We start from the raw sequence: 576,716 nt of genomic DNA, 5'->3' as shown, positions 1-576,716 counted from the left end.
TCTCTTCCCCAGGAGTTTCATCAGCCAGGTAACATGGACTCTTATCATAGGAGAGGATGTTAGAAGTCAACATCACACCCTGATATATTTGTTATACTATCTCTTTTAAGGATTCATTCAATTTTTCTAAAAACAATTTACTCTCCATTAAGAGGCCTAATCCTCCTTCCCTTACCTCCCTTATGACCATATATAAACTCTTCAAATCTCACTGCTATTTGGGATACTCAGTTTTTTCCCCCTCTGATGTCTTCATGCTGATACTGATTTCAGACATGTGCAACAGTAAATGGTAGCAAGGAGTAAGGTCTTAGTTTTCCGGACCAGGAGTCCTAAGCACTGGAGCACAGGGGCCAGCAGTTAGGGCTAGAGTCCCTAGTCCTTGCCTGTCTAGTCCAGAACAAATTTAGGTGAGGTGGCAGAAGGTAAAATAAGAAGTTTACTGAAAAGTACATGTGGAAAGGCAAAAGGGCAAACTCGGAAAGAATCACCCCTTTGGGAAGTTTAAATTCTTTATAAGGGGGGCAACCCACTAGCTCAAATCCTCTCCCTAACGCAACACTGCTGGATGACCATTTGTCCCTGACTTCAGGAGAAACTCCAGAGTCTCTAGAGAGGGTAAAGAGAAAAGTCTCTGGACAGGGAACAGCAGGCAGTCTGCCAACACAAGTTCATGTGCTTGATGCACAGTGAGGCCAAACAAACTGAAGTGGTGGCCAGAGTTTGAGCAGAGATAAGTCTACTACAGAGCTTAGCAACATAAAAGCCCCAAACTTCCTGAAGGAGTTTCACAAAGCACTTTTAAAAGCCAGGTGAGGGAGGAGGGTCTCAGTGTTTGTGATTAGCTCGTGCACGGTTCTCTGATTGGCTGATGGTGAGGTAGCACAGTGCGGTCAAGGGGATTAGCATTATGAGTCCTTAGGCTCCAGGAGGCCTGGGGCTAGGGCCTCACGGTCATCAAGTAGTTAACCTCTTCCATTTGTTGAAAAGGAGGAGGTTTTTAACATCTGCAAAACAATTCAGGTATTGTGCATCAGTTCAGTTCAGTCGGTCAGTCGTGTCCAACTCTTTGGGACCCCATGAATCGCAGCACGCCAGGCCTCCCTGTCCATCACCAACTCCCGGAGTTCACTCAGACTCACGTCCATCGAGTCAGTGATGCCATTCAGCCATCTCATCCTCTGTCGTCCCCTTCTCCTCCTGCCCCCATTCCCTCCAGCATCAGAGTCTTTTCCAATGAGTCAACACTTTGCATGAGGTGCCCAAAGTACTGGAGTTTCAGCTTCAGCATCATTCCTTCCAAAGAAATCCCAGGGCTGATCTCCTTCAGAATGGGCTGGTTGGATTTCCTTGCAGTCCAAGGGACTCTCAAGAGTCTTCTCCAACACCACAGTTCAAAAGCATCAATTCTTCGGTGCTCAGCCTTCTTCACAGTCCAACTCTCACATCCATACATGACTACTGGAAAAACCATAGCCTTGACTAGACGGACCTTAGTCAGCAATGTCTCTGCTTTTGAATATGCTGTCTAGGTTGGTCATAACTTTTCTTCCAAGGAGTAAGCGTCTTTTAATGTCATGGCTGCAGTCACCATCTGCACTGATTTTGGAGCCCAAAAAATAAAGTCTGACACTGTTTCCACTGTTTCCCCATCTATTTGTCATGAGGTGATGGGACCAGATGCCATGATCTTCGTTTTCTGAATGTTGAGCTTTAAGCCAACTTTTTCACTCTCCTCTTTCACTTTCATCAAGAGGCTTTAGAGTTCCTCTTCACTTTCTGCCATAAGGGTGGTGTCATTTGCATATCTGATGTTATTGATATTTCTCCCGGCAATCTTGATTCCAGCTTGTGTTTCTTCCAGTCCAGCATTTCTCATGATGTACTCTGCATTTAAGTTAAATAAGCAGGATGACAATATACAGCCTTGATGTACTCCTTTGCCTATTTGGAACCAGTCTGTTGTTCCATGTCCAGTTCTAACTGTTGCTTCCTGACCTGTGTACAGATTTCTCAAGAGGCAGGTCAGGTGGTCTGGTATTCCCATCTCTTTCAGAATTTTCCACAGTTTATTGTGATCCACACAGTCCAAGGCTTTGGCATAGTCAATAAAGCAGAAATAGATGTTTTTCTGGAACTCTCTTGCTTTTTCCATGATCCAGCGGATGTTGGCACTTTGATCTCTGGTTCCTCTGCCTTTTCTAAAACCAGCTTGAACATCAGGAAGTTCACGGTTCACGTACTGCTTATCTAGGTACTTCAGAGAGGAACTAAGGCAGAGGATATGGGGGAAAGCCTATCATCCTCTCTCACTCCCCGCAAGGCCCCATGGGGTCTTATTCTGTTACAAGTTAAGGGTATTGACACCATGAGAAAGTGAAGGTTTACATAATCACATGTATCCTGGTTGCTAAGGCTCCATCTCCTGCTCCATAGCACTCAACTATAACATCATGATATCTGGTCCCATCACTCCATGGGAAATAGATGGGGAAACAGTGGAAACAGGGTCAGACTTCATTATTTTGGGCTCCAAAATCACTGCAGATGGTGACTGTAGCCATGAAATTAAAAGACTCTTACTCCTTGGAAGAAAAGTTATGACCAACCTAGATAGCATATTCAAAAGCAGAGACATTACTTTGCCAACAAAGATCCATCTAGTCAAGGCTATGGTTTTTCCAGTGGTCACGTATGGATGTGAGAGTTGGACTGTGAAGAAAGCTGAGTGCCGAAGAATTGATGCTTTTGAAGTGTGGTGTTGGAAAAGACTCTTGAGAGACACTTGGACTGCAAGGAGATCCAACCAGTCCATCCTAAAGGAGATCAGTCCTGGTGTTCATTGGAAGAACTGATGCTAAAGCTGAAATTCCAGTACTTCGGCCACCTCATGCAAAGAGTTGACTCATTGGAAAAGACTCTGATGCTGGGAGGGATCGGGGGCAGGAGGAGAAGGGGACGACAGAGGATGAGATGGCTGGATGGCATCACTGACTCGATCAACACAAGTTTGAGTGAACTCTGGGAGTTGGTGATGGACAGGGAGGCCTGGGGTGCTGTGACTCATGGGGTCGCAAAGAGTCGGACACGACTGAGCGACTGAATTGAACTGACTGATTCTGTCCCCATACCAAGGCAGTCAGATGTTTACCCTTTAGGCCCAAGATTGGCACCCTTCCTTAGGGAAATGTGGGCAGCCCAAAACAGACTAAGTAGAAAAACTAACATTTAGGATTATCCAAATGTGTGCACACTCAGTCGCTTAGTAGTATTTGACTCTTTGAGACACCATAGACTGTAGCCCAACAAGCTCCTCTATCTATGGAATTTTTCAGACAAAAATACTAGAGTGGGTTGCCATTTCCTTCTTGAGGGGATCTTCCCAACCCAGGGATCGAACCCATGTCTCTTGAGTCTCCTATATTGGCAGGTCAGTTCTTTACTACTAGTGCCACCTGGGAAGCCCAACAAATAAATGGCCCTATGGTAAATTTAAGAAATAAGTTCTTAAGCAAGTTCTCTTTGTATTCAGAATTTCCAGTCATCTCTTTAGTCCATCTCTCTCAGTCATCAGCATAAACACAAGATTACCATAACTCTAGAGAAAGTCTCTTACTATGCAAGATGAAGCCTGAAGGAGCAGAAACACTCCTTGAAGGAAGCAGACTGTGTAGATGAAAGAAAACTTTACAATATTTGTGTTCATTCAAAGCTTTCCAGAAGAAAAGCATAAAAGTGAAAGTCGCTCAGCTGTGTCCGACTCTGTGACTTCATGGACCATAGAGTCCATGGAATTCTCCAGGCCAGAATACTGGAGTGGGTAGCCTTTCCCTTCTCCAGGGGATCTTCCCAACCCAGGGATCAAACCAGTGTCTCCTGCATTGCAGGCAGATTCTTATCAGGGAAGCCCAAAGAGACCAAAAGAAATTAGTTTAGTTCAGTTCAGTTGCTCAGTTGTGTCTGACTCTTTGTGACCCCATGGACTGCAGCACGCCAGGTTTCCCTGTCCTTCACCAACTGCTGAAGCTTGCTCAAACTCGTCCACCAAGTCAGCAATGCCATCCAACCATCTCATCCTCTGTCGTCCCCTTCTCCTCCTGCCTTCAATCTTTCCCAGCATCAGGGTCTTTTCCAGTAAGTCAGTTCTTCACATCAGGTAGCCAAAGTATTGGAGTTTCAGCTTCAGCATCAGTCCTTCCAAAGAATATTCATGACTAATTTCCTTTAGGATTGACTGGTTTGATCTCCTTGCTGTCCAAGGGACTCTCAAGAGTCTTCTCCAACACCACAGTTCAAAAGCATCAATTCTTCAGTGTTCAACTTTCTTTATAGTCCAACTCTCACATCCATACATGACTACTGGAAAAACAATAGCTTTGACTATCCAGACCTTTGTTGGCAAAGTAATGTCTCTGCTTTTTAATATGCTGCCTAAGTTGATTATAGCTTTTCTTCCAAGGGGCAAGCGTCTTTTCATTTCATGGCCGAAGTCACCATCTGTAGTGATTTTGGAGCCCAAAAAAATAAAGTCTCTCACTGTTTCCATCGTTTCCCTATCTATTTGCCATGAAGTGATGGGACCAGATGCCATGATCTTAATTTGCTGAATGTTGAGTTTTAAGCCAGCTTTTTCACTCTCCTCTTTCACTTTCATCAAGAGGCTCTTTAGTTCTTCACCTTCTGCCATAAGGGTGATGTCATCTGCATATCTGAGGTTATTGATATTTCTCCCGGCAATCTTGATTCCAGCTTGTGCTTCATCCAGCCCAGCATTTTGCATAAATACTCTGCATATAAGTTAAATAAGCAGGGTGACAATATACAGCCTTGATGTATTCCTTTCCCAATTTGAAACCAGTCCATTATTCCATGTCCAGTTCTAACTGTTGCTTCTTGACTTGCATACAGATTTCTCAGAAGGCAGGTAAAGTGGTCTGGTATTCCCATCTCTTGAAGAATGTTCCACAGTTTGTTGTGATCCACACAGTCAAAGGCTTTGGCATCGTCAGTAAAGCAGAAGTAGATGTTTTTCTGGATCTCTCTTGCTTTTTTGATGATCCAACAGATGTTGGCAATTTGATCTCTGATTCCTCTGCCTTTTCTAAATCCAGCTTGAACATCTGGAAGTTGTTGGTTCACATACTATTGTACAATAAACACCAAGCTTGGTTTGTTAGAAACGCGCCAGGCAAGGGAGACATTGAACAAATGAAACCAGTCAAATAAACTCTCTCTGAGAACTTTATGTAGTTTTGTTCGGGAGGAGTTAATCAAAGGATGGAAGTCAGCAAGGGTGAGGGAGGGGCAGGAAGGAAGTTTAGGCTAAGACAGGAAAGAAGTAGTCAGATTGCAAGTGAGTTGAGTCTCTGACTGCTTTGATAGGCTAGACAAAGCTGTTTGTGAACAAGCCTGTGGCTTTATCTTTCCTGAACACATGTTTTAAGCTGAGCTCTTGCTGAAACAATTTGTTTTGCAAGTTGTGGAACTAAGACCTCACAAGCTGCAAGGCACAGACAAAAAAAAAAAAAAAGAAAGAAAGAAAAAATTTGAAGAAAATTCCCAGAACTGAAGAATCCAAATTTTCAGAGATTAAAATTGCTCTACACCAAACATATGATTGTAAAATTTAAAACATTTACAACAAAAGAAGAGATTATCTAGCTTCCAGAAAAGTAGATGAAAGTGGACAAGAAACAAAAAAAGAGAAAAAGAAATTAGACTAGCTTTGGACTTCTCAACAACAAAGTGGTAAGAAAAGCAACACGTTTCTCATGACCCTCTAAACATCCCTGACTGGGTCTGAAAATTGAACTGACAAAGACAGATTTACAGGAGAAAAACATACAAATTTTGTAGGGATTTTACATGTCCATGGGAGCCTTCACAGGAGAATAAAGAACTGAAGAAGTGATTGGAGCTGAAGGCTTTTATACTTTTTAGACAAAGAAACAATACCTCTTGAAGAATTGACAAGACGGGTTTTGGACTATGGGTGGTAAAAAGCGAAGACGTAACAAGGTTTGTTTATACAGACCTCCAGGCCCTGGACACCTGTCTCTGCTAATAAGTCTTTCTCCTGATACAGGGAGGGTACCTAGAAGATTTATCTCCTGCTTTTGGGGAAATGTATGCCAAGGTGCCATATTTTGGGGGTAGCACATCCTGGTATACTGCAATGCTTTAAAAATCCTGAAGAACAATTTATTCCAGCAGACAACTCTATTCAACCAAATTATCAAATAAGTGCTGGTTTATACAAAACTTGCAAAGAGTAAAAAGAATACTTTCATATGCCCTTCTTAATGAAAATGCTAAAGGAAATGTGCTACAAAAAATGATAAAACAGAGAAAAGAAGGTATGAAATATAAGAAACGAGAAAGAGGCAAAGGGATGCCTGAGATGATGGTGACAGAAAATCACAGGATGAAAACTGATCTTGGGTGGCCTTGATGTGCAATGGCTTAGGACAGGACTTAGGTTCCCAGCTGGAAACTGGGCTGTGTCACAACAATGAAAGCACCAGATTCTAGCCACTAGAACAGTGGTCAGTGACAAGGGCCCTGGCTCTTCGGCTTTGCAGAAAAGAATTTCCACAAAGACGGAAAGTAGTGAAGCAAGTAAAGCGTTTATTAAGGGGGAAATAGTACAGTACAAGGCATACTCAGAGAGAGAGTCAGAGTTGCACCCTCATGGCAGTTTGAATTACTTTTATGGGGTACTTATTCCAGGTTTCCTTTGGCCAATCATTTTGATTTACTTGGCTCACAGTCTGTATTTGGTATATCTCTGGATCCTCCCATGTGTGCGCACGTATCTCTCAGCCAAGGTGGATTTCACTGAAAAGGGGTCTGGATAGAGTATCCCTTGACATAACTACCCCTTTGACCCTCAAGGAGCCTTTTCTGAGGGAGGTCTCCTGACTTTGGGAACGAGAACTATGTGGTCTGAACAGGGCCCACCCTCCCCCTTTAACTGCCCTGCTATTCTTGTCTTCGAGTTTCAGTCCACAGGGAATGGATCTCCAATCACTTTATGCTGGGGGTCCATATACTTCCTGCCTCAAAAACTAGGTACCGAGTGTAGAAGGCAACTGACCCAGACGGGGAGCAATGTAGCTCAGGAGACAGACACATTGAGAATCATCCCTATGATGCTTACTGCCCTATTTGACCTGAGCTCAGAATCTTGTCTCACTTGGCTTGATTGTATTGCTTGTGCTTCTCCCTCACTGCCTGATCATACGAGAATCATTTTATCCCATAGAAGTGTTCTGATTTGATCTATTTCTGAGATCTAGATGTAGGCCACAGTTAGCTAGAAATAGAAAATACAGAGCATTGCACACTCCCTTACCATATTCCTGCTGGATGTCCATTCCTGAGCCTACACCACACCCTTGCATTTTTCAGGATTCATGACCCTGCCCTCATATTGCCCCAGATGGGGTTCTTACAAACTCTCAGAAGACATTCAGCTCTGCCTGAGAATTTTTCACTAAACAGTGGCAATGCTGTATTTTCTTATCCAGTTAATTTTGTTCTTGCTATGCAGTGTTTCACAACCAAAAGTACAGCAAATTATTTCTTAATGGATGATGGATGGTCACCCAAAATTGAATTGCAGAATGTTTAGGGTCATTTCAGCATAATGAAGTGATCAGGTGCATCTGCACAATTAGCTTGCTGAGAATTCCAAGGAACAGAGAATTTTCTTACTTCCTAAAAGACCACCAAAAAGATCCAATGATCAAACAAAGCTAAGTTTATTGGGCTTACTGCTATAAGAAAAGACACCACTTTGACCCAGTCTCAGTAGTATCTCAAAAGGACAAAGTCTCTAAACAATATTTTTAGGCTTTTAGGGCCAGTGCAGGGGTTTTATAATGGGTCTCACAAAGCAGAGAGTTTAATGGGATTAGACAAAGGTACTCTATAATGGTTTTGAATTGTGTAGGAGGGCCAGATGAATGCCTTGATGTAAGTACTGACTAGCAAGCTTGATGAATAAACAATTTTATTTGGTTCCTAGTTTCATTTCCTACTAGGAAGTATTTCTATGAAAGGATAACTAGGTTATTTTTGTTTATCCTAGCATTGTTTAGCACAAAGGCAGGAAATAATCCTTCATCTCAGAGTTACTTAACACAAAGACAGGGAAATATGTTGATTTTCCTACTGAATTCCAGTTCATGTGCCTGACACAGTGAGGTCAAACAAACCGAACCATGGAAGTTTGGAGCAGAGAAAGATTTATTGCAGGGCCAAGCAAGGGGAACAGGTGGCTCCTGCTCAAAAGCCCTGAACTCCCTAATGGTTTTCAGGGAGAAGTTTTTACAGGTAAAAATTGGGGTGAGAATGAAGCCAAATCCAACCTTTATACCCCAATATTGCAATTAAATAACAGAGTTTTCAGTGAACTAGAAAAGAATAGCTTTTAACAAGGTCTTACTATATGCCACAGGGAATTATAATCAATATCCTGTGATACTTATATGCAGAGTACATCATGAGAAATGCTGGACTGAAAGAAACACAAGCTGGAATCAAGATTGCCGGGAGAAATATCAATCACCTCAGATATACAGATGACACCACCCTTATGGCAGAAAATGAAGAGGAACTAAAAGGCCTCTTGATGAAAGTGAAAGAGGAGAGTGAAAAAGTTGGCTTAAAGCTCAACATTCAGAAAACGAAGATCATGGCATCCAGTCTCATCACTTCATGGGAAATAGATGGGTAAACAGTGGAAACAGTGTCAGACTTTATTTTGGGGGGCTCCAAAATCAGTGCAGATGATGACTGCAGCCATGAAATCAAAAGACGCTTACTCCTTGGAAGAAAAGTTATGACCAACCTAGATAGCATATTCAAAAGCAGACACATTACTTTGCCAACTAAGGTCTGTCTAGTCAAGGCTATGGTTTTTCCTGTGGTCATGTATGGATGTGAGAGTTGGACTGTGAAGAAAGCTGAGCACCGAAGAATTGATGCTTTTGAAGTGTGGTGTTGGAGAAGACTCTTGAGAGTCCCTTGGACTGGAAAGAGATCCAACCAGTCCATTTTGAAGGAGATCCGCTCTGGGATGTCTTTGGAAGGACTGATGCTAAAGCTGAAACTCCAGTACTTTGGCCACCTCATGCGAAGTGTTGACTCATTGGAAAAGACTCTGCTGCTGGGAGTGATTGGGGGCAGGAGGAGAAGGGGACGAAGAAAGGCAGAGAAACCAGAGATCAAATTGCCAACATCCGCTGGATCATGGAAAAAGCAAGAGAGTTCCAGAAAAACATCTATTTCTGCCTTATTGACTATGCCAAAGCCTTTGACTGTGTGGATCACAATAAATTGTGGAAAATTCTGAAAGAGATGGGAATACCAGACCACCTGATCTGCCTCTTGAGAAATCTGTATACAGGTCAGGAAGCACAGTTTGAACTGGACATGGAACAACAGACTGGTTCCAAATAGGGAAAGGAGTACATCAAGGTTGTATATTGTCACCCTGTTTATTTAACTTATATGCAGAGTGCATCATGAGAAACGCTGGGCTGGAAGAAGCACAAGCTGGAATCAAGATTGCCGGGAGAAATATCAATAACCTCAGATATGCAGATGACACCACCCTTATTGCAGAAAGTGAAGAGGAAATAAAAAGCCTCTTGATGAAAGTGAAAGAGGAGAGTGAAAAAGTTGGCTTAAAGCTCAACATTCAGAAAACAAAGATCATGGCATCTGGTCCCATCATTTCACAGGAAATAGATGGGCAAATAGTGGAAAGAGTGTCAGATTTTATTTTGGGGGGCTCCAAAATTACTGCAGATGATGACTGCAGCCATGAAATTAAAAGACGCTTACTCCTTGGAAGGAAAGTTATGACCAACCTAGATAGGATATTGAAAAGCACAGACATTACTTCACCAGTATAGGTCCGTCTAGTCAAGGCTATGGTTTTTCCTGTGGTCATGTATGGATGTGAGAGTTGCACTGTGAAGAGAGATGAGCGCTAAGAATTGATGCTTTTGAACTGTGCTGTTGGAGAAGACTCCTTAGAGTCCCTTGGACTTCAAGGAGATCCAACCAGTCCATTCTAAAGGAGATCAGCCCTGGGTGTTCTTTGGAAGGAATGATGCTAAAGCTGAAAGTCCAGTACTTTGGCTACCTCATGCGAAGAGTTGACTCATTGGAAAAGACTCTGCTGCTGGGAGGGATTGGTGGCAGGAGGAAAAGGGGACGGAGGATGAGATGGCTGGATGGCATCACCGACTCAATGGACTCAATGAATGTGAGTTTGAATGAACTCCCGGTGTTGGTGATGGACAGGGAGGCCTGGCGTGCTGCGATTCATTTGGTCGCAAAAAGTTGACACGACTGAGTGACTGAACTGAACTGAACTGAAGGCATCAAGTCCTCACCACTGGACCACCAGGGAATTTGCTCTTCTATTTTCAAATCATCAAACCTCAACTGTGTTTAAGAGTGGAACCCATTTGGGAAGGACTTCATGAAGGAATAAGAAAGGCAAAATCTACGTGGGACATTATCATCTTGGATATTATCTTCAATCAAGGAGCAAGATGAGAAAATCATAATTTGCTCATATTTGCCATTCAAGTATCTTTCATATATGTTTCCTCAAGTAAATTTGCATCTCAAGAAAATGTTGCAGGAAGGGGGACCCCTTCAAGGGCCCAAGAGTGAACTCTTGTCTAATGCTCAGAAATGAATTGTCTGCAGAGACACATGTGCTGACAAAGCAAGAGATTTTATTGGGAAGGGGCACCCAGGTGGAGAGCAGTAGGGTAAGGAAACCCAGGAGAACTCTGCCTTGTGGCTCGCAGTTTCACGTTTTATGGTAGTGGGATTAGTTTCTGGCTTGTCTTTGGCCAATCATTCTGACTCAGAGTCCTTCCTGGTGCACATGCATTGCTCAGCCAAGATGGATGCCAGTGAGAAGGATTCTGGGAGATGGTAGGACATGTGGCATCTGCTTTTGACCTTTCTCAAACTCTTTTGGGTGGTGGTAGCATATTAGTGCCATGTTCCTTACTAGAACCTCCTGTCATAAAATAATTCACACAAATGTTTACTATGGTGCCTGGCCAGGAAGGGTGGTTTCAGTCAGTGTCTTCCTCTAACAAAAAGAGCTTTGTGTGCTGTTTTCAAGGACTGAGGTAGTAGGTGCAGAATAAGTCTTCAAAGTCTAACTTGAGACAGAAAAAAAATGAGTGGTAGGTATTTGGGTGACTTTCCTTCCAATATTATTTGAAATATTTCCTTCAAATGTTATTTGAATTGTTTGGCATTATTTCACAATGTTATTGAACATGGCTTCTGAAGTTAGAAAGCCTTTGGTTTAATTCTGGTTTTGCCATTTAGTTGCTGCCTGGTGTTGGCACAGTTACTTATTCATTCTGAGCCTTAGCTCTTGCATCTGATAAATGGGGATAAATAATAATATCTATGCACTGTATCACTGAGAACATTAAATGACATAAAGAATGTCAAACACTTAGTATCATGCTCAATAAATATTAGTGGAGGTTTTAATAACTTCCCAGTACTGTCCTAAAAATCTTAAAGATAAAACTCAAGATGGAATTTCTTTTTTTTTAATTCTTTTTTTTTTTAAAGTTTAGAATATTGTATTGGTTTTGCCACACATCAACATGAATCCTCCACAGGTGTACACATGTTCCCAATCCCAAACCCCACTCCCACCTCCCCCCCCCCCACACCATCCCTTCGGGTCATCCCAGTGCAACAGCCCCAAGCATCCTGCACCCTGCATCGAACCTAGACTGGCGATTCATTTCTTATATGATATTATACTTGTTTCAATGCCATTCTCCCAAATCATCCCACCCTCACCCTCTCCCGCAAAGTCCAAAAGACTATTCTATACATCTGTGTCTCTTTTGCTGTCTCGCAAACAGGGTTATAAGTACCATCTTTCTAAATTCCATATATATGCGTTAGTATACTGTATTGGTGTTTTTCTTTCTGGCTTACTTCACTCTGTATAATTGGCTCCAGTTTCATTCACCTCATTAGAACTGATTCAAATGTATTCTTTTTAATGGCTGAGTAATACTCCATTGTGTATATGTACCACAGCTTTCTTATCCATTCATCTGCTGATGGACATCTGGGTTGTTTCCATGTCCTGGCTACTATAAACAGTGCTGCGATGAACATTGGGGTACACGTGTCTCTTTCAATTCAGGTTTCCTCAGTGTGTATGCCCAGCAGTGGGATTGCTGGGTCATCCTTGGGTCGGGAAGATCCCCTGGAGAAGGAAAATGGCAACCCACTCCAGTACTCTTGCCTGGAGAATCCCATGGAGGGAGGAGCCTGGTAGGCTACAGTCCATGGGGCCGCAGAGTCGGACACGACTGAGCAACTTTAAGTAAGTAAGTAAGTAAGGCAGTTCTATTTGCAGTTTTTTAAGGAACCTCCACACTCTTCTCCATAGTGGCTGTACTAGTTTGCATTCCCACCAACAGTGTAAGAGGGTTCCCTTTTCTCCACACCCTCTCCAGCATCTATTGCTTGTAGACTTTTGGATCGCAGCCATTCTGACTGGCATGAAATGATACCTCACTGTGGTTCTGAGTTGCATTTCTCTGATAATGAGTGATGCTGAGCACCTTTTCATGTGTTTGTTAGCCATCTGTATGTCTTCTTTGGAGAAATGTCTATTTAGTTCTTTGGCCCCCCTTTTTTTTTATTGGGTTGTTTATTTTTCTGAAATTGAGCTGCAGGAGTTGCTTGTATATTTTTGAGATTAGTTGTTTGTCAGTTGCTTCATTTGCTATTATTTTCTCCCATTCCGAAGGCTGTCTTTTCACCTTGCTTATAGTTTCCTTTGTCGTGCAGAAGCTTTTAACTTTAATTATGTCCCATTTGTTTATTTTTGCTTTTATTTCCAGTATTCTGGGAGAAGATGGCATTTCTTAAAAAGACTTTCCTAGTCTGGCTCATGCCAATCTCTCCAGCTTCGCCAAATTGCAGATAGTTTCCTCTACAAACTACAGAGTTCCTTGAGTCCCAGCCTTTTTCATGCCTTCACATCCTCTACTCCCAGAAGTATCCTTCTCTTCTTAATTCATTATCCTCACCTTAAGCCTTGGCATTACTTCCTCTCTGAAGTCTCCATTGACTGGATTAAGGTACTTGTTTTTTTCGTACTTATCATAACTCCTGTTCATACATTTCTATAGCTTTGTACTGATGACTTGGTTAGTTTAAATGTTGTGAGCTCCTTGGAAGTACAGATTATGTCTAATTCATATTTTGAACTCCAGACACTGATGCAGTGATTTGTAAATGGTAGACATTCAAAGAGCCCTAGATAATTAAATAACAAATGAATAAACTAATTACCTCCAAGTTCTAATCTGTTGTTTTGCAGGTCCTGGACCTCATTTGCTTGAACATTCAGGAACACACAAGCTTAAGGGAACTGCATCATTGTAGTGTGTAAAACAGAATGCAGCTTATTGAAAAATAACTCCTGTCAGTGTGATGGAAGAAACATTCCCCTATTGAGTTTTGAGGAAGCTATTCTGGCTTATACATGAACTTGACCTCTACCAGAACAGCCTATATTATAACCTGTCAAACATGCATTGTACTTCTACTTTAACCATTAAAAAAAAAGATTATCCAGAGGTTAATAGTGTCCGTTTTGAAGAGAGGAATAAATGTCCCTTCCTCTCTGTGATACCAATGCTAGTACTCCTTCAAAGATAAGACTCCCTTTTCAGACACCAAGGTCATACTGACTCACTGTGTATGCTAATCTGTCTTTCTTTTTTTTCCCCAAAGTACAGCATGTGGGATGCTGTGAAAGTGCTGCACTCAATATGCCAGCAAATTTGGAAAACTCACCAGTGGCCCCAGGACTGGAAAAGGTCAGTTTTCATTCTAATGCCTAAGAAAGGTAATGCCAAAGAATGCTGATATTACTGCACAGTTGCACTCATCTCACATGCTAGTAAAGTAATGCTTAAAATTCTCCAAGCCAGGCTTCAGCAATATGTGAACTGTGAGCTTCCAGATGTTCAAGCTGGTTTTAGAAAAGGCAGAGGAACCAGAGATCAAATTGCCAACATCCGCTGGATCATTGAAAAGCAAGAGAGTTCCAGAAAAAAAACATCTATTTCAGCTTTATTGACTATGTCAAAGCCTTTGACTGTAAGGATCACAGTAAACTGTGGAAAATTCTGAAAGAGATGGGAATGCCAGGCCACCTGACTTGCCTCTTGAGAAATCTGTATGCAGGTCAGGAAGCAACAGTTAGAACTGGACATGAAACAATAGACTGGTTCCACATAGGAAAAGAAGTACGTTAAGGCTGTATACTGTCACCCTGCTTATTTACCTTATATTCAGAGTACATCGTGAGAAATGCTGGGCTGGAAGAAGCATAAGCAGGAATCAAGATTGCCAGGAGAAATATCAATCACCTCAGATATGTAGATAACACCACCCTTATGGCAGAAAGTGAAGAACTAAAGAGCTTCTTGATGAAAGTGAAAGAGGAGAGTGAAAAAGTTGACTTACAACTCAACATTTAGAAAACGAAGATCATGGCATCTGGTCCCATCACTTCATGGCAAATAGATGGGGCAACAGTGGAAATAGTGGCTGACTTTATTTTTGGGGGCTCCAAAATCACTGATGATGGTGACTGTAGCCATGAAATTAAAAGGCACATACTCCTAGGAAGGAAGGTTATGACCAACCTAGACAGCATATTGAAAAGCTGAGATATTACTTAGCCAACAAAGGTCCATCTAGTCAAGGCTGTCGTTTTTCAAGTAGTCATATATGGATGTGAGAGTTGGATTATATAGAAAGCTGAGCGCCGAAGAATTGATGCTTTTGAACTGTGGTGTTGGAGAAGACTCTTGAGAGTCCCTTGACTGCAAGGAGATCCAACCAGTCCATCCTAAAGGAGATCAGTTATGAGTGTCATTGGAAGGACTGATGTTGAAGCTGAAACTCCAATACTTTGGCCACCTCATGCGAAGAGCTGACTCATCTGAAAAGACCCTGATGCTGGCAAAGATTGAAGGCGAGAGAATAAGGGGATGACAGAGGATGAGATGGTTGGATGGCATTACCGACCCAATGGACATGAGTTTGAGTAAACTCCAGGAGTTGGTGATGGACAGGAAGGCCTGGCATGCTGCAGCCCATGGAGTTGCAAAGAGTTGGACACGACTGAGTGACTGAACTGAACTGAACCAACAGCATGTGGCAGCTTCCCAGGTGGTACTAGTTGTAAAGAATCCACCTGCCAATGCAGGAGATGCAGGTTTGATCCCTAGGTTAAGAAGATCCCCTGGAAAAGGAAGTGGCAACTCACTTCAATTTTCTTGCCTGGGACATCCCACAGACAGAGGAAACTGGTGGGATACAGTACATAGAGTAACAAAGAGTTGGACACAACTGAAGTGACTTAACACATATGTATAGTGTGTAGATTTATTTAAGCTTCCTTCAAGTTACATTTGTTACATCTGTGATGCAGGCAATGAGAAGAGAGATACAGGATGCTATCGAGAGCAGACATGCAGGTGGTGGAGAGCACAGTGCCTGGACCTCCTCCACACTCACTCAGCTTGACTAAGGGCTCCTGCCTCTCAGCCCAGGACACAGACACCCAAAATTGTTAACGGATATAGGAACAGTTGACAAGGACCCTCCCTTGGGGACCTTGGCTCTTCATAAGAACACAAAGAAGAATCTGAGGTCTTACCTGTGACAAAAACAAGTTTATTAAGGAAAGAACAGAAAGAACACCTCAAGGGAGAGGCAGGCCACGCCAAGAGAGGCAGTACAGGGGTTTTCAAGACAGGGCTTTTATATAATCATTTAGGTGGGTGTGGACTGACAATTTTGATTGACAATTACAAGTTACAAAGTAAAAGGCTGTCATGTGCATGTCTTTCCCATAATTCAGCTTGTTATAATCAGATGTGTGTATGTATAGAATATTTATGAACCCTTAACAGGCTCTTGGAGAAGGCAATGGCACCTCACTCCAGTACTCTTGCCTAGAAAATCCCATAGATGGAGGAGCCTGGTAGGCTGAAGTCCATGGGGTCGCTAAGAGCTGGACATGACTGAGTGACTTCACTTTCACTTTTCACTTTCATGCATTGGAGAAGGAAATGGCAGCCCACTCCAGTGTTCTTGCCTGGAGAATCCCAGGGACAAGGGGAGCCTGGTGGGCTGCTGTCTATGGGGTCGCACCCACAGAGTTGGGCACGACTGAAGTGACTTAGCAGCAACAGCAACAGACTCTCAGATGCCTAAGGTCATTTGAGGACACAGCTGTGCACCAAGCAGACATGCCCTAGAACTGGAGAACTCCCTGTGGTTAGTTTGTATCCACTGTACCGCTAGGGCACAGGAGCTTGAGTTGGAAAAGTGGTCACCTTTGTAGCATATCTGTGAGCTCTCCTGGACTGCAATGGGGTGTGTCTGGAGGTGGAGTTTAAAGATCAGTTTGAATCTTTTTCAGTTAGGTCACCCCTTGTTCCTCCTGCTAAAGTTTCTACCAAACAAAACAATGGCATGGCTCAGGGTCACAACCACTTCCTGGTGATGTTGAGTGGGGAGTTGGTCCTCCAGCCACTGGTGTGGGGGGAACTTAGCCACCTTCCATGCCTTGAGGGCCTCGATGGCAGCCACCCTTGTGGCCGCCTCATGGCTATGCAGCTGCTGGGCTGTGACAAAGGGCGGTTCCAGCCAGCAGTGATTCTCCACCTGAATCTCCAGGCGGTAGACGTACACGGGCCTCAGCCTGGGTGCTTTCTGATGCACTGGCAGCCTGGATGCAGCATGGCACAGGAGCATGGTAGGAACACGGTGCCAGTCACACCTCAGATCTGCCCTCCAAAGCAATCTGTGTCTTTTGAAACTTTCAAGGAATGTTTCCCCATTACGTTTGATGTTTGTTCTTTGTTCCAACAAGATATAAAAATGTGCTGAAACCATACTTCTCCAGAGCACTTTCTTCCTTGGTGGAGACCACACTTTTGGGCAATAATCCTCAGTTTCACCCAGATAAAACTCTTTCTGATTCTTATTATAGATTGTGTGTTGAGTATTTGCATCAAAAATGCATTCTCTCCCAGAGGAAAATGTTTAGTGATAATCAATGTAATTTATTAGGAGCCTGATGTGTTCTGGGCACTGCCCTGTACTCACCAAAAGTAAGTCCATCCTCTTATTATATAGCACAGGAAATTCTGCTCAGTGTTATGCAGCAGCCTACATGGGTGGGGGGCTTGGGGGAGAATCAGGCAGTTCAGTTTAGTTGCTCAGTCGTGTCCAATTCTTTGCAACCCCAAGGGGGAAAATCAGTTCAGTTTAGTTCAGTCACTCAGTCGTGTCTGACTCTTTGTGACCCCATGAACTGCAGCACGCCAAGCCTCCCTGTCCACCAAAACTCCCGGAGTCCACCCAAACCCATGTCCATCAAATCGGTGATGCCATCCAACCATCTCATCCTCTGTTGTCCCCTTCTCCTCCTGCCCTCAATCTTTCCCAGCATCAAGGTCTTTTAAAATGAGTCAGCTCTTCGCATCAGGTGGCCAAAGTATTGGACTTTGAGCTTCAACATCAGTCCTTCCAAAGAACACCCAGGGCTGATCTCCCTTAGGATGGACTGGTTGGATCTCCTTGCAGTCCAAAGGACTCTCAAGAGTCTTCTCCAGCACCACAGTTCAAAAGCATCAATTCTTCGGTGCTCAGCTTTCTTTATAGTCCAACTCTGACATCCATAAATGACCACTGGTAAAACCATAGCCTTGACTAGATGAACTTTTGTTGGCAAAATAATGTCTCTGCTTTTTAATATGCTGTCTAGGTTGGTTATAACTTTCCTTCCAAGGAGTATGTGTCTTTTAATTTCATGGCTGCAATCACCATCTGCAGTGATTTTGGAGCCCCCAAAAATAAAGTCTGACACTGTTTCCACTGTTTCCCTATCTATTTGCCACAAAATGATGGGACCAGATGCCATGATCTTAGTTTTCTGAATGTTGAGCTTTAAGCCTACTTTTTCACTCTCCTCTTTCACTTTCCTCAAGGGGCTCTTTAGTTCCTCTTTACTTTCTGCCATAGAGGTGGTGTCATCTGCATATCTGAGATTATTGATATTTCTCCCAGCAATCTTGATTCCAGCTTGTGCTTCCTCCAGCCCAGTGTTTCTCACGATGTACTCTGAATATAAGTTAAATAAGCAGGGTGACAATATACAGCCTTGACGTACTCCTTTCCCTATTTGGAAACAGTCAGTTCTTCCATGTCCACTTCTAACTGTTGCTTCCTGACCTGTGTACAAGTTTCTCAAGAGGCAGGTCAGGTGGTCTGGTATTCCCATCTCTTTCAGAATTTTCCACAGTTTATTGTGATCCACACAATCAAAGGCTTTGGCATAGTATTAGAAATAGATGTGTTTCTGGAACTCTCTTGCTTCTTCAGTGATCCAGCGGATGTTGGCAATTTGATCTCTGGTTCCTCTGCCTTTTCTAAAACCAGCTTGAACATCAGGAAGTTCACGGTTCACATACTGCTGAAGCCTGGCTTGGAGAATTTTGAGCATTACTTTACTAGCATGTGAGATGAGTGCAATTGTGTGGTAGTTTGAGCAATCTTTGGCATCGCCTTTCTTAGGCATTGGAATGAAAACTGACATTTTCCAGTCCTGTGGCCACTGCTGAGTTTTCCAAATTAGCTGGGATATTGAGTGCAGCACTTTGACAGCATCATCTTTCAAGATTTGAAATAACTCAACTGGAATTCCATCACCTCCACTAGCTTTGTTCGTAGTGATGCTTTCTAAGGCCCACTTGACTTCACATTCCAAGTTGCCTGGCTCTAGGTGAGTGGATACATGTATATGTATGGCTGAGTCCCTTTGCTGTCCAGCTAAAATTATCATGGCATTGTTAATCGGTTATACTCCAGTACAAATTAAATGGTTTCTTTTTGTTCGTTTGTTTGCTTTTTTTAAAAAGCAAGTCCATCTCTTGATAATGGACCAATGTTAGGTAGGCTGCTGAAATTGCTTTACAGATCTGTTATGTCATTGTGAAACCTTTTACTTCAGATTGGGACTTGAACCCATGTTCTGGGATTTGAACCCAGCCAAAACGTTGCTTGTGATTCAAACTGACGAGGCTGGGACTCGAACCCAGCCAAAACCCTGCTTGGGACATGAACCCAGCCAAAACCTAGTTTTAGGACTCAAATCCTTGTGGCTGGAACTCAAACCCAGCCGAAACCATAAGACCTGGTTTCAGGACCTAATGGAGCTCAGGTTCTTGATGTCACATCACAGAAAGAATTCAGTGAGAGATAAAGTGATAGGTAAGAAGTGAATTTATTCAGATTCAGAGAGAAGCACACTCCACAGAAAAGGGTGGGACATCACAGAGGTTGAGTGCAGCCTGAAATTTGGCATGGTTAGTTTTCATAGGCTGGGTAACTTCATATGCTAAAGAGTGGGAGGATTATTACAAGTATTTTTGGGAAGGGCAGAGATTTTCAGGATTTGGTCCCCTGCCCACTCCTTGGTCTTTTAACAGTGTCTTGGAACTGTCATGGCACCTCTGGGTATGTCATTTCACTTGATGATTGAGGAACAAGGTCTAGTCTTGTCTGCCAACTTGGTCCCATTTGATTCTAATCGATTTATGTTGTGTCCTTGGGCTATGTCATTCTTTCAAAAAATTGTGACATGCACCTTTCATTCCCATTACAAATGTATCAATTTACAATTTCATTGAGCTCAGAATGTTCATTTCCATATGAGGATCATATTCTCACCCAGCACTCAAGCACTCAAGCACTCAAGCTTCAACAGGAAGCTGTAACAGAAGGGAAAAATCCTCCCAGTCATTAGCATATGACTTTACCCAGCATATAAAAACTGACTACCCTGCATTTCTTAGCCAAATTCACCCCCTGCAATGGTCCATATTCTGCCTGTGAAGTGTGAGCCTCTCTGAATCTGAATAAATCCACTTCTTACCAGTCACTTTGTACCTCGCTGAATTCTTTCTGCAATCAGACATCAAGAACCTGAATTTCATTAGGTCTTGAAACCAAGTATCATGGGTTTTGGCTGGATCTGAGTCCCAGCCAAGCAGTTTGAGTCCAAGTAGGATTTTGACTAGGTTCAATTCTTGGTCATGTGGATTTGAGTCCCAGTCTGAGGTAAACAGTTTCAAAGCCAATGACAGTCATTAAATCACAAGATAAAATCATTAAATCACAATGTAAAATCACTAAGACAAGAAAGAAAAATACCAGTTACTGATAGTTCACTGTTGCCAATAAATCCAAGAGATGAGTGTGGGGGCAAAGGATATTTTGCCTTTATTCAGGAAGCTGGCAGACCAATAAAATGGCAGACTAATGTTTCGAAATGCCAGCTCTTTTTATACAGCAGAGATAGGGGAACATGAAGAAATAAAGTAAAAAAGACAGAATAGTTAAGGAAAGGCAGTGAGAAAGTAAAGTAAAAAGGGGCATCCGTTCAGTTCAGTTCAAGTTCAGTTGCTCAGTCATGTCCGACTCTTTGTGACCCCATGAATCGCAGCACACCAGGCATCACTGACCATCACCAACTCCTGGAGTTCACTCAGACTCATGTCCATCGAGTCATTGATGCCATCCAGCCATCTCATCCTGGGTCGTCCCCTTCTCCTCCTGCCCCCAATCCCTCCCAGCATCAGAGTCTTTTCCAATGAGTCAACTCTTCTCATGAGGTGGCCAAAGTACTGGAATTTCAGCTTTAGCATCATTCCTTCCAAAGAAATCCCAGGGCTGATCTCCTTCAGAATGGACTGGTTGGATCTCCTTGCAGTCCAAGGGACTCTCAAGAGTCTTCTCCAACACCACAGTTTAAAAGCATCAGTTCTTCGGTGCTCAGCCTTCTTCACAGTCCAACTCTCACATCCATACATGACCACAGGAAAAACCATAGCCTTGACTAGACGGACCTTAGTCAGCAAAGTAATGTCTCTGCTTTTGAATATGCTATCTAGGTTGGTCATAACTTTTCTTCCAAGGAGTAAGCGTCTTTTAATTTCATGGCTGCAGTCACCATCTGCACTGATTTTGGAGCCCCAAAAATAAAGTCTGACACTGTTTCTACTGTTTCCCCATCTATTTCCTATGAAATGATGGGACCGGATACCATGATCTTCGTTTTCTGAATGTTGAGCTTTAAGCCAACTTTTTCATTCTCCTCTTTCACTTTCATCAAAAGGCTTTTTAGTTCCTCTTCACTTTCTGCCAGAAGCGTGGTGTCATCTGCATATCTGAGGTTATTGATATTTCTCCCGGCAATCTTGATTCCAGCTTGTGCTTCTTCCAGTCCAGCATTTCTCATGATGTACTCTGCATAGAAGTTAAATAAGCAGGATGACAATATACAGCCTTGACGTAGTCCTTTCCCTATTTGGAACCACTCTGTTGTTCCATGTCCAGTTCTAACTGTTGCTTCCTGACCTGCATACAGATTTCTCAAGGGGCAGGTCAGGTGGTCTAGTATTCCCATCTCTCTCAGAATCTTCTACAGTTTATTGTGATCCACACAGTCAAAGGCTTTGACATAGTCAATAAAGCAGAAATAGATGTTTTTCTGGAACTCTCTTCCTTTTTCCATGATCCAGCGGATGTTGGCACTTTGATCTCTGGTTCCTCTACCTTTTCTAAAATCAGCTTGAACATCGGGAAGTTCATGGTTCACGTATTGCTGAAGCCTGGCTTGGAGAATTTTGAGCATTACTTTACTAGCATGTGAGATGAGTGCAACTGTGCATTAGTTTGAGCATTCTTTGGTATTGCCTTTCTTAGGGATTGGAATGAAAACTGACATTTTCCAGTCCTGTGGCCACTGCTGAGTTCCAAACTTGCTGGCGTATTGAGTGCAGTACTTTCACAGCATCATCTTTCATGATTTGAAATAGCTCAACTGGAATTCCATCACCTCCACTAGTTTTGTTCATAGTGATGCTTTCTAAGGCCCACTTGACTTCACATTCCAGGATGTTGGCTCTAGATGATTGATCACACCATTGTGATTATCCGGGTCATGAAGATCTTTTTTGTACAGTTCTTCTGTGTATTCTTGCCACCTCTTCTAATATCTTCTGCTTCTGTTAGGTCCAGACCATTTCTGTCCTTTATTGAGCCCATCTTTGCATGAAATGTTCCCTTGGTATCTCTAATTTTCTTGAAGAGATCTCTAGTCTTTCCCATTCTGGTGTTTTCCTCTATTTCTTTGCATTGATCACTGAAGAAGGCTTTCTTATTTCTTTTTGGTATTCTTTGGAACTCTGCATTCAGATGCTTATATCTTTCCTTTTCTCCTTTGCTTTTCACCTCTCTTCTTTTCACAGCTATTTGTAAGGCCAACTCAGACAGCCATTTTGCATTTTTGCATTTCTTTTCCATGGGGATGGTCAAAAAGGGCCATCAGAATTACAAAATATCTCTGGGAAGGGCCAGCCTGTGGAAGGGATTAAACTCTTCTTTCCTGTAGTCATTCACAAGTGGGCAGGGTCAGATTATCTCCCTGTGAGCTGAACAAATGCACTTTAGTTTAACAGTCAAGCAGAGGAGCAGGGTTTTCTGAGGTAGGCTCTTATGTATGATTATAATAACAAAAGCAACAAAAAGCCAGTCAAATAAACAGTCCCAACATGAAGTCAGAATAAACTCTTTCCTGCAACATATTCAGCGACTTGATGATGAGGACATTGTCTCTACAGAACTACCTACAAAGCCAAGTCAAAATTAGAATGAAAGAACCTAAATGATCCCATCATTTCATGGCATACAGAAGGGGGAAAAGTGGAAACACTGACAGATTTTATTTTCTTGGGCTCCAAAATTATTCGCAGAATCTTGGCTCTCTGCACCCAATGCCAAACAGAAATACGGAGACAGAGTTATGAAGGAGAAATGAAGACTGGCTTTATTACTTTGCCAGACAAAGGAGGAGCACAGTAGACTGGTGCCTCAAGAACTGTGCCCCCATCCCTGGTGAGTAGGAAAGGGTTATATAGTCAGGCAGGAGTATGTGATAAGGATCAAGGCAGTAGCAGTCTTGTGAATGAGTGAGTGAAGTCGCACGGTCATATCTGACTGTGCAGCCGCACGGACTATATCCTGCCAGGCTCCTCCATCCATGGGATTCTCAGGCAAGAATACTGGAGTGGGTTGCCATTTCTTTCTCCAGGGAATCTTCCCCACCCAGGGATCGAACCTGGGTCTCTCACATTGCAGGCAGACTTCCTACTGTCTAAGCCACCAGGGAAGAACTGTCTTGTGATAGTGTCAGTCACTCAGTCATGTCCGAATCTTTGTGACCTCATGGACTGACCTGTAGCCCGCCAGGCCTCAAACAGTCTTCTGTAAAGTTTCAAATGGTGAAACTGCAGACGGTGACTGCAGCCATGAAATTAAAAGACGCTTACTCCTTGGAAGAAAAGTTATGAGCAACCTAGATAGCATATTGAAAAGCAAAGACATTACTTTGCCAACCAAGGTCTGTCTAATCAAGGCCAACCAAGGTCTGTCTAATCAAGGTTGTCACAGTGTGCCAGGCTGGGCTCCCTGTGTTATATAGCAGCTTCACACTAGCCATCTATCTTACACATGGTAGTGCCTATATATCAGTGCTACTTTCTCAATTAGTCCCACTCTCTCCAGCCCTTGCTGTGTCCACAAGTCTCTTCTCTATGTCTGTGTCTCCATTCCTTCCCTGCAAATACATTTATCAGTACCATTTTTCTAGATTCCATATATATATGTGTTAATATACTATATTGGGTTTTCTCTTTCTGACTTACTTTATTCTGTATAGCAAGCTCTAAGTTCATCCACCTAACTACAACTGACTCAAATTCATTCTTTTTTATGGCTGAATAATATTCCATTTTATATATGTGCCACAACTTTTTAAATCCGTTCATCTGTTGATGGATATCTAGGTTACTTCCATGTCTTGGCTATTGTAAATAGTGCTGCAATGAACACTGGGGTACATGTGTCTTTTAGAATTGTGGTTTTTCCAGTGGTCATGTGTGGATGTGAGAGTTGGACTGTGAAGAAAGCTGAGTGCCAAAGAATTGATGCTTTTGAACTGTGGTGTTGGAGAAGACTCTTGAGAGTCCCTTGGACTGCAAGGAAATCCAACCAGTCCATTCTAAAGGAGATCAGCCCTGGGTGTTCTTTGGAAGGACTGATGCTGAAGCTGAAAGTCCAGTACTTTGGCTACCTCATGCGAAGAGTTGACTCATTGGAAAAGATTCTGCTGCTGGGAGGGATTGGGGGCAGGAGGAGAAGGGGACGACAGAGGATGACATGGTTGGATGGCATCACCAACTCGATGGACATGAGTTTGAGTGAACTCTGGGAGCTGGTGATGGACAGGGAGGCCTGGCATGCTGCGATTCATGGGGTCGCAAAGAGTCGAACATGACTGAGCGACTGAACTGAACTGAACTGAAAGTTTCAAAAGGGTGGGGTTGCTGACTGGTTAAGGTGTGTGCTGGGTCCTAGGTGGTCTATCTCCTCATTTTGATGAGCCTCTCTGGTCCTTTAATCTTGCCTCAGGTGGTTTTGTTGCTGTTCTTCCCTTGATTAGCAACTGTTCTGCCATTTGGAATTGAGATAAGGTCATGGAGGCTAGAGTCTTGCCTATAAGAAATGGGGGACAAAAAGGTCTCCATGCCTGGGAGTCCCATAGGGCCGTGCTAGGCATCAAAATCACTGCAGACACTGACTGCAGCCATGAAATTAAAAGACACTTGCTCCTTAGAATGAAAGCTATGATAAATCTTGAGAGTCCCTTGGACTACAAAAAGGTCAAATCAGTCAATCCAAAAGGAAATCAACCCTTAATATTCACTGGAAGGACTGATGCTGAAGCTGAAGCTCCAATACTTTGGTCAACAGATGTGAAGCGCCAACTCATTGGAAGAGACGCTGATGCTGGGGGGAGATTGAAGTGAAGTCACTCAGTCACTCTTTGCAACCCTGTAGACTGTAGCCTACCAGGCTCCTCCATCCATGGGATTCTCCAGGCAAGAATACTGGAGTGGGTTGCCATTTCCTTCTCCAGGGGATCTTCTCAACCCAGGGATCGAACCCGGGTCTCCCACATTGGAGGCAGACGCTTTAACCTCTTAGCCACCAGGGAAGCAGGGGAGATTGAGGGCAGGAGGAAAAGGGGACAGGCAGAAGAGGATGAGATGGTTATGTCGGGAAAGTACATAATTTCCTCGGTTTAGTCTCACCACAACAAAGATTTGAAATGACAGGCCAGTGTTACAACTCTGTTACAGTTCAGAATTTTATTTGGTAAACAGAAACACCACCAACTTGTGAGGGCGGCCCGACCCCGAAGGAAAGGCCTCAATCCATCTTGACTCACTCTTTGTATACTTTTTGTCCTCTCCCTCTCCCCCTGCAACCCCTAGCCTGTCCTATGCAAATTAGGCCTAGCACCCATCATTGATCAGGAAGGGGGTGCATTTTTTCCACGTGAGGTTTTCACTCCGGTTCTTGGATTTTTCCTTTGTTCCCCTCTCGTGGGCTTTTCCCCTTTCTTTGTCTGTCTTTTAGCTGCCATGATTTTGGATTCCTTTTTCTATTCTAACTACCTAACAGTTAGATAGCATCACCGACTCAATGGACATGAATCTGAGCAGACTCTGGAAGATAGTGAAGGACAGAGCAGCCTCATGTGCTATGGTCCATGGGCTTGCAAAGAGTCAGACAAGACTTAGCAACTGAACAGAGAATATCAGGCTAAAATAGAGAGGATTTGTTAAAGGGAACTGGATACTTAAAGTTTGTGGTTTAAAGCCTCTTCCCTACTGCTAAACCACCAAAGAAAACTTGTGAACTATATCTTTTATAACATTTACTTCGCTGACCTATCATCTTCACACTAAACCACTCTGGGTGGGTTAATCTAGTAGGCAAACTTTTTCTTGAAGGTGCATGCATGCTTAGTCATGTCTGACTCTTTGCTACCCTGTGGACTACAACCTTCCAGGGTCCTCTGTCCATTGGATTTCCCAGGTATGAACACTAGAGTGGATTGCCATTTCTTCCTCTAGAGGGTCTTCCTACCCAGGGAGAGAACCTGCGTCTCCCTCATCTCTTGCATTGGCAGGCAGATTCTTTACCACTGAGCCACCTGGGTAGCCCCTTTCTTAAAGGACCAAGTAATAAATAATTTCAGTTCTGTGGGCCATGTGGTATCTGTTACAAGTATTCAACTGTGCCATCTTAGCTCAAAACCAATTACATGTACTACTTAAGTAAGGAAATTCTCTGGCAGTCTAGTGGTTGAGATTGCACCTTCACTCCAAGGATGCAGGTTTAACACTGGTCAGAGAACTGAGATACTACCATCCTCAAAGTGCACACACACACCAAAAAATAAAAAGCAAAAACCTAAAACAAAACAACAAAAAGCTCAAAACTAACAACAACAACTTAAGTGAATGAGCTCGGCTATATTCAAATAAAATCATTTATGGGATGTCCCTGGTGGTCCAGTGGCTAAGATGCCACACCCTCAATGCAAAGGGCCTGGGTTTGATCCCTGGCTAGGAAACTAGAATCCCATATGCTGCAACTGTTTGCACGCCACAACTAATACTTGGCAAAGCCAAATAAATAAGTATATTAAAAACAATTTTTTGGACATTGAAATTTGAACTTCCATTTAAAAATAAATCTTTCCTTTTCTATAGCTCTTTGGAATTCCTTCCTATTTGCTAGGTGAGATGCAGCCCAATTCATAAATTGTTGAATAAAAGCAATTCAATTTTCAATTGATACAGTTGAATTTTGTTTTTTAATAAATATTCTAAATATTTATTAAAATAATCTAAATATTCAGAGCATGCCAGTACCTCGGATTCTTCACTGAATGGTTCTGATGTGGGTTTTCCACATGTTGACCTGAAATAGTCTACCAGATATTTCTCCAGCAGAGGTGGGTTCATTTGGGATCAGTAGAGAATTGCAATTTGTGGTCTGCCACTATGGGGAGCCATGTGCGGGTCTCCACACACAAAGGAAAGGACAACACTTTAATGAAAAGGAAAGGGAGTTGGGAGAACAACTCCCTTTAGTGAAAAAAAAAAGCCCATGGCTCTTCCTTGGCTGAATCACTGCCAGGAAAGAAGAGGGGTTTTTGCTCTTCCTCTTGGGCTCTGCTATCATCGCAGGATAGGAGAGTTTCTCCTTCTTGTCTCTCAACTCTTTTTAACTGAGGTTTCCGGGTATTAATTTTTTATATTTTACCTTTAAAAAACAAAATAACTTTTTACTTTGTATTGGAGTATAACCAATTAACTACACTGTGATAGTTTCAGGTGAATGGTGAAGGGACTCATAACCATTCTATCCCAAACTTCCCTCCCATTCAGGCTGCCCCATAACATTGAGCAGAGTTCCATGTGCTATACAGTAGGCCCTTATTGGTTATCCATTTTAAATATAGTGCTGTGTACTTGTCCACCCAAAATTCCCTAACAGTCCTTTCCCTCCATGCTCCTCCCTTCCCCTGCTCTGTTGACCATAAGTTCATTCTCTAAGTCTATGAGTCTCTTAATATTTTACCTTATTGATCAAGGTCTTCCTCTGAAGGCATCCCAGATCAAGAGTCAGGTTTTCTAGTTTTAGCAGCTTTTTGTATCTGTCTACAGGAAAGACCTTTCTTGGGTATAGTGTTTCACATCAGAGGGAAAGTACACAGATCGGAAACCTACTGAGGTCACATTCAAGTAACAAGAGTAAAAGAGGAGGCAAGATGGACGTGGCCAAAGTACCGGAGTTTCAGCTTTAGCATCATTCCTTCCAAAGAAATCCCAGGGCTGATCTCCTTCAGAACGGAATAGAAGCAATTAGGCCTTTGCAAAATTGGAGCATCTCTCCATTTATCAATTGTGAGTCAAAAGAAGCAGGAGCCAAGTGGATTGAATGTCCTGTGGCCATCTCAAAGAGTGAGAGTATTGAAAGGTTGTTGTTGAATCATGACGCCGGGATTCTTGGCCCCGAAGGAAAAGAATTCAATCCTGGGCAAGAGTCGAGGCTTGATCGCTCAGAGCTTTTCTGTAATAAACTTTTATTAAAGTGTAAAAGAGATAGAGAAAGCTTCTGACATAGGCATCAGAAGGGGGCAGAAAGAGTACCCCCCTGCTAGTCTTCAGCTGGATGTTATATAGTCACTAGCTATCTGTTAATGAAAGAAAGGAATGTCTTAAAACTCAGAATGGAACCAAGCCCTTCTCCCATAAGATGCATTTTGAGATAATCTTGGCACCAAATGGTTCATCCTGGGCCATAAAATGATTAACTTGAATCTTGAAGAAGGGCAGATCACCATGCAAATTGTTTCATTTACATAGATTGGAGGAACAATATCTGAGTATAACATACTGGTTTGTCAGGTAGGTTCTGAGCCAAAAGGTGGAACTGATTTGAAGACAGAGTTTGGGGTAAATGCGTAGTACATTAGCATAGCTTAAGATAAACATTGGGAAAACAGTGGAAACAGTGTCAGACTTTATTTTTGGGGGCTCCAAAATCACTGCAGATGGTGACTGCAGCCATGAAATTAAAAGACGCTTACTCCTTGGAAGAAAAGTTAGGACCAACCTAGATAGTATAATCAAAAGCAGAGACATTACTTTGCCGACTAAGGTCCGTCTAGTCAAGGCTATGGTTTTTCCAGTAGTCATGTATGGATGTGAGAGATGGACTGTGAAGAAGGCTGAGCGCCGAAGAATTGATGCTTTTGAAGTCTGGTGTTGAAGACTCTTGAGGGTCCCTTGGACTGCAAGGAGATCCAACCAGTCCATTCTGAAGGAGATCAGCCCTGGGATTTCTTTGGAAGGAATGATGCTGAAGCTGAAACTCCAATACTGTGGCCACCTCATGAGAAGAGTTGACTCATTGGAAAAGACTCTGATGCTGGGAGGGATTGGGGGCAGGAGGAGAAGGGAACGACTGAGGATGAGATGGCTGGATGGCATCACTGACTCGATGGACATGAGTCTGAGTGAACTCCGGGAGTTGGTGATGGACAGGGAGGCCTGGTGTGGTGTGCTGCGATTCATGGGGTCGCAAAGAGTCAGACACGACTGAGCTACTGAACTGAACTGAGTGTGTTTAACTAAACCAGAAGATGGAGGATGGTAAACGAGGAAACTTTGTTCTTCCTGCTGACCTCTGCTATCATCCAAGGGCATGAGAGCTCCTCCTTCTGGTCTCCCAATTCTGTTTACTTGAGGTTTCTATTCATTAATTTTTTTATCCATGGTCTCAGCAATTCTGTGACACCAGCTGGGTGTCCTACAACATAATTCTGACAGTATCTACCTGGAGATAGCATTAGAACCTTTAAGAGCTTAGTCTCACAAGACTCTTCCCTCAACTCCATTTCAGACTCCAACTGCTAGTCCAGGTGGTCACCTGTGTTTCTGACAAACCAGCTGTAAATTAGAGTTTCTCATCACTTCCTCCTTGGGTTTGATTAATTTGCTAGAGCAGCTCATAGAACTCAGTTTACCAGTTTATTAAAGGATATGGGTAAACAGTTAGATGAACAGATACACAGGGCAAGGTTGGGGAGAAAGGTGGGAAAGTGTGTAGAGTTTCTATGCACTCTTAGGTGTGCCAGTCAGTCAGCATTTCCATACATCCAACCTGGAAGCTCTCCGAACCCTGTAGTTCATGGTTCATTACTTTGACATGACTGGTTAAATCACTGGTCACTGATGACTGATTCAACATGCAGTCCCTCTTCCCTCCCCAGAGATGGGTGGTGGGGTGAGACTGAAAGATCCAACAGTGTAAATCACCAGCTAGTTTCCCTGGCCACCAGCTCCACTTTAGGAGTTTACCAAAAGTTGTCTCATTAACCTAAACTCCTGCTTGATTGAGAGAGGATTGTAATATGAATAACAAAAGACACCCATTTTACCTTAATTCCTCTAGAGTTATTTCAGGACCTGGGAACATAACTAAATGTTAAAACAACAACTGGAAATCTTATATTGGAAATTACAAGGGTTTTGCCAGGAACAATGCACCAAGACTGAAAACTAAAGGAAACCTCAAATAAAGTTAGAGTTGGGGAGCCCTGTAAAGAGGGCTCTCACACGCTACCACTCATCCTCAGTGACATGACAGATGTGAAGGAGAGAGGCCTAGAGCCTGGGCTTCCATTCTGAATGCTTAAATTGTGTTTTTCTTAATTTTCTAACACATAGAGGAGATTTTCTAGTTATCATTTTATTTTTTTTTAATTTGTGGCACAGCAGGTGGGATCTTAGTTCCCCAATCGGAAATCAAACCTATGCCCCTGCAGTGGAAGCTCAGAGTCTTAACAACTGAACCACCAGGAAAGTCCCTAGTTATCATGTTGTTATCTTATGTATATGATTTTAATCTTGTGAGTTTTGTTAAGATTTGTATTATGGCCAAATGAATGGTATTATTTGTGCTTAAGGAGATATTTATTTATTTATTTGCAGTGCAATACAGTGTTCTATGTTTCTATTACATCTAATTTTGTAGATCATAGAAATCAAATTATCTATGTTCTTTTTTTGATAATATGAATATTTTATTGATTCACTGATTGATTAACTGAAGTATTATTGATCAACAACATCAGTTTCTGGGACTTCCCTGGTGACCCAGTAGTTAAGAATTCAGGCTTCCCATGCAGACGGTGTAGGTTCAATCCTTGGTGTGTGAATCCTACATGCCACACTGTGTAGCAAAAAAAAAAAAAGATTATACTTCATTTAAAAATGGCTATATTTCCCAGTGCTGTACAAAAATCTTCTGTGTTCTTGCTAAACATTTTTTGTCAATCCTAAACTCTTCCATGGTGATTATAGACTTGTTTCTTCTGGTAATTATGTCAGTCTTTCTTATATATATACTTGTGTGTGTGTGTATGTGTGTGTATTTTAAGGCTATGGTTTTATTTTCTTGGGTTCCAAAATCACTGTGGACCATGACTACAGCCGTAAAATTAAAAGCCATGTGCTTCTTGGAAGAAAAAAATATGACAAACCTAGACAGTGTGTTAAAAAACAGACAGTCACTTGGCTGACAAAGGTCTGTATAGCCAAAATCATGGATTTTCCAGTAGTCATGTACAGATGTAAGAGTTGGACCATAAAGAAGGCTGAGCGCCAAAGAACTGATGCTTTTGAATTGTAGTGCCAAAGAATGAGGGTCCATGGAATTGCAAGGAGATCGAACCAGTCAATCCTCAAGGAAATCAACACTGAATATTCAATGAAAGGGCTGATGCTGAAGTTCCAAAACTTTGGTCACCTGATTCTAAGAGCCAACTCATTAGTAAAGACCCTGATGTAGGGAAAGATTGAGGGAAAGAGAAGGGAATGACAGAGGATGAGATGGTTGGATGGCATCACCACTCAATAGACATGAGTCTGAAACTCTGGGAGATAGTAAAGGTAAAGAATATATATCAACATTGGATAAATCTAAACAAATGTCAACTACATAATAATAATATACTAGTAATTAAATTTAAAAGAAAAAATCCAAAATAGAATTAAAATATACACTAGGTTCATCTTTTGGAAGATGATTGATTAACTCTAGACATTATAATTTAAGTAATCATATTGCGATGTATAGAATAAATACCATCAGAGAACAAAAACCATATTCTAAATACAAATATGATGTAAAACTTTCAAGTAATAGGAAAATAATAAAATTCTGCTTAAAGAAGGTAAAAGAGAATAAGAATTAAAAGAGCATAAACTAGGATAGGAGATTTTTAGGTGACTAATTTCCTAAAAGATGAATGAGCTTGATTCTTTAATAGTTAAAAATCAGTTCAGTTCAGTTTAGTTCAGTTCAGTTGCTCTCATGTCCAACTCTTTGCAACCCCATGGACCACAGCACAGAGGCTTCCCTGTCCATCACCAACTCCCAAGTCTTACTCAAAGTCCTGTCCATCGAGTCAGTGATGCTATCCAAACATGTCATCCTCTGTCAACCCCTTGACCTCCTGCCTTCAATCTTTTCCAGCACCAGGGCCTTTTCCAATGAGTCAGTTCTTCACATCAGGTGGCCAAAGTATTGGAGTTTCAGCCTCAGCATCAGTCCTTCCAATGAATATTCAGGACTGATTTCCTTTAGGAGTGACTGGTTGGATCTCCTTGCAGTCAAAGAGACTCTCAAGAGTCTTCTCCAACACCACAGTTCAAAAGCATCAATTCTTCAGCACTCAGCTTTCTTTATAGTCCAACTCTCACATCCATACATGACTACTGGAAAAATCATAGCCTTGACTAGACAGAACTTTGTTAGCAAAATAATGTCTCTACTTTTTCATATGCTGTCCAGGTTGGTCATAGCTTTTCTTCCAAGTAGCAAGCGTCTTAATGTCATGGCTGCAGTCACCATCTTCAATGATTCTGGAGCCCCCAAAATAAAGTCAGGACTAGAAAAGGTCAGTTTTCATTCCAATCCCAAAGACAGGCAATGCCAAAGAATGTTCAAACTAACACGACTGTACTCATCTCAGACATTAGCGAAGTAATAATGCTCAAAATTCTCCAAGCCAGGCTTCAGCAGTACATGAACCATGAACTTCCAGATGTTCAAGCTGGATCTAGAAAAGGCAGAGGAGTCAGAGATCAAATTGCCAACATCCATTAGATCAGCAAAAAAGCAAGAGAGATCCAGAAAAACATCTACTTCTGCTTTACGGACTATGCCAAAGCCTTTGACTGTGTGGATCACAACAAATGGTCGAAAATTCTTCAAGAGATGGGAATACCAGACCACCTGACCTGCCTCCTGAGAAATCTGTATGCAGGTCAAGAAGCAACAGTTACAACCAAACATGTAACAACAGACTGATTCTAAATCGGGAAAGGAGTACGTCAAGGCTGTATATTGTCACCCTGCTTATTTAGCTTATATGCAGAGTACATCACAAGAAACGCTGGGCTGGATGAAGCACAAGCTGGAATCAAGATTACCAGGAGAAATATCAATAACCTTAGACATGCAGATGATACCACCCTTATGGCAGAAAGCAAAGAAGAACTAAAAATCCTCTTGATGAAAGTGAAAGAAGAGAGTGAAAAATCTGGCTTAAAAGTCAACATTCAGAAAACTAAGATCATGGCATCTAGTCCCATCACTTCATGGCAAATAGATGGGGAAACAGTGGAAACAGAGTCAGACTTTATTTTTTTGGGCTCCAAAATCACTACAGATGGTGACTGCAGCCATGAAATAAAAAGACTCTTGCCCCTTGGAAGAAAAGTTATGACCAACCTAGGCAGCACATTAGAAAGCAGAGACATTACTTTGCTAACAAAAGTCCATCTAGTCAAGCTATGATTTTTCCAGTAGTTACGTATGGATGAGAGATTTGGACTATAAAGAAAGCTGATCACCGAAGAATTGATGCTTTTGAACTGTGGTGTTGAAGACTCTTGAGAGTGCCTTGGACTGCAAGGAGAGCCAACCAGTCACTCCTAAAGGAAATCAGTTATGACTATTCACTGGAAGGACTGATGCTGAAGCTGAAACTCCAGTACTTTGGCCACCTGATGTGAAAACTGATTCACTGGAAAAAACCCTGATGCTGGAAAATATTGAAGGCAGGAGGAGAAGGAGACGACAGAGGATGAGATGGTTGGATGGCATCACCGACTCGATGGACATGAGTTTGAGTAAGCTCTCAGAGTTGGTGATGTACAGGAAAACCTGGCATGCTGCCAGTCCATGGGGTCACAAAGAGTCGGGCATGACTAAATAAAGTTTCTCATTATTTCCATTGTTTCCACATCTATTTGCCATGAAGTGATGGGACTGATTGCCATAATCTTGGTTTTTTGAATGTTGAGTTTTAAGCCAGCTTTTTCACTCTCCTCTTTCACTTTCATCAAGAGGCTTTTTAGCTCTTCTTCACTTTCTGCCATAAGGGTGGTGTCACCTGCATATCTGAGGTTATTGGCATATCTCCCGGCAATCTTGATTCCAGCTTGTGCTTCAACCAGCCAGGCATTTTGCAAGATGTACTCTGCATATAAGTTAAGTAAGCAGGATGACAATATACAGCCTTGACGTACTCCTTTCGCAGTTTGTAACCACTCAGTTGTTCCATGTCCAGTTGTAAGTGCTGCTTATTGACCTGCATACAGATTTCTGAAGAAGCAAGTAAGGTGATCTTGTATTTCCATCTCTTTCAGAATTTTACACAGTTTGTTGTGATCTTCACAGTCAAAGGCTTTGTTGTAAATAGAGCAGAAGCAGATGTTTTCCTGGTATTCTGTTGCTTTTTTGAGGATCCAATGCATGATGGCAATTTGATATCTGGTTCATCTGCCTTTTCTAAATCCAGCTTGATCAATCATCTGGAAGTTCACAGTTCACATACTGTTGAACCCTGGTTTGGAGAATTTTGAGCATTATTTTGCTAATGTATGAGATGAGTGCAATTTTGCTGGGTTTGAAAATCCATTCTAGAGTCTGCCTGCATAACTTTAGAAATGTTGAAAGAAAATAGTAAATAGGAAAGAATAGAATAGAAATAAATAGATGGAAAACTTTTACCAGGCAAAATAAAGCCAGTATATACACATTAAAATGAGAAAACAATACAGTTCAATACAAGTAGAATTATTAGAAACAAACAGGTGCTAACACTGACTGAGATAAAAGCATAAGGACTTCCCAGTGGTCCAGTGGTTAAGAATCTGCCTGCCAATCCAGGGGACACTGGTTTGAACCTTGGTCCTGGAGGACCTCACATGCCTTGGGGCAACTAAGCCCATGTGTCACAACTATTGGTCTGAGCTCCTAGAGTCTGTGCTCTGCAACATGAGAAGCCACCACAATGAGAAGCCTGAATACCGCAACTAGAGAGTTAACTCCCACCTACTGCCATTAGAGAAAGCCACTGCACAGCAATTAAGATTCAGTACAGCCAAAAATAAATAAATATATTTTTTAAAAAGATAAAAACATAAAATTGTTATTGGCTCACTAATTCTTGTCATTTCATAATTTGATCCAACATGGTGGTATGTCATACTCCCCATTATCAAAACAAAGATTTGTTCATAAAACTTTGTCTTTCTTCTTCAAATTTCTTATTCTCCCTCTCCCCCTCTTCCTTTTCTTCTTCATCCTCCATCCATCCTCCTTCTTTTTTATTTCGATAAACCACCAATATTAATCTTACAGGGAAAAAAGCATTTCAACATTTTACTTTGAATTTCTACTATTACTTGTAAGGTTGAAAAAAGTGACTGGGCCATTTTTTCTTTTTCTTTTTTAATATTTATTTTTATTTATTTGGCTTCTCTGGTTTTCCCTCAGGATCCTAGATACTCACTGCAGTGTGTGAATGCCCAGCAGTGGTGTGTGGGATCCAACTCCCTGACTAGGGATCAAATCCATGCCCTCTGCATTGCAAACAGGGTGCCCCTGGCCACTGGACCACCTGGGAAGTCCTGAACATATTATCTTTTTTTGGCATTTGGATTTCCTCCTTTCTGTATTATTGTCTCACAGACTTTACATATGTATCTAATGGCATAATTACACATTTATATGTAAATTATTCAAAAGGGGAGACTACCACTCTGTACCTGTAACTAAACAGATGAATTTATGACTTAAGAAAGACAGAACTGTTAAGAAACCACTGACCTAAACAGTTCGCTTTGGCCAGGCAGGATGACAACTACCTGTCTGAGTTGTCTCACATTAAGAGGTTCTGATAAAGAAGGTGCAGCTGCTTCTGAAAACCAACCTGGAGAATTCAGGAGGGACCAAAAGGAGGAAGGAGGCACCAGCCTATTGTATGTCTTATAAAACTAACCTGAAAATTTGGGAGGGGCCAAAAGGTAGAGGGAGGAGACAATATGTCCTGCCAACTTTTCAGAAGCCATGGAACTGGAATCCATCTTGATTGAGAGAGGGAAGGACCCTGAGTCAGATCAAGTACCGGTACAAGAAACATGATTGGCCAGAGGCAATCTGGAAACTAACCCCACTGTCATAAAAACTGAGACTGAGAGTCACATGACAGAGTAGTTCTCCTGGGTTCTGTTACACTGAGGCTGTCTTCCTGAGTGCCCCCTTCCCAATAAAATCATTGGCCTTGTCAGTACATTTGTCTTTTCAGACAATTTATTTCAGAGTGTTAGACAAGGGTTAGAAAAAGGAATGCAAAAAGGCAAAATGGTTGTCTGGGGAAGCCTTACAAAGAGCTGAGAAAAGAAGTGAAAGGCAAAAGAGAAAAGGAAAGATATACTCATTTGAATGCAGAGGTCCAAAGAATAGCAAGGAAAAAAAAGAAAGCCTCCCTAAGTGAACAATGCAAAGAAATAGAGGAAAACAATAGAATGGGAAAGACTAGAGATCTCTTCAAGAAAATTAAAGATACCAAAGGAACATTTCATGTAAAGATGGGCACAGTAAAGGACAGAAATGGTATGGACCTAACATAAGCAGAAGATATTAAGAAGAGGTATCAAGAATACATGAAAGAACTATACAAAAAATATCTTAATGACCCAGATAACCATGATGGGGTGGTCACTCACCTAGAGCCATACATCCTGAAGCTAGTGGAAGTAATGGAATTGCAGCTGAGCTATTTCAAATCCTAAAAGATGATGCTGTCAAAATGCTGCACTCAATATGCCAGCAAGTTTGGAAAACTCAGCAGTGACCACAGGACTGGAAAATGTCAGTTTTCATTCCAATCCCACAGAAAGGCAATGCCAAAGAATATTCAAACTACCTCACAATTGGACTCATTTCACATGCTAGCAAGGTAATGCTCAAAATCCTCCAAGCAAGGCTTCAACAGTAGTGAACCAAGAATTCCAGATGTACAAGCTGGATTTCAGAAAGGCAAAAGAACCAGAAATCAAATTGCCAACATATGTTGGATCATAGAAAAAGCAACAGAAATCCATAAAAGCATCTATTTCTTCTTCATTGACTACACTAAAGCCTTTGACTATATGGATCACAACAAACTGTGGAAAATTCTTCAGTTCAGTCGCCCAGTCGTGTCCGACTCTTTGTGACCCCGTGAATCTCAGCACACCAGGGCTCCCTGTCCATCACTAACTCCCGGAGTTTACTCAGACTCACGTCCATCGAGTCAGTGATGCTATCCAGCCACCTCATCCTCTGTTGTCCCCTTCTCCTCCTGCCCCCACTCCCTCCCAGCATCAGAGTCTGGAAGGAGATCCAACCAGTCATTCTGAAGGAGATCAGCCCTGGGATTTCTTTGGAAGGAATGATGCTAAAGCTGAAACTCCAGTACTTTGGCCACCTTATGCGAAGAGTTGACTCATTGGAAAAGACTCTGATGCTGGGAGGGATTGGGGGCATAATAAGAAATTTGAAGAAGAAAGACAAAGTTTTATGAACAAATCTTTGTTTTGATAATGGGGAGTATGACATACCACCATGTTGGATCAAATTACCCTGCTTATTTAACTTCTTTGCAGAGTACATCATATGAAATGCAGGCTGGATGAAGCTCAAGCTTCAGTCAAGATTGCCCAGAGAAATATTAGTAACCTCAGATACGCAGATGACACCACCCTTGTGGCAGAAAGAGAAGAGGAGCTAACAAGCCTCTGATGAAGGTGAAAGAGGAGACTGAAAAAGCTGGACTAAACTCAACATTCTAAAACAAAGACCATTCAATCTGGTCCCATCACTTCATGGCAAATAGATGGAGGAACACTGCAAACAGCGACAGGCTATTTTCTTGGGCTCCAAGATCACTGCAGTCGGTGACTGCATCCGAGGGAAAGACACTTGTTGCTTGGAAGCTATGACAGACCTAGACAGGGTATTGAAAAGCAGGGACATTACTTTGCCAAATAATGTCTGGATAGTCAAAGCTATGGTTTTTCCAGTAGTCATGTATGGACGTGAGAGTTGGAGCATAAAGAAGACTGAATATTGAAGAACTGATGCTTTGAGCTGTGGTGTTGGAGAAGACTCTTGAGAGTCCCTTAGACCGTGAGGAGATCAAACCAGTCAATCTTAAAGGAAATCAACACTGCGTATTCATTGGAAAGACTGATACTGAAGCTGAAGCTCCAATACTTTGGCCACCTGATGCAAAGAGCCCTCTCATTGGAAAAGACCCTGATGCTGGGAAAGACTGAAGGCAGGAGGAGAAGGGGATGCCAGAGGACGAGATGGTTGGATGGTATCACTGACTCAATGGACATGAGTTTTAGCAAGCTCTGGGAGATGGTGAAGGACAGGGAAGCCTGGCATGCTGCAGTGCATGGAGTCGCAAAGAGTCAGACCAGACTGAGCAACTGAACAACAGATAAGGGCTCACTCTTGGGCCCTGGAAGAAGTGCCCTTTCCTGCAACAAAACTATGCTATTTGAGCACAATATCCTTGAGACAAGCTAACTTCCTGTCTTAGGAGGGTTTTGGGAAGCAGAGTTCTAGTAGTTTTATTGACTATAGAGGTAAAAGTGGGTTTACACTAGTTGTAGAAATGTGACTTGTGCTAGTTCCTGAGATGAGAGTCGGTCATTCTGGCAAGACTTGTTGAATAGCTGATTTCAGGAAAACTAGGCTGTCTCTGATTGGTCAGCTTTCAAAGGCATTTCCAGGAAAGCAAATTGATTTAACAGGGTTACTTTATATCATAGCTATGAAACTATTAGTCTATACTAGGAGCATAAGGACTTTATAATATTCAGCTTGCCATATTAAAGATATTAAGCTTTTGTCATGTTGTATAAATTCTTGTTTTCACTTTTTCTTTTAATTTAGAGACTCTTCAAATGTAAAAATCTATAGTTTGTCAAATATTCTTTTCTTCACTTTTGGCCAAGACCTACCTGCACCTTTCAGGATCTTAGTTTCTGACCAGGGATTGAACCCATGCCCCCTGCTGTGGAAGACTGGAGTCCCAACTACTAGACTGCCAGGGAAGTCCCTCCTTATCTTTGTTATGCTTCCTATCTTTTTAGTTTAAAATCCTTCACTACTAATGGCATGAGATGTGGAATTTTCGACTTTAAATAATTAATTCATTTTCAAAGCAACTCTTTATATTGATTTATAATAGCTTCATGTCTCCATATCTTCCTTCCTCTAAAGTTCCAGGCTCCATGAGATCAGGGTTTCTATTATATTTTTCCTCCCATAGCACATATTATGTGTATGTGAGATATATGAGACTGCACTATGAAGCCTGGGATGATACAGAGTACGTAATTAAAATGAAATGTTTTCTGCTCTATACTCTACCAGTAAACAAGCCTTTTCCAAATGCAAATTTCTGAGCCCAGGTGAAATAAAGCCAGCTATTTAAGCCATTAGCCACTTCCTCCTCAGTAAACACTGAAGTTTGGGGGAGGAGGCCATCCCCATGTTCACCATCTTTTACAGTAAACAGGGAATTAGTATGTGAACAATAAACAAAGCAGGACTGGCCCCTTTCTAGAGGCATATGAATGAAATGATTTTGGCACACCTGAACACTTGCTTCTTCCCATACATAGAAGATAGCTAAATCTCTTCATGTGAGAGATTTAGTTTTCTCTTCATTAACAGTAACCTTTTAATATTCAGATTATCTGCCCCTTGCTGCAAACTTGCATATAGCCTGGCTCCTCCCTAGTCTCCTTGGAGTCAGCTCTCTCCAGATCACCTGAGATACTGTCTCCCAGGCTCAAGTGTTAAAATTCCCACTAAATAAAACCTAACTCCCAACATGTGGCATGTATTTTTTAGTTGATATAAACTTGAGAGATAATAGACTATCAAGTGGGATAAGAGTTAGTAAGGACTGATGTAAAACAAGGGTAAGTTGTGTTGCAGGAAGGGGGATCCCTTCCAGGGCCCGAAAGTGGGCTCTTGTCTAACACTCAGAAATGAATCGTCTGAGGAGACAGATGTGCTGACAAAGCAAGAGATTTTCTTGGGAGGGAGTGCCCAGGTGGAGAGCAGTAGGGTAAGGGAACCCAGGAGAACGGCCCTGCCTTGTGGCTTGGGTTTTATGGTGATGGGATTAGTTTCTGGGTTGTCTTTGGCCAATCATTCTGACTCAGAGAACTTCCTGGTGTGCACACATTGCTCTGCCAAGATGGATACCAGCAAGGATTCTAGGAGGTGGTTGGATACATGGTGTCCCTTTTGACCTTTCCTGAACTCTTCTGGCTGGAGGTGGTTTATTAGTTCTGTGTTCCTTACCAGGACCTCTTGTCTTAAAGTAACTCGCACAAATGGTTACTAAGGTGCCTGGCCAGGGTGGGCGATTTCAGTCAGTGTGCGTCCCCTAACAGCTGGATGTGGGAAAAGATTCTGGAAGGGATAACTGAGGATTCAAACTTGATACAACTCAACTGGTCAACAAAACTTGTTCTTTTGGGCAACACAAATTTCAATCATATTTTTTTTTAAAAAATTCTGCCCTTTATTTGGCATTAGTTCAGTAGATTGCAAATAGTGGAGTCTTCCTGTGGGATTTTAGTAAGGGAAGATGATTAAGCATAAAGACTGGTCTTGCAAAAAGAGCCCCTAAAATCTGAACTTAATAAATCCTCAGGGAGGATTAGGAGACTGAGGACTCAGGTGGCAGCTTTATTTAAATGGCTATTCTAAACCTAGCCTACAAAAGTAATCATGATTAGTGTGCTTACCCTGCGGTGGTTCCCAAAGATGTATAAATCCCTAAGTCACAACTAGGACATCCCTACAGATAAGTAAAATGAAAAGTTGCTTTCCATTCCTAAAAAAATTTGTGAATATTGTATTATGTTAAAAGGCAGAAAGGCCTACATCTAGACCTCACATTACATAAGATAAAAAATTTCCACATGGTGATGAAAGAAAGGGGAAGGGGGGGAGGGAAGGGAGGGAGGGAGGGAAAAAGAGAAGAGAAAGGGAAAGAGCAAAGAAGGGAGAGAAAGGGGAAGGAAAGAAAGAGAAGCAAAAGGAAAAGCAAGCAGCTTAGAAATGAAAACTCACATTCAATTAATTGGTGGATGTGAAGGAGAGAGGCCGAGAATCTGGGTTTCCTTAAGAAAAGTGCTCTACCTATTATAGGCTAATTATACTGCTGTTTTTTTGACAGGCAAAGATATCTAGAAGCAACCTAGTTCAACCTAGTTGAATTTTTTAAAGAAAAAAAATCAAATGCTCAAAGGTTAAATTACTTATGAAAGTTTAGTACCAGAGTTGGAGCTTTAATTGAGATCTTCTGATTTATAAACTAATAGCAGGTACTTTACAGTATGCTTTATTGCACTCCTCAACCTCAACAGCTAATGAGTAAGAGAGGAAAAACTCAGCTAAACAAAGATGTTCAGCTATATCTTAAAGATTCTGCATAAGATTATCCCTTTGGATGAATTCCCAAGAATGTAAATTAATATTTCCCAGGAGTACTAAAGTCAAATTTTTAATTTCTTATGCACCTCATATGATAAAATTTTGCTAGGCCCTAGAAATATCAATAACCTCAGATATGCAGATGACACCACCCTTATGGCAGAAAGTGAAGAGGAACTAAAAAGCCTCTTGATGAAAGTGAAAAAGGAGAGTGAAAAAGTTGGCTTAAAGCTCAACATTCAGAAAACGAAGATCATGGCATCCGGTCCCATCACTTCATGGGGAATAGATGGGGAAAAGTGGAAACAGTGTCAGACTTTACTTTGGGGGGCTCCAAAATCACTGCACATGGTGACTGCAGCCATGAAATTAAAAGACACTTACTCCTTGGAAGAAAAGTTATGACCAACCTAGATAGCATATTCAAAAGCAGAGACATTACTTTGCTGACTAAGGTCCGTCTAGTCAAGGCTATGGTTTTTCCAGTAGTCATGTATGGATGTGAGAGTTGGACTGTGAAGAAAGCTGAGGGCTGAAGAATTGATGCATTTGAACTGTGGTGTTGGAGAAGACTCCTGTGAGTCCCTTGGACTGCAAGGAGATCCAACCAGTCCATTCTGAAGGAGATCAGCCCTGGGAGTTCTTTGGAAGGAATGATGCTAAAGCTGAAACTCCAGTACTTTGGCCACCTCATGTGAAGAGTTGACTCATTGGAAAAGACTCTGCTGCTGGGAGGGATTGGGGGCAGGAGGAGAAGGGGACGACAGAGGATGAGATGGCTGGATGGCATTACTGACTTGATGGACGTGAGTCTGAGTGAACTCCGGGAGTTGGTGGTGGACAGGGAGGCCTGGCGTGCTGCGATTCATGGGGTCACAAAGAGTCGGACATGGCAAATGAACCGAACCGACTGAGGAAGAAGATAAATCACTTATGATGACTCTAACAAATGTAGCCTTTCTTCCTATAACTTTCAAAATAATGAATTCAGTTCAGTTCAGTCGCTCAGTCGTGTCCGACTCTTTGCGACCCCATGAGCCATAGCACCCCAGGCCTCCCTGTCCATCACCAATTCCCAGAGTTAACCCAAACCCATGTCCACTGAGTTGGTGATGCCACCCAACCATCTCATCCTCTGTCATCCTTGAGAACCCCATGAACAGTATGAAAAGGCAAAATAATGAATAGGTATAGCATATAACAATCCAAGAGATGACTCAACAGATGGACGTCACCAAATGGTCAATATAGAAATCAGATTGATTATGTTCTTTGCAGCCAAAGATGGAGAAGCTCTATATAGTCAGCAAAAATAAGACCTGGACCTGATTGTGGCTCAGATTATGAGCTCCTTATTGCAAAATTTAGGTTTAAATTGAAGAAAGTAGGGAAAACCACTAGGCCATTCAGGTATGACCTAAATAAAATCCCTTATGATTATACAGTTGAAATGACAAATAGATTCAAGGGATTAGATCTGATAGACATAGTACCTGAAGAACTATGGATGGAGCTTCATAACATCATACAGGAGGCAATGACCAAAACCTTCTCCAAGGAAAATAAATGCAAGAAGGCAAAGTGGTTGTCTGAGGAGGCATTACAGACAGCTGAGGAAAGAAGAGAAGCAAAAGGCAAAGAGGAAAGGGGAAAGATATACCCAACTGAATGCAGAGTTCCAGAGCATAGCAAGAAGAGAATAAAAGGCCTTCTAAAATGAACAATGCAAAGAAATAGAAGAAAATAATAGAATGGGAAGGACTAGAGCTCTTTTCAAGAAAATTAGAGATATCAAGAGAATATTTCATGCAAGGATTGACATGATAAAGGACAGAAACAATAAGGATTTCACAGAAACAAAAGAGATTAGAATAGATGACAAGAATACACAGAACAACTATACAAAAATGTTCTTTATGGTTAGATCTCTGGCCACCTCATGCGAAGAGTTGACTCATTAGAAAAGACCTTGATGCTGGGAGGGATTGGAGGCAAGAGGAGAAGGGATGACAGAGGATGAGATGGCTGGATGGCATCACTGACTCAATGCACACGAGTTTGGGTAAACTCCAAGAGTTGGTGATGGACAGGGAGGCCTGGCGTGCTGCGATTCATGGGGTCACAAAGAGTCAGACATGACTGAGAAACTTAACTGAACTGAACCATGATGGTGTGGTTGTTCACCTAGATCTGGACATTCTGGAGTGTGAAGTCAAGTGGGCTTTAGGAAGCATTACTATGAAGAAAGCTAGTGAAAGTGATGGAATTCCAGCAAACTATTTCAAATGCTAAAATCTGATGCTGTGAAAATGCTGCACTCAATATGTCAGCAAATTTGGAAAACTCAGCAGTGGCCATAATACTGGTAAATGTCCCTTTTGACTCAAACTCCAAAGAAGGGCAATGTGAAAGAATCTTCCAACTGCCGTAGAGTTGCATTCATTTCCCATGCTAGCAAGGTAATGCTCAAAATCCTTCAAGTTAGGCTTTAGCAGTACTTGAACCAAGAAATTCCAGATGAACAGTCTGGATTTAGGAAAGGCAGAGGAACCAGAGATCAAATTGCCAACATTCATTGGATCATGGAGAAAGCAAGGGAGTTCCAAAAAAACATCTACTTCTGTTTCATTGACTATGCTCAAGCCTTTGACTGTGCAGATCATAACCAAATGTGGAAATTCTTGAAGAGATGAGAGTATCAGAACATCTTACCTGTCTCCTAAGAAACTTATATGCAGGTCAAGAAGTAACAAAATCAGACATGGAACAATTGACTGGTTCAAAATTGGGAAGGAAGTATAATAAGGTTGTATATTGTCACTCTATTTATTTAATTTATATTACTTCATGGAAAATGCTGGGGTGGATGAATCACAAGCTGGAAACAAGATTGCAGGGAGAAATATCAACAACTTAAGATATGCAGATGATACTACCCTAATGGCAGAAAGTGAAGAAGAATTAAAAGCCTCCTGATGAAAGTGAAAGAAGAGAGTGAAATATCTGGCTTAAAGCTCAATATTCAAAAAACTAAGATCATAGCATTCAGTCTCATCATGGCACCCCACTCCAGTACTCTTGCCTGGAAAATCCCATGGACGGAGGAGCCTGGTAGGCTGCAGTCCATGGGGTCACTAGAGTCGGACATCACTGAGTGATTTCCCTTTCACTTTTCACTTTCATACATTGGAGAAGGAAATGGCAACCCACTCCAGTGTTCTTGCCTGGAGAATCCCAGGGACGGGGAAGCCTGGTGGGCTGCCGTCTATGGGGTTGCACAGAGTCGGACACTACTGAAGCGACTTAGCAGCAGCAGAAGGGGAAAGGTGGAAGCAGTGACAGATTTTATGTTGTTAGGCTCCAAAATCTCTGAGGACAGTGACTGCAGCCATGAAATTAAAAGATGCTTGCTCCTTGGAAGAAAAGATATGACAAACCTAAATAGCATACTAAAAAGCAGAGACATCACTTTGCTGACAAAGGTGGTCAACAAGAGAAGAGTGGCATAACAATGAAGACTCAGCACTGCCAAAAATTAATAAATAACTTAAGAATAAGAAACAGACAGGAAAGGAGATAGATTTTATTCAGATCGGAGTATCTCAGCAAGGTGGTCTTGCCTTAGACTTTTATAGGTAGGGATAAGTAAGTATTGTTGGGGGTGATTTACAGTTGACCTTGTTTTGTAATCAAGGTAAGTCTTAGTCAATTACAGGAACAAATATTTTTCTCTCTAGTTAGCTAGTTTCAGGGAGACAAATAATTCTAATCTTAGCTGAAAATCCCTAGTAGTTAGAAGATTCACCCACTCCAGGACTCTTGGTTGGAGAATCCCATGGAGGGAGGAGCGTGGTAGGCTACAGTCCATGGGGTCGCAAAGAGCTGGACACAACTGAGCAACTTCACTTTCACTTTGCATTGCCCTTCTTTGGGATTTGAGTCAAAAGGGACATTTACCAGCTGAGAAGGCAAAGAATGAGAAGTTGGTTGGATACAAAGCAGGTTCAGGCAAATGAGAAGAGACTGTGTCTGCCCTTGTTGCAGCCTTTTCCCAATCAACAATTATTGAATCACTGATTATTTTCTTCATTAAACTAGATTCCTCAAGTAATCAAATCCTTCATTGCTTTAAGTTTGATGGAAAGCTCTCAGTTAAAAAATTAATTTATGAAAAATAGAACAGTTTGCTGTGAATGCTTTTAAGTTTTTAGTTATCAATGTTTTTGCAAATTGAAATTGTCTAAAAAGAGCTCTCAGAGTAGATAGGCTTCAGTAATGTATGCAGGAATTACATAAATACAACATAGAAAAAAAAATCAGGTCCTCCCTGGTAACTCAGTGGTAAAGAATCTGTGGGTCGATGCAGGAGACACTGGTTCTATCCCTGATCCAGGAAGATCCCATATGCTGCAGTGCAACTAAGCCTGTGTGCCACAACTACCGAGCCCTTGCTCTACAGCCCATGCTCTGAAACAAGTGAAGCCACCACAGTGAAAAGCCACTGAGCTCAAACTAGAAAGTTGCCCCTGCTTGCCACAACTACTGGAAAGCCCATGAAGCAATAAAGACATTGCACAGCCAAAAATAAATTTATAAATTTATTTTTTTAAAAAGGAAAAATCAGAGGATAGTATGGTGGTGATAGTTGTACATTGTGAATGTACTTAATGATGTTAAGTTATACATTTTAAATGGTATATTTTTGTCACAAGTATTTTACCACAATTCTGTTGTGTATAGAAAAAAGACGAAATCAGAAAACATAATTGGAAAAATCTTTATAACAGCAAGAGAAATTAGACTATCTGAGAAGAAAATTATAATTGTATAAAAAGGCATAAAAGAACACAAAGATAAAAAGAAAAGAAAAAATAAAGAATAAAAACAAAAAAGAGAGAGAGAAAAAAAAGAATAACAGAACATGAAGACAGATGGAGAGATTTACTATGATCCTGGATTAGAGGACTCCATGTAAAAAAAAAAAAGGAAAACCTAGTCTAGTGGTTAAGTCTTCAGGCTTCTACTAGACAGGGAAGTTCCACGTGCTATGCTCCTACTGCTGCTAAGTCACTTCAGTCGTGTCCAAATCTGTGCGACCCATAGACGGCAGCCCATCAGGCTCCTCCGTCCCTGGGATTCTCCAGGCAGGAACACTGGAGTGGGTTACCATTTCCTTCTCCAATGCATGAAAGTGAAAATGAAAGTGAAGTCACTCAATCATGTCTGACTCTTCGCGACCCCATGGACTGCAGCCTACCAGGCTCCTCCATCCATGGGATTTTCCAGGCAAGAGTACTAGAGTGGGGTGCCATTGCCTTCTCTGCCACATGCTATGATGTATGGCTAAAAATTAAAACAAATGAACAAGCAAGGAAGTTCTCCAATTTACCTATGCACTTTATGTAATGTAAGAGGAGCCACCCAGTGTCCAAGGTCAGGGTGGCAGTCAGGAGGAGCTACCCCGCATCTGAGATCAGGGGCGGCCAGGAGAAGCCACCTCGCACCTGAGGCCAGGGGCGGTGACCTTGATGAGCCACCCACGCCCAAGGCTAGGGCCAGCGACCGGGAGGAGCAACCCGAGGAGTGGTGGCTGCGCAGGCACAGCAGGGCCTAGAGGAGCTATCCCACGTTGAAGGTCAGGACCTGAGGCGATAAGGAGATACCCCTCGTCCAAGGTAAGGAACAGCGGCTGTGCTTTGCTGGAGCAGCCGTGAAGAGATACCCCACGCCAAGGTAAGAGAAACCCAAGTAAGATGGTAAGTGTTGCAAGAGGGCATCAGAGGGCAGACACACTGAAACCATACTCACAGAAAACTAGTTAATATAATCACACTAGGACCACAGCCTTGTCTAACTCAATGAAACCAAGCCATGCCTGCGGAGGAACCCAAGACGGGCGGGTCATGGTGGAGAGGCCTGACAGAATGTGGTCCACTGGAGAAGGGAATGGCAAGCGACTTCAGTATTCTTGCCTTGAGAACCCCATGAACAGTGGAAAAAGGCAAAATGATAGGATACCAAAAGAGGAACTCTCCAGGTCATTCAGTTCACTTCAGTTCAGTCGCTCAGTCGTGTCCGACTCTTTGCGACCCCATGAATCGCAGCACACCAGGCCTCCATTTGCATCACCATCTCCCGGAGTTCCTCAGACTCACGTCCATTGAGTGCGTGATGCCATCCAGCCATCTCATCCTCGGTCGTCCCCTTCTCCTCCTGCCCCAAATCTCTCCCAGCATCAGAGTCTTTTCCAATGAGTCAACTATTCGCATGAGGTGTCCAAAGTACTGGAGCTTCAGCTTTAGCATCACTCCTTCCAAAGAAAACCCAGGGTTGATCTCCTTCAAAATGGATTGGTTGGATCTCCTTGCAGTCCAAGGGACTCTCAAGAGTCTTCTCCAACACCACAGTTCAAACGCATCAATACTTCAGCGCTCAGTCTACTTCACAGTCAAACTCTCACATCCATACATGACCACAGGAAAAACCATAGCCTTGACTAGATGGGACCTTAGTCAGCAAAGTAATGTCTCTGCTTTTGAATATGCTATCTAGGTTGGTCATAACTATTCTTCCAAGGAATAAGTGTCTTTTAATTTCATGGTTGCAGTCACCATCTGCAGTGATTTCGGAGCCCAAAAAAATAAAGTCTGACACTGTTTCTACTGTTTCCCCATCTATTTCCCATGAAGTGATGGGACCAGATGCCATGATCTTCATTTTCTGAATGTTGAGCCTTAAGCCAACTTTTTAACTCTCCTCTTTCACTTTCATCAAGAGGCTTTTTAGTTCCTCTTCACTTTCTCCCATAAAGGTGGTGTCATCTGCATATCTGAGGTTATTGATATTTCTCCCGGCAATCTTGATTCCAGCTTGTGTTTCTTCCAGCCCAGCGTCTCTCATGATGTACTCTGCATACAAGTTAAATAAGCAGGGTGACAATATACAGCCTTGACGTACTCCTTTTCCTATTTGGAACCAGTCTGTTGTTCCATGTCCAGTTCAAACTGTTGCTTCCTGACCTGCATACAGATTTCTCAAGAGGCAGGTCAGGTGTTCTGGTATTCCCATCTCTTTCACAATATTCCACAGCCCAATATGATAATGGAGATAAGTGGAGAAATAACTCCAGAAAGAATGAAGGGATGGAGCCAAGGCAAAAACAATACCCAGCTGTGGATGTGACTGGTGATAAAAGCAAGATCCGATGCTGTAAGAGCAATATTGCATAGGAACCTGGAATGTCAGGTCCATGAATCAAGGCAAATTGGAAGTGGTCAAACAAGAGATGGCAAGGGTGAACGCTGACATTCTAGGAATCAGCAAAGTAAAATGGACTGGAATGGGTGGATTTAACTCAGATGACCATTACATCTACTACTGCGGGCAGCAATCCCTCAGAAGAAATGGAGTAGCTATCATGGTCAACAAAAGAGTCCAAAATGCAGTACTTGGATGCAATCTCAAAAACGACAGAATGATCTCTGTTCGTCTCCAAGGCAAACCATTCAATATCATAGTTATCCAAATCTATGCCCCAACCAGTAACGCTGAAGAAAGTGAAGTTGAACGGTTTTATGAAGACCTACAAGACCTTTTAGACCTAACAGCCCAAAAAGATATCCTTTTCATTATACGGGACTGGAATGCAAAAGTAGGAAGTCAAGAAACACCTGGAGTAACAGGCAAATTTGGCCTTGGAATGCGGAATGAAGCAGAGCAAAGGCTAATAGAGTTTTGCCAAGAAAATGCACTGGTCATAGCAAACACCCTCTTCCAACAACACAAGAGAAGACTCTACACATGGACATCACCAGATGGTCAACTCCGAAATCAGATTGATTATATTCTTTGCAGCCAAAGATGGAGAAGCTCTATACAGTCAACCAAAACAAGACCGGGAGCTGACTGTGGCTCAGATCATGAACTCCTTATTACCAAATTCAGACTTAAATTGAAGAAAGTAGGGAATATCACTAGACCATTCAGGTATGATCTAAATCAAATCCCTTATGATTATACAGTGAAAGTGAGAAATAGATTTAAGGGACTAGATCTGATAGATAGAGTGCCTGATGAACTATGGACAGAGATTCGTGACATTGTACAGGAGACAGGGATGAATATCATCCCCATGGAAAAGAAATGCAAAAAAGCAAAATGGCTGTCTGGGGAGGGCTTACAAATAGCTGTGAAAAGAAGAGAGGAGAAAAGCAAAGGAGAAAAGGAAAGATATAAGCATCTGAATGCAGAGTTCCAAAGAATAGCAAGAAAAGATAAGAAAGCCTTCTTCAGTGATCAGTGCAAAGAAGTAGAGGAAAACAACAGAATGGGAAAGACTAGAGATCTCTTCAAGAAAATTAGAGATACCAAGGGAACATTTTATGCAAAGATGGGCTCGATAAAGGACAGAAATGGTCTGGACCTAACAGAAGCAGAAGATATTAAGAAGAGGTGGCAAGAATACACAGAAGAACTGCACAAAAAAATCTTCACGACCCAGATAATCATGATGATTATCACAGATCACTAATCTAGAGCCAGACATCTTGGAATGTGAAGTCAAGTGGGCCTTAGAAAGCATCACTACGAACAAAGCTAGTGGAGGTGATGGAATTCCAGTTGAGCTGTTTCAAATCCTGAAAGATGATGCTGTAAAAGTGCTGCACTCAATATGCCAGCAAGTTTGGAAAACTCAGCAGTGGCCACAGGACTGGAAGAGGTCAGTTTTCATTCCAGTTCCAAAGAAAGGCAATGCCAAAGAATGTTCAAACTACCACACAATTGCACTCATCTCACATGCTAGTAAAGTAACGCTCAAAATTCTCCAAGCCAGACTTCAGCAATACATGAACCATGAACTTCCTGATGTTCAAGCTGGTTTAGAAAAGGCAGAGGAACCAGAGATCAAATTGCCAACATCCACTGGATCATGGAAAAAGCAAGAGAGTTCCAGAAAAACATCAATTTTTGCTTTATTGACTATGCCAAAGCCTTTGACTGTGTGGATCACAATAAACTGTGGAAAACTCTGAAAGAGATGGGAATACCAGACCACCTGACCTGCCTCTTGAGAAATCTGTATGCAGGTCAGGAAGCAACAGTTTGAACTGGACATGGAACAACAGACTGGTTCCAAATAGGAAAAGGAGTACGTCAAGGCTGTATATTGTCACCCTGCTTATTTAACTTGTATGCAGAGTACATCATGAGAGACGCTGGGCTGGAAGAAACACAAGCTGGAATCAAGATTGCCGGGAGAAATATCAATAACCTCAGATATGCAGATGACACCACCCTTATGGGAGAAAGTGAAGAGGAACTAAAAAGCCTCTTGATGAAAGTGAAAGAGGAGAGTTAAAAAGTTGGCTTAAGGCTCAACATTCAGAAAATGAAGATCATGGCATCTGGTCCCATCACTTCATGGGAAATAGATGGGGAAACAGTAGAAACAGTGTCAGACTTTATTTTTTTGGGCTCCGAAATCACTGCAGATGGTGACTGCAGCCATGAAATTAAAAGACGCTTACTCCTTGGAAGAAAAGTTATGACCAACCTAGGTAGTATATTCAAAAGCAGAGACATTACTTTGCTGACTAAGGTCCGCCTAGTCAAGGCTATGGTTTTTCCTGTGGTCATGTATGGATGTGAGAGTTGGACTGTGAAGAAGGTTGAGCGCTGAAGAATTGATGCGTTTGAACTGTGGTGTTGGAGAAGACTCTTGAGGGTCCCTTGGATTGCATGGTGATCCAACCAGTCCATTCTGATGGAGATCAGCCCTGGGATTTCTTTGGAAGAAATGTTGCTAAAGCTGAAGCTCCAGTACTTTGGACACCTCATGCGAATAGTTGACTCATTGGAAAAGACTTTGATGCTGGGAGAGATTGGGGGCAGGAGGAGAAGGGGACGACTGAGGATGAGATGGCTGGATGGCATCACGGACTCGATGGACTTGAGTCTGAGTGAACTCCGGGAGATGGTGATGGACAGGGAGGCCTGGTGTGCTGCGATTCATGGGGTTGCAAAGAGTTGGACATGACTGAGCGACTGAACTGAACTGAACTGAACTGAAAGGAAGTCTTAATAGAATTTATATACACCCATTCCCACCACAGATGCTCAGAGGGCTCAAACAAACCTTGTGCACGCCAGGACCCAGGGACCCCACAGAGACTGAGACAGAACTGTGAGGTACGGGTCAGCAGTGGTCTGCCACAGGGACTGGGACTCTGGGTGTGGGTATGGCATAAGTCCTCTTGGAGGAGGTCTACTTTAACCCCACCAGAGAGCTGCCAGAACTTACCCAGGACTGAGAATAGACTCTCGGAGGGCACAAGAGAACCTTATGCACAAGGACCCAGAAGAAAGGAACAGTGATCTCACAGGAGATTGTCCCTGACTTGCCTGTGGGTGTCTAGGAGTCTCGGGCAAAGGCGTGTGTCAGTGATGGCCTGCTGCAGGGTTGGGGGCACAGACTGTAGCAATACATTCATGGGGATATTTTGAGGGAAGTCACCATTAGCTTCATTACCTCCACCATACTTTGGCCCCAGGAAGATAGCAGGGAGGGAACACAGCTCCACCCATCAACAGAAAATTGGATTAAAGATTTACTGAGCATGGCCCTGCCCATCAGAACAAGACCCAGTATCCCCTTCAGTTAGTCTATCCCATCAGGAGGCTTTCATAAGCTTCTTGTCCTTCTCTGAGCCACCAGGGAAGCCCCCATCAGAGGGCAGAAAGACTTAAAACCACAGTCACAGAAAACTAATCAATCTGATCACATGGACTACAACCTTGTCTAACTCAGTGAAACTATGATCCATGCCATGTAGGGCCACCTAAGACAGATGGGTCATGGTGGAGAGTTCTAACAAAATATGGTCCACTGGAGAAGGGAATGGCAAAGAACTTCAGTATTCTTGCCTTGAGGACTCCATGGAGAGTACAAAATGGCAAAAAGATAGGACACTGAAAGATGAACTCCCCAGGTCAGTAGGTGCCCAATATACTACTAGAGGTCAGTGGAGAAATAACTCCAGCAAGAATGAAGAGACAGAGCTAAAGCAAAAACAACACCCAGTTGTGGATGTGAATGGTGATGGAAGCAAAGTCCGATGCTACAAAGAGCAATAATTCTTAGGAACATGGAATGTTAGGTTCATGAAACAAGGCAAATTGGAAGTGAACAAAAGGAGACGGCAAGAGTGAACATCAACATTTTAGGAATCAGTGAACTAAAATGGACTGGGATGTGTGAATTCAACTCAGATGACCATTATATCTACTACAGCAGGCAAGAATCCCTTAGAAGAAATGGAATAGCCATCATAGTCAACAAAAGAGTCTGAAATGCAGTACTTGGATACAGTCTCAAAAATGACAGAATGATCTCTGTTCGTTTCCAAGGCAAACCATTCAATATCACAGTAATCCAAGTCTATGCCCAGACCAGTAATACTGAAGAAGCTGAAGTTGAACCGTTCTGTGAAGACCTACAAGACCTTTGAGAACTAACACCCCCAAAAGATGTCCTTTTCATTATAGGGGACTGGAATGCAAAAGTAGGAAGTCAAGAAACATCTGGAGTAACAGGCAAATTTGGCCTTGGAATACAGAATGAAGCAGGGTGAAGGCTGATAGAATTTTGCTAAGAAAATGCACTGGTCATAGCAAACACCCTCTTCCAACAACACAAGAGAAGACTCTACACATGGACATCACCAAATGGTCAACATGAAGTCAGATTGATTCTATTCTTTGCAGCCAAAGATGGAGAAGCTCTATACAGTCAGCAAAAACAAGACTGAGAGCTGACTGTGACTCAGATCATGAACTCCTTATTGCCAAATTCAGACTTAAATTGAAGACAGCAGGGAAACCCACTAGACCATTTAGGTGTGACCTAAATCAAATCCCTTACGATTATACAGTGAAAGTGAGAAATAGATTTAAGGGACTAGATCTGATAGACAGAGTGCCTGATGAACTATGGTCAGAGATTCGTGACACTGTATAGGAGACAGGGAGCAAGACCATCCTCAAGAAAAAGAAATGCAAAAAAGCAAAATGGCTGTCTGAGGAGGGCTTACAAATAGCTGTGAAAGAAGAGAAGGGAAAAGCAAAGGGAAAAAGGAAAGATATACTCATTTGAATGTAGAATTCCAAAGAATAGCAAGGAGAGATAAGAAAGCCTTCCTCAGTGATCAGTGCAAAGAAATAGAGGAAAACAAGAGAATGGGAAAGACTAGGTCTCTTCAAGAAAATTAGAGATACCAAGGGACCATTTCATGCAAAGATAGGCTCAATAAAGGACAGAAATGGTATGGACCTAACAGAAGCAGAAGAGAATAGGAAGAGGTGGCAAGAATACACAGAAGAACTGTACAAAAAAGATCTTCATGACCCAAATAATCACGATGGTGTCATCACTCACCTAGAGCCAGACAACTGGAATGTGAAGTCAAGTGGGCCTTAGGAAGGATCACTACTAACAAAGCTAGTGGAGGTGATGGAATTCCAGTTGAGCTATTTCAAATCCTGAAAGATGATGCTGTGAAAGTACTGCACTCAATATGCCAGCAAATTTGGAAAATTCAGGAGTGGCCACAGGACTGGGAAAGGTCAGTTTTCATTCCAGCCCCTAAAAAAGGCAATGGCAAAGAATGTTCAAACTACCACACAACTGCACTCATCTCACATGCTAGTAAAGTGTTGCTCAAAATTCTACAAGCCAGTCTTCAACAGTACGTAAACCATGAACTTCCAGATGTTCAAGCTGGTTTTAGAGAAGGCAGAGGAACCAGAGGTAAAACTGCCAACATCCACTGGATCATTGAAAAATCAAGAGAGTTCCAGCAAAAAATTTGTTTCTGCTTTATTGACTATGCCAAAGCCTTTGACTGTGTGGATCACAATAAACTGTGGAAAATTCTGAAAGAGATGGGAATACCAGATCACCTGACCTGCCTCTCGAGAAACCTATATGCAGGTCAAGAAGCAACAGTTAGAACTGGACATGGAACAACAGACTGGTTCAAAATAGGAAAAGGAGTACATCAAGGCTGTATATTGTCACCCTGCTTATTTAACTTTTATGCAGAATACGTCATCAGAAATGCTGGGCTGGATGAAGCACAAGCTGGAATCAAGATTACCAGGAGAATTAAAAATAATCTCAGATATGCAGATGATGGAGAAGGCAATGGTACCCCACTCCAGTACTCTGGCCTGGAAAATCCCATGGATGGAGGAGCCTGATAGGCTGCAGTCCATGGGGTCTCTAAGGATCAGACACGACTGAGCGACTTCACTTTCACTTTTCAGTTTCATGCATTGGAGAAGGAAATGGCAACCCACTCCAATGTTCTTGCCTGGAGAATCCCAGGGACGGGGGAGCCTGGTGGGCTGCCGTCTATGGGGTCGCACAGAGTCGGACAAGACTGAAGCGACTTAGCAGCAGCATGCAGATGACTCCACTCTTACGGCAGAAAGTGAAGAAAAACTAAAGAGCTTGATGAAAGTGAAAGAGGAGAGTGAAAAAGTTGGCTTAAAGCTCAACATTCTGAAAACTAAGATCATGGCATCCAGCCCCATCACTTAATGGCAAACAGATCTAGAAACAGTGGAAACAGTGGCGGACTTTATTTTCTTGGGCTCCAAAATCACTGCAGATGGTGACTTTAGCTATGAAATAAAAAGATGCTTACTCGTTGGAAGAAAAGTTATGACCAACTTAGACAGCATATTAAAAAGCAGAGACATTAGTTTGCCAATAAAGTTCCATCTAGTCAAGGCTATAGTTTTTCCAGTGGTCATGTGTGGATGTGAGAGTTATGCTATAAAGAAAGGTGAGTGCAGAAGAATTGAAGCTTTTGAACTGTGGTGTTGGAAAAGACTCTTGAGAGTCCCTTGGACTGCAAAGATATCAAACCAGTCAATCCTAAAGAAAATCAGTCCTTAATGTTCATTGGAAGGACTGGTGTTGAAGCTGAAACTCCAATATTTTGGCCACCTGATGCGAAGAGCTGACTCATTGGAAAAGACCCTGATGCTGGGAAAGATTGAGGGCAGGAGGAGAAGGGGACGACAGAGGATGAGATGGTTGGATGGCATCACCGACTCAATTAACATGAGTTTGGATGTACTCCGGGAGTTGATGATGGACAGGGAAGCCTGACGTGCTGCAGTCCATGGGGTTGCAAAGAGTTAGACATGACTGAGCGACTGAAATGATTGACTAGCTGACACTATTGATAGATAAGCATACATAAACATGTACAAGTATTGATTCTATATTATCAATTATTGGGAATGAATTATTCAATAAATAGTATTATGAAGAGTGACTAACTGGAAAGCGATCATTGAACTCCTACAACTGAAACCGTGTAACTCACACTAGGACTTGAACCCACTTGGCCGGGACTCAAACCTGGCCATACCCATGATCTTCCAACTGAGATCACACATCTAGATTTAACACTTAATGAAGCTCATGTTATTGATGTCTCATCACAGAAATAATTCAATAAGAGACAAAATGATAGGTAAGTGGATTTATTGAGAGAGAAATACACTCCACAGACAGAATGTGCACCATTGCAAAGGGCTAGGGCAGCGTTGATATTGGGTGTGGTTAATTTTATCTGCTGGGTAATTTCATAGGCTAGTGAGTGGGAGGATTACTCCAACTATTTGGGGGAAAGGGTGGAGATTTCCATGAATTGTGTCACCACCCGCTTTGTGGTCTGTGATGGTTGCCCATGGAAGTGTCATGGTGCCTGTGGGTGTGTCACTTAGCTTGTTGATATATTACAATGAGCTTGTATACTGAAGCTCAAGTCTAGTGGAAGTCTGCCATCTTGGACCCATTTAGTTCTAATCAGCTTATGCTGTGTCTTTGGTCTATGCTTTATTTTAAAGTTTGTGCCCTGCCCTCTTCTGTCCTGCTTCACAACTTACCTTACACAAAAATCAATTCCAGGATGATCAATAAAAACAAAGAAAATCTAGATATTTTTTTCTCCAAATGTACTAAAAGCTTAAACAGGCATCACATTGATAGTGAAATTTGGCCTCTGTACACTAGTGGGTGCTCAGTCGCATCCGACTCTCTGCAACCCCGTGGACTTGTAACCTGCCAGGCTCCTCTGCCCATGGGAATATCCCAGCAAGAGTTGCCACTTCCTACTGCAAAGGATCTTCCTGACCCAGGGATCAAACCCAAGTCTCCTGTGTCTCCTGCATTGGCAGGCAGATTCTTTACCATTGCACCACCTGGGATTGAATCTCAGATACAAAGTATTGGGTGAATTAGAAAAGAACAGCTTTATTGCTTTGCAGGCAAAGGGAGCCCTGGTGTCCCAGTTCAGGTTGCGGGGAGGGATGAGATGTGAGGAGTTTTATGGTCAAGGGGTGGAGTTGTTGATAAGGATCAAGGTGTGTCCAGGGCCTGCATTCCTTCTTCCTTCTGAAGATTTTCTGGAATCGGGTGGTCTCCTGATCTGTTGTTCCTGAGGTTACTGAACTGTGACCTTCTCTTGAATATCTTCCATTTGGTGGAGGTTTTAGTTTTTAGCTGTAGAAAAGCTCAAAGATACTGTTATGTATATTCCCTGAGGAGAAACCAAGGACCTGCCCCAAGGCTGCCCTATTGTTTCTCCTCCCTGTCTCTGTATCCCCTCCCTTCCCTGATTAGCAACTTCTTGAACCTGCTCTTTGGAACTCAGGGAAGGGGACACTGAAGGCTTTTTGTGCCCAGGAGCCCCAAAGGGTCCTGCCCAGTTTCAACATCAAATAGAAATTCCTTGAGGAGGAATGGAGTGGAAGGTTGCCTTAGCATATGTAAACTTTTACATATAGAATGAATAAACAAGGCCCAACTATGTAGCATGTATGCTTGCTCAGTCATTAAGTCAAGTCTGACTCTTTGGGGCACATGGCCTGTAGCCCACCATGCTCCTCTATCCATGGGATTTTCCTAGCAAGAATACTGGAGTGGGTTGCCATTTCCTCCTCCAGGCCTATTGTATAGCACAGAGAACTATATTCAATATCTTATGATAAATTATAATGGAAAGAATATAGAAAAAATGTATAAATATGTATTACTGAATCACTTTGCTCTATAGCAGTAATTAATATAACATTGTACACTAGCTATACTTAAAAAATAAATAAAAATAAACAGAAATTCCAAACAGCAAAAAGGTTAAGGTGCTAATCAATTCCCATAATAATCAGTAAAATCACAAGAAGTTATGTCTATATATGCACCAGAATGACTGATTTTTAAAAGGCTGATAAAAAACCCACATACTGGTTAAAAAAAAAAAAATGGCAATAGGAAACTTTATGCTCTGCTGTTGGGAGTGTAAACTGATACACCTTTGAAAAACAGTTTGAAATTGAACATACACAATAACTCTAAAATTCTTCTTCTATCACTTCAAAAGAATATGATTTGTTAATTAAAAAAAAAAAAAATCAGGAAGAGTAAATTCACATAAAGGGAGACATACCAGGATTCTGCCCCGAAAAACTATGTGTCCCCATCACAGAGGATTTGATGAAGAGTTTTATAACAGTAGTTCAAAGTAGGGTCTTTGACAAGATTAGGGTGTGAGTGGGACTTGTAACCCCTTATTCTCTAGTGATTGGTCTCCTAATCTTGATGAACTTCTCTGGTCCCTTTAATCTTGCCTCAGGTGGTTTCTTGGCTACTCTTCCCTAGATTAGCAACTGTTGGAATCCATCTTTGGATCTAAAGAAAGATCAAGGATGCTGGAGTTTTGCCTATAAGAAATGGAGGACAGAAAAGGGTCTTCATGCCTGGAAGCCCCACAGGGCCTCATTTGGTTTCATTTCCCCAACCAGGGATTGAACATGTACCCCGTGCATTGTAAGTGTGTAGTCTTAACTACTGGCTCACCAGGGAAGTCCCTGAACTGTTTTCTTAAGGAAACAGCACTGGAGACTTCCCTGGTGATTCAGTGGCTAAGACTTCGTGCTCCCCATGCAGAGGGCCTGGTTTGATCCTTGGCCAGAGAACTGGATTCCACACGCCGTAACTAAGAGCTTACATGCAACAACTAAAGATCCTGCATGCTACAACCAAGATCAAAGATTCGTCATGCTGCAACTAAGACCCATAGCAGCTAAATACATAAATACATTTTGCAAATAAATAAAAATAAAACTATGCACAATAAAGAAAACATGAGAGAAAAAACATCACAACAAAGAAAAATGAATGAATAGTTGATTTATGGGAGAAATAGAGAATTTTATTCAAGTCAACTTGAGGATTGTAACCCAGGTGACAGTCTTTTAGGAAACTCTGAAGACTGTTCCACTTGTTAGAAGTCAAAGATACAGTTTTATACAGTTTGGACACAAAAGATGTCCACTGTCATTTTACATGAAGTTCACCAAAGATACTTAGTCTCGACCTACAGGTACCAAGAGTGTAGTAGGTCACCATGATTACTTAGAGCATTAAGAAAAGAATGTTATCTTCTAAATGTTGTGGAATGCGGGGTCACAAAACACACCTCGGAGGACACTCAAGACAGTGGAGTATAGTTTATTACACCAGCGGGTCCAAGGGGAATCAGTTCCCTATAAGGACCCTGATATTTCTGAGAGGCCCAGTTTTATACCCCCCACTACATGACTGGTTACATGTTAACAACCTCTTTGTTGTATATGATTGAGTTTTACAACAAGTAGGTGCTAGCAGAACAAACAATTAAGGTTAAAGGCGGGTAACAATGAGTATACATCAAGGGGGGATGTCTCCATGGTTAATCTAACCGGTGCAGCCTGACCTCAACTACAATCTCCGTTTGTCATCTGTAGGGAGGGAAGTCTTCAGGAGACACGGTTTTCACTAGCAATGGTTTCCTCACTCTGGGCAGGGTTCAGGCCCAGTTCACATCCTGTCTTTAAGGTGGATGACAGGCTTCAAGATGGAGTCTCTCCTGCTGTCTTCACACTGGCCCCAACATAAGGAGTTATGTTTCTAGAGTCAGAAGAAGGGGAAAAAATTGATTTTTATGGCTGAGCAGACATTCCCACCTTTAAGGATGTCTGGTTAATGTATAATGCCGATGCACACTGCACATTTAGGGAAGACCCAATACAAACAGCTAATACGTGCTGCTTAATTTTCTTAACTTGGCTTAAAACATGAATTTTACTTCATCAATCAGTATATTAATGTATATCTTTGAGAAATAGATTATTAATAACATTTTATTTAAAAAATTTTTCTCATCGTCTAATGAGCATTTATTATTTTTTAAATAATTTATTTTTGGCTGTGCTGGGTTTTCATTGCTGTGCACAGGCTTTCTCCAGTTGTGGTAAGTGGGGGCATCTCTCTAGTTTTAGTTCATGGGCTCCTCATTGTGATGGCTTCCATTGTTTTGAAGCATAGGCACATAGGCTTCAGCAGTTGTGGCTCACTGGCTTAGCTGCCCCACTGCATGTGGAATCTTTCCGCACCAAGGATCAGACACAGAAAGTCCTATTATTTTTACAAGAAGGAAAATGGTGGTACAAACAAAACACAGCATGTTTCAGCGTGCCCTGACTCTTCTTTTAAGATGGGTGATGCAATAAGCTGGTCTCTTGTGGCGTTTACAAAAACATGCAGTTTGTGTTCTTCCCCATACCTGAGAATTTTACCTCATATAACGAGCATGTGATAGTTAGGTCTGTGAAACAGGGCAAGTTAATGCTTTAAACTGTGATTGAATTACACAGACAGCAGGTCTTTTCCAAGTTTTGACTAGGAAGACATTTCTGTACTGTGTTGTTAATCAAAGCAACTTCTTTGGATGATTTACTTGGAAAACAGTTAGTTTTAACTTAAGGCAGTGAGAGGAAAAACCCTATTTGAAAAGGTTTATTGCCTGGAAGTATGCTAATTAAACTAAAAAAGACAGATTAACAGGAGAAAAGTTTTTTTTTTTAATGTGAGTAGGAGTTCACAGAAAAGAAGTGAAACTCAAAGAAGCAGAGTTTCATCAAAAGAAAAGGGGTTTGAGGAACTTCCCTGGTTGTCCAGTGGTTAAGATCCTGCACTTCCAGTGGGCATGGGTTCAATCCCTGGTCAGGGATTTAAGATTCCACATGGCACTAGAGTAGCCAAACAAACAAACAAAGTGGAGCCTGGGAGGGATTGAACTTCAAGGGACAAAAACTCCTAGGGAAATGAAACTAGTGGAAGATAAAGGCTCTTTTAGAAAGAATTTGTTTATGCAAATTGACACTCTTCTCTCCCTGGTGGGGATAGGGGGTGGGAGTGTTTCTTAATGCCTTCAGTTCAAAATAGTCTTTATATCAACGTGGCATATTTAGAGGTGTCATATTCTGATCTCTTTCAAACCTTTATCCTACAAAATAAAACAACCAGTTATTTGACCAGTATAATGGGTTTATTCAGGAATAGGAGAGGAATTGCAATTAGAGACAAGAAATTTATAGCAAAAACCATAGGCAAGCCCAATCAGCAAAGGAGAGGAACTTTTATTTTATAGAGAATGACGAGGAAGTTGGGAGGTGTAGTTTTGAACAAAAGTCCATCGGAAAAAAGTGAGAATCAGGGTGGCCAAGCTTTTCCCAACTGCCAGACTTATTGCTGGGCTGCAGGGGACTGCCCGTGAAGGGTTAAGTCTTGGGAGCTGCTCGGCAGGTATGCAGAGCCTTAGGCACGTTCCTAAGCTCCCTGTCCCGCCACCCTCAAGAATTTTTATAGCCCTTAAGGCCCCAAGATGTCTTGTTTCTGCAACATGTAAGATAGATAATCTTATAGTGCTCTGTACACAATGGTAAGGGTCTGGTGATTGTATCCTGAGGTTAAAAAATAATCCTGTGCATGTCTGAAGTCACGTATTTTAGCCTATAAATATTGTAGCCTAATAAAGAAAGGCATCAGCCATTTGTGGTCTGATCCTCTCAACCCCATCTTTTGTCTCTATCTCTTATTTTTCTTAGCGGGGACACTCCGTTCTCTCCCTATGCAGGTGCAACTCTTGCTTGTGCTGGCCACGGCAGGTGGCGCCCAACGTGGGGCAGCTCGACAGTTTTCCTTGCCACTACTCTTATTAAGCTGAAAAGAGTGAGTATATAAGTATACAAGTGATTTAAATTAAGGAGGAGTAGTGAGGTATATAGTTGAGAGTATAAATATGGGACAGACGCATAGTCGTCAATTGTTTGCACATATGTTATCTGTGATGTTAAAACACCGGGGAATTACTATTTCCAAACCTAAATTAATCAATTTTCTTTCATTTATTGAAGAAGTTTGCCCTTGGTTCCCCAGAGAAGGCACAGTAAGTTTAGAGACGTGGAAGAAGGTAGGGGAACAAATTCGGACTCATTATACTTTACATGGCCCTGAAAAGGTTCCTGTAGAAACTTTATCTTTTTGGACACTAATTCATGATTGCCTGGACTTTGATAATGATGAATTAAAACGTTTAGGAAATTTTTTAAAACAGGCAGAAAATCCTCTTCATGTTCCTGATTCGGAGCCCAAGTATGCTGTTCCCGAGGGAATTGAAGGTGACCCTCCATTTTGTAACTTATTGCATCCTTCGGATAATGATGATTCACTTTCCTCCACAGATGAGGCGGAATTAGATGAAGGGGCTGCTAAATACCATCAAGAAGACTGGGGCTTTTTGGCACAAGAAAAAGGGGGGTTAACATCTAAAGATAAATTGGTTGAATGTTTAAAAAATCTCACTGTTGCTTTACAGAACTCAGGAATTAAGTTTCCTAATAACAATTTAAAATCCCCTTCTGCTCCGCCTCTTCCCCCTGCCTATGCTCCTTCTGTTGTTGCGGGTCTTGATCCCCCTCCGGGGCCTCCTCCTCCTCCGCCATCTGAAATTGTGTCTCCGCTACAAAAGGCATTAAGACAAGCACAACGACTTGGTGAGGTTGTCTCCGATTCTGGGCAAGAAGAACTCTTCCTGTTTAAATTTGTAATTGATGGTTCCTGTTGGGATTTGTAATTGACAACAAGTGGTAGTGCAGGAGGGCTCCCCATTCTGGCCCCTTAACTCCATTTAAAATGAGGTTTCTTTTATTCTGTTTCAAAAAACAAAAATGAATGAAGTCAAAATACCCATGAAGTAAAAAAAGAAATTACCATTCTGTGCCCAGAAATCACTGCCGTGCAGGGTTTATGCCCCTTGGGGAAGCAGAATGACACAGTAGTTTTGAGTAGAAGCTCTCAATTGCCCAGCTTTTGATATTCTAGCAGTGTGTTCTTGGGCAAATTTATTAATCTCTTTGAGCTCAATTTCCTTGCCTGGAAAATAGTGTTGTAGTAGAGATCAAAACAGATAAGGCACACTTAGTAAAACGTCTAGTGCATAGCACTCAATGAATGTACCAAATGCAATTTTATGTTCCTTCTTTGTTGTTGTTCAGTTGCTCAGTCATGTCCGACTCTTTGTGACCCCATGGACAGCACACCAGACTTCCCTGTCCATGGCCCAGAGCTTGCTCAAACTCATGTGCATTGAGTCGGTGATGCCATCCAACTATCGAGTCCTCTGTCATCCCCTTCTCCTCCTGCCTTCAATCTTTCCCAGCATCAGGGTCTTTTCCAATGAGTCAGCTCTTCACATCAGGTGGCCAAAGTATTGGAGCTTCAGCTTTGGCATCAATCCTTCCAGTGAATATTCAGACCTGATTTCCTTTAGGATTGACTGATTTGATCTCCTTGCAGCCCAAGGGACTCTCAAGAGTTTTCTCCAACACCACAGCTCAAAAGCATCAATTCTTTGGCACTCAGCCTTCTTTATGGTCCAACTCTCACATCCATACAAGACTATTGGAAAAACCATAGCTTTGATTATCTGGACCTCTATTGGCAAGATAATGTCTTTGCTTTTTAATATACTGTCTAGGTTTGCCTGGAATGCTGCAGTCCATGGGGTCTCAAAGAGTTGGACACGACTGAGTGACTGAACTGAACTGAACTGAACTGAGGTTTGTCATAGCTTTTCTTTCAAGGAGCAAGAATCTTTTAAGATGCTTTTTGCATATGTATACTGACTTCTTGTATCAGGCAGAGTTTGAAGACAGAAGCAGAAACACCATGGATAATTCAATAAGAAATTTATTATAGGCCTTAGACCTTAGACAATTATGGTAGCTGATTAAAAAGTCTGTGCAAGGCTGTTGGCTCTGTATTGTGTAGGACCTGAAGTCATTCAGGCTAGTAACCAAGGGAGCTGGATATTAAAGTAGGGATGAGCAAGAACTAGAATCTATAAGGATAAACTAGAAACCACAAGGATAAATCATGATGTTGAGTGAACTGCAGGAGAAGCTGGTGCCCTTCACCATGAAACTACCTATGCATTTGACCCAGGACTAGGAAAAGTTGAATGAGGACATATGGGTTTGCTTGAGGAACTATGCATTGGGTACCACTGTAACCCTCACAATGTGCATTAGCAGATCAGTGACAACATGTGCTCACTATGACGATGCCTGACACAGTATACTGATTTTCAGTGTGAAAAAACATGACAGTTAATTCACTCAGGCCTTCCAAAAAATGCTCATGCTTCTCCTGTGGCCAACTGTAACTCAGAATCATGCAGGGAAAGAAATTTTGGGAAAGTTAGTTTGAACTTAGCTAAGTTGACATACTACAAAGACATCATACTACTTGTATTGTTTATGATCCTGTCTACTTTGGTCTGGAACTGAAAACTTGAAGGAAAAAACACACCATAGCATTTAGCATTCTTTTATTTTGAAATTTGGGGCCTTAAAATAGCAAAAACCATTACCTTCTTTGTTCTATTTAATGAATTTTTAGTTAAGAAAACAAATATTTCTTCAAAAGATACAATTTTTGTTTTTTGGGGTCATGCCACATGATTTGTGGGATCAGGAACACCTTGCTCAGGGTGTTGGGCTGCTGGCCCCAATAGTGAAAGCCCTGAGTCCTAACTACTGAGCCTCCAGGGTACTTCAAAGATGTAATTTTTATCATATCACATAATTTGTTTCAGAAAAGACTGTCAAACTCTTGTGCAGATTTGGCCTCTGGTAGAGGGTTTGAGTGCATGCTGAGTCACTTAAGACTTAAGTGTTCAACTCTCTGCAACCCTATGGACTGTAGCCCACCAGGCTCTTCTGTCCATGGGATTCTGCAGGCAAGAAGACTAGAGTGGGCTGCCATGCCCTCCTCCAGGGGATCTTCCTGACCCAAAGGTCAAACCCATGGCTCCTGCAGCTCCTGCATTGCAGGCAGATTCTTTACCACTGAGCCACTGGGAAAGCAAGGCTGAGTGCGTTGTGCCAGCATGTCTAGCTTGACTGCATCATTGTTTGGTACTCAACTAGTGCCCATCCACACAGATGTGGACATTTAAACGAGTTTCAAAGAAGTCAGAATGAGGCAGGTAAATTCCCAAATAAGCACATGACAGTTGTGACGTCTGCCTTCCACTGAGTGAGACAGAACAGCAGTGGGGCCTAGCGTATTTTTGCAACAGATGACATATGTACAGGAGGAGAGGATATGGCTTTTTAGGAAGGCAATCTAGAGGCAGAAAAATGAAAGGTATTTTTGTCAAAAATAGAATCTGGGGATTTCCCTGATGGTCCAGGGGTCCAGTAAGAATCTACCTTGCAATGCAGGGGTTGCAAGTTCAATCACTAAGATCCCACATGTGTCAGGGCGGCTAAGCTGGTGCTGGAACTATTGCTTTCACACACTCCAGAACCCATGGGCCAAAACTAGAGAGTCTGTGCACCTCAATGAAAGATCCTGCATGATGCAAAAAAGATCCCTTATCCCATAATTAACTAATTAATTAAAAAACAAGGTCTAAACAAAACAAAAGAAACAAACAAACAAAAAAACATAATAAGGTCTGAACTTCATCAGGGACCATGAAGTTAAATATAAATAGTAAAGTTTAGCTCCAGCTGCTGCCGTTGCACCCAAAGTTGTTGGATGGGCTTTTGCTAGGGGGTGAAAATAGGGGGATATAATCAACTGGTCTCTGATTCCATTGTGCTATTGTTAAGAGCCCTAGAATTTGTCCTGATATTTTATATACAAATAGAAATAAAGGCTTATGATAATTAGGGAGTCTAAGAGTGGTGAATCTATTCATGGCAAGGATTCAGATCCGTCTACTAGTTAAGATCTTACAAAGAGGCAGCCAGTAGAGAAAGTTAGGAATCCATGTCTACCATGCCCCATGAATTAAGAACTCTTCCAAATTATGCTTTGATAATTAGCCAAATAAAGTTATGAAGAGTATCCATTCTCTGAAGCAAAAAATACTTTCCATTTTATATGGTGATATCATGACTAACACAAAGAACTTTGACTTGAAGATTGTAGTTTATCCATTGAAAACTTGCATCTCTCATTTGATAATACTATGAGCGAGTGGACAGAATCAATTCTTCAAGAACTTTCTATCTGGAGAGCATAATAGAATACCTACACCTTATATTAGAGTTTCCCCATCTCTGGGTCTCATAAATAGATGCTAATTGGTGGAGTTTAGAGATTCCATAGAGGGCTTCCCTGGTGACTCAGTGAATTCGTTCGCCAGTGCCAATGCGGTTCCATCCCTGGGTCGGAAAGATCCCCTAGAGAAGGAAATGGCAACCCACTCCAGTATTCTTGCCTGGGAAATCCCATGGACAGAGGAGCCTGGCCAGCTACAGTCTTAAAGAGTCGGACTCAACGTAGCCACTAAATAGCAACAAGATAAATTTCTCTCTTTCCTTAGGAGGATTTAGACAGTTCTTTTTTTTTTTTTCTCTCTCTCAAACACTTACCATTTTATTGTTTTAATAGCAAATATATATATACAATATTCATTTATATATTTAAAATAACCCCCATATGGTCCTACAGAAGGTACTGCAGGGTTTGTGGGGACTCAGCCCTTTGCTTAGCCATACTCCTGACAGGGCTCCTACTCTCTCTGCAGGACCACCTCCCCAGCTTCCTAGTGTGCTCACGGACCCGGTGTTTTTGTCATTGTTTAGTTTCAGTGACAGACGATAAAAAAGCCAACTCTGTTCTGGGGAAAATGGTGTTTAATGATGCTGCCCTGTTAGCCTTAAAAATAGCCTTGGTGCATTCATTCTTAGAAAACCTTTCCCCTCCGTTACTTGGGCAGGTTGGTCCTGAAGCTGCCGGGGGCAGCACTCACGGAAGTGGGCGCTAGGGAAGCAGTCATAGGGGCAGAAGGAAGGCGGACGTGTGGCTCCATTTGCTCGTCTGAAATGTGAGTGAGAACTGCTTCCTGTCTCCTGGTCTGGCGGCTCCAAGGAGTTGAACACACCACCCCTCCATTTCTGGGTACGTTCCAACAGACACAGGTGAATTTCAGGGGAAAAAAAGGCAGATCATTCCTCAGGATGGTGGCTGAGCCAGCGTAGGGCCCCGGAGGGCCCCGGAGGGCACACAGCCTCTTCCGGGCTTGCTCACCGTGCACGGCAGGAACACAGAGGCGCCTTCCTGAGCAGCTCGCCCAGCAAAGAGCACTGTCCATCCGCGGAGTGATAAGAGAGTATCAATTCTTAAAGGGGATGGGGATGGGGATGGGGGGACAAAAGTGTGTCCGCTGCCTCAAGGAGTAGCCACTCTGGTCCAGCCCTTGGAGCAGCTGTCCTGGGCAGGATTTCCACTGCCCCACCTCTCTGTATAACTGAACTGGGCTGGGTGGGGACGGCGCTGAGGTGCTTCTGTGTCCTAGAGATCATGCTCATCGCAAGCGCAGTGAAGCTCAATAATCCCTCCTCACTCATCTGTCAGGCCCTCACTGAGATCCTCCAGCACCGGAAGCGTGCGCGACGCCCCTTGAGTGCTGCTGCGCCTAGTAAGGGGCTCGGAGCCCTCGCGGAGGCTGCTGCAATGCACAAGAGCAGGGCGAGGCTGGGGACATCCCGCAGCACCAGGGACAGGTGAGCAAATGGAAGGGACCTTGTCCCCAGACATCCGAGGGTCAAGCCACGGACTTGGTCTGAGCAGTGGGCACAGCGTACAGTGTCACATCCGTAGCTCGCCATCCTCGCCCAGAACCTGGGGTGAGGGCAGCCAAGGGGGGACCTGGCGCAAGGCCTGACCACAGCCACTTCCAGCCACGTGGCGTTCCGCAGGTGACCTTGGCTCTTTGAGCCTCAACTTCCTCCAGTGGAAAGAGATAAAACTTTACCTTTTCAAGGTTATCTTGAGGGTTAGAGAAAAAGTGAGTAGCTGGTACACAGTAGAGTCCCAGTGGGCAAGAACTGGTATTATCAGAGGACACTGGCCTCTCTTTACACTCAGTTGGAAGAATCCAAGCCTGACCCTGCCCTGGGCAGAGAACACAGCCAGAGCCTGCATACCATCGTCTACAGAACTGAAAGATTGTAAACCAAGCCAGGGAACAGTGACATGAAACTTGTTCCACCTTTCCATCTTGATAACTTGGAAGGCAGTTTTAATTAATTTAGAATTCTTAGCTTTCTTGGATTTCTGCCAGAAAGATGAGCCCCATTGGGGCCCTGTCTGGTACAGGGGGACGGCTGGCACTGCATCCGTTGTTGTTTAGTTTCTCAGTCATGTCTGGCTCTTTGAGACCCTATGGACTGTAGCCTATCAGGCTCCTCCATCCATGGGATTTCCCAGGCAAGGATCCTGGAATGGTTGCCGTTTGCTTCTCCATCAGTTCAGTTCGGTTCAGTTGTTCAGTCGTGTCCGACTCTTTGCGACCCCATGAATCCTGTAGATAGGTGTTAATGACATTATGCAAACCTGACCTTGACCAAGCTTAAAGCTATGAGGTCAGCACACTTGGTCATCATCTTTACCTCTGATATAAGACATTATGAAGGGACATCGTTTAGTGAAAGGGGTATGTTTAAAAAGGAGCAATGGAGAGAAGGGAAGAGAATCTAGGGAAGGCACAGGAAAAAGAGGATGAGCAGAATGAGAGGTAGGAGGAAGAGGAGGTACAGGGGTCAAGGAGGAAAATCAATTTAGATTTGGATCAGAAGAAAGAGAAGAGATTTTAAGGTTGGATTTTAGATCTTCCACATGTTTATTAGCCTTTCCTGAGGCATCATTAACAGCAGGAATTTTCGAATTTTCTTTTAGAGGGTTCTTCATGCTGTTGCCAGACTCAATGAGTCTGTGCCAACAAATGCGCTAAGTTCAGTTCAGTTCAGTTCAGTTGCTCAGCCATCTGACTCTTTGCAACCCCATGAATCACAGCATGCCAGGCCTCCCTGTCCATCACCAACTCCCAGAGTTCACTCAAACTCATGTCCATCAAGTTGGTGATGCCATCCAGCCATCTCATCCTCTGTTGTCCCTTCTCCTCCTGCCCCCAATCCCTCCCAGCATCAGAGTCTTTTCCAATGAGTTAACTCTTCGCATGAGGTGGCCAAAGTATTGGAGTTTCAGCCTCAGCATTAGTCCTTCCAATGAACACTCAGGACTGATCTCCTTTAGGATGGGCTGGTTGGATCTCCTTGCAGTCCAAGGGACTCTCAAGAGTCTTCTCCAACACCATAGTTCAAAAGCATCAATTCTTCAGTGCTCAGCTTTCTTCACAGTCCAACTCTCACATCCATACATGACTACTGGAAAAACCATAGCCTTGACTAGACGGACCTTTGTTGGCAAAGTAATATCTCTGCTTTTCAATATACTATCTAGGTTGCTCATAACTTTCCTTCCAAGGAATAAACGTCTTTTAATTTCATGGCTGCAATCACCATCTGCAGTGATTTTGGAACCCCCCCAAAATAAAGTCTGACACTGTTTCCACTGTTTCCCCATCTATTTCCCATGAAGTGATGGGACCGGATGCCATGATCTTCGTTTTCTGAATGTTGAGCTTTAAGCCAACTTTTTCACTCTCCACTTTCACTTTCATCAAGAGGCTTTTCAGTTCCTCTTCACTTTCTGCCATAAGGGTGGTGTCATCTGCATATCTGAGGTTATTGATATTTCTCCTGGCAATCTTGATTCCAGCTTGTGTTTCTTCCAGTCCAGCGTTTCTCATGATGTACTCTGCATAGAAGTTAAATAAGCAGGGTGACAATATACAGCCTTGACGTACTCCTTTTCCTATTTGGAACCAGTTTGTTGTTCCATGTCCAGTACTTTCTGTCAAAGCAGAAGTATTTATTACTTGTGACAAGTAGAGAGGTGCGAAAATAGCGCTCTCAAAGCACTGTCTCTCCAAACAGCAGGATCGGGGGAGTTCTAAGCTAAGGGCATCTGCATATTCAAGAATGGATGAGTGTGATCTTCCACTAGAGGTGGAGTTCTAGAGGTGATTGTGCAGTGTGACAACTGGCTCAGTCAGACAGATGTTGCTGTTTAAAGCACAGCAGCTATCCCCGCCCTTGGGGCAGAGATTTTAACTTTAAAATGAGGCAAAGGTTACTCTAGGTTGACAAAATCCAGGCATCTAATTGAAAGAAGTCAAGAGGGTCAGCGAAGGTCAGCATCATCAATCCTTAGGCTCCACTTAGTCTGGTGGTTGAGTGCCCTGGGGGGTTTGGATCTTGCAAAACAGCTCATGAATGTGGTTCAAACTGATCTTTACCTTTGAAACAGAACTAAAAGTCTTTATGACTGATTTATTATCTTTGCTTTGGCTACTTCTCCTTCCTGCTAATAGTCATTTGCTCCTGCATTCTTTGTTCCTTTTAAAATCATTAATTGCTGAGATCTATTCTTTGTTTCCACAGGAACACCAAGGAAACCATAGTTTATCTTTCCCCCAATCATCAGCAAAGAGAACACAGAGGGGTTCTGAAATAAGCTTGTCCAGTGTATGCTACTATAGTATTTCTCTTTTACCTGTTATTCTACTTCTGCAAGATATGATACAATCTGGTTCAATCCCATCCCTTCCTTACTAACAATGCTCATTTGAAAATGCAAATGGTTAAATTGTTAGAATCTTTCAACCACTGTTTCTAAGGTAGTAAGCAAATAAATTGTCTTATTCATATCCCAAGTTCCCCAGAATAATCACTGAAGTTCTGAAGTGTCTTTTGTGAAGGACTTCCCTGGTTGTCCAGTGGTTAAAACTCCCCATTTATAGTGCAGAGGCATGAGTTCGATCTCTGATTAGGAAACTGAGATCCCATATGCATGTGGTACAACCGAAAAGAAAGAAAGTGTCCTTGGTAATATCCTGCCAGAGCTTCCAATATTGAATACTTGTTGCCCCCCAAATTTTGATGCCATTTTCAAATGACAAGAGCAAACAAGAATAAGTGGGCCAGGAAGGTGTCTTGGAGCTATGAGCCCAGTTCATCTGTGAGAACCTGAAATAGTGAAAACAAATCAGGAGGCTTGCACCACAGATAATGAAAAGAATAAAGTTTTAGGTGATGCTTCGATACAGACAGCAAGATCAGGAGCAGGGCTCCTTGCAACATGAGGGGACGTGAAAAGGGGTCTCAGGCATGTTCTTGTCTCCTTGTTGTGCCCGGGGTCTGAGTAGCAAGGGGTCCAGTCCTCACTGGAACTGAAGTGCCACAATATTAGAAAATGGGCCGGAACACTGTTTCCATAAACCTTTATTGAAGAATGCTGGGTATGAGCAAGGATGGCATTTTAGCGAGAGGGGCCCATTGAAATTTAGCCAATTTGAGAAACAGATGGCCAAAGATGGGTCCTTGAGAAAGAGAAATGATTCTTAACTACTGGTAGCCACTGTTTGGTCAAGAGGAATTGAGGGGTGGTGATAGGTAAGGGTTATGGTCATGTGCAAGTAGGGGTAAGGAGGAACCACTGTAGGGACAAGGACATGAGAAGGTCACTTATGTCTTTCAATCTCTCACAACCTTCAGTATCACCTTGGATATCACCACTGAGAAGGAACAGATCTGACAGAACGGGATTAAAGTAAGGTCTTTAAAAACAAGTTGAATTTATCCTCCTTAGTCATGAATCTTGAAAGAATAGTAGCTTCAACAAAGAGTGAATTGATTAGCAGCATCAGTCTCCAAGATTCAAAGCTTTTAGCACCTGAATTGCTGGGCTATTTTCTTCTTTGATTGCTGAATCCTGTGGCTACCTTCTCACTTTTTGTTCTTTGTTTTCCAAATTAACCTTGAATTTTGTTTTCCAGTTGGTATTTCAAATCACCAGATCTTTTTGACTATTCAAATACACACAACAATGAGATCACTTTACCTAGACTGAGATGTTAACACCCATTGTCAATCATAGCAAAAGAATAACTTTCTTGGCACTACTGAAAACTGTTCTAGCCTTTAAAGGAAGTAATCTGGCAATATCTGTTATGTTGAAATTACAGTTCATCCTAGCAATTCTCTTCCTGGGAATTCTTGGAATACTTGTGGATTGTTCACAAGTGGCAAAAGTTGGAAACAAAGCAAGTTTCATTATAATAATAATGAATTTTAGGTAATTATTAAAAATGGCTTAGAGCTATTACTATAACCTGGAGGGATTGCTATGGCTTATTGCAGAAAGTAAGAATCAGAAAAGAGTGAACCATATTCTATTTAATAAAATGGTGAGTAATATCTCTGTATATGTATATTAATATATGGTTAAATGAGCATGGATAAAAGTACTGATGTACACATGGATTAGGGGGAATTAGTGGTTTGTATTAGTGGTTTATACTTACACCAATACCACACTTCTGGGTTATCATATAGCATGTCTTTAAATCAGGTTGTGAAAGTCCTTTTAAACAGTTCTTCAGGACTGTTTTCATTGTTCTTGGTCCTTTGCATTTCCAGGCTCAGGTCTCCAATTATTCCCCTTCTTGTCAAATCCAAAGAATATTTTCCAGTTTATTCTTACTTGATCTTTCAGAGGACTGAAAGGTTTTTTTTTTGTTTGTTTGTTTTTCTTTTTTGCTTACATGAACTGCTCTCTTTCTCTGCCTCTCGGAGTATTCTTCTAGTTTTCCTTCTGTTTTTCTGGCTATCCCCATTTCCCTTCAGGGTGTATCTTCCTCCCTTTCTATTAAACACTAGAATTTTTCAAGACTTGGTCTGGACACTTTCCTCATTACACACTTTACATAAATTAATACTGTTTCATAACCAGAACTTTATCGACTTATAAGTGAGAGAAATTTATTTTTTTCTCTGTAATAGTCCTTTCTTGGTGGCTGGCTTAGTGATAAAGAATCCACCTGCCAATGCAGGAGATGCCAGTTCGTCCCTGGAAATGGAAATGGCAACCCATTCCAGTATTCTTGCTTGGAAAATCCCATGGACAGAGGAGCCTGGTGGGTTACAGTCCATGGAGCCGCAAAGGAGTTGGATACAACTGAGCAACTAAACAATATTAATAGTGTAGCTGGTCCCCCAGCTGGTGGAAAGCTCTTCTTTACAGGACTTTCAGTACCTAGTTTACTTCTATTTTGTTCCTTAAACATTCCCTTGGGCAGAGGTTATAACATTGAGTCCATTATATTGACTTTTCTGTTGCTGACACAACAAATCACCACAAACTGAGCTGCTTGACTAACACCTACTTATTACCTCACAGTTTCATTTCCAAGCTTATTCAGGTTGTTGGCATAATTTATTTCCTTCTCATGCTTTGCACATGGCCCCTCCAATTCTAGGCCAGCAACAGTTGAGCCCTCCTCATGCTTTCATTCTCACATACTCCCTGTGATGGAGAAGGAAATGGCAACCCACTCCAGCATTCTTGCCTGGAAAACCCCATGGACAGAGGAGCCTGGAAGACTACAGTCCATGGCGTCACAAGAGTTGGACATGACTTAGCGACTAAACCACCCACCACCACAACCTGTGCCACCTCTCTCTGGCTTCCTCTCTTATCCTCATTGTTTGGGTTTTAAGGTTCAAATGATTATGCTGGCTGCTTCACCTAGATCCAGATAACTCAAGCTAATCTGCCTATTTGAAGGTCAGCTCATTAGTAATTTTAGTTATATCTGCAAAGTCCTTTTTCTTTGTAAGCAATAATAACCAGTCAGACTTAAATTGAAGCAAGTAGGGAAAACCAGTAGATCATTCAGTTCAGTTCAGTTCAGTCTCTCAGTTGTGTCCAACTCTTTGCGAACCCATGAACCACAGCACGCCAGGCCTCCCTGTCCATCACCAACTCCCAGAGTACACCCAAACTCATGTTAATTGAGTCAGTGATACCATCCAACCATCTCATCCTCAGTCATCCCCTTCTCCTCCTGCCCTCAATCTTTCCCAGCATCAGGGTCTTTTCCAATGAGTCAGCTCTTCGCATCAGGTGGCCAAAGTATCAGAGTTTCAGCTTCAACAACAGTCCTTCCAATGACCACCCAGGACTGATCTCCCTAAGGATGGACTGGTTAGATGTCCTTGCAGTCTAAGGGATTCTCAAGAGTCTTTTCCAACACCACAGTTCAAAAGCATCAATTTCTGCACTCAGCTTTCTTTATAGTCCAACTCTCACATCCATAAATGTCTACTGGAAAAGCCACCACCTTGACTAGACAGACCTTTGTAAACGAAGTAAAGTCTCTGCTTTTTAATATGCTGTCTAGGTTGGTCATACTTTCCTTCGAAGGAGTAAGCATCTTTTAATTTCATGGCTGCAATCACTATTTGCAGTGATTTTGGAGACCCCAAAATAAAGTCAGCCACTGTTTCCCCATCTATTTGCCATAAAGTGATGGGGCCAGACTCCATGATCTTAGTTTTCTAATGTTGAGCTTTAAGCCTACTTTTTCACTCTCCTTTCACTTTTATCAAGAGGCTCTTTAGTTCTTCATCACTTTCTGCCATAAGGGTGGTATCATCTGCATATCTGAGGTTATTGATATTTCTCCCAGCAATCTTGATTCTAGCTTGTACTTCATCCAGCCCAGCATTTCTCATGATGTACTCTGCATATTATTTAAATAAGCAGGGTGACAATATACAGCCTTGACGTATTCTTTCTCCTATTTGGAACCAGTCTGTTGTTCCATGTCCAGTTATAACTGTTGCTTCCTGACCTGCATACAGATTGCTCAAGAGGCAGGTCAGGTGGTCTGGTATTCCCATCTCTTTCAAAATTTTCCACAGTTTATTGTGATCCACAGTCAATGGCTTTGGCATAGTCAATAAAGCAGAAATAGATGTTTTTCTGCAATTCTCTTGCTTTCTTGATGATCCAGCGGATATTGGCAATTTGATCTCTGGTTCCTCTGCCTTTTCTAAAACCAGCTTGAACATCTGGAAGTTCACGGTTCACATATTACTGAAGCCTGGCTTGGAGAATTTTGAGCAACATTTTACTAGAGTGTGAGATGAGTACAATTGTGCGGTAATTTGAGCATTCTTTGACATTGCCTTTCTTTGGGATTGAAATGAAAACTGACCTTTTCCAGTCCTGTGGTCACTCCTGAGTTTTCCAAACTTGCTGACATATTGAGTGCAGCACTTTCACAGCATCATCTTTTAGGATTTGAAATAGCTCGACTGGAATTCTATCACCTCCACTAGCTTTGTTCGTAGTGATGCTTCCTAAGGCCCACTTCACTTCACATTCCAGGTTGTCTGGCTCTAGGTGAGTGATCAGACCATCGTGATTATCTCACTCATGAAGATCTTTTTTGTACAGTTTTTCTGTGTATTCTTGCCACCTCTTCTTAATATCTTCTGCTTCTGTTACGTCAGTATGATTTCTGTGCTTTACTGTCCATCTTTATATGAAATGTTCCCTTGGTATCTCTAATTTTCTTGAAGAGATCTCTAGTCTTTCCCATTCTATTGTTTTCCTCTATTTCTTTACACTGATCGCTGAGGAAGGCTTTCTTATCTCTCCTTGCTATTCTTTGGAACTCGGCATTCAAATGGGTATATCATTCCTTTTCTCCTTTGCTTTTCACTTCCCTTCTTTTCACAGCTATTTGTAAGGCCTCCCCAGACAGCCATTTTGCTTTTTTGCATTTCTTTTTCTTGAGGATGGTCTAGATCCCTGTCTCCTGTACAATGTCACAAACCTCCGTCCACAGTTCATCAGGCACTCTGTCTATCAGATCTAGTCCCTTAAATCTATTTCTCACTTCCACTGTATAATCATCAGGCATTTGATTTAGGTCATACCTGAATGGTCTAATGGTTTTCCCCACTTTCTTTAATTTAAGTCTGAATTGGAAATAAGGTGTTCATGATCTGAGCCACAGTCAGCTCCCAGTCTTGTTTTTGCTGACTGTATAGAGTTTCTCCACCTTTGGCTGCAAAGAATATAATCAATCTAATTGTAGTGTTGACCGTCTGGTGATGTCCATGTGTAGAGTCTTCTCTTGTGTTGTTGGAAGAGGGTGTTTGCAATGACTAGTGCATTCTCTTGGCAAAACTATCAGCCTTTGCCCTGCTTCATTCTGTATTCCAAGGCCAAATTTGCCTGTTACTCCAGGTGTTTCTTGACTTCCTACTTTTGCATTCCAATCCTGTATAATGAAGGGACATCTTTTTTGGGTGATAGTTCTAAAAGGTCTTGTAGGTCTTCATAGAACCGTTCAACATCAGTTTCTTCAGCGTTACTGGTTGGGGCATAGACTTAGGTTACTGTGATATTGAATGGTTTGCCTTGGAAACAAACAGAGTTCATTCTCTCATTTTTGAGATTGCATCCAAGTACTGCATTTCAGACTCTTTTGTTGACTATGATGGCTACTCCATTTCTTCTAAGGGATTCTTGCCCACAGTAGTATATGTAATGGACATCTGAGTTAAATTCCCCTTTCCAGTCCATCTTAGTTAGCTGATTCCTAGAATGTCGATGTTCACTCTTGCCATCTCCTGTTTGACCTCTTCCAATTTGCCTTGATTCATGGAACTGACATTCCAGGTTCCTATGCAATATTGCTCTTTATAGCATTGGACCTTGCTTCTATCACCAGTCACATCACAACTGAGTGTTGTTTTGCTTTGACTCCATCCCTTCATTCTTTCTGCAGTTATTTCTCCATTGATCTCCAATACCATATTGGGCACTTACAGACCTGGCTGCATGGTGCAGGAGCAGTGGCTGTGAGGTGCAGGAGTCAACGAGAGGAGATATCCCACATCCAATGTGAGGAGCAGTGTCTGTGAGGAGCTATCCCACGTCCAAGGTAAGGAGCAGTGGCTGTACTTTGCTGGAGCAGCCATGAAGATATACCCCACGTCCAACGTAAGAGAAACCCAAGTAAGAAGATAGGTGCTGAGAGAGGTCATCAGAGTGCAGACAGACTGAAACCACAATCACAGACAACTAGCCAATCTGATCACATGGACCACAGCCTTGTCTAACTCAGTGAAACTAAGCCAGGCCATGTGGCGCCACCCAAGACTGACGGACGGGTCATGGTGGAGAGGTCTGACAGAATGTGGTCCACTGGAAAAGGGAATGGCAAACCACTTTAGTATTTTTGCCTTGAGAACCCCATGAACAGTATGAAAAGACCATTCAGGTATAACCTAAATCAAATCCCTTTGATTATACAGTAGAAGTGACATAGATTTAAGGGATTAGATCTCTTAGATAGAGTGCCTGAAGAACTATTGAAGGAGGTTCATGACATTGTACAAGAGGCAGGGATCAAGACCAGCCCCAAGGAAAAGAAATGCAGAAAGGCAAAATGGTTGTCGGAGGAGACCTTACAAATAGCTGTGAATAGAAGAGAAGCAAAAGGCAAAAGATAAAAGGAAAGACATACCCATTTTAATGCAGAGTTCCAAAGAATAGCAAGGAGAGATAAGAAAGCCTTCCTCAGTGATCAATGCAAAAAAATAGAGGAAAAAAACACAATGGGAAAGACTAGAGATATTGTCAAGAAAATTAGAGGTACCAAAGGAACATTTCATGCAAAAATGGGCACAATAAGGAACAAAAATGGTATGGACCTAACAGAAGCAGAAGAGATTAAGCAGAGGTGGCAAGAATACACAGAAGAACTGTACAAAAAAGATCATCATGATCCAGATAATCACAATGGTGTGATCAATCATCTAGAGCCAGACATCTTGGAATGCGAAGTCAAGTGGGCCTTAGGAAGTATCACTATGAACAAAGCAAGTGAAGGTGATGGAATTCCAGTTGAGCTATTTCAAATTCTAAAAGATGATGCTGTGAAAGTGCTACACTCAATATGCCAGCCAACTTGGAAAACTCAGGGATGGCCACAGGACTGGAAAAGGTCAGTTTTCATTCCAATCCCAAAGAAACACAATGCCAACGAATGCTCAAATTACCTCACAATCGCAGTTATCTCACATGCTAGTAAAGTAATGCTCAAAATTCTCCAAGCCAGGCTTCAAGAATACATGAACCGTGAACTTCCAAATGTTCAAGCTGGTTTTAGAAAAGGCAGAAGAACCAGAGATCAAATTGCAACATCCGTTGGGGAATTGAAAAAGCAAGAGAGTTCCAGAAAAACATCTATTTCTGCTTATTGTCTATGCCAATCCTTGGACTGTATGGACCACAACAAACTCTGGAAAATTCTTAAAAATATAGGAATTCCTGACCACCTGACCTGCCTCCTGAGAAACCTGTATGCAGGTCAGGAAGCAATAGTTAGAACTGGACATGGAACAACAGATTGGTTCCAAATTGGGAAAGGAGTACATCAAGGCTGTATATTGTCATCCTGCTTATTTAACTTATATGCAGAGTACATCATGAGAAATGCTGGACTGAAAGAAACACAAGCTGGAATCAAGATTGCTGGGAGAAATATCAATAACCTCAGATATGCAGATGACACCACCCTTATGGCAGAAAGTGAAGAAGAACTAAAGAGCCTCTTGATGAAAGTGAAAGAGGAGAGTGAAAAAGTTGGCTTAAAAGTCAACATTCAGAAAACAAAGATCATGGCATATGGTCCCATCACTTCATGGGAAATAGATGGGGAAATAGTAGAAACAGTGACATACTTTATTATTTGGGGCTTCAAAATCACTGCAGATGGTGACTGCAGCCACGAAATTAAAAGATGCTTGCTCCTTTGAGGAAAAGTTATGACCAACCTAGATAGCATGTTAAAAAGCAGAGACATTACTTTGCCAACAAAGGTCCATCTAGTCAAAGCTATGGTTTTTCCAGTAGTCATGTATGGATTTGAGAGTTGGAGTATAAAGAAAGCTGAGTGCCAAAGAATTGATGCTTTTGAACTGTGGTATTGAAGACTCTTGAAAGTTCCTTGGACTGCAAGGAGATTCAACCAGTCCATCCCAAAGGAAATCAGGCCTGAACATTCATTGGAAGGACTGATCCTGAAGTTCCAATACTTTGGCCACCTGATGTGAAGCACTGTCTCATTGGAAAAGACCCTGATGCTGGCAAAGATTGAAGGCAGGAGGAGAAGGGGACAACAGAGGATGAGGTTGTTGGATGGCATCACTGACTCAATGGACATGAATCTGAGTAAACTCCGGGAGTTGGCGATGGATAGGGAGGTCTGGCGTGCTGCAGTCTATGGGGTTGCAAAGAGTCAGACACAACTGAGCGACTGAACTGAACTAAATAATAACCATGTAGTAACACCAGGAGGTGAAAGTCACATGGGGCAAACTTATGCCTACCACATCCATGTATAGAATTTAGGAATACCATGAATTTGGATGGCAAACAATTAACTTTATTTTCACTAAACATTTTATTGAAAGATACCATTTCCTTCAAATGTAAATGTTGGCAACAAAGCCACAGAAATATAGTACTATTAATGTTTTTTCACCATAAAAAAATCACAGGTATTCTTATGTTATTAGAGTTAATGCAGATAATCTTGAAATGGCATTTTATGTCCATCACTTTCAAAATCACAGTTGTTATTAGATCTGCTACTAGATCTTACTTGTTTTGTTAATACAGAAACATTATCATATCACACATTTGTTTTTTAAAATATTTTGTTAAGTTTTTATACTCAATTAATTTCTTTTGTAATCATATATATTTTATTTTAAGCATTCCAAAACATTATTCTATGAAGGGGTCTATAGGCTCCACCAAACTGCCAGAAAAATTCATGGCACAAGAAAGGAAAAGAATTTTTGCCTTCAGGAACAGTTTTCCTTTCTGAGGTTGAAATTAGGTTACTGCCATTTCTACATTCCAGGATAGACAAATCAGAGAGAGGAATTTCAGGGTTAAGACATTCCTTCACACAGAAGTTGCATACAACATTTTTTGCTCATTTGTCATTGTGAGATCTGAAATGTGGCAATATTTAGCTGCAAGGGAGGCTTGGGGGATGTATTCTCCAGGAAAGTGACCTTATACCTAAATACTACTAACAAGGAGAAACAGAATATTGGAGACAACCAGGGCTTCCCTGGTGGGAGTAAAGAATCTGCCTGTAATGCAGGAGATCTGGGTTTGATCCCTGGGTGGGAAGATCCCTTGGAGGAGGGCATGGCAACCCACTTCAGTATTCTTGCCTGGAGAATCCCCATGGACAGAGAAGCCTGGTGGGCTACAGTCTGTTTGGTCGCAAAGAGTCAGACAAAACTCAGCGACTAAGCACAAGAAAAGAAAATCAATGACCTCATTTATCTCTTAAATGAATAATTGGCATCTTTATTTATTTTTTACAAATTTCTTACTTTGGACTTGCTAATGATGTCATGCACTTTTCCAAAACATGTTTTTTAAGTTAAGGCATTAACAAGCCTTGAGTCTAAGTATTATGCTCTTGAAAGACTGAGATAACATCTATAGCCAGAGTAATTTGACTTGAGAGACTTTCTTTTGAATATTGTAAAACACAGGGAGAGCATCTGTAATTTATGACAGGGGACACAGCACAGAACAATCTGATCTTTTGAGGGCTCTTTCCCCAGCCTGACCAGTCAGATAACAAAGTTACTCATTTGGCATACTGAGTTATAAATGTCTTAAAGAGAAGGCAACTTATAGTCCAGCCCCTGATTAAACAACTTTCAGGTCCTGGAGATTGTGTCCTCCCCGTGCAAGTCTCCTTGCTGGTGACCCTTCAGGGCTGTTGTATTGACAAACGTCAGTTGTACTTTAGAAGTGGTAGAAAGACTACACTTCGGAAAATCAGACAGGCTTTCATTGTCTAAAGGAGACAGGAGAAAGTCAGCACAAACACAGGCAAGGATACACAGCACGGAGATCAGCAACTCCATCTCAAATAGAGTTGTAGCTTCCGGGGCACTACATCTTGCTGGACTAATATCTTCCTTAGGCTTCCTTCCTTAGGCACTATAGGGGGCTTCCCTTGCAGCTCAGTTGGTAGAGAATCTCCCTGCAATGCAGGAGACGTGGGTTCAATTCCTGGTCAGGAAGATCCCCTGGAGAAGAAAATGGCAACCCACTCCACTTTTCTTTCTTGGAGAATCCCATGGACAGAGGAGGCTGGCAGGCTACAGTCTATGGGGTTGCAAGAGTTGGACACAACTCAGCGATAACAGAGAGACAGACTATAGGAGTGGGATCTGTGTCAGACTTTCCTGCAACAAAACACCTTGTTTCTTGGGTTCATTTATGTTTGCTGACTTGTGTGGCTTAGGTTCTAGAAAACCCCTTATGTGACCCAAGTGTACCACCCCGTATTCCAAGAACTGCTTTTAGCCATGTATTAGTTGATGTAAGTATCCCAACGATCCTGAGGTAAATATTAATGTTATTCTCAATTTACAGATGAGAAATCTGAGCAGAGACAGGTTAAGTAATTTCCCCAAAGCTGTATGTCTAGTGAGTGGCAGGGTCATGAGGGCAAAGGAATACCCTTTCCTGTATATTGCAAGAACTAAGCACCTCTGCCCTTTCTCATTCTTATTCACTCAGATTGGATTACTTGTTTACTTTGTTGACTTTAAAAATGAAAGTTATTTTCCCAGCTAAAAATGGGTTTATTCTAGAATAGCAGGGGACTTGTAACACAAAGAACAAACCTGACACCGTATTGGATCTGTTCCTTTAGCTCTAACCTTTTGCTGGTGCTCAGTCATGCTGGTTCTGCAGCTTTGTCCAAAAGAATGTTGCCTGTAGCCTGAAATGTACATGATAGTCTTGTTCTCAAGGCTCTGCCTCCCAGGCTTGACCTTTAAATATGTGACAGTTTTCGTTTGCTGTTTGGTTACTGTTACCCTTTTATGAACCCATAGACCATAGCCCACCAGGCTCTCTGTCCATGGGATTTACCAGGCAAAAAATATTGGAGTGGGTTACCATTTCCTTCTCCAGTGGATCTTCCTGACCCAGGGATCAAATCTGGTTCTTCTGCATTGGCAGGCAGAGTCTTTACCACTAAGCCACCAGGGAAGCCCAATTTTCTTTTATGCAGAGATAAAAAATTGCAGAACAGAGAATAACAATTGTCTTGTTTTATGTTTACAGGCCCATCATAATCAGACCTATGTGGATAGCTGCAGGAGCAGAGGGTTATCACATCACCTTGGGGGTATGACCTGCACCAAGAAGGTCACACCTTCATACCTGCAACAGCCAACCACACTCCCTCCCCCTTTAGTATAAAAGAAGCCTGAATTCTAATTCAGGTTTAAGATGTTTCTTCGGGACACTGGTCTGCCATCTTTTCTGTCTGCTGGTTTTCTGAATAAAGTCACTATTCTTTGTTCCAACAACTGGCCCCTCGATTTATTGGCAAGTCATGCAGCAGGCAGTGTCAGTTTGCATTTGGTAACTAACTGCAATTTGGGTCAAGCAAACTATAGCAAAAGCCAGAGTCCAACAAACAAAGCAAAGTTACTTTATGGAGAAAATTGAGTTTGGGAGCAGTTCTTTTAAAGGAAATATCTTTGGGGAAAAGTGAGGGTGACAGTTTCTCATTGGCTGAGTTGTGGGGTAGTCTATTTCTTTTAGGAGCCGCAATGTATGGGTTGGTCAAAAAGTTTGTTGGACAGCTTACATCTTTTCCTGTTGGGCCCTGTAATTGACAATTCTTTCTGTAATTTACTGAGAGTGGTACCGAACTGTATGACAGCTCCCCCTTCTGGCCTCTCAACTCTATTTTGGTGAGGTTTCCCTTTACTGTGTTAATTTTCACAACTTTGATCTATAGAAACCTTCAGGCAAAAAGAGTCTATTTCCTTTCAGAAAGTTTCTCTGTGTTAAAGGATGTTCCCCTTTGTTAGAAATATACATTTTCAGCCCGGAGTTAGACTTACTGAATGGGTAATTTTGTAGGTGGTGCTTTTCAGTCCCTTTTTAACAACCTTCAAAAGATTCTGATGCAAGTTAAAGACAGCCACTGTTGGAGAAGTTTTCTTCTTCAGATACATGAGCTGGCTGTGCAAGCTTGGGAGATAACTGGAGGGCTAGGCTCCCCGGACTCTACTTCATCCGAGCGGCACTAGGACCCCGGTACCGGATACCGGGTCTCGCTACTGCCGTTGCGCCCGGGCGGGGTTGGCTTTCCGGGAGTGGGCCTCCCCCTCGACCCGCCCCTGGAGGCGGACCCGAGTTGACTTAAACTCCGGGGCCGAGAGGCGCTGCGTTTTCCCGGCTCGCCCAGGTTGGGTTCAGCTCCGGTAGGTAAGCAGGGACCTCTGGTTCCCGCCGGCACTCGCACGTTTCCTCGGGTTCTCGGCGCGGCGGGGTGGGGCACCGGCAGCCCAAGTGCCCACAGGCGAGGGCTGGGTGTGCGGCGGCGAGTGCTTTTGTTCTGTGGTGGGGACTCAGCGGCGGCTCCGGGGGCTCGGGGCTCGGGCCAGCGGTGAGGGCTGGCCCGTCGGGCTCGGCTTGGTGCCCGCCCACCGCGCGGGGAGGGCCGGGAACCGGGGCGGATGTCGACCCCTAATCGGAGGGCGGCGCCTCGCCGGGTGTTCTCTGTAGAACGCCTTTCCTCACCGTAGAGGTCGCGGGTGGCGACTGCGAGGACGCATTTTGTTAAGCTGCAAGGCGATTGGTTAGACTGATGGATGTGAGAGTGGCTTATGTTTTTAATGATTTCCTGTCGCTGGCTTGAAAAAAAAAAAATCTTTGTTTTGAATTATTTTTCCAGTGTTCCCTTCCTCCCCACCCCCATTAGGCCGAACCTCCCAAAACAAAATTGCACAGCTTGCGTCTCCAAGTGGCCCGCAAACACGTTTGTGCTGGAGTCGCTTTCCGTTCCTCAGCAGTAGTTAGTCCCTCGAGGCATTTTTAAATGCACAAATGCGTACCGATTTTAGATGTTCTCGAGGGATACGAATTTCCTAAGCAGATGTCCTTTGGGAACAGCAAGTTTTCAGAGAATGGTTTCAGTGAAAACAATTTATTTGTAATATTTTAACGCCTGCCTTCAAAATAAAAAGAAGAGTAGGTGAAGGGGATGAGCTGGGGTGCATTTAAATAGACGGGTCGCAGAGCTTGTTCGGGGATTTTTCTGATTGATGAGTTAACTCTAAATCAAATGAGTTCTAATCGGTGTTAACGTGAAAGAGTTACCGTTTTGTTTTTTCCTGTGCAGTTGGATTCTCATTTACTAATTCAATAAAGAATTGTTAAGTTGAAAGTGTTCAGAGTGATAGGAGTGGATCAGGAGGCGTGCACTTGAATTATCACTTAAAAAGTAAATGGTAATTTACAGCAGACCCAGTTCTATTTGTTACTTTGCCTTCTTAAGAATTCAGTAAGCTTAGTTTGCTTTTGATCCAGCCTTAACACAGTTTGAGCGGCAATGTCATATCAAATGAGCAAATTAGTATGTATCTTTACTATAAGTTTAATGTGAATTTTATATAAATAAAAATACAATTACAAATTTTATATTGAATTTATTGTCAATTATAAAATGTTTACTGCTGTCCCTAGGACCAAAGAAGTAAACACTGTGTGGAGTGGTACTGACAAGTTTGGAGGGAAATGGTAACATACAGTAATAAAGGAGTAATATATTTAAAGGTAAGTGAGTCAGCTTTAAGTAGTCTACTCTAATTTATCTGTTGTGGAACAGAATGATTAAGCTGAACCAGTATTGGTTCAGTATTAAACTACAATGGCTCAGACAGTAAAGAATCTACTTGCAATGCAGGAGACCTGGGTTCGATCCCTGGCTTGGAAAGATCCTCTGGAGAAGGGAATGGCTACCCACTCCAGTATTCTTGCCTGGAGAATTCTGTGGACAGAAGAGCCTGGCAGGCTACAGTACCTGGGGTCACAAGTAGTTGGACAGCACTGAGCGGCTAACACCACCACCAGCTTACAAAGGATTTGATGACAAAGTTTGAGGAGAAATAATACAGTTGACATAGCAAGGAATTCATTTATTCATCTTTACTAGAAAAGGAATAGATGATGGTCTAAATTACTGAGGAAGAGGTCTACTTAACATTATTCTCTACATGGTCTGTTTCTTATTTTATTATTCAAATTCATTACTTGTGGTACATGGGATAAGGCAGCACAGAGCAGAATTCTGAGAGAACCGATCCCTAAAATAGGGACCTGTACAGCCAAAGTGGTCATTTCTGGGGTGTCCATTCTGTAAACTCCCAAGTAGTATTAAGAAACTTTCTGTAATGATTTGAGACCATGGTCCCTGCAGTCACACTGCTGAGCATCAGATCTTGGCTCTTCCACTTACCGTCTATGCAGCCTTGGGAGAATTATTAAACTTCTCCGTATCAGTTTCCTCATCGTTTGTAAAATAGAGATAACAATAGTATCAACCTCATGGGATTGTTATGATAAGTTAATGAGTTTTGTAGATATAACACACTTGGAAGAGCTCCTGGTAAATGGTAAGTACTTAATAAATTTTAGCTGTTGTCATGTTAGAGGAAATATATTTTATGGCCTGTCTTATAGGAGATGGTTCACTCATTTAAACTCTAAATCAGTTATCAGCTTTGTGTTGATTAAACCCTTCCCTGTAGATCCTGTAAGTTCTATTTTTGTAAGGAACTATCAGACACAACTCTAGTTTTTACCTGCAGGCATGTTTGAAGTCAGTAATGCTTCTACAAAATTTTCCAGCCAGGGCAGATTTGTCCAAAAGCATTATGTTCCCTGTTCTGGATATACAGGACCTTTCTTCCCTGATAGCTCAGTTGGTAAAGAATCTGCTTGCAATGCAGGAGATCCTGGTTCAATTCCTTGGTCGGGAAGATCCACTGGAGAAGGGATAGGCTACCCAGTCCAGTATTCTTGGGCTTCCCTTGTGGCTCAGCTGGTTAAGAATCCGCCTGCAATGTGGGAGACCTGGGTTTGATCCCTGGGTTGAGAAGATCCTCTGGAGAAGGGAAAGGCTACCCACTCCAGTACTCTGGCCTGGAGAATTCATTCCATGGACTGTATAGTCCATGGGGTCGCAAAGAGTTGGACAGGACTGAGTGACTTTCGCTTTCATTTTTGGAGAAGGAAATGGCAACCCACTCTAGTATTCTTGCCTGGAGAATTCCACGGTCAGAGGAGCCCAGCAGGCTACAGTCCATGGACTTGAAAGAATCGGACACTACTTGGCGACCAAACCACCACCACTTCCCATTTAGATTAGCAATGTTTTAGATGTGATAAAGTGCAAATGTTCAGTGCAAGTGATCCTACCTAATGTTTAAAAAGGATTTAGAAAGGTGAATTTCAGGAATTGCTTTTCATTTTAAATTAGTCATCTCTGCACCACCACCCTTAGCCCCACAAAGGCATATTCTGTGTGAAACAGGCTCAGAAAACATTCAATTTGAGACTTTTATTTAGTTCCTCCATTGTGTATGACTCTGTGACCCATGCTCTGCAGCATGCCAAGCTTCCTTTTCATTCACTATCTCCTGGAGTTTGCTCAAATTCATGTCCACTGAGTCCAGTGATGCCATCCCAACTATCTCATCCTTTCGTGCCCCCTTAACCAGTTTACCAACCCAATCTACTGAAATGCAAATTAAAACGTACTTTGTAATAAACCTTGTAAAGAAGTATCTTATGGACCTTTGAAGAATTCTAAGTGCTTTGTTGTTGAGAGACAGCTCTGTGGTATGTCCATCCTTGATATAAGAGTGCTTATAAACTGAAGGGCGATGTTAGAGGCTAGCCTGTTGTAAATGTCTCAAGTGAAACATACATGTAATGATCGCAGAGATACTGTGACAATCACCAAGATTCTCTTGAGGTCTATTAAATTGCAGGGCTTCACTTGTAAATGAAAACTGTGTCCAGTACTTTGTCCACCTGATGTGAAGAACTGACTCATTGGAAAAGATGCTGATGCTGGGAAAATTGAAGGCAGGAGATGGTTGGATGGCATCACCAACTCGATGGACATGAGTTTGAGCAAGCTCTGGGAGTTGGTGATGGACAGGGAAGCCTGATGTGCTGCATTCCATGGGGTCTCCCAGAGTCAGACACAACTGAGCAACTGAACTGAAATCACTTGTAAATAAAATCTTGTGGTTAAAATCTCAGAGTATTATAAGAAATTATTACATTGTCCAGTTAGGTTTTAAAAAACAAACAGTCATAAGCAAGTTTTTAGTTTTTAAGCTCCCAAAGAAAATTTATTGGGTCATATAACTTAGAGTTACATGTGGCTTGACTTTCAGGTTTGACTGGATCCAACATTTGAATCTGAAAGTTTTAAAGACTTGAAACACTGTCTTTGAGATCTGCTCTCTGCTTTGGCATTGACTTCATTCTCAGGCACACATCCCTTCATTGGATAGCCCTAACATCTCCATGTATATGATCAGTCAGCTTCAACTTGCACAGAACATGCCTTTGGTCTGTGTGCTCTGCCAAAAGCCTGTACTTCATTGTGTCATGTGCCCATGTCTGTGCTAATAACTGGGAAAAAAATTTTTTAAGCTACAGTTTAGAGATATAATTCATATGTCATTCATGCAATTCATTTCATATGTCATTCATGCAATTCAGTTTATCCATTTACCATGTACAGTGGTTTTGCATATACTCAGTACTATGTAACTAATACCATAGTCACTTTTGGAACATTTTCTTGACCCCAGAAAGAATCTCTGTACTCATTAACGGACACTCTCCATTCTACCCATCTGCAGGCAACCATTTAATTAATCTAGTTTGTCTCTAGATTAGTGTATTCTGAACATTTCTTATAGATGAAGTCATAATATGTGGTCTCTTATGACCCTGAACACCTTGCAATGAGGTTTTCAAGATGCGTTCATATTGAAGCATATGTCTTTCACTCCTTTCTATTGCAAAGTAGTAATTCCATTGTATGAATATACCTCATTTTGTTTTCCTTTCATCAGTTCACACACATTTGGATTGTTTATGCTTTTTGGATGATGTTGCTGTGAGCATTCATGTACAAGTGTTTGTATGGACATACATTTTCAGTTCTCTTAGGTATATACCTGGGAGTGGAACTGATCTGTCTTATCATTTGGTAACTCTATTTGGCCTTTTGAGAAATTGCCAGATTTTTTTTGGCCATACCTTGTGGTATGCAGGATCAGGGATCAAACCTGTGCCCCCTGCAGTAGAAACACAAAGTCTTAATCACTGGACTACCAGGAAAGTCCCTGCCAGACTATTTTTTGATGAACCATGTATACTCTCAATAGCAACATATAGGAATTTTAGTTTGTCCACATGCTTACCACACTTGTCTTTTTGGTTACAACTATTATAGTGAGTATTAAGTGGTATCCTGTGATTCTATTGCTTTCCCATGGTAGTTGACAACCCACTCCAGTATTCTTCCCTGGAGAGTCCTGTGGACGGAGGAGCCTGGTGGGCTGCTGTCCATTGGGTCACACAGAGTCGGACACAGCTGAAGTGATTTTGCATGCATTGGAGAAGGAAATGGCAACCCACTCCAGTATTCTTGCCTGGGAGTTCCATGGACAGAGGAGCTACAATCCATAGACTACAGTCCATGAGGGTTGCAAAGAGTTGGACATAACTGAGCGACTAACACTTTCACCATTTCTTGGTATATTCTGGATTCTAGTTTCTTGCTAGTGATCATGTAGGTGAGGATTTGTTCTTGGTTTCTGTTCCATTGATTAGTATCTATCCTAATTCAGTCCCACATGGCTTTTTTTACTGTAGTTTTGTAGTTTAAAAATTGGGAGGTGTGAGTCCTTCAATATATTACACTCTTTTTCAAAATGAATTTTAGGATCGGGTTCTCAATTTCTGCAAAGAAGTTGTCTGGAACTTCGGTAAGGGTTGTCCTGAATCAGTAGATCAATTTGAGAAGCATTGCCTGCCACCTTGAGAGTGTCTGAATGTGGCATACTTTTCCACTTATTCATTTAGGTCTTTAGTTTCCTTTGAAGTTATATAATTTATGTATAATAATTTCTGTAAATTTTCCACATTTGTTCAATTTATTCCAAAGTGTTTCGTTCTTTTGCTGTTAACTGTAAATGCATTTGATTTTTGTATATTGAGCTTGTACTAGGCAACCTAGTCAAAGTAGTTCTGTTAGTTTTTTTAGTGGATTCCTTATAATTTTCGATATACAAGATGATGCCATATGCAAGTAAAGGTAGTTTACTAGGTAGAGGGAAAACATTCAGGCCTTAAAGCTGTGGCTTTTTTTTTAGATGTCTTATTAAATTGATGAAGTTCCCCTTTGTTCTAGTTGTAGTGTTTTTATGTGAAAGGATGTTGGATTTTAGGATGCATTTAATGTCAGTCATGTTAGATGCTTTTTATACCTCCATTTCAGATGGTCATGTGGTTTGTGTCCTTTATTGTATTGATGTGTTACAGGATATTGGCTCTACATTAAAAAAAAGAAAAGTCAGTCTTGTATTTCTGGGAAAAGTCCCATTTCATTATGGCATATCATCATTTTTATATGCTGTTATCTTTGTTTTGCTAGCATTTTGTTGAAGATTTTTCCATCTATAGTCATAATAAATTGGTCTGTAGTTTTACTGTTTTTTTCCCCCTTTTCTGCTTTTGGTATCCTTAGTTTTCTTTTACATTAGGTTGCCATCCCTTGACCTTTTCTCATGACCCCCCACCATTTTACAGTGGACCAGATGTAGGGCTAAAGTTTAATGATCACCAGTTGTTTTTCTCTCAGGCATATGGAACAGAAGTTAATTACTACCCTTTCCTGGATCTAAGAGCTGATAATTTATCAGATCAAGGACACATTCCTCTGAGAGCCAGGAATTTGAGACAAAGGATATAGTTTTAGGTTAATGGAGTGGGATGATTGTTGAAACAGGCTGAGGTCTCAGAGTTCCTATACTAACTCCCTAATGATTTCTACCTCAGTATTTTATAGGATGATGGAAATCTCCAGTGGGTCACTGCTTCATTAGGTCCCTAAAGAGTCACTGCCACAAATTCTATCAGGTTTTACTGTTTCCTTCTATACAATCATGTTATTTGACAAAGTGCTGTGGCTCAGGTACATGGGATTGTTCACTTTATATCACATCCTTTCTCATGCAGCAGAATTTGAATGGCTCCCCCATGCTTGCTGGAGAAGGAAGACAGTACTGATCAGGGGATTGGGGGTGCATAGAAGTCATTGATTTACCCTAGACTGTTACCACTATCTTCAACATAGCTGCAGGCCAAATGAAAATCTTAATTATAAGGACACTTGGAAACTCAGCAGCTGCTGATTCGGGGAGTGGATGTCCTTGGAGCTGTGTCCTTGGGCAAAGGCCTGAAAACCTCATCCTATTAGTCATGATTTCTCATGGTTTTCTGATTAAGGGGAAGCAGAACTCTCTTGTATACATTTTCTAGAATGTAGTTTTGGCTCTGAATTTAACTGTTTGCTGGATCTGTCATCCTTTACTTGACCCTGCTGATGATAAGGTAGATTATGTCCTGTATGTCTCTTCTGGTACTTGGGGGTCTCTTTGCATCATTAATGTCAACCTCTGGTTTTATAAAATCTGGATCTTAACCCCATGACAACAAAATGCCTCCATTGCAGTTCTTAGAATCCTGTCAACAACCTGGGACTACCAAAGCAATCACTATAATGTGCCTGTAATGGCAGGAATAACTAACAGTAAAAGATTATATCAGTTGTCCCTTTAGAGGCATTTCATCATAACTTTATGGGAGCTGAATGGTGAACCTTAGTGGCCTCTGGGACATATTGGGAGCCTGGTTATGGCCTGATCATCATCTTGCTGGGACTTACTGTCTAGTCACCCTTACTCAGTGTTAACTAAGTGGAAATATACTTAAATAAGAGGTTGAGTGCCAGAGAATTTGCTTTTGAACTGTGGTGTTGGCGAATATTCTTGAGAGTCCGTTGGACTGTAAGATCAAACCTAAAGAACTCCTAAAGGAAATAACCCTGAATATTCATTGGAAGGACTGATACCAAAGCTGAAGCTCCAATACTTTGGCCAACTGATGCGAAGAGCTGACTCATTAGAAGAGACCCTGATGTTGCGAAAGATTGAAAGCAGAGAGGACAAGAAGACAACAGAGGATGAGATGGTTGGAGGGTATCACCGACTCAGTGGACATGAGTTTGAGCAAACTCTAGGAGATGGTGAAGGACAGGGAAGCCTGGCGTGCTGCAGTCCTTGGGGTCGCAGAGTCAGACACCACTGAGTGACTGAAGAGGGCATCTGATTGAGTTGACCTGTGCTTCTGAATCCCGTTTGGAACTGGATACCTGAAAGACTGGAGAGCAGGGATGGACGTGAGCAGCTTCACCTTGGTGCTCTGGTGACCTTTCTTTTGTAGGGCCTCACAGGAAAGCTTTGTTTAATCTCAGGCCACTGATACTTTGACAGGACACCCCACAGGTCCTCCTGGTACAAACATTGATAAGCAGCTTCCTGAAAAATGGTACAAGGTGATTCTCTCTGCCTCCCTCGATTCAGTTGCACCAAAGACTTGACAGCCTCCTTCCCTTTGGGGTATAGCTGCAGGCTATGAAATGACTGTAGTTTAGAATTCTCAGCAGTCTGTTTTCTCATCCACCTCTGTATTGCCTTATGGGCCTAAGGACACTGATGTTGGTTTTGCTATTTGCATTAGAAAAAACACTTCATAAGAATCCATTCAGTCTTAATCTGCTTTCTTTCTGCAGCAGTGTAGAAAGCCAGCCTAAAAGCCAGGACAGTGGGACTTCCAGCCCTGCCAGCCCTGGCCCTTCTGCTTAGGACTTCATGCATTTGTTGTAACCATTAAATGTGACAGTGCACTCAAAGCATTCAGTACAGTTGACATAAATTTCAAAGGTTAGCTCTTACTAATTATAGAGTTGTATTATAAAACGTAAAATTTAGGATATAGTCTATTCTTGAAAGCCTAATTCAAGGACAGGGACACAAAAAGCCAGACCTGAAATAGCTTGAGTAAATCTTGATGCTTTAGAATTCCTCAGAAGTGGGTTTTATATTTGCTGGTATCTGTGGTTTCGTTGAGTTTTTTTAAAGTATCTATACCTTTTTCCATTGCAGATCAGTGTTTAAATGAAAAATACTAGTTTTCCTCAATTTAACCACATCAGGGGACTCTCCAAAGAAACAGAAGCAGAATGAAAGCCATAAGGAAAAGGTCCAATTTAAAATACCAGAACAGATACAAGTGTTTTTGAGGTATGAGAAGAGTATCATATTTTTTTAAGAAATCCTATATTTTTGAGGTACTGGAATGCTGACAGATGAAATCATGCAATGTTTATGGTTGACACAGATTTGAAGGTAGGGGTGGAGACTTTCCCATCTATAATTTTAAATAGGGACTTCTCTAACTTGGTCTTCAGCAGTTATTATTTATTCATTTGACAAACATTTATCAAAGCTTGCTATACAACTACTATAGATATGTATCCTTTTAAAAATATTTCTTGGCCACACAGCACTGCATGTGGGATCCTAGTTCCCTGACCAAAGATCCAACCTGTGACCTCTGCCATGGAATCATGGAGTCTTAACAAGTAAAGCCCGGGGAAGCCCTTATATATGCATCTTTTAGGTTACCCTGAAACAGCCTTTTCAAAAACCCATCTCTCTTGATTTTAATGGCTTTATCTTTCACTATGATAATGTTCCAGTTTCTTTGATAAATTTACCCTTGCATATAAAATGATTATTCATGTGGTCTAATTTGTCCTCTCATGTTCTGTTTCTACTATTTCGTATAACCTAAAGTAGGCCTAGCCATGGGAAACCATAAGAGGTCCATTTCAGTAGAGCTCTTTCTGTTGGTGGTTGTATGTGCTTGTGCGTAAGATAGGTGTTAATATGATTATTCTTTAAAGGTATGATTTTTAGGTTATTTTTTGGTTTGTAGTTTTCTGTGATAAGGCTGATTTTAAAATGAGGCTTTCCAGTTAAACCATGTTCTTTGCTTTGTATGGATATAGAATATTTTTAAAATATTTACAAGTCTTAATGTTAGTTAGGTCTTCATGAAAATTTTATGTGGAAATGCACAGGCATTGTTACATTTAGTCTACTGCAGCCATTGACTTCTCTTCTTTTTCCTGCTTCACAAATTGATCTTAATTTTGCAGTTTACAGCTTGCTGTTCATTACTTACTCGGCCATGGATTTTAGTGACTTGCTTTCCTCCCACTTTTTCTCAGACCAAGTAATACTAATAATATGTAAGATTTAAATGTAGGGATCGTCAAAGCTAAATTTTTGTCTGTTTTCAGGATAAAAGTTTTTTTTTTAATTAAGAAATTTGAAAGATTTTTTTTTTTGTGATGACACACAGAACATTTCCATGGATTCTCTTTGAAATAGGAGTATATGAATTACGACTGTGAACCACCCCCCGCCAGTGTAGACCCTAGCACTTTATCTATATCAACACACCCGGACTGCTTGCCTCCCGTCCTGGTGAGGGCCACCTCACCTTATCAGCATCAACAGATTAATATTGCTTGTTCTCCAAACTGTAAAACCGACATTCAGATGGGTGGGTTAGTAGAGCCAAACTTTGTGCCAGCTATATCAAGGATCATTATTTAGGGCTTGCTAATTTAGCTATAGCTATTCATAGCTAGGAGCATTCCCTACAGCAGAGTATAAACATGTAGAGCTAGGTGGCTTGCTGGCATGTGCACCCATCACTAGACTGCTTGCTGACCCTTTTACCACTTGACAAAAGTACCTGAACTGTTGAATCCAATCTATCGTAACTGCCAGAGAGCAGACAACCTTAAAACTACAAAGCATCCAATGGACAGCTGTGTACTACAACCTAAGGTACTATAGTTTTTTAATTTTTTAAAAATCTCCACTATAAACTAGAAAGGTGGGTGTATATAGTATGTTCAAAACTCCTATTTCCTTGTGTGTGTTTTTTTTTCCCTGCCAATTCTGTTCATTATCAAAAGTGGGGAATTGAAGTCTTTAACTTTGGTGAATTGCCTGTTTTTGACTTGTCTATGTTTTACTTACGTTTTAATGCTCTCTGAAGTGCATATACATAGTTGTTACATATTGGTGGATTGACCCTTTTATGGTTATAAAATGTCCCTCTTTATGTAGAGAAAATTTTTTTGTTTTAGTCTTACTTTTTTCTGATAATGTATATAGTTATTCTGCCTTTCTTGTGGTCATTTTTATCTTTGAATCAAAGGTATACCTATTGAAATATATAGTTGGCTAGCCCTTTTAAAATAATCTGACATTCTGTCATTTGAATTGTTTAATCCACTCACTTTTAATGCAATTGTTAATATAGTGGGATTTATATCTGCTGTTTATACTTTTTATTTTCTGTCTCATGTGTTTTTGTTTCTCACTATTTTCTTTTGTATTAAGTGAATATTTTCTAATGTATCATTTTAGCTGCTTTAATAATTTTTTCAATGTATATTTTAAAAGTTATTTTATAAAAGCACAGATTACTTTTGAAAGTCATTTTTGGGGGCTTCCCTGGTGACTCAGTGTTAAAGAATCCAATGCAGGAGATGTGGACTCAGTCCCTGGTCTGGGAAGAACCCACATGCTACAGAGTAACACGTGAGAGAGTTTCCATACAGGCCATGGAAAACATCTTTCACAAATTCTAGAAGCCCTATGACTAGCCTATGTGCATCCAGCTTTTGAGCCTGTGCTCTGAAGCCCAGGAGCAGCAACTGCCTAGCCCATGCGCTGTAGCTACTGAAGCTTGCGTGCCCTGGAGCCCATGCTGCACAAGAGAAGCCACCACAATGAGAAACCCAAGCACTGCAACTAGACAGTAGCCCTCTCACCACAAATAGAGAAGAGCCCTTGCAGCAACAAAGACGTACCATAGCCAAAAACAATAAAGAAAATTATCTTTAAAAATCATTTTTGTTTCTATCTTTAAGGGTGTTAAGTAAGCATCCTAAACTCTGATTTGTTGTATTTGTGATTTTATATTATTTTAATGCCATAGCTCAAGGAAGCCATGTGGGATCTTAGTTCCCTGACCAGGTATCAAACCCAGGCCCCAGACAGTGAAAGTGCTGTCCTAACATCTGGACCACAGGGAATTCCCAGAGGTAGGATTTTAAATACAGAGATTTGATACTGTAAATACAGATTACATTTACAAGGCTGTGATATTATAGATTTGGTGATAGTATGGTGGCAGATAGTGCTATTTTTTTTTTTTTCCCTCTGAAATATAAGCCCCTGAGTAGGGGGAGCAGGTTTATGGGTTGGTGTCTCTGGGGAGCAGGGAGGAGAGAATAGTGGGAAAAATAAAACTACTTTAAAGTTTCAGCAAAATAAAATAGAATTGTTGTTCACCTGTTGATGTTTGTATAAACTCAATCCGTTGGCTTGTGTGATTTCCCCCCCCTCCCAGATAACTTTGGCTACTCCTGTGCAGAGAGGTTCTCAAAGTTCAGCCTTCGTTGGAATTTGTTAGGTAAGTGCCATGGCTGTCACAAGTTGGGGGTGATCAGAGGGTATGGAGATTTGGGGCAAAAGTTTTTTCCAAGAAAAAGTTTAATGATACACCATTGAAATCCTGACTCTGGTAATTGCCATTAAAATATATTTTGAAATATCTAAGAATGTATTATATCCAGAAGTAGAAACTGTAGTCAGGAAAAAGATCAGAAAACTTTGAACTCCTTCCTTTTTGTGGGGGGTGGGTGGCACACCAAGCAGCATGTAGGATCTTGGTTCCCAGACGAGGGATGGAGCTTGCACCCCTACAGTGGAAGTGCAGAGTCTTCACCTTTGGACTCCCAGGAAATTCCCGTAACTCCTTCTAATTTAATTAGTTCAGTGTTGAGTTTTTCTGTGCCACCACGAGAGGTGGAGTGGGGGAGAAAATCCGACAACCCCAAATTACTCGTAAAGAGCATTTTTCTTCCTACCCATAGGCTCTTTTGGAGAAAGGATTGGCAGTCTGCTCCAGAATTCTTGCCTGGAGAATCCCATGGACAGAGGAGCCTAGTGAGTCACAGTCTGTGGGGTTGCAAAGAGTCGGACACGACAGAGTGACTAATGGTACAGTACTATAGGCTCTTATTAGTCTGCCAGGACTGCTCTGACAAAATGACCAAAGTTTCGTCATTTTTTTTCACCAGCTGAGCTTGAACAATAAATTTCTTACAGTTCTAGAGTCTGGAAGTCTAAGATAAAAGTTTCTGGTTTCTTCTGAGGTCTCTCTTCTTGGCTTGCAGACAGCTATCTGTTTATGTCTCCTTACATGGTCTTTTTCCTGTGTGTGCATGTTCAGTTCGGTTCAGTCGCTCAGTTGTGTCTGACTCTTTGTGACTCCATGAATCGCAGCACGTCAGGCCTCCCTGTCCATCCCCAACTCCTGGAGTTCACTCAGATTCACGTCCATCGAGTCAGTGATGCCATCCAGCCATCTCATCCTCTGCCGTCCCCTTCTCCTGCCCCCAATCCCTCCCAACATCAAAGTCTTTTCCAGTGAGTCAACTCTTCGCATGAGGTGGCCAAAGTACTGGAGTTTCAGCTTTAGCATCATTCCTTCCAAAGAACACCCAGGGCTGATCTCGTTTAGGATGGACTGGTTGGATGTCCTTGCAGTCCAAGGGACTCTCAAGAGTCTTCTCCAACACCACAGTTCAGAAGCATCAATTCTTTGGTGCTCAGCCTTCTTCACAGTCCAACTCTCACATCCATACATGACTACTGGAAAAACCATAGCCTTGACTAGATGGACCTGTGTTGGCAAACTAACGTCTCTGCTTTTGAATATGCTATCTAGGTTGGTCACATCTTTCCTTCCAAGGAGTAAGCGTCTTAATTTCATGGCTGCAGTCACCATCTGCAGTGATTTTGGAGCCCAAGAAAATAAAGTCTGACACTGTTTCCACTGTTTCCCCATCTATTTCCCATGAAGTGATGGGACCGGATGCCATGATCTTTGTTTTCTGAATGTTGAGCTTTAAGCCAACGTTTTCACTCTCTCACTTTCATCAAGAGGCTTTTTAGTTCCTCTTCACTTTGTGCCATAAGGGTGGTGTCATCTGCATATCTGAGGTTATTGATATTTCTCCCGGCAATCTTGATTCCAGCTTGTGTTTCTTCCAGTCCAGCATTTCTCATGATGTACTCTGCATAGAAGTTAAATAAACAGGGTGACAATATACAGCCTTGACGTACTCCTTTTCATATCTGGAACCAGTCTGTTGTTCCCTGTCCAGTTCTGTTGCTTCCTGACCTGCATACAGATTTCTCAAGAGGCAGGTTAGGTGGTCTGGTATTCCCATCTCTCTCACAATTTTCCACAGTTTATTGTGATCCACACAGTCAAAGGCTTTAGCATAGTCAATAAAGCAGAAATAGATGTTTTTCTGGAACTCTCTTGCTTTTTGCATGATCCAGCAGATGTTGGCAATTTGATCTCTGGTTCCTCTGCCTTTTCTAAAACCAGCTTGAACATCAGGAAGGTCACGGTTCACGTATTGCTGAAGCCTGGCTTGGAGAATTTTGAGCATTACTTTACTAGCATGTGAGATAAGTGCAATTGTGCAGTCGTTTGAGCATTCTTTGGCATTGCCTTTCTTTGGGATTGGAATGAAAACTGACCTTTTCCAGTCCTGTGGCCACTGCTGAGTTTTCCAAATGTGCTGGCATAGTGAGTGCAGCACTTTCACAGCATCATCTTTCAGGATTTGAAATAGCTCAACTGGAATGCCATCGCCTCCACTAGCTTTGTTCGTAGTGATGCTTTCTAAGGCCCACTTGACTTCACATTCCAAGATGTCTGGCTCTAGATGAGTGATCACACCATCGTGATTATCTGGGTCGTGAAGATCTTTTTTGTACAGTTCTTCTGGGTATTCTTGCCACCTCTTCTTAATATCTTCTGCTTCTGTTAGGTCCGGACCATTTCTGTCCTTTATCGAGCCCATCTTTGCATGAAATGTTCCCTTGGTATCTCTAATTTTCTTGAAGAGATCTCTAGTCTTTCCCATTGTGTGCATGTACCTGGTGCCTTTCTTGTAAGGTCACTAATCCTGTTGGATTAAGGTCCTAACCCTTTTGACCTCATTTAACCTTAATTGTCTTCTTGAGAGCCGTATCTCCAAATACAATCACTGGAGGATACGACTTCAATATATGAATTTAGAGGGGACAGAATTCAGCCTGTAACAGTGTCCTACCCCCCCAAGCTCACATAAGAAATAGGGAATTATTGGGAATTCACCATCAATATTTTCAGTACTGCTGTTTGTTTATGGCTGCACTGGGTCTTCTGGCTGTGAATGGGATTTCTCTAGTTGTAGTGTGCGGCCTTCTCATCATGGTGGATTCTCTTATTGCAGACCATGGACTCTGGGTATGCACGGGCTCAGAAGTTGCAGTGCATGGGCTTCGTTCCCCTGTGGCATGTGGAATTTTCCTACACCAGGGATCAAACTCCTTTCCCTGCATTGGCAAGTGGATTTTTAACCACTGGACCACTAGGGAAGTCTTAAAGCTTTTTAGTTTGTATTATACTTCTCCCTGGTCACTTGTCTTATTCAAGGAGCTTTGCTGGGAGAAGGCCTGTGAGGAAAAGATAGCTCTTTCTTCTTAGCACCTGTTTTTAAACCAAAATACATGCTGTCTTGATGGATACGGATGATCTGGTTCCCTGACAAATTAAAATCTCTAAGAGAGGAGGTTTCTTTAGTACCTTGATCAAATGACAGGTCAGGACACACAGATTTCACAAGGCCTTGAAAGGCTCCCTCCTATTACATTGTGTGTGTGAGTGAGTCAGTCATGTCTGACTCTTCATGATCCCATGAACTGCAGCCCACCAGTCTCCTCTGTCCATGAAGTTCTCTAGGGCAAGAATACTGGAATGGGTTGCTATTCCCTTCTCCAGGGATCTTCCCAACCCAGGGATTGAACCTGGGTCTCTTGCATTTCATGCAGATTCTTTACCCTCTGAACCATCAGGAAAGACTATTTAGTTATGAGCAAATACAAAAGTAAACATATATATTCCCAAGAATAATACACATAAAACCAAAACTTGTTCCTTCTTCAATCTAGTTTGAGTGCACTATGATCCATAATGTAATAGATCTAAAAGATCTACAGATTGTTTTGGACATGCTACATAACTGATATAAATCATTTGTTGTATATTTTCCTTCTCAATTCTTAACACTTTTTATGATCTTCAGTGCAACAATGAACAGAAGTGGGTGATAGTGGCACCTTTATTTAAATTGTTTTATTACTAATAACATTACTGTTTGCTAGTCTAAATTTTTTAAAAGTTACCATTTATCAAAATTAAGGAAACTTCTGTTTTTTGTTTCATACAATTGTCCTTTTAATGAATTTTATCAACTGTTCTTAGTCCGTTCAGTTGCCCAGTTGTTTCTGTTTGAGACCCCATGGACCGCTGCACGCCAGGCTTCCCTGTCCATCACCAACTTCCAAAGCTTGCTCAAACTCATGTCCGTCAAGTTGGTGATACCATCCAGCCATCTCATCCTCTGTCGCCCCCTTCTCCTTCTGCCTTCAATCTTTCCCAGCGTGAGGGTCTTTTCCAATGAGTCAGTTCTTTGTATCAGGTGTCTTGGTTGGTCATAGGTTTTTTTCCAAGGAATAAGTGTCTTTTAGTTTCGTGGCTGCAGTCACCATCTGCAGTGATTTCGGAGCCCAAGAAAATACAGTCTGTCACTGTGTCCTAAGCTCACATTTTGCTTAGGATTGTTGTGTTTGTTTCTGAGAGATTGACATCTTAATTGTCTTTCTTTTCAGCTTTGGTATCAGAGACTCAGTAAATAAGTTATGAAGTGTCCCCTCTTTTAAAGAGATAGTATTTTTATTATGTCAACTCTGGTTAAGGTATGTTTTTTTCAAGGAATTTCTCTATTCCACATAAATTTTAAATGTTTTAAAATTAGTTAATAAATACACTATCATTTTAATGTCTATAGGGTCTAGTGATACTCTCATTTCCCAATACAGGGTTTTTTTTAATGACCAGTGTTGACAGAGGCTTATTAGTTTTTATTCTTCACCAACTTGTGACTTGTTTATCTCTGTTTTCATTATTTATTTCACTCTGTCTTTTCCTTGGATTAATTTGTCATTCTTAAATTTATATGATTATCTCCCAGTCTTTTTTTTAAAACATACATCAACTCATTTTATTTCTCCTTTATTGACTTCTCTCTCTGTTTCACATGTCCAGCAAATTCTGTGATTTCCTCCTTCACAACATACACAGATTCTAATCATTCCTCACCACCTCCTCCACAGTCTCCCAGTCTTCTATTAAATAAATCAAGTCTTATGTTAATATAAGGATGGGACCTGTTATGGACTGAACTGTGTTTCCTGTCCTCTATTCCTACCTTCCCACCAAATGTATATATTGAAGCTCTAACCTCAGTGAGACTTTTAGAGATGGGGCCTTTAAGGGAGATAATTAAGGTTTAATGAGGTCATAAAGTGTTGTGGCCTTTTACAGACCAGGACCTGGGGACTGGAGTAAACGAAAAGAAAGAGAAGGAGCATTATCCCTCGGGTTACGTGGAAAACCAGTAAAGCCCATACATAGGACTTATACCACTCACGGAGGCCCACAGTGTCCTTTCAAGGAGGTCTTGAAAGCCCGGTTGGGCGAGAAAGTGAGATCGGTAGGCTTCCACGCTCTGAAGAACTATCCAGAGACAGAAAGAAGGACGTGGGGGACCCAAGTCTCTAGTGAAAAAAGGGTATTTTATTAGCAGAAATGCATGCTTATATATCTTCAGTAAAATGATTACTCTTATATATCTTCAGTAAAATGATTACTCAGCCGTTAAAAAGAATGAAATTCCACCAGTTGCAACAAAATGGATAGTCTATTAAGTACAAGGTTGCTGAAGGGAGTCACTGAAGGGAATTGAAGCAGGTGCTCTTTCTGGTGATCTCAGTCATGAGAACTGTGTGCAGCTCTACTCATTCCTGTATTCCAGGAACTGATAAGGAACAGAGAGTCCTTGAGAAATGGCACACAAAGAAAGGAAATGCAATATACTGGATCCCTTAAGTTAAACGTCCCTGACAACAAGGGTGGAATCTTCTTCAGGAGGACTGATATCCTATTGGATATTTAGAGGAAGAGACACCAGAGCCCACTGCATTGTTTATTTCTGAATTACTGGCAATTTCCTAGTTCCTTCTACAATTTCTAGACTAATTCCACTGTGAATTAATCTGAAATATCCTTCAAAAATGAGATCTGTTTATGTCCTAGCAATATGGTCAATATTGGTAAAAATTCCCTGTGCTCTTGGAAAGAATGTGTATTCTGCAGTTGTTTGACATACTGTTAATATGTTTGAGTCAAATTTGTTTACCCTGTCATTTAATGCAGTTGTGTGTGTGTACACACATGCACACACACACTCATTCATGTCTGACTTTGTGACCTCATGGACTGTAGCTCACCAGGCACCTCTGTCGATGGAATTTTCCAAGCAAGAACACTGCAGTAGGTTGCCATTTCCTTCTTCAGGGGATCTTCCTGACCTAAGGATTGAATTCATGTCTCTTGCATCTACTATATTGCCAGGCGGGTGTTTTTTTAACCAGCTGAGCCATCAGGGAATCCCATTATGGTTACAGATTTGTCCATTTTTTAGATATGTCCATGTAAGTGTTCTGGAGAAGGAAATGGCAACACCACTCCAGTATTCTTGCCTGGAAAATCCCATGGATCCTGGTGGGCTATAGTCCCAGGAGGTCACAAAGAGTCGGACACGACTGAGTGACTTCACTTCACTTCATGTAAGTGTTGGTGAGAGTATAATTTATTTCAGTCTGTTTGAAAGGCAGTTTGTCACTGATTATGAAAACAATTCTAATGTCTTTTGAATTTCACTTCTGGAAATTTCGAGGAACATTTAGCACAAATATAAAAGCATAAATACATGCTTTAGTGTAGGATAGTTTATAAGTAAAAACACCTAAGAAAACCAAATATTCATCAGTAGAGAAATGGTTGAATATTGATCCACTCAAAAGGGGAATGTTTACGCAGACAGTGAATAGGTATATGTGTAGTGGAATGATAAGATGTCCTAGTTATAGGGATGAAAATCAGGCAAACTGTAAGCAGCATGTTTGGTAGGATTCTGTTTTAAAAGAATGAGATTTTATGCTTTGGTGATTTTTCTGTATAGAAATTTTCTGAAAGAAGAGTTAACAGTAGTAGATAGCCATAGGGAGTTAGACATTGGAGATGAACAGTAGTAGTAAAGACTTTATAGTATATGCTTGATTATGTTTTTAATTTTTTTACAGTGATTATGGGTATCTTAGAATAAAGAGCCGGTTAAAATAAATAAATACAGAAAGTAATTGTCTCTTAAGTGTAGCAAAAAAATTGCTAATAATATTGAGTAGAATGAGTTTCTGTTCAGTTCAGTTCAGTCGCTTAGTCGTGTCTAACTCTTTGCAAGCCCATGAATCGCAGCACGCCAGGCCTCCCTGTCCATCACCGACTCCCGGAATTCATTCAGACTCACATCCATCGAGTCAGTGATGCCATCCAGCCATCTCATCCTCTGCCGTCCCCTTCTTCTCCTGCCCCCAGTCAACTCTTTGCATGAGGTGGCCAAAGTACTGGATTTTCCGTTTTAGTATCATTCCTTCCAAAGAAATCCCAGGGCTGATATCCTTCAGAATGCACTGGTTGGATCTCCTTGCAGTCCAAGGAACTCTCAAGAGTCTTCTCCAACACCACAGTTCAAAAGCATCAATTCTTCAGCGCTCACTTCACAGTCCGACTCTCACATCCATACATGACCACTGGAAAAACCATAGCCTTGACTAGACGGACCTTAGTCGGCAAAGTAATATCTCTGCTTTTGAATATGCTATCTAGGTTGGTCATAAATTTTCTTCCAAGGAGTAAGCGTATTTAATTGCATGGCTGCAGACACCATCTGCAGTGATTTTAGAGCCCCAAAAAATAAAGTCTGACACTGTTTCCCATCTATTTCCCATGAAGTGATGGGACCGGGTGCCATTCACTCTCCACTTTCACTTTCATCAAGAGGCTTTTTAGTTCCTCTTCACTTTGTGCCATAAGGGTGGTGTCATCTGCATATCTGAGGTTATTGATATTTCTCCCGGCAATCTTGATTCCAGCTTGTGTTTCTTCCAGTCCAGCATTTCTCATGATGTACTCTGCATAGAAGTTAAATAAGCAGGGTGACAATATACAGCCTTGACGTACTCCTTTTCATATCTGGAACCAGTCTGTTGTTCCCTGTCCAGTTCTGTTGCTTCCTGACCTGCATACAGATTTCTCAAGAGGCAGGTTAGGTGGTCTGGTATTCCCATCTCTCTCACAATTTTCCACAGTTTATTGTGATCCACACAGTCAAAGGCTTTAGCATAGTCAATAAAGCAGAAATAGATGTTTTTCTGGAACTCTCTTGCTTTTTGCATGATCCAGCAGATGTTGGCAATTTGATCTCTGGTTCCTCTGCCTTTTCTAAAACCAGCTTGAACATCAGGAAGTTCATGGTTCATGTATTGCTGAAGCCTGGCTTGGAGAATTTTGAGCATTACTTTACTAGTGTGTGAGATGAGTGCAATTGTGCAGTAGTTCCTTTCTTTGGGATTGGAATGAAAACTGACCTTTTCCAGTCCTGTGGCCACTGCTGAGTTTTCCAAATGTGCTGGCATAGTGAGTGCAGCACTTTCACAGCATCATCTTTCAGGATTTGAAATAGCTCAACTGGAATGCCATCGCCTCCACTAGCTTTGTTCGTAGTGATGCTTTCTAAGGCCCACTTGACTTCACATTCTAGGATGTCTGGCTCTAGATGAGTGATCACACCATCGTGATTATCTGGGTCGTGAAGATCTTTTTTGTACAGTTCTTCTGGGTATTCTTGCTACCTCTTCTTAATATCTTCTGCTTCTGTTAGGTCCAGACCATTTCTGTCCTTTATCAAGCCCATCTTTGCATGAAATGTTCCCTTGGTATCTCTAATTTTCTTGAAGAAATCTCTAGTCTTTCCCATTCTGCTCTTTTTCTCTATTTCTTTGCATTGATCACTGAAGAAGGATTTCTTGTCTCTTCTTGCTGTTCTTTGGAACTCTGCATTCAGATGCTTATATCTTTCCTTTTCTCCTGTGCTTTTCGCCTCTCTTCTTTTCGCAGCTCTTTGTAAGGCTTCCCCAGACAGCCATTTTGTTTTTGCATTTCTTTTCCATGGGGATGGTCTTGATCCCTGTCTCCTGTACAATGTCACGAACCTCATTCCATAGTTCATCAGGCATTTTATCAGGTCTAGGCCCTTAAATATATTTCTCACTTCCACTGTATAATCATAAGGGATTTGATTTAGCTCATACCTAAATGGTCTAGCGGTTTTCCCCACTTTCTTCAATTTAAGTCTGAACTTGGTAATAAGGAGTTCATGATCTGAGCCACAGTCAGCTCCCGGTCTTGTTTTTGTTGACTGTATAGAGCTTCTCCATCTTTAGCTGCAAAGAATATAATCAATCTGATTTCGGTGTTGACCATCTGGTGATGTCCATGTGTAGAGTCTTCTCTTGTGTTGTTGGAAGAGGGTGTTTGCTATGACCAGTGCATTTTCTTGACAAAACTCTATTAGTCTTTGCCCTGCTTCATTCCGCATTCCAAGACCAAATTTGCCTGTTACTCCAGGTGTTTCTTGACTTCCTACTTTTGCATTCCAGTCCCCTATAATGAAAAGGACATCTTTTTGGGGTGTTAGTTGTAAAAGGTCTTCTAGGTCTTCATAGAACCGTTCAACTCCACCTTCTTCAGTGTTACCACCTTCTTCAGTGTTACTGGTTTGGGCATAGACTTGGATAACTGTGATATTGAATGGTTTGCCTTGGAAACGAACAGAGATCATTCTGTCGTTTTTGAGATTACATCCAAGTACTGCATTTCGGACTCTTGTTGACCATGATGGCTACTCCATTTCTTCTGAGGGATTCCTCCCCGCAGTAGTAGATATAATGGTCATCTGAGTTAAATTCACCCTTTCCAGTCGATTGTAGTTCGCTGATTCCTAGAATGTTGTCGTTCACTCTTGCCGTCTCTTGTTTGACCACTTCCAGTTTGCCTTGATTCATGGACCTGACATTCTAGGTCCCTATGCAACACCACCAAAATTTTTATTGAGATTTTCCATATATTGTTACATCTTCCTTTGGTCTTTATCTTACGTGAATTGAAGATGAAGCTTTGTCTAGTGTGAGGTAAGGAATTTTGTTTGACATGGTCAGCATTAGTAATAAAGGTAAGCTGAGAAAATTATCTTAAAAATTCAGCTTTTTAATAAAAGATGTTTATTTCCTACAGATTCCTGGCATTCAAAACAGTTGGCTTTTAACACACTGATACTGCATCAACGTGACAATGAATTGGAATGCAAAACCAGAGAGTCTGTCCTTCCCACCCCAGTATCCTAAAAAACAAGCATCTTTTTTGGAGCAAGGACTTAGCACAACATGTCAAAGTTCATTCCATACTGGAAGTAACCAAGAACCATGCCTATTTCTCAGTAATTCACATCCAGTTTCACAGCCACTGCTCAACATCAGGAATCAGAAGACTCCTCCACAAATCCCTGTTTCTGATTTGCATAGTGGAACCATTGTGACTTCACAGACTTCAGTAGAAAGAATAACATATGCAAATGTTAAAGGACCCAGACAACTAAGTCATGATTTGCAGATTTCTTCAGGAGTTACACAAGATGTATGGTTGAACTCGCCAATGGGGAGTTCTGCGCTTTCTCATACAGGGGCAACTGTATCTCATCAAACTGGTTTTGGAACGAATATACCCAATGTGCATGCACTACAGAATCAGTTTCTAACATCAGATACTTATTCTATGCAAGTACATGTGATCCCTTCTAATTCTGGAAGAGTTCCTATAAGTTACCAAGGAAACCCAAGACGAAACCTACCTTTGTCAGAGCAACAGGTTGATTGGGCACCTCAGCAAGCATCCAGTGGACTGACTTACCAGGATTACGGACCACTTCCAAAGCAATACAGTTATTCATCACGAAGCTTTTCGCAGGAGCCTACTCTTCAGAAACAAAACCCTATGTCATCTGTATCATTCCAAGTTAAAAATAGTCAATCTCCAAATCCTGCACTGACATTTAAGTCAAAGCAGATTGTAGCTGTACCATCATATCAATATACAGTTACTCAAACTGACAAAAGACCTCCTCCTCCTTATGACTGTAGATATGCAAGCCAGTCTTTGCAGAGTACTCCACGTGTTGTTAAACAATCCTCTATGGAAGTTCCTCAGAGTCAAGAAATGCACTTACCTGAAATGAGGAAAGACTTTTGTAGAGACTTTCAACAGCAGTGGCAAAACCCAAATGAAAATTTCAGTATGATGGGAAGTTCCTGTAACTTGAAAGTAAATACCAGTGTCAGTCATTCTTTTAATGAACCTGTTAGATCATCTGTGACTGGTGCTCAGGCTCTTGCTCAAAATAATCAGGAGAGAAGAGTGGATTCTCAAAATCTAACTTCAAATCAAGTACTGGACACAAGTGTCACAAAAGAGAAGTTAGTGAGGGATATTAAAACATTAGTAGAAATAAAAAAGAAGTTTTCAGATCTTGCAAGGAAAATTAAAATTAATAAAAATCTCTTGATGGCAGCAGGTTGTATTAAAACACCTAATACCTCTTACAATGAATCAGCTCAAAATTCTGGATTGTCTTTGAAACAAACTGCCAAAATCCAGTCTGGACCACAACTAACCCTAGTCACTCCAGAGACTGGGGAGGATAAACCACCAACAGTAATGGAATCTGCAGAAGAAACTAATAGACCACATAGTGTGTTGAGTTCCAACCTTCAGAACAGAAATTTTAACCAAGTCAGTTCTGTTTTACTAAATTCTTCCTGTTCAGAAAAGTTGCCAATACCAGAACAAGTCCATGATTCTGAAGCTGTGAATCCTTTAAAGACATCAACTGCTGAGGTAACTCAGGTACCATTAAATAACACCCAACTTTCATCAGGAAATTTTGTCAGCATTGCACAAAATGTGTCAACAAATTCTGAAATAACTTTTCTTCCTCATTCTACATCATCTGAGGAATATATTTCAAAATATCCAAATAAAAATAGGCTAATTCTCAGTTTACTTACTTCTGGAGGTAAAACTCAGAAGAAATTATTAAAAGATAGTAGTGAATGTATTCAAGATTCTAAACTGCATAATTTTGAAATGAATCCAAATACTGAAAACACTGGTAACCAACTGAAAACCATGGAAAATGTAAATCCTCCAAGGACTTGTAATATAAATGCCAAAATTGCAGACACTTCTTGCTTTGAGTATAAATCGTTTAATGGGGTGTCTTCTAACAGTGGCTCTCCCTTTTCCATGGAATTGCTAGCAACATGTCTGTCTTTGTGGAAAAAGCAACCTTCAGAACCTACCAAAGAAAAACAGGATAATGAGTCAAAAACAAACACAACAGCCATTGCAGTTTCAAAGCCTGCGCCCATCTGTGAGAGTAGTCCATTTTCACCTGTGGGAAATTCTCAGAATAAGATAGTAAACACTTCACAAGAAACTCTATCATCAGTTGTAGCACAAAATTATGAGTCTTCAGGAACAACTACTACAAAAGGGATTGCTGTAGTATCACCCTTAATTCTTTCAGATGTCAATACATTGTCTGTGAAAGATACATCTGAAGCTTTACCTGAAACAGCATATCCAGTTATTAAAGAAGGCAGTGTTTGTAGCTTACAAAATAAATTGACAGAAAATACTGCTGCTTTGAAGATTGTTAATGAACCAGTAACAAGTACTACAGGCATCACGATTTTCCCACTAATTGAGGACAAGCAAAGTCAGTCAACTAATACTAATTCAGAAGGCATACCTGATACCAATCAAGGAAAGCACAATGAATCAGAACCAGATATCCAGTGTCCTGTGAGTGATCAGCAAGCCTCATATATTTCAGAGAACAGTAGTAATGTGGGCAGTGATGTATTACAGATTGGCAGTATTTGTTCTCTTGTTGAAGGTGATACCTCTTATGATTCCCAAATAGCAGAGATATTCAGCTTGCTCCCTTTGCAAAAAGCTGAGTCACAGAAACCTCTACCCAATCACCAAATAATGAATAGTAGACAACAGAATGAACATTTCACTGAAAATAAAGACTTTGTCTTTAAAGAAGATGAATTTGTGCAGTGCACAGATGTTTCAAATAAAATAACAGATCAGTCAGAATCACTGCAACCTCCAGCACTGTCACCTTTGAAATGTGTTGAAGCAAAGAGTGGAATTCTAGAGGAAAGCAGTTTGGAGCATATCACTGAAAATGAAAACATGGCAAATGATACATGTTCATCAGCTGCTATTCAGCAGGATAGTTACCCTCAGGAAGCTGATTTGTCCTGCAGTTACACTGAACAGGATCCTACAACAGATGAAAGTCTCCATGATAAGACATCTATCTTATACCTACATGATCAGCTGTCAGAACTTTTAAAAGAGTTTCCCTATGGTATTGAACCTGTGAACATGCATGAAAGTTCTGTGGTACAGCAGATGGCAGACCAAATCTCAGAAGCTCAAACTTGTGGTAAAACTGATTGTGACTCCAAAGGTTCAACAGACCAGATACAAATTACAATATTAAACACAGATCAGATGAAAGAATTGTTTCCTGAACAGGACGATCAACCCAATGAGGTTGACAAATTGACAGAACCTCAGAAAGAAAAGCCTGTAACAAAGGAAGAGAACCAGTGTGACCCACAGGCACGCAGAGTTGAAGAACATTGTGCTTCTGTACCATTGGATTCAGAAAAAGATGATATCCGTTGCTGTGCTTTGGGGTGGCTCTCTATGGTTTATGAAGGAGTACCTCAATGCCAGTGTAATTCCATTAAGAAGTCAACTTCAGAAGAAAAAAAACAGACAAATCCATGTTCTCCTTCAGAGGCCAAGAGTTATAAACAAGGAGAGAGAACCTCTGACAGAGATGTTCCTGTTGCATTTAACAGTGCTCCAAATAATCCTCCAAAGATTCCTCTTACTTGTCCAGTTGAGAAAAAACATTTTCCTGAAACAAAGCAAAGCAGCAATATAAAAGACAAATCCAAAACAGAAAGTAACAGTTCACTAATGACAGAGCAAGAATTATCCAGTCAACTTTCATCTAAAGGTGATAAAAAACTGGATTCTTGGCAGAGTCACAAAAGAAAACAAAATCTGCAATTTCACGAGGAAACTTTTCATTCTGCTAATAAAATTATAAAATTTTCTCAGGAGAGCCTGCAGAGGAAGTTCATGGCACAAAACTTAGGGCCACTAAAACCAAAGATGAGTTTTTTGACAAGCAAAACTAAAGATTTGAATATGAAGAATGGTTCTTTGGTACAGTCAGTATCACCAGAAAAGAGAAAATTGAAATCAGGAGGCTCTAAACAATCTATGGAAGAAAGGAAATTAGATGAAGGGATCATACTTGATTCAGAGATAAAGAGGAAGAAACATGATAAACAAGAGCAGAATAAAAATGTAGGAGGTGGTGCATTTAAATTCTGTAATTTTTCAACCCCAAATGAAAGAACTTGGATTAAAGAAAAGACAGTATCAAATGTTAAATCCTCGGGCTCTAAGGATAGCTCATCTAAAATGAATAGAGTTCTGTCACCAAAGGAGTATTTATCAAGGCAGAAGCATAAGGAAGCATTGAAGAAAAACTATCTGAAAAATAGTGATTCGCAGCATATGAGGCCCAGTAAACTTTCTGTGCAAGTGGAAAGTTCTGGGAAATCAAATGAGAGACCCAATGGCAGTGTACAGACCTGCAAGGAATCATTAAGTATTGGTACAGGCCATGGTAAAAGCATCAAAACCCATCATTCCAAAGAGTCTAAAACATATATTTCAAGGAATATTAAAGCAACAGTTGGTGGAAAGCAGTCTGATAAAATGTGGATTGATAGAACCAAGCTAGACAAAAATTTAAATAATATAAATAATGAAGGTGAATTAAGCCGAATGTCTTCCCAAACAAAGGATCAAAGGAAGCTGTATCTGAACAGAGTTGCATTTAAATGCACTGAACGTGAGCGCATTTGTCTCACAAAATTAGACAATTCACCCAGGAAGCTTAAAGAAAAGAGACCAGAAAGTAAATCTAAGAACCTATTACCTGTGAAAGACACCACAGAAAAACTAAGCATGCTGGAGTTTAAATTATGTCCAGATGGAGTGTTTAAAAATACAAACACTGTTGAAGACCAGAAGGATCTGCAGCACACAACTAGGAAGGAGCAAGCCCCTGTGCAAGGTCCAGTATGACTTTTTTTTGCTGGTGTCTGCAAAAGTGTCATGCATTGTAGGTCAGCAAGTGGCAGAGCACCTCTCGACGTCTGGGTAGCTAGGAAACACTTAAAATTATTTTGCATTTACTGAGGTTTTCTCAGTATGTTGATAGTTCATTGGTCAATATTTGTTTTAAATGTTTTGCCCCACTTGTTGTAAATTATATTACATGCACATTAATGACAAGGTTTATAAAATTTGCAAGGTTTTCCAAATACAAAAGATCTCCCTTTTCACTAAGGAGTGAAGAGCATGCTTTGAGCAGTTATAAAAGTATCAAGTATACATTATTTTAAGTCTTGGTTTTTGTTCAGTTCTTTGGGCTTACAATTTCAGACCCCCAGTGATTTTGAAGTTTTGGTCTAAATATTAATAGCTGTAATTGTTAATGAAGTCTTTTTGTATATACAGAAGTAGTTCGACTTCTTGCCATCTTTGAGTCAGTTGGTGACTTATATCACTAAGGTTAAAGTGGTACCTTCTCATATACCCCAGAATGGCAATCATATCTGTTCATTAGCTGAAGGATAGAATTCTCAACATAGTGCAAGATGGAAGGAGAAAATAGGGGACTCAATAAGGAAATATTTAAGGGTGGTGGTTAGTATATGCAAAACATTGTGTTGAGAAAACCCAGATTGGAAAACTAAAGGATTTGAATGGAAATCTTAGTTTCTCTTGCACTGTTCAGACAGTGTTGGTGTGTATAACGTTACAATGAATAAGTTACTTTTTCTTAGAAGGTGTATGGATATGTGAGTATATAGAGTATAAATTTGTATTGATTACACTTGGTTCTTGAAACTAGATTATTAAAATCTGAGAACCTGATTGTAACAGAAATGTTGGGTGTAGCTACAGCAGTGTGAGATATGTTCTGTGTCATGCCTTTAAGTACATTGACATGTGTTGGTGTTCAGTCCAGGTGAGAGAAACATAATTACATTATTTTTAATTGTGAGATTCAGTCACCTCATACGGAGAAAGCATTTTTCCAGGCCCTTTTTAGAGTTAATGTGTAAGTATACCTAATGCCTTCTAGAATCTGTTTTAGGCATACGTGGTTTTCCTTCATTATAGTACTAGAAGAGATGAGTAGCAAAGTCTAGAGATCTGAAAATGAATATTTAAATAGTTTCAGGAATAAAAAGTACAAAAGAAGACTGGTTAAAATGTGTGACTGAGGAGAAAAGGATGCCGGAAGCCAACCAAGAAATAGGTAAAACTATCTATTTGAAGTTTTTATTTTACTTACCTGACACTCATATCTAAACTGGATTATAGTTCTGAAACTGTCGTGAAGCTTGGTTTTTATCCATATTTCTTTTAAAAAATGATTCAGTGTTTGAGTAGTGGGAAGACATTCTCCTATGTTTTCTGTCATGCTTTGGACAGAAAAGTAGTGATTTGTTTCCTTTTAAGAAGAAAATTCTCCCCTTGACTTAGGCAAGGGGTTGGCATACTTTTCCTATGTAAACCATGCCCAATAAATATTAGGTTTTGCAAATCATGTTTCCTAAATACTAGACTCTAATGTTATGATAACATGAAAAAATGGCTGTAAAATAACAAATGAATATGGGCTATGTTCCAATTAAAGTTTACTAAAACTTGTAGAGGCTGGGCTTGGCCCACACGCCTATTAGCCTACCCTCAGTTAGATTTATTTGCAAATTAATTTAATTTTCAAAACCAAGTAGACAAAGATTCATATTTATCAGTGAGAGGTTAGATCATTTGATTAAAGTTACATAGCAGCAATAAAGAGAAGCAAGAGAGGAAGTGTGACAAAGGTTTATTATTGTTTAGTTGCTAAGGTGTGTCCAACTCTTCTGCAACCTCATGGATGATAGCCTACTAGGCTCCTCTGTCCATGGAATTTCCCAGGCAGGGATACTGGAGTGGGTTATCATTTTCTTCTCCAGGGGATCTTCCAGACCCAGGGATCAAACTCATGTCTCCTGCATTGGCGGGTGGATTCTTTACTGCCGAGCCATCAGGGAAGCCCACAGAAGAGTTAAAAAACAAATATATATAAACAGGCATGTATAATTTGAGTCTTCTACATTGAAGATGTGTACAGGACAAAAATTCAGCTGAATCGAATTGAAAGAAAAAGGAATGAAGTCTTAATTAGAATAGGAAGACAATGGAAAGTGCAAAAAATGAATTAGTGAGGAAGTAGAAAACACACTCCCAAAGTTGGAACACAGACATGAGAAAGATGTAATGGGTGTGGCAGCTGGGGTGAGAAAGGTCTTTGGAAGTGAGAGGGGACACAACTTGCCTGATTGCCTCAGAGATGAGAGGCATAACTGGAACCTGAGTCCGAAAATACTCAGAAGACAGACACATTCGCAGAGTGACCAGAGAGGCTCAGGAAACGTCATGAGCTAAACAACACACAAGATAACTGCAGACAGGATGAGCAATAAACAGTGAAGGTGGGACATCAGTGCTCAGGTTCATGATGAAAAAGACACAGACCAGGGCCCAGAGAAGAGCTGCATGCAGCAGGGTGAGAGGAAAGCTAAGAAACAAGTTTGGAGCTCTGTCAAAAGTCTAATGAGACTTAAGAAAATCATGAAAAAGCATACCAAGATGAAGAGGCTAGAGAACTAGAACAAGCTTAAAGCAAAGGTTTTCAGTTCTTAAAGATGGCTATAAAAAATACATTTTAGATAAGTGACAGTAAATTTGGTGGCAAAGGTTGGCATGTAAATGGAGCAAGAGGTGAAATTGTCAGGCTGAGGTAGAGGAGGAGATGACAGAATCCAGTGGAAAACCACTTAGAGCCCACCTTAAGGATCAGCATTCAGGACAGAAAACTAATGTGGTCAGAGAAGAACTTCAAACATTAAGAATTTAACAGTGACCATACTCTGTTACCAAAAAATGAAGAATAATAATTAAGAGGACAGAGTACTTGACCCATCCAGGCTGAAAGAAGTAAAATAGGACTTTTAATCCAGAAAGGAATGGCTAGAGCAGGAAGGCAAAGTATAGGAACTCAGAAATGGAATAGCTTCTCAGATAAAGAGGTACATTTTAAAATGCACAGAAAGGGGAATAGCTGGCTGGGCCCATCACAAAAAGGATAGTAAGACTAATCATAGCACTATGGTTGAAAGAAATACAGATATTTCTTAGAATACCTGATACATAGTAAGGCCAGAATATGCAAACTGTACTTATATGCGCTCTTTGGAACTGGCTTACCTTGGTTCGTTTTATATTGCTAGTTTAGATGGCTGTTAGGAAAGTCACATTCTTAATAGTATGCAAATGACAAAGAGATTTTACTGGGTAGGGGTATAGGTAAAGGAGAATAGCCCTGGTCAGTGAAGATGGGGATGGGGTAGTAAATGGCCCCTAAAGGAGAGGCAAGATGTCCTGTTCATATACTTTATAATTCTATAGGTAAAGAGCCATTGTTTGTTACACTTTACTCTATTGCAGATAAGAATGCATGTTTTCCCTCTCAATTTATATTGATTGTACTGTTCACTAACATTAAGAGTAACAAAGTAAAATTTTTGTTTCCTTAGATGATAATGTTTTGGCTAATTCAAGGCTCTCCAAGAGAAACTGCAGTGCAGATGGATTTGAGATACTACAAAACCCAGTAAAAGATTCAAAAGCAATGTTTGAAACCTACAAAAAGCTGTATATGGAGAAGAGAAGCAGAAGTCTTGGTAGCAGTCCTTTAGAATAATTTTGAGACTTTAATTCTTCTGGTGGTTCTGTAATTACCACCAGAAAAATTCTATTAAATATTTTTCTGGAAATACTCAAGATTGCCATGATAAAATTTCTGAGTCTGGTTACCCCTTAGGTTATACATATCATTGAAATTAATTAAATTGGCTTGAGAACCTTATTTTGTGGGTAGCAGACATAAGAAATAGGTGGTATTTGTCAAGGAAACCATAAGCTATTGAATTCTGACATTATTGAACCAAGTGTACCATTATTTTATACAAATCTTGTTTTGAAATGCTAACTATCCATCCTAAGGGAGATTTGTTCCTTATTTAAGGACTAGTTTATTTCCTCTGGGACTGTATTTTTGTTTTTAAAACTTTCTAGCAAAACTTATTTTTTCAGAAATGCTCACTGTGAATGTCGAAGTATATTCTTTAGTATTTTATACTGAATTGTTAACTTTTTGTCGGAAGTCTTGTTTTATACTTGTTAAACTGAATACAGTTTTTGGAATAATGTTTAAACATTACTTTTCATACTTGAAATAAACATTTATTTTTTAAAAACTAGGTTGGAAATGGTTTGATTTTAATTTTGTTGCCTATCCTCACAGCAGCACATTTTAGAAAGGTGTTTTTAAAAGAAATGTTAAATGTTTTCAGGTTTATTCAGAAGAGGAGCAAAAATTTTTCTAGGTTTAGGAAATTTCAAGGAAGGCAAAATAAAATTCTTCAAATGTTACTGGGCTTTACTCTATATGACAATTAGAAGTACAAATTTGTTTTCATAAAACCTTAATGTTACAAGATTTTTAAAATACATTTTAAAATTTTTTCTGGGAGTAGGGAGAAATGGAATATTCATTGGAAGTACTGATGCTGAAGCTGAAGCTCTAATACTTTGGCCACCTGATGCCAAGACCTGACTCATTAGCAAAGACCCTCATGCTGGGAAAGATTGAAGACAGGAGGGAAAGGGGATGACAGAGAACCAGATGGTTTGATGTTATCATCACTGATTCAGTAGACATGAGTTTGAACAAGTTCCAGGAGATGGTGAAGGACAGGGAAGCCTGGTGTGCTGCAGTCCATGGGGCTGCAGAGTCAGAAATGACAGACCAACTGAAAAACAAGGGAGAAATGGGGAGTTACTTAATTGATGTATAGTTTCAGTTTTGCTAGTGTCAATATTCTTAGCACTGCAGAAATACGCAGTTTAATAAACATCTGTGAGGTGGTAACTCATTTTTCACAAGTTTTAAAAATACTTTCTGAAGAGTTCAGAAGATGGGGCTTATCAAAATATTAAGCAGCATGCTTCCATAGGAAAAGTCACTGTGCTCATCATGAGTTTAAATGTCAATAGAAGTTTCCGTTAGAAAAGCAAAGTTGTAAAATGGCATCAGTTGAGGCAATGCAATAGTTCTAGACTAATAGTGGTCCTCATGTTGGTCGTTGTCTTCTTTACAGCTGGGATCTCTCCAAAAAAAGTCTCCCTTAAGAATGTCTTTGATAAAGTAGTGCAAGTTGTTAAGTCTCAACCCCTGAATATACATCTTTTAAATGTCCCAGGAAATAGCAAGCACATGTGAACTATATACATTCCAGAATGATGTAAAGCAAGAGAGAGATAAAAGCAATGGTGATGTTATGGTCATTGAGAAGTAGTCCCATGGAACATCATTTTTACTTGAAGTCATCTGACATGTTTGTCTCAAACTACATCATCCTGATAATTCAAGGTGAATAAAAGTATTCGTTGTCAGTGATAAAATTTAAGCTTTCAAAGAAAAATTGGGATTTGGGGAATTTTTTAATCTAAGACCATGCATTTGATAGCATCCCACTACCTGGACCCATATTCAACTCAATGAGAATATTAATGAACATAAGTATTTTTGATACTATACACCAAAGTGCCAGTATTTGGAACATCTATATAGCTTAGTGGACCAATATTTCTGATGACCAATGCAAACAGAGAAAGAGATCCACTCAAAATGCCAGGTAGACCAGTGGATTTTAATAAAACTGAAAATTTCTTTATGGTATCAGCTTCTTACCAGCTGAGAAGTAAAGCTAAATTCATTGCCACTAAGGGCTTCCCTGGTGGCTCAGAGGTTAAAGCGTCTGCCTGCAATGCGGGAGACCCGGGTTCTATCCCTGGGTCAGGAAGATCCCCTGGAGAAGGAAATGGCAATCCACTCCAGTATTCTTGCCTGGAGAATCCCATGGACGGAGAAGCTTAGTAGGTTACAGTCCACGGGGTCACAAAGAGTCAGGCACGACTGAGCGACTTCACCATCACCACCAAGTCTTTATGAAACAGTTGCTTGTCAACTTTTGATACAGTATCAAGAATGATGCGTGATTATCTGAAAAGGCTATGAACACACTATATAAAATCTATATTTGAGATTGGATTTTGTTGATGTCAAGACAATATATCTGAGCAACAGAAGGCACAAGTAAATTAGACAATTCAGTTGTATGCTATAAAGTTAGATTTGCAAAAATGTAAAACAATGCTTTTCTCAAATTTGTTTAGGTAATTATTTTTCGTAACTTTTTTCTTTTGGCTGTACCACTCAGCATGCAGATCTTAGTTCCCCAACTGAGGGAGCAGAGAGTCCTAATCTCTGTACTTCAAGAGAAGTTCCAAAATGTTATTTATTTAATCATGTAATGGAGTTACTTTTAAATGAAAAATGCTTTTAAAAATGTGTTTCAATTTGTCATAGATTAAATTTTGAAAAATATTGAGTTTCCTCAGTTTTTAAGATTGTAAAAAAAAATAGTGGTTAAAGTGATTCTGGAACAAGCACAATTAGATGGATAAATTTGGTCTCACCTCTATCAAATAACTTGCAAATATTTTTCTCAAATCAGGTAAGATATTTAGAGTTGCACATGTGTACTTTGTACAGTGTTGAGGGACTTCCCTGGTGGTTAAGTGGCTAAGGTTCCTGCTCCCAAAATAGGGGTTCTGGGTTCAATCTCTGATTGGGAACTAGATCTCACACACTGCAACTAAGTTCACATGCCTCAGCTAAAAATCCTGCATGCCACAACTAAGGCCCTGGCATAACCAAACAAGTAAAGAAATATATATATTTTTTAATGTTCAATTGACTGCTGTCACTATTTTTTGTTTAGAATTGACTGGCTTGATCTTGTTATCCAAGGGACTCTCAGGAGTTTTCTCCAGTACCACACTTACAAGTACCAATGAATAATTAATGACATTGAATTTCAGCAGAGAATGAAGGAAGACTGCACTGACTTAGTAAAAAGAAATTCAATCTTTTCAGTGTTATGAGGTTCAGGGCAATTGTGTGTAGAATATTACTTTATGCATAATACAAAGAAAAAACCCCAGGGAAAGAAAGGATGAAGAGGTCCTTCAGGAAGAAGGGAATTAAAAAAATAGAAAGTAGGATGCAAGAGTGAAAGATAAATCAATAAATACCTACCTAAGGAATGATGCTAAAGCTGAAACTCTAGTATTTGGGCCACCTCATGCCCCTCTTCCAACAACAAAAGACTCTACACATGGACATCACCAGATGGTCAACACCAAAATCAGATTGATTATATTCTTTGCAGCCAAAGATGGAGAAGCTCTATACAGTCAACAAAAACAAGACCGGGAGCTGACTGTGGCTCAGATCATGAACTTATTGCCAAATTCAGACTAAAATTGAAGAAAGTAGGGAAAACCACTAGACCATTCAGGTATGACCTAAATCAAATCCCTTATGATTATACAGTGGAAGTGAGAAATAGATTTAAGGGTCTAGATCTGATAGAGTGCCTGATGAACTATGGAATGAGGTTCGTGACATTGTACAGGAGACAGGGATCAAGACCATCCCCATGGAAAAGAAATGCAAAAAAGCAAAATGGCTGTCTGGGGAGGCCTTACAAATAGCTGTGAAAAGAAGAGAGGCGAAAAGCACAGGAGAAAAGGAAAGATATAAGCATCTGAATGCAGAGTTCCAAAGAATAGCAAGAAGAGATAAGAAAGCCTTCTTCAGTGATCAATGCAAAGAAATAGAGGAAAACAACAGAATGGGAAAGACTAGAGATCTCTTCAAGAAAATTAGAGATACCAAGGGAATATTTCATGCAAAGATGGGCTCGATAAAGGACACAAATGGTATGGACCTAACAGAAGCAGCAGATATTAAGAAGAGGTGGCAAGAATACACGGAAGAACTGTACAAAAAAAGATCTTCACGACCCAGATAATCATGATGATCTGATAACTCATCTAGAGCCAGCATCTTGGAATGTGAAGTCAAGTGGGCCTTAGAAAGCATCACTACGAACAAAGCTAGTGCAGGTGATGGAATTCCAGTTGAGCTGTTTCAAATCCTGAAAGATGATGCTGTGAAAGTGCTGCACTCAATATGCCAGCCAACTTGGAAAACTCAGCAGTGGCCACAGGACTGGAAAAGGTCAGTTTTCATTCCAATCCCAAAGAAAGGCAATGCCAAAGAATGCTGAAACTACCACACAATTGCACTCATCTCACATGCCAGTAAAGTGTTGCTCAAAATTCTCCAAGCCAGGCTTCAGCAATACGTGAACCATGAACTCCCTGATGTTCAAGCTGGTTTTAGAAAAGGAAGAGGAACCAGAGATCAAATTGCCAACATCCGCTGGATCATGGAAAAAGCAAGAGAATTCCAGAAAAACATCTATTTCTGCTTTATTGACTATGCTAAAGCCTTTGACTGTGTGGATCACAATAAACTGTGGAAAATTCTGAAAGAGATGGGAATACGAGACCACCTGACCTGCCTCTTGAGAAATCTGTATGCAGGTCAGGAAGCAACAGTTAGAACTGGACATGGAACAACAGGCTGGTTCCAAATAGGAAAAGGAGGAAGTCAAGGCTGTATATTGTCACCCTGTTTATTTAACTTCTATGCAGAGTACATCATGAGAAATGCTGGACTGGAAGAAACACAAGCTAGAATCAAGATTGCCGGGAGAAATATCAATAACCTCAGATATGCAGATGACATCACCCTAATGGCAGAAAGTGAAGAGGAGCTAAAAAGCCTCTTGATGAAACTGAAAGAGGAGAGTGAAAAGGTTGCCTTAATGCTCAACATTCAGAAAACAAAGATCATGGCATATGGTCCCATCACTTCATGGGATATAGATGGGGAAACGGTAGAAACAGTGTCAGACTTAATTTTTTTGGGCTCCAAAATCACTGCAGATGGTGACTGCAGCCATGAAATTAAAAGACGCTTGCTTCTTGGAAGAAAAGTTATGACCAACCTAGATAGCACATTCAAAAGCAGAAACATTACTTCGCCGACTAAGGTCCGTCTAGTCAAGGCTATAGTTTTTCCAGTAGTCATGTATGGATATGAGAGTTGGACTGTGAAGAAGGCTGAGTGCTGAAGAATTGATGCTTTTGAACTGTGGTGTTGGAGAAGACTGTTCAGAGTCCCTTGGACTGCAAGGAGATCCAGCCAGTCCATTCTGAAGGAGATCAACCCTGGGATTTCTTTGGAAGGAATGATGCTAAAGTTGAAGCTCCAGTACTTTGGACACCTCATGCAAAGAGTTGACTCATTGGAAAAGATTTTGATGCTGGGAGGGATTGGGGGCAGGAGGAGAAGGGGACGACCCAGGATGAGATGGCTGGATGGCATCATGGACTCTATGAACGTGAGTTTGAGTGAACTCTGGGCGTTAGTGATGGGCAGGGAGGCTTGGTGTGCTGTGATTCATGGGGTCACAAAGAGTTGGACATGACTGAGTGACTGAACTGAACTGAAAGAACTGACTGCAGAAAGTAAACTGTAATTAATGAAGACTAATTTTAGAGGAGAAATATAGAGTAAAAATATCCATCTGAATGGTGACGTTTTGGAGTGAGACCCAATAGGACTTAATAGTAGGTAGACAGGGTAAGGGTAAAAAGAGGAATCTTGTTTCTGGATTGTGCCAAAGAGTGGGTGCCACTGAGTGGGTGGAGAGGTCTGCCTTTCCTGTGTAGGACCAGATATCTTGGGACTGGGGATTGATTTTCTTCAGCCAGTGGCCAGCTTTAATGGAGGTATTGCAGTGACCAACTCCTTTTCCTGAAGGACAGGCTGTAAGGCCACAGTCTTAAACAAGTTAACCCACACTTGGTGGCTGAGTCAGGGATTAATTGTCTTAAGTAAGTGGCCAGCTTTAATGGCGCTTTTGCAGTTGAGCTATTTTGCTGTGAAAGTGCTGCACTTGATATGCCAGCAAATTTGGAAAACTCAGTAGTGGCTACAGGCCTGGAAAAGATCAGTTTTCATTCCAATCCCAAAGAAAAGCAATGCCAAAGAATGCTCAAACTACTGCACAATTGGACTCATCTCACATGCTAGTAAAGTAATGCTCAAAATTCTCCAAGCCAAGCTTCAACAGAACGTGAACCATAAACTTCTGGATGTTCAGGATGGATTTAGAAAAGGCAGAGGAACCAAAGATCAAATTGCCAACATCTGTTAGATCATCGAAAAAGCAAGAGAGTGCCAGAAAAACATCTGCTTTATTGACTATGCCAAAATCTTTGTGTGGATTACAACAAAATGAAAACTTCTTAAACAGGTTGAAATACCAGACCACCCTACCTGCCTCTTGAGAAATCTATGCAGGTCAGGAAACAATTGTTAGAACTAGACATGGAACAACAAACTGGTTCCAAATCTGGAAAGGAGTACACCAAGGCTGTATATTGTCACCCTGCTTATTTAACTTATATGCAGGATACATCATGAGAAACTCTGGGCTGGAGGAAGCACAAGCTGGAATCAAGATTGCCAGGAAAAATATCAATAACCTCAGATATGCAGATGACACCACCCTTATGGCAGAAAGTGAAGAACTAAAGAGCCTCTTGATGAAAGAGAATGAGGAGAGTTAAAAAGTTCGCCTTAAAACTCAACATTCAGAAAACTAAGATCATGGCATCTTGTCCTGTCACTTCATGACAAATAGATGGGGAAACAGTGGAAAGAATGACAAACTTTATTATTTTGCGCTCCAAAATCACTGCAGATGGTGATTGCAGCCATGAAATTAAAAGACGCTTACTCCTTGGAAAGAAAGTTATGACCAACCTACATAGCATGTTAAAAAGTGGAGACATTACTTTGTCAACAAAGGTCCGTCTAGTCAAAGCTATGGTTTTTCCAGTACTCGTGCATGGATATGAGACTTGGACTATAAAGAAGGCTGAGTGCCAAAGAATTGATCCTTTTGAACTGTAGTGTTAGAGAAGACTCTTTAGAGTCCCTTGCACTGGGAGAAGATCAAACCAGTCCATCCTAAAGGAAACCAGACCTGAATATTCATTGGAAGGACTGATGCTGAAGCTGAAACTCGAATACTTTGGCAACCTTATGCAAAGAACTGACTCATTTGAAAAGACCCTGATGCTGGGAAAGATTGAAGGCCAGTGGAGAAGGGGATGACAGAGGATGATATGGTTGGATCGCATCACTGACACAATGGACATGAGTTTGAGAGCTCAAGGAGTTAGTGATGGACCTGGAGGCCTGGCGTGCTACATTCCATGGGGTCGCAAAGAGCTGGACACAACTGAGCGACTGAACTGAACTTGCAGTGGCCAACTCCTTTTCCTGGAGGACAGGCTGTAAGGCAACAGTCTTAAACAAGTTAACCCACACTTCTTAGTGTTGAGTCAACCCAGTATAGATTTTAGAGAGGAATGGAGCTATGAACTTGGACCAGGGCACCATCTTCACAGATAACATTATTTTCTTGGATGGTATTTTAGGAAAAATTTTAATAGAATGTCTGAGGTTTAAAAGGGACCCTTATAATTTATCCTACCATTTGCTTTGTCTAATTAGGATAGATTGATCTATGAGATAAACAGATTTTTTTTTTTTAAGATACCCAAAAACCTACACTCTTAACCTGAATTGAAAGAGAAGGGCAGGAAAGAAAATTTAGCCTTTTCTGTTTTAAGTCCTTTAGTTGCTTCCTTCCTGTCTTTTATTCTCTTCTCTCTCTGTAACTCCAAGTTGGTGATTTGCTTGAGATTCCAGGCAATTGTGGAGATCCAGTGATCAGGGAACTGCTGTATTTTAGGTATGTTACATTCCATTGGTCAATGGTATGGCATGCTCTGATTGCTATGATTATACAGTGGAAGTGAGAAATAGATTTAAGGGACTAGATCTGATAGAGTGCCTGATGAACCATGGACGGAGGTTTGTGACATTGTACAGAAGACAGGGATCAAGACCATCCCCAAGAAAAAGAAATGCAAAAAAGCAAAATGGTTATCTTAGGAGGCCTTACAAATAGCTGTGAAAAGAGAAAAGAAAAACAAAGGAGAAAAGGAATAATATACCCATTTGAATGCAGAGTTCCAAAGAATAGCAAGGAGAGATAAGAAAGCCTTCCTCTGTGATCAATGCAAAGAAATAGAGGAAAACAACAGAATGAGAAAGACTAGAGATCTCTTCAAAAAAATTAGAGATACCAAGGGAATATTTCATGCAGATGGGCTAAATAAAGGACAAAATGGTATGGACCTAACAGAAGCAGAAGATATTAGGAAGAGGTGGCAAGAATACACAGAAAAACAGTACAAAAAAGATCTTCATGACCCAGATAATCACGATCGTGTGATCACTCACCTAGAGCCAGACATCCTGGAATGTGAAGTCAAGTGGGCCTTAGGAAGGATCACTACAAACAAAGCTAGTGGAGGTGGTGGAATTCCAGTTGAAATATTTCAAATCCTAAAAGATGATGCTGTGAAAGTGCTGCACTCAATATGTCAGCAAGTTTGGAAAACTCAGCAGTGGCCACAGGTCTCCGAAAGGTCAGTGTTCATTCCAATCCCAAAGAAAGGCAATGCCAAAGAATGCTCAAACTACTGCACAATGGCACTCATCTCACACACTAGTAAATTAATGCTCAAAATTCTCCAAGCCAGGCTTCAACAGTACAGGAACCTTGAACTTCTGTATGTTCAAGCTGGTTCTAGAAAAGGCAGAGGAACCAGAGATCAAGTTGCCAACATCGGCTGGATCATCAAAAAAGCCAGAGAGTTCCAGAAAAACATCTGCTTTATTGACTATGCCAAAGCCTTTGACTGTGTGGATCACAATAAACTGTGGAAAATTCTAAAAGAAATGGGAATACCAGACCACCTGACCTGCCTCTTGAGAAACCTGTATGCAGGTCAGGAAGCAACAGTTAGAACTGGACATGGAACAACAGGCTGGTTCCAAATTGGGAAAGGAGTATGTTCAAGGCTGTATATTGTCACCCTGCTTATTTAACTTCTATGCAGAGTACATCATGAGAAACTCTGGGCTGGAGGAAACACAAGCTGGAATCAAAGATTGCCGGGAATAATGTCAATAACCTCAGATACGCAGATGACACCACCCTTATGGCAGAAAGTGAAGAACTAAAGAGCCTCTTGATGAAAGTGAATGAGGAGAGTGGAAAAGTTGGCTTAAAGCTCAACATTCAGAAAACTAAGATCATGGCATCCGGTCCCGTCACTTCATGGCAAATAGATGGGGAAACAGTGGAAATAGTGTCAGACTTTATTTGGGGGAGCTCCAAAATCACTGCAGATGGTGACTGCAGCCATGAAATTAAAAGACCCTTACTCTGGAAGGAAAGTTATGACCAACCTAGACAACATATTAAAAAGCAGAGACATTACTTTGTCAACGAAGGTCCATCTAGTCAAGGCTATGGTTTTTCCAGTAGTCATGTATGGATGTGAGAGTTGGACCATGAAGAAAGCTGAGCACTGAAGAACTGTGGAGCACTTTTGAACTGTGGAGTTGGAGAAGACTCTTTAGAGTCCCTTGGACTGCGAGGAGATCAAACCAGTCAATCGTAAAGAAAATCAGGCCTGAATATTCATTGGAAAGACTGATGTTGAAGCTGAAACTCCAATGCTTTGGCCACCTGATGCGAAGAGCTGACTCACTGGAAAAGACCCTGATGTTCGGAAACGTTGAGAGCAGGGGGAGAAGGGGACGACAGAGGATGAGATGGTTGGATGGCATCACTGACTCAATGGACAGGAGTTTCGGTAGACTTCCGGAGTTCATGATCGACAGGGAGGCCTGGCGTTCTGTAGTTCATGTAGTTGCAAAGAGTCGTTCACAACTGAGTGACTGAACTGAACATATCCAAAATGTGGCTCCTACCTTGGGATACTGTTGGATTAGTGAAAACATAATTCCAGTTTTGGACCGTAAATTTTAAATAATTATAGCTAGGCTCAAGCTCTTCTTTATTAATCAAAATAGAAACTATTCTTTACATTCAACGCATTTTTGGCAATGAGAATTAACTTTATTTATTCCTGTAGTGTAAAAATCTGTGCTTGGGATTCAACAAACTCTTAGAAAGCATCCTGCTGGTGGTGTAAGTGTTTTCCCTGCAAAAAGTTGTCAAGATACTTGAAGAAGTGGTAGTTTTGAGAGGTCAGGTGAATATGGCAGATGAAGCAAAACTTTGTAGCCCAATTCATTCAACTTTTGAAGTGTTGGTTGTGTGACATGTGGTTGGGCTTTGTCATGTATAAGAACTGGGCCCTTTCTGTTGACCAAAGCTGGCTGCAAGCACTGCAGTTTCCAGTGCTTCTCATCAATTTTCTGGGCATAATTCTCAAATGTAATGGTTTCACTGGGATTCAGAAAGCTGTCATGGATCAGATGGGCAGCAGACCACCAAAAAGTGACCATTGTCTTTTTTTAGTATAAATTTGACTTTGCAAGTGCTTTGGAGCTGCTTCTCTGTCCAATCATCGAGCTGGTCATCACTGGTTCATACATAAAGTCCACTTGTCATCACACATCACAATCTGAAATCATTTGTTGTTGCAGAGAATAAGAAAAGATGATACTTCAGAACAACAATATTTTGGGTTTGTGGTCAACTTATAAGGCACCAAACGTATCGAGCTTTTTCACCTGTCCAATTTACTTCAAATTGTTGACCGTAGACGAGTCAACATTCAGTTCTTAGGCAACTTCTCATGTAGTTGTAAGAGAATCAGCTTTGATAATTGTTCTCAGTTGGTTGTTGTCAACTTCTGATGGCCGACCACTACCCTGCCCATCCTCAAGGCCCTCGTCTCCTTTGCAAAACTTCTAGAACCACCACTGGACTGTACGTTCGTTAGCAGTTTCTGGGCCAGTTGTGTTGATGTTACAAGTTGTCTCTGATGCTTTACAATCCATTTTGAACTCGAATAAAAAAAAAATTGCTCAAATTTGCTTTTTGTTGAACATCACCTCCATAGTGTAAAATAAATATAAAATAAGCGACAAGTAATAAGTCATTAAAAACTGTAAAGCAGGAAATGCATATTAAAGTGATATACAACATAACCACATTATTTAAGAGTGTATTCCAAAATCAAATGGCAAATTTTAACAATTCAAAACCACAGTTACCGTACCAACCTAATATACTTTCCAAACTCTATTTTTAAGATATCAAATTATCAAGTATAAATCATTTATTTACTCATGACTATATAGCCTGAGTAAAATATCAAGTTGTTTGGTTTGGGGAAAATTACCTCAACTCAGTTCTTTTTATTTTTTGTTTTTTAAAATTGATCTATAAATTCAAAGTGCTCCCAATCATAATCAAAACAAGTTATTTGTGAATATCAACAAACTAATTCTAAAAAATTTATGGACAGGCAAAAGACCCAGAATTCTCAATGAAATACTGAAGGAGAATAGAGTTGAAAGACTGACATTCCCTGCCTTGAAGACTTACTATAAAGTCACAATAATCAAAATAGTGTGATATCAAAGAAAAAATAGTAGATTAGTGAAGCAGAGTAGAGAGACCAGAAGTTGTTGCTCAGTCGCTCAGTCATGTCCAAATCTTCACGACCCCATGGACTGAAATACCAGGCTTCCCTGTCCTACACTGTCTCCCAGAGTTTGCACAAACTCAAGTCCATTGAGTTATGCCATTCAGTGAGTTCATACTCCTCCTGCCCTCAATCTTTCCCAGCATCAAGGTCTTTCCCAATGAGTCAGCTCTTCACATGAGGAGGCCAGAGTATTGGAGCTTCAGCTTCAGCATCAGTCCTTCCAACGAATATTCAGTGTTGATTTCCTTTAAGATTGATTGGTTTGATCTCCTTGCAGTCCAAGGGACTCTCAAGAGTCTTCTCCAACACCACAGTTCAAAAACATCAATTCTTCAGCGTCAGCATTCTTTATAGTCCATCTTTCACATCCATGCATGACTACTGGCAAAACCATAGGTTTGATTATATGGGCCTTTGTTGGCAAAGTGATGTCTCTGCTTTTTAATATGCTGTCTAGATTTGTCATAGCTTTCCTTCTAAGGAGCAACCGTCTTTTAATATGGCTGTAGTCATCATCAACAGTGATTTTGGAGCTCAAGAAAATAAAATCTGTCAACTGACAGAGGATGAGATGGTTGGATGGCATCACCGATTCAATGGACATGAGTGAGCAAACTCCGGGAGATAATGAAGGACAAGGAAGCCTGGAATGCTGCTGTCCATGGGGGTCACGAGAGTCTGACATGACAGAGCAACTGAACAATGGCAATACATCTATTAAAGGGGACAAAATTCAACATACAAAACCAAATGCTAGAGAGCCTTTGGAGCAACAGGAAGTCTCATATATTGCTGGTCAGAATGCAATGCATTTCACCCACTTTGGAAGAGAGTTTGTGGTTTCTTACAGAAATAAACTCTTTTACCATATAAGCCAGCAATCATGTTCCTTGGTATTTAGCCAAAGGAGTTGAAAACTTGCACACAGATGTCTATAACAGACTCTTTGCAACCCCATGGATTGTACCCCGCCAGGATCCTCTGTCCATGGAATTTTCCAGGCAAGAATACTGGTGTGGGTTGCCATTCCCTTTTCCAGGGGATCTTCCCGACCCAGGTATTGAACCTGGGTCTCCCACATTGTAGGCAGATTCTTTACCATCTGAGCCACAGGGAAGCCTTATAACAGCTTTATTCATGTGAAAACTTACAAGCAAAAACATTGCCTTAAGTAGGTGAATAGATAAATAATAGTACATCTAGACAACAGGATATTATTCAATGCAAAACAAAACAAAACAAAACAAACAAAACCAAGCTACCAAGCCATGAAAAGACATGAGCGAATCTTAAAAGCACATTACTTAGTGAATAAGAAGCCAACCGAAAAAACCTACCTCGATACTACACAATTCCAATTCAGATATTCTGGAAAAGGCAAATGAAAATTCTATATATGATACTATAATAATAGGTACATGTCATTATCTGTCCAAATCCATAGAATATACAACACTAAGAGTGAACTCCAAGGTAAAATGTGGATTTTGGATCACTACAGATTCATCAGTTGTAACAAATGTACCACTCTGGTGGGGATATCAGTAATGGGAGAACCTATGCAGGGGGTACTTGGGGTTCCTTCCTCAATTTTGTTGTGATCTTAAATCTACTAAAAAATAAAGTCTGGGAGTGACATCAGCACTATAGTGGCATGATACCCTCCTTTTGTCTCTCCCCTTCAATTTACAATCAGTAAAACATCCATAACTAAACCAAGATCCCTCTGACCAACATACCAAGACACCAGAGTTCTACACATCAGTACCTCAAAAAGGTGTGCACTGGAATACACAGTGGAGGCAGAACTAGGGGAAAAGTGGAGGCCGTGCTTGCAATCCTAGCCACCAACCACCTGAAAGCAAAAGTATACAAAACTTTGAATAAGGTGATAAATATAATTTCTGAATCAGAAAATTACAACTCTATATCAGTATAGGTTGTTCAACAATTATAAGGTTAAAGTGGGGGGAAACAGTAAAAATAACTATTTTGCTGTTGTTTGGTCACTAAGTCACATCTGACTCTTTTCCGACCCCGTGGACGGTAGCCCAACCTGCTCCTCTGTCCATGGAATTCTCCAGGTAAGAATACTGGAGTGGGTAGCCATTTCCTTCTTCAGAGGATCTTCCTGACCCAGGACTATAGGTACTTCAATTTGGTAACAAACTTACAACATAAAATGAGACAATTTGCGACAACAAAACCATAAAAAGGTAAGAGGAACAGGACAGAACTCACATAGGCAAGTGAAGAGAACATGTCATTGACAGAAAAAGGACTATTTGAGACATTGAAACTGAGTAGAACAGGAGTTGCAACAGTGGCTCAAGCTGCCCAGGCGGTGAGTCTATGACCCTGAGTGTAGACAGTGGTAAGGTACCCTTGTTTTTCTGATGAGAAATGACCATGTTAGAATGAAAAGAAGCTATCTGCGCAGACCACTGTCTGTGGAGTCTTTGAAGATGATAAAATAGTGTTGGATTCTGCAGTGAGAGCCTCTGGATCAGCTATGTGGTAAGATGTTTCAGAAAGACAAGAAGCAATATAATAGTAGCAATTCCCAGAGCAGAGAAATCAGTACTAAGGGCAAGTCTATAGATTCCAGCCTTGGGGGGCTTTCACCGTCCAGCAAGGTGGCAAAACTTGACACCAATTCCACCAAGACCTCAGGACAAAGCAACAATAATTCAGATACCTGTGCAGGATTTATTTTTTTAAAAAAGGAAAATACATTGATGCAACTGAGAAACTGAAACTCTCTGAAGGGTATAGTCTTGAGGGGGCACTAGAACTGATAAATTATATAGCTGTCACTCAGAAAGATAAAAAATTGCCTTTCATCCCTTTGGAGGAAGAATTTACCAAGTTTGGTATAGAAGTATCCACATCAGATCAGTATGATGTTTTACATGGGTATGCTCTGTATTTAATCACCTGAATGGTATGTTATGATGATGATCTGGGTGCAGGAAAAAGCTTATTGGCTTTGAAGACTACAGATGCGAACAATGAAGAATACAGCCTGTGGGTTTACTAGTGCAATAGCCTGGGAAAAACACAAGCAATCTGTAAAGTTTTATCCACTGCTTTCAACACTGTATTGACATCTGAGAAACCTTGAATTTTGCAGTCAAGGGGAAGTTGACTTCAAGTGCAAATTCAGCTGTTTTCTCTCTAGTTCTGTTTTCAATCTGTGGTGTTGAACTATCATGGAAATATAAACGATCCTTTGCTCTAAAGAAAATGCAATGTACAAAATATCAGCCATTTGTTTTTCTATTGTGTCTTATTTAACAGTGAAAAAGAAGAGGAAACTGAGAAAAAGAAAATAGAAAGCCCTGAAACTAAAATGGCAGACAGAAATACAAACAAAAAAAGAAACAATGGAGATATAGAGCAACTAGAAAATAAGAGATAAAACGGCAGTACTAAGTTCTGTTATCAAAAATCATCCTGGAAACTGAATCCATGAATTAAAAGACAGAGAGTAGCTGATGAGTTTGAAAACAAGACCCAACCAAATGCAGACTCCAGAACACTTAGTTCTAAAGACAAATGTAAGCCCAAAAGTGAAGGGATGAAAGATGATACTCCAAGTAAATGAGAGCCCAATAAAGCAAATGTAGCCATACTTATATCCAACAAAAATAAACTTCAAGCCAAAAAACATAATAAGAGACAAAGATGGACATTATATAATGATAAAGGGGACAACTCATCAAGAAGACATAATGATTATTCATATATATGCATCTAACATAGGACCACCAAAATATATAAGCTAATTATTAACAGATTTAAAGGGAGAAAACAACAGCAACACAATATAGTAGAGTATTTTAATACCATACTTATATCAATGGATAGATCATTCAGGCAGAAAGTCAACAAGGAAACAGTGGCTTTAAAATAAAAATTTATATCAGATGGGCTTAATAGAATCACAGAGAACATTCCAACCAAATGCAGCAGATTACACATTCTTCTCAAGTGCATATGGAAAATTCTCCAGGATAAATCATAATTTGGAAAACAAAACTAGTCTCAATACATTTAAGAAAATCAAAACCATATCAGGCTTTTTTTTTTTTTTTTTTTTTTCCACAATGATTATAATCTAGAAGAAAGCTGGAAAAATGACAAATATGTGGAAACTAAACAGCATGTTATTTAACAGTTATTGAATTTAACATAGAACTTAAAAGAGAAATAAAAACATATCTGAAGACAAACTAAAATGAAAACATGATATATCAAAATCTAAGGAATGCAGCAAAAGTGGTACTAAAAGGGGAGTTTATAGCAATGCAGGCCTATCTCAAGAAACAAGTAATAATTCAAATAAGCACTCTACCCTTACACCTACTGGAACTAGATAATGAAGAGCAAACAAGGCCCAAAGTCAATAGAGAGAAGGAAATAATGAAGATATGAACAGAAGTAAATAAAATAGAGAGTAAAAAAACAACAAAAAAGATCAATGAAACTAAGAGCTGGTTCTCTGAAAAGAGAAATAAAATGAACAAAGTTTTAGCTAGACTCACTAAGAAATGAAAGAATAAAGTCAGGAAAAAAGCGGGGAAATTACAATTGATACCACAGAAAGAAAAATGGACAAATTCTTAGAAGCACACAATCTTCCAAGTCTGAATCATGAAGAAATAGAAAATCTGAACAAGCCAATCACTAGCAAAGAGATTGAAACAGTAATCAAAAACTTCCCAAAAATCAAAGTCCAGGACCAGACAGCTTCACTGGTGAGTTATCTCCCCAATTCAGAAAAGATATAAGACCTGTATTCTTCTCAAACTTCTCCAAAACTTGAAGAGGAGGAAACAATTCCAAAATTTTACAAGACCAATATTACCAAAAGTTAAGTGAGGACAATAAGAAAAGAAATTAACAGGCCAATATCCCTGATGTACATAGATGCAAAAATCCTGAACAAATTATTAGAAAACTGAGTATTAAAAATACATCAGAAGGATTATATACTATGATTAAGTGGTATTTATTCCAGTGGTGCAAGAACTGGTTCAATATTCAAAAATCAATCAACGTAATACACCACATTAACAAACTGAAGTATAAAAATTATGTTATTATATCAATAGATGCAAAAAAGGCATTTGACAAATTAAACCTGTTTTTCAAAGATTTCAATCTCATTCATGCACTATAAAGCTACTAGCCCTCGCAATGGCCTGTGCACCCAACTTCAGCAGGAGCTAAAGTATCTAGGGTTTAGAGTCAGAGAGTAGTGATTTCATCCTGACTTTCCAATGAGCTGATAGTTAGGCTGTGACTGCTAAGCACCGAGATACAGAATTCAAATATGTAGTGTTTGCCTTTGTTCCTGGCAGAACAAGAATTTAATGTTTTTGCCTCATTGTGAAAGAATTCAGAGATGAAGCAGGGAGGTTAAAAAGTAAAGTGAATTTATTTAAGCAAGAATACTCAGAGGGAGAGCAGGTAGACAGGTGAGGAGCTGCTGTCCTGTTTCTCTTTGGCCAGCTGGTTATGAGGGCCATGCAAATGAAGGGGCAAAACATTCACTGGGGAAGGAGGAGTTTGGGGGTCATATTCCTGATTTTCATCCCCACTCTATCTTCCTGAGGGCAGGAGGGATTTTTTTTCTTACTTAGCTTAGATCGTGTCACAGCATAGGTGCATGATGGGTACTGCTTATCTGCAAGGCTAGTTTTATTGCAATGAGAACATATTTAACAACAAGTTACATTCACATGCAGGAGATTCCTGCCTTCATCTTTCTTTATCTGCTTCCAGGACATTTATTGCCCAAAAGGTGTGGTTTCCTTTCAGTCTGCCTGTTCCTGATTTCCTCTGTCTGCCCATGAACCCCCGCTGTTTACAAGATGCATGATTTCCTGCCACCTGGCCCCTGCCCCCATTTCTCTGCTCTTATCTAACTACCTGCCTGCTGTAATACCTTAAAATTAAACACTAGCTGGCAACCCGGGCAAAGAAAGATTACAGAAAAACACTTTTTATCTCACTAGCATTCACTGAGCACCTACCGTGCGCCAGACACTATTCTTCATAGCATGGAATCATGGTCAAAAGTACAGACTCTGGAATCAGCCTCCCGGAGTTCAAATCCTAGCTCTGTCATTTACTAGTTGTGCTACCTTGGACAATGTATTCAATACTTTACCTCTCTCTGCTTTACTTTCCTCATCTATAAAAGGGCACTAATAGGAATTCCCTGTCAGTCCAGTGGTGAGGACTCTGTGCTTTCACTGTCAAGGGCAGAGGTTCCATCCCTGGGTCAGGGAACTAAGATCCTTCAAGCTGGGTGGAGAATTTATTTGAAAAATTAAATAAAGGGGCAAATAATAACAATACATACCTCAGAACATTATAATAAAATGAGTTCCTAACTATAAAGGACTTAAAGACAAGGCCTGAGCTTCCCTGGTGGCTCAGATGGTAAAGAATCTGCCTGCAATGCAAGAGACCTGGGTTTGATACCTGTATTGGGAAGATCCCCTGGAGAAGGGAATAGCTACCCACTCCAGTATTCTGGGCTGGAGTATTCCATGGACAGTATGGTCCATGGGGTTGCAAAGAGTCAGACATGACTGTGACTTTCACTTTCACTAAGACAATGCCTAGCACATCGGAAATTATATATAAGGTTTTGTTAAAAATTAATCTTAAAATCTGTCTATCAGGACCTTGGTGTCATGGTCTAGGAGTGGGTTGGAAAAGAATTTCCGGATATAAGACAGAATGAGAGGTAAATAAAGTTTATTAAGGTGGGAGATGCTGTTAGAACAGTGGGCCAGCTCAAGGGAGAGCCGACTTTGAACAGGGGTCCTTAGTCCACTTTTATACCCAGAGTACAAGGAGTGGGATACGGGTCTTGCGGGTCATTTGCTGATTGAATGAGGCACACGTACTGGGTGGGGGAAATACCCTTTCCCTCTGTGGGGTAGGAAGGGAGACAGGTTATACTGCTCAGGAAGACCTGAAATCCACTAATAGTTAACAGCATGGGGGAAGGAAGGACAATAAGGGTCTGATTTTTCTGTCCTGAATTCCAAGACCCTCCTTCATTTTATCTGCTCTTTAGCCTTTGGGTCACACTTGGCGTGGAAAAGGAACAATTTATTTTATTTAACACACTTTTCCTATTTTGAGAGGAAGATTATGAAATAAAGCACTAATTTAAATGTCAGTTTTAGAAATTCTTTCATCTGCTCCACAAATATCTATAGAGTCCTCCTCCGAGACAGTCATTGTCCTGTCCAGTAAACAAAGTGTCAAAGAATTTAGAGCCCAGTGGGAAAGACAGCATGGAATAAGCATGCAAATAACCATAAACTTAACAATTGAGGTTTGTGCCAGGAGGGAGAAGGCAGAGTGCAAAGAAAACCATAGAAGGAAGACAATCTAAACTGGGAAGCCTGGGGAAAAGTCCTAGGAAATTATATTTAAGGTGAAATCTAAAGGATAAGGCTTAGAGGAGCAAAAAGGAATGTAGAAGGGAAGTGGGGAAACATTCCAGGAAAGGGCACTGCAAATGTGAAGGCCTTGAATGTCAGAGGAATTTGGGGGTGCTTGAAGAAATGCCACAGGAATTTGGGGCATTGGGAAACAGTGAGAGAAGAGCAAACTGAGACATGAAAACTGACACTTAGGCAGGAGTCACAGAATGCAGTGCCTTTTATACTGCATCATACTAAGGATGATGACAAATTACTTTTGGAGCAATAGAAAGGCATTAGAAACCATGCACAAAAGTGCTGAAAAGATCATATTTGTACTCTAAAACATCCCTCTGAATAAATGAAGAATCAAAGTGTAGCAGACCTACCATATTCTATTTTCTATAAATTCTCACATTAAGTTAAAGTAACTAGGGATATTTTAGATGTAAAACAGGTAAAATTAATTGTTCAGCTTCTCCCTTCAAAGATGCAGGTCCTAATCTTGACCAAATATGTTTACTTATTATATTGAGAAAGTGAAAGCGAAAGTCGCCCAGTTGTGTCTGACTCTTTGCGACCCCATGGACAGTCCATGGAATTCTCTAGGCCAGACTACTGGAGTGGGTAGCCTTTCCCTTCTCCAGGGGATCTTCCCAACCCAGGGATCAAACCCAGGTCTCCAAAATTGCAGATGAATTCTTTACTAGCTGAGAGCATACTAGTAATTATATGGCAAAAACAAAACAAAAACCTGACCTTGAGAATGTTAACAAATTTGTACTATTTGGCCTCAAAAGGCCAAGTGCTATCATTTTATTTATCTTTGAAATTTTTTTCTGGCTGAACCACTTGCGGAATCTTAGTTCCCCAACCAAGGAATGAACCCTGAACCTTAGCAGTGAAAATGTGGAATTCTAACTGCTGGACCACCAGGGAATTACCAAAGTATTGTTATTTTAATTTGATTTTGATAAGTGATAGGAAAAAATGAGAGTAGGATATAAAAGAATAGATTATACAAAACTACAACAAGGTATCATTTTATACTGGTCAGAATGGCCATCATCAAAAAGTCCACAACCAATAAATGCTGGAGAGGGTGTGGAAAAAAGGGAACCCTTCAATACTGTTGGGGGGAATGTAAATTGATACAGCCACTATTATGCAAGTTCCTTATAAAGAAATACTGTATGACTGAGCAATTCCACTCCTGGGCATATACTTACAGAAAAGCATAATTCAAAAAGATACATGCACCCCAATGTTCACTGCAGCCCTGTTTACAATATCCAGAACACGGAAGCAACCTAAATGTCTATCAGTGGAGGAATGGAAGAAGATGTGGTACATGTATACAGTGGAATACTACCCAGCCATAAAAAAGAACAAAACAATGCCGTTTGCAGCAACATGGATGGACTGAAAGACTGTCATATCAAGTGAAGTACGTCAGACACAGAATGACAAATATCATATGATATCACTTATATGTGGAGTCTTAGAGAAAGGGTGCAAATGAACTCATTCACAAAACAGAAGTAGAGTCACAGATAGAGGGGAAATAACATGGTTACCAGGGGATAAGAGGGAGGAGGGATAAATAGGGAGATTGGGATTGGCATACCCACACTATAATAAGAACCTGCTGTATAGCACAGAAAACATGACTCAGTATTCTTTAATGGCCTATATGGAAAAGGAATTTTAAAAAATGGGTGATTCTGTATATGTATAACTGATTCACTTTGCTGTACACCTGAAACTAACTTAATATTGTAAATCATGTACTCCAATAAAATTTTTGAAAAAAACAATTATATTATTATATTATTATTAATTATTCTCTATTTGACAGAATTTTATTTATCTAAAAATTGTGAAAAAAAAAATATCCATTTTATTGTCAAAATTTTCTCAGCTTCCCATAAGACCACCAAAGAAATCTACTCAATCAAGCTGAGTTCACTGATGTTCCTGCAGCACAGAAGAGACCCCCTGTATTCAACTGTGACCCAGGAGCGAGGCTGCTGATTAGGATACGACTGAAGATTAAGAGTTTGAAGGCCTAGACTTGTGGTTTAAAGATGGTCCTTCAAGGTAGGGACTTGTTTGGAGCTAGGCAAAGTTTATGACGGCAAAGTGAAGATTTTAAAATAATTTTTGATAAGCAAACTGGTGTCAGAGAAGCAAGCTCTTTGTCCAGGTTACCAAGCTGTTATTTTAATAGGAAAGCTATTCCTATGGATGATCTGCCCAGACACACTGCTTGGCAGACATATCCTGAGGTAAGCAGTGAAGTTATTCATTCCTCTTAGTCCTATCTCCCTGGGTAAAAATTTCCTAGAATAAGAATTAAGGCATGTAGTCTCTATTTTCACTTTCCCTTCAAAAATTCTCCTTTCAAAATCCACTAATAAGGACTTCCCTGGCAATCCAGTGTTAAGACGCCATGCTTCCAATGCACGGGGGCACAGGTTTGATCACTGGTAGGGGAACTAAGATCCCACATGCTATGTGGTATGGCCAAAAATTAAATAAATAAAATCCACTGATACAAGAAATTGATGAGATGTAGTTCAGGAAAGTAGTTGGACTACAAGTACAGTAAAGGATTAATATCTTAATGTATAAAATGATATTAATATTATATATATATGCTGCTATATATTATTCATCTAATCTTTAAATATGAAGACTCAAATAGGTTAAAATTAAAAGCATGTTAAAAGTTACACCATGCAAACTCTAGTCTTAAGAAAACTGGAGTGGCTGTGTGTGTCAGACAGGTGGACTTCAGGACAAGGAATGTTAGCAGAGATAGAAATATATTTCATGATCATAAAAGGATCAATCATCAAGACAACATAACAATGCAAACTATGCAAAATATATATGCACTTAATAACAGAGTTTCAAAGCAGACTGTTATGTAGGAATGAAAGTGACAAAACTGAGAATTTGACTTTCTCAGATATTATTAGAAATGGTTTTCAGTTATTTTTTCACCCCTCTCCTAATAACTAATAGAAAAATAGAAAGCAAAAAAAAAAAAAAACAGAAAAAGATAAAGAAAACTTAAAGAAAGAATGACAAAGTCAAGAGTCCTTCCTTGTCCTCAATCTGTGTGCCTCATCAGTCACAAAGTTTTGGAAATATAGTTTCCTCTACATTTCTTAAATCTGTTCTGTCATCCCCATTTCCATGAATTGCAGACATGAACTGATATCCTTCCCTCATTAGCTAGCAGCAATCTGACTTTCCCTTGGTAATCAGGATCAAAAGCAGAGACATTATTTTGCCAACAAAGGTACAGATAGTCAAACCTGTGGTTTTTCCAGTAATCCTGTATGGATGTGAGAGTTGGACCATAAAGAAGGCTGAGCACTGAAGAACTGATGCTATTGTACTGTGGTGTTAGAGAAGACTCTTGAGAGTCCCTTGGACTACAAGGAGATCAAACCAGTTAATTCTAAAGGAAATCAGTCCTGAATATTCATTGGAGAGACTGATGCTGAAGCTGAAGCTCCAATACTTTGGCCACCTGATGCGAAGAACTGACTCATTGGAAAAGACCCTGATGCTGAGAAAGACTGAAGGCAGGAGGAGAAGGGGATGTCAGAGGATGAGATAGTTGGATGGCATCACCAGATGGCATCATGGCTCAAGTTCTGGGAGTTAGTGATGGACAGGGAAGCCTGGTGTGCTGCAGTCCATGGGGTCACAAAGAGTTGGAAATAACTGAGCAACTGAACTGAAATGAAAGGAACCAGATGCAAAAGGCCACCTATTACATGATTTCATTCATATGAAATATCCATAATAGGCAACTAAATCCACAGGGAGTAGATTAGTGGTTACCTAGGACTGGGGGAGGAGGAATGGAGGTGACTGCTGATGGTACAGGATTTATTTTGGAGATGATGACAGTATTCTGGAATTAGATAGTGGTTATGGTCACAAACTTAATGAAAATACTGAATCACTGAATTGTACACTTTATATGTATTGTGTATTATGTCTCAATTTTTAAAAAACAGAGGAAAAATCACTTCATGGCAAATAGATGGGGAACAGTGGAAACAGTGTCAGACTTTATTTTTCGGGGCTCCAAAATCACTGCAGATGGTGATTGCAGCCATGAAATTAAAAGACGATTACTCCTTGGAAGGAAAGTTATGACCAACCTAGACAGCATATTAAAAAGCAGAGACATTACTTTCTCAGCAAATGTCCATCTAGTCAAGGCTATGGTTTTTCCAGTAGTCATGTGTGGAATGTGAGAGTTGGACTGTAAAGAAAGCTGAGCACCGAAGAATTGATGCTTTTGAACTGTGGTGTTGGAAAAGACTCTTGAGAGTCCCTTGGACTGCAAGGAGATCCAACCAGTCCATCCTAAAGGAGATCAGTCCTGGGTGTTCATTGGAAAGACTGATGTTGAAGCTGAAACTCCAATACTTTGGCCACCTGATGCGAAGAGGTAACTCATTTGGAAAGACCCTGATGCTGGGAAAGATTGAGGGCAGGAGAAGAAGGGGACGATAGAGGATGAGTTGGTTGGATGGCATCACTGACTCAATAGACATGGGTTTGGGTGAACTCCAGCAATTGGTGATGGACAGGGACACCTGGTGTGCTGTGGTTCATGGGGTCGCAAAGATTCAGACACAACTGAGCAACTGAACTGATCTGAAGGGGAAAAATGAATAGAACCTTTGTGAACCTCCATTCCTTAGCTCCTCGGCTCATGTATTTAGCTATGAGGGAGAGGTTGCGATGCATTTCCACTGGTTTAAGTCACACATTCATCTTGTATAACAATCCTGTGAGGTAATTTTCTTTTAGCTGATGTGGTCACTGAGCCATTCTACCACGTTGTCAAGCCAGATGCTTCTGGGTTGCTGGGGCTTGTGATAATGCTAATGAATTCTGTAAGTATAATTTCAATCTATTATGTCCTTCTCTGCAAACAGATTCCTTGGTCTGAGGTAGTTTGAATGGAATATGAATAGCAATGAATGAGGCCTTCTGTTTAGTGCCAGTAGAAGCATTTTACACAGGAAAGGCAAATTCGTATCTGGAAAATGTTTCTATTCCCAAGAGGACAATATCTGCTCCTTGTATGATGGAAAGTGTCCAATGCATCAGTTTGCCTCCAAGCGGCTCACTGGTTCCTGGGAGAATGGTGGGTTCAATCAGGGGCTCAGCATGGCCTTAGCTTTTATCACATGGGAACTCAGAATAGGCAGAAGCCAGATCAACCTCAGTGAAGAAAAGCTCATACACAGCCTCCTTTCCTGTTGTCATATCACTTCATAAATGGGCCTGTTAAGTAAGTACTAGGTAGCTGCAGAAAGAGGTTGATTGACATCCATACGACAGAATGTACTGTCTATATGATTATTGAGAGCTTTTCTGCCATAGATGTCCTCTGATGAGCATTGATATGGGTCATGGATTTGTCATACATGCCCATTCTGAGAAGTCCTCCACATAACTTTTCCCCTAGACTTCACCAGTCTTGCAATTTTGTTCTTCCTAAGGTTTCACCAGTAGGTCAACCCATTAGTCACTGTCCATGAATTAACATTTTCAAAATAGGATACATAGCCATCTATTTCCAAAGTTAATAACCAAATACACTGGCTCTTCAGGCACTCTGGTACTTGTTTAATAGGTTTATCAAACCATATACTCTGGCATTTTGTACAGATTTCTGGTAGTTATTGTTAGTTTTGACCTGTCTGGACTAGTCTGTAGATGCTACCCAGGTAAATGAAGCAGTACTTTCTGTTTTTGCTCCACATTTAATCCCAACCAAGAATTTGCTCTTGTAGAGGCTGTGGGATATTGGAGTATAAGTAACTAGAAATGATTTAGAGTATTGATTCTTCTCTGTTCTTGGTGGCAGGCTATAATGACTTTGGTTTCACTACTGTCTTTTCGTATCATCTCTGAGATAAGCTATAAAATACTTTTCTTGAAGTCAGCATACTGTACAAACCATATATGGGTGTACCCAAATACTGTAGGGTACACCAGGATCCTAATTTCTTTCCTCACTCCTCATAAGGCCGTACATGTTGTCTGAGGGAAAGTTAGTACAGAAAGAGCGGTTGTGACAGAATGCTGGGCTTCATGTTTATGCTTTAATTATGCCTTCAAGACCTGTATGAGCTGGTAATGTACATACTATTTCCACTTAACAGTGAAATGCTGCTCAGTTCAGTTCAGTTCAGTCGCTCAGTTGTGTCCGACTCTTTGCGACCCCGTGAATCGCAGCACACCAGGCCTCCCTGTCCTTCACCAACTCCCGGAGTTTACTCAGACTCATGTCCATCGAGTCGGTGATGCCATCCAGCCATCTCATCCTCTGTCGTCCCTTTCTCCTCCTGCCCTCAATCCCTCCCAGCATCAGAGTCTTTCCCAATGAGTCAACTCTTCGCATGAGGTGGCCAAAGTACTGGAGTTTCAGCTTTAGCATCATTCCTTCCAAAGAACACCCAGGACTGATCGCCTTTAGAATGGACTGGTTGGATCTCCTTGCAGTCCAAGGGACTCTCAAGAGTCTTTTCCAACACCACAGTTCAAAAGCATCAGTTCTTCGGCGCTCAGCTTTTGCTGCGGCACTGGTTCAATTACAGAGCTTTGCGAATCAGATAACACTGCATTCCTGGGCAGTTGAGTCTGCATAGTCAATTTGTGTCCTAAGAACAGGGCACAAAAAAAAAAAAAAAAAGAACAGGGCACAGTAGCAACCTAGGAGCTTCTTCTCAAATGGTGAAAATGTGTTAACAAAAGAGGACCTAGTGCTAAGGAATTTGCTAGGATTCTCCTAAAAGATGCTTGTGGGAGGTTTCAGACAGCACTGAAACTCCTTGTACCAATGGGCTTGTGGGGCCATTAGACTGAGGAGCAGGGCAGGTTGCACCACCCCCTGGGCCTGCTGGGGAACTTTCTCTTATCTGAGGCTCTGCAGAGATCTGGAGTCCTATGAGTTACTTGATAAATTGCTTAGGGCAACACATCCAGAGGCCCATCAAATACCATGCCTCTTTGTGGTAGTGTTACTGAGTCCAAGCTCAAATTGAGAGACAAGGTATTGGGGCAAGGAATAGCAATGGCGAAGATAGCAGGCTAGTATCCCTACCATCTTACATGAGTTAGAATTCAGGCTTCTTTTATATTAATAAAGGAGGTTAGTTGTTGCAGACTTCTTGGTGTAGGTTATACCCCAGAGAAGATGTGATAATCTTTTATTCTTGCAGCTATCCACATAGTGTTGTATAATGTTCTTGTAAGCCTCCAACAAGACAACTGTTATTCTGTTCTGCAACACTTTATCTCTATTTGAATGGAAAATGTTATACCTTTAAAGGTCAAGCCTGGGAGGCAGAGTCTTGAGAATGGGCTATCATGCACGTTTCACGCTGTAGGCAACATTCTTTTAGACCAAGGTGCAGAGCCAGCGTGACTAAGCAGCAGCAACAGAACACAAAGGTTACAGCTAAAGGAACAGATCCAATATGGAGTCAGCTTTGTTTTTCTCTGGAAGTGGTACATTTGCACCAGACTACTTCTAGACACCCAAAACATAATTAATGTACCCAGCCCTTGAATTTTTAACAAGGTTTATTTCATATCCTCTGGCATACGTGTGCTTTATTAAGTCTTTGGAGTGGGTAGCCATTCCCTTCAGTGGATCTTCCCAACCCAGAGGCTGAAACTGGGTCTCCTGCCTTGCAGGCAGATTCTTTACCATCTGAGCTACCAGAGAAATCCTTAATAGGTCTTACAGAATGGTCATTAGTTTCTGCTTGTCAGGTCCAGTTAGCATATCATCTAAGAAATGGACTAATGTTCTATAGGATGTCAATATGACAAATTTCACTCTATAACAGAAAGCAAAGTGCTTGAAGGCAGATGTGTAAGTTACAACCAGGTACATGTGCTGTTATGGGCCCACATCCTGGTGCTGCTGAAGTCGGTCCGTTGAGAAACCAAGTACTGCTCTCAGAAAGTTGGAGAACTCAGGTTTATTACGCCAGCAAGCCCTGAGGAGCTAACACTTCCAGCTCTGTGCCCTGAACAAAGGCATTACAGAGTTTTTATAGACAGTGCATAACACCAGACTTAAGTGGGCAGTGCTGAATGTTAATAGACCAGTTCAAACTAGGAGTTCCACTCAGGAGGGAACAGCAGTTAGGACACACCAGAGGGGATGCCTGACCTTTACAGAAACAAACATGGCTAAGCAGGATTACAGGGGCTGGGTAATTGACAAGGGTGAGTGAGGTAAATTTCTGTTCCTAGCATTGTTGCAAGTTTCTGTCTTCCCAAAACTATGTAACCTACATGACTTTGCAAAGAGCTAAGGCAATGGCACCCCATTCCAGTACTCTTGCCTGGAAAATCCCATGGACGGAGGAGCCTGGAAGGCTGCAGTCCATGGGGTCGCTGAGAGTCGGACACGACTGAGCGACTTCACTTTCACTTTCCACTTTCATGCACTGGAGAAGGAAATGGAAACCCACGGCAGTGTTCTTGCCTGGAGAATCCCAGGGACGGGGGAGCCTGGTGGGCTGCCGTCTATGGGGTCACACAGAGTCGGACACAACTGAAGTGACTTAGCGGCAGCAGCTGAGATGCAAAAGCAGAATATGAGATTATTTCTAGCTGGATGGAAGTTTTAAAATTTTCCTCTTCAATCTCCCCTCTTGATGCCCCTTAAAGCTTATAAGGCATCAACCTCTTGATCTTCTTGGCTCAAGGGCTGATAACTTTTCAGTGCTAGGAAGAGTGTGGTGGCCCTCCTGTTTGCAACAGCCTCAGCTAGGCTGGAAATTGTCCTCACAAATAATGGCAAGAGACAAGGAAAGAGGAGGAGGTTTGTTTTGAATCTTGGAGTTTTGAATCCTGGAGTTTTGAATCCTCCTAGATAAGAAAACCATCTCCCAGATAACTCTCCAGGATTCCATCCCTTCCAGTCTGGACTGGAGCATGAGCTATGTTAGTCATCTTTCTGGTTATTTCTTCTATAACCTTGCCCTTATCATCTATCTGTAGGCAACAGTGAACTTTCCACACATGCCCCCTTCTGCAGTCAATAAGTAATCTAGGGCCAGGCAATTTTGATAAATAGCATCCTGGTTTGTTGCCACATCCTGGTTTGTTGTTCTGCCAGTAAATTAAGACCCTTGGCCACTTTATTAGTAATAATTTCAATCACCTCCTGGAGCCAGATAATTCTGTTAAGCATGTAAATTGGGGTTTGGTAGTCCCAGAATCCATCTTCTGCCCATGTGGCTGGCCTGTAGTACTTACTGGATTATGCATTCAGAAAGCCATTTGTCATCTTTCCAGTCTCCAATCTGTAGAGACCTGTGCTTTTTGGTGGGGCCTCTCTCTTTATAAACTGGGACTCCCAGTGATTCATCTTGGGCTAGGAGGAATAGGAAAAAGGAGAGATGGATAGTCCCCAGTACACATGCCCCTGACCAGTTGGCTAGCAAAACTGAATATGTGTTTGTTCCACAAATCCAATATAATCTTTCTGGAGCAGGCCAATGTCCTTCAGTGGATAAGTCATCCCATCGGGTCTTTAAATTGGGGAAGCTTGCTAGAGGTTGAGGATTAGGCTCTGTATAGTGTGGGCTTCCCCACCAACTAGAAGTATGAGTAATTGTATTTGGCCAAGACAAGTGAGTTTTCCTACCAGATCATTGACATGGGCCCCACCGTGTCAGGCAGTTGTTTTTGTTTTTGTTTTTGTTTTTTTGCCAATTATGGAAGTCTTTAAATGCCAAATTCTGACCCTGGTCTTCTTGAATTTTTCGGAATTGTTGAAGGGTCTTTGTGGATCTAATTCTTTAGTTCCCAGGGCCATTGGTCTCCCATATTAGTTTCTCCACACATAACAAGAAGTAACCATCAAAGTCTGGGCTATGGTCTCTGCTACGGCTAGAAACAGATTTTTAGTCTTGGCTGAAATAGAGGGAGGGCCACTTTCCATCTCTTCATAAAAGGAATGGAAGAGCCTGTGTGTGGAAATCCAGAGTGGAACAGAAACGCTCTCAATATCAATACAATTCTTGGGTCACTACCTTTCCCATTAATACAGATGTTGATTTGATGACCCTTTTTCCATTTTAGGTCTCTGGGGTTGAAAATAGTGAAACTGACTGGGTTACATGTCCCCAGCTTACATTTGGGATCAACATTTCTCTTTTGGAGGAGTGCTACTTTGTCCTTATTCTCCCAAGTTCAGTTCAGTTCAATTCAGTTCAGTTCAGTTCAGTTGCTCAGTTGTGTCCGACTCTTTGCAACCCCATGAATTGCAGCACGCCAGGCTTCCCTGTCTATCACCATCTCCCGGAGTTCACTCAGACTCATGTCCATCGAGTCAGTGATGCCATCCAGCCATCTCATCCTCGGTTGTCCCCTTCTCTTCCTGCCCCCAATCCCTCCCAGCATCAGAGTCTTTTCCAATGAGTCAACTCTTTGCATGAGGTGGCCAAAGTATTGGAGTTTCAGCTTTAGCATCAGTCCTTCCAAAGAAATCCCAGCGCTGATCTCCTTCAGAATGGACTGGCTGGATCTCCTTGCAGTCCAAGGGACTCTCAAGAGTCTTCTCCAACATCACAGTTCAAAAGCATCAATTCTTCGGCGCTCAGCCTTCTTCACAGTCCAACTCTCACATCCATACATGCTTCTATATTTTCCAAGTTTTCGCAACTGACACAGGCCCAGGTCCAGCAGCAATACCACATATCTTCACAACACCTGGTGTTATGGCATGCCAGGTTACACATATATTTGTCACTGAATGCATATTCTTGTTTCCATGATAAGCCCTTGCAATTTAGAATTTGGGTTTTTGTCAGCAGCAGTGCATACATCAAAGTACACCAACACCAGGTGTTCTAAATTAGTAATTTGTGTTCAGTTAATCAGGAGCCTTCCTTCTAGGTGGCAAACTTCTAATGAATTTTCATTGAGGAGGAAACCAGGGGTCAAAACAAATATATTCATCTTCTTGTTGACAAACAGAACAGGTTTTTGTTATGTACATAAGTTTCCTTTACCTCTCCTTGGCAAGAGAAGTGAGTATGGTAAAGCAAGGTCCAAGTGACCCCCTGACCTGATCTAGTCATGTGAATGCATGAAATACATGTGGGGTCTGTTTTACTCTCTAATACACTGCTGCTGCTGCTGCTAAGTTGCTTCAGTCATGTCCGACTCTGTGCGACCCCATGGATGGCAGCCCACCAGGCTCCTCCGTCCATGGATTTTCCAGGCAAAAGTACTGGAGTGGGGTGCCATTGCCTTCTCCGCTCTAATACACTACAGCTAAGCTAATACACTTAGCAGGATATGGGCTTCCCTAGTGACTCAGACTGGAGAAGGCAATGGCACCCCACTCCAGTACTTTTGCCTGGAAAATCCATGGATGGAGGAGTCTGGTGGGCTGCAGTCCATGGGGTCGCTAAGAGTCGGACACAACTGAGCGACTTCACTTTCACTTTTTACTTTCATGCATTGGAGAAGGAAATGGAAACCCACTCGTGTTCTTGCCTGGAGAATCCCAGGGACAGGGGAGCCTGATGGGCTGCCGTCTATGGGGTCGCACAGAGTCGGACACCACTGAAGCGACTTAGCAGCAGCAGCAGCAGCAGTGACTCAGATGGTAAAGAGTCTGCCTGCAGTGTGGGAGACCTGGGTTCAATCCCTGGGTTGGGAAGATCCCCTGGAGAAGGAAATGGCAACCCACTCCAGTATCCTTGCCTGGAAAATCCCCTGGACAAAGGAGCCTGGCAGGCTACAGTCCATGGGGTCGCAAAGAATCGGACATGACTGAGCAACTTCACTTTCACTTTCAGCAGGATATAAACTGCTATTATACAAAACATTTGATTCCACTTAACAATCCCACTGCCTTTAGGTAGACTGTAGTCAAGGCAACCTTTGTGTATCTGACTCACAGAAAGCATCAAAGACAGTGGAATAACCAGCCCCATTCAGCAGAGTGTCATCATAACCCTGACTCTCTGATGTCCCTAGTCAAAGAAGGGAAGGCAGGGGGGTGGCATTGGGGGGCGGGATATCTGACCAGGGAGTGATTACAACAGGCCCCTAATAGGGATGATACTCCCCATTATGATGAGATAGCAGACAGCTAATAGCAGCTTCTGACCCAAATTCCAGTCCTGGGGTGTGGCTGAAACTAGTTCTATAGCAAAGAGCACAGCAGTAATGCCGATCAGGGAAGGGGCCAGGGTGACAATGGAAGCCCATTCATATCCTGATAATTGGATCCTCAAGCTTCCTCTGTACATTGACCAGCCAGTTCACAGGATGTGGCTGGAGCAGGGCTGAAGAATCCTCAAGCTTCTGCCATGTGTTGACTGGTCAGCTCCCGGAGTGACTAGAGCAGGGCTGTTGATTTTGGATTCAGACCTTGAGTGGGTTCTTGGAGTCTCAAACTGCTTTCCAGATGTCCTTATTGTGGGGAGCTGCTGCTGTCTTGACTCTGGTGTGGTGGATCCAAGGGGTGACACCTGTAACTTTAACAGCAGTAGGGGGGCCTGTCCAAACTGGTTGAAGTGCTTCCTTTTTCCAGTCTTTAACCCATACCTCATCTCCTGGCTGATAGGGATGAACCCAATTACAAAAAGGAATGGGAGTCCTTTCTAAGGTTTCCCAGGTGATATGGCATAAGACTTCTCCCAGGGCCAGGAGGTGTTGGGACATCTCCAGGTCATCTAGTTGCTGGGGGTCTCTCTTGAGCTTTCCTATCACTAGGGGGTGGTCTCCCATATAAGATCTCAAAGGGAGAACCTGAGGCCTGAGGATCTCGGGGTACATCAGGCTCAGAGTAAGGCCAGGGGTGGCATGTTGACCCAAGGTAACTGGATCTCCTGACAGAGCTTAGCTAACGTAGTCTTGAGTGTCCGATTTATGTGCTCAACTTGCCCAAAGCTTTGTGGCTTTTAAGCAGTGTGGAGCTTCCATATGACTCCTAGTATCTTGGACAAGGTCTGGATTATCTCAGACACAAAGGCTGGCCCATTGTCAGACCCTATGAAGAAAGGTAGCCCTTATCTCTGGATTATGTCTCTTAGTAGGGCCTTGGCCACCTGTCATGCCCATTCAGTGCACATGGGGTAGGCCTCACCCCATCCCAAATAGGTGCAGACTACCACAAGTAAATACTTATAGCCCCTGTAGGGCTTAATTTCAATAAAGTCCACTTCTAAATCTTTAAAGGGCAGTGTCCCAACTATCTGCACCCCTGGGCTGGGTCTTGGTCTTTGACTGGCATTGTTTTGCGCACAAGTCACATGTCTAGCACTGATCTGGGCGCACAGGGTTGGGAACTTAGGAATGAAATAGTAATAACTCAGTAAACTTTCCAGGCAGTTTTCCCTAAGTGAGTTGTCTCATGGTGCTGTTTCACCAGCTGGACTGTATATTGCTGGGGACAGGTCTGGAAGCTTCTACCAGCCTTCTTTTCCTTTTGTTCCTCTCTCATCTAAAGCCCTTTGATCTTCTTCCTTGGTGTATCTCAGGGACAGAGACAATTCTGGTGCCAAGAGGACCTTAGAGATTGGTTTAGGGCCCACTGTGGGACTCCGTTGTGTTGCCACCTCCTTGGCTGCCTGGTCAGCCAACTGATTCCCTTTGCTGACTAGATTGGTTCCTCTTTGATGGCTTTTGCAATGGATGACTGCCCCTTGGGAAGGCTTCCAGACTGCCCCTAACAGCTGAAGGATTTCTTCTTCGTTTTTGATCTCCTTTCCCCTGCTGTTAATAGTCCCCTTTCTTCATAAATGGCTCCATGAACATGTAACGCAGCGAAGGTGTACCTTGAGACAGTGTAGATGTTAACTTGCTTTCCTTCAGTGTGCCTTAGCGCCTGGTTGAGTGCCCACAGCTCAGCCCCCTATGCCAATCATCCTTGTGGCAAAGCCTCAGCCTTTGCTATCTCATCTGTTGTCATGGTTGCATAGCCATCCTGGACGAAACTGCTTCCGTCAGTAAATAGTTCCAGTACCGGGTTCTAGAGGGGAGTGTCCAGCAGGCCCTCCTCATAGTTATGATTGAGGTTCCCACCTCTGTAGGGAAGTAGGTGGTGGCATTCAGCATCTGCACAGTCTCGAGTTGGACCTGTGGGTTTTCACAAAGCAGTCCCTGACAGTGAGTCATCCTGGTGTTGGTTAGTTACTTGTGCCCTTGGCTGTTCATCAGCACAGTAACAGCATGGGGAACTTTTACATTTATATTTTGTCCCAGGATAAGATTATCTGCTACTCTGACCAGGACCACAGTGGCAGCCAATGCCCAGAGACATGGCAGCCATCCCGTGGCCACACAGTCCAGTTGTTTGGACAGGCACATGACCAGGAGCTGCCATGGTCCAACTGTTTGCATGAGGACCCCTGGTGCAATGTAATTTTTCTCATGCACAAAAAGGTTAAAGTCCCATGTCACATCAGTTCAGTTCAGTTCAGTTCAGTTCAGTTGCTCAGTCGTGTCCGACTCTTTGTGACCCCATGAATTGCAGCATGCCAGGCCTCCTTGTCCATCACCAGCTCCCGAAGATCACTCAAACTCATGTCCATCGAGTTGGTGATGCCATCCAGCTATCTCATCCTCTGTTGTCCCCTTCTCCTCCTGCCCTCAATCCCTCTCAGCATCACAGTCTTTTCCAATGAGTCAACTCTTCGCATGAGGTAGCCAAAGTACCAAAGTTTCAGCTTTAGCATCATTCCTTCCAAAGAACACCCAGGGCTGATCTCCTTCAGAATGGACTGGCTGGATCTCCTTGCAGTCCAAGGGACTCTCAAGAGTCTTCTCCAACACCACAGTTCAAAAGCATCAATTCTTCGGCACTCAGCCTTCTTCACAGTCCAACTCTCAATCCATACATGACTACTGGAAAAACCATAGCCTTGACTAGCCGGACCTTAGTCACATCTGGCAGCCCTAATGCTGGAGCGCTGGTCAAGGGTCTGTTTATCTCCCTGAAGGCTTTTTCTTGTTCAGGCTCCCACTCTAGGGGGTCCTTACCAGATCCTGCTATGGCTCGTACAATGGTTAAGCAATTTCAGGAAAGGCTGGTATCTGATCCGGCAGAATCCAGCAGCCCTGAGTAACTCACAGACTTCTTTCTTGGTACTTGGCCTGGGTATTGAACAGATGGTTTCCTTCCTCTCATGTCCCAGCACCCGATGCCCTTTCTCAATGACAAATCCAAGGTACTTGACCTCCTGTTTGCAGATCTGGGCCTTTTGCCATAACACCTTGTAACCCATGGTGGAGAGTAGAGCCAATAGGGCATACAATCTAAAACCACTGGCTTAGAGGAACTTGCCCCCCATCCCCATCATGTTGACAAATATAATCTACCTTTCTGACCAGGAAGGAGAGGGGTGTGCATGGGAAGGGCCTTGTCTTAGTGCCTTATATCCTAGGTAGCACTGATGTCACCACTCCTGGAAGGCCAAGTATTCCCAGACAGCAACATTACGTGCCTCCTTGAAGATAGCCTTGATTGCTAAATGCCTCAGGGGGTCGGAACTGAAAGGAGGTGATCCCTTGTAATGGGATTCATGGAGGAATAACTTCAGGCGGGGCTCCAGAGAGGGTCTGGGATGATTGACCATCTCAAGGGCACTGAGCAGGTGGAGAGAGCAGTATATGTACTCCTTGCTTAGGTGAAGGGCCTGAAATCCTTGGGGAATCAGGGGATTATGAAGGAAAAGGTGACAAAGGAAGGTAGCTTCGTAGTGAGAATTCAAAAGTGTGCAGGAGCACGTCAGAATGTGCCACTCCACACAGGCTGGCTCAGGGAATCAAGAGAGAGGGATACAAATCAGTCTGGCAAAAGGGGCAAGTTTTTCAAGGGAAACCTAATTTTTCAACACATTAGCTCAAAGAGTCATGTGACAGGAGGTGAGAGTGAGGCTTAAAATTTTAGGAAAATAATTTTGATGGAGGGCCCTAGGGCAAAGGGCTGTTTGGACATAATACAATTTTAAATAAAATCAGTAACCAATTGCTCCCCCTCCTCGTGTATCCTGCCGTGTCAGTGGAGTGAAGGCAAACAAGGGTGGATGCCTCCTCAAAAGAAGAGATCATTCAGGTGCCCACCTGGCCACATCCTCGTGGGGAATTTAGGGGTCTTTTAGCTTCGATGGGGATCCATCCCCATGGAAAAAAAATGCAAAAAAGCAAAATGGCTGTCTGGGGAGGCCTTACAAAGAGCTGTGAAAAGAAGAGAGGCGAAAACCAAAGGAGAAAAGGAAAGATATAAGCATCTGAATGCAGAGTTCCAAAGAATAGCAAGAAGACATAAGAAAGCCTTCTTCAGCCATCAATGCAAAGAAATAGAGGAAATCAACAGAATGGGAAAGACTAGAGATCTCTTTAAGAAAATTAGAGATACCAAGGGAACATTTCATGCAAAGATGGGCTCGAGAAAGGACAGAAATGGTATGGACCTAACAGAAGCAGAAGATATTAAGAAGAAGTGGCAAGATTACACTGAAGAACCGTACAAAAAAGATCTTCATGACCCAGATAATCATGATGATGTGATCACTAATCTAGAGCCAGACATCCTAGAATGTGAAGTCAAGTGGGCCTTAGAAAGCATCACTACGAACAAAGCTAGTGGAGTGGATGGAATTCCAGTAGAGCTGTTTCAAATCCTGAAAGATGATGCTGTGAAAGTGATGCACTCTATATGCCAACAAATTTGAAAAACTCAGCAGTGGCCACAGGACTGGAAAAGGCCAGTTTTCATTCCAATCCGAAAGAAAGGCAATGCCAAAGAATGTTCAAACTACCGCATAATTGCACTCATCTCACATGCTAGTAAAGTAATGCTCCAAATTCTCCAAGACAGGCTTCAGCAATACGTGAACCGTGAACTCCCTGATGTTCAAGCTGGTTTTAGAAAAGGCAGAGGAATCAGAGATCAAATTGCCAACATGCGCTGGATCACGGATAAAGCAAGAGAGTTCCAGAAAAACATCTATTTCTGCTTTATTGACTATGCCAAAGCCTTTGACTGTGTGGATCACAAGAAACTGTGGAAAATTCTGAAAGAGCTGGGAATACCAGACCACCTGACCTGCCTCTTGAGAAATCTGTATGCAGGTCAGGAAGCAACAGTTAGAACTGGACATGGAACAACAGACTGGTTCCAAATAGGAAAAAGAGTACATCAAAGCTGTATATTGTCACTCTGCTTATTTAACTTCTATGCAGAGTACATCATGAGAAATGCTGGACTGAAAGAAACACAAGCTGGAATCAAGATTGCTGGGAGAAATATCAACAGCCTCAGATATGCAGATGACACCACCCTTATGGCAGAAAGTGAAGAGGAGCTAAAAAGCCTCTTGATGAAAGTGAAAGAGGAGAGTGAAAAAGTTGGCTTAAAGCTCAACATTCAGAAAACGAAGATCATGGCATCTGGTCCCATCACTTCGTGGGAAATAGATGGGGAAACAGTGGAAACAGTGTCAGACTTTATTTTTTTGGGCTCCAAAATCACTGCAGATGGTGACTGCAGCCATGAAATTAAAAGACGCTTACTCCTTGGAAGAAAAGTTATGACCAACCTAGATAGTATATTCAAAAGCAGAGACATTACTTTGCCGACTAAGGTCCGTCTAGTCAAGGCTATGGTTTTTCCTGTGGTCATGTATGGATGTGAGAGTTGGACTGTGAAGAAGGCTGAGTGCTGAAGAATTGATGCTTTTGAACTATGGTGTTGGAGAAGACTCTTGAGAGTCCCTTGGACTGCAAGGAGATCCAACCAGTGCATTCTGAAGGAGATCAGCCCTGGGATTTCTTTGGAAGGAATGATGCTGAAGCTGAAACTCCAGTACTTTGGCCACCTCATGTGAAGAGTTGACTCATTGGAAAAGACTGTGATGCTGGGAGAGATTGAGGGCAGGAGAAGGGGACGACAGAGGATGAGATGGCTGGATGGCATCACGGACTCGATGGACGTGAGTCTGAGTGAACTCCGGGAGTTGGTGATGGACAGGGAGGCCTGGCATGCTGAGATTCATGGGGTCGCAAAGAGTCGGACACGACTGAGTGACTGAACTGAACTGAACTAGCTTCGACAGGTCAGTATAAACCCCTGACCCAGATTTGACTCACAGGGAGGGACTGGGTTCCCCAGAGACAGACACCATGTTGAGCCATATGAGGTCACCATGAAACCACAGGTTAGGGCCCACTTGGACTCCGTAGCCACAAAGGCTGTGAAGCCACACTGGAACAAGACGATCCAGGGCACTCACTCACACACACATTCAGGCCAGAGCTTATCAGTGTACCTCCCCTCCCTGGGAAGGTCCCTATCTGGTGGTCTTCTTACTGAAGACCATAGGAGGTGATCAAGCTCCTCTACCATCCAGAGATGGGACCTGACTGGGTTCTGTGCCCCGGGGTCTTACCTTATTATGTAGCTGTGTTCCTAGTGAGTTGGTCCATCCCTCCAGTAAGTCCAATTGGGCCTCGGCCATCTGGAGTCTTGGAATCCTGGTCAGAAAGAGAACCCGGAAAATCGTCAGGTGGTGCGCCTCCTTATTTGTCTTGGAGTTCCTCCGCTCTGGCCTGGTCAAGCCACTGGTCGGGCAGCTCAAGGGGCCAGCATGGTTGGAATCTTGCTGGTACCTCCAGAGATGTTGCAGAAGTCGGTCTGTGGAGAAACCAGGCATCTCACTCAGAGAATTGGAGAACTCAGGTTTATTATGCCAGCAAGCCCAGAGGAGTTAACACTTCTAGCTCTGAGCCCCAGATAAAGAAGTTACAGAGTTTTTATAGACACTTCATAACACCAGACTTTAGTGGGCAGTGCTGACTGTTGATAGGTCAGTTCAAACTAGGGGTTCTGCTCACTCCAGAACAAGGGTTAGAACAGCAGTGGGGCGGGATGCCTGACCTATATACAAACATGGTTAAACAGGATTACAGGGGCTGAGTAATTAACAAGGGTGAGTGAGGTAAATTTCAGCTCCTAGCATTGTTGCAAGCTTCTGTCTTCCCAAAACTATGTAACCTACATGACTTTGAAAGGAGCTAGCTAAGTTGCAGAAGCAGAATGAGCATGAGGTTATTTCTAGCTGGGTGCAAGTTTTCAAATTTTCCTCTTCACTAGAAGTTGAAAAAATTAAAATCAGGAGGCAGGAGGGCTGCCAGGTCCTAGATAGGACCCACAAGGGACCTGGGACCCACAAGGAACCTAGATATGGCCTCTGATGGGGTTTGTCAGGTCTTAATCCTATCTGGCAAAAATCTATGGGAATCCTAGTGACTGAGAGATCCACTTGTGGGAATTTCCCACCCATTTTATTAACTCTATACCACCTAGTATGAAACATATAGCCAAATAGCCACATGAAGTATTTAGGTTTAAATTAATTAAAATTAAACACGGTTAAAAATTCAATTCTTCAATAGACCCATGTGCCTAAAAGCTACACTGTTAGCCAGATATAGATCTACTGGATGGTGCTACTATGAAGTCACAGTGGAAGTAGCCAATGATATCCCCCTACATAACCAACAAACAAGATTCCCAAAGGCCTATCAAACCAACCCACACACTTATGGTCAATCAATCTATGACAAAGGAGGCAAGAATATACAATAGAAAAAAGACAATCTCTTCAGTAAGTGGTGCTGGGAAAACAGGGCAGCTGCTTGTAAAGGAATGAAATTATAATATCCTCTAGCATCATACACAAAAGTAAACTCAAAATGAATCAGAGACTTAAATATAAGGCAAGAGACTATAAAACTCTTAGAGGAAAACAGGCAGAAAACTCTTTGACATAAATCTCAGCATTGTCCTTTTTGATCTGCTTCTTGGAGTAATGAAAATAAAAACAAAAATAAACAAATGAGACCTAATTAAACTTAAAAGCTTCTGCACAGTAAAGGAAGCCATAAACAAAATGAAAAGACAGCCTACAGAATGGGAGAAAATATTTGCAAATGAAGTGACCAACAGGGCTTAACCTCCAAAATATACAAACAGCTCATGCAGCTCTTTGTCCAAACAAACAAACAAACAAACAAACAAACAAAAACCCAAAGCAAAAGAACAACTCAATCAAAAAATGGGCAGAAGATCTAAACAGATACTTCTCCAAAGAAGACATAAAGGCAGCCAAAAACACATGAAAAGATGCTCAATATCACTGATTATCAGAGAAATGCAAATTATAGCTAAAATGAGCTAAATCACCTCACACTGGTCAGAAGGGCCCTCATCAAAAAGTCTATAAACAATAAATGCGAGTGACAGTGTGGAGAAAAGGGAACCCCCTTACACTACTGGTGGGAATGTAGACTGGTATAGTCACTATGGAGAACAGATTGTAGGGTCCTTGAAAAACTAAAAAGAGAATTACCATATGATCTTGCAATTCCACTCCTGGGAATATACCTGAAGAAAATTCAAAAAGATACATGCATCCCAATGTTCATTGCAGCACTATTTACAATAGACAAGACATGGAAGCAACCTAAATGTCCATTGACAAAGTAACAGATAAAGATGTGGTACCTATGTAAATGGACTATTACTCAGCTATAAAAGAACAAAATAATGGCATTTGCAGCAACATAGATGGACCTAGAGATTTTCATACTGAATGAAGTAAGTCAGACAGAGAGAGACAAATATCATATGATATCACTCATACGTGGAATCTAATTTTAAAAAGCAGTAAAAATTTATCTACAAAACAGAAACAGACTCAAAAGACTTTGAAAACAAACTAATGACTACCTAAGGGGAAACTTGGTGGGGAGGGATAAATTAGGAACTTGGACCTAACATACACATGCTCCTATACATAAAGTAAATAACCAACAAGGACTACTGGGTAGCACAGAAAACTCTACTCAGTATTCTCTAATAACTTGTATGGGAAGGGTCTGAAAAAGAATGGAGATATGGCTACATATAACTGCATCACTTTGTACATCTGAAACTAATGCAACATTATAAATCAACTATACACTGATAAAATTATTTTTTTCTAAATGTTGAAAAGGCAGACATCCCTGGTGGTCCAGTGGTTAAGAATCCACCTGCCAATGCAGGGGACATGGGTTCGATCCCTGGTCTGGGAACTAGGATCCCTCATGCTGGGAAACTAAACCTGTGCAACACAACTACTGAGCCCACACATGCTAGAGCCAGTTCCTCACAAGAAGAGAAGCCACCACACAACTAGAGAGTAGACTTCCCTCACTGCAACTAGAAAAAAGCCCACGTGCAGCAACAAGGAGCCAGTGCATGGCAAGGAAGACCCAACACAGCTTTGTTGTTGTTCAACCTCTGGACATGAAACAACAGACTGGTTCCAAATAGGAAAAGGAGTACGTCAAGACTGTATATTGTCACCCTGCTTATTTAACTTATATGCAGAGTACATCATGAGAAATGCTGGACTGGAAGAAATACAAGCTGGAATCAAGATTGCCGGGAGAATATCAATAAGCTCAGATATGCAGATGACACCACCCTTATGGCAGAAAGTGAAGAGGAACTAAAAAGCCTCTTGATGAAAGGGAAAGTGGAGAGTGAAAAATTGGCTTAAAGCTCAACATTCAAACAACGAAGATCATGGCATCTGGTCCCATCACTTCATGGGAAATAGATGAGGAAACAGTGTCAGACTTTATTTTTGGGGACTCCAAAATCACTGCAGATGGTGACTGCAGCCATGAAATTAAAAGACGCTTACTCCTTGGAAGAAAAGTTATGACCAACCTAGATAGCATATTCAAAAGCATAGACATTACTTTGCCAACACAGGTCCATCTAGTCAAGGCTATGGTTTTCCCAGTAGTCAAGTATGGATGTGAGAGTTGGACTGTGAAGAAGGCTGAGCGCCGAAGAATTGATGCTTTTGAACTGTGATGTTGGAGAAGACTCTTGAGAGTCCCTTGGACTGCAAGGAGATCCAACCAGTGCATTCTGAAGGAGATCAGCCCTGGGATTTCTTTGGAAGGAATGATGCTAAAGCTGAAACTCCAGTACCTTGGCCACCTCATGCGAAGAGCTGACTCATTGGAAAAGACTCTGATGCTGGGAGAGATTGGGGGCAGGAGGAGAAGGGGACAACCAAGGATGAGATGGCTGGATGGCATCACAGACTCGATGGACATGAGTCTGAGTGAACTCCGGGAGTTGGTGATGGACAGGGAGGCCTGGCGTGCTGCGATTCATGGGGTTGCAAAGAGTCAGACACGACTGAGCAACTGAAGTGAACTGAGCTTCTAAGTCATGTCCGACTTTCTGCAACCTCATGGACTCTAGCATGCCAGGCTTCTCTGTCCTCCGCTATCTCCCAGAACTTGCTCAAATTCACGTCCATTGAATCAGTGATGCTATCTAGTCATCTCATCTTCTGCCACCCCATTTTCCTTTTGCCTTTCATCTTTCCCAGCATCAAGAACTTTTCCAATGAGTTGGTTCTTTGCATCAGGTATTGGAATTTCAGCTTCAGTATCAGTCCTTCCAATGACTATTCAGGGTTGATTTCCTTTAGGATTGACTGATTTGATCTCCTTGCTATCCAAGGGACTCTCAAGAGTCTTCTCAAGCACCAAAATTTGAAAGCATCCATTCTTCAGTGCTTAACCTTCTTCATGGTCCAACTTTTACATGACTACTGGAAAAACCATAGCTTTGATGATAGGGACCTTTGTCAGCAAAATGATGTCTCTGCTTTTTCATATGCTGTCTAGGTTTGTCATAGCTTTCCTTCCAAGGAGTAACTGTCTTTCCATTTCATGGTTGCAGTCACTGTCCACAGTGATTTTGGAGAACAATAAAAGAAAATCTCTCACTGCTTCTACTTTTTCCACTTCTATACGCCATGAAATGATGGGACTGTATGCCATGATCTTAGTTTTTTGAGTGTTGAGGTTCAAGTCAGCTTTTTCTCTCTTCTTTTACCCTCATCAGGAAGAATCTTGGGAATAAACATCAGGACTAAACAGAGTAACAATATACAGTCTTGATGTACTCCTTTCCCAATTTTGAATCAGTCTGTTGTTCCATGTCCAGTTCTAACTGTTGCTTCTTGACCTACCTACAGGTTTCTCAGGAGACAGATAAGGTGGTTTGGTATTCCCATCCCTTCAAGAGTTTTCCACAATTTGTTGTGATCCACATAGTCCAGAGCTTTTGTGTAGTCAATGAAGCATATGTAGATGTTTTTCTAGAACTCCTTTGCTTTCTCCATGACCTAATGAATGTTGGCAGTTTGGTCTCTGATTCCTCTGCCTCTTTGAAAGCCAACTTGTGCATCTGAAAATTCTCAGTTCATGTGCTCCTGAAGCCTGGTTTGAAGGATTTTGAGCACAACCTTGTCGGCATGTGAAATGAGCACAATTGTATGGTAGTTTGAACATTCTTTGACTTGCCCTTCTTTGGGGTTGTAATGAAAACTGACTTTTCCAGTTCTGTGGCCACTGCTAAGTTTTCCAAATTTGCTGACATGTCGAGTGTAGCACTTTTACAGCATCATCTTTTAGGAGTTGAAATAGCTCAGTTGGAATTACATCACCTCCATTAGCTTTGTCCATAGTAATGCGTCCTAAGGCCCATTTGACTTCACACTCCAGGATGTCTGGCTCTAGATGAATGACCACACCATCATAGTTACCCAGGTCATGAAGACCTTTTTTGTACAGTACTTCTCTGTATTCTTGCCACTACTTAATCTCTTCTGCTTCCGTTAGGTCCTTACCATTTCTCTTTTATCGTGCCCATCCTTGCATGAAATGTTCCCTTGATATCTTCAACTTTCTCAAAGAGATCTCTAGTCTTTCCCATTCTATTGTTCTCCTTGATTTCTTTGCACTGTTCACTTAAGGAGGACTTATTATCTCTCCTTGCTATTCACTGGAACTCTGCATTCAGTTGGGTTTATCTTCCCCTTCTCTCTTGCCTTTCACTTTTCTTCTTTCCTCAGCTATTTGAAAGCCTCCTCTGACAATCACTTTGCCTTCTTTGCATTTCTTTTTCTTTTGGTCACTGCCTCCTGTACAATGTTACAGTTGGACCTGATCCCTTGAATCTGCTTGTTACCTCTACTATATAATCATAAGGGATTTGATTCAGGTCATACATGAATGGCCTAGTGGTTTTCCCTACTTTCTTCAATGTAGGACTGAATTTTGCAAGAAGGTCATGATCTGAGCCATGCTGAGCTCCAGATTTTGTTTTTACTGCTGTATAGGGCTTCTCCATCTTTGGCTGCAAAGAATATAAATGATCTGATTTCAATATTGACCATCTGGTGATGTCCATGTGTAGAGTCATCTCTTGTGTTATTGCAAAAGGGTGCTTGTTATGATCAGCATGTTCTCTTGGCAAAAGTCTGTTAGCCTTTGCTCTGCTTCATTTTGTACCCCAAGGCCAAACTTGCCTGTTACTCCAGGTATCTCTTGACTTCCTACTTTTGCATTCCAATGTCATATGAGGAAAAGGACATCTTTTTTGTGTGTTAGTTCTAGAAGGTCTTGTAAAATCTGTCAACTTCAGCTTCTTCAGCAACTGCTCCTCCCACCCCACCCCCCCAAAAAAAAAATTTTAAGTAAAAGTCTGTCAAACCGCATAGGAAATCTTTATACAGATTCTGCTGATCACTTAGTCTTGGTTTTTGCTGTCAAGATCATGCCTACTTGTAGTTGCTACACAGGTAAATGAACCAGTCCTCTGTCTGCTTCAGATTTAATTACATCCAAGAATTTATTTTGCTCATTAAAAGGCTGTGGGATATTGCACTCTAGAAACTCCAGGGCTGTTTAAAAGAGTTATTTTCTTTCTAGTGATAGATATAATGATGTTGGTTGCAATTAGGATTCACTTTTTATTAGTCACATGACACCACATCATGATATGTGTCTTAATATTTATTTTGTAATAATCCTACTTAAAAAAATTTTCGGATCCACTAGTGCTTCACATAAGTGATACATGATGGATTCTTATATTTCTGGTTAGATTTCATGTTCTTATCAATGTGATGGTTATTAATTAACATATCAGTTCTTTCATCTATCTATAGAGGAGGCATCAAGAAGAGTGAGGTGCTCTGAAGGCAAGTCAGAGAGCTGGCTTTGAAACTTGGCCTCTATTACTCGCTTAACACAAGTTATCTAACCTTTTAAGCCCAAATATTCACTCTTTAATAGTCATTCACTTATTCATAAAATAAATAGTTTTTAAAAAATAAACTAGGAATTGGGTAAATAATGGCGAGGAAAACAAGTGCTTTTTCTGTTTGACACTGGGGATAAAGATCCCTGCATCTCAAGGTGGTGTGTGTATTAAATGAGATAATATATGTGAAGTGTTGAATAATAAATTGGTATAGCACTTGACAAATCCTAAAAAAATGAGGACATTTCATGTACTTACAGATACTTGAGCACCTTTTATGTGCTAGCCTGTGCTGTCCAATTCAGTGGCCACATGTCACATATGGCTTTTAAGAATTTGAAATTCATACAACTTAGGATGAGCTGTACATGGAAGATATATACACCAGAATTTAAAAGAAAAGAAAAATATATAAAATATCTCATAATAATTTTTATATTAATTACATATTGATAATACACTTAAAATATATTGAGTTAGATGAAATATATTGTTAATTTCACCAGTTTCTTTTTACTTTTTTTTTTAACACAACGACTAGAAAACTTAACATTGTATATGTAGTGCACATTTCATTTCTACTGGACAGCACTGTGCTAGACAATAGGCACTGTGAATACAAATATAACTAACTCAGGGTTCCTGTATTCAAGGAGCAGGTAGAAACTGAGAGTAATTGTAATATAATGCAATAAGTACTCCTACAGCAGTAGAAAACTCAGAAGGGTAATGCACAAAGAGAGAAACAGTAAGAGATAATGTCATAAAGAGCAGTGCAGAAAGAAGTCGAAGAGAAAAATTGATTCTAGGGAAAGGCATTTGATGAGTTTCTTTGCCGATGATCTGACTGATGCTAATGGAGTTTCCAAAGCCCCTTGAATACCAGTGGAATTTAGACATAGTGGCGATATCTCAAGTGCACACAGTGCGGTGACAGTTCTGCCCAACTGAAGCAATTCTATGGGACTGGATCATTGAAAGAGTTCCTGTGACTTTGCAGGATACACTTGGGTAATTTTTAAAAAGAAGTGTGTAGTACAGCAGAGGTACAAAGTGCAGGCAGCCAGAGAAAGCTGGGTCTTCTGGGCACAGCTCCCAGGGCCCTTTCTTAGTCTGTGGACTGACTATGAACCACCAAGACAGGAGTGAGATGCAGCAATCTCAGGGATGCTGAGGAACAGGTCTATCCAGGGGTCTTTTATCCTCTGCACTAGATAACTCAAACCAGTCTATGCAGCTGGTTAACCAGGTGTATCACTGTCTGTCCTTATCTTGGCCCAGGAGCCAGACTTCCAGGCTTCTCTGGAATAAGCATAGAGTTACTCAAATTACACAGAAAGTTCATGTGTCCATTTAGCCTTCCATCCCCAGAGAATAAACAATGTAGGATTTCATTTAGGAAAAAACTCTTAGGTAGCCTCTAAGATGGTCCATAGTGATTGCTTCACCTTCTTTTTTTTAAAAAAATATGTATTTATTTGCCTGTATCGGGTCTTAGTTGTGGCACGGGGGATCTTTCATTGAAGTGCAGACTCTCCAGTTGTTGCACACAGACTCTTTATACATTAATATTTGAGGTGTTGCAGGAAGGTGGACCCTTTCAGGGCCCAAATAGGGCTCTCGTCTAACACTCAGAAATGAATTGTCCGAGGAGACATATATGCTGACAAAGCAAGAGATTTTATTAGGGAGGGGTGCTCAGGTGGAGAGCAGTAGGGTAAGGGAACCCAGGGAACTGCTCTGCCATGTGGCTCACAGTCTCAGGTTTTATGGTGATAGGATTAGCTTCCGGGTTGTCTTTGGCCAGTCCTTCTGACTCAGAGTCCTTCCTGGTGGTGCACGCAGTCCTCAGCCAAGATGGATGCCAGTGAGAAGGATTCTGGGAGGTGGTTGGACAGGTGTCTCCTTTTGACCTTTCCCGAACTCTTCTGGTTGGTGGTGGTTTACTAGGTCCAAGTCCTTATGAGGACCTCCTGTCATAAAGTAACTCATGCAAGTGGTTACTATGGCGCCTGGCCAGGGTGGGCAGTTTCAGTCAGTGTGCTTTCTCTAACAGTGGCACCTGGCATACAGGATCTTAGTTCCCTAACCAGGGATCAAACCTGTATCCCTTGCATTGCAAAGGCAGATTCTTAACCATTGGGCTTCCAGGGAAGTCTCCCTTATTTATACCCTTGGATAACCCCTTCACCTTGAGTGCACCTTGAACCTTGGCGATCTACTCCTAACAAATAAAACAGCAAAAATTATAGGATGTCACTTCTGAGAATAAGTTACAAAAAGATTGCGACTTTGATCCTGCCTGCTCTTTCTCACATCTATGTTCTATTGTTTTGACAGAAGTTAGCTGCCATTTTGTGTTGCAGGGAAGAGCCAGTTCTGAATCCATGTTGGAACTGTTTCTTTGACTTGCTTTACATTGCTTGTGTTATTATAATCATGCATAATGGCCTGCCACAGAGGACCCTGCCCCAAGAATAGATGGCAAGAATACACAGAAGAACTACACAAAAAAGATCTTAATGACACAAATAATCACGATGATGTGCTTACTCATCTAGAGCCAGCCATCCTGGAGTTCAAAGTCAAGTGGGCCTTATGAATCATCCCTAAAAACAAAGCTAATGGAGGTGATGGAATTCCAGCTGAGCTATTTCAAATCCTAAAAGATGATGCTGTGAAAGTGCTTCACTCAACATGCCAGCAAATTTGGAAAACTCAACAGTGGCCACAGGACTGGAAAAGGTCAGTTTTCATTCCAATCCCAAGGTCAGTTTTCATTCCAGTTTCATTCCAAGAAAGGCAATGCCAAAGAATGTTCAAACTACTGAACAATTGCACTCATTTCACATACTAGCAAAGTAATGCTCAAAATTCTCCAAGCAAGGCTTCAATATTACATGAACTGAGAATTCCAGCTGTTCAAGCTGAATTTAGAAAAGGCAGAGGAACCAGAGATCAAATTGCCAACATCCATTAGATCATAGAAAAAGCAAGAGAGTTCCAGAAAAACATCTACTTCTGCTTCATTGACTGTGCTAAAGCCTTTGACTGTGTGGATTACAGTAAACTGTAGAAAATTCTGAAAGAGATGGAAATACCAGACCACCTTACCTGTCTCCTGAGAAATCTGTGTGCAGGTCAAGAAGCAACAGTTAGAACTGGACATGGCACAATAGAGTGGTTCCAAACTGGGAAAGCAGTAGGTCAAGGCTGTATATTGTCACCCTGTTTATTTAACTTCTATGCAGAGTACATCATGAGAAACGCTGGGCTGGAGGAAGCACAAGCTGGGTTCAAGATTGCCGGGAGAAATATCAATAACCTCAGATATGCAGATGACATCACCCTAATGTCAGAAAGCGAAGAGGAACTAAAGAGCCTCCTAATGAAAGTGAAGGAGGAGAGTGAATAAGCTGGCTTCAAACTCAGTATTCAAAAAGCAAAGATCATGGCTTCTGGTTCCATTACTTCATGGCAAATAGATGGGGAAAAAAATGGAAACAGTGAGAGACTTTATTTTGGGGGGCTCCAAAATCACTGCAGATGGTGCCTATAGCCATGAAATTAAAAGACACTTACTCCTTGGAAGAAAAGCTATGACAAACCTAGACAGCATATTCAAAAGCAGAGACATTTACTTTGCCAACAAAAGTTTATTTAGTCAGTGCTATGGTTTTTCCAGTAGTCATGTATGGACATGAGAGTTGGACCATAACATAAGCTGAACACTGAAGAATTGATGCTTTTGAGCTGTGGTATTGGAGAAGACTCTTGAGAGTCCCTTCGACTGTAAGGAGATCAAACCAGTCAATCTGAAAGGAAATTAACCCTGAATATTCCTTAGAAGAACTGATGCTGAAGTTCCAATACTTTGGCCACCTGATGTGAAGAGATAGCTCATTGTAAAAAACCATGATGCTGGGAAAGATTGAAGGCAAAGAAGAGGGCAGCAGAGGATGAGATGGTTAGATAGCATCACTGACTCAACAGACATGAATCTGAGCAAACTCTGGGAGATAGTGAAGGACAGGGAAGTCTGGCATGCTTCAGTCCATGGGGTTGCAAAGAGTTGAACACGGCTGAGACACACAAACATCAGTGCCTCACTGTTAAATAAAAGTGACTTTGTTCAGCTCATAGAGAGATAATCTAAGCCTGCCCACCTGTTGAATGGCTGTAAAAAAGAAAAGATGAAAACATCCCTTCTAGAAGCTGGCCATTCCCAGAGATGTTTTCCAGGACTGATGGCCCTTTTCACTTTACTTCCTCATTGTCTCTCTCTCTCTCTATTCTGCCTTCGACTTTAGCTCTTCACCACTTCTTTCTATGGTTCTATAAAGAACCTGGCATCCAGGCTCTGATAAGATAGTTGTTTGGTGGCTCAGCTGGTAAAGAATCCACCTGCAATTCAGGAGACCTGGGTTCGATCCCTGGGTTGGAAATATCCCCTGGAGAAGGGAAAGGCTACCCACTCCAGTATTCTGGCCTGGAAAATTCCATGGAGTTAATAGTTATAGTCCATGGGGTTGCAAAGAGTTGGATATGACTGAGTGAATTTCACTTTCACTTTGAGACATTAGTCTGCCATCTCCTTGGCTTTCTGAATAAAGTCGTATTCCTTGCCTCAACAGCTCATCCCTTGGAATTATTGTCCTGTCATGTGGCAAGCAAAGTGAGCTTGGACTTGCTAACTGTGGTAGAGAATGAAGAGACCTGCATGGCAAAGCATTGAAAGAGGTTCCAGGCCAATGCCTACAAGGAACTGAGGCTCTCAGTCAATCTAACAGCTTGAGAAGCCTGAATCCTGCCAAAAATCACATGAGTGAACTTAGAAGTTGATCCTTTCAGTCAAGCCTTAAGGTGAGACCACAAGCCCAGCCAACACTGATGGCAGCCTTATGACAGACCTTGAGGAGCACACAGTTAAGCCACTTTCAGACTTCTGACCCACAGAACTGCGGCATAGTAAATGCTTATTGTTTTGATCCCTGCACGATGACAATAATGTATGTAAGGATCTAACAATGAGCTGATAGTACATTCCAAATAAACAAAGTTGGTAGGTTGTACTGAGTCGTAAATGAAGAAAGAGAGGCAGTAAGCAAAGTTAAGGTCACACTGACACAGGAAAAAGGTAAGGCAGAAAAGCACAAGGCCACTAGAAATTTTTAGTGCAAAGCCAAATACAGGTGGAAGCTGAAGGACAGTCTGAGTACTATGCTGGGATTATTTAGAAGGCATATTCTGGCCAATTAGTCCATACTTATATTCATGGAGAAATGGCAAGTGTTGATAACATTCACCATGGAACAGAAATGCTTCTTGGTAACTGTACCCTATTGTTGATTTGAGTATTTGGGGTCAAATTAGAAGATTTTTGATGATTATATTCTTAGGTGCTATTTTATTAGCATAAAAGCTGTTTAATCTTAAATTAATTTTCTATAGTTCAGTTTTCTCATATGTATAAACAAGGACAATGTAACTTCCTGGTTTACTGTGAATATTAACTTTTCATTAATGAGAGACAATGAGTATGGGTTAATTAATAAACAGTGTACTTGAATCTGACCAGAAAAATTAACTATTCATACATTTTGTTTTCTCCAAGATTCTCTGAAACATCTAAAAAGAACTGAGATTTCCTTGATGGTTCAGTGATTAAGACTCCACTCTCTCAATGGAGGGGGCACAGGTCAATCCCTGGATGGGGAAATAAAATCCTCTTTTCCAATGAGTCAACTCTTTGCATGAGGTGGCCAAAGTACTGGAGTTTCAGCTTTAGCATCACTCCTTCCAAAGAACACTCAGGACCAATCTCCTTCAGAATGGACTGGTTGGATCTCCTTGCAGTCCAAGGGACTCTTGAAAGGTTGTTGTTGAATTACTACGCCGGGATTCTTGGCCCCCGGAGGAGAAGAATTCAATCCGGGGCCAGAGACGAGGCTTGATCGCTCAGAGCTTTTGTGTAACAAAGTTTTATTAAAGTATAACGGAGATAGAGAAAGCTTCTGACATAGGCATCAGAAGGGGGCAGAGAGAGTACCCCTCTGCTAGTCTTCAGCTGGATGCTTATAGTCATCAGCAGTCAGTTAATGAAAGAAAGGAATGTCTCAAAACTTAGAATGGCACCAGGCCCCTCACCCATAAGATGTATTTTGGGATAATCTTGGCTCCAAATGGTTTATCTTGGGCCATAAAAGGATTAACTTGAATCTTGAAGAAGGGCAGAGCACCATACAAATAGTTTCATTTACATAGATTAGAGGAACAATATCGGAGTATAACAGACTGGTTTATCAAGTAGGTTCTGAGCCCAAAAGGCGGAACCGACTTGAAGACAGAGTTTGGGGTAAATGCATAGTACATTAGCATAGCTTAAGATAAACATTTCCATAAGAAAAAGGCATTGGTTAACTTCAGGTGAAACCAGGTGTCATGGCAACACAGAATTTTAAGAGAAACCTTCTTTTAAATTTGTATAGAGAAGGAAAAAAATATCGCTAGTTTGTTTCCTCCTGCCGCTTAAGGCAGATAAAAATGCCTGACACTTGCAGGCTATTTCCTCCATTTGGAGACCCCTGGCCTTCCTGCCTGTTACCCTCTCACTCTGAAGAGTCTTCCCCAACACTACAGTTCAAAAGCATCAATTCTTCGGTGCTCAGCTTTCTTCACAGTCCAACTCTCACATCCATACATGACTACTGGAAAAACCATAGTCTTGACTAGATGGACCTTTGTTGGCAAAGTAATGTCTCTGCTTTTGAATATGCTATCTAGGTTGGTCATAATAATTATTTTATAAATAAATCCTAATTCATTGAAAAACGTAAATGCATATTATTTCCATACTTCTTTTCTTTGACCCAGATCAAAGTTTTTCTAAATTTCTCTTTACAGTTAATGTCTGTGTAGCATGACTGGATGAGGACCAGATTCCAATTCTTATGGCTGGTCTAATATAAAGTTTTCAGGCAGCCCGTGTCAAAATCCATACTGTTGAAAATAAAACCAAATCAATAAAGTTGTATGCAGTAAGAGTTTATTGTGCATAGAAGAATAGTTTTAAAACTGGGGGTTTTCAAGTGAACAGTGGCGTTAAGCACAGAGACATGTTACAGGATGGCTTATATATTGAAAACACAAAAACTATTTAATCTTTATAATCATTGGTTATAGCAGTGGGGTTTTTCCAAATGACAAGGGATTGGTTAAAAGTGGTCTTCATATGCCATTTTAGGCAACCTAAAACAGTTTAGGTCAATTTAGGTTTCAGTTCAGTTCAGTCGCTCAGTCGTGTCCGACTCTTTGCGACCCCATGAATCGCAGCACGCCAGGCCTCCCTGTCCATCACCAACTCCCGGAGTTCACTCAGACTCATGTCCATCGAGTCTGTGATACCATCCAGGCATCTCATCCTCGGTTGTCCCCTTCTCCTCCTGCCCCCAATCCCTCCCAGCATCAGAGTCTTTTCCAATGAGTCAACTCTTCGCATGAGGTGGCCAAAGTAGGTTTAGTTTATGATTTTCAGGGGCATTTACAATCCAAGTTAAGTTTCGTTTACTCTGCAGAATAAGCTATACTAGATGTTGCTTATGAGGCTTAACTGGTTCTGTCTGCTCAGGAAATTTTCAAGTGTGATCTCAATTTTGTATTTTAACATCTTTATTCTTGTTCACTCGAGAAATTAACTTAAATGCTTTCCCTTACACAATGATCAATTAAGGAAGGATATAACACGCCTGCCCACCAAAAGCATAAGCACACAAGTGTAAAATTAAAAGTTAAATTTGAACCATGTGACACTGAAGCAAAATCATCTCATCCAACCTTCATTTAAGGATGAAACTTTTAGTTAATGAAAGAGCCTGAATGAGAACTCAAGTTGCCTCATTATACTCATTGGTCATTGAATTACCACATATTTATTAAGCACAACATTGTAAGACACTAGTAAGTGCTCATTAGACAAAAAGAACAAGATAGATAAGGTTTCAGCCCTTGCCAAGCTTACAGTCCAGTGGGGAACAGACTACATAAATTGAATAAGGAAACTGTATCATAATAAATAGCATTAAATGCTATAAAGATAAAAGTAAGAGTGCTTTATAAAAGAAAAAAGGAGGGGAAATAGCTAAAACAGATCAGATGGCTAAGTTTCTATTAAAAGGGATAACATTTAAGTAGAAAACTAAAATATGCTAGAGAGACTACTATGGTTGCTTCAGGGAAAAGCTTCAGGAAGAGGGAAGACCATGTGAAAGCCTGGGATAGGAAAGAACCTGTGTATTCCAGGACTAGAGAAAAAGCCTGGATACTAGGAGCTCAGTGAGTAAAGGGTGCAGCTTGTTTTGTCTTTAGCATCCTTTAAAAAAAAAAAAAAATTATGCTGCAACCCAGTAAATAAAATACCTGAGAATACCCTTTTCTCTGGGGCTTCCCTCATGGCTCAGCGGTAAAAAAAATCTGCCTGCCAATGCAGGAGATGTGGGTTTGATCCCTGGGTCAGGAAGATCCCCTGGAGAAAGAAATGGCAACCCATTCCAATATTTTTGCCTGGGAAATCCCATGGACAGAGAGCCTGGTGGGCTAGATTCAATAGTGTCACAAAGAGTCAAATGCGACTAAACAACAGCTTCTATGATGGAAAAGCTGGATGGAATATGACCTAAATGAATGCATTAGCACATGATGGGACCAGAACTATGCCTGGCTCATAAATAGGTACTCAACAAATGCTGGCTTCAAAAAAGACAAGAATAAGAAGCCTTATTCTTCCTCTCTCAGCTTTCCAGGTGTCCCCTCAGGAGACTCAGAGAAATACTTCAGCTTCCAAAGAACAGAGCTTGGTAACCACTGCACTGTTGCTGCTGCTTCACAGAGGAGTATGAATTTCTGAAACTATTGTTCATAAAATCAACTTAATACAAGGAGTGTGAAGGAACCTGATTAGTGAGGAATTCTGATTAAAAGTTGCCTATGGGTCTTGATTTATGGAGAATCTTGAACAACACATAATGGTCAGAGAGTAGTAGCAATGTGAAGAATCTCAAATAAGGCCCAACTGGGGCAGTAAATGAAGTAAAAATGAAAGCAACCAAGAAAAGATAGCTAGATGGCAAAATGCAATCCGGTCCAGGGCTTCTCAAACATTCAGGCATAAGGAGCACCTGAAAAAGTAAAAACAACTCCAGAGCTTCTGATTTAGCAGATCCGAGTTGGGTCTTGAGAATTCGCACTTCTAACAAGTTCCTAGATGATGCTGGTACTGCTAGCCTGGGGACCGCACTTTGAGAACCACTGGTCTAGATCCTAGAAACCTGAAAAAATTAAAAAGAAGCAAGTGGAGGGACAGGGCATACTCAACTATGAGGTCCTTTTAACTGAGTCTCAAATAGTTAGAGGTGGGCGAGGGTCAGCCACTCACGGGCACTCTCCTTACCAAGTTACAGTGAAAGTGTGTCTGTGAGGCCCTGCTCTATAAGTTCAATCCGCTGTCACTTTAGAGGCCCAGAGCACACCTAGCCAGCAAGTTCTTTCAGTTATTCAGGATAAGAGTCAGGCTCACAGACCCCAAATCCTCTGAGCTGATGGCTGGATACAGGTTGTTTGGGGATCAAGATTTGGATATTGTCCTTTAGGTCTACAGGCTTCCAGAGCTCTGTTCACGAAAGCATGGGAACATTCCCAAAATATTTCAGCCAATCCACTTTTCTTGAATATCACTAATTACACTAATAAAAATCCATTTTTAAAACTCACTGTGATAATTTGTAAAGATGCTGAGCTTTTAAAAGCAGAGAACTCAAGTCTGTAGTGCTATCTTCTAGATTATAGCCTTCCTAGTAAAATGCTAGATAACCCCCATGCTGCGCTACCCGATAGGACACCTACTCTGCTTATCCTAATGTGTTTGATGACAATTACTTTGTAAGGGTCACAAGACACTGTAAGGTGAGCACGAGAAAAAGAGAGTGAGCCGGGCAGTCAGGCAGAGAAAGATTTATTATAGGAAGAAAAAAAGTGACTGGCTTTAGAGAGAAATCAGTGCTCCCCCTTTTACAGCCCATCTTTCTTGTACGCTATTGATGGGAAATTGTGCCCTGAAGGAAGGTGTCCTTAGCTTATCTTTAGCTCGCAGCTGGGGTCTTGTGATCACATAGTTGGAAGGGTCTCATGGTCAGGTGGTCTTGTAGTCTTGAGAAACTGGCACCAGCAGGGAAAAACAGGCTGTCTCCTTAAGGAAAAAAGAGGATGCCACCAGGGCAATGTGGCCACTGTGACTTCATCCCTTGTTTGTCAGGTCACCACAATGGGCCATTTTTTTTTTAACAATTCACTATGAGCCCCTTGTGGATCCTAATAGATACAGTAAAATTTCAAAAGTGAAAAATGATTTTTAATAAAGTTGAGGAAAGATAATATTCACAGATATAATGGAAAGTGGGGTATACTCTCTTTTCTTTTTTTTTTGGCCATGTGGCTCATGGAATTCTAGTTCTCTGACCAGAGATCGAACCTCCGAAGTGAAAGCACATAGTCCTAACCACTGGGCCACCAGGGAAATCCCAGGGTATATTCCGATTTGGCTTAGCACGTTGTTGGTGGACTAAGAATGATACGCAGGGGAGGAGATCTTAGAATTCTATAAGTCCTGATTGCAATAGTGTCTGCTCCTGCTCTCCCTTCTTCCTGTCTCACCCTCCCAGCTCCTTCATGAGACACCTTCTTTAAAGAACTTGTGCTGCAATGCGTCCGTGCGCTATTTATGGTGCTTTATCTTGAGTCAGATAGAGTGGGCGACCAGTTAGACAGTGCCACAGAGCACGAATCTATGAGTAGGGAGGTTCACCAAGTGTATTATCTTCCAAACAGTACCATTTTGAGATTAAAAGGAGGTGGGAAAAATAATTGATGGTTACTTCCAAGATTTTTGAAATATATGCGTATTGATCAACAAATTAGTTATATTACTTTGGTGGCTCTATGAAAAAAAAATTAATTCCAAACTAAGAACTAAAGAGCCTCTTGATGAAAGTGAAAGAGGAGAGTGAAAAAGCTGGCTTAAAGCTCAGCATTCAGAAAACTATGATCATGGCATCTAGTCCCATCACTTCATGGCAAATAGATGGGGAAACAGTGGAAACAATGGCTGACTTTATTTTTCTGGGCTCCAAAATACTGCAGATGGTGATTGCAGCCATGAAATTAAAAGACGCTTACTCCTTGGAAGGAAAGTTATGACCAACCTAGACAGCATATTAAAAAGCAGACTTTACTTTGCCAACACAGGTCCATCTAGTCAAGGCTATGGTTTTTCCAGTGGTCATGTATGGATGTGAGAGTTGGACTATAAAGAAAGCTGAGCACCAAAGAAGTGAAGCTTTTGAACTGTGGTGTTGGAGAAGACTCTTGAGAGTCCCTTGGACTGCAAGGAGATCCAACCAGTCCATCCTAAAGGAGATCAGTCCTGGGTGTTCATTGGAAGGACTGATGTTGAAGCTGAAACTCCAATACTTTGGCCACCTGATGTGAAGAGCTGACTCATTTGAAAAGACTCTGATGCTGGGAAAGATTGAAGGCAGGAGGAGAAGGGGACGACAGAGGATGAAATGGTTGGATGGCATCACTGACTCGATGGACATGGGTTTGCATAGACTCTGGTAGTTGGTGATGGACAGGGAGGCCTGGTGTGCTGCAATTCATGGGGTCACAAAGAGTCAGACATGACTGAGCAACTGAACTGAACTGATTTTCAAAATAGTATTCTAAGAAATGAAAAATAAAATCTATCTGTATATGTTAGACCAAAAATTAAAAATTTTATCTTGATTATACAAATATTAAAAATACATGAGCAAAATAATTATCTTATGTACATATTCACATATCTTAATCAAGTTTTCTTCTATTTTTCAACTTTACTGAGGAATAATATGTAGATAAAATTGTTCATATTTAAAGTACAACATGATGATTTGACATACATATATACTTTGTGAAATGACCACCACAGTCAGTTTAACTAATACATCCATCTACTCATATAGCTATCTCTGTGTGTGTGTGTGTGTGTGTGTGTGTGTGTGTGTGTGTGTGTGTGGTAAAAATGCTTAAGGTCTACTCATGGCAAATTTCAAGCACACAACAAAGTAATATTTACTAGAGTTACCATGTGGTACATTAGCTCCCCAGAACTTATGCTTCTGAAAAATGAATCCTTTGACTAGCATTTCTCATCTTCCCTACATCCACATTTCCCCTCAACTCTCTGGCCCTGGTAAACATCATTCTGTTCTATTTCTATGAATCAACTTAAAAAAAGAAAAAAGATTCCACAAATGTGTGGGATCATGCACTTTTGTCTTTCTTTGGCTAATTCTACTTACCATTATGTCCTCTGGATTCATTTCTATTTTTGCAAATAGCAGACTTTCCTTTCTTCTTCATTGTATGTGTGTGTGTGTGTGTGTGTGTGTGTGTGTGTGTGTGTGTGTGAGAGAGAGAGAGAGAGAGAGAGAGAGATCCATTTATCCATTTACCCACTCATCTGTTGACAGACACATAGTTTGTTTCCATATCTTGGCTACTGTGAGCAATGCTGCAATGAACATGGGAATGTAGCCACCTCTTTCAGATAATGAAGGTTTCTTTCAGATACAAGCATACCTCAAAGATATTGTGACTGCAGTTGCAGACCACTGAACTAAAAAGTTGCAATAAAGCGAATCCACGGTTTTTTCCCCCTTGGTTTCCCAGTGTATATAAAAATTATCTTTGCACTATATTGTATACTCTTAAGTGTGCATGTCTTTAAAAACAATGGACATACCTTAATTTAAAAATACTTTATTGCTAAAAAATGCCAACCATCATCTGAGCCTTCAGCAAGTCATAGTCACATTTGGACAAGTGGAGAGGCTTGCCCAAATGTGATGATGGTTGCTGACTGATCATGGTAGCGGCTGTGATAATTTCTTAAAATAAGACAACAGTGAAGTTTGCCACACTGATTGACTCTTCCTTTTACAAATGATTTCTCTATAGCATACAATGCTGTTAGATGACATTTTACTCACAGCAGAAATGCTTTCAAAATTGAAGTCCATTCTCTCAAACCCTGCCACTGCTTTATCAATGAAATGTATGTACTGTTCTAAATTCTTTGTTGTCATTTCAATGGTCTTCACAGCATCTTCACCAGGAGAGATTCTATCTCAAGAAACCACTTTCTTCATTCATAAGAAGCAACTCCTCGTTCACTGGAGTTTTATCACGAGTTGTAGCATTCAGCCACATCTTTAGGCTCCACTTCTAATTCTAGAATCTAGGATGGTGAATATTTTCCAGAAGGTTTTCAATTTACTTTGCCCAGATTCCATCAGAGGAATCAGCATCTACAGTAAGTTATAGCCTCACAAAATGTGCTTCTTAAATAATAAATTGGGAAAATTGAAATTACTCCTTGATCCATGGATTGTAGAATGGATGTTATGTTAGCAGACATGAAAACATTTATCTGTCTGTACATTTCCATCAGAGCTTTTGGATAATGAGTGCCATTCTATATGCCAGGAAGAATATTTGTGATTCATGCTGCTGCTGCTGCTAAGTTGCTTCAGTCATGTCTGACTCTGTGCGACTCCATAGATGGCAGCCCACCAGGCTCCCCCATCCCTGGGATTCTCCAGGCAAGAACACTGGAGTGGGTTTGTGATTCATGTAAAGAGGGCAAAATATCAACATTGATAGGAGTTTGGAGGCAAGTAATTCCAGTCTTCATGGATGACTTTCAAAGGTTTAAAACTTCAGTGGAGGAGGTAACTGTAGATGCAATGCAAATAGCAAAGGAATTAAAATTAGAGGTATTTTTAAACAGAGGTATGTATATTTTTTTAGACATAATATGGTTGTACACTTAATAGACTACAAATATCAGTTCAGTTTAATTCAGTCTCTCAGTTGTGTCCACCTCTGTGACCCTGTAGACACCAGCATGCCAGGACTCCCTGTCCATCACCAATTCCTGGAGCTGGCTCAAACTCATGTCCATCGAGTCTGTGATGCCATCCAATCATCTCATCCTCTGTCATCCCCATCTCTTCCTGCTTTCAATCTTTCCCAGCATCAGGGTCTTTTCCAATGAGTCAGTTCTTCACATCAGGTGGTGAAAGTATCGGAGTTTCAGCCTCAGCATCAGTCCTTCCAATGAATATTCAGGACTGATTTCCTTTAAGATTGACTGGTTTGATCTCCTCACTGTCCAAGGCTCTCAAAAGTCTTCTCCAGCACCACAGTTCAAAAGCATTAATTCTTCACTGCTCAGCTTTCTTCATGGTCCAACTCTCACATCCATACATGACTACCAGAAAAACCGTAGCTTGACTAGACAGACCTTTGTTGGCAAAGTAATGTCTCTGCTTTTTAATATGCTGTCTAGGTTCAGTTCAGTTCAGTTCAGTCACTCAGTCATGTCCAACTCTTTGCGACCCCATGAATCGCAGCACACCAGGCCTCCCTGTCTATCACCAACTCCAGGAGTTCACTCAGACTCACATCCGTTGAGGCAGTGATGCCATCCAGCCATCTCATCCTCTGTTGTCCCCTTCTCCTCCTGCCCCCAATCCCTCCCAGCATCAGAGTCTTTTCCAATGAGTCATCTCTTCACATGAGGTAGCCAAAATACTGGAATTTCAGCTTTAGCATCATTCCTTCCAAAGAAATCCCAGGGCTGATCTCCTTCAGAATGGACTGATTGGATCTCCTTGCAGTCCAAGGGATTCTCAAGAGTCTTCTCCAACACCACACTTCAAAATCATCAATTCTTCAGCGCTCATCTTTCTTCACAGTCCAACTGTCACATCCATACATGATCACAGGAAAAACCCTAGCCTTGACTAGACGAACCTTTGTTGGCAAAGTAATGCCTCTGCTTTTGAATATACTATCTAGGTTGGTCATAACTTTTCTTCCAAGGAGTAAGCGTCTTTTAATTTCATGGCTGCAGTCACCATCTGCAGTGATTTTAGAGCCCCCCCAAATAAAATCTGACCCTGTTTCCACTGTTTCCCCATCTATTTGCCATGAAGTGATGGGACCAGATGCCATGATCTTCGTTTTCTGAATGTTGAGCTTTAAGCCAACTTTTTCATTCTCCTCTTTCACTTTCATCAAGAGGCTTTTTAGTTCCTCTTCACTTTCTGCCATAAGGGTGGTGTCATCTGCATATCTGAAGTTATTGATATTTCTCCTGGCAATCTTGATTCCAGCTTGTGTTTCTTCCAGTCCAGCGTTTCTCATTATGTACTCTGCATACAAGTTAAATAAGCAGGGTAACAATATACAGCCTTGACGTACTCCTTTTCCTATTTGGAACCAGTCTGTTGTTCCATGTCCAGTTCTAACTGTTGCTTCCTGATCTGCATATAGGTTTCTCAAGAGGCAGGTCAGGTGGTCTGGTATTCCCATCTCTCTCAGAATTTTCCACAGTTTATTGTGATCCACACAGTCAGAGGCTTTGGTGTAGTCAATAAAGCAGAAATAGATGTTTTTCTGGAACTCTTTTGCTTTTTCCATGATCCAGCGGATGTTGGCAATTTGATCTCTGGTTCCTCTGCCTTTTCTAAAACCAGCTTGAACATCTGGAAGGAAGTTCATGGTTCACGTATTGCTAAAGCCTGGCTTGGAGAATTTTGAGCATTACTTTACTAGCATGTGAGATGAGTCCAATTGTGCAGTAGTTTGAGCATTCTTTGGCATTGCCTTTCTTTGGGATTGGAATGAAACTGACCTTTTCCAGTCCTATAACCACTGCTGAGTTTTCCAAATTTGCTGGCATATTGAGTGCAGCATCATGGATTTTTTTCCAAGGAGCAAGTATCTTTTAAATACATGGCTGCAGTCACCATCTGCAGTGATTTTGGAGCCCAGGAAAATACAGACTGTCACTGTTTCCACCGTTTCCCCATCTTTTTGCCATGAAGTGATGAGACTGGAAGCCATGATCTTAGTGTTTTGAATGCTGAGTTTTAAGCCAGCTTTTTCACTCTCCTCTTTCACTTTCATCAAGAGGCTCTTCAGTTCCTCTTCACTTTCTGTCATAAGGGTGGTATCATCTGCATATCTGAGGTCATTGATATTTCTCCTGGCAATCTTGATTCCAGCTTGTGCTTTATCCCGCCTGGCATTTTGCATGATGTATTCTGCATATAAGTTAAATAAGCAGGGTGACAATATACAGTCCTGGCATATTCCTTTTCACTTTCACGTTATCAGCTGAAGAAGCAGTAAAATAATTTTATAGATAGGGGAGACATACAACATGAGCAAAGATGTTCCTACATACCAGAGATTTATATGTTTATTTGGAGAAAGTGAGAAGTTTAATATGGCTGGCACACACACACAAAAGCCATGATGTTGGAGCATGGGGTGAAAGTAAAAATTGTTTTTGAAAATAAAGACCAACTGAATAAGAACAAGCAAAAGTTATTCAGAGCTTGCTATAGCAAGGGAATCAGTCCTCATTGCTTGTGTTTGGCAGAGACTCAAAGGCACACAGATGAGTGGGAAAATTTTATAGTGGATAAAAGAGAAGACTTTGGTCAGTAACTGCCAGATTCCCTAAATTTCGCCATGGATTCCAGCTAGGAACCAACCAGAGAAAGCCAATTATGCTCTTCTAACCAATCACATAGGATGTTTCATTTCTAGTTAGCTGGTCACCAGCTTCTCCATGCCTACAACCTCTGATTATAACATACCTGGAGGCTTCCCTTTTTCCACTATAAATATTTCCCTCTCCTCAGCCTGCCTTGTCTTTATTAAATTGCAAGTAGTGTGGCTGACTCCACAATAGCAAGCTCTGCATAAAGAGCCTTTTCTTTTGCTCATATGGGTGGTCTTTGTTTATTTCCACACAATCAAGTTTAAGCTACTATCTGGACCTCCTCAAATTTCCTCTTCAACTCTTGCCTCCTCCAATAATATAAATTGATACCAATTACCTGGTGCTAGTGGTAAAGAACCCATCTGCCAATACAGGAGACGTAAGAGATGCGGTTCAATCTCTAGACCCCCTGGAGGAGGGCATGGCAACCCACTGCAGCATTCTTCCTTGCAGAATCCCATGGGCAGAGGAGCCTGGTGGCCTACAGTCCATGTGGTCACAAAAAGTTGGACATGGCTGAAGCAACTTAGCATGCACTCATGCACATGTCTAAATCTTCTAAAGCATACAAAATAATACAGTGTTGCTTTACTTGTAGCTGCCACTGTTCCTGCCCCTATCCATGTTCCTGACACTATAGTGTATCCTTAGCTGATTTCCAATGCTCTGAGGGTTTTCTCTGATGGCCTACGTTTGAACATCTGCCCAGGAGTCCGTGACCACTTACTGAAGGCAATTGGTGTATAAATACCTCAGCTCTCTCACCCCTCTCGTGGGATGAATGAGAGGCCTGCTTTCTACACAAATTCCCAGAGTTTCCCAGCAGGATTAAACTGCAGTTGCTCACAATGGCAGCTAACTTGATAACTCATCCTTCCTTTAATTGCCTTCCTTTTCATCTTTGTCTCAGTTCTTTATTTCTCTAACCTAAGATCACATCCCAAATAAATTACTTGCTTTCAAATCCTTTCTTTAGCATCTGCTTCAGTGGAAACCCAAGCGAATATAGCGTTTGAACTAATAATAACCCAAATTACTTTTATTCTAATAACTAACAACTGGAGAAAGAAGAGGAGGCCAGCCCCCAATAAGTTTTCACTGCAATATATGTCATGAAAAATTAAAGAAAGGAAAAAGAAGGGAATTGTTAATGCCATAATAATTTAAAGTATAACATGTATCTTATTCATTAAATAATTTTCCAATGAGAATAAGTTATATTTCTCTATGCAATTATTAAAGACTTTCAAATTAACACAAAATTAAATGTAGAAGATTTCAATGCAAATGGTTAAAGACAGAATCAATAGCAAAAACAATGTTTTGGAAGAGTTAATTTCTTCATGGAATGGAAGAAAACTCGACCAGAAATCTATCATTTATGGTAAATGGGGAGTTTCACCAATAGTTAAATAAAGAGGCCAATGTTTTAGCAGTGGTTCTCAAATGTTTTTGACTCAGAACATATTAATACTCTTAAAAATTACTGAGAACTTTAACAAAATTTTATTTACATAGTTTTCATTTATCAATATCTATTGTATTACAAATTAAACTAAGAACATAAAAGGCTTATTAATAATCCATCTTAAATTGCAATAAATAATTGTGAAATCACAATTTATTATTGAAAAATAATAAACCTCCCAAAACAATTTTCTCTGAGAATGGAGGCATTGTTTTACATTTTTACAAATCTCTTTAATGTTTAGCTGTTGAGGTCCTTTAATAGACTGGAACCTGGTGGTCCGGGGTCGATGATAAGAAAGTAAAGGAGAGAGAAAGAGGCTGATAGTCCTTGGTTTAAGCAGAAAGACAATAAAGCCCCTGCATGGGGCTTGCTCTGTTCACAAAGGCCTCAGGTGCCCTCTCGATGGAGTGAAGGTGCAGAGCACCTTCTTGAGAGGGTCTTAGAAGCCCAGGTAGGAAAGTGAACACAAAGGACCTCTGTGCTCCAAAGAAATAGCTGGGGAGAGAGAAAGAGAGAGAGAGAAAGCAAGACACGGGGACCAAAACTCTGATGGAACAAAGGTGTTTTAATCAACATGGTGTGGGCATATATACTGTCTTCAGTTCAGTCAGTCAGTTCAGTCACTCAGTCGTGTGCAACTATTTGTGACCCCATAAATCACAGCACGCCAGGCCTCTCTGTCCATCACCATCTCCCGGAGTTCACTCAGACTCACACCCATCGAGTCAGTGATGCCATCCAGCCATCTCATTCTTGGTTGTCCCCTTCTCCTCCTGCCCCCAATCCCTCCCAGCATCAGAGTCTTTTCCAATGAGTCAACTCTTCGCATGAGGTGGCCAAACTACTGGAGTTTCAGCTTTAGCATCACTCCTTCCAAAGAAATCCCAGGGCTGATCTCCTTCAGAATGGACTGGTTGGATTTCTTTGCAGTCCAAGGGACTCTCAAGAGTCTTCTTCAACACCACAGTTCAAAAGCATCAATTCTTTGGCACTCAGCCTTCTTCACAGTCCAACTCTCACACCCATACATGACCACAGGAAAAACCATAGCCTTGACTAGATGGACCTTAGTCGGCAAAGTAACATCTCTGCTTTTGAATATACTATCTAGGTTGGTCATAACTTTCCTTCCAAGGAGTCAGCATCTTTTAATTTCATGGCTGCAGTCACCATCTGCAGTGATTTTGGAGCCCAAGAAAATAAAGTCTGACACTGTTTCCACTGTTTCCCCATCTATTTCCCATGAAGTGATGGGACCAGATGCCATATACTGTCTTACAAGGTAGTTATTCTCAGCAAAGATAAAGATTAAAAGTCCAGACTTACAAAACATAGGTGATCCATATTAAAGAGAGAGTTGTAAATAATCACTTTTACCATATGGTTTGTAAAAAGGAAGAGGATACTTATCACCGTATAGAAAATCTAACAAAGGAAATGCCTGGATTCCTCAGCCCCCTGGGAGAGGCTTGTCTCTCCTCTTAATTCCTGAATATTCAGGAATTAATAAGGAACAGAGAATTCCTGACAGATCCAGAACAGCACACAGGAAGCCTCCTGTTAAATGCTTCCTGACATTTAGCCAACCAAAAGACAGCTTGATTTTCATATCTGCTATAGATTCATTCTGTTAATGACACCAATGTCATGCAGCCTCTGGAACACTTCATTCTACATTCATAAGAGAAAGAAAGTGAAAAAACAAATAATGGCATAGCATTATTTTGAAAATAGTTTTGACCTTATGGAACCCCTGTAAAGATTTGAGAGTTCCCCAGGGTCTCTGAACTACATTGGAAGAACTGTTGCATTAAAGGATACACAAATCAGGGCGCACACATTCCAGTGAATATTGTTACACCATAGGAGGTAGATGTTGAGATACCCAGTCTTTCTTATCTTGGCCTTTGGTACCTTTCTAACCTCAGGAGCCATGTCATTATCTCCTTATAAGGAAGTAACACCCTCTTGCTAATTGACAAATCTCCAACATCTGTTGCTCATATTCTTCCTATTGCTATTTATTGCTGTTGCACATGCACCCTGTGCATAAGGATGAAAACTTTCCAGCTTCTGAAGCACAGAGGCTTGGAGGAATGGAGCAGGGGAAATATGCCAGCGGCTGGTAGGAATCTGACAGGCCTAGCTTTTGAAGCATGACTATTCTTCACATGACTTGACCACATTTCTTTGGTTGGATCATGGAGGGAGAGTCAAGCTTCTTTCTCTTATAGCAAAGTGATTCATTTATACGTGTGTGTGTGTATTATTTTTGAATATTCTTTTCCATTATGGTTTATCTCAGGATATTGTATATAGTTCCCTGTGTTATGCAGTAGAACCTTGTTGCTTATCCATATTTTTCCCTTCTTAATACAGGCTAGGCAGCAGGGAAGTTATCTCATCTATATTCCATATTTTTCATTACAAAAGAGAAACATTATCTTTCTTTTATTTTTATATTTCAATTGATATGATATACATATATGTAGCAAAAATATTCCTGCATGCTAAAGTCACTTCAGTCATGTCAGACTCTTTGTGACCCTATGGAGTGTAGCTCCTCTCTCCATGGGATTCTCCAGGCAAGAGTACTGAAGTGGGTTGCCATGCCCTCCTCCAGGGGACCTTCCCAACCTAGGGATTGAACCTGCATCTCTTACCTCTTCTGCATTGTCAGGTGGATTCTTTACCACTAACACCACCTGGGAAGCTCAATGTATCTTTCCAACAAGCTAATTCATCCTACCGACTGCAACTTTGTATCCTTTAATCAACATCTCTCCATTTCCCTCACCTCTCTCTCCCTCCAAAAACTAAAAATCGAAAAACTAAAATTATGCTCCAACAATGTATCACTGTATATATATTCAAAAGAAATAAAATCAGTACCTCAAAGAGACATCTGCACACCCAGGTACATTGCAATATTATTCACAATAGTCAAGAAATGGAAAAAGAAAAAAATACCCAAGTATTTGTTGAGAGATGAATGGATAAAGAAAAATGCACTGTGATATACACAGGCACACACATGCACATGGAGAATGGAATGTTATTCAGCTTTGAAAATGAAGGAAATCTTGCCATTTGCCACAACCTGGAAGAAACCAGTGAAAGAAACCAGACACAGAAAGAAAAAAACTGTAATCTCATGAGCATGTGAAATCTAAAAATGTCAAACAGAAGTGGAGAGTAGAAGAAAGACATTCGGTAACTCCAAAATTGTATGTTTATACAAATGCAATTGGAACTGCTGACTTAAAAAAATGCACAACTTGAGAGTTAAGTTTTACTGGGGGCCAAATGAGGACTGCAGTCCAGGAGACAGCACCTCAGAGAGCTCTGAGAAACTGTTCCAAAGAGCTAAGGGGGAAAGGTTGGTATAAATGTGATTTTGGTGAAGGTAGAATAGATGCAATTAAGTAATGATTTCCCCAAAAGTTTTCTGCTGGTCTTGTGAAGCTTTGCTGGTCATGAGAAACAGTAGTCACCTTGAAGGATTTTAGTGCTTTTCTAGATATGAAGGATAACAAGAATTGGGCTCATAAAATCGGCTCCTAAAAATATCTAACTATCTGAAGACCTGCTCTGCTAGTTTTTGTCTGAGCAGAGTGCCTCATTTCTGCTTTGCACCCTGAGCTGCTTTCAGGGGTTGTTGAAGGTCAGCAGCTGCAGCAAGCAGCAGACAATTTAATCCTCATAGAGGTACCTATGAGGTACCTACCTCATAGAGGTAGATAGGTGATGCCACGGTAAGTGCCAATTTGTAGTTGACAGAACAAAGCACACCAAATACAAAATAGTGGTGGTTTGAGACTGAGGGTGGAAAGTATTCCAGAGGGACTTTAACATCAGTATATTTTTCTTTTATTAAAAAAATTCAAAGCAAACATCACTAACTTAATACTTGCTAATTGTGGGAGGTAGGTATTTTGGTGTTTAAGGGCAAATATAAATAGTAAGAGACCTAATTCTCCCTCTTAAAAATGAGGAAAGAGGGACTTTTCTGGTTGCCTAGTGGTTAGGATCTGGGCTTTTACCACCATGGCCTGAGTTCAACACCTGGACTGGGAACTGAGATCCCACAGGGCAAGACCAAAAAAAAAAAAAAAAAAAAGTGAGGGAAGAAACTCCTCTCTTTTCTTAGAGCATTTTCTTTAGAAAACTTGTAAGTGTAAATTCCTTCTCTGCCTCTTTGAGATGTATGTAAATCTTTTAAAAAGACTTTTTACCAATTTTGTAACCCAGGGACACTTTCTCAAGGAGCTGGGGAGCCATCTCTTTGAAGTGTAAATATCAAGGGAGAGAGTGCCTTTGTCTAGCAGTTGAGATTCTAGGAGCCTACCTTTGGTGGGTGCTTAGCTCCAAATTGCAAAACTAGATCCTCTCAGAAAGATATGGTAAGTCCATTTTTCTTCATATAAAGTCAGTTAACGCAGATGGCTACTGCAATTTCCAGGTGAACTTCAAATGTGTGCCAAATTGTGTTTTCTTACTTGAGGGCTAGTTATCTTCAGAACATGTGTTTGATGGGTTGTATCTGTCTGGCTATATAAAAGGGTGAGTTTTTTTTCTCTCTTTGCAATCTCTTAAGACACCAACCTGGGCTTCCCAGGTGGTGCTAGTGGCAAAGAACCTGAGTGCAATGCAGGAGACATAATAGGCATGGGTTTGATCCCTGGGTAGGGAAGATCCCCTGGAGGAGGACATGGCAACCCACTCCAGTATTCTTGCCTGGAGAATCCCATGGACAGAGGAGCCTGGCGGGCTACAGTCTATAAGGATCACAAAGAGTCGGACTGAAGCAGCAGCAGCAGCAACAGGACACTGCCTGTGATACACATTACATTCTAGTTTAATACTTATTCAATTTTAAAAAACTGGTTTCTTTTTCTACTACCTTCATGGAGAGGTTTGAGAACTAGAATATTTCTTGCCATATAAGTAAACAAGGATGTCACAGTCATCAGTGATTGCAGCCTTCCAATGTGAGCCAGTGAGCCCTGAGGGAACTCAAGAAGGAGAATACCTGCCATCTAGCAGCCTTCAGACTACAGCCAATCCCTATGGTGAGCCCTGAGGAAAGGAGGCTCAGGATGTGAAAAACACAGGAAACTGACCCCAGATAGTTGAGGTGCATATCAAAGGAATGATTTCAGTGAGCCCAGACTCTTGCATCTTCCCATACAAAGAAAAGAGCTGAATTCCTTAATTTGAGACATCTGATTTTCTTTAATTAACAATAATCTTTTGATGTTCAGACTATCTGCTTTTTGTTGTGAAACTTCTGTATTACCTGGTTCCTTCCTTTGCCTCCTCAGAGCATGTGTTCTCAGGGTTATTCAAAATAGTGTCTTCTGGGCTTGAAGTCTTAAAAATTCCCACCAAACGAAACATAATTGTCAACTTTGGGGCTGGAGATTTTAAGTCAATAGATTTCTTGGGTTGGAGAAAGATTTTGTTTCTAATACTTCCCCTGCACACCCCAATAAGGAAGAAAAAAAGATATATTCATGAATGACTACTAAAAAAAGTTGTCTACTTTCCTATATTCCTCTTTCCTAAAGCAAAATTTATTTTATTTAGTAACTAAGCTACTTTTCCTCATGCAGTTAATTTATGAAAGGAGTATTTACCTTTAAAAGTCTAAAAAACTGCATTAAGTCCTTAGTATTAAATACATTTTCAAGATTAAGAGGCTTTAGAGAAAGAGTTTTTTTCTCTCTTAAAAATGTTTTCTAGTATCTGTCAACTAAAAAAAAAAAAGCACAATGTAAATGTTGAGAATTATGTTTTATGTGGGGAATTACCGAAGAGTTAAGCCTTAGGTAGCTCTGAGAGACTGTTTTAGAGAGGCAAGAGAGGAACAAGGATACATAGACATTTTTGGAAAAAAAAAAAAATGTAAGTAGTTGACCATTAAAAGATAACTGCCACTTAAAGACAAGGTCTTCCCAGGTGACACAGTGGTGAAAAATCTGCCTGGCAGTGCAGGAGATGCAAGAGACATGAGTTCAATCCCTGGGTCAGGAAGATCCCCTAGAGTGGGAAATGACAACCTGCTTCAGTATTCTTGCCTGGAAAATTCCATGGACAGAGGAACCTGGCAGGCTACAGCAAAAAGTCAAATATGACCGAGCATACATCCACACAATTAAAACAAAAAAAAAACAACCTCGATATCTCAAGTTAATTTAACAGTTTTCTATGTATGAGAAGATGAAGGAGTCAGGCCTTAATGAAATTATTCCTTTGATATGCACCTTATCTAGGGCCAGTATCCTGTTTTTCTCAGTCCTGAATTCCTCAGCAAGCACCACCAGGAGGTGGATGGCTGCAGGGGCTGATGGCTTGATGATTACAATGTCCTTTGTTTACAGATAAGGTAGATAACATTCTTTGTCCACAAATCCACTGCAATTTCTTCTTTGATTCAAGATTTATTTATTTGCTTAATTTTTTATTGAAGTTTATAGTTGACTTACAACACTATGTTAGTTTCAGGTATATAACAAAGTAATTCAATGTTTGTATAGATTACAATCCATACAAAGTTTTATAAAATATTGTAAAATATGTCTTCTGTGCTGTACATTATATCCTTGTAACTTATGTATTTCACAACTAGTACTTTCTAGCTTTTGACCCACTTCACCTATTTTGTCCCTCCTCTCACCCTCCCCCCTCTGATAAACACTAGTTTGTTGTCTGTACTTATGAGCCTGTATTTGTTTCTAGAAGAGTTTTAAATCTAAAACAGTACAGTGAAATTCATAGAGGATTTCTTATTTTAATATAGTATATGCTTTAAAAATATAGCATAATTTTTCCTAGCTTTACTGAGAAATCCTCATCCATCAGAGGGCAGACAGAAAGAAAACCTCAGTCAGAGAAAACTAACCAAAATAATCACATGGATCACAGCCTTCTCTAATTCAAGGAAACTATGAGCCATGGCATGTAGGGCCACTCAAGACTGACAGGTCTTGGTGGAGAGTTCTGATAAAACTCCAGTGGTCCACGGAGAAGGGAATAGCAAACCACTTCAGCATTCTTGCCTTGAGAACCTCATGAACAGTATGAAAAGAAAAAGAGATATGAGACTGAAAGATGGACTCCCAAGGTTGGTAGATGACCAATATGGTACTGGAGAAGAGCGGAGAAACAGCTCCAGAAGGAATGAAGAGGCTGAGCCAAAACAGAAACAACACCCAGTGGTGGATGTGTCTGGTGGTGAAAGTAAAGTCTGATGCTGTGAAGAACAATATTGCGTAGGAACCTGGAATGTTAGGTCCATAAATCAAGATAAAATCGGAAGTGGACAAACAGGAGATAGCAAGAGTGAACATCGACATGTGAGGAATCAGTGAACTAAAATGGACTGGAATGAACGAATTTAATTCAGATGACCATTTATCTACTACTGCGGGCAGTAGTAGATAAATATCTACTTCTAAGAATTCCTTAGAAGAAATGGAGTAGCCCTCATAGTCAAAAAAGAGTCTGAAATGCAGTACTTGGGAGCAATCTCAAAAACAAGAGAATGATCTCTATTCATTTCCAAGGAAAACCATACAATATTACAGTAATCCAAGTCTATGCCCCAACCATTAATGCCAAAGAAGCTGAAGGTGAAGACATACAAGACTTTCTAGAACAAACCAAAAAAGATGTTCTTTTCATCAGAGGAGACTGGAATACAAAAGTAGCAAGTCAAGAGATACCTGGAATAATAGGCAAGTTTGGCCTTGGAGTACAAAATGAAGCAGGGCAAAGGCTAACAGAGTTTTGCCAAGAGAATGCACTGATCATAGCAAACACCCTCTCACAACAAGACAAGAGACAACTCTAGGACGGTCCTAAGACAGTGCAGGAATAGGACGGGGAGACCACTTTCTCCCCTACAAATTTATCAAAAGATCATTTAAATGCTGAGCAACTTCCACAAAACAACTTCTGAACACTGGTGGAGGACACCAGGCACCCAGAAAGTCAGCCCATTTTCTTCAAAATGAGGTAGGACAAAATATAAAAGACAAAAAAGAGAGACAAAAGAGTTAGGGACGGAGACCCATCCTGGGGAGGGAGTTGTAGTTTCCAAACACCAGGAAACTCTCTCACCTGCAGGTCTGTGGGGAATTTTGGAATCTCAGAGGGCAACATAACTGGGAGGAAAACACACACACACACACAGAATACACTCCTAACTGCAACTCCCAGTGGAAAAGTAGCCCAGATGCTCACGTCCACCTCCAGCGAGTGGGGGCTGAACAGGGAGGCGTGGGTTGCATGCTTAGGGTAAAGACCGGGCCTGAATGCCTTGAGGACAATCTGAGGGAGCTAACATGAGATAGAAACCCAAACTGAGGGATAGCCAGAGAGAGAAAAAAGACAGAGAGAACTTTCCCGTGAAAAACTCTAACCTAAGGCACAGCCTGACCTGCTCACAGAGAAAAGGACTGAGCGATTACCAAAGGAGAGCTAGCTGGCTGTGGACTGGCTCATCCCTTTGCTGGAGGCAGAGAGGCAGTGGGTGACAGCCAGAGCCAGAAGGCAAGGGGCAATCTTGGACTCAGAGACAGCATCCTCCACCACACTGTGAGCAGGCTTCCAGTGGCTAACCAAGTCTTCATGGGATCCTGGATGGTTGGCATCTACCAGGAAAGTTGCAGCCAGAGATCAGCTCCCCAGAGGAGACACACAGCACACCTGAGATGGCACTCTCGCAGCACACCCAGGAAACCAAGCAGCCGGGACTGGGAAGGTGATTAAGTCACACAGAACACCTGGGACAGTGCACTCGCCAAGCACCTGGTTGCCTGAGCTGCTTGGACCTGGGAAGGGCAGAAAATCCAGGGTCTGCCTTAGACAGTTCCCCTGCAGAGCAACCTGGAGCCTGGGCAGTGTAGTCTGGGACAGCACATGCACCAAAGGTGGAGAAAAACTCAATGTGGTCTATACACTGCGAGCACTCCCGACCCACACCAGCGATATTTGTTTGCAGTCTTTCTTTCTACCCAAAGCACAGCTGAACAAGTGAGCCTAAATAAGTGACCACCTTCGCCCCCTTGTGTCTGGGTGGAAATTAGACACTGAAGAGACTTGCAAACAGAGGAAGCAAAGTAAACAATAAACAAAGACGAGGGAACTGTTCTGGAAGTGACAGGTGCAACAGATTAAAACCCTGTAGTTAACACTGACTAAGCATTGAAAGGGGCCTATATACCTTAAGAAGAAGTATAAGCTGGAACAAGGAACTATCTGAAACTGAACTGACCCCACACTGTCCTCAACAGCTCCAGAAAAATTCCTAGCTATATTTTACTATTATCATTTTTTAATTTTTAATTTTTTAAATTTTAAGTTCTTTATTACTCCTTTAATTTTCATTTTTATAACCTACTATTACCTTGCAAAAAAAAGACCCTATTTTTAAGGCAAATTTCATATATATATATATTATAATTTTTGTGATTGATTCTGTTTTGTATTTTTAATATTGTAATTTTGAGAGTCTAACCTCTAGATTTTTAATCTTTACTTTTTGGTATTTTTAAAATCAATTTTGTACCTTTAAGAATCTAATCTTCAGTACTCATTTTCACTTAGGGGTATGATTACTGCAGATGGTGACTGCAGCCATGAAATTAAAAGACGCTTACTCCTTGGAAGGAAAGTTATGACCAACCTAGAGAGCATATTCAAAAGCAGAGACATTACTTTGTCGACTAAGGTCCGTCTAGTCAAGGCTATGGTTTTTCCAGTAGTCATGTATGGATGTGAGAGTTGGACTGTGAAGAAAGCTGAACACCAAAGAATTGATGCTTTTGAACTGTGGTGTTGGAGAAGACTCTTGAGAGTCCCTTGGACTGCAAGGAGATCCAACCAGTCCATTCTGAAGGAGATCAGCGCTGGGGTTTCTTTGGAAGGAATGATGCTAAAGCTGAAACTCCAGTACTTTGGCCACCTCATGCGAGGAGTTGACTCATTGGAAAAGACTCTGATGCTGGGAGGGATTGGGGGCAGGAGGAGAAGGGGACGACAGAGGATGAGATGGCTGGATGGCATCACTGACTCGATGGGTGTGAGTTTGAGTGAACTCCGGGAGTTGGTGATGGACAGGGAGGCCTGGCGTGCTGTGATTCATGGGGTCACAAAAAGTCAGACACCACTGAGCGACTGAACTGAACTGATGATTACCAAGCCAGTGCTTGATTGCTCTCTTCCCTTTTGACTCTCCTTTATCTCCCCCAGGTCACCTCTATCTCCTCCCTCCTCCTTCTCTTCTCTGCTTAACTCTGTGAATTTCTCTGGGTGTTCCGGGCTATGGAGAACACTTAGGGAACTGATTACTGGCTAGATTGGTCTCCCCTCTTTTGACTCCCCTCTTCTCCTGGTCACCTCTATCTCCCACCTCCCTCTTCTCTTCTCCATGTAACTCTGTGAACTTCTCTGGGTGTCCCTCACTGTGGAGAATCTTTTCACCATTAGCCTAGATGTTTTATCATCTGTGCTGTATGGATGAAGATGTCTTAAGGCTACTGTGAGAATAAGACTGAAAGCCAGAGGCAAGGGGCTTAAATCCAAAACTTGAGAACACCAGAAAACTCCTGACTTCAGGGAACATTAATTGACAAGAGCTCATCCAAAAGCCTCCATACCTACACTGAAACCAAGCTCCACCCAAGAGTCAATAAGTTCCAGAGCAAGACATGCCATGCTAATTCTCCAACAACACAGGAACATATCCTGAGCATTAAAATACAGGCTACCAAAAGTCACATCAAACCCATAGACACCTCAAAACTCACTACTGGATACTTCATTGCACTCCAGAGAGAAGAGATCCAGCTCCACCCACCAGAACACCAATGCAAGCTTCCTTAACCAGGAAAACTTGACAAGCCACTAGTCCAACCCCACCCATAGGGAGCAACCTCCACAGTAAAGAGGAACCACAAACTTCTAGCATACAGAAAGGCCACCCCAAACACAGCAATCTAAAAAAATGAAAAGGCAGAGAAATATTCAGCAGGTAAAGGAACATGATAAATGCCCACCCAACCAAACAAAAGAGGAGGAGATAGGGAGTCTACCTGAAAAACAATTCAGAATAATGATAGTAAAGATGATCCAAAATCTTGAAAACAAAATGGTGTTACAGATAAATAGACTGGAGACAAGGATTGAGAAGATGCAAGAAATGTTTAACAAGGACCTAGAAGAAATAAAAAAGAGTTAATCAATAATAAATAACGCAATAACTGAGATCAAAAGCACCCTGGAAGGAACCAACAGTAGAATAACTGAGGCAAAAGATAGGATAAGTGAAGTGGAAGATAGAATGGTGGAAATAAATGAAGCAGAGAGGAAAAAAGAAAGAAGAATTAAAAGAAACGAGGAAAACCTCAGAGACCTCTGGGACAATGTTAAACATCCCAACATTCGAATCATAGGAGTCTCAGAAGAAGAAGACAAAAAGAAAGGCCATGAGAAAATACTTGAGGAGATAATAGTTGAAAACTTCCCTAAAATGGGGACGGAAATAGCCACCCAACTCCAAGAAACCCAGAGTCCCAAACAGGGTAAACCCAAGGTGAAACACCCCAAGACACGTATTAATCAAACTAACAAAGATCAAACACAAAGAACAAATATTAAAAGTAGCAAGGGAAAAGCAACAAATATCACACAAGGGAATTCCCATAAAGATAACAGCTGATATTTAAATAGAAACTCTTCAGGCCAGAAGGGAATGGACATACTTAAAGTGATGAAAAAGAGAAATCTACAACCCACGTTACTATACCCAGCAAGGATCTCATTCAAATATGAAGGAGAAATCAAAAGCTTTCCAGACAAGCAAAAGCTGAGAGAATTCAGCACCACCAAACCAGCTCTTCAACAAATGCTAAAGGATCTTCTCTAGACAGGAAACACAGAAAAGGTTTATAAACTCGAACCCAAAACAATAAAGTAAATGGCAACGGGATCATACATATCAATAATTACCTTAAAAGTAAATGGGTTGAATGCCCCAACCAAAAGACAAAGACTGGCTGAATGGATACAAAAACAAGACCCCATATATGCTGTCTAGAAGAGATTCACCTCAAAACAAGGGACACATACAGACTGAAAGTGAAGGGCTGGAAAAAGATATTTCACTCAAATGGAGACCAAAAAAAGCAGGAGTAGCAATATTGATATCAGATAAAATAGACTTTGAAATAAAGGCCATGAAAAGAGACAAAGAAGGACACTACATAATGATAAAAGGATCAGCTCAAGAATAAGATGTAACAATTATAAATATATATGCACCCAACATAGGAGCACTGCAATATGTAAGGCAAATGCTAACAAGTATGAAAGGGGAAATTAAGAGTAACACAATAATAGTGGGATACTTTAATACCCCACTCACACCTATGGATAGATCAACTAAACAGAAAATTAGCAAGAAAACACAAATTTTAAATGATGCAATGAACCAATTAGACCTAGTTGATATCTATAGGACATTTCACCTCAAAACAATGAATTTCACCTTTTTCTCAAGTGCACACAGAACATTTCCCAGGATAGACCACATCCTAGGCCATAAATCTTGCCTTGGTAAATTAAAAAAAATTGAAATCATTTCAAGCATCTTTTCTGATCACAATGTGGTAAGATTAGATGTTAACTATGGGGAAAATATTAAAAATACAAACATATGGAGGCTAAACAACAACACGCTTCTGAATAACCAACAAATCACAGAAGAAATTAAAAAAATAAATCAAAATATGCATAAAAACAAATGAAAATGAAAACACAACAACCTAAAACCTATGGGATTCAGTAAAAACAGTGCTAAGGAGAAGGTTCATAGCAATACAAGCTTACCTCAAGAAACAAGAGAAAAATCAAATAAATAACCCAACTTTACCCTTAAAGCAACTAGAAAAAGAAGAAATAAAGAAACCCAGGGTTAGTAGAAGGAAAGAAATCATAAAAACTAGGGCAGAAATAAATGAAAAAGAAACGAAGGAGACTATAGCAAAAATCAACAAACCATTAGCCAGACTCATCAAGGAAAAAAGGGAGACAAATCAAATCAACAAAATTAGAAATGAAAATTGAGAAATCACAACAGACATCACAGAAATACAGTGGATCATAAGAAACTACTATCAGCAACTATATGCCAATAAAATGGACAACTTGGAAGAAATGGACAAATTCTTAGAAAAGTATAACCTTCCAAAACTGAACCAGGAAGAAATAGACAATTTTAACAGACTCATCACAAGCATGGAAAATGAAACTGTAATAAAAAAAAATCTTCCAACAAACAAAAGCCCAGGACCAGATGGCTTCACAGGTGAATTCTACTAAAAATTTAGAGAAGACATAACACCTACCCTACTCAAACTCTTCTAGAAAATTGCAGAGGAAGGTAAATTGCCAAACTACTTCTATGAGGTCACCATCACCCTAATACCAAAACCAGACAAAGATGCCACACACCAAAAAAAAAAAGAAAGAAAGAAAAGAAAACTACAGGCCAATATCACTGATGAACATAGATGCAAAAGTCCTTAGCAAAATTCTAGCAAGCAGAATCCAACAACATATTAAAAAGATCATACATCATGACCAAGTGGGCTTTATCCCAGGGATGCAAGGATTCTTCAATATTTGCAAATCAATCAATGTGATATACCACATTAACAAATTGAAAGATTAAAACCCATATCATTATCTCAATAGATGTAGAGAAAGCCTTTGACAAAATTCAATATCCATTTATGATAAAAACCCTCCAGAAAGAAGGCATAGAAGGAACATACCTCAACATAATAAAAGCCATATATGATAAACCCACAGCAAACATTATTCTCAATGGTGAAAAATTGCCCCTAAAGTCAGGAACAAGACAAGGGTGCCCACTCTCACCACTACCATTCAATATAGCTTTGGAAGTTTTAGCCACAGCAATCAGAGAAGAAAAAGAAATAAAGGGAATCCAGACTGGAAAAGAAGAAGTAAAACTCTCACTGTTTGCAGATGACATGATCCTCCACATAGAAAACCCTAAAGACACCACCAGAAAATTACTATAGCTAATCAATGAATATAGTAAATTTTCAGGATATAAAATCAACACACAGAAATCCCTTGCATTCCTATACACTAACAATGAGAAAACAGAAAGAGAAATTAAGGAAACAATTTCATTCACCATTGCAATGAAAAAAATAAAATACTTGGAAATAAATCTACCTTTATTGTGCCCGTCTTTGCATGAAAGTTTCCCTTGCTTGGTATCTCTGATTTTGTTGAAGAGATCTCTAGACTTTCCCATTCTATTGTTTTCCTCTATTTCTTTGCATTGTTCATTTAGAAAGGCTTTTTTTTCCCCAGTCTCCCCTTGCTGTTGTTTGGAACTCTGAATTCAGATGGGTATATCTTTCCTTTTCTCCTTTTCCTTTCATTCTCTTCTTTTTTCAGCTCTTTGTATAGCCTCCTCAGACAGCCATTTTGCTTTTTTCCATTTCTTTTTCTTGGGGATGATTTTGACCACCACCTCCTGTACAATGTTATAAACCCCTGTCCATAGCTCTTCAGGCACTCTATCAGATCTAATCCCTTGAATCTATTTGTCACTTCCACTGTATAATTGTAAGGAATTTGATTTAGGTCCTATCTAAATAGCCTAGTGATTTTCCCTACATTCTTCAATTTAAGTCTGAGTTTTGCAATAAGTCACTTCAGTCGTGTCCAACTCTGTGACCCCATTGACAGCAGCCCACCAGGCTCCTCTGTCCATGGGATTTTCCAGGCAAAAGTATTGGAGTGGGGTGCCATTGCCTTCTCTGCCACTCTGTTGTAACAACAATTAAAATGCTAAACAGACAGAAAAATCAACTCTTCTTAGATCTGTAAGAGGAGAGGGCAGAGGGCAAACTCTTCCCCCAAGACTATAGAGATAGACTGACAAATACATGGAATCCAGGCCTTGCAGAGAAGAGACTAAAAAGTGAAAGCATCATGGGAAACGATGATGTTTCCCATGACATTAGGGAAACCCAGACAGGAAACCTGAATTGTAATTGACAAATTGTTGGGGAGGTTCAGTATGAACAAGTATGTAAGTTAGAAACTCTAGGGGGACTCAGTCATAGAGGGGACACTACATTTTTGTGAGTTGTACCTCCAGGAGCTCAAACAGCTTCTCACAGTAAATATCAGAGAAAATATCAGTGCTTCTGGCCAGGGGATGGGACAGGAACTATCTTGAAATATACCAGAGCACTCTGTTCTAACAAGGCCTGCCCTCAGGGGAAACTAGTTACCAGATCTTAATGAGCTGGGATGTTATTAATATCAGAGACTAACTGAACTGTGAGAAGGAAAATAACCAACTCCCACACACTCTAGTCATGCTGTCCCACCTAAGCAGGCAGAAAAGGCTGAGAAACACTTGTGAAGTTCATAGTTCAGAGGCAGAGGCTCACTAAGATTGAGACCTACCCATAGTACTATGGAATGCTTCTTATCCCTGTCACACTTCACCACATTACTAAACTCCCATTCATAGTAGTTTTTACCTTGTATATACTGTTTGGCTACCAACAAAAAAAAATTTCAGGGCACTCTAAAAGGCAAAAAACACAATTTGAAGAGGTAGAGCAAACATCAGAACCAAATATGTCAAGGATGTTAAATTGATTAGACTGGGAACTTAAAATATCTATAATATGCTAAGAATTACATCGGACTTCTCAGAAAACACACAAGCGAGAGTGGCATGAAATACTTAAAGTATTGAGAGGAAAAAAACACCAGTCTAGAATTCTGTACTCTGTGAAATTATCCTTCAAAGGTGAAAAAGAAATAAAAGACTTACTTAAACAAATAAAAACTGAGGGAACCTGATGCCAGTAGACCTGCCATGCAAAATACTAAAAGACGTTCTTCAGAAACAAGGAAAATTGTTTGGGTTGGAAATTCAGAGGTACATTAGGAAAGGAATAGCACTGAAGAAAGAACAAATGAAAGTAAAACAATAATTTTTATTTTTCATATTCTTAATTGATCTAACAGATAACAGCTGCTCAAAATAATAGCAGCAATGTACTTGATTACATATGTTTATGTATATGTCTTATATATGTATATACATGCTTATATTGTTGTTGTGCTCAGTCATGTCTAACTGTTTGCAACCCCATGGATTGTATAGCCCACCAGGTTCCCCTGTCCATGGAGTTTTCTAGGCAAACATACTGGAGTGGATTGCCATTTCACAGTCCAGGAAATCTTCCCAGTCTAGGAGTCAAACCAACATCTCTTGCATCTCCTGCATTGGCAGACAGAATACTTTTACCACTGTGCCATCTGGAAAGCCCTATACATATGCTATATATATTTTTAATAAGTGAAATGAATGACAGCAATGATACAAGGGATAGGAGAAAGGAGTTAAGATTATTTTATTATACTAGGTACTCATACTACCTCAGAAAAGGTATACTACTGTTATTTGAACATGGACTTGGATTAATTATAAACGTATATTGCTAACTCTAGGGAAACCACTAAAAATGGTAAACAAACAAAAAAAAGATAACATAAGTGTGTGAGTATTTACATATATCTGTGCAGGAGAAAGGAGAGAAAATGGAATCATAATAATCTCAATTAAAATGACAAAAAGCAAAGAGTGAAAAACAAACAAACAAACAAAAAGGAACAAAGAACAGGGGCAAAATATATAGAAAACAGTAATAAATAGGATAGGTATTAATCTACTATATCAATAATCACTTTGAGCATCTTCCCTGGTCAGGGACCTAAGATCCCGCATGCTGCACAGAGCACCTAAAATTTTTTTAAAAATTACTTTGAATGCCAATAGTATAAATGTACCAGTTAAAAGACAGATTGTCAGAATGAATCAAAACACACAAAAAATTTTGCCTTCTACAAGAAATTCGCTTTAAATATATTCATTAAAAACACATATAGATTAAAAGTAAAGAAAATATGCCATAAAAACGCTAATCAAAAGAGAGCAGGAGGACCTAGCTAAATTAATTTCACACAGAGCAGACTTCAAAGCAAGGAAGGGTATCAGGGTTAAAGAAAGGCATTCAGTTGAGTTCAGTCATGTCTGACTCTTTGTGACCTGATGAATTGCAGCACGCAGGCCTCCCTGACCATCACCAACACCCGGAGTTCACTCAAACTCACGTCCATCAAGTCAGTGATGCCATCCAGCCATCTCATCCTCTGTCGTCCCCTTCTCCTCCTGCCCCCAATCCCTCCCAGCAGCAGAGTCTTTTCCAATGAGTCAACTCTTCGCATGAGGTGGCCAAAGTACTAGAGTTTCAGCTTTAGCATCAGTCCTTCCAAAGAACACCCAGGACTGATCTCCTCTAGAATGGACTGGTTGGATCTCCTTGCAGTCCATGCGACTCTCAGAGTCTTTTCCAATACCACACTTCAAAAGCATCAATTCTTCAGCACTCAGCATTCTTCACAGTCCAACTCTCAAATCCATACATGACCACTGGAAAAACCATAGCCTTGACTAGACGGACTTTGTTGGCAAAGTAACGTCTCTGCTTTTGAATATGCTATCTAGGTTGGTCATAACTTTCCTTCCAAGGAGTAAGCATCTTTTAATTTCATGGCTGCAATCACCATCTGCACTGATTTTGGAGCCCCCCCAAAACAAAGTTTAACACTGTTTCCACTGTTTCCCCATCTATTTCCCATGAAGTGATGGGATGAGATGCCGTGATCTTCGTTTTCTGAATGTTGAGCTTTAAGTCAACTTTTTCATTCTCCTTTTTCACTTTCATCAAGAGACTCTCTAGTTCTTCTTCACTTTCTGCCATAGGGGTAGTGTCGTCTGCATGTCTGAGGTTATTGATATTTTTCCTGGCAATCTTGTTTCCAACTTGTGCTTCTTCCAGCCCAGCGTTTCTCATGATGTACTCTGCATATAAGTTAAATAAGCAGGGTGACAATATACAGCCTTGATGTACTCCTTTTCCTATTTGGAACCAGTCTGTTGTTCCATGTCCAGTTCTAACTGTTGCCTCCTGACCTGCATATAGGTTTCTCAAGAGGCAGGTCAGGTGGTCTGGTATTCCCATCTCTCTCATAGAAGATAGAAGCAAGGTCCGATGCTGTAAAGGGCAATATTGCATAGGAACCTGGAATGTTAGGTCCATGAATCAGGGCAAATTGGAAGTGGTCAAATAGGAGATGGCAAGAGTGAACATCAACATTCTAAGAATCAGGGAACTAAAATGGACTGGAATGGTTGAATTTAACTCAGATGACCATTATATCTACTACTGCAGGCAGGAATCCCTTAGAAGAAATAGAGTAGCCATCATGGTCAACAAAAGAGTCCGAAATGCAGTACTTGGATGCAATCTCAAAAACTACAGAATGATCTCTGTTTGTTTCCAAGTCAAACCATTCAATATCACAGTAATCCAAGTATATGCCCCAACAAGTAACGCTGAAGAAGATGAAGTTGAATGGTTCTATGAAGACCTACAAGATCTTTTAGAACTAACACCCAAAACAGATGTCCTTTTCATCATAGGGATGATGGAATGCAAAAGTAGGAAGTCAAGAAACACCTGGAGTAACAGGCAAATTTGGAATACGGAATGAAGTAGGGCAAAGGCTAACAGAGTTTCGCCAAGAGAATGCACTGGTCATAGCAAACACCCTCCTCCAACAACACAAGAGAAGACTCTACACATGGACATCACCAGATGGTCAACACCAAAATCAGATTGATTATATTCTTTGCAGCCAAAGATGGAGAAGCTCTATACAGTCAACAAAAATAAGACTGGGAGCTGACTGTGGCTCAGATCATGAACTCTTTATTGACAAATTCAGACTGAAATTGAAGAAAGTATGGAAAACCACTAGACCATTCAGGTATGATCTAAATCAAATCCCTTATGATTATACAGTGGAAGTGAGAAATAGATTTAAGGGACTAGATCTGATAAACAGAATACCTGATTGACTATGGACGGAGGTTCGTGACATTGTACAGGAGACAGGGATCAAGACCATCCCCATGGAAAAGAAAGGCATTACATAGTGATAAAGGGATGAGTTCTTCAAGAATACATAGTAATATTAAATGTGTGTAAATTTAACAACAGGCAAAAAATGTAAGACAAAAACTGTTAAAACTGCAAAGAGAAATAGATGAATCCACTATCATGGTAGGAGACTTCAACAGTCTTCTGTCAGAAGAGGACAGATCCAGCATGCAGAAAATCAGTAAGAACACAGTTGAACTCAATAGCACCATTAATCAACTAGATGTAGTTTCCATGTAGGGATTACTTAACCCAGCAGCAGCAGAATATGCATTGTTTTTAAGCTTATATGGAACATTCACCAGAATAGACCACATTCTGGGCCATAAGACACACCTTAACAAATTTAAATAAGTAGAAATCATACAATCTCCTCTCTAAACACAATAAAATTAAACTAGAAATCAATACTAGAAATACAACTATAAATACTAAAATATGTGGAGATTAAACATCACACTTCTAAATAACATACAGTTTATGTATGTTATTCTTGGGCTTCAAAATCACTGCAGATGGTGACAGCAGCCATGAAATCAAAAGATGCTTGTTTCTTGGCAGGAAAGTGATGACAAACCTAGACAGTGTGTTGAAAAGCAGAGACATTACTTTGCCAACAAATGTCCATATAGTCAAGGCTATGGTCTTCCCAGCGGTCATTTACGGCTGTGAGAGCTGGACTGTAAAGAAGGGAGAACACCAAAGAATTACTGCCTTTGACCTGTGGTGCTAGAGAAGACACCTGAAAGTCCCTTGGACAGCAAGATCAAATCAGTCAATCTTAAGGGAGATCAACACTGAATCTTCACGAGAAGGACGGATGCTGAAGCTGAGGCTCCAGTGTTTTGGTCATCTGATGGAAACAGACAACTCATTGGAAAAATCCCAGATGCTGAGAAAGATTGAGGACAGAATGAGAAGAGGGCATCAGAGGATGAGACGGCTGGATGGCATCACTGATGCAATGAACATAAACTTGGGCAAACTCTGGGAGATGGTGAAGGACAGGGAGGCCTGGTGTGTGGCAGTCCATGGGGTTGCAAAGAGTCAGACATGACTGGGTGACTGAACAACAATAAGGAAAAAAATCTCAAGAGAAATTTTAAAATATTTTGAATGAATGAAAACTTATAAAGATATGTGGGATGTAATGAAAGCAAAGCTCAGAGGGAAATTTATAGTACTGAATGTATATAAGAGAAAAAAAGAAAGATCTAAAACCAAGGATCTTTTCGTACCTTAGGAAACTAGAGCAAAAATAGCAAATTAAAAGTAAAGAAAGAAAAAAAATTGGAGCAGAAATCAATAAAATTGAAAACAGGAGATGAGTAGAGGAAATCAATGAAACTAAAAGCAGTTTCTTTGAAAAGATCAAAAAAATCAATATGGCTCTAAACAAGCTAACTAAGGAAAAAAGAGAGTGGACACAAATTACTAATGTCAGAAACGAAAGAGAGAACATCACTAGGACATTAAAAGGATACTAAAGGAATATTAAGAACAACTCTTGCCCACAATTTTGCTAAACTAGATGGAATGGACCAATTCCATGAAAGACACAATCTGGCAAAACTCAAGCAAGAATAAACAGGCACTCTGAATAGACCCATATCTATTAAATAAATTGCATCAGTACCTAATAATATTAACAGAAAGCACCAAGTACCTAATAATATTAACAGAAAGCACCAAGCCCGTGCGGTTCATTGATGAATCCTACCCGACATTCAAGGATGAAATTATACGGATTCTTTACAGTCTCTTCAGAGCAGAGAAGCAGAGTGACCGCTTCTTCAGTGAGGTTCATGTTGCCCCAATGACAAAACTAGACGAAGACAATAGTGGGGGGGAAACTGCAGACCACTAACTCTCATGAACATAGGTGCAGAAGACCTCAACAAAACATTAGCAAATCGAATTCATTAATGAATGAAAAGAATTACGTACCATGATGAAGTGGGATTTATCCCAGGTGTGCAAGACAGGTTCAACACTCAAAAATCAATTAACGTAATTCATCAAATAGAGAGGCTAAAGAAGAAAAGTCAGATAATTGTGTCGATGGATGCAGAAAACACATCTGACAAAATCCAACGCCCACTCATGATTAAAACTGTCAATAAACTATGAACAGAGGGTAATTTCCTTAACTTGATAAAAAATATCTACAAATTCCTACAGCTAACATCATGCTTCTTGTGAAAAACTAGAAGCTTGCCCACCAAGATCACAAACAAGGCAAAGTCTTCACTCACCACTCCGTGTCGACTTTGTACTGGAAGTCCTTGCTAATGCATCTTAAGACAAGTAATGAAATAAAAGGTATAGTTTAGGAAAGAAGAAATAAAGTCTCTGTACATGATATTTATATAGAAAATGTGAAAATATCAACCAAAAATCTCTTGGAACTAATAAGTGCTTATAGCAAGTTTGCAGAATGCAGGAATTCAATTTAATTGCACTGTGTTTCATTGTGTTTTGCTGACGTTGTTTTGTTTTTTCCTTTGAAAATTGAAGATTTTTGGCAACCCTGTGTTGAGCAAAATCTACTGATAACATTTTTCCAACAGTATTTGCTTACTTTATGTATATGTGTCACATTGTGGTAATCCTCACAACATTTCAAACCCCACTACCAGCAAAATGTGAACAAGGCAAAGAAATGGAGGAAAACAATGGAATGGGAAAGACTAGAGACTTCTTCAACAAAATCTGAGATACCAAAGGAACATTTCATGCAAAGATGAGCACAATAAAGGACTTAAATAGTATGGACCTAACAGAAGCAGAATATATTAAGAAGAGGTGGCAAAAATATACAGAAGGACTGTACAAAAAAGGTCTTCATGACCCGGAAAACCATGATGATGTGATCACTCACCTAGAGCCTTACGAAGATCACTAAGAACAAAGCTAGTGGAGGTGATAGAATTCCAGCTGAGCTATTTCAGATCCTAAAAGATAATGCTTTTAAAGCACTATACTCAACATGCCAGCTAATTTGGGAAACTCAGAAGTGGCCACAGCACTGGAAAAGTTCAGTTTCATTCCAATCCCAAAGAAGAGCAATGCCAAAGAATATTCAAACTATTGCACAATTTTGCTCATTTCACATGCTAGCAATGTAATGCTCAAAATCCATCAAACTAGGCTTCAACAGTACAAGGACTAAGAACTTCCAGATGTACAAACTGGATTTAGAAATGGCAGAGGAACTGGAGATCAAATTGCCAACATCCATTGGATCACAGAAAATGCAAGGGAATTCCAGAAAAGCATCTACTGTTTCACTGACTACCCTAAAGCCTTTGACTGCTGGACCACAACAAACTGTGGAAAATTCTTAAAAGATGGGAATACCAGACCACCTTTACCTTCCTCCTGAGAAACCTGTATGTAGGTCAAGAAGCAACAGTTAGAACTGGACATGAACATGTTTGGGAACGCATGTACACCTGTGGTGGATTCATGTCAATGTATGGCAAAATCAATACAGTATTGTAAAGTAAAATAAAGTAAAAATAAAAATTAAAAAAAAAAAAAAAAAGAACTGGACATGGAACAACAGACTGATTCAAAATTGGGAAAGGAGTATGTCAAGGTTGTATATTGTCACCTTGCTTATTTAGCTTATATATAGATTACATCATGCGAAATGTTGGGCTGCATGAAGCACAAGCAGGAATCAAGATTGCCAGAAGAAATGTCAATAACCTTGGATATGCAGATGATGCCACCCTAATGGCAGAAAATGAAGAGGAACTGAAGAGCCTCTTGATGAAGGTGAAAGAGGAGAGTGAAAAAGTTGGCTTCAAACACAACATTCAAAAAACAAAAGATCATGGCATCTGGTCCCAACACTTAATGGCAAATAGATGCAGAAACAATGGAAACAGTGACAGATTTTATATTGTTGGGTTCCAAAATCTCTGCAGACAGTGACTTCAGCTATGAAATTAAAAGACTTTCTCCTTGGAAGAAAAGCAATGACCAGCCTGAGTGAGTGAGTGAGTGAAGTCGCTCAGTCGTGTCCGACTCTTTGCGACCCCATGGACTGTAGCCTACCAGGCTCCTCTGTCCATGGGGTTTTCCAAGCAATAGTACTGGAGTGGATTGCCATTTCCTTCTCCAGGGGATCTTCACCAGCCTAGACAGTATTAAAAAGGAGAGATATCAGTTTGCCAATAAAGGTCTGTATAGTCAAAGCTACGGTTTTTCCAGTAGTCATGTATGGATGTGAGAGTTGGACCATAAAGAAGGTTAAGCACCAAAGAACTGATGTTTTCAAACTGTGATGCTGGAAAAGACTCCTGAGAGCCCCTTGGACAGCAAGATTAAACCAGTCAATCCTAAAGAAAATCAACTCTGAATATTCATTGAAAGTTCTGATGCTGAAGCTGAGACTCCAATACTCTGACTATCTGATGTGAAGAGCTGACTCATTAGAATAGACCCTGATGCTGGGAAAGATTGAAGGCAGGAGGAGAAGGGGATGATAGAGGATGAGATGTTTGGATGGTCTCACTGTCTCAGTGAACATGAGTTTGAGTAAACTCTGGGAGATAGTGAAGGACAGGGAAGCCTGGCATGCTGCAGTCTGTGGGGTTGCAAAGAGTTGGACATGACTGAGGAACTGAATGACAACAACCAGCAAAAATGATTATGACTTGCTGAAGGCTCAGATAATGCTTCACATCTTTTTAGCAATAAAGTATTTTTAAACTGTTATGTACATATTTTAAGCATAATAGAAAGTGAAAGTGAAGTCTCTCAGTCCTGTCCAACTCTTAGCCACCCCATGGACTGTAACCTACCAGGCTCCTCTGTCCATGGGATTTTCCAGGCAAGAATACTGGAGTGGGTTGCCATTTCCTTCTCCAGGGGATCTTCCCAACCCAGGGGTCGGACCCAGGTCTCCCACATTGTAGGCAGAGGCTTTACCGTCTGAGCCACCCAGACATGAGTGAGCAACTTCCTATATACAAGAAATAAACAATGGAATTTGAAATTAAAACACAATACCATTAACTTTAGCACCCCTCAAATAAAATAATTAGATATAAATTAATAAAATATGTACAAGATTTATGTGAGGCAACTACAAAACTCTGACAACAAAATTAAAGATCAATTCCACATTGTAGAATTTTGCTGTGGAATTTAGGTGAAGAAAATTCTCTTCTTTTCCTCCTCTTTCTCTTTCTCCTTCCTTCTTCTTGTCTTCCTCTTTTTCTTCTTCCCCTTTCCCTTCTTCTTTCTGTCTTATTGAGGTAAAAATGATGGAAAATTTTAAGTTTCATACTACTTGAACTTCGGGTGTGGGTTTTTTTTTTTTTTGGTTTTGTTATGTCTTTGTGTGTTTTAATAAACTGTGGATAAACTTTCCATCAGTTGTCAGTAAGTTGCAGATATGGAAACACAATCTTCAGAACACCCTTGGGAGTCACCTTCCTCAGCCTTAGTAAGACAACTGCTGTGTGATTAGTGATGCCAAAGTGGACTCAGAGTCTAATCTCCAGATGCTTTGACTTCAGGTAAATTGAGGAATAATGGAGAGGAACACCAGCTACACTTACCACTATCTAATGTCTTCTAGACTGTCCAGAGGGCAAACTCGAGTAAAATTCAATAAAAACATATTCACATCTATGTGCTATTCACACACCTCTCAATCAGTGGGCATGATGCTAGCAGGAAGAACTCTGGTGGCAAAATATGAAGACAAAGTTTCTCATTCTGAATTGGCCACTGTTTCTATTAATATATGACCTTGAGTAAATAACTTCATGTCAATGGCATTAACTTTCTCTCATTTGTAAAAGTAATGGAGCTTGATTTAAGATATTCTTTACAGTCCTTCAGGATTATTTTTGTCTATATCTCAGGTGAGGGAGGGGGGAATCACAGGGTATGTGATAATCTCTTGCACAGTTCTCTGATTGGTTGATGATGTGGTATCAATCCTTAGACACAGTAGTTCTGAGTGTTCAGCATCATCCAGTAGTTAATTTCTCCCATTTGGTGGTGGTTTTAGCATCTATAAAATAACTTGGGAAGTGTGTATCAGATACTATTATCTAGGTACCTTGATGAGTAGTTAACAGCAGAGGATAATGGGCAGAGGTCTGTTCCTGTAAACTCTATAGGGTCCTGCTCAGTTACAAAACAAGAATTGATATGATTTTTCTTCATTCATATCTGTCCACTTTATTCCCTCCTGTCTACCAGAAGCAAGTGAAAAAGGCTGCTTGCCACAAGGTGAGAGAAACAAGAGGAGAGTGGTAATCAAATGAGTACTGAGTTTCATATGCAAAACTTGGGACAGCCAAAATTTCCCCAAATGATTACCAGTAATATTGATTGGTAGATGAATTGAAGGGAATAGGACTAGATCTCAAGTCCTGGCCTTTAGATCTCTATGACACCTAGTATTACCTTGTTTATTTTCTCTTCAAGTAATGACTGGGCATTTCCTACAATAGTTTTCAAAGGAATATGCCTTATATTATGTTCTAGGGCAAATACATACACATGTGATTGATTTAACACTTAGCCCTGACATCATACAATGCATTCTGTTCTGTTCTAGTCTGTTTGTTTGTTTCTGTTTTTTAATTTTTGGTATCCAATAGCAATTTAAAAGCATTGTCTTGGGGTAGAGGGAATATGGCTAGCAGCTGTCTCCTTGTTGGACCTGGGCTGTGGATTTTAGAACAGATGTTCGTTATTCACTTCCAAGCTTCCTACGCTATTTGCCAGTGTGGTTGTCCTGCTATTGGTCTTTGAGTATTGATGGCTCATCTGTCCTGGCTCTTGATGAGAGTGGGATTAGAAGCGGGGTACTCACAGAGAAAGCTCATTAGATGTGGCCTTGTTCCAGGATTCAGAATGTGATGAGTGTGCTCTAAATCACCCTATCAAATAGGTAGTTCCTTAAAGGAAATTTGGGGATATTCCCTGGCTGACCAGTGGTTAGGACTCCATGTTCTTGCTGCTGAGGGGCTGGGTTTAGTCCCTGGTCAGGGAACTAAGATCCCATAAGATGTGGCAGGACCAAAAAAAAAAAATTGGATCTATGGTTTTTAAAATTCTTTATAAAAATTAACCAATTTAGAAATGTAGTCACCTTCTGCTGCATATCAGTAATCTGTTACTAAAAATTTAGTTCTGCATGAAAATGCTTATCTAGAGCCTTTTTACATTTATTCAAGTAGGAAAAAAATTTAGCACGTCAACTCCAATTCCTCAAGCAATTTCTTAAACAGTTAGCTAAAGTGTCCTAATATACCTAAATATAACTTAAAAATTCAAACCATCTTGTTAAGTGTCAAGTGCTTAAAACCTTGTTTCTTAATCACCAAATTATTAATATGGTTGATAACAAGCAGCAGCCTTTGTGCAGGAGAAGGTCACTACCAAAATGGCTTTAATGTTCCCCTTGGGCTTCCCTGGTGGCTCAGATGGTAACAAATCTACCTGCATGCAGGAGACCCAGGTTTGATCCCTGGGTCAGGAAGATCCCTGGAGAAGGGGATGGAAACCCACTCCAGTATTCTTGTCTGGAGAATTCCATGGACAGAGGAGCCTGGAAAGCTACAGTCCATGGGGCTGCAAAGAGTCAGACTGAGCCACTAACACTTTTACTTTCAGCCTAACTAAACTTAAACAGGCTTTTTTTTTTTTTTTTAATTGAGGCCCTTGGGCTCCTTTTACTTTGGAAGACTTGTAAATTTTTTTTTCTCTGCCCTTTTGATATGTAAATCTTTTTAATAGCCTCTTAGTTTTACAACCCAGGAAAGTCTTTCTCAAGAACCTGGGAACCCTCCTTTTGAAATGTAATCAGCAAAGGAGATTGCCTTGCCCCTATTTTCCAGCTACTGAAGGAGGGTAGGCACCAACTCCACATATCCTTGCTCCAGGTTCCACAGCCATCTCTTGCCATAAATATGAAAATTTTATTTTTCCTTTGGATGAAGCCTATTAGCAAACACAGATGGCTTGTGACTTCCCCATAATGTCCTCTAGCATTTTTCTACTAGCTCACCCCAGCCCTTAAAAAGCCCTACCTCACTGTTGCCATGGAGTTGAGTTCCGACTTAGTTTTGGCCTCTCCCTCCAGCTACAGTTAGCATTGAGTAAAGTCTTCACCTGTTTAACTTTTTGTTGTTGTTCTTTTTTCCCTCCTTAAAGAGATACATATTTTATTGAAGTATAGTTGACTTACAATGTTTCAGGTGCACAGAAAGGTGATTCAGTTTTACATATACACATATAATTTTCTGAATTATTTTCCATTGCAAAATATTGACTATAGTTCCCTGTGCTATACAATAAAATGTGTTCCTCATTGCATATCTTTTTTTTTTAACTAGAAATTTAGCATTCACACTAAGTCAAACAATTGGAATCAAAATGTCAAAATTTCTTAAGCAAAAATTCATAAACTTTCTAAAATATATATATTATACATATTATATATATACAAAAGCCTTTCTACCACATCTGATAAAGGCCTGAGAAAGAACAGCATTAAAAAAAATTATGAAATAGAAAAACTGAAACAAACTAGATAAAAGTAAAAGATCATCATATCATCCAGTTGTTTTTAAACATGGCTGCTCATTAGGAACACATCTGGAGCTCTAGAGAAAAAAATGCAATACCTGGGCATTTTTATCTTTCAAAAAATTCCAAGATAATTCTGATATGCATCTGGATTTTAAAAAGTGATTACAGGTTTTTCTATTAATTATAGTTTTGGTGATATACAGTTCTATTATTTTTCCATTGAGCAATCATGATACAATGGTATTAAGTGAGTAAAAGATGTTTATCAGTTTTCCCAATCAATATATTGCCAGATGAAAAATAAGATAATTACAATTGCAAGCCACAATGGGAACATAATTAACTTAAAAATAAAAAATAATTACACACAATTGGGGGCAGGGGGAATCAAACAGAGTGATGTGGTAAATGAGAGTGCATACGTGCACATGTTTTCATCTACTCAGCCAGTCTATGTCTTTTGCTTGGTGCATTTAATCTATTTAGATTTAAAGTAACTATCAATATGTATGATCCTGTTGCCAATTTGGGGGGTTTATTTTCTTTAGATCTTTCCCTTCTCTTGTGTTTCCTAAATTTCCTTTAGCATTTGTTGTAAAGCTGGCTTGGTTGTGTTGAATTCTCTTAACTTTTGCTTGTCTGTAAAGCTTTTGATTTCTCCATCACATCTGAAGACGAGTCTTGCTGGGTAGAGTATTCTTGGTTATAGGTTCTTCCTTTTCATCACTTTAAATATATCATGCCATTCCTCTCTGGCTTGTAGAGTTACTGTTGAGAAATCAGTTGATAACCTGTGTTATTTGTTGTTTCCCCCTTGTCACTTTTAATATTCTATCTGTGTCTTTAATCTTTAATTTTTGTCTATTTGATTGCTATGTGTCTTAGTGTGTTCCTCCTTGTGTTTATCCTGCTTGGGATTCTCTGTGCTTCCTGAATTTGGTTGACTATTTCCTTTCCCATGTTAGGGAAGTTTTTAGCTATTATCTCTTCAAATACTTTTTCATGTCTTTTCTCTCTTTCTTCTCCTTCTGAGACCCGTATAATGTGGATGTTGTGTTTAATGTTGTCCCAGAGGACTCTTAAGACTATCTTCATTTCTTTTCATTCTTTCTTCTATATTCTGTTCTGCAGCAGTGACTTCCTCCAGTCTGTCCTCCTGTTATTCTGCTATTGATTCTTTCCAGTGTATTATTCATCTCTGTTTGTTCTTTAGTTTTTCTAAGTCTTTGGTAAACAATTCTTTCAACTTCTTTATTGTTTTCCTGAGATCCTGAATCATCTTCACTGTCATTATTCTGAATTCTTTTTCTGGAAGGTTACCTATCTCCAAAAAAAACCTACTGGTTTTTCCAGTAGTCTTATATGGATGTGAGAGTTGGACTATAAAGAAAGCTGAGCACTGAAGAATTGATGCTTTTGAACTGTGGTGTTGGAGAAGACTCTTGAGAGTTCCTTGGACTGCTAGGATCCAACCAGTCCATCCTAAAGGAAATCAGGCCTGAATATTCATTGGAAGGACTGATGCTGAAGCGCCAATATTTTGGCCACCTGATGCAAAGAACTGACTCATTGGAAAAGACCCTGATGCTGGGAAAGACTGAAGGCAGAAAGAGAAGGGGATGATAGAGGATGAGATGGTTGGATTGCATCACTGGCTGGATAGACATGAGTTTGAGCAAGCTCTTGGAGTTGGTGGACAGGGAAGCCTGGCGTGCTGCAGTCCATGGGATCACAGAGAGTCAGACACAACTGAGTGACTGAACTAACTGAACTGACTGACTTATCTACAGTTCATTCAGTTGTTTTTCTGGGGTTTTATCTTCATCTGTGATATAACTTTCTGCTTTTTCATCCTGATTAACTTTCTGTAATGTGTGTGTGTGTGTGTGTGTATGTGTTTTTTGTTTTTTTTTTTAGCTTCTGTGGGACTGTGGTTCTTCTTGCTTTTTCTGTCCACCCTCTGACACAGGAGGCTAAGAGGCTTGTGTAAGCTTCCTGTTGGGAGGGACTGGCAGTGAGAAAAACTGGGTCTTGCTCTGGTGGGCAAAGCTTCATTCAGTAAAGCTTTAATCCAATTATCTGCTGATGGATGGGATTGCACTCCCTCCCTGGTAGTTGTCTGGCCTGACGTGACCAAGCCCTGGAGTCTATGATCTCTATAGTAGGGTTAATGGCAACCTCCAAGAGGGGTCATGCTAAGACAGACCTTCCCGGGTTGCTGCTGCCAGTGCCCCATCCCTGTGATGAGACCCTGCTGATCCCTCCAACACTAGCAGGTAGTTTTGGTTCCGTCTCCTGTGGGGTCTCTGCTCTTTTCTTCTGGGTCTTGATGCACACAAGATTTTGATTGTGCCCTCCAAGACTGGAGTCTCTGTTTTCCCCAGTCCTGTGGAAGTCTTGTAATCAAATCCCAGTGGCTTTCAAGGTCAGATTTCCAAGGATTCCCAGTTCCTTTGTCAGATCCACAGGTGGGAAGCCTGACATGGGGTTTAGAACCCTTACAACAGTGGGCTAATTTCTTTGGTATTATTGTTCTCCAGTCTGTGGTCACCCACCAACGGGTATGAGACTTGATTTTATCATGATTATGCCCCTCCTACCATCTCACTGTGGCTTCTTCTTTGTCTTTGGATGTGGGGTATCTTTTTTTGGTGGGTTCCAGAATCTTCCTATTGATGGTTATTCAACAGCTAGTTGCAATTTTGGTGCTCTTGCAGGAGGAGATGAGCACTCTTCCTTCTATCTGCCATCACCTGTTTAACTTTGTCCAGTGTAATTAAAAAAAAAAAAAAAAACACTCTATCAATTGTCCTGTATATCATCCTTTTTCTGAACACTCAATTTCTCAATTTTCAAAAATTTTTTATGGAGGCTCTGCATTAGTTTCTCAAGAGGCAGTTCAGGTGGTCTGGTATTCCCATCTCTTTCAGAATTTTCCACAGTTTATGGTGATCCACACAGTCAAAGGCTTTGGCATAGTCAATAAAGCAGAAATAGATGTTTTTCCAAAACTCTCTTGCTTTTTCCATGATCTAGCAGATGTTGGCAATTTGATCTCTGGTTCCTTTGCCTTTTCTAAAACCAGCTTGAACATCTGGACATTCATGGTTCACGTATTGCTGAAGCCTGTCTTGAAGAATTTTGAGCATTACTTACTAGCGTGTGAGATGAGTGCAATTGTGTGATAGTTTGAGCATTCTTTGGCATTGCCTTTCTTTGGAACTGGAATGAAAACTGACCTTTTCCAGTCCTGTGGCCACCGTGGAGTTTTCCAAATTTGCTGGTATAGTATATTGAGTGCAGCACTTTCACAGCATCATCTTTCAGGATTTGAAATAGCTCAGCTGGAATTCCATCACCTCCACTAGCTTTGTTCATAGTGATGCTTTCTAAGGCCCACTTGACTTCACATTCCAAGATGTCTGGCTCTAGGTGAGTGATCAGACCATCATGATTATCTTGGTCATGAAGATCTTTTTTGTACAGTTCTTCTGGGTATTCTTGCCACCTCTCCTGAATATCTTCTGCTTCTGTTAGGTCCAGACCATTTCTGTCCTTTATCGAGCCCATCTTTGCATGAAATGTTCCCTTGGTATCTCTCATTTTCTTGAAGAGATCTCTAGTCTTTCCCATTCTGTTCTTTTCCTCTATTTCTTTGCATTGATCATTGAGGAAGGCTTTCTTTTCTCTTTTTGCTATTCTTTGGAACTCTGCATTCAGATGCTTATATTTTTCCTTTTCTCCTTTGCTTTTCACTTCTCTTCTTTTCATAGCTATTTGTAAGGCCTCCTCAGACAGCCATTTTGCTTTTTTGCATTTCTTTTCCATGAGGATGGTCTTGATCCCTGTCTCCCGTACAATGTCACGAACCTCATTCGATAGTTCATCAGGAACTCTATCTGTCAGATCTAGACCCTTAAATCTATTTCTCACTTCCACTGTATAATCATAAGGGATTGATTAAATCTATTTCTCACTTCCACTGTATAATCATAAGGGATTTGATTTAGGTCATACCTGAATGGTTTTCCCTACTTTCTTCAATTTCAGTCTGAATTTGGCAATAAGGAGTTCATGATCTGAGCTGAGCCACAGTCAGCTCCTGGTCTTGTTTTTGTTGACTGTATAGAGCTTCTCCATCTTTGGCTGCAGAGTATATAATCAATCTGATTTCGGTGTTGAGCATCTGGTGATGTCCATGTGTAGAGTCTTCTCTTGTGTTTGCTATGACCAGTGCATTTTCTTGGCAAAAGTCTATTAGCCTTTGCCCTGCTTCATTCCATATTCCAAGGCCAAATTTGCCTGTTGCTCCAGGTGTTTCTTGACTTCTACTTTTACTTTTGCATTCCAGTCCCCTATAATGAAAAGGACATCTTTTTTGGGTGTTAGTTCTACAAGGTCTTGTAGGTCTTCATAGAATCGTTCAACTCCAGCTTCTTCAGCACTACTGGTTGGGGCATAGACTCGGATTACTGTGATATTGAATCGTTTGACTTGGAAACGAACAGAGATCATTCTGTTGTTTTTGAGATTGCATCCAAATACTGTATTTCAGACTCTTGTTGACCATGATGGCTACTTCATTTCTTCTAAGGGATTCCTGCCCACAGTAGTAGATATAATGGTCATCTGAGTTAAATTCACCCATATGCAGGTCAGGAAGCAACAGTTAGAACTGGACATGGAACAACAGACTGGTTCCAAATAGGAAAAGGAGTACATCAAGGCTGTATATTGTCACCCTGCTTATTTAACTTCTATGCAGAGTACATCATGAGAAACGCTGGACTGGAGGAAGCACAAGCTGGAATCAAGATTGCCGGGAGAAATGTCAATAACCTCAGATATGCAGATAACACCACCCTTATGGCAGAAAGTGAAGAGGAACTAAAAAGCCTCTTGATGAAAGTGAAAGAGGAGAAGTGAAAAAGTTGGCTTAAAGCTCAACATTCAGAAAACGAAGATCATGGCACCTGGTCCCATCACTTCATGGCAAATAGATGGGGAAACAGTGGAAACAGTGTCAGAGTTTATTTTGGGGAGCTCCAAAATCACTGCAGATGGTGATTGCAGCCATTAAATTAAAAGACACTTACTCCTTGGAAGAAAAGTTATGACCAACCTCGATAGCATATTCAAAAGCAGAGACATTACTCTGCCAATGAAGGTCCATCTAGTCAAGGCTGTTTTTTCCAGTGGTCATGTATGGATGTGAGAGTTGGACTATGAAGAAAGCTGAGCACTGAAGAATTGATGCTTTTGAACTGTGGTGTCGGAGAAAACTCTTGAGAATCCCTTGGACTGCAAGGAGATCCAATCAGTCCATTCTGAAGGAGATCAGCCCCGGGATTTCTTTGGAGGGAATGATGCTAAAGCTGAAGCTCCAGTACTTTGGCCATCTCTTGTGAAGAGCTGACTCCTTGGAAAAGACTCTGATGCTGGGAGGGATTGGGGACAGGAGGAGAAGGGGACGACAGACGATGAGGCGGTTGGATGGCATCACTGACTCGATGGACGCGAGTCTGAGTGAACTCCGGGAGATGGTGCTGGACAGGGAGGCCCGGCATGCTGCGATTCATGGGATCGCATAGAGTCGGACACAATTGAGCGACTGAACTGATTGAAGTGACTGCGTTAGTTTGCTGGGGCTATCATAAGAAAGCACAATAAACTGGATGGCTTAAAAACAAACAAACAAATTTATTTTCTTAAAAATTTGGAGGCCTGAGCCCAAAAGCAAAGGAGTTGACAGGACCATTCCCTTTCCGGAGGCTCCTGGAAATTCTGTTTCATGCCTCTCTCTTAGCTTCTAATGTTGTCAGTAACTGTTGGTGCTCCTTAACTAAGTTGCATCATTCCAGTCACTGTCTTCATGGTCCTGTGGCGTTCTCCCAATGCATTTCTCTCTTTGTCTTTTCTCTTTTTATAAGAACACTAGTTATACTGGATCAAGGGCCCACACTACTTTCCTATAACCTCGTCTTAACTTACATCTTAATTATATCTGCAGTCACATTCACAAGTACCAAGGATTAGACTTCAACACATTTTTTTCAGGGGGCACAAGGCAACCCAAAACTCACACTGAAGAAACATCAAAAGTATTTAGAATAAAAGGCTTCCCCTGCATTTAATATTTTGTTAAAATATTGTATTATGTTTGTACAGGGGAGAGTCTATTTTGCCTGCATGTTAGATCTGTTTCTTTTGACTTCAACCCTTGTTTTTTGTTGCTTTTGTTATTACAATCATACATAATGGTCTGCCTCAAGGGACGTTGCCCTTCTGCCTGTTATACCTGTCCGACTATTATACCTGCTATAACTGCCTGACTGTTATACCAGAGTGCCTTTGTTTAGCTCACAGGGAGATAATCTGACCCTGCATACTTGTGAATGACTGTAAGAAAGAAGAGACTAACACACCCCTTCCAAAGGCTGGCCCTTTTCAGAGATGTTTTGAAAGACTGAGTTCCTTTTCATTTAACTTCCCCACTGCCTCTCTCTCCCTTTCACTTTACTTCCCCAGTGCCTCTCCCTCTTTATACTGCCTTTTGACTTTAGTTTCCTATTGCCTCTCTCTCTGGCTCTACAAAAGAACCCAGCTTCCAGACCCCGACAAGATAGTTACTTTGAGACATTACTGTGCCATCTTCTCAGTCAGTTGGATTTATGAATACAGTCACTTTCCTTAACTCAACACCTTGTCTCTAAGATTCATTGACCTGTCTTGCAGCGAGCAGAGCAAGTTTGGGCTTGGTAACATGCTTAAGATGCAAACAGATTTGTCTGTTGGCTGGAATGCTATATTGAGAAATACATATGTCTACAAAGTTTGCATATTAAAAATGGAGAGGCGTCTGTCTCTCTGGGGAGGAGGTTTACCTGGAAGATACTGTGCAGGGTAGGTAGTACTCTGCCTGGACAACGGGTTAGGTCTGGTGAAGGTGACGCTTCTTTAAGGAGGAATAAAGGAATAAATATGTCAAAGACAAAACCAAGCAAGTAAGGAGGTTGAATTTATTCACACTGTTGTGGTAAGGAGAACACCCAGATCCAACATCAAAGTGCCTCTATGGGATGGTTTCGCCTTAGACTTTGTCAATTTAAAAAAGATGCACAACATGAGAGTTGAAAGTTAAATTTTATTTGGAGCAAAATGAGGACTGCAGCCCAGGAGGCCGCACCTCAGTTAGTTCTGAGAAACTGCTCCAAAGAGGCAGTGAGGAAAGTTCAGTATATATGTGATTCTCATGAAGGGGGAATTCATACAGTTATGCATATATTTTTCCAGAAAGTTTCTGCTAGTCTTATGAAGATTTTGCTACTTATGAAAAACAGTAGTCAACATGAAGGATTTTAGTACTTTTTGAGAATATGAGGAAATACAAGAATTGGGCTCATAAAAATTAGCTCCTGAAAATATCTATTTGAAAACCTGTCCTGCCAGTTTTTCCCTGAGCACAGAGTGCCTCATTTATGTTCTCCACACTGAACTCCTTTCAGGAGATGTTGAAGGTCAGCAGCTGCAAGCAGCACATGATTTAATCCTGTAGAGGTAGATGGCAAGTGCCCATGGCAAGTGCCAATTTGTAGTTGACAACTTACATAGGGAGAGGACATAAAGAGGTCATAGTGGCAGGTGTTACAGTTGAAGTTGCTTTGTAAGCAGGAGAAATCTCAGTCAGAGCCAACTGAGGTTAGGTAGTTTCAGGGGAACAAATAAATAGCTAATCAATTATAACAAAGAATGGGAAATTGGAGGATCTCTGCCTGGTCTTGTTGGCAAGTTCAGACAAAAGGAGAAAGAAATATCAGTGTTTGGCCTCATCACAGGTACACAGAGGATTTTGAGACAATTATGGGAGTCATGAGACAGAGCGCATAGTGGACTTTTATGAGTCAAAGGGGGAAGAGTGATTCTTTGAGTAAGCCCTTTCCTAGAACACAAAAGAATGTGGGGGCTGGGAATGGGGATGGATTTTGGAAAACAGAATATTGCAGGCGGTGTTCTTTACCATTGCTGCTTTCCAGAAGCACAGGATAAAATTCAACAGTGTTAATTGTCAGAAGGAAGGACCCATGTATGGCTGACTGCATCTTGTCATTGCCTGCCTTTAACTATTCACAGTTCTCTTTTAAGAAGAGGCGTATTTATCCTTGCAAAAAAGAATTCCACAGTTCCAGGATGCCACTGCCACCAAGTGGTGATTTCCACTTAGTGACTGCCAAACCTCAGGTTGTGTCTACCCCAGGAGCATGCAAGAAAAACCACTGGGATGCAGTAAGAAAATACCAGTTTCTACATTACTTGTACCAAAAAAGCAAGAAGAATTTAAAATTGAGTACCAATATTTAACATACCATTCATGCTGGGTTCCTCTGAATCTGTGAAGGTGTCACAAGTCACATTCTCAGGGAGGAGATGAAGCTTCACATTGTGGTAGCTTTCCTTTCTGAACTCCTTCTAAGTGTAGTAACATTGCAGACTGTAAGTGCCTGATTAAGGGCAGACGATATTACCTTGTTGTTGTTGTTCAGTTGCCCAGTCATGTCCAACTCTTTGCAACTACATGGACTGCTGCACACCAGGCCTCTCCGTCCCTCATCATCTCCCAGAGTTTGCCCAAGTTCATGTTCATTGCACTGGTGATGCTGTCCAACCATCTCATACTCTGATATCCTCTTTTCCTTTTGCCCTTGATCTTTCCCAGCACCAGGGACTTTTCCAATAAGTCATCTGTTTGCATCAAATGACCAAAATATTGGAGCTTCAGCTTCGACATCAGTCCTTCCATTAGACTATTCAGGGTCGATCTCCCTTAAGATTAACTGGTTTGATCTCCTTGTAGTCCAAGGGACTTTCAGGGGTCTTCTCCAGCTCTACAGTTTGAAGGCATCGATTCTTTGGCTTTCTACCTTCTTTATGGTCCAGCTCTCACAACCCTACGTGACCACTGGGAAGACCATAGCCTTGACTATAGGGACCTTTGTCAGATGAGTAACATCTCTGCTTTTCAACACACTGTCTAGGTTTGACATTGCTTTCCTGCCAAGAAGCAGTTGTCTTCTGATTTCATAGCTGCAGTCACTGTCTGCAGTGATTTTGAGCCCAAGAAGGGGAAATCTGTCACTACTTCCACCTTTTCCCCTTCTATTTGCCATGCAGTAATGGGGCCAGATGCCATGATCTTAGTTTTTTTAATATTTAGTCTTCAGTCAGTTGAGTTGCTCAGTTGTGTCTGACTCTTCATCCGAATAGTTAGTCTCAAGCTAGCTCTTTCATGCTCCTTCTTTACCCTCATCTAGAGGCTCTTTAGTTCCTCTTCACTTCCTGCCATTAGAGTGGTATCATCCACTCTGAGGTTATTAATGTTTCTCCCACCTATCTTAATTCCACCTTGTAACTTATCCAGTCTGGCATATCTCATGATGTGCTCAGCGTATAGATTAAATAAACATGGTGACAACAGACAGCCATCATTCTCCTTTCTCTATTTTGAATCAATGATTTGTTCTATACAGGGTTCTACTGTTGCTTCTTGACCCACCTACAGGTTTCTCAGGAGACAAGTAAGATGATCAGGTATTCCCATCTCTCTAAGAGCTTTCCACAGTTTGTGATGATCTACACAAAGGTTTTAGCATAGTTGATGAAACAGAGATAGATGTTCTGAAATTCCCTTGCTTTTCCTATAATCCAGTGAATGTTGTTAATGTGATCTGTTGTTCCTCTTCCTTGTCTAAACCCAGCTTGGACATCTGGAAGTTCTTGGTTCACATAATGCTGAAGCCTAGCATGCAAGATTTTAAGTACGACCTTACTAACATGGGAGATGAGTGCAATTGTCCGATGGTTAGTACATTCTTTGGTACTACCCTTCTTGGGAATTGGGATGAGGATCGAACTTTTCCAGGCCTATGGCCACTGCTGAGTCTTCCAGATTAGCTGACATAATGAATGCAAAACCTTGATGTCATCTTCCTTTAGGGATTTGAATAGTTCTGCTGGAATTTCATCTCATCCACTAGCTTTATTAACAGCAGTGCTTCTTAAGGCCCATTTGACTTTGCACTCCAGAATGTCTGGCTCTGGGTAACTAACCACACCTTCATAGTAATCTGGTTTATTAAGATCTTTTTTATGCAGTTCTTCTGTGTATTCTTTCCATCTCTTTTTTTCTTGATCTCTTCAGCATCTACTAGGTCTCTATCATTTTTATCCTTTATTGTGCCTATTTTGGGGCAGAATGTTCCCTTGATGTTTTCAAATTTCCTGAAGTGATCCCTAGTCTTTCCCCTTTTGTTGTTTCCTTCTACTATTAAACACTATTCATTGAAAAAGGCCTTCTTGTCTCTTCTAGCTATTCTTTGGAACTCTGAGCTTAATTGGATGTACCTTTTCCTTTCTCCCTTGTTTTTGTTTCTCTTCTTTCTTTAATTATCTGTAAAGCGTCCTCAGATAACCACTTTGCCTTCCTGCATTTCTTTTTCTTTGGGATTGTTTTGTTCACTGTCTCTTGTACAATATTACGGACCTCTGTCCATGGTTTTTCAGGTACACTGTTATCAGATCTAGTCCCTTGAATCTGTTCATTACCTCTACTGTGAATTCATATGTGATTTTATTTAAGTCATACCTGGCTGGCCTAGTGTTTTCCCCAGTTTCCATTAGCTTAAGCCTGAATTTTGTTATAAGGAACTGATGATCTGAGCCACAGTCATCTCCCAGGGAAGCCCCTAACATTACCTTCAGTTCAGTTCAGTTGCTTAGTTGTGTCCGACTCTTTGAGACCTCATGAACTGCAGCACGCCAGGCCTCGCTGTCCATCACCACCCCCAGAGTTCACTCAAACTTACGTCCATCGAGTCGGTGATGCCATCCAGCCATCTCATCCTCTGTCGTCCCCTTCTCCTCCTGCCCCCAATCCCTCCCAGCATCAGTCTTTTCCAAGGAGTCAACTCTTTGCTTGAGGTGGCCAAAGTACTGGAGCTTCAGACTTAGCATCATTCCTTCCAAAGAAATCCCAGGGCTGATCTCCTTCAGAATGGACTGGTTGGATCTCCTTGTAGTCCAAGGGACTCTCAAGAGTCTTCTCCAACACCACAGTTCAAAAGCATCAATTCTTTGGTGCTCAGCTTTCTTTATAGTCCAACTCTCACATCTATTCATGACCACTGGAAAAACCATAGCCTTGACTAAACGGACCTTAGTCGGCAAAGTAATGTCTCTGCTTTTGAATATGCTGTCTAGGTTGGTCATAACTTTTCTTCCAAGAAGCAAGCATCTTTTAATTTCATGGCTGCAATTACCATCTGCAGTGATTTGGAGCCCCCAAAAATAAAGTCTGACGCTGTTTCCACTGTTTCCCTATCTATTTCCCATGAAGTGATGGGACCAGATGCCATGATCTTCGTTTTCTGAATGTTGAGTTTTAAGCCAACTTTTTCACTCTCCTCTTTCACTTTCATCAAGAGGCTTTTTTAGTTCCTCTTCACTTTCTGTCATAAGGGTGGTGTCATCTGCACACCTAAGGTTATTGATATTTCTCCTGGAAATCTTGATTCCAGCTTGTGCTTCTTGCAGCCCAGCGTTTCTCATGATGTACTCTGCATATAAGTTAAATAAGCAGGGTGACAACATGCAGCCTTGACGTACTCCTTTTCCTATTTGGAACCAGTCTGTTGTTCCATGTCCAGTTCTAACTGTTGCCTCCTGACCTGCATATAGGTTTCTCAAGAGGCAGGTCAGGTGGTCTGGTATTCCCATCTCGTTTAGAATTTTCCACAGTTTATTGTGATCCACACAGTCAAAGGCTTTGGCATAGTCAATAAAGCAGAAATAGATGTTTTTCTGGAACTCTCTTGCTTTTTCCATGATCCTAATATTGTTAGTTTCAACTAAATCTAGTCTTACACAATGGACAAGTAGCTTTAAGAAACACTTGCAGAGAATCCACTGGTTTATAAAAACAACTTGAATAATGCATGTACCAATAAACAGGAATCTGTGACATCACTGACAAATATTCCTACAATAGTAGAAGCTCTTAGACAGCTGCTTGACCAAAAAAAACTAGCATATTTTACAAGAAGCTGATCAAAACATTCAAAATTGTCAATACTGTTTGAAATATGGACTTACTTTAACATTGTTGAAAAATGGAATATTCCCAGTCATATCAGTAAACAAGGATGTCATAATAATCAGCAATTGCAGCTACCATGGCTGGTGAGCTGGTAAGCCTCGAGGGAACGCAGGAAGGAAAATATTCCTGCCATCTAGCAGCCATCAGACTGCAGCCACTCCCTAAGGTGAGCCCTGAGGAAGTTCAGAATGTGAAAACACAGGATACTGGCCCCAGATAGCTGAGGTGCATATGAAAGGAATGATTTCAGTGAACTCAGACTCTTGTATCTTCCCTTGCACAGAAAAGTGCTAAATTCCTTAACTTGATTCATCTGGTTTTCTTCAGTTAACAATATCTTTTGATATTAAGACTACTTGCCTTTTGTTGCAAAACTTCTATATAACCTGGCTCCTCCCCTCACCTCCTTGGAGCACTTTCTCAGGGCTACCTGAAATGCTATCTCCCAGGCTGCAGTTCTCATTTTGGCCCAAATAAAACTTAACTCACAACTCTCATGTTATGAACTTTTTTTTTTTTCCAGTATTGTTAATCTGAGCCTCACCCTAATTGTTATAGTGTAACCTAGTTGAAGAGGTTTCATGAGATACATGTTTTGGTTATTACAGCCACTTGCCCACCAAGATTTGAAATAAGCTGAATTTATGTCTATATTTCATAGTGTTAACACAGCCTTTTCAAAATTTGTGAAATGCAACATATTCCATCACTGGTCCTGTCCCCGTTATAGTGGAGAAGACCGGTAACTAGAGTCTATGCACACTTAGGAGATATAAGTATAAACTATAGGTTAAGCATAATTTTTGAAAAGGTAAAATCATGACACTCTGGCAAATATAAAATGAACTCATGTCAAAGATTTAATTAACTCATTAATTAATATAGGGACCAATAAAAATGCTATGATCAATTCAAAGACCATCTTAGAAGCAAGGGAATTTATATGATAAGATTTTTGGAGTACAAAACTGATTAATGTTTAACTGGCCACAAATCTTTGAGTTATCTATTCTACCAACAGAGTTACTTTCAGCTCTACCAGACAAAAATCTCCAAGCTAACAAATAACTTCTGGAGAAGGCAATGTCACCCCACTCCAGTACTCTTGCCTGGAAAACCCATGGACAGAGGAGCCTGATAGGCTGCAGTCCATGGGATCGCTAAGAGTCTAACACGACTGAGTGACTTCACTTTCACTTTTCACTTTCATGCATTGGAGAAGGAAATGGCAACCCACTCCAGTGTTTTGCCTGGAGAATCCCAGGGACAAGGGAGCCTGGTGGGCTGCCATCTATGGGGTCACACAGAGTTGGACATGACTGAAGTTACTTAGCAGCAGCAACAAGTAACTTCACTAATTCTAGGACCTTTAATCAATAGTAAAGAATGGGATAAATTTATGTTACCATAAACTTCTGGCCAAATTCAGGCCATGTATTTTGTAAATAAATTTTTATTGTATCTCAGTCATTTCTTAACTTATTATCTATGACTGCTTTTGTGCTATATTGGAAGCACTGAGTACACAGGGTCCTAAAGCAACCAAATCCTTAATATTTATTATCTGGACCTTTACAGATAAAGTATGTTAGCCCTTGGCCTGGACAATCCTTGGGCAGGTTTTGCCTCCATATGATACTGAAAGGGTTTCTACTCATCATTTTTGCCTTATTTCCAAGTTTTGGGTGATTTTCTTGACAGCTGCTTGAGAATTCTTAATAGTTAACTTATCCGTTTCCATTATCTTCAGACAGGTCTTTTGGTTCAAATTCCCCATGTTTTATATTTTTTAGTATTTCTTCCCTCAAAGTGCTTTAGATATGAGTTTTCTCTATATTGTTTTATTAAGTATAAGTAATTCAAAGGGCATTTACTTTCATCCTTTTAAACGAACTGCAACATTTCTCAAAGTATAAAATTTTGCATTTTTTACTTTGACGTTTAATTGATCACACCATGATATATATTGTATTATTTCATTTTCATGGGGTACAATGAGACTTCCATCTATACATCTAATTCAATAATATTTCCTTTGGTATGTTTTCTTGAATTTATACACCCATCATTGTTCTGTATTATGTTGTCTATTTTTCATTTCTCTCATTTTCCTGTAAGTCACGTGAATTACCTTGTACATTTTCTTTATAATTGATGTCATTTCCACAAAGCTCTCTTCCAGGTTATTGCTTTACATTTGTTACAATGTCACTTTTCTTTGTATAATCAAAGTAATTTCAGCAATAGCATTAACTTTATCTTAATTTATGTACTTAGTTCCCCCAGCTCCTTTTCCCCCCTGATCTTATGTAGCTTTCTTCAGTCAGTCTTAATCAAACATTTAATTGTGCCCATGTATTCTTTCCAAATAGGAAAAGGAGTACGTCAAGGCTGCATAGTGTCACTCTGCTTATTTAACTTATATGCAGAGTACATCATGAGAAACCCTGGACTGGAAGAAGCACAGGCTGGAATCAAGATTGCCAGGAGAAATATCAATAACCTCAGATATGCAGATGACACCACCCTTATGGCAGAAAGTGAAGAGGAACTAAGCCTCTTGATGAAAGTGAAAGAGGAGAGTGAAAAAGTTGGCTTAAAGCTCAACATTCAGAAAACGAAGATCATGGCATCTGGTCCCATCACTTCATGGGAAATAGATGGGGAAATGGTGGAAACAGTGTCAGACTTTATTTTTTGGGGCTCCAAAATCACTGCAGATGGTGATTGCAGCCATGAAATTAAAAGATGCTTGCTTCTTGGAAGAAAAGTTATGACCAACCTAGATAGCATATTCAAAAGCAGAGACATTACTTTGCCAACAAAGTTCCATCTAGTCAAGGCTATGGTATTTCTACTAGTCACGTATGGATGTGAGAGTTGGACTGTGAAGAAAACTGAGCACCAAAGAATTGATGCTTTTGAACTGTGGTGTTGGAGAAGACTCTTGAGAGTCCCTTGGACTGCAAGGAGATCCAACCAGTCCATTCTGAAGGAGATCAGCCCTGGGATTTCTTTGGAAGGAATGATGCTAAGTCTGAAGCTCCAGTACTTTGGCCACCTCAAGCAAAGAGTTGACTCATTGGAAAAGACTCTGATGCTGGGAGGGATTGAGGGCAGGAGGAGAAGGGGATGACAGAGGATGAGATGGCTGGATGGCATCACTGACTCGATGGACGTGAGTTTGAGTATACTCCGGGAGATGGTGATGGACAGGGAGGCCTGGCGTGCTGCAGTTCATGAGGTCTCAAAGAGTCGGACACGACTGAGCAACTGAACTGAACTGATGTATTCTTTAGTTTTCCAGATCACCAGTTCATTGTAAGAGGATATACTTCAGCACCAGAGAGATGGAAGAAATGCATAAAAGCAAGGTATGTGAGAAGGGGTGCAGAGCCTCCACATTCTCTGAGTGCACTTCTCTCACCCGATCTCCATGTTTGCCAATATGGAAACTCCCAGTTCCCTAAGTTTTTGTTCAGCAAATGAATGTTTATGGAACACATACTATGAGCCAGATAAATACTGCAACAAATAGACCTCTCTCTGTTACTTACACAGTATAGTAAGGAAGTCATATGTGTTATGGTAAAAAGGTTTTCTCTAGGGGCAGATCTGAGTCAGTCTGAGAAAGACACCTTAAATGTGTGAAGACTGGAGACAGGGGGAAAAAAGAAAATGAGACACAGTCAATAAGATGCTAGAGGAGAAATTTGAATTGCTATTGGGATCCCTTTGGTTTTGAAAAAAAAAAAAAACACATCAATATGCCTTTTGATTGTGGTTGTTCAATCACCCACTCACATCCAGCTCTGTGACCCCATGGGCTGCAGCATGCCAGGCTCCCTGTCCTTCACTATCTCCCAGAGTTTGCTCAAACTCACATCCATTGAATCAATGATACCACCCAACCATCTCATGCTCTGTCATCTCCTTCTCCTCTTGCCTTCAATCTTTCCCAGCATCAAGGTCTTTTCCAGTGAGTCTGCTCTTCACATAGGTGGCCGAATTATTGGAGTTTCAGCTTTAGCATCAGTTCTTCCAATGAATATTCAGGACTGATTTCCATTAGGATTGACTGGTTGGATCTCCTTGCAGTCCAAGGGAATCTCAAGAGTCTTCTCTAGCACCACAGTTTGAAAGCATCAATTCTTCAGTGCTCAGCCTTCTTTATGGTCTGACTCTCACATCCGTACATGACTACTGGAAAAATCATAGTTTTGACTATATGGAACTTTGTTGGCAAAGTGATGTCTCTGCTTTTTAGTACACTGTCCAGGTTTATCATAGCTTTTCTTCCAAGGAGGAAGTGTCTTTTAATTTCATGGCTATAGTCACCATCTGCAGTGATTTTGGAGCCCAAGCAAATAAAGTCTGTCACTGTTTCCATTGCTTCCCCATCTTTTTGCCATGAAGTGACGGTACTGGATGCCATGAAGTGATGGGACTGGATGCCATGATCTTCGCTTTTTGAATGTTGAGTTTGAAACCAGCTTTTTCACCTTCATCAAGAGGCTCTTTAGTTCTTCTTCATTTTCTGCCATTAGGGTGGTGTTACCTGCATATTTGAGGTTACTGGTATTTCTTCTGGCAATCTTGATTTCCACTTGTACTTCATGTAGTCCAGGATTTCACATGATGTACTCTGCATATAAGTTAAATAAGCAGGGTGATGATATATAGCCTTGACATACTCCTTTCCCAATTTTGAACCAGTACATTGGTCCATGTCCAGTTCTAACTGCTACTTCTTGACCTGTATACGGTTTCTGAGGAGGCAAGTAAGGTGGTCTGATATTTCCATCTCTTTAAGAATTGTCTGGTTTGTTGTGATCCAGACAGTCAATGGATTTAGTCTGGTCAATGAAGCAGAAGTAGATGTTTTTCTCAAATTCCCTTGCTCTTTCTGTGATCCAACAGGATGTTGGCAATTTGGTTTTTTTTCCTCTACCTTTTCTAAATCCAGCTTGTACATCTGGAAGTCCTCAGTTCACATGCTGTTGAAGCCTAGCTTGATGGATTTTGAGTATTACCTTGTTAGATGTGAAATGAGTGCAGTTTTGTGGTAGTTGGAAGATTATTTGGCATTGCCCTTCTTAGGGATTGGAATGAAAAACAACTTTTCCAGTCCTGTGGCCACTGCTGAGTTTGCTGGAATACTGAATATAGCACTTTAACAGCATCATCTGCTAAGATTTTAAATAGCTTTTCAGGAATTCCATCACCTACACTAGCTTTGTTCATAGTAATGCTTTCTAAGGCCCACTTGACTTCGCACTCCAGGATGGCTAGCTCTAGGTGAGTGATCACATCATCATGGTTATCTGGGTCATTAAGACCAAAAGTAAAATCAAAGTAGTATTTTGGAATGGAGATGTATCAGGCAATGCAAATCTAAGCTGTTTTTCTCAGGACTGTAAAATGTCTTCCCATGTGTCTCCTTTCAGTAATAAATATATTGGAACATCCACTTTACTACATACCTACTCATACTGACTTTATTTTGGGAGGCTCCAAGATCACTGCAGATGGAAATTAAAAGACATGACATTAAAAGACAGCCATGTAATTAAAAGACACTTACCCCTTGAAAGGAAAGTTATGACCAACCTAGACAGGATATTAAAAAGCAGAGACATTACTTTGCCAACAAAGGTCTGTCTAGTCAAGGTTATGGTTTTTCTAGTAGTTATGTGTGGATGTGAGTGAGTGAGTGAGTGAAGTTGCTCAGTCATGTCCGATTCTTTGCGACCCCATGGACTGTAGCCTACCAGGCTCCTCTGTCCATGGGATTTTCCAGGCAATAGTACTGGATTGGATTGCCATTTTCTTCTCCAGGGGATCTTCCCGACCCAGGGATCAAACCCGGGTCTCCCACATTGTAGACAGATGCTTTACCGTCTGAGCCAGTTGGACTATAAAGAAACCTGAGTGCTGAAGAATTGATGCTTTCAAACTGTGGTGTCGGAGAAGATTCTTGAGAGTCCCTTGGACTGCAAGGAGATCCAACCAGTCCATCCTAAAGGAAATCAGGCCTGAATATTCTTTGGAAGGACTGGTGTTGAAGCTGAAACTCCAATATTTTGGCCACCTGATGCAAAGAGCTGACTTATTTGAAAAGACCCTAATGCTGGGAAAGATTGAAGGCGGGCAGAGAAGGGGACAACAGAGGATGATAAAGTTGGATGGCATCAGCAACTCAACAAACATGAGTTTGAGTAAATTCTGGGAGTTGGTGATGGACAGGGAGGCCTGGTGTGCTGCAGTCCATGGGGTTACAAAGAGTTGGACATGACTGAGTGACTGAACTGAACTGAAGGTAATAAAGTGAAAGTCACTCAGTCGTTTCCAACTCTTTGTGACCCCATGGATTACACAGTCCATGGAATTCTCCAGGCCAGAATACTGGAGTGGGTAGCCTTTCCCTTCTCCAGGTGATCTTCCCACCCAGGGACTGAATCCAGGTCTCCCACACTGCAGTCGGATTCTTTACCAGCTGAGCCACAAGGGAAGCCCAAGAATACTGGAGTGGGTAGTCTATCCCTTCTCCAGCGGATCCTCCTGACCCAGGGATCAAATCCGGGTCTTCTGCATTGCAGGATTCTTTACCAACTGAGCCCTCAGGGATTGGGACAATCCAAAAGACTTCCTAAATTTTCCACATTGCCCTCTAGAGGGCAGTACAGTTCCTGTGGAATATCACCGTAATCAAAAAGATCTACTACAGGCTAAACCGCCCTGGGTTGCCATTCCCTTCTCCAGGGGATCTTGCCGACCCAGGGATCAAAACGAGGTCTCCTGCATTGCAGCCAGATTCTTTACCATCTGAACCGCCAGGGAAGTCCTTCGGGGTTTAGGTAGGGAGCATTATTCTCCTGCCTGGAAGGCTGACTTAGGGTGAAGGTGAGTGGTCGGATCAAAAGTATATTTTTTTTCTTTGCCTAGCCCCCCGGGAAGTTCCTCTGGAGAGGGGACTGGCAATCCACTCCAGTATTTTTGCCTGGAGAATTCCATGGACAGAGAAGCCTGGCGGGCTACAGTCCTTGGGGTCACAAAGAGTTGAACATGACAGGATGACTAACACGTATAACACACACACAGTCCCCAGGGAAGGCTGGAGTTTTGGTGCTTCCACAGAAATGAAAGCCAAAGGTAACATTTGATACCTTTCTCCTGCATTTTAAGTTTTCTTTGATCAGTTTGCCTGGCATAGAAATCTAGAGTCTAAAACATTTCCCTACAAAAAATGATGGAATAAATGCAGAGATTTCCATCTGTATCTATATGTCGGGATACACATATATGCATATTGTATCCATACACTCATACATGTTGGCTGTGTCATTGTATTGTAGAAAAAGTGAAGGCAATCTAAATGTCTGTGTACAGGAGAGTTGATTTTAAAAATAAAAAACAAACCTATGACACATCAATAAAATGAAATTCAGGAATGCCTTGGAGATATTTCAAGTATAGTAACCAAAAGTGAGGGTTCAGCTGCTTGCTGCTGAGAAGTCACTAAAGAAACAAGGCTGGTGGAAAGGAAATGCTTTATTTTGGAGGAGGGCAACCTGGGGTTGGAGGAGGGCAAATCAAAGGCTGACCCCCTCCCACCTCTCACCCCCACCAACAACCAATGGGCAAGAGCTTTCATAGATGGAGGGATGGGGCTACATGCAGAAACAGCAGTCAGCTCTGACAGTCGTGTAGTGGTCTGATCAGTGTCATCTTGATTGGGTTAAGTACAATTAATTTTGATTTCAGGATCGGTTTGTTCTTATTTCTTTGAGGCCAGTTCTTGGAATTGTCATGGCTATGGTCTGATTATCAGTTAATTTCTTCCACCTGATGACGGTTTCCATATTTATAAGACAGTTCACAGGATATAGCTCAGAATATTTTCTATAGCCCTTGAGAAGAACTAAAGTCCTGGACTTTGCTTAATAACTATACTATTATTGTTTCATTTCCTTTGACTGTTTTCCTTTCTTTTCTTTTCTGCATTTTCTCACTTCTCTGATTAAACTTATTCTTTAGCTAAAATTTTTCTGCAGACTAAAGGCAGGCTGAGGACATGGGGGGCAAGGACCATATGCTCTGTTTCAGTGTTGTTCCAGACCACTGTAATAAAGCAAATAATGCAATAAAGCAAGTCACAAGAATTTTTTGGTTTCTCAGTGTGTATAAAAATAATGTTTACACTGTAATATTAAGTGCACAATAGCACTACATCTTAAAAACCAATGTACATACCTTAATTTAAAAATACTTCATTGCTGGGAGTTCTCTGGTAGTCTAGTGGTTAGGATTGAGTGCTTTAAACTATTATGGCCTGGGTTTACTCCTTGGTCAGGGAATTGAGATGTGGTGTGCCTCTTCTCCAGAAAAAAGAATTAAATGTTCATTGGCTACATTAAAAAAAAAAAACCTTTATTTGCTAAGAAATGCTACCCGTCACCTGCGCTTTCAGTGAGTTATAATCTTTTAGTTTGTGGAGAGTCTTGCTTGTAATTTATGGCTGCTGACTGATCAGGGTGGTGGATGATGAACATTGGGGTGGGCTGTGGCAATTTTTTAAAGATAAGACAATGAAGTTTGCCATATCAATTGACTCTTCCTTTCATGAACAATTTCTCTGCAGCATTCAATGCTGTTGTCAATAGATAGCATTTTACTCATGGGAGAGTTTCTTTCAAAATTTGAATCAATCCTCTCAAATCTTGCCACTGCTTTATCAACTCAGTTTGTATAATTTTCTAAATCCCTTGCTGTCATTTCAACAGTCTTCACCAGGAGAGATTCAGTCTCAAAAAACCACTTTTTTTTTGCTCATTCATAAGAAATAACTCCTCATCCATTTGAGTTTTATCATGAGATTGTAGCAATTCATCTATATCTTGAGGTTCCACTTTTAATTCCAGTTCTCTTGCTATTTTCACCACATTTGCAGTGACTTCCTCCACTAAAGTCATGAACTCTTCAAAGTCATCCATGAAGGTTTGAATAAACTTCTTCCAAACTCCTGTTAATGCTATTTTGATCTCTTCCCATGAATCACAAATGTTTTATCTATGTATATATATAATTTTATTTATTTCTGTAGACTGTGCTGGGTCTTCTACGCAGGCTTTTCTCTCCTTTGGAGAACAGGGGCTACTCTCTAGTTGTGGTGCACAGGCTTCTCATTGAGGTGGTTTCTTTTGCTGCAGAGCATGGGCTCTAGGAGGTGTGGGCTTCACTTGTTGTGACTCTTGGGCTCTAGATCACAGGCTCACTAGTTGTGGCGAATGGGCTTAGTTGCTTTGTGACATGTGGGATCTTCTGGGATCAGGGTCAAACCTCTCCTTCATCGGCAGTCAGGTTGTTTACCAGTTAGCCACCAGGGAAGCCCTCACAAAGGTTCTTAATGACATCTAGAATGGTGAATTCTTTCCAAGTTTTTCATTTATTTTGCTCAAATCTATTAGAGGAATCACTAATTAAGTCAGCTACAGTCTTGGAAAGTGTATTTCTTAAATACTAAGACTTGAAATTTGAAATTACTTCTTGATCCATGGGTTGCATAATTGATGCTTACTCCTTAGAAGAAAAGTTATGACCAACCTAGATAGCATATTCAAAAGCAGAGACATTACTTTGCCAACAAAGGTCCATCTAGTCAAGGCTATGGTTTTTCCAGTAGTCATGTATGGATGTGAGAGTGGGACTGTGAAGAAAGCTGAGCACCGAAGAATTGATGCTTTTGAACTGTGGTATTGGAGAAGACTCTTGAGAGTCCCTTGGACTGCAAGGAGATCCAACCAGTCCACTCTGAAGGAGATCAGCCCTGGGTGTTCTTTGGAAGGACTGATGCTAAAGCTGAAATGCCAGTACTTTGGCCACCTCATGCGAAGAGTTGACTCACTGGAAAAGACTCTGATGCTGGGAGGGATTGGGGGCAGGAAGAAAAGGGGACGACAGGATGAGATGGATGGATAGCATCACCGACTCAATGGACGTGAGTTTGAGTGAACTCCGGGAGATGGTGATGGACAGGGAGGCCTGGCGTGCTGCGATTCATGGGGTCGCAAAGAGTCGGACGCGACCAAGCAACTGAACTGAACTGAAACAGATAAGAAAACTACATTAATCTGGTTGTACATCTCCCTCAGAGCTTTTGTGTGGCCAGGTGCATGTCAATGAGCAGTTATATATGTTTAAAAAATTTTTTTAATGTGGACCATTTTCAAAGTCTTTGTTGAATTTGTTACAATATTGCTTCTGTTTTATGTTTCTGTTTTGGCTGCAAGGTATATGGGATCTTAACTGCCTGACCTGGGATCAAACCTGAATCCCCTACATTGGAAGGCAAATTCTTAACCACTGGATCACCAGGGAAGTCCTTAAGCAGTTATATTTTGAAAGGAGTCTTTTTTTTTTTTTTTCTGAGCAGTAGCTTTCACCAGTGGGCTGGAAATATTTAGTAAACCATGTTGTAAACAGACGTGCTGTCATTCAGGCTTTGTTGTTCCCTTTATAGAGGACATATGGACTAGATTTAGCATAATTCTGAAGGCCATAGGATTTTTGGAATGGTAAGTGAGCATTGGCTTCAACTTAAAATCACTGGCTGCATTAGCCTCTAACAAGACAGTCAGTCTGTCTTTTGTAGCTTGAAGCCAGACATTGACTTCTCTCTAGTCATGACAGTCTTAGATGGCATCTTCTCCCAATAGAAGGCTGTTTCATCTACAATGAAAACCTGTTGTGTAGTGTAGCCATTTTCGCTAATGATGTTAGCTATGTCATCTGGATAACTTGCTGCAGCTGCCCCATCTGCACTTGCTGCTTCACCTTGGACTTTTATGTTTAGAAATGGCTTCTCTCCCTAAGCTTCATGAACCAGCCTCTGTTAGCTTCAAATGTTTCATCTGTAGCTCCCTCACCTCTCTTAGCCTTTGCAGAATTGAAGATAGTTAGGGCCTTGTTCTAACTCAGTCTTTGGCTTAAGGGAATGTTGTGGCTGATTTAATCTTCCATCTAGACCATTAACAACTTTCTCCATATCAGCAAGAAGGTTGTTTTGCTTTCTTATCATTGGTGTGTTTACTGAAGAAGCACTTTTAATTTCTTTCAAGAACCTTCGCTTTGCATTCATAACTTGGCTAATTGTTTGGCAAAGAGCCCTGGCTTTCAGCCTATCTCAGTTTTTGAGATGCCTTCCTCACTGAGCTTAATCATTCCTTTTACTTGAACACTTAAGGGGTCATTGCAGGGTTATTAATTGATCTAATATCTATATTGCTGTGGTTCAAGGAATCAGGAGGCCTGAGAAGGCAGAGAGAGATGGGAATGGCTGGTCCATGGAGCAGTCAGAATATACATATTTATCAATTAAATTGATCATCTTACATGGATGAAGTTCATAGTCCTCCAACATAATCACAATAGTAACATTAAAGATCACTGATCACAGATCACCATAATAAAATAATAATGATAAATTTGAAATATCATGAGACTTACCAAAATGTGACACAGAGACACAAAGCAAGCAAATGCTATTGGAAAAATGGCACCAACAAATTTGCTGGTTGCTGGGTTGCCGCAAACCTTCAATTTCAACAAAATGTAATATCTGTAAAATGCAATAAAATAAACACAATAAAATGAGGTATGACTGTGTCACAGTAGCCATTAAAAAGGGATGTATATCAATTCACTGACTTTGAAGAATTTTCTCAGTAGCAACAACACTATAAATTTGAAACAATACAAACTAACATATTGGTGGTTAACATATTAGTAGTAACATATTATGGTTTGTTATTATATAATCTGAAAATTACAGGAAATGTTAGGAGGTTTACAGTAGAATGACCCTGTAAGTCATGACTATAAGCCACAGAAAGCCATGTGTGATATCTCAATTTTAATCTGATCTCTCTCATTTTTTTTCTTTTTCCAATATTGCTCAAATTTATGTGACTATGAAACTCTATTTTCATGTGAAATTCTTTGAGAACTATTTTGCTACACCTTTCAGAGAAAGCAGAATTTGAAGAAATCGGTAGATAGTGAGATATATACAAATGCATGAGTTTTCTTGTGAAATAATACTGTAAACATACAGAGCTCTAATTATGTTCTAGGTATTGTTTTAGTGCTTTACAAGTATTCACTCATTTAATATTCATGACAAGCCTATGAGATGAGTTACACTTATGGTCTTAGATCCAATTTCATAAAATTATTAAGTGGTAGAGCTGAGAGTTGAATCTGAATAACTTGGCTCCAGAATTTATCCTATCTGATGATTTTCCATTTATGTTGTTGCAAATGGCAAGATCTCATCTCTTCACTGGCTGAGTAGTATTCCATTATATATGTGTGTGTATATATGTATACATATATCTCAGAGTCTTTATTCATTCACTCATCAATGGACACTTAGGTTCCAAGGCTTAGCCATTGTAAATAATGCTGTAATAAACACAGATGTGCAGATATCTTTTCCAGATAGTGATTTCATTTCTATCAGATAAATACTGTGAAGTAAAATTGCCAGAGTATATGGTAGCTCTACTTTTAATTTCTCGAGCAATCTACATACTGTTTTCTATAGAGGCTGCACCAATTTACATTTACAAGGTTCCCTTTGCTCCTCATCCTTGCAAAGGTCATTTTCTATTGTCTTTTCGATAAAAGCCATCTTAACAGGTATGAGGTGATAGCTCATTATGGTTTTAATTTGCATTTCCCTGAAGATTAGTGATGTTGAGCACTTCTTCATGTAATCTTTGGCCATTTGTATGTCTTGTCTAGTGAAATGTCTAGTCAGATTCTCTGCCCACTTAAAAAAAATTTTTTATTGGAGTATAGTTGTTTTACAATGTTGTGTTAGTTTTGCTGTACAACAAAGTGAATCAGCCATAAATATACATGTATCCCTTCTTTTTGGATTTTTTCCCATTTAGGTTACCACAGAGCATTGAGTAGATTTCCCTGTTCTATACAGTAGGTTCTCATTAGTTATCTATTTTATACATAGCAGTGTATATATGCGGAGAAGGCAATGGCACCCCACTCCAGTACTCTTGCCTGGAAAATCCCATGGACAGAGGAGTCGCTAAGAGTTGGAAACGACTGAGCGACTTCACTTTCACTTTTCACTTTCATGCATTGGAGAAGGAAATGGCAACCCACTCCAGTGTTCTTGCCTGGAGAATCCCAGGGACGGCGGAGCCTGGTAGGCTGCCATCTATGGGGTCGCACAGAGTCGGACACGACTGAAGCGACTTAGCAGCAGCAGCAGCAGCAGCAGTGTATATATGTCAATCCCAAATCCCAGTTCATCCCACCTCCCCTCCCCACCACTTTGGTATCCACGCGTTTGTTCTCTATATCTATGTCTCTATTTTGCTTGGCAAATATGGTCATCTCTACCATTTTTTCCATATTCCACATATATGTGTTAATATACAATATTTGTTTTTCTCTTTCTGACTTACTTCACTCTTTATGACAGTCTCTAGGTCCATCCACATCTCTGCAAATGGCATCATTTCATTCCTTTTTGTTGTTGCATAATATTCCACTGCATATTTGCGCCATATCTTCTTTATCCATTCCTCTGTTGATGGACATTTAGGTTGCTTCCATATCCTGTTTATTGTAAATAGTGCTGCAATGACCATCGGGGTACATGCATCTTTTGGAATTTCATTTTTTTTCAGGTAAATGCCCAGGGTAGGGATTGCTGGGTCGTATGGTAATTCTATTTTTAGTTTTTTAAGAAATCTGCACACATTTCTCCAGTCTCTGCTCATTTTTTAGTCAGATGTTTTTCCTATTAAGTTGTATGAGTTCTTTTTGCATTTTAGACATTAGCCCCTTATCAGATAGATGATTTACAAATATTTTCTTCCATTCAGTAGCTTTTCATTTCCTTTACTATACAGAAGGTTTTAAGTTTGGTGTAACCCATTTGTTTATTTTTACTTTTTCTGTCAAATCAAAAAAAAAAAAAAAAAAACAACACAAAAAAAACCATTACCAAGATGTCAAAGACCTTATCCTGTATGTTTTCTTCTAGGAGTTTTTATGGTTTCTAGGAGTTTTTCAGTTTTTATGGTTCTTCATTCAAGTCTTTAATCCATTTTGAGTTGATTTTTATGTATAGTGTAAGTTAGTGGTCCAGTTTTCTTTGTAAGTGGCTGCAAAGTGGCTGTCGACTTTTCCCCAACACAACTTACCGAAGAAACTGTGGTTTCTCTGTTGTGTATTCTTGGCTCTGTTCTCATAAATTAGGGGACCATATATATGTGAGTTTGTTTCTGGGCTCTCTATTCTGTTCTACTGATCTAGGTATGTATTTTTATTCCAACACCTCTTAATTACTAAAGCTTTGTAATACAGTTTGAAATCAAGAAACGTGATTCCTCTAGCTTTGGTTTTCTTTCTCAAGATTTTAAGGGTTGCACAGTTGGTAAAGAATCTGCCTTCCAATGTAGGAGATGTAGGAGATGTGGGTTTGATCCTTGGGTTGGGGAGATTCCCTGGAGTAGGAAATGGCAACCCACTCCGGTATTCTTGCTTGGAAAATTCCATGGACAGAGAAACCTGGTGGGCTACAAGCCATGGGGTCACAAAGAGTTGGGCATGAGTGAGTGACTGAACATGCATGCATACATGTCCAGATATCATTTTTTATTTTTTAAAGTAGAAATAAATTCAACTTTTTCTTTTATCAACTTTTTTCTAAGAAAACTTATCTACAACTTGTACTTTCAAAGTTATACAAAAATAAGTTCTGCCAAATATTGCCTTATTTTCTGGGACAATGGTTTTCAAATGTGTTGGCCTTATACTTCCCATAAATTCTAAAAATTATTGAGAATCTCAAAAACTTTTGTTTAGATGGGCTATGTCAATCAATATTTAACATATTATTTAAACACAATAATAACAAATGCATTCCAGATCAGCAAAAATAACATATTGTTTAAAGATAACTTATATTTCCCCAAAATAAAATAATTACTGAGTAGAATGGCACCATTTTACATGTTTTCAAATCTCATTAATATCTGCTTTAATAGGAAGGCAGGTGGGTTTTCACATCTGCTTCTATATACAATCTGCAGCAATATCGCATGTAAACTCCATAGACTCAGGAAAGAGAGAGAAAAAGGCAAATAATGTCTTAGTATTATTACAAAAACAGTTTGACTCCACAGACCTCTTTAAAGGATTTTGTGGCCCCTACTATCACGGGGTCTCAAAGACCACACTTGGAGCTCCTGCTGTAGGGGAACACAAAGTTAGGATTCAGACCCTGTGAAGTTAAATGTTAAGTGGATGGAAAATTTCCAAATGATATCTTCTTTTTCCTCACTGGGCCTCCTTGTGGCCCCCAGTATATTGTCTTTACCAACTGAGCTATCACGGAAGCTCAGTTGGTAAAGAAACAAAAGAAAAGTTTTTGGATTTTTTACCAACTGAGCTATTCTGTACCAACTGAGCTATCAGGGAAGCCCCAATGTATTTTCTAGTACAGATTTAAATGATTTCTGTCTGGGAGAAAAGATAACTCAAAAGGTTACGATTTTCATTTTAATTAAACAGTTTTCTATTTAATTTAGGAATCATATGTTCACATTTCCTCCCCTTAGTGGTTGTGTGTGTGTTTGTGTATACATATATACACACAGTTCCTCAAATTCTCCTTTGAATCAGTTTTTCCATCCAGTTGGTCCCCTTCATTAATTAGTTAAATGAACTTTTAACCTAGATTCACCTTTGGTAGTTTCTCACCATATATTTCTTTAATTCATGTTTGTAAGTATTTGAAAGTTATACTTTGATGTTTCTCAATATTTTATCTTGAGAAATTCCAAAATTTTAGAAAAGTTGCAAGAATACTGCAGTGAGCACTCTTATACCACTTACTTAGATTCAATCATTAAATTTTTACCACATTTGCTCTAACCAATTCTCTCTCTCTTTCCATTCACCTGTTAGTCTATAGGAAAGATAATTAGTCTATTAGTAAAGATAATTTAAAAGATAAATTTTCCCAGTGGCCAGGAAAGGAAGGAAAGAATTTTCCCCTATTTCCCTTCTTTTTTTAAAAAATTAATTTATTTTTTAATTGAAGAATCATTGCTTTACAGAATTTTGTTGTTTTCTATCAAACCTCAACATGAATCAGCTATGGGTATACATATATCCCCTCCCTTTTGAACTTCCCTCCCTTTTCCTTCCCCATTCCACCCCTCTAGGATGATACAGAGCCCCTGTTTGAGTTTCCTGAGCCATGAAGCAGATTCCTGTTGCCTATCTATTTTACATATGTTAATGTAAGTTTCCATATTACTCTTTCCATACATCTCACCCCCACCTCCCCTCTCCCCATGTCCACAAGTCTATTCTCTGTGTCTGTTTCTCCATTGCTGCCCTGAAAATAAATTCTTCAGTACCATTTTTCTAGATTCCATATATATATACATTAGAATATGACATTTATCTTCCTCTTTCTGACTTATTTCACTCCGTATAATAGGTTCTAGGTTCATCCAACTCATTAGAACCAACTCAAAGACATTCCTTTTTATGAGTGAGTGATATTTCATTGTGTATATGTACCACAACTCCTTTATCCATTCATCTGTTGATGGATATCTAGGTTGCTTCCATGTTCTAGCTATTGTAAATAATGCTGCAATGAACAATGGGATACATGTGTCTTTTTCAATTTTGGTTTCCTCAGGGTATATGCCTAGGAGTGGGATTGATGGGTCATATGGTGGTTTTATCCCTAGTTCATTAAGGAACTTCCATGCAGTCTTCCATAGTGGCTGTGTCAATTTACATTCCCATCAACAGTGCAAGAGTGTTCCCTTTTCTCCACACCCTCTTCAGCACTTACTGTTTGTAGACTTCTTGATGAGGGCCATTCTGACCGGTGTGAGGTGATATCTCATTGTAGTTTTGATTTGCATTTCTCTAATAATGACTGATGTTGAACATCTTTTCATGTGTTTGTTAGCCATCTGTATTTCTTCTTTGGAGAAATATCTGTTTGGGTCTTTTTCCCACTTTTTGATTGGGTTGTTTGTTTTCCTATTCCCCTTCTTTAGAGCATTTCTGTGAGAAAGGCTGTGAATCCTTTCTCTATTTTTTCTTAAATAAATATTTTACTTTAGATGCTAAATGTAAGGGCACTCTGCTACACATCCAAACACGGTGATCTCACTCAGAAAGTTTAGAATTTATATAGTAAGCCTGCCTATTATCTAACATACATATTCATAATTTCCCCAATAGTTTTAATAATCTTCTTTATAGCTTTTCTTTTGTTTCTTTTTGCTTCAGGATCCAACCAGCATTATACACTTCTTCTTTAGGAATTTAAACCCTCTATTGGCTTGGTAAGAGCTTACAACTTTAACCTTTCCTCAGTCAGAGTTTCTGCTTTATATAGAAAAGTATAGAGAAAGAAACAGGTAGATCATAGCTTAATGTACTAAATTCAAATCTTTATATTTGCAAATTAATTTCACTAAGCCTCAGTAAATCTGTTAAGATGCTTTTGGTTGCAAGTAACAGAAAATGCAAAATAAAAATGACTTAGTTACAGTTAATATCTCATATTTTAAAAATTCTAGAATTAGAGCAGCTACTCAGTAATGCTATCAAGAAACCAGGTTTCATCCATCTTTCCACTGTGCCATTTTCAGCGTATTGGTTTGTTTCCTTAGACTGCTCCCCTCATGGTTCCAAGACGGCTGCCACAATTTCATGGTCACATAAGAATAATAATGTTCATAGGCAGAAAAAATCATTTACCTCTACTTGACTCTCCTTTTTAAGAGCTCAGAAAAAACTTTTCTAAATGTTCCCTCTCACACCTGTTCTCTCCACCCTCCCAGTGGTGGATTACACTGGCTAGAATTTCATTCCGTACCCTTGTTCACACAAGCCTTTTGTCAAGCTCCATGAATGGTCAGGCCAATTAAGATTTCTCTCCTATCTGACAAGGGGCTCAGATTTTCATGAAGGATTTGTCTACATGATAAACAAAATCAGGCTTAGGAAAGATTATAACAATGTCTGCTATCCTTGGTTTTCTCCCTTATCAAAAGGAGGATGGTAATACCTACAGAAAGTTGCTATGATTATAAAATGAAATATGTGAAATTCCCTAAGCTAGTGACTGGCATAATATATGTGTTGATTAAAATTAAATTTCTTTCCTTAATTTCTGCTTAATATTCTCTACTGTGTTCGGCCAAAAGATGGCAGCAGAGGGGAAAATCTTTAATTGAATAGGCTCTGCTAGCAGTTACCCAGAAGAGAATATTAGTTTGCTTAGTTCATTATGGTATCCATTTTAGATTTTATCTGAATCTTTAGGCACTCTTAATTTTAATATTGCTAGCAGAACAATCCTTAACAGGTCATGACTTGCATTTAAAAATTTTTTAATTAATTTATTTTTGGCTTCACTGGGTCTTCATTGCTGCATGCCAACTTTAGTTGCGACGAGCAGGGGATACTCTCTGGTGCAGTGTCCTGGCTTTTCATTTTGGTGGTTTCTCTTATTGCAGAGCAGGGGTTCTAGGGTGTGCCAGCTTCTGTAGTTGCAACATGTGGGCTCAGTAATTGTGGCCCACAGGCTCTGTTGTTCTGCAGTAGACGGGATCTTCCCAGACCAGAAATTGAACCTGTGTCCCCTACATTGGCAGCCAGATTCTTAACACTGGACCACCAGGGAAGTCCCCATGATTTTTATTTTTAATGTTATAATAACTGTTCTTGAAATCATATAAGATTTCCACATATATCAATCATTTCAGAAGAAAAAATACTGTAATTACAATTCTTAGCTAAGTGAAAAGTTAAATTGACTAGAAAACATGCTACCAAAAACCACCCTATTTCTCCAATTACTTATATTTGAGGGGCAAATCACTTAATAATTTCACAATGCCTCTATCAATATATATTAATCAGCCACCAACTGATTAATACTTATATCTTCCAATGGAATTTGCTATAATAACTTCAGTTCAGAAAACATTGCCTTGGAAGAGTGTACTAGTTTGGGCAACGACATGAATAGAAATTTCAACAAGTAAGGTAAGTGCTAAGGTAAATGTGTGTACACATACATTAATAGCATTGTGAAGGGAAATAAATCCAGTCTTGGAAATTAGGGAAGTTTTTCTAGGGTAGATGAGGCCTGAGCTGCTGTTCAGTGAATGAGATGGGTTTAGAAGAGCAAAAGTTGGCTAGCAAATAAAGTTGGGAAGACATTGTAAGATGAGAACAATCACAAGCCATACCATAAATCTCAAGATGTTGGACGAGAGGAAGCTCTGAGTAGGTAGAAATATTATTGAGACTAAAGTTTATCGTAGGAAGAAGAAGGAGATGAAACTGGGGACCTAGGGGGCACAGTTCACTGAAGCCTTTGCAGACTTACTGAAGAGGATGATTTTAAATTAATAAAAAAATTTATTAAAAATAAATAAAAAGTTTATTAAGTTAATAAACTCTGAAGAGTTTTAGGCAAAGAAGTAATACAGTGAAAATTTCCACTTTGGGTAGTTCAGTCTGACAGATGTGGCAGATGGGTTTAGGGAAGACAAGAGAAGCATCAGTCATCAGACTATGGGTATTTTCTAGGTGAGAGGTTACATGGACTTGAACTTGGATAGGAATGTTAGGTGGAAAGGAGTGTTTTGATGATTGGAGAGAGTAGAAAACTTTTAATTTTAACAAAGGATGAACCAACAGATAGAAGTTAAGGATATAAATGAATGGGGAACAATTAATGCATAAAGGTCCTGAAGAAGATGATTCATGCAGTCAGGTTCCTATTCATAGCTATCCATAGCTATGACCACTCGTTCAATTATTCTTGTGAATGTTTGCAAGGAGGCTCTGGATGGTGGGTTTGTCCATTTTTTGAATCTACCCAGCAATGGAACTCCTTGATACGACTGGGAGAAATTCTCCAATGACTTTTACTTGGAGCCAGAGATTACCTTCGACAACAACAGGCTAGATACTAGTATTTTCTCAGTCCATGTTAACTCAAGTGCACAGACATGTCACGGGAATGTCTGGCAATGTTCCTGTTTGACTTTTAATTTTAGACTGAGTGGTAGAAGAAACAGATATGATGAAATTTCTCTGCAGCATCTGCTGGCTGCTCAGATTTAAACATGGTCCTCTAGCCCTCCAGATAATTATCTGAGAAAAGTGATATCTGTTGAGTAAACTTTCTATCTGCTTAAATCAGCCAGAATTGACTGCTGTGGCTCACAAATGGAATGTCAGATAGGCAGAAACTCACTGCAATGTCCTTTGGAACCATCACTAGTCACTTGCTGAGAAAATCACTCTTTCCCACTTTGTTCAGCCAGAGGTGCATCTGCTTATCCTATCTCCTGTGTGCTGTGTCTCCTGTCACCTCCAAAATGGAGATGGTTCTCCCACGGAAAAGTCTCAGTGAACAAAGTCAACACTAGAGGGCAGGAAAGAGTGAGTGGAGATGCCTGGGCCACAGTATCAAAAGAACATATTTGTAAGCATTTATGGTGCTCTGAGGAGAAGGCAATGGCAACCCACTCCAGTACTCTCACCTGGAAAACCCCATAGACAGAGGAGCCTGGTAGGCTGCAGTCCATGGGGTCTCTAGGAGTCTAACACAACTGAGCGACTTCACTTTCACTTTTCCTGACTTCACTTTCACTTTTCCTTTCATGCATTGGAGAAGGAAATGGCAATCCATTCCCGTGTTCTTGCCTGGAGAATCCCAGGGATGGGGAAGCCTGGTGGGCTGCCGTCTATGGGGTGGCACAGAGTCGGACACGACTGAAGCGACTTAGCAGCAGCAGCATGGTGCTCTGAGCACAAGCCAATCACTATCAAACATTCCCTTATTTAATTTTCACAACATTATGAGGCAGGAACCTAATTTACAGATGTAAATCTAGTGACCAGGAAAGTAAGGTTTATAAAGTGTGAAGAAGCGGGACTAGGATTTCAATCCAGATTATGTTTCTGAAAACTGACCATAGCTTCAAGCCCTACAGCCTCCGAAAAGAGTATGACAGAACAGTGTTGGTTTTTTTTTTTACCAGGTTGGTATGGGGAAAGAAATGGTATGTGAAAGATAGGCTGTGCTGAGGTGACTGCCGTGTAGTGAGAGGAGCCAGAAGCACAGGGACAGAAAGAATATCTATGCTTGCATTTTGTTGTGCTTCAGAGAAAATCTTCTTGTACTTGTTATATACTCTGTGGTGTTTAAAAGTTGTGTGATCAGCGTGGGAAAAGAATAGCATGGGCTTAAATGCCTGCCTATGCTAGAGGGGCTGTTTGAATGCAAATTAAGTGGATTATTTGAATATGAAGATCTAGGGCTCAAGTTGGATGAAGCTCTTGGCTGCCTGACACTTGACTGTTACAGACACAGCAGGCATAAGGTTTTGTCATATGCAAAGTCCTTGAATAAACCGATTTCCATGGCTTAAATTTGTTCTAACCCAAATCTATTCTGTTTATAATCAAAGAACCAAGGTGATGGATGCTGGGGATTCTCATGTATACATCAGTTGGAAGAGAGATGCCTGCACATTTACTTCCTGTTTTATATCTTAAATCCCCTTAAATTCAACCTTCCCCAGCAGGAGTTAGGGGATGTTACAAAGACACAAGTGGAAAGAAATGTGGAAGTGGTAAAAGCATCTCAAACAAAAGTGAGCATATAGTATTGCCTGTGAGTCTGGCTCCTCTTAGATGCAAACGTCAAGATGAGTTTAAACAAGAAGTATTTTATTAGAGAAGATGCTAGTGTGAAAGGAAATAGGGAGGGAGTTGAGGAAGACAGAGAGTGATCAGAAACATCAGACTGATGTAAAACTGACCCAGGAAGCACCTTACACAGTCTGCAGCGTAAATATGATTCAGCTAAGCCTTTGAGGAACCCATCACTTCATGGGAAATAGATGGGGAAACAGTGTCAGACTTTTCTGGGGGGCTCCAAAATCACTGCAGGTGGTGACTGCAGCCATGAAATTAAAAGACGCTTACTCCTTGGAAGAAAAGTTATGGCCAATTTAGATAGCATATTCAAAAGCAGAGACATTACTTTGCCAACAAAGGTCTATCTAGTCAAGACTATGGTTTTTCCAGTAGTCATGTATGGATGTGACAGTTGGACTGTGAAGAAAGCTGAGAACCGAAGAATTGATGCTTTTGAACTGTGGTGTTGGAGAAGACTCTTGAGAGTCCCTTGGACTGCAAGGAGATCCAACCTGTCCACTCTAAAGGAGATCAGTCCTGGGTGTTCATTGGAAGGATTGATGCTAAAGCTGAAACTCCAGTACTTTGGCCACCTCATGCGAAGAAGTGACTCATTGGAAAAGACTCTGACACTGGGAGGGATTGGGGGCAGGAGGAAAAGGGGACACTGAGGATGAGATGGCTGGATGGCATCACTGACTCGATGGAGGTGAGTTTGAGTGAACTCTGGGAGTTGGTGATGGACAGGGAGGCCTGGCGTGCTGCAGTTCATGGGGTCGCAGAGTCGGGCACGACTGAGCGACTGAACTGCTGCTGCTGCTGCTGCTGCTGCTGCTACTGCTGCTAAGTTGCTTCAGTCATGTCCAACTCTGTGCGACCTCAGAGACAGCAGCCCACCAGGCTCCCCCGTCCCTGGGATTCTCCAGGCAAGAACATTGGAGTGGGTTGCCATTTCTTTCTCCAGTGCATGAAAGTGAAAAGTGAAAGTGAAGTTGCTCAGTCGTGTCCGATTCTTCGTGATCCCATGGACTGCAGCCTGTCAGGTTCCTCCGTCCATGGGATTTTGCAGGCAAGAGTACTGGAGTGGGGTGCCATTGCCTTCTCCGGGCCACTGAACTGAACTGAGCTAAAAGTAACAATAATCTTTCAATATCACCCAATACCCATATTCAAATTTCTACTAGTTAATCTTGATTCAAGTTTTTTCAAGGGTCTAAAAAATCTATATTATTGGTTTTCTTGAATCAGGGTACAAAAAATTCTGCTGCTGTTGCTGCTAAGTCTCTTCGGTCACGTCCGACTCTGTGAGACCCCATAGACGGCAGCCCACTAGGCCCCTCCGTCCATGGGATTTTCCAGGCAAGAGTACTGGAGTGGGTTGCCATGTCCTTCTCCAACAAAAAAGTTTACTTATCACATTTGTTGTCTCTTAAAAGTGTTTTTAAACTTTCTTGGAGAAACAAGAAATTTAGACCCAAAGGAAGACTCAAATTCATAAACATAGAATTAGCTAAGTTTATTATTTTTAAAAATTTTAGCTATTTTTAAAAATTAAAGTAAAATGTTAAAAACTGGAAAAAAAATTAAAAGATTTAAATTTTTTAGCTTTACTGAGGTGTAATTGACAAAGTTGTAAGATATTTAAAATGTACAGTGTGATACTTTGATGCAAGGAGATCCAACCAGTCCATTCTAAAGGAGATCAGCCCTGGGTGTTCTTTGGAAGGAATGATGCTAAAGCTGAAACTCCAGTACTGTGGCCACCTCATGCGAAGAGCTGACTCATTGGAAAAGACTCTGACACTGGGAGGGATTGAGGGCAGGAGGAGAAGGGGACGACAGAAGATGAGATGGCTGGATGGCATCACCAACTCGATGGATGTGAGTCTGAGTGAACTCCGGGAGTTGGTGATGGACAGGGAGGCCTGGCGTGCTGCGACTCATGGGGTCACAAAGAGTTGGACATGACTGTGCGACTGAACTGAACTGAACATTGTAAAAGAATTTTCCCCATCAAATTAATCAGCATATCTGTCACCTCCCTTTTTTGTGTATGAGAATTCTTACTTTTAAAAATTATAGTTGATTTATAATATTGTGTTAGTTTTGGATGTACAGCAAAGTGATTTAGTTACACGTATTATATATTTTTCAGACTATTTTCCCTTATAGGTTATTAGAAGATAGTGAATGTAGTCCCTGTGTTATACATTAAATCCTTGTTGTTTATCTATTTTATGTATGGTGGTTTGTATCTATTAGTCCCATGCTTTTTGTTGTTGTTGTTTAGTTTTTCAGTGCTGAAGTTTGTAACCATTTATCACATTAAAAATAAAGACTTATTTATCTATTTGATTTTGGCTGTGCTGGGTCTCTTTTTGCTGTGCTGTCTGGTTACAATGAGCAGGGGCTGCTCCCTAGTTGTGGTTCTTGGACTTTTCCTTGCTGTAGCTCCTCTTGTTGCAGAGCACAGACATGAGTGCCTCAGTAGTTGTGCGCAGGCTTAGTTGCCCCATTGCATGTGGAATCTTCCCAGACCAGGGATCCAACCCATGACCTCTGCATTGGCAGGCAGATTCTTAACCAGTGGACCACCAGGGAAGTCCAATCCCATACTTCTAGTTTATCCACCACACCCCCCCCCCCGCCCCCGCCCCGGCCCCCGCCACTGCACTAAGGAAAAAAAAAAAAGGTCATGCACTCAGGTAGTTCATGCGTGATTACAAACCTTGGTGGAGGATTTTTAGCTCTGTTTACCTAGAATTAAAGCTACGGTTGTTATACACCATCCTACTGTTGGTGAACTCAGTAGTTTGCATGTTGCATTAACACTGTAACACTGGACATTGTTTTGATGTCCTATTTTCATAATTCTTTATCAATGCTCCCTACAGTTGCCCCTGAAAGTGCATTTGCTTGACAGTATATATGGCCAGTCCCATTATTCCACATTTTTCAGTAAAATTAGGTTGCATTCAGTTTCTCACAGCCTCTTTTGACCTATTATAGCCCACCACTTCTTTGTTTGCTTGTTTGTTTTTGGCTGTGCTGGGTCTTTGTTGCTGCGCTTGGGCTTTCTCCAATTGCTAGGGGGTGGGGTGGGAGCAAGGTTATTGTCTGTTGCTGCTGCTGCTAAGTCACTTCAGTCACGTCTGACTCTGTGCGACCCCATAGACAGCAGGCAACCAGGCTTCCCTGTCCCTGGGATTCTCCAGGCAAGAACACTGGAGTGGGTTTCTATTTCCTTCTCCAATGCATGAAAGTGAAAAGTGAAAATGAAGTCACTCAGTTGTGTCCGACTCCTAGAGACCCCATGGACTGCAGCCTACCAGGCTCCTCCATCCATGGGATTTGCCAGGCAAGAGTACTGGAGTGGGGTGCCATTGCCTTCTCCAGGTTACTCTCTAGCATGTGGAACCTCCCCAGACCAGGGATCAGTTCTATGTTCCCTACATTGGCAAGTGGATTTTTAACCATTGAACCACCAGGGATTTCCGATAGCCCACCACTCTTAAAAAAGAATACTATTGGCTTGATTACAAAGCCAGGTCAGTTGCTCTGCATAACATTCTAATTTCTGGTTTTAACCCAAGATTCATCCTTAACTTTTTCCTCTGTTCGCCATGTTTCCTATAGACATTAGGATTGATTGGATTCAGGCTCAAGGGTTTAACTTTGTTTTGCTAAGACTATTTCATGGGTGATGCTGTATACTTCATATTGCATTGTATTTGAAAGCATGTTATATCTGGTTGTTTCACTTCTAGTGGATGCTAAGACTGATCAACGAGTTCAAGTGTTGGCAACTTGATTTCTTTATTGTAGTTTTCCATTTATCTTTTACTTAATGATTTGATCATCTATTGATAACCATAGTTTGAGTCATTTCATTAGGAGTTGCAAAATGTTGACTTTCTAATTCTAGTATGACTCTTACCCAATAAAACTATTAGATTTCCAGGAAGTACTATTCATACTGCAAAAACAATATAAAATCTCAATTCTTTCGCTTTAGTTAGCTGTTTTAAAAATAATGAGTTGGTGCCCAACAACCTTTAATTAGGGCCATGAAGGCTTATTTTTTTCCTTTCCCTTTTTATATTTTTCATTCATTTTAATCACTTGGAATAATAGTGTTTTTGAATCATCAAATCATCTCACCTTTGACCAATGGGAGCCTCTCAATCTGACTCGTGAGTTTTTTGTTTTTGTTTTTGGATGTGGACCCATTATTAGCCTTTGATAGCTTCTTTGCCTTCTGGTACAACAATCTGTTCCAAGCTCATCTTGTATATTTTCTGCCCCAGAAATGGATTAAGCTTGGTGCCTTTTAGTGAAAATCATATTTAATTGTAGCTATTCTAATTGAGGGGTATAGTGGTATTTCATTTTGGATTTTAATTTGCGTTTCACTGAAAGCTAATGATTTTGAACCTCTTTTTGTGTGCTAATTGACCATTCATACATCTTCTTTGGTGAAAGTGTTCAAATCATTCACCTATTTTAAAAACTGGGTTGCATTTTTATTATTAAGTTGTAAGCATTTCTTTTTTAAAAAAAATGTATGTTCTGAATACAAGTCCTTTGACAAAATGTGTATTATGAGTATTTCTCCCAGTCTGTGGCTTGCCATTTAATTTCCTTAATTGTATCTTTCAAAGAGTAGATGTTTTAATTGATGAAGTCCCACTTGTTAATTATTTCTATTATGGTTTCTGCTTTTTTATGTTCTAAGATATCTTTCCCTACTATAAGATTATAAACATTTTTCTCCCTATGTGTTTTAGAAATATTATGAGTTTAGCTATTATCTTAGTTCTATGACCCATTTTGAGTTAATTTTTGTGTATGGTATGAGGGTAAAGATTGATGTTTATTTTTTACTGTATGGATATGCTGCTTTCCACTCATTTGTTGAAAAGACTTTTCTTCCCATCATTTTTGAAAAACAGTTCACCACATGTGTATGGGTCTTTGGACTCTCTATTCTGTCCTGTTGCCCTATATATCTACCCTTATGCTAATATAAAATTGTTTTGATTGCTCTTGCTTTATGGTAAGTCTTGAAATCAAGTAGCATAAGTCTTAGAACTTTTTCTTTTTCAAAATTGTTAGGTTCTTTGAATTTTTATATTAATTGTAGTTTGTCAATATCTCCAAAAGAGACTCTCAGAATTTTGAATGGAATTGCACTGAGGCTATTGATCAAATTGTGGAGTACGGGCATTTTAATAATATTGGTTGTTCCCATCTATGAACATACACTATGTTCTATTTATTTAGATCTTCTTTAATTTCTCTCAGAAATGTTTTATAGTTTTAGTGTACAGGTCTCATAAGTATTTTATTAACTTTTTTTAAATTGGCCACACCCCATGTAGCATGTAGGGTCTTCCCATACCAGGGATTGAACCTGAGTACCCTGTGTAGGGAGCATAGAGTCTTAACCACTGGACCACCAGGCAAGTCCCTAAATTTTTTTCTAAATAGTTTATGTTTCGGATGTTGCTATAAATGGTATTTTAAATTTCAGTTTCCAGTTGTTCATTGCTAATATATAAAAGCTTGTATCCTGTAACTTTGCCAAATTCACTTATTAGCTTTAGTTACTTTTTGCAGATGCAGAATGATATTTGAAGACTGCAGTCTAGATTTTGGGAATATTCATTGCTATTAATACTTGGCTGTCCTTGTTTCTAGGCCTTGTTGGATGGCAACAGGAAGAAATTGCAAGTATACATTGATATTTCCAACTCAGATCTCAGATTACTAGGTTTTTACTTCAAACCTTTGATTGAAATGAGTTGTATCTCAAGTTGAAAACTCTGTTTCCAAATAATATTAGCATAATTACTTATTTTAGCTAGCAATATGAATATATTTGTACCAATGTATCAATATTAATGTCATTACTAACAATAACAGTGTTGAATGAAGTTTAAGATTTTTTTACAGTTCTTTTATCTTTAGAATATGTCTCATTGAGAATGTTCAGATATACTGTGCATATAGTGAATATAGTTAAATCATTTGTTTTGATTTATTTTCAATTTCTGTACCTTGATTTTTCATTTAATTTATTATTATGTGAACATTTTTATTATTACAAAGTTAAAACTAAATAAACACATTCAGATAAGTCTCATTTCCATAACTTCTCCTTCTATCCTATTCTTCATGGGCAACTATTTTCTTCAGCATTTCATTAACTTTTAATTGATGGATTCTGCAAATATAAGCAAATATTTTTTATTTATGCTTACATCTTTCTGATAGACTACTAAAAATGGGAATGTTGGACCAAAATATAAATACATTGTAATTTTGTTAGATATTGACAAATTCTGCTTTATAAAGCCTAAACTAGTTTTCATTTCCATCAGAAGTGTATGACAGAGCCTAGTTTTCCCACAACCTTGCTAGCAGTATAATGCCAAATTCAGGGGTTTTGCCAAAAGTTGAGAAATGGTATTTCAATATGATTTAATTTATATTTTATACCATATTTCAAAGATATTTTAAAAATATTGCTGATGCTACAAAATTTGCCTTTTAACAGGTACTGCTGATCCTTGGAAAGGGAAATGGATTTTATTACATGGATTTGACATTAATTACCTTCTGTGTTGAATTCTTGATCAACAATCAATTATATGCTAACTACATATTGATTGATGTAAATTCAGAGACTGGCTATCTACACCACGGATTAGCTAAATCCATATTTCCTTTCTTCCTTCTTCTGTCATATTATCTATAATTATTTTACCAATAATTAATGCTTTTCTCATTAGCTGACTAGCAGTCAGTAAAGAAAATAATGGAAACTTAACTAATCAATTTCACTGTGTACTGATTATTCAACATTACAGTTAGTTAAACTGTAAACTTCCCCCTCCATTTTTCATTTTAATTGTGCATGTTAACTCTACCACCTTGGAAAGCTGAGTGTTGTCTGAAAGATACATGTGCCCTGATAACATGTGCTTTAACAGACTCTCTGGAGAATGGAATAAGAAAGTGGTGGTTTGCATGAGTGAGTTTACATTTCTGAACTGTTTTTCAGCTCTATTCATAACTGTGATTTAGGTTATCTTGTTAGTAAAGTGAACCATCACTGACAGAGTTTTCAGGCCATGTCAGGTAACATGGAGGAAAAATGAAGACCCAGTCACAACTCTTAGAAGTATAGACACCTGCACTGACAGTTTATTATTAATGACATATGTCGCCGACTCTCCTGTTCTCAATGTATCCTGATTATCAGTTAAACTGGTAATGCCCACGTTTACCAGGGGAATATTGGACTCTGAAAACCAAACTGGTAAGATGCAGAGGTTGGGGACAGGTGACCAGTGTAGGGTGCTCCAGCTGACTCTCCTTGTACTAGAGTAAGAGTAGCTCTAGTTGTGACCCTTGCCCTTTGTGAAAGGGTGGGAACACTTTCTGAGAAGCAGGGATACTAGTTTCCTGAAGCTGTCATGGTCTTAGTGTGAGTGGTCTGTCCCTTTGGAAATCTGAAATAGTCTCCTAACTGAAACTTTCCCTTTAGACTGTCAGGTCCTTGAAGACAGGACTCCTGTCCTGTACACTTTTGATTCCTACATGCAACTCATTCCTTCCATATTAGAGGGTGCTGAAGCCTTGGTAAGTTGTGGCCTTGGCCAGTAGTTACTGCTCAGGGGAAGCTGGTGAACTTCACAAGGGTAGGGATTACATGCTTTGCCTTCTATTGTATGTCCAACACTCGGTGCTCACTGGGTGATCAATTTGCTAAAGGAATAAATTTCCCTCTTTCAACAGCTGAGTGTCACAGCCTTGCTTTACACCTGCACAGTCTTCAAGTCAATGAAAAAAAATTCTGACTGGATTAGGGCCTCCAGCATCTCACATGGGTAGGATCTGGAGTTGATTTGCTTACCTGGAGCCCAGGGCAAATTTCAGATGTACAGCGCTTTTCCCTTCCTCACTTCATATTTTGTGTGTCTAATTTGATTGAATGGGAGGCTGTGCTTATCAGGATTTGAGTCCTACCATTAACCAGTCCATCTGGTGATGGACCAAATCCCCTGCATAGCTCTAGTTAACCTTCTTTTTCCTTCCTAGTAGAATTGGTCTCAGCTCCCAAACACTCCAGCTTTGTCCTGTCTCTTGACTATCTCTGAGTCCACAATGGTGCTATAATTTTGACATCAAGTTTTGCCAATATGCATTGACTCTTACACCAAAGTCCCTGTCTATCAGAAGGGATTCCTTAGCTACTGACTTGACCTGAATCAGACATGAATCAACCCCTACCCCCACAACACACACACACACACACACACACACAGACAACTTCGGACTTCCTAAGTTTAAGGAGCTGTCAATAGTTTGGGGTGTGGTTCTATTATCAGTATGCTTCCTAGTCACATTCATTAATTTCTTGGGCATATCTCCATCTCTCTGCCAGTTCATGTTGGATTCCCAGCAGATCTCAAGACAGGGCTATATATGGTTATAAAAATCATTTCTCTTCTTGGCACTGCACAAGAACTTTCAGGGATAAATAGAAAAGAAAAAAAAAAAAAAGGTTGCCTTTATTGTTTCAATTCACCCTTATTTGTCCACTTCTTCAAAACAGGAGCGTTTTGCTTTCCCTTTATAAACCAAACAGCTAACATGATATTTTTTAAAATTAAAGAGTCCCTTATGATTTTGTTTCCTTAGCTAATAATTTATTTAAAGTGAATACATAAGCCAATTCCAGCAAATGAGATGGAAGTAGAGCTGACCTAGGAGGGATACCTTTCCTGAAAAATAAAACAAGCATACCAAAGGAAAATGCTCTTGCCCCCTCCCTCTTTTATTAGCTTGAATTGGGGGACTGCCTGGAGCAGTATCCCTCCTGCTACATGTAGAGGACAAAAGCCAATGATAAGCACAGCAGAGCCAGAGGAGAGCTGAATCCCTCATGGCATCATTTTGCAGTTGAACTGATGCAGCAACAATCTACCTCTGGCCATGTTTTATGAGAAAATTTATCTGTTACTTGTTTAAAAGTGAAATTAAATTTTCTTTTACTTGTTAAACCATGAATTCCTAACCTGTAGTTAACGTTCTCTTTTTAGCACATCAGTCTGGTCTTATTTCTAAGCATTATCTCATCTGACACTGTGACCTCACATTCACATTTTCCTGGCCCAATCCTCTCCTGAAATTTTATTTTTTGTTTTGTCCTAGTGTGAACTGAATACTTTTCCTTGCCCACCACTGGATGTCTTTAAATAGTTTTGTAGTCTACTCCAATATAAACATTATGTTTTTAATATGTAGGACACAATGATGTAGGAAGAACCTATTATTAATGAGTTATCCTCCCCCTACCCCAATCCCTACACCAGTTATGTTATAGACATCACCTCACTGTCTCTTCATAGCATCCCCATGTGGTAGATATTAGCCTCCCCCAAACCTCCTTTTGTAACAGTGGAACTTAAGCACAGAGAGTTTGGGGAACTTACCCAAGACATCTCAGCTGACAATTATAGAGCCAGTTTTCACATTCAGGTATACTGGATCCTCAAAATGCCCTTGCATCTAGGGACCAAGCTTGTATTTGTCAAGATTTTAATTGAAACAAAGTAATGTGCTCTACCTCTTTATTTTAGAATATAGGGTGGCTTATAGAATTTCCAAGAGCTTGAATGATGCACAGCTCAAAGAAATACCCTACAACACCATGGGCTGCCAACACAGAAACCCCACTGCTACTCATGCACGTAGGCACTGGGGGCCCATTATACTAGAGTGGCTTGGTCAGTAGAACCTCTGTCTAGAAGAATCAAATGCCTCCACAACAACTATACAGCCTTTTCATCAGACCTTTGTCAACTTTCCAAGTCTCCCAGGCTTGCTTGGCAAAACCTGGGTCATATATGTAGCTGTGGCCACAGGGAGTCTAGAAAATGGAGTTTTAAGTTTTCCAGCATACACAGTGCAGGATGAAAGCTAGAAGGGGTTGGAAATAGCACTAAATGAGCCAATAGGAAGCTCTTCCACAAGATTTCCTAAGAAAAGATTATTCTTTACAGGAGGTACTTTGTAAACTTAGTGACTGCCACAAGACAGAGAAAGCAAATGGATTGCAATTCAGCAGTATCTCTGAAAAAGCAGCTGTGTTAGAGTGATTGAGATGGAATTTCATGATGTTGGCCATGACGAATGGATGATACCTCCCATGGCCTGAGGAGGAGGTAATGTGGATTCTTGCTATAGGCTAGGAGTTATTCCCGAGAAATTTCCTTTAGGTAGCTCAGCATATAAATTAATTAAAATGTTTATAAATGTTTAAATAATTGTAATATAATCATATAAATATAAAATAGATATAATTTATATGGTACTTTTGAAAAGATGATCTGTTTCAAATTAATTAAAAGCTTACAAATTTTGTTTTAACTTGTTTTAAATTGATTTCTGAAGGAATATGGCCAAATAAAGTCTGCTCCTACCTTGTGTGTATGAAAAATCCAACCTGTGGACATACCTTTTGTGTTGCTGTGATCTTGGGATGTAATCCTGAGATCTTCCTTTCTTACAAAGGAAGAATTTTGTGTTGCTATGATTAAAGTGAAAGGGAAGTCGCTCAGTCGTGCCCGACTCCCAGCGACCCCATGGACTGCAGCCTACCAGGCTCCTCCATCCATGGGATTTTCCAGGCAAGAGTACCGGAGTCAGGTGCGATTGCCTTCTCCAGTTGCTATGATTAAGACATGCTAAATAAAAGGTCTTGTAGAACTGAAATGTAGAAGAATGCTTGCTAACTGCTCCCACACTCAACACTTCAGTAATGGAGACATTTTAACATCTTAAAAAAGAAACTGGAAGTTTTTTCGTTGGTTATTCTATGCTAAATTGTTAGTTTTGCATTTTTTTTTTTTCTTTCAAGGTCGTTATTCATTAATTTAGTACCACCAGCTAGCTGACAGGTTGTCCTATAGCCTGCCAAGGGCATTGACAATCGACAAGGATATTGCTTTTCCTGAAGGATTCTTGGGGGCTCTTCATCCCCCAAGAACAGGGTACTGACAGTAGAGAATGTCAGTCCACTGATGAGGAGTTCCCAAATGGCAGATTGAACATTTCCTGCTGCTGCCAGAAAGCAGATACCACAGAGTGAAGCTCTTATTTGCATTCAGTACCACCCCTGTTCATTCATTTTCAGAGCCTGTTTTTCCTTTGACAGTATTTCTCAGAAAGAACTATGACAAGAGTACAAATGAACTGTCTATTTTCTACTTTGAAGTACAGCAATATGTCTACTGTCTTAAATCCTCAAACTTAGCAGCTTCTAGTTCATTTTCTTGATGTATCCATTATGGTAGCTCTACCAGGGTTCTCTAATCAAATTTTCTTTAGTGAATATCTCAGAAGATACAATGTGTCTCTATGGGATTGCATAGCTTTCACAGAATTTACTTAGAAGTTAGTTGAAACTGAATCATGCTTTTCTTATTAACATCATCTTATGAAGGAAGAATTTCATGTGTAAAAAAGACTAGTCTGAACATAGAAATACTCAACAGAACATGGCAAATTAAGATATAGATTTTTAAAGGAAAAAAGTGAAAGTGTTAATTGTTCAATCATGTCTGACTTTTTGCAACCCGTGGACTGTAGCCCACTAGGCTCCTCTGTTCATGGAATTCTCCAAGCAAGAATACTGGAATGGGTTGCCATTCCCTTCTCCAGGGGATCTTCCCAACCCACGGACTGAACCTGAGTCTCCTGAGTTACAGGCAGATTCGTTAACACCTGGGCCAACAGGGAAGCCCTTAAAAGAAAAAAGAACACAAATTATAACATTTATTTATGTTAATAACGTATATTTGTTATGGCATAAATATAAGATTCAACGTTTGTTGAAAACAAATCATGCTGTATGAAGGTTAATCTCCCTTGGTTATTAGGCCTAGTTAATAATGCCATCCCAAAAAGGCAATACCAAAGAATGCTCAAACTACCACAAAATTGCATTCATCTCACACGCTAGTAAAGTAATGCTCAAAATTCTCCAAGCCAGGCTTCAACAAGATGTGAACTGTGAAATTCCAGGTGTTCAAGCTGGTTTTAGAAAAGGCAGAGGAACCAGAGATCAAATTGCCAACATCTGCTGGATCATGGAAAAAACAAGAGAGTTCCAGAAAAACATCTATTTCTGCTTTATTGACTATGCCAAAGCCTTTGACTATGTGGATCACAATAAACTGTGGAAAATTCTGAGGGAGATGGCAATACCAGACCACCTGACCTGCCTCTTGAGAATCCTGTATGCAGGTCAGGAATCAACAGTTAGAACTGGACATGGAACAACAGACTGGTTCCAAATAGGAAAAGGAGTATGTCAAGGCTGTATATTGTCACCCTGCTTATTTAACTTCTATGTGGAGTACATCATGAGAAACGCTGGGCTGGAGGAAGCACACGCTAGAATCAAGATTTCCAGGAGATATATCAATAACCTCAGATATGCAGATGACACCACCCTTATGGCAGAAAGTGAAGAGGAACTAAAGAGCCTCTTGATGAAAGTAAAAGAGGAGAGTGAAAAAGTTGGCTTAGAGCTCAACATTCAGAAAACTAAGATCATGGCATCCGGCCCCATCATTTCATGGCAAATAGAAGGAGAAACAGTGGAAACAGTGTCAGACTTTATTTTTTGGGGCTTCAAAGTCACTGCAGATGGTGACTGCAGCCATTAAATTAAAAGATGCTTACTCCTTGGAAAGAAAGTTATGACCAACCTAAACAGCATATTAAAAAGCAGAGACTATTTTGCCAACAAAGGTCCATCTAGTCAAGGCTATGGCTTTTCCAGTAGTCATGTATGGATGTGAAAGTTGGACGATAAAGAAGGCTGAGCGCCGAAGAATTGGTGCTTTTGAACTGTGGTGTTGGAGAAGACTCTTGAGAGTCCCTTGGACTGCAAGGAGATCCAACCAGTCCATACTAAAGGAAATCAGTCTTGAATATTCATTGCAAGGACTGATGTTGAAGCTGTAACTCCAATACTCTGGCCACCTGAAGCAAAGAACTGACTCATTTGAAAAGACCCTGATGCTGGAAAAGATTGAAGACAGGAGGAAAAGGGGATGACAGAGGACAAGATGGTTGGGTGACATCACCGACTCAGTGGACATGAGGTTGAGCAAGCTCTGGGAGATGGTAAAGGACAGGGAAGCCTGACGTGCTGCAGTCCATGGGGTCGCAGAGTCAGATACGACTGAGCAACTGAACAACAGTAATGCCAACTGTATCCTTTTCATCATGGGGAGAGTAATAAAAAATTAGGAAGTCAAGAGATACCTGGAATAACAGGCAAGTTTGGCCTCGGAGTACAAAATGAAGGAGGGCAAAGACTAACAAAGTTTTGCCAAGAGAAACCACTGGTCATAGCAAATGCCTTCTTCCAGAAATACAAGAGATGACTCTACACATGGACATCACCAGATGGTCGATATGAAATCAGACTGATTTTAGTCTTTGCAGCCGAAGATGGAGAAGCTCTATACAGTCTGCAAAAACAAGACTGGGAGCTAACTGTGTCTCAGACCATGAACTCCTTATTGCAAAATTCAGGCTTAAATTGAAGAAAGTAGGGAAAACCACTAGACCATTCTGGTATGACCTAAATCAAATCCCTTACAATTATACAGTGGAAGTGACAAATAGATTCAAAGGATTAGATCTGATTGAGTTCTTAAAGAACTATGGGCAGAGGTTGGTAACATTGTACAGGAGGTGATGATCAAAACCATCCCCAAGAAGAAGAAATGCAAAAAGACAAAATGGTTGTCTGAGGAGGACTTACAAATAGCTGAGAAAAGATGAGAAGCAAAAGGCAAAGGAAAAATGGAAAGATATTCCATCTGAATGCAGAGTTCCAAAGCGTAGCAAGGAGAGATAAGAAAGCCTTCCTAAGTTGTCAATGCAAAGAAATAGAGGAAAACAATAGAATGAGAAATAGAGATCTCTTCAAGAAAATTAGAAATAACAAAGGAGTATTTCATACAAAGATGGGCACAATCAACAACAGAAATGATATGGACCAAACAGAAGCAGAAGATATTAAGAAAAGGTGGCGAGAATACACAGATGAAATATACAAAAAAGATCATCATGACCCAGATAACCACGATGGTGTGATCACTCACCTAGAGCCAGACATCCTGGAGTGCAAAGTCAAGTGGACCTTAGGAAGATTCACTACGAACAAAGCTAGCGGAGGTGATGGAATTCCAGTCGATCTATTTCAAATCCTAAAAGATGATGCTGTGAAAGTGCTGTATTTAACATGCCAGCAAATCTGGAAAACTCAGCAGTGGCCACAGGACTGGAAAAGGTCAATTTTCATTCCAACCCAAAGAAAGGCAATGCCAAAGAATGTTTAAACTACCACATAATTGCACTCATCTTACATGCTGGCCAAGTAATGCTCAAAATTCTCCAATCAGGCTTCAACAGTATGTGAACTGAGAACTTCCATATGTTCAAGCTGGATTTAGAAAAAGCAGAGGAACCAATATAAAATTGCCAACATCTACTGGATCATAGGAAAAACAAGAGAATTCCAGAAGAACATCTTCTGCTTTATTGAGTATGCTAAAGCCTTTGACTGTGTGGATCACAACAAACTGGAAAATTCTTCAAGAGATGGGAACACCAGACTACCTGATCTGCCTCCCAGGAACCTGCATGCAAGCCAAGAAGCAACAGTTAGAATTGGGCATTAGAACAGTTTGAACCGGTAACAATGGACTGGTTGAAAATTGGGAAAGGATTACATCAATGCTGCATATTGCCACCTTGCTTATTTAATTTATATGCAGAGTACATCATGTGAAATGCCTGGCTAGTGAAGCCCAAGCTGGAATCAAGATTGCTTGGAGAAATATCGATAACCTCAGATACACAGATGACACCACCCTTATGGCAGAAAGTGAAGAGGAACTAAAGAGCCTCTTAATGAAAGTGAAAGAGGAGAGTAAAAGAGCCGGCTTCAAACTCAACATTCAAAAAACTAATATCATGGCATCTGGTCCTATCACTTCATGGAAAATATGAGGAAACAATGCAAACAGTGACAGACTATTTTCTTAGGCTCTAAAATCACTGCAGATGGTGATTGCAGTCATGAAATTAAAAGAAGCTTGCTCCTTGAAAGAAAAGCTATGATCAACCTAGACAGCATATTAAAAAGCAGGGACATTACTTTGTCAACAAAGTTCCATATAGTGAAAGCTATGGTTTTTCCAGTAGTCATGTATGGATGTGAGAGTTGGACCATGAAGAAAACTGAGCACCAAAGAACTGATGCTTTTGAACTGTGGTGTTGGAGAAGACTCTTGAGAGTCCCTTGGACTGCAAGGAGATCAATTCCATGAATCCTAAAGGATATTAGTCCTGAATATTCATTGGAAGGACTGATGCTGAAGCTCCAATACTTTGGCCACTTGATGCAAAGAGCTGACTCATTGGAAAAGACCCTGCTGCTGGGAAAGATTGAAGGCAGGAGGAGAAGGGGACGACAGAGGATGAGATGGTTGGATGGTATTACCGAATAGAGGGACTTGAGTTTGAGTAAGTTCCAGAAGTTAGTGATGGACAGGGAAGCCTGGCATGCTGCAGTCCATAGGGTCACAAATAGTTGGACATGACTGAGTGACTGAACTGAACTGAATAACGTCAACAAAAATTTAATCAATAGCCTGAGAAGAAATGGAATTTTTTATTTCAGCCAAACCGAGGATTATGAGAGACAGTTTCTCAGAAAGTTCAGAGAGGAAAGTGAGGAGGTCAGTATACATGTGATTTTGGTGAAGGGGTACATACAACCAAGCTGACTTCTCAGTGGAAGGTTGCTGCTAGCCGTGAGGAACAGATATCTTAGCTAATGGTTTTAGCACTGTTCAAAGTATGGGAAGATGCAAGAGTCCAAGTTTACAAAAAATTTCTCCTGAAATGTTTCTAACTACCAAGAGCTTGTTTTTTCCTGTTTTCCCAGAGCCAAAAGTGCCTCATCCTCATCTTTGCCCTGAGTTTCTTTCAGGGTATATTTTTGTTGTTCAATGGTTGCAGTAGCTAATGACTTGATTCTTGTAGAACTGGATGGTGGGCAACATGCTTTTTCTTTCCCCAATATTCTTTATTTTACAGTTCTCCTTCATTCTTAATTTTGACCAAAATTCAGGAAGCGTCTTATGACCCATTTGGCCCATGATGCTAGCAATGCTCATTCCCACGTCAGGGAAGATTTTGTTGATAGGCCACTCAATGTGTTATTGCTGGACTGTGTGCATGCATGCTCAGTCATGGTCAGCTCTTTGCAACCCCATGGACTGGAGCCAGCTAAGCTCCTCTGTCCGTGGGATTATCCAGGCAAGTCTACTAGAGTGGGTTGCCATTTTCTTCTCCAGAGCATCTTCTTTACCCAGGGATTGAACCCATGTCTCCTGTGTCTCCTGTATTGGCAGGTAGATTCTTTACCACTGAGCTACCTGGGAAGCTCCTCATTGCTGGACTAGGCCTTGTTAAAAGTAACCAAAAGTCTCTGGACCACCTGCTTTACTAGGCTGTTATGATCCTGGGAATGGTTCCCTTTCATTGCTTCCCCCTATATCTAGAATTGCAGTATTACAATCATTGATCTCAGTCCATCCTAAAGGAGATCAGTCCTGGTATTCATTAGAAGGACTGATGTTGAAGCTGAAACTCCAATATGTTGGCCACCTGATGCGAAGAGCTGACTCATTGGAAAAGACCCTGATGCTGGGAAAGACTGAGGGCAGGAGCTGACTGATGACAGAGGATGAGATGGTTGGATGGCATCACCAACTCAATGGACATGGGTTTGAGTGGACTCTGGGAGTTGGGTGGACTCAATGGACATGGGTTTGTGTGGACTCCAGGAGGCCTGGCGTGCTGCAGTTCATGGGGTTGCAAATAGTCGGACACGACTGAGCGACTGAGCAAATGAACTGAACTGAATCATTGATCTTATTGAACTATATATTTGATCCATCATTTTGAGGCTCAGTCACCCATTTGGCAAAGCAAGAAATAATAATCTTGTAAAAGTAGGAATATAAGTAATATAGCTAGTAACATTTATATGGTCACAATTAAGTATTTAAGCTAAGAACTTCCATTAGGTATGGCCCAGTATCTCCCCAGGCCATAATATCTCCCCAGGCCTGACCAGTCTGTTCTGCACCAACCACTATCTTTAAGGGAAATGATATATTGGCATTCTTCATGACGTTCACCAAAGATGTCTACACATACAAGGCAAGTGGTGAGTCACTGTGATCCCTTAAAGAATTGAGAAAGGAATGTTATTGTCTATGGTTGGTGCCAGAAAAAAAAAAATTGACCTTTATGTTTGAGTGGGTATTTCTGCCTTTGGGAAGGTCTTGTTAACACATTATGCAGATGCACAATTCACACTAGAGGGGAGGGAGGAGGCTGAAATAGACAGAGAAAAAAATTATGTTTAAATTTTTCCTGTCTGACCTTAAAATATGAATTTTTATTTCATCAATAAGTAACCCTTTTAAAATCTCAGATCTATTGTTTTTAGCCATTTGTTTCAAAGGAGTCTGTGTTTTACTGTCTGCTCATCAATTTGATTTATTTCGTTAAAGGTTTCTGTTTGTACAACAGGTCTCACTATATCAGATAGATAAAATGCTGTATTGTCTTTTGTTAAGAGTTTCATGCTATTTTTATTAAGCCTGAATGTTTGATTGAACACTTGTTACTAATTGAGGGCTGGTTTAACCCAGGGCAGGAGTTGGCAAGCTGGGGGTTTTTGGCCAAATTTGGCCCAATGCCTGTTTTTGTTTAGCCCATGAATCAAGAATGGTTTTTATATTTTTAAATGATTGGGGGAAACAGGTCTATTTTGTAGCTTGTGAAAATTATAAAAAATTCAAATTCCAAGGTCCATAAATAAACTTTTATTGGAACATAGCTGCTGTGTTTGTGTGAACATGGTCTATGGCTGTTTTCATACTGTAATAGTTGGCTTGAGGTGTAGTGACAGAGATCATGTAACCTGAAAAACCTAAACTATTCACTATAATTGGCCTATTATGGCAAAAGGTTGTTGACCTGGACTAGATTTCTGAATTTAAATGTTGCTACCTCTCTCTCTTTGCTTCTCCTTCCCTATGTTCCTCCTTGCTAAGTACTTCTCAGGAGGTCTCAATCTGATCAGAGGTGGCAGTCTGGTTAAAGTGAGGGTCTTGGTTTATACCTAAGTCTGAAGTGGGTGAGATTCAGAAAGAGCAGAGGAGAACTTTTTAAAAAAACTTTTTATTCTATATTATAGTTGATTAACAATGTTGTGATAGTTTCAGGTGAACAGCAAAGGGACTCAGTCATACATATACATGTATCCATTCTCCCCAACTCCTTTTCCATCTTGGCTGCCACATAACATTGAGGAGAATTCCCTAAGAGCAGAGAATTCGGTAGAAGACAAACCTGGGTTTGGATTCTGGCTGAGCTGGATAAATATCTGTACTTAATGAACATCAGTTTTTTCATCCATAAAGCAGTAAAATACTTCATAGATGTGTACTGTGGAGTCAAAAAAACTGACTGTACAGCCTGATATGTACTATCTTTGCAAAAAATACAAATTTCCTTTCCGTTTCCCTGTGTTCCATGCTTGTGGTTGTTGGCCTAAATTTATAGAGACGGTATGGAGACAAAGAACTCCATGGAGTAGGTTTTTCCTTTGGCTCCTCTCTCAGTGGGTTGATTAAAACAGCATTTCTGGCTTAAGTGAAATTTCTCTCAGTACTGCACTAAGGCAATTTCAGCATAGGTCTGAGAAAGTCTACCTGCAAAGTAATATTGTGGCTGATGTGTGGAATTTGTGCCTTTAATGACTTTTCACTCTTTTGCTGAAGTTCATCAACTTTGTTTTCATGTCCATTAGCTCTTTTTAAAAAGTAAACAATGTATGTCTAAGTTTACATTTATAATGAATCTCACTATCCTATATCTTCTTTTTGGTGGATATCCCTAAAACAAGATCCTGGTCACTCTTAACACATTTTTTTTGACCAAAATGCCCCGAAATTTTTTGACCATATGCTCGTCTTTTAAAAAATTAATTTTTATTGGAGTATAGTTGTGACCATATGCTCTTAAAGATATACTGTAAACGTTAAGCAATTTGCTGTGTTTTTTAAGTGCTACTCTTTTTTGCTATGCCAAAAAGTATTTAACAAAGTTCTTGCTGTTAAAAATGCTTCCATGATTATTGTTATATCTCAGCTTTGTTTTTGTTCTGGATCGAAGCCACAGTGATAACTTAGCTCATTCCATGAATTCTGAGTCTATTTTGCTAAAATAGACAACAGCTGAACCATACTTACATCATAATCTAATGACCTAACAGTGTATAAAATAACATTATAAGCCTGGTTCCTTTTTTTGAGAAGGAAATTTACTTAAAATACAATTTTCTTTTATACTAACAAAAGTTTTCACCATGATTTCTATATATATGTATGTATATAGATGAGATGGCTGGATGGCATCACCAATGCAATGAACATGAGCTTGAGCAAACTTCAGGAGATGATGAGGAACAGGGAGGCCTGGCGTGCTACAGTCTATGAGGTCACAAAGAGTAGGACACGACTGGGTGACTGAACAACAGCAACATATATATGTATATATATTTTTTAATTTTATTTTTTATTTATTTTTATTTTTTTGTCTTTTATTTTTACTTTACTTTACTTTACAATACTGTATGGTTTTGCCATACATTGACATGAATCCCCATGGGTGTACATGCGTTCCCAAACATGAACCCCCCTCCCACCTCCCTCCCCATAACATCTCTCTGGGTCATCACCGTGCACCAGCCCCAAGCATGCTGTATCCTGCGTCGGACATAGACTGGCGATTCATTTCTTACATGATAGTATACATGTTACAATTCCATTCTCCCAAATCATCCCACCCTCTCCCTCTCCCTCTGAGTCCAAAAGTCCGTTATACACATCTGTGTCTTTTTTGCTGTTTTGCATACAGGGTCGTCATTGCCATCTTTCTAAATTCCATATATATGTGTTAGTATACTATATTGGTGTTTTTCTTTCTGGCTTACTTCACTCTGTATAATCAGCTCCAGTTTCATCCATCTCATCAGAACTGATTCAAATGTATTCTTCTTAACAGCTGAGTAATACTCCATTGTGTATATGTACCACAGCTTTCTTATCCATTCATCTGCTGATGGACATCTAGGTTGTTTCCATGTCCTGGCTATTATAAACAGTGCTGCAATGAACATTGGGGTACACGTGTCTCTTTCAATTCTGGTTTGCTCGGTGTGTATGCCCAGCAGTGGGATTGCTGGGTCATAAGGTAGTTCTATTTGCAATTTTTTAAGGAATCTCCACACTGTTCTCCATAGTGGCTGTACTAGTTTGCATTCCCACCAACAGTGTAGGAGGGTTCCCTTTTCTCCACACCCTCTCCAGCATTTATTGCTTGCAGATTTTTGGATCGCAGACATTCTGACTGGTGTGAAGTGGTACCTCATTGTGGTTTTGATTTGCATTTCTCTAATAATGATGTTGAGCATCTTCTCATGTGTTTGTTAGCCATCCATATGTCTTCTTTGGAGAAATGTCTATTTAGTTATTTGGCCCATTTTTTGATTGGGTCGTTTACTTTTCTGGAATTGAGCTGCATAAGTTGCTTGTATATTTTTGAGATTAGTTGTTTGTCAGTTGCTTCATTTGCTATTATTTTCTCCCATTCAGAAGGCTGTCTTTTCACCTTGCTTATATTTTCCTTTGTTGTGCAGAAGCTTTTAATTTTAATTAGATCCCATTTGTTTATTTTTGCTTTTATTTCCAGAATTCTGGGAGGTGGATCATAGAGGGTCCTGCTGTGATTTATGTCTGAGAGTGTTTTGCCTATGTTCTCCTCTAGGAGTTTTATAGTTTCTGGTCTTACGTTTAGATCTTTAATCCATTTTGAGTTTATTTTTGTGTGCGGTGTTAAAAAGTGATCTTGTTTCATTCTTTTACAAGTGGTTGACCAGTTTTCCCAGCACCACTTGTTAAAGAGATTGTCTTTACTCCATTGTATATTCTTGCCTCCTTTGTCAAAGATAAGGTGTCCATATGTGTGTGGATTTATCTCTGGGCTTTTTATTTTGTTCCATTGATCTATATTTCTGTCTTTGTGCCAGTACCATACTGTTTTGATGACTGTGGCTTTGTAGTAGAGCCTGAAGTCAGGCAAGTTGATTCCTCCAGTTCCATTCTTCTTTCTCAAGATTGCTTTGGCTATTCGAGGTTTTTTGTATTTCCATACAAATCTGAAAGTTATTTGTTCTAGTTCTGTGAAAAATATGGCTGGTAGCTTGATAGGGATTGCACTGAATCTGTAGATTGCTTTGGGTAGTATACTCATTTTCACTATATTGATTCTTCCAATCCATGAACATGGTATATTTCTCCATCTATTAGTGTCCTCTTTGATTTCTTTCATCAGTGTTTTATAGTTTTCTATATATAGGTCTTTAGTTTCTTTAGGTAGATATATTCCTAAGTATTTTATTCTTTTCATTGTAATGGTGAATGGAATTGTTTCCTTAATTTCTTTTTCTACTTTCTCATTATTAGTGTATAGGAATGCAAGGGATTTTTGTGTGTTGATTTTATATCCTGCAACTTTACTATATTCATTGATTAGCTCTAGTAATTTTCTGGTGGAGTCTTTAGTGTTTTCTATGTAGAGGACCATGTCATCTGCAAACACTGAAAGTTTTACTTCTTCTTTTCCAATTTGGATTCCTTTTATTTCTTTTTCTGCTCTGATTGCTGTGGCCAAAACTTCCAGAACTATGTTGAATAGTAGCGGTGAAAGTGGGCACCCTTCTCTTGTTCCTGACTTTAGGGGAAATGCTTTCAATTTTTCACCACTGAGGATAATGTTTGCTGTGGGCTTGTCATATATAGCTTTTATTATGTTGAGGTATGTTCCTTCTATTCCTGCTTTCTGGAGAGTTTTTATCATAAATGGATGTTGAATTTTGTCAAAGGCCTTCTCTGCATCTATTGAGATAATCATATGGCTTTTATTTTTCAATTTGTTAATGTGGTGTATTACATTGATTGATTTGCGGATATTGAAGAATCCTTGCATCCCTGGGATAAAGCCCACTTGGTCATGGTGTATGATCTTTTTAATGTGTTGTTGGATTCTGATTGCTAGAATTTTGTTGAGGATTTTTGCATCTATGTTCATCAGTGATGTTGGCCTGTAGTTTTATTTTTTTGTGTCATCTTTGTCAGGTTTTGGTATTAGGGTGATGGTGGCCTCATAGAATGAGTTTGGATGTTTACCTTCCTCTGCAATTTTCTGGAAGAGTTTGAGTAGGATAGGTGTTAGCTCTTCTCGAAATTTTTGGTAGAATTCAGCTGTGAAGCCGTCTGGACCTGGGCTTTTGTTTGCTGGAAGATTTCTGATTATAGTTTCAATTTCCATGCTTGTGATGGGTCTGTTAAGATTTTCTATTTCTTCCTGGCTCAGTTTTGGAAAATTGTACTTTTCTAAGAATTTGTCCATTTCTTCCACGTTGTCCATTTTATTGGCATATAACTGCTGATAGTAGTCTCTTATGATCCTTTGTATTTCTGTGTTGTCTGTTGTGATCTCTCCGTTTTCATTTCTAATTTTATTGATTTGATTTTTCTCTCTTTGCTTCTTGATGAGTCTGGCTAGTGGTTTGTCAATTTTATTTATCCTTTCAAAGAACCAGCTTTTGGCTTTGTTGATTTTTGCTATGGTCTCTTTTGTTTCTTTTGCATTTATTTCTGCCCTAATTTTTAAGATTTCTTTCCTTCTACTACTCTGGGATTCTCCAATTCTTCCTTTTCTAGTTGTTTTAGGTGTAGAGTTAGGTTATTTATTTGACTTTTTTCTTGTTTCTTGAGGTATGCCTGTATTGCTATGAACTTTCCTCTTAGCACTGCTTTTATAGTGTCCCACAGGTTTTGGATTGTTGTGTTTTCATTTTCATTAGTTTCTATGCATATTTTGATTTCTTTTTTGATTTCTTCTGTGATTTGTTGGTTATTCAGAAGTGTGTTGTTCAACCTCCATATGTTGGAATTTTTAATAGTTTTTCTCCTGTAATTGAGATCTAATCTTAATGCATTATGGTCAGAAAAGATGCTTGGAATGATTTCGATTTTTTTGAATTTATCAAGTTTAGATTTATGGCCCAGGATGTGATCTATCCTGGAGAATGTTCCATGAGCACTTGAGAAAAAGGTGAAATTCATTGTTTTGGGGTGAAATGTCCTATAGATATCAATTAGGTCTAACTGGTCTAATGTATCATTTAAAGTTTGCGTTTCTTTATTGATTTTCTGTTTAGTTGATCTGTCCATAGGTGTGAGTGTGGTATTAAAGTCTCCCACTATTATTGTGTTACTGTTAATTTCCCCTTTCATACTTGTTAGCATTTGTCTTACATATTGCGGTGCTCCTATGTTGGGTGCATATATATTTATAATTGTTATATCTTCTTCTTGGATTGATCCTTTGATCATTATGTAGTGGCCTTCTTTGTCTCTTTTCACAGCCTTTGTTTTAAAGTCTATTTTATCGGATATGAGTATTGCCACTCCTGCTTTCTTTTGGTCTCTATTTGCATGGTATATCTTTTTCCAGCCCTTCACTTTCAGTCTGTATGTGTCCCTTGTTTTGAGGTGGGTGTCTTGTAAGCAGCATATAGAGGGGTCTTGTTTTTGTATCCATTCGGCCAGTCTTTGCCTTTTGGTTGGGGCGTTCAACCCATTTACATTTAAGGTAATTATTGATAAGTATGATCCTGTTACCATTTACTTTATTGTTTTGGGTTCGGGTTTATACACCCTTTTCGTGTTTCCTGTCTAGAGAATATCCTTTAGAATTTGTTGGAGAGCTGGTTTGGTGGTGCTGAATTCTCTCAGCTTTTGCTTGTCTGTAAAGCTTTTGATTTCTCCTTCGTATTTGAATGAGATCCTTGCTGGGTACAGTAATCTGGGCTGTAGGTTGTTTTCTTTCATCACTTTAAGTATGTCTTGCCATTCCCTCCTGGCCTGAAGAGTTTCTATTGAAAGATCAGCTGTTATCCTTATGGGAATCCCCTTGTGTGTTATTTGTTGTTTTTCCCTTGCTGCTTTTAATATTTGTTCTTTGTGTTTGATCTTTGTTAGATTGATTAATATGTGTCTTGGGGTGTTTCACCTTGGGTTTATCCTATTTGGAACTCTCTGTGTTTCTTGGACTTGGGTGATTATTTCCTTCCCCATTTTAGGGAAGTTTTCAACTATTATCTCCTCAAGGATTTTCTCATGGTCTTTCTTTTTGTCTTCTTCTTCTGGGATTCCTATAATTCGAATGTTGGAGCGTTTCATATCGTCCTGGAGGTCTCTGAGATTGTCCTCATTTCTTTTAATTCGTTTTTCTTGTTTCCTCTCTGATTCATTTATTTCTACCATTCTATCTTCTATTTCACTAATCCTATCTTCTGCCTCCGTTATTCTGCTATTTGTTGCCTCCAGAGTGTTTCTGATTTCATTTATTGCGTTATTCATTATATATTGACTCTTTTTTATTTCTTCTAGGTCCTTGTTAAACCTTTCTTGCATCTTCTCAATCCTTGTCTCTAGGCTATTTATCTGTGATTCCATTTTGTTTTCAAGATTTTGGATCATTTTCACTATCAATATTCGGAATTCTTTCTCAGGTAGATTCCCTACCTCTTCCTCTTTTGTTTGGTTTGGTGGGCAACTCTCCTGTTCCTTTACCTGCTGAGTATTCCTCTGTCTCTTCATCTTGATTATATTGCTGCGTTTGGGGTGGCCTTTTTATATTCTGGTAATTTGTGGAATTCTCTTTATTATGGAGTTTCCTCACTGTGGGTGGGGTTGTATCAGTGGCTTGTCTAGGTTGCCTGGTTAGGGAGGCTTGTGTTGGAGTTCTGGTGGGTGGAGCTGGGTTTCTTCTCTCTGGAGTGCAGTGGAGTGACCAGTAATGGGTTATGAGACGTCAAAGGTTTTGGAGTAACTTTGAGCTGCCTGTATATTGAAGCTCAGGGGTGTGTTCCTGTGTTGCTGGAGAATTTGCGTGGTATGTCTTGTTCTGGAACTTGTTGGTCCTTGGGTGGAGCTTGGTTTCAGTGTAGGTATGGAGGCATTTGATGAGCTCCTATTGCTTAATGTTCCCTGAATTCAGGAGTTCTCTGATGTTTTCAGGCTTTGGACTTAAGCCTTCTGCTTCTGGTTTTCAGTTTTATTTTTACAGTAGCCTCTAGACTTCTCCATCTATACAGCACCGATGATAAAACATCTAGGTTAAAGATGAAAAGTTTCTCCACATTGAGGGACACTCAGAGAGGTTCACTGAGTTACAAGGAGAAGAGAAGAGGGAGGGGGTAGTTAGAGGTGACTGGAATGAGATGTGGTGAGATCAAAAGAGGAGAGAGCAAGCTAGCCAGTAGTCACTTCCTTATGTGCGTTCCATAGTCTGGACCGCTCAGAGGTATTTACGGAGTTATACAAGGGAAGAGGGGAGGGAGGAAGTAGACAGAGGTGGCCAGGAGGATAAGAGAGAGGAATGAGAAGGAGAGAGACAAATCCTGCCAGTAACCAGTTCCTTCAGTGTTCTCCACCGTCTGGAACACAGAGATTCACAGAGTTGGATAGAGAAGAGATGGGTGAGAAAAGAGACAGAGGCCACCTGGTGGAGAGAAAGGAGAGTCCAAAGGAGGAGAGAGTGGTCAAGCCAGTAATCTCACTCTCAGGTAAAATTGGGTAGTGAAGTTTGGGTTTTTAAATGTACAAAATTGACAACAAAAACCAAAGAGCAAAGATTAAAAATCTAGAATAGAGGTTGGATTTTCAAAAATACAATATTAAAAAAAAGCAGAAGGAAAAAGGAAAAAAGAAAAAAAAAAGCCACAAGAATTATTAAAAAAAAAAGAAAGAAAAAAGAAAAAAACACCAATAACCACCCAAAGACTATATATGGTGTTTGCCTTAAAAAAAAAAAAAAAGTCTTTTTTTTTTTTGAATAGTAATAATAGGTTATAGAAATAAAAATTAGAGGAGAAATAGAAGACTTAACTATTTAAAAAAAGTTAGAAAAAAAAAGAAAAAAGAAAAAAAAAAGGAATGATTTTGAAAATAGTAAAAATATATCTGGCCCTTCTCTGATGTTGTGGGCAGTGTGGGGTCACTTCCAAGGCAGTTCCCTCTGTTTAACTTCTTCAGTATCCTGGTTTTTTAGGCTCACTAGTTCAGTCGCGCTGTGGGGAGGGGGGATGCTGCAAACAAATAGCACTGTCGTGTGCACACAGTGTCTCAGCCCCACTGGACCTGTCCCTTCTCGCGGCGTAGAAACCGCTCCGGCTCTACGATGCTCAGCCGGGAACTGTCTGGGGCTGGCACTTCCCCGGTCTAAGCCGCTCAGGTTCAGCGCTCAGGCAGCCCTCAGAGGCACAGATTCGGTTGGGACTGTGTTTTGTGCCCTTCCCAGGTCCGAGTAGCTCAGGAGTTTGGCGAGCGCGATCGCTGCGACTTGTTGCCTTTTCTGCCTCTGCTGCTCAGCTTTCTGGGTGGACCGCTGGCGCCCCTTGTGAGGCAGATGGTGACTGTCCAGCACCCCCAGAAGTCTTAGCAAAGAAGCCTGTTTGCAGTTTGGTAAGTAAAGTCTCTCCGGGTCTGCAATTGCCCCTTTCCAGTCCTTATGGCTCTGGCTGCCTGTCCCTGGCGGGGGATGGTCTGCAGCTGGCTTTTTCCGTTCCGTCCTTTGTTCTGTGCTCGGTCCTGGCAGTGTCTTATGTTCGAGCTTTTTGCGTGGTAGCTATCCCACAGTCTGGTTTGCTGGCCCAAGTTAGATCGTTCTGGTTGCGCGTGGGGTGTTCCTGCCCGATTCTTAGAAAGCACTGCAGCCCACGCCTCCCGCGCTTCCCTGCCCTGCCCCCACTTCCTAGTGGCGGATGCAGGCGTCTGTGCTGCTTTTCCGCTGGGGGAGTTACTGTTGGGCTTGTAATCTCTTGGTTTTAATTATTTATTTATTTTTCCCTTCCTGTTATGTTGCCCTCTGTATTTCCAAGGCTCGCCACAGACTCGGCAGGGAGTGTTTCCTGGTGTTTGGAAACCTCTCTTCTTTAAATTCCCTTCCTGGGACAGGCTTCCCTTCCTGGGAAGGAGCTCCCTCCCCACCTCCTTTGTCTCCTTTTTCGTCTTTTATATTTTTTCCTACCTGTTTTTGAAGACAATGGTCTGCTTTTCTGGTTGCCTGATGTCCTCTGCCAGCCTACAGAAGTTGTTTTGTGGAGTTTGCTCAGCGTTGAAATGTTCTTTTGAGGAATTTGTGAGGGAGAAGGTGGTCTTCCCGTCCTATTCCTCCGCCATCTTAGGACCGCCCCCTCTATATGTATATTTTTATATTTGATCTCTAGAGATAATATTAAATATTAAGTTTTGGATAATGTTTAGAGTTTTTGCTAAATAGACTCAGTCCTAGTGTCAAAACTAGGCTTTGACAGTTAGAACGAGCTTTGCTTTTTCATCTTTATGAAGTGAGAATGAATTTAATTTCACAATCTTAATCCCAGGTTCATGATTGCATAAAGGGAGCATCAAGAGCAGAAGGAGGGAGCCCTTTAAGTCTGGAAGGAGCAGAGAGTGAGAGTTTCTTCATAGCTGGCACAGAACATAGATCTCCTCCCTGCAGTACCTTGGAGGTGGAAGGGCTACTGATGGGGCTGGTCGTGGGTAACTGGGTACTGTTCCTTGAGAGCCATGGTATGGGACTATGGGGGAGTCCTTTCATATAAATCACATGATATGTGCAGTTCTTTGTGACTGGCTTCCTTCACACAGCACATTTTCAAGATTCACCCTTGTGTAGCATGTATCAGTACACATTTCCTTTTATTGCTGAATAATAGTCCACTGTATGGACATACCACATTTTATTTATCCAATTATCAGTTGATGGACATTTGGGCTGTTCCCACTTTGGGGAAAATAATATAAGGTCCCATGCATGGCAATTTTGATTTAATTCTCTCTCCCTCTTTTTCCAGGTCAATGAAGGGAGCCACTAGGTATATGTATCTGCTCTACTGTGCCAAACTTGTCCTCAGGGGAGCTATTCTAAGGTCTAGACTGGAGGATGAAGAGTTAATAAATCATTTTGTCCTCTGCACAAAGCTTCATCTTCCAAATTAAACTTGATCAGCACTAAAAGTATATTTGGGTTTCCTATTCCTTTGTAATATTTCTCAGTTAGTCCAGAACCCAGGTGGGAAGAGAAAAACTGTTACCAAAAGGAGTGTGGGGTCTCATTGCTTGGCCCTCAAAAGCCAACAAACAAGCAGGTTGGTGGAAAGGAAAGCTGGCTTTATTTCAGATGTCTGCAACCTTGGTGGAGGAGGGTGGCGGACATCTGTCCAAAAGCTAACTACCCCACACTGGCAAATAGTGGGGCAAGAGCTTTTATAGACAAAAGGAGGGGGCTACATGCAGAAACAGCATAGTCAGCTCTGATCTTCAAACTGGTCATCGTGGTCTGACCAGCAGCATCTTAATTGTTTTAGGTACAGTTAATCTGCAGTTCCAGGGTCCATTTGTTCCCATTTCTTTAAGGCCAGTTCTCGGAACTGTGGCAGCTTATGTTGTGGGAACAGTCTGGTCATCATGCAGTTAATTTCTCTCACCTGGGGTTTCTGTATGTATAAGACAACTCACAGGACATGGCTCAGAATATTACCTATCGTCTTTAAGAAAGAACTAAGATTCCTTGACTATGCTTAATGATTATATTATTATTATTTGGTTTCCTTTTATTGTTTTCCTTTGTTTTTATATGTTCTCATTTCTATGATTAAACTTATTCTTTGACTAAAGCTTCCCACAGATAAAAGGCAGGGAAAAGGACATAGGGTAGGGAAAAGGACCATAGGGTCCTGCTCCATTTAGGCCTATTTGTGAGTTCCCTTCAAAGATTTGATCAATAGCAACCCCCTAGAATAATCAATCTCCTCAAAATGTCATGACTTTCACACAAATGAAGAGGAATAAAATGAATATTGGATATGGTTGTTAACTGGTATACAACAAGTTATTTCTTGATAAATAACTGGTTCACTGCCCTTAGTTAGAAATAGGTCAGGGTTAAGTACTCCCCATCCCTCACTACCAGGTTATAATGAAAGAAAGTTTCAGACAAAATTAGACTACCCATACAGATGTCATGGAGCATGAACTTATTAGCAAGCGGGCACACAAAATTCATACAGTCTGTCCTATTTGGTTAGATGGAGGCCCAGTCTGTCTCCTTAGGTTCTGAAGCATCTCTCACATAAAAGGTTCATTCTGAGGCATGGGTGTCAGTATTTTGGAGTCAGGATGTGGGTAACTTCGTCACTGTTCCTCAGGCAGCTGAATCCTCTGAATCAATGGCTGAAAATAGGAGGCTGAGGGTCAAAACTGGGCACCATCCCTTAGGCACAGGCACTAAAATTCCTAGATTCTTTTTCCATTTTTAAGATTATTTTACTATTAAAATTTTAAAGTTTTTTTTATTGAAATATAGTTGATTTACAATATTTTGTTAGTTTCAGGTATACAGCAAAGTGATTCAGTTATACATACATATTTTTTTCAGATTACTTTCCATTACAGATTAATATAAGATATTGAATATTGTTCTCTGTGTTATACAATAAATCTTGTGGCTTATCTAGTTTTTGTATAGTAGTTTGTATTTGTATCCCTGGTGACTCGGATGGTAAAGTGTCTGCCTGCAATATGGGAGACCTGGGTTCGATCCCTGGGTTGGGAAGATCCTCTGGAGAAGGAAATGGCAACCCACTCCACTACCCTTGCCTGGAAAACCCCATGGATGGAGTAGCCTGGTATGCTACAGTCCATGGGGTTGCAAAGAGGTGGACATGACTGAGTGACTTCACTTTCCTTTCTTTCCTTTCCTTCTGTATCTGTTAGTCCTATATTCTTAACTTACCCCTTCCCTCCCCTACTTTCCCCTTTTTAACTATAAGTTTGTTTACTATGTCTGTGAGTCAGTTTCTGTTTCATTAATAGATTCATTTTTATTATTATTTTTTAAATTCTACATATAAGTGATATCATATAATGTTTGTCTGACTTACTTCTGATTTTCTCTAGGTCCATCCATATTGCTGCAAACAGCAATATTTTGTTCCCTATTATGGTGGAGTAATATTTCATTTAGATGATCCAACGGATGTTGGTAATTTGATCTCTGGGTCCTCTGCCTTTTCTAAATCTAGCTTGAACATATGGAAGTTTATAGTTCATGTACTGTTGAGGCCTGGCTTGAAGAATTTTGAGGATTACTTTCCTAGCATGTGAGATGAGTGCAATTGTGCAGTAGTTTGAACATTCTTTGGCATTGCCCTTCTTTGAGATTGGAATGAAAACTGACCTTTTTGAGTCCTGTGGCCACAGCTGAGTTTTCCAATTTGTTGGCATATTGAGTGCAACACTTTCATAGCATCATCTTTTAGGACTTGAAATAGCTCAACTGGAATTCCATCACCTCCACTAGCTTTGTTCATAGGGATGCTTCCTAAGGCCCACTTGACTTTGCATTCCAGGATGTCTGGCTCTAGGTGAGTGATCACACCATGATGGTTATCTGGGTCATGAAGATCTTTTTTGTATGGTTCTTCTGTATATTGTTTCACTTCTTCTAAAATCTTCTGCTTCTGTTTGGTCCATATCATTTCTGTTGTTGATTGTGCCCATCTTTGCATGAAATGTTCCCTTGTTATCTCTAATTTTCTTGAAGAGATCTCTAGTCTTTCCCATTCTATTGTTTTCCTCTATGTCTTTGCATTGATCACGGAGGAAGGCTTTTTTCTGTCTCCCTGCTATTCTTTGGAACTCTGCATTCAAATGGGTATATCTATGTGGATCACAACAAACTGGAAAATTCTTCAAGAGATGGGAATACCAGACCACCTTATCTGTCTCCTGAGAAATCTGTATGCAGGTCAAGAAGCAAAAGTTAGAATGGGACATGGCATAACAGACTGGTTCCAAATTGGGACAGGAGTACATGAAGGCTGTATATTGTCACTCCGCTTATTTAACTTATATGGAGACTATATCATGAGAAATGCTGGGTGGGTGAAGCACAAGCTGGAATCAAGATTGACAGGAGAAATGCCTGTCAGATATGTAGATGACACCAGCCTTATGGCCAAAAGCGAAGAGGAACTAATGAGCCTCCTGATGAAAGTAAAAGAGGAGAGTGAAAAAGCTGGCTTAAAACTCAACATTCAGAAAACTAAGATCATGGCATACAGTCACATCACTTCATGGCAAATAGATGGGGAAATAGTGAGAGACTTTAGTTTTTTGGGCTCCAAAATCACTGCAGATGGTGACTGCAGCCATGAAATTAAAAGATGCTTGCTCCTTGAAAGAAAAGCTATGAACAACTTAGCATATTAAAAAGCAGAGACATTACTTGGCCAACAAAGGTCCATCTAGTCAAAGCTATGGTTTTTCCAATAGTCATGTGAGGATGTGAGAGTTGGACCAAAAGAAAGTTGAACACAGAAGAATTGATGTTTTTGAACTGTGGTGTTGGAGAAGACTCTTGAGTCCCTTGGACTGCAAGGAGATCAAACCAGTCCATCCTAAAGGAGATCAGTCCTGACTATTCATTGGAAGGACTGATGCTGAAGCTGAAACTCCAATATTTGGCCACCTGATGTGAAGAACTGACTCATCTGAAAAGACCCTGATGCTGGGAAAGATTGAAGGCAGGAGGAGAAGGGGACAACAGAAGATGAGATGGTTGGATGGCATCACCGCCTTGATGGACAGGAGTTTGAGCAAGCTCTGGGAGTTGGTGATGGACAGAGAAGCCTGGCATACTGCAGTCCATGGGGTCACAAAGAGTCAGACACGACTGAGTGACTGAACTATTTCATGGGTATTTAGGTTGTTTTCATGTCTTGGCTATTATAAATAGTACTGCTATGAACGCTGAGGTTCATGTGTCTTTTTGAATTAGAATTTCTGTCTTTTCCACATATATGCCGAGGAGTAGGAAGGACTGCTGAATCATATGGTAATTCTAGTTTTAGTTTTTAAGGAACTTCCATACTATTTTGCATACTGGCTGCACCAATTTACGTTCCCACCAGCAGGGTTCCCTTTTCTCCACACCCTCTCCAGTATTATTCATTTGTAGACTTCTCGATGATGGCCATTCTCACTGTTGTGAGGTGATCATTGTGGTTTTGATTTGCATTTCTCTATTAGCAAGAAAATCTCTGTTCCAGCAAAGAGTGAATAAAACTCTTTAGTCTCTCCACATAGCCTGTTGTTTCTATTGTTCCGTTGCTCAGTCATGTCTGACTCTTTGAAACCTCAGGGACTGAAGTATGCCAGGCTTCTCTGTCCTTCACCATCTCCTGGAGTTTGCTCAAACTCATATCCATTGAATCAGTATGCCACTCACCATCTCAACCTCTGCTGCCCCTTTCTCCTTTTACCTTTAATCTTTCCTAGCATCAGGATCTTTTCCAATGAATCGACTCTTCACAAAAGGTGGCCAGCTTCAGCTTCAGCATCCTTTCTTCCAATGAATATTCAGGGTTGATTTCCTTTAGGATTGACTGGTTTGATCTCCTTGCTGTGCAAGGGAGTCTCAAGAATCTTCTCCAGCACCACAAATTGAAAGCATCAATTCTTTGGCGCCCTCCTTCATTATGGTCCAACTCTCATATTTGTACATGACTACTGGAAAAACAATAGCTTCGATCCATCTCAGTTCAGTTCAGTTCAGTTCAGTCGCTCAGTCATGTCCGACTCTTTGCGACCCCATGAACAGCAGCACACCAGGCCTCCCTGTCTAGCACCAACTCCCGGAGTTCACTCAGACTCGCATCCATCGAGTCAGTGATGCCATCCAGCCATCTCATCTTCTGTCGTCCCCTTCTTTTCCTGCCCCCAACCCCTCCCAGCATCAGAGTCTTTTCCAATGAGTCAACTCTTTGCATGAGGGGGCCAAAGTACTGGAGTTTCAGCTTTAGCATCATTCCTTCCAAAGAAATCCCAGGGCTGATCTCCTTCAGAATGGACTGGTTGGATCTCCTTGGAGTCTTCTCCAACATCACAGTTCAAAAGCATCAATTCTTCAGTGCTCAGCCTTCTTCACAGTCCAACTCTCACATCCATACATGACCACAGGAAAAACCATAGCCTTGACTAGACGGACCTTTGTTGGCAAAGTAATGTCTCTGCTTTTGAATATGCTATCTAGGTTGGTCATAACTTTCCTTCCGAGGAGTAAGCGTCTTTTAATTTTATGGCTGCAGTCACCATCTGCAGTGATTTTGGAGCCCCCAAAAATAAAATCTGACACTGTTTCCACTGTTTGTCCATCTATTTCCCATGGAGTGATGGGACCGGATGCCATGATCTTCGTTTTCTGAATGTTGAGCTTTAAGCCAACATTTTCACTCTCCTCTTTTACTTTCATCAAGAGGCTTTTTAGTTCCTCTTCACTTTCTGCCATAAGGGTGGTGTCATCTGCGTATCTGAGGTTATTGATATTTCTCCTGACAATCTTGATTCCAGATTGTGTTTCTTCCAGTCCAGCATTTCTCATGATGTACTCTGCATAGAAGTTAAATAAGCAGGGTGACAATATACAGCCTTGACGTACTCCTTTTCCTATTTGGAACCAGTCTGTTGGTCCATGTCCAGTTCTAACTGTTGCTTCCTGACCTGCATACAGATTTCTCAAGAGGCAGGTTAGGTGGTTTGGTATTCCCGTCTCTCTCAGAATCTTCCACAGTTTATTGTGATCCACACAGTCAAGGCTTTGGCATAGTCAATAAAGCAGAAATAGATGTTTTTCTGGAACTCTCTTGCTTTTTCCATGATCCAGCGGATGTTGGCAATTTGATCTCTGGTTCCTCTGTCTTTTCTAAAACCAGCTTGGACATCAGGAAGTTCACGGTTCACGTATTGCTGAAGCCTTGCTTGGAGAATTTTGAGCATTACTTTACTACCGTGTGAGATGAGTGCAATTGTGCGGTAGTCTGAGCATTCTTCGGCATTGCCTTTCTTTGGGATTGGAATGAAACTGACCTTTTCCAGTGCTGTGGCCACTGCTGAGTTTTCCAAATTTGTTGGCATATTGAGTGCAGCACTTTCACAGCATCATCTTGCAGGATTTGAACTAGCTCAACTGGAATTCCATCACCTCCACTAGCTTTGTTCGTAGTAATGCTTTATAAGGCCCACTTGACTTCACATTCCAGGATGTCTGGCTCTAGATGGGTGATCACACCATCGTGATTATCCAGGTCGTGAAGATCTTTTTTGTACAGTTCTTCTGTGTATTCTTGCCACCTCTTCTTAATATCTTCTGCTTCTGTTAGGTCCAGACCATTTCTGTCCTTTATAGAGCCCATCTTTGCATGAAATGTTCCCTTGGTATCTCTAATTTTCTTGAAGAGATCTCTAGTCTTTCCCATTCTGTTCTTTTCCTCTATTTCTTTGCATTGATTGCTGTAAAAGGCTTTCTTATTTCTTCTTGCTATTCTTTGGAACTCTGCATTCAGATGCTTATATCTTTCCTTTTCTCCTTTGCTTTTCGCCTCTCTTCTTTTCACAGCTATTTGTAAGGCCTCCTCAGACAGCCATTTTGCTTTTTTGCATTTCTTTTCCATGGGGATGGTCTTGATCCCTGTCTCCTGTACAATGTCACGAACCTCATTCCATAGTTCATCAGGCATTCTATCTATCAGATCTAGGCCCTTAAATCTATTTCTCACTTCCACTGTATAATCATAAGGGATTTGATTTAGGTCATACCTAAATGGTCTAGTAGTTTTCCCCACTTTCTTCAATTTCAGTCTGAATTTGGTAATAAGGAGTTCATGATCGGAGCCACAGTCAGCTCCTGGTCTTGTTTTTGTTGACTGTATAGAGCTTCTCCATCTTTGGCTGCAGAGTATATAATCAATCTGATTTCGGTGTTGACCATCTGGTGATGTCCATGTGTAGAGTCTTGTCTTGTGTTGTTGGAAGAGGGTGTTTGCTATGACCAGTGCATTTTCTTGGCAAAACTCTATTAGTCTTTGCCCTGCTTCATTCCGCATTCCAAGGCCAAATTTGCCTTTACTCCAGGGGTTTTTTGACTTCTTACTTTTGCATTCCAGTCCCCTATAATGAAAAGGACATCTTTTTTAGGTGTTAGTTCTAAAATGTCTGGTAGGTCTTCACAGAACCGTTCAACTTCAGCCTCTTCAGCGTTACTGGTTGGGGCATAGACTTGGATTACTGTGATATTGAATGGTTTGACTTGGAAACGAACAGAGATCATTCTGTCATTTTTGAGATTGCATCCAAGTACTGCATTTTGGACTCTTTTGTTGACCATGATGGATATTCCATTTCTTCTGAGGGATTCCTGCCTGCAGTAGTAGATATAATGGTCATCTGAATTAAATGCACCCATTCCAGTCCATTTTAGTTCGCTGATTCCTAGAATGTCCATATTCACGCTTGCCATCTCCTGTTTGACCACTTCCAATTTGCCTTGATTCATGGACCTGACTTTCCAGGTTCCTATGCAATATTGCTCTTTACAGCATCAGACCTTGCTTCTATCACCAGTCACATCCACAGCTGGGTATTGTTTTTGCTTTGGCTTCATCCCTTCATTCTTTCTGGAGTTATTTCTCCACTGACCTCTGGTAGCATATTGGGCACCTACTGACCTGGGGACTACCTCTTTCAGTATCCTATCATTTTGCCTTTTCATACCATTCATGGGGTTCTCAAGGCAAGAATACTGAAGTGGCTTGCCATTCCCTTCTCCAGTGGACCACATCCTGTCAGACCTCTCCACCATGACCCACCCGTCTTGGGTTGCCCTGCAGGCATGGCTTAGTTTCATTGAATTAGATAAGGCTGTGGTCCTAGTTTGATTAGATTGACTAGTTTTCTGTGAGTATGGTTTCACTGTGTCTGCCCTCTGATGCCCTCTTGCAACATCTACCATCTTACTTGGGTTTCTCTTACCTTGGGCATGTGGTATCTCTTCACGGCTGCTCCAGCAAAGCACAGCCGCTGCTCCTTACCTTGGATGAGGGGTATCTCCTCCCGCCACCCTTCCTGACCTTTCATGTGGGATGGCTTCTCTAGGCCCTCCTGTGCCCACACAGCCACCACTCCTTGGACGTGAGGTTGCTCCTCCCGGTCTCTGCCCTGGCCTTGGACGCAGGGTGGCTCCTCTCGGTCGTCGCCCTTGACCTCGGATGTGGGGTAGCTCCTCCTGGCTGTCGTCCCTGGCCTCAGATGCGGGGTAGCTCCTCTCGGCCGCTGCCCTTGACCTTGGACGCGGGGTAGCTTCTCTCGGCCCTTCCTGCGCCATCACAGCCTGGCGCTCTAGGCCGTTGTCCCTGACCTCAGACACGGGGTAGCTCTCGGCCACGCTTAGTAAGTCGGTTGCCACCGCCGCCTGTGCTTAATTGAATGATTTAGGATTTCTTAGTTCCTGCTGCCTGCCCCTAACATTTTTAATTTTTCCTCAGGCAAATTAGTGGCCATAGTTCAGTTTTCACTGGAGGCTTGGTTGAATACCATTATTATCATAACTACCATTTCATTGGTTTCTCTAACTCAAATTATTCTGTCTCTTTTTTTTTTTTTTTTTCAAAAATTATAGCATTTTGCACAGGGTTTTTTTTTTCCTAGCTCCTAGTTCACAAGTTTATTATGAAAAACACTGCAGTGCCCTTGTGCAGTAACATCATCTTGCACAGGTTTTAAAGATGGCAAATTGTGTCCCCCAAAATGAATGATTTATAGGAGCCCAAGTTGTGAACTGGTGAGCTCAATGAAGACATAATTAAAATAATTCCCTTTGTTGTCCGTCATGTCCAACTCTTCGCGTCCCCATGGACTGTAGCCCCCCAGCCTCCTCTGTCCTTGGAGTTTTCTGGGCAAGAATACCAGAGCGAATTGCCATTTCCTACTCCAGGGGATCTTCCCAGCCCAGATATCCAACTGCATCTCCTGCATTGGCAGGCAGATTCTTTACTACTAGCACCACGATAGGGATTGGTTGTATCTACAAGATCTCCCTGGGTAAGAGAATTCTTTTTAGGACAAAGTTAGCTTGGGCTTCCCTTGTGGTTCAGCTGGGAAAGAATCCACCTGCAATGCAGGAGACCTGGGCTAGATCCCTGGGTTGGGAAGATCCCCTGGAGAAGGGAAAGGTTACTCGCTCCAATATTCTGGTCTGGAGGATTCCTGTATAGTCCATGGGATCACAAAGAGTCGGACACGACTGAGCGCCTTTCACTTTCAGTGTGGCCTGGTACAGGGACTCTCCTGATGATTAAAATTTCTTCTACTCACCTCCCATGTTCTCCACTAGGAGTCCTTCTTAGCCCACACCCTCACTCTGATAGAAGAACAAGTTTTGCCTGCTGCTCTGCTTCTGTCTATTCCCAGCCACTTTTGAAAGGTATAATAAGTATTTATGGAGAATGCTTTCCATAGGGTAAGATGGGTCGTGAAAGCATCAATCTTGCCTGAGCCACATTTGAGACAGAGCCAACCTTACTCACTCATCTCAAGAGAATTCTACTTGTCACATTCAGGTAAACAAAAATCAAAAGAGTTTGAGATTTCTTTACCTTTGTCTTGGGGCTAAGTGACACAATTTCTGGTATTGAAGTGAAAAAAATGATTTTTAAAAATTAATTTGATGTGTTGTGATATGACTCACATACTTCATCTAGTTGTCCTTTCTTGGGACATGTTCAGCTTCATTATATGTTTCCATAGTCTGGAAAACCTGCCCCTCATGTTCTTACTGACTCCTATTTTGTGCAGCAATTGCTTCAATGGTCCATTTCAATTTTTAGTCATATTAACTGCTTCAGGAGTGTTGTTTGGAAACATGAACAAAAATCATCAATGGCTTTTCACTTGATTCATTCCACATTGCTTAAAATACATCCCCAAATTTGTGGTTATGTCAGTTAGGAGTGTGTTCTCTGGACAACTCGGTTTCTAGACTTCACTGGGGTCTCTTGTTGTGCCCTTGGTCTGACTGAGCAGGCAAAGCTTAAGCCAGAATGACTGTCAAAACTAGTAAAGAAAAGCCTCTTAAGTCTCCCAATGCCAGTATGTCTCAGGATGTGTCTGCTAATCAAAGTGAATTGTTCCCATCATGTCTTTATTCAGCTCATCAGACCATGGTTGGGACAAGAATCACCACCTTCAAGCCTTGTGCAGTTTGTGGTTTCAGCCACCAGCACTTCTCTCTTTGGGCTGTGACTGGTGGATGGCATGGCAGATCCATTCTTGAATCATGCCAACAGTATTTACATGAGTAAGGTAGGTAGGAACTAACTGAATGACCTCATAGAGTTGCTGTAAGAGTTAACTGAGATAATGCATGTAAAATCCTTTGCACAGAGCCTAGAACTTAGTAATTGCTCAGTAAATGTTATCATGTAAAATCCTTTGCACAGAGCCTAGAACTTAGTAATTGCTCAGTAAATGTTATCAGTGATCATATCAGGACACACATACATCTTTCAAAACTTAGCTCCAATATTGCCTCTTCTGTGAAGCCTCCTTGACAAATTCCCAAGAGCATGGATATAAAAAGTCACTGGGTTGCTCAAGCTTTTTCACCTTAACAAAGACCTTTCCTCTCTATCATCTCATTTGACTCCTATGACTGCCATGGGAGGTTATTATTATTATTCCCATCTGACAGATGGTAAGACCAAAGCCCAGCAGGATTAAATGACTTTACTGAAGCCACAAAGGACATGAATCCAAGTCCTATGACTACTAGTCTATTGTATTGTACACTACAATATTGTGGTAGCAAACATAGTTATTCATTGGTGATAGAGGAGAAAGGGGTAGAAAATTCAGTAGGCAAGGAGTACATGGCCTAGGAGAGAAGTTTGTATTAACAGCCGGTAAACATCATTTGCCAGCTGCGAGATCTTTGGCAAGATACCTAATCTCTCTGTGCCTTCATTTCCTCTGTCAAATTGGAATATTACCCTATCATTATAATAACCTTCAATCTCCTTAGTTAATATATTTTAAAACGCTTAGAACATGGCTTGGCATAGAGTGGTATTCAAGAGAAATTATCTTTTAAAAAAAAAAAGTTGAAGAAAATACCATGAGTTAGGAAGGAATTAACCTTTATATCTGTTTTCCAAATTGGATTTCAAAAGCTTGTAACTGGGTTTTCCTTAAGTACCCAAAGACTGTATTTATACATGAAATAAACTGCCAGTGGTTTGTCAAGTTTGGCTATGGGCTGGGCACATCTTTTTCTCAAAGTAGCCTCATGAAAATAGGCTGCTGCTATACACAGGGACCTTATTAGGAGAAATCAGAAAACAGATGAGAGAGCTATTATAGCATGTGCTTTGTACTTATTAAGAATCTTTAGAAAGAAGACAAAAAGCTAAAATGTCACAGAAGAGAAACTAAGAAGTTGAGTTAGGTGTGCAACACAATGCCAAACCATTTAACTTCCCTCCACTGGCAATGAGAGAAAGCTTATCTAAAATGAAATTATTTTAGAGGAATTCCCTGGTGGTCCAGTGCTTATGACTCTGTGCTTTCACTGTTCTGGTTGAGAAAGAAAGATCATGCAAGTTGTAAGGCCAAAAACAAAAAAGTAAAGTGAAATGATTTTTAGTAGGTATAGTGATTTGTTTGACTTTGTTACTAAAAATTGTCTGTGCAAGCTGGTTGTGTAGCCATGGCATCAGTTGGGTTTCCATGGTTATGAAAAATAATTACTCTCCTACAATCTTTGCAACAGAGAAGTCTTTGATTATGATTTTACAGTTGTATTGTAATTCAAACAATGTTATTTCTTTGAAATAACAAAGAATGTAAAAACTTAATGTTTAACTTTTTTTTTTTTCTGGAATTGGTCGTATTTTAAAGTATAGAGTTTAGGTCGCTCAGACAATAAAGAATTTGTCTGCAATGCAGGAAACCATAGTTCAATCCCTGGGTCAAGAAGATCCTCTGGAGAAGGAAATGGCTACCCACTCCAGTATTCTTGCCTGGAGAATCCCATGGACAGAGGAGCCCGCTGGGCTACAGTCCATGGGGTCATGAACAGTTGGACATGCCTGAAGCAACTGAACAACAACAATCTATTTAAATAGATAAAAGGACAAATAAAAAGACCTCAATAAGAAAATTGTGAATGATGGTAAGAGAGAGAAGAAATATAAATGATAAATAAACAAACATAGCAGTTTTGGTCAAAAGGCTCATTCTCATTCAGTTCAGTTGAGTTCAGTCACTCAGTCATGTCCAACTCTTTGCGACCCCATGAATCACAGCACGTCAGGCCTCCCTGTCCATCACTAACTCCCGGAGTTCACTCAAACTCACGTCCATCGAGTTGGTGATAACATCCAGCCATCTCATCTTCTGTTGTCCCCTTCTCCTCCTGCCCTCAATCCCTCCCAGCATCAGGGTCTTTTCCAACGAGTCAACTCTTCACATGAGGTGGCCAAAGTATTGGAGTTTCAGCTTCAGCATCAGTCCTTCTCATTAGTTATCAACAAAATGTGGTGCAGTGGTAAAGAATCTGCTTGCCAATGTAGGAGTTGCAGGTTCTATCCCTGGATCAGGACGATCCCCTGGAGAAGGGACTGGCTACCCACTCCAGTATTCTTGTCTGGAAAATCCCATGGACAGATGAGCCTGGTAGGCTATAGTCCATGGAGTCCCAAAAAGTCAAACATGACTTAGTGACTGCAGATGCATGCATGCACAGATAAAAGTAAGATAAAACTAAAACTTCTTCAAATGAGTATACTATCCAAAGCAATCCACAGATTCAATGCAATCCCTATCAAGGTACCAATGGTATTTTACACAGAATACAATTTGTTCTAGCTAATAACGTCACAGTTTGTATGGAAATACAAAAATCCTCAAATAGCCAAAGCAATCTTGAGAAAGAAGAATGGAACTAGAGGAATCAACCTGCCTGACTTCAGACTACACTACAAAGCTACAGTCATCAAGACAGTTTGGTACTGGCACAAAGACAGAAATATAGATCAATGAAACAAAATAGAAAGCCCAGAGATAAATCCACATACCTATGGACACCTTGTCTTTGACAAAGGAGGCAAAAATATACAATGGAGAAAAGACAATCTCTTTAACAAGTGGTGCTGGGAAAACTTGTCAACCACCTGTAAAAGAATAAAACTAGAACACTTTCTGACACCATATGCAAAAATGAACTCAAAATGGATTAAAGATCTAAATGTAAAACCAGAAACTATAAAACTCCTAGATGAAAACATAGGCAAAACACTCTCTGACATAAACCACAGAAAGATCTTCTATTACCCACCTCCCAGAGTAATGGAAATAAAAGCAAAAATGAACAAATAAGACCTAATTAAACTTAAAAGATTTTGCACAATGAAGGAAACTATAAGCAAGGTGAAAAGACAACCTTCAGAATGGGAGAAAATAATAGCAAATGGAGCAACTGACAAAGAATTAATCTCAAAAATATACAAGCAGCTCATGCATTTCAACACCAGAAAAATAAATGACCCAATCAAAAAATGGGCCAAAGAACTAAACAGACATTTCTCCAAAGACATACAGATGGCTAACAAACACATGAAACATCATGTGCTCAATGATGTGCTCAACATCACTCATTATCAGAGAAATGCAAATTAAAACCACAATGAGGTACCATCTCACGCCAGTCAGAATGGCTGCTATCAAAAAGTCTATAAACAATAAATGCTGGAGAGGGTGTGGAGAAAAGGGAACCCTCTTACACTGTTGGTGGGAACGCAAGCTACTGCAGCCACTATGGAAAACAGTGTGGAGATTCCTGAAAAAATGGCAAATAGAACTTCCATACAACCCAGCAATCCCACTGCTGGGCATACACACCAAGGAAACCAGAATTGAAAGAGACACGAGTACCCCAATGTTCATCACATGACTCTTTACAATATTTAGGACATGGAAGCAACCTAGATGTCCATCGGCAGATGAATGGATAAGAAAGTTGTGGTACATACACACAATGGAATATTACCCAGCTATTAAAAAGAATGTATTTGAATCAGTTCTAATGAGGTGGATGAAACTGGAGCCTATTAAACAGAGTAAAGTAAGTCAGAAAGAAAAACACCAATACAGTACATTAACACACATATATGGAATTTAGAAAGATGGTAACAATGACCCTATACATGAGACAGCAAAAGAGACACATGTATAAAGAACAGACTTTTGGACTCTGTGGGAGAAGGTGAGGGTGGGATGATTTGAATAGCATTGAAAAGTGTATATTACCACATGTGATATAGATGACCAGTCCAAGTTCAGTGCATGAAACAGGGCACTCGAGGCTGGTGCACTAGGACAACCCTGAGGCATGGGATGGGGAGGGAGGTGGGTGAGGTGGTGGCTCGGGATGCGGGACACAAGTACACCGTGGCTGATTCATGTCAATGTATGGCAAAAACCACCACAATATTGTAAAGTAATTAGCCTCCAATTAAAATTAATTATTTTTTTAAAAACCTGAAGCTTCTTCTACTTCAATTGATGTGAAATTTAGCACACAGCCTTCAAAACATGCATGTTCTTTGACCCAGTAATTTCACTTGGAGTGAGTTCTTCTTCCTTATGGCAGAAAGTGAAGAGGAACTGAAGAGCCTCTTGATGAAAGTGAAAGAGGAGAGTGAAAAAGTTGGCTTAAAACTCAACATTCAAAAAGCTAAGATCATGGCATCCGGTCCCAGCACTTCATGGCAAATAGATGGGGACACAATGAAACAGTGACAGACTTTATTTTCTTGGGCTCCAAAATCACTGCAGATGGTGATTGCAGCCATGAAATTAAAAGATGCTTGCTCCTTGAAAGAAAAGTTATGAACAACTTAGACAGCATATTAAAAAGCAGAGACATTACTTTGCCAACAAAGGTCCATCTAGTCAAAACTATGGTTTTTCCAGTAGTCATGTATGGATGTGAGAGTTGGACCATAAAGAAAGCTGAGCACCGAAGAATTGATGCTTTTGAACTGTGGTGTTAGAGAAGAGTCTTGAGAGTCCCTTGGACTGCAAGGAGACCCAACCAGTCCATCCTAAAGGAGATCAGTCCTGAATATTCATTGGAAGGACTAATGCTGAAGCTGAAACTCCAATACTTTGGCTACCTGATGTGAATAACTGACTCACCCGAAAAGACCCTGATGCTGGGAAAGATTGAAGGCAGGAGAAGGGGACAACAGAAGATAAGATGGTTGGATGGCATCACCAACTTGATGGACATGAGTTTGAGCAAGTTCCGGGAGTTGGTGATGGACAGGGAAGCCTGGTGTGCTGCAGTCCATGGGTCAGAAAGAGTAAGACACAACTGAGCTACTGACATTGAACTGAACTGACACTCTAATAATAGAAGAATGATTATAATGATTTCTTTTAAATTATTTTACAATTTCTCTTAAGCACTTGACTATGAGCTAAAGACAAATCAGGTCTTTGCATTTATCTTGTCGTTTAGCCTTCATCAGAACTCTGCAAGGCAGAAACTATTATTCCTTTTCTACAAATAAGAGACTGAGGTACAGAGAGAGGGTAAGGAATTTACTTGCCTGAGGTCACACAGACAGGAAGTGGCTCCAGCTCTAGAACCAGACCCTGAACCACTATGCTCTACTGCTTCATTCTAGAAAAGACTTAAGGCATCAGGTAGAGTTATATATAAAGGAAAGCAATGGTGGGGATGCAAAACAGGGCTAGGAGTGAGGCTGAAATACATACTATGCAAGCTATACACTTGCTAAAAGAACGCCACAAATTTGCCTGGAAGCTTTCTATCAGCCTTTGAATAACGCAACATCTGATCTGTTATACAGTTCACAGTATTCATGAAGTAAAAGCAGATCAATTGCTCCAGGAAAGACCAACTATTCTTGGTAATACAGATGCAGATTTATTCCACAGAACACAGAAGGTCCTCATAAAGAGAAACAGTATGTAAGGTCATGCTTAATGACCTCAATGGCATCCTTGTGTAGACAAGACGACCACTTTTGGTGGGTTGAGTGTCTCCGCTTTTCTCATAAGACACATGACCCAACATTAAAACATGGTAACAGGCAGCTGGATGTGGGCCAGCCACCTTGTTCTGTACTGGTCTAAAGATTATAGACTACCTGAGAGTGACTGGGGTGATAGTCTTAATAACCCTCCTTTGATCAAAGGCCTGAGATTGAGACTATGTCTTTCAGCAAGTACCTAGAATTCAGTACTTATTTTGCTATACAGTTTTTATTTGCATTAGGACCACTGGATTGGAGGTAGGAATAGTTTCAAAAAATATGATATAAAGTGGTCAATTATGCAGGTTTTAAAGATGATACTTAGGAAGAGTTCTGATAATGTGAAAAAAATTTTCAGACTATAATATTAAGTAAATAAAGCAGGATACAAAACTAGGTATAACATGATCTCAACTGTGTTTAAAATATATGTTAGCAAGATATGAATCTTCAGTTTTTCTTAATATGCAATTGTTTTTTAAAAGATTTATTTTTGGCCGCGTGGGCTTTCTTCAGTTGCAGCAAGCAGGGGCTACTCTTCGTTGTGGTGTGCAGGCTTCTCAATGCGGTGGCTTTGCTTGTTCCAGAGCACGGGCTCTAGGCACACAGGCTTCAGTAGCTGCAACTCCTGGGCTCTAGAACGCAGGCTCAGTAGTTGTGGCTCACAGGCTTAGCTGTTTCCCCAGCATAAGGGATCTTCCCGGACCAGGGATTGAATCTGTGTCCCTTGCGTTGGCAGGTGGATTCTTAACCAATAGACCACCAGGGAAACCCAGAATCTTTTTTCCTTCTATTTATTGCAATAGAAGAGTGGAAGATACTTTCTAGCTGAATTGGAATATCTCAGAAACAGGCACTAGTATTGGTTCCTAATTGCTTGGACTCTAGGTTTGATTTTCAACAAACTAAGGAGAAAGAAGGAGAAAACGGATATTCATTTGATTTATTTGGGGTACAGGAGAAAATGGAGGGAGGCATAATAACAATGTGGAGGAAACAATGGAGAGTAGACTAGCAATGAGCAAGATTTCCAGATGGGGCTTCAGAAACCTAGAAGTTGGTCCTTAAAGTTGCCCATGAAGTGAGGGTTTAAGGCTAGGAGATTTCTGTGCTCAGGAGAGGTTAGTTGCTGAGTCCTGATACCCAATCAGATAGACCTACCACTTGAACAACAACATGCTCATCAGCACCCCAGGGTCTAGACCAGTTTCTTCTTAGATATAGAGAGATATTGCTCCTTCCTGAATTTGCATTAAATGGATAACTGTCTCATCAGAAGGCTTTGCTGGCTCCCTCATTCATTACCCTGAATAAGCATCCTCTATAAACATGCCCTAGGACACCAGTACAGGAGGGCAGTGGGTAGATGGGGGTGGGGGGAGGGAAACTCCTTTATCTAGAGAGAAAAGGTTGAGTTAGACAATCTTGAGGTTATTTTAATAGTACTTGTGCACCTCTGTGCACACACACATTCACACAGGACACAAAGCACTAGGAAAAAACTATACCTCCTGCAAGGAGCCTACCTACCTTCCCTTTCTGCCCCTAAATATGAGTGTTCCCCAGGATCTACTCTTAGCCCTCTTCTTCATTCTAGATACATTTCCCTGGGCTCATTCAGCTGCCATACAAATTCTGATGCATGCTAAATCTGAAATCACCAATATGAGCCTCCTTATAGTTTAATGACATCTTTAATAGTTACCACACAGAAACACATCTAGTTTCTCATCTATAAACTTTTTACCTTCGTCTTTGCTTTTGTTTCTCAATGTCTAAATTCTTGATGAATATTGCTTTGTTCTAAGGAGAGTCTTGGGAAGAAAAAGAAATGATGTCTCATAAATCTCTTAACCACTCTGTGAAGGAACTGTACTCATTCCTATCTGAGAAAATCGAGGCTTGGAACAGGTAAATACCTCGTGCAAGATCAAAGAGCTTGGAGGGAAGATGATTAAGGATTAAAGCCAGGTCTATGTATCTACCTAAGAAAGAAGGTTGATGGTTTCATGTTATGGAATCAAATTCTTTGTTCCCAGGATTTGGGATAATGTGTTAATCATGAAATACTAATTCTTCTCTGAGGACATGTTATATGTGAGACTAAGTCACCATAACCTTTTAATACTGAGTAAAGGCTCTGACTCTTTAGCTTCATCTATCCTCTGATATCACCTGGGACCTCAGGCTATCTGGCAAAAAGAAATCAGCTATAAAGAGAAATACTTCTCTGCTTGTGTCTGCTTTACCCTCAATTACTACCAGATGTGTCAGTTTCCCATACCTCAAACAATTCTCCAACACCAGCTAGATGTCTTACAACTTAATTCTGATGCTAGCTACCTTTAGATAGTATCAGATCCCACAGGGTTAAAGGCTCAGTTCCATAAGATTGTTCTCTCTGCTCCCCACTTCAGACACCAATTGAAAGTGTAGGTTGTTACCTGTGCTTCCCACTGTTGTTGAACCAAAGTGTGTGTACCTGACACACAGTGAGGCCAAACAAACTGAAACATCAGTTTGGAGCAGAGAAAAATTTATTACAAGAGCCAATCAAGGATAATGGGCCACTCATGCTCAAAAGACTGAACTCTCCAATGTGTTTCAGGGAAGAGTATTTAAAAGCAAATTTGGAGTGAGAGCCGCAGGGTGTGTGACCTTCTTTTGATTCATTGGTGGTGACGTAACAGGATGGTGTTCCAAGAATCTCAGTCCTCAGTCTTCTGGGTTCTGACCAGTCTGGGGTCCATGTACTTAAGTTCAGCCTAAAGTTACCATCCTCCACCTGGATGGAGGCCTTAGTTCCTGTAGAAGAACTCAGACATGCATCAGATTGTTATGTATTTATATCCCTTGAGGAGGAACTAAGGCTTTTTATCAAATTGTTTGAATCTCGTTTGTAATGCACAGAAGGTCTAGGAGGCTGAAGCTCTTTCCCCTACAAACAAGAAATAGGGAACATGGTCTGGCTTGGTTTCACCATCAGCTATAAACCAGAGGTTTCCAGACCCTAGTCTTCGGCTTCAATTAGTTTGTTGCTCCATAATTTAAGAAAATAGTTTACTTACCAAGCTCCTCCATCCATAGGATTCTCCAGGCAAGAATACCGGAGTGGGTTGCCATTTCCTTCTCCAAAGGATCTTCCCAACCCGGGGATCGAACCCGGGTTTCCCACATTGGAAGCAGATACTTTAACCTCTGAGCCACCAGGGAAGCCCACTTACTAGATTACTGATTTTTAAAAACATTGAATATATTTTATAAAGTGTTATCTCTCTTTTTAAAAAGAGATTTTATTTATTTAATTTACGTCTATGCTGGGTCTTTGTTGCTGCATGCAGGCCTTCTCCAGTTGTGGCAAGCAGGGGCTACTCTCCAGCTGTGGTGCATGGGATTCTCGTTACAGTGGTTTCTTTTGTTGCAGAGCACGGGCTTTAGAGCACTGGCTCAGTAGTTGTGGTGCACTGGCTTAGTGTCCCATGGCATGTGGGATCTTCCTGGACTAGGGATTGAACTATGTCCCCTGCACTGGCAGGCAGATTCTTTACCACTGAGCCACCAGGAAAGCCCAATTACTGATTTATTATAAAAGATATAATATGGATATAGATAAATAGATGAAGAGCTACATAGGGCAAGATTGGGAAGGGCCTCAAAAATAGCTTCTCTCTTCATGGAAGTGGGTTGTATACTACCTTACTGGCACATGGATATGTTCACCAACCCAGAAGCTCCCCAAACCACATCCTTTTGGGTTCTTATGGAGGATTCATTATGTAGGATTGATTAATTAAGTAATTGACCAACAGTGATTGATTCAATTCCAATCCTTCTCCCCTCCTTGGAGGTGGGGCTGAAAGTTCCAACTCTCTAATTTTGATTGATCCCCTTAGCAACAAGCCCCTTTCCTTAGGAACACTTCAAAAGTCACCTACCTCATTAACATAAACTCAGATGTGGTTGAGAGGGGCTTGTTATGAACAACAAGATACTCTTTCACCCTTATGGATCTGGAGCTATTCAGTACCAAAGACCACATAATATAACCAAAGATGCTCCCACTGCTCTTATCACTTAGGAAATTCCAAGGGTTTAAAGAGCTCTATGCCAGCAAACAAAACAATAAACAAGGTGAAAAGACTACCCACAGATTAAGAGAAAATTGCAAATGATGTGACTGACAAAGAATTAGTCTCCAAAACTTACTAACGGTTCATGATGCTTAACAGCATCAAAAGAAACAATCCAATCAAAAATGGGCAGAAGACCTTAGTAGACATTTCACTAAAGAAGACATACAGATGGCCAAGAGACACATAAAAAGATGTTCAACATTGCTAGTTATTAAATAAATGCAAATCAAAACTACAATGAGGTATCACCTCACACCAGCAAGAGTGGCTATCATCAAAAAATCCACAAACAATAAATGCTGGAGAGGGTATGGAGAGAAGGGAATGTTCCTACACTATCAGTGGGAATGTAAATTGGTTTAGCCACTATGGAGAATAATATGGAGGTTCCTTAAAAAACTAAAAATAGAGCTATCATATGACCCTGCAATCCCACTCCTGGGCATCTATCAGGAGAAAAACATGATCTGAAAGAATAGATGCACCCCAGTGTTCACTGAAGCACTGTTTATAACAGCCAAGACATGGAAGCAACCTAAATGTCCATGGACAGGAGAATGGATAAAGAAAATGTGGTACATATATGCAATGGAACATTACTCAGCCATTAAAAAGAATGAAATAAATGCTATTTGTAGCAACATGGATGGACCTAGAAATTGTCATAATGAGTGAAGTCAGTCAGACAGAGAAGGAGAAATGTCATATGACATCCCTTATATGTGGAATGGAAAAGAAAATGATACAAATGAACTTACTTACAAAACAGGAGACTCACAGACTTAGAAAACAAATTCATGGTTGCTGGGGGGAGGAAAGGGGGCTGGAATACTTAGGGAATTTGAGATGGACAGGTACACAATGCTGTATTTAAAACGGATAACCAACAAGAACCTACTGTATAGTACAAGGAACTCAGTGTTATGTGGTGCCTGGATGAGAGCGGGGTGTGAGGGAGAATGGATACAGGTATATGTATGGCTGAGTCTCTTCACTGTTCACCAGCAACTATCACAAAGTTTTTTGTTAATTGGCTATCAGTTCAGTTCAGTTGCTCAGTTGTGTCTTACTCTGTGACCCCATGGACTGCAGCACGCCAGGCCTCCCTGTTCATCACCAACTCCCAGAGTTTACTGAAACTCATGTACTCTTGCCTGGAAAATCCCATGGATAGGGGAGCCTGCTAAGTGACTTAGCAGCAGCAGCAACTGGAATTTCATCACCTCCACTAGCTTTGTTCATAGTGATGCTTCTGAAGGCCTATTTGACTTTACATTCCAGGATGCATTCCCTTCACATTCCCTTCCAGGTAAGGGAAGTTATACCCTTACCTCACTCAGTATATGAATATTAAATTCAAAGTCGGTCAGAGACCTAAATGTAAGGGCTGCTGTTGCTGCTGCTGCTGCTAAGTTGCTTCAGTCGTGTATGACTCTGTGCGACCCCAGAGACGGCAGCCCACCAGGCTCCCCCATCCCTGGGATTCTCCAGGCTATTTCCTTCTCCAATGCATGAAAGTGAAAAGTGAAAGTGAAAGTCACTCAGTTGTGTCTGACTCTTATTGACCCCATGGACTGCAGCATACCAGGCTCCTCCATTCATGGGGTTTTCCAGGCAAGAGTACTGGAATGGGGTGCCATTGCCTTCTCTGAAACATAAGGGCTAAAACTACTAAAATACTTAGAATAAAACATAGGTTTAAATCTTCATAACTTCAGATTTGGTAATGGATTCTTAGATATGACACTAAAAAGAAAGGGAAGGGGAAAGGAAGAAGGACACTTACCAGCAGTTCTACACACTTTTTAAACACAGCCAGATCTTAGTCACTAGCAAGTGACTTAATGTCTTAACTTAAATGGCCATATTTATTACATGACCATGTACATAGTGAGAAGTTGGAAATGCAATCATTATAGAAGAAGGGAATAGATGTTGAAAGACATGAAAGAGTTAGCCATATGCCATGATATAACTCATCAGCTATCTTTTCATCAATATCTTCAGTTTCCATGTATCCTAGTCCTCTTGCACACTCACAGACAAAACTATAATCCTACATTGATACAACTACTATTAATATCATCTCTACTGTTACTGCCCTCTGGAAAAAAACCCATACAACTATGTGGTTTTTAGCACTTCTATAAATTGTTTTTAATTTCAGCTGGACTTTTGACTCAACTGGGTGACATAACATTTATTTAAAAACATATATAGTTCTTTGATCCATGCATGTGTGCTAAGTTGGTTCAGTTGTGTCCTACTCTGCAGTTCCGGGACTGTATCTCGGCAGGCTCCTCTATACAGAACCCATGTCTCCTGTATTGGCAGCTGGGTTCTTTACCACTAGCGCCACCTGGGAAGCCACTCTTTGATCCATGTACATGCAGAGTAGCTTCAGTCCTGTCCAACTCTTTGCCACCCAATGGACTGCAGATACCCAGATTCCTCTGTCCATTGGATTCTCCAGGCAAGAATACTGGTATGGGTTGCCATTTCCTACTCTGTCTTTGATCCACAGCACCTTGTAAAACCTTAGATGGATTTATCACTTGAACTGCTAACATATGGTTCTGCACACTAAAGTGGTTCTGAAAATAAACTTTATAAAAAAGAGGAATTGGTATTTTAAAGCAGGTGACTCAGAACATTGTCTCAGATCAGGAAAATCAAGGCTCATCAGAGGACAAATTCTAAAGAAATAATGTTACAGGGAAGAACTGACTCCATGTTGGATCTGTTTCCTTTACTTTAATTTTTGCTTCTTGTTGCTTTTGTTCATTGAAAGGATACTGTTCATACATAACAGCCTGCCTTGGGGAATGCTGCCTCTCTGCCTGAATGCCTTTAAACCAAACTGCCTTTGTTCAAAACCCTGTCTAACTGTAGATGGCTACAGGAAGGAAGAAATTAACACATTCCCTTTCCGAGGCTGGCCATTCCAGGAGATAACTGCAAGATAAATGAAATTTTTACTTTACTTCCTCACCTCCCCCCATCTCTTTTCTATAACAGAATCTAGTGTCCAGACCCTGATAAGATGGCTATTTTTAGACATTAGTCTGCCATCTTTTTGGTCAGTTGGCTTTCAGAATGAAGTTGTATTCCTTGCCTCCACACCTTATCTCTCATTTAACTGGCCTGTCAAGTGGCAAGCAGAGTGAGCACAGACTCAGTAACAATAAGACCTGGTAGTCAGAATTTTCAGAGAAGGCAATGGCACCCCACTCCAGCACTCTTGCCTGGAAAATCCCATGGATGGAGGAGCCTGGTGGGCCACAGTCCATGGGGTCACAAAGAGTTGGACATGACTGAGTGACTTCATTTTCACTTTTCACTTTCATGCATTGGAGAAGGAAATGGCAACCCACTCCAGTGTTCTTGCCTGGAGAATCCCAGGGATGGGGGAGCCTGGTGGGCTGCCATCTCTGGGGTCACACAGAGTCGGACACGACTAAAGCAACTTAGCAGCAGCAAAAGCAGCAGTCAGAATTTTTTAGTCTTCTATTAATGAAAGAGTAGTTATATTAGCTTGTGTGCTGTAGTGTGCTGCAGATTCTGATTCTTTCCAGATGAAATAAATGAAGGATAGATTTAACAATGAAGAAAGAACTAATGAGATGACACTGCCCCCCAAATAGGCAAATGCTGATAACAAAAATGGTAAAAATCAAGAATTTTGAAAAAACAAAACAAAACATCATTTAGAAAGTAAATGAAAAAAAAAAAAAAAGATGGAAAAATGCAATCCCAACTAAAATTAAATTGAGTGCTTTGAGAATACCAGTGCTGTTCTAGTGGGAAGATGCTTAAGTATTTAGGCTGTGGCTAAGAGACAAACCTAGAGAATCTAATCACCACTAATTTTGAATATATAAAACAGGGAGAAAACAGTCATGTGGCTTCCCTCCCCCCCACCCCCCCCCCCCCCGACACAAAATATTCCAGCTTTTATTAATTAGCATCAGGCATCTTAGAAGAGACAGAAGATGAGGCAGCAGAACTGGGAAGGCTCTCTGAATAAACACACAAAATAGGGCAGACAGGACTCAGGAAGTCATGTGAGCAGAGGGAGCCAGCATCCTCTGGGAGTGCCCCTGGACCCAGGGGTGCTCCAGGATCTGGGCCAAGGGCAGCTGCCCAGAGGGCTTATATTTGAGCAGCTTGAAAATCAAGTCCCAACTTCAGAAGGCATTGATGGGGGAACTTCACATCTACCTTGAGGATTCACTTGGAGGTCTCAGGGCATGAGGTTGTTTTGAAGCGTGGATTTCCTACCAGCAGTTCATAGCAGAGGATTCCAATGAACCACAGATGCACCTTCTTATTGTATGTTTTCCCCTCCATGTTTCTGCAGTCATGGAATTGTCTGCTCAGGCTCTCTCCACATCTTAAACTTCTCTTCATGAATTAATCTGCAGCAATCTGGTTTCTACCGTCTATGTTCCATGCAAGCTACTCTTGTCAAGAGTGTGAACCTCTGAGGGATGTAACATGATAAATATATGTTATGATAAATATAATGTATAAATATATGTATATGTATATGATAAATATAATCAACACTGCTGTATATTATATATGAAAGTCATTAAGAGAGTAGGTTCTAAGAATTCTCATCACAAGAAAAAATGTTTTGTTTCTATTTATTAAATTTTGTATCTATATGAGATGGTAGATGTTCACTAGACTTACTGTGATAATCACTTCATGATGTATATAAGTCAAACCATTATGCTGTACTTCTTATACTTATACCATGCTGTATATCAATTATATCTCAATAAGACTAGGAGAAAAAATAAACTTATAGGGAAATTTTTTAAAAAGATCTATAATCTGAGAACTATAAAACACTGATGAAGGAAACTGAAGATGATTCAAAGAAATGGAAAGATATCCTATGCTCTTGGATTGGAAGAACTAATATTGTTCAAATGGCCATAATACCCAAAGCAATCTACAGATTAAATTACCCATGATATTTTTTCACAGAACTAGAACACATAATCCTAAAACATATGTGGAACAACAAAAAACCAAAAATTGCCAAAGCAATCCTAAGAAAAAAGAATGAAGCTGGAGGTATAACCTTCCCAGACCTCAGAGAATATTATAAAGCTGCAGTAATCAGAACAACATGGCACTGGCACAAACAGACATTTACCTCAATGGAACAGAATAGAGAGCCCCCAGATAAACCCATACACCTATGATCAATTAATCTTCAACAGAAGAGGCAAGAATATACAATAAAGAAAAGACAGTGTCTTCAGCAAGTGGAGTTGGGAAAGCTGGACAGCTACATATAAATCCATGAAGTCTTCACACAGTATACAAAAATAAACTCAAAGTTGCTTAAAGACATAAATGTAAGACCATATACTATAAAACTCCTAGGGGAGAACACAGGGAAAACATTCTCTGACATAAATTGTAGCAATATTTTCTTAGATCAATCTCCCAAGACCAAAGAAATAAAAGCAAAAATAAACAAATGGAATCTATCAAACTTAAAAGCTTTTGCACAGCAAAGGAAACCATAAAATAAACCAGGAAAGACTACATGCATCCCAATGTTTATGATAGTATTATTTATAATAGCCAAGATATGGAATCAATCTAAGTGCCCATTGAGAGATGAATGTATAAAGAAGATGTATACATATACAATGGAATATTGGTTTCCCAGGTGGCGCTAGTGGTAAAGAACCCACCTGCCAATGCAAGAGTCATAAGAGTAAGAGTTTGATCCCTGAGCCAGGAAGATCCCCTGGAGGAGGAAATGCCAACCCACTCCAGTATTCTTGCCTGGAGAATCTCATGGACAGAGGAGCCTGGCAGACTACAGTCCATGGGGTCACAAACAGTTGGTCTTGACTGAGCAACTTAGCACAAACAAATGAAATAATGCCATCTGCAACATGGATGTACCTCAGTTCATTTCAGTTCAGTCGCTCAGTTGTGTCTGACTCTTTGCGACCCCATGAATCGCAGCACGCCAGGCCTCCCTGTTCATCACCAACTCCCAGAATTCACTCAGACTCACGTCCATCGAGTCAGTGATGCCATCCAGCCATCTCATCCTCTGTCGTCCTCTTCTCCTCCTGCCCCCAATCCCTCCCAGCATCAGAGTCTTTTCCAATGAGTCAACTCTTCGCATGAGGTGGCCAAAGTACTGGAGTTTCAGCTTTAGCATCATTCCTTCCAAAGAAACCCCAGCGCTGATCTCCTTCAGAATGGACTGGTTGGATCTCCTTGCAGTCCAAGGGACTCTCAAGAGTCTTCTCCAACACCACAGTTCAAAAGCATCAATTCTTCGGCGCTCAGCCTTCTTCACAGTCCAATTCTCACATCCATACATGACCACCGGAAAAACCATAGCCTTGACTAGACTAAAGGTTATCATACTGGGTGAAGTCAGTCAGATTGAGAAAGACAAATATATGGTATCACTTACATGTGAAATCTAAAAAATAATACAAATGAACCTATATACAGAACAGAAACAGAGTCAAGCACAGAAAACAAACATGGTCACCAAAGGAGGAAGTTAGCAGGGGGGATGGATCAATTAGGAATATGGGATTAACAGATACACATTATTATATATAAAAAACAAGAATTTACTGTATAGCACAGGGAACTATATTCGGTATCTTATAATAACCTATAATGGGAAAGAATCTGAAAAAATATACATATAGCTGAATCATTTTGGTATATATCTGAAACTAACACAATATTTTAAATCAGCTATACTTGTCAACAAAGGTCAGTCTAGTTAAGGCTATGATTTTTCCAGTGGTCATGTCTGGATGTGAGAATTGGACTATAAAGAGGGCTGAGCACAGAAAAATTGATGCTTCTGAACTGTGGTGTTGGAGAAGACTCTTGAGAGTCCCTTGGACTGCAAGGAGATCCAACGAGTCAGTCCTCAGGGAAATCGGTCCTGAGTGTTCATTGGAAGGAATGATGTTAAAGCTGAAACTCCAGTATTTTGGCCACCTGATGTGAAGAGCTGACTCATTTGAAAAGACCCCAATGTTGGGAAAGATTGAAGGCAGGAGCAGAAGGGGACGACAGGATGAGATGGTTAGATGGCATCACCGACTCAATGAACATGAGTTTGGGTAAGCTCTGGGAGTTGGTGATGGACAGGGAGGCCTGGTGCTATGGTTCATGGGGTTGCAAAGAGTCGGACACGACTGAGCCACTGAACTGAACTGAACTGATACTTCAATTAAAAAATAAATAAATAAAGTGTATTACACTCCCTTCCACCAAAAAAAAGAGAAAGAAATTAAAGAAAAAAAAAGAGTACTTACCTTTGTGTTGCCAAATTCAGTAACATTTCTGTGTACACATCTTTTGTTCCTTTCAGATCTTTCTCTTCTGGTTTCCCTCCTACCACACTGAGTGGTCCCCTCTCTGCAGGCTTTTCCTCTTCCAACTCAACATTTACTAGGGGTTCCTTAGGGATAGGTCCTGGATCCCTTCTCTTCTCTGTTTACATTCTTTTACTAGGTAATCCCATTCATTTTCTTTGCTTTAAATACCATTTAATATTAGTGACTTTTCAGAGGAGAATTTTTTGTATGTCCCGAGAAGTCTTTCTTAAATCTGGTCTTACATCCAATTATCTACTAAATATTTCTATTCAAATGTCTCAAAAGTGTCTTGAACTTAATATGTCCAAAGAAGAGCTCTTAATCTTCAGCAACTCCCCTGCCCCAACCTTCCAATCTAACTAATGCAAACCATTGTCCTGACTGCCCGTCAGGAAATTAGAATTTATTAATGGTTCCTTTTTCTCCTTTCTCCATCCTATATCTAATCTCCAACCAAGTCTTGAGACTTTTTCCATCCCCTCTCCCAGTGTATTCTGAATGCATCCCTTCTTTTTTCTACTGCCACCACCTTAATTCAGGCCACCATTTTTTTTCCTCTGGGACAATTTCGACAGCTTCCTAACTAGTGACCCTACTTCTATCTTTTGATACCTCCAAACTTTTTTGTGCATAGTAGTGATATTCTTAAGATACAAATCAAATAATTTCATTCCTGGCTGAATAACCAATAATATCCCACTGCATTGAGACTAAAACCCAAATTTCTTATTCTTTTTTTTTTTTTTTTTTTGACTGTTAGGCAAAGGAAAGCTTCTGAACAGATTTGGGATCTCTGTATAAATTCTGAGGCCACCAAAAACCAAGAGAAAAGAACATATGTTAACAAAAAGAAGCAATTAAGGAATTCTACCCAAATCTTGAAGAGTTGTGAAATGAAAGTTGCTCAGTCGTGTCCAACTCTTTGCAACACCTTGGACTATACAGTCCATGGAATTCTCCAGGCAGAACATTGGAGTGGGTAGCCTTTCCCTTCTTCAGGGCATCTTCCCAACCCAGGGACTGAACTGCAGTATCCTGCATTGCAGGCAGAGTTCTTTACCAGATTCTGAGCCACAAGGGAAGCCCAAGAATACTAGAGTGGGTAGCCTATCCTGTCTCCAGCAGATCTTCCCGACCCAGGAATTGAACTGGAGTCTCCTGCATTGCAGGTGGATTCTTTACCAGCTGAGCTACCAGGGAAGCCCTGAAGAGTTGCCCTAGGCACAAATGATATTTGTCTTCAGTGTTCCTAGGCTCCTCCTTTTCAACCATTCTGTTACTTCTTCGGTGTAACTATCAGAATCAGGGGGAAAAAAGCAATTATAACTGTAAGTTTAGTAACTTTTTGCATTTTTTAAAAATGTACTTCTAATTATGAGATAATAGACTTCTTTTTTTTATTACCAAAGAAGTTTCAGACGTCATTGAGGGGGATTAGAAAGAAGGGCGGAGAAGGCAATGGCAACCCACTCCAGTACTCTTGCCTGGAAAATCCCATGGATGGAGGAGCATGGTGGGCTGCAGTCCATGGGGTCGCGAAGAGTCAGACATGACTGAGCGACTTCACTTTCACTTTTCACTTTTATGCATTGGAGAAGGACATGGCAACCCACTCCAGTATTCTTGCCTGGAGAATTGCAGGGATGCGGGGAGCTTGGTGAGCTGCCATCTATGGGGTCGCATAGAGTCGGACATGACTGAAGCGACTTAGCAGCAGCAGCAGCAGAAAGAAGGGCAGAGGGTTTAAAAAGTCCTTTCCAGGAGTCTCAAAAATCATAACTCATAATCCATCAGCTCTTCTGACTTTAAGGTTGATTCAGCTGTGCTAAGTCATTTCAGTCATGTCTGACTCTTTGTGACTCTGTGGACTGTAGCCTGTCAGTCTCCTCTGTCCGTGGGATTCTCCAGGCAAGAATACTGGAGTGGGTTGCTGTGTTCTTCTCTAGTGGATCTTGTCAACCCAGGGGTTGCACCCACGTCTCTTATGTCTACCTGCATCAGCAGATGGGTTCTTTACCACTAGTGCCACCTGGGAAGCCCAGGTTGAGTTAGTAGGGCTATTTAACAAATTTTCTAGTTCATATTGAGGAGCTAAACAGAACTATCTTGTCTCTTCTTGTTTCTGTGGTCTGAAACTCATTTCCCTTGGAAAATTTTTACTCTGTGAACATTTATACTTTGAAACACCACTCTATTTTTCTAATTGAGATATAATTGACATAGAACATTGTATTAGTTTCAGGTGGGCAACAGCCAAACTCCCTATCCTAATCTGCAAGGTAGGCATGATTTCCGAGTATGTTCCAGTGTTGCCTGTCTCTCTAGCGTAGTCTTAAACCATGTCCCCTTTGCTTAATCAACTTCAGCCTCTGATTTTTATTCTTTGCACTCACCAAGTTATTTTGTGCCTTAGATTTTTACACATGCTGTTCCCACTCCCTGGAAAGGTCTTCCCCTGCATTTTCCATATCTAATTCCTTCATGTTCCATAGATACTAAGATAAAATCACTTCTTCAGAGAGATCTCCATTGATTATCCTGTTATTTATTTTTTCTATCTCAATTTTATCCTTATGTGTATGCTCAGTCGTGTCTGACTCTTTGCGACCCCATGGACTGTAGCCCTCCAGGCTCCTCTTGTCCATGGAATTTTCCAAGCAAGAACACAGGAGTGAGTGGATTGCCATTTCCTCCTTTAGAGCATCTTCCTGACCCAGGGATCATACCCTTGTCTCCTGTATTGGCAGGCGGATTCTTTACCACTGTGCCACCTGGGAAACTCCAATTTTATCCTTATTTTTCTTCAAAAATTTAAAGAAACAAGCACACATATGCTGCTTGAAAGCAGAAAGTGTTAGTTGCTCAGTTGTGTCCAACTCTTTGTGTCAGTATGGACTGTATAACCCACCAGGCTCCTCTGTCCATGTAATTCTCCAGGTAAGAATACTGGAGTGGGTTGCCATTCTCTTTTCTAGGGCATCTTCCCATCCCAGGGATTGAATCTGGATCTCCGGCATTGCAGGCAAATTCTTTACTGTCTGAGCCATCAGGGAAGCCCATATGCTGTGTATTAGGTATCAAATACTATTCACAGCAATCTCACTAGTTGATTAATTTATTATTCCCTCTTTAAGGATGAGGCAACTGAGGCACAATAATGAGTAAGTGGCGAATTTGGGTTTTGCCCCAAGCCAACCAGCTTGTGTTCTTAACCATTTATGCTGTATTCTGCCTGTCAATAGGGGAAGGCAATGACAACCCACTCCAGTACTCTTGCCTGGAAAATCCCATGGACAGAGGAGCCTGGTAGGCTGCAGTCCATGGGGTTGCTAAGAGTCTGACATGACTAAGCAACTTTCACTTTCACTTTTCACTTTCATGCATTGGAGAAGGAAATGGCAACCCACTCCAGTGTTCTTGCCTGGAGAACCCCAGAGACGGGACAGCCTGGTTGGGCTGCTGTCTATGGGGTCTCACAGAATCGGACACGACTGGAGTGACTTAGCAGCAGCAGCCTGTCAATGTCAAAATTTGGAATTATTGTATTAATTTCCTTCTGTTGTTGCTGTTTTTTTATTTACGTTATTCTTTCTCTGTCCCTCCCAGAACATAAACTCTGTAAGTCAGGGATATTTGAGCATTGACATCTTATTGGTCATTGATTTCACAAGGCTTAACTGTTGTACCTTGGACACAATGAGTACTTAATAAACATTGGTTTAATCACTGAATGAATGAATGAGAGCAAGAGAAACCAATATTCACGCTGACAAAGTTGGTGAAAGGTTGGTTTGAGGTGGTGGTGGTGGCAGTTTAGTTGCAAAGTCATGCCAGGCTCCTCTGTCCATGGGATTTCCCAAGTCAAAATACTGGAGTGGGCTGCCATGTCCTTCTCCAGGGGGTCTTCCCAACCCAAGGATCAAAACCATGTCTCCTGTTTGGCAGGCAAATTCTTTGCCACTGAGCCACCTGGGAAGCTCTGGTTTGAGGTACTAGACCACAAAAACACAACTTTTAAAAATATATTTGTTAGAAAGTATCATAAATGATTGGAGGCTGCAAAGATAAATATGAGGGAACTGTGCTTCTACAAATGATTTAAGAAATTATTTTCTGGGTACCTGACATTGATTTATATATACATATATATATGTATGCATGTATATATGATATGGGAGACAGAAATGGTAACCCACTCCAGTATTCTTGCCTGGAAAATCCCATGGATGGAGGGGCCTGGTAGGCTACAGTCCATGGAGTCGCAAAGAGTCAGACATGACTGAGCGACTTCACTTTCTTTCACTATGACACATATATGAATAAAGAGAGAAATACAACTGCAATACTGGAAGAGTATGATGTATAAGGAAATGCTTATTTTTCAAGTTAAATACTGACTTAGAAAGGATAAAAGTTGCAATCAAATCTTAAACTATTAAACTAGTACACATGTCTTAATGAAGTCAGGCTGAATATATTAACAAAACTGTATCAATCAGGAAAATGGGGCATAGGCAATGGGTGGCAATGGAAACTTAGGAAAGTTACAGAAGAAGACTCCATTCTTTGTTCTGTCCAGAGGAAAAAGAGACACAGCAATCTACCCTAGGTGTTGTGATCCCTTTGAAGAGCTGTGCTTATACTTTGGGAAGAAGGCAGTTTAGCTAACTGCAATTACAGGTTTCCTCTCCTTTTCTTCAGCAGTTCATGGACATTCATCATTGTCACAGAGACTGGGCACTACAGGAGCACATGGGGTGGGGATGGGCTTCTTAACTGCAGTGAGATCAAGGCTGCAAAGCTGGAATAGAATTTACGGTGATCCAAATCCAAAACAAATTTCATGTATTTTCTTTTTCCTTTCCCTTCCCTTTCCTCCTCTCCTGCCCTTGCCTTCTCTTCTCTCCTTTCTTGATCAGATAATGACAAGAGAATATCTTGTAACTGTGAGCATGTGGAAGGAATCTCTTGTTTTGGTCTAGTTTTGAAGAATCACACCCAGAGAACCTGTTAATTAAGGCTTTATAGGACTGTAGCCTGCCAGGCTCCTCTGTCCATGGAATTCTCCAGGCAAGAATATTGGATTGGGTTGCCGTTTCATTCTCCAGGGAATCTTCCTGACCCAGGTATCGAACCCACGTCTTTTATTGCCACATCTCCTGCACTGGCAGGCAGGTTCTTTACCACTAGCTCCACCTGGGAAGCGCCTCCACAATCTACTAGTTACACAGAAATAGCTCATTTTCTGTTCCTATTGCTGCCTTTCTTCTTGGTTGTTCTCAATTCCCATTTCTTCTTCATTCTTTATTCTCTTTCACTCTGACCTTGCCTTCATTTCCTTTTGTGACTTCATTATCACTCATGTTGATTACAGTGGTCATTTTATGAGCATGTAATATATAGTTGTTGGTTTTGCATTAGTAACGAGTGAAGGTGAACAAACATAATGATTCAGGTTACAGCTCTAGAGTTATGATTAAATTTCGGCTTCATCAGCTAAGAGTTGCCTGACTTTGGGCCAATCACTCAAATTCCCTGTGCCTTTCTTTCATCACCTGTGAATTGTAATGGTCCAGACCTCAGAGTTGCTGTTAGGATGGGAGAGATTGCATGTACCATACTTAGAAGAATGCTTGGCACATGGTCTCCAGAACTATTAGCTCTTTTTAAGACTATTTATTGTAGGGTACTGTTGATACTATATAGAGGGAATTTCATGCAGTTTTCCTTTATTGAAGAATCCGTGAAGTAGAACTACTGGGGCAAGAAATAATAGTACCCAGAGGCCTACATTATAGATCTTTTTCTAAGCAGTGATGTGATAAACTGGACACAGAAGGCTTGGGTGAGGGCAAACAATCTTTAGCAAAGGCTGTCCTGAGACAGTAAGGTTATTTGGAGAGAGCAGAGGTGAGGATAGGGAAAGGAGCGGGCGGAAGGGGCGAAAGCAGGAACCTTGTGTGTGTGTATCTGTGCGTGTGTCGGGGGGCGGGGGGCTCCTAGAAGGCTTTGGAAGCACAGCGTTTGGGTGCAGAAGACCGGGAAGGGTGCTGCGAGACCAGGGGTTCTGAAAGAGAATGCTCGGGCCCTGGGCACGAGCGCGCTAGTTACCGTTTGCTTCTCTTCGAGGAAGGTACCGATTCCAGGCAGCTTCCTGAGCTTGGGCTCACGTCTCAGCGAGAGCCAGGCGCCTAAGCCACCCTCCGGGGCCTCGACACCCATCCGGCGGCCAGCCCGCACGCGTCCAGCCTTCTCAGCCTCAGCCCCCGGCACCCGCGGTGCGGACCAGCGGGAGGCGCCTCCGGAGGTTTCCGTCTGGTCCCTCCCCCTCCCCCCGCGCCGACTCCGTCCGCCTCCCCGCCTCCCGCTCGGAGCCCCGGCCAGCACGCAGGGAGGGAGCGGGCCGACGCTGCATCATTCCGCACCGGCTGCGGCGCGGCCGGAGGGAGCAGGTGGAGCGGGCGGGCGCGGCGAGCCGGAGCGCGGGACCTGGGGAGACTGCAGTGACGCTGCCCCGAGACATGGCGGCCGCGCGCCTCTGAATAAGCAGAATCGGAGCCCCTTGCCGCCCCCGGCCGCCGCAGCTGGACCATGCCGCACCGCTGCTGACCGCAAGCAGGGTCCGGCCCGGAGGACACATGCCGCAGCAGCTGCCACCTCGCTGTTGATCCTCTCCCCTGCATTCTCCATGTTGCGTTTCTCGCCGGGTTCTCGGGCAGTGTAGCTGCGGCTGCCGGAGAGGCAATTCTTTTCCCATTTTCATCCTTACCTCTTTAGTTCCTTCTCCCTTCCCCCGCCTGCTTTGCATCCATCTCCTCCACCCGGTTACCCCCTCCTACCTCCATCCACCGGGGCTATGGCCGCGGAAGAGGTATTGCAGACTGTGGACCATTATAAGACCGAGATAGAGAGGCTGACCAAGGAGCTCACGGAGACCACCCACGAAAAGATCCAGGCGGCCGAATACGGACTGGTGGTACTGGAAGAGAAGCTGACCCTCAAACAACAGTATGATGAGCTGGAGGCTGAATACGACAGCCTCAAACAGGAGCTGGAGCAGCTGAAAGAGGTGAGTTGCCTGTCACCTCTTGCCCGCTCGGCCTGGTCCCCCCACCCTCGGCGCCCAATCATCATTTATAAAGTAGTCGGGAAGCTTACTATTGAAAGGACTGTTTCTTCACTTAGAACCCTTGTAGATAAGAGAAGATTTTCTGAAAGAGTCCATTGTTTTAGCCCCAAGAGGGAAATTGCCCAGGAAATGAATGTATAATCTGGAATTTGGAGGCGATGGCTGTTTGGCCTGTGGGGGAGGGAGATTCGTAAGAGTCCTCAAGTCTCAGCACTCAGAGGCGACATTCAGCCGGGTCGGAATGCATAAATCAAACTTCTCAAAACTGCTGTTACATCAAGCTCAGGTTTCAGTGACAATCCCGTAATCCACAAAGGCTTTGTGTAGGTTTGTGTTGAGGAGCCACAGTTTCAAAGGATGTAGAACCTCAGCCTTCTGCTGAATGTAACCACTCCTTGATAAGATTGGAAACTGTTATTAAGAGAATTCCCCGCCAATCCCATTTGAAAAAGAGTGAGCACTCTTCTTTCTCCTTGGCTTTAGTTATTCTTGTCTGGCTGCAGGAGAAAAACAACTCTACTGCTGGGGATTGCTGCTGCCTCAATTTCTCCTCTGAGTGAGGATGGGCCATACCCAAAGTCTTATAAGGTCACCCTGACCAGGGAAAATTAACTCCCCTACAGATGGTCTGAAAGAATGGCATATATCAAATGCATGAGCTGCGGTGCATTTCAAATAAGGCTCTTCTGTTTTAAATGACTCTATATATAAAACCAGAATGTCACAAATGGACCATGTATATATAACAGTTGTCCTCTTTAATCTTTTAGTATTGGCTTCTTTTAAAGACTAGCTCATGTTTGGAAAAAAATATGTAGTGAATATACTTTGATTTCCTATCAAAAGACTAGAGGAATATACATATTGTTGAAGAAATTCAGTCTGTTTTACCCAATTCCTGAGGTACTATGTGTAGCATAAATGAAAATGTACACACTGCTTTTCTGTGTGGCACGTCTTTATTTTTATGTGCCCATTGGCATTTAAAATGTTAATTCTAATCTGGTATATAATGTTAATCATACATGTTTTTCTTATAATGTACTCAAACAGTTTCTCAGGGGCTGTTTTGTTTTGTAAGCGTGATCTATGACATCTAATCAACCTGCCTTCTAATTTAATACATAATATGGAAAACATTTATACTTTCAGATATATATTATTTTTATTCTTATGCCAAAATGTCAAAAAAATAAACATATGGTAAAAACCGCAATTGGAAATCTGATTTTTTGTGTGTTAGGCTGTAAATTTCTAGTTTATGTTCTTTTGGTTTTGTCTTTTGTTTTTGTTTTTACCAAGTATGTGTTCTTAACTACAACTAGATTTAATGGTATTTTCCAACTTATATTAGGTCTTTACCTGATACATTTAAATTCAATAATGCTAAACCTGGTGAAGTCAGGAAACAGGATGGTGATTGTAATTTTCAGAGGTGTTTTGATGCTGTCTACACTTATCAACACTGTTTTACCAAGACAAGGAAGTGCAAACCAGGCAATGTTAAGCCATCACCTCTTTGATAAAGATGGTAGACTTAATTTAATGAAATGGAATACAACTGTTAACTAGCTTTCCTGCTTGATTCAAATAACCCTACTAGGGTTTTTCTGTGTCATTGCATTCACTGTATATAGTAAACTTTAATGCAATTGTCTTTTGCCTTTACTAGACCGTGTGTTCTCTAGGCAAGGAATCTGTCTTAATTAATATTGCATCCAAAGTCTTTAACACAAAGCCCACCACATAGTGAGCATATAGTAAATATTTTATGAAAGAATAAATTTATACTGGAAGAATATATACTTTATCAAGCATTCACCAGTCCGTATTGGTTAGTGTCAGAGAAAGACTAAGAAAATGAGTAAGTATACGAAGTGACTAGTGTTAAAAGCTACCTGTATTACTTTCATCAGCATCATAGGAAAAATGAGAAAAAATGTTTTATAAGAATAGTGTGACATTTTTCCTAATATAGAATAATGCAAATACCAATTACAATTTTTTTCTACAAAAATTGAGGTGTATTTTGTTCTGTATATCAGGAGATTAACAAAACTTTATCAAAATTGTTTTCAGCAAATGATACTTGTTTACATGTGTATTTTGAGTTTGCATTTAGCATAAATGTAATTGAAAGTTCCCAGTGAACTGGCTTATACAATTATATAAAAGTATATTTTAGGGTAATAAAATTAATCATTATATCTGATAGTGAGACCTGTTATTTTGACCCTTTAAACATGATGTATCCTTTAGGTGGGAGTATTATTTAAATGAGCTAAATCAGTCTCAATAATATTTCCTGTATGAAAAGTAAATGTAAAATAATTGTGGAAACTAAAATATTGCAGTGATGATATCACATAGAAGCCATTTTTGGAAAACACATTTTGTTAGTGCTCTGATTTCTCAAAAGGAAGTTTTGTTCATTTGAAGGTATATATAGGAAATGATGTTGCTGCACGAAACTATAAAGCCAAGTATAAAATCTTTGGTTTATTTCCAAGCTGTTTCAACAGATATAATCTATTTAAAAGTAACTGGACCAGTCGACAGAAAAATACTGCGCTGAGTTCAAGTTGCACATTAGTAATTTGCAGTGTCGCGGCATGGCTCTGTCCCTACAGGCCATGTTGTTTTCTAGAGTCAGCACCAGCAATGCTGCTGCCCCCCTTTCCCAGGCTGGATACAGTTCTGACTGTAATGCAAGTGAGCAGTATCGCTGAAGATGTGCAGAATCAAAGCGATTAATTCATTAGTTGTTATCTAGTTACGTTCTTTCCTAAGCCTGGAATGCTCTTTGTCTTGGCTTCATAACATTAGGGCTCTGCCCTGTGCCTATGTGACTATTGTAGTTACGAAAGAACATACTTCAAGAAAAAAAAGTACTAATGCTGTGAAAAAAGAATGACTTCTGACATCATCATACTGCTCTCCTTTTCATTATCTTTGGAGAGCTGGACAAAATACATGTCCACTAAAATACTTGACCATTTCTTTATGATTTCACGGATAATGCTTGCTTTTCAGTGGCCTGAGGGCCTGGCTGGTTGTAATTTTGGGATGTGTGTAAATGAGCACTGTGCCTGTCACCCAGGCCAAAATAGTATCTGAAGAAGAGTCATGGTTCTAAAATAATTTGAAAATTAAACATTCATTAAAAAAAACAAACCCTAAAATTTAACTTTAAGAGTTTTGTTTGTTTTTTGGCTTTAAAAATGTTTAAAATCTAGAGAAGATTTTTTTTTTTTTTTGAATGTAGAGAAGTTTTAAAAGCTCCTCTTCGAAAGGAATGATTCAGCATTCCTGGTAGCATTTTAGAAAACATCCATGTGACAACTTTAGAAAAGTTTTGCAGCTAGGTTACAGTGCACTCTCTACTAAGAATCTTTACCTCATTTCCTCGTTTTGTCAGCCTGACGCTAAGGGTAGATACCCCATGCTGAGGGAGCACTTTGAGGACACAGAGCAGTTTTTCCTCTTATAGCCAACTTGACGCTTTTTCAGGATTCTAATTAAATCGTCCAAGAAGTAAACACTGAACTTACATGTTTTTAGAGATTGTCATATTAGGGACCTGATAAAAGTCATTTAAGTACCTGAGTTCAGCTGTAAACAGAACTCATTTTTTCCCCCTCTTATGCTTAGAAAGATTGTTAGTTTCTCTTCTCTTTGTAAATTCTAAATCATAAAATCATATGGGCGGAAAAACCCAGATTTATTTTCCCGTCTATGAAGAAACATAGAGAAAGTATTTAATTTATTTATCTAAGCTAGTAGTTTTATTGTTTTTAAAGAAGAAATGTTATACTTACTGCTGCATTTATTATCAAGTTAATGAAAACATCTAAAGTATGTGGACGTATACTTCTGGAAAGCAACCTCAACAAGCAACCATAACCACACTTTCAATCATATTTCTTCTTCTTTTTTATTTTACCTAGTTTATCTAACTTGTGGGCTTCCCTTGTGGCTCACCTGGTAAAGAATCCTCCTGTAATATGGGAGATCTGGGTTCTATCCCTGGATTGGGAAGAGCCCCTGAAGAAGAGAAAGGCTACCCACTCCAGTATTCTGGCCTGGAGAATTCATGGACTGTATAGTCCACGGGGTTGCAAAGAGTCGGACACGACTGAGCAACTTTCACTTTTTCTCTAACTTGCACCATTTTTTTCTTTTTATTTCAACTCAAAATTTCGTCTCTAGCGAAGTTATTTCTCAGATACCACTTAGCAAAATTTTATCATCTCTCATCACATTAATTATATTTGCATGAACATGTACAGCAGCCATGATTTGAAGATGGTTTTCAAAATTTAATACTTACAAATATTCTCCCCTGTCTTCCCCTTAAATATGCTTGTACTGTATGGATATTGCATTCTAAATTTGAAAATACGATAATTAGCTTGCATGTTGAAATACATAGTAAAGGACTTTCCCACACCTAAGATATTACCTGTAAACATGGCTTTGAAGGAGAGGAGAGTATAAAGAGGTGCAGAGTCTGACTGTTAAATAATTCACTATGCTGAAGGAGAAGTGGCAGAAAATGAAATTGGGAAAGTATCAATGACTGTATTTTGTCTTGGAGATGGGGAACCATTAAAAGGAAATGAAAGGAAACAGTAACTGTTCGGTGCCTTACACCTTATTTAATCTTCAAAGTAACTCAGAGGTTTATTGCCTTTTTTTTAACAGATAAGAAAATAATTAAAGTAATAAAGACTTGAACTATGTATACAGCCCCATTTAGGACTAGGCACTTTGCATGCCTTATCTGTAATTCTTACAGCAATCCTGTTACAAAACAGATATGGCTGCTGCTGCTGCTAAGTCACTTCAGTCGTGTCCAACTCTGTGCGACCCCATAGACAGCAGCCCACCAGGCTCCTCCGTCCCTGGGATTCTCCAGGCAAGAACACTGGAGTGGGTTGCCATTTCCTTCTCCAACGCATGAAACGTGAAAAGTGAAAGGGAAGTCGCTCAGTCGTGCCCGACTCCCAGCGACCCCATGGACTGCAGCCTACCAGGCTCCTCTGTCCATGGGATTTTCCAGGCAAGAGCACTGGCGTGGGGTGCCATTGCCTTCTCCATAGATATGGCTTGTATCATACGAAAGAGAAAACCTAGTCTTTGGGAAGCTAAGGGTCCTTCCCAAGGCCACAAAGTGAAGTGGTGAAACCTGGTTCAGGAAGAAACCACTTTCTTTGCACTTATTACCTGAGAAGCTCCAACACCTGAGTCAGCATGTAGTTAAGAAGGTCATGGTGTTGGTCATAGAGGGTGGATTGGAACTGCAGAGGCAGTAGGGGTGGTGGTGTGAGGGGGGACAAACCTGAGGGCTGTTTAGGGGGTGTAGGGTGGAAGGTGGTGTTGGATGTGACTGGTTGTGGAAAGTGAAGAAGAGAGTAGGTGTGAGAATACCAGGATGGATTAGAAGGTGGTTTCATTCACAAAGGAAGGTTCTAGGGGGAAAGTTTTAGAGGGCAAAGTTGGTGCCTGGGTTATATGAGTTTTTAAAATTCATGTTTTCCTTGAGGGGAGGCATAAGTTGCTTGATAAATTAAAATACTCAACTCTTAGTTTAATAAAACAAATGAATAATTTGTGCAGTTGGTTGTCATTTTATTCAGTCCTAATTTCCAGAATATGGAATATACAAATAATTTAACAATGTTTTCACCAGTTACTCTTATTGCATTCTGAATTAGGAGATGTGCCAACTCATAAACAGTGGGCAAGAAGCTGGGCTGGCCCAGGGAGGAAAACCAGCCCTTGCAGACCTCGTGGGTTAGGGGTGGTAGGAGCAACAGCACCCCAACCCTCACTGACTGAGTGCATTAGCACTTTTTCTTTTTTTGGCCATAAGAGTTTGACTGCTCTTTAAGAATTATAGTTGTATAATTATGACCATTTGTGGCAATGATCCTAGTCAAGTAAAAGTGTACACAGTTAAGTAGTTTCCCCTTCCTTTCCTCCCAGTTCTGTCTCTGTGTTAGCACTTTAGTGAGTATTCTCTTATACTTGTTTTAAATATCTTTAAACATGTGAATCCACATGCAAGTTTTTTGTTGTTCTTTTGTTTTTATTAAAATGGAATAATGTCATACATATTACTTTGTAACCTGACATTTAAATTTAATAGCATATCCTTTTAAAATGAAGTATTTCTAGGGCAGGACTGTATTTTTAAGGCACTGATGTTTCAAGTGTGAAGCAAATGGGACTGATTCGGGAAGAAAACCAGAGAGCCTCAGGGAGTGTGGTTGGCACTGGAGGCTGGAGGGGTAGGGAGGTGACCAGAGTTGGCCCTAAGGATAGCCTGGGTGGTCTGTGAGAGAGAAAACATGCATGTGTGTGTCATAGAAACTGGTGGAATTTGTTGGGATGCCCTATGACAGGCCTGTGTAACAATACCAAGGGAAATGATGGAAAGTTTTCTGGGTGAATTAGCAGTGATTTTGATTCCTTGTCTTCTTGGTTGGTGTTGGAGCTACATGGATCACCATAATAGGTGGCTGGTTTCCAGGGCCAGCAAGAGCTAGTCCTGCATCCTGCAGTATGGCCACATCCTGTCCATGCTGGGTCCTGGGGAGAAGCCAAGATGGTGCAGAAGCACCTGGGACTCATTACATGATCCCATCTTTGCCCTGTAAAACTTGAGAGTTTTTCTGTTTTTAACTTTTCAGAAAAAAATTACTTTTATTATAATACTACATTGGTTATAATTATAAATATAATTTACTTTTATTGAAGACAATAAAGTACACAAAAGCATAAAGAAAATTAAAACCATCCATAATTTTTATTGGCCTAGTATTTTATAATCTACATTGTCAACTATTTTACATTTTGTACCAACTGGATTTTTTTTTTCTTTAGATTGTCTATTACTTCTTTTTTAAAAAACACAGGCTTCATCAGAGGCATGTCCATTACTTCTTGTTCTATTTCATTAATTCATTTAAAAATTTTCACTCAGTGGCTACTATGTTGGCAGCACTGTGCTGCTTTCTGAAGATAGCAAGATGGGACTCCCTGAATGAAGCTTATGGGGAGTCAGCAAGCACACACACACAGATGTGAGAAGTGCCATGAGTGAAGAGATGAAGGCTTGCTGGGGAAAACATGATCAGGAAAAACCTCTCCCAGGGACGACATCTGAGCCCAGATCTGAGTGATTAGAATGAGCCAGTCAGGTAGAGATTGACGGAAGTGAATTTTAGGAAAAGGGACAAGTACAAAGATTGTGGAACTCTGCTGGTAGTTGTTAGGGGAAATGGTGGGTCATTGTGCCCTGTAAAATCAGCCGTTCATATAAAGAAGATGTGGTACAATGGAATACTACTTAGCCATAAAAAGGATGAAAAATTTTGCTGTTTGCAACAGCATGGATGGACCTGAAGGGTATTATGCTTAGTGAAATGTCAGACAGAGATGGGGCTTCCCTGGTGGTTCAGTGGTTAAGACTTTGCTCTTCCACTTCAGGGGGCTTGGGTTCAATCCCTGGTCAGGGAACTAAGATCTCACATGCCACATGGCATGGCCAAAAAAAAAAAAAAAAAGAGGAAGACAAAGACTGAGTGTTATCACATACGTGTGCATGCTTAGTCGCTTCAGTCGTGTCTGACTCTTTGTGACTGTATGGACTGTAGCCCACAGGTTCCTCTGTCCATGAGATTCTCTAGGCAAGAATACTGGAGCGGGTTGCCATGCCCTCCTCCAGGAGATTTTCCCGACCCAGGGATCAAACCTGCATCTCCTATGGCTCCTGCATTGCAGGCAGATTCTTTATCACTAAGCTACCTGGGAAGCCCATTATCACTTGAATATGGGATCTAAAAAATAAATGAATGAATGTATCAAAACAGAAACAAGCTCCCAGATATAGAAAACAAACTAGGGGTTACCAGTGGAGAGGGGCAAGACAAGGATAGGGGATTAAGAAATACAGACTATTATGTATTAAATGAATAAGCTTCAAGGATATATTGTACAACATAGGGCATGCCACGTGGCATGCGAGATCTTAGTTCCCTGACCAGGGATTGAACCCAAGCCCCCTGAAGTGGAAGAGCAAAGTCTTAACCACTGGACCACCAGGGAAGTCCCATCTCTGTCTGACATTTCACTAAGCATAATACCCTTCAGGTCCATCCATGTTGTTGCAAACAGCAACAACTATAGCCAATATTTTATAATAACTTTAAGTGGAGTATAATATATAAAAAATTTGATTCATTATGTTATATATCTGAGAACTGATATAATATGTAAATAATATATATGTATATATGTAATATGTATATATATTATAATATATAATATATGTAAATCAATGATACCTCAGTGAAAAAAGGAAAATTAGAAACATTCATTTGAAAAATGACCATCTATAAAGTAGTATATTGTCTTTAGATTCTTCATATAAGATTTTGGAGCTCAACATTGGAAGTGTTTGTACAGAGCCTGGATACCCCCTGTGGTCTTCTTTTTCAAGAGGTGACAGACTACTCACTAGGATCAGTTGGCAGGTGATTTGTAAAGCTACTGCTGCCTGGACCCCATCTGAGACAGTTCAGTCATTGGAGGTAGAGTGGGGCTTCAGCATGGTAACCCCACTCCCCTCATGGGTGCAGCCAGGGCTGACAGCCTCTCTTCTAGAAACTTCCAACTCTAGGAGTAAGTGACTCTGTAGAAATGTGAGTGTTTAGTAAGAAAAACTGGAAAGTTATAAGCTAGTATGTAGACCTAAGTCACGCGTGTTTTTACTTCTTTAATTTCTATAAATGAAGACACAGGAAAGCCTTTTTTTCGGTAAGTGAAGACATGAGAAACCAACAAACATCATCAGAAACTTAATTGCATCAGACAGTGAAGATGTGTGCTAAAAGTGTATAACTTCTGATCTTTCAGGGTTCTTTAAAGTTTTTTAAAAAAAGTTTTTTGTCTCCTTTTGTATGAAATTTCTTTTAAAAGTTGTTTGTCTCCTTTGTTGTGTCTGTTTTTTGCTCTGTTACAAATTTTGTTGTTGTTCAGTCACTAAGTTGTGTCCGACTCTGCGATTCCATAGACTACAGCATGCCAGGCTTCCCTGTCGTTCACTGTCTCCTGGAGTTTGCCCAAACTCATGTCCATTGAGTTGGTGATGCCATCCAACCACCTCATCCTGTCATCCCCTTTTCCTGCCCTCAGTCTTTCCCAGCATCAGGGTCTTTTCCAATGAATTGGCTCTTTGCTTCAAGTGGCCAAAGTATTGGAGCTTCAGCATCAGTCCTTCCAATGAATATTCAGGGTTGATTTCATTTAGGATTGACTAGTTTGATCACTTTGCAGTTCAAGAGACTCTCAAAGAGTCTTCTCCAACACCACAAATCAAAAGTATCAATTCTTTGGTGCTCAGCCTTCTTTATGGTCTAACTCACATCCATATATGACTACTGGAAAGACCATAGCTATGTCTATACAGACCTTCGTCGGCAAGGTGATGTCTCTGCTTTTCAATACACTGTGTAGATTTGTCATAGCTTTTTTTCCAGTGAAAGTGAAGTTGCTCAGTCATGTCTGACTCTTTGTGACCCCATGGACTGTAGCCTACCAGGCTCCTCCATCAGTGGAATTTTCCAGGCAGGAGTACTGGAGTGGGTTGCCATTTCCTTCTCCAGGGGCTCTTCCTGACCCAGGGATTGAACCCAGGTCTCCCACATTGTAGGCAGCCGATTTTACTGTCTGAGCCACCAGGGAGCAAGCGTCTTTTAATTTTGTGATTGTAGTCACCATCTGCAGTGATTTTGGAGCCCAAGAAAATAAAGTCTGTCACTGCTTCCATTGTTTCCCCATCTATTTGCCATGAAGTGATGGGACTAGATGCCATGATCTTAATTTTTTGAATGTTGAATTTTAAGCCAGGTTTTTCACTCTCCTCTTTCACCTTCATCAAGAGGCTCTTTAGTTCCCCTTCACTGTCTGCCATTAGGGTAGTATCATCTGCATATCTGAGATTGTTGATATTTCTCCCAGCAATCTTTTTTTTTTTTTAATTGAAGGATAATTGCTTTACAGAATTTTGTTGTTTTCTGGCAGACCTCAATAAGAATCAGCCATAGGTATACATACATCCCCTCCCTTTTGAATCTCCCAGTAATCTTGATTTCAGCTTGTGCTTCATCCAGCCCAGCATTTCGCATGATGTACTCTGAATATAAGTTAAATATTCAGTGTGGCAATATACAGCCTTGATGTACTCTTTCCCAATTTGGAACCAGTCCGTTGTTCCATGTCTGGTTCTGTTGCTTCTTGACCTGCACACAGGGTTCTCAGGAGGCAGGTCAGGTGGTCTGCTACTTTCATCTCTTTAAGGACTTCCCAGTTTGTTGTGATCCACACAGTCACAGGCTTTAGCGGAGTTAATGAAGCAGAAGTAGATGTGTTTTTGAAATTCCCTTGCTTTCTCTATGATCCAGTGGATGTTGGCAATTTGATCTCTGGTTCTTCTGCCTTTTCGAAATCCACCTTGTACAACTGGAAGTTCTTGGTTCTTGTACTGTTGAAGCCTAGCTTGAAGGATATTGTCTATTACCTTGCTAGTATGTGAAATGAGCACAGTTGTACTGTAGTTTGAACATTCTTTGGCATTGCCCTTCTTTGCGATTGGAATGAAAACTGACCTTTTCCAGTGCTGTGGCCGCTGCTGAGTTTTTCACATTTGCTGGTATGTTGAGTGCAGCACTGTAACAGCATCATCTTTTAGGATTTGAAATAGCTCAGCTGGAATTCCATCACCTCCACTAGCTCTGTTCGTAGTGATGCTTCCTAAGGCCTACTTGACTTCACAGTCCAGGATATCTGGCTCTAGGTGAGCGACCACACCATTATGGTTATATGGGTCATTAAGACCTTTTTTGTATAGTTCCTCTGTATATTCTTGCCACCTCTTCTTAATCTCTTCTGCTTTTGTTAGGTGCTTACCATTTCTGTCTTTGATTGTGCCCATCTTTGCATGAAATATTCCCTTGGTATCTCCATTTTCTTCTTGAAGTCTCCAGTCTTCTCCATTCTGTTGTTTTCCTCTATTTCTTTGAAAATTCATAAATATTTATTAAGAGAATTGCTTTGATGGGTTGATCTTTAACTTCCGGGGGTTATTCTTACCTGTTCTTTTAGTTATGCTTAGTGTTTTCAAACACTATTTTATGGAGAAATAGCACAACTCTAAAATGTAATATTTAACTGCTGTGTTTCTATCTTTCTATTTAGAGTTGAAATAAAGAGACCTGTTTACATTCATGGGCAGTGCATAATAACAGTAGCAATTTCCTCAAGAATGTTTTTTGCAGTTTGGCCTGAGTCTGTAAATAGAAGGCTCAGAATGATGGGTCTTTGTTTTACTCTGGCACACTGCAGACTAATGTGGAATCAAATGCCACTGCTAAAGAGCTCTTAGCCATCAATTTTTTGAAATTGAAAAAGGTTTATAACATGAATGTGCCTTGTTGATAAGCCTCACTGATTGCCATTCTCTAGATAGTATTAGAAGATTTTTTGAAGTTGATCTCGAGTGAGGTAACTAGATGGAGACAGGATAAATTTAATCTTGTACATGATTTTGTTTGATGAGCTGAAAGTAATGTCGTCTTACAGACTATCTTTCCAGCATACATGGCCATTTTCCTCCCCTTTAAATCGTAATCTGATATTCTTTCTGCTAATGCTGATATATGCATGGGACCTTTAAGCTTGAAACCTCAAGGACACACAATTAGGAGAAAAAGCAACCATTAGAAAGAAGGATATAATACATTTGAAAACAAATTATAAATACTTTTGAATTTTGGGCCCTTTGATTTATATTTTAAGTTGATAAAGATTATTAGTGTTAATTCACAATTAACTATGATTTAATGATTTCATTTTAATGATCTAAACAGCAATAACCCTTTTGTTAATATTTTAAAATAATTTAGAACTAGAATCATTTTTTTAAAGAATTCTTAGGTTCTCTATCTTAATCACTGCAGTTATTTCTAATCAAGTTTTATGTGCTTCTTCATTTTAGCCAAATAGATAATATATCTTTGCAAGTCACATTGAAGCATTGGGGATAATATGAGCTATTATTTGCTAAAATTGAGACCAGGATCTCAAACCACAATTATATTTTTAGACGATGGTTACAGTAAGACGTTTCAGGAAATGACAATGAAAAGAATCGTCAATTCCAAGAGAAAATTTTATAAGTTGCATTTTAATTTGTGATGCTAAATGTGATTTAGAAATGTGGACAATGGACACAAAAGTAAATACCAAGAACAAGTAGGTTATTGCATAAAGGTGACTAAGGTTCATTCCTTCTTTTCTACAATTACAGTGTATTTAATACCTCCTGTGTGTTAAGCATAGATCTAGGTGCTGAGAATGCAGCAGACACAAGACCAACAGGAATATACATGCTCATGAAGTTTAGATTCTGCAGGAGAATGGAAGAGGAGACAATAAACAAAGTAAGTAAAGTAGAATGTTAGATAGAGAAAAATAGAGCAGGGAAGGGGGAAATGGCCTGAGAAGTGGGGAAAGGCCAGAGGAAGCCTCAAGAGGGATGGCCAAAGAGAGTGTGTAGCTGCAGGGAGGTGGGGAGCGGTGTGCGCAGTAGATGAGGCCAGAGAAGGAATGAGTGTCAGTGAGGCAACAGCTTTTAAATTATTACCAGGACTTTGGCATTTGTTCCGAGTTACATGGGAAATTTCTGGAGGATTTGAGCACAAGAGTCACAATGGCCTACTCTTCCCTCCCCTCACCTGTGTGTACATTCAAGGAGACTATAACCTCCTTCAGGGAAAGGAATTTCAGTTAATCTGGTAATTTATGAGATTTGTTGTATTCTCCTCTCTGCCTTACCTATAGCAAGTGTTTAAGAGATGTTTATGGTATTGCGTTCATTTAGGGTGAAAAAAGAGATGAAGTAATTAAAGTAGTTATTTTGAAAAGAAGTTGAACTAGACTCTCCTTGTTTTAAAAATAACTATTTGTTTGACAAATTAAACCAGCTTCCAAAAAAAGATACTGTGTTGTCTTGCCTTGTTCCTTGAACCAGAATCTTTACCTGCTTTCTTCTACTCTCTGCCCCTTATTCTGGACCATCTGAGCCACTTGGTAGCTGCTAGTCTAATGTGATGTAAGGACAGTTTTATATTAATTACTGGTTCTGTGCCATAATATTCTAGTCCCTGAGGGACTGGAATGGATGCTTGGTCATTCATTCATTCATGTATTTATTATTTAGAGAGCATCGGTTATATGCCAAGTTTCTACTGAGTGTATTAATCCAAAAATGAGGAAGATATGGTCTTTAAGTTTGGTATTTGTTTTTAGAAGGAAAGACATGAGCAAATATGATTAGGGTATTTTATTGGAAAGATCACAGGTTTTTGGGTCAGAACAAACTGCATTAAAATCTGTTTAGTAGCTCTGCGATCTTAGGCAAATACTTAAAATTTTATGAATCTCACTTTCCTCCTGTAAAATGGAGGAAGATAGTAACTATGAATGTTAAAGAAAAGTCCATGTAAAGCCTTTAATACAATCCCTGACACATAGTAAGCACTTGATAAATGGTGGAGGTGGTAATGATAATTCATCATAATAATAAAATAGTAAAAACAATAGTTTTTTGGCTGTGTTTGATAGGCCACCAGAGTGGAGAGCAGTAAACTCAAAGGAATCAGGAAACTTTCTGATCAGGAGGACATGTGAGGAGGTGTAAAGAACATGTGAGGAGGTATTTTCCAGGCAGGTAAGGGGCAGAGTCATTCAGGAAAGAGAAGTAGCCTGCAGAGAAGGGAGGATTGGAGAGATTGTTGCTCATCAGCATCTGTGTTGTTGCAGGTGGTATTTGAAATGGGATGAGGGGTGGGAGGTGAACCTGGGAAGGTGGTTTGGGGCCTGACCACAGAGGGCCTTGTAATGAGGCTTGGCATGGCTAACTCTGTGACCTCTGCAGGGAAGGCTTTGCCCCGAGAGCCAGACTTTGTGATAGGGTGAGAAGTACCTCCAACTAACAAGGTGTCTTCAAGTCTCTGCTGCTCTTGTGCCCCATTTGTTTTAGCCTCCTGGCCTCTTGTCAACTGGAGACTGGCAGCTTCTCAGTCTTACATCCATTGTGAACAGATGGCCTAATTGCCCCTTCTTTCTGGGTCCTCAGTGCCGCTGGCCTTCCTTGAGGCTGGGCTGCTCCTGTTCCTTACAGCCCTCATCACTCCCACTCCCTCTAGTTCCTGATTCTCTTGGCTCCGAGAGTCTCATGCCCCGGGGTCTTGACCTGGATTCTAACCTGGTGATGAAGCCTCAGATGTTGAGTTCTGTTCATACTAGACTTAATATTTCCTTGCTCCTTGGCTTTGCTGCTTAGGAGTAATGGCTGTTTGCCTCCTCTCTTGTCTTTTCTCTCAGTTGCCATTGACTCAGCTTCAACCTCCATTTTGCAGCTGTTCTGGGAGTCTCCTTTATACCTTTAGAATGGAGTCAGGTCACTTGTGGGAGTGATAAGGAGCTTCATCTATTTACCATGGGAAAAGCATTGATAGTGTCAAAGCAGGACAGTAATATCATTAACTTTATGTTTGATAACAGTGATTTTTGACTTTTGATTCTGACAGTACAGTAGTCTAGGACCTCTGACTAACCCTTCTGCTGGGAACAATTAAAAATACTAGATAAAATATAAAACTATAATATATGCATATATACTATAATATATAGTTTTATATAATATATAAAAATATAAAATGCATGAATGAATTGACTTCTTAGTAAGAGTGCTCAGAGGTTAAATGGAATTCAAGCAAGAACCTTTAGAAGAAAGCAGTGCATCAACACTTGCCTTAAGTAGCAAAAGGTATTTATTACCTGTAGCTCTATAAAAATTCTGCCCTTAGTTATTTTCTTATCTCAGTCATTGGAAAAATAAATTTCTACACTAATTCTCAATTAACTGATCTCTTTAATAATAAATAATATTATATTCCTGTAAGATTTAAAACTTTTATGAAAAAGACTCAGATGAACTATTACCTGAGCTGAAATTTATTTTTATCATCTTATATTATTTCATTTTTCACAATATGAAAAATATAATAGTTTCTCTTTTTATTTAAAAAAAACCTTCATAGTGTTACTTGTGTCCAGATAGTTATAAATCAATACTTTTCCCCTTATGTTTATAGCTTAATTATGTTTTCAAGTCAAAACTATTTGAGGGTTTCCTCTTTGATAATCTAATATTAATAATATGGAGAGTAAAAACTCAGTGATCCAGCATCACATTTAAAACTCTCTATTTAATGTTAAAAAAATTAGACTTCTCCAGTCCCTTTTTTCTCCTTGTATACTTTTCTTTCTCATCCCCTCGCTTTACATTAACTTCGTACCAGAATATCAGGGATTTAATGGAATATGAAAGAATGAACTCTAATTAGGAGAAAATTCCCAGAATTTTATATGTCAGTGTGGAAGAAATCTAAGCAAGACATAGAACTTAGACTCAAAAGGCAAGACTGACATACTCAGCAACATAGAAATTCTTTTTGAAAGTGGATAGGCATCATAAGCAGAAGTGCAATACAGACAACAGACTAGAAAAAAATGCAATATGATTTATTTACAAAGGATTATTACCCCTAATATCCAGGTACCCTTGAGTTGATTGAAAGCAGCAATAATAGAAAAAGGGTAAAGACTGTAACTAGACAAACAGAAGAGGGTTTGCAGATAATAAATGTGTAAAAGATGCTCTATGTCAGTAGTCAGTTAATGCAAATTAAATAATAGGGAGTTTTCACTTTTTTACTAAGCAACTTACAAAAATTTTAAATATTGACAGCATACAGATTGCAGAGTGTGTAGAAATGTGAGCATTCTTATACATTGTTTGTGGGAGTATGAATTGCTATGAGCTTTGAGAATGTGATTTAGCAGTCTATATTAAGGTGTAAAATGCATGTAGTATTCGGGCCCAACAGTCTCTCACAAACTATAGGTAAGTGTATACCAGTTCTCAAATACCATGCATAAAGCGAAGCACTGGTTAGCATTACTACCTAACTAGCAGCAGCAGCAGCAGCCCCTCATAACTCTAAACATGTATCGTATATGTGTGGAACATAAGAGAAATCAAATTATACTCTTTTTTCTTATGTATCCTAACAGATTGCTATATGTTTAGGTAGAATCCTATCTTAAAATCTAGCATTAATTCCCTACTTATCACTCCTCTCTTAGCCCATTTCATAGACCTGGTTTAAGCTTTTGGCTTAGTGCTCTTGGAGTGTGACTTTTAAAACATTTATTTTGCATTACTTTTCAACTCTTCTTGGTCTTGAAAATATGTTTGTGAGCATTTTTGACAAAAAAAGTGATACTTATTCTCTATTCTGGTGGGTTCGGGGCTGCTCCTCTCAAAGTGAAGGGACCGCCACCAGTGTGCTTGTTGTCCTCAGGAGCAGTCCTACCACTGGACTCCTGACCCTACGGACTGAAGAAGTAACACATTCACTCTGAGATTTACAAAATATTTATAAGAAAACTCTCTTTCACACTCTCTGAACAAGCTAGATGGTGATTTGAGATATTTTAAGCTTACTGTTACCTCTCTGTATTTATGTAATAATAAAAGTTGTGGCATGTAAAAGCAACTTTTGACTGAGAATCCATTACAAAAAGGAAAACTTAACATAGGAAAAAGTAACTAGAAATGAAGGTTAGATGATCCTTTAGGTCCAAATGAAGTTTTTTTCATTCCTAATCCTAAACAGGAAAAATTATTATGGACACTTATTTTTTCACAGATGATAATTGAACACCTGCCATGTCCTAGGCATTGCAGTTAGGTGCTGTGGAGTACAAAGTTCCTGCTGGAGGGACTTGACATACCAATGGGGGAGAAAAGCATAAAAGAGTGAGGAAATAAATAATTTTGCATAATGATGTGTGCCAAACAGTGAAGAAAGCAGGGTAAAGAAATAATAAGACAATTATTATGCCAGATATACTGGTGGGGGAGGCTATTTCAGAAGTGAGGGCCAGACATGGCCTTTCAAAGGAGATTGCATCTCAGGTGATGAGAAACAGCAAGCCTGGAAAGGATTTCAATGTCCTGGGCTGAAGGTAACAGCAAATGTGAAGACCTTGAAATGTGAATGAGCTTGGTGTTACTGGCATTTGGGGGTACAGCAGTCCTTTGTAGGGTAGAACTGTGCTATGCACTGTGGGACTTTGGGGCTCCTGGAGGATGTTAGCACCCCTGGCCTCACCCACAATATGCCAGGGTGTCCTCACTCTCAGGTCATTGTGATTACAGAAATATTCTTGCTGCACAGCATGGTGGCTATAGTTAATGTTACTGTTTTATATATTTGAAAGTTGCTAAGAGAAGACTCTTGAGAGTCCCTTGGACTGCAAGGAGATCCAACCTGTTCATCCTAAAGGAGATCAGTCCTGGGTGTTCCTTGGAAGGACTGATGCTGAGGCTGAAACTCCAGTACTTCGGCCACCTCATGCGAAGAGTTGACTCATTGGAAAAGATACTGATGCTGGGAGGGATTGGGGGCAGGAGGAGAAGGGATGACAGAGGATGAGATGGCTGGATGGCGTCACCGACTCGATGGACATGAGTCTGAGTGAACTCCGGGAGTTGGTGATGGACAGGGAGGCCTGGCGTGCTGCGATTCATGGGGTCGCAAAGAGTCGGACGTGACTGAGCGACTGAACTGAAGAAAGTAGATCTTAGTTCTCATCACTAGAGAAAAAATAAAACTATGTGAGGTGATGGAGTTAACTAGAGTTATTGTGGTGATCTTTTTGCAGTTACCATATAACAAATCATGTTGTATACCTAAAAACTGATACGATGTTATATATCAATTATGTCTCAAATAAAATTTTAAAAAACAAAGAATAAACAAAAAAGCCACCCTCACACTTTCCCCTCCCTCCCCCCCAGGGTGAGGCTAGACTACCCTCAGTAGAGAACCCATACAGTCTGGAACGAGGGGATAGTATGGATGTTACCAGGATGGAGCAGGGGACAGCAGACAAATCCCTGGCAAGAAGTCTGGACTTTATTTTAAGCATAACGGGCAGCCACTGGAGTGGTGTGATCTGATAAACATTTCAGGAACGATTACTCTGTCTCTTCTTTGCAGACTGTCGAAGGAGTGATCCAAGTAAGGAAGCTATTACAGTAGTTCCAGTGCCAGGTGATGGTGGCTTGGGGGTGAGAAAAGAATAATTAAGAATGCATGCTGAAGAATTTGCTGATTAATTGATTGTAAGACCAAAAGAAAGGGGGAAATCAGGATGGCTCCTAAGATTCTTTGTAACAAGCTAAGATGATTATAAAGGAATATGTATATGATGAGATACAAAAGTAAAGGAATAATATTTCACAATTAAATTTAGGAAATGAAATAGTCCATATTTATTTGAATTTGAAAATTCTTATGGATCCCAATTTTGATGCTTTTGTTTAGAAAAGAATTTTAAAATGTGTCTGCCAGAAGCATTTAACATTTGGAAAGGATTCATGACTTTGACAGAAAAACAAGCATCCTATAGTTGTTATGCTCGATGATGTAATTTACTGGATTTAAGTTGGCTACATTTCACAATACACATTATGTAGCCATTTTTCTTCGTTTTATTACGAAGCTAAAATGTTGTCATCTTTCTTCCTATAAAATGAAGCAAGCTAGCCATATATACTCTCCTGATTTTCGGTGACAGCAACCCCATCCAGTTACTAAAATGGATATCAGTGTTTTCTAAACTAAAGAGTTCATTATTTATAGGAAGCAATGTGTATACTGTAGATTAGAAACAAGGAGAGTGGGGCATAGATATATCCTTAAACTGGAATTAAAGTAAAAAATGTGACTGGTACAAGTTAACAGCTTCCCTTTTCCTCTGCTGTGGGTCTTTGTTGGCTTGCTTGCAGTGCTAGATCATATTATAGTCCCTGAGGGCCCGGGAGGCAAGTGTACCCGACTGTGAACATGCTGATGTGACCCTAGTCTGCAGGAACAGAAATGCTGTCCAGGAGGTGATGGTAAATGTCTGTCCATCCACTCCAGGAATATTTTGTTCTAGGTATCATGATCCAGGCAGAAACAATGGACAGCAGAAACAAGAGAACAGAGCTCAACTTAATATGAAGAAGGACCTTCCTTTATGGAAGACTAAGAGCAGAGGGGAGAAGTAGCAGATTTTCTGAGGAGAGAGACTTCTTGTTGGCTAATGGAGATGTTTAAGCAGAAACCAAGAAACTGTTTGGTAGGAATGTCAAGGAAGTGAGTCAGGCACTGATGGACTTTGGAACAGAGGTCATCTAAATTGTTTTCAGCATTGTAACTCTATCATTAAACATGCCTGTCTCACTGATACTGCAGAATTAAAATCCTGATGACAACAGCTGTACCAGTGCTGTTTTGCAATGGCTGCTTGGTTGTTAAACTCTGCAGGTGAAATACCAGAGTGACAGAACAGTGGAGAGCAGTGCCCATGAGATTGGCCAGCCTCACCAGAGCAGAGATCACACACTCTACTCTCATAGGCGAAAGGCAGCCAGCCCATCGACTTAGGAACATTTGATGTAGGGAGCCTCTTTTTATTTATAAAAAGGAAAGTCATGTGAAAAATCTGGATTTGAAAGCTCTCTCAAAAAACTGGAAGGTTTCACAAAGCCCGTGGCCCTCATTTCTTTATGAACGTAGTGGGCTGGAGCCAAGTCTCTTTTCTTCAGAAAGGGCATGAGTCTCCAGTTCATCACAGTCCCCACCATTCCATCCCATCCATAACACCTTACTGTCTGCCTCTCTCATTTGTATTATCTGTCACTTGCTTGTTGGCATTTGAAGGTTGTTCGGTTGTGTGTGTGTGTGTTTGTTTTTGTGTTTTGGCCAGGCTCCTCTCAGGATCTTAGTTCCCAGACCAGGGATAGAAACCATGCCCCCTGCAGTGAAAGTTGGAGTCCTAATGACTGGACCACCAGGGAAGTCCCTGACATTTGAGTTTTGACTTCTGATCTAGATGCTGACACACTTGACCTTCTATGGAAAAACAGAGAAAGAAAGAAGAAAGCAAAGTCAAGAATGAGAAAGCAGAGAAGTTAGAGTCGAATCATTGTGCATTTCCAAGAGCTCTGGACTTGGGTTAAAAGGACTCAAATTTTACTGAGTCTTCCTCATATGTCAAAGCCTCCGTTTCTTCATCTACTAAATAAGGACAGTAAACAGGTCTATGTTTACTTTTGAATGAGCTGCTAAGTGCAGGAGTGCCTGGCACGTGACTTTGCTCAAAGTACATGTTCTGGTTAGCTAATGTCTCTCTCTGCTCTCCTGTATAACTGAAGGCATCTCTGGTGTTCCCCTGTTCAGTGATTGTTGATTTTCATGTCTGTTTTCTCTTTCTGTCTTATTCAACTTTATATCACCAAGCACTGAACTTGACGTTTTGATGAATGAATGGAGTTAATTTTGAGAGTGAGGGAAGAGAGAACCGAGGAAGTGTATGACTGGGCATCTCCTTCCTTCGCTGTTTCTTGGTGCTCCTCCCCTCCTTCCTGGATCCTCAGTCTCCTAGGTCTGCCCTGAGCTCCAGTCTCTAGACGGATGTCCACCCGTAGCCTGGACCACAGTGTGCCCACGTCGAACATTCTTAAAGAAATTACGAAGGTGGTTCTTTGTTAAGTGTATCAGGAGCTTTAGTATCAGGTTTGCTTAAGGCTTCTGAAACAGTTACTAACAGTGGGTGTGTAACACTGTTTTGGTTTATCGTGACTCTGGTTTTCACTGAATACTTAGTATTTTAAAGTGGTTGTTTTATTAACAAGTTATTTTGCTTTTGTGGCCTGAAATACTCTCAGATTTTTACTGTGGTCAATCATTACTTAGATATATAATTTTTCTCTGTGTTTCAAAAGGGAAACAAATCATAGTAGGAAAAAAAGAGAATGGGGTAGCGTGTTTGGTGGTGTATGTTTCAGCTGGGGCATCTGGCTTGATTATTTTACATCATATAAAGCCTTTCCACACCTAGTGTCAGCATATGCAACCAATATTACTTATTGTTTCTGTATTATATTAATATTTGGGTGTATCTGTTTGATTAAATGGACTGTTTTATATGTTTCCCAGCAGTGTGGCTATAGAAACTAATCTAAACTTTGTCAGGAAACCTGAGTTTTAATTCCAGTTACCTGTGTACTTGCTAGGAGACCAAGACCAAATATTTAAACTGTTAAAACTGCTAAACTGTGTTCACTGCCTACCATACCAGGTAGTCTGCTAAATATGTAGTCTGTGTGATCTCAACACCCTAAATAGTCTATGAAATAGATGTTTTTTTATTATTTCCATTATATAGATGAGAATATTGAGTCAGGTCGATTAGGTAATTTGTCCAGTTAATGATGGAACCAAAATTTGAGTCAGGCAGTGTGACTTCAAAACTTGCATTAACAATAATGGTAATATCAGCAATAATATTACTGTAATGGTAGGAGTAATAATTGGACTAACAAAGTGCTGGTTGTGTGACAGGCATTTTTCTAGGTGTTACACATTCATTTAATTTATTCAAATGTATTGAACTGTGCTTTCTTAGTTCTTAGATTTGTTACAAGTATTAAATATGAATTGTGTATACTATAGAAATTGTAAGTTAACTCAATTTCTTGGGTGGCATTATTGTACACTCACACATAGGGAATGAAGAATTCTATGATTTTTGAGAATTCCCTGGTGGTCCACTGGTTAGGACTTGGCACTTTCAGTGTCATGGCTGGGGAACCAAGATCCTGTAAGCCACTACAAAAAAAAAAAAGCATGAATTTTATTATTTTGATTAATTCATATCCTTTGAAGTGACCAGGAAGGTAGAATTTGCTGCATGCAGAAAGGCTTCATTTGTGATTAGTTTGTTTAAAAAGTATGACAGTAATAGCTTGGTCCTTTAGTAAGTTTGTAGTTAAAGTTTCATTTTCCTTAAGACTTTTTACAAGATAGAATTTACTCAGGGCTATTATTTAGTGACTGTATTATAACTTCATAATTGGAGGGGCTAATTATCTGTTTTGTGCCCTAGTTGCTGTGGTTGCTATGGTGACTGCTTTAATAACATTCAGTTACCTTGACTGCTGAATTAAGTTCCAGTGCACCATCACTTGTTTAAAACCATGTTTCCCAGTGTGGAACCACTCTGTTTCTGTAAATTTGTGTTTGTTATTATCTAAAATATTTTAAGGCAGTTGTTTTATGGCTTCTGCTGTAATTGTGTGTGTGTGTGCAGCATGATGAAAAAAAACCAAAAGCCCTTAAATTAAATCAGAGTTTAATCCATGTCCTTAAACTCTATGGTAAGCTGATTTTGGCCTTTTCTTATCCCTTATACACAGTCCCAGCTCAGTAAATCCTTGCTGATTGACTCTCAAGTTATGGATTATTTTTATAGTAGCATATGGTAGGCTTAAAAAAATACTGGTAGCTGAAAGCTTGTTGGCATGTATCCATTTTCAGATTTTTCTAGAAGGTCTCATACTAAACAAGAAGCAAAGGAACCATCTGTCCCTGCACCTTGGGTGGATCTCAGTGGTCTCCTTTGGGTTGCACTTTGTAGTGGATCGCCTTGCTGCATTGTAATTAAGTCAGCCGGTGGGGTCCCGGTATTGAAGGGGTTCTCTCCCTGCTGGATAAGTACCACTGCCTTTGTGTTACATGCCATGTTATTGTGGAGTGGATAATTTTTTTTCCCCCGCACAGGTCTTGATTTAACAGCAGGATCCTCGGGGCTTCTTCCAAGAAGCACCACATCTCCCTGAAAATAAATGGAGGATGAATTCTTTCTTGAGATTCTGAAAATAAATAAAAGCTTTATTGTTTCTCATGTTCAAAACAATCCTAAATGTTTATAGTTATGCTCCCAGCGAGTAACTTGGTTCACTGGCTTCCTTCCTGCTCTGGCAAAAGTGGTTTTTTTATGGCAGAGAAATTTTTATAAAAATGTAATATTTTTAAAAAATGCCTAAAAGAACATAATATCCTTATTAACCTCTCATTGTGGGCCAATAAAAGGAAAGGCTATAAATAAGATGGTTATACTTGGATTTGAATACCCTTTATTCATCTTTTCTCTTATTCTTACCTTCATAAAGCCTTGTGTTCTCTCCCGTAAGCAAGCCTCCCCCCTCTCATCCATTTTCTTACTCTCTCACCCATCTCTTGCCAAACTTTCTACTTACCTGTTTGCTACCCTTCTCCATGGTAAGAAAACTTTCTTGTGTCTTAATCTCCTCCCAGAATATTCTTTCCATCACCTCAGCTGGGTTTACTTGTCTGTCCCTGCTGCGCCCTGTAGAAGATAGCGCTCGTTTTCTCCCATAGCCTACAAATCTAAGACTCCAGAGCCGGTGGCATCGTCTCCCCTCAACCCCCATCGCAATCTCCAGGCCATTATTCTTCTATCACTGCCTCTACTTTTGCTGTGCATCCTTGTCGTTAGTCTTTTTTGACTGAATCATTCAGTGAGAAAGAATAGACTCAGGTACTCAGATGAGGAGACACAGGGGGAGAATTCTTCAGCAAATACATTATGATGTAATGCTTTTACTTCTTTATGAGAACCTATCACTGCATTCATAAGCACACAGTTCTGACTACATGGCTGAGTATAAGGCAGCTCCAAGAATAATAATATAAAGTTTGGATATTTAAGTTGAAGGTAGAAACAGTATTAGTCCACTGGTAAGATGCATAATCTTATCTTAAAATGTCAGGTAAATCAAGTCAAAAATGGACTTCAGTTTTTCAGGAAGCATTTTATGGCACTTTCATTTTTTGCCGGAAGTCTTCCCAGGGCTGACCTTTGGAAGCCTGCTTTGCTCTGAGGATGTATCAGTAGGAACAAACATGTGATTAGAAATGTAGGTTATAATAAATGCTGGAATTTATTTGTGGTTACAAGTGTTACTGACCTGGCACATAAGAAATAGAAATCTACTGCCTTCTTTGCCAAAAATCCTTACTTATTGGATAGATGAAACATAGAATGTCATGCTATTTTGAATTTTTAGAGTATTAATAAAGCTGAACAATTTTTTTCATGTTGCTTACTATTTAAAATGTGTTTTCTGTTGTTAGATTGTTTTGGGGGTGTGTCCTTTGTCTTGCCAAACTGCATGTCAATGCTTCCACTGAAAGAAGTGCCATATAGTTTGAGAGGACTTTTATTTTCTAAGCAGACAGATTATTTGATTAAATGTTTATAAGAACTAGATCCTCAAATAAGTAAAATGTTGAGTTTTAATTTGTTTGGAAAAATGAAATTTTACATGTGTATCCTCATTCTCATGGGGTTATATAAGAATAGCAGTTTTGTCATTTGAGAAAGCAGAACTGAAAAAAAAAAAGACATTAATAATTGCATTAACAGCGTGATATACACCAGAGGAAATGTGGTGAGTTAAATTCAATGACTAGAAACTTGATTTTTCATTGTAGTTGAAATCTTCCTTTGAATGTACTTGTTTCCTTGACTCAGAAAGGAAAATATGCTGGGTACCACTAGTTACCTTATAATTCTGTAAAAATCTGTTACCTTCTGAGGGTATAAAAGTGCAGAACTAGGGTTCTCTGTTTTGTTTCTTTGCCCTGACAAGTAGTTACTTTTTCTGAGTCCGTGGCTCTCTTTCTGTGAACAGAAGGCGCTCCATCTGCCGTTTTAAAGTGAAGATTTACAGTTCAAACAGGACAGCGTTTAGATCTTATACTCATGTCTTAAAATTTAAGACAATAGAATTATTCAAGACCTTGCTGTCTTCTTTGTGACATATTCAGAATTTATATTTTTGATTTATTTTTTGCCCTTTTAATCTGCTTTTGGCCAATTGTTTTGTTTTTGTTAGGTTAAACATGTATGAAAAGATGTCTCAGAACAGTATCCTGTATTTCTAATGCCCAGTAAGAACTCCGATGTGGAGTCCCCTCCTTGGACAAACTTTTGTGTAGCACATGCCATGCTATCCTATACATGTCGGTTTCCTTGCCTTTTTCATTCCCCATTCTTTGTGAACTTCATGAGTCAGCAGCCTTGCCTTTCTTGCTTTGTATCTCCTTAGGGCCTAGTACACAGAAGGTGGTCAACTAATGTTTATTAAATGAAGACCTAAATCATGGTCTCATTTTTAAAAGGTCTAAATTTTATCAGTGTTCTCCATTTTGCTGAACAAAAGAGGAGATGATGGATTCCTTTCTCCTATTATTCCTATCTCCCTAATAGGAAGGAAAAGTCATGATAAAAAATATAAAAGTCTCTTCACTTTTCTCTGTTGCTGCTGCTGCTGCTAAGTCACTTCAGTCGTGTCCGAGTCTGTGTGACCCCATAGACAGCAGCCCACCAGGGTCCCCCGTCCCTGGGACTCTCGAGGCAAGAACACTGGAGTGGGTTGCCATTTCCTTCTCCAATGCATGAAAGAGAAGAGTGAAAGTGAAGTCGCTCAGTCATGTCCGACTTCGCGACCCCATGGACTGCAGCCTACCAGACTCCTCCATCCATGGGATTTTCCAGGCAAGAGTACTGGAGTGGGGTGCCACTGCCTTTTCCATCACTTTTCTCTGCATAATGTCAACTCTTCAGGCATCACTGGGCAAGACCTGTGCAGGAGGGATGAATTGTATGAAATTTCCATTTTTATAGATCCAAAATTATAGAATATAGTAATCCCACATAGCTCAGTCTAATATAATAAGCAAAAAGTTATAGATGTGAGGGCTTAAAGTTTAATCCATTTTGGGAATCTCTGTTATCTGAGAACAACTGGTAAGTGTAAAAAGTCAAAGCAAAATAATTTACTTAAAAATTAGGACCAACATTTCATAGTGGATAGTCAAGAAAAAAATTTAAATTCTTTATTAAAGAATATATATATATGCATAGATATACATATATATACGTGTGAAACTATGCATTAATATGTGGAAATATGTTGGAAAAATAAAAGTAAACCAATTTTCAAATTGAAAATGGTTTATTGTTACCTATGGCATTTTTTCCTCTACAAAGAAGCACATTGCAACAGAATTCACTTCACATATGACTCTGCAAGCATTTCTTTAAATAGATCTCAAACTAAATTTGAGGACTTCATTAACTTTCCAAGGGTTAAAAAAATACTTAAATCATTATAATTATTTTCTTATGAAGCATCCAAAACATAAACAGGCTTTCTTATTTCTTTTCTTCAATTATGAACAGTCTAAGTCTGCAAAATTCTTATCTATCAGGGAATTGGGGTGTTACTGGAGCCGTATTTTGTGGGTTTTATGAAATCCTGCATCTTTTGAGGACCTTATGAAATCCTGAACAATTTGAAATTTTATAGTGAATTCTGTTTGGATTGCCTTTGCTATGTCCACAGCAGCACTCCGTGAAACCACTGCAGAGACACTGATTCTCTGACTATAAATAGTTCTCTCAAGTTCTACCCATTCCCCTTATCCTGCTTTCTGTTTTTTTGCGGCTGTTATTATCTCTTGACTATATTTTTTGTCATTTGTCTCCTCCCATCTAGTTTCCAGAACTAGTCGTATATGTCTGCATCAGTTCAGTTCAGTTGAGTCGCTCAGTCATGTCCGACTCTTTGCGACCCCATGAATCGCAGCAAGCCAGGCCTCCCTGTCCGTCACCAACTCCCGGAGTTCACCCAAACTTATGTCCATCGAGTCGGTGATGCCATCCAGCCATCTCATCCTCTGTTGTCCCCTTCTCCTCCTGCCCCCAATCCCTCCCAGCATCAGAGTCATTTCCAAAGAGTCAGCTATTCTCATGAGGGGGCCAAAGTGCTGGAGTTTCAGCTTTAGCATCAATCCTTCCAATGAACACCCAGGACTGATCTCCTTTAGAGTGGACAGGTTGGATCTCCTTGCAGTCCAAGGGACTCTCAAGAGTCTTCTCCAACACCACAGTTCAAAAGCATCAATTCTTGGGCACTCAGCTTTCTTCACAGTCCAACTTTTACATCCATACATGACCACTGGAAAAACCATAGCCTTGACTAGACAGACCTTTGTTGGCAAAATAATGTCTCTGCTTTTTAATATGCTATCTAGGTTGGTCATAACTTTTCTTCCAAGGAGTAAGCGTCTTTTAATTTCATGGCTGCAACACCATCTGCAGTGATTTTGGAGCCCCCAAAAATAAAGTCTGACAGTGTTTCCACTGTTTCCCCATCTATTTCCCATGAAGTGATGGGACCAGATGCTGTGATCTTAGTTTTCTGAATGTTGAGTTTTAAGCCAACTTTTTCACTCTCTTCTTTCGCTTTCATCAAGAGGCTTTTTAGTTCCTCTTCACTTTCTGCCATAAGGGTGGTATCATCTGCATATCTGAGGTTATTGATATTTCTCCTGGCAATCTTGATTCCAGCTTGTGCTTCTTCCAGCCCGGCGTTTCTCATGATGTACTCTGCATATAAAAAACATCTTAAACTGTGAAATATGCTATTTGTACAGGAAAAGTACACAAACACAAATGTACAGTCTAATAAATAATATAAAGCCACTATTCATGTAGTCACCACCCAAGTGACTGAATAGAATACAGGGAATAGAGTATGTGAGCATCCCCAAAATCTCCCTTTGTGCCCCTCCTCCATTGCAATTCTTCCACCCCAGGTAATGCATAGTTTTGAATTTCCTGTTTTATGAAATGCCTATTTAACTCTTTAGCCATTTGAAATATTAGGTTATCTGTCTTTTTTAAAAAAAAGATTTAGGAGTTCTTTATATATATTCTGAGTTCTAGTCCTTGGCTGCTGCTGCTGCTAAGTCACATCAGTTGTGTCTGACTCTGTGTGACCCCATAGACGGCAGCCCACCAGGCTCCTCCATCCCTGGGATTCTCCAGGCAAGAACACTGGAGTAGGTTGCCAGTTCCTTCCCCAATGCATGAAAGCGAAAAGTGAAAGTGAAGTTGCTCAGTCGTGTCCAACTCTGTGCGACCCCATAGACGGCAGCTCACCAGGCTCCTCCGTCCCTGGGATTCTCCAGGCAAGAACACTGGAGTGGGTTGCCAGTTCCTCTCCAATGCATGAAAGTGAAAAGGGAAAGTGAAGTTGCTCAGTCGTGTCCGACTCTGTGTTACCTCATAGACAGCAGCCCACCAGGCACCGCTGTCCCTGGGATTCTCTGGGCAAGAGTACTGGAGTCGGTTGCCATCGCCTTCTCCCCTAGTCCTTGGGGTGAATGCCAAATATTATGGTTTAAATCAGCAAAATATACTTCATGAGATACAAGAAATATTTTGTCAGATAGCCTATAGCTATATCTGGGCCACTTGACAAATCACCCAGAGATGTTACATAGTAAAATGAATCCATTTAGGCTAACAGCATTTAGTAATTGCTTTCATTAATCAAAGCAGGTTAATTTACTGTCTACTTGCGTAACAATGTCAAAAAAATCTCTCATCTACTGAAACCTTTTATACAGCAAGTTTAGGTGTTTATTTCCTTCATTAAGATTCAAATATTAATCCAAATTACTCAAAATCATGTTGTCTACTTCACATTTCTGACACCCCTCCCCATTCTCCTGCAAGAGAGGCCAAGCTGCATTATCAGCCATCCCAGAGCTCAGAGTCCTCCTCCTTTTGTATTCAGATACATGTTCCTGGGCTTTCCCTGTGACTCAGTGGTAAAGACTCCACCTGCCAATGAGGAGCCTCGGGTTCAATCCCTGAGTGGGGAAGATCCATGGAGAAGGAAATGGCAACCCATTCCAGTATTCTTGCCTGGGAAATCCCATAGACAGAGGAACCTGGTGGGCTGTGATTCTTGGGGAAGCAAAAGCACTGGACATGACTTAGCAACTAAAACAACAGCTTTTTAGATCCTCTTCACTTTCTGCCATAAGGGTGGTGTCATCTGCATATCTGAAGTTATTGATATTTCTCCCGGAAATCTTGATTCCAGCTTGTGCTTCTTCCAGCCCAGCGTTTCTCATGATGTACTCTGCATATAAGTTAAATAAGCAGGGTGACAATATACAGCCTTGACATACTCCTTTTCCTATTTGGAACCAGTCTGTTTTTCCATGTCCAGTTCTAACTGTTGCTTCCTGACCTGCATACAGATTTCTCAAGAGGCAGGTCAGGTGGTCTGGTATTCCCATCTCTCTCAGAATCTTCCACAGTTTATTGTGATCCACACAGTCAAAGGCTTTGGCATAGTCAATAAAGCAGAAAGGCTTTGGCATAGTCAATAAAGCAGAAATAGATGTTTTTCTGGAACTCTCTTGCTTTTTCCATGATCCAGCGGATGTTGGCAATTTGATCTCTGGTTCCTCTGCCTTTTCTAAAACCAGCTTGAACATCTGGAAGTTCACAGTTCACGTATTGCTGAAGCCTGGCTTGAAGAATTTTGAGCAACACTTTACTAGCATGTGAGATGAGTGCAATTGTGCGGCAGTTTGAGTATTCTTTGGCATTGCCTTTCTTTGGGATTGGAAGGAAAACTGACCAGTCCTGTGTCCACTGCTGAGTTTTCCAAATTTGTTGGCATATTGAGTGCAGCACTTTCATAGCATCATCTTTCAGGATTTGAAATAGCTCAACTGGAATGCCATCACCTCCACTAGCTTTGTTCGTAGTGATGCTTTCTAAGGCCCACTTGCCTTCACATTCCAGGATGTCTGGCTCTAGGTGAGTGATCACACCATCGTGATTATCTTGGTTGTGAAGATCTTTTTTTGTGCAGTTCTCCTGTGTATTCTTGCCACCTCTTCTTAATATCTTCTGCTTCTGTTAGGTCCATACCATTTCTGTCCTTTATCGAGCCCATCTTTGCATGAAATGTTCCCTTGGTATCTCTAATTTTCTTGAAGAGATCCCTAGTCTTTCCCATTCTATTCTTTTCCTCTATTTCTTTGCATCGATCGCTGAGGAAGGCTTTCTTATTTCTCCTTGCTATTCTTTAGAACTCTGCATTCAGATGCTTATATCTTTCCTTTTCTCCTTTGCTTTTCACTTCTTTTCTTTTCACAGCTATTTGTAAGGCCTCCCCATGCAAAAAAGCATTTCTTTTCTATGGGGATGGTCTTGATCCCTGTCTCCTTTACAATGTCATGAACCTCCACCCATAGTTATCAGGCACTCTATCTATCAGGTCTAGTCCCTTAAATCTATTTCTCACTTCCACTGTATAATCATAAGAAATTTGATTTAGGTCATACCTGAATGGTCTAGTGGTTTTCCCTACTTTCTTCAATTAGAGGTTACCAATTAAGTTACCAGACACCATGTTATTACATAGGAGATCCTGAACATCTTTAAGTAGCTCCTAAAGGAGATCAGTCCTGGGTGTTCATTGGTAGGACTGATGTAGAAGCTGAAACTCCAATACATTGGCCACTTGATGCGAGGAGCTGAGTCATTTGAAAAGAGCCTGATGCTCTTTTCAAGATTGAGGGCAGGAGGAGAAGGGGATGACAGAGGATGAGATGGTTGGATGGCATCACCAACTCAATGGATATGGGTTTGGGTGGACTCTGGGATGGACAGGGAGGCGTGCTGTGCTGCAGTTCATGGGGTCGCAAAGAGTCAGATACAACTGAGTGACTGAACCGAACTGAATCTGAGAAGAGGAGAGGAGGAGGGAGATGCTAAAATAATTATAATACATTCTTATGATACACCATAGTGTGAAGAATGTGTTGGGAGCACAGAGAACCTGTAATTTTACACAGAGAAAACAGTTTTTGAACTGATCTTGAAGGGCCAGCTTGATAAACTTTAATGTTCAGTTAGATTTGATGTGTTACGGAGAGGTTTTTTCATTTGGTTGTTTTACGGCTGGATGAATATTATTTCTGAGTGATGAAAGTGCTAGACGACAGCAGATTTCTATTTTCTGCATATTTATAAATTATGAGAATTCACTTACAGACGTGCTCACCCTTGTACATAAATATTCATGTAATATTTACCTTCTCCCAGTCTGAGTTGTCAGCTTTGGACATAGAGTACAGGGAGCCAGTTCCTCCTCCAGTGGGTATTTGGGTGGAATGCTTTCAAAGAAGCTTCTTTCTCTTAGTTTTTTCTATTTTTCCGCAAGTTCAAAGATTTTGATTAGATATTTTGTTTGTGTCATACCTTCCTGATCTATTGATGTCCAGGAAATCTGATAAGAGAGACATTTAGACCTGTTTAATCTTTGAAATGACCCTCAAAGCCAGTTCAGTTTTGCTGAAGTGAAGATCACTGTCACAATTTGAGTCTTTGAGCTAGTGAAATAGAGAAATTTCTGGTCAAATGATGAACTGAAGACTCAGCAGATGTGCTGAGACAGTTTTATTTGTCCCACTAAACGTGTTTCTTTTTTTGTGGTGGTATTAGACTGATATTATATATTGGCATTCTGTAAGCCTACTTTTATCTAATTTGACAAGTGAAGGTAGAGATCCATTGTGTTTTCACCTAATTGTGTTAGCAATTATATATCCCAGCAGGAGTTTACTAAGTACCTACTATATGTGAAACACTGTATAGGTGCTAGCCACACAAAGATGAGCAAAACAGGCGTGAGTTCTGTCTTCCTAGCACTTAGAGTAGGAAAAATGGAATTAATCAGCTTTCCATGTTTATAATTACAAATGACATACACATAGAAGTAAAGGCTCTCTCATAACCCATCCATTCTCCTCTTTCAATCTTCTTCCTAATTATACCATATGTATAAGTTAACAGTTATATGTCAGGCTTATTTATCAACCAGCTTGCACATTTTTGCTAACAATTGCTGTTGTTTTAATCACTCTTGGCCAGTAGTGCATCACAGCCACGTTGGCTTCCAGATTTTCAACTTGGGAAAGCAGGTAGATGAAGAGGTCATCAACTGAAGTAGAAAACATAGGAGAAAAGGTTTGAGACTAAGAAAAAAATGTTTTGAATACATGGAGTTTAAGGGAACTATAAGACATTCGAGTGAAGGTACTGAACAGTACTGAACAGGCTAGTGCAAATACACTTCTGAATCTCACCAAATGAAAAAGCAAGAAAATTAACAATAAGGAGCCATTAACAGGTATCTTGCTCTGATTGTGCAATAAATGATGTCAAATTACTGCACATACGTCATTCTTGGAGTCATGGAGTGAATGAGATGAAAGCAGAGGAAAAAGGAAAGAGCTATAGGTGGAGTCTTGGGGGCCACCTTCTCAGAGCTGGTGGAGGAAGAGGATGCAGGGAAAGGAGAGCTGTGAGAAGGACCAGGCGGGAGTGGTGAATGGAAACCAACGTGGGAAGTGTTTCAAGAGAAAACACTTCAAGTGTTTCATGAGAAAAACCAAAGCTGAAAGAGGCCAGGAAATAGCAGAGCTAGAAAGCAGCTGGATTGGAGGGTCACAGAATTCTGAATTCTGAAACCCAGCTCTCATTTTACTAAAAGGGCAATTGGGTGATGATTTTTTTCCTTGGCCACCATTTTGGATATTTGATTACCTAATTAGACTGCTAAACTTCCTATTTCTTGGTAGTTAAGATTTACCAAGGAGAATTTCTGTGCTATTTAAATGATTTGTGATTAAAATCATTCAAGTTCATTGTTCACTGATCACTCAGTTTCTTTCTTTTGTTTTGCTTTTTAACATCTGCTTCAAGGCTACTATCTTTATAGTTTCCATGGTGATAATTTTTAAAGGTTTTTCAAGTTTTCTTGAAACATAAATGCACAATGGCTTAGTGAATGTGGGCAGTGAGTAACTGGCTCTGTGATTAACAGCTGCCATCTCAGGCAGCACTTAAGTATTGGCAGCACTTTGAGAGCAAGTCTAAATGGACCCATGTGTAATCTGCTGTGAAAAAACATTTGTATAGTTTCACTATTTAATGTGTAAAAATAAATCAAATTAAAAGATTTCTATACAAGTCACATTTGGTTTTAAGTTTTACTAATTTTTGTATGTAGATATGTAAATAAAGGATACCATATGCAAATTGAAAAAAGCAACTTTTGACAGCAGCTGTTAATGACTGTGTAAATTAAAAATTAAAAAAAAAAAAACACTTAAAGGGCCAGAGAAGAGAAGGAAATATCTGAGAGAGACAGCGTGGCCAGTAAGCTTTGACTACAATCTTAAGAAAAAGTAATATCTGTATTAAGACTGCAGCAATCCAAGGCAGCTTTGTTTAAAAGAAGAAGCAAAGAACCAAAAGGATCTGGAAGCAGTTGTTTGCGATGTCTATCCAAGATCTTAGCAGGGGTGGCTACCCTGCCTGGACCCTGTAGTGGTCAGTTCTCCAAGAGACCTGTGCTGTGGAGACAGGTGTATTGGGTTGTTAGGGTCTGATGCAATTACATTTAAAGCAGGCAGATCTCATGTTGACTCTTCATCCATGCTCTCCCAACCTGCATACTTGGTTAATTAGTTTCTGGAGAGCTTGGCTTTGAAGAGAAAATGTGATTTTTCTACTGATGTCTTTCCCTGCCCTCTTGGCAGTTCTTTAAGTTTTACTGTAAAATAAATGTCTAAGAACTTCCGTGGTGGTCCAGTAGTTAAGGCTTCATGCTTCCAATGCAGGGGGCATTGGGTCCGATCCCTGGTTGGGGTACTAAGATCCCATATGCTGTAAGGCCAAAAAAAAAAATTGTTCTGGTTTTGTGCATCAATCTCCTGTGGGTTTAATTCGTGTGCCAGAGTATCATGAGCCTGAATGAGTCTGGAAAGGGATAGTTTCCTCATCCACGACTCATGACCTAGATCATAAGATTCATCAAGTTATGCTCCTTGTTAAGATCTCTAGGCCAGCAGGCAAGTAGGCACTTTCCTGGAGAGAGTCCTCTGTTTCACCATAAGGCCTTCCACTGGCCAATTACATGTTAGTTATTTTTCTAAAAATGATAAAATTTAATATAGTAAGACTTAATTCTGTAATTGGAGAAGGCAGTGGCACCCCACTCCAGTACTCTTGCCTGGAAAATCCCATGGACACAGGAGCCTGGTGGGCTGCAGTCCGTGGGGTCACTGAGAGTTGGATGTGACTGAGCGACGTCACTTTGACTTTTCACTTTCATGCACTGGAGAAGGAAATGGCAACCCACTGCAGTGTTCTTGCCTGGAGAATCCCAGGGACGGGGGAGCCTGGTGGGCTGCTGTCTATGGGGTCGCGTAGAGTCAGACACAACTGAAGCAACTTAGCAGCAGCAGCAATTCTGTAATAGTAAAAATGTGAAACAGATATTACTTGAATGACTGATCAGTTGTAAATGTCATAATTGTTCCCATATTGCATTGTATCTCCTTGTGCTCAATTGTATGAGCCAGGCCATTTCTATAGCATGGTTCTCTGAATAGGTCTTCTGAATCATCCTTTGAATGATGTTCCTAAACACGTACTAAGTATAGATCCTGGGAAATATTGGAGTCAGTGTTGGTCATCAATAAAGATTTTCTCTGTGGTGATGGGCTGGTTTCTTATGAATGACAGCATTTATACAGCTATATGTTCTTGTATATTGACATTATTTAATAATGCAGGTAGCTTTGTAATAAGTTGCATAAGCCACATTACTTAATTATGCAGTCTGCCTTTTATATGTTTCTGTATGTTACCTTACAAACCATTTTTTTTTCTGAAGTCAAGAAATACATATTGTTTTATGTTGCTAAATTTGTGTGCTTTGTCAGAGAAGTACTGCCAGAAAATCATCTGAAATGTAGAAATAAAGTTGGGGCTTTAGATGATTTAGGTGAACCAAGAAAAAACTAATGTCAGAATTAAAAAGATGCAAAACAAGAATAAAGGCAAAAACATCAACCCTGTCTGACTTGGAAGAATTCTGGTCACATGATCTTAAGACATGTGAGTAACCAGTTTGAGATTCTGCAGTAGTCCTAGCATTTTGGTCTGTCTGAAAGGGTTTTGTCAAAAGAAATAAGAGAAAATGCATGTATTTTCTTCTCGACCTGGAGAATTTAGCTTGGTTTGCTGTGTACAAACAGGACAATCCTAGGAGTTGCCCTAGTCAGTTTTAGAAAGGCATGTGGATAAAGATAGGGATTAGAAGAACTGGGCTTTGGGGCTGAACAGAGAGAATGATGATCTGAAAGGACACCCAGGAAGACGCTTATCTTTAGCTGCACCCATGTAGTGCTTGTTAACATCTCTGAATTCCTGTTTTTGCTTTCCCATGCTATAGACATGTAATTTCCAGGGCTACTGTGTTGAACAGCTTTGCAGAGTAGTGACAGAAATGCTACCCCAGATATTATGCAATGCAAGTCTGCACAGCCTGGTACAGAAACCTTGGTGGGTCCATAGTGGGTGCTGAGTGTATGATAGTCCGATATCCCACTAGAGAAGAGGTTTTCTTGTATCTTATGAAATAGATAAGACTATGCTGGCTGTTGTTTAGAGACAGTAGTCTAAAGAGGAGAGCCCTTTCCATAGTGAAGGAAGCAGACAAAACTCAAATAAATTCTGTGACTCTTCTTTCTGAGCATTTCCCTGTCATTTTCATTATCGCTCTTACTTGTAATCTTCATATAAACTGCACTGTGCTTCTCAGCAATTATGGTAAATCTTTGTACTTCAGCAAATATTCCCCAAAAATGTAGGGTCTGCTGGCTTATGTCTTTACTGTAGGCATCAAAACAGATGGTGGTGGCATTGTCAGAAAAATGGAGCAGACACAGTTGCTTAAAGATATAAAATTTCCTTGATGTAAAAGAATTCTGAGATTTATGTGTCTGGGAATTTCTGCTCAAAGCATTTAACAGTGTATTGTTACTGTTCAGTTGCTAAGTCGTATCCAACTCTTTGCAACCCCATGGACTGCAGCATGCTAGGATCCTCTGTCTACTATCTCCCAGAGCTTGTTCAAACTCATGTTTATTGAATTGATGATGCCATCCAACCATTTCATCCTCTGTTGTCCTCATCTCCTCCTGCCTTCAGTATTTCCCAGTATCAGGGTCTTTTCTAATGAGTCAGCTCTTAGCATCAGGTCAACAGTCCCTGTGAATATCTAGAGTTGATTTCCTTTAGGATTGACTGCTTTGATCTCCTTGCAGTCCAAGGGACTCTAAAGCACTACAATTTGTAAGCATCAATTCTTTGGCACTCAGCCTTCTTTATGGTCCAACTATCACATCCGTACATGAATACTGGAAAAAATCATAGCTTTGACTACACAGACCTTGGTCAGCAACATGATGTCTCTGATTTCTAATACACTCTCTGGGTTTGTCATAGCTTTGTGATGGTCATATTTCCAGGCATCCTTAGGCTTTTGCCTGTCCATTGTGGTTACTATGTGTTGGGTGATGACTAACCAAGCTTTAGCAGATTCGTCTCCTAGGAGTTTGTGAGACAGGTAGGAGCAGAAGTGCCAGCTGTGGAAGCAGAGGCTGTAGAAGAAAGAGGAGCAGAGCCTGAGAGCAGCTGAGTCGCAATGAATATCTGAGTGGACTCACGCTGAGGGCCGTCCCCAACTCTGCCTCTCTTTCCTGCCTCGGGTTTGCCGTTTTCTTCATGGTGGAAGGCTTCTCCAAGGCTTCCCTGGTGGGTCAGTCAGTAAATAGTCTTTCACAATGTGGGTGACCTGGGTTTGATCCCTGGTTCAGGAAGATCCCCTGGAGAAGGAAATGGCAACCCACTCCAGAATTCTTGCCTGGAGAATTCCATGGACAGAGGAGCCTGGTGGGCTACAATCCATGGGGTCACAAAAAGTCGGACATGACTTAGTGACTAACTTTAACTTTCACTTTCCATGGTGGAAAGTGGATGCTCCATAGTTCCTGAGACTAGATGTCTAGTTTAAGCAGTTGGCAGAGGCTGGTGCAAATCCCAACTGCACCTGCCAGTGAGAGAGAAATGGGTTGGCACACCTGGGATAAGCAGTTGGTCCATTTAGCTATAACCAGGGAGATTTGTGTGTGCAAACATGGCTTCTGAGACCCAGTCCTGAGAAAACAGAAATATGAGCAAAGTGAGAATAAGTTCTCCTGTTTAAGGAGTTATTTCTTCTGTTTAAGGATATAAACAAGCATATATCCTAATATTTTATTTCTTTATTTTTTCTTTTAAAGAAATCAAACCTACTTCATATAGTAATAATATCATCAAAGAAATGCACAGCTATATCTGGTTAGATTTGAGTGCTCATCTGACACCTGGGTCTGAGAGCAGATTCTTCAGTTCATTCGAGAAGCTTCATAGTAAACTGCTCTTAAGAAGTCAGTCCACAAAGCCCACCTGACAGGAGAAGAAATTCAAAACCTTAAATCAGTTAACACTTACCAGATGCCTAGTGCTTGAAATCAGACATGAGTCAAAACTTAACCTACTCTAAGATTTTTTGGTAAAGTCTCCAAGTTCATCATGGACGTTATCTTAAAGTCAGGAATATTGTTTTTTCAGTGTTGAGTGTTCTGGACATAACACTTTAAAATTATTTCCTTCTTCTCTGAGCTTCTATGACATTCTTTTCCCTCATTCTAAGTCTTTTCCTCCAAATTTCCCCAAATGCTCTTTATCTCTCCCCTCTGTGAATAGGGACCCAGGTTAGCCCTTGGCCTCTGCTCTTCATTTTTACTCTTCTTCATGAGTTTTTCCAACATCTTATTAAGGAGGCACGTGTCTAGGCTTGACCTTTCATTTAACCATTTTTTGTTAGACACAGATGCCAACTGAGTGACAGCTCTGTGGCTTCATGTCATTCAATTACTAACATTCCCATAATTTTATCAATGCCAGTGAAATTTTCCCAGTTACCTATGTTTCGTACCGTGAACTCATTTATCTTTGGCAACTTTTCCTTCATTGAGTCCCACTACCAAGTCCAGTTGAGTTTTCCTATGTAGTGACTGTAGGAATAATTCCTTCTTCTCCGTTCCTGTTGCCATGGCTACGTATTCTCATTGAAATGTCTTCCCTGTTCTCCCAAGAGGGTTTTGGGGTAGGGGAGGGGCATTTGTTTTGTTTTTTAAAAACTTCTGGTTTAGTTAAGTAGCTCAGACACGAATCAGAACAGAATTACTTGAAGAATTACTCTGAGCTCCACTATAATCACAATATCTGGAGTGATCTTGAAAAATAAAAGCAAGATTTAGAGTAGAAATGTTCCTAGGTAATTCTGATGTGTACCCTGGGTTAAGAATTACTGCTCTGGTCTCCACTCCAGTTTATCTTACTCACCATTGTTAGATCTGTTGTTTTAATACCACTTAAAACCTTCCTTTGTGAACAGCCTCCTCCGGTCTGTCAGCTCAAAGTCAAGTTTCTTAATCTGACATTCACTGCTGCTCACTATTCCTGCAAGTGAGCCCTGAACTCTGAGGAGCTAGTGTTTCCTTTGTCTGTCACATTTGTGTTCACTGCATGGCCTTACTGGTCTCAGAAAAGTAGGTCTTTTTTAACTTCCCTCAAGACCCACTTTCTCCTCAAAGCTTTTCCAGGGAATGTAGCTCACTCATATTCTCTTTTCCTCTCCTCAAATTCCTGGGGTCTTACAGCCTGAAGTGCTTGTAACCTAATACTTTATTATGTTTTGTCTTGTATGCATGACTCTTTTCTATCAAAGCAGATTTTCAGTTTCTTAAAAGAAGGAAAGTATTTGATATCGTGTATATAGTTCAGCATAGCCTGGTACCATAAATTAACTTAATCATACACTAAATAATATCTATACTGTGGATAAACTTCTTGCTTTATTCTGCATCCAGTTAAAATGAACCCATTTAAGGCTTTCCCCTAATTCAAGCATTTTACCCCATATTGTTTCTGCAATTAGGCAGAGAAATGATCATCTGCAAAATTAACCTTTTTGCTTTTCTTACTTGAAATGCAGTGAAAAAAAGAAGTTGTTGTTTTCTTAAAATCAAGTATCTGGAATACAATTTATTGTTATTTTTTCCAGTTAATCAACATATTTTTAATTTATTTAATTCACAATGCAGACAGGGCCTAAAAGCAAATGTGAACTTTGTCCACAGCTGTACCCTATCAGCCACTAACAGTCCACATTATTTCAAAGACATAGCAATCATTTACACTCTTTATTACCCAGGGGCATTTCAAACTGTTACTGAAATGCATCCATCCCCGGCGTAACCATCTGTGAATTGTAACACCATAAGGTACAATGATGAGCAGCTCCATCTAATTGATATGCAAAAAGGAGGGTTTCAGCTGTCCAGCTATGGAGATTAAAATTCAACCTTTAATAGGCTATTTCAGCTGAATTTTTTTTTAATTGTAGTATCTATTTCAAGGACCCACTGTTTTAAGATTCTCAAAAAGAATAATATAGCCCTCTTCTCCACTGAGATAAGAACATCTCAAAATGAAAGTATCTTCTTTAATAAATGTTTATGGTAAAAAAAAAAAATTCAAACCCTACAAAGAAAGGTAAATTATTGTAAAAAGCAAGATTGCTATTGGTGTTCTAGACTATCACAATAGCAGTGCCTTTCTTTCATACATCTGTTTACACTCCAAAATCCTAAGAGAAAAAAAAAAAAGCTTTATTTTTAATGTTTCAACTGCATTAAAATAAAACTGTTGGGAGCAGTATGTGTTTAGATAGTAAGATATATTTGATTATATTAAATGGGTTTTGTAACAATGACTTGAAATTGTTGAAAATTTTCTGCCCCTTTATTACAATATGTAACCCTGAAAGGGTCTCAAATTCACCTGTCTGGCTAGAGGTACACCAGCCTATTGGGAATTATCCAGGAATCCTACTGACCAATATAGTTCAGAGAAGTAGTTCCGTGGTGACTTTTTTAACTCTGGAGAATAACATTTTCAAATTGCAGTGCGGTCTTGAAATAGCCATTGCTGTTGCTGCCCACTGAGAGATAACTACTCTCCTGAGGTCTGTCCCAACGGCTGGAAGGAAAATAGCAGCTCCTGTCAGTCCGTGACAGGAGTGGATTATCAGACATTTGTAAAGAGACAGAAGCAGACTCAGGCCTTTCTGCAGTAAAACTGCACTTAAAAATGGTTGCTCCTCCAGGGTTTTTGTGTGCGCTATTAAGACTCACTGCAGTCCAGGCAGCAGGTAAACAGCTCTCATTGAATATCCGTGTGTGCAAAGTGCCTGCCTGTACCTACAGGGATGCAATGCCATCATCTCTGCTCCTCAGCACAGCTCAGGCCCAGCCCCAGGGATGAATTAGTAATGGGATAGAGCCAAGGGCGGTTTTAGCCATGGCTCGGGTTCCCAGCTATCATGCTGCTGAAGTCTAGGGATGCGCTTAAAGTGCTGAAGCAAAGCACAGCAGGATCGTATTGGCTCCAGATGGGACACTCTGGGAGATCACTGTGTGAACAGCCTTGTGGGAGTTATTTGGTACTGGAAGCCTAGACTATTTCCCCTAAAATTTCAAATATTTTTTGGTATTTTGGTATTATTCTTTTTGAAAGAGCTATGAGCTGCCTGTCAGTTTACACTTTGAGATTATACTGTGATGACATCTCTAAGCTTGTCTTGGTATTACCACAGGCAAAACATGTATGTATTTCAGAACACATATGTTTAGATCAACCAGGAGAGCTGCTGTAACACAGCAGTTGAAGCTAGAAGCAGTTGAAACTTTTTGTATTCTTAACAAATCATTTGAAATTACTTGTTTTCAAGAAAAACTCCAACTATTTGAATTCTCTTCTGCAAAGTAAAAAATTCTTACATATACATTACACATAAATGTAAATACTAACACACATAAATTTAAATATGTGCATATAAGAGATTTTGTTTCATGTCATGCAGCGTGTGATACTGTTTTGTGATGTGTGTGTGATGCACTGTTTACTAATGTATTTTTGATTTTGTATCTTAAGATTACTACCCATTTGACAGTATTGACACTATAATGTGATATAAGAATAAATCTCAGGAAATTCTTACGTTTTAGCTCTCAAAACAATTTCTCAAAAATTATGGTACTGTTTTATACTGGATAAATGCTTTGCTGGTGGTGGTGGTTAGTTGCTAAGTTGTATTTGACTCCTATAACCCATGGACTGTAATCCACCAGGATCCTCTGTCCATGGCATTTCCCAGGCAAGAATACAGGAGTGGATTGCCATTTCCGTTTCCAGGGGATCTTCCTGACCCAGGAATAAACCCGCATCTCCTACAATGGCAGGCAGATTCTTTAGCCCTGAACCACCAGAGAAGCATGGCCCGTAAATGCTACTCAGTCAGTTTAGTTACTCAGTTGTGTCCGACTCTTTGCAACCCCACGGACTGCAGCATATCAGCTTCCCTGTCTATCACCAGCTCCCGGAGCTTGCTCAAACTCATGTCTATCCAGTCGGTGATACCATCCAACCATCTCATCCTCTATCGTCCCCTTCACCTCCTTCCTTCAATCTTTCCCAGAATCACGGTCTTTTCCAATAAGTCAGTTCCTTGCATCAGGTGGCCAAAGTATTGAGTTTCAGCTTCAGCATCAGTTCTTCCAATGAATATTCAGGACTCATTTCTTTTAGGATTGACTGGTTTGATCTCCTTGCAGTCCAAGGGACTCTCAAGAGTCTTCTCCAACACCACAGTTCAAAAGCATCAGTTCTTTGGCACTCAGCTTTCTTTATAGTCCAGCTCTCACATCCATACACAACTTTTGGAAAAACCATAGCTTTGACTAGATGGACCTTTGTCAGCAAAGTAATGTCTCTGCTTTTCTATATGCCGTCTAGGTTGGTCATAGCTTTTCTTCTAAGGAGCAAGCATCTTTAAGTTTTATGGCTATAGTTATCACCTGCAGTGATTTTGGAGCCCAAGAAAATAAAGTCTGTCACTGTTTCCATTATTTCTCCATCTATTTGCCATGAAGTGATGGGACCAGATGCCATGATCTTCGTTTTCTGAATGTTGAGTTTTAAGCCAGCTTTTTCACTCTCCTCTTTCACTTTCATCAAGAGGCCCTTTACCTCTTCACTTTCTGGCATAAGGGTAGTGTCATCTGCATATCTGAGGTTATTGATATTTCTCCCGGCAATCTTGATTCCAGCTTGTGCTTCATGCAGCCCAGCATTTCACATGAGGCACTCTGCATATAAGTTAAATAAGCAAGGTAACAATATACAGCCTTGATGTACTCCTTTCCCAATTTGGAACCAGTCTGTTGTTCCATGTCTGGTTCTAACTGTTGCTTCTTGACCTGCATATAGATTTCTCAGGAGGCAGGTAAGGTGGTCTGGTATTCCCATCTCTTTCAGAATTTTCCACAGTTTATTGTGATCTACACAGTCAAGGCTTTGGCATAGTCAATAAAGCAGAATTAGATGTTTTTCTGGAATTCTGTTGCTTTTTCTATGATCCAACGGATGCTGGCAATTTGATCTCTGGTTCCTCTGCCTTTTCTAAATCCAACTTGAACATCTGGAGGTTTACGGTTCACATACTGTTGAAGCCTGGCTTGGAGAATTTTGAGCATTACTTTGCTAGCGTGTGAGATGAGTGCAATTGGGCAGTGGTCTGAACATTCTTTGGCACTGCCCTTCGTTGGGATTGGAATGAAAACTGGCCTTTTTCAGTCCTGTGGCCACTGCTGAGTTTTTTAGATTTGCTCGCATATTGATTGCAGCACTTTCATCTTTTAGGATTTGAAATAGTTCAACTGGAATTCTATCCCCTCCACTAGCTTTGTTTGTAGTGATGCTTTCTAAAGCCCACTTGACTTTGCATTTCAGGATGCCTGGCTCTAGGTTAGTGATCACACCATGGTGGTCACCTGAGTCATGGAGATCTTTTTTGTATAGTTCTGTGTATTCTTGCCGAGTCTTCTTAATATCTTCTGCTTCTGTTGGGTCCATACCATTTCTGCCCTTCATTATGCCGTTCTTTGCATGAAATGTTCCCTTCAGTTCAGTTCAGTCACTCAGTTGTGTCCAGTTCCTTGTGACCCCGTGGACTGCAGCATGCCAGGCTTCCCTGTCCATCACCAACTCGTTATCTCTAATTTTCCTGAAGAGATCTCTAGTCTTTCCCATCCTATTGTTTTCCTCTATTTCTTTGCACTGACCACTGAAGAAGGCTTTCTTATCTCTTCTTGCTATTCTTTGGAACTCTGCATTCATATGGGTGTATCGTTCCTTTTCTCCTTTACCTTTTGCTTCTCCTCTTTTCTCAGCTATCTGTAAGGCCTCCTCAGACAACCATTTTGCCTTTTTGCATATTTTTTTCTTGGGCATTGTCTTGATCACTGCCTCCTGTACAATGTCACAAACTTCCGTCCATAGTTCTTCAGGCACTCTATCAGATCTAATCTCTTGGCTCTATTTGTCACTTCCACTGTAAAGGATTTGATTTAGGTTATACCTGAATGGCCTAGTGGTTTTCCCTACTTTCTTCAGTTTAAGTCTGAGTTTGGCAATAAGGAGTTCATGATCTGAGCCACAATCAGCTCCTGGTCGTTTTTTTGCTGACTGTATAAATGCCACTGGCCTATTTTAAAACATGTATAATATAATATATGAAATGAATAGCCAGGCCAGGTTCGATGCATGATACTGGATGCTTGGGGCAGGTGCACTGGGTCGACCCAGAGGGATGGCATGAGGAGGGAGGAAGGAGGGGGGTTCAGGACGGGGAACACGTGTATACCTGTGGCGGATTCATGTTGATGTATGGCAAAACCAATACAATACTGTAAAGTAATTAACCTCTAATTAAAATAAATAAATTTACATTAAAAATCTTTTAACTTGACGTTTGCAAATCAAGTAGTATTTTCGTAGTCAAGCTAATTCTCTGACTTGTAGATTACTTTTTACAATCATTTAATCCTCAAAATTATTTTATGGTATAATTGTCATTTTTGTGTTTGAAGTGAAAGTGAAAGTCCCTCAGTTGTGTCCAACTCTTTGGGACCCCATGGACTATACAGTCAATGGAATTCTCCGGGCCAGAATACTGGAGTGGGCAGCCTTATCTTCTCCAGTGGATCTTCCCAACCCACGGATCGAACCCAGGTCTCCCACATTGCAGGCAGATTCTTTACTAGCTTAGCCACAAGGGAAGCTCAACAACACTGGAGTGGGTAGCCTATCCCTTCTCCAGCGGATCTTCCTGACCCGGGAATTGAACTGGGGTCTCCTGCATTGCAGGCGGATTCTTTACCAACTGAGCTATAACATAGTAAATAATTTGCCTGAGGGTACATAACCAGAAGAGATAGGAGCCAAAACTAGATTTTCCAGACATCAAATACTGTGATCTTTTGTACCATGTTGTCTTCCAAGAAGGAGCTGTAGACTGCAGTTGAGACTTTTATTTATTTCTTAAATTGTTTATATCATACAGTGTAGTTGAGTGTTTAGGAGCATGGCTTCCAGAGTAAAAATGTATGGGTTTAATTCTAGGTTCATTACTTGCTAAACTGTGGGACATTACATCCCTGTGCCTCAGTCTTCTTATTTGTAAAATGTATGTATTACCTTGTGGCATTTTACATATTTATCTATACATATTTATCTATTTATTGGAGAAGGAAATGGCAACCCACTCCAGTATTCTTGCTGGAGAATCCTGTGGACAGAAGAGCCTGGCAGGTTACAGTCCAGGGTGTCGCAAGAGTCAGATATGAATAGTGACTAAACCGCCACCAAACCACCACCACCATTTATCTGTTTATACATAGGGCGTCCCAGGTGGCACTGGTAGTAAAGAACCCACCTGCCCATGCAGGAGATGGGAGAGATGCAGAAGTCGATCCCTGTGTCAGGGAAGGTCGCTGGAGGAGGGCATGGCACCCCACTCCAGTATTCTTGCCTGGAGAATGCCATGGACAGAGGAGCCTGGCAGGCTACAGTCCATAGGGTCACAAAGAGTCGGACACAGCTGAAGTGACTTAGCACACACACACACACACACACACGCATATTCATACATCATTTTTCCTCGCTCTCTATAGATGTATAATGTAGATATATATATACATCTCCATCCCTATATACATATACAGAATGAATTAGTATGTATTTGTGGTTCTTAACTGGGAGTCATTTGCCCTCTTCATCTCCATCCTCTACCTTGGGAGACATTTGGCAGTGTCTGGAGACATTTTTGGCCATGGCAATTGGAGATTGCTGCTGACTGCTAAATGTCTTACAGTGCATTGGACATCCCTCCAAAACAAAGAATGATCTGACCAAAAATGTCAATATGGATTGAACTCGAGTTGGAAGAGGCAAGTCCGATCTCAAAATGGAGGTAAAACCGCCGCCCGGTCGCCCCCAGCCCGACTCCGGCTGTCGCCGCCGCTGCCGGGGGGAGGAGGGTCATGATCCCAAGGAACCAGAGCAGTTGAGAAAGCTGTTTATTGGTGGTTTGAGCTTTGAAACTACAGATGATAGCTTAAGAGAACATTTTGAGAAATGGGGCACACTTACAGATTGTGTGGTGATGAGAGATCCCCAAACAAAACGTTCCAGGGGCTTTGGTTTTGTGACTTACTCTTGTGTCGAAGAAGTGGATGCCGCAATGTGTGCTCGACCGCCCAAGGTTGATGGGTGTGTAGTGGAACCAAAGAGAGCTGTTTCTAGAGAGGATTCTGTAAAGCCTGGTGCCCATCTAACAGTGAAGAAAATTTTTGTTGGTGGTATTAAAAAAGATACAGAAGAATATAATTTGAGAGACTACTTTGAAAAGTATGGCAAGATTGAAACCATAGAAGTTATGGAAGACAGGCAGAGTGGGAAAAAGAGAGGATTTGCTTTTGTAACTTTTGATGATCATGATACAGTTGATAAAATTGTTGTTCAGAAATACCACACTATTAATGGGCATAATTGTGAAGTGAAAAAGGCCCTTTCTAAACAAGAGATGCAATCTGCTGGATCACAAAGAGGTCGTGGAGGTGGATCTGGCAACTTTATGGGTCGTGGAGGAAACTTTGGAGGTGGTGGAGGTAACTTTGGCCGTGGTGGAAACTTTGGTGGAAGAGGAGGCTATGGTGGTGGAGGTGGTGGCAGCAGAGGGAGTTATGGAGGAGGTGATGATGGATATAATGGATTTGGAGGTGATGGTGGCAACTATGGCGGTGGTCCTGGTTATAGTAGTAGAGGAGGTTACGGTGGTGGTGGACCAGGAGGATATGGAAACCAAGGTGGTGGATATGGTGGCGGTGGTGGAGGATATGATGGTTACAATGAAGGAGGAAATTTTGGAGGTAACTATGGTGGTGGTGGAAACTATAATGATTTTGGAAATTATAGTGGACAACAGCAGTCAAATTAATGGACCCATGAAAGGGGGTAGTTTTGGTAGAAGAAGCTCGGGCAGTCCCTATGGTGGTGGTTATGGATCTGGTGGTGGAAGTGGTGGATATGGTAGCAGAAGGTTCTAAAAACTCAGAAGAAAAGGGCTACAGTTCTTAGCAGGAGAGAGAGCGAGGAGTTGTCAGGAAAGCTGCAGGTTACTTTGAGACAGTCGTCCCAAATGCATTAGAGGAACTGTAAAAATCTGCCACAGAAGGAACGATGATCCATAGTCAGAAAAGTTACTGCAGCTTAAACAGGAAACCCTTCTTGTTCAGGACTGTCATAGCCACAGTTTGCAAAAAGTGCAGCTATTGATTAATGCAATGTCGTGTCAATTAGATGTACATTCCTGAGGTCTTTTATCTGTTGTAGCTTTGTCTTTTTCTTTTTCTTTTCATTACATCAGGTATATTGCCCTGTAAATTGTGGTAGTGGTACCAGGAATAAAAAATTAAGGAATTTTTAACTTTTCAAAAAAAAAAAGTCAATATGGCTAAGGTGACTATCTCTGGATTAGCATAAATTAGCTATTGTCAATCTGAATATATTTGTGTGAGTGTGTATCATGTATATACATATAGAGAGAGACAGGTACACACGTACATACACTAAATGAGTTAGTAAATATAAAACACTTTAAACTGTTGCCTGAAATATAATTACTGGTATGTGTGTATTAGTTATAATTATTATTTTTCTAAATGAAAGGTCTGGTTTTTACAGATTTAACAAATGTGGGTGTAATTGGCATATGTTTTAAAATATTAGGTGTTAATTCAACAGATGAAGTTCTTTAGAAGTCACACTTCTGTACTATTATAATTATTTTGAGTCTAGAGCCTTATTTTCAGAAATAAGTACTTGATCCCTGCCTCTGTGTGTCCATTTGAATTTCATTTTTTAATGCTTATTCCTTTTTGTAGTATCCTTTGTGTACAGATACAAATGTTAATGAAGAACTCAGATTCACTCTTATGGATGCTGAGGAATCTAACTTCTGTAGAATGGATGAAATGTCAGTAGGACAAACCTCTTTGTCTAGGAGCAAAATGCATGTGTTGTGTTATTATTTTGGCTAGTTTACATTAATAGATTTTCAGAGCCACCCCTAAGCACTTTGGGGGCCTAGGACAAGAGGATAAACAGAAGCCTGCACAGTCTACGTCCAAATATTAAAAGTGATAAATCAAGGGTGCTCATTCCTGCTCATTCTTGGAAGGAAACAAGATTCTGGGGGCTCAAGGGTACCTACTGGGAGGTACTAGGAGGCATCCAGCCCTAAATCTTCTTAGCCATATCTTTGTCTTCTCAGCATTATAGTTTATTTCCTAGGTATTCTTTCAATCTCTCTCTCCTTTTATTCCTGTCTTCATTGGGTGTAGCTTAATGAATTTTACCTTGGAAATTTACTATTTCATCTATTCACTTAAAAAAAAAATTCCAATATTCACTTTGCTGTCATGATTAAGAGTGTGGGTTCTGAAGACTGACTGCCTGGACCAAATCCACTGTCTGCCTTGGACTGGCTGTGTGATTCTGGGCAAGTTTAACTTCCCTTTGTGTCAGTCTCTACATCTGCAAAATGGGGATAATAATCCCCAAAGGGTTTTGATGCCAAATGAGAATATACATGAAGGTTGGTAATAAGGGTGGCCTCCTCTACAGTTGTACCTTTAGTACCTAAAGGACCTTTAGCCAACAGATGTCACAAAGTTTATTTAATTTAAATATGACCATTAACTATTGGGTACCTACTGTGTGCTGAGGATTGAGGCAGTAATATAGTTAAGTAGTTAAGGTGTGGGCTTTGGAATTAGATTGCCTGGTTTTAGATCATGGCATCTCTAGTGGTATGAGCTTGGGCATGTTTATTTAACTTCTCTGTGGCTCATTTTCCAGATGTAAAAGGAAAATAAAAATAATAGCAACACATTAAGGTTTCATAAGAACTAAATGAGTTAATATGTGAAAAGAATACCTTTGACACAGAGTAAGCATTCAACAAATGTTAGCTATTCATCTTCTTTAAATTCTTATGGTGGCGGATTTGGCCCCTGTCCCAGGATGCAGAGAAGTTCATGTAATTTATTTGCCAACAACCCTCCAGGAGTCTCATGAGAGCTTTGCTTCCAACTCTATGCAACTTTCACACTTGTACAGAACTCTGTTACAGCCCCTGTGAGGTCCCGAAGTGTCATTTTATAGTCCCTCCTCTCTGTCCCTGCTGGTTTATGAGCTCTTCAAATGCAGGAACTTGGTCTTTGGTGTTCTTTTCCTAGGGCCTTGCACAGTGCCTGCCACTTTTGATTAAAGATGCTTAAGAAATGTCTTTTGTGTGAGTGAATGAAAGAATGGGACCAGTGATATGAGTATAATTTGTATACCATCAAACAAGTTTGGTTTACAAGTTTTCTAGAATATAGATTTAGCTATATTGGTAAGATGTTTGTTTTTGGAGAGGCTGATAGGGAGAGTAGGGGAGAGAGAAGCTGCTCTCAGGCATCAGGCATACTGACAGCAAAAAGTGACTCCCAGTAGGCTGCCAGGGAAGGAAGAGAGAAAAACTACAAGAAATGTAGTGGTCCAGGGCCATTCATTGTAGACTCAGTAATGCTACACATACCTGTAGCCCTGTCGGGCATTGCTGTAACATCATGGTACAGTAACCAAAGTCTTTGTGTCCTCCCAGTCCTGTTAGCTTCAGCCTTTACTGTTCTTCATCTGTCAATGCTGCCCCAACATCTTGGTTCCAAGAGCGCATCCTGGCAAAGTGTTCAGAGAGAAACAGTTCACCAGCAGGTGGGATTTGGAACTGTCTTGAATCCAAAGACCCCGTGTTTGATATGTCACCATGATTGCTGGTTATATATGTCCCCAAGCAAAAGTCACCATGTTAACCATCTTACTGGGACTCTGGCTTGAACTCTGTTTCCCTGGTGTATTGACATTCTTCTCCAATTGCCTTGCCATCCCTGTGCCCAGGGGGGAAGTAGGGCAGTTAATTCCTACCTGTAGTTGGGGTTCCCCTTCAGCAGGAGTCACACGGCTTTCCATTTGGAACACAGAGCTTTCTTTGTATAGGATGCATTGGGTCTAACAGGCTGAAGTTCAAATCCAGGCCCCACTATGCCCAGTTGTCACTCTTGGGAAGTATTGATCTCTCCAAGCCTCAGATTTCTCACTTGCAAAATGGGGAGGATATTGCCCAGTTGTGACAATGACATGTGTGTATTGGCATCTGACACCTCTAACACAAAACTAAACTGTTGCAAGCTAAAGCAAGTGAAAGTGAAGTCACTCAGTCGTGTCCAACTCTTTGCAACCCCGCAGACTGTAGCCCACCAGGCTTCTCTGTCCATGGGATTCTCCAGGCAAGAATACTGGAGTGGGTTGCTATTTCCTTCTCCAGGGGATCTTCCCAACCCAGGGATCGAACCCAGGTCTCCTGCATTGCAGGCAGATGCTTTAACCTCTGAGCCACCAGGAAAGCTAAGGCATCTTTAAAAATCTTTCATGTAATATTCCATAAATATGGTTCAAAGTAACCACTCTTGTTGAGATTTTGTTCATTTATCTTGAAAATGGAAGTGCCTCACTTAAAAAAAAAATTTTTTTTTGCGTCTCAGTACAGATTTTGGACAGTCAGGAAGCATGAGTTTTTCAATATTAAATCTGGGTAAGAAGAGCTAGTTTATTGAAATCAATTTTAATCCTTCTAATCTGGTATGAAAATATGAATTATTTCAAAATACAGTGGTGCCAGTTAAAATTGTTTTTGTCTTTCATATTCATTCATTTATGCAACAATTTAGAGTATATTATGTATAAGCTACTGAGTAGATTCTCCTGTTATTGGTGAAACCTGTTTTTGTATAATTGAGTTTCAGATCTCTCCGTCTCTCTCTCTTTCATACGTACACACACACACACAAATACACATACCTGTACTAATTTTCCATTTTCCTCCTTATATAATTAAGTTAAAACAAATGAGGGTAGATAATGTTTCACTTGTACTTAAGCCCTACCCAAATTTGCTTTATTTGCAACAAAACTATGTATGATAAAACCTTATAAATATCTAACATCATTTATTTTTTTTAAAACTATTTTAATGGGATAGGTTAACTCTACCACTCTATGAGCAATATATTTATCTTTTGTCTGGAAATCTTAATGCACAATATTACCTGATATTGCCCATAATCTATTCAGATCCAGAAAGAAGAAGATTTGGATGACAATATTACTTGAGACTCATCTAAATCCTTTACACGACTTGCAGAACACCTCCCCCACCTCATTGTCAAAAATTTGAGCCTGATGACAACCTTGCCAAATTATTACTTATCCTAATGCTGAGTAGTAATCCTTCTAAGCTGAAAAATGGCATGCAGTATAACAAATGAAAGGGAGCTGACATTAGAAAGAACATTAGTGAGATCAATGTCATTCAACCAGAGACATAGACTCCATTAAAGGCTTGTCAATATGACCAATTATTTTCCACAGCACTGACATCATGATTATATTTTTTTTCTTTGTCTTTAGGAGAGAATGCTTTTGCTTACGGTAACTGTTGAACCGTAGCTATTTGCCAGAAGATCTTCTTGGAAGTTTTGCATTGTCATCATTACTGGCTTGAATTTGTCTTTATTTGATATCTAAACTCCTGATTATAACTTATCTTAATTTGAAATTTTTGATCAATAAACTGGACTAAACATTGAGTAAGTTAAAGTGAATTCTAGAAATTCTTGATGATATTCACTGCCCAGAGAGTAAGATGAAAGGCTGAACTTCAAGGGTAATCAGTATTTGTAAATAAACATTTATTTGTATAATTAATTTGTTAATTTTTGCTCCCCGCCCCCCCACCAACTAGTCTGAAAGCTCCCTAACTACAGGGACATGTATATTTTACTTGTGATTGTATTCCCATCACATACTATGGAATAGTATCTACAAATAGAATGCTCTGATGAATATTTTTTAATGCGTCTGTGACTCTTCATGGATTTTTGTTCAATTTTCTGATATTGGGAAGCTGTCAGCTTCAGAGTTATACCACCATGATCGCAGTAAAGAAGCCAACGTGATCAGGAAATTGCAGATACTGTTGCTAGTTGCAGAATCATGCCCTGCCTGCTGTAATATGCCCAGTAAAAGGATGTCCCTCGTCACACCCTTCAACATCTGTGAAGCAAGGGAGTTGATGCTGCAGTCTCTGGTAGGATTGTAACTGAGAAGGAAAATTCCACCATGACCATGCTAGACAGCAGAACCAGCATTAACCTCAGCCTTACTTCCTCCAATTAAATCCCACAAAAGTGTGTCTACGGTGACTCTAAATCACACTCAAAAACCTACCAGCAAGGCAGTCCTAGAAAACGTAATTTTTAATATTCCAGCTTCTACTTGGAAAGAAGGCTCATTAGAAAGAAGTTAGAATGAATGTTAAGCACCAACCTACAGTATCCATTTTGCCTCCTTGAAAGTTTATATTCATTTAGCAATCTCTGGAAGAATGCAATGTAAATTATGATTTTTCAGTGTCAAAAAATAATTAATATGTATGGGGTAGTTGTTAAGAGGGCAAGCTCCAAAGTCATGCTATCTAAAATCAAATCCTCTTTCCCTTCTGTGTGCCCCAACTTCCAAACCTGGAACTGGGTATAATCTTGTTTCAAAATATAAGTTTGAGGAATAAATGAGGTAAAGAATGTGATATGCTTAGCACATGCCTGGCCAGTGGTAACTTGCCAATAATGTTACCGGTTGTAATTCTAACCCATATTCATCAAAGCTTTGTTTTCTAATAGGAAATAGAAATTATTTGATTAAAAAATAAAATTTGAATTCTATTGTAATAGATTTTTATGTAAGAATGTAACAAATCTCATTTAATTCTTTCTGTTTCCTTTTCATTCATGTAGTAATAGAGGGTTTATTATGCACAATGTACTAAAGTGGATTGATACTCTAATTTTATTTGATTGATATAAATTCTTAATACATGCTCATTGTGGAGAATTTGACAATAAGGATGTATGTAAAGAATAACATTAATTATTTGGAATCATACTATACTCCTTGGAAGGAAAGCTATGATCAACCTAGATACCATATTCAAAAGCAGAGACATTACTTTGCCAACTAAGGTCCATCTAGTCAAGGCTTTGTTTTTTCCAGTAGTCATGTATGGATGTGAGAGTTGGACTGTGAAGAAGGCTGAGCACCGAAGAATTGATGCTTTTGAACTTTGGTATTGGAGAAGACTCTTGAGAGTCCCTTGGACTGCAAGGAGGTCCAACCAGTCCATTCTGAAGGAGATCAGCCCTGGGATTTCTTTGGAAGGAATGATGCTAAAGCTGAAACTCTAGTACTTTGGCCACCTCATGCGAAGAGTTGACTCATTGGAAAAGACTCTGATGCTGGGAGGGATTGGGGGCAGGAGGAGAAGGGTATGACAGAGGATGAGATGGCTGGATGGCATCACTGACTCGATGGACGTGAGTCTGAGTGAACTCTGGGAGATGGTGATGGACAGGGAGGCCTGGCGTGCTGCGATTCATGGGGTCGCAAAGAGTCGGACACGACTGAGCAACTGAACTGAACTGAACTGATACAGAGATAACTGTTGGTAACAACAAAGTTGTTTTCCTATAGTTTTTTTCCTTTAAAAGATAATATATATTCAGTTTGTATCTTGCTTATTTACTCAAGGTTATATTGTTGCTGCTGCTGCTAAGTCGCTTCAGTCCTGTCTGACTCTGTGCCACCCCATAGAAGGCAGCCCACCAGGCTCCCCTGTCCCTGGGATTCTCCAGGCAAGAACACTGGAGTGGGGTTGCCATTTCCTTCTCCAATGCATGAAAGTGAAAAGTCAAAGTGAAGCCGCTCAGTCATGTCTGACTCCTAGCGACCCCATGGACTGCAGCCTACCAGGCTCCTCCATCCATGGGATTTGCCAGGCAAGAATACTGGAGTGGGTTGCCATTGCCTTCTCCCAAGGTTATATTAGAAGCTTGGAAAACATTTTAATGGTTTGATCATAATATTTAAGTGGAATAGAGTTTCTATTTTCAGTTTTTCAATGTTATAGTAACATCTTTTGAACATAGATTCTAGTGCTTACCAAATACTCCATGTGCCTGTACATGGCCCACTTCCCTTTTAGTTGAGTTAGGGTCCTGAGACTAGTTTTAGACTATGACCTGTGAATAGAATTCACAGAATTCACTAGTGTCACTTACAGGCCAAGGTGTTGGGTGACAGTGTGTTTCCTTTGTTCCTTTCTTCCCCTGATGAAATGAACTTGGAGACACATAGCTGGAGGAGGGCCGTCCAATCTACTTTAGACTTTACCTGAGTGGAAAATAGACATTTGTTGAGTTAAACCATTGAAATTTACAGGTTTATCTATTATAGCAGCTTCTGTTAATTACCCTGAGAATTTACCGACTTTATCTTGTTTTATCAATGATACTGACTTACTATTACAGGGTTTTTTTTTTTTTTTTTTTTTTGGTGGCTTTAATGGCCAAGCTGCTGCTTACTGCTGCTGCTAAGTCGCTTAAGTCGTGTCCGACTCTGTGCGACCCCATAGATGGCACCCATCAGGCTCCGCAGTCCCTGGGATTCTCCAGGCAAGAACACTGGAGTGGGTTGCCATTTCCTTCTCCAATGCATGAAAGTGAAGTGAAAGTGAAGTCGCTCAGTCAAGTCCAACTCAGCGACTTCATGGACTGCAGCCTACCAGGCTCCTCCATCCACGGGATTTTCCAAGTGAGAGTACTGGAGTGGGGTTATTATGCACCAATTATCAGGAGTTCATTTAACACTCAGTTCTTTCCACTGTGTAAACTGAAGATAAATCAGAATAGGTGGTTCAAAAGTGAGAGACTAAAGAAAGTTTTCATTCAGTTCAGTTCAGTTCAGTCGCTCAGTCGTGTCCGACTCTTTGCGACCCCATGAATCGCAGCACGCCAGGCCTCCCTGTCCATCACCATCTCCCGGAGTTCACTCAGACTCACATTCATTGAGTCTGTGATGCCATCCAGCCATCTCATCCTCGGTTGTCCCCTTCTCCTCCTGCCCCCAATCCCTCCCAGCATCAGAGTCTTTTTCAATGAGTCAGCTCTTCGCATGAGGTGGCCAAAGTACTGGAGCTTCAGCTTTAGCATCATTCCTTCCAAACAAATCCCAGGGTTGATCTCCTTCAGAATGGACTGGTTGGATCTCCTTGCAGTCCAGGGGACTCTCAAGAGTCTTCTCCAACACCACAGTTCAAAAGCATCAATTCTTCAGCGCTCAGCCTTCTTCACAGTCCAACTCTCACATCCATACATGACCACAGGAAAAACCATAGCCTTGACTAGACAGACCTTAGTCGGCAAAGTAATGTCTCTGCTTTTGAATATACTGTCTAGCTTGGTCATAACTTTTCTTCCAAGGAGCAAGCGTCTTTTAATTTCATGGCTACAGTCATCATCTGCAGTGATTTTGGAGCCCCCCAAAATAAAGTCTGACACTGTTTCTGCTGTTTCCCCTTCTATTTCCCATGAAGTGATGGGACCGGATGCCATGATCTTTGTTTTCGGAATGCTGAGCTTTAAGCCAACTTTTTTGCTCTCCTCTTTCACTTTCATCAAGAGGCTTTTTAGCTCCTCTTCACTTTCTGCCATAAGGGTGGTGTCATCTGCATATCTGAGGTTATTGATATTTCTCCCAGCAATCTTGATTCCAACTTGTGTTTCTTCTAGTCCAGCATTTCTCATGATGTACTCTGCATAGAAGTTAAATAAGCAGGGTGACAATATACAGTCTTGACGTACTCCTTTTCCTATTTGGAACCATCTGTTCCATGTCCAGTTCTAACTGTTGCTTCCTGACCTGCATACAGATTTTTCAAGAGGCAGTTAGGTGGTCTGGTATTCCCATCTCTTTCAGAATTTTCCATAGTTTATTGTCCACACAGTCAAAGGCTTTGGCATCGTCAATAAAGCAGAAATAGATGTTTTTCTGGAACTCTCTTGCTTTTTCCATGATCCAGCGGATGTTGGCAATTTGATCTCTGGTTCCTCTGCCTTTTCTAAAACCAGCTTGAACATCAGGGAGTTCACGGTTCACGTATTGCTGAAGCCTGGCTTGGAGAATTTTGACTACCACATAATTTATGTTTTCTTTTTTCTCTTTTTTATTGACATCAAAGCAGTCAGTATTTTAGACTACAGATGTTCACTGCATGGAGGAAAGTGAATGGACTGGGAAAAACCTTGTTGTTAAATGAAACTTTATGATATTTGTTATAGCGGCAATTAGGGCACTTAGAGAAAGCCAAATATAACCTGTGTTTATCTCTGTTCCTTAGTTCTGAGGGTCAAAGGAGGAACATTGCTGTATGGATCAGAAATCCCCTTCAATAGCACATTGATAGTTAAAGAGAAAAAGATTGTTCTTCAAGGGCCTCAAAGGACAAAAGTGAATCCATTAACACTCTAGAAAACAATCTGACTGCTGCGGTGGAAAAACAAAAAATCAAGTGGTAAAATGAAGTTTAGAAGGTCACTGGAGCTAATTGTCAGTGTTTCTGCTCTTAATCAAAATTATTTTTAATGAGCTCCCTAATAGCTGTGCATCCTGACAGTGTAGGGGAAATGGCAAGTCTAGGATCATCAGGGCATAATTAGATGACACTACCCTGCTTTTGCTGAACCAGAGGGAGATCTTCCCTAAGAAGCATCCAAAGGGGACCATGATAGGTTAGACAAAGCATTCCTTGGGAGCTTGTATTTCATTTCAGACTCAGGAACTGCAGTAAAGATGAATGGTGTTCATGAGTATATAAACTCATGATAGAGAATGTATAAATAGAGTATATATACCCATAGGATATTATGAGAACAAAAACTGGAATTACTAGAAGTCTCTGAAAAGACACTGCAGGACTTGACTGTTCAGATTTCTATAAAGGTATTTGAGGAGATTCTTGGGCAAAGTTCATTTTTCAAGATTTGGCAGTTAGCCTTAAGCTGATTTATAATTTGACTGATTTGAAGATTTGTAAGGATTCAACTATTCAAAAACTAAACTTTAAAATGATGCAGAATACCTAAAAACTAGAGAGAAGTACATGTGGACCCCTTTAAGAACTCTGAAGGGCACGTTTATAAAAGGAGATTTGTAGGTAATTTTTATTGAATTAGTTTTATGAGAATAGTCTATTTCAGTTAACAGACTATCTTAAAATCAGGCTATAACAGTTGGGGGCTATTTTGTCCACCCTCCCCCTTCCGCAGTGTCTGGTGACATTTTTGGTTTTCACAACTAGGGGAGCAACGCTACTGGCATCTAGTGGGTAGAGGCCAGGGATGCTGCTAAACATCCAAAGTCCTGCATTGCATAGGACAGGGCCCACAGCAAAGAGTCATTCAGCCAACAATGTCATTACTGCCCAAGTTGAGAAATCCTGAGTTAAAGTAAACCTGTGTTTAAATGAAAAAAGAGATAAAACTGGGGGAGAATGATAGCTAACCACATTTGTTAAACCTCTATCCAACACAGTGCCTAAAGCGGGGTTGTAGATGGGGTGCCTGCCTCTTTGGACTCATTGTATTAGCAATTTTCTAGTCCTAGGTTGGAACACTTGGCTGAGATTTCTAGACTTCTCTAAGCCTCAGTTACCCTCCAAAATGGGAATAATAATAATATTTGCCTTGTAGGCTTTTGTGAAGATTTAACAAGAAAACATAAGGGCTTGGCATGGTGCCTTACAATCTTTAAATTCCAAGTAAGTGGTAGCTAGTTTTCGGCATAGAAATATAAAATTGACAGTGTTTGCATTGGTTATCACTGGGCCATAAGTTTTAACTTTGTTTTTCTCAGGTTGTATTTTTCAAATTTCTACCATAACATGCATTATTTTTATAAGAAGAAAATAACTTGTTTTAAATAAATTCAAAAGAATGCTTCAGATTCCATTTCCTAAATTCTAGATATTATTTTCTCTTTTCCAGAATCAAGTCTAGGCTATGTAGATCACAAAATAATCAGATATTTTCAGCTACTACCTAATTCATAAATGTATAAAAGCTGTGTTATTGGAATGAAATGAAAATGAGAAGTAAAATGTTTGCCAGTATTCTGAAATAGAAGAGCAAAGATGCATTTATGACAGACTGGAGAATAGATTACAGGGCCTGGCTTGGTTGAAGTTATTCATATGTATTCATGTTTTGCTTAGAATTTAAACATATTTCCCCTTTTATGGGCACCTAGAGAAGGCAATGGCAGCCCACTCCAGTACTCTTGCCTGGCGAATCCCATGGACGGAGGAGCCTGGTAGGCTGCGGACCATGGGGTCGCTAGGAGTCGGTCACGACTGATCGACTTCAGTTTCACTTTTCACTTTCATGCATTGGAGAAGCCAATGGCAACCCACTCCAGTGTTCTTGCCTGGAGAATCCCAGGGATGGGGGAGCCTGGTGGGCTGCTGTCTACGGGGTCGCACGACTGAAGTGACTTAGCAGCAGCAGCAGTTATAAGGAAGTAGCTGAGAGTCATTCTTATTGGCATGGATCTTCCTAGTGTTAGGTCACATGTGAAATCCAGAGAGGGTCTTTCATAGTGGTTAAAAGCACAGATTCTGCAGCCCAGCTTCCTTGCATCAAATCCCAGCCCTGCAGAACATTTGGTTCTGTCCAGAACATCCGCGATCCATTTGGTCCATGCCAAAAAAGTGCTTGAAATTTTGTCCAAATGTCCATGAGCATATTTGGTCTTTGCCAAGGGGTTTGAGCAGGACTAAATATCAAGGACCTTTTGGTGTGGACCAAATGACTTAGGGACGTTTTGAACAGAACCAAATGTCTGCAAACCAATCCCAGGGCTACCACTCATAAGCTTTTTGATCTTGGGGAAATAACTTAATTTCTTTGTGGGTTAGTTTCCTCACATTTAAAAAGGAAATAATAATGTACTCAATAATGTTAAGGTTAAAGGAGATGGCATGTATTTATATTTATGTAAATAAATGCATGTTCTTCCCTCTAAATAATGTCTGGCTTATAGTAGGGCCTATGTAAGTGTTTGCTATTATTATTGAAAGTTGGGTTTTATTTTTTATTGAAACAATTTTTTTTTTGACACAAAGAGTGGCGTGTGGGATCTTAGTTCCCTGACCATGGTTGGAACCCATGCCTCCTGCATTGAGAGTGCAGTCTTAACCACTGGACCACCAGGGAAATCCCTGGATATATTTTTTAATGTCTATGTATTTAAACCTATTTACAAAGAAGAAATTGGCAATACTAATTTTGATAAAGCAAAGATAATTTTGATTGACACTTTTCAGTGTGTGAATGAGAAGTATCAGACTGCTCTGTGTTATTTAGCTCAGTTACAGGATTGCATTCTGCAGCTTATTCATGCTGACAGTTACATCAGATTATGTAGTGTTATTTAGAACTAGCTACTAACACGTGACTAAGCTTTGCCAAGTTATAGTTCTTGGTCAAACACCTTTCTCCCACTCTTCTCAAAGAGGACCTCGAATTTACATTTGAATCATAAAATAAATCTGAGAATGCATACTTTTGTATTCTTGGTGGGAGGGAGAGTGAAGGTTTCAAAGTTCCCTTTCCCCAGTGCAGTGTTTTGTTCCTTGTTTGTGTGTGTGTGTGTGTGTGTGTGTGTGTGTGTGTGAGCAACATTAGTTGCTCAATTTATGTTGGACACTTTGCAACCCCATACACTGTAGCTCACTAGTGTCCTCTGTCCATGGAATTCTCCAGGTTAGAATACTGGAGTAGGTTGCCATTCCTTTCTCCAGGGAATGTCCCCAACCCAGGGATCGAACCCTGGTCTCCCACATTGCGGGCAGATTCTTTACTGCCTGAGCCACCAGGAAAGCCCCATTGTTTTCTATGCAAGCCCCTTGCTTTCTACTTACCTGTTAAGACAGCCTTGATGAGCCTTCTGCTTAAAAGATCCCATTCAGGACAGAGGAACAAGGCCTGGTGAGGGACTCAGGGCAGGGAATGAAAGCCAGCTGCTCAGGGTGGTTCTAGCCTGACCTAGAGGGAGAGGGGTCAGGGAGGCAGTCCTTGAGGCTGAGGTGAGAACAGTTACTTGGCATTTGGCTGACAGGAGCCAGAAAGTCAAAACAGTGGATGGTCGCTGGTAACATTAATGTAGAAAACTTTTTAGGCTCAGATTGCCTCAGCAACTCTCAGCAATGTGGCGATTTTTATGTGAAACAATCATTAGGTTAGGTCCTGAGTGGATCCAAAATAGATTCGTGAGAAAAATCCTGACTTTGTGCCCTGTCTATTCTAAGGAAATGGGACTGCCTGCACCTGGAGTGAATCCTGATCAGGAGCTTTCATTTCTGTGATACAAGTGGGCTCAGTGATAAACTCTAAGTCTAAGCATCTGGGCTTATTTAGCACTTCAGGCTCTGTTAGAATTGTACTGGGAACTGTCGCTTTTCTCATTAAAAGTGTAACTGAAAAAAAATATTTTGAGGATAATAATATATACAACAATGGTTACTCTGATACTTAGCAGGAACATAACATATATTTGTTGAATTGTTGAATCCATTCTAGGCATTTAAAGTTTTATTCTCTAGGTTGGTGCCTTTTGAATTCTGTTACAGGAGCCTTCGAGCAGGACAGACAGTGATGGGAGGGAAAGTGCAGCTTTACCTCAGTCTGACTTCTCTAGAAGGTTCTCTCTGAAGAAAAGTTTTCTCCACCAACCACATTTTGAAAACCACTTTTGTAGGCAAATGACACATCATCCTTGGATCGCCTAGGTCACTGGAAGCTTTTATGGAAAGCTCTTCATGTTGCTTTAGCTTCCCAAAGAAACACCTTCACCAAATTGTGTTTTAAAGTTATGTTTTTAAATTATATTCAGCTATTATACAAGAAGCACCTTTCCCTGTGAAACCATAGAATATGAGTCCTTCTCAGATGAAATGTATCTCTGAGTTTAATCCTAAATAAAACCTTGTTTCTCTAGAGAATAATTTTTCTTCTCTGACAATGCAAATGTGTGCTTGTGTGTGCTTACTCACTAAGCCATGTCTAACTCTTTGCGACCTCATGGACTATAGCCTACCAGGCTCCTCGGTCCATGGAATTCTCCAGGCAAGAATGCTGGAGTGGGTTGCCATTTCCTTTTCCAGGGGATCTTCCTGACCCAGGGATTGATCCTGGGTCTCCTGCTTTGCAGGTGGATTCTTTACCAACCAATAATGCAAATTATATAATTATTCTATTTCTGACTTTTACTTAGACATCCTGAAATTTTGAGCTACATTTTATGCACAATCGCAGAAATGATGCTGACTTCCAGGACTAGAATATTTGTTTCTTCTTGATCATTACATATTTCCCTCTATTTTTATTATATTATTTCCACTTTTGTTATCTCTGCTTCTTTGAAACCTACCACAGATGCTTTTTGGAATTAAGGCAGGATATAAATTCAATAAATAAAATATGTCTAAACCACTTAAATGTTTGAAACCTTTTTGGGACAGAGCCTAAAGATTACTCACATAAAAGGATCTGGTTTCCCGCCTTCTGCAGAAATATTGTTTGCTCATTTCCTTGTAGTGTACTTTATTTTTTAAAGGTTACAGAACTTTAGTTAGCATAATAGAAGGCTCACGGATCTATATTTTGTGTTTACAGCAAATGAAGCCTCACTTTCAAAATGTTATTTACAGATTGTAGTTACTGCTTTCCTGGACTGGCATATTTTGTATGCCCGAAACTTGGCAAAGAGTCTTATTGGTTTAAACATAGGTTAGTGGAGCATTGAATTTGAGAATTTGAAGTGACATAAAAGAGAATTTAGCCCTCAATGTCTGGAGACATTTTGGTTGTCTCTTCTGGGTTGGGAGCTTTGGTATCCAGAAGTAAAGGCCAGCCAGGAATGCTCCTAAACACCCACAATATGCAGGGAAGCTCTCACACCCAAATGTCAATACTGCTGAGGTTGGAAACCCTGATTTAGTCCAGTCACAGTATTTCAGGCAAATTGAGGCCCACAGAAGTTAAGTGACTTGTCCTTCAAATATAAGATTTCAAATAATCACCCAGATTCATTCTTAAAATAGTAAAATGATAAGAAATTCCTTTTTGAGACTGAGATCAAAACAAAGACGTTCACTATGGAAGAAGACCCTCTCTGTGGGTGCCTCTCTGTAGGAACGTTGTACATGCCTGCCCTGCTGAGCTCAAACGTGGCACCTTGACTAGTTTGGACCTATGAAATGTGAGACAGACATCCCTCTCAGGTGGGAGCCTTGGGAGCTCGCACAACATGCCATGTTTCTTCTCCCTCTGCCAGCATCGTTGGCGGTGCTCCAGGCAGGGCAGGTCTGTTGGCCTACTCTCAGGGCCACAGCCAACTCCTGATGGGGATGTGGTAAGAACTAGAAGTTAAGACTTGACTGTCATTTAGAAAATGTAATCACATCATAAATTAGGTCCCTAGGAAGTATGATGCATAGTATTCCCACATAGAACAAGATTTTGATGCTTTCCTTTCCTTAATAACTTAAGATCTACACACAGCAGTCAGTACTTTTTTCTTTTTACTTTTTTCCTACGGTACCTCACTCAGGGTACCCTTTGTTCTTCCCCATCTGGAACAAACAGTAAGGCTTACATCACAGTTATGTTATGGCTGAGCTAGCAATGTAAATGCTTTTCCTTTTTTGTTATTTATGTATTTGTATTTTTAAAATTAAATTACTAAAACTGCTAGAACTGAGCACTAGTCTTTCAGATTGACTTTTCTTTCCTTTCTCCCTTCTTTGCATCAGTTTTCCCTGCCTTCCTCCCTTCCTTATTTTAATATTTGTTTCTACTTAGGACTGAGTGCTAATGTATTCATTACTGGCTGGCTTTTATCTGTGTCCATGTGGTAAGTGTAGAACAACCAGTTGTCCAACGAGGACAGAGTCAGTGGCTGGTGGATTATTGTTAGTTGGGGTCACCACTGCTGCTGGGATCTTTGTGAGCGGGAGGGATTGGTTTTCTTATATACTAGGTACTGGTGATAAACAGAGGGAAAGACAAGGTTTCTTTGCCCTAAAACCTTAGAGTCTTTTTTCATGGGAAATAGACTTGCCAGCAAGCTACTTTGCTTCTTTATCCCTAAACTCACATTTGAATCTCGGATCATAGCACTTTGCTGTGGAAGAAAAAGCCCTTTCGGAGAAAAGGCAGTAGCAGAGTCAGAGTCCAGACCTTTCTAAGAGTAGATCTGGCTCCATTCACCTTCTTCTCACTCACCTCCTGCCCACCGTTAGTCCTACTCACCATTTCGCATCTTTTGAAGGGGTGGAGAAGTCCCAAGGCTCAGGCCTTCTTACCTCTTTCCTGTATAGAGAAGTCTGAAGTGTTTAATGCTCTTATGCTTTTGTGAATGGTTGGTGGGTAGGACAGAATATCTATTCATTCCTTCATGTGCTTTGCTGGCACCAAAATTGGGGATACACTGCTAAATAAGACAGGCCTTGTCTTTGCCCTCAAGGTGCTTATGTTCTAGACATTAATTATATTAATCTCTATTCTGTACTATGCCCTAGGCCAGTCATTGTCTGGTGTGATTATTGTCATTAATTATGCATTGGTCAGTTTTTCAGCCAGCATCACCGGGTACGGATATGCCTATATGGTTATGCTGTAGGGTTATGACAGCATAATCCAACTAATACCAGCAACATAAAATGCATGAATTTACTACCTACCTCTGCTCTCAACTCTCTGGCCAGGGCTGCTACTCCATTTAGAGCAGAGCTCTAATTGCCATCAGCTGCCTAACTCCTAGGTACTAATTTCCCCTTAAATTCCTTAAGGCTCTATCTTGCTTACCTGATTAGCTATCTCAACACTAACTGCTGTTGAGATAAGCTTGCTGCTGCTGCTGCTGCTGCTGCTAAGTCACTTCAGTCGTGTCCGACTCTGTGCGACCCCATAGATGGCAGCCCACCAGGCTCCTCGGTCCCTGGGATTCTCCAGGCAAGAACACTGGAGTGGGTTGCCATTTCCTTCTCCAATGCATGAAGGTGAAAAGTGAAAGTGGAAGTTGCTCAGTCCTGTCAGACACCTAGCAACCCCATGGACTGCAGCCTACCAGGCTCCTCCATCCATGGGATTTTCCAGGCAAGAGTATTGGAGTGGGGTGCCATTGCCTTCTCCGGAGATAAACTTAGTGTTGACTTATTTCTCAGCTATCAATGAGAACTTTGGCTTACAAGATCATTTTTATAAATGCTTTCTTAAGGAAGGGCGAAAGGATGGAGGAAGACAGAAAGTAAAAAGAAAGAAAATCAGAAAGGAAGGGAGGGAGAAAGAGAAAGGAAAAGACAAAGTAAACAGAAAACAGCTACGGAGTCATGCTCACCCAATTTTAACTTTAGAGTGTTGTCTCTTTTCTTACAAATGCTGTAGCTCAGAACTAGATCAACCCTAAAGTAATCTCTCACTCCATACTCAATTCTTACCAACTCTTTAGAAATTATTAGCCACTTTTTTCATTTTAGTTTCCCTCTGAAAAATTATTTAAATACAGCTGCCATCAAACATTTCTTAAGAAACTTGCACATATTTGGGATTCAATAAATATTGAATAAAGGAATGTGAAGTCTGTAGGAACCACTTATTCCACAAATTATCTCTCAGCAAGATTTTCAAAAACTATTTTTGTATTATATCAAAAAAGAAAGACAAACTGTCTGCTTCTTCCCACAGAGTTTTAAAACAGTTTTTGCATAATAATCTTGAACATATTTTGATCTTGTTTATGGTTGACATAAAAAGGCATCATCACATTTTTCCTTTGGGTATTTCATTGTTTTCCCCCATAATTCATAGATGTTCTTGGTCTATTATGAATATTATAACTTTGTCTCAAAAATAGTTTTTCCTGGTATACTATTTCTCTATTGGATCTTTATGTATCTTTTGCCTTGTGTACTCAGTCGTGTCTGACTCTTCGCCACCCCATGGACTGTAGCCCACCAGGGTCCTCTGTCCATGGGATTTCCCCAGCAAAAATACTGGAGTGGGTTGCCATTTCCTCCTCCAGGGGATCTTTACCACCCAGGGATCAAACCCGCATGTCCTGCAGCTACTGCATTGCAGGCAGATTCTTTACCGCCAAGCCATTGGGGTTTGTTTCCTTGGGTTTGCCTTTTCTGGGCATTTCATATGAATGGAATCATATAATATGTGATGTGTGTGACTGGCTTCTTTCACTTAGCGTAGTGTTAATTAAGGTTCATACATGTTGTAGCAGGTGTTGTAGCAGTCCTTTCTTCCTTTGTTGCTAAAAATATTCTATTGAAAGGATATACCACATTTTGCCTATTCATCCATTAGTTGTTGGATTGTTGTTTCCACTTTTTGGTTATTGTGAACAATCCTGACATGCAAGCCTTTTGTAGACATGTTTTCATATTTTTTGGATAGGTACCTTGGAATAGACTTGCTAGTTCATTTTCTGGTTTTTGAGAAACTACCAAACTATTTTCCAAAGTGACTACACCGTTTTATATGCAATACCAGTTTTTCGGTTTCTCCTTTAACTTTTTCCTCCCAATTTTATTAATGTATGATTGAGATATTATTTGCATTGAGGTATAGTTTACATGCCACAGTACTCAGATCTTAAGTTTACAATTCAGTGACCAGTACGTCAGTCAAGATATGGAACATGCCCATCATCTAGAAAGTCCCCTTGTCTCTTGCCCCTCAGATGTAATTACTGTTTCTATTCCTATCATTATAGATTGGTACTGTCTACTCTAGAATATCGTATAAGCCAACTCATAGAGATCTGCTCTTTTGTGTTGATTTCTTTCACTTAACATAAGGTTTTTGAGGTTCATCAGTATTACTGTGTTTATCTCAGTAGTTCTTTTTTTTACTGCTGAGAGTATTTCTGTTTACGAATGCATCACATTTTGTTTATCAGTCTACCTACTGATGGACCTTAGTTTATAGTTATTAGGAACAAAGATACTATGAAGCATTCTTGGATAAGTCTTTTGATGGACACGATTTTATTTTTCTTTTGTAAATAGGCAAGAGTGTAATTTCTAGGTCCTAAGACATGGCAACCCACTGCATTGTTCTTGCCTGGAGAATCCCAGGGACGGCGGAGCCTGGTGGGCTGCCGTCCATGGGGTCGCACAGAGTCGGACACAACTGATGTGACTTAGTAGTAGTAGTAGTAGTAGTAAGACACTTGTATGGTATCTACTGATATGTATGTGACATTAAGTCATCTTACAAAATTCTATAAGAATCATAGTTTTTTGCCATATAACCCAGCAATCCCACTGCTGTGCATACACCTTGAGGAAACCAGAATTGAAAGAGACACACGTATCCCAACATTCATTGCAACACTCTTTACAATAGCTAGGACAGGGAAACAACCTAGATGTCATCAGAAGATGAATGGATAAGGAAGTTGTGGTTGGGATTCTCAGTTATAAAAAGGAATGCATTTAAGTCAGTTCTGATGAGGTGGATGAACCTAGAGCCTATTTTACAGAGTGAAGTAAGTCAGAAAGAGAAAGACAAATACTGTATATTAATGCATATATTGGAATTTAGAAGGGCGGTCCCGACAATCCTACATGCAGGGCAGCAAAGGAGACACAGATGTAAATAAGAGACTTTTGGACTCAGCAGGAGAAGGCAAGGGTGGGATGATTTGAGAGAGTAGCATTAAGACATGTACATTACCATATGTAAACTAGAAGACCATTGAAAATTCAATGCATGAAGCAGGGTACCCAAAACTGGTGCTTTGGGACAACCCAGATGGATAGGGTAGGGAAGGCGGTGGAGGGGAGTTTGGGATGGGGGAGACACATGTATACCTGTGGCCAATTTATGTTGATGTATGGCAAAAACTGTCACAATATTGTAAAGTAATTATCTTCCAATGAAAATTAATTTAAAAAAAGGATCACAGTTTTTGAAATATCATGTCTTTGGTTTTCTAAATAATTGTACAATTTCCTGATATATAATTTTATCTTCTACGATATTTTACTGAATGTTTACCTACAAAGGTCCATATAGTCAAAGCTATGGTTTGTCCAGTAGTCATGTATGGATGTGAAAATGAAAGTGTTTGTCATTCAGTCATGTCTGACTCTTTGCAACCCCATGGACTGTAGTCTGCCAGGCTCCTCTCTCCATGGAATTCTCCAGGAAAGAATGCTGGAGTGGGTAGCCATTCCCTTCTCCAGGAGATCTACCTGACCCAGGGATTGAACCTGGGTTTCCCACATTGCAGGCAGATTCTTTACCATCTGAGCCAACAGGGAAGCCCTTTTAGATGTGAGAGCTGGACAATGAAAAAGACTGAGTGCCGAAGAATTGATGCCTTCCAGCTGTGGTGCTGGAGAAGTCTCTTGAGAGTCTCTTGGGCAGCAAGATCGAACTAGTCAATCCAAAAGGAAATCAACCCTGAATATTCATTGGAAGGACTGGTGCTGAAGCTGAAGCTCCAGTACTTTGGTCACCTGATGCAAAGAGCTGACTCATTGGAAAAGACTCTGATGCTATAAAAGATTGAGGGCAAGAGGAGAGGGGGACCACAGAGGATGAGATGGTTGGATGGCATCACTGACTCATTGGACATGAGTTTGAGTAAACTCTGGGAGATAGTAAAGGACAGGGAAGCCTGGTGTGTTGCAGTCCATGGGGTAGCAAAGAGTTGGACACGACTGAATGACTGAACAACAACTGAGTATTTATTTTCTTGTATAGAACTTCTTAAAAATTCAGTCGTAATGATGATGTTTGTCATTCTTGTTTTGTTGCTTATTTTAGTGGATATGGTTTTGATGCATCACTTGGTATGATGTTTGTGTTTGGCAGATTGTCTTTATCATATTTAAATTTTTAAGCTTTCCCTATTTTTCCTAACTGCTGAGTTTTACCAAAATATTGTGGGACTCTTTCAGTGTTTTTTTGTGTCTCTTCTCTTTTTGTTGATATAGTACATTATGTTAGTAGATTTCCTGAAATGAACTATTTTAGCATTCCCGAAATAAATCATACAAAAGACAAAAAATAGGAATAGGATTCTACAGAAGAGGAAATCTAAATGACCAGCAAACATGAAAAGAGGCTCAGCCTTAGTTTTAGTAAAAAAAAAAAAATGTGTATTAATGTAATGTTGAAATACTATTGTTTATCTGTCAGATTAGCAAAAAGAAGAGAACACACTCATATTTACTGGAGGGAATGTGAATTACTTTTGAGAATTACAGCCTTTTGGGAAAGCTAGCTGGGAAATATTTAAAACCTAATAATATATACAATTATTAGATCATATATCTAAGATCTGTGATCTAATAATTATCATTTTTGTTTATGTTGGAGTAGCTTTATATTTTTCATGACTTTTATGCCATATAAGAGTTGAATTTGATGTTGGGAGTGAATGAGACAGTCTTAAAATCAGAACACTGAGTTCTTGAAGAATTAATGCTACCTCTGATTAGCATATAAAGTGACAGTACATATCCAGGCTTTTGATTGTTTTGAAATAACATTATAATAAAATTCTAATTCAGTTCAGTTGCTCAATCATGTCCACCTCTTTGTGACCCCATGAATCGTAGCACGCCAGGCCTCCCTGTCCATCACCAACTCCCAGAGTTCACTCAAATTCACCTCCATCGAGTCAGTGATGCCATCCAGCCATCTCATCCTCTGTCGTCCCCTTCTCCTCCTGCCCCCAATCCCTCCCAGCATCAGAGTCTTTTCCAATGAGTCATCTCTTCGCATGAGGTGGCCAAAGTACTGGAGTTTCAGCTTTAGCATCATTCCTTCCAAAGAACATCCAGGGCTGATCTCCTTTAGAATGGACAGGTTGGATCTCCTTGCAGTCCAAGGGACTCTCAAGAGTCTTTTCCAACACCACAGTTCAAAAGCATCAATTCTTTGTCACTCAGCTTTCTTCATAGTCCAACTCTCAACATCCATACATGACCACAGGAAAAACCATAGCCTTAACAAGATGGACCTTTGTTGGCAAAGTAATATCTCTGCTTTTTAATATGCTATCTAGGTTGGTCATAAGTTCCCTTCCAAGGAATAAGCATCTTTTAATTTCATGACTGCAGTCACCATCTGCAGTGATTTTGGAGCCCCCCAAAATAAAGTCTGACAGTGTTTCCACTGTTTCTCCATCTATTTCCCATGAAGTGATGGGACCAGATGCCATGATCTTCGTTTTCTGAATGTTGAGCTTTAAGCCAGCCTTTTCACTCTCCTCTTTCACTTTCATCAAGAAGCTTTTTAGTTCCTCTTCCCTTTCTGCCATAAGGGTGGTATCATCTGCATATCTGAGGTTATTGATATTTCTCCCAGCAATCTTGATTCCAGCTTGTGCTTCTTCCAGCCCAGTGTTTCTCGTGATGTACTCTGCATATAAGTTAAATAAGCAGGGTAACAGTATACAGCCTTGAAGTACTCTTTTTCCTATTTGGAACCAGCCTGTTGTTCCATGTCCAGTTCTAACTGTTGCTTCCTGATCTGCATATAGGTTTCTCAAGAGGCAGGTCAGGTGGTCTGGTATTCCCATCTCTTTCAGAATTTTCCACAGTTTATTGTGATCCACACAGTCAAAGGCTTTGGCATAGTCAAAATTCTAATTATCAGGTCATTATTTTTATAGTGTAATAAACACTAGGATTTTGTATAGTAATAAATAGAATAGGGAGAATGAGTGAAGTAAGTATTAAAGAGTGGCATCCTTTAAGAAATTTATAATAGAAATGATAATGCTTTTCCAAAATGGACAAGTCCAGGAGTTAATGAGATAATTGTTTTGTAAAGGAGTCATTAATGTTTATAAGTTTAAAGTTTCCTACATGTACATAAAAGTTTCTTGTATTGCATGCTCCTGGCTTCTAGTAAAAATGTTTTACAATAGGAAAGAAAAAATGCTTTATTTTTCATACTTTTTAAGTAAGAGTAATTTAAAGATGGCATATATTGTTTATTTTCTACAATTCCTTTTCTTTAACATTGTATATTTTTCTTAAACTGTGCATTTTCTCCCCTTTTACATATTAGATTTCTATTTATTTAGATTTATTGTATACAGTAATAGTAGTAATAGTAATGTTTGGATTAAAACTCCAGCTAAATTTTATATTCTTCAATATTAATATTATGGGTAGTTTTTCTGTTCATATCATTCCAACAAAATAAAACTTCGTACAATTAAAAAAAAAAGGATCTATCCTAAAGAAATAAAAGTGCCAGGATTCAAGTGTGTGTATGCAAAGTCAATTTTATGTTATTTTTCTTAATGTCAAGAATTAAAAAATATCTAAAGCCCATCAGTAAGAGAATGGTTGAATAAAATCCATAGCATGGAATTATACAGGTAATAAAAAGAATGAGCTAGATCTTTATCTATTGATTAGGAATAGTTTCTGAATATTTTTTTAAATTAATTAATTTTGGTGGGGGCTGCACTGGGTCTTTGTGCCGCATAGGATTCTATAGTTGTGAAGAGCAGGGGCCACTCTCTAGTGGAGGTACACAGCTTCTCACTGCAGTGGCTTCTCTTGTTGCTGAGCACGTTCTCTAGGGCTTGAGGGCTTCAGTAGTTACAGCACAAGGGCTCAACAGTTGTGGCTCACAGGTCTAGAGCACAGCCTCAGTAGCTGTGAATGGGCCTAGTTGCTTCTTGACATGTGGGATCTTCCTGGACCAGGGATCGGACTCATGTCTCCTGCACTGGCAGATGGATCTTTACGACTGAGTCACCAGGGAAGCCCCCTAGGATTTATTTTTTAGTGAAATAAGCAAATTGCTGAGTAAATATGCTATGTATATTTTTGAAAATGTACATAATATAAAACAAATTTTATAAGACAAGCATTAATATGCATTTGTTTTGTTGACTTAAAAAATACACATGAGAGTGCATTTAAGTGAGCTAAGTCTTATTTGGGGCAAAATGAGGACAAGCTGAAATCAAGATTGCTGGGAGAAATATCAATAACCTCAGACATGCAGACGACACCACATTTATGGCAGAAAGGGAAGAAGAATTGAAGAGCCTCTTGGTGAAAGTGAAAGAGGAGAGTGAAAAAGCTGGCTTAAAACTCAACATTCAGAAAACGAAGATCATGGCATCTGGTGCCATCACTTAATGGTAAATAGATAGGGAAACAATGGAAACAGTGACCGATTTTATTTTGGGGGGCTCCAAAATCACTGCAGATAATGACAGCAGCCATGAAATTAAAAGATGCTTGCTCCTTGGAAGAAAAGCTATGACAAACCTAGACAGCATTTTAAAAAGCAGAGACATTACTTTGCCAACAAAGGTCCATCTAGTCACAGCCATGGTTTTTCCAGTAGTCATGTGAGAGTTGGACTATAAAGAAAGCTGAGCACTGAAGAATTGATGCTTTTGAACTGTGGTGCTAGAGAAGACTCCTGAGAGTCCCTTGGACTGCAAGGAGATCAAATCAGTCAATCCTAAAGGAAATCAGTCCTGAATATTTATTGGAAATACTGATGCTGAAGCTGAAGCTCAGATACTTTGGCCACCTGATACAAAGAACTGACTCACTGGGAAAGACCCTGATTCTGGGAATGATTGAAGGAAGGAGGAGAAGGGGATGACTGAGGATGAGCTGGTTGATGGCATCACCGACTTGATGGACATGAGTTTGAGCGAGCTCCAGGAGTTGGTGATGGACAGGGAAGCCTGGCATGCTGCAGTGCATGAGATTGCAAAGAGTTGGACACAACTGAATGACTGAACGGAGCTGAGGATTGTAGCCAGGGAGACAGGATTTCAGGTAGCTCTGAGAAACTGCTCCAAAGAGATAGGAGGGAAGGTCAGTGTATATATAATTTTGGTAAAGGAGGAGTACATGCAATCAGGCACACATCTTTTTGCAGAAGGTTTCTGCTAGTTTTGTGAAAGTTAATGCTAGTCATGAGGAGCAGATGCCACTGAAGGATTTTAGAGCTTTTCTAGATACTAGGAGATGTTAAGAATTGGACTCATAATGTAGTCTCCTGAAAATATTTACCTATCTGAAGACCTGTTCTGCCAGTATTTCCCAGAGCACAGAGTGCCTCATTCCTGATCTCCACCCTTGAACTCCTTTCAGGGGGTGTTGAAAGTCAGCAGCTGCAGTGGCTCTTAATTGGATCCTTGTGGAGGTAGATGGCAAGTGCCAATTTGTAGGTGAGTGTTTACAGTCTTACAGGCAAGGGAAAAGATTCAAACCTGTCCACTGGGATGCTAACCCTGGTTTTCTGGCTGGAGGAGTGAGGATGGCTAAGGGGAAGAGGGAAGGAGCTGAGTGTTTATTTAAGGGAAATGAGTAAAAATATATTGAAAAAAAGTGATTTTAAAAGAGTCTAAATATTTATATAAAATAACTTCATATCATGGTAAAAATTTGGAAACAGCATTAATGATTAGTGAAGTTATTTGCAGCTATTATAAATAATGATATAGATGTATTTAGAATGTGTATCAATGAATATTTAGATTGCAGAAGTGTATACATATGATGATCCAGTTTACAAAGTAGACATATATATATGCTAATGTGGTTTGTGATGGTGGGCATTTTTTGGTTTGTTTGTTTAATTTTATAGAGAAAATGCACAAAAGTCATTTCTAGGGATATGAACTACTAAACCACTTGTAGTGTGTATTACCTGAATTATACTCTTCCTGGTATAGCTGTAATTTCATTTAGTCATTTAGATTTAGTCATATCTTTAATTTGTCTAGAAAGCTGCTTGAGGAGAAGAATAACTTCTGTGTGTCACTCAGAACTCAGAGCAATTCTGATTCATATCAAGAGATCACAATTGTACATTGTAAATGTGAGAATGGGCTCAGCATCAAAGAGATCAAAACAGGAGCTTTAAAAAGAGCAGGTCATGGCGAAAGTATTATCCACTGACTGCAGAGCTGGCTGCCTGCCTGTTGTGATTATAAGTCTTGACTGCAGTTCTCACTGGGACTTAAGGTTCAGTTCCAGGGGAAAGGACAGAAAGGTGACACAGGGCAGGACCAGGGTTAAATGGAACTAATCTGTTTGCCAGGCCAGCAAATCAACCCCCGATTTACAGAAATTTAAGATTGGATTTTATTTAAATTTGATTAACTTCAGTTTGAGTCAAACTGGAGATACTCCAGGATATACTGTCTAGTAGACAGACCACAAAAGCACGAATCTCATAACTTCGAAATATTAAGAAGTCAGGCAGGTTTGGTTCTCGTGCACGTATGCTAAGTTGATTCAATCTTGTCCAACACTTTGTGAGTCTGTGGACCATAGCCTACCAGGCTTCTCTGTCCCAGGGATTCGTCAGACAAGAATAGTGGAATGGGTTGACATGCCCTTCTCCAGGGGAATCTTCCTGACCCAGGGATCAAACTTGCATCTCTTACATCTCCTGCACTGGCAGGCTGGTTCTTTACCACTTGCACCACTGGGGAAGCCCTGATTGATTCTCAGTGGTCTCTACATCTGTGCAGGAGCCTGGGAACTGGTCAGGTTGGTAAAAAGCAGGTAGCTCTCCCCACTGCTGATGTAGGGAGTTGCTCTGTTACTGCGGTGACTGTCCTGGAGCACTGCAGGCTGGCATCTGGGGGTCACTCAGTTCAACAGCTTTCCCCTGGAATGGGTGAGGCTTTGTCTTGCATTGTGTGTAAGGGGCTTCATTTCCACTAAAATCGTTGTTTCTTAGATAAAGCAAGCACACCGTTTGTAACAGAGAGCAGCCACTTCTTTCCGCATATGACAGGAATAAGCTTTGGAGAGTGTAAAATATTAACCAGTAGAATGCGAAGTACTTCATAGTTATTTTAAGCCCACTGAAAAGTAAATAATTCTTTAAGAGGGATTACTCCACAAGTGAACGGACTGTGCTTTGCATTTTTCTGTGTAATCTGTTTATGCCTTAATAGAAACCGCAGGCCACACCTCAAGTGATAAAGCAATTCTGCAGAGAAAGCCATTTATACAAGATTCCGGATGCCATTTCCACCAGAAACAATTCCAAGAAAATACTTACATTTTAAATAAATGATAAAAGCAATTTCTAGATGATGTGCACATTGCAAGATAGAAACTTTGTGTTATTGGTGTTTTTATCAACCCATATTAACTAAAGTTAAAGCTAACAAAAAATATTGACCCCTTCTTAAAATAGGTAAAACATATTTTGAAGTAAATTATTTTTCTTCCTATTTGTGCCAGTGCTTAAAATCTAATGATAGGATAGTACAGGGGTAAAAGAATCTTGCCTCAACTCTCTTAGGGTCCCTGACAGGGTCTGAAAATTAAACTAACAAAGACAGGTTAACAGGAGAAAAGAATACAAATTTTATTTATGTGATATGTTTATCAGGAAGCGAAGACGTGTAGAAACTATTATACCTGAGTATTTTTTATAATACTCAGTATTTTGAGTAAGTCTGATGAAGTGTGAACATTTGTGGGGAAATATGGTGGGTCAGAGTATGAGATTACTGAAGTAAGCTGGGGGAAACTTAGCAAGGACTGTTTCTTTGGATTCTTCTGGGTTCCTCTGTCCAGAATGAAGGATGTGCCTTTCTACCCATGTAAGAAGGGCATGTCTCACATGAGAGTTTTATGACCTTCCCTGCCTCTGTCATTTTCTTAAACTCCTTTATCCTAAAATATTTGATATACCAAGGTACCATATTTTCAGATAGCATGTACTGAATCCCAACAGTAAGTTAAATAGTAAAGGAATTTAAATTTCTACCTTCTTGATACTAAAACTATGAAAATAAGCAAAATATTTTAATAGCTATAATACTGATTTTGTAAATATATGTATATATGTAGTTTGTGTATTAGGCTGAAGTAATCCATATTTTTGTAGTAAGACTAAAGGGGAACCTAAAGTGGAGGATTCCCCTCTACCAGGCAAAGAAGCAAAGCCCTGTATATTCACTGAGCCCAAACCAGAATTTCTTTCCAAGTTCATCCTTTCTTTTATTCGGTGCACAGCTGGAGATGTTCAGATGTAGGCTTCGAGCTATCAGTTTGGCCTGATAGCTCTAGTGTGCTCAGGGAACCCTGAGGATTTCTGTCTGGACCTTGAGGTCACCCACTGAGATTTGCCTTCCAGGTCTGCTTTCCCACCTTCCTTGTGGATGTGTGGGTGTCTTCTCTGATATCTTCTGCAAAAGTGCCCGCTGCATACAGCTGCCCATCTAAAGAGGGACTCAGATGCCTTAAAAAAGGTACCTGGTACACATCTACTTATGATTCTGGAGTGAGGCCCTCTCTTGATAATTCCTGTGGTCATATTTTTTGTTTCTGAACTTTATCAGATTTCCAAAGATACTTTTCCCTTGGGTCTCTTCATTCCCTTCTGCAAAGGGTTTCCTACACAAGATTACCCTCATCCTGCTGCAGGTACACAGTCCCCTAGAGGAGTCTATAATAGAGCCTTTCCTTCAGTAATTCACAACTGGTATCAAGAGGTTACATTTTCCTCCTAAGCGTCCTGCTAAATCAAATATCATGCCATCTTCCAAAAGGTCACTGTTTGAAAACATTTTATTAATAATAAAACTGCATTTATTGAACACATTTATTTAACATCCATTATTTCATGTAATCCTTCAGTTCAGTTCAGTCGCTCAGTCTTGTCCGACTCTTTGCGACCCCATGAATCGCAGCACGCCAGGCCTCCCTGTCCATCACCAACTCCCAGAGTTCACTCAGACTAACATCGGTCGAGTCGGTGATGCCATCCGGCTATCTCATCCTCTGTTGTCCCCTTCTCCTCCTGCCTGCAATCCCTCCCAGCATCAGAGTCTTTTCCAGTGAGTTAACTCTTCGCATGAGGTGGCCAAAGTACTGGAGTTTCAGCTTCAGCATCTGTCCTTCCAATGAACACCCAGGACTGATCTCCTTTAGGATGGACTGGTTGGATCTCCTTGCAGTCCAAGGGACTCTCAAGAGTCTTCCACAACACCACAGTTCAAAAGCATCAATTCTTCGGTGCTCAGTTTTCTTCATAGTCCAACTCTCACATTCATACATGACCACTGGAAAAACCATAGCCTTGACTAGATGGACCTTTGTTGGCAAAGTAATATCTCTGCTTTTTAATATACTATCTAGGTTGCTCATAACTTTCCTTCCAAGGAGTAAGCATCTTTTAATTTCATGACTGCAGTCACCATCTGCAGTGATTTTGGAGCTCCAAAAAATAAAGTCTGACAGTGTTTCCACTGTTTCCCCATCTATTTCCCATGAAGTGATGGGACCAGATGCCATGATCTTTGTTTTCTGAATGTTGAGCTTTAAGCCAGCCTTTTCACTCTCCTCTTTCACTTTCATCAAGAGGCTTTTGAGTTCCTCTTCCCTTTCTGCCATAAGGGTGGTGTCATCTGCATGTCTGAGATTAGTGATACTTCTTCTGGCAATCTTGATTCCAGCTTGTGCTTCTTCCAGCCCAGCTTTTCTCATGACGTACTCTGCATAGAAGTTAAATAGGCAGGGTGACAATATACAGCCTTGATGCACTCCTTTTTCTATTTGGAACCAGTCTGTTGTTCCATGTCCAGTTCTAACTGTTGCTTCCTTACCTGCATACAGGTTTCTCAAGAGGCAGGTCAGGTGGTCTGGTATTCCCATCCCTCTCAGAATTTTCCACAGTTTATTGTGATCCACACAGTCAAAGGCTTTGGCATAGTTAATAAAGCAGAAATAGATGTTTTTCTGGAACTCTCTTGCTTTTTCCATGATCCAGTGGATGTTGGCAATTTGATCTCTGGTTCCTCTGCTTTTTCTAAATCCAGCTGGAACATCTGAAAAGTTCATAGTTCAGGTACTTCTGAAGCCTGGCTTGGAGAATTTTGAGCATTACTTTACTAGCATGTGAGATGAGTGCAATTGTTCAGTAGTTTGAACATTCTTTGGCATTGCCTTTCTTTGGGATTGGAAGGAAAACTGACCTTTTCCTGTGGCCACTGCTGAGTTTTCCAAATTTGCTGGCATACTGAATGCAGCACTTTCACAGCATCATCTTTCAGGATTTGAAATAGCTCTACTGGAATTCCATCACCTCCACTAGCTTTGTTTGTAGTGATGCTTTCTACGGCCCGCTTGACTTCACGTTCCAGGATGTCTGGCTCTAGGTGAGTGATCACACCATCATAATTATCTAGGTCATGAAGATCTTTTTTGTACAGTTCTTCTGTGTATTCTTGCCACCTCTTCTTAATATCTTCTGCTTCTGTTAGGTCCATACCTTTTCTCTCCTTTATCAAACCCATCTTTGCATGAAATGTTCCCTTGGTATCTCTAATTTTCTTGAAGAGATCTCTAGTCTTTCCCATTCTGTTGTTAATGTTATTAAGAGATATTTGCTTTCACAGTCTGGGATGTCAGTGACTCCTCATTCCTGTGTATCCCAGCTTTTAACAGGTTGTTACTGTTGCTTCCTATCACATTCTTTTATATTTGTGTGTGTATATATGTATCTATATATACATGCACATTTAAATTTTTTTTCTACTGTAGCTTTAGAGGAGTTTCAGGAGGTAGAAAAAAAATGTTTTTAATCCATGTTTATCCAGAAGTTGAAATATTATCTTTCACAGTAGGATCAGAAGTGAATTTAGAAATATTTTTGGCATTTGAACAGATGTATAAAAGAAGTAAAGAGTTTATGAAAGAGTCTACTTTTTATTAATTTGTTAAATTGAATGCTGTGTGTATGTGTTCAGTCACTAAGTTGTGTCTTACTGTTTGCAATCTAGTGTATTGCAGCACATCAGACTCTTCTGTCCTCCACTCTCTCCCAGAGTTTACTCAAATTCATGTCCATAATGATGCTATCTAACCATCTCATCCTCTGCCAAGGTATATAGTCATTCTGGCTATAAAATGAAAAGAATTATTTTTAGACTTGATTTTTTCTCTAATTAACATTTGAAATCATTTGAAGTTACTATTAGGAGCCCTTCATTTTATGCATATAAATGCAACACGACAGCTGATTATCTTATGCATTATAGGAAGGATTATGTTTTAACACATTTTCAAAGTCAGCTAAGCTAATTATAAAGAAAATATTTTTTACTTACTGGCTTTTGGAACATGATTCAGTTTTCTTAGCAAATTTTGCTTATTATTGGGATGTACTTGTTATAATTCTAACAGAAAAAAATACACTGACCTATGTAATTTTGGGCTTTCCTGGTGGCTCAGATAGTTAAGAATCTGCCTGTAATTTGGGAAACCTGGGTTCTCTCCCTGGGTTGGGAAGATTCCCTGGAGAAGGGAATGGCAACCCACTCTAGTATTCTTGCCTGGAGAATTCCACGGACAGAGGAGCCTTGTGGGTTATAGTCCTTGGGGTCACAAAGAGTCAGACTTAGTGTCATTAAATTTGTCTTTTACATTTATTTGTACCTCATCAATTTAGCCAAAACAAAAGCAAAGCTAGAAGTCCCTGCAGCAGATTGCAGGGGAAGAGGTATTTTGCTGATGTTTCTGCACTGTAAGACCCTGGAGTCTGGTGGAATTATGATAGTAATTGCTCTAAGATGCATTCTGTTCACAAAGACTAATGTTGCAGCTGTTTTTAATTAGCTGCTGCAAATGAAAAATTGCCGGTGTATGCTTGTTAGATGTAGTTAAACTTATTCCATTCCAAATAAAGGAGGATTTAAAGATATTAGTGTAGAAGAGGAAACTGTACAGTAACAATCAGGCTCAAGGAAAAGTTATTGAAAATGAAAGTCTCTCAGCCGTGTCCGCCTCTTTGCGACCCTATTGACTGTAGTCCAGGGAATTCTCCAGGCCAGAATACTGGAGTGAATAGCTGTTCCCTTCTCCAGGGGATCTTCCCAACGCAGGGATCAAACCCAGGTCTTGCACATTGCAGGTGGATTCTTTACCAGCTGAGCCACCAGGGAAGCCCAGGTTCAAAGAGGTTGGTGGTAAATATCTGAATATACCCTTATGATTTTATGGGAAGGAGAAAAACTCAGTTTCCTAAGGTACAGACAATTACATTCTGTATTATAGTTTTCCAGTTTTTATTTATGTAAATTTCTGTCCTAAGCAGATGATTCATTCCCAAAGGAAAGGATCTTTGCAGTCCCCACTGTCTGGCACTGTGCATAGAAAATACGTGAGATATGTAGTATTTCCATTCATGAGAAATTTTAGAATTGTTTTGAGAAAACCAAAAGGTTGGAAATGAAGGAGAATTAAAAGTATTATTATAATTTATCATGAAATTTTGTGGCCATCATCCACAGAGCTTTATTTGTTCAATGGATTTGAAAAAAATCTGTGTGAATTTTCTTATTTTCTGTGTTTCTACAGGCTTTGAGGCCATTTTGCTATTAGTTGAAAAGAAAGCTGACATTTTAGGTTCTTGCAAAGTGAAGTCACTCAGTCGTGTCCTACTCTTTGCAACCCCATGGACTATAGCCTACCTCTGTCCATGGGATTTTCCAGGCAAGAATACTGGAGTGGGTTGCCATTTCTTCTCTAGCAGATCTTCCTGACCCAGGGATTGAACCTGGGTCTCCCACATTGCGGGCTGACGCTTTGCCATCTGAGCCACTCTGATGGTATCCAATGCAGTGCCTTGTATGGAGAAAACATTTATTGATCTGATTTCATGGGACACTGTGCACTGATCTCTTGCTACTCTGTGGCCTTGAACAATCAGTAATTGACTGTAATGAAAGCATTGTGTGAAATATGGTTGTTTTCATCCTAGGTGAATCCCTAAGGAGAGTTTGCTTAAAAGAACAGCAAAGAGACTTAGACTGCAGAAGAGCAAAACGAGAATGGTAAAAATCCTTTTGCTGTAAGACTCCTTTTGTCTGAAACTTTGGAAATAAGTAGATAAATTAGATAGCTAAATCCTCTTGATTTCTTGATTTTCATTGTTGTGTGAAAAGTTGATGAGCCCATTAAATTTTCTTCAAACTTCAGCGTTTTAGAGACTTGAAACAACAAAGGTTTAACTCTCATGCTGTACCTCCATTGCAGGAAATTTAAGACTGTTACTACGTCAGTGTCGTTCTGAGACATGAGCTGAAGGAGCTGTCCCTCTCCGAGGGAGAAAAAGGTGGCAACGTGACATGTTTTAAAGCTTCTGCTTGAAAGGGATGCATGTCATACCTCACACATTTCCAAACCCACTCAGATGGCTCTGGGGATGTGTAGTCCTACAGACAGGAACAGTGAGGCTTGGTGTCAGTGGCTCAGGGATGTATAATTATTCCATGGTGAGGGACAACGAATATGTTTGAATAAGGACATAGTCTATTACAGTTATGAAATCTTGAGACTTGCTGTAAATAAGTTCTCATCTGTTTGTGTGATAAGATCTGAATGTATCTGACTTCTGTTGCAGAGATAGCCCTGTATACTCACCACCTCATTTTATTTTCCTTCTCAGTCTATTGGAAGATAACCTTTCTCAATCCCTTCACATATGTGTGGGGCCAGGAGACTGGTTTTGCCCAGTGGATTGTGGGAAGAAGTGGCATGTGGCTTGTTTGGACCTAGCTCCCATACATCTGAAAAAATCCATTTCCTCTCTCTCTCTCTCAGTATTGACTAGGTGAATACAGAGGAGCCTGTCTCTTCAAATCACTGCTCAGAGACAGTATCCAAGAGAACTATCTGTCCAGAAACATCTACTTTGAACTATGGGTTAGAACAAGTGAACCTTTGTTGTGTTAAGTAAGACACTGAGATTTTGTGGTTCCATGGTTCTGTGTTACGTTATCCTTATGAATATAACCTTGCTTTCTGGTTTTATTTAATGATACACATTTACTGGTGTGATGAACATTTTGTAGCAAAGTGGCCAAATACAACATACCCCCCAAAATGGCTAATGTACGTGAACAATTCTATTGTAGAAATATAAATATGTGAACAAAGAATTGATTTAAATTTTTTATTTAATTTTAATTACTTTAAATTTAAATGGCCACATGTGGTGGCGAATAGCTACCTTATTGGACCACATAGCCTTGAGAGTAGAAAGATTTTTTGGCTATGTGATGTATTATAAATCTTAACCACTATCTCAGGAATCCAAACATAAAACCAACATATTGTCTAAATTAGACACTTTTTGGATGACTAGACGCCATAAAAGTGAGCATCAAAAATAACTATGTCTTTATTTAGTGTTTCATTTGTGATGGTTGTGACATTAGAGTACTAGTCAAAGTTCTTTTCTAGTACAAATTGATATGAAGGGTATATGTTAATTAGCTTCGATATGTAAAGTGCAGAAGGGCAAATGGTGGAATGGACCTTTTTTCCCCAAAGGATAAATGTGGTCTTTAGTGACATAAAATAAATGTAAAATGAATGAGACTTGACATTCATTTCTGAGTTTCACATTGTGAAGTATGTGAGGTGTTAGAGTTGATAACCTTGCTTAAATTTCTGTATTACATTTGTAGAGGTGCTTGCAATGCAGGGAACTGTTTACAAGTATTATAAAAGGCTAAGTTTTTCTACTTTAAAGGACTATATCAAGGAGCTGAGTCATGCAATGAAAGAACATTAGATTAAGAGCAAAATATCTAGATATTGTCCACTCTCTCTATATGTCTATATGAATTTGGGTAGGTTATTTAAACTCTTTGAGTCTCAGTTTCTTCCACAGTGAACTTATGAGCTTGGACTACTCCAGTTCAGTTCAGTTCAGTCATTCAATCATGTTTGACTCTTTGCAACTCCATGAAATACAGCATGCCAAGCTTCCCTGTCCGTCACCAATTCCAAGAGCTTACGAAAACTCATGTCCATGGAATTGGTGATACCATCCAATCACTTCATCCTCTGTTGTCCCCTTCTCCTCCTGCCTTCAATCATTCCCAGCATCAGTGTCTTGTCAAATGAGTCAGTTCTTTGCATAAGGTGGCCAAAGTACTGGAGTTTCAGCTTGAGCATCAGTCCTTCCAAAGAATATTCAGGACTGATTTCCTTTAGGATAGACTGGTTGGATCTCCTTGCTGTCCAAGGGACTCTCAAGAGTCTTCTCCAACACTACAGTTCAAAAGCATCAATTCTTTGGCACTCAGCTTTCTTCACAGTCCAACTCTCACATCCATACTTGACTGGAAAAACCAAAACTTTGACTAGATGGACCTTTGTTGGCAAAGTAATGTCTCTGCTTTTTAATATGCTATCTAGATTTGTCATAGCTTTTCTTCCAAGGAGCAAGTGTCTTTTAGTTTCATGGCTGCAATTGCCATCTGCGGTGATTTTGGAGCCCCCAATAATAAAGTCTGTCACTGTTTCCACTGTTTCCCCATCTATTTCCCATGAAGTGATGAAACCGGATGCCATTATCTTAGTTTTTTGACTGTTGATTTGAAGCCAACTTTTTCACTCTCCTCTTTCACTTTCATCAAGAGGCTGTTTAGTTCTTCTTTGTTTTCTGCCATAAGGGTGGTGTCATTTGCATATCTGAGGTTACTGATATTTCTCCCGGCAATCTTGATTCCAGCTTGTGTTTCTTCCAGCCCAGCATTTCTCATGATGTACTCTGCATATAAGTTAAATAAGCAGAGTGACAATATACAGCCTTGACGTACTCCTTTCCCGATTTAGAACCAGTCTGTTGTTCCATGTCCAGTTCTAACTGTTGCTTCCTGACCTGCATACAGATTTCTCAAGAGGCAGGTCAGGTGGTCTGATATTCCCATCTCTTTCAGAATCTTCCACAGTTTATTGTGATCCACACAGTCAAAGTCTTTAGCATAGTCAATAAAGCAGAAATAGATGTTTTTCTGGAACTCTCTTGCTTTTTCCATGATCCAGCGGATGTTGGCAATTTGATCTCTGGTTCCTCTGCCTTTTCTAAAACCAGCTTGAACATCAGGAAGTTCACGGTTCACGTATTGCTGAAGCCTGGCTTGGAGAATTTTGAGCATTACTTTACTAGCATGTGAGATGAGTGCAATTGTGTGATAGTTTGAGCATTCTTTGGCATTGCCTTTCTTTGGGATTGGAAGGAAAACTGACTTTTTCCAGTCCTGTGGCCACTGCTGAGTTTTCCAAATTTGCTGGCATATTGAGTGCAGCACTTTCACAGCATTATCTTTCAGGATTTGAAATAGCTCTACTGGAATTCCATCACCTCCACTAGCTTTGTTTGTAGTGATGCTTTCTAAGGCCCACTTGACTTCACATTCCAGGATGTCTGGCTCTAGGTGAGTGATCAGACCATTGTGATTATCTTGGTCATGAAGATCTTTTTTGTACAGTTCTTCTGTGTATTCTTGCCACCTCTTCTTAGTATCTTCTGCTTCTGTTAGGTCCATACCATTTCTGTCCTTTATCGAGCCCATCTTTGCATGAAATGTTCCCTTGGTATCTCTAATTTTCTTGAAGAGATCTCTAGTCTTTCCTATTCTGTTCTTTTCTTTTTTTCTTTGCATTGATCGCTGAAGAAGGCTTTCTTATCTCTTCTTGCTATTCTTTGGAACTTTGCATTCAGATGCTTATATCTTTCCTTTTCTCCTTTGCTTTTCGCTTCTCTTTTCACAGCTATTTGTAAGGCCTCCTCAGACAGCCATTTTGCTTTTTTGCATTTCTTTTCTATGGGGATAGTCTTGATCCCTGTTTCCTGTACAATGTCACGAACCTCATTCCATAGTTCATCAGGCACTCTATCTATCAGATCTAGACCCTTAAATCTATTTCTCACTTCCACTGTATAATCATAAGGGATTTGATTGAGGTCATACCTGAATGGTCTAGTGGTTTTCCCCACTTTCTTCAATTTCAGTCTGAATTTGGCAATAAGGAGTTCATGATCTGAGCCACAGTCAGCTCCTGGTCTTATTTTTGTTCAGTGTATAGAGCTTCTCCATCTTTGGCTGCAGAGTATATAATCAATCTGATTTCGGTGTTGACCATCTGGTGATGTCCATGTATAGAGTCTTCTCTTGCGTTGTTGGAAGAGAGTGTTTGCTATGACCAGTGCATTTTCTTGGCAAAACTCTATTAGTCTTTGCCCTGCTTCATTCTGCATTCCAAGGCCAAATTTGCCTGTTACTCCAGGTGTTTCCTGATTTCCTACTTTTGCATTCCAGTCCCCTATGATGAAAAGGACATCCTTTTTGGGTGTTAGTTCTAAAAGGTCTTGTAGCTCTTCATAGAACCGTTCAACTTCAGCTTCTTCAGCGTTACTGGTTGGGGCATAGACTTGGATAACTGTGATATTGAATCATTTGCCTTGGAAACGAACAGAGATCATTCTGTCGTTTTTGAGATTGCATCCCAAGTACTGCATTTCAGACTCTTTTGTTGATCATGATGGCTACTCCATTTCTTCTTTTAGGATTTGAAATAACTCAACTGGAATTCCATCACCTCCACTAGCTTTGTTCATAGTGATGCTTCCTAAGGCCAACTTGACTTTGCATTCTGAATGTCTGGCTCTAGTTGAGTGATCACATCATCATGCTTATCTGGGTTATTGAGATCTTTTTTGTATAGTTCTGTGTATTCTTGCCACTTCTCCTTAATATCTTCTGTTTCTGTTAGCTCCATACCATTTCTGTCCTTCATTGTGCCCATCTTTGCATGAAATATTCCCTTGGTATCTCTAATTTTCTTGAGATCTCTGCTGCTGCTGCTGCTGCTGCTGCTGCTGCTAAGTCGTTTCAGCCGTGTCCGACTCTGTGCGACCCCATAGACTGCAGCCCACCAGGCTCCCCTGTCCCTGGGATTCTCCAGGCAAGAACACTGGAGTGGGTTGCCATTTCCTTCTCCAGTGCATGAAAGTGAAGCCTACCAGGCTCCTCCGTCCATGCGGTTTTCCAGACAAGAGTACTGGAGTGGGGTGCCATTGAGATCTCTAGACCTTCCGATTGTATTGTTTTCCTCTATTTCTTTGCATTGATCACTGAAGAAGGCTTTCTTATCTTTCCTTGCTATTCTTTGGAACTCTTCTCTCAAATGGGTCTATATTTCGTTTTCTCCTTTACCTTTCGCTTCTCTTCTTTTCACAGCTATTTGTAAGGCCTCCTCAGACAGCCATTTTGCTTTTTGCATTTCTTTTCCCTGGGGATAGTCTTGAACACTGCCTCCTGTACAATGTCACGAACCTCCATCCATAGTTCTTCAGGCCCTCTGTCTATCAGGTCTAATCCCTTGAATTTATTGTAACTTCTGCTGTATAATCATGAGGGATTTGATTGAGGTCATACCTGAATGGTCTAGTGGTTTTCCCTACTTTCTTCAATTTTAGTCTGAATTTGGCAATAAGGAGTTCATGATCTGAGCCAGTGTCAGCTCCCAGTCTTCTGTTGACTGTATAGAGCTTCTCCATCTTCAGCTGCAAAGAATCTCGTCAATCTGATTTCAGTATTGACCATCTGATGATGTCCATGTGTAGAGTCTTCTCTTGTGTTTTTGGAAAAGGGCGTTTGCTATGACGAGTGCATTTTCTTGGCAAAACTCTGTTAGCCTTTTCCCTGCTACGTTCTGTACTCCAAGGCCAAATTTGCCTGTTAGTCCAGGTATCTCTTGATTTCCTGCTTTTGCATTTCAGTCCCCTATAATGAAAAGGACATCTTTTTTGAGTGTTAGTTCTAGAAGGTCTTGTAGGTCTTCATAGAACCATCAACTTCAGCTTCTTCAGCATTACTGGTCAGGGCCTAGACTTGGATTACTGTGATATTGAATGCTTTACCTTGGAAATGAACAGAGATAATTCTATCATTTTGAGGTTGCATCCAAGTACTGTATTTCAAACTCTTTTCTTGACTATGATGGCTACTCCATTTCTTCTCAGGGATTCTTGCCCACACTAGTAGATATAAAGGTCATCTGAGTTAAATTTACCCATTCCAGTCCATTTTAGTTTACTGATTCCTAAAATGTTGATGTTCACTCTTGCCATCTCCTGTCTGACCACTTCCAATTTGCCTTGATTCATGGACTTAACATTCCAGGTTTCCTATGCAACACTGCTGTTTATAGCTGTGGAGTTTACTTCCATCACCAGTCACATCCACACTGGATGTTGTTTTTGCTTTGGCTCTGTCTCTTCATTCTTTCTGGGCTATTCATCAACCTCTAAAACTATAGGGTTGAACATATCTCTGTTTCAATCCCTTTTTTCCTCCTTAACCATTTATTTTTACATGTGGAAAGGGAGGTATTAGAATGAGCCCACCCATGTCAACATGACTTGACTCTTTACTCCAGAAGATTCTTGCCCATAGACATGAGACAGTAAATTAATAAATAACTCCACTGTTTGCTTTACAGAATTCTTGCAAATCAATTTATCAGGACAAACAGTTTGCTCATCTGGGCAAACAGCTCTCTTATTAGAATAATATATCATTCACCTGGGTAAACAACTTGACAACTACATGGAAGAATGATATGCATTGTGGTCTTGAAAGTGAATCTACTATAGATGCTATCTTTTTTTATTATCTACCTGGGAGGAAAACATCTTAGTATGTGAGTCTAGCATGTGTTTCATGTCTGGCATGAGACTCTACATTGTTTGTGTATGCATGAGGTTAATTATAACAAGATGAGTGAAGTCATAGCCATTGAGTTAATTGTAACAAGGTAGGTGAGCAAAATCAGTTTCCTTTGTCAAATGTAGTTTATAATCTTACATAAACAACCACTTGTCTATAGTATACATTCTAAAAAATTCAGTTTTCTATGGCAGATATACATACTCTTTTTTTGTCACCAAACTAAATTTTTTATTTTGTGTGGATGGTGCTAGTGGTAAAAATCTGCCTGTCAGTGCAGGAGCCACGGGTTCAATCCCTGGGTTGGGAAGATCCCCAAGAGGAGAGCATGGCAACCCACTCCATTATTCTTGCCTGGAGAATCCTATAGACAGAGGAGCCTGATGGCCTACAGTCCATAGGGTCACAAAGAGACACGACTGAAGTGACTTCACACGGACATAGCCAGTTAACAATGTTGTGGTAGTTTCAGGTGAACAGTGAAGGGACTCAGCCATTTATATGCATGTATCCATTCTTCCCCAAAGCCTCCTCTGATCCAGGCTGTCACATAACATTGAGGAGAGTAAAGTTAAAGCTTAAAGACTTTGTAGTTTGAAATTACAGACCCCAGAGATTCCCTGACATTACTTCCCGAATGTTAAGAGCTACTTTTTTGACAAGAGACAGAGCAGGTGCAAATTTAAACTTAGAGCAGAAGTTTGTGCCTGTTGCTTAAGTGTTCTTTGTTCAACATGCTCTTAAGAAAGTACTCTGAATTTTTAAATAACCTGAGTTATTTTTCTCGAAGTTTCTCACTAAATACCTTTCTCATTCATGAGTTCTCATTAGTTTTCACTAAGGCTAAATTAAATTGTTCTCAAGTTTCTGGTTTTTATTTCTTCATGAAGCTCAATAGGAAATGCTTTGTCTTTAGGTTCACACCTTTTCCTCAGGAAGTTTAATCACAGATCTGAGAGTGGCTTGTTGAGGATATGATGTTAGAACTTGGAATGTGCCCTGAGAAAGAGTTCTGTGACATTCACATCTATTGCTTTGACATGGCCATTTTGATGTGGAAGCATTTGATACAGACTGGAAAAAACACAGATTTTCAGTTAAAAGAAATGTGCAAAGTGTACACACTCACTTTCCAAGCCTCCCGCCTCACTGTTGACCAGCCCTTTCTCTTCCTCCCCCCGGTTCCCTTACTTCCTGCCTTGCCCTGTCCATTTTGATACTATGGTGGATTAGAGATGTGGTGACTTAAAATCAAAAGGAAGTGTGAGATGGGTTGACAGTTAACTAACATCTGGCAGGCCAACCACATATGATCGACATTAGAAATTTACCAGCTGTCAGTTTACCAGCCACCATCTCAGGAAAAGCCGTCTGTCACTCAAAGCAAAGCATCTTCTCCTATCTGAGATTTTACTTATTATGTCCTTACCTCAAATTCCACTTCTCTCTTTTCTCGCCAAAAGTTAAAGTCACTGATGGTAGTAGGGGTGGGGTGAAAACGTTTGGGCCTGTGGAAGAAAAGTTCATATTAGTATGTATTTTTTTATTTCACTGGGTCTTTGATGCTGTGGGCATGTTTTCTCTAGTTGCGACAAGCAAGGGCTACTCTTTGTTGCTGTGTGCAGGCGTCATTGTGGTGGCTTCTCTCATCATGGAGCACAGTCTCCAGGCGTGTGAGTTTCAATCGTTGTAGCATGTGGGCTCTGTAGCCATATCTTTTGGGCTCCCTAGTTGCATCTTGCAGGCTCTAGAGCACAGATTTAGTAGTTGTGGTGCTTGGGCTTTGTTGCTCTGTAGCATGTGGAATCTTCCTGGACCAGAGATTGAACTCCTGCCCCCACATTCACAGGTGGATTCCTGTCCAGTGTACCAACAGGGAAGTCCTCATATTAATATTTGTTCGAAGAAAAGAATCTGCTTATGATTATCAAATTACTGCAGTCAGGCCCATGAGAAAAAGCTTTTAATGTTTTCTTAAAGGAATTTTCAGCAGTTACCAAAGAGGGAACATATAGGAAGCCGAAGACAGCTTTCTTGACAGCCCATTGGTTATGTATTCCTTCAAAATTAATGACTATATTTCCCAATAAATAGGATTAACCTTATGAAGTCTAGATATCTCAAAGTAACTTGCCACAAACTAGTTAAGACACTTTTTATGATGACAAGATAAAAATCAGCCATAGGAAAGAAAGAGCCTTCACCAGCATGAGTTAGGATTTATAGTCTTAGAAACTTTCTATCCTAAATAAGTAGTCTGACTGGCCTCCACCTGTATCATCTAGCTGTAAAACAAATCTCTGAATAACTAATGTGAATCATATTTTCAAAAATCTTTTACAATGATGATTTTTGGGAAAGGTCCAAAATGTCCTTGAAATTCTCACAGACTTGTAAATACATTTTGGGAGAGCTCCAAAAGTACTGAAAAAAAATTCATGAGGAGGGTGAAAGTCCTCCATACTCAGAACAGGGTTAGAGATGAATGTTGCATTATTTGGTTAAAAACAAACAGACAGCAATTGTGCATTTTGACAAGACTGTCTTAATACCCTGCTTTGTAGCTGGACGCTCCCACTTGTTATTCTGTTTTGCCACCCACATCCTTCCCATGCTTAGGTACCTCTAAGCCTACTTACTTTATTATCTCACACTACAACTTTAGTTCCTTGTACTTCGCCAGGCTCTGCTTTTCTTAAATTAGCCGCCACTCTCATGGCTTCTGATGGTCCATAGCAAGGACTCTTTACCCTCTTCCCCTCCCTCCAAGGCCTTTGCTAAACCTGTCACCCTCAACTTCTTTCCACTTCCTTCTTGCTGGTTCAGTCAGTGGCATCCTTTAAGACCAACATCATGCTGCTGCTGCTGTTAAGTCGCTTCAGTCGTGTCCGACTCTGTGTGACCCCATAGACGGCAGCCCACCAGGCTCCTCTGTCCCTGGGATCCTCCAGGCAAGAACACTGGAGTGGGCTGCCATTTCCTTCTCCACTGCAGGAAAGTAAAAAGTGAAAGTGAAGTTGCTCAGCCGTGTCCGACTCTTATCGACCCCATGGACTGCAGCCTACCAGGCTCCTCTGTCCATGGATTTTCCAGGCAAGAGTACTGGAGGACCAACATCATAAAGGAGTCTTTATGTTTCAGCCCTGGTTTCATCAGTTACTGAACCTGTGTTTCTGGACATGATTCTTAACTTTAATTTCCCGTGATCTGTTTTCCCTTTGACATCATGAGTCAAGCTGTTGACTTCTGCATCTACCTTTCATTGCTGCCTTTACTGATATTTCAGTTTTTTCCTATTAACAGTATATACTATGAACCCCGTGAAAGGTCAATGTTACTATCCTCCTGAGTAGGACTGAGAGAAATTCACATCTTTAAGAAGAAATGAAGATGATGCTAGTAGGGATGAGTTGTAAAGAGAAATAAATGGAAGAAAAAAAGGAAGTTATTTTGAATTAGAATAAAATTTATTAAGAGTTCTTATATATTTCCTGCAAGAAAGTATTGAGGATAGTGAAAAGTTTAAAAATTATGTAAGATATATATGTAATCTGATTGTAATATGATTACATTATGTAATCACCTAGGATTCAGCAGTGTTTCATGGAAAAAACTCAAACAGGAGCAGTTTAAATATAAAAGTCCAGAGGTAAGTAGTTCAGGCCTAATATGGCAAATCCATAGTCACAAGGGACCCAGGCTCCTTTTTATCTTCTTTTCTACAATCCTTAGTGCCAGTTTGCTTGCCAGAAGTCTCCTCAAGGTCACAAGTGGTTCCTAGTGCTCCAGTCATCAGGTCCACATTCCAAGCTGAAAGAAAATGGAATGGCAAAAGTGCATATCTCTCAACTGATACAGCCGCCTTTGAAAGAGATTTCCTGGTTTCTACCAATTTGACTTCTGCTTACATTTCCTTGAATATCCCTAGAAGCCAAGGAGATTAAGAAAATTAGTCTTGTAGTTGGGCACATTGCCACCCCAAATAACATCAGCATTTCTTACTATGGAAGAGAGAAGAGTGCATTTTGTATAGGTAGCTCACAGGCCCTTCTACAGTTGCAAACTAGGGCAGAGATAATTTGATGATGATTTTGCTCTAGTTTAGCCTAAACAAGCTCATATCTTTCTCTGCTTAAGCTACTTCAGCATTTCTTAACTTCCTATAAGTTCATAGCAAAAGTTTCATGTTATTTTATTAATGCTTCTTATTATATTCCTTAAGTCTAATCTCTTGCTGCAGTTCTGCTATACACAGCATGGGACAGTTGATGCAGCGGCTCTGGGATGGGATAATTTACTGGACTTTGAATCCTGGCCATGCCACTTACCAGCTTGTGACTTGGCAAGTTAGATGCAAAATAGGAAATAATGTTATTTGTTATCATAAATAATGCTTTTTAGGCTGAATCAGTTTTTAATTGATTTTTTTATTGAAGTATAGTTGACTTGGAATGTTGTGTTAGTTTCTGCTGTACAGTAGTGATTCAGTTATACATATATATACATTCTTTTTTCATATTCTTTTCTATTATGGTTTATTGTAGGATACTGAATTTAGTTCTATGTGCTATATAGTACGACCTTGTTGTTTATCCATCCTATATACAATAGTTTGAATTTGCTAACCCCAAATTCATAATCTGTCTCTATCCATCACTTTGGCAACCACAAATCTGTTCTCTATGCCTGTGAGTCTGTTTCTGTTTTGTAAAAATGTCCATTGATGTCATATTTTATATTCCATGTATAAGTGATATCATATGGTATTTGTCTTTCTCTTTCTGACTTTATTACTTAGTATGATAATCTCTAGGTCCATCCATGTTGCTGCAAATGACATTATTTTCTTCTTGTTATTGTTTAGTATTCCATTGTGTGTGAGTATATACATATATATATATATATATATATTTATACCACATCTTTGTCGGTTCATCTGTTGATGGACATTTGGGTTGTTTCCATGTCCTGGCTATTGTAAATAGTGCTGCTATGAACACTGAAGTGCATGTATCTTTTTGAATTATAGTTTTGTCTGGATATATGCCAAGGAGTGGGATTGCTAGATCATATAGTAACTCTATTTTGAGTTTTTTGAAGAACCTCTATACTGATTTCCAATTTAGTGGCTGTTGGATAAATTGGATGGCTGTTTCAATTTATATTCTCACCAAAAGTATAGAAGGGTTCCCTTTTCTCCACACTCTCTCCAGCATTTGTTATTCATAGACTTTTTAACAATGGCCATTCTGACCAGAGTTTGATGGTACCTCACTGCAGCATTGATTTGCATTTCTCTAATAATTAGTGATGTTGAGCATCTTTTCGTGTGCTTTTTGGCCATCTGTACGTTTACTTTGAAGAAATGTCTGTGTAGACCTTCTGCCTATTTTTAATTGTGTTGATATTTTTTGTTATCGAGTTGTGTGAGCTGTTTGTGTATTTGGAAATTCGGTCCTTGTCCGTCTCATTATTTGCAAATATTTTCTCCCAGTCCGTACGTTGACTTTTCAGTTTTTTTATGGTTTCCGTTTGTACAGCAAAGCTTTTGTTTGATTTGGTCCCAGAAAAGCAGATTTACCTATATTTTATACATGTTTTGTTCAAAAAAACAGAATTTATAAGAAAAGTTGAATAATTTCTGGTTATTATACTCCTAAAATGTGTACATTTAAGTTTTGCTTCTGAACAGACATATTCTGCTTAGCAGAATCTTTTGAGATTACTTGTTATTTTTCCTTTTTTTTCCTACTGCCTTAGGAGACTCACCTCAGAAAACATTGATCTGATTTACATTAGAGAATGTTTTGCCTGCATGTTCTCTTCTCATAGTTTTGTGGTATCATGTCTTATATTTAAAGTCTTTAATAAACTGAGGCAATTTTAAAACCTTCAACTGAAAGATCACATTGCTTCTTGTCGGGAGAAGACACACGCAAAGCATATGTTTCATTCACTTCGGTAACCAGTAAGTCCTAAGTGCCCATGTACAGAGTAAAGGAAACATGTCTGAGAAACGTTTTTCTTTTCTTGCTGCTGCTAAGTTGCTTCAGTCGTGTCTAACTCTTGCAACCCTATGAACGATAGCCTGCCAGGCTCCGTTGTCCAGTGGATTCTCCAGGCAAGAATACTGCAGTGGGTTGCTATTTCCTCCTCCAGAGGATCTTCCCAATCCAGGGATCAAACCTGCATCTCTAGCATATCCTGCATTGACAGGTGGGTTCTTTACCCCTAGTGCACCTGATAAAAAGGCCCTTCCATCCAGGTTGGAGACAGTTTCTTAAATTATGTATTTTTCCAGTCTTGCTTGCAGGTTGAGATTAGAAATAAAGGTCACTTATCTATTCTTTTACATTCCTGCTGCTGCTAAGTCGCTTCAGTCGTGTCTGACTCTGTGCGACCCCATAGACAGCAGCTACCAGGCTCCCCCGTCCCTGGGATTCTCCATTTCCTTCTCCAATGCACGAAAGTGAAAAGTGAAAGTGAAGTTGCTCAGTCATGTCCGACTCTTAGTGACCCCATGGACTGCAGCCCACCAGGCTCCTCTGTCCATGGGATTTTCCAGGCAAGAGTACTGGAGTGGGGTACCATTGCCTTCTCTTTACATTCCTAGTCACAACTAAATTATAAGAAAATTCAGTTCATATTGATAACTCCAGGTCAATACTGCTTTTTGCAACATCAGAAATGTTCCCTCATTCTTCTTTAGGTTTCAAAAAAGCCTACTGTATTTATTCTCCTGGAATAGTGTCAAATAACCCTTTTCCTGTGTGAAGACCTTCTTTTTATAGTTCTTTCTCCTGAAACAAAGCTTTCCTTTTCTGAACCCTGAACTGAAATGATTTCCTTGGGGAATCCCTCTTATTTAGAGGGATTATAGTGAGGTCACTGCCTGAGCTGATTTCAGTTCATTTTCTTGAGCTGAATTGTATGAATGGCTTCACATGATATCTTCTAAAGGGATGAACTTGCATATAAATGAAACCACCAAATTTCTTCATACAGTGTAATGAGGTCTTGACATTTCAGACATTTTGTGCGTAAATAGCATGCTGCTGCTGCTGCTAGCATAGGCACTCAAAAAGTGTTTGCTGGAAGGAAGGGTGGTAGAAAGGAAGAAAGAGAAGGGAGGAAAAGTTAGCAGAAAAAATTTTTTTTCACTGGAGATAGATATGATTTTTTAATTGGCAAAAGGAATATGAAATTTGTTATTATTATACTTGTGAACCCAGAATATAATTTATGATGGCTTAGGAAATAATTGCCTTTTATCTACATTTAAATGTAAAGACGCAGAAAAACAATTTACCTATTTTTTATACATGTTTTGTTAAAAAAAAAAAGAATCTATAAGAAAAATTGAAGAATTTCTTTCTGATGCCATCCAACCATCTTGTCCTCTGTTATCCCTTCTCCTCCTGCCTTTAATTTTCTAGCATTAGGGTCTTTTCTAATGAATTGGCTCTTTGTATCAGGTGGCCAAACTATTGGAGCTTCAGCATCAGTACTTCCAATGAATATTCAGGATTGATTTCCTTTAGGATTGACTCGTTTGATCTCCTTGCACTTCAAGGGACTCTCAGGAGTCTTCTCCAACAGCACAGTTCAAAAGCATCAATTCTTTGACACTCAGCCTTCTTTGTGGTGCAACTCTCGCATCCATACATGACTCCTGGAAAAACTATAGCTTTGATTATCCAAACATTTGTTGACAAACTAATGTCTCTGCTTTTAACATGCTGTCTAGGTTTGTCATAGCTTTTCTTCCAAGGAGCAAGTGTCTTTTAATTTCATGGCTGCAGTCAACATCTGCAGTAATTTTGGAGCCCAAGAAAATGAAGTCTTTCTCTGTTTCCATTGTTTCCCCATCTATTTGCCATGAAGTGATAAGACTGGATGCCATGATCTTCATTTTTTGAATGTTGAGTTTTAAGCCAGTTTCTTACTCTCTTTCATCTTCTTTAAGAGTCTTTTCAGTCTCTCTTCACTTTCTGCTATAAGGGTTGTGTCATCTGCATAGCTGAGGATATTGATATTTCTCCCGGCGATCTTGATTCCAGCTTGTGTTTCATCCAGCCTGGCATTTCACATGATGTAATTTGCATATAAGTAAAATAAGCAGGGTGACAAAACACAGCCTTGACATACTTCTTTCCCAGTTTGACCCAGTCCTTTGTTCCCTGTCTGGTTCTAACTGTTACTTCTTGACCTGAATACAGGTTTCTGAGGGGGCAGGTAAGGTGGTCTGATATTCCCATCTCTTTAAGAATTTTCCGGTTTGTGGTGATCCACACAGTCAAAGGCTTTGGCATAGTCAATGAAGCAGAAGTAGATAGTCTTCTGGAATTCTCTTGCTTTTTCTATGATCCAATAGATGTTGGCAGTTTGATCTTTGCTTCTTCTGTCTTTTCTAAATCCAGTTTGAACATCTGGAAGTTCTCAAGTTCGTGTACTGTTGAAGCCTAGCTTGGAGAATTTTGAGCATTACTTTGCTAGTGTGTGAGATGAATATAATTTGCAGTAGTTTGAACATTCTTTGGCATTGCCTTTCTTTGGGATTGGAATGAAAACTGACCTTTTCCAGTCCTGTGACCACTGCTGAGTTTTCCAAATTTGCTGGCATATTGAGTGCAGCACTTTCACAGCGCCATCTTTTAGGATTTGAAATAGCTCAGCTGGAATTCCATCACCTCCACTAGCTTTGTTCATAGTGATGCTTCCTAAGGCCCACTTGACTTTGCACTCCAGGGTGTCTGGTTCTAGGTATGTGATCACACCACCATGGTTATCTGGGTCATTAAGATCTCTTTTGTATAGTTCTTTGTATTCTTTCCACCTCTTCTTAATAATCTGCTTCTGTTAGGTCCATACACTTCTGTCCTTCATTGTGCCCATCTTTGCATGAAATGTTCTCTTGTTATCTCTAATTTTCTTGAAGAGATCTCTATCTTTCCCATCCAATTGTTTTCCTCTATGTCTTTGCATTGATCATATAGGAAGTGATCATTATATCACTTAGATAAAGGGAAAACCCCTGGGTTTTATGTATTCACTGACTAAATTTCAATGTGTCAGTGGAGTCAATGTGGATTCACTCCTTTTCTAGGAAACATGTTGTTTTCATTGCCATTAGTGTACTTTAGAAGAGACATCCAGTTTGATGGAGATATTTCAAGGTTTAAATAACTTAATGTATAAAGTTTAGTTGGTACAATCTACCCCTTCTTCTTTTGAACACATATATTCATAGCACCCATCATGGCAAATAGATGGAGAAACAATGGAAACAGTGATGGACTTTATTTTCTTGGGCTCCAAAATCACTGCAGGTGGTGACTATAGCCATGAAATTAAAAGGCGCCTGCTCCTTGGAAGAAAAGCTATGAAAAAACTAGACAACATATTAAAAACCAGAGACATTACTTTGCCAACAAAGGTCTGAGTAGTTAAAGCCATGTTTTTCCAGAAGTCATTTATGGATGTGCGAGTTGTACCATAAAAAAGGCTGAGTGCCAAAGAATTGATGCTTTTGAAGTGGGGTGTTGGAGAAGCCTCTTGAGAGTCCCTTGGATTGCAAGGAGATTAAATCATTTGATCCTAAAGTAACTCAACCCTGAATATTCATTGGAAGTACTGATGCTAAAGCTCCAATATGTTGGCCACATGTTGTGAAGAGCTGACTCATTGGAAAAGACCCTGATGCTGGGAAAGATAGAAGGCAGGAAGAGAATGGGACAACAGAGGGTGAGGTGGTTGGATGGTATCACCAACTCAATGGACATGAGTTTGAGCAAGCTCCTCCAGATGGTGAAGGACAGAGAAGTCTAGCTTGCTGAACTACTTGGGGTTGCAAAGAGTCAGACATGATTGAATGACAGAAAAACAGCAACATTCAATGCACCTTTATGTATAAAGCCAACACTGAAACAAGTGTTCAACAGAATAGTATTTCTAAATGGAATACTACTCAGCAGTAAAAAGTAACAACCTACTTATTTACATGAACATATGAATCAGTCTAAAATACATTTAAAGCAAAAGAAGTCTTTCACATACATATGCAGGACACACAGTATGATTTTATTTAGATGGAATTCTAGGACAGGTAAGACTAGAGTGAAAAATTCTGAACAGTGTGGATGGTGCATGACTAGGAAGGAATAGGAGAGAGTTTTTTCTGGGGTTATGGTAACCTCTCAACAGGGGTTCAAATTTTGCAGGTGTATACATTTGTCAAAACTCAGAATTGTCCTGTTTAAGATTTGTGTATTTCATTGAATATAAATGTCACCTCAATAAAAGAACAATGAATAAACTTTGAACTCTAGTTAATGGATGTACATGCTGAAATGTTTGAAGATAAAGGATACTGAAGTCTGCAACAGATGTATCAAAAAAATAAGATGGTTTAAACTATGAAGAATGTGATGGAAATGATAGAAATTAGGTGTGATATACAGAGTGGTGTTCATGCCACAGTTGTTTCTACTTGTCTGTATGTTTGAATTATTTTATACTGAAAATGCTGGCAAGGAAAAAAGTTGATGAGCCTTTCCTCAGGAAACACAGTATTGTACTTTTCAAAAGCTCTTTCCTAAAGTAAATGGGATAGTATAATATTGCAGATGAGAAAACAGAGGTACCATATAAACCCTAAAGTCAGTTCAGTTCAGTTCAGTCGCTCAGTCGTGTCCGACTCTTTGCAACCCCATGAATCGCAGCACACCAGGCCTCCCTGTCCATCACCAACTCCTGGAGTTCCCTCAAACTCATGTCCATTGAGTCGGTGATGCCATCCAGCCATCTCATGCTCTGTTGTCCCCTCGTTCTCTTGCACTCAATCTTTCCCAGCATCAGCATCTCTTCTAGTGAGTCATTCTTCACGTCAGGTGGACAGAGTATTGGAGCTTCAGCTTCAGCATCAGTCCTTCCAATGAATATTTTGGATTTATTTCCTTTAAGATTGACTGGTTTGATCTCTTTTCTGTCCAAGTGACCCTTAAGAGTCTTCTCCTGCACCACAGTTCGAAAGCCTCAATTCTTCAGCAGCAGCCTTCATTATGGTCCAACTCTTACATCCATACATGACTACTGGAAAAACCATAGTTTTGCTATATGGACCTTTGTTGGCAAAGTGATATCTCTGCTTTTGAATATGCTGTCTGGGTTTGTCATAGCTTTCCTTCCAAGGAGCAAGCATCTTTTAATTTCGTGGCTGCAGTCATTGTCCAAAGTGATTTTGGAGCCCAAGAAAATAGCCTGTCACTCTTCCACTGTTTCCCCATCTATTTGCCATGAAATAATGGGACAGGATGCCATGATCTTGGTTTTTTGAATGTTGAGTTTGAAGCCAGCTTTTTCACTCTCCTCTTTCTCCTTCATCAAGAGGCTTTTTAATTCCTCTTCACTTTTCTTCCATTACAGGGGTATCATCTGCATATCTGGGACTATTGATATTTCTTCCAGCAATCTTGCTTCTAGCTTGTGATTCATCCAGCCCAGCATTTTGCATAATGTACTCTGCACAGAAGTTTTATAAGCAGAAATATAGAATAGCTTTTTGACTTTGGAAGATGGAAAGTTATTAAATGAGATGGAAAAAGTGCTAGGCAGAAAGCAAGATTGGTCATTGGACTACTTTAAAATCAAGGATATTACTTCATTAAAAGACATCACTAAAAAGAGCTGGGAGAGGTAGAAACCATGAACTGTCAGAAAGTATTTGACACCCATGTAACTGAAAAATGATAAAGATACAGGAAACCGTCCTTCAGACAATGATTTCATCAAAAGATGCTGCGATATGGGTGAAAAATCGAGCCATAAATTCTGGGCAGAGATATTTGTTTTGCATATGGGTGACAAATAATTAAATATGGTAAAAAGCACTCTATTGAAAATTGAAAAAAGCCTTGAATAGAAATTACGCAGAAGTGGAAATGTGAATGGTCAATAAAATATGAAATACTTTATACTAAATAAAGTATATACTTTATACCAAATATTAAGTACTTTAGTTTCATTAGAAATTAGGAGAAGGAAATGGCAACCCACTCCAGTAATCTTGCCTGGAAAATCCCATGGACAGAGGAGCCTGGTGGGCTACAGTCCATGGGGCCACAAAGAGTTGGACATGACTGAGCGACTTCACTTTCACTTCACTTTCAAATTAAAATCACCAGATGTCACACTATGTCACACTTCCCAGAGCGGGAAAACCTTTAAAGTCGGAAAGTCAACAGTAAGAACATGGAACAATAGGACGCTGGTGGCAATGTGAATCAGGGCAGCCACTTTGAAGCTGTGTGTGATCTAGAGGCTGGTCATTTAGCTCCTAGCCCACACTCTAGAATAGTGATTCTCAACCTTTATGTTAGAATCTAAGAACGCTGTTTTTCAGTCGCTAGTCATGTCCAACTCTTTGCGACCCCATGTACTACAACACGCCAGGCCTTCACCATCTCTCAGAGCTTGCTCAAACTCATGGCCATTGAGTCAGTGATGCCATCCAACCATCTTGCCCTCTGTCGTACCCTTCTGCTCCTGCCTTCAATCTTTCCCAGCATCACGGTCTTTTCTGATCATCAGGGTCAACCCTTGTGTTAGAATCTAAAAATGAGCTGATCAGAAATAGTTTGGCTGGACGTTACCCCAGACGTTTAGTTACCAGATTGTGTCTGTAGGTGCCCAGGGGCACTACCACAAACTCACAGAGGACTGTGGGGTATTTTACATGTTCAAGAGAATACTGTGATACTCTGCTGGACACTGTATGAACTACTAACTCAAGATGGTTCAGGTCACAGTTTCCTTGTTAGACTTGCTCCATTCTTTTCTACTATGCAATATTTTGCAAAACTAGACCTTTCAGTGGTTGCTTAAATAAAAAGCAGATAGGAAAACCATAGGAAAATCACTGTGGAACAGGAAATAAAGATGGCTTAGTCCACTCTGATTCCAGGGTTTGAGAAGTTGTACAGAGCCAAACAGGTACACGAATACCATTCCTAAGCAATTGTGGTTTTTTAAGAATGAAAGTAAAATATTTTTTCTTTCAGTTTTTGCACATTAGTTTTTCAGACAGCTTTTGCATCATTTTGGAGAAGGAAATGGCAGCCCACTCCAGTATTCTTGGCTGGGAAATTCCATGGACAGAGGATTCTGGCGGGCTACAGTCCATGGGTTGAAAAGAGTCAGACACAACTGAGCTACTAACACACACAGTGCCTCATTTGGAGATGAAGACTTAGTAAGTTGTTTGGAACTATTTAGTAAATGGATTTGTTTGGTATTTCTTTTGTCCTGGGGTACCATTTAAAAAAAAGTTTTGAAACACCAAGTGTATCTTGAACCAAGAATGTTTGAGAATCTCTATCCCAAATTAGTTAACTGAGAATATCTGGGGTTGGAGTCTGTGTGTCTTTGTTTTTGAAAAACTTCCCAGGTGATTCCAATGGCCCCTAGAACTGAGAAGCACTGCTAGGGAAACTCATACACATGTGGCTGAAGATAACACTATTCAAAGTACATCTGGGGACTAGTGCTGTTTTGCACATGATTTTCTACAGATCTTTGTCAAGGTGTAGTTTGTATTAATCACATCTTCAGTGAATAATGGTACAGATTTTGTAATCTTTTTTTATCCCTATGTTACATTTGTTCTGGTTAAATTTATTGAAATGTAATTTCCTGACTGTTAAATCTAATAATAAAACAATAATAATAAAAAAATGGACAGTTGGACAACGTGAACTCACTCATTGCAGCCAAATGGTGCAGGCATTTTGGAAGACAGTTTGGTGGTGTTTTACAAAAGTTAACATACTTTTACCATACTATCTACTAATCATAATCCTTGGCTTTCCCCAAAGGAGTTGAATATTTATATCTACGTAGAAACCTGCTCACATATGTTTATAGCAGCTTTGTTCATAATTGTCAAAACTTGCAAGTAACCAAGGATGTCCTTCAGTAAGGTGAATGGACAACTAAACTGTGGTACATCCAGACAATGCAATATTATTCAGGGCTAAAAGTAAATGAGAGATAAGCCAAGAAAAGACATAGAGGAGACTTAAATGCACATTACTAAATGATAGAAGCCAATCTGAGAAGACCTCATACCATATGATTCCAAGTATATGACGTTCAGAAAAAGGCAAAATTCTAGGACTGTGAATAAGTCAGTAACTGGCAGGAATTGGAGAGTATAGCAGAACAGACAGAGCAAAGAGTTTTTAGGGCAGTGAAACTACTCTGTATGATACTATAATGGTAGATACATGTCATTACGGCTGTGTCTGAATCCACAGAATATACACCACCGAGAGTGAACCCTAATGTAAACTGTAGACTTTGGGTGATTATGACGTGTTAGTATAGGTTCTTCAGTTGTAATGAAAGTAGCTCTCTGGTTGGGGAGGCTATGCATGTCGGAGGGCAGGGAGTATTTGGGAAATCTCTGTACTTTCCTCTCAATTTTGCTGTGAACCAAAACCACTCTAAAGGAAGTCTTTAAAAAAATCACTGGGGCTTACATTCTATGCTTTTCTTCTAATATTTTTCTAGTAATTTATTATTTATATAGTTTAATTAAAGTATAATTGACATACAACAAACTGCACATACTTAAAGTGTACAACTGGATGAATTTTGACATATGTATGAAAGTGAAAGTGAAGTCACTCAGTCGTCTCCAGCTCTTTGTGACCCCGTGGACTGTAGCCTACCCAGCTCCTCTGTCCATGGGATTCTCCAGGCAAGAATACTGGAGTGGGTTGCCATTTCCTTCTCCAGGGGATCTTCCCGACCCAGGGATCAAACCTGGGTTTCCCACATTGGAGGCAGACTCTTTAACCTCTGAGCCACCAGGGAATGTATACATTTGTGAAATCATCATCACAGACAAGATAATGAATATATCCATTAGTCTTTAAAATGTTTTTTTGTACCATCATAATCCTTCCTTTTTCCTTTCCACACTGGTTCACTGCTTCCTTAAGCTCCCCCAGCCCTCCGCCACCCACACCCCTCTCCAGGGCAACCGTTCATCTGCTTTCTGTCACTGTAGTTAAGATTTGTCTGACCTATTCTGCTCAGCATAATTATTTTACAATTCAACCATGTTGCATGTATCAATAGTTCATTCATTTTAACTTCTGAGTAATATTCCATTTTATGGATATACTGCAGTTTCTTTGTTCATTCATCTGTTGGTGGACATTTCAGTTTTTGTCTATTACATATAAAGGTGTGCACATTTGTGTACAAATCTGTATGGACATGGTTGGGTCATGTCATAGATACATGGTTACAGTAGTACATTTTTATTGTATTTTGCAAAAGTGTTAGTCCACCAATGATTGGAAATAAAACAGTTCCTTCCCAAAATGTATTTTGATACGTACTAACCAGGGAGATATGCACATGGTTATGATAGCATAATAACTGGATGCAATGGATCCAATCATCCATTGTTAGGATTAGGAGAATGGAATATTAAAATGAGGTATATACTTATTCAGAATAATATAACAATGAAAATAGATCAATAATAGCTACATTTATCAAAATGGTTAAATATTAGGAATTGAAAGTTGAGTTTAAAAAGCAAATTGCAAAAGAATGCCTATGGAATGATTCCATTATGCAAATTTTAAAAGAAAATGATATTAAATATTAAGAAGATGTGGCAAGAATACAAAGAAGAACTATACAAAAAGATCTCAATGACCCAGATAAGCAAGATGGTGTGATCACTCATCTAGACTCAGACATCTTGGAGTGTGAAGTCAAGTGGGCCTTAGAAGGCATCACTACAAACAAAGCTAGCAGAGGTGATGGAATTCCAGTTGAGCTATTTCGAATCCTAAAAGATGGTGCTATGAAAGTGCTTCACTCAATATGCCAGCAAATTTGGAAAACTCAGCAGTGGTCACAGTACTGGAAAAGGTCAGTTTTCATTCCAATCCCAAAGAAAGGCAATGCCAAAGAATGTTCAAACTACCACAGAACTACACTCATTTCACATGCTAGCAAAGTAATGCTCAAAATTCTCCAAGCCAGGCTTCAACAGTACGTGAACTGAGAACTTCCAGATGTTCAAACTGGATTTAGAAAAGGCAGAGGAACCAGAGGTCAAATTGCCAACATCCATTGGATCATCAAAAAAGCAAGAGAATTCCAGGAAAACATCTAATTCTGCTTCATTGACTATGCTAAAACCTTTGACTGTGTAGATCACAACAATCTGTGGAAAATTCTTAGAGATGGGAATACCAGCCCACCTTACCTGCCTCCAGAGAAACCTGTATGCAGGTCCAGAAGCAACAGTTAGAACTGGACATGGAATAATGGACTGGATCAAAATTGGGAAGGGAGTACGTCACTCTGCTTATTTAACTTATATGCAGAGTATATCATGTGAAATGCTGGGCTGGATGAAGCACAAGCTAGAATCAAGATTTCTGGGAGAAATATCAGTAACCTCAGATATGCAGATGACACCATACTTATGGCAGAAAGTGAAGAGGAACTAAAGAGCCTCCTGATGAAAGTGAAAGATGAGACTGAAAAAGCTGGCTTTAAATCCAACATTCAAAACACTAGGATCATGGCATCTGGTCCCATCACTTCATGGGAAATAGATGGGGAAACAGTGGAAACAGTGAGAGACTTTATTTTCTTGAACTCCAGAATCACTGCAGATGGTGACTGCAGTCATGAAATTAAAAGACACTTGCTCCTTGGAAGCAAAGCTATGACAAACCTAGACAATATTTTATTTATTTATTTTTATGCAATGACTATCTTGTTTCTTCCTTGATTTATTGTGGATTAAAGATTAATACAGTTATATAGTTCATGAACATCTTATTTCAAATCTAACGGACCTCCTAGCATTGGAGTATCCCAAAACTCATTTATATAAACTGATTTTCTTATTTTTATTTTTTTAACTAATTTATTTATTTTACTTTGCAATATTGTATTGGTTTTGCCATACATTGACTTGAATCCGCCATGAGTGTACATGCGTTCCCCATCCTGAACCCCCCCTCCCACCTCCCTCCCCATCCCATCCCTCTGGGTCATCCCAGTGCACCAGCCCCGAGCACCCTTGTATCATGCATCAAACCTGGACTGGGAGAAAATAATAGCAAACAAAGCAACAGAGAAAGAATTAACCTCAAAAATATACAAACAACTCCTGCAGCTCAATCCCAGAAAAAATAAAAGATCCAATCAAAAAGTGGGCCAAAGAACTAAACAGACATTTCTCCAAAGAAGACATACAGATGGCTAACAAACACATGAAAAGATGTTCAACATCACTCATTATCAGAGAAATGCAAATCAAAACCACAGTGAGGTACCATTTCATGCCAGTCAGAATGGCTGCGATCCAAAAGTCTACAAGCAATAAATGCTGGAGAGGGTGTGGAGAAAAGGGAACCCTCTTACACTGTTGGTGGGAATGCAAACTAGTACAGCCACTATGGAGAACAGTGTGGAGATTCCTTAAAAAACTGGAAATAGAACTGCTTTATGACCCAGCAATCCCACTGCTGGGCATACACACTGAGGAAACCAGAATTGAAAGAGACACGTGTATCCCAGTGTTCATTGCAGCACTGTTTATAATAGCCAGGACATGGAAGCAACCTAGATGTCCATTAGCAGACAAATGGATAAGAAAGCTGTGGTACATATACACAATGGAATATTATTCAGCCATTAAAAAGAATACATTTGAATCAGTTCTAATGAGGTGGATGAAACTGGAGCCTATTATACAGAGTGAAGTAAGCCAGAAAGAAAGTCATCAATACAGTATACTAGCACATATATATGGAATTTAGACAATATTTTTAAAAGCAGAGACATTACTTTGCCAACAAATGTCCATATAGTCACAGCTGTGGATTTTCCAGGAGTCACGTATGGATGTGAGAGTTGTATCATCCTGAAGGCTAAATGTCAAAGAATTGATGCTTTTTAAGTGGGGTGTTGGAGAAGACTCTTGAGTCCCTTGGACAGAAAGGAGATCAAACCAGTTAATCTAAAGGAAATCAATCCTGAGTATTCACTGGGAGGACTGATGCTGAAGCTAAAGCTTCAGTACTTTGGTCACCTGATGTGAAGAGCTGACTCACTGGAAAAGACCCTGATGCTGGAAAAGACTGAAGGCAGGAGGAGAAGGGGATGACAGAGAATGAGATGGTTGGATGGCATCACCAATTTTATGGACACGAGATTGAGCAAGCTCCGTGAGATGGTGAAGGACAAGGAAGCCTGGTGTGCTGCAGTCTATGGGGTCTCAAAGAGTTGGATACGACTGAGCAACTGAACAACAACAACAATATTAAATTATTTGTTTCTTCCAAGTACATAGATATATAGTAAAGTATAAAGAAAAGCAAGAAAATGGTAAATACAAAATAGGGTATTGCTTCCCTGAAGAGAGGTTGGGGTACAGCAGGGGAGATGGGATCAAGGAAGGGTACACAGAAGCTTTTGAGGCTAATGTGTCATAATCTATTTCCTATGATCCACATAGTCAAATGCTTTGGTGTAGTTAAGAAAGAAGAGGTAGATGTTTCTCTGGAACTCTCTTGCTTTTTTGATGATCCAACAGATGTTGGCAATTTGATCTCTGGTTCCTCTGCCTTTTCTAAAACCAATGTGAACATCCAGAAGGTCATGGTTCATGTACTGTTGAAGCCTGGCTTGGGGAATTTTGAGCATTACTTTACTGGTATGTGAGATGAGTGCAACTGTGTGGTAGTTTGAGCATTCTTTGGCATTGCCTTTCTTTGTGATTGGAATGAAAACTGACCTTTTCCAGCCCTGTGACCACTGCTGAGTTTTCCAAATTTGCTGGCATATTGCATGAAGCACTTTCACAGCACCATCTTTTAGGATTTGAAATAGCTCAACTGGAATTCCATCACCTCTGCTAGCTTTGTTTGTAGTGATGCTATCTAAGGCCCGCTTGACTTCACATTCCAGGATGTCTGGCTCTTGATGAGTGATCACACTATGGTGGTTATCTGAGTCATGAAAATCTTCTTTGTACAGTACTTTTGTGTATTCTTGCCACCTCTTCTTAATATATTCTGCTTCTGTTGGGTCTGTACCATTTCTGTCCTTTATTGTGCCTCTCTTTGCATGAAATGTTCCCCTGTTATGTCTAATTGTCTTGAAGAGATCTCTAGTCTTTCCCATTCTGTTGTTTTCCTCTGTTTCTTTGCATTGATCACTGAGGAAGGCTTTCTTATCTCTCCTTGCTATTCTTTGGAACTCTGCATTCAGATGGGTATATCTTCCGTTTTCTTCTTTGCCTTTAGCTTCTCTTCTTTTCTCAGCTCTTGTAAATCTTCCTCAGACAACTATTTTGCCTTTTTGCATTTCTTTTTCTTGGGGATGGTCTTGCTCCCTGCCTCCTGTACAATGGCAAGAGCCTCTGTCCATAGTTCTTCAGGCACTGTCTACCAGACCTAATCCCTTGAATCTATTAATCACTTCCACTGTATAACCTTAAGGGATTTGATTTAGGTCATACCTGAATGAAATTAAAAGACGCTTACTCTTTGGAAGAAAGGTTATGACCAACCTAGACAGCATATATAAAAAAAAGAGACATTGCTTTGCTGACAAAGGCCCATCTAGTCAAGGCTATGGTTTTAGTAGTCATGTATGGACGTGAGAGTTGGACTGTAAAAAAAGCTGAGTGCTGAAGAATTGATGCTTTTGAACTGTGGTGTTGGAAAAGACTCTTGGTGAGTCCCTTGGACTGCAAGGAGATCCAACCAGTCCATCCTAAAGGAAATCAGTCTTGAATATTCATTGGAAGGACTGATGCTGAAGCTGAACCTCCAGTACTTTGGCCACCTAATGTGAAGAACTGACTTATTTGAAAAGACCTGATGCTGGGAAAGATTGAAGACAGGTGGAGAAGGGGACGACAGAGGATGAGATAGTTGGATGGCATCACTGACTCAATGGACATGAATTCGAGTAAACTCTAGGAGCTGGTGATAGACAGGGAGCCCTGGTGTGCTGCAGTCCATGGGGTTGCAAAGAGTAGGAACACGACTGAGTGACTGAACTGAACTGATCTGAGTGGTATAGTGATTTTCCCTACTTTTTTCAATTTAAGTCTGAATTTGGCAATAAGGAATTCATGATCTGAGCCACAGCCAGCTCTGGGTCTTGTCTTTTATTGACTGTATAGAGCTTCTCCATCTTTGCCTACAAAGAATATAATCAATCTGATTTCAGTATTGATCACCTAGTGATGTCAATGTGTAGACTCATCTCTTGTGTTGTGGAAGAGGGTGTTTGCTATGACCAGTGTGTTGGAAGAGGGTGTTTGCTATGACCAGTGCGTTCTCTGTACAAAACTCTATTACCCTTGCCCTGCTTCATTTTGTATGCCAAGGCCAAATTTGCCTGCTATTCCAGGTATCTCTTGACTTCCTACTTTTTCATTAGAGTCCCCTATGATGAATAGGATATCTTTTTTGGGTGCTGGTACTATAAGGTCTTGTAGGTCTTCATAGAATGATTCAACTTCAGCTTCAACATTACTGCTTGGGGCATAGACTTGGATTACTGTGATTGAATGAGTGAAATCACTCAGTCGTGACTGACTCTTTGCGACCCATCCATGGGATTCTCCAGGTAAGAATATTAGAGTGGGTTGCTATTTCCTTCTCCAAAATGGGTTAGAGTACATAAAATTAAAAACTTGTTTCTTTGGTCATATTGCCACATTTCAAGAGCTCTTTTGCCCCACGTGGACAGTGGTTACTATATTGGACAACACAGATATATCATTGATGGAAGTTCTATTTGGCAGTGCTGTTTTATGCTCTTACCCTGGATTTTATTTTCTTTTTAAATTTTGCTAACATTATACCACATACTTATTGATTTATTTCTGTTCCACTAGAATTCTCGCAATAGCAGAGATTTTTTTTTTCTAAAATATTGCTGAATCCTCAGCACCTCAAGCAATGCCTGTAAATGCTTATTTAATGAACAAACAAATGTATGAACAAGTTTTAGCATTTCAAGTAAAAATATTTTGTCTAATGTCCTTGAATAACCTAGTGTACTGTTTTGTCACAATTTTTAAGATAAAAGAATGAAAATCCTGTAAACAAGGATCATATTTGAGAGATAATAGGATATTATTAAATATACTAGCTGAGCTTTGTCTTTCATATTATGAAAGACAAGAAGCATGAAAATTCTGCTTTACAGTTAACATATTGTCTTGAATATGAAGGTAAAAAATACCAGTTTTCATGGATTAAGAGGTCATGTGAGTAGAATAAGAAAGCAAGGTATACTTATTATATAGTTAAATGGATTTGACTGCCCTACAGTTGAAATCAACTGATACACTGCAATGTACTATATTAAAGGTGATAATTGTGGAATTATAGCTACACATACGATGAGAAATCCTAGTACATTCTAAAATTGTATAGAAATGTCAGTTTATCTCAAATGAATTTCAGATAAAGATCGTCCATGAAATGACTGCAGTGCCTAAAAAGAATTTGCTATCTGAGCAAAATATAACTAGAAGCATGACTGCCCTAGGTTTGCCTATAAATAGCAAAGCTAGTTTTGTGATTTCTGCCAAGCATGCAGCTTCAATAGTCTTATAAGAGATTGCTTCTCTTCTCTTGGGTCCAACTTTGTCAGGAGTTACTTGGAATGGTGGTGGAGGAGGGAGGTACCTGGCAGAGCCACACAGGCCTGGTAAATCAGCTTCAACAATTAGCCGCACGATATTTGTCAGCTGGCTGTCATGGCCAGTTCCGGTTACCAACAGTTAGGAATTGGGTAAAATAGGAGTGTTTTCTCCTTCACTCTCCCTTAATGCAGATTTTTCTGAGTCATGTTAGTTCTCAAAGAATTTGCAAATATAGATGATGGAACATCTGTAGCCTGTGCTGGATTGGTGTTATTTTTATATTTCAAGTAAAAAAAAATTACACCATAATAAATGTTCTTGGATAACCTTCCATACTTACACTGGTTTTAAATCAGGCCTAGTGAAAGTGCACATTCCTCATAAAAATGCTCAGTTAAAGTTTCTGAGCTGTAATAAATATGAGTTAAGGATTCATCAAAGATGAATTTGTCAAAAATGAATTCATCAAGTTGTATTTTCAGTTTCAATTCTTGACTGTATTTTGAAGATCTGTTCTGTGTGTATGACTGAAATGTTTTATTTCCTTTGGTGCTGGATCCAGAGTACACTTGCTGTTAAGATCTTAGGGGTCAATTTAGCCACCAAGGGAGCATTGCCTGTTTGCTGAGAATAATGTGAGAACCATAGGTTGCCTTAGTCTATTGATTTTACTCAGGCAGAGTTAAGAAAATGGCCTGTGGAAGTTTTCTGTTACATAGAAGTGAGGAAGTAGTTGTGGAAAAAGAGGCAGGCTGAGGTGCTTGACACAGAGTTCACGCCCATTTTAAATTTTACTAGTACTTACGTATATAGTCAGGCTTCACTGGTGGTTCAGTGATAAAGAATCCACCTGACAATGCAGAAGACCCAGGTTCGATCCCTCAGTCGGGAAGATCTACTGGAAGAGAAAATGGCAATCCACTCCAGTATTTTTGCCTGGAAAATCCTATGGACAGAGGAGCCTGGTGGTGTGTAGTCTATGGGGGTAGCAAAAGAGTTGGGCATGACTTAGTGACTAAACTAAGAAGAAGATACAGTTAAGGTTCCTTTGCCAGGGTGAGGGTCTACTGAAGATGTCCCCAGGTCACCATGGAGAGATGTGCTGCCAGACATCTTTCCAAAGGCTTTTTAATGAGTAATGAATTCAGAATTGCTCTCACAGAATCTGAACATTACCAATGGAAAAGCAAGGTCAATGGCACCTGCAAAGTTAATTTTTCATCTCTTCATAAGTCTATATGCTTATTATCACATGTAGAATCTTGGCTACTCCAATAAAGTATGTCTTTCTGTCCTGAGACAGAAGAAGCCAAACACCAAGAGTATCCTTCTCTGTTAATTCAAGCCTTATTTCTTCATGATCTGTACACAGTCCAGAAGCACCATTTAATAACATTTGAAATTTTAAAATGTGTGTGTGTGTGTGTGTGTGTGTGTGTGTGTGCTGAGTTGCTTCAGTCATGCGTGGCTCTTTGCAACCCCTTGGACTGTAACTCACCAGGCTTCTCTGTCCATGGAATTCTCCAGGCAATAATACTGCAGTGGGTAGCCATTCCCTTCTCTAGGGGATCTTCCCAACCCAGGGACTGAACCTGCAGGCAGATATTTTACCGTCTGAGCTACCCTAACGTAACCAGAGTACAACTATGGAGACCAGAAATTGACATTGCTACATATTATTAGCCAATATTAAGAGTGTATTCTGATTTTGCCAAACGTCCTACTAATATCTTTTTTTCAGGGCAGGCTCCAATCCAGATTCCTCTACTGCATTTAATTGCTATGTTTCCTTAGTCTCATCTTGTCTGGAGAAGTCTTTCTCTCTTTTTCCTAACCTTAATACTTTTGAAGGGTCCTGGCCAGTTATTTTGTAGACTGTTTCCATTTTGATTTGCTTCATGCTTTCTTGTGGTAAAAACTGGCTTATGCATTTTTGGGAAGAATATCACAGAAATGACCCTGTGCCCGCCTCATGTGTTGATTAGAGGGTACACAATGTCAGGATGTCTTATTGCTGCTGAACTAAGTTTTGGTCACTTAGTTAAGATCTACTGGGTTACTCCATTACACAGTTACTGTTTTTCCCATTGGAATTAATAAATATCTTGGGAGAAAATGCTTTAAGACTATGCAAATGTCCTGTTTCTCATCATATTTTTTGCCTATTATTTTATATTCCATGTATTTCATTGATACTCTTTACCTGCAATAATTATTACTTGGTATATGCCAAGTAATGCTGATGTATTTTATTTCTGTTAGAATTAAATTATTAGAATTCTGCTGTGAAGAAAAGCTGTTCCTTCTTCCCTTATTTATTCAGTTATTACATCAATGTAGACTCATGAATATGGATTTTGTTCTATGGATTATAATTCACTACTGTAACTATTTTGTTCCCCCCAATTATCCCAGATTTGGCCATTTGGGAGCCTCTTTAGTTAGACTCTTGTGTCCTTTGACATATCCACGTCATTTTTTAAAAGCATTGTGTTACTCTTTGGCATCACAGCTTTCACCAAGTTCTTTTTGCTCCAGCCAGGGACTCAGTCATTTCTTCAAAGAGCCGTAGTTCTTTTAATTGAGGATTGATATTTAGAAACAAAATTTGGCTGCAAGGTTTGCTGACAGAGCTAAAAAATCTGTGTATACAACCACACATAAGCACCTTTGTCTCTCCATCTATTGAACTACTTCCCTATTAAAGACTATCCTGATACTTCTAATTACAACTTAATACCACTAGTTTCCTTCTCCCTTTCTTTATTTGTAATGCCTTTCTCCAGCAGGGAGAAATTTGGCTTTCATTATCCATAATATGTTTACTTATTTCCTCAAACCTAGTATACATGTAAAGAAGTTTTAGAATTGTGCCTCTATAATCCCCGTGAGAAACAAATTTACTAAATAGACTATAGTGTTTGGGTACAATTCGTTTTGTCTTTAGCTTTACAATGTATAGCAAAAATACCAATTTCCAAAATTACTCAGGTTAGATCTTTTTTCTCAACTCCTTTCAATGTAGTCATGTTGTTCATTTGTAGTACAACTGGGTCCATTTGTTACTATTTGTGTTCCATTGGGTCCCTGGACACATAGAGGTTGATCCTAATTATTATTTATTTGGGAGGTACGTGAAACATTATAAAGAGTAGAGGCATTACTTTGCTAACAAAGGTCCATATAGTTAAAGCTATCATTTTTCCAGTAGTCATGTATGGATGTGAGAGTTGCACCATAAAGAAAGCTGAGCACCAAAGAATTAATGCTTTTGAACTATGGTTTAGAGAAGACTCTTGGGAGTCCCTTGGACTGCAAGGAGATCCACCCAGTCAATCCTAAAGGAAATCAATCTTGAGTATTCATTGGAAGGACTGATGCTGAAGCTGAAGCTCCAATACTTTGGCCACCTGATGCAAAGAGCTGACTCACAGGAAAAGACCCTGATGCTGGGAAAGAAGGCAGGATGAGAAGGGCATGACAGGACAAAATGGTTGGATGGCATCATCGACTCAATGGACATGAGTTTGAGCAAACTCTGGGAGATCGTGAAGGACAGGGAAGCCTGGCGTGCTACAGTCCATGGGGTCACAAAGAGTCGACACAACTGAGGGACTGAACAACAAAATGTGAAACTATATGCTGTAGTGCTAAGAGTCAGAATGATATGATAAGACAGTCTCAAAAAGTGTCACTCCTATGAAATGTGATCTGTTGTATAGCATTTCATTCCCTCACTCTTTCTACCCCGTTCCCACTCACCAACTGTAGCTTATCAACTTCATTAATTTCTGTTTTTTTAATTTCTTTGTACATAGATATGTTTTCTTATATATTGATTGCATTTTAGTGTCTTTTTGTGGTACCAGAAGTTTGAATGCTGTTTGGTGGTTTTCTCTCTTAACGGTATTGTTTGTAATTGATATATTCTTACCACTAATGTATTAGAAAGCTAATGAAACTATCATTTTCTTTCTCGAAAATTATTTTGGGGATTTTTTTCTAGACTGAAAATTAGAATATGAATTTTTATGGTCTCATTAGTGCTTAGCTGTCTATTCCTTGATAGGAGTTGTCTAAAAAATGGTAACATAAAACAAGCAGTAATGTTTTTCAAGTTTTAGCACATTATATCTATATTTTGGCAAAATATTAAAAATTTTTCTTTCTCCTTATTAAATTGAATTATTTCAAGTGTCAGTGAGAGCTGCTAGCCTGTTACATGAACCATGTAGTTTTTGCTTCTGAAAGTCTTGTTGAATAGCTTTTCTTGTACACAAAGCAAAATGAATCATGTTCCCAATTCAGTTGAGTAGTGCAGCGGTGCGTTTCATTTTGTGTTCTTTCTCTTTCCAAATCCTCTGCAGGCGTTTGGGCAGTCCTTCTCCATCCACCGTAAGGTTGCTGAGGATGGAGAGACTCGGGAGGAAACGCTTCTGCAGGAGTCAGCATCAAAGGAAGCTTACTATCTGGGGAAGATCTTGGATATGCAGAACGAACTGAAACAGAGCCGGGCTGTGGTCACTAATGTCCAGGCAGAAAATGAGAGGCTCACAGCTGTTGTGCAGGATCTGAAGGAGGTAAAAAAATAGCAAACATATTCCCTGTGAGAGAGCTGTGGGAGAAAGAAGATAAAATTCTTGCTAGGAAAGAGGAGTAAAACTTTTTCACTAATCAGAGGAGCTATATTAAACAAGAAGCACATAATGTCAATGCTAGCAATTTTTTCTGCTTTTTTAGTGAAATGAAAGCTTGTTCTGAGGTGAGCTTTTCTCTCTCTTATCATTTGTTGAGAATTAAAGCCTTTATTTATTGAGTACTTGGGACCTGGTCTTGCTATTTCTGCAGAGGTGTTTAAAAAAATAGTTACCTTAACACTTCTTTCCCTTTACCTGTTTCAATACAATGTGGAGAGGAATGGTTGGTTCTTATGCTCAGTGTCAGCACTAATTCAAAATGACAGTGGTGTTAGCACAGGACTCTCCTCACTGAGGGAGAGAGACTGGCAGAGGAGTGTTTTGAGGGAGTCTGAGAGTCTGGCATTAGAGAACCATAAACTGTTTTGCTGGTTGTAGACAAGTAGCAAATTATAGCTGGTATGAATCAGATTAGGAGCCTTCTTCATTCCCAGGGCCTCCCCTGAACTCACTCTTTCCCTCCAGCTTTGTACTTAGCAGCGTCTCATGCCAGATGGTTTCAGAGTGGCAGAGTCATTCTGCCCTGCACGGAGGAGGTGATCCTGGGGACAGAAATAGCCAAAAGCAGCTTCATCCACTACCCTTTTAGGAGTAGTTTTGAAAACTGCATATTAAATTGTTCACTCCATTTTTTGATTAAGAAAGCTGTAGAGGAGGTGCAGATATCCTCTAATTCCTACACCAGTGCAGTGGAGGTTAATGAACAAATGCCGGGTACACTACCAAGTAGGCTCCTTAACCGAGCATAATAATAGAAAAACATTGGATGAAAAAATTGTTTGATACTGTGAAATGCATCCAAAGCAACCCACTGATACCTTTCTCTTGAAATTAGTGGAGTATTACAAGTAAAGTTTCATTATTATGAGATATAAGTTGCCCAAAATTTACTTAAATTTAATCAATAATTTACATTAGCCTGCGTCTATATTACGATGAAGTCAGTGAAAATTGACAGTAAAGTATCTGCTTTACCTCGTTTGTTGCCTTTGGGCATGCCCCAAATATAGCAGTATGACTCTGGAGACAAAGAAAGGACCCAACCAAGCGGAATTAAGTGTTGGGTACCGAGAACAGCATGAGAGTTTTCAGGACACTCTGCCTCACTGTCCTAAATGATTGTTAAAAACAAAGCCCATCTCCAGTTCTTCATCTGTCGCATCTGTATGTGCTGGGTTTTCATCATCACTTACTTATCCTTTGGAGTACCAAACCTCCTCCTCCAAGCGGACTCAAGGTGCCATAGGCTACCTTCCTGGATTAAGCAAAACCCAAAACATCCACAGGCAGGCCCCTCAGCCACCATGAACAGCAGGCTCACATAGCAGGTTGGCAGGGGGGCTGTGACATGGGCAGCCTGGGCCTTGGGTACCCATGTGCAGGTGGTTTGTATAGAAGGACTGAAACCAGTGAGTCGGGCAGTTTTGGCTGCCAATTGGATGGATCTTCTGAAAGCTGCACACCCCATCTTGTGCGTGGCAGTTGCAGCTGAGGGAAGAATGGCAAAGGTTGAGGAAAGGGTATCCATAGATGTTTTTCTGTTGATGCAAGACTGTGGGGGTTGACAGAGCATCCTCACTTACACCGTGCTTGATTGCAGTTTCCAAGGAGTAGGCTTATGATAAGCAACAGAAGTTGGTTATGAATGAGCATGCAAGGTAGAAACGAACTGAGGCCATAAAGGAAACAAAATGCTGAGAACCCCTTCATTCAGATCATTTCTCAAATTTTAGTGAGCACCAGAGAAGCCTAGACAACTCGTCAAAACCTAGTCTTGTGCTCCACCCCCTAAAATTCTGATTCAAAGTCTAGGTGGAATTCAAGAATTTGCATTTCTAACACATTCACAGCACAAAGAGACCACACTTTAAGAAATATTAATTTAGACTTTTTTTTGGCTGGGTATTGGAGTATCATAAGGCTCACAATTTGGGGAATTGCTGAATGATTACTTGGTTATAATCCTTTGATTTCTATGCATTTTTGATAGTTGATTTGCAGTAAGAGAATAACTTATTACATCCAAATTTATGTATTTTGTCAATCTAAAACAGCTCAAGGCACTATAGCCATTTGGGTTTGTAGTAACTAAAAGAAAAAAACAGATGGTCAGTTTCCTGGTTTTCTAAGTGTGCCAACAGTGTATCTGTTAATATTCTTTCTGATGGGCTGAAAGCTAGTGAGTGGTATTACTACACCCTGGAGCCCTGCTGTCTTTCATGCAGACCTTAGGTTTTAATGTCACTAATAAAATTATTATTAGCATGCAGGGTTGAGTACATTTGAAAAAGGAGAAAAGGAATAAATTATATTTCTTGGTATGTTGATATAGACTTTTGATGACTTGTGTTAAATTGAAATCCCAGATTTGTTTTTATTGTAGGCTCAGTTTTATTTGTCTTTTTGTATTCTGGGTATGGACGGGTGCATAGTGACTGAAAGAGACGTGATAGGACCATGAGAAGTAGACAAAGATAACCAATGTAAAGCATAGTAAATCATCAGCTTGACAGATGCTGTGTGAATTTGATAAGTTAATTAATGCAATTATTTTTGTTTACTAAAAGAACTAATCTCTAATTTCAATAGAACCATTAATACTGGTAAAGGTACCTGTGTTTGTATGTGTGCTGTGTGTGTTATGGACATTTTACACTCACATTTGCATGCATGTGTGCGTGCACGTGTGTGTGTGTGTATGTATCTGTAATTCCATGGCCAAATTCTTTTCTATACGTGGTATGTATAGGATAGTATAGTGAAAAAAAATGGAAGCATTTCTGAATTAGGCGTCAGAAAATCAATATTCTAGTCTCAGCTCTGCTAAAAGTTTTAGAATTATACTTGTGGTATTTGTTAAAGATTATTTTGTTGTATTGTGAATATATAATAAACATAAACTGTTATCATTAATAACTTTATGAATCCTCCATAAAAATATCATTGAAGATATCATTTATCATGTAAGTCCATATTCTTAGGTTAAAGAAACATTAGATAAATACCTCTCTGAATTTATTGCCTTGAAAATTCTTTCTGTTGAGATATGAATCAGATGGTAGGAATTACAATATGTTTTTATTATTGCTTTAGTTGTTGAAAAGCTCCAGCACTATGTGTGACTGTAAAACCTAACTTAGATTTTTCATGTAATTCTCATTTTTAGACATTTTTAACAGAATTATTGTATGTGTTTTTAAAGAGTGAAAGTGTGAAGTCGCTCAGTCTTGTCCGACTCTGCGACCCCATGGACACCAGGCTCCTCCGTCCATGGGATTTTCTAGGCAAGAGTACTGGAGTGAGTTGCCATTTCCTTCTCCAGGGAATTTTCCCCACCCAGGGATCGAACCCAGGTCTCCTGCATTGTAGACAAATGCTTTACCATCTGAGCCACCAGGGAAGTAAATAAGATTTTTAAGGACAGGGAGTATAAAGGAAAAATGTCACCCAATCAAAGGACCAAATGGGAGTTAATCAAATTAAGTGTTAATCCTTCAAGTCCAGTAACAAAATGTTACCTATTGGTAACATTAGGATACGGTCATTTTATATTTCAAAAGTTGCTTAATTCATCTGATTTTTATCACTTCTGAAGCTCCATTTTCCCCTCAGTGGAATAACCAGATTTTATAATATACCAGCTCAATTTCCAGAAATCTGTTATAGCCACATCTATGAATTTGGGCATGTAGGCACCTTAAATGATTATTTGATAAAGACTACTCCCAGATCAAAAATTCTTTCTCCAGTCTCCATTAAAGGCTAATGGTCATGTAGCCTTTATTCAAATACTTCTAGCACTGTGGAGATGGTAAACTCAGAATCTTTCCAAGGAAGGGACTGTCTTCTGTCTGTCATTTATCTTGGTATTTCCCAGGACTCAGTATAGTTCCTGGTCAAAAGCAGACATTAAAAAAAGAATGTTTGTTGAGTTGAACTGAACAGAAATAACATATGTTAGGAGTTAGCTACCTCTGGTTTGAATTTGCCACTTAGCAACTGTGTGATATTGGACAAGTCACTTTTGTTCTGTAAGCATCCCTTTCCTCACTTCTGACCTGGAGATGGTAATACTAATGTGAAGTCCTATACATTATACAGGTCCTATGTCCAACGCTGGGCACATAGGAGATGTTAAATTACTGTTCACTCCTGTCTTCCAGCTCCCTCCCGAGGCTGCCCGTCCTGGTGCTTGGCAGCTCCAATTGTTAAACTGCCCTGTTTTGTTCAGTGAAAAATTGATTCTTTGTAATTTTCACTAACTGGTCATATTCCTAGCCACTGGATCTACAGAGAAAACATTTTTTTTTAAGTTTTCTATTCCACTTGACCATTGTAGCCCATGTCCAACAACTTAAAATATTTGGAAAGAGCAATCTTATTTTCTCTTTTTCAAACTAAACATATCTAGATCCACTAGCACTTCCTCATGTGGCATGGTTTCAGGATGCCTGAGCATCCTGGTTATTACCTTCTTAGACTGACATCCAGTGTCTCTTAAAAATGTGTGTCTGCTCTTTAACCACATAGTATTGGCTGTCTTTACCCCACTGGAAATTTTTGAAAATGTGAACTGCTGGATGTAGGGTTTGAGTTTCTTATATTAGGCTTTTCATCTTCTTAGGTTTTCTACTTTGAAATCATGCATTAATTTATTCAACAGAGGTCTCTTCAGTGCTTGCTATGAGTCAGATGCTTGGGTTCCTGAAAGCGTCAGTGAACAAAAATTCAACAATGAGTGGTGGTTTTCAATGCTAAGGCAACTCAGTGTGTTCAGAAACTCTTTCTTCTATACCTTAGTATCTCCAGAGATAGTGAGCTGTGTTTTAGACAACATGTACTATAGATGACTTCCCTGGTGGCTCAGACGGTAAAGCGTCTGTCTACAATCCGGGAGACCTGGGTTCCATCCCTGGGTCGGGAAGATCCGCTGGAGAAGGAATTGGCAATCCACTCCAGTACTATTGCCTGGAAAATCCCATGGACAGAGGAGCCTGGTAGGCTACAGTCCATGGGGTCGCAAAGAGTCGGACACTACTGAGCGACTTCAATGTTTGTGTCCATCCAGCATTAATATGCTGAAACCTAATCCCTGATGTGATGGTGCTTGGTGGTAGGGCCTTTGGGGATGAGTAGGTCATGAGAGTGGAGCCCACATGAGTGAGACTCTATAAATACTGCAGAGAAGCTCCCTTACCCCTTCTACTGTGTGAGGACGCAGCAAGAAGATGGCCGTCTCTGAACCAGGAAGTGGGCCTTCACCTGACACTGAATCTGCTGGAGCCTCAATTTTAGACGTCCTAGTCTCCAGAGCTATGAGAAATAAATGTCTGTTTAAGCCACCTAGCCTATTGTGTTATTGCTAGAGCAGCTCACATGGACTAAAAAAACATATAACATTTTGTACAGTAAATTACCCTCATCTTAGTCTCATTAAAACCGCAGATAGATGGTACCTGCTGTGACTAAGCAAGAAACATCTAAACAATCAATCAGATGTGTGATTAAACTTCTCATTTTTCCACATAAGCATTATAATAACACCTCTCCTACTCCTCATGATATTTATATTTTTTATGAAAGTGCTTCACAGGAAGTAGAGGACTATGTTAGTGTTATTTATTGTCTCAAAGTTTGGTAATCAGACTTATTTACACACAGCAAGATGGAAACAATAAATGTAGAAAGATGTATTGGGGTCTACTGTCAGAAGGCCCCAGCACCTTCTGACAGCAAGAAGTAATGGCTGACATCCTGACACCAAAATAAGAAACATCATATGCTTAAAAGCCCATAGGTTGCAAGAGGAGAGTCTTCTAGGTGTTTTTAAATACTATCAGTGTAAATAGCCTGCTGTACCTAGCTGGTTCTCAAAAGGGTCACTGCATTATTTCTCAGTACAATATTGAATGTGCTTACTGGTGGGGAGAAGTTGAACTATTTAAATTTATGCCTCCAATAATAGCAAAGCTTTTCTTATAGTCTCTGAGATCTGGTTAAATGATTGGTCAGTGAGAGCTGGATTTACACACAGCTGAATAAGATTGACACTCCCAATGAATGATGATTTTCCATTCTGTAAACGCATGGCTTGGCCATAGCTGAAAAGTTATTTCCCTGGAATATTCCAGTTTCTGTCCTGCTCTTTGTACTTGTTGGGAATGGACCTCACACCTCCCTGGAATGTTGTAAAGTATCAAAAAGTGATCTTTTAAATTTAATTTTAAAAGAATGCTCATTCTTTTTAATTGGTTTAAATAATATGATACCTAACTAACATTTATGAGAGCTTATCATGTACCAAGCACAATACTCAGCATTTTACATTCCTTCAATTATCTCACCTAATTCTCTTAAACTTATGAGGCATGTACTGTTTCTGTCCCCCCTTTACAGGTGAGACAGAGAGGCTAACAACTTGTCCACCAAGCAGTCAGACTGTTTTCCTAAACCAGGCATGGTTAAGAGTCCTTGCTTCTTTCCCACACTTGCTGAGCTGCAGTAAACAGACATCCCCATTACCATCATGTACACCTGTGGTGGATTCATGTCAATGTATGGCAAAACCAATACAGTATTGTAAAGTAAAATCAAGTAAAAAAAAAGAAAAGAATTTGAAAGGAAAGTTCAACAATATTCAAACAATTCACTTTTGAATTATTGTGATTTCATTGTGCCTGTGGGAATAATAATTTACATTAATGAGTTTGTTTATAGGATTAATTTAAAATTACAGGGTCACAGAATTTTTAAAATGTATGTGTGGGTAGTTCTGTGAATTTTAACAAATATAGATTTATGTAACCACACTTAGGATGCAGAAGTTTTCTCACCCCCAAAATCTCCCATCTCCTCTTCTACTCCTTTGCAGTCATAAAATCCCCTCTTCAATCTCTGATAGTCATCTAGTTCCTATCGCTGTAGTTGTGTCTTTTCAGGCATATCATGTGAATGGAACTGTATGGTACGTACCCTTTGAGAGTGGGTTCTTTCCCGCAGCATAATGCCTCTGAGATTCATCTAGTTGTTGTATGTCAGTTGTCTTCCTTCCTTTTTATTGTCAAATACTACCTTATGCATATACCACAGTTTTTACTTTTTAATCAGTTCACCTATTGAAGAACATTTGGGTTATTTTCAGATTTTGGCAATTACAAATAGAGCTGCTATATACATTCATGTACATTTATATTTTAATGTGAACATAAGTATTCATTTTTCTATGGTAGACAGCCAGGGAAAGAGGGGTTTGTGGATGCATCGCTGGTACCCTCGCAGGCTTGAGTGAAGAGAGTCTTTGCAGGTTCTTTCCAGGTTGCTTCAGTTTTTTCACGGAAGGAAGCAAGGTCAGCAGCTGAGAGGTAAGATGGGGTATGGGGTATTTGAGGATAGAGAAGTGGTGACATAATTACTTAGAAAAGCGTGAGTCACTAAGGCATGATCTTGGAAATGAGTGGTTGACAGGAGCGGATCCCCCAAGAGGAGGAATTCCAGGAATTGAGATCATCTTTATGCATACTGAGAATACTAGGAATTAAGACCAGAAGTTCAGGAAACATTGGCAGTGAATCAGGAGCTAAAGTCTTAGAAAAATGAGGGGGAATGAGTTGGTGTTTGCTAAGGGACAAGAACAGTGCTGAGCAGTGGATAGTATGCAGTGTCTGAGCCTCTCTGACTGCTGTTACCCTGTCCCTTGAGGAAGTTAGTGTTAATTTGGTTTTTAAAAATATACATTTGCTAACTTAAAAAATCTCATGATGACATGAGATTTAAAGCAGGTAGTTTTAGGGGTGAAGGAGAAGGAGGACGAATGAAACAACCATGAGAGGCAAGAGGAGCACCCATCTCACCTCCAGGTCCATGCTCGAGAGAGTTGCAGGGGAAACAATGTCCCCAAGGGAGAATCAGGTTTCCATTAATTGAGGAGTGCATTATTCACATCAGTAAAATCATCATGCCTGCTGTAATCCCATATGCTCATGGAGTCAGTGAATACTGATTAAAATGCATGCCTTATTGTAAGGAGCATATACATTTAATTTCTCTTTGTTTTTAAAGTCAGAAAACCAGTTTTTTGTTTGTTTGTTTGTTTGTTTGTTTTAATTTTGAAAGCTCTGCCATGTTTGTTTCTAGAAGGTGCTGATGGTCACTTGCCACATTCCTACCGGGTTGTCTTTATAGCCAGCAAGCAGATTCTGGTCATCTTCAGATAATTTCTCTTTTTAAGAGTTGAAAATACTTTTTCCCTATGATTTAGACAGTTGAGTTGTTGTATTTGTCAATGAGAAATAACAAAACAACTTTTAAATAGCTCTCAAAACAACATCAGTTGATCTTTAGTCAAAAATGATTTTAGTCTTTTAATCCCAAACATTCTGGGGAAACCTTTAAAATTGAAGGCATGTGTAAATGTTGCATCCAGTATCCAGATGTTGAACAGCATTAGGACACAGGTTCAAAATACTACCATTTTCATTTGTGAATCATTTCTTTCTGCATTAGACAATAAGAAGAGGGATAAACTTCTGGCCTGATAACGACAATTGGATCAACTTCCTGTGTAACAGCCAGTCATTAAACTAGTGCCAAATATGGAATTAAATGGGAAACTTCACCGCAGTCAAGCTAATGTTAGAAATGGCGAGGGAGCTTTGCTTGGGGCAGGATGCTGTTGTTTAGTCACCAAGTCATTTCCGACTCTTTGCGACCCCATGGACTGTAGCCCACCAGGCTCCCCTGTTCATGGGATTTTCAGGCAAGAACAGTGGTGTGCATTGCCATTTCCTTCCCTAGGAGATCTTCCCAACTCAGGGATCAAACCCACATCTCCTGCTTGGCATGTGGTTTCTTTACCACTGAGCCACCTGGGATGCCCTTGGGGCAGGAGGCAGAAATGGCAACTCTGGAGCTGGCATAGGTTAAAAAATAAAATCTTTTTATTTTAAATATTCATGTGTAGTTTCTTTACAGTTTCTAAGGTAATCAGGTTTTATCAGTTATCATTCAGCATTAAAAAAAAAATAAGCAGCGAAAGCCAATCTACTTTTTTAAAATGTAGAACTGGTATGGTATATACTTCATGTATATATCATATATATATAGGTTATATATATGAGTTATATATATAATATATAGATAGCTATCTTTCCTTTCCTTTCCTTTCCTTCTTTCTTTCCTCCTCCTATCTACCCTCCCTCCCTTCTCTTTCCTGTCTTGTGAATTATGGTCAAACACCAGACTTCTACCTCTTGGAACATAAGAATAAAGATCAGTGCACAGTCCATTTTGTACACACTGTTTCTTGGACTATAAATAGCTTGATTCTGTTTCAAAATTTTTCTCCCACCACAGGCTCAGATTTTGCTCCCTGTGTGGACTGGGTAGAAGGCATAGTAATGCACAGTCAGCATGTCTGCTAGAATGCTTAGTGGACAATTTTAATCTTTTTTTTTACATCTTGACCTCTTTCCAAAGAAGACCCTAGTTGGCAGATCTAGCCTGATTAAGATTCTATTCAGGCATTTAATGCTCCTAAGGGAATTTATAGCTTAATCTAACAGTCAACAATACCTGAATCTACTCAGAACTTAATTTCTTGAAGGTTACAGGAAACTTTTATTTGAGCAAGGCAGAAAGAGCAAATTAATGAGTGAGCTTAGTCATATAATGAATGTTGATATGTATCTTGACTTATATTTTTTAATGCTTAATCAATAAAGATATTTTTAAAAATACTATAGACTGAATCATACTGGATACATTAATATACCCAGATTTTTAACTTTCAATTTGTGTGAAAGCTGAATGTATCCCATAAGAAAGGCTATCCACTGGTTAACTACTTATATAGCTTTTTCATCATCATTTGTTCAGTAATGCTAAAAGTACATTAGAAATAGGTTTCTGATAGAGTTTTGGTTTCACTAAAACAATTATGCCAAAGGTAGGATTATGATTAAACAATCTCTTCCGAGGCTATCACAATAGTCATAAACCTTCCTGTGTTACATTTTTAAAATCTGGAATATTAAAATGTACTTTGTAATGGGCTTTGTCACACAATTTCAAACATACACATTAATAGATTGACAGTATTTATGAGCCAGATTATTCCTGCGTCTTGTTGTGGAGTATAGGAGAGAACGCCTGTCTAAAAATGAAGTAGAGATTTGGCTACTTGCACAAAGAAGTGGTCAGCAAGCCTTTTCTGGATTGGTAAATTCTGTGGTTAGAATGAAAGTATAGAAGAACCTGTCAAGATAGTAATATCTATTTTGTCTAATGGTGTCAGGTAGCAATGCTTTTTTTGTCTAATAGCATTATCTAACTGCTAATGGTGATGAAATGGGCCTTGAGAGTAATAAAAGTGTTGCATCAATATTTGAATCAAACTGTCATTGACAGTGCTTGCCAATGAACTATTGTTTCACAACATATTTTTCATTTTCAACTCCTTAAAGAGCAGTTTGGGGGCTTCCTTGGTTATAGACTCTTCCTTGGTTAACAGTCTACCTTACAGTGCAGGGGATACCTGTTCGATCCCTTATCTGGGAAGATCCTGCATGTCATGGGGCAAGACCAAGTTCCACAACTATTGAGCCTGAGCTTTAGAGTCCTCGACCCACAACAAGAGAAGCCACAAGAATAAGAAGCTGGCAAATTGAAACTAGAGAGTAGCCCCGACTCTCTGTAACTAGAGAAAGCCTGTGTGCAGCAAAGAAGACCTAGCACAGGAAAAAAAAAGAGCAGTTCAGATATTTTTTCCCCTAATTGCCACAAAACAAAATACTGAGGAATAAGATTTTGTAGGGTAGTGTTGAGCTTGAGAGTATCAGAAGCTGTTGTAATATATGAATTTTTTTGCTTCCTCAAGAATTAATTTTTACCTCTTTGGGGGCTGTATTAATTCTTGAGAGATACTGTAACGAAATACTTAATATTTGGTGTCTTAATGAAAATACAAACTTATTGTGTTACACTTCTGCAGGACAGAAGTCTGCAGTTCACTGGGCTAAGTTGTTGGCAGGGCTCTACTTCCTCTGGAGGTGCTAAAAGAATGTCCTTCTCCTCTTCCAGCTTCTAGGACTGCACCCCTTGCATTTACTGACTCATGGCCCCTTTCTCCATGTTTCAAAGCCAGCATTATAGCATCTTATTTCAGTGTCATATCACCTTCCTCTTTTGTGTCAAAATTTCCTCTGCTTCCCTCTGATAAGTGTAAGTGTTAACTCCCTCAGTTGTGTCCAACTCTGTGACTCCATGGACTGTAGCCCACCAGGCTCTTCTGTCCGTGGAATTCTCCAGGCAAGAATACTGGAGTGGGTTGCCATTCCCTTCTCCAGGTATATTCCCGATGCTGGGATCAAACTGAGGCCTCCTGCACTGCAGGCAAATTCTTTACCGTCTGAACCACATTGATCTACCCAGAATCCAGGATAATCTCTCTGACTCAAAAATCTTAACTTAATCACATCTGCAATGCCTCTGTTACCACATAAGCCACCACATCCACAGACTCTAGGAATTAGGACCTAGATCTTTTTGGAGGCCTTTATTCAGGTTACCACAGAGGTGATACCAACCCCTACTGGAAATACATATTCTACACCATTAAAAAAGAAAAAAAAGAAAGAATAAAGATAATAAATATGTAGCTTTTAATATATATATATTTTTCATTTTATTTGTTTATTGTGGCTGTGTTGGGTCTTTGCTGTGGGGGCTTTTCTCTAGATGTGAAGAGCAGGGGCTCACTCTCCAGTTAACGGTACGTGGGCTTCTCACTGCAGTAGTTTCTCTTGTTTCACAGCACAGGCTCCAGGGTGCTCAGGCTCCGTCGTTATGGCTCCCAGGCTCTAGAGCACAAGCTCAGTAGTTGTGGCACACGGTCTTAGTTGCTCCACAGCATATGGGATCTTCTCGGATCAGGGGCCAGACCCGTGTCTCCTGCATTGGCAGGTGGATTTTTTTACCACTGAGCCACCAGGGAAGCCCTGTAACTTTTGCTAGTAATCAATTTTTTTATTATATCCTAATCTTCTTGGGGCATTTGCTATTAGAACAGAATATATGATTAACATTAGTAAGATTCAGAAGCCAAATAGTTGGTGATGCCCATCTTATTATGATGTACTAACCCATCCATTTACTTTGCATCACTGTTTCTGCTGGAGTCAGTCAGCAGAGAAGGGCAATGACACTCCAAGGTCAGACAGTGTCACTACCTAATTCTAATTATAATGGGCAAATCCGCCATTAAGCTTCAGATTGATAGAAATTCTACTGAGTTGGCAAATGTTTTCAATGTGTATATGTAGATCATCATATGTAACCACAATTTTTCAGACTCTGTGGCAAAGAGAAATGAAAATTCTGTGCTGTATTTTAATTTGCTGCAAAATTTCTCCTTTAAGAACAACCATTCTAGTGAGCACCACTCTGCAAATCAGCCTCTATTAGAATGTTGAGGAATAAAATGAATACGTAATTAATTCTAGTACTGGAAGGCATGTCTCTCCCCCTGGGCTACTTCTTTGAAGATAGCTGCCTGAAGTAAAACAGGAAACACCTACCTGACATCATCTAAGCACGCAGACTGATTAGAGCCCTCTGGAAAACATCCAGTGGATACCACTTGGCTCTCCAGCCTAAGTATTATTAATTAAAGACTCGATGCCAAGGTCTTCTTTGTTTATTGTAATGGTGATCTTAGATGGGGCTGATTGATCTCTTCTCTATTAAGAATCCATGTATTATACTCTCATTTGAAATGCATAGAGGTTATCATGGAGATTGAGTAATGTATTTAATATAAAAATAAGGTTGAATTCAACAAGAATACTTTTGAAGTCAACTGATTTCTTAGTACTCTGCTCCAGCTGCTTTTGGAGATAAAGTTTCCCTGATACAGACCCCATGCTCCTAATGCAGGAGAGCCGGGTTCAATCCCTGGTCAGGAAACTAGCTCCCACAAGCCACAACTAAAGATCCCACAAGTCACATGCCTCAACTAAGACTCAGTGTGACCCAAATAAATAAATAAACATTAAAAAAAACAAGATTGTCAGAGAATGTTACTGAAGCCTAGTAATATATTTCGTGTTGGATAGAGCAGATGCACAATAATAATTGTATTCAGTAAAATTCCTTGTTATTGTTGTCTAGTCACTAACTCATGTCCCGTTCTTCATGACCCCGTGGACTGCAGCACACAAGACTCCTCTGTCCTTCACGATCTCTCAGAATTTGCTCAAATTCATGTCCCTTGAGTCAATGATGCTGTCTAACCATCTCATCCTCTGCCTCTACCTTCTCCTTTGCCTTCAGTCTTTTCCAGCATCAGGGTCTATTCCAGTTATTGGCTCTTTTCTTCAGGTGGCCAAAGTATTGGAGCTTCAGCATCAGTCCTTCCAGTGAATATTCAGGGTTGATTTCCTTTAGGACTGACTGGTTTGATCTCCTTGCTTCCCAAGGGACTCTCAAGAGTCTTCTCCAGCATTACAGTTTGAAAGCATCAATTCTGCAGTGCTCAGCCTCTTTATGGTCCATATCTCACACCCATACATGGTTTCTGGAAAAACCATAGCTTTGACTGTATGAACTTTTGTTGGCAAAGTGGTGTCTTTGCTTTTAAAACCCTGTCTAGGTTAGTCATAGTTTTTCTTCCAAGGAGCAAGTGTCTTTTAATTTCATGGCTGCAGAAAATCTGTCACTGCTTCCACTTTTTCCCCTTCAATTTGCCATGAACTTATGGGAGTGGATGCATGATCTTAGTTTTTTGAATGTTGAGTTTTACACCAGCTTTTTCACTCTCCTCTTTCACCTTCATCAATAGGCTCTTTAATTCCTCTTCATTTTCTGCTGTTAGAGTGGTATCATCTGCATATCTGAGGTTGTTGATATTTCTTCTGGCAATCTTGATTCCAGGTTGTGATTCATCCAGCCTGGCATTTCACATGATGTACTATGCATAGAAGTTAAATAAGCAAGCCTTTGTCTTACTCCTTTCTCAATTTTGAACCAGTTGTTCATGTCCAGTTTTAACTTTCCTACTTGACCTGCATACAGGTTTTTCAGGAGACAGGTAAAGTGCTCTAGTATTCCCATCTCTTTAAGAATTTTCCAGTTTGTTGTGATCCAGTCAAAGACTTTAGGATAGTCAGTGGAGCAGAAGTAGGTGTTTTTCTGGAATTCCCTTGCTGTCTTTCAGTTCAGTTCAGTTCAGTTCAGCCACTCAGTCGTGTCTGACTCGTTGCAACCCCATGAATCGCAGTACACCAGGCCTCCCTGTCCATCACCAACTCCCGGAGTTTACCCAAATTCATGTCCATTGAGTCAGTGATACCATCCAGCCATCTCATCTTCTGTCGTCCCCTTCTCCTCCTGCCCCCAATCCCTCCCAGCATCAGGGTCTTTTCCAATGAGTCAACTCTTCGCATGAGATGGCCAAAGTATCAGAGTTTCAGCTTCAGCATCAGTCCTTCCAATGAACACCCAGGACTGATCACCTTTAGGATGGATTGGTTGGATCTCCTTGCAGTCCAAGGGACTCTCAAGAGTCTTCTCCAACACCACAGTTCAAAAGCATCAATTCTTCAGTGCTCAGCTTTCTTCATGATCCAACAAATACTGGCAATTTGATCTCTGCTTCGTCTGCCTTTTCTAAACCCAGCTTGTACATCTGAAAGTTCTAAGTTTACATAGTGCTGCAGCCTACCTTGAAGCATAACCTTACTAGCGTGTGAAATAAGCACAATTGTACTATAGTTTGAACATTCTTTGGCATTGCCCTTCTTTGGGATTGGAATGAACACTGACCTTTTCCAGTCCTGTGGCCACTGCTGAGTTTTCCAAATTTGTTCATATTGAATGCCACACTTTCACAGCATCATCTTTTAAGATTTGGAATAGCTCAGCTGGAATTCCATCACCTCCACTAGCTTTGTTCATAATAATGCTTCTTAACACCCACTTGACTTCACACTCCAGGATGTCTGGCTCTAGGCAAGTGAACATACCATCGTGGATATCCAGGTCATTAAGACCTTTTTTGTATAGTTCTTCAATGTATTCTTGCCATCTCTTCTGCTTCTGTTAGATCCTTACCATTTCTGTCCTTTATCATTTCCATCCTTGCACAAAATGTTCCCTTAATATCTCCAATTTTCTTGAAGAGATTTTAGCCTTCCCCTTCTATTGTTTTCTTCTGTTTCTTTGCATTGTTCATTTAAGGAAGCTTTCTTATCTCTTCTTGTTATTGTCTGGAACTCAGTATTCAGTTGGGTATATCTTTCCCTTTCTCCTTTACCTTTCATTTTTCTTCTTTCCTCAGCTATTTATAAAGCCTCAGCCTTTAGAATGGGAGAAAATAATAGTAAATGAAGCAACTGACAAAGAATTAATCTCAAAAATATACAAGCAACTCCTGCGGCTCAATTCCAGAAAAATAAAAGACCCAATCAAAAAGTGGGCCAAAGAACTAAACAGACATTTCTCCAAAGAAGACATACGGATGGCTAATAAACACATGAAAAGATGCTCAACATCACTCATTATCAGAGAAATGGAAATCAAAACCACAATGAGGTACCATTTCACACCAGTCAGAATGGCTGCTGTCAAAAAGTCTACAAGCAATAAATGCTGGAGAGGGTGTGAAGAAAAGGGAACCCTCTTACACTGTTGGTGGGAATGCAAACTAGTACAGCCACTATGGAGAACAGTGTGGAGATTCCTTAAAACACTGGAAATAGAACTGCTTTATGACCCAGCAATCCCACTGCTGGGCATACACACTGAGGAAACCAGAATTGAAAGAGACACATGTACCCCAATGTTCATCGCAGCACTGTTTATAATAGCCAGAACATGGAAGCAACCTAGATGTCCATTAGCAGACAAATGGATAAGAAAGCTGTGGTACATATACACAATGGAATATTATTCAGCCATTAAAAAGAATACATTTGAATCAGTTCTAATGAGGTGGATGAAACTGGAGCCTATTATACAGAGTGAAGTAAGCCAGAAGGAAAAACACCAATACAGTATACTAACACATATATATGGAATTTAGAAAGATGATAATGATAACCCTGTATGCGAGACAGCAAAAGAGACACAGATGTATAGAATAGTCTTTTGGACTCAGAGGGAGAGGGCGAGGGTGGGATGATTTGGGAGAATGGCATTGAAACATGTATATTATCATATGTGAAATGAATTACCAGTCCAGGTTCGATGCAGGATACTGGACACTTGGCGCTGGTGCACTGGGATGACCCAGAGGGATGGTACAGGGAGGGAGGTTGGAGGGGGGTTCAAGATGGGGAACATGTGTACACCTGTGGCAGATTCACGCTGATGTATGGCAAAACCAATACAATATTGCAAAGTTATTAGCATCTGATTAAAATAAATAAATTTATATTTAATATATATATAAAGCCTCCTCAGACAACCAATTTTCTTTTCTTACATTTCTTTTTCTTGGGATTGGTTTTGGTCACTGCATCTTGTACAGTTTACAAATCTCTGTCCATAATTCTTCAGGTACTCTGTCTTCCAGATCTAATCCCTTGAATCTATTTGTCACTTCCACTGTATAATCCTAAGGAATTTGATTTAGGTCATACCTGAATGGCCTAGTGGTTTTCCCTACTTATTTCAATTTAAGTCTGAATTTTGCAATAAGAAATGCATGATCTGAGCCATAGTCAGCTCCAGGTTTTGTTTTCACTGACTCTATAGAGCTTCTCCATCTTGACTCCAAAGAATGTAATAAATCTGATTTTGGTATTGACCATTTGGTGATGTCCATGTATAGAGTTGTCTCTTGTACTATTGGAAAAAGGTATTTGCTATCACTAATGTGTTCTCTTGCAAAATGCTGTTAGCCTTTGCCCTGCTTCATTTTGTACCCCAATGCCCAACTTGCCTGTTACTCCAGGTATCTCTTGACCTCCTACTTTTGCACTCCAGTCACCTCTGATGAAAAGGACATCTTTTTTTGATGTTAGTTCTGTAAGGTCTTGGAGAAGGCAATGGCCACCCACTCCAGTACTCTTGCCTGGAAAATCCCATGGACAGAGGAGCCTGGTAGGCTGCAGTCGATGGGGTCGGGAAGAGTCAGACACGACTTCACTTTCACTTTTCACTTTCATGCATTGGAGAAGGAAATGGCAACCCACTCCAGTGTTCTTGCCTGGAAAATCCCAGGGATGGCGGAGCCTGATGGGCTGCCGTCTATGAGGTCACACAGAGTCAGACACGACTGAAATGACTTAGCAGCAGCAGCAGCAGCAGCTATAAGGTCTTATAAGTCTTCATAGACCCAATCAACTTCAGCTTCTTTGGCATTAGTGTTTGGGGTATAGAGTTGGATTACTGTGATAAAGAATGTTTACCTTGGAAGAAAACCAAGATCATTCTGTCATTTTTGAGATTGCACTCAAGGTACTGCATTTTGGATTCTTTTGTTGAACCTAGGGACTACTCTGTTTCTTCTAAGGAATTCTTGCCACAGTGGTCATTTGAATGAAATCCAGATGAATTATGAATGAAATATAGTCATCTGAGTGAAATTCACCCATTTCCATCCATTTTAGTTCACTAATTCCTAAGATGTCAATGTTCACTCTTGACATCTCCTGATTGACCATGTCCAATTTATCTTGATTCATGCACATATGATTCCAGGTTTCTATGCAATATTGTATTTACTGCATCAGACTTTAGTTTCACCACCAGACACATCCACAACTGAGTGTCATTTCCACTTTGGCCCACTTACTTTGTTCTTTCTGGAGCTATTAGTAATTCCCTTCCACTCTTCCCCAGCAGCATTTTGGACACTTTGTGACCTGGGTGCTCATTTTCCAGTGTCATATCTTTTCGCCTTTTCATACTGTTAATGGGGTTCTCATGGCAAGAATACGGGAGTGGTTTGCCATTCCCTCCTCCAGTGGACCATGTTTTGTCAGAACTCTCCACTGTGACCCGTCTGTTTTTGGTGGCCCTGCATGGTATGACTCATAGGTTCATTGAGTTATGCAAATACCTTCACCATGACAAGGCTGTGATTCATTGAAGTTAAAAGCATTATATTTTGTTTTAGAGTTAAGTGCTAGTCCTGGGGTCGTTGTTGTTATTCCGTTGCCCAGTCATTTCTGACTCTTTGTGACCACATGGACTACAGCATGCCAGACCTCCCTTTCCCTCACCATTTCCTGGAGTTTGCCCAACTTCATGTTCATTCCATCAGTGATGCCATCCAGCCATCTCATTCTTTGACCACCCCCCTCTTCTCCTGCCCTCAGTCTTTCCCAGCATCATTGGGACTTTTCCAATGAGTCCTATATTCACATCAGATGACCAAAATACTGGAACTTCAGCTTTAGCATCAGTCCTTCCAGTGAATATTCAGGACTGATCTCCCTTATTATTGACTTGTTTGATCTCCTTGCTGCCCAGGAGACTTTCAAGAGTCTTCTCTAGCACCACAGTTCTAAGGTATCAATTCTTTGGCATTCTGCTTTTGTTAATGGTTCAGTTCTCACAACTGTGTGTGACCACTTGGAAGACCATAGCCTTGACTACATGGATCTTTGCCGGCAGAGTATGTCTCTGGTTTTGCACACACTGTCTAGGTTTGTCATAGCTTTCCTGCCAAGAAGTAAATGTCTTCTGATTTCATGGCTGCAGTCACCATCTGCAGTGATTTTGGAGCCCAAGAAGAGGAAACCTGTCACTATGTCCACCTTTTCCCTTCTACATGCCATGCGACTAGATTGCATGATCTTCAGTCTTTTCAGTATGTAGTCTCAAGCCGGCTGTTTTACTTTCCTTCTTCACCCTCATCAAGAGGCTCTTTAGTTCCTCTTTGCTTTCTGCCATTAGAGTCATATCATCCACATATCTGAGGTTGTTGATGTGTCTCCTCCTACCTTGATTCCGGCTTATAACTCATCCAGCCCGGCATTTCTCATGATGTGCTCAGCATATAGGTTTAACAAACAGGGTGACAGCAGACAGCCCTGTCACTCCTTTTTCGATCTTAAACCAATCAGTTGTTCCATACAGGGTTCTACTATTGCTTCTTGACCCACATACAGGTTTCTCAGGAGACAAATAAGATGGTCTGGTATTCCCATCTCTCTAAGAGCTTTCCACAGTTTGTCATGATCTACACAGTCAAAGGCTTTAGCATAGTAAGTGAAACAGAGATAGATGTTTTTCTGAAATTCCCTTGCTTTCTCTATAATCCACTGAATATTGGCAATTTGATCTCTAGTTTCTCTAACTTTTCTAAACCCACTTTGGACTGGGTTTAGAAGAACTGTATCAAAAAGTTCTCAGCAATCCAGATTACTGTGATGGTGTGGTTAGTCACCCAGAGCCAGACATTCTGGAGCGCAAAGTCAAGTGGGCCTTAAGAAGCACAGTTGTTAATAAAGCTAGTGGATGTGATGAAATTCCAGAAGAATTATTCAAATCCCTAAAGGATGATGCCATCAAGGTTTTTCATTCATTATGTCAGCAAATCTGGAAGACTCAGCACTGGCCACAAGACTGGAAATGGTCCTCATCCCAATCCCCAGGAAGGGTAGTACCAAAGAATGTGCTAAGGCTGGGGTTAAGGATTTCCATTTCTGATAAGTTTCAATCTCAGGAAAATATAAAAGTATAATCAATAATCAAATTTAATCTTATTTTCCCCAGCCTGATTCATCAGCAGTAGGACTTGATTAGCTTCCTGTGACCTAAATATTCACTAGCCTAAGGGTTTCTTATCAGGTTTATGAATAAATAAAGCATTCTTTTTGGCCTGAATGAGTTTCTTCATGATTTTCCTTTAATTAAAATTGATTCCTGTTTCAAAAGACACTTTTATTTTCTAAAAGAACTCCTACAGTACTCTATCGTCACTGTATTGTGTTCTTATATCCTGTCTACCTATCTATCCTATTTCTGGCCTATTTTGTCTTATTTCTATCATATTCTGTTATTCTCTCTACCTACTTTTATGCCAGAGATTCACTTTGTAATGATTGCCATGTAACAATATGTTAAAGATTACTGGTACTGTTTCTCTCTCCCTTTCTTTTTAATATTTCAGTTATTTTGGTGGCCATTTCATTTTTATTTCATGTTAAATGGTCAGGTGATCCTTAGAAAGTATCAATCTGAACAAAGCTTAGTGGAGCTGATGGAATTCCAGTTGAGCTATTTCAAATCCTGAAAGATGATGCTGTGAAAGTGCTGCACTCAATATGCCAGCACATTTGGAAAACTCAGCAGTGGCCGCAGGACTGGAAAAGGTCAGTTTTCCTTCCAATCCCAAAGAAAGGCAATGCCAAAGAATGCTCAAACTACCACACAATTGCACTCATCTCACACGCTAGTAAGTGTGATTCTCCAAAATTCTCCAAGCCAGGCTTCAGCAATATGTGAACTGTGAACTTCCAGATGTTCAAGTTGGTTTTAGAAAAGGCAGAGGAATCAGAGATCAAATTGCCAACATCTGCTGGATCATGGAAAAAGCAAGAGAGTTCCGGAAAAACATCTATTTCTGCTTTATTGACTATGCCAAAGCCTTTGACTGTGTGGATCACAATAAACTGTGGAAAATTCTGAGAGAGATGGAAATAGCAGACCACCTGACCTGCCTCTTGAGAAACCTATATGCAGGTCAGGAAGCAACAGTTAGAACTGGACATGGAACAATAGACTGGTTCCAAATAGGAAAAGGAGTACATTAAGGCTGTATATTGTCACCCTGCTTATTTAACTTCTATGCAGAGTACATCACGAGAAACGCTGGACTAGAAGAAACACAAGCTGGAATCAAGATTGCTGGGAGAAATATCAATAACCTCACATATGCAGATGACACCACCCTTATGGCAGAAAGTGAAGAGGAACTAAAAAGCCTCTTGATGTAAGTGAAAGAGGAGAGTGAAAAAGTTGGCTTAAAGCTCAACATTCAGAAAACGAAGATCATGGCATCTGGTCCCATCACTTCTTTGGAAATAGATGGGGAAACAAGGAAACAGTGTCAGACTTTATATTTGGGGGCTCCAAAATCACTGCAGATGGTGACTGCAGCCATAAAATTAAAAGAGGCTTACTCCTTGGAAGAAACGTTATGACCAACCTAGATAACATATTCAAAAGCAGAGACATTACTTTGCCAATAAAGGTCCGTCTAGTCAAGACTATGGTTTTTTCAGTGGTCATGTATGGATGTGAGAGTTGGACTGTGAAGAAAGCTGAGTGCTGAAGAATTGATGCTTTTGAACTGGGGTGTTGGAGAAGACTCTTGAGGGTCCCTTGGACTGCAAGGAGATCCAACCAGTCCATTCTAAAGGAGATCAGTCCTGGGTGTTCTTTGGAAGGAATGATGCTAAAGCTGAAACTCCAGTACTTTGGCCACCTCATGCGAAGAGTTGACTCATTGGAAAAGACTCTGATGCTGGGAGAGATTGGGGGCAAGAGGAGAAGGGGGCGACAGAGGATGAGATGGCTGGATGGCATCAGCGACTCAATGGATGTGAGTCTGAGTGAACTCCGGGAGTTGGTGATAGACAGGGAGGCCTGGCGTGCTGCGATTCACGAGGTCGCAGAGAGTCGGACACGACTGAACTGAAATGGTCAGGTTCAGTTTTTAGATTATCAGTATACTTGTATGCTTGATTTGTAAGACCAGCTTAGGCTCTCCTGCTTTTTTTTTTTCCTGTGCTGATTTAATATTTTTTTCTAGGAGTGACTTTAAACATTAGTTCAGTTGTCTCCAGGTAAGAAGAATTATCCTTCATCAACTGTTGCAAAATTAAAATCATTGATTTCATATACATTCTCTAAAATGAAATATGGACACAAAATCATATTCACAACCAGAAATTGCACAAATCAGTGCTAAGATTCTTTCATATTTGAAATAGAAAGCTAGTAATATCTACTCATAGAACTTTCCAATCTCCTCTCTTTTTCTGCTAATGGATAATCATTCTGACAGAAGTCTTTAGGACCATTTCACCCTGTGACTCTCTTCACCCTTCCCCCTTATGCAAATAAGATGACTCTTACATCAAGTCAAATCATCACAACAGGCTTTTCATCATTTTTAATGGAATGTCAGCTTTGCCACCTGCTTTTATCCCCCTTCAGTCTGCAACATAAACTAGTCAACAAAGGCAGTCATCAGAGAGAGTTATCATCAGTGGCCTACTTTTTATTCTATTCCCATCAGAAATTCAGCTGACAGATATTCAAAGGTCACAGCCCAAGTGACATGCAACCTGCCAATTCCCACAATTTTGTCTTAAATTTTAGCCTTCTCTTGATATAAAGTGTTAGAAAGCTGTAAACACTTATCAGCAGTATGATGTAATGTTTAAACATAGAGACTCAGAAGTCAGATAAGAGTTGAGTTCAGAATGAGACCCCACCACTTACTTTCAGTGGAACCTTATCTAAATCTCATAATCTTTCTAAACTTCATTTCTTTATCTTCAAAATAGGGACAAAAAATAATGGTGAAGAAATATATTTCTCTTGATAAACCAATGGTATTTTGTTAAACCAAATAACTAGAACTGTTATGACTCTGTTGTATTTCCTTTTTTACTTATCTGGGAAACAAAGAACTCACTCTGTTTAAAGCTCAATTAAAATGAGTATTTGAGATCTGGTCAAGATATCACTATTTGGTAAGGTGAGCAGTCTTTTGTCTAAGATCAATGGATTTTCCATAATCTTACCTGCCCTGAGCAGTTTCCCTGGAACAAACAACTAAGCCATATTGACAACAAGGGTTTCAGTTCTCAGTCCCAATATCTCCATCATGTCAGTGTTTATAGTCATGCTGAAGTGAAGTGAAGTCGCTCAGTCATGTCCGACTCTTTGTGACCCCATGGACTGTAGCCTACCAGGCTCCTCTGTCCATGGGATTTTCCAGTAAATAGTACTGGAGTGGACTGCCATTTATTTCCTTCTCCAGGGGATCTTCCCAACCCAGGGATCGAAGCTGGGTCTCCCACATTGTAGACAGATGCTTTACCGTCTGAGCCACCAGGGAAGTCCTAATAGTCATGCTTCTCCCATCCAAATGCTAACCTGGCCTGACTGCTTAGCTTCTGAGACAGACAAGATTGGGTGCATTCATGGTGGTATGGCCATAGACTGGTCATGCTTCTCAAGGATATTTGCTGCTGCTTTTTTTCCCCCAAAATTTCCTGTTTTAACTGCCTTGTTATGTACACATATTTTACTGTAATGGCCTCAAAACATTTAAAGCAGAAGTTATAAGTGGTAATAATAATAATAAAAGTGATAGTATCCAAACCATGAGCAGGTGCAAAGAAAGCAAAAGAGGCTGTATGCTATAATGGTTAATGTATGGGATCTTGGTCAGACATGGGTTTTAATCATGGCCCTGAGCAAGTTATTTACTTCTTGCTGTCTCAGTTTCTTAATTTGTTAGATGAGCATAATATTGCTAAATAGGGCTACTTTGAGGATTAAAGAAGATAGAGAAAATGTTTGGAGTAGTTAAGTTTCCAATAAACAGTTTAAGAAAAAAGGATGAAATCACAACTTGGCATTTTAAAGATTGAGTATTGGGACTTCCCTAGTGATCCAGTGGCTAAGACTCTGAGCTCCCAGTGCAGGGGGCCCAGGTTTGATCCCTGGTCAGGGAGCTAGATCCCACATGCTACAACTAAGACCCAGAGCAGCCAAATAAATAAATAAAATTTAAAAAAAAAAAGATTGAGTATTGTGTTGAAGCAAAATTGAGATTTGGAGAGAAAAAGTGTCCATTGGCATTTTTAAATCAAGAAACATGAACTGCAGTAGACAAAAAAGTGCTTAACTTTAACCTGGTCCTGCTAAGTTTAACGATTATTTAAAGAATATCACAAAGCCCTGATTTTGGTTAAATTTTCTGAGATAGTCTAATTTCAAATTCCAGAGCTGGAAATGGACCTGGTAATCACTTTAGTCTTAAAATAAAGATATCCAGATATCCAAGGAGCAGCCAACATTGCTTCCATTTCTTTCTCTACTAAATGGAAAATTTATGAACTGCTGCCTAACTTGACTTTTCCATTTTAGTGTAGAAAGAACATTTAGATTGAAAAGCAACTGCCCACTGGTAAATAAGGCAATTAATACCTTTGAGTCTAGGTACACTTGAATGGCCTTTCAGTTCAGTTATTTGTTCTCCTTCTTGGGATAACTAGGAGAAGGATGGGAGAGATTAGTCTTTAAAGAGGAAAATTTATTATTTTTACCTTCAGAAATACCACTATATTTATATGGCAGATTTCTACTAAACCCTTTTTTAAAATCCACTTTTCTACTGATTAGGAAGAACTACTAGGAAAACATTTTATATTTATTTGATATTTGTATATTAAATAAATATTAAATAGCATATTAAAAAGCAGGGCCATTACTTTGCCAACAAAGGTCTGTCTAGTCAAGGTTATGGTTTTTCCAATAGTCATGTATGGGTGTGAGAGTTGGACTGTAGAGAAAGCTGAGTGCCAAAGAATTAATAATTTTGAACTGTGTTGTTGGAGAAAACTTTTGAGAGTCCTTGGACTGGAAGATCAAACCAGTCAGTCTTAAGGAAATCAGTCCTGAATATTCACTGGAAGAACTAATGCTGAAGCTGAAGCTCTAATACTTTGGTCACCTGATGTGAAGAACTGACTCATTGGAAAAGACCTTGATGCTGGGAAAGATAGAAGGCAGGAAGAGAAGGGGATGACAGAGGATGAAATAGTTGGATGGCATCACTGACTAAATGGACATGAGTCTGAGCAAGCTCCAGGACTTAGTGCAGGACAGGGAAGCCTGGCATGCTGCATTCCATGGGGTCACAAGAAGGTGGACACAACTGAGCGACTGAACTGAAACTTGTAGTTTTTCACGTGCTTATTGTTTTTACTTTCTTACTCCCACTATACTGCATTCATCAAATATTTATTGAACAGGTTTTAGTTGCCAGATACTGGTCTAGGCCCTGAAGACAAGACAAGACAAGAAACAAGACAACATCCTTGTTCTCATGAAATTTGTGTGGGTGAGATGGACAGCAAATATAATGTCACATTATAAAATGAGAAATCTTCATGGAGGGACTGGGTTGGTGTGTTGGGGTGTGGTGACATCAGGAGTTCTGTTTTGATCACATTAGGTTTTGAGATGCCTATTAGATATCCAAGTGAGGCAGATAATCCAGGCCATGGGCCCAGATGTGATCACCGATGAAGTGACAAGAGAAGACATCCGACAATCAGACCTCAGACACTCCAATATACAGAAGTCAGTGAAGAAAACAAGGAGTCATCAAAGGAGACTAAATCCTAGAGATAAATGCGCTTCCAAAAGGAGAAAATAAAGAACTGTGCAAATAAGATGAAACTAAGAACTGATCATTAGATTGGGAGGATGGAGGTGGCCAATGACCTTGGCAAGAGATTTCCCTGGAGTAGAGGGAGTCAAGGCCTAATTACAGTGGGCCATAGAGAGAATGCAAAGAAATGGAGATATCAGGTATAAGCAAATTTAACTGAGGATTTTGGCATGAAAGGCAGCAGAGGGATGGGGATGTTATTATTTTGCTTTCTTGGTTACTATTTCTTTCTGTGGTGGTGGTTTATTTTAATGGGAGATGTGTGTTAACTGAAAAACCTTAAAGAAGGATAAATTGGAGAAGAGAGGTAGAAGGGGTAATTGCAAAAGTGAAGTCCTTGAGCAGCTGAAATCTGCTTTCCTGATATGCATGAAAATGCAAATCTTAAAATGAAAACCAAAGATTCTTGTACAGATTTCAAGAACTCCAAGTTAGGATAGGGTGAAGATGATGTGGGTAGGGGGAAGGGGGAACTGGGAAACTGAGGTGCCAGTATGTTACTCAGTACTATTTTCTAGGGAGAATAACCTCACATAGGTAGGGTCACTCCGTCATGTCTGGCTCTTTGTGACCCCATGGACTGTAGCCCGCCAGGCTCCTCTGTCCATGGAGTTCTCCAGGCAAGAATACTAGAGTGGATTGCCATTCCCTTTTCCAGGGGATCTTCCCAGCCCAGGGATCGAACCCAGGTCTCTTGCATTGCAGGCGGATTCCTTACCAGTTGAGCCACAAGGGAAGCCCAAAAAGTATGGTAACAGCTGGCCAATAAAAAAAAGATTTAAACAAGCAAACTTCCTGGTGACCTGGGATGAAAAAGTGGGTCTGGCAGGAAGCCTGATATGTACGAGTATCTCTTGAAAACAAAATATATTCTTGTGCGTGATCTTTCAAATGGTGTAATTGATCCTGTATTATGGTTCAGTTCAGTTCCGTTCAGTTCAGTTGCTCAGTCATGTCTGACACTTTGCAACCCCATGAATCACAGCACGCCAGGCCTCCCTGTCCATCATCAACTCCTGGAGTTCACTCAAAATATAAATCTAAAGTTGTTTATTTATTTGTCTGTGAGTGTGTCTTTCCTATTCTCTCTTCCTCTCTCATCTAGAGTTAAAACAAGAGAGAAGAGACTTTCTGGTTTGATTTTCACAGAGGAAAATGATACAGATCATTATGGCTGGAGAGGGAGGGAATATAGTTGTCCCTGACAACATTCAAATGGAGTCTAAGTTAAAATGCTATGTGTTTGGGACTGTTTTCTTAGAGATCACTAAGGGGTACAGGGACCTGAGGATGAGTTTGTTTGCTCTCTCATATTTTAAATTTTATTTGTTTAATTGGCAGCATTGAAATGAAGTTTTTCCATTATTTTGTTCTGTTTATTTTTATGCACAAATATCTTCCTATGTGAGGTGATAATACCAGTCATTTGCAAGTGATTGTGTTGCAGCACTAGGTTGGGTTCCAGGAATATTGAAGCATGGGTCCTACGATAGAGACTTGAAAAGGACAAAAATGGGAGTTAATAATAAATGTTGGTATACCAGTCCATTTTAGTTTACTGATCCACCCCTTGAAATAGGAGACACAAGAAGGATTGTTGGGAGAACCTGTATGAAAGAGACGCTAAACTATTTTAACGGAAAATACTAAAAAGCTTATCGTTATGTTAATTCCACAGCCTTAGATCTGTGATGCTTAAAGTACCACTAAAACTAAAGCTTTTCCTACGCTATATTAATCACAAAGTACACATTGAGTCAGACTTTCCTGACTATATTCAGTTCAGTTCAGTTGCTCAGTCGTGTCCGACTCTTTGCGGCCCCATGAATCGCAGCACACCAGGCCTCCCTGTCCACCACCAACTCCCGGAGTTTACTCAAACTCACGTCCATAGAGGCAGTGATGCCATCCATCCATCTCATCCTCTGTCGTCCCCTTCTCCTCCTGCCCCCAATCCCTCCCAGCATCAAAGTCTTTTCCAATGAGTCAACTCTTCGCATGAGGTGGCCAAAGTACTGGAGTTTCAGCTTCAGCATCAGTCCTTCCAAAGAAACCCCAGGGCTGATCTCCTTCAGGATGGACTGGTTAAGTACAGGCAATACTGTACACTCTGCAATTTTCCTCTTACTATTCAAATCTGGGAGTCATCATTTATTAGCTATTTGGATTTGGGGCAGGTAACTTCTTTGTACCTCAAAGAAATAGGCATGATAATAGTGCCTACCGTAGTAGGGTATTATGAAGATAAAATGCAATACATAGTGAACAATTAGAACAATATCAATGGCATGGGTTAGATTTTTTTTATTATTATTGCATTGTGATATAATAGGATGACTGTCTGACTTCTCATTGGTAAAGAATCCACTTGCCAGTGCAGGAGACTCAAGAGACATCAGTTTGATCCTTGGGTCAGGAAGATCCCCTGGAGTAGAAAGTGGCAACCCGCTCCAGTATTCTTGCTTGGAAAATTCCATGGACTGGGGCGCCTGATGGGAGGAGGAGGAGCCCATGGACTCATGAGGAGTCCATGAGTTTGCATAGAGTCAGACACGACTGAGAGCACATACGTGTACACGCACACACACACACACACACACACACGAAATGACTGTCTAGAAAACACTGTGCAACTAGCAGTGCATATTTATCACTTGGTTAATTTTAAGAGACAGTGAAACTGTAGAGCAATGATGCAAACCTATTGAATACTCAGGGATGAGAAAGGAAACTCTAATCTTGTTTTGTTTTTGCCTTTCACTAGGTATTCCACCTACTTTTTTTATTTTTTATTTTACTTTATTTTACTTTACAGTACTGTAGTGGTTTTGCCATACATCAACATGAATCCGCCACGGGTGTACATGAGTTCCCAATCCACCTACTTTTAAAAATTGTGTTATTTTAATCTTTATTACACACAGACATACTCTAAGTATGTTTACGTCACCTTGTGTAATTTGTAAGGGTGAAATTGCAAACTCAGTTTCTCGTCTCTTTGAGTTTATTAGCACCCGTACAAAATTTCCCCTCTTTAAATTTTTTCTTATGTTTACCTCATTATTTCTGTCTATAATAGAAAATTTTCTTTCAAGTTATTGCTGCTATAAAGGGAAATACAGTTCTCGAAGTGCCAGTTAACTCAACCCTTCATTGTTGTTATGTATTTTAAAAGTTATATATACATGTCAAAATACTTAACTAAAGTGGAATGACATAAACATGAAATCTTTCTTCACACTGCCCAACCTCCAGCCGCACTCTACAGAAGTAACCACTTCTATTAGTTTGTTGTGACAAATTACCATGAACTTTGTGGATTAAAAAGTACATTCTTATAGATCTGTAGTTCAGAAGTCTGAAATTCATCTCCCTGGGGTAAAATGGAGACGTTAACAAAGCTGTCTGTTTCTAACTTCAACTAAATGTCATCCTGCATAGCACATCCCTGACACCCAATCACAATTTCCCTGGCTTGCTGCTCTGTGCCAGATGCTTTGCTGTATATAAAAGAAGGCAAAGATCAGTAGTAAAAAGCCAGGGCTCTTATAGTGTTGTTACTATTGTTCAGTTGCAAAGTCATGTCTGATTTTTTGTGACCCCATAAACTGCAGCACGCCAGGCTTCCCTGTCTTTATAGCGTTCAGTTCAGTTCAGTCGCTCAGTCGTGTCCGACTCTTTGCAACCCCATGAATCGCAGCATGCCAGGCCTCCCTGTTCATCACCATCTCCTGGAGTTCACTCAGACTCATGTCCATCGAGTCCATGATGCCGTCCAGCCATCTCATCCTCGGTCATCCCCTTCTCCTCCTGCCCCCAATCCCTCCCAGCATCAGAGTTTTTTCCAATGAGTCAACTCTTCTCATGAGGTGGCCAAAGTACTGGAGCTTCAGCTTTAGCATCATTCCTTCCAAAGAAATCCCAGGGTTGATCTCCTTCAGAATGGATTGGTTGGATCTCCTTGCAGTCCAAGGGACTCTCAAGAGCCTTCTCCAACACCACAGTTCAAAAGCATCAGTTTTTAGGCAATCAGCCTTCTTCACAGTCCAACTCTCACATCCATACATGACCACTGAAAAAACCATAGCCTTGACTAGACGGACTTTAGTCGGCAAAGTAATGTCTCTGCTTTTGAATATACTATCTAGGTTGGTCATAACTTTTCTTCCAAGGAGTAAGCGTCTTTTAATTTCATGGCTGCAGTCACCATCTGCAGTGATTTTGGAGCCCAGAAAAATAAAGTCTGACGCTGTTTCTACTGTTTCCCCATCTATTTCCCATGAAGTGATGGGACCAGATGCCATGATCTTTGTTTTCTGAATGTTGAGCTTTAAGCCAACTTTTTCACTCTCCTCTTTCACTTTAATCAGGAGGCTTTTTAGCTCCTCTTCACTTTCTGCCATAAGGGTGGTGTCATCTGCATATCTGAGGTTATTGATATTTCTCCCGGCAATCTTGATTCCAGCTTGTGTTTCTTCCAGTCCAGCGTTTCTCATGATGTACTCTGCACAGAAGTAAATAAGCAGGGTGACAATATACAGCCTTGACGTACTCCTTTTCCTATTTGGAACCAGTCTATTGTTCCATGTCCAGTTCTAACTGTTACCCTTAGTAAATGTTGGCATGTGTGTAGTGTTATTAGTAGTTAGCTAGCATATATTGAACACCTACTATGTATGAAGTACTATGCCAAAGATTTACGATTATTTCTCTGATTTAATCCTCTGATGTACATATGATTGTTATCCTCATGTTTCATCACATGAGTAACCTGCAGTTTAAGGAGATTCACTCACTTGCCAAAGGCCATTCACAAGAAAGTAATAGAGCAGGGATTTATTCAATTTCCTTGGGCTTCAAATTTTAAGCCCAACAGGATTTCTCTTTTGCCAAATGATAAACAAAAATAAAAACCACAATGTGTCTTTGTTTTGAAAGACTTGGAAAATAATAGCTCAGAAACAAAATTATGAAAAGAGGCAGCGATGATTCATAAAGATAAAGGTATTTTGTAATCAGACAGACATGACTTTGAATTCTGACCCGGCCACCAACTGGCTCTGTCACTTCTTTTATCATCTGTTTCTTGTCTGTAAAAAGGAATTTATGAGATTACATGAGATAAGAAACATTGGCTCTCATGAAAAAGAGGGCTTTCCTGGTAGCTCAGCTGGTAAAAAAGCCACCTGCAATGCAGGAGACCCTGGTTCGATCTCTGGGTCAGGAATATCCACTGGAGAAGGGATAGGTTACCCACTCCAGTATTCTTGGGCTTCCCTGGTGGCTCAGCTGGTAAAGAATCCTCCTGCAATGTGGGAGACCTGGCTTCGATCTTTGGATTGGGAAGATCCCCTGGAGAAGGGAAAGGCTACCCACTCCAGTATTCTTTTCTGGAGAATTCCGTGGACTATCCATGGGGTCTCAAAGAATCAGATATGACTGAGTGACTCAAGTGAAACATTGGCTTTCTTGAAAAAGAACGAAATAAGGGCTTCCCTGGTGGCTCAGAGGTTAAAGCATCTGCCTCCAATGTGGGAGACCAGGGTTCGAGCCCTGGGTTGGGAAGATCCCCTGGAGAAGGAAATGGCAACCCAGTCCAGTATTCTTGCCTGGAGAATCCCATGGACTGAGGAACCTGGTGGGCTGCAGTCCACAGGGTCACAAAGAGTCTGACACGACTGAGTGACTTTACTTACTTACTTACCTAATGTCATTGCAGCAATATGAATGCATCTAGAGACTATATTCACCCCACTCCAGTTGCACAGAGTCGGACACAACTGAAGCGACTTAGCAGCAGCAGCAGCCAGCACTCTTGCCTGGAAAATCTCATGGATGGAGGAGCCTGGTAGGCTGCAGTCCATGGGGTCGCTAAGAATTGGACACGACTGAGTGACTTCACTTTCACTTTTCACTTTCATGCATTGGAGAAGGAAATGGCAACCCACTCCAGTGTTCTTGCCTGGAGAATCCCAGGGACGGGGGAGCCTGGTGGGCTGCCGTCTATGAGGTCGCACAGAGTCAGACTCGACTGAAGCGACTTAGCAGCAGCAGCAGAGACTGTCTTACTCAGTGAAGTAAGTCAGAGAAAGACAAATGTCATATGATATCACTTATATGTGGATTCTTAAAGAAAGGTACAAATAAACTTATTTACAAAAGAGGAATAGAGTCACAGATGTAAAAAACAAAGTTACAGTTATCATTGGGGAAAGGGAAGAAGGATAAATTAGATTAGGATTGACATATATACACTACTGTGTGTGAAATAGATAACTAATAAGGACCGGTGTAGCAAGGGAACTCTTAATACTCTGTAATGACCTATATGGGAAAAGAATCTTAAAAAAGATTGGATATATGTATATGTATAGCTGATTCACTTTGCTGTACAGCATACACTAACACAACATATTGAATCAGCTATATGCCAATAAAAATGTAAAAAAAAAAAAAGAAACACTGGAACTAACAGATTCATTCAATGATAATTTGATTCCTTGGATATTAACAAAATTCAAGTACCTAATTATTTTGTGCAGTTCACCACAAAGCACAAATATGCATTCAATAATTTCTTTTTAATGATATAAACCTTTTTCTAAGCATCACTAAAATTAGAAATGTAAATTTTCTGGAAATGTCCCAGCTATGGAGAAAAGATCAGGTATTGTGTTAGGGAAGTAGAAATATATACAATTATATAAAGTTATTTTATTTATTCTGGAATATGAAATATATTACTTGTATTAGTGTAGATCCAATGATCATACACATTTGTGTAGCATTTGGTTGAGCCTCTCTGTCTCTTCAAAGCTGCACCAGGGTATAAATAAGGTATGGATAACACCAAATGTAAGTGAAGTTGGGACCCTCAGGATCATTAAGGGTGGGCAAGCAATTTAGTACAACAGCCTTGAAAACCTGGTGGGTCTTATCTAGTAAAACTAAAGCTGTATAGATCCTAAGACCTAGCAATTCCAATCTTGGGTCTGCTGCTGCTGCTGCTGCTGCTAAGTCGCTTCAGTCGTGTCTGACTCTGTGCGACCCCATAGACAGCAGCCCATGAGGCTCGCCCATCCTTGGGATTCTCTAGGCAAGAACACTGGAGTGGGTTGCCATTTCCTTCTCCAAATCCTAGGTCTATACCCTAGAAAACTGCACTTTTGAGTCAGGAGATGTACACAACAAAGTTCATAGCAACTTTGTATATGACATACATTGTATATCAATTATACATATATATATGCATATATCTCATTATATGAATATATCAATTTATTTTTCCATTGTCAACTGACATTTGAGTTGAGATATTTGGCAATTCAGCTGGGAAAGAACCCGCCTGGAAATATAGGAGACTCAAAAGATGCGAGTTAGATCCCTGGGTCAGGAAGGTCCCCTGGAATAGGAAATGGCAACCTGTTCCAGTATTCTTGCCTGGAGAATCCCATGAGCAGAGGCACCTGGTGGGCTACAGTCCATGGCGTCACAAAACGTCAGACACGACTGAGAACATGAGCATGCAATTGAGGAATAAGACTGCTATGAACATCTTTGTTTGTGTATTTTGGAACATGTATATGTACGTTTCTGTCAGTTACGTGCCTGGTAGTAGTACTCCAGCAGAGTATGCCTGTTCAGCTTTAGTAGAGATTGCCAAACAATTTTCCAGAGTGATTGTACATGCCTAGGAAGTGAGAGCTTGGTTATATCACATCTTCACCAGTGCTTGGTATTTTCTTTCTTTTTCATTTTAGTCATAGTGAGTGTACAGTGGTAGTGTACCATGATTTTAATGAGCAATTTCCTGATGACTAATAAAACCAGAGTTCTTTTAGTATGTCTGTTGGTCATTTGGTAGGCTATTATGTTAGAAGTAAGATATTATTAATAAAAGATCTTTAGAAGCACTATTTAATAAAGTTGATTATGAAATGTTTATATAAATCATCATATCAGTGAATTAAAGCTGAATTATCCTACAACGTGAAGAAGCAAATGGCAACCCACTCCAGTATTCTTGCCTAGAGAATCCCAGGGACGGAGGAGCCTGGTGGGCTGCTGTCTATGGAGTCGCATAGAGTCGGACACAACTGAAGCGACTTAGCAGCAGCAGCAGCAGCAGCCTACGATAACATAAAACTTGAGAATCTCAGTGGCTTAAAACAGCAAGATTTAATTCTTGCTCTTGCCACATGTCTTTTTCTGATGGTCGGTGGCTCTGCTCCACATGCCAGTCATTATGGTAGCTTAGGAAGGGACAGCCCCTAGTTGTGTCATTGCTGGCCTCCAGACAGAGTTAAAAAAAGAGGTGGCAATGCAGTGGATCACACACAAGCTCCTAAAGCTTCTGCTTAGAGATGACATGTACTTCACTTCCTCACATTCCACTGGCCCAAGCAAATTGTGTGGCCCTGATTAACATCAGTGAGAGCATTGTGTGATCTTCCACAAAGAAGAGGCTCAGAGGAAAGGGCATTAAATATTTGTAAACAAGAAAGTGACCCATAGCATCTCTTTCTGCAGAGGAAGTTTGTAACAGTAATAGTCTAGCATGGAGCATGGGTGGGCTGTCTTCAACACACATATTGTGCTGCACCTCTGTTTTGTTTATTAGTTGTCATCATTTAAAAATCATGGCATTTCACAAAGATGCAGATTTCTGGCTTTTCTTGGAAATCTAAGTTACAGGAAGAACCATTTGGAACTGAGTGGCATCACCATTCTAGATGGGATGTGCACTGCACTGGTGCCTTGCAAACATTTCTTACATAACCCACAATAAACAACGCATTTTGCATTACTCCTCACATGTGTACATATGCAGGTGTACACGTTCAGGTACAGGTATACACGTGTATATACTTACATATTTCCAAAGCAAATCCATGAAATAATGCTTACTGTTTTCTACAGTGCATGCTGATATCATCTCTTCTATTCTATCCTACTTTACCTCATTCTCTCCTTTCTTTAAAATGTGAAATCAACCTCTAAATTGATATCACAAACCATTGCTAGGTCACAGGCCACAAGCTGAAAACACTGCTCTCGATCATATTACTGTCTGCTGTTCCTCTGAATGCCACCGGTTACTTTTCTAGATTGAATTTCTGTGTAAACGTTTCCAGATTCCTGGGACAGCTTGTTGTGTGGGTGAGCAGCAGCTGCTTTCCCTCAGTGATTTAAGCCTGTGCATTTACTGGCTTTGCCCAAAGGTCTTAAATAAAATTTATACTGCTTGAATACCTGCAAGTTACTATGACTAAAGTGCAGTCACTCAGCCATGTCTGACTCTTTGTGACCCCATGGACGGTAACCTACCAGGCTCCACAGTCCATGGGATTTTCCAGGCAAGAATACTGGAGTGGGCTGCCATTTCCTTCTCCAGGGTATCTTCCCAACCCAGGGATCGAACCTGGGTCTCCTGCATTGCAGACAGACGCTTTACCATCTGAGCCACTAGGGAAGCCCAAATAAATAAAATTTATACTGCTTGAATACCTGCAAGTTAGTATGATTACCCTTCCCTTATTTGACTTTCTGTTTCAATCAAAATAGCTTTTTAGGCAAATAGATCTCCAATTCAAACTATCACAACTTCCTGGCTGGGCTAGGGAATAAAGGATGAAATGTAAGTAAGTCTTGGGCTTCCCAGATGGCGTTAGTGGTAAATAACCCGGCTGACAATGCAGAAGACAGATGCCAGTTCGATCCCTGGGTCTGGAAGATTCCCTGAAGGAGGTCCCCACTCCAGTAGTCTTGCCTGGAGAATCCCATGGATAGAGGAGCCCGGTGGGCTACAGTCCATAGGGTCACACAGAGCACGACTGAGCAAGTGAGCAGCACAAGCGAGTATTACCACGGGTGCAGGAAGGAGCGTTCTCAGAGGCTAGGGACTGTAAATGATGACTGTATTACCTCGGGGGACCCAAGGACATGTTTTCCACAGATCGATTCCTCTGTATCATGGATTCACTTAACAAATATTTATTGTTCACCTGTGTTCCCTGTCCTAGGGAACTCATCCAAACTTTGTACAAAGGTCTAGAGTAGGTCTAGATCTACCTGGTGTAGATAGTAATCATTTATTTCTGTGTTTTATGGCCTTGCTGTTTGCTGTTTTCTTCTCTTGACCCAGAAATTCATCCATTGTCAGAGGGCAATTCTAGTTAAGGGTTTGTTACTCAGATGTGTCCTCCTGCTCAGATGTTTGTTGATTCTAACTGCTGTCTGTCTGTATTTATGTGTGATGTTGTAGGTAGAGGGTATGGAGATGATGAGACACCAAGTAAAAGTCTCTTGGCCACTACGACACAAGCAGTATTGCTATAAAACCAAGTGAAAAGGGTTGTACTAGAGGGAAAGAAGTATCTTCATGTTTTCATAGGGTTCGGTGAAGCTTTGCATTTTCAGGAGCAGTGCACTTGTGATACCTAGAGGATTCCACCATCTCCATGGTGTTGGTCTCTGGAAGCAATTCAACCACCTAAGTAGCGTTGGTGTCAGGTGTACCCAGCATAATCGGGCAGCAAGGCCTGGTGGAACATGGCAAGATGGGCTTACCAGGATCGTTCAAAGCAGCAGTAATGCCCCTTCCTGCCAGCTGGAGGCAGTGGAAGCCCCGCAGTGGACATTGCGGGACAGGGCCAGAACTGGAGAGGAAGGAAATGGCTAACATGTTTCTGATTCCAGGAGGACAGCTAAAGGAGACTCCCAGAAATAATTATAAGGATGAGATGAGTTTATATTTAGAGATATTGCAGTAGCTGATAGAGGCGAGAACCAGTAATATACGGACTATTAGTAATGTGACCCCAGGGTAAGTCATGGATTAGACAGCAAGATTTTTTCTCCTTCTCTGTGTATGTGCTTCACCTAAAAATGTCCTTTTATAGAAGCATGAATGTAGCTCATTACCAAAAATCCTTGAACACTGTCCCCAAACCTTCCCCATTACCTTCACATTTTTTTTTGTCTTTCTCTTAAACTTGTCTCCTTTTCTGCCCGCCTGTCCTTGATGTCTTGTGTCTATATCCAGGCCTAAGGAGAGGAGAGTCATGAACTCCTTGGCTGTGCTGTTACTTGTGTCTTCTATTTCTATCTGCTTTTTCTACTCATTCATCTCCCTCGCCTCTATTCTTGTTACTAACAAGTCTCTCCCTGATGTCCTGGCCATATTCCCTTTATCTTCCTACTATCCTCAGTTAGCAAAACAGCAAAAAATAATAGCTAAGGTGGGTATAGTTGACAGAATTACAGCTCAACACATGCTAACCTCTAGTACCTCAGACTATAACTTTATTTGTAATAAGTGTCTTTGCAAATGCAATTACTGTAAAGATCTTGACATGAGATCATCCTGGATTAAAGTGTGCCTTATATCCAATGACAAGTGTCTTATAAGAGACAGATAAGGAGAAGACAGACAGAGACCCAGGGAAGAAGCCATGTGAAGACAGAGGCAGAAATCACAGTTCTGCTGACCAAGGCAAAGAATGCTGGGGGCCACACGATGCTGGAAAACTCAAGGAAGGATTCTCCTCTAGTGCCTGCAGAAGGAGTGCAGCCCTCCCCACCCCTCAATTTCAGACTTCTGGATCTAGAACTGTGAGACAATAAATTCTATTGTTTAAGCTAGCAAACTTTCTGCAGTTAGTTATGGCGGGCCTGGGAAACTTGGACAGTGAAACACCAAACAGCACCAAAGAAACATTTATTTCACAATTGATGAATATTTTAAAATAATAAAAAATGTTCTAGAAAAGAATATGTACATATTTTCAATCATTATTAATTAAAAGACTTTGCTAAATATTTTTAACATTTGCTAAGTAATTATTTTTAACCCAATTATAGAGCCAGTTCTCATCTGACAATAAAGTGCTCCTAAAGTTAATAGTCCTGGGTGTTCATTGGAAGGACTGATGTTGAAGCTGAAACTCCAATACTTTGGCCACCTGATGCGAAGAGCTGACTCATTTGAAAAGACCCTGATGCTGGCTGGGAAAGATTGAGGGCAGGAGGAGAAGGGGATGACAGAGGATGAGATGGTTGGATGGCATCACTGACTCAGTGGACATGGGTTTGGGTGAACTGCAGGAGTTGGTGATGGACAGGGAGGCCTTGCGTGCTACCGTTTGTGGGGTCACAAAGAGTCGGACAGTCAGACACAACTGAGTGACTGAACTGAACTGAAATGAAAGTTAAGGCATAAACAAATTGTTTGAGACTCATAATACATCTTTTCCTGCAGGAGTCATGTGATATATTATGGATATTTTCCAGATATTAACCCATAATAATTGTTTTAATAGTAGTCATGTGTGGACTATAGATTTCCTAAAACTCGGGATTATGCTGTACATATATAAATTCACTACCTCGCAGACTGATTTGCATATGATAGACACCCCCAGTACCAATAAATTCTCTTTGAATAGTTCATTTTTAAGCATCATACAATAGTGTTTAATAGCATCTGTTCTGGAATCTAAAAATCTTGGCCCTGCCACCTCCAGAATGTTTAAGCAAATTATGTAAACTCTCTGTGCCTCAATTTATTTGTTTATCAAGTTGGAATAATAATAATAATACCTACCACATAATGTTGTGAGGAGTTAGTAAATTATTACATACAGAGTGCATGCTCAGTCGTGTCCAACTTTTTGCGACCCCCTGGACTGTAGCCTGCCAGGCTTCTCTGTCTATGGAATTTTTCAGGCAAGAGTACTGGAATGGGTTGCCATTTTCTACTCCGTATTACATAGAAAGTTCGTAGAATTAAGACTAGTACCTGCATACCAGGATTAAATAAATGTTAACTATTATTAGCACTAAACACATTTCCCAACTAAATTACAAACTCTTTGAGATAGAGAAATGCCCAGTGTTTTTCTTAATCTCAGAACCTACACAATTTTTTGCATAGTATATTTGTTTAATAAGTATTTGTTGAACTAATAGAAGAAATGAATGAGTGAATGGTTACCTGTTTATTATACTTTCTTGCCCACAAATCATACAGAATCAATAAACATTTGTTGACATGTTGCAATAAAAATGTATTAAGAAATTAAATGGTTAAGTGATTGTCAAAGAACTACAAATATAATTAAGAAAAGTAAAAAAATACTACCAATGTGAAATTGTTCATCATATTTTAGCCCCTGGACTCTGGCAACTTGTCCTATGTTTCCTTGTAATTGTAGAATTGTGCATCATGTTTTGCTTCCAACCCAGGAAGAACACAGGAAGCACACAGATTTCTGGAGGTCTTTCTCTTTGTCAGTCCTTTCCGGAATTCTACCCTGCAGCTTCCTTCCACCTCAGCTTCCTGAGCTCTGAACTCCTCACCTCAGCGGGGCCTCTAGGCTCTCTAGGGTCCCCCTCCCTACATCTGCAGTCCCTGAATTGCCTCCAGGATGTTAATAGCACTCATCTCCTCTGTTTCCCTTCTTCCGGAGGTCAGTCTTACAGGCCTCTTGTTCGGTGTCTGAAAACAGCTGTTTAATGTGTTTTGTTTAGTTTTCTAATTGTTCACAGTAAGAGTGAAGTTTTTGTTGCTTTTAACCAAGCAGGTATCTTGGTTAAAAGAGGAAAAAAAAAACCAGTAACTATAAACTAAGACTTCTACCTTTATTTCATTGGTTCTTTTGTTGATGAAGAACTACAGGGCCCTTCCTTAGTTTTGAAGAGGTTTTGCTAGGGAAGTTTTCAGGCTATGTCAGAAGTTTGCTTCAGGGATACACCCTTCCATCTTTACTTCTGGCTTAAAGAAATAAGAGTGGAGAAGAGAATTCTAAAGTATAAATAAAGATTGTATACTGTTGCCTGTACCAAAGCACATATCTCATAACTTGTTAGGCAGAGTAGTAAGAATGTTATCTTTCTCCCATTTATTTGTGCATTCCTTTTCATATAGTCATATTCTATTAGGATCCTCTATTGCTTTTCACAAATTGGTTTCAACTTTTAACAATGATAGATACAGATTTCCTCAGCTGAGCACAGAGGCCATTTCTATTTATGTTATTTCTGTGCAGTCAGTCATTTCCCCTTCAAGGTCATGGCCCTATAGCCATGTCATACATAAACAATCTATGTTAATAGATTGTTGCGGGAGTCATTTCATCAAAGAAGTGCATTATATCTACTGGAGGAGTTTCTCATCTGAGAACACTCCTGAAATTATGTTTTCCAAGATTTCAAATTTTATTAAAATTTTCAATTTTATAAAAGATTATTTTCTTTTCAGCATAATGATTATTTACTGTGATAGCAATCAGGCCACATTCTGAATATTCATTTCCTTGTTAATTTTGATCTGACTCTTAAAAGCTCCTTTATGTGAGCTGCCAGGACAGTGAATGAGCCCCATCAATTAAGAAATCTGGGGGCTACATATGGTCCAAAATCCAACATAATGATAGCTGGAATAGAATGAACAAGAAGTTAATGAATAATAACCTCAGTCATTTCAGGGGAATTGAGCCCTGGCTGGAGAACTCTGGCCCTGAGGCTTGAAGTCTGTTATCTACAGATAGGACCTCCCTGTATCGCACTACCTTCATGGTTCCGTTTGTCAGCATGAGAGTTGCTGGTGACAGAGACTGGCAGATGTCAACGTATAAGGCATTCTTTCTGCTGGGTTGTTTATTGTCTCTTCCAGGGTAGATGTTCTCTAAGTGTTAAGGGAGACAAAGGTCTCCATACCGTGTGAGCACTACCACATACCCATCCATACACCTCTTGTCCAGACCTCCCCAATATAAACTTTCTTCTGAGTCCCTGTATACATGTATGTGTGTATGTGTATAATATATACATATAATTTAAGTAAACAAACTACATAACTTACTTATGTCTGTTGTAAGCAAGGCATATAAGTTTAAGAACACAGATTGTCATAGTTTTTTGTTGTTTACTGTATCCCTGTTACCAACCAGGGTTCTTGGCCTCCTTAATCCATAGAAATTGATCAGAAGTCAGACAGGAAATTCAGGCAAGGCTTTATTGGAGCCCCTGCTATAGCAGGAAGGAGTAAGAACAAGTAACAGGTTCTCTTGTTTGCCTGCTCCTGGGTAGGTGTGTGTGTCCAGGGGTCAGGTTAGAGGGTGGCTTAGGTGATTTGCTTACCTCTTAGGTGGTCTTGTGTTCAGGGACATGTGCAGTCTCCCAGCTTTGCTCTCAACCCTCTGCTTTTGTTCTAGGCTCTTCAGAAGTGACAGCTGGGTTGTTTGGTCTCTTTGTATCTTTTATCCAAAATTTTGTCTAACTGCACATGCATGCAGTTATTTTTAGTCCCATATAGTTTCTTTCTATTTTGTGCTAGAGGAGAGGTGTGTCCAGGTAGGAGCATTGCAGCACTGCAGCAAAGGGTCCCAGGTCCCAAACTATCTCATCCCTAGCACTTGTAATAGTGTCTTGCACATAGTAAGCATTCTATGAATAGTTGTTGAATGAATAAATACTAAATATGAGTCTTTGCCAATATGTATGAGAAATATATTCAGTTATACAATTGTCTTATCATTAACTTTATTGTAAGTGATACTCAGAAGAACAGGAATATTAAATTTTAGTATAGTTAAGTATATCAGCCTTTTCTTCTACAAGTAAAAGGGTTCCCTAGTAGCTCAGACGGTAAAGTGTCTGCCTACAATGCAGGAGACCCGGGCTCGATCCCTGGGTTGGGAAGATCCCCTGGAGAAGGAAATGGCAACCCACTCTAGTATTCTTGCCTGGAAAATCCCATGGACTAAGGAGCCTGGTAGGCTACAGTCCATGGGGTTGCAAATAGTCAGACACGGCTGAGCTATTTCACTCACACTCAAGTATATCAGTCTTTTCTTCTATAAGTAAGCCATCTTTGTTTATTATTGAAGAAATTCTGTGCTGCAAAGTCATAAATATGTTCTTCTGAATTTTCTTATAGCCCATCATTCCCCTGTTGATCTGCAGTGACATTTCTGTTGTTTATTAAGTTTCAATATAAATGTGGTCTGTTTCTAGGCTCTCTATTTTGCTCCATTGTTTGTCTGTCTATCTTGTTTATGTCATTGAGTAGATAAGAGACCAACCTGCTATGAACATTTGCTTTCTGGATGAACTTCAGCATTTGTGAGTTGATCTTTTTTATCTGGACTAGTGGTTGTCAAATTTAAGGTGCATCACAATTGCTTATTAAAACACAGACCACTGGGAGATTTCAAGTAGTCATTATTAATTCCTTTTCCCCTAGAATTCATATGTTACTAGATTTAAACAGTAGTGTATATATTAAGATGGAATATTATATTAGAAAGGCAGATTTTTTAAAAATATAATATCAAAAATAAACACATGAATACATAATGTGAAAGTAAATGTTGCCGTGATTTTTTTTTAAGGAATTTAAATATGAATAGTGTCCTCCCAGATTTTAATAGTAGGAGTTGTTGGTTTTTTTACTGCAAACTATCTTCTTAGACTGAAATGTAGAGGATATTTCTCTTCAGACTTAATTATAGGAGCTAAATATAAGTTAAATAATTTAATAGTATATTCTTCATATGCAAAAAATCATTTTTACTAGTCAATACATCTTTCTAATTTGATCTTAATCCAAAAGAAAAAAATTACACAGAAAAACTTATCAGCAGAGATAGGTAAATAGTGCATCATTTTAGTATTTATGATGCAGTTTTATAGAGAAATATTAAATTCTCTGGGTTTATAACACTTTAAAAGTACCTTTTGAGTATCACCATAAATCTGATGGCTGAGACACTGGTCGGTAACTCATTAGGAATACATGCTAAAATTATTTCCTTTTTTTAAATAATATTTAATTTTATATTCCCCTAAATGTGGCTTGTTTTAAACCAATCATCTCTTGGGCCCAGGAGTATATTAATTTACCATTGTGATTGCTTCAAGATATTGTTATTTAGACTTATATCCTCAATTCACTAATGAAAGATATTAAAATAATGATGAATAAAATATATGGATAGTAATAAAATAATACAATATATCTTCAAAATCTGAACATAACTGATAACATATTTGTGTTATGGCTGATTCTTTACAAAAAGCAGCTCTGACTTAATTAAAACTTTTTATTTTAAAAGTCTATCAGTAAAATGTTTCTGGAGAATGTGAGCTTTACTGAAAGTATACAAAATTAACAAGAGCAGAATTAAATAACTGAGGTGCCACCAAAGAATCAAAGATATCTCACACATACTTTGATTAAACAAATGGTGAGTGGAAACATATTTTATCCCACTATGTAACTCAGTAAAATGTTAAAAGGTAAAACAAAAAAAGTCATTATCAGGAGTTTTTAGGAAAGATTTAAAAAATATGAAACTCCAACAGAATGCTCTTAGGCAATATTCCTCTTATGTACACTCTGAGAATTCATTTGTCTAATCGTGAATCTTAATATATATTTTATGTCTTTGGCTTGGACCCACAGACTAAATGCAGACATTTCTCAGTCATTTTCAGATTTGTTGCTTAGGATGCTAATTGAAATTCAGGGCAGGGAAAACTACATCACTGGCTTTTGTGTGTCTATGAAAGGCCTTCTTATTAGACTTTGTTCAGTGCAAAATCTTCTCTTCTCTGCAAACTGAGAGGGACCCTATGTGTGAAGTGTGTCCAGTCGTGTCTTCAAGAACAATGTAGACACCAGTCGCTCACCAGCCAGAAGCCCTCATGCACACTGCTCAGCAGGGAGCCCCTGACCATCGGGTGCCAAAAGAAGATGCCCACTCATCTATCTAAACTTCTTTCCCAGGGCTGGGGGATGGGAGCCATCTTTTGAGCTTCTGTACAGAACTTTGAATTTCCAGGGAAGGAAATCATGTTTTCATCCCCCAAACACTATTTTGTCCCTGAGTTAATGTCCTTTGAAACTTTGAGCCAAACTAGATAGCTCTCAGAACTTAAGGCTATGGCCCCTTTGTTCTCTGTTTTATAGTACTCCCAGCCTTCTCCTGAGATTGGAGGCCTGGAAAATGAGGGATTCATTTTGATTTGGAGAGAATTCTTAGTTTTCCCTTTGCATATTTTATTCTTTTTGTTTCAGTCTGTTTTCTTTGGCTTTTGGCATGAACCCAGGAGGCAAAGTCAAGGTGTCTTAATGAAAAGAGTTCAGAATTAGAGTGTGGAGTACTTGGATCAAAGCCTAGAGCTATCATTTCCTACTTCTATGAGCTACTTCAATTTCCTTAATCTCCTTCCTAATCCCTAAGAGATTTACTGGTGTATATTGTAGTAAAATATATACTACGAGTTCTTTTTATTTAACTATTTGTACCATATTTAATTACCAGCAATTAATATTATATATTAGTTGAATATGTTTGAATCATAGCATTCTTTTGCGGTCTTTTCTTTTATGCCCAAGAAATTTCTATCCTATGTCTGATAAGTAATTTGTAAGCATTAAAACAACTATTTTAAAAACAAATAGCTGAGAAAAGATGAGAAGCTAAAGGCAAAAGAGAAGAGGAAAGACATACCCATCTGAATGCAGAGTTCCAAGGAATAGCAAGGAGAGATAAGAAAGCCTTCCTCAGTGATCAATGAAAGGAAATAGAGGAAAACAAAAGAATGGGAAAGACTAGAGATCTAGTCAAGAAAATCAGAGCTATCAAGGGAACATTTCATGCATAGATGGGTACAATAAAGGACAGAAACTGTATGGACCTAACAGAGGCAGAAGATATTAAGAAAAGATGGCAAGAATACACAGAAGAACTATATAAAAAGGATCTTCATGACCCAGATAACCACAATGGTGTGATCACTCATCTACAGCCAGACATCCTGGAGTCCAAATTCAAGTGGGCCTTAGGAAGCATCACTACAAATAAAGCTAGTGGAGGTGGATGGATTCCAGTTGAGCTATTTCAAATCCTAAAAGATGATGCTGTGAAAGTGCTGCACTCAATATGCCAGCAAATGTATCTCAGCAGTGGAAAACTCAGCAGTGGTCACAGGACTGGAAAAGGTCAGTTTTCATCCCAATCCCAAAGAAAGGCAATGCCAAAAAATGTTCAGATTATACACAACTGCACTCATCTCACATGCCAGCAAAGTAATGCTCAAGATCCTCCAAGCTAGACTTCAACAGTACATGAACTGAGAACTTCCAGATGTACAAGCTGGATTTAGAAAAGGAAGAGGAGCCAGAGATCAAATTGCCAACGTCTGTTGGACCATAGAAAAAGCAAGAAAATTCCAGAAAAAAACATCTACCTCTGCTTTATTGACTATTCCAAAGCTTTTGACTGTGTGGATCCAAACAAACTATGGAAAATTTTTAAAGAGATTGGAATACCAGACCATTTACCTGCCTACTGAGAAATCTGTATACAGGTCAAGAAACAACAGTCACAATGGACATGGAACAATGGACTGGATCCAAAATAAGAAAAGGAGTATGTCGAGGCTGTATATTGTCACCATGCTTATTTAACTTACATACAGAATACATCATGAGAAATGCTGGGCTGGAAGAAGTACAAGCTGGAATCAAGATTTCAGGGAGAAATATCAGTAACCTCAGATATGCAGATGACACACCATTATGGCAGAAAGTGAAGAAGAATTAAAGAGCCTCTTGATGAAAGTGAAAGAGGAGACTGAAAAAGTTGGCTTAAAACTCAACATTCAGAAAACTAAGATCATAGCATCTGGTCCCACCCATCACTTCATGGGAAATAGATGGGGAAACAGTGGAAACAGTGGCTGACTTTATTTTGGGGGGCTCCAAAATCACTGCACATGGTGATTGCAGCCATGATATTAAAAGATGCTTACTCCTTGGAAGGAAAGTTATGACCAACCTAGATAGCATATTCAAAAGCAGAGACATTACTTTGCCGACTAAGGTCCGTCTAGTCAAGGCTATGGTTTTTCCAGTAATTGTGTATGGATGTGAGAGTTGGACTGTGAAGAAAGCTGAGCACCGAAGAATTGATGCTTTTTTTTTTAAACTGTGCTGTTGGAGAAGGCTCCTGAGAGTCCCTTGGACTGCAAGGAGATCCAACCAATCCATCCTAAAGGAGATCAGTCCTGGGTGTTCATTGAAAGGACAGATGTTGAAGCTGAAACTCCAATACTTTGGCCACCTGATGCAAAGAGCTGACTCATTAGAAAAGACCATGATGCTGGGAAAGACTGAGGGCAGAAGGAGAAGGGACAACAGAGGATGGGATGGTTGGATGGCATCACTGACTCAATGGACATGAGTTTGGGTGAACTCCAGGAGTTGGTGATGAACAGGGAGGCCTGGCATGCTGTGGTTCATGGGGTCACAAAGAGTCAGACACGACTGAGTGACTGAACTGATGCTAGGTACATCATGCAAAAGGCTGGGCTGAATGAAGCACAATCTGGAATCAACACTGCAGGGAGAAATATCAATAACCTCAGATATGCAGATGACACCAGCCTTATGCCAGAAAATGAAGAAGAACTAAAGAGACTCTTAATGAAATTGAAAGAGGAGAGTGAAAAACTTGGCTTAAAACTCACCATTCAGAAAACGAAGATCATGGCATCTGGTCCCATCATTTCATGGCAAATAGATGGGGAAACAATGGAAACAGTGACAGACTTTATTTTCTTGGGCTCCAAAATCACTGCAGATGGTGACTGTAGCCATAAAATTAAAAGACGCTTACTCCTTGGAAGAAAAGGTATGACCAAACTAGACAGCATATTAAAAAGCAGAGACATTACTTTGTTAACAAAGGTCCATCTAGCCAAAGCTATGGTTTTCCAGTGGTCATGTATAGATGTAAGAGTTGCACCATAAGGAAAGCTGAGTGCCAAAGAAATGATGCATTTGAAGTGGGGTGTTGGAGAAGAGTCTTGAGAGTCCCCTAATTGCAAGGAGATCAGACCAGTCAATCCTAATGGAAATCAGTCCTGAATATTCATTGGAAGGACTGAGGCTGAAGTTGAAGCTCCAATACTCTTGGCCACCTGATGCAAAGAGTTGACTTATTAGAAAAGACCTTGGTTCTGGGAACAATTGAAGGCAGGAGGAGAAGGGAATGACAGAGGATGAGATGGTAGAATGGCATCACTGACTTGATGGACATGAGTTTAAGGAAGCTCTGGGAGTTGGTGATGGACAAGGAAGCCTGGCATGCTGCAGTCCATGGATTTGGAACCAGTCCATTGTTCCATATCCAGTTTTAAGTGTTGCTTCTTGACCTGCATACAGATTTCTCAGTAGGCAGGTAAGGTGGTCTGGTATTGCCATCTCTTGAAGAATTTTCCACATTTTTTTTTGTGATCCACACAGTCAAAGGCTTTGGTATAGTCAACAAATCAGAAATAGATGTTTTTCTGGAACTCTCTTGTTTTATCAATGATCCAGCAGATATTGGCAATTTTATCTCTGGTTCCTTTGCCTTTTCTAAATCAAGCTTGAACATCTGGAATTCACAGTTCATGTCCTGTTGAAGCCTGGCTTGGAGAATTTTGAGCATTACTTTGCTAGCATGTGATATGATTTCAATTTTGTGGTAGTTTGAACATTCTTTGGCATTGCCTTTCTTGGAGATTGGAATGAAAAATGACCATTTCCAGTCCTGTGGCCACTGCTGAGTTTTCCAAATTTGCTGGCATGTAATTCTTGCCTTGAGAACCCCATGAACAGTATGAAAAGACAAAAAAAATATGACACTGAAATATGAACTCCCCAGGTCAGTAGGTGCCCAATATGCTACTGGAGAAGAGTTGAGAAATAACTCCAGAAAGAATGAAGAGATGGAGCCAAAGTGAAAACAATACCCAGGTGTGGGTAAGACTGGTGATGCAAGTAAAGTCCGATGCTGTAAAGAACAAGTTTGCATAGGTACGTGGAATGTTAGATCCATGAATCAAGGTAAATTGGAAGTGGTCAAACAGGAGATGGTAAGAATGAATATTGACATTTTAGGAATCAGTGAACTAAAATGGACTGTGATGTGTGCATTTAATTCAGATGACCATTATATCTACTACTGTGGGCAAGAATCCCTTAAAAAAAAAAAATGGAGTAGCCCTCATAGTCAACAAAAGAGTCTGAAATGCAGTACTTGGGTGCAATCTCAAACACAACAGAATGATCTCTGTTCATTTCCAAGGCAAACCACTCAATATCACAGTAATCCAAGTCTATGCCCCAACTACCATACAAGATATTCTAGAACTAACACCCAAAAAGATGTCCTTTTCATCAGAGGGGACTGGAATGCAAAAGTAGGAAGTCAAGGGACACCTGGAGTAACCGGCAAGTTTGGCCTCAAAGTACAAAATGAAGCAGAGCAAAGGCTAACAGATTTTTGCCAAGAGAATGCACCGGTCATAGCAAACACCCTCTTCCAACAGCACAAGAGAAGACTCTACATCTGGATATCACCAGATGGTCAATACCAAAATCAGATTGATTATATTCTTTGCAGCCAAAGATGGAGAAGCCTATACAGTCAGCAAAAACAAGACCGGAAGCTAACTGTGGCTCAGATCAGCTTATTGCCAAACTCCTTATTGCCAAATTCAGAGTTAAACTGAAGAAAGTAGGGAAAACCACAAGACCATTCAGGTATGACCTAAATCAAATCCCTTACGATTATACAGTGGAAGTGACAAATAGATTCAAGGGATTAGGTCTGATAGACAGAGTGCTTGAAGAACTATGGCCAGAGGTTCGTAACATTGTACAGGAGGCAGTGATCAAGACCATCCCTAAGAAAAAAAAACATAAGGAGACCCCATAAAATATGAGACTCCTGGAAGCCAGATAATCAAAGCTTCTGTACCATGCTGAGCTCAGGAGGAATTGTGGGTCTGGAACTTCAAAGGGGAGAAAGACAATTCACAGATTAGAAGAGCAAATGTTTGATGAACAATTGTTTGCCGCACCATGCAGACAAATCTTTCTGATACAAAAAGTTATTTCTGATAATAGCTGTTTTCCTGATTTAAGCCCTTGATCTAAATTCTTTTAAACAAGTAAGAGGCAGATTAAAAGCTCTTCCTAAGTCTGCTGGATCCCCGTTGTTTTCAGCTCAAAGTAATCCATGTTCCAAAGTGGCATATACTGGGATGACTTATTCCGCTCTCCCTCAACTTTGATCAACTGAAGAACTGGTACAGCAGGAGAGAGAGGAAACAGTCAGACAGAGGTCTGAGACTTCCAGCGCAGCTGCAGGGCCCTTTCTTAATACCACTGGATGTGTTTTGTTTTCAGGTTGTGAACCACTAAGATACACACAAGATACCTGTTTTCATATAATTTTACAGAAGAGTCTTTTATACCCAGCTGCTCATTCAGTTCAGTTCAGTTCAGTTCAGTCGCTCAGTCGTGTCTGACTCTTTGTTACCCCATGAATCGCAGCACGCCAGGCCTCCGTGTCCATCACCAACTCCCGGAGTTCACTCAAACTCACGTCCATCGAGTCAGTAATGCCATCCAGCCATCTCATCCTCTGTCGTCCCCTTCTTCTCCTGCCCCCAATCCCTCCCAGCATCAGAGCCTTTTCCAATGAGTCAACTCTTCACATGAGGTATAACCTATGGAGCCAAGTACCAATCATCAGCTTACAAATTTTCTGTAAGTAATGGAGTCGTACTAGTAGAGTGTGTGTCAAGGGAGTTTCAGGTTTAAGCAGCACATTATAAGTCACTGGTAAGTCACTAATTAGTCACTAGTTCATCCTATTAGGGGCCAGGGTCAGTTGCAGATGTCTGGGGTCTCTGAAGATGAGTGAAGAGTGACCTTTAACTACTGATTAACCCAAACCTTACACAATAGTCCATATTCTTTGCCAGTATTGCTTCCCTCTCACCTTGAGCTTATCAGTTTTAAATTTCACTACCTAAGTCTTCACCTGTCTCTCAAGTTATCACTCCTGCCATAGCAAAATTCCTTTCTCTAGGTTTTTCTAAAGTTCAATTTCCACTTATTTCAAAACAAAAGGAAAAGCCAGTACCAGGAAGATGTTGGTAAGGAGACATCTTTTTGAAAGGTTAATGTAGATTGTAATGGTAGCAAATTGATCACCTTTAATAATTACCTAAAAAAATATATCTCGAATTTCTTTTACTTTTAATATAAATGTTGAAAAGCAGAATGCTGGGCATCTTAAGATACTTCAGGGTTTGGAGCTGACATCTTAATAAGCACATATACAACTGAATTCCTGTAGTATTAGTTAACCTATAGTACTCACATGCCCAGAATATTGAAAGCCTTCAGAAGGGAAAGATTCTGGAGACACTTTAACAGTCAGGGTCAAAGTTATGGCTTTGCTTTAGCAGTCAGAGGTTTTACTCTGAAACTTAATAGACAATGAATGTTTTAAAACTTGGGCACCTCTTGCTACTATTACATCATTATCTGTAGAATCAGTTCTTTGCAAGAAGTTATGTATTGAACATAATAAAAATAATTTATTTTTCAGAAATAGTATCCACTAACTTATTATAAAATGGAGCAAATTTACTGAGGCATTTGTATTTCTATTCATTTCATATTTCATAGAAGGAAACTAAAACCTAGAGAATTTACAATAATCTGGTTCATAATAGCCATCATAAGCCATTCAAGCAACAATTCACTTAATAAGCCGTTTTTAGGCTTGGAACTTCCCTGGTGGTCTGGTAACTGGGGCTTCATGCTCCCAGTGCAGGGGTCCCAGGTTCAGTCCCTGGTGAGAGAACTAGATCCTACATGCCACAACTAGGAGTTCGCATGTCTCAACTAAAGATACTGCATGCAACTAAGACCCCAGCGCAGCCAAATAAAAAAACATAATTTTTAAAAAGAAGAAGAAAGCAGAATTTAATGGTTCAGAACACATGTTCTAGAGCTAGATTGAACTCCTAACTCTGTACTTATTCTTGAACTTGGAGGAAATCATTCTATAACCTACCCATGCCTCCATTAGCCTAGCTGTAAAATGGGTTTATAATGGGCTCTATTTCATAGAGTTGTTATGGAGACAAAAAGTTAAAAGAGTGTTATATTTCTGAAGTGCTTAGAATGGTCTTGGCACATTGTAAACATTAGGTAAGTGCTTATTAAATAAATAAATTCTAGCTTGTAACTGAAGAATGCTATATGAGATACGGATTCTAGTGATATGTATGTATATCACTAGATGTGTATGTGATATATATGTATACATATACCACATATACATATATATAAATAATTTTATCATGATTGGTCTATTATATAATTATGTTAACCATGTTCATTCTCGTGTGGGAATGAGTTGGCTTTCTAGATACAGTTTGAAATAAGCAAAATGTAAAGAAACTCTGCAGATATACATAAGATACTAAGAACAGCGGGTTGGAGGGATAGAACAAGTTGAGAGTGAGATTTTTATTCATTGCATATATTTTTATTATTTCTGGGTCTGGAATCAATATCTCCTCATTTTATATTATTAATATGCTGAGCTAGAAGCATATCTACATGTTGATGGGTTTTTTTTTTAAAGAATCTTCAAATGATTATTGATAAAGAACATTCTGAAGAATTTCCAACATTGTTCTATAAAAGCGTTTAACTGACCTTTTAAAAAAACTGCCTCTTAATAAGGATGTAGGATGGCTCATTACAATTTACAAAGTGCTTTTAGAAATATTATCTCATTATTTCTGACTACTCTGGAGTGGAGTAGAAAGGTATTTTTATGTTTTTAGAGGTAAGAAAATTGAAAGTCCTGGAACTTTTTTGGTGTAAGCTAGCATTCAAATCCAGGTCCAGAGCTATTTTTACTCTACCACCCACTTCTTTGTAAAATAGTTGTTTTTCTGAAGGTGTTATTTTTCATACTATTCTATATATTGAAAACTTCATTTGAGTAATTATATTCTCTATTAGTTTAAACTTTCTTCTTTATTACCAATGTTTGGGTTATTTGTTTCCTGGGTAATAAAGGTGCTTTATAATGGCTCAGACAGTAAAGAATTGCCTGCAATGCAGGAGACCCAGGTTTGATCCTTGGATTGGGAAGATCCCCTGGAGAAGGAATTGGCAACCCACTCCAGTATTCTTGCTGGAGAATCCCATGAACAGAGGAGCCTGGCGGCCTATAGTCCATAGGGTTGCAAATTGTCGAACAAGACAGAGTGACCAAGCACATGTGTGTGCACGTGCACACACACACACATTAACAAAAATAAGCAAGTAAATCAGACCAGTCAGACCCTGTAAAAGTTTCAGAACCATATGGATGAATCAGTTAGCTTCTACTATATGCATATACTTAAGGAATAAATAAAAACAGTGTCTCTAATAACCTTCAGCCCCCTGAGGGGTTAACTTGTATCTTTCAATCAAGTTATAAATTGTATCAATACCTCCCTTTCTGTTCAGGGTTTTATCCCCCTGATACTTATCTCATATTTTGTCATTTTTCAATCACTTCTTTTTCATTCCTCTAATTTTTTCTTTATTTCAGTGTTCACTGCTATTTTAAAAAATTGTTTTGAATACATACCATTACTTCCACTTTTGTTCACTTCTTTCCTTTTCATGGTCTTTCTTCTCATTAAAAATCTTTATATAGGGTGTTCCATTGGAAATGGAAACTAAATTATTATAATCAATGATTTTGAAACTATTGAGGTTATTCTTTACAGCAAGGTCACAAGAAAGTCTGTGAAGCTGAGGTGAAATAGGTGAGGTGCTAGAGATCGAACTATCTCTGGAATGTTTGTCAATTGAGCCTTGATGGTTATTGTACAATCTAAATTTCAAATCTGCTTAGTGTACATTTCCCTTTTCCTAAATTTCCCTTTTCCATTTAATAAATTATTACAGTTATTGTGTAATCAGGGCAGCATGGATATTCATAATTATAAGGAGATACTATCGGAAAAGAAAACTGTCATACCATCATTCATTATGATGCCTTGCATCATTAAATTTAAAAAAAGAGAAATTTTAAAAAGAAAAACCAAAGTAGTAAGTAAGAGGTAACTAGACTATTTTGGGAAATGATCATGGTTTCCTGACTTCAAGTTTCATTATGGAAAAAAGAAAGATTCCAGTATTTAATATCTACAAAAGCTAATTCCAAAATAAATCCGTATATCCTGGTTACAATACCCACCTCTCAAAGCCACACTTTCACTGATTAAAAAGTAACTTACAGATGGAGAAGCCTGGTGGGCTGCAGTCCATGGGGTGGCTAAGAGTTGGACACGACTGAGTGACTTCATTTTCACTTTTCACTTTCATGCACTGGAGAAGGAAATGGCAACCCACTCCAGTGTTCTTGCCTGGAGAATCCCAGGGACTGGGGAGCCTGGTGGGCTGCCATTTATGGGGTTGCATAGAGTCAGACACGACTGAAGCGACTTAGCAGCAGCAGCAGCAACAGTTCCTTAAGTGAACTTCAAATGAACATACTACTTTGTGAAACATAGTTCTCTGTTACTGGATCTGATATGTACTGGACACTGCCAGCACAATTTGCTGATATCATGTGGAGTATTCATGCTGCAGGAAAACTCTATCTGTTACTGAAAGAATGTGGAGGGTCTGGCTGCTCACCTCCCAAAAGCCAATAAACAGTCCAAGGTGGTGGAAAGGAAAGTTTGCTTTATTTCATATGCCTCCAGGTGGTGCCGGGAGGAGGGCGGACATCTGTCCAAAGACTGATTTCCCCCCAGTGGCAGCCACTGGGGCAAGAGCTTTTATAGACAGGAGGGGGCATATGCAGAAACAGGACAGTCAGTTCCGACAGTCATCTTCAGATTGATCATCTGTGGCTTGACCATCATGATCTTGGTTGTTTTAGGTACAGTTAATCTTCAGTTTCAGGTCCATTTGTTTCCATTTCTCTGAGGTCAGTTCTCAGAATTGTGGCAGCTTATGTCGTGGGTACAGTCGATTATATAGTTAACTTCTTCCCCCTGGTGTTTTAGCATCTATAAAACAGCTCACAGGATGTGGCTCAGAATATCATCTATAATCTTTGAGAAAGAACTAAAGGTCTTTGACTATGCTTAGTGACTGGGCTTCCCTGGTGGCTCAGATGGTAAAGCGTCTGTCTACAATGCAAGAGACCTGGGTTCAATCCCTGGGTTGGGAAGATACCCTGAAGAAGGAAATGGCAACCCACTCCAGTACTATTGCCTGGAAAATCCCATGGACAGAGGAGCTCGGTAGGCTACAGTCCATGGGGTCACAAAGAGTTGGACATGACTGAGCGACTTGACTAGTGACTACATTATTATTTGGTCTCCTTTGACTGTTTTCCTTTGTTTCTATATGTTTCATTTATCTTATTAAATTTATTCTTTGACTAAAGTTTTCTACAGACAAAAGGCAGGCAAAGGACATGGGGAGGGAGGGGTAAGAACTGCACTGTTTCATATCAACTTTGCTAAAAAAAGTATTTTATCAGCAGTTAAAAATGTTATAGTCTCTCAAAAGACTATAAGCAAATAGGAAGTAGATTAGTGGTTGCCTTGAGCTAGAGGGGATGGAGTGGCGAGGGCTAAAATACATGGATTTTTTTTTTCTTTTTACCTCATTGTACAGCTTTTTGTGATCTGAGTTCCTTGACTGAGGATTGAACCTGTGCCCTCAGCAGTGAAAGCACAGAGTCCTCAGCACTGGAACTGCCAGGGAAGTCCCTGGAATTTGTTTTTTGCGGTGATGAATATGTTCTGAAATTGAGTGTGGTTATGATCACAACTCTGTGACTATATTAAAAACTATTGAATTGTATGCTGTGAATGAGTGAATTTTAGGTATGTGAATTACATCTTTAATAAAGTTGATACCAAAAAATTGTTACACAAAAAGTTCTCCTGTAAAACACATCTTCCACCCAATTAAGATGCAATATAAATGTTTATTAAGCTATTAGAATAATATCTATATTATTTTAATGTCCTTTTATATAAGTAAAAGAAGGGAAAAATGGTAAATCAGGGTATAAGAAATTCAGTCATCTCTTAGTTATTTTGTGCCATCTCAAATGTTTACACTAAAAAGGTGGATTTTATGTTGCTGTCAAGATTTTGCTTAAGAAGAATGTTTAAAATGAGGCATTGAAATGTGAACTGCTTGTGAGATGGCTGGTCCTTGACTTCTAATGGAGGCTGATATCCCATGGGAAAGATGCTGATATTGCTTCAAATGCAATCTAGGATAGATAACTCTTCATGATGCCACGTTCTTCAGAACAAGATTTGCAGGTACTTTCAAAGTGAGGATTACAGAGTCATGCTTTGTTATAGCTATATTACTCTTGTATACCTGATCATCTTGTCTCACCCCTTTTCATACCTATTCACTCGTTTGCTTTTAATCTTATTCCATTATTTAAATCTGATGATCCATTCAGTGCTTGGCAATTGGGAGGAATCTGGAGTTGTGCTATAAAGAGCTTGGTGGTTTACCCCCACTCAACTGTATGCTGCTGCTGCTGCTAAGTCGCTTCAGTTGTGTCCGACTCTGTGAGACCCCACAAACGGCAGCCCACTAGGCTCCTCTGTTCCTGGGATTCTCCAGGCAAGAATACTGGAGTGGGTTGCCATTTCCTTCTCCAATGCATGAAAGTGAAAAGTGAAAGTGATGTCGCTCAGTCGTGCCTGACTCTTGGCGACCCCATGGATTGCAGCCTACCAGGCTCCTCCGTCCGTGGGATTTGCCAGGCAAGAGTACTGGAGTGGGGTGCCATTGTCTTCTCCACTCAACTATATAGGCACTATCATTTTCTACTGTCTTAGTGTAACATTTTTCAATGGTTTGGTCTGTGGATTGATAAAAATGCTCCTTTTGAAAGGCAAAGATATGTGGTCAAAAAAAAATTTAGCAAATGCTACATACCACATCTTACTCTTACAAAGTCTCAATGCATGTTAGCATATTAAGGGCTCTGAGAAGTCTAGCAGAAAAACGATGTGTGTAACTTTAATATTCCAGTAACAGAACTAGCCTCACGTGGAGCTCACTAATGGGCAATGCTGTCCTAAAGTGGTAATCTTCTCCTCTATTTCTCTTTCCCAGCCAAGGCAAATCTCTTTACATGCTTTTTTTCCCTCACTGAGCTTTTTTGTTTTAAGCCACATTTTAAACTCACCTTGTTTGTTTTTCCTAGCTATTTCCCAGTTGTTTAGTCTGGATTGCACTTGGAGATGCTGTCTGTATGGTGCTCTGGTATCTTTGTTTTCTTCATTGATAGCTCTCCTGAAGACTGTGAAGCCCACATGACTGCCTGATAGAGCAACTGGTCTTCCTTTATTGTGATTTTGGAAAAAGATCTCTTTGTCTATAGGCTTGTTTTTGGCTGATCTCACAAAGACATCACAGTGTCAATGTCCCTCATTGATTATACCCATTCTTAAGAGAGATTACATAATAAGTTGTGTCAGTCCTATATATCTGCATCTATAGATGTTTATCAAACCCTTTTCTTGTTACAAATTTCTACAGAGATGGAATAAAGTATAAATATACATGGGTTGGATGTCATTAAAAGGGTTTTTAAACACTGGAGAATTTTACCTGTGGCTTGCTTTGTAGATGTGAATTTTTTTCCAGTCTATAAACTCACATATATGAAATGTACAAATATACCTGTACTTTTTTGGCTATACCCAGCTAAGTTCATCCATTCAAAGACTTCCCAACTTTCCTCACAGTTACCAGCAATCCACCCCAGGCTGGAAGTGATGAGTCTGAGCTGTGGGATATGACTACCATAAGTGACATTCTGGCGTACATGGGGACCAATTATTGAAAACTAGTGAAGGACATCTGGTCCTTCTGACATCTAGTGAAGGAAAAATAACCAATACCTAGAAAACAAATAAATAGTGATAAACACTTTTCCGACCATTAAAACAGGGTTATGTGAGTGTGACTGGGCAGCTATTGGGTACTTTAGATTCCATGGTCATCTCTTGTGGAGATGACATTTGAGATCCTAATAAAGAGACCAAAAAAAGTGTGAACAAAGAGGGAAATCCAAGCAGAGGAGACACCTGGTGCAAGGACTCTAAAGCAGGACCCAGCTTGAGATGGTTAGGAGATCAGAAGCTCAGGAAGCAGGAGCATGATGTATTTGTTGGAGAAAGCTATAGGATGAGCACTTTAAGTAAGGCAAGAATCAGGCCCAGTAGGGTTCTGTTAGCCCTAGTGGGGATTTGAGAGTCATCAGCATATCAGTGGCATATTTAAAGCCAGAGCCCTGGATGAGGTTACCTTTGGAGAGTAGCCAGAAAAGGGAGGGGCTCAGTATAGATTTGGTACACTGGACAGTAGAGAGGTTGAGCTGAGAAGAAGAGCAAGTCAGAAAGGACTGCAAAGAAACAGCCAATGAGATTAGAGTTTAGATGTCTGAAAAGCCAGTAGCATAAAGAAAGAGTTTCAGCAAGGAGGGATTGGTAAATGCTGTTGAAGGAGTGGGGTGAGAGGAAAACACAGGCATAGCCACCAAATCCAGTGGCAACATGGAAGTTATTGATGGCTTTGACAAGAGCAGATGCAGTGTTCATTAGAATGGATTGAAAAAAAAATAATGACTGTAGAAATTGAAAAGTTAGAGTTTAAGACTGGATTTAGTCTTTAAACTGTGTACAGTAGCTTAGAAGAACGTAATGAGACTGGGAATATGAACCATACCCCTTATCTTCTGTCCCACCTCCAACCCAAGTAAACATGAGGCAAGATTCTCAGGAGAGAGGAGACTGATAGTAGGAAGAGAGAAGTTGGGAACTTACCACACTGTGGATATGTATATGAATGACCAATAAAGAATGCCTAAGGTCCCATCACTTCATGGGAAATAGATGCAGAAACAGTGGAAACAGTGTCAGACTTTATTTTGGGGGGCTCCAAAATCACTACAGATGATGATTGCAGCCATGAAATTAAAAGACGCTTACTCCTTGAAAGGAAAGTTATGACCAACCTAGATAGCATATTGAAAAGCAGAGACATTACTTTGCCATCAAAGGTCCGTCTAGTCAAGGCTGTGGTTTTTCCAGTGGTCATGTATGGATGTGAGAGTTGGACTGTGAAGAAAGCTGAGTGCTGAAGAATTGATGCTTTTGAACTATGGTGTTGGAGAAGACTCTTGAGAGTCCCTTGGACTGCAAGGAGATCCAACCAGTCCATTCTAAAGGAGATCAGTCCTGGGTGTTCATTGGAAGGACTCATGCTAAAGCTGAAACTCCAATACTTTGGCCACCTCATGTGAAGAGTTGACTCATTGGAAATGACCCTGATCCTGGGAGGGATTGAGGGCAGGTGGAGAAGGGGACAACAGAGGATGAGATGGCTGGATGGCATCACCAACTCAATGGATGTGAGTTTGAGTGAACTCTGGGAGTTGGACAGGGAGGCCTGGCATGCTGCAATTCATGGGGTCACAAATGGGGTTGGACATGACTGAATGACTGAACTGAACTGAACTGAAGGCTTGTTTTAGAGATTCAGAACTAGTTTGTTTTTTTACTTTTTTAAAATAAATTTATTTATTTTAATTGGAGGTTAATTACTTTACAATATTGTATTGGTTTTGCCACACGTCAACATGTATCCACCACAGGTATACACGTGTTCCCCATCCTGAACCCCCCTCCTCTCTCCCCGTACCATCCCTCTGGGTTATCCCAGTGCACCAGCCCCAAGCATTCAGTATTATGCATCAAACCTGGGCTGGCGACTCGTTTCATATATGATATACATGTTTCAATGCCATTCTCCCAAATCATCCCACCCTCTCCCTCTCCCACAGAGTCCAAAAGACTGTTCTATACATCTGTGTCCACTCATACCAGGCACCATTCTGATCCACCTAACGGATGGAGGTTATTTTCCTGGAGGTTATTGCCCTGACAGGAAAGGAAACAGGCACAGAGAATTAGTAACCTTGACCAAAGTTACTGTGTTGAGGCAGGGGTTTGAACCCAAGGAAGTTTGGTCCAGAGTCAGGGCTCTTCACCACCACATCCCACTACCTCTTTATGAGTTGTAATTGAAACCACAGGGCATGGATTTGTATTTTGTCCAGTTCTGTCCTTCTTTGGGCATAACAAGGCAGAAAGTTGGGTTCTGTGATCAAGAGAAAGAGATGCAAGAGAGTAAAATGTGTTTGCAAGACAGTATGTGATGACAGTGGAATCAAAACTGGGTAATGATGGAAGTAAAGACACAGCGTTGCATATAATGAGAACGTTGGAGATCAAAGCATAACAAACTTTGATGGAAGAATCTCTTTCCTCTGGGGAGAACTGGAGATGACTTAGAAAAATAGGAAGTAAGTTATTCGTTATGTGCGACAGAGAACAAATCACCTGAGCTGAGGACACTGAGGACATGAGAGGTCAGGCAAGAACTGTCATCCACTCCTCTCACCAACAAGAGAAGAGTTAATTTTTGGCCAAAAGAAGGAAAATAAATATTAAGGCCTTGAAGTGCCAGAACTCCCCATCAGCAGCAACTCTATGGGAGAGAAGTAAGAAAGTCAGTACTGCCTATCCCATTCTTTCCCCTCTCCAGTTGTCTTCCCTCCACTCACAGATCCAGACATTCCTGGTCTGACTACCCAAATTAATATTACATGTAATTATTAAGAAGACACATCTTTAACTCTCATGTTCACTTTGTTGTAAAATTTCTTCCTTTCTTACAGTTCTGTTATCCTTATTAGGCTGTTGTTTCTTCACTCTACTCTTCTTCCTCTTTCATTGATTATTGCATCAGTCAGTGACCAAATGCTGTTCACGCTGAGATGTTCCTCAATATTCCTTATCCTCTTCCTCATGCTGACTTTTAGCCGATGGCTTAGCTTGTTCTCCTGTCCACCTTCCCACCTCTCAGAGTGACTTTTCAAAACATGGGTCTTGTTACATGACCACTTTGTTTAAAAGACTTTGATGATTCCCCAAATTCCTTTGTTTAATGTAGAATTTCCTGTAAAATCTATCTCTTTACTTTGTACCAACCACACCAAACTGCCCTTTTTCCTAAACCACAGCCTAGTAAAGAACTTGAAAGATTCCAAGTAATGAAAATGTTTTGGTTCCTCCTACTGCCTCATAGGTTAACCACACTAGATCATAATTTAACATTTTATTTTATGAAATAACACCAAATGTAGACATAAGTTGAAAATAATTAGCTTTTTTAGATTTTCCTGAATTTCTTTCTTCTCTTTCTCTCTATCAGTGCTCCAGCTTCACTGGTGCCTTAAGGAAATACTCAGTCTGGCTATTGGCTATTTTAGTATTGTCCTCAACACAAATAAAACTCTCCTTTTGGCCAAAAGTTTACTTTCAACTGGAAGGTTCATCCACCTCTTTACCCATTTAGTCAACTCTACTTGTCCTTCAAGGTTCTAGTCAAATATTATGTCCATTATAAAGCTACCCCTGACTCATCCAGGAGTAATTAGAAATAATAATAATTGCTTTCAGCCTTTAGATGTGAATGTTTCTCTGTAGAAGCACATATTCCACTGTTAGGGAAATTTTCTGTGTGCTGGGCATCTCTGCTCATTTCCCCATATTATATCATTAAATACTCATAACTACCATATAATATTAAGTATTAGTATCCCCACTTTACAGATGAGTAAGCTGTGGGCAAGAACTTGTCACCCAACTCACACAAGCTATTATTAAGATCTAATATGACAATGAATATAATTAAGTTATAAAAAGTTAAGAGCTATAGACCTGGAAGGCACTATTAGTGTTTATACTTTTTAGCCTTTGTGAGTAATAAGTGTTTATATTTTCATATCTCTGTCCAATAATAGAGGGAATTGATTATTCCCACAAAAAGAAATCCTCTTGATGTTAATTAAAATAAAACTCTCAGAATGCTGCTACAGTCAAGTGCAATGCAAACTATGAGGATCATCTACCGCAAACATTCCTGGGACTCCCCTGTCCTTTGAGAAGAGGCTGGGACTCAGGTCTTTGGAGGTGAAAGCCTAGAGTATTCCCTGGTTATGCCATTTTCTCTACTTTCTCATGCTTTATTTTCCTCATTCTAATTATTCTTGATAAGGGTTTTTAGTAGAGCTCAGCATCATCTTATCCCAAAAAGGAAAAGAAAAAAAAAAAGTCAGTGATGAGTGGATGGTTAGTATGCAAAAAACAAACATAGCAAATTTTTTAATTTGCTGTGGAAGCATTACCCAAAAATTTAACCTTTGGCAATTCAAAAAAACATGAGTTTCTAGCAAAATAAATGAGATCAGTTTTCTTCCTCTGGATCTTCAGTTCACTTCAGTTCAGTCGCTCAGTCGTGTCCAACTCTTTGCGACCCCATGAATCGCAGCATGCCAGGCCTCCCTCTGGATCTTATGTGTGTTTTATTGCTAGAAAGTCTTTCAATTTAACCAGTCTCCACACCAAGCTCTTCCTTTTCCTTAATTAACATCAGAAGTTTTCATTCGCTGTTTTATGAGTTATTTGTTGGTGACCCTTATTAGCTTTGACATGGCCTTAAATTTGTCCTTGCATTTACTGTCTTACTATATAAGATTTTATGGTTAATTCTGAGTTTATATGAGTTAGATTTCCTGGCTATTATATTTGCATTGTATACAGTCACATTTTACAGAATCTCTTATAACATTTTTGTCTATAATTTTATATAAATGACTGGCATCCAGTTTGTTAGTTTCCTCATATGTTCATGCATATAAATGAGGAAAACTAAATAACTATAAATCATTCAGTTAATGGTAGACCTTTAAAGATATAGAAAAATATTATTTAAAATTTCCTATTTCTATTCTACAAAATAAAAGACTTTAATAAAATATTGTAATTTGGCTTTACCTCCAAACTCTTCTATTTTTCATTCTATACTTATTGAACATATATGCTTAAAGTATTTTTCAAGGAGCAGGGAATAAAGTAATGTTTCTGCCTCCAAATAGCTGGACAGTATATTGAAGAATTGTAACAAGTCAAGGCATTTCACAGATTTAGTTATGTTTATTTGAAAATGTGTTTTCTCACTTTGTTCCCTGCTCTAAGAACCCAGAAAAAAACCATAATCCCTACAATAATATTTTTTAGATCTTGTTTTCAGCTATTTGTATACCTGTTTATTCATTCCATGGTTATAAAGACCTAAAATATGTCAGGTATTAGGGACACATGAGCAACACTATAGAAAAGATTGATTATATTCAGATGTTAAAAATGTAAAAGGTATGTAAATTACTAATTTCAAGGAATGTTTAGTGCTATTCTTTCAACAGTTATTTTTTCAATATCTATACTAAAATTCTGATCTATAAAGGAAACCATATAGGAATATGGGAGACTGAAGGGCAGGGGTGGGGGAGTTGTTCAGGGAAGGCCTCTCTGAGGAAATAACATTTGAACTGAGACCTAAATGACAAATAGAAGCAGAAGAGTTTCCTAACTTGGGTCAAGGAAATCTGTGGATCAAATGCAGAAGACCTATAAACTTGGAGGGAAAAATTATTACATCTCCTTTTTCTCTAGACTCAAACTAAAATTTAACGTTTTCTTCTGTTTGAATGTAGGCAACAAACTTCAGTAGCATTAGCAACACTGTTACTTTGCATGTTTTCATATCATATCATATTGCAGGATCTTTAAATATCATCATTGCTTTGAAAATATATTTCTTAGATCTACCACTGGATTTGATTATACATTCCATTAATAAAGAGTCATATGTATTAGTGTGTCAGTTATATATTACTAATCACCCCAAATTTAAGGGCTTAAAATAATACCCCATGATTCTATAGATCAGATATTCAAGCTGTACTCAGCTGGGCAGTTCTTACCAACTAGCCTGGGGTCACTCATGTGGCAGCCATCATCTGGCAGCCATCTGAGCCGAAGAATTCAAGGTGTCTCACTCCCATGCCTGGCAGCTGGTGCTGACTGCTTGCTGGGCCACATGCTCCAGCAGGCTAGCCTGGGCTTCTTCACGTGGTGGTGGAGTTCCAAGAGAGGAAGAACAATAGCTTCAAGGCCTCTTAAGGCTTCCACTGCATTCTGTAGGCCAGTTCAGGGTTGACTTGAAAGCAGACTATGCGTGTGGCCACAGGAAAGTATGATTAATTGAGGGCCACTACCATAAATAATCTGGGGTTTCCCTGATGGCTCAGGTGGGAAAGAATCTGACTGTAATGCAGGAGACCCAGGTTCTATCCCTTGGTCAGGAAGATACCCTAGAGAAGGGAATCACTACCCACTCCAGATTCTTATCTGGAGAATTCCATGGACAGAGGAGCCTAGTGGGCTACAGTCCATGGGGTTGCAAAGAGTCATACATGAATGAGCAACTAACACTTTCTTTTTACCATAAATAATCTATCTGATTACCGTATCATAATTTTATAAAATATTGCATTAATTTTAACATAATGTCCTTTATAATGTTGTCTTATATGCTGTAAGGGAAGAAAATTTCCTTCTATCCTCTTAGATTCTATGACTAGGATGAAGAATTAAACTGACATAAAGCCGATTAACAAGAAAAAAAGCATATAAACTTACTGAATTTTTTTACAAGTACATGGGAGTTGTCAAAAGGAAAATGAAGATCAGAAATCATTAGGCCCAAAAACTTATATACCTTTTTTGCACAAAGAATGATAAATTATGAGGATATGAGAAGACAAAGGAGCTTGGACTGGGGGTAGTATATCATGGGACAGTGACTAGGAACTAAATAGGGGGAATGAATGGAAGGTCATTTTAGTAGGCCTGTTTGCACAGGTCCATTTTGGCACTGACTCCCAGTCTCTGGTGATAAGAATGTTCTCTTCCAGTACAAGGAGGGCACCTTTCCAAGGGGAATTTCATGTCCAGCTTTTATGTAGAAAAGGGGAGGGCAGAGAGCCCTTCCTGAATCTGCTGTCAAATGCCTCCAGCTCAAAATAATCAATATACTAAAGTGCCATATTTTGGCATTGGAGGATCTGAACTCTTTCAGTGCCCTTTAAAATATTCTGAGAAGTGGTCTATCAGCTTTACCACATTGTCGAAGAGGTTCATGGCACCTTGATCTGGAGGCAGGGAGTCTGGGAGGGGGAATGCAAAAGTCTGAAGGCAGAAATGAGCTGCCAAGTTCAACATCTTGTGGGAGCAGAAAGAAGTTTCTGTGGCTGAAGCCAGGGTAGCTGGAGCAAGGCAGAATTAGGCCATGTGGCTTTAGTTGGAAGATTTTGAAACTTGTAGAAGGACTCCCCCATCAGAGTTTGGAAGATTGGTGTTTTATGCATGTGTGTGTGTGTATGTGTGTGTGTTCAGTCGTGTCTGACTCTTTGCAACCCAGTGGACTGTAGACTGCCAGGCTCCTGTCAAGGATATTGGAGTGGGTTGCCATTTCCCATTCCAGGGGATCTTCCTGACCCAAGAATCAAACCATATCTCCTGCATTGACAGGTGGATTCTTTACCACTGTGCCACTTGGGAAGCATATTAATCTATAATTTTCTAAATATATTGTAGCTCTATTTCCATTTTAGTGCATAAAACTACTACTCATTCCTTTTTCTCATTATTTTAAATAATTTTATATTATTCCACTAAAGGATGCATGATCATGTCACTGTTCTCTATTATTAGCAAACATTTAGACTTTTCCTATTCTTTGTGTAAATAGGCATGACTGTATTTTTCTTTTTGTGTACTTCTAAAAGAGTATGCTTAAGAATGATTTTAGAATTGCTGGGTTATGTGTATGTGCTTGTAAAGTTTGACAGATTTTAAATTGTTACTCAAAAAAAGATGGTACCAGTACCAATTTACACTCCATGTGATATTTTTATTATTAACTACCAAGACTTTATCTATACTTATTAAAATCTATTATAAGAAACTTTTGTATTTACTGTTTATTCTCTTGTTTCAGAATAATGAGATGGGGGAGCTACAAAGAATACGGATGAAGGATGAAATCCGAGAATATAAATTCCGAGAGGCCCGTCTCCTTCAGGACTACACTGAACTAGAGGAGGAAAACATCACGCTGCAGAAACTGGTGTCCACATTAAAACAGAACCAGGTAAGGTTTAAGATTTTTGGTTGCACTCCACTGGATTCACACCTTCTGAAATCTGAAATCTTCTTCCTTCTTAATCTTAAATCTTAACCCTTTTAAAATCTCTATACTAAAATTCTGATCTAGAAAGGTAATCATATAGGAGTATGGGAGACTTTATCAGAAAATAAACTACTGAAATTTGCCTCAATCTCCCAACATCAATTATGTGCTGAATTTCCCAACCCTCCTATTTCAGCTAAGATTTAAAAGGCAAACCTAGAAGTACTATAATTAACCAAAAAAACTTTATTGGATAGAAAAAATTTACTTTATTCTTTGGTTATATGTTTATTTATTTCTGGAGTAAGCTAAATGTGTTGTAATTAATCTAACCTGATGACTTACTAAAAGCCTTATTATAAACTTGTAATACAAGCTTAAAGTTTCCCTGCAATCTATCTCTTTCACTCTCCGTCTTGTAAATTGTTTTCAAATCATGCAAGGAAGGGTATTATGAAACATAAATCAGTCAGAACAAGAAGATGCCTAATTTCTTTGTTCTGCTGTAACCTGACAAAAAAGATTGCATGTGTACATTTGAATAATTTTGTGAGTAATGAGGCTTAGAAAACTTAATCATTTAATTTTCCTGATCAGTTTGCTTTCTGGTTTGTTATAGCTATTAGTAAAAGCATTCTTGAGTCTGTACTTTTAGTAGGATTTATTTATGAGTAAAATTTATAGGTAGTTAAGCAAAGGTAAGCTGGATTTCAAGGTGTTTTCAAAGGTGGTTTTTCCACCACAACCCTATTCTGGTCTAAACGTTGTCATAAGCTCTCAGATCAGGTCAACAAACTGCACCAGGCACTGTGCTAGGCTGAATTCAGAATCCAAAAGGTAGGATTCTCGTCCTCTGTCAATTTGGAGGTCAGTCCAGATGTATGCTTCCACTTCTCTCCCTTCCCAAGTTAGTATCTCCTTCTAGAACTGATCCATGGGTTCTATGTTTGCAGTTTCAACCAACCACAGATTGAAATTTTTCTTTAAAAAAAAAAAAAAGAAAGAAAGAAATTCCAGAAAATTCCAAAAAGCAGAACTTGAGTTTGCCTCACACTGTCAGGTACATAGCATTTATATTGTATTAGGTATTTCTAAATAATCTAGAATTGATTTAAAGATGTGCCAATGTGCATAGGTCATATGCAAATACTCTGACTGCTTTATCTAAGGTATTTGAGCATCCACACAACTTGGTATCTGTGGAGGCTCCTGGAACCAATACCCCATGGATACTGAGGGACAATTGTCTGGTTTTGATAGATATAAAGATGAAGAGGAGAGTGGTAAAATCCAGAAGGAAAAAAAAAATCCATTTATTGACACAACTGAAATCTGATTTCTGATCATTGCCACTTCTCCCCAGTGTTGGGGAGCAAGATGTCTGCTAAGGAGTGCAGGGGGTGGTTCTAGACCATTCAAAAAAGAGTTACCTGTATATTCCATCTGTTTTTACCTCATTCCTTTCCCTTTAAGCACTGAATCATTGTGTGTGCTGAGGCTGGCAGTACTTGAGGTCCCAGCTCTTGATTTGGCTGAGGTCAGTAAGCTCACAGTGGAGAAAATTAGAAAAAAAAAAAGTTTCTCAGAAATGTCTTAAAATAAGAAGGGTATTTTTTGTTGTTTTGGTTTTCTGTTATTGATGAAGAATGTAGAGGACTTGAAGTGCAAATAAAGTGGTCATTTCTCCTGATCCCTAAAGCCCTCACAGCTCTCTGCACGGGCCAGAGTGTGAGAGCACCCATCTGCACTGTAGGGAACCCCATCACTGCACGTGGTACAGTGATGTCCTCAGGAGGTTAATTTAGGCCAGTATTAGGTATTCTTGAAAGACTGCCAAGGTATCCTGTGAGAATTCATTAGCCCAGATGCCATTTCTATGGGAATTTGTACTACGAGTTTGGCTGATTACTGTTCACTGTTTACTCATGCCCTCCCATGAGTAACTGAAACATGGAAATCAAATGCTTAACTCAGAAGTTGGAAAAACAAAACAGGAAAATATATACATCTTTTAAATTTTATTTTCTAGATATAATATGGTAATTTTCCCAATTAAGTGTTGAATTAATTAATTTAAAATAATTTGCCATATAAAGGGTCATTCTGGCTTACTTAACAAGTGAGTGCACTGTAGTACCACATGTTTCTCCTAATTAACGAAACACTGATTTTGTTTTTTTTCTTCCTATTGGCCTTTACTTACAGAATCTGGCATTCAAATACATAACAATGGCTGGCTTTCACTTTCAGAATTGGTCTGAATGTTGCTTTGTACTGAAGCTTCCTATACACAATATACTCATCCAGCTTGGTTTGAGGTTTCCCTAAATAGCAAAGCTGCTAGCTGTTTAGTTCTAAGAACTAAACAATCAATAGATTATTTTCTAAATAATTGCTTAAATAGCACTTCTTACTCCCTATTTAGTTTCTATATTTTATAGTCTGTTTCTAGCTCTCTTCATTACAACATAACACCTAAAACAGGGCCTGGTCCATAGTTGCTGCTGCTGCTAAGTCGCTTCAGTCGTGTCTGACTCTGTGCGACCCCATAGACGGCTGCCCACCAGGCTCCGCAGTCCCGGGGGTTCTCCAGGCAAGAACACTGGAGTGGGTTGCCATTTCCTTCTCCAATGCATGAAAGTGAAAAGTGAAAGCGAAGTCGCTCAGTCCTTAGCGACCCCATGGACTGCAGCCTACCAGGCTCCTCCATCCATGGATTTTCCAGGCAAGAGTACTGGAGTGGGGTACCATTGCCTTCTCCGATAGTAGGCGTTAAATAATTGTTAAAGAATATGTAAACGTTTTTTCTTTATCTTACATCCACAAGTCAGCTTAGAAAGGAAACTAAAATTTAAGATTGTTATTATTAACCATGTCAGTTTTTATCTGTGATCCTAATTATGAAGTATAGGAACACCAAAGAGTTGACTCTGAAAACTTTAGCCATATTCCTCACGTTTGGGTCTATGTCCCAAATAGCTCAGTTGGTAAAGAACCTGCCTGCAATGCAGGAGACCCTGGTTCAATTCCTGGATTGGGAAGATCTGCTGGAGAAGGGATAGGTTACCCACTCCAGCGTTCTTGGGCTTCCCTTGTGGCTCAGCTGGTAAAGAATCCACTTGCAATGCAGGATACCTGGGTTTGATCCCTGGGTTGGGAAGATCCCCTGGACAAGAGAATGGCTACCCACTCCATTATTCTGGCCTGAAGAATTCCTTGGACAGTCCATGGGGTCGCAAAGAGTTAGACACAGCTGAGCGACTTTCACTTCACTTTGTCTAAAATAAAACCAGACCTTGCGTTATATTAAATATGCTTTATACCTTTATACTTTTCAAACCCAAATATCTGAAAGTGCAATAAGCAGAAGAAGTCATATAAAGGTATCAATTGTCATTTTCTCAACAAACCATCGGAAAAATTCATTGATTATTTTAAAAAGCTGATAATTAGACCTCTTGCAGTAAGATATCACCTCAATAGAGATTTAGCAGAATCTCAAAATGGGGTGTCCAGGGGAAGGATGTTCATATGATTTGAGGATCTGAAGTGGTGGCTCTTGCATGGTGGGAAAGTGGTTGGGATAGACAGAGTTTATGACATAATAGCTTTGAGTAAGGAGGTACAACAAAGTGAGGGTCTTGATTCGAGTCTTGAGGAAGCTGGTTGAGTTGGGTGTTATCTTCCAGGAGCATGTTTTTCACTCAAGTAGCTAGTTTTTTATGCCTCATCCCAGCTATTGGTTAACATAGAAAAAAGACTAACATAGGACAGGAAATCATATTCAATTCTTAGAAATGTGATGGTAGAAGAGAGAAATAATAAATTCCATGTCCCTCCTGCCTCACATACTGAACTAAGACACTCAATATTTATTGTCTGAGCACTGAAAACTATAGTTTTCAATTACCAGTTTAATCATATTTTTATTATGAAGAATATTTCCTCTAGGGATATATTTCTATATCAAGTAATTATGTCATAAGAGACCCTGGAATCAATTCAGTTTGATTTCATTTAACCAATATTTCAGATGTAGCTTTCTATGAAGCCATATTTTTAAAATTTATTTTACTTTATCTTTAATTGGAGGATAATTGCTTTACAATGTTGTGTTGGATTCTGCCATACAACAGTGTGAATCAGCCACAAGTATACATACATCCCCTCCATCCTGAGCCTCCCTCTCGCTCTAGCCCCCATCCCACTCCCTTAGGTTGTCAGAAAGCGAGGCTGAGCTCCCTGTGTTATACAGCAACTTCCCACTATCTCTTACACATGGCAATATATAGAGTTCAATGTTATGCTCTCAATTCCTCCCACCCTCTTCTTCCCCCACTATGTCCACAAGTCCATTTTCTACATCTGTGTCTCTATTCCTGCCCTGCAAATAGTTTCATCAGTACCATTTCTATAGATTCCATATTGCTGTTGTTGTTCAGTCACTAAGTTGTGTCCGACTCTTTGCAACCCTATGGACTGCAGCACAAGAGGCTTCCTGTTCTTCACTATCTCCCGGAGTTTGCTCTAATTCATGTCCATAGAGTCAGTGATGCTGTTTAACCATCTCATCCTTTGTTGCCCTCTTCTCCTTTTGCCTTCAGTCTCTCCTACCATCAGGGTCTTTTCAAATGAGTCTCCTCTTCCCATCAGGTGGCCAGAGTATTGGAACTTCAGCTTTAGCATCAGTTCTTTCTATGAATAGTTAGGGCTGATTTCCTTTACTGGTTTGAGCTCCTTGCAGCGCAACAGACTATCAGGAGTCTTCTCCACTACCACAATGGAAAATCATCAAAACTTTAGCCCTCTCTTTATGGTCCAACTCTCACATCCACACATGACTACTAGGAAAACCATAGCTTTGACTATATGGATCTGTGTCAGCAAAGTGATGTCTTCGCTTTTTAATACGCTGTCTGGGTTTGTTGTAGCTTTATTTCAAAGAGCAAACGTCTTTAAATTTCTTGGCTGCAGTCACCATCCTCAGTGATTTTAGTGTCTAGGAAAATAAAATCTGCCACTGCTTCCACTTTTTCCGCTTCTATTTGCCATGAAGTGATGGGACCAGATGCCATGATCTTAGTTTTTTGAATATTGAGATTAAGCTAGCTTTTTCACTCTCTCTTTTCACCCTCATCATGAGGCTCTGTAATTCCTCTTCACTTTCTACAATTGAAGTAGTATCATCTGCATTTCTGAGGTTGTTGATACTTCTCCCAGCAATCTTGTATCCAGCTTGTGATTCATCCAGCTGGCATTTCACATAATGTAATCTGCATATAAGTTAAATAAGCAGGGTGACAATATACAGCCTTGACATACTCCTTTCCCAATTTGGAACCAGTCTGTTGTTCCCTGTCCAGTTCTAGCTGTTGACTCTTGACCTCCATACTGGTTTCTCATGGGACAGGTAAGGTGGTCTGGTATTCCTGTCCCTTTAAGAATTTTCCACAGTTTGTTGTGATCCACACAGTCAAAGGCTTTAGCATAGTCAGTGAAACAGAAGTATGTGTTTTTTTTTTATTCTCTTGCTTTTTATATCATCTGGTGGATGTTGGCAATTTGATCTCTGGTTCTGCTACCTTTTCTAAATCCAACTTGTACATCTGGAAGTTCTTGGTTCACATACTTTTGAAGCCTTGCTAGAAGAATTTTGAACTTTACCTTGCTAGCATGTGAAATAAGCACAATTGTATGGTAGTTTGAACATTGTTTGGTATTACCTTTCTTTGGGATTAGAATGAAAAATTTTCCAATACTGTGGCCCTTGCTGAGTTTTTCAAATGTGCTGGCATATTGAGTGCAGCCCTTTAACAGCATTATCCTTTAGGATTTGAAATAGCTCAGCTGGAATTCCATCACCTCCACTAGCTTTATTTGTCGTGATGCTTCCTAATGCCCTCTTGACTTCACACTCCAGGATGTCTCCTAGGTGAGTGACCACACCATAGTGGTTATCCAGTTCATTAAGACCATTTTGGTACAATTCTTCTGTGTATTCTTGCCACCTCTTCTTAATCTCATCTGCTTTCTGTTAGGACCTCGCTGTTTCTGTCCTTTATTATGCCTGTCTTTGAATGAAATGTTCCCTTGAATCTATAATTTTCTTTAAGTGATTGTTAGTCTTTCCCATTCTATTGTTTTCCTCTATTTCTTTGCATTGTTCATTTAAGGAGACTTTCTTATCTCTCCTTGCTCTTCTCTGGAACTCTGCATTTAGTTGGGTATATCTTTCCCTTTCTCCCTTGCTTTTCATTTCTCTTCTTCTAAGCTATTTGTAAGGCCTCCTCAGACAACCATCTTGCCTTGTTGCATTTCTTTCTCTTGGGGATGGTTTTGATCACTGCCTCCTGTCCAATGTTACTGACCTCCATCCATAGTTCTTCAGGCACTCTCTCTATCAGATCTAATTCCTTGAGTCTATTTGTCACTTCCACTGTGTAATCATAAAGGATTTGATTTAGGTCATGCTTGAATGGCCTAGTGGTTTTCCCTACTTTCTTCAATTTAGGCCTGTACTTTGCAATGAGGAGCTCAAATGATCTGAGCCATAGTTAGCTCCAGGTCTTGTTTTTGCTGGCTATATAGAGCTTTTCCATCTTTAATTGCAAAGAATATAATCCATCTGATTTCAGTATTGACCATCTGGTGATGTCTATGTGTAGAGTCATCTCTTGTGTTGCTGGAAGAGGGTGTCTGCTGTGACTAGTGTGTTCTCCTGGCAAAGATCTGTTAACCTTTGCCCTGCTACATTTTTTACTCCAAGGCCAAATTTGCCTGTTAGTCCAGTTATCTCTTGGCTTCCAACTTTTGCATTCCAATTCCCTGATGAAAAAGATGTTTTTGTTTGTGTGTGTATTAGTTCTAGGTCTTGTAGGTCTTTGTAGACTCTTTTAACTTCAGCTTCTTTGGCATTAGTGGTAGGGGCATAGGCTTGGATTACTGTGATTTTGAATGGTTTGCCTTGGAAACAAGTCAAGATCGTCCTGTCATTGTTGAGACTACATCCAGTTACTGCATTTCAGACTCTTTTGTTGACTGTGAGGGCTACTCCATTTCTTCTAAGGGATTCTTGCCCACAGTAGTAGATATAATGGTCATCTGAATTAAATTCATCCATTCCATTCCATTGTAGTTCACTGATTCATTCGTATAATGTTGATGTTCACTCTTGCCATCTCCTGTTTGACCACATCCAGTTTACCTTGATTCATGGACCTAACATTCCAGGCTCCTGTGCAGTGTTGTTATTTATAGCACTGGCTTTACTTTCACCACCAGACACATCCACAACTCAGTGTTGTTTCCACTTTGGCTCAGCCTGTTCATTCTTTCTGGAGCTATTTCTCTGCTCTTCCCCAGTAGCATATTGGATACCTACTGACCTGGGGGGTTCATCTTTCAGTGTCATATCTTTTTGCCTTTTCATACTGTTCATGGGGTTCTTAAGGCAAGAATACTGAAGTGGTTTGCCATTCCCTTCTTCAGTGGACCACATTTTGTCAGACCATGACCCATCTCAGACTCTCCACCAGACCTGTCCCTCTTGGGTTGCTCTATACTACGTGGCCCATAGCTTTACTGAGTTACACAAGGCTGTGATCCACGTGATCATTTGGGTTAGTTTTCTGTGATGGTGGTTTTCATTCTGTAGGCCATGAGATTGTAGTTCTTGCTTCTACTGTCTGCCCTCGGATGGATGAGGATAAGAGGCTTGTGCAAGCTTCCTGATGGGAGGGACTGGCTGTGTTCCATGGAGAAAACTGGGTCTTGCTCTGGTGGGCTGGGCCATGCTCAGTAAATCTTTAATCCAATTTTCTGTTGATGAGTGGGGCTGTGCTCCCTCCTTGTTAGTTGTTTGTCCTGAGGCAGCCCAGTCCTGGAGTCTGCAGACTGTATGGTAGGGCTAATGATGACCTCCTCCAGGAGATGCCAAGGTGTGCCTCACTAGACTGCTGCTGCCAGTGCCCCTGACCCCACGGCAGGCCACTGTTGAGCTATACCTCCACAGAAGACCCCCAGACACTCACAGGGAAGTGTGCCTCAGTCTCTTGTGGGGTCACTGCTCCTTTCCCTTGGGTCCTGGTGCACACAAGGTTTTGTTTGTGCCCTCCAAGAATCTCCGTTTCCCATAGTCCTGTGGAAATTCTGTAATCAAATCCCTCTGACTTTCAAAGTCAGATTCCCTTGGGATTACCAGTCCTTTTGCCAGATCCCCAGGTTGGGAAGTCTGATGTGGGGCCTAGAACCTTTGCAACAGTGCAAGAAACTTCTTTGATATAACTGTTCTCCAGTTTGTGGGTTGCCCAGCCAGCAGCTCTATGTTAGGGCTGCAAGCTCTGTGGTAAGGCTGAGGGCAATCTCCTCCAAGAAGACTTAGGCCACATGCCATGCCTACTAGGACTGCTTCTACCAGTGCCTCTGTTCCTGCAGCAGGCCACTGCTGACCCACACCTCCACAGGAGACCCTCAGACATTAACAAGAAGGTCTGACTCAGTCTCCTGTGGGGATCACTGTTCCTTTTTCCTAGATCCTGGTGTGCACAAGGTTTTGTTTGTACCCTATGAGAGTCTCTGGCAGGTATGGGTTTTGATTTTAACATGATTGCATCCCTTCTACCGTCTTGTTGCAGCTTCTTCTTTGTCCTTGGATGTAGGGTATCTTTTTGGTAGGTGCCAACATCCTCCTGTCGATGGTTGTTCAGCAGCTAGTTGCAATTTTGGTGTTCTCACAGGAGAAGATGAACATACAACTCTCTACTCTACCATCTGAACTGAAAAGCACAAACTTCTCCCCCAGGGCATCCGAGTTCAGAAGAGAGGTTTACAGGAAGAATATCCTCCTCACCATGAATCTTGGAGGGTACTCAGTAAGTGCGGGGTCCTGGCACTGACTGCTCCCACCCTTGCCTTTGGACTTTGGCCCCTTTTCGTTTGTTTGTTTGGGTTGTTTGTTTTTCTGATATTGAACTTCGTGAGTTGCTTGTATATTTTGGAAATTAACCCTTTGTCAGTTACTTCATTTGCAATTATTCTCTCCCATTCTGAGGGTTGTCTTTTCGTCTTGTTTATAGTTTCCTTTGCTATGCAAAAGATTTTACATTTAATTAGGCCCCATTTGTTTAGTTTTGGTTTTTTTTTTTTCATTTATCTAGGAGATGAATCAAAGAGGACCTTGCTGTGATTTATGTCAAAGAATGTTTTGCCTTTTTTCTCTAAGAGTTTTTAGTTTCTGGCCTTACATTTAGTTCTTTAATCCATTTTGAGTTTATTTTTGTGCATAGTGTTAGGAAGTGTTCTAATTTCATTCTTTCACACGTAGCTGTCCAGTTTTTCCGGCACCACTTATTGAAGAGAGGCTGTCTTTTCTCCATTGTTTATTCTTGCCTCCGTTGTCAACGATAAGCTGCCCATAAGTGCATCAGCTTATCTCTGGGCTTTCAGTCTTGTTACATTGATCTATATTTTGTTTTTGTGATGATGGTAGCTTTATAGTATAGTCTGAAGTCAGGAAGGTAGATTCCTCCAGCTGCATTTTTCTTTCTCAAGATTGCTTTGTCTATTGAGGGTCTTTTGTGTTTCCAAACAAACTAAAATTTTTTATTCTAGTTCTGTGAAAAATGCTATTAGTAATTTGATAGGGATTGCACTGAATCTGTAGAAGGTTTTGGGTAGTATAGTTATTTTCACAATATTGATTCTTCCAATCCAAGAGCATGATATATCTTTCTATCTGTGCCATCTTTATTTCTTTCATCATTGTGTTATAATTTTCTGCATATAGATCTTTTTTCTCCTTAGGTAGATTTATTCCTAGGTATTTTATTTTCTTCTTTTGTTGAAATGGTGAATGGGGTTGTTTCTTTAATTTCTCTTTCTGATTTTTCATTGTTAGTGCATAGTAATTCAAAGAATTTCTGTTAATTTTGTATCCTGCATCTTTAATAAATTCATTGATTAGCTCTAAGATCATGGCATCTGGTCATATCACTTCATGGCAAATAGATGAGGAAACAATGGAAACAGTGACAGACTTTATTTTGGGGGGCTCCAAAATCACTGCAGATGGTAACTGCAGCCATGAAATTAAAAGATGCTTGCTCCTTGGAAAAAAGGTTATTACCAACTTAGACAGCATGTTAAAAGCAGAGACGTTACTCTGCCAGCAAAGGTCCGTCTAGTCAAAGCTATGGTTTTTCCAGTAGTCATGTATGGATGTGAGAGTTGGACTATAAAGAAAGCTGAGCACTGACGAATTGATGCTTTTAAACTGTGGTACTGGAGAGCACTCTTGAGAGTCCCTTGGACTGCAAGGAGATCCAACCAGTCCATCCTAAAGAAAATCAGTACTGAATATTCATTGAAAAGACTGATGCTGAAGCTGAGACTCCAATACTTTGGCCACCTGATGCGAAGAACTGACTATTGGAAAAGACCTTGATGCTGGGAAAGATTGAAGGCAGGAGGAGAAGGGGATGACAGAGGATGAGATGATTGGATGGCATCACTGACTAAATGGACATGAGTTTGAGTAAATTCCAGGAGTTGGTGATGGACAGGGAGGCCTGGTGTGCTGTAGTCCATGGGGTTGCAAAGAGTCAGACACAACTGAGCAACTGAACAGTGAGAGTTTTACTTCTTCTTTCCAATCTGGATTCCTTTAATTTCTTTTTCTTCTCTGATTGCCATGGCTAATAGTTGCAAGAGTGAGCACCCTTGTCTTATTCCTGATCTTAGAGGAAATGCTTTCAGTTTTTCACCGGTGAGAATGTTTGCTGTGGGTTTGTCATACAGAAGCCATGTACTTTTTTGAGGACAAAAAACATTGTTACTGGCTCAAAGAGCTTAGAGTCCCATGTAATTGAAGAATAAAGCTATCTGTTAGGTTTAGCAATGCAGGTTGAAATTAAGATCTTCACAATTGCCAAATAAAACCCCAAAAGAAAACAAAAGATTTTAGAGTTCCTAAACTCTGAAAAGATTACAGTATTAAATGCTGTCTCCAACCCTCACGTAGTTAAAAATAGAATTACTAAGCTATGAAGCTGTTGTAAGGAAATGCAACGAAGTATTGATTTTTATAATGGTGACTACTTTGATGCTGTCTTCAAAATGTCAATTACTGATTTTTAAGTGCCCTCCCATTCTATTTCTGGTGCTTCCGCTTTGCTGTGATTCTAATCCTATGATGCAGCCTTGCTATAATGGTAGAAGAATAGAGTGATTTGTTTGCCTGAGTGGGTCAACAAAGACTTCAGTTAGTATCAGTCTTGATTTGGGTCTTGAAGAATGAATAAGAGTTTTCCAGAATACTGTCTTTGCCTAGGCAGAGAAACATGAAACAGCTGGGTAAATAGAAGCACAAACCACATTTGAGTGAGTATGAGTGAAGCTGACCAGATAGAAAGAGATCAAGTCTGGAAGAGATCAAGAGATCAAAGAGATCAAGTAAGGAAGTCTGCTATCAATTAAGTAAAAGTTACAGAATAAAAAAAATCTACAATACAAACTAAATTAATGTCTTACTTCATTAATTAATGTCTTCCTTCCTTCCTCCTGTAGACCAGGAGTCAGCAAAATTTTTCTATAAAGAGTTAGGTAGCAAATATGTTAGGTTTTACAAGCCATATAGTCTTTCTTGCAACTACCCTACTCTGCTGTTCTGGTATGAAAAGCAGCCATAGACAATATAAAAACAAAATAATGTGACTATATTCCAATAAAACTTTGTTTACAAAAATAGGTTGTGAGCTGGATTTAGTCCAGAGGACACAGTAATATTTGAAAATGCCTGGTCTAAGACATCAGTCTATCAGGGATTACAGGATAAAATTTCTGCATTTCCAACTAAATTAATATCTGCAAATGTAAGCTATGACATAATCTGAGGCCAGTCAGAAGATTGCTTGAAATACTGGGAAAGACTGGCAAGCCAGTGTCCCAATTTGTCCAGGGATAGAAAAGGTAAAGGTCAGGAGGAAAATGACTCTACAGTATGTAAGGCCTGGAAGAAACCATGATACAAGGAAACAGACTCTGTTATACTAAGAAAATTTTATGATTTGACTCTTTTAAGTGATTCTATCATGGACCTGTGAATTTCCACAGGTCACCACCACTGTCTGAGTGAGTGGTGGTGAGTGCTGACTATCCATCAATATCCATTGTTTCCTTTTTCCAATATATTACCCAATTTTTAACTGGGCACAAGGCTACTGAGAGTGAAGACTACATTCTTCACCTTCTTTGCAACTGGTACTAGCCAATGGGATGTGAAGAGAAATGATATGGCCAACTTTGAGATAGGTCTTTAGAGAGACAGGAGGGTGTACCCTTATTTTGTCCCACTGCTCGGAACATGATCAAGAAGTCAAGCAACCTTAGATCATGTAGACTAGTGTAGGAGGCAGTGCTAAGATGGGAGGAGTCTGATTCTTGGATGACCTCATTAAACAGAGATTTTATACTGACCCTTGACTGTTTGATGCTGTTCACTCACTAAGTTGTGTCTGACTCTTTGCAACCCTATGGACTGTAGTGCACCAGGCTTCCCTGTCTGTCCCTATCTCCCAGAGTTTCCTGAAACTCATATTTATTGAGTCGATGATGCCATCCAACCATCTTATCCTCTCTTGCCCCGTTCTCCTCTTGGCCTCAATCTTTCCCAGTATCAGAGTCTTTTCCAGTGAGTCGGCTCTTCACATCAGGTGGCCAAAGTATTGGAGTTTCAGCATTAGTCCTTCCAATGAATATTCAAGGTTGATTTCCTTTAAGATTGACTGGTTTGATCTCTTTGTAGTCCAAGGGACTCTCAAGAGTCTTCTCCAGCACCACATTTCAAAAACATCGGTTCTTCTGTGCTCAGCCTTCTTTATAATCCAGCTCTCACATCCATACATGCCTACTGGAGAAACCATAGCTTTGACTATACCTTTGTTGGACCTTTGTTGGCAAAATAATGTCTTTGTTTTTTAATACACTGTCCAGGTTTGTCATAGCTTTTCTTCCAAAGAGCAGCATCTTTTTAATTTCATGGCTTTGGTCACTGTCCTCAGTGATTTTGGAGCTCAGAAAAATAAAATCTGTCACTATTTCCATTTTTTTTCCCTTTTATTTGCCATGAAGTCATAGAACCAAATGCCATGATCTTAGTTTTTTGAATGTTGAATCTTCACTATTTACCTCCGTACTATTACATGCTGTAGGGAACAAGGTATAAATAAGGTTGAGAAGTGCTTGCAAGCGAGACTCTCAACCAGGGCTGAACATTCTTGCAAACGAGATGTTCTGCCCAGTGTAGGGAACTAGGTATAAGGAAGGTTGAGAAGTGCTTGCAAATGAGACTCTCAACCAGGGCTGAACATTCTTGCAAACGAGATGTTCAGCTAAGAATCCTGTTTGTTCCCGTGGGAAAAGAACATTTCTTGCACACAAGGATGTTTCTCTGATTCCTCAAAAGGAACAGACCCAGGGACAAAACGGATTCTAAGTTGATAAGGAAGTTCCCCAAAACAAAGTCTTAGCTGCAGTAAATAAGTCAAGGTAAAGGTTATCTCGCCCTGTGCCTGCGCACTGTATAGTCTCTGAATCATAGTGCTTGGCAGCTTGCCCTGTAGGTTGTTGTGCAAGGGATATAAAATAAAGCAGCTGTAAGAAGCAAGTGTTAAAATATAAAGATTCAAACCACTCTGCAGTGTTGGTGTTTCATTCCGTCGCCAGCACATGCAAGAGAAACAAATTTCTTTCTCAAATAAGTCACTCTTACTTAGGTATCTCTTACATCAGCCAAACCTACACCCTAATTAAATCCATATCAAGACTCTTATCTAAAGTTTGCAAGACAAGTCACTGAATTAAGATTATGTGAAGAAGGGGTAGGGGTGTGGGAAGGAATACAAATATATGAAAATGATCATTATTTGTGATCTCTATCCTTTAGTGGTTTTTTTGTTTGTTCGTTTGTTTTAAGATTTATTTATTTATTTTGTTTGTGCTGGGTCATCGTTGTGCGCAGGTTTTCTCTGCTTCTGATGAAGGGGAACTATTCTTTGCTGCATGCAGTTCACGGGCTTCTCGTTGCCATGGTTTCCCTTGCTGCAGAGCACTGGCTCTAGGCATGTGGGCTTTAGTAATGGCAGCGCATGGGCTCAGTAGTTGTGACACATGAGCTTAGATGCTCTGGGACCTGCAGGAATCTTCACAGACCAGGGATCACACCTGTGACCCCTGCATTGGCAAGCAGATTCTCAACCACTAGACCTCCAGGAAAGCCTTGTCCTTTAGTTTTTAAAATCCTTTACAAAACAAAGGTTTAAAGTCATATAAATATTAAAATATATTTAAAGGTAAACACAGTTCATATTACTATCTAAAATCATAATTGACATTGTCATATTTTTTCTATTTCATTTTCTCATTCACAATAGTTTATTCAGCAAATATTTATCAAGAGCAGAATTTTATTGAGACAAAAGAAGGGATATTAAAGCACTCTGAGGGACACATAGGTGCATAAAAAATATTTCCTCTTAGTTGTTGTGGAGATAAAAACACTTATTAAAGGATGGCCTGTGGCAAGAGCCATGGAAAAGGGCCCAAAGAAGGCAGTTGTGTTCAGAGTGGGATATCTCTTTCATTTGTAGACTTTCACAACCAAGGAGGTGTTTGAACAGGCTCTTATTTGGTTGTAATTCGAAAGACTATTATATTGATAACAATATATAGGTATTTTTTTCTTAAAAATCACCTTTATTCCCACCATTAAAGATCAACTGTTAACATATTCTTAAATTTCCATTTGCTCTCTTGTATTGCACAGTTGTAATAATATATTATCCTTTTTCACTGAGTTTTATTTATTTCCTATATCAATACAAACTAATTGTTGACATTGTTTTTTGTTCTTAAGAAATTATTTAAGGAATTATGGCTATGCTTTTTTTAAAAAGTCATCTTTTAGAGATAGATCCTAAAGTATGTGATATCTTGGAGTTAATAAATCCAACTAGGAGGCTGAATGGAAATATAAATGAAAGGAATAGCCGGGAGTTGATGACTGTTGAAACTGAGTGGTAGGTTTCCTGGGAGTTATTGAACTCTTCTCACTACTTGAGTATTTTTACATTACCCACAATAAAAAGTTTTTTTAGAAAGTCTCATTATATGATTATAAAAGTGTGTGGTAGATTTATATTGTTCTCGATTCTTTACTCTCTCCCACTGCCATAACCTGGCAGTGCCTTAAAAGTAGCAGAGTAAATTCATCTGCTCCATTGACAATAGTATTCATTGGCTCCATTGACATTGGAATATTAGCAGACATATGGAGCACAGATTTCAGACATCCAGCCTTGGTTTGACTAATCCCCTTATTTTCCTGTATCACAATGAGGAAACCACACCCCAGGAAGCGTGACCCTTCAAGTTTGATCCTAAAACAGACGTGTACAGCAGGCTATAGCACAGTCTGAAGCCTGACGCCAGGTCTGTCCAGCTGGCATCCTGAAGCAGAGCTGCCAGGGCTGGTGCACAGTCACCTGGTTACGGGGGGCTCTTTCTTGCAGTTTTGCTTGTGTGAGAGATCGTCTGCCAGCCTCCAGTCGGTTTCCTGTGAGAATTGTTGCACATGCACATGTATTTTTGATGTGTTTGGGGAGGAGGTGAGGTCCATGTCCTCCTGTTCTACTATCTTGATCCACTTCCACTTTTGTTTTGGAGTAATTGACACTGTTATTCCAGATTCTTTCCTTAAGCTTGTGAAGTATTTCTTTGCTTTCTCATCTTACGCTCATACATATTTTATTGAGATTATATTCATACTGTGATCTTTTAACTTAGCCCTGAGTATAAAAATTTCCTCATTATTAATAATTTAAAACAAAGTAATAGTGATGATAAAAGCCTTTTCTTGGATTGTGAGTATTCTGATATACTGTTACAAAACACATTATTGATTTATTAGGCAAATAGTATCCCCTTTTGATCATTGGAACCTATAAAAGAAATTCTAAGAGAGGTACCTTTTTCATTTCTGCTAGGAACTGAATTTATATATATGGGTATCTAAAGAAATCATTCTGTGTTACCTTAAGTGTATATATATCACGTGCTTTTTAGATTTATTTTGTAGACTTTTAATTTTTTAAATGTTAGGTCCACTAGTGTGTTTAATGGCAGTTTTGTAAGACCCAAATTTTAGTTTTATGAATCTTCTTTATCCTATCTGATTCAGGTTGAATATGAAGGCTTAAAGCATGAGATTAAGCGATTTGAGGAGGAGACAGTGCTGCTGAACAGCCAACTGGAAGATGCCATCCGGTTGAAAGAGATCGCTGAGCACCAACTGGAAGAAGCCCTTGAAACCTTAAAAAATGAAAGGGAGCAAAAGAACAGCCTGCGGAAGGAGCTCTCCCAGTACATCACCCTCAATGATAACCATATCAGCATCTCAGTTGATGGGCTCAAGTTTGCTGAGGATGGGAGTGAACCCAACAATGATGACAAAATGAATGGACATATCCATGGGCCCCTTGTGAAACTGAATGGAGACTATCGGACTCCCACTTTAAGGAAAGGAGAGTCTCTCCACCCTGTTTCTGACTTGTTCAGTGAGCTGAACATTTCAGAAATACAGAAATTGAAGCAGCAACTTATGCAGGTAAGAACTTTGTTTAGGGCTTGTTTAGTGACTTTTCTGGAAGTTATGTGTAGCATGCTGTGGGATTTCTTATTGTCATATTTTACTTCCCAATTTTTTTTTTTTAATATTCTTTAACTAGCCACTTTGAAAGTACAATATTTTAGCAAGAATACAAAAGTGGTGTTAAAGGAATCTCTCATTTACATTGTTTTATGAAATTTATCTCTTAGATAAATTAGATGGCAATTGAGTATGAAGGGAGAAAGATGGCATCTTGACACATTTCTCACAAAAAAAATTCAAAAACTTTATATGGGAAAAATGATACAAAATGAAGTTTCCTGTCACAACAACTCTATGTATATATTCAAGATTAATGGTTATACTTCACAACAGTATTTTAAGCTCTAAAAGACAAGAAGGATTTTCTATATATAAACTAGCTAGGATACTGTATGATTAAAAATCCAGAAGAGGTATAAATCTGAAAGCAAGGCATTCTTACTTGTACTTGAGCTAAGCCTTAAATTTTTAGCATCTTCAAATCAAACATCTTGGGGAGAGTCCCAGTCTTTAAGCTTATGTCTCTGTGAAATGGCTTTCTGTTAATAGTGTAGAGTCTTGCCTCATGACCATACCTTAATCCTGTGATAATGGAAATGTTGTCTGAGGAACAGCATCACCATCATGTGGGGGCTTTTTAGGAGAAAATTGTTGGGCTCTTCACAGATCTACTGAGCCAGGAATCCAGTTCAACCAGCTTGTCAGGTGATTCAATTTGGTTCAGTTCAGTCACTCAGTCATGTCCGACTGTTTGCTACCCCATGGACCACAGCATGCCAGGCGTCCCTGTCCATCACCAACTTCCAGAGTTTACTCAAACTCATGCCCATTGAGTCCGTGATGCCATCCCACCATCTCATCCTCTGTCATCCCCTTCTCTTCCCGCCTTCAATCTTTTCCAGCATCAGGGTCTTTTCAAATGAGCCAGCTCTTCACATCAGGTGGCCAAAGTATTGGAGTGTTAACTTAAGCATCAGTCTTTCCAGTGAATATTCAGGATTGATTTCCTTTAGGATTGACTGGTTGGATCTCCTTGCAGTCCAAGAGACTCTCAAGAGTCTTCTCCAACACCACAGTTCAAAAGCATCAATTCTTAGTGCTCAGCATTGTTTATAGTCCAACTCTCACATCCATACATGACTACTGGGAAAACCATAGCCTTGACTAGACAGACCTTTGTTGGCAAAGTAATGTCTCTGCTTTTTAATATGCTATCTAGGTTGGTCATAACTTTCCTTCCAAGGAGTAAGCGTCTTTTAATTTCATGGCTGCAATCACCATCTGCAGTGATTTTGGAGCCCCCCAAAATAAAGTGTGACACTGTTTTCTTGTTTCCCCATCTGTTTCCCATGAAGTGATGGGACCAGATGCCATGATTGTTTTCTGAATGTTGACTTTTAAGCCAACTTTTTCACTCTCCTCTTTCACTTTCATCAAGAGGCTTTTTAGGTCTTCTTCACTTTCTGCCATAAGGGTGGTGTCATCTGCATATATGAGGTTATTGATATTTCTCCCAGCAATCTTGATTCCAGCTCGTTCCTCATCCAGCCCGGCGTTTCTCATGAAGTACTCTGCATAGAAGTTAAATAAGCAGGGTGACAATATACAGCCTTGACGTACTCCTTTTCCTATTTGGAACCAGTCTGTTGTTCCATGTCCAGTTCTAACTGTTGCTTCCTGACCTGCATACAGATTTCTCAAGAGGCAGGTTAGGTGGTCTGGTATTCCCATCTCTTTCAGAATTTTCCACAGTTTATTGTGATCCACACAGTTGGAACTCTCTTGCTTTTTTGATGGTCAGGTGATGAGTTTAAGACTTATTCTTCAGTCTGTTATCCTGCCAAGGTTCTTTTCATAAAGCTGATTTTTTAGAGGGCTTAAGACTCTGGCAATCACTTATTTTTATAGCAAACAGGGCTTATAATTTTCTGCATCTATAGAAATGATGACTGAAAATGTAGTTAGCAGAAAGAAATGAGACTAGAGAACCAATGAAATTAATATGATAGGCTCATTTTTAATACTATATCAAGAGTTAACATATCCTTTTACTTTTAACTTTACCTGCCCAGTGCTTTCAGCTGCTGAAAGATAATTAGTGAGAATTTGTTTTCTCAGTGTTCAGTTTCAATCAAGGTAAGAAAATATGGACACTGGAAGAAAATTAATTTCTTAAAGATTTATTTGGCTGCACAGTCCAGTTCTGTGTAGTTAATACTTTTCTATTAGTTTACACTAATATATGCAAGTGAATAAAAAAACATATTTCCTTGTAAAAAAACTTTATGTGACATGAATAGAATTAATGTAAAATTTTTTTCTGAAACTATCATGTTTGTTGCTTTAGGATGAAAGGTTACTGAATGGAAGCTTTTGCTTCTTTTTATTTTGGTGATAGTGTGTAAAATATATAAGGAAGTAGGGGTTTTACGTGTAAAAGAGCTTGAAAGTTTTCAACCAGATCACCTATTTGGTTGAAGGCTCAGAGTTGTTCTCAGTTTTATGTAATACTAAATATCATCTGAGCTGGGAAATACAAAAGTCCAAAAGAGAAGAGTAGTTTAATAAAAAGAATGATGGAGAACAAGTTCTCAGTAAGAGAGTGGTTCTCAGTGGGAACCACCTTGCAGCTTTTGTGATGGGGTAGTTCCTCATTGTCTGAGCCTGGCTGATGATTTATAGGAGGTTTAGCATCTCTGCTCCCAACCATTAAATGTAGTTATCTCTCCTCATAGATGTACTCACCAAAAAGTCCCACACTTCTCAGATGTCCCAAGGGTCAGCCTCTAGTTGAGAGTCATTCTTAGAAGGACAGCTTTTTCTCCCATAAAATTGGGACACATTTTACTTTCCTCAGAGTGTCATGAATTTATGAATTAATGTACATAGAGTGCTTAGAACAAGGCCAAACACATGATAAATGCTCAATAATTATGAACTATTATCACTATTTCAACTCCACAGTGTCTTTAATTTGTTAACCACTCCATTTATTTAACTATTATTATTATTAACTGTTACTATTGGGTGATTAGCTCAAGGATTGTAATCTCACATGGGAGTAATGTCGTCGCTGGTAGGAACACAGAAAGATGACAGCTAAAACTCAGAGTATGAGACAGTCTGAAAAGAGATATTCATTCAGCAAAAAGTTAGAGTGAGAAAAACTTGGCTAGGTAAACTATTAGGATATGAGAAAATTTTGTACCTTTGAATCTTTCATGGGCGCTTAATTGATGTGACAATTTGTTAAGCTGTAGAGGGACATGCATAGGGCCTTTTATTCCCAAAGTATGCTTCTAATTTAGTTAAAAAGCCAGGCTTAACACAGGAATGAATTTGAAGCTTCCAGTCTCACACTAGGAACACTAACTTCTAATTTTGTTGTAAGTAAAGTGAACACCTGTTTTTCTCATAATCAGCATTTTTTGTAAGAACTTATCTCATTCAAACTGTTGAATACAAGTATAGCAGAACGTATACTCTCGTGCATAATTTCTTTATAATCTGAACTTTTCCTTAGCTGTGTGTTTCTTTAATTCCAGTAAATTATATAAACATTACAGTAGACATTACCTAGAAGTTATTGCAGTTGGCACTGATGTGAATAAGCCTTGAAAATAAAATGGCAATTCTAATAACACTTAGTGAAGGAAGTAAAATTCGCTCAGTCATGCCTGACTCTTTGCGACCCTAGGGACTATATAGTCCATGGAATTCTCTAGGCGAGAATACTGGAGTGGGTAGCCTTTCCCTTCTCCAGGGGATCTTCCCAATCCAGGAATCAAACCCAGGTCTCCCTCATTACAGGTGGATTCTTTACCAACTGAGCCTCTCAAAAGTTGAGAGTTATGTTTTATACAGCGACAATTTTTAGGACTTCAAGCCTGGGAAGCATCATTAAAGATAACCCTGAAAGGACTGCTCTGAATAGGGGAGGGAATGAGCCAAGTTATATAGAAGTTTTGCAACAAAGGGCAAATGGTCTGAATATCAAAGGATTATTGTTGATTAAAGGAAAACCAGATATCTCAAGGAATTTAGCACTTTTCCATGTAAGGGAAGATGCAAGAGTCTGGGCTCACTGAAATCATTCCTTTGATATGCACCTCAGCTGTCTGGGGCCAGTATCCTCTGCTTTCACATCCTGACTTTTCTCAGGGTTCACTGTTCGAAGTGGCTGCAGTCTGATGGCTGCTAGATAGCAGGTATTCTTTCCTTCCTGAGTTCCCTCAGGGCTCACCAGTTCATCTGAGTTGTGGGTACAATCGCTGATGGCTGTGACATCTTTTGTTTCTTGATATGACAGGAAGTATTCCATTTCTCAGCCCCTTGTAACACATACTGTGTCAGTATCATTGTTTTAGACATTCAGAGGAGGCAATAAAATGCACTTTCACTATGGCCATCTGAAACACTTGGGGCCAGATGTGTTTTGAAATTAAATATTCTGACTCTAGAAAGTGTAGGGATGGAAAAGATTTCCCCTCTTCCCTTCTAGGTTCTTTGGCTGGTCTAATAATTAAAGTGAAAACAGATTCACAAGTGAAAAACAAATTTAATTTCATTTGGAGAAGGGCAGAGACAGGGATGTAACACCCTCTACCAAGGAATATGCAGCTTTTAAGATTTTCTTTCTTAGGGTTAAAGAAACCCTTTGAAAACAGCAGGCCTGAGTCAAAGCCTATCATCTTTTTCTTAACTTATAAGATTCCATCTGTACATATAAATTGTTTTCCCATCTAAGAGTATTTACTTAACTTCTTTCTGAAAAGAAAAAAAAAAAAACCCTACGTTTCAGCCGTGGGTATCAGGAATGTTGGGTGAATTGCTTCACTTCTCTGAGGTGCATTTACAAAGGGGAAGGTAATAAATTAGCCCCCATCACTAGTCTCTATGATACCTTTTGGAAATGGCGAGGGTTGGGGGCAGGTAGGGGAGATCCCCTTTATATTTATAATTACCATTTCCCAGCAGATGGAGATGGCAGTATTATATCTTGAGGAAGTGGACTTTTTTTTTTTCCCAAGGTATCATACTGCCATCTGCTGGGAAATGGTAATAATAAATACAAAAACCTATACTGACTACAATGTAAATAGTGACTCCCAAAATTGGATCACTGTCAAAACTCAATTATTTCAAATAGAGTATAATAATAATTCCCAGTGACAAGTAGCTTAATTCATTTTATTAGAATGAAAATAAGTAGATCCTGCCCGGGAACACTAAATAGTATAATCTATTAAAGGAGTCTGTATGCTTGTGCTAAAATTTGTGCCTTTGATAAATAACCTCTGTTCACTGTGAACTTCTGTTCATGCAGCCTGGTGTGCTGCAGTCCATGGGGTCGCAAAGAGTAGGACACGACTGAGCAACTGAACTGAACTCAACTCAACTTCATATCACACAGAGTCAGACTAAACAGGAGAAACTCTCTGGATTGTTTTCTTCAATATCATTCTAGCTATGTAATTTCACGTGTCATGTGAGAAAACAGTAATATTTCTGTAAAACTGAAATTAATAAGTTTTGTTGTTTCCTTCTGGATGTGGAAGAAATCACGATTCATATTGTGTTCAGATACAGGTTGTTAAAGGTAATTTTAACTTTTCCTATAGTAATGGAAATTTTATGTATGTCTCCAAAGAGTTCAAAGCAATTTATGTATGTTTGCTTTATTGGTGGGTGTTTATAACAGCTAAGAGGTATATGGTGTTATCCCCATTTTACAGACAGGGATACTGAGGCACAAATATATTATGTCATTTGCTCAAAGTCAAAAGCCTTGAAAGTGGAGTTGCTACACAGAAAGAGAGTCAAACCAATCAATTATCTGTGTTTAACAAAGACTCACAGAATATTTATGAGATGAAATTAATTAAGACAAGATTGGTCAGTTCCTGGTTTTTAAAACATAATGTGACAAATACAGTTTCCTAGGACAAAGTTGACAGCTTAAGTTGTCAAACTATTATAAACTTTACAGTTAAAGATTACCTTTAATAAGCTTTAGGCAAACATATTTCTCAGAAGTCTTACTTTTTTTAAACCATATCCACCAGTAAACATAATAAAATCATCCATGATTGAACAACAAGGGATGAGTCTATACAGTTTTTTTTTAAGAACTGCTTTCTGGTGATTATTCACACAATCCACCCATTTAAAGAGTTTAATTCAGTGTTTTTTAGTAAATCACACAGTTGTGCAGTCATCACCACAGTCAATTCATTACACCAAAAAGAACCCCACTTGGTCATGTTTTCTAGCCCTTTTTTATATGTTGCTGGATTCAGTTTGCAAGTATTTTGTTCAAGATTTTTGTGTCTGTATTCGTAAGAGACACTGGCCTGGAGTTTTCTTTTCTCTGTCTGGTATTGGTATCAGAGTAATACTGGCTCTTAGAATGACTTGAAAAAGTCCCTCCCCTCCCCCAGCCCCCCCTTTTTTGTTTTTGAGTCTTTGTCCGGCTTACTAACTTGCATATACATGTGTGTGAGTGTGTGTGTGCGAGAGAAAGACAGAAAGAGAGAGGAAGAGATTCTGTCTCACCACACTGTCCAAAATATATTGCCTTCTTTCTCAACTACTAGATTCCCTCTCCTCAGTTTCTTGGTTCTGGGCTGATCTGTTTTCATAGCTCTCACGCTCTTGTTTCTCAGGGCACAGATTTGCCAGGGTTGCTTCACTTCAAGCAGAGAAGAATAAATTATTTATTTCTTAATTCTGTTTTGCATACTCATACTATTTGTGTGCTAAGTCGCTTCAGTCATGTCCAACTCTTTGTGACCCTATGGACCATAGCCCGCCAGGCTCCTCAGGAATGGGATTCACCGGGCAAGAATACTGGAATGGGTTGCTATGACCTCCTCCAGGGGATCGTCCCAATCCAGGGATTGAACCCAAGTCTCTTCTGTCTTTTGCATTGACAGGCAGGTTCTTTACCACACCTGGGAAGCCCTTACTATGTATCCCATTACAAAAATCACACCAGTCATTCAGGTGTCAAATTGAGAGTCAGATAACCAGGATAAAGACTTTATGGAAATTAATAACTCATAGAACAGCTTTTATTTCTCTTCCTGTGAAAGTCCTAATATTAATGAGCAAATTCCTCTGTCTTTTCTTTTGTTCCTTCACAAAAGAATTTATCAGTATTCGATACATGTTAATATGTTTATTTAAAAGTAAACACTCAGTGAAATTAAAAATAATTTCTATGGGATGGGACTTCCCTGGTGGTCCAGTGGTTAGGGCTCTGTGCTTCCACTGCAGGGTACACAGGTTCAATCCCTAGTCAGGGATCTAAGGTCCTGCATGCCATGTGGCCAAAAAATTACTCATTCAGGTTTTCTGGCAAAACAACCAGCCCTACTACACAAAATAAAATCTTCAGTTTCAGATAGAAGACAGAGATTTTAGGAAGAGAAATAAAGCAAATGTTCTTAGTCACTGCAGATTATATATTATTTATATATATAATTATAGAAGACTATAATTAGCTCAGCAAGTCTCTCTTGAATAAGTTCTTCACAAATGGAGATTAAAATATACAATTAAAATGAATAGTAATTTTAAACTTTAAAGTGCTTTGCATTTAATAATTCAAAGCACCATGTATTTTAAATAGTTTAAACTCTGCTCTGAAATTCAAATACAATTTAGTACTTCAAGCCTCAATAGTACTTCAAGCCTCAATAGCTGAGTGAAAATGTAATGCCAGAGTTATACAAAATTATCCACAATTTAGTTATCTTTTTTTTGGAGGAGGGCAGAGCAACCTTATTGTACAGAAAAAATATACACACACACATGTATATGTATGTGTGTATAAAATTTGGATATCATTCCCTATTCAAAAGATTCCACCAGAAATATATTGTGTGGAAATTAGTACTGTATGTGGAGCATATATATATGACAGAGACAGTGTTCTATCTGATGTTTTTTGGAGATGCTAAGCTCCTGAAACAATCCATTTCACTGAGATTGTGTACAATACCAACAATTGAGGAGATTTTCCGTCTCTTTTATCATCAAAAATTCAAATGTCTTGACTTTTCATTAAATAACATATTGATTTTCACTTGAAATTATTGCTTAGTAGTCTGACTAAATCAGTTCATCTTCAGCTATATACAAATACAGTCTGTTGTATCTAATGAAACCCAGCTAAGAGGATTTGTATTCAAATATATCCTGAGATGAGTTATTTTTGCATATACAAATACAAATTTGTAAAATAAATGTGTTTGTCATGTAGAACCATTTAGGTATGGGAAGTGGACCACAGTTACCCTTTAAATGTTAATAAGATCTAACGTTATAATTATTGTTGTGGTTTTTTAGTCACCAAGTAGTGTCCAATTCTTTGTACGCCATGGACTGTAGCCCACCAGACTCCTCTGTCCATGGGATTTCCCAGACAAGAATACTGGGATGGGTTGCCATTTCCTTCTCCAGGGGATCTTCCTGACCCAGGAATAGAACCCGTATCTCCTGCAGTGGCAGGTGGATTCTTTACCACTGAGTCATCAGGGAAGCCCAGCATTATAATACCTTGATCTTTAAGTTCACTGTCTTACTGAATCACCCAAACGTCCCTAGGAGACAAGGATTGTTATGCTCATTTCATAGATTATCAAACTGAAGCTTACCCAGATTTACTTGTGTATAAGGCATAAGAATTTGGATAGGTAAATATACAGAGCATAATTCTTTTGGAATGATGTACCTTTTGATTGATTGACCTACCAGAACTGAAATAAGAAAGCACACTCCAATTCAATTTGTAGTAATGGGAATATTGTCTCTTCTGCATTTTTAAAATGTGTATATGTCCAAATGTGAATAGGTCAAGTTCATCACTGGCATTGCCTTGAAGTCACTCAAAGACTTTCTTTTACCATTGCAGGTAGAACGGGAAAAGGCCATTCTTCTGGCCAATCTCCAGGAGTCACAGACACAGCTGGAACACACCAAGGGGGCACTGACGGAGCAGCACGAACGGGTGCACCGGCTCACGGAGCATGTTAATGCCATGAGGGGCCTGCAGAGCAGCAAGGAGCTCAAGGAGCTAGATGGGGAAAAGGGCCGGGACTCGGGGGAGGAGGCCCATGATTATGAGGTGGACATCAATGGCTTAGAGATCCTTGAATGCAAATACAGGGTGGCAGTAACTGAGGTGATCGATTTGAAAGCTGAAATTAAGGCCTTAAAGGAGAAATATAATAAATCTATAGAAAACTATACTGAAGAGAAGGCCAAGTATGAGAGTAAGATCCAAATGTATGATGAGCAGGTTACAAGCCTTGAGAAGACCACCAAGGAGAGTGGAGAGAAGATGGCCCACATGGAGAATGAGTTGCAAAAGATGACCAGCATCGCCAATGAAAATCACAGTACCCTTAATACAGCCCAGGATGAATTGGTTACGTTTAGTGAGGAGCTTGCTCAGCTTTACCATCATGTATGTCTGTGTAATAATGAAACCCCTAACAGGGTCATGTTGGACTACTACAGGCAAAGTAGAGTCACCCGTAGTGGCAGCCTGAAAGGCCCCGATGATCCCAGGGGACTTTTGTCTCCACGGTTGGTCAGGCGGGGTGTGTCATCCCCGGTAGAAACAAGGACCTCACCTGAACCAGTTTCAAAAGAAAACACAGAGGCCAGCAAAGAACCAAGTCCAACTAAGACCCCCACCGTCTCTCCTGTTATTACTGCCCCACCATCATCTCCAGTATTAGATACAAGTGACATTCGCAAAGAGCCAATGAATATCTACAACCTTAATGCCATAATCCGGGACCAAATCAAACATCTGCAGAAAGCTGTGGACCGGTCCTTGCAACTATCTCGTCAAAGAGCTGCAGCACGGGAGCTGGCCCCCATGATCGATAAAGACAAGGAAGCCCTAATGGAAGAGATCCTCAAGCTCAAGTCCCTACTGAGCACCAAACGGGAGCAGATCGCCACACTGAGAGCGGTGCTGAAAGCCAACAAACAGGTGATCTCATTCTACTGATGAGCTATGCTAGCCAACACTTTACTTTATGCCTGAATGCTTTTAGTGTCCACTACCATCAGGATAGGAGAAGGAAATGGCAACACACTCCTGTGTTCTTGCCTGGAGAATTCCATGGACAGAAGAGCCTGGAGGCCTACAGTCCATGGGGTCACAAAGAGTCGGACACGACTAAGTGACTAACACTACTATTACTACCATCAGGATGAGAGTTCAGATTCCCGGTCAGCAGAAAAATAAAATGAACTGTGATCAGAGCCAGATCGGAACGTAATAGTTTCCTTGAAGTGCGTGAATGGATGAGACAGGAGAGTAGCTATGCCTTGCTGAGGTAGAAGTGAGGAATTTAAAGCAGGAACAGAGAAAATCCAGGTGCATATGTAGAAAGGCAGTCCCAGCGGTACTTACCTGGAGCCCAGCAATCATTGAGTGTAGAAAAGGGAGGTGGAGGGATGCAGAATAGGCTGGCAAGGCTCTCTGGTAGGCAGTTGGAGCAGAGAGGGAGGCAGAGAGAGAAAATAAATTATGCACTAACTCTGTCAGTGACCACTTATCTGAAATTTAGTTCCACTTGGAATGTTAATTCACCTGAGTCACAGCTTAAACAGTAGAAAAAATTTCCTAATCATAGATCTTGTCCTTAGGGCATAAGCAGGAATGCTACCACATGATTCTACCGACTCCTAGATCTCTTTGATGTCTGTATTTGTGTTTTTCCCTCAAACTTTACCTGAGTGACAGTGCTGTGAAATACAGGTGGGAAGATATTTTTAACCTCCGTCTAGTTTCTCTGGAAAGTGAGACTTGACAAACACCTTTGAAAAGAGTGGTGAATAAAGAATATCAATAAAGAAAAGCAACAAAGCATCAAATACCTTCTTGCAAATGTAAGCAATACTAGTGTTGGAATGGAGAAGGAAATGGCAACCCACTCCAGTGTTCTTGCCTGGGGAATCCCAGGGACGGTGGAGCCTGATGCGCTGCCCTCTATGGGGTCGCACAGAGTCGGACACGATTGAAGTGACTTAGCAGCAGTAGCAGCAGCAGTGTTGGAAAGTGAAAGTTAATTTTAGATTCAGACGTCCTTTTCCGTTTGCATGTAAATGGGTATCTACAATGAAGCTTTCTACCCTCTTTATCTTCAGTTACCATAAACCTGTTGGTATAATTTGGAGGTCTATAATGCAAGTGTTGAAATGTTTAACATTCAACTTAATGTTAAATTAAGGTATAGGCAAGCATGATTGATCAACCAAGAGAATTTGTCAATAAGCATTCACTAATTGCATATTTCATGGCAGTTAGTAAGTAGGGATGCAAAAATAAGTGACTAGAAATCTAGTAGAATTTCAGTATATGCCTGTAACTGTTTACAAAATAGGGCCAACCATCAAGCACTTTAGAGTGGTGTAAACAGTGCTGTAGGAATTAAGAGCAGTACAAAGCATTTCTGGGTGAATTTTAATTTTCATAGTGGTTTGTGGTACTATTTGCATTACCTTAGTGTCACATCCCATATGGCCTCAGTAAATTAAATGTAAACACATTTCTAGCCATGCCTTTAGTTTACATTTTAATGATGTTAGGGCTATTGCTGTGATGCTGTGTGCCATGAATGGCTGAGGTATCTACAGAGGACATCCACTATATTTAGACATTGTGGAATGTTTATCGTTAAGGCTAAACTAAGAATTCTGTCATAGAGGAAAAAAAGAGAATCCTGTTTTTATTAAGTGTTCTGCATTCCTTATAACTCTTTTCATATATCTTAGGGTTTTTTGTAAGCACAGTGTCTTCTGATGAAATAAGTAAATGTTTAGAAAGGACCCTCTGTATACTACTACGCTATGATGAATGCCAAAGATGCAAAGAAGGCCAGTACATGGTCCCTGCCTTCCAGGAAAGGATTCACAGACTTATGGGGATGTCAGAGTTGAACAGATAATTACAGTTTGATATTAGATATACTATAATCCAATTTATGGGAACATTGCAAAGAAAGTAACTAATGAATCCTCGATCTAGATCTCTGTGGCTAGAAGCAAGATTTTTTTGTTTAAAAAATAAACTTCAGGAGAGTGTAGTAAATGCAGATGTCAGCAAGTCTGCTAATGGGTCTTAGACTTCCTCAATTCCAAAAAGGCTTCGTGCAGTCTTGTGAACAAAAATCTAAACGGTCCGGAGTCCTTTGGGGGCATTTTTCACAAATAATAAATGACTTTGTACTTCTATTTCAGATCTTGCTCTACCGTCACTTTCTTCTCTTCTCTTCTTAGATAACTGACCATGTGCTTCCACATGCTTACAAACTCATTACATCTACATTTTCACAACTTCACTCTCTGTTCTTAATGATTTTGTGTGTAAATTTTAAAAAAATTTAAACAGCTCCCATTTTCCTCAGGTTGATTTCTGCATTATGGATAACTTTCTGAATCTATAATGTTTCTAAAGATTCCACTGAGTTACAGCACTACAGAACATACTGAAGTATTTTATGAGTAACTTCTTTTACTCTAAAGTTAAATTCTATCAAAATTATTGTTACGTTAACAGTAAAAATTTTTTAAGCTATTAAGTTGTGACTTTAGAATAAAAACATTAACCAACTACATTGCTATCCCAACATTGTTTTAATTTAAAAAAGAATCTATCTCTATGGATGGATTGGCACTTTGTATAAGAAAGTTGAAGCTATCAACTTGAAGCACGAAAAGAAATGCTAAGAAACCTTGGTAATCTTTCTGGGAAATCCTGTTACTAGTGGGTTTTTTCATTAGTGATGGGCTTTTTTCATTAGCATTGAATATTTTACATACTCTGAAAAACTGTAGTTAGTAGTTTGTAAAAATGGTGTGTTTCTAGTTTGGCTTCAGTATGAATACCATGGAGGCTATGCTTCAAACAGGCAATCCCTAAAAGTACATTGATTTCATACATTGATTTAGCCAGCATTTTTTGTTTGTTTGTTTTTATTTCATACTCTGTGTCAGGCTAGTTCTCACTTAGAAACCCTCTTAATTCCAATAACTTTAAACATGCCCAAATTCAAACGAATATTTTAATTCATTCAATATTGTGGTGCTTGCTTGGGTAGCACATCCAATTTTACATATATATATATGTATATATATATATATATAGCTCGAGTAGGAAATGGCAACCCACTCTTGCCTAGAGAATTCCATGGACAGAGGAGCCTGGAGGGCTACAGCCCATGAGATCACAAAGAGTTGGACATGACGGAGAAACTGAGCATGCATATATATGTGTATATATATGTATCTGCTTCTATGAAGATTGTGAAAAAGAATTTGACTGTAATTTAGTAAAGAAGTTATATACTAAGACGTAGGAAAGAATTGATTCTTTGTTAACTCTTTTCCTTAAATATATAATACAGGTTTATAGTTTGTCATACTCATGTTATAAATCGCAATGACTTGTGCCTTTTATTCTATTATGTTTCAGATCCACTGCGCACGGATGACACAAGAATATTTGAGTTCTATTGTATTTCATTTGGAAGATGTGCTTCTTCCCTAACTTCTTGATAAAATCCTTCTTATATAAAGTTTCATTTTGATTCATTCATATCTGAAAATCCCATATTCTCAACAATCTGCATTAAATATTTACTAAACTATTATATATCTTTCCCTTAGTCACTGATAATGACTCTGGTTCACAGCTGGCTTCTAGGGCAATTTATCCATATTATAGATTGATATTTATGTTTTGACATAAAAAATTGCCCTATGTGCAAAGTATGTTTATATGAAATTCATATGTTTATATTAAATTCAACCTAGACAGTTTTACTTTTTATTTATGAAAGAAATAGACCCAGCATGAAGAAATGTATATGATAGATTTTCCTGATATGAAAATTGTAAGCCCTATCATTTTTCTGCTTTAGACAGCTGAGGTGGCATTAGCTAATCTCAAGAACAAATATGAAAATGAAAAAGCAATGGTGACTGAAACTATGACAAAACTTAGAAATGAACTGAAGGCTTTGAAAGAAGATGCAGCAACTTTCTCATCCCTGAGAGCAATGTTTGCAACAAGGTAACAGTTTTCTCTTGCAAGTTTAGGTGTGGTACATGGGGATAAGGTGTGGTACATGGCTTCCCTGGTGGCTCAAATGGTAAAGTGTCTGCCTGCGATGTAGAAGACCTGGGTTCGATGCCTGGGTCAGGAAGATCCTCTGGAGAAGGAAACAGCAACCCGCTCTAGTACCCTTGCCTGGAAAGTCCCATGGACGGAGGAGCCTTGTATGCTGCAGTCCGTGGGGTCATAAAGAGGCGGACACAACTGAGCAACTTCACTTTCCTTTATGGGGATAAGACTTTAAAATGTATTTGTTCATCTTCCTGCATAATGAGTGTTATTTAGTGTGTCATCTAAAAAGGCAAAGTGTAGAGTAAGTACATGAGATTCCACTCTAACAAATCTAAAATAAAACCTTTTGTGCTGTTTTCCAAAGCCCTCTACTGGACACCCTGGATCAAGCAATTCTTTTACATGAAAATGTTTTTACTTAATTTTTTTTTTGGCCATGCCACGTGGCTTGCAAAACCTTAGTTCCCCAGCCCAGGGTCGAACCCGGGCCCCCATTAGTGGAAACACAGAGTCTTAACCACTGGCCCTCCAGGGAATTCCCTATACAAATGTTTTTAAGTTAATATAATAGATATTTTTTCTAGAGCCTTCTGTACCCAAAAGAATTAGACCAAGGAAAACAAAACCTCCAATAAGGGGGAAAAACCCACTTCCTGAAATAGCTAAATATTACATTATCACCATTGACATTTATTTTTGTGTACATAAAAGTGTTTATCATTAGCAAGTATTTGTATGAAAAGATATCTTCATAATGAAGATTAATATTCATCATATCAGCTAATTACTTAGACTTAATATGTTGTTCTTGTTTAGTTGCTAAGTTGTGTCCAACTCTTTTGCAACCCCATGGACTGTAGCCTGTCAGACTCCTCTGTCTGGGATTTCCCAGGCAAGAATACTGGAGTGGGTTGCCATTTCCTTCTCCAGGGAATCTTCCCATCTGAGGGACTGAATCCATGTCTCTGCATTAGCAGGCAGATTCTTTACCACTGAGCCACCAGGGAAGCCTAGATTTAATATACTGTGAATTAAATTATGATTTCTAAGATGTTATAATATATATCACCAAATTTTTCATACTACCCAACAAATTATTTAGACAAATGTTAGTTACTACCTCCCCCCACCAGTTTTGTTATGAAGCACCGCTGTATTTTATTTTTAGACTTGAAATGATTGTTCAAAAAGTATTGATTCAAAAAAAAAAGTATTGATTCGGTGGTTTCAAAATCTTGAGATGTTCAGTATAGTGATGCAATTTCCTTTTTGCTGTCACAGTTCAGTATCAAAATAAAAATAATTCTATATTTTATATGATACAAATGGTATAAAATTCACAAAGCATAACTTTGGTTATGCTCTATTTGCAGATTCAATAAATTACTTGCATATAGCTAATATAAATGTAAAAATAAATCCTAGGCCCTGAAATCTGTCCAGCTTCCTTTTTGTGTCAGGAGAGAAAAGGCTCAAGCTCATACTTTTTGATCGACTCTTGGACGTGGCAATGAGGAGGCTAAGTGCCTAAGAGACGACAAGGGTATGGGAGAACTGAAGGGAACTGACTTCTTGGTCTGAGCACAGAAGAGTTTGCATACCTCTGGCCTCTATGGGGAGGTAGGGACAGGAGAATGGGTTTCATGCATAACGCCTCCCTCTTTGAAAAGGAAATCAAAAAAATTTTAAAGGGACATTTAATATCTCGATCTTCAGCTTTTCTGGTGGCTCAGAGGTTAAAGCGTCTGCCTGCAATGCGGAAGACCAGGGTTCGATCCCTGGGTCGGGAAGATCCCCTGGAGAAGGAAATGGCAACCCACTCCAGTATTCTTTCCTGGAGAATCCCATGGAAGGAGGAACTTAGTGGGCTACAGTCCATGGGGTCGCAAAGAGTTGGACACAACTGAGTGACTTGACTTGACTTGACTTAATGTCTCGATCTGGCTTATATAAGAATTATTACCCCAAAATAATGTATTCTCACAGAAATTTGTTTTTTCAGGTTATTAACTGCCTACCCCATTGTATTTTTAAAAATATTGTTATCTAACCAAGTAAAATAAATCCAGGGTCCCGAAATCCACATGTTATTTTACTAAGCCCTGATTTTTCTTATAATATTCCTACTGTGCTTCTTGACATTAAGTGTTAAAAAATATTGAGACCCACCTGGAGCTCAAGTTCTTTCACTACAAAGTCTATTTTTTTTTAATGCCATAAGTCTTGTGTTAATTTCAAAGTTTATACAATACATTTGGTAACTCTGGAAAGTCATTAACTATCTTCTGATTTGTGAAGAGTGTTCTTAGTGGGTAAATAAACTCAGAAAAAGCTCTGAATAATTGTGTGAATAATTCTTCATTCCAAATGAACATGTGCTCGCTCAGGTGTCACTTTTGGTGGAAAAAAGACCACTGAGCTTATCCTCCTGGTGCAGCAGTATCAAACCTGAACAAAGCCAACTATATTTGTATCAAACCCTCTGCAAATCTTGGTCTTCTCTGACACCTATTGCTTTATCATTTGGTTGGAAAATCATTGAAGATACTCAGGTTTCTAGTTCAGGCAAATGTGCCATGTTGAAATCAGTAGCAACTATAATCTGAACTCAAAAATATAAATAAACTACATGTTTTCTTTATAAATATTGTTATTATTTTTATGCTACAGGCAAGACTATAAAATTATTATAACACATCTATGATGCTGTGTACATTACCTGAGACTTTACTGTTGGTTTTTTTGCGTCGTGGAGCAGCCCTCACAATAATTCTATCTCTGGAGTTTAAGATACTGCCTATTAAGAATGTCCCTAGGACTTCCCTGGCAGCCCAGTGGTTAACACTTTGTGCTTCCACTGCAGGTGGTGCACGTTCAATCCCTGGTTCCCTGGTCAGGGACCTAAGATCCTGCACGCTTCACAGCAAGGCCAAAACAAAACAAAAAGAATGCCCCCATATGTACTTCATCGTATAGATGAACTATCAGTTATTGAACCTGCTCTGTTTCCAACTTTCTACTGTAATAGATTACTTCTATTCCATTACTTCCATTGTTATGGAATTACATCCATTACTTCCAAATCCTAGCAAAATTCATTACTTTCAACTGAAGCTCCAGATTTAATTGCACAAAGATTTTCTCCTGACCACTTTTCTGTTGGTGGTTCTAGATGTGATGAATATGTCACACAGTTGGATGAGATGCAGAGACAGTTAGCAGCTGCAGAGGATGAAAAGAAGACTCTGAACACTTTGTTACGAATGGCTATCCAGCAAAAACTCGCCCTGACCCAGCGGCTGGAGGACTTAGAGTTTGACCATGAGCAGTCCCGTCGCAGCAAAGGCAAACTTGGGAAGAGCAAGATCGGCAGCCCTAAAGTAAGTGGGGAGGCATCAGTCACCGTGCCCACCATAGACACTTACCTCCTGCATAGTCAGGGCCCACAGACACCCAACATTCGGGTCAGCAGTGGCACTCAGAGGAAAAGGTATGCATGCAGCGATCTTCATAGTATGGTGCAGTGGCCAGATTTTAGTTAACTGCAAAAAATGTGCTGTTATTGTGGAGGATGGAGGAAGGGAAGGAAGAGAAAAAGTGGGAGTGGGTGTATAAATGGGCCTTGCCAATGTTGGTTTTTCCAAATTAAAACCTTTTGATCATTGTGTTTATTTGTTTCTGTCCCCCACACCCCCATCTCTTGGTTAACCATAATATACTTTTCAAGTGTCTGTTAACATTTTTGCTGTTCCTTGTATGCATAAATATGCCTCTCCCTTACCTCCAACCTAAAAATTGGTAGATGAAAAGTGAATATTAAGAATGAAGCTATGTTTTACATGGGTGATAATTTGAATGGTAATGGTGCTATTTACCAGCTTCTCTCTAATGAGGCAAGAAGATGAATGTGTTCTCTTAGGGGAACTTTTGTTCATATGCTGAAAACTGATGACTGACTGAAAGGAGATGTCTCTATTTCAGTCAAATAGAATGGAATATGTATAGCGTTTTTCTTAAAAGCAGGTTTTTGTGCTTTTTCTTTTAGTATATGAATATTGTTTTAAAAAATCACTCATAAGGTTATTAATGGCTTGATTTTATGACCTTTCTCTAGAGTCCTGGATGTTGAATTACTTACCCTGTATTTTTCAGTTAAGAGTGAAATTTTATTTTATGAGCTTTCAGTTAAGAATCAAACAATATAAATATTTTCTGTTTGTGGTTCAAACTGACTAACTATAATAAATCTCTTTTCCAGTATCCAGTACAATTTCCAAATAGGGTTGTATCCTGGTATGGAAACTAAACATTTAGTGAAAATCTTGATTTACTTGTTAAAAAAATTAAATGCCAGTATAAATAATGTTGTCACTGGTGAGGCTTTGAAAGGTAATTAAAGTAAAACTTTTTTGTTTCCTATATGTATTTTCTTGGATCTCCTGCAAGACAATTTTCACCTTCCCTTTGTGATCAGAGCCGTCCCAGGACTTCAGGGGCTTCCTACCTACAGAATTTATTAAGAGTTCCCCCTGATCCCACCTCCACAGAGTCATTTCTTCTGAAGGGCCCCCCTTCCATGAGTGAATTCATCCAAGGGCACCGGCTCAGCAAGGAAAAAAGGTTAACCGTGGCTCCACCAGGTAAACACTTTTTCCTTGGGTGCATGTGATGCAAATGATGAGTTGAATAGACCAACTCTCCCCTTCCTTCCAGCTACTCACACCCACCCATCCACAGAGTCTAACTTTCATGATGATAAATTCCTACTGTTAAAGTAAAAACATCTTTATACTTTGCTTCCTGATTCCTTCTTTACTCAGCCAGACAGTCATTTCTTAGGTGTCTCCAGGGACTTCCCTTTTTAGCAGCCAAGGATGAAAAATGAGAGTTGGAAGGAATGGGATAGATGAAGGGAAACTAGCAACAGGCACAATGCAAGACACACAGTCCTATTTGCAGTTTGGTAGCTCCTAGCAATTCTGTCTTGGTCAAATTTTGACATTTTCTTCTGATCATTTTTAACATAATTTCAGTCAAGGGAGCCATCTTTATAAAAAGCTCTTTGGGCTGATCTCCTTTTGCAGTGACTCAGAATGTCTTCTCAATTATTGAAAATATAAAAGTAAAATCCTGAGGTTTTGCTCCTCAGGAACATTTAGGTCTTAATATAATATTCTTATAGTTTGTAAGCCCTTATTGATTTGTGCTTATCAGCATGCTCACAACTTATTTTAGCTTCACTGTTTTGCATTTTTCTAATATTTTTTATTTTTTCTCTGAAGGGCCTCATTTGAAAATATGACTTCTGGCAGATAAACATCATTCTTTTGGGAAATCCCTGCATGTTAACTATAGGTCAAGAGGTGGTGCACTTTAATTCTGTGAAACAAAATAAGCCCAAAGGCAGCTGTTATTAGCCTATCTAAGAAATGAAAAATTAAAAACTAATTCTAGTTAGTTGTCAACAGTTAGAAATTCAAGAGATTTCACCGGGACAGCTGTATTTCTGGCCTCCCTTGAATGATCCTGGCAGGCTTAAGTCTGCATTCATGCGTTTCAGCAACTTGCTGGAGCTCTGTAGTGGCTGCTGCTTTTACACAGGGCAAACTGCAGTTTACCACAGGTCCTCTCACTGCCAATTACATTTACCCAGCCTGCTGCACTTGTTTCTGTTGTCATCTGGCCCCTAGTGTAACCTTTGAGTTTGTTACCTTTGCCACAAAAAAAAAATTTTTTTTTAATTACTTCAATTTTACCTTAATTCCTTTTTGGAAACCTCAGACTTTGGATCTCTAATACTGTGCTTCCCTTATCTCATTCATGAATCAGCCTACTGATTGGGATTAAAAGACATGGTGTGAAAATTTATAGAACAAGTTAAACATTCTAAGAATCTTTGAGGACATAAGTAGTGTGATAAGGAGTTGGAGGAGACTAACAGCCAAAATGTTCACCTAAAATAAAAAGCCAGACTTTCCTGGAGGTTCCTCCTTTCGTGACCCTTTTGCTGTTGTTTTAGACCCCTTTGGAAGCTACCTTGAAGTATCTGTGAGTCACATAGTGGTCCTGATTCATCAGAACACCTAAGTTAAATAAAATCCAAAGATCTTATTGTGTTCCAACTGGACTTAGTAGCATTATCTCCTAGAACTTAGAAAAGAAATTCTGTGATTAATAAGTAAACCTATTGTATTTTTAATTTTTAAAGTGACATATCAATAATACTAAAATTAATAATAAATGTTAATAACAGCTATTTTCATTTTGTATATGACTATTTGATCCTTGCTTATGTTAACATCTATTTTACATCATAGTCATTACATTGCAGAAACCACTAACAGATATCATAAATTTTTCTGTTACTATCTAGTCTTATTTTTATTTTTAAAGGTTGTATCATAAATTTTACTTCAGATATTATCATTGCATTAATCACCACTTCCTCTCTTGTTAACCACTAGATGGTTTTCCATTATTTGTTATAAGATGCTGTTAGAAATATCATGCATTCAACTTCTCATCTATTCCATTCTTTTTTCAAGAGTGAGATCACTGGGTTAAAGTATGAACATCTTTATGTTTTTTGGTCTATTTTGATGTTCTGATGTGATGTCCAAAAGGGCATATCAATGTGCTGAAAGTCTTACATTTTCCCCATTTTCACACATTCCGAATCTTTCTGCTACTGCTAGTCAGAATACGTGAATAAGAATACTATTATGTGGCCTGAAATTCTTTAGTTTTGAATAATGAGAAACTGCCATAGACCTTAGAAATGATTGCTATATATAAGATGAAATATAAGTAATGTGGAATTCAGAATCATCATTAGGCCAGAAAAGCATTTTAATTACAACTTAGCATATTGATGAAACTTATATTTTAACCATTTATTTGAAGTTAAAATAATAAAAGTATGAAGGAAGTATATCTGTTATTATAGCCTAAAGATTTTTCAATCTTATGTCATGGAACCAACCAGATTAGTCCTTAATAAATTCTTAGATCAACCCAGCAACATTTTCTGAAAGGTTCTGTTTAAATAAATAGAAACTGATTAGCCGTCTACATCAAACTGTACCTTCTACAAATATTTGCATTATTGACAGTATATATTTTTCCTAGACTAAATTATATTGGATAAGGCATATTAAACATTATTTACAATGCTTTCACTATATAAAATGTTTCATTAAGCTAAGAGAGGGAAAGTGTGCCATTTATATCCAATCCTATGTTCTATGCAAGAATATCTTAAACCCATGGCAAGTAATAGGTTTTATAAGTATTTATTATTCTTGAGTTTAATATAAGTTATTTATTATTATAGATTTACTTGCTGGTAACAATCTATATTCATCATTTTAAAAGGATGATTTCCTGTTAATTTATCAGAATTTTTTGATAGGCATTGTTTTCTAAAATGTATTTTTAATGTTTTCTATAATATATTTTTTAGTTTATTTTTTAGGTGATTTTAATTATTCTAGTAAGTCTATATACAGATTGTTTCTATTGAGGATCATTGAAGAAACTAAATCAATGTAAATTATATTAGTCTAATTTGTTTTAGATTCTTTGGTTGAGAAATTCCAAGAGATATAAATCTAATATAAATTTTAAAATAAAACATAGAATATTATTTACCATATATAGAATATTTACAAATAGATTTCACTTCTGTGAGATGCTTAGCAGAAAACCCCATCATCTTCAAGGCACAATTTCTCAATTTCTGGAAAATCAGTTCTAGAATAGGGCATTAATTTTCAAAATTAGTAGACTGTTTTGTGCTAATTTATTAGTACATTGTTCTGATTGATTTCTAATATTAGTAAAACTTTGTGGAGGAAAATTCTGGCTATGGCTCAGCCTCTGCTACCTCAGCTCTAGAAATTCCAGAGTTTCTGGCCGTGACTTACTGACTTTCTTTCTCCTGACTTATCCTTATCCAGCATACAAACTTCAACATCCTCCCCTCATGTAGCTTTGCAGAACTTGAATCAAAGGGTTCCCTTCTGATATCAAGTTTACAATCAGACAGCAGATAGTATATCTGCATAATATTAGTGGTTATTTTGTAGCCAACATTTCATCTCAATGCCTTAACTACCTAGGTCTATGTAATTAACAGAAACTTACAATTTAATCAATAATTAAAATCAATCTACCAGAGTATATGAAAGGAATCTATTCAGATCATAGGCCAGAGATGTTACTTCTGTGGTAAAGACCTAACTGCACCATTTGTACAAGTTTATTAGGTTCCTGGACCCGATTGCAGCGTGAGGAGGGGGAGAAGGGAATGCTTCAGCACACCAAGCAGTTCTTTGATATCAGCTGGTTGCCATAGGATTCAACTCAATTCTGACACTAGCTACCTGGAGATGGCATCCAATTCCACACACTGAGGACTCAGTCTGACAAGACTGCCCCACACCCTCATCCCCACTTCTTAAGCCAGTCAAAAGCCTGGGCTATATTACCTGTGTCTCTGACCCACCACTATAGATTGGAGTTCCCACGACCCCTCTTCAGGTTCAGTTAATTTGCTACTTCCTCAATCACTGGGTTTTTTTTTTTTTTTTTAAAGTAACTCAGAAACAGCCAGACAGAAGAGATTTGTAGGGCAAGAAACAGGGAAATGTGCCACAGTTTGCCTCCTCTTCCAGTGTGACACTCCTGTAATCTCCACGTGTTCACCAACCCAGAAGTTCTGTGAACCCTGTCCTTTAAGATTTCTATGGCGGCTTCATTACAGAAGCATGAGTTTGATTAAATCATTGGCCGTTTGATGATTGATTCAACTTCAGGGGTTGAAACAGAAAGTTCCAACTCTCTAATTCTGTGGTTGGTACCCCTGGCAACCAGCCTCCACCCTTAGGTGGGGTCCTAAAGTCATCTCATTAACACAGGAGACACTTTTGTCATTCTTAGGACTTAAGAAATTCCAACATTTGGGGAGCTAAGAGCCAGGAATCCTGGACAAAGACCAAATATACATTTCTTATAAATCATAGTATCACAACAGGATAAATAAGAAATCTGAAACTTCAAAAAGCAAGCTTGAACTTTCTTCTTGAAGTAATAGCCTGAGCAGTTTGCTCTTCATGAACTTGTGTTTTCCCTGTAGAAGCTTTTTCTTTTGAATGTTCTGCTTCCCGGTGTCATTTCAGTTCCTCTGTTCCTCCCTACTTCACTCTTTTGCTTCCTCCTCTCTCTCTGAAACCATTACTGAACTAATGTGAAAGAATGGTTTTGAAATCTGAAATTTTTCTATGATATTTTAGATCTTACCAATCTTTAAAGAAGCTCATAGAAATATATTAACCTTAGTATGTACTCACTCCTTTAGTAACAAACATGTTACTAAACATGTTCATTAGTGAAAATTGCCTTTGCATTTCCCTACATTCAAATAGTAAATATGTTTATGTGTTTGTTGTATTGCAAAGCCTATATTCTTAAATATGTACCCAAATCACATTTCTTTCATTAACTCATTTTCTCATTCACTTGTTTGTCAAAATTTAGCAAAGTATATTGGGCACCTACTATGTGTCAGGCACTTTTTTTTGCTTTTGGTGTAATCCATGGGATTGCAAAGAGTTGGACATGACTGAGCGATTTTCATTTACTTACTTATGTATAATGTGAAAGTGTTAGTTGCTCAGTCATGTCTGACTCTTTGCAACGCCATGGACGGTATCCTGTTGGGCTTCTCACTCCATGGGATTCTCCAGGCAAGAATACTGGGTTGCTATTTCCTTCTCCAGGGGATCTTCCCAACCCAGTGATATTCAAATAAAACATCACCTCTGTTATCCACTTTAAGGGGAGGTAGATAGGCAAATAACTAATGATATTAGTAAATAGTCCTGGTAAATAGAAGGATTGGGGTGATGAGGAAATCCTGCCCAAAGAAATGCAAGTACTGATCATGAGAGGTAACTGTAGACCTTAATAGGCAGAAGGCAGAGGCGCAGGTGTGGATAAAGAGAAAAGCCTTATAGGAGATCAGCTTGCACAAAGGCTGATGAATTAGGGGCTAGAAACTGGATCAGGACTTGGGAGTGATGGGAATGACTCTAGGAAGGCAGACAGGGACTTGAAGGTAGAGGGCCAGGTTAGTGAGGGTAGACTTTATTCCAAGGGCACAGATAAGTTTCAGAAGAGGAGAAGATTTTTAGTTTATAAGTCTACATATTGTATTTAGTCTCCACCTGACAACGAGGTGGAGAGTGGATTAGATGTGGGTAATGTTAACCGAAGCTAGGAAAGATTGAAGGCAGGAGGAGAAGGGGACAACAGAGGATGAAATGGTTAGATGGCATCACTGATGTGATCGGCATGAGTTTGAGTAGGCTCCAGGAGCTGGTGATGGACAGGGAAACCTGGCATGCTGAAGTCCATGGAGTTGCAAAGAGTTGGACATGACTAAGTGACTAAACTGACTGATTGACTGACTGAATGTTACCCAAAAAACTGGGTTCTCCTCTTGATGGGTGTCAAGCCAAAACACAACTGAAACCATATAACTCAGATTGGGACTTGAACCCATGGTCTTTTAACTGATATCACACTTAATTTCAGGACTTAATGAAACTCAGTTTCTTGAAGTCCCATCACAGAAATAATTCAGTGAGAGACAGAGAGATAGGTAAGAAATGGATTTCGCGAGAAATACACTCCACAGAGTGTGGGCCATCTCAGAAGGCAAGAGCAGCCCCTGAGTATGGCGTGGTTAGTGTTTTTATGGGCTGGGTAATTTCATAGGCTAATGACTGGAAGGATTATTCCAACTATTTTGGGGAAGGGGCAGGTTTTTCCAGGAGTTGGGTCACTGTCCTCTGTTTTGCCTTTGATGATCAGCCTCAGAACTGTGATGGTGCTGGTGGGTGTGTTATTTAGCATATGCTAGTGTACTCAGTTCAGTTCAGTTGCTCAGTCCTGTCTGACTCTTTGTAACCCCATGGACTGCAGGACTCTAGGCTTCCCTGTCCATCACCATCACCTGGAGCTTGCTCAGAGTCATGCCCACTGAGTCTGTGATGTCATCCAACCATCTAATCCCTCTGTTGTCCCCTAATGCTTTCAGTCTTTACCAGCATCAGGGTCTTTTCCAGTGAGTTAGTTCTTCACATCAGGTAGCCAAAGTATTGGAGCTTCAGCTTTAGCATCAGTCCTTCCAATGAATATTCAGGACTGATTTCCTTTACGATTGCCTGGTTTGATATCCTTGCAATCCAAGGGACTCTCAAGAGTCTTCTCCAACAACACAGTTCAAAAGCATCAATTCTTCTACACTCAGCTTTCTTTGTGATCCAACTCTCACATCCATACATGACTACTGGAAAAACCATAGCCTTGACTAGATGGAACTTTGTCAGCAAAGTAATGTCGCTGCTTTTCAGTATGCTGTCTAGGTTGGTCATAGCTTTACTTCCAAGGAGCAAGCGACTTTTAATTTCATGGCTGCAATCACCACAGCAGTGATTCTGGAGCCCAACAAAATGAAGTCTGTCACTCTTTCCAATTTTTCCCATCTATTTGCCGTGAAGTGATGGGACCAGATGAAATTATCTTCATTTTTTGAATGTTGAGATTTAAGCCAGCTTTTTCACTCTCTACTTTCACTTTCATCAAGAAGTTTTTAGTTCCTCTTTGCTTTCTGCCTTAAAGGTGGTGTCATCTACATATCTGAGGCGATTGATATTCCTCCCTGTAATCTTGATTCTAGCTTGTGCTTCATCCAGCCCAGCATTTCACATCATGTACTCTGCATATGTTAAATAAGCAGCGTGACAAAATGCAGTTTTGATGTACTCTTCTCCCAAATTGGAACCAGTCCATTGTTCCATGTCCGTTCTAACTGTTGCCTCTTGACCTGCATACAGATTTCTCAGGAGGCAGGTAAGGTGGTCTGATATTTCCTACCCTCGAAGAATTTTCCACAGTTTGTAGTGATCCACACAGTCAAAAGCTTTGGCATAGTCAATAAAGCAGAAGTAGATGGTTTTTTTGGAACTCTCTTGCTTTTTCAATGATCCAGCAGATGTTGGCAATTTGATCTATGGTTCCTCTGCCTTTTCTAAGTCCAGCTTGTACATCTTGAAGTTCTCAGTTCACGTACTGTTGAAGCCTGGCTTGTAGAATTTTGAGCATTACTTTGTTAACATGTGAAATGAGTGCAATTGTGCAGTAGTTTGAGCATTCTTTGGCATTGCCTTTCTTTGGAATTGGAATGAAAACGGACCTTTTGGAGTCCTATGGCCACGGCTGGGTTTTCCAAATTTGTTGGCATATTGAGTGCAGCACTTTCACAGCATCATCTTTTAGGCTGAAATAGCTCAGCTGGAATTCCATCATCTCCACTAGCTTTGTTCATAGTGATGCTTCCTAAGGCCCCCTTGACTTCACCTTCCAGGATGTCTGGTTCTAGGTGAGTGATCACACCATCATGGTTATCTGGGTCATAATGATCGTTTTGTATAGTTGTTCTGTGTATTCTTGCCACCTCTTCTTAATATTTTCTGCATCTGTTAGGTCCATATGATTTCTGTCCTTTATTGTACCATTCTTTGCATGAAATGTTATCTTGGGGTCTCCAATTTTCTTGAAGAGATCTCTAGTCTTTCCCATTCTAATGTTTTCCTCTATTTCATTACATTGATCACTGAGGAAGGCTTTCTTATCTCTCCTTGCTATTCTTTGGAACTCTGCATTCAAATGGGTATATCTTTCCTTTTCTCCTTTGCCTTTCACGTCTTTTCTTTTCTCAGCTATTTGTAAGGCCTCCTTGGACAACTATTTTGCCTTTTTGCATTTCTTTTTCTTGGGAATGATCTTGATCACTGCCTCCTGTACAGTGTCACAAACCTCCATCCATAGTTCTTCAGGCACTCTATCAGATCTAATCCCTTGAATCTATTTGTCACTTCCACTGTATTAATCATAAGGGATTTGATTTAGGTCACAGAGCGACTGAACTGAACTGAACTGAATGGTCTAGTGGTTTTCCCTACTTTCTTCAATTTAAGTCTGAATTTTGCAGTAAGGAGTTCATGATCTGAGCCACAGTCAACTCCCAGTCTTGTTTTTGCTGACTGTATAGAGCTTCTCCATCTTTGGCTGCAAAGAATATAATCAATCTTTTTCAGTATTGACCATCTGTGATATCCATGTTGTAGAGCCTTCTCTTGTGCTGTTGGAAGAGGGTGTTTGCTATGACCAGTGTGGTCGCTTGGCAAAACTCTATTAGCCTTTGCCCTTACTTCATTTTGTACTCCAAGGTCAAACTTACCTGTTACTCCAGGTTATCTCTTTACTTCCTACTTTTGCATTCCAGTCGCCTCTGATGAAAAGGACATCTTTTTTGGGTGTTAGTTCTAGAAGGTCTTGTAGGTCTTCATAGAACTGTTCAACTTCAGCTTCTTCAGCATTAGTGGTTAAGACATAGACATGGATTACTGTGTTATTGAATGGTTTGCCTTGTAAACAAACAGAGATCATTCTGTCGTTTTTGAGCTTGCACTCAAGTACTGCATTTCAGACTCGTTTGTTGACTATGAAGGCTATTCCATTTCTTCTAAGGGATTCTTGCCCATGATAGTAGATACAATGGTAATCTGAATTAAATTCGCCCATTCCAGTCCATTTTAGTTCACTGATTCCTAACATGTCAATGTTCACTCTTGCCATCTCCTGTTTGACCACTTCCAACTTACCTTGATTCATAGCCCTAATATTCCAGGTTTTTATACAATATTGTTCTTTACAGCATCGGACTTTACTTCCATCACCAGTGACATCCACACCTGGGTGTTGTTTTTGCTTTGGCTCTGTACTTTCATTCTTTCTGGAGTTATTTCTCCACTCTTTTCCAGTAGCATATTGGGCACCTCCTGACTTGGGGAGCTCATCTTTCAGTGTCATATCTTTCTGCCTTTTCATACTGTTCATGGGATTCTCGCGGCAGAAATACTGAAGTGGTTTGCCGTTTCCTTCTCCAGTGGACCACGTTTTGTCGTAATTCCCCACCATGACCCGTCCATTTTGGGTGGCCCTCCATGGCGTGGCTCATAGTTTCATTGATTTAGACAAGGCTGTGAATGTCCAGGAGTCTCCAGCAGAGGCGTAGGTCAATAATGGCCTGCTGTAGGGTCAGGGGCACTGACTACAACAGTGCATGTACAAATCCTTTGGAAGGAGTTTGCCATTACCTTCATTATCCCTTCCATAGTTTGGCCCGAGGCCAACCAACAGAGGGAACACAGCCCTGCCCATCTTCAGAAAATTGAATTAAAGATTTACTGAGCATGACCCCGCCCATCAGAACAAGACCCAGTTTCTCCCACAGTCAGTCTCTCCCATCAGGAATTTCTATAAGTCTCTTATCCGTATCCATCAGAGGGCTAATATGTTACAATGAGCATAAAATGTGGCTCAAGGTCCACTGGAAGTTGAATCTTTTGCCACCTTGGACCTTGTTAGTTCTAACCAGTTTTTGTCATGTCCTATGGCTATGTTTCTTTTAAAGGTTGTACCCTGCCCCCTTCCCTCCTGTTTTACAACCAAATCAAAGATTTGGGAAAGAAAGATTTATTACTTGCAGCAAGTAAGAATACTAGGGATCTTGCCCAAAGCAGTGTCTCCCCAGCAGTAAAATTGAGAAAGTTTTAAGTATAAGTGTATTCATGAAGGGGTTTGATTGAGTCCAAACTATAGCTGGTTGAAGTCAGGAGGGTCAGAAAAAGGTCAACATCATCATTCCTTAGGTTCCAGTTGATCTGGTAGTTGAGTGCCCCAGGCCAGTCTTTACCACTGACACAGAACTGGGAGTGTCCTTACTTCTCTTGCTTGATAACAGGCAATGTTTCTGCATTCTTTAGTTCCCTTAAGATGTTAATTACTGAGACTTGTTTAAGCCCTGGCTTAGATCACAAAATGGCTTAGGGCAAAAATGGTTTCTCTTCTGTCAAGAAAGCTGTCTTGGTTCTCTTTCTCTTCAACCCTACTGCCCTAACTGCTTACAGCAATACCTGAGATAAAGAAGCAACTACAGAGTCTAATGAAATGTGAGATGAGAGGTGGCAGAGACTCAGAAAGGAAACTGTGAAGAATATGAATGTTTGTAAGTGTCTGAAATCAGAGAGGTTCAACTCTGTGCTTGAGCCAGAGTGCCCTGTGTGCATGCAACCTACTCTAACTGCTCCTTCATCCTGTCATGATTTGTCTGTGGAAAGGAGTACGTCAAGGCTGTATATTGTCACCTTGCTTATTTAACTTATATGCAGAGTACATCATGAGAAAGGCTGGGCTGGAAGAAGCGCAAGCTGGAAACAAGATTGCCGGGAGAAATATCACTTACCTCAGATATGCAGATGATACCACCTTTATGGCAGAAAGTGGAGAGGAACTAAAAAGCCTCTTGATGAAAGTGAAAGAGGAGAGTGAAAAAGTTGGCTTAAACAAAGATCATGGCATCCGGTCCTATCACTTCATGGGAAATAGATGGGGAAACAGTGGAAACAGTGTCAGACTTTATTTTGGGGGGCTCCAAAATCACTGCAGATGGTGACTGCAGCCATGAAATTAAAAGACGCTTACTCCTTGGAAGAAAAGTTCTGACCAACCTAGATAGCATATTGAAAAGCAAAGACATTACATTGCCTACAAAGGTCTGTCTAGGAAGTGAGGAACTGCTGGCTCAGAGGTTAAAGTGTCTGACTCCAATGTAGGAGACCTGGGTTCGATCCCTGGGTTGGGAAGATCCCCTGGAGAAGAAAATGGCAACCCACTCCAGTATTCTTGCCTGGAGAATCTCATGGACAGAGGAGCCTGGTAGGCTATAGTCCACGGGTTCGCAAAGAGTCGGACACGACTGAGTGACTTCACTTTCACAAAGGTCTGTCTAGTCAAGGCTATGATTTTTCCAGTGGTCATGTATGGAAGGAGCTTGGCTAATGCTAATTGAACTGACTTTCTGAACTAACAGCCTCACTGGTTTTTTGCCTAAAGTGTCTTTATTCCCTATAGAGGCTTCTTCATTTCTGTGTGTTCTCCTTCCGCATATGCTTTCTTTGTTCACAGGATTCATTTCTTGAAATAGCAGGAGTGAACAGCATTCTGTTGAACATGTAATCTTTTAGGGTTGTATTTGCTTTTGACACAGCTTCTGCAGTTTTCCCTCCAGAGGAAAGCTTGGGCATTTTCTCATGCTAGAGCGTGTTGCCCTTAGTTTGGAATCTGCTGAAACAAAAATTAATTTTAAAATGCTACTTCACAAAATTATCAACCATATGTTTAAAAATACATTTTTGTATCTTGCTCCAATGTAATATGCAATCAAAAATTTGTTCAGATTTCTAAATTTTACTGAATCTTGTATGCTTGTTGTTGTTGTTCAGTCCCTAAGTCGTGTCCAACTCTTTGCGACCCCATGGACCGCCCCATGGACTGCAGCATGCCAGGGCTCCCTGTCCCTCACCATCTCCCAGAATTCGCCCAAGTTCGTGTCCGTTGAATTGGTGATGCTATCCAACCGTCTCATCCTCTGCCTCCTTCTCCTTTTGCCTTCAAACTTTCCCAGCTTTAGTGTCTTTTCCAAACAGTCAGCTGTTTGCATCAGGTGGCCAAAGTAGTGGCGCTTCAGCATTACTCCTTCCAGTGAGTATTCAGGATTGATTTCCCTTACAGTTGACTAGTTTGATCTCCTCGCTGTCCAGGGGACTCTCAAGAGTCTTCTCCAGAACCACAATTCAAAAGCATCGATTCTTTGGTGCTTAGCCTTCTTTATGGTCCAACTGTCACATCCGTACTTGACTAATGAAAAGACCATAGCTTTGACTATATGGACATTTGTCAGCGAAGTGATGTCTTTGCTTTTTAATACACTGTCTAGGTTTTTCACAGCCTTCCTTCTAAGAAGCAAGCATCTGCTAATTTCATGGCTGCAGTCACTACCCGCAGTGGTTTTGGAGCCCAAGAAGAGAAAATCTGTCACTGCTCTCACTTTTCCTCCTTCTGTTTGCCATGAAGTGATGGGACCAGATGCCATGATCATTGTTTTTTAATGTTGAGTTTTAAGCCAGCTTTTTCACTTGCCTCCTTCACCAAGGAATCATGTATGCTACAAGAGTATTTTCTCTCTTCTTCTGGGTTAGCTCTGATTCATTGCACAGTGGAAATGTGCATATCATCAAATTTCAATTCTTTAGTATTTCTTCAAGTAGCAATTCCATTTTTGCAAGAAATCTTTCAGTATAGAATGATCTTGGGTTGGAATGTGCAAAGAATGTCATTGGAGAAATATATCTCTTCTTTAGATTCTGTCCATCTATGTGATGACAGATGTTGTTTAGTTGCTAAATTGTGTTCAACTCTTTTGCAGCCCGATGGACTGTAGCCTGCCAGACTCCTCTGTCCATGGGACTCTATCAAGCAAGAATACTGGAGTGGGTTCCCATTTCCTTCTCCAGGGAATTTTCCCGACCCAGTGATTAAACCCATGTCTGCTGCATTGGCAGGCAGATTCTTTACTACTGAGCCACTAGGGAAGCCCATAATGACAGATACCTAATGGAAAATGGAAAAATATAAGAAATTATTTCATCTTTCTCAAATAGCTCTGTATTTGCTTTGTTTAAGTAAATCTCAAATATCCTCCAGTTTAGCTGAATATTTTGATTTTCATCCAGATAACTAGTTTCATATAAAAATATTTTGGAATTTTAGGATTTATTTTTCCCTTCTTTACTTTTTCTTGCAAATAGTTTAAGCTAGATGTATCTTTTATACCAGTTTTGAAATTGTGTGCAAAAATGCACAAAATTTTTAAGTTTTCTGATCCCTTGCCTCCACGCTTAGCCCTCTATTCCTCACTACAGATAACACAAAGTTTGTGTTAAAAATGAATTCCTCTATAAGTCTGTAAGCTTTTGGGCAGAAACCTTGTCTCTTTTAATCCCCAGAATCTTCCACTGTACCTGGCACATAGTAGGCCCTCAATTTGTTGGATAATTGGTAATTAATCCAAATTTTCTACAGTATCTCAAAATATATGGCTTTATTGTGGTTTATCATCTCTATATGTAATTCTTCATGTACAGAAATATAGTACATTTCAGATGTGGTTTAAAGTAGGTGATGTAATAAAGATCTATATAACAGTTGCATTAGGAAAATTTTCAAATTAGTTATTCATTTCTCTTACCGTTTAATTTAGGCAGCATATGTATCATTTAAAGGTTCTTGATTTGGTTGTTTTAATATATTATGCCTAAAAATCAAGGCAGTTATAAGAAAATACTCACTTTTTTTGACCAGGCCCCACAGCATGTGGGATCTTAGTTCCCTGACCAAGGATTGAACCCATGCCCCCTGCAGTGGAAGCACAGTGTCCTAACCACTGGACTGTCAAGGAATTCCCCTGAAAATATTCATTTTACAGAGCAAAAATGTATGACCCATGTAATACACACCAAAAGGCTGTATATAAATATATAGGCTTTCCTTACTTATTACTTTCTCTTATTCCATTTTATGTGTTTTATATTTTTCAAGTATATTTTTCAATAGATAATAGTTATTCAAAATTGAAAAGGTATAATTACAAAAGGGTATACAAATAGAAAGTAGTTCTCTCTGCCACAACTGTGCCCATCCAAACTTGGGTATCCTTTCAGAAACATTCTGTACATATACAAGCAAATATATGTAAATATATGCATATATAATCACATATATGTGTTTTATATATGCATTACAATAACATTGGCACAACCACAAACATCATTATGCATGCTATTGTTTTCTACTTAATCCATCTTGACTTTTTTCTCCTTTCATATTACTATTCATCTTTTTTTATTTTTAACTAGATGTCTGGAGGAGAAGGAAGATATACTTGAACCCTTTAAGAAAGTTTGAAATGTCTTTACGTGTAGAATTGAAATATATCTTGCCAAACAATAAAATTACAGCAACAAGAATGTTTCACCTTCTAGACCAAAGCTGTTCAGTTTTAATAATGTGGTAGCCATGTGAGAAAAAGTAAAAAGAAACAGATAAACTTAATAATATATTTTATTTAACACAATATGTCCATCATACTATGATTGTAACATGGACTAAGTAGAAGCAATTATTAATGAGATTTTGCATCTGTTCTTCTTACTCAGTCTTTGAAATGCAGTGTGTATTTTGCACTGACAGCACATCTCAGTCTGAACTAGCTGTATTTCAAGTGCCCAATAGCCAGATTTGGCTGGTAGCTACTATTAGACAATGCAGTTATAGACCCTAATTTCTACACTGAAATCTAATCACTAACAGATTTAAGGTAACACATTTCGGTTTTCTTTTAAAATGAAATATTGGGCCAAATGTTTGCTGTTACTAATTGATTCTGCTTTATTTGTCTCTGGTAGCAATATTCTTTCAAATAGATACATATTAAATGTTTGTGTACCCTTCTCTGTACATCTCCTTTGTTTACTAGGTGTCCTTGTCATTAAGAATTTAATTCCTATTGTTTAGATATCCTAGGAAACCCTACTTTTAAATGTTCTTGAAATAGTAAAAACAGCTTAATTTGTGTGTGTGTGTATGTAATCAAGCTTGTAAAAAGTCTATGTTATTTATTCAAAGCAGAGTGCCTGGAAAATATTTCCTGCCAATTTTAAATGGCAGCATTTAATTACTTCACATTTAGACTGAAAACACATCAGACTTTTCCAAGGTGTATTCCATGTGTTTTCCTATTTCCAGGATAAAAGAGAAGATAAAGATAATACTAAGTAAACCATTCCATGGTACAACTTAGAGCCATGCAATAAATAATGCAGTGATGAATGGGACATTGATGACCACAGTTCTAGCAGCATCTTTGTTTTATTTTTGGTTTTTGTCTTCTACTACCTCCTCTGGCAGGTACACTATCCAGAACTTGTGTTTTCTTAAAAGATTTCATTTCCAAAACCTAAGCAAATAAGTTATGATAAAATGGTGGAATTACTTAATTACTGAGGATCAACATGAAAACCAACACTGTAATAGGAATGTACCTATTAAATTAGATCATGCTTTCAATCCATGTTGACTCTTCTAATATAACTGTCATATAAGTCTTTTATATGCTTTAGAGTCTTCTAAGTTTTATTAATATTTTAATAAACCCATGGAAATTTAAAATTTTTAATTAAAATCCTCAAGGGAAAATAACTACAATCTTTCTCTAATATATCCATTAAGTGAAAAAAAAATACACTTATTTGACATTTCTAATTGTTACATATTTAGGGCAAAAGTGATCACATCATGCTTGTGTCCACCAGAATTCACCCATGTGGTGTGAAGAGAGAAGCCTCCAGAAGGGGGCTGAGTCTGGAGAAATAATGGGGAGGCACAGGTGGGCTGAGACACACCGAAGGCCGAGGACATTGTAGGCGATTATCCCTCCTTGACCCTGCCCAAATGATACTTCTGGCTCACTACAAAGTATCGACAGGCAGGTAGAAAACTCCAAAGAGATAAGCACCTAGATCTGCAAGCAGACTCACGGAAGTGACCAACCTCTGCCACCAAAGGACAGACTTGTCCAGATACTGAATATTAAAACTGCACATTATCTCACTACCTTCTACTATGCATGCTCCTCACCTGTAAGTCAGAGAACAGCTTTTATTCTACCAGACTACACTCAATTACTTACCTACTGCAGTTAACCCTTGGTTTCTTTGGTATCCTTTGCGCCAGGGAGTCAGGTGTATAACCGCCTGCCATTGGCACGGCCCTGCCTTCAGATCCCAAAGCCCTCCATATGCAAAGAAAATGTACAATACTCCATTGTGATGGCCAGTAGGGCCTCTCCCTCATTGTATTCCCAGGAAAAAGGCCATCAGCTATGCTATGCTCCTCACACTATTTAATCTAACTTGCTGGCATCAGACTATTGAATTCTACTGTATACATGTCCTCACTGTAACTACTCTATTATAAAAATGCTCTGATTATGAGCATTCCCTGGGATGTTATATTCAAACTGCAGTTTTCAAAGGGATGTCTTTCACCTACAAGGAGAAATAAGGAAAACATAATTTAAAAAGACACGGTGGATACCCAGAAAAGCTAATCTTTAAATTAACAACTGCAGGCTCTCCTTTACATTTATGAGGATACATGAACAGCTACAATGAAGGAATAGTGAGGGAGCTCTCTCAACTCTGAGTCTCTCTGATTCAATGAATACAAATTCTTCTTTCCATGACTGGGACTGGGTCTTATTGTGTACAATCCATTTTTTTAATATATTAAAATATCTCAGCACCGGATAGTATAGTTTTCATCAAGAAAAAGTAAAATTCCCATTATCTAATAATGCAAACTTTTTTTGGTACAATTTAAAGTGTCTAAGTGTTATAATCTGACTCTACAAGGCACGAAACTCAGAATTAATTCAGAATTAATGCTGAATTCTTGAAGTGTGCTAACATTTTGCTTTCTTTCCCAAAACATATGAGATTCAGTTTCTAAAGGTATATCTATATTGTTACACTGGCTACGGGGGCCACTGACTTAACTGAGAAATGCTTCTCTGGTACTCATCAACATGGCAGCCAATCAGACTCTTCTGAGGCACATTAGCAGTTTGGGGAGTGGCCTTTGTACACTCTAAACCTGGTTCCAGTGGCTCCCTGAGACCCCTCCTTGGGCAGGGTCTGAAGGAGCAGCTTAATTCTGGCTGAAAGCATGGTGCAAATGATAAGTAGTTCTGATGCTCACAAAAAGCCTACACTTGCTACTTCCTATTCCTTTGTTTTAAATTATGTAATATAGTTCCTTACACTTACTAAATTTAGACTACTTAAAGGGACTTAGGCATTGAACTCATACAGCTAATCAACCAGAAAGATTCACAGTGCACTGTATTCATTGTACAACAGTGAAACGCCCTGCCACCCTCTTGTTTTGCTCTTGCATAGCTGTATGTGCCTTCTTCCACACATTCTTCTCTTTAGCCATCTGCTGATGCTTGTTTGGTTTTCTTGGCTGTTTCCCAGTGTATTATGCATAAAAGGTATGAGAGGACAAAAAACCAAACAAACACAACTCAAAATGGTTGACTTTATTGCTTTCTATTGTTTACTAAAAAAGTAAATGTAAAGTTATAAAGATGTCATATAACCATTAATTTCATAGTCACCTGTGAGCCAAAAAAGAAGTCATTGGTATACTCTCTACATATCACAAATTTAAAGTTTTTATAAACTGTACATATAAGAGCCAAATTTGTTTTGGCTATGTTCATTACTAGAGTGTAGACGTCCTCTTTTCTTTCTTTTTTTTTTGGTGTATACATTATTTTTATGTCACTTCAGTGTGTCCAGTTCACAAATCAAGTGTCCTTTAGGGGGACTGCTTCCTGAGCTGAGTCCCTCATGTAACCTCCATTGTCAGTGAATGTTCTTGAAAGATGGGCTAGGTTAGATTGTTACTCTTAAAATAATTATTTAAAAGAAACTTTGATAACTTCAAATATTTGCATTTATATGATTTAAAAATTTATATGAAATTATATACATTTACTTTGTAGGATAATGGTTTAGAGCAGGACAGTGGTTTTAATTAAACATGCTTTTGGTGGATATATAATTGGTACATTTTTTAGTTTAAGGAGATATGCTTTCCTCATGTTAAGGACTTTTTTGCTGCTCCGATGCTGTTCATCTAGTCCATTTTTGCTCTAAACTGAGTTTCACCTCCCAGTCCTTCATTGCACTTAAGATTTTGTCTTATTAACAATGGAAAATCAGCCTATGATCTGTTTGGGTCATAAGAACTGAAATCAGAAATTTAGAGTAGGAAGAGATGCCCAATGTGGATGTTGTTTAATCCATCTTAAATACCTATTCTGACTTTCCAGAAGTCCCAGCTCCACCACTATTGGTAGGATTCTGTAAAACAAACAAACAAACAAACAAAAAGTATAGTATAGTCATTTACTCTGAGTAGGTGTTTATGGAATAAGCCATTATGATCAGAGAATCAGTTAAACATAAATTTTTTTCTCTTTTTATGCACTACTTGACATCAAAAGCAAAAAGAGGTAAGTTGGCTATAAACCTGAGTGAACCTTATTTTCTTTAATAGATTCATTTCTGAAAGAGCTTGGCTTCAATTTTCTACAAATCAAGTACTTTTGCATTAGGAACTTATTGTAGATCTTTAATCTTTTCTTTGAAAGCTGAATTAGCACCTTCTGTAAACTTGGGTTTTAAAAATATTTAATATTCAAACAGACTGCTTTTCCTTTAACCAAGTTATACATATGGTTTAATTTTCTTGTGAGGAACGTTGGTTTTGGGGTTTCTGAGTTGTCTTCCTCCTCAAATATGGAGGATTACATGTTATAAGTAGTTCTTCTTTACTTAAAAAAAAAAAAACGCCAAGAAACAACTGATATTGGTGAAAGTCTATAATTTTCTGATCCATTGCTTTACAGAAGAGGATGCCCTGAATCTCTCAGAATATTTTCTAGTGTGATTTTTTTTAGTGTGTGTGTTATTTTTTTAATTAATTTATTTTTTATTGAAGGATAATTGCTTTACAGAATTTTGCTGTTTTCTGTCAAACCTCAACATGAATCAGCCATAGGTATACATAAATCCCCTCCCTTTTGAAACTCCCTCCCATCTCCTTCCCCATCCCACCACTCTGGGTTGATACAGAGCCCCTATTTTTTTGAAATGACTATAAAATAAGACAATCAAACACATTTCACTGAGTGGTCTCTTATATATTTTTCTTGTTTGGGATATATTTTCACTTGATTTTTTAGTGGCCTCTTGTTTGTAGTTTAACTTATTTCTCTCTTCTTTTTGATGATGAATTAATTCTGACATTCAAAGGAGTAGATGGTCTTCATCTGATACATGCTATTATTGAGATTGTTTAATGAGAATAGACCATCACACCATCCTGAGTTAACTTTGTACCAGCTGACACTGTTCTTGAGAAGGTCATTTCTGAACAAAGTTATTTTCTAAAAGGTACTTAATTGATGTAAGAATCTGGAAGCAAAATGTACTTTTACCTCTTGGTGCCACTGTATCTAATTACCCTCTTCCCCTTTATCTTCCATGTCTTCCTACATAGGCTGTTAATTACACACATGCTCACGGTTTAATTGTAAATTGTTCAGAAGCAGAAAGTTGACAATACTGCAGGGCATTTTTATATTTCTCTTTTTCAAGGTTTGAAATAATATAGGTTTATTAATATTGCTTTGTTTTATCAGCTAGTCATGTGATATTCCTCAGGACAGCAAGTGGAAAGCTGTGTGAAAGTTTTTATCTAATCTATAATCACTGAAAAGTCTATAAATGTTCCCTGTCTTTAGCAAGTCATGCTCTGATTCTGTATTATTGAAGATAATTTTAATGCTTGTCCCCTAAGCATGATAACCTATGCACAGTTGTCATTTATATGAAGGCAGAGCCAGATGTTTTAAAGAGTCATATGTTTTTAAAGATCATATTTTTTCATTGTCTATACTGAAATATTTTTACGTGTTTCAACAATTCTGCTTTTTTCCCTGGAAATTTTTAATGAATAATTATTGTCTCTGACTATAATAAGGGTATAAACAAATAAGGGGATTTGCTATGTTAAACGCTGATGTAAAGTTAAGGCTGCAGTGACTGGTGACATAAATTGTAGACTACACTCCTGAGTAGCCGGAAATTATGTAATTGTTTTATTTGTGGGTACTTCCAGAGAAATTCATGTGATATGTTTGGCAAAAAGGGATGAGATAGCCAACTCTATGTGTTTGATTATAAAATGTTAAAAGCTGTTCACAGCTATCCATTTTTACTAGTGCTGATGTACCATTAAGTTCATCGTTAGATTTTTTAAAGTATTTCAACTTTTCTTATCTACTGTTTATATTCATGTAAATGTTTCTATCTCATGCTTTCATTTTTCTTTATATGATGTTTCTATCTTAAATTTTTCTTAAATTCTCTACTGTATATGTCTGTTTTTTCAGTTTATGTGTATAGGCATCCATAGGACTACTTAAGTGTTCAAGTTATTACTACAAGAAGAATGTATTTTGATGCTTCTTTCCATTTACTTTTCTGTTTATTCACTAACACACTATTACTCATTTTATAGATTTAGTGAGGAATAATTTAGTATTGATGTATTTGACCTATTTTAAATAATAGCAATTATAATTATTTTCAAGATTTATACATCAAAGACTTAAAATTTATTAAAGAATCATTAGTTACCTGATATCACTAAAGTAGCATTAAAATCTTTATTGGAGAGTATTGGCGAGTATTTTCTCTTTTCTATTCCTTTTGTTAGGAGAATGTTATGATGACAGGAATGTCTAAACTGTACTCTTTCTTTCTCAAATCAACCCATCACACAATGACATTGATAATGTAACTAATAAACAAATCTAGTGATCCTTTAGGGAAGGCAAAATCAGTATATTAGCAGGTATTCTGCATCACGTGCAAATTCTCAAAGTAAAGGACTGTGGGAAAACAAAGAATTATAAGGCAGGGTCTTCTCTGTCAACTGCATAGCATGACTGAAGAATTTAGATACACTGCAAGGAAAGCAGTGTTCAAAAGCTGAAGACAATGAGATAAGTACTAACGGAGTTTAGAGGAAGCAGATACTTCCTTCTGGGGTGGTCAGGAGTAAAAACTGAAACTTGTTAGTTCTGAACAGTCCAAGAGAAGAAAAGAGCATTTTAGATGAACGTAATAAAAGGAGCAAAGACTTGCTGAGATGATTTTATCATATGGTCTATTTTGGCCTTTTAATTTCTGTTTTAATGGCAGTGACTTTGTTTCTTGAAACTGAAAATCTCAAGGTCATCTTGACTTCTCCTTTTGGCCCCTCATGTGTTATTCGATGACCATTTCTTATCCATGGGCCCTGGGCTTCATGCTTCCACAAACATCCTCTCACCTGATCTGCAGGATTGATATTTAATGTCCTCACTTAACAGAAAAGCTGAGGCTAGGACTGAATTCACTTCTTCAATGTCCCTCACCTACTGGTTTGTGGAGCAGGGAGTCTAAACATTAAGATCTTTCTGATGGACCTACATCTTATGCTGATATGGATGAAAGTTGAAGAGCACAGAAGAGAAAGAATAAAGAGGAAGGCAAAGAGACCATAAAAAAAATTGCTGCAGAAGCATCGCTGGGCAATGGAAGGAAATTGTGATGTACCCACTATCCAGTCCCATGGGTTACTGTGTAAAACCCTCATTTAAGAGCTGAGTGTGTGCATAAGTATATCAGTAATTAATTGTGAAGAACACCTTTGTGCTATTATCAACAAATATTCAGAGTTCCTGAGTTGGGAGACTAAAAACATATGATATGTGAGTTTTATGTCTCTACTTTGGTACACAATGCCTAAAAATTTATTTTCTACCAACTCAAATTTCACATTCTATCATCAATTTTGTTTTCTCCAAGACTGATTTGATCACTTTAACTTCACTCTATTTTGATTTTTGCTAAAAAGAAAGTTAGCTGAAATTGGAGTATGGATTTTCATTTAGAGTTTGTGCTTGTGTATATCTTTTTCTGTGAGTTTCCTTGAATTAAAAATGTTTATTTCAACCCTTCACCTGCATAGAGTTGAGAAGAATCAAGGTAATGACTGTCACATTTTCTAACTTGAGAGAAAAAAGGAAGAGGAAGTTGATATGGTAGATGACAGAATAGGACCTAAGAGATGCACCAGGTAGGAAGAGGTGAAACTTATTAGAGATTAACGTAAAGTTAAAAGTATATAAAATATTGCATTGGAATTCCTGACACTGTAAGTACAGGATGGAGGAGATATGACTTGACAGCCCCATCTTCAAACAAACTAAGCTCATGTGAAGTTGGTAGTCTGATGTTGCTGCCCCAAAAAATGACACGCAGGCTTCTGTTTTGTTTTTTTTTTGTCTCAGGTGAGGCAGGATGCTGCCACCCTAGTCAAGCTGTTACATCTTATTATGCATGGTTTCCTCTCTGAGCACTTCAGTTTTAGAAGATTGTACACAAACTGGAGCATGGTCAAAGAGCAAAGAGGAGGGTATAGGAGGTTGAGATTATGTCCTGTGAGGAAGAACTTGAATTATTTAGCCTGAGGAAAACTCAGGAGATAGAAATCATTCCAGGGGAAAGTATGAAGCATCTGACACAGTGTATGGTCATGAGGGAAGGAGATGCGGTATAGAAAAGACCTCATGAAATAACAAGGATGCATTAATTCTTAAGTCAGGAAAACCAGGCACTGGAGTGCAGGCCATTCTGTAGGAAACTGTTAGCCACAAGGAGCTGCTGCTCTGTCCCCATTAGAATACCCTGGCTGTAGGAAGCCACCCCTGCAGCTGCACACTGTCCTTACCAACTCCTCTCACTGTGTCTCATCTGAGACACACATGGGGCCAAAAACATAGAGGTGTTCCTAGCCTTCCTCAAGAGGCTCTCCCAAACAGTCACCAGTGGGCTCATGGACTCCCAAAGGTATTGACTTTTAGAAAATTGGTTGGTGTTCTAAACTGCATGGAAAAGTTTAAAAATGGTAGATACGTGAAGGAAAACCATATGACAAGACTTTCCTTCCTGCCAATGAAATTCGCCACTTTCAGCCACCTCCTTATAGAAACTGGATATTATCCTCATTCTTGTACCTTTTACCTTTCTTTGTGTTTTTGAGGTAACTAGCTGCCTTCAAATTACTGTCAACTGTCTAATGAAGTTCTTATGTTTCTTTGGCAATATGGGTCTGATATTTTCTAGAGGTTGGTGGTGTTCAGTTGCCAAGTCGTGTCCAACTCTTCGCGACCCCATGGACTGCAGCATGCCAGGCTTCTCTTTCCTTCACCCTCTCCCAGAGTTTGCCAAAGTTCATGTCCATTGAATCGGTGATGCCAGAGGTATCTAGAAGTATTTCTAGAGGTAGCTGGCATCAATCAGAGAGACAACCAGAGTAGTGAGTAGAAAATAAGCCCTAACATCAGAAAAGTCTATATCTTTGCTCAGTCGCTTCCTAGCAAGTAGTCATGTATTAACTAAATCAATGAATGTTTGTGGAGAACCTACCATGATGCCAAGTTCTGTATTTGTTTTTGGTGGGAGAGATCATGAAAAATGTAAAGAAAAACTAGTCTCGGTAGATAAGAGATTTCAATATAGTCCCATAGATCAAAAATACTTACTATTCCTCTTAGGAATAGTGAAAATAACAACTGCAGAGTGTTGCTAAGATTTAAAACTTATATATAGTTCCTAGGAGAAGTAACATCATATTGATTCATGAAATAATTTCCTTCCTTCCTTCTCCACTTTTCTATCTTCCTTTCTACTGGAGTCTTTGTTTATGGAGGAATATAAAATAAGTTCATATGTATATCAGGACATATAGACATGTTAAACAATAATATCCCTTATTCATCTCTGCCCTTGAGGCACTAACAATCTCTTCAGTTTTGTGACATTTCTCAGGCCTATAGCTTTATAATATAAATGTTCAGTGTTATCAAATTCTGGGCATTTCGAGTAAGCACTTCAATTTTGTAAAATATTGTATTACTATTAGTAGAGGCCATAAACAGCTTATAGTTGCTAAATTCTTTAACTAGTTTCTTTTCTAGGTGTACAACCTAGATATCACAACCTCCAAGAAGCATTTCCTGACCACTTAGATTAGTGAATTGTTTCTGCTCTAAGAGCCCAACTTTTCCCTGTCATGGGAAACAATGCAGTGAAGTGTCTCAAAATATAACTCAGCCCTTGGATCATTCAATCCTGGATTCAAATTCCAGCTCCACCTCTTAGTGAACTTTGGCAAGTTATTTAACCTATTTCTTCCCCTTTTGTAATCCACAAATTGGGGTTAATAAAACACGGTTAAAGGAGAGCACACATATTAAGCGCCTACACAGTGCCTGGTACATGGTAAGCAACGAATGAGTACTACTAGGTGTTACCACCACCGCTACATCTCATCATCATCATCATCGTCATGACACTTTATTTTGTTTGTTGAATATGCTCGTCTTTCTCAATTGACCAGGGACCATATTTTCTGTTTTCCTTTTATCTCTACCACCTAACAGTTTCAGACACACAATGGGAGTTTAGTAACGAAATTGCTGAATGGTTGAAACAAATTCTGGTGGCCCCAGATGACAGCAGTGACTTCCAATGTTCTGAGACTCCTCCTCCTTAAGTCACATAATTCTAATCTTCTATGCCCTCAAAAGCAATGAGATGAGGCCTAGTTCCTTTGTGAATAAGTCTACCAGAGTAGAACGTACAAAGAACACATGAGATCATGTAAAGCCCACAGCATCTCATAGCTGGAAGGGATTTTCTCAACCTCCCAACCTCCCCTTTCATTTTCAAAGTACATGGTAAATACACATTGCTGTTAAACTGGGTTGGCTGAGTCCACGTTGGAGGACTGTTGACCACAGAAGAGGAATTCAGAAGACAATTGAGTCAGAGCAATTAATTATTTTTCAGATTTCTTTTTAAAATCTTTTACCACCTTATCTATAGAATTTGTTTTTAATTCTTTAAGTATAACACTTAGCTAAGTACTTGTAAATAATAAATGTAAAATAATAATAATAATTAGCTGGAAGCATTATAATTTCACTACAAATGTAAGAAATATCCACCACATATCAAACAATTCATTAAGAAGGTGCATTGTGGTCCTGCTTGCCTGTTTTCTGAATTTCATCACAAAGTATATTTCAAATGAACAAAAATCTGTGACTGTAATAACAAAAAAAGAAAAGAAAAATCTTATGGAAATAAGAGATAGAAAAGAATTTAAACCATTTAAAAACTCTAATTCTGAGGCTTGCCATTCCACAGAATGGCAAGAAGAGCTGGCAATAGGAAAAAGCAAGCTAGACTCCTAAGTTGTTTGTATTTGTACTTATTGCATTTACTCAAATGTAACATAAGAGGGCAGCATACATCTGTTTAACTTAGGTCTGCTGGCGAGATTAAAACAGTTGTCTAAATTTGTACAACTTTGTCTAAAATTATCCTTTATCATGGCTATTGAAAAAAATGAAAAGCACATAAAGGAATTCATCCTTTAAGACTCCTGAGGTTCTACAAAAGGGAATCATTGAGCTAATCAAGCTGCAAAATGGAGAAACAAAGACTTAAAGAAAAAAATGAAAAGAATTTGCCAAAGCTAAGAAAATGGAAATATTTGTTATATTTGAAAGACTTTTTACTGAGTATGATAATCTGAACAACAGATACTCAACTAATCAGATATTGTCCCTATTAAAAAACAGTAATTAATAAGTTACTCTGGAACCAAGACCAGCTTATGAAAAGGTCCTCTGTCTTCAGTGATGTTCTCTTGAATGAATTTAAATCAAGCCTATCTTATATTCTACTTTCCATCACAGACAACTTTAGTGTATTTGCAATGTCTTCTATAAAAGCATCATGAATTTTGATATTTTCGATTTATACAGCAAGTTTTGTTGTAACAGAGAATATATTCACTTTAGAACAAGTAGTGCTTAGATTCAAGCCTTTGAATGTAAATTTCAGTAAAAGTTCATTAATTCAAGACTTTAAATCCAGAATTTGTAATTAATTTGGCTTAACTATTACCTATATTACATATAGGGAAAGATACATAGTCTAAGCAATTAGTAAGAAGAAATTCTGCAATTAAAAATAATTGAATTTTTTGTTTTAATTTGAACTTTTTCTGCAAAATTTTTTGTAGAAATATAATGTATGCATTTCTAACTAGCTTAGCAGGTGATTATAATACATCAGCAAACAGACTGCTCTTTCATTATTTCAGAACACAGTCTTTCTTGGAGTAGATAAGTAACATAACTGATCAGCTAAAGAATGAACTTTTAACAGCTAGTGATTTGTCAACCTAATGTGAATTATGTGATTTTCAGAAGACAAAAATAAAAGACTTCTCATTCAGGTTAGCTTTCTCCACCAATCCAAGTTACTAACAATTTAATATAAGATAAACATTCTAAGACTTCTAACAAGTCTTACATTTGATAAATAAAATCTATTTTCAGAAAACTGTGAAGCTAATTTTCTTCTCAGATATCCTTCTGTTAATCATGGAAAAGTGTGTATTGCATGCTTTTCTCAATGTACCTGTGGGATTAACAATATACCTGTGTGTCCAAATATAAAGTCAGCTGTCTGAATATAAAACATTTTGGAATAGCAAATCTAAGTTTAGAACTTGAGGATCTTTCATTATGTTAATACATCTTTTATTTTTAGATGTAACCAAGCATCAAATATGAATGGCTATGTATGTCCTAATGTACTTGAGAAATCTCACTACTAATTTTGTTTCACTAATTTTTAAATACTGTGTTTAATTAAGTAAAAAGCCTTGTCTTCTCTATTGGCATCATTCAGGGAAAAAAAGCTTAATTCAGATATTTCTGTGTGACTACACATTCCTCACTAAATCTCTCAGGCAACTGCCTAAGTTACTGTTACTAACACGTTGCTCTGCCATCTCTTTGTATACATGTCTAATTTATCAGTTTCTTATAGATTGTCAGCAGCCTGCTGCCTCCGTACCGCCACAGTGCTCACAACTAGCCGGGAGGCAAGACTGCCCAACTGTCAGGTAAATTCAGACGTCCTTACTCTTCCCACACAGCCGCATGTCAGTTCCACAGACCCCAAGCTCTCCTTTCCCACATGATGACTTCTTATATCTCATTATACTTGCCACATTTTATTTCAAACGTGGACTATACAAACACACATTGGATTCCTGAAGTTCACATGTGCCCACTGAAAATACAAGACAGCTAGAATTTATTTTACTGGTCACTAACAGGTAGACTACAGGCTGCCTTCAGCTTCCTTTTGTGAGTAAATCCTTGGATTAGTCCAGGGTTTCATTACCTTTCAAAACATAAAACCCAGAGTTGTTTGTCTTTTGCTTTAGAATATATTACTCAGGCAAACAATTAGGAAAGTAAAAAGCATATCTAATGTCTGTTCCAAGACAATTTTACAGAAGTGTTTCCGTTTTCTGTCCACTCAGTACCCTCAGTGAAACTGAAATCGAAAGATGAAGAGAACGTTGTAATTGGCATTCAAAAAAGAATATTTTCAGTGATAGTGCCTTTATGTAAGATTCACTAAACAATTTTAAAGGCAAATCTACAGACTCCCTGGAGAGTAAGCTAAACAATTTCTATTCCAATGAAAGCATTGCAAATACATCATGAATTTACCTTCATAGTAAATTTCATGGGCAAACTTTGACACAAGCATCAGAGCACCCCATCAAGACCTAAACATTTTCTTGAAATCCTTCATCTCCAGTTACTGGCCTCTGATGGTATCTAGTTTTTAAAATCTGGCTCTGGCTTTTGTAGCCAGCTTGTTGTTCTCTCCTTATTTTAATATGACTGTTGCTCTTCTTCCAGGACAAGGTTTCTTTTGAGTAAGGGCAGGCCCAGACGTACATCCATGTGTGTCTGAGGAGTAGACATCAGTAGCAGGCTGCATGTTGGTCATGGGTTAGAGATGAGAGCTGCAGATGTTTTCCACAAGCAGCAGCAGCCAAAGCCCCAGTGTGACTTGGTCTCTGAGGCAGCTGGGCAGCCAGCTATTTAAGTGGAACATCAAGTTAGCAGGAGAAAGTATGTGATTAAATAGGCCCCAAGCCAGTGTCTTCCAATTGATGTCTCAGCCTGCTGTTCCCACCCCTTCCAGCAACAAGGTTTTTACTTCAGGAAAGTTCTTCATTAACATACAAATGCTATTTAATAACAGCAGCCAACTGTAAAGCAATTTCAATTACTAAGTAACTAATATAATAACAAATGTTGAAATCCATCTCAGTGGAATTCTCTGTTCCATGGGCTCTTAACTTAAGAACATGGGCTCTTAACTTAGTTGTTCTCTGAAAAGTACCTTCACCCCACCCAAGGCTGGGGCAGTGCCAGGCACATGACAGAAGTTCAGTGAGTAAATGAATTCTGGAGTCACATTATCTGGGTTTGGTTCCCACTTCTAATACCTACTAGCTGTGTAATCTTGGAAGTTGCTTTTGCTGGCTAAGATTCCATTTCTTTGCTTGTAAAGTGAGAAAGAGAATGGATATTGGGAGGATTCAGGGAGGCACAGGCCTGGCCCACAGTGTGTTCTCAATATCTTTAATTACTACTAACCACTGTTAGTACCTAACCATTTCTCAAGACAGAAATCTGCAATCTCTCGTAATCTCTCTAACTTGCCTGGGCAAAGAGTGGAGAAAGCTACTGTTTTAAGTGTTTCAGTTAGATAAGAAATGGAAAGGCTAATGAGGAATCTTTCTAAGTTTAATTTTACTTCACCTTTCTTTTTTTTCTTTTTTTTTTTGAGACCCAGTTTGACTAAATGATTACAACTTATTATGATTAAGTGATTATGATCATTATGATTAAATTATTTGATTAGAATTTATCAAATACAGTATTTATATTCAAGAAGTGATTCCTTAATCTGTAAGCCAAAAATATGCCTCTGTCACATAAAATACACAGTACAATTATATTTTGTGCAAATTAAAAATAGTAATAGTATAATATGAAATATTTGTAACCTGTCACTTTAAGAAATCAGAAATAATGAAAAATAATTTTAATTATCATGAACAACATAATGTGTTGGGCCAAGTGAGCTGTAACCTGTGTGTGAAAGTGAAGTTGCTCAGTCGTGTCTGACTCTTTGCCACCCCATGGACTGTAGCCTACCAGGCTCTTCCGTCCATGGGATTTTCCAGGCAAGAGTACTGGAGTGGGTTGCCGTTTCTTTCTCCAGACCTTCCCAAAAAAGGGATTGAACCCGGGTCTCCCGTATTGTAGGCAGATGCTTTACCATCTAATACACTAGGGAAGTCGCTGCCACTATACATTTCACTGGGTCAAACAGAAATGCTTGCCTTCCTTTATACAGAAGATTATTGAACTCCATGGGTCTTCAAACACTTATCCCTCTTGTATGATGTGACCACCTTATGCTACTTGCCATAACTTATGCTGAATAATATATTTCCTTCCCTAAAAAGAAACTTGTTTTAAATCATGCAAACTTAAGAGAAAGAAACTCAGGTCCGTGGGAAAGTCTGCCTCTCTATTTCCAGGTCATCTGAGGATGGAGGAAACATCCTGCCATGCAGTATTTTCTTAGTCCTGGTGCTGAACCTCCAGCTCTCCCGTGTTTACTTACTACATTTTAAAAATAGATAAGAAAAATCATTTTTATCACTGGTTATCCTAACTAGAGCATATCTCCATTTAAACTACATTTATAAGAGTTCAAAGATTTTGGGAAGAGAGACCCCAAGTAGAGTAGTATTGTAGATAATTATGATTTTGTATTAAAACTCAAGAGATACACATGAAAAAGCAAAGATAAAAACTGTTAATGCTCATTTTTAATGACTTGAATGATTATATTAGCTTTTTAAAATTATGATTAAGTTAATAAATAACAATAATAAACCTTGAATAGCTTTCTCAAATAACACTCCTGGCAGAAATTATTCTGTGGTACTGAGTTCCAAAGTATAAAGGAAAAAAGCAAAGTTTTAGAAAAATGCCAGTCTTTTTCAATTGAAAAAATTCCCCATAATGTGATTTCCCCCAATTAGTCACATTTTAAAAGGTCTGAACCCAAATGTATTTGTAATATTACCTTAGAAAATGCAATGATTTTGCATCCTTATGCTGCAATATTATTCATCAAGCCATTGATGAGCCTGAGCATTTCTGTGTTCATTTAAACTAGAGGCTCTCAGAAGTGGTCATGTGGGAACAACCACATGCATCATATAGTTACTCTTCTATCATCTTTACACCACCAAGCTAGAACAGGTAGAGGGAACCCTTAGAGCAAATTAGACTTCCACAGGCAAATTATTTCTACTGAATCTGGATCTACTTGAGAAATGCAGAATCCTCAGAAGCCTTGGTTCAGTAGGTCCATGGCCCCAGGACCTTGTTAGAAATGCAGATTCTCAGGTCCCACCTCAGACCTATTGTATCAGAATCACTCCCAGGTAATTGCTATATAATCGTTAAATTTTGAAAAGAACTAATCTTGCAACTAACCCAGAGACATAGGGGAATGACTGGGTGCAGAAATTGAAAACAGTGACTGCCGGGAAGGAGTTCATATGTTGTTTCCCTAATATGTTTCATTTTTCTTCTGGAGGGCTTTTTTTTTTTTTTTAATCTACAGTTGTCTTGGCATGCCTTAGATTTAGGCCATTTTCTGTGCAAAATTCCTGTGAAAATAATGTCTGTCGAACCTTTACCACTGTGCATAGCCCTTTGCTATTTGTCTCTTGCTGACATGCTTGTTTCTCATTTGCAGTCCTGACGTAGCTCTGCCTGATGAGCAGCCACATTCCAGCTCGCAGTGCGCCCCTCTCCACTGTCTCTCCAAGCCTCCTTACCCCTAGTCATCTCCCGCGGACAAACACTTGTGGTGAACGTTTTGTAGCCATACACAGGATACTGCCCAAGATCCAGCGGCTGGTTTCTTCTCTTTGGTTAGATGTTTGATTGCATTAATGGCCATCATTTTGGAAGATAAGAGGAAGTTGGGAAGAAAAACACAAAGCACAGACTCCAGTGTAGCAAAATACTTTATGGTTTCTCTAAATCACAGATAAACTTCTGTAATCAAATGGCTACAGTTAAATTAAATCAAAATAAAACGAACCAGGAAATATGTATCTCAGATGGCTGGCTTTACCTCGATAGCATAAGAGAGACCTAAGACAATGTAAAATACATATATTGTAAAATCATCTTTCCTTATACTTCAATTTCAGCTATAGAAGTTAATTCTAATTTTTTGGTCATTGATATTTATTTTGTACTTTACTTGCCACATATGTCTGTAAAAATCATTTCTGTGAGAGGTGAACTTCATTTATTTTAAGATATACATAATATGCTCAATTAAGTATGAGTTTTAATTTAGTTTGAAATCTGGAATTGGCCAGACTGGTCATTTTTCTTGCACAAAATGATAAACGAGGTGCATTGGAATGTTAACAATAACTGTATTTTGCTGCTACACTGATATTGTTTATGCACTTACTTTCTAATCAGTAGCTCACTGACCGCTGGGTTGTTTTTGTTTTGTTTTTTAAATAGAATTCTTCATTGGACGTTATTAAGTAAATCTCAAAAAGAGACTATGTTATGGTTCATTGACTTATTCAACTTTTGATGGCGTCTTTAATTTTTTTAAATTGCAGATCAGTAGACGCACTGGTGCTGCTCCTTTGTGTGTATGTGTGTGAGTGTGTGTAATAACGTTAAAGAAGGCTAAATAACATGATGGGAAAAAATGGTGTGTTTATTTAATGACCAGAATTTTTTTTACTTCTCCCAAATTCAGGGTCCTAATAAGAGTCTTTCCTGCTATAAGATATCAAGTATAAATGGGAAATATATACATATACAGATGTAAGTTAGCCTTTGGTTAATTAACTTACCCAGAAAGTGTTCAAATTTTGATTAAAACTGTATGTTTTGTTGTTGTTAGTTTTTCTCATAATGAATCTTCCTTGCCAAAAAAAACAAGAGGTAATAAACCTTAGCTCATTGTCTACTTTTGACAAACACTCAGGTGCCTACAATCATTATATTATATTAAGATAATTCATGTTCCTAGTTAATTTACAGATTCTGCTGGGTAACTTTTATGACTTAATTTAAGGCAGTGGATTTTCACAGCAAAATTTATTTTGCACATAATCTGACAAACAAGGAAAACAGCTAATTGAGCTGAAAGGTCTAGTACTCTTGGGCTCCTTATATCAAGTGCTGCCCACACACCTGCTCCTAGCCCTGATTCCTTGTCTAGTCAGGTAGCCTTAACTTGTTTAAATCCATAACGGTTTGACCTTTTCCTGTAATGATATCTGTAACTTCTCTTTAAAACAAAAGCAATCCTCACTGTTAACAAAAGATAGTTAACAATGCAGGGCTCTAATAATGATGACCCAGTAGGAGTCACTCAGCTGACTGAGTGCAAGTATTGGAGCACTAGCAGGGTGACCCATCAAAGGTGGCAGCCAGTCGGCAAGTCTTAAAGCACAGAGCAGGAGCTCTATCAGTCATACACCTTTTAAGTAGTCACTGTTACCAAAGCCACCAAGAGATTTTGAGTTCCTTACATGTGTGCTATTTTCAACAGTGATATTTATTATGCAACTTGCAGTAGCTGAAAATCTTTATCCAAATAGAGATTCAGGTTAAAATATGGGAAAAGAAACAAATCTTCATAAAGCCCTGATCATGGCAACCTAACCTTCTGCTCTTTCCACCTGCACTGACTTGCTGTACCTAAACATTTTCTTTATTTTGTTGGTGGTGTATCCGCCTGGTACTAGTCTTAGTGAGACAGCATGGATTTTATTAGAGTTCAATTAAAGGAAGCTCCCCCACCCCTACCCCTGCTTTTTCTTTTTCAAGTATCATGTGTTTGGACCTGAAAAGTGGCATAGCTGCTAAGTTGACTTCTAGTAAAAACTGTGCCTGAGGGAAAATATGCCTTTTTAAAAAGTACCTCAGAACATTTTCCGATTTTGCCTCCTCAGTTTCATTGGTGGTACAGGGAATTCAGCAGTAAAAAGTAAGTATCGTCTATGTGTAACTACAGGGCGTTTGTGCTTCCCCACTGTGTATTTGTGACCAGCTGAAAAGCTGGGCCATAGATAAAACATTTATTTCTTCCAATAAAAGTTCATCATTAAGTCTATTATATACTAGTTTTGTTTCAATTCATTATATTAATAGAGTGGGGAATGCTTGTTTTGAAATAGCAATTCTATGAAAATATTAATTTTAGCAAATTTTGCCAAAAATATATAGAAATTTGGAAATAAATTTCTCATTTTCAGCACAAAAATAGATAATAGTCCCTAAGCAGTAAGAGAGAATTCCATGTATTTAAATTGTGGCATCACTTAGTATAGTTTAAACTGAGCCATATCTATATTTGTTTATAGGCATTTAAAATGGCCAAATATGTGTAGCATTGATAAAAATCAGTACCTGTAAACATCAGGATTTAAAAGGAAATTGGAAAACTGAAGAACTAGTGAAAACAAAAAAAGAATGAATCTCAGTAAGGCTAGTTGAAGACAGACTTGGGGTAGAAAAACCAACTATAGAACTATAATGAAAATACTGGCTAATTATTACAAACACAGTGGGCAAAGATTAAAAATAACTAGCAAGACTTTAAAAAGTAAGCACAGTTACCATACTGGAAAGAATAGAATTCAGAAATGCTTTCCTATTGAGAATTTTTCTTAGGTAAAAAAATAAAAAGGAGCAATAAATTGCCTTTGGTCTGGGTGCACAGGGGTATACAGGACCCTAGAATTAATCTTTCCAATCAACTCATGATTCATCAGATCCTTTTTTCATATCCAGTTCTGTTTCAATAAGAATAATTTGGAGGACTTGGAGAAAATGAAAAGTTATTAAATAATTAAGAAGAGACCTATTTATAAAGATTATACATTAGCTTAAAGAAGAGGTACAGTAGTGATTTCAAGAAAAGTTAATAAAGGATAAATACCCACTATGGCTACCATTACTAAATCTAGAATAAGAGAAACAATCATCACTGTGAAGCACTTATAATCACTCTGGGAAAGAGATTTTTAACAGTGGGAAATTGATCAGTGAAATTGATATTCATAAGGAAGATTTGTTTTTTTAAGAATTAAATATTGGTTGAGAATTAAATATTACTGATTGTCTAGTAAGGATTAAGTTGTGTGGCAAGATATCTTATGATAATGTTTGATAATTCTGGGATTCCATAATGTTTTGCCTCTCCTATTTAAAACTTTAAAAATACATTAAAGTTATACTGGTTAGACATGAAATATTTTGTCCCTTGAAAAGAGGATAGCATTTCCAAAACATTTGGTGAAAAACAAAACAGGGTTGTTGGTGTTATTTTTCCTTCCAGCTATGTTTCATAATATCTTTAAAGAATGTAGTAATTTTACTATAAAAAAGCCTCAATTGTCAGAGTCTAAAAAAACAAATGTCCTCAGGAATATTTCAGAAATAGGTATGCAACCCCTCAGGGGAACAAATGCCTTTCAAATTTTATCTTTTCTTAAAGAATCTTCAATTTAAAATATTCGCTTTTTCCATGCTTTAGAAAATTTTCCTGTATTGATAGTCTTTCTGTTTCAAACAAGCATGAAACATCACTCAAATAAATCAACTACAAATGTGGACATTTTCTGATATTCTGCTTTAAATAAAGGCCTTATAATTCTCAATTGGAAATTACAAACTATGAAAAGGAAGAAATGAAATATATTTTCTACTGGGTTAAGAATGGCAAATTATAATCAACCAGCCAGAAAACATAATCTGTATCTCAGAAAGACACACCATGGAAAGCTGATGGATTTCCACCAAGGAACTGTGCTGGTTCAACCCATGGAGGCCACTACATTAATATCACAGATATAAAGAACTAGACTCAAAAGGAACTCTTAGGATACATTTTAAAAATTTGCCCTCCATGTTTTTTGTTTATTTATAAACCAGAGTGATTTTTAAATAGTCCTTTTATTTAAGATTGCAAAAAATTTACAACATGTTTTCAGTAAAGAGAATATAATTCTTCAAAAAGCTATTAAATTGGAGATGTGATAGAAAGCATGATCAATGCTGACACTGATTAACAAATTTTTACTTTAAAATCAATTTCTGTGGACATACAAGACCAATCTAACTCCCGAGTGATCTTTCCCATTGTCTGTAATAATGCCCCCACATGAGTTGTATCTGTAATTTAATTCATCTTTATTTAAATGCCATTAACTACCACAGTATCTGGTATATGTATCCTGATTCTTTTGTGTTTATATCTGCAAAATGTCATCTAGACATCTCTTTTGTCCTTCTTACTCAAAGAATAACTTAAAAAAATATTCAGTATTAAGATATATTCTCCAATCAAGAATTTTCCAGAAATAATATTCTGCTTACAAAGAAGAGCAGCAATTAACTGCCTTTAGTGTAAGGGTGTGAGTGCATAAAAGTCTGCTGTGTAAAATGTTGCATGAGATATTTCACATCATGTAAGCTTTCCCATATTCATAATGCAAACACTATAGAAAGTCTTATTTCTCTTGTGACCTTTCATTAGGAATGTAAGGAGATCGTTACCTGTATCTGGTCTCCTTCCCATATTGAAATGCATGGCTCTGTTCCTCAGTGTATTTTTATCCCTTTCCTCTGGAGTTATTTAAAGTTTGCCCTATTTAAACTGAAGCCTGGATAAACTGCAGAGCCAGATTATTTCCGTGATCGAAGTTTAATTGCTATAGAACTTTGGTTAAGAACACATTTTAAACTTTTTTTTCTGTCAGAATTATTGTTATGGTTCTCTAATGAAAACACTGAGAAGTAAATCTGATGCTTTCTAGTGTGACTGTTTTTCTCTTTAAAAAGTCATTTTAAAACAAAGATCAGAGAACTATAAACAGAAATGTCATCATTTTGTTGACAAATCATTATTTGATGATAATGGAGACAAAGAATGAATTGTTTTGTTGTTTGACTTCAGAGATATGATTGTGTACCAAATCTTAGAGGAAGTAAATGATTTTAATATTACTGTCACAGTTTTTAGCTCAATGGTTTGACTGTTAGAGTTGATTAAACAATTCTTTGAAAATATTTTATGACATTTTGGTAATCTACACAGTGTTTTTATTTGCATGAATATGCATATGTGATGAACCATACATAATTCTGGCATTGTATTTCTTTCCAGTATTAACACTTGTGTAATGTGTGGCTGACCCTGATTTGTATACTGTATGATTATTGTTGTAATAATCCTGCATTTAATTGCAATTTTGTTATTATCCCTTTCAGTGTTAAATGATGTAAAGTGTTTCTACTGAATAATGATACCATATGAAAACATGACTAAAAATCTGACCTAAGAAACTCTTTAGTTGCTAATTATTTTTTAAAATGTGAATTTCAAAGGAAACTTGTTCTTGAAGACAAATGTGTTTATTTTAAATCCAAAAAATTATTTTATGAATTCATTTTTGCTTGTCCTTTTAAACTTTTTTGTTGTTGACAATCCTAAGTGAATGTCTCACAGGAGAATCCATACAATATGTGCTTGTATTTGTATTTGATCATGCACTCAATGGTTGGAAAAGGCACTACAGTGCTAAGAAAATAACTGAGGCCAATACATCAATTCTTTTATCTTGGTTTATGTTGCCAACTGAATATGGTTTAATGTATAACTCTTTCTAGTAAATAAACTGGTTATCTTTCATTCATTTCATCTATGCTACATCTTTATCAGTCTGAGCAGTTTTTCTGTATTTTATATTGATTTGTACTTACAGAAAAAGAAAAAAAATTATGAATTTCTATGATTTATATATTTACTCAAAGTGAGCACTTACTCAAACTAAAAACTGAATGCTTTGCCTTGACATTTCTACACATTCTTATTAAGAAATGTGTATCAACTTTGTCCATTTTCTCTTTTTCTTAATATCATCACTCCTACTTGTAATCTTTTCTAAGGTTATTCTGACAGGAGAATACGCTTAGCTGAATTAGATTAGAAACATACCAACATGAAGGAAATGCCTATTCCTAAGAAAGTAAATATTATTTTAATGAAAGAAGAATGAAGTTTGTATACTTTATTTTGGGAGACAATGCATTGTTCTCTTTCATATGAAGAAACAGCAGATCCCAAAACTTTAAGGAAGGTTAATTTACTAACTTCTTCTCCAGATATCTGGGGCTTCCCTAATATATTTTTGGGTACTCAGAGAGTAAAGAATCTGCCTGCAATGCAGGAGACCTGGGTTCAGTCCCTGAGTTGAAAAGATCCTCTGGAGAAGGAAATGGCTACCCACTCCAGCATCCTTGCCTAGAGAATTCCAAGGACAGAGGAGCCTGGCAGCTACACAGACCATGGGGTCACAAAGAGTCAGACACAACTGAGTGACTAACTCTTTCTCCAGATATGTGTTGTGGCAAATCAGCTGCTTTGGGAGTCATCTGCTTTGACTTGGTTTTATTTCTAGAGGCAGAAGAGGACCAGAATATTGACTTATGTGAGGTGCTAATGAGTTGAAGCCTCTAATGCAAGCCTTGTTTTAATGAATCAAATTAACCCACCATGGACACTGCAACAGTCGCAGCTAAAGTAACTTGCTTACCTGTTGAATAAATACAACTCTAGAAAGAATAGTATAAAGCTCCCTAAAAATCTCTTTTTTGTGTCTTCTGAAAGCTGTTGTTTTTCTTTGAGATTATAAGTATATTTGATCCTTGATTTTCTAATATACAATAAAGCTGATAGTCTGCTACATTCAAAAGCAAAAATAACTGGATCACTCTCCAGGAGTATCGAGGTCTCTTCTCATCCTACATTTTGTAGGCAGCTTGGACTGAGGGCAGTGTGGATGGTTCTGCAACGCCACTGAGGATAAGAATGTGGCCAGAAGTGATGACATCTCCTAGAAGGGGTTTTCTTAGTTTTGGGTGTGTAACCCAAATGTGTACATTGACTAGCACACTGTAAGAACTCAGTGGAAGTCCTTGACTCCTTGCCATCTACTTTTCTGATAACAGATGTGGAACTGAGTTTATAGAAACTGTCACCTACTATAAAATGAACAGGCACTAAATGCCAACTAATGGGGGGAAATGGTGTTTAAATTAAATGAATGGCTATTCCTATCATTTTCTCCTGTCAATCTAAACACTATGTCTTTAATGTTGTATTCGAAAAGAACTTAATGTGAATAATGAAACAATCGGAGTCTCTTCTTAAACGTTTTATGAATCAACTATCACTTAAATACCTTAAGAAGAAACTCAGGATAATTCATCCACACCATAACTCTCAATGAAGATAAATTTCACTAGGAAAAAATATTGTCATTGTCAAAAGTAAACATAATTTATAATATAATTTAAATGTAAAAAGCAATATAACAAATCATAACTAAGTATAGTGACATCCTGTTAAGTAGTAAAGAAATGTTATAACTGTCTACATAGTTTGTGGGACCCAGTGTAAAATTAACATGCAGATCTCTCTGTTCAAAAATTATTAAGATTTTCAAGACAGTAGCAGCAGATACTACACTAACAGGGAGTTCTAGGCACAGGGCCCTGTGTGACTGTAGAAGTCCACATGCCCAAGAAGCCAGCCTACTCTCAAAATATGCTGAAATAATGATTTAGAAACTCAACACAATGCAGCTACCCAGAAAATGACCTGGGCTTTATTTTTAACAGAATGGATTTTCCAATTTGTGGGCTTGGAAGAAGAACGAACATGTTTTTTTGTTCTGGAGAAAAATTGTAATGCTATTACTTCAAAGAGTTATAACATTGAATCTTGCAATACTCCTATATCCCAATGCAGTCATACTTCTCAACTCAAAGCTTCTGAACTCTCACATGTGTACCAAGTTGTACAGAGATCATAAAAATAATTAAAAGAAATCTTCAAAATGTCATCAGTAGACATTTTAATTAGTGTATATTAAAGTAAAACTAAGAATCCTGATACCTTCATAATTTGGCTTCCTTTGAAGTTATAAATTATTAATAATGTCAGTCAAATGTCACAGGAAGATTCACCTCATTTCAAAGATCTATTAGCCCAAGATTAATAAGTGATTTATATCAACTTTTCTTCTAAATAAATCAAAGGGGCAAAATTATTTACCTCATGAAATCTAATGACACTGGAAATATGGGCTCTTGTTATAATAAGCTATCCTATATGCAAGAAAGGGAGAAAATAACAATATATAATAATTTTTTAGAAATGGTTATCTGTGAAAGAGCAAAGGGTTGGTGGAGGGGAACAAGTGGGGAGCCAGATTTCTCAGTAGATTAATACCTTTTTATTATATGTTCCTATTTCAACCACAGAAAAATAGCGTCTACCCAAAAATGAAAAAATAAAGAAAATAACTCAAACTTGCCACAATGAAGTCAGAAATTAAAATTAACATGAATTCTAGAGAATTGTTCTACAGCAGGCTCTGTCAGTAGAAATATTTTTAAATGCATGAGTTTCTATGCAAATTTTCATTCTGGCATGCACTTACCAACTCTGAGACTTTGCAAAGATACTTCACATCTACAAGGCTCAATTGTCTCATTTTTAAAGAGTATAAAACTGGTACCTGGTAAGGTTATTGCAAAGATTAAGTTAGACAACACACATGACATCTTCCAAACAGTATCTAGCCTTTGGTTTTATTGGAAATAATAATATTTCCAACAGAACAGTGCCTAGGCTACTGGAGTCCCATATGCATGAAATCCATTCATTCACTTATACATATGTTAATTCAGCAAATATCTATTGAGAGCCTATCATATCAGATACTGCTCCAGGAGCTTCAGATACAGCAGAGAATAAAACAAAGAAGCTTCATGCCTTTTTGAAGTTTGTATCATCTATGTGGCATTGATGAGGGAGATAAATAAATCCCAGCAAACATAATATTAATAAGTATGGAAATACCAAAGTGTGTTAGTGAGACTGTTATGGAAAAATAAAAAAGTAGAATGGGGAAAAGCAATTGTGCTGGGTTGGAGTGGGGAAACAGTCAAACAGATTAGAATATTAAATGATGTGGTCAGGCCTTATTAGAAAGAAGAGTAAATAAGATAAAAATCATCCTGTTTACACCCTGATTGCTTCAGTTTTAAAAATTATTAAATTACATAGGCTTAAAATAACTCATAAAGTTGTTTTTCAGTATATAGTCAGAGATTAAGCTATTCTTTCTTCTAGTCCTTAATCCCGACTCTCTCCTCTTTGCATGACACTTTCATCGAAATTTTCTGTAAAATCAAGGGCATCTTGTAAAATATATTCTCTCAAACTTTCTTCCTAGTACAAAGGTAAGAGAGGTAATACTGTCTTACTAAGATTTGCATTTGCCTGTTGCTGAATGTTGCCATTTTACTTAGATTTGGATAGATCCAGAATTCAAGCATGGCTATTTTAGTAGAATTGACAGAAAGTAATATGTATTTAAACTCAGCCTCCTGTCATGAATAGTTGTCCTAATTCTGGGTTACTTTATTAGAAAATAAAGGCCACATTACTAAATATATTTATGTAATATGGAAAGGACCTCATCAAATTACATGCCTAGATAAGTATGCATACTTAACAAATATCAAAGATGAAAATAAAATCCAACTGATGAAAATAATTACTTATTAACAGTGTTCATTACCTCACGTGAAGCATTCTTTAATGTCACTTCTTGCCAGCAGATGCAAAAGGAAAGCAGACCTGTATACAGGTATAATTATGATAATGTGATTTTAATTACATACATCAAAACAGTCAAAGGTTGTCTTTTTAAAGTATGCCTCAAAGTCCCTTGGTTCAGTGGTTAAGAATCTGCCTGCCAACGTAGAAGACACCACTTCAATCCCTGGTCCAAGAAAGTCCCACATGCTTTGGGGCAACTCGGCCGATGTGCCACAACCACTGAGCCCGCACTCTCGAGCCTGTGAGCTAGCACTGCCAAGCCAGAGCGCAGCAGCTACTGAAGCCCACAGCCCTGGAGCCCATGCCATGCAACAAGAGAGTAGCTTCCACTTGCCACAGCTGGAAAGTCTGCGTTCAGCAACAGAGATCCAGCACAGCCCAAAATAATTTTTTTTAAGTGTGCTTTATCTGGAAAATAGCTGTTCTTTGGACTAGATGATCGCAGTCTATCATTATTTGTAATATCATTTGATTTCCACATCTAATGATTGATGGGAAAAGCAAGATTTTTCTGAAATATTCCTTAGAAACATTCTTATTGGACGTTGAATGCTCCAAATTCCATATATTGTGCACATTCCAACATAATTTCTATATATTTTAAAAGATAGACACCTTACATTTAAAGGTGTTTATTGACAATTTAAAACAATATTTTCTTGTTCAATGTACTTCATTAGAACTTTGAAGGTGAGATCAGGTCAGGAAAATGGCATAACTTAATGTTTCTTCTATTTTTGAAATTATAACTAAATAAGCTCCAGTGATATAGATTCTTCTCCTATATTCTCTTGATAATAACTTTTTGGGAACATTAAAACTGCAGTTTTTGCTTATAAACAATTTAGTTACTACTAAAAACTGATGGCAGTTAGTAGATAAACACTTATTGACTGCATACTACAGGCATCAGTAGATAGAATCTGAAAGATTTAAGATTGGGATTGAGCAAAATTATAACAACTACTAAACATGAAAATCAGAATATGTGCTGAAATAACCGCATTCTCCTGTCATTTGCAACCTTACACTGAACAATATTGATGCTTCTAGAGCAGTCCTATTATTTAGGATATATGACAGAATCATAATATCCTTATAAATACATACCAGAATACATCTGATAAAGTTTGAAAACAAGCACAGAAAGTCCATGACTGCATCTATTTTCAGGTGGAAAAACCTTCCACCTGAACATTCTAAGATACAGAACAAATTATTCAAGAACTGATTGTGTTCTTAAATATTCTCTAATTAGCAAAGACACAGGGTGATAGTTGTCCGGGTAAGTGATGATCATACCAGTGAGGCTGAGGCTGTGGAGGCAGTGTCAGATTTTTAAGTTGAAGGTCATTTATCCACAGCCCAGTCTTGCTCATTTGTATTTGTCCCTGGTAGAGCTTCTCTTTGTCTGGATGGGAGTTTCATCTCTCTTTCACAGCCAGGAAGTTTGGGAAAACCTGCTGTGTTCAGGATGAAAGCACTTGTTTCACTTAAATCAGGTTATTTTCCTTCAGAATGGTCATTGATGAGTTTCTGCCAACCCTATTAATTTATTTTCCAAATGTTTGTTTCTATTTTCCCAGTAGTAAAAGCATGCTTATTATAGCAAATTTGGAAAATGTGGAAAACTAGAGAGACACCAATAAAGTTCACCCACAATCTTTTCTCAGTGAAAACTGCTGTTAACATTTTGGTGCCTTTCCGTGAAATCATACTGAATACATAACTCTGAATCCTGAAATTTTCTCGTAACATTTTTATAGTGGTCTGCCCCCTAGTTTATCAAAAGTTTTCAACTACATTATTATTTTTAAAATTTTTATTTATTTTGGCCACACTGTGATGCACAAGGGATAATTCTGTTACCAGGAATTAAACCTGTGCCCCTACAGTAGAAGCACATAGTCTTAACCACTGAACTGCCAGGGAAGTCAACAACTACATTATTTTTAAGACTGGCATAATATTCTATGGGATGGATAAGTCATGCTTTTTTTTTTTAAAGAGAAATATCTCCTATTAATCTTTTTATATTTATATTCTTTTAAAATATTTTATAAAATATAAATGTAAATGGTTTTTTATATTCTTTTTAAAACAGAAGTATCTCCTATTATTGGATATTTAAGTTACTTCTAGACTTTTACTATTTCAAATAATTACACCATTAAAATCTTTATATAGCAATTGCCATCTAAATTTCTGACTACTTACAGACCATTTCTTTAGGAGGAATACTGTTAATGGTCATGAATTTTTTCCTTACATGCATTTTTCTTCAGTAAATTTCACTATTTTACTATGTGGAAGTCACTGTACAAGATGCTACAGAGGATATGAATTAGATGAACTGCCATGAAGGAACTTACAATCTAGAAAGGAAACTCAGACAAAGGTATCCTAGGTGGCGCTTGTAGTAAAGAACCCACCACCTACCAATGCAGGAGACATAAGAGATGCAGGCTTGATCCCTGGGTGGGGAAGATCACCTGGAGGAGAGCATGGCCACCCACTCCAGTATTCTTGCCTGGAGAATCCCTAGACAGAGGAGCCTGGCGGGCTACAGTTCATAGGGTCGCAAGGAGTTGGACACAACTCAAGAGACTTAGCACGCACATATACATAAGAATAATATATGGTGGCAGGTGATTCATTCCAAGAATAAAGTTTTGCTTTGTGCTTTGAGACTCAAAAACTAGGAGTCTGTTTTCACACGACAAATTGAAAATCATTCACATGAAAATGTTTATTCCTTTTTAAAATTTTTTTCTGATTGCTACTATTCTCATTATAATGTTTATCATATATCTATTTGTGTCTACTTTAGAAAAAGCCTCTATTGGAAGTACCGCATAAATAATATTAATGATTTCAAATTTCTACTTTATCTTGTTTTCATGAGAAATTTTAGGATGTCTTAAATATGGTTATTTTGTATTCTAATGATTCAGAGCTATGTCGGCTACTGCAAATGCTTATAGAGGTGTTAGCCTTGTAATAAAGCAATGGTGACATTGGAGAAAGATGTAAATTTATAATTGTAGATTGGCATTACAGTCTTACAGGTATGTTACTTTCTGTTGACATTGTTATGGGATGTACAAAGGCAGAGCTTATAGTTTTTGATAATAGTTTGATCATTTTTCAAAATCAAATGAAACTTTTATGTAAGTTTCTTATTTCCATCTACATCAAAAGTCAACAAACTTTCTCTATAAAGGACCAGGTAGTAAATATTTTCAACTTTGCTGTTTATCTGGTCTCTGTCCAAACTACTCAATGCCACTGCTGTGGTATAAAAGCAGGTATCAACTCTTGATTGGGTTTCAATGAAACTTTATTTTAAAAATTAGTATTTTACATAATTCATATATATTATGGAATATTCTTCCTCTGATTTTTCTCTAACTATTTAAAAAATAAAAACAATTGTTAGAGGATTTCCCTGGTGGTCCAGTGGTTAAGACTTTGTGCTTCCACAATATGGGGTTTAGGTTCATTTCCTAGTGGGGGAACTAAGAACCTGGATGCTGGGTAGTGGAGTCAAAACAAAAGGAAAACAAGGCAAAAAACCCATTGTTAATTCATGGGCCATAGAAAAAACTGTGGGCTAGGTTTAGTCCAGGTCACAGTTTGCTGACCTCTTATCTAGATAATCTTACTCAAAAACAACAAAGGGATGTGTATAAATCCTAAAATAAAATCTTTCCAAGTAATAAATAATAACATCTTTAAGTGTAAGGCTTTGCAATGTTATAACTTCAAGCGCTTTTCTTTCTTTCTTTTTTGGATGCACTGTGAGGCATGTGGGATCTTAGTTCCCAGACAGGGACCAAACCCATGATCCCCTGCACTGAAAGTATGAAGTCTTAACCACAGGACCACTGGGGAAGTCCCTCAAGTGCTTTTCTTAAAATTTGGATAAACTATGTTTTCCTGTAGCAGTACAGAAAGTCCTCTACATATAAATGCGTTCCTTTCCCAGAACACGTTCCTAAATCCAATTTGTTTGTAAGTCCAACAGTTATCCTAGGTACTCAACTGATACAATCAGTTATGTAGTACTGTACTGTACTAGGTTTATAATACTTTTCACACAAATAATACATAAAAAATAAACAATATTTAAAATCTTACAGTATAGTACCTTGAAAAGTACAGTAGTAGAGTACAACAGCTGGCATACAAGGGCTGGCATCAAGTGAACAGGCAAGAAGAGTTACTGACTGGAGGAGGAAGAGGGGGTGGGAGATGGTAGAGCTGAAGAATCAGCAATAGGAAATGGAGGGCAGGTTGCAGTTTCTCTCATGCCTAATGTTGATGGCACAGGCTCTGGTTCCTTGCTGGATTCAGTTCTGTCTGCCCTCTTATAAAAATGACCCAGTGATGTCTAGGTAGTAGCTCTTTTTTTTTTCTTATCATAGATGAAATGTGGTAGCACAGAACTGCATTTCAACAAGTGCCACAGCCTTTGTGTACCACTCTACATTCCAGTCTTGTGCCTCAATAACTAACAGTGCCTTCTCAAATAAAGAAAATCCCCTTACCATTTTTTCATGAATCTCTTAGGTTCTTCAGTTAATTCTTCCTGTGGTCTCTCTTCATCCTTTCTCCGGGCCTCCAATTCCATCAGGTCTTCATCACTATGGTACATGCCTTCATTAATAATTTCCTAAAGAGTTTCTTGAAATTCCTGGGCACCTCCCATATCTGCACTCACTACCTCACCACTTACTTTTACTTTGTGAAGGTTGCTCTAGTCTTGAACCTATAAACCAGTCATGCATGCGCTCATGCTAAGTAGCTTCAGACGTGTCTGTCTCTTTGCATCCTATGGACTGTAGCCCACCATGCTCCTCTGCCCATGGTATCCTCCTCCAGAGGATCTTCTGACTCAGGGATTATGAAACTAGTCATAGCTAGCATCAAAATTTGTGCCCTCTGATTCTTTGCTGTGTTTCTTCAGGCTTTTAGCTTTCTCTCGAATCAGGAATAAACTGAGTGGGACTTGACACCGATGCTGATGGCAAACCACTTTAGTATTCTTGCCTTGAGAACTCCATGAACAGTATGAAAAGGCAAAATGATAGGATACTGAAAGAGGAACTGCCAAGGTCAGTTCAGTTCAGTTCAGTTCAGTCACTCAGCCGTGTCCAACTCTTTGCGACCCCATGAATCGCAGCACGCCAGGCCTCCCTGTCCATCACCAACTCCCGGAGTTCACTCAGACTCGCGTCCATCGACTCCGTGATGCCATCCAGCCATCTCATCCTTGGTCGTCCCCTTCTCCTCCTGCCCCCAATCCCTCCCAGCATCAGAGTCTTTTCCAATGAGTCAACTCTTCACATGAGGTGGCCAAAGTACTGGAGCTTCAGCTTTAGCATCATTCCTTCCAAAGAAATCCCAGGGCTGTTCTCCTTCAGAATGAACTGGTTGGATCTCCTTGCAGTCCAAGGGACTCTCAAGAGTCTTCTCCAACACCACACTTCAAAAGCATCAATTCTTTGGTGCTCAGCCTTCTTCACAGTCCAACTCTCACATCCATACATGACTACTGGAAAAACCATAGCCTTGACTAGATGGACCGTAGTTGGCAAAGTAATGTCTCTGCTTTTGAATATACTATCTAGGTTGGTCATAACTTTTCTTCCAAGGAGTAAGCGTCTTTTAATTTCATGGCTGCAGTCACCATCTGCAGTGATTTTGGAGCCCCCCCAAAATGAAGTCTGGCACTGTTTCCACTGTTTCTCCATCTATTTCCCATGAAGTGATGGGACCAGATGCCATGATCTTCGTTTTCTGAATGTTGAGCTTTAAGCCAACTTTTTCACTCTCCTCTTTCACTTTCATCAAGAGGCTTTTTAGCTCCTCTTCACTTTCTGCCATAAGGGTGGTGTCATCTGCATATCTGAGGTTATTGATATTTCTCCTGGCAATCTTGATTCCAGCTGGTGTTTCTTCCAGTCCAGCGTTTCTCATGATGTACTCTGCATATAAGTTAAATAAGCAGGGGGACAATATACAGCCTTGACGTATTCCTTTTCCTATTTGGAACCAGTCTGTTGTTCCATGTCCAGTTCTAACTGTTGCTTCCTGACCTGCATACAGATTTCTCAAGAGGCAGGTTAGGTGGTCTGTAGATGCCCGATATGCTACTGGAGATCAGTGGAGAAATTACTCTAGAAAGAATGAAGGGGTGGAGCCAAAACAAAAACAATACCCAGCTGTGGATGTAACTGGTGATAGAAGCAAGGTCCGACGCTGTGAAGAGCAATATTGCATAGGAACCTGGAATGTTAGGTCCATGAATCAAGGCAAATTGGAAGTGGTCAAACAAGAGATGGCAAGAGTGAACGTCGACATTCTAGGAATCAGTGAACTAAAATGGACTGGAATGGGTGAATTTAACTCAGATGACCATTATACCTACTACTGCGGGTAGGAATCCCTCAGAAAAAATGGAGCAGCCATCATGGTCAACAAAAGAGTCTGAAATGTAGTACTTGGATGCAATCTCAAAAATGACAAAATTATCTGTTTGTCTCCAAGGCAAACCATTCAGTATCACGGTAATCCAAGTCTATGCCCCAACAAGTAACACTGAAGAAGCTGAAGTTGAACAGTTCTATGAAGACCTACAAGATCTTTTAGAACTAACACCTAAAAAAGATGTCCTTTTCATTATAGGGGACTGGAATGCAAAAGTAGGAAGTGGAGAAACACCTGGAGTAACAGGCAAGTTTGGCCTTGGAATGCGGAATGAAGCAGGGCAAAGACTAATAGAGTTTTGCCAAGAAAATGCACTGGTCATAGCAAACACCCTCTTCCAACACAAGAGAAGACTCTACACATGGACATCACCGATGGTCAACACCAAAATCAGACTGATTATATTCTTTGCAGCCAAAGATGGAGAAGCTCTATACAGTCAACGAAAACAAGACCAGGAGCTGACTGTGGCTCCGATCATGAACTCCTTATTACCAAATTCAGACTGAAATTGAAGAAAGTGGGGGAAAACCGCTGGACCATTCAGGTATGACCTAAAACAAATCCCTTATGATTATACAGTGGAAGTGAGAAATAGATTTAAGGGTCTAGATCTGATAGATAGAGTGCCTGATGAACTATGGACAGAGGTTCATGACATTGTACAGGAGACAGGGATCAAGATTATCCCCATGGAAAAGAATTGCAAAAAACAAAATGGCTGTCTGGGGAGGCCTTACAAATAGCTGTGAAAAGAAGAGAAGCGAAAAGCAAAGGAGAAAAAGAAAGATATAAGCATCTGAATGCAGAATTCCAAAGAATAGCAAGAAGAGATAAGAAAGCCTTCTTCAGAGATCAAGGCAAAGAAATAGAGGAAAAGAACAGAATGGGAAAGACTAGAGATCTCTTCAAGAAAATTAGAGATACCAAGGGAACATTTCATGCAAAGATGGGCTCGATAGAGGACAGAAATGGTGTGGACCTAACAGAAGCAGAAGACATTAAGAAGAGGTGGAAAGAATACACCGAAGAACTGTACAAAAAAAGATCTTCATGACCCGAATAATTACGATGGTGTGATCAGTCATCTAGAGCTAGACATCCTGGAATGTGAAGTCAAGTGGGCCTTAGAAAGCATCACTACGAACAAAGCTAGTGGAGGTGATGGCATTCCAGTTGAGCTATTTCAAATCCTGAAAGATGATGCTGTGAAAGTGCTGCACTCAATATGCCAGAAAATTTGGAAAACTCAGCAGTGGCCACAGGACTGGAAAAGGTCAGTTTTCATTCCAATCCCAAAGAAAGGCAACGCCAAAGAATGCTCAAACGATGGCACGATTGCACTCATCTCACATGTTAGTAAAGTAATGCTCAAAATTCTCCAAGCCAGGCTTCAGCAATACATGAACCCTGAACTTCCAGATGTTCAAGCTGGTTTTAGAAAAGGCAGAGGAACCAGAGATCAAATTGCCAACATCTGCTGGATCATGCAAAAAGCAAAAGAGTTCCAGAAAAACATCTATTTCTGCTTTATTGACTATGCCAAAGCTGTATTTGCCTGTGTGGATCACAATAAACTGGAAAATTCTGAGAGAGATAGGAATACCAGACCACCTGACCTGCCTCTTGAGAAATCTGTATGCAGGTCAGGAAGCAACAGTTAGAACTGGACATGGAACAACAGACTGGTTCCAAATAGGAAAAGGAGTACGTCAAGGCTGTATATTGTCACCCTGCTTATTTAACTTATATGCAGAGTACATCATGGGAAACGCTGGACTGGAAGAAGCACAAGCTGGAATCAAGATTGCCGGGAGAAATATCAATAACCTCAGATATGCAGATGATACCACCCTTATGGCAGAAAGTGAAGAGGAGCTAAAAAGCCTCTTGATGAAAGTGAAAGAGAGTGAAAAAGTTGGCTTAAAGCTCAACATTCAGAAAACGAAGATCATGGCATCTGGTCCCATCACTTCATGGGAAATAGATGGAGAAACAGTGGAAACAGTGCCAGACTTCATTTTGGGGGGGCTCCAAAATCACTGCAGATGGTGACTGCAGCCATGAAATTAAAAGACACTTACTCCTTGGAAGAAAAGTTATGACCAACCTAGATAGTATATTCAAAAGCAGAGACATTACTTTGCCAACTACGGTCCATCTAGTCAAGGCTATGGTTTTTCCAATAGTCATGTATGGATGTGAGAGTTGGACTGTGAAGAAGGCTGAGTGCCGAAGAATTGATGCTTTTGAAGTGTGGTGTTGGAAAAGACTCTTGAGAGTCCCTTGGACTGCAAGCAGATCCAACCAGTCCATTCTGAAGGAGAACAGCCCTGGGATTTCTTTGGAAGGAATGATGCTAAAGCTGAAGCTCCAGTACTTTGGCCACCTCATGTGAAGAGTTGACTCATTGGAAAAGACTGATGCTGGGAGGGATTGGGGGCAGGAGGAGAAGGAGACGACAGAGGATGAGATGGCTAGATGGCATCGCGGACTCGATGGACGTGAATCTGAGTGAACTCCGGGAGTTGGTGATGGACAGGGAGGCCTGGCGTGCTGCGATTCATGGGGTCACAAAGAGTTGGACACAACTGAGTGACTGAACTGAACTGAGCTGAACTGATCTTACATCCATACTCTGAGAAGTTATTCCATTTCCTCCATCATTTTTCCATGCATCTTTGATCTTATTATTGTTGACATCATTGGCACTGTTGACTTCACACGTTCCATGCTCTTGTCCTTGTTCTTTAGAATTGTGCCGATGGTTGAATAATCGTGTTGTAAGAATGTAAGCCTCTACCATCTTTTGGCCTTACTCGCTTCAATTATTTTCACTTTTGTCTCCATTGTTATTGCTTGGTGCTTCTTATCAATACAAGCTACATCACCACTGCTTTTACACTTGCTTCCAGACATTCTGGACTTGAAATAAAGTACTGCTATATTCTGTACAGTACCAGGCAGTAAAGTACACAAAAGCACAACTACTTGTAGAGAACACATGCACGTGACAATGTACACCAGACAATAATTGTGACTGGACATGCAAAGGCACACTTGCATCTTTGAAAGTTCAAAAGCTGAATTTTGTATGTATGCTTTTGGCTGCTGCCGCTAAGTCACTTCACTCGTGTCCAACTCTGTGCAACCCCATAGACGGCAGCCCACCAGGTTCCACTGTCCCTGGGATTCTTCAGGCAAGAACACTGGCGTGGGTTGCCATTTCCTTCTCCAATGCATGAAAGTGAAAAGTGAAAGTGAAATCGCTCAGTCGTGTCAGACTCTTAACGACCCCATGGACTGCAGCCCACCAGGCTCCTCTGTCCTTGGGATTTTCCTGACAAGAGTACTGGAGTGGGTTGCAATTGCCTTCTCCAATGCTTTTGGCTATAAGTAACCAAAAAACCTGACTGATAGTGGCTTAAGAACTAGGACAGTTTATTTTGTTACTTATTAAGGATTCAAGAGGTAGGAAGTTTCAGGGCTGATTCAGTAGCATATTAAATTTAGCAATGCCCAGGATTCTTTCCATCATCCTGTTCTGCCACCCTCAACAGATTGGTATCATCTTCCCTCTGGGTCACCAGATGGCTACAGTAGTACAGACTTACTCTGTAGCTCTACAAAACCACATCTAAAATCAAGAGGAGTAGGGAGAAGGTGGAGAAGGCAATGGCACCCCACTCCAGTACTCTTGCCTAGCAAATCCCATGGACGGAGGAGCCTGGTGGGTTGCAGTCCATGGGGTCGCAACACGTCGGACACGACTGAGTAACTTCTTTCACTTTTCACTTTCCTGCATTGGAGAAGGAAATGGCAACCCACTCCAGTGTTCTTGCCTGGAGAATCCTAGGGACGGTGTAGCCTGGTGGACTGCCGTCTATGGGGCTGCACACAGTTGGACATGACTGAAGTGACTTAGCAGCAGCAGCAGCAGGGAGAAGGTAGATATGGAGTGGGTTCCTTTTAATAAGTTCTCTTATTTAGGAAGAAAATCCTTTCCAGAAATCCACAGCCCATTTCCAATCTAGACTCAGAACCATATCATATGCTCCTCCCAACTCAACACTTGGCAAAGAAAATTGCCTGACTATATCCAGTTTTTTATGAATAAGCACAACCTATCAGACCACATTGATATCAACATTTGAATGAAACTGGGATTTGTTAACAAGGAAAAGTGGGGGAGGCAGTTGAATAAACAACAAAGATTATTTGCCACATTAATTTGTAATCAATAAAACCAAATAGAAAAAAAGAAAGCACATTATCGAATGAGACATGCGGCTTTTATGACGCTGTAATAAATTTTCTTACTTCTTCATATCAGTTGAGTTCAGTTCAGTCACTCAGTCGTGTCCAACTCTCTGCAACCCCATGGACTGCAGCATGCCAGGCTTACCTGTCCATCACCAACAGATGGAGCTTGTGAAAACTCATGTCCATCGAGTCAGTGATGCCATCCAACCATCTCATCCTCTGTCATCCCCTTCTCCTCCTGCCCACAATCTTTCCCAGCATCAGGTTCTTTTTCAGTGAGTCAGTTCTTCACATCAGGTGGCCAAAGTATTGGAGTTTCAGTTTCAACATCAGTCTTTCCAATGAATATTCGGGATTGATTTCCTTTAGGATTGACTGGCTGGATCTCCTTGTAGTCCAAGGGACTCTCAAGAGTCTTCTCCAACACCACAGTTCAAAAGCATCAATTCTTTGACACTCAGCTTCCTTTATAGTTCAACTCTCACATCCATACATGACTAATGGAAAAACCATAGCTTTGACTACACAGACCTTTGTCAGCAAAGTAATGTCTCTGATTTTTAAATAAACTGTCTAGGTTGGTCATAGCTTTTCTTTCAAGGAGCAAGCGTCTTTTTATTTCATGGCTGCAGTCACCATCTGCAGTGATTTTGGAGCTCAGAAAAATAAAGTCTGTCACTGTTTCCAATGTTTCCCCATATATTTGCCATGAAGTGATGGGACCAGATGCCATGACCTTAGTTTTCTGAATGTTGAGTCAGAAGTTTAAGCCAACTTTTTCACTATCCTCTTTTTCATCAAGAGGCTTTTGAGTTTTTCTTTGCTTTCTGCCATAAGGTGGTGTCATCTGCATGTCTGCGGTTATTGATATTTCACCCGGTAATCTTGATTCCAGCTTGTGCTTCATCCAGCCCGGCATTTCACATGATGTACTCTGCATATAAGTTAAATAAGCAGGGTGACAATATACAGCCTGACGTCCTCCTTTCCTGATTTGGAACCAGTCTGTTGTTCCACGTCCAGTTCTAATTGTTGCTTCTTGACCTGCATACAGATTTCTCAGGAGTCAGGTAAGGTGGTCTGGTATTCCCATCTCTTTCAGAATTTTCCACAGTTTGTTGTGATCTACACAGTCAAAGGCTTTGGTGTAGTCGATAAAGCAGATGTTTTTCTGGACTTTTGCTTTTTTGACGATCCAACAATATTGGCAAACTGATCTCTGATTCCTCTGCCTTTTATAAATTCAGCTTGCACATCTGGAGGTTCACGGTTCACATACCATTGAAACCTAGCCTGGAGAATTTTGAACATTACTTTGCTAGCGTATGAGATGAGTGAAATTGTGTGGTAGTTTGAACATTCTTTGGCATTGCCTTTCTTTGGAATTGGAATGAAAACTGAGCTTTTCCAGCCCTGTGGCTATTGCTGTTTCCCAAATTTGCTGGCATATTGAGTGCAGCACTTTCACAGCATCATCTTTAGGATTTGAAATAGCTCAATTGGAATTCCATCACCTCCTCTAGCTTTGTTTGTAGTAATGATTCCTAAGGCTCAATCGACTTCGCACTCCAGGATATCTGGCTCTAGGTGAGTGAGCACAACATCATGGTTATCTGGGTATGAAGATCTTTTTTGTATAGTTGTTCTGTGTATTGTTGCCACCTCTTCTTAATATCTTCTGCTTCTCTTAGGTCCGTATCATTTCTGTCCTTTATTGTGCCCAGCCTTGCATGAAATGTTCCCTTGGTATGTCTAATTTTCTTGAAAAGATCTCTAGTCTTTCCCATTCTATCAGCTCAGTTCAGTCACTCAGTCGTGTCTGACTCTTTGCAACCCCATGGACTGCAGAATACCAGGCTTCCCTGTCCATTACCAACTTCCATTCTATTGTTTTCCTGTATTTCTTTGCATTGATCACTGAGGAAGGCTTTCTTATCTCTCCTTGCTATTCTTTGGAACTCTGCATTCAAATGGGTATATCTTATCTTTTCTCTTCTGCCTTCATTTCTCTTTGCACAGCTATTTGTAAGGCCTCCTCAGACAGTCATTTTGCCTTTTTGTATTTCTTTTTCTTGGGAATGGTCTTGATCACTGCCTCCTGTACAGTGTCACGAACCTCCATCCATAGCTTTTCTGGCACTGTGTCTATCAGATCTAATCCCCTGAATCTGTCACTTCCACTGTATAATCAATTTAGGTCACACCTGAATGGTCTAGTGGTTTTCCTTACTTCCTCCAATTTAAGTCTGAATTTGGCAATAAGGAGTTCATGATCTGAGCCACAGTCAGCTCCCAGTCTTGTTTTTGCTGACTGCATAGAGCTTCTCCATCTTTGGCTGCAAAGAATATAATCAATCTGATTGCAGTATTGACCATCTGGTGATGTCCATGTGTAGAGTCTTCTCTTGTGTTGTTGGAAGAGGGTGTTTGCTATAACCAGTGTGTTCTCTTGGCAAAACTCTATTAGCCTTTGCCTTGCTTCATTCTGTACTCCAAGGCCAAGCTTGACTGTTACTCCAGGTATCTCTTGACTTCCTACTTCTGCATCCCAGTCCCCTATAATGAAAAGGACATCTTTTTTTGGGGTGTTAGTTTTAGAAGGTCTTGTAGGTCCTCATAGAACCACTCAACTTCAGCTTATTCAGCATTACTGACTGGGGCATAGACTTGGATTACTGTGACACTGAATGGTTTGCCTTGGCAACGAATGGAGATCATTCTGTTATTTTTGAGACTGCATCCAAGTACTGCTTTTTGGGCTTCCCTTGTGGCTCAGTTGGTAAAGAATCTGCCTGCAATGCGGGAGACCTGGGTTTGATCCCTGGGTTGGGATGATCCCCTGGAGAAGGGAAAGGCTACCCACTTCTGTATTCTGGCCTAGAGAATTCTATGGATTGTATAGTTGGTGCGAGTAGTAGATACAATGGAGTAGTAGATACAATGGTCATCTGAGTTAAATTCACTTATTCCAGTCCATTTTAGTTCACTGATTGCTAAAATGTTGATGTTCATTCTTGCCATCTCCTGTTTGACCACTTCCAATTTACCTTGATTCATGGACCTAACTTTTCAGGTTCCTATGCAATATTGTTCTTATAGCATCAGACTTTACTTCCATCACCGGTCACATCCACAACTGGATGTTGCTTTCGCTTTGACTTCTTCATATACTCTACCATTAATTTGCTCTTTTCAATCCTGGACTACTTCACCTCTTCCAGCAATAAGTAAATAAAAATAAACAAATATTCAATAAAGGAAATTTATTCAAATCAGGCAGTATAGAAAGATTTAGACAAATTCTACCAGAACTTTATTTTAATTTATAAAAGTACAGAAAGTGGTATTAATATTTATATGCAAATATACGTGTATCACATTTCATCCATCTTAGGACATGTTTTTTCTTGTTTTACTTTTCCACATCTCTGAAATTGGATTTCATCTTAAAATCAATGGCATCATATAATTGCTAAAACCCAAATAGCTCCTGATAAAATATACCATTGTATATGTGTTGTAAACTTGGTCATTGAGGGGTTTGATTTTTTTTTGGTAATAATGATAAAAATGCATAGCATGAAATTTACCATCTTAAGTGTATAATACAGTAGTGTTAACTATCTGCACATTATTGGGCAACATACTCTCAAGCTTTTCCCTCTTGCAAAACCAAAGCTCTACACCCACTGAACAACTGCTCCTCTTTCCTCCCTCTTCCAACCCACAGCAACTACCAACCTATTTTCTAAGAGTTTGACTCCTTTAAATACCTCATAATAAGTGAGTTTATGCATTGTAGATCTGCATGGTGGGTTTAAATGCATTTAAAATCTGTCCAAAGAGATTTCACTATAATCTGGAATTAAAACAAAGATCTTAGAATATATTTAGAAAGATACAGAAATAGAGCAACAGGTATAAATGTGGTATGAATAATATTAGTAATGGGTGCAAACATGATATTAGCAAATACTTGTCAGAGATGTATCTCCATATTTCCTACCCAAAAGCAAACAAAGGAAAACCCAAGCATTTTAGGGGATGTAGCCCCTGGAACTAACAAACTAATCTTTATATTCTGTTTCTGCCTACTTCATAGGCTACTGTTTCACAGCACTAAACTGGCCTATGGAAAGCATGTACATCAATACTTACTGCTAATTAAGCAACCAAAATAGTTAGTAACACATGGAAAGCTTGAGTATTCAGTATCTTTGAGCTGTATTTCCTGAAGAGTGTAATAGTATAGAATTGCATTCCATTAATCCATGCTCTAATTGTCCTGGCAACCAATAAGATAGTTTAGCAACTTTTATATAAGAGATGTTTAACAAATCACAAACAAACCACTACAACAAAAACTAAATTAAAAAACAAACCCATAATGTAGGTAGCAGAAAGATGTGAGGATCTGTCACCGGGATAAAGAAAAAAAATTTTTTAACTTCCTATATGTTCCAGATGTAAGTAAATTTCCCAAATATTTCATGCATTATTCATTCATTCAGTCAGTCAGTCTTGGAGGTGGTATATCCTTTGAGATTAAATATTTTGGTATTGATCAACATATTAAAAATATTTATTTGGCTGCACCAGGTCTTAGTTGTAGCACACAGGACCTTTAGCTGTGGCATGTGGTATCTAGTTCACTGACCAGGGACTGAACCCAAGTCCCCTGCACTGGGAACGCAGAGTCTTAGCCACTGGACCACCAAGGAAGTCCTTTGATCAATATTTTTTGATCTAATGGGATAAAAAGAAGGGATGTGGACGGCTATGGTGATTGCTAAAATGCAAATGTGATAACATCATTTCTGGCTTAAAACTTAAAAGCCTCCTGCATCAGAATAAAGTCTTCTTTTTAAAACTGAAGTACAGTTGATTGACAAGGTTGCGTTAATTTCTGCTATACAGCAAAATGACTCAGTTACCATTTTTATATTCATTTTCATTATGGCTTATCCCAAGACACTGAATATAGCTTCCTGTGCTATACAGTGGGACCTTGCTGTCCATCCATTCTATATGTTAACAGTTTGCTTCTGCTAACCCCAGACTCCCAGTCTACCCTTTTTACCCCCTGCCCTTTGGCAATCACAAGTCCTTTATGTCTGTGAGACTGTTTTTGCTTTGTAGATAGGCTCATTCATGTCATATTTTAGATTCCCATACACAAGTGACATCATATGGTATTTGTCTTTCTCTTTCTGATTTCACTTAGTATGATAATCTCTAGTTCCATCCATGTTGCTGCAAATGGCATTATTTCCTTTAAAGTTCTAACTCTTTACCATGACATACAAAATTCTTGATCTGATCTTACTTTTTCTCCAGCTTCACTTCTTTCTTCCCATGTCCTATAAGTGCAACTTTGTCCGTCTCTCTCCCATCCCCTTCCTCTTCTGCCTTTCTCTCCCTTGTGTGTCCTGCTCCTTATACGGGTTAACTATTTATCTCCTCCACCAGGTCAACTCTTCACTTTGAAGTCTCCTTTAATTCTGACATCCTCTAGGAACTTGAAACTTGAGGTTTCAAATCTCATGGAATAAAAGGCTCCATGATGCCATGAACCATGTTCTTTAGAAAGTAACTGCTTTCTTTCCAGTTTCTAAACAATTTTTAAAAAGATATTGACTGATCACTTACCTTTAAGGAACAACAGTTATCAATGTAAGTACAAGCCAAACTTGTACCTTGACAGTTTCAGTTGACACCTCCAGTTCCAGTTCAGTCACTCAGTCGTGTCCGACTCTTTGCGACCCCATGAATTGCAGCATGCCAGGCCTCCCTGTCCATCACCAACTCCCGGAGTTCACTCAGACTCACGTCCATTGAGTCCGTGATGCCATCCAGCCATCTCATCCTCGGTCGTCCCCTTCTCCTCCTGCCCCCAATCCCTCCCAGCATCAGGGTCTTTTCCAGTGAGTCAACTCTTCGCATGAGGTGGCCAAAGTACTGGAGCTTCAGCTTTAGCATCAGTCCTTCCAAAGAAACCCCAGGGCTGTTCTCCTTCAGAATGGACTGGTTGGATCTCCCTGCAGTCCAAGGGACTCTCAAGAGTCTTCTCCAACACCACAGTTCAAAAGCATCACTTCTTCGGCGCTCAGCCTTCTTCACAGTCCAACTCTCACATCCATACATGACCACAGGAAAAACCATAGCCTTGACTAGACGGACCTTAGTTGGCAAAGTAATGTCTCTGCTTTTGAATATACTATCTAGGTTGGTCATCAGTTGACACCTCAGATGTGTGCAAATGTTCTAAGAAGTAGAAATAGTCTTTATTTCAGGGCTTCCCAGATGTCACTAGTGGTAAAGAACCTACCTGCAATGCAGGAGACATGGGTTCAATCCCTGGCTCGGGAAGATCCTCTGGAGGGAGACATGGCAACCCACTCCAGTAGTCTTGCCTGGAGAATCCCATGGATGGAGGAGCCTGGCAGGCTACAGTTCATAGGGTCACAAAGAGTTAGACACAACTGAAGTAACTTAGCACACATGCATTTTCTTACAAAGGCTATTAATATATGCAATACCTGGTCAAGATACAGAAATAGAGATTAAATTGTGAAGTGAAAGTCACTCAGTTGTGTCCCACTCTTTGCGACCCCATGGACTATACAGTCCATGGAATTCTCCAGGCCAGAATATTGGAGTGGGTAGCCTTTTCTTTCTCCAGGGGATCTTCCCAATCCAGGGATCGAACCCAGGTCTCTTGCACTGAAGGTGGATTCTGTATCAGCTGAGCCACAAGGGAAGCCCAGAGATTAAATTAACATATTATAAATTATGCATATACATAAACAATTGAAATCTCAACTTGCGCCAACTCAAAATATCATACTGTTTACTAAGTTTCTATTAAATATATCATCTTCAATTAGGTCTTCTTGAATTTATCTTCTGTATTGTGAACAACAAAATCAAGGAGCATCATTTACCAACCAGATATAAAAGGGTTAAGTCACAACTCACAGCAGTTGGCTACCAACCCTATTCCCTGAGATGAAATCAGGATGAAAAAACAGGATGAGCACTCTGTGCTGAGGATAACAGGCCTTTAAATAGTTAGATGTATATCTCAGAAAGAATTTAAATTACCTGATTCTTGCATCTTTTCATACATAGAAAAGCCCTAAAATCATTACCTTAAGATAGCTCTTCTTGGTGACTACTGTAATCTTTTACCAAGATGTATGCATGACTATGGGCTTCCCTGGTGGCTCAGACTGTAAAGAATCTGCCTGCAATGCAGGAGACAGAGTTTGGATTGCTGGGTCAGGAAGATCCCCTGGAGAAGGGAATGGCAATCCACTCCAGTATTTTTGCCTGGAAAATTCCATGGACAGAAGAGCCTGGTGGGCTACAGTCCATGGGGTTGCAAAGAGACACGACTGTGCAACTCACACACACACACACACACACACACACACACACACACACGACTACATGTATATCATAGGCAAAAAATTCATAAATATAAACTGGTTCCTCCCTAACCTCTTCAGAGAAGTTTACTCAGTTATTGACAGACTGTTTCCTGGGCTATAGTCTTCAGTAAGACTCTGAATAAAACTTGAAACTCTTAAAATTCATTGTTGTTGTTCAGTTGCCCAGTCGTGCCCGACTCTTTGCGATCCCATGTACTGCAGCATGCCAGGCCTCCCTGTCCCTCACCATCTCCCAAAGTTTGCCCAAGTTCATGTCCATTCCATTGGTGATACCATCTGACGCCCTCTTCTCCTTCTGCCTTCAGTTTTTCCCAGTGTTTCATACTGTGGGTTTTTCTTTAAGTAAACAATTTTCAGCCCCTAATACTACTACATAAAGTCAGTATAATTCATGCCTTTTAGTGACCTTTATTACTTTAATGATGTTTACATAAATTCCTACTCAGTGACAACATCAAATATCTAATAAATTTATAATTCATCTATTGAGGAAATAACACAATTTATTATTAATGCAAGAGAAATATTTTTCTTTCTCTAGGCCACAGGACTGGAAAAGGTCAGTTTTCATTCCAATCCCAAAGAAAGGCAATGTCAAAGAATGCTCAAACGATGGCACGATTGCACTCATCTCACATGCTAGTAAAGTAATGCTCAAAATTCTCCAAGCCAGGCTTCAGCTATAATACGTGAACAGTGAAATTCCAGATGTTCAAGCTGGTGTTAGAAAAGGCAGAGGAACCAGAGGTCAAATTGCCAACATCCGCTGGATCATGGAAAAAGCAAGAGAGTTCCAGAAAAACATCTATTTCTGCTTATTGATTATTTCAAAGCCTTTGACTGTGTGGATCACAATAAACTGTGGAAAATTCTGAAAGAGATGGTAATACCAGACCACCTGACCTGCTACTGAGAAACCTGTATGCAGGTCAGGGAGCAACAGTTAGAACTGGACATGGAACAACAGACTGGTTCCAAATAAGAAAAGGAGTACGTCAAGGTTGTATATTGTCACTCTGCTTATTTAGCTTATATGCAGAGTACATCATGAGAAACGCTGGGCTGGAAGAAGCACAAGCTGGAATCAAGATTGCCAGGAGAAATATCAATCAGCTCAGATATGCAGATGATACCACCCTTATGGCAAAAAGTGAAGAGGAACTAAAAAGCCTCTTGATGAAAGTGAAAGAGGAGAGTGAAAAAGTTGGCTTAAAGCTCAACATTCAGAAAACGAAGATCATGGCATCTGGTCCCATCACTTCATGGGAAATAGATGGAGAAACAGTGGAAACAGTGTCAGACTTTATTTTTTGGGCTCCAAAATCACCGCAGATGGTGACTGCAGCCACGAAATTAAAAGACGCTTACTCCTTGGAAGGAAAGTTATGACCAACCTAGATAGTATATTGAAAAGCAGAGATATTACTTTGCCAACAAAGGTCCGTCTAGTCAAGGCTATGGTTTTTCCAGTAGTCATGTATGGATGTGAGAGTTGGACTGTGAAGAAGGCTGAGCGCTGAAGAATTGATGCTTTTGAACTGTGGTGTTGGAGAAGACTCTTGAGAGTCCCTTGGACTGCAAGGAGATCCAACCACTCCATCCTAAAGGAGATCAGTCCTGCATGTTCATTGGAAGGACTGATGCTGAAACTGAAACTCCAATACTTTGGCCACCTCATGCAAAGAGTTGACTCATTGGAAAAGACCCTGATGCTGGGAGGGATTGGGGGCAGGAGGAGAAGGGGACGACAGAGGATGAGATGGCTGGATGGCATCACCAACTCGATGGACACGAGTTTGAGTGAACTCCAGGAGTTGGTGATGGACAGGGAGGCTGGTGTGCTGTGATTCATGGGATTGCAAAGAGTCGGACATGACTGAGCAATTGAACTGAACTGAACTGAACTGAGTGAGATTAAAATGAGTGAATCTGCTATAAAGTGTTGATTTCTCTTAGATTCTAGTTTTGGAAGTGATGTTTTGCCAACAGCTAAAATTGCTTATTGATTCATATTTTTTTTTCTTTAGTGTTCCTTTTTGGTTTTATCTTATTTATTAGGGACTAGACCAATCTGAGACTGGTTATGTTAAAATTAAATTGAATGTTTGTTTAAAACATTTTAATTAGAATTGAGACATAATATATATATAATTTTTGCTACAGTAGAACATATAAAGATAATATTTAAGGAACGTGAATTAGTTTAGTCTTCTTATGCATTTTGCTATTCTGATTTTGTGTTAATTCACAGCAAACGGGTGATTCTGGGCTGCCAGCTCCTCTCCATACAGTGGCTCCACCATGGCTAAGGGCTCAGGTTCCCCCACTGGCCACTTTGCATTCTAGGGGGCAGTTGGAGAAGATGTCCAGTGTGCTAAAGTCAGGCCTGAAGGTGACACATATTACAAAAGCCCACAAAACGTTTTGAAGAATTTAGTTAGGTGGCTCCACCTAACTGTAATGGAAGATTCAAATCAGTCTCTTAGTGTGCCTAAGGAAAGATACATGATTTAGTCAGCATTCAGCAGTGTCTCAGTCACGGAGACATGGAGTATAAGCAACTATGTATTGCATACATCTCTGTATTTCAGGACCCAGCATAGTTCTCACTCAACATGTGGTAATGAATTACTATCGAACTTTCTGTTGGCTATATAAGCAAATAAAATAGTACCTAAGGACTATATCATCATTTATAATGATTTTCAAAATTTTTGTTCTATTCTAGCCTATAATAACTTGAGATCAAATAAAGTTCTGTTGACCTCTTACTTATTTAATGTTGCAAAAATATAGTCATTAAATGCAAAGTCCTTTAGAAATGGTCTATATCAGAAACTAATAAGCATCATAACATTTAGAGGAAATGTCAGATGATGTATGAATGCCTGAAAATACAACATCCACTGTTGTAAACTAATATTATCTTACGTAATGTGAACAACTTGAGCCAAGAAATAGAAATATGTATAATGTAGACAAGTCAAAATATCCAAATGAGGAAGCATTAAACTGCTGCCTTACATACGTCTGATAAGGTATCTTTTTGCCCCATATAGGTATGTTTACTGCAGTTCTCCACAGAAAGAGTAAGCGCCGATACTGAATAGTAGCAGAGAGGCACCTGGGGGGAACTTTTCAATAGCCAGTTCTTTAAAAGAGAAGATTGCTATCATCTTTCTCACTTAAAAATAGGTCGCTCTGAAGTAGGTTGCTGCTGTTGCTGCTGCTAAGTCACTTCAGATGTGTCCGACTCCATGCGATCCCATAGATGACAGCCCACCAGGCTCCCTCGTCCTTGGGATTCTCCAGGCAAGAACACTGGACTGGGTTGCCATTTCCTTCTCCAGTGCATGAAAGTGAAAACTGAAAGTGAAGTCGCTCAGTCGTGTCTGACTCATCGCGACCACATGGACTGCAGCCTACCAGGCTCCTCTGTCCATGGGATTTTCTAGGCAAGAGTACTGGAGTGGGTTGCCATTGCCTTCTCCAGTATGGTATTATTGATTGCAACACCACCTTCTTTTTTTTTTTTTTTTTCCTTCCACCCCACATTGCCTTTTCATTGAACCAAATAAATTATGTTAAAAAACCTGCATTTAAGTTATAGTTAACTTATGCATACAGAGGTAAAACCTCTTTCATTATTCATTTATATGTGAAAGCACTTGTTTAAATCACTTCTGATGTCATACAGTGTAGTAGATAACACAATTACAGAGAAAGAATAACAATAGTTACAATACAGTGATACAGGGATAATAAATCCAAAGGGAGCAAAAGCTCCTTTTAACAAGGTCAGAATGGATGCATTAGAAACTATGCGTGTAGTTTCTTCTAAAGTGAAAGTGAAGTCGCTCAGTCGTGTCCGACTCTTTGCGACCCCGTGAACTGTAGCCCACCAGGCTCCTCCACCCTTGGGATTCCCTAGGCAAGAATACTGGAGTGGGTTGCCATTTCCTTCTTCAGGGGATCTTCCTGACCCAGGGATCGGACCCAGGTCTCCCGCACTGCAGGCAGACGCTTTAACCTCTGAGCCACCAGGGAATCCCAGTTTCTTCTAAAGGGTACATTTGTTGGAGTAATGGCCAAGGAGACTAAGACAGTTGAACTGCCTCCTAAAAGGCTTCTTGAGGAGGACTGGGTTATGAGACATACTTCAGGGAGATGGAAGAGATGTTACCTGGGTGAAGGTCCATCCGAGAAAAATGTGGGGTGACTTCC

General features: G+C 39.8%; 3 protein-coding genes, 1 non-coding gene and 1 pseudogene across 4 annotated transcripts; 4 read left to right on the top strand and 1 right to left on the bottom strand.

The window, feature by feature from the left end:
- The first annotated feature begins 105,172 nt into the window (after positions 1 to 105,172).
- RESF1 (retroelement silencing factor 1) lies at positions 105,173 to 114,102 on the top strand. Its single transcript, XM_052641276.1, has 3 exons — positions 105,173 to 110,117; positions 111,288 to 111,371; positions 113,701 to 114,102. Exons 1-3 carry the CDS (start codon positions 105,173 to 105,175, stop codon positions 113,865 to 113,867), a joined length of 5,196 nt encoding a protein of 1,731 aa, XP_052497236.1. The 3' UTR covers positions 113,868 to 114,102.
- Positions 114,103 to 128,283: 14,181 nt separating this feature from the next.
- LOC128048789 (integrin beta-1-binding protein 1-like) lies at positions 128,284 to 128,885 on the top strand (annotated as a pseudogene).
- Positions 128,886 to 300,738: 171,853 nt separating this feature from the next.
- BICD1 (BICD cargo adaptor 1) lies at positions 300,739 to 544,384 on the top strand. Its single transcript, XM_052641392.1, has 11 exons — positions 300,739 to 301,089; positions 413,152 to 413,364; positions 477,804 to 477,956; positions 494,227 to 494,652; positions 503,615 to 504,706; positions 508,644 to 508,795; positions 512,022 to 512,339; positions 513,296 to 513,489; positions 531,951 to 531,959; positions 540,472 to 540,547; positions 544,297 to 544,384. The coding sequence occupies exons 1-11, from the start codon at positions 300,877 to 300,879 to the stop codon at positions 544,382 to 544,384; spliced, it is 2,934 nt and encodes a 977-aa protein (XP_052497352.1). The 5' UTR covers positions 300,739 to 300,876.
- On the top strand, positions 346,382 to 347,932 carry LOC128048912 (heterogeneous nuclear ribonucleoprotein A3-like). Its single transcript, XM_052641393.1, is given in 2 exon segments — positions 346,382 to 347,440; positions 347,442 to 347,932. Coding segments are annotated over 2 exon segments (1,140 nt in total). The 5' UTR covers positions 346,382 to 346,411; the 3' UTR covers positions 347,553 to 347,932.
- TRNAC-GCA (transfer RNA cysteine (anticodon GCA)) lies at positions 448,305 to 448,376 on the bottom strand. The gene has a single exon. It is a non-coding gene; the product is annotated as a tRNA-Cys (tRNA).
- Positions 544,385 to 576,716: the final 32,332 nt, after the last annotated feature.

The sequence above is a fragment of the Budorcas taxicolor genome, chromosome 5 (genome assembly GCF_023091745.1).
Source record: "Budorcas taxicolor isolate Tak-1 chromosome 5, Takin1.1, whole genome shotgun sequence".
Classification (NCBI taxonomy): domain Eukaryota; kingdom Metazoa; phylum Chordata; class Mammalia; order Artiodactyla; family Bovidae; genus Budorcas; species Budorcas taxicolor.
Note: the sequence above shows the minus strand (reverse complement) of the source record. Positions and strands in the feature narration are given on the sequence as shown.

Bases quoted from the DNA above. Each gene is read 5' to 3' on its own strand.
- RESF1 (XM_052641276.1), top strand. From the start codon at position 105,173: ATGAATTGGAATGCAAAACCAGAGAGTCTGTCCTTCCCACCCCAGTAT. The intron at 110,118-111,287 runs GTCCAGTATGAC...ATATTTAAATAG, and splicing joins GGAGCAAGCCCCTGTGCAAG to TTTCAGGAATAAAAAGTACA. The intron at 111,372-113,700 runs GTAAAACTATCT...TTGTTTCCTTAG, and splicing joins GGAAGCCAACCAAGAAATAG to ATGATAATGTTTTGGCTAAT.
- BICD1 (XM_052641392.1), top strand. From the start codon at position 300,877: ATGGCCGCGGAAGAGGTATTGCAGACTGTGGACCATTATAAGACCGAG. The intron at 477,957-494,226 runs GTAAGGTTTAAG...TATCTGATTCAG, and splicing joins CCACATTAAAACAGAACCAG to GTTGAATATGAAGGCTTAAA. The intron at 508,796-512,021 runs GTAACAGTTTTC...TGGTGGTTCTAG, and splicing joins AGAGCAATGTTTGCAACAAG to ATGTGATGAATATGTCACAC.